This window comes from Colletotrichum phormii (genome assembly GCF_030913505.1).
Source record: "Colletotrichum phormii strain CBS 102054 chromosome Unknown BDP81scaffold_12, whole genome shotgun sequence".
Lineage (NCBI taxonomy): Eukaryota > Fungi > Ascomycota > Sordariomycetes > Glomerellales > Glomerellaceae > Colletotrichum > Colletotrichum phormii.
The window spans coordinates 1-468,495 of NW_026851454.1; the positions used below are offsets into that span (position 1 = coordinate 1).

General features: G+C 53.0%; 155 protein-coding genes and 3 non-coding genes across 158 annotated transcripts; 75 read left to right on the top strand and 83 right to left on the bottom strand.

The window, feature by feature from the left end:
- Positions 1–64: 64 nt before the first annotated feature.
- On the bottom strand, positions 65–1,322 carry BDP81DRAFT_450306 (E1-E2 ATPase-domain-containing protein; the record flags this gene model as incomplete). Its single annotated transcript, XM_060592513.1, has 2 exons — positions 65–953; positions 1,065–1,322. Coding segments are annotated over 2 exons (1,147 nt in total), but the record flags the coding sequence as incomplete, so codon positions are not given.
- An 821-nt stretch (positions 1,323–2,143) lies between these two features.
- On the bottom strand, positions 2,144–3,518 carry BDP81DRAFT_429650 (glycosyl hydrolase catalytic core-domain-containing protein). The gene has a single exon (XM_060590532.1). It carries the CDS (start codon positions 3,321–3,323, stop codon positions 2,457–2,459), a length of 867 nt encoding a protein of 288 aa, XP_060444015.1. The 5' UTR covers positions 3,324–3,518; the 3' UTR covers positions 2,144–2,456.
- A 270-nt stretch (positions 3,519–3,788) lies between these two features.
- Positions 3,789–6,562, bottom strand: BDP81DRAFT_450308 (DEAD/DEAH box helicase; the record flags this gene model as incomplete). Its single annotated transcript, XM_060592514.1, has 2 exons — positions 3,789–6,220; positions 6,289–6,562. 2 exons carry the CDS (start codon positions 6,560–6,562, stop codon positions 3,789–3,791), a joined length of 2,706 nt encoding a protein of 901 aa, XP_060444016.1.
- A 387-nt stretch (positions 6,563–6,949) lies between these two features.
- Positions 6,950–7,677, top strand: BDP81DRAFT_322191 (DnaJ domain-containing protein; the record flags this gene model as incomplete). Its single annotated transcript, XM_060584680.1, has 2 exons — positions 6,950–7,024; positions 7,108–7,677. The coding sequence occupies 2 exons, from the start codon at positions 6,950–6,952 to the stop codon at positions 7,675–7,677; spliced, it is 645 nt and encodes a 214-aa protein (XP_060444017.1).
- A 271-nt stretch (positions 7,678–7,948) lies between these two features.
- On the bottom strand, positions 7,949–10,436 carry BDP81DRAFT_37721 (uncharacterized protein). The gene is made up of 2 exons (XM_060586774.1): positions 9,890–10,436; positions 7,949–9,813 (listed from the first exon to the last, which is right to left on the bottom strand). The coding sequence occupies exons 1-2, from the start codon at positions 10,283–10,285 to the stop codon at positions 8,176–8,178; spliced, it is 2,034 nt and encodes a 677-aa protein (XP_060444018.1). The 5' UTR covers positions 10,286–10,436; the 3' UTR covers positions 7,949–8,175.
- Positions 10,437–12,274: 1,838 nt separating this feature from the next.
- BDP81DRAFT_450311 (uncharacterized protein) lies at positions 12,275–14,367 on the top strand (the record flags this gene model as incomplete). Its single annotated transcript, XM_060592515.1, has 2 exons — positions 12,275–13,544; positions 13,598–14,367. 2 exons carry the CDS (start codon positions 12,275–12,277, stop codon positions 14,365–14,367), a joined length of 2,040 nt encoding a protein of 679 aa, XP_060444019.1.
- Positions 14,368–14,619: 252 nt separating this feature from the next.
- BDP81DRAFT_481785 (uncharacterized protein) lies at positions 14,620–15,740 on the bottom strand. Its single transcript, XM_060594976.1, has 5 exons — positions 15,550–15,740; positions 15,322–15,431; positions 15,024–15,203; positions 14,853–14,914; positions 14,620–14,778 (listed from the first exon to the last, which is right to left on the bottom strand). Exons 1-5 carry the CDS (start codon positions 15,651–15,653, stop codon positions 14,632–14,634), a joined length of 603 nt encoding a protein of 200 aa, XP_060444020.1. The 5' UTR covers positions 15,654–15,740; the 3' UTR covers positions 14,620–14,631.
- A 265-nt stretch (positions 15,741–16,005) lies between these two features.
- BDP81DRAFT_429657 (uncharacterized protein) lies at positions 16,006–17,198 on the bottom strand. The gene is made up of 2 exons (XM_060590533.1): positions 16,626–17,198; positions 16,006–16,565 (listed from the first exon to the last, which is right to left on the bottom strand). The coding sequence occupies exons 1-2, from the start codon at positions 17,129–17,131 to the stop codon at positions 16,070–16,072; spliced, it is 1,002 nt and encodes a 333-aa protein (XP_060444021.1). The 5' UTR covers positions 17,132–17,198; the 3' UTR covers positions 16,006–16,069.
- Positions 17,199–19,087: 1,889 nt separating this feature from the next.
- BDP81DRAFT_429660 (DNA mismatch repair protein MutL) lies at positions 19,088–21,740 on the bottom strand. The gene is made up of 3 exons (XM_060590534.1): positions 21,395–21,740; positions 21,159–21,338; positions 19,088–21,099 (listed from the first exon to the last, which is right to left on the bottom strand). The coding sequence occupies exons 1-3, from the start codon at positions 21,491–21,493 to the stop codon at positions 19,153–19,155; spliced, it is 2,226 nt and encodes a 741-aa protein (XP_060444022.1). The 5' UTR covers positions 21,494–21,740; the 3' UTR covers positions 19,088–19,152.
- Positions 21,741–22,642: 902 nt separating this feature from the next.
- On the bottom strand, positions 22,643–22,968 carry BDP81DRAFT_429663 (uncharacterized protein). The gene has a single exon (XM_060590535.1). The coding sequence runs from the start codon at positions 22,927–22,929 to the stop codon at positions 22,657–22,659; it is 273 nt and encodes a 90-aa protein (XP_060444023.1). The 5' UTR covers positions 22,930–22,968; the 3' UTR covers positions 22,643–22,656.
- A 142-nt stretch (positions 22,969–23,110) lies between these two features.
- BDP81DRAFT_395019 (uncharacterized protein) lies at positions 23,111–23,776 on the top strand (the record flags this gene model as incomplete). Its single annotated transcript, XM_060588026.1, has 2 exons — positions 23,111–23,190; positions 23,251–23,776. The coding sequence occupies 2 exons, from the start codon at positions 23,111–23,113 to the stop codon at positions 23,774–23,776; spliced, it is 606 nt and encodes a 201-aa protein (XP_060444024.1).
- Positions 23,777–27,630: 3,854 nt separating this feature from the next.
- BDP81DRAFT_321391 (uncharacterized protein) lies at positions 27,631–30,798 on the bottom strand (the record flags this gene model as incomplete). Its single annotated transcript, XM_060584610.1, has 2 exons — positions 27,631–28,885; positions 30,128–30,798. 2 exons carry the CDS (start codon positions 30,796–30,798, stop codon positions 27,631–27,633), a joined length of 1,926 nt encoding a protein of 641 aa, XP_060444025.1.
- A 1,395-nt stretch (positions 30,799–32,193) lies between these two features.
- BDP81DRAFT_429668 (uncharacterized protein) lies at positions 32,194–33,635 on the bottom strand. The gene has a single exon (XM_060590536.1). It carries the CDS (start codon positions 33,255–33,257, stop codon positions 32,613–32,615), a length of 645 nt encoding a protein of 214 aa, XP_060444026.1. The 5' UTR covers positions 33,258–33,635; the 3' UTR covers positions 32,194–32,612.
- Positions 33,636–53,632: 19,997 nt separating this feature from the next.
- Positions 53,633–56,807, bottom strand: BDP81DRAFT_450315 (lon protease 2; the record flags this gene model as incomplete). Its single annotated transcript, XM_060592516.1, has 4 exons — positions 53,633–53,720; positions 53,931–54,100; positions 54,175–56,273; positions 56,339–56,807. The coding sequence occupies 4 exons, from the start codon at positions 56,805–56,807 to the stop codon at positions 53,633–53,635; spliced, it is 2,826 nt and encodes a 941-aa protein (XP_060444027.1).
- Positions 56,808–58,148: 1,341 nt separating this feature from the next.
- On the top strand, positions 58,149–59,115 carry BDP81DRAFT_450316 (uncharacterized protein; the record flags this gene model as incomplete). Its single annotated transcript, XM_060592517.1, has 2 exons — positions 58,149–58,152; positions 58,217–59,115. The coding sequence occupies 2 exons, from the start codon at positions 58,149–58,151 to the stop codon at positions 59,113–59,115; spliced, it is 903 nt and encodes a 300-aa protein (XP_060444028.1).
- A 658-nt stretch (positions 59,116–59,773) lies between these two features.
- On the bottom strand, positions 59,774–60,874 carry BDP81DRAFT_450317 (acetyltransferase; the record flags this gene model as incomplete). The annotated part of the gene is made up of 3 exons (XM_060592518.1): positions 59,774–60,025; positions 60,139–60,391; positions 60,570–60,874. The coding sequence occupies 3 exons, from the start codon at positions 60,872–60,874 to the stop codon at positions 59,774–59,776; spliced, it is 810 nt and encodes a 269-aa protein (XP_060444029.1).
- Positions 60,875–65,553: 4,679 nt separating this feature from the next.
- Positions 65,554–67,112, bottom strand: BDP81DRAFT_38006 (isopentenyl-diphosphate delta-isomerase). The gene is made up of 4 exons (XM_060586834.1): positions 66,952–67,112; positions 66,573–66,818; positions 66,016–66,357; positions 65,554–65,905 (listed from the first exon to the last, which is right to left on the bottom strand). The coding sequence occupies exons 2-4, from the start codon at positions 66,763–66,765 to the stop codon at positions 65,673–65,675; spliced, it is 768 nt and encodes a 255-aa protein (XP_060444030.1). The 5' UTR covers positions 66,766–66,818; positions 66,952–67,112; the 3' UTR covers positions 65,554–65,672.
- A 1,090-nt stretch (positions 67,113–68,202) lies between these two features.
- BDP81DRAFT_450319 (MATE efflux family protein) lies at positions 68,203–70,373 on the bottom strand (the record flags this gene model as incomplete). Its single annotated transcript, XM_060592519.1, has 3 exons — positions 68,203–68,290; positions 68,440–68,768; positions 68,844–70,373. The coding sequence occupies 3 exons, from the start codon at positions 70,371–70,373 to the stop codon at positions 68,203–68,205; spliced, it is 1,947 nt and encodes a 648-aa protein (XP_060444031.1).
- Positions 70,374–73,033: 2,660 nt separating this feature from the next.
- BDP81DRAFT_472254 (proteasome/cyclosome) lies at positions 73,034–76,264 on the bottom strand. The gene is made up of 4 exons (XM_060594610.1): positions 75,952–76,264; positions 75,829–75,899; positions 73,293–75,770; positions 73,034–73,236 (listed from the first exon to the last, which is right to left on the bottom strand). Exons 1-4 carry the CDS (start codon positions 76,070–76,072, stop codon positions 73,210–73,212), a joined length of 2,697 nt encoding a protein of 898 aa, XP_060444032.1. The 5' UTR covers positions 76,073–76,264; the 3' UTR covers positions 73,034–73,209.
- Positions 76,265–76,424: 160 nt separating this feature from the next.
- BDP81DRAFT_38050 (RIO1 family protein) lies at positions 76,425–78,018 on the top strand. Its single transcript, XM_060586845.1, has 2 exons — positions 76,425–76,622; positions 76,686–78,018. Exons 1-2 carry the CDS (start codon positions 76,560–76,562, stop codon positions 77,877–77,879), a joined length of 1,257 nt encoding a protein of 418 aa, XP_060444033.1. The 5' UTR covers positions 76,425–76,559; the 3' UTR covers positions 77,880–78,018.
- Positions 78,019–78,273: 255 nt separating this feature from the next.
- Positions 78,274–80,275, bottom strand: BDP81DRAFT_395030 (sporulation-specific protein; the record flags this gene model as incomplete). Its single annotated transcript, XM_060588027.1, has 7 exons — positions 78,274–78,409; positions 78,466–78,561; positions 78,618–78,875; positions 78,924–79,015; positions 79,096–79,185; positions 79,245–79,335; positions 79,389–80,275. 7 exons carry the CDS (start codon positions 80,273–80,275, stop codon positions 78,274–78,276), a joined length of 1,650 nt encoding a protein of 549 aa, XP_060444034.1.
- Positions 80,276–83,326: 3,051 nt separating this feature from the next.
- BDP81DRAFT_429688 (uncharacterized protein) lies at positions 83,327–84,895 on the bottom strand. The gene has a single exon (XM_060590537.1). The coding sequence runs from the start codon at positions 84,883–84,885 to the stop codon at positions 84,283–84,285; it is 603 nt and encodes a 200-aa protein (XP_060444035.1). The 5' UTR covers positions 84,886–84,895; the 3' UTR covers positions 83,327–84,282.
- Positions 84,896–85,333: 438 nt separating this feature from the next.
- On the bottom strand, positions 85,334–85,918 carry BDP81DRAFT_38105 (uncharacterized protein). Its single transcript, XM_060586866.1, has 2 exons — positions 85,430–85,918; positions 85,334–85,365 (listed from the first exon to the last, which is right to left on the bottom strand). Exon 1 carries the CDS (start codon positions 85,830–85,832, stop codon positions 85,524–85,526), a length of 309 nt encoding a protein of 102 aa, XP_060444036.1. The 5' UTR covers positions 85,833–85,918; the 3' UTR covers positions 85,334–85,365; positions 85,430–85,523.
- Positions 85,919–86,004: 86 nt separating this feature from the next.
- BDP81DRAFT_395031 (NADPH-cytochrome P450 reductase) lies at positions 86,005–88,205 on the bottom strand (the record flags this gene model as incomplete). The annotated part of the gene is made up of 3 exons (XM_060588028.1): positions 86,005–86,022; positions 86,082–86,360; positions 86,424–88,205. 3 exons carry the CDS (start codon positions 88,203–88,205, stop codon positions 86,005–86,007), a joined length of 2,079 nt encoding a protein of 692 aa, XP_060444037.1.
- A 178-nt stretch (positions 88,206–88,383) lies between these two features.
- BDP81DRAFT_38122 (uncharacterized protein) lies at positions 88,384–89,674 on the bottom strand. The gene is made up of 2 exons (XM_060586878.1): positions 89,017–89,674; positions 88,384–88,684 (listed from the first exon to the last, which is right to left on the bottom strand). The coding sequence occupies exons 1-2, from the start codon at positions 89,569–89,571 to the stop codon at positions 88,562–88,564; spliced, it is 678 nt and encodes a 225-aa protein (XP_060444038.1). The 5' UTR covers positions 89,572–89,674; the 3' UTR covers positions 88,384–88,561.
- Positions 89,675–93,194: 3,520 nt separating this feature from the next.
- On the top strand, positions 93,195–93,921 carry BDP81DRAFT_38158 (uncharacterized protein). Its single transcript, XM_060586890.1, has one exon. It carries the CDS (start codon positions 93,401–93,403, stop codon positions 93,857–93,859), a length of 459 nt encoding a protein of 152 aa, XP_060444039.1. The 5' UTR covers positions 93,195–93,400; the 3' UTR covers positions 93,860–93,921.
- A 424-nt stretch (positions 93,922–94,345) lies between these two features.
- On the bottom strand, positions 94,346–95,087 carry BDP81DRAFT_38167 (uncharacterized protein). Its single transcript, XM_060586893.1, has one exon. The coding sequence runs from the start codon at positions 94,936–94,938 to the stop codon at positions 94,465–94,467; it is 474 nt and encodes a 157-aa protein (XP_060444040.1). The 5' UTR covers positions 94,939–95,087; the 3' UTR covers positions 94,346–94,464.
- Positions 95,088–96,966: 1,879 nt separating this feature from the next.
- BDP81DRAFT_322343 (cell morphogenesis protein PAG1) lies at positions 96,967–104,332 on the top strand (the record flags this gene model as incomplete). The annotated part of the gene is made up of 3 exons (XM_060584689.1): positions 96,967–97,242; positions 97,310–103,761; positions 103,855–104,332. The coding sequence occupies 3 exons, from the start codon at positions 96,967–96,969 to the stop codon at positions 104,330–104,332; spliced, it is 7,206 nt and encodes a 2,401-aa protein (XP_060444041.1).
- Positions 104,333–104,797: 465 nt separating this feature from the next.
- On the bottom strand, positions 104,798–105,584 carry BDP81DRAFT_321995 (mitosis protein DIM1; the record flags this gene model as incomplete). The annotated part of the gene is made up of 5 exons (XM_060584666.1): positions 104,798–104,823; positions 104,924–105,023; positions 105,096–105,184; positions 105,288–105,420; positions 105,501–105,584. 5 exons carry the CDS (start codon positions 105,582–105,584, stop codon positions 104,798–104,800), a joined length of 432 nt encoding a protein of 143 aa, XP_060444042.1.
- A 358-nt stretch (positions 105,585–105,942) lies between these two features.
- BDP81DRAFT_375975 (ribosome biogenesis protein Urb1) lies at positions 105,943–109,706 on the top strand. The gene is made up of 2 exons (XM_060586727.1): positions 105,943–106,188; positions 106,262–109,706. Exons 1-2 carry the CDS (start codon positions 106,029–106,031, stop codon positions 109,549–109,551), a joined length of 3,450 nt encoding a protein of 1,149 aa, XP_060444043.1. The 5' UTR covers positions 105,943–106,028; the 3' UTR covers positions 109,552–109,706.
- A 925-nt stretch (positions 109,707–110,631) lies between these two features.
- BDP81DRAFT_321678 (uncharacterized protein) lies at positions 110,632–111,855 on the bottom strand (the record flags this gene model as incomplete). The annotated part of the gene is made up of 1 exon (XM_060584638.1): positions 110,632–111,855. One exon carries the CDS (start codon positions 111,853–111,855, stop codon positions 110,632–110,634), a length of 1,224 nt encoding a protein of 407 aa, XP_060444044.1.
- A 2,717-nt stretch (positions 111,856–114,572) lies between these two features.
- BDP81DRAFT_321650 (uncharacterized protein) lies at positions 114,573–117,091 on the top strand (the record flags this gene model as incomplete). The annotated part of the gene is made up of 3 exons (XM_060584636.1): positions 114,573–114,670; positions 114,730–114,866; positions 114,954–117,091. The coding sequence occupies 3 exons, from the start codon at positions 114,573–114,575 to the stop codon at positions 117,089–117,091; spliced, it is 2,373 nt and encodes a 790-aa protein (XP_060444045.1).
- A 1,117-nt stretch (positions 117,092–118,208) lies between these two features.
- BDP81DRAFT_395037 (Sec1 family protein) lies at positions 118,209–120,670 on the bottom strand (the record flags this gene model as incomplete). Its single annotated transcript, XM_060588029.1, has 5 exons — positions 118,209–119,894; positions 119,951–120,300; positions 120,359–120,446; positions 120,522–120,559; positions 120,637–120,670. 5 exons carry the CDS (start codon positions 120,668–120,670, stop codon positions 118,209–118,211), a joined length of 2,196 nt encoding a protein of 731 aa, XP_060444046.1.
- Positions 120,671–121,970: 1,300 nt separating this feature from the next.
- Positions 121,971–122,998, bottom strand: BDP81DRAFT_429706 (G-patch domain-containing protein). Its single transcript, XM_060590538.1, has one exon. The coding sequence runs from the start codon at positions 122,911–122,913 to the stop codon at positions 122,206–122,208; it is 708 nt and encodes a 235-aa protein (XP_060444047.1). The 5' UTR covers positions 122,914–122,998; the 3' UTR covers positions 121,971–122,205.
- A 302-nt stretch (positions 122,999–123,300) lies between these two features.
- BDP81DRAFT_429707 (short-chain dehydrogenase/ reductase) lies at positions 123,301–124,872 on the top strand. Its single transcript, XM_060590539.1, has one exon. The coding sequence runs from the start codon at positions 123,512–123,514 to the stop codon at positions 124,763–124,765; it is 1,254 nt and encodes a 417-aa protein (XP_060444048.1). The 5' UTR covers positions 123,301–123,511; the 3' UTR covers positions 124,766–124,872.
- Positions 124,873–125,538: 666 nt separating this feature from the next.
- BDP81DRAFT_395040 (uncharacterized protein) lies at positions 125,539–125,850 on the top strand (the record flags this gene model as incomplete). Its single annotated transcript, XM_060588030.1, has 1 exon — positions 125,539–125,850. One exon carries the CDS (start codon positions 125,539–125,541, stop codon positions 125,848–125,850), a length of 312 nt encoding a protein of 103 aa, XP_060444049.1.
- A 1,329-nt stretch (positions 125,851–127,179) lies between these two features.
- On the bottom strand, positions 127,180–127,967 carry BDP81DRAFT_321522 (synaptobrevin; the record flags this gene model as incomplete). Its single annotated transcript, XM_060584620.1, has 2 exons — positions 127,180–127,849; positions 127,930–127,967. The coding sequence occupies 2 exons, from the start codon at positions 127,965–127,967 to the stop codon at positions 127,180–127,182; spliced, it is 708 nt and encodes a 235-aa protein (XP_060444050.1).
- A 397-nt stretch (positions 127,968–128,364) lies between these two features.
- Positions 128,365–131,175, top strand: BDP81DRAFT_429712 (P-loop containing nucleoside triphosphate hydrolase protein). The gene is made up of 2 exons (XM_060590540.1): positions 128,365–128,567; positions 128,634–131,175. Exons 1-2 carry the CDS (start codon positions 128,472–128,474, stop codon positions 130,875–130,877), a joined length of 2,340 nt encoding a protein of 779 aa, XP_060444051.1. The 5' UTR covers positions 128,365–128,471; the 3' UTR covers positions 130,878–131,175.
- A 350-nt stretch (positions 131,176–131,525) lies between these two features.
- BDP81DRAFT_321633 (ubiquitin carboxyl-terminal hydrolase, family 1) lies at positions 131,526–132,368 on the top strand (the record flags this gene model as incomplete). Its single annotated transcript, XM_060584632.1, has 2 exons — positions 131,526–131,898; positions 131,998–132,368. 2 exons carry the CDS (start codon positions 131,526–131,528, stop codon positions 132,366–132,368), a joined length of 744 nt encoding a protein of 247 aa, XP_060444052.1.
- A 459-nt stretch (positions 132,369–132,827) lies between these two features.
- BDP81DRAFT_450335 (uncharacterized protein) lies at positions 132,828–133,675 on the bottom strand (the record flags this gene model as incomplete). The annotated part of the gene is made up of 2 exons (XM_060592520.1): positions 132,828–133,328; positions 133,643–133,675. 2 exons carry the CDS (start codon positions 133,673–133,675, stop codon positions 132,828–132,830), a joined length of 534 nt encoding a protein of 177 aa, XP_060444053.1.
- A 288-nt stretch (positions 133,676–133,963) lies between these two features.
- BDP81DRAFT_38267 (uncharacterized protein) lies at positions 133,964–135,090 on the bottom strand. Its single transcript, XM_060586912.1, has one exon. It carries the CDS (start codon positions 134,932–134,934, stop codon positions 134,164–134,166), a length of 771 nt encoding a protein of 256 aa, XP_060444054.1. The 5' UTR covers positions 134,935–135,090; the 3' UTR covers positions 133,964–134,163.
- BDP81DRAFT_38264 (uncharacterized protein) lies at positions 135,091–135,805 on the bottom strand. Its single transcript, XM_060586911.1, has one exon. It carries the CDS (start codon positions 135,634–135,636, stop codon positions 135,247–135,249), a length of 390 nt encoding a protein of 129 aa, XP_060444055.1. The 5' UTR covers positions 135,637–135,805; the 3' UTR covers positions 135,091–135,246.
- A 3,106-nt stretch (positions 135,806–138,911) lies between these two features.
- BDP81DRAFT_321492 (uncharacterized protein) lies at positions 138,912–140,957 on the top strand (the record flags this gene model as incomplete). The annotated part of the gene is made up of 2 exons (XM_060584616.1): positions 138,912–139,923; positions 140,005–140,957. 2 exons carry the CDS (start codon positions 138,912–138,914, stop codon positions 140,955–140,957), a joined length of 1,965 nt encoding a protein of 654 aa, XP_060444056.1.
- Positions 140,958–141,484: 527 nt separating this feature from the next.
- On the bottom strand, positions 141,485–143,828 carry BDP81DRAFT_395046 (fungal-specific transcription factor domain-containing protein; the record flags this gene model as incomplete). Its single annotated transcript, XM_060588031.1, has 2 exons — positions 141,485–143,537; positions 143,617–143,828. 2 exons carry the CDS (start codon positions 143,826–143,828, stop codon positions 141,485–141,487), a joined length of 2,265 nt encoding a protein of 754 aa, XP_060444057.1.
- Positions 143,829–148,605: 4,777 nt separating this feature from the next.
- Positions 148,606–149,205, bottom strand: BDP81DRAFT_450338 (uncharacterized protein; the record flags this gene model as incomplete). The annotated part of the gene is made up of 1 exon (XM_060592521.1): positions 148,606–149,205. One exon carries the CDS (start codon positions 149,203–149,205, stop codon positions 148,606–148,608), a length of 600 nt encoding a protein of 199 aa, XP_060444058.1.
- Positions 149,206–150,234: 1,029 nt separating this feature from the next.
- BDP81DRAFT_38306 (S-adenosyl-L-methionine-dependent methyltransferase) lies at positions 150,235–152,076 on the top strand. The gene is made up of 7 exons (XM_060586926.1): positions 150,235–150,523; positions 150,644–150,699; positions 150,758–150,892; positions 150,952–151,018; positions 151,075–151,115; positions 151,185–151,826; positions 151,881–152,076. The coding sequence occupies exons 1-7, from the start codon at positions 150,416–150,418 to the stop codon at positions 151,918–151,920; spliced, it is 1,089 nt and encodes a 362-aa protein (XP_060444059.1). The 5' UTR covers positions 150,235–150,415; the 3' UTR covers positions 151,921–152,076.
- A 69-nt stretch (positions 152,077–152,145) lies between these two features.
- On the bottom strand, positions 152,146–153,350 carry BDP81DRAFT_321800 (FMN-dependent dehydrogenase; the record flags this gene model as incomplete). Its single annotated transcript, XM_060584651.1, has 3 exons — positions 152,146–152,232; positions 152,302–152,375; positions 152,432–153,350. The coding sequence occupies 3 exons, from the start codon at positions 153,348–153,350 to the stop codon at positions 152,146–152,148; spliced, it is 1,080 nt and encodes a 359-aa protein (XP_060444060.1).
- Positions 153,351–153,506: 156 nt separating this feature from the next.
- Positions 153,507–153,771, bottom strand: BDP81DRAFT_322397 (cytochrome b5-like heme/steroid binding domain-containing protein; the record flags this gene model as incomplete). Its single annotated transcript, XM_060584695.1, has 2 exons — positions 153,507–153,626; positions 153,679–153,771. Coding segments are annotated over 2 exons (213 nt in total), but the record flags the coding sequence as incomplete, so codon positions are not given.
- A 2,581-nt stretch (positions 153,772–156,352) lies between these two features.
- Positions 156,353–157,931, bottom strand: BDP81DRAFT_407134 (uncharacterized protein). The gene is made up of 3 exons (XM_060588999.1): positions 157,738–157,931; positions 156,722–156,797; positions 156,353–156,659 (listed from the first exon to the last, which is right to left on the bottom strand). Exons 1-3 carry the CDS (start codon positions 157,785–157,787, stop codon positions 156,501–156,503), a joined length of 285 nt encoding a protein of 94 aa, XP_060444062.1. The 5' UTR covers positions 157,788–157,931; the 3' UTR covers positions 156,353–156,500.
- A 291-nt stretch (positions 157,932–158,222) lies between these two features.
- BDP81DRAFT_461708 (uncharacterized protein) lies at positions 158,223–158,990 on the bottom strand (the record flags this gene model as incomplete). The annotated part of the gene is made up of 2 exons (XM_060593804.1): positions 158,223–158,325; positions 158,365–158,990. The coding sequence occupies 2 exons, from the start codon at positions 158,988–158,990 to the stop codon at positions 158,223–158,225; spliced, it is 729 nt and encodes a 242-aa protein (XP_060444063.1).
- Positions 158,991–161,244: 2,254 nt separating this feature from the next.
- Positions 161,245–163,212, top strand: BDP81DRAFT_461709 (lactose permease; the record flags this gene model as incomplete). The annotated part of the gene is made up of 7 exons (XM_060593805.1): positions 161,245–161,413; positions 161,472–161,584; positions 161,638–161,904; positions 161,980–162,131; positions 162,181–162,431; positions 162,503–162,933; positions 163,012–163,212. 7 exons carry the CDS (start codon positions 161,245–161,247, stop codon positions 163,210–163,212), a joined length of 1,584 nt encoding a protein of 527 aa, XP_060444064.1.
- Positions 163,012–165,368, bottom strand: BDP81DRAFT_490028 (heterokaryon incompatibility protein; the record flags this gene model as incomplete). The annotated part of the gene is made up of 3 exons (XM_060595271.1): positions 163,012–164,355; positions 164,406–164,895; positions 164,980–165,368. 3 exons carry the CDS (start codon positions 165,366–165,368, stop codon positions 163,231–163,233), a joined length of 2,004 nt encoding a protein of 667 aa, XP_060444065.1. The 3' UTR covers positions 163,012–163,230.
- Positions 165,369–166,024: 656 nt separating this feature from the next.
- BDP81DRAFT_322084 (ATP-dependent RNA helicase DBP9) lies at positions 166,025–167,933 on the top strand (the record flags this gene model as incomplete). Its single annotated transcript, XM_060584672.1, has 3 exons — positions 166,025–166,306; positions 166,365–167,581; positions 167,663–167,933. 3 exons carry the CDS (start codon positions 166,025–166,027, stop codon positions 167,931–167,933), a joined length of 1,770 nt encoding a protein of 589 aa, XP_060444066.1.
- A 2,111-nt stretch (positions 167,934–170,044) lies between these two features.
- BDP81DRAFT_321507 (hexose transporter) lies at positions 170,045–171,491 on the bottom strand (the record flags this gene model as incomplete). The annotated part of the gene is made up of 2 exons (XM_060584617.1): positions 170,045–170,287; positions 170,364–171,491. 2 exons carry the CDS (start codon positions 171,489–171,491, stop codon positions 170,045–170,047), a joined length of 1,371 nt encoding a protein of 456 aa, XP_060444067.1.
- Positions 171,492–176,592: 5,101 nt separating this feature from the next.
- BDP81DRAFT_321646 (uncharacterized protein) lies at positions 176,593–177,771 on the top strand (the record flags this gene model as incomplete). Its single annotated transcript, XM_060584635.1, has 1 exon — positions 176,593–177,771. The coding sequence occupies one exon, from the start codon at positions 176,593–176,595 to the stop codon at positions 177,769–177,771; it is 1,179 nt and encodes a 392-aa protein (XP_060444068.1).
- A 378-nt stretch (positions 177,772–178,149) lies between these two features.
- BDP81DRAFT_481809 (O-methyltransferase) lies at positions 178,150–179,526 on the bottom strand (the record flags this gene model as incomplete). Its single annotated transcript, XM_060594977.1, has 3 exons — positions 178,150–178,309; positions 178,367–179,376; positions 179,488–179,526. The coding sequence occupies 3 exons, from the start codon at positions 179,524–179,526 to the stop codon at positions 178,150–178,152; spliced, it is 1,209 nt and encodes a 402-aa protein (XP_060444069.1).
- A 1,385-nt stretch (positions 179,527–180,911) lies between these two features.
- On the bottom strand, positions 180,912–183,556 carry BDP81DRAFT_490051 (O-methyltransferase; the record flags this gene model as incomplete). The annotated part of the gene is made up of 2 exons (XM_060595272.1): positions 180,912–183,278; positions 183,338–183,556. 2 exons carry the CDS (start codon positions 183,554–183,556, stop codon positions 180,912–180,914), a joined length of 2,586 nt encoding a protein of 861 aa, XP_060444070.1.
- Positions 183,557–186,527: 2,971 nt separating this feature from the next.
- BDP81DRAFT_376022 (beta-ketoacyl synthase) lies at positions 186,528–191,938 on the top strand (the record flags this gene model as incomplete). Its single annotated transcript, XM_060586728.1, has 2 exons — positions 186,528–190,963; positions 191,025–191,938. The coding sequence occupies 2 exons, from the start codon at positions 186,528–186,530 to the stop codon at positions 191,683–191,685; spliced, it is 5,097 nt and encodes a 1,698-aa protein (XP_060444071.1). The 3' UTR covers positions 191,686–191,938.
- Positions 191,939–193,032: 1,094 nt separating this feature from the next.
- On the bottom strand, positions 193,033–194,391 carry BDP81DRAFT_461717 (FAD binding domain-containing protein; the record flags this gene model as incomplete). The annotated part of the gene is made up of 1 exon (XM_060593806.1): positions 193,033–194,391. One exon carries the CDS (start codon positions 194,389–194,391, stop codon positions 193,033–193,035), a length of 1,359 nt encoding a protein of 452 aa, XP_060444072.1.
- A 754-nt stretch (positions 194,392–195,145) lies between these two features.
- On the top strand, positions 195,146–196,212 carry BDP81DRAFT_481811 (uncharacterized protein; the record flags this gene model as incomplete). Its single annotated transcript, XM_060594978.1, has 2 exons — positions 195,146–195,196; positions 195,254–196,212. 2 exons carry the CDS (start codon positions 195,146–195,148, stop codon positions 196,175–196,177), a joined length of 975 nt encoding a protein of 324 aa, XP_060444073.1. The 3' UTR covers positions 196,178–196,212.
- An 87-nt stretch (positions 196,213–196,299) lies between these two features.
- On the bottom strand, positions 196,300–197,845 carry BDP81DRAFT_429736 (Cupredoxin; the record flags this gene model as incomplete). Its single annotated transcript, XM_060590541.1, has 1 exon — positions 196,300–197,845. A coding segment is annotated over exon 1 (1,174 nt), but the record flags the coding sequence as incomplete, so codon positions are not given.
- Positions 197,831–198,548, bottom strand: BDP81DRAFT_376029 (multicopper oxidase-domain-containing protein; the record flags this gene model as incomplete). Its single annotated transcript, XM_060586729.1, has 1 exon — positions 197,831–198,548. A coding segment is annotated over exon 1 (654 nt), but the record flags the coding sequence as incomplete, so codon positions are not given.
- A 228-nt stretch (positions 198,549–198,776) lies between these two features.
- BDP81DRAFT_376031 (MFP1 protein) lies at positions 198,777–200,176 on the top strand. The gene is made up of 2 exons (XM_060586730.1): positions 198,777–199,796; positions 199,868–200,176. Exons 1-2 carry the CDS (start codon positions 198,884–198,886, stop codon positions 200,113–200,115), a joined length of 1,161 nt encoding a protein of 386 aa, XP_060444076.1. The 5' UTR covers positions 198,777–198,883; the 3' UTR covers positions 200,116–200,176.
- A 1,037-nt stretch (positions 200,177–201,213) lies between these two features.
- BDP81DRAFT_321640 (MFS transporter) lies at positions 201,214–202,920 on the top strand (the record flags this gene model as incomplete). The annotated part of the gene is made up of 4 exons (XM_060584634.1): positions 201,214–201,554; positions 201,634–202,202; positions 202,259–202,697; positions 202,770–202,920. The coding sequence occupies 4 exons, from the start codon at positions 201,214–201,216 to the stop codon at positions 202,918–202,920; spliced, it is 1,500 nt and encodes a 499-aa protein (XP_060444077.1).
- A 337-nt stretch (positions 202,921–203,257) lies between these two features.
- BDP81DRAFT_350519 (uncharacterized protein) lies at positions 203,258–204,871 on the bottom strand. The gene is made up of 2 exons (XM_060586200.1): positions 204,190–204,871; positions 203,258–204,129 (listed from the first exon to the last, which is right to left on the bottom strand). The coding sequence occupies exons 1-2, from the start codon at positions 204,639–204,641 to the stop codon at positions 203,526–203,528; spliced, it is 1,056 nt and encodes a 351-aa protein (XP_060444078.1). The 5' UTR covers positions 204,642–204,871; the 3' UTR covers positions 203,258–203,525.
- A 506-nt stretch (positions 204,872–205,377) lies between these two features.
- On the bottom strand, positions 205,378–205,911 carry BDP81DRAFT_450356 (uncharacterized protein; the record flags this gene model as incomplete). The annotated part of the gene is made up of 3 exons (XM_060592522.1): positions 205,378–205,414; positions 205,473–205,672; positions 205,750–205,911. The coding sequence occupies 3 exons, from the start codon at positions 205,909–205,911 to the stop codon at positions 205,378–205,380; spliced, it is 399 nt and encodes a 132-aa protein (XP_060444079.1).
- Positions 205,912–206,562: 651 nt separating this feature from the next.
- Positions 206,563–207,426, top strand: BDP81DRAFT_461724 (short-chain dehydrogenase; the record flags this gene model as incomplete). The annotated part of the gene is made up of 2 exons (XM_060593807.1): positions 206,563–206,845; positions 206,903–207,426. 2 exons carry the CDS (start codon positions 206,563–206,565, stop codon positions 207,424–207,426), a joined length of 807 nt encoding a protein of 268 aa, XP_060444080.1.
- Positions 207,427–207,952: 526 nt separating this feature from the next.
- BDP81DRAFT_450358 (GA4 desaturase) lies at positions 207,953–208,955 on the bottom strand (the record flags this gene model as incomplete). The annotated part of the gene is made up of 3 exons (XM_060592523.1): positions 207,953–208,407; positions 208,461–208,600; positions 208,654–208,955. 3 exons carry the CDS (start codon positions 208,953–208,955, stop codon positions 207,953–207,955), a joined length of 897 nt encoding a protein of 298 aa, XP_060444081.1.
- Positions 208,956–210,277: 1,322 nt separating this feature from the next.
- On the top strand, positions 210,278–211,400 carry BDP81DRAFT_322356 (short-chain dehydrogenase; the record flags this gene model as incomplete). Its single annotated transcript, XM_060584691.1, has 2 exons — positions 210,278–210,677; positions 210,739–211,400. The coding sequence occupies 2 exons, from the start codon at positions 210,278–210,280 to the stop codon at positions 211,398–211,400; spliced, it is 1,062 nt and encodes a 353-aa protein (XP_060444082.1).
- A 1,137-nt stretch (positions 211,401–212,537) lies between these two features.
- Positions 212,538–214,500, top strand: BDP81DRAFT_490086 (MFS transporter; the record flags this gene model as incomplete). The annotated part of the gene is made up of 5 exons (XM_060595273.1): positions 212,538–213,162; positions 213,216–213,260; positions 213,314–213,713; positions 213,771–213,980; positions 214,038–214,500. The coding sequence occupies 5 exons, from the start codon at positions 212,538–212,540 to the stop codon at positions 214,498–214,500; spliced, it is 1,743 nt and encodes a 580-aa protein (XP_060444083.1).
- A 1,194-nt stretch (positions 214,501–215,694) lies between these two features.
- Positions 215,695–217,942, top strand: BDP81DRAFT_490087 (ferric reductase transmembrane component 4; the record flags this gene model as incomplete). The annotated part of the gene is made up of 4 exons (XM_060595274.1): positions 215,695–215,820; positions 215,874–216,032; positions 216,091–216,386; positions 216,439–217,942. 4 exons carry the CDS (start codon positions 215,695–215,697, stop codon positions 217,940–217,942), a joined length of 2,085 nt encoding a protein of 694 aa, XP_060444084.1.
- Positions 217,943–222,866: 4,924 nt separating this feature from the next.
- BDP81DRAFT_429749 (uncharacterized protein) lies at positions 222,867–224,898 on the top strand. The gene is made up of 3 exons (XM_060590542.1): positions 222,867–223,345; positions 223,453–224,449; positions 224,514–224,898. Exons 1-3 carry the CDS (start codon positions 222,947–222,949, stop codon positions 224,627–224,629), a joined length of 1,512 nt encoding a protein of 503 aa, XP_060444085.1. The 5' UTR covers positions 222,867–222,946; the 3' UTR covers positions 224,630–224,898.
- A 297-nt stretch (positions 224,899–225,195) lies between these two features.
- Positions 225,196–226,897, top strand: BDP81DRAFT_481816 (uncharacterized protein; the record flags this gene model as incomplete). The annotated part of the gene is made up of 2 exons (XM_060594979.1): positions 225,196–225,490; positions 225,548–226,897. The coding sequence occupies exons 1-2, from the start codon at positions 225,311–225,313 to the stop codon at positions 226,895–226,897; spliced, it is 1,530 nt and encodes a 509-aa protein (XP_060444086.1). The 5' UTR covers positions 225,196–225,310.
- Positions 226,898–227,038: 141 nt separating this feature from the next.
- On the bottom strand, positions 227,039–228,858 carry BDP81DRAFT_461730 (XPG domain containing-domain-containing protein; the record flags this gene model as incomplete). The annotated part of the gene is made up of 2 exons (XM_060593808.1): positions 227,039–228,599; positions 228,650–228,858. 2 exons carry the CDS (start codon positions 228,856–228,858, stop codon positions 227,039–227,041), a joined length of 1,770 nt encoding a protein of 589 aa, XP_060444087.1.
- A 922-nt stretch (positions 228,859–229,780) lies between these two features.
- Positions 229,781–231,380, top strand: BDP81DRAFT_38519 (ribose-phosphate diphosphokinase). Its single transcript, XM_060586971.1, has 2 exons — positions 229,781–229,936; positions 229,993–231,380. Exons 1-2 carry the CDS (start codon positions 229,879–229,881, stop codon positions 231,210–231,212), a joined length of 1,278 nt encoding a protein of 425 aa, XP_060444088.1. The 5' UTR covers positions 229,781–229,878; the 3' UTR covers positions 231,213–231,380.
- A 544-nt stretch (positions 231,381–231,924) lies between these two features.
- BDP81DRAFT_38523 (uncharacterized protein) lies at positions 231,925–235,671 on the bottom strand. Its single transcript, XM_060586973.1, has 2 exons — positions 235,507–235,671; positions 231,925–235,453 (listed from the first exon to the last, which is right to left on the bottom strand). The coding sequence occupies exon 2, from the start codon at positions 235,380–235,382 to the stop codon at positions 232,074–232,076; it is 3,309 nt and encodes a 1,102-aa protein (XP_060444089.1). The 5' UTR covers positions 235,383–235,453; positions 235,507–235,671; the 3' UTR covers positions 231,925–232,073.
- A 1,296-nt stretch (positions 235,672–236,967) lies between these two features.
- BDP81DRAFT_461733 (uncharacterized protein) lies at positions 236,968–239,192 on the top strand (the record flags this gene model as incomplete). The annotated part of the gene is made up of 3 exons (XM_060593809.1): positions 236,968–238,374; positions 238,428–238,893; positions 238,951–239,192. 3 exons carry the CDS (start codon positions 236,968–236,970, stop codon positions 239,190–239,192), a joined length of 2,115 nt encoding a protein of 704 aa, XP_060444090.1.
- A 540-nt stretch (positions 239,193–239,732) lies between these two features.
- BDP81DRAFT_321915 (Pre-mRNA-splicing factor of RES complex-domain-containing protein) lies at positions 239,733–240,752 on the bottom strand (the record flags this gene model as incomplete). Its single annotated transcript, XM_060584659.1, has 1 exon — positions 239,733–240,752. One exon carries the CDS (start codon positions 240,750–240,752, stop codon positions 239,733–239,735), a length of 1,020 nt encoding a protein of 339 aa, XP_060444091.1.
- A 239-nt stretch (positions 240,753–240,991) lies between these two features.
- BDP81DRAFT_429757 (putativeTRAPP complex protein TRS85) lies at positions 240,992–244,091 on the top strand. The gene has a single exon (XM_060590543.1). It carries the CDS (start codon positions 241,428–241,430, stop codon positions 243,750–243,752), a length of 2,325 nt encoding a protein of 774 aa, XP_060444092.1. The 5' UTR covers positions 240,992–241,427; the 3' UTR covers positions 243,753–244,091.
- A 440-nt stretch (positions 244,092–244,531) lies between these two features.
- Positions 244,532–246,053, top strand: BDP81DRAFT_322197 (Snf7 family protein; the record flags this gene model as incomplete). Its single annotated transcript, XM_060584681.1, has 2 exons — positions 244,532–244,581; positions 244,673–246,053. 2 exons carry the CDS (start codon positions 244,532–244,534, stop codon positions 246,051–246,053), a joined length of 1,431 nt encoding a protein of 476 aa, XP_060444093.1.
- Positions 246,054–246,237: 184 nt separating this feature from the next.
- Positions 246,238–247,680, bottom strand: BDP81DRAFT_461737 (uncharacterized protein; the record flags this gene model as incomplete). Its single annotated transcript, XM_060593810.1, has 2 exons — positions 246,238–247,082; positions 247,149–247,680. 2 exons carry the CDS (start codon positions 247,678–247,680, stop codon positions 246,238–246,240), a joined length of 1,377 nt encoding a protein of 458 aa, XP_060444094.1.
- Positions 247,681–248,104: 424 nt separating this feature from the next.
- BDP81DRAFT_38565 (DNA polymerase subunit Cdc27) lies at positions 248,105–249,951 on the top strand. The gene is made up of 5 exons (XM_060586987.1): positions 248,105–248,264; positions 248,320–248,375; positions 248,431–248,752; positions 248,804–249,542; positions 249,596–249,951. The coding sequence occupies exons 1-5, from the start codon at positions 248,211–248,213 to the stop codon at positions 249,766–249,768; spliced, it is 1,344 nt and encodes a 447-aa protein (XP_060444095.1). The 5' UTR covers positions 248,105–248,210; the 3' UTR covers positions 249,769–249,951.
- A 197-nt stretch (positions 249,952–250,148) lies between these two features.
- BDP81DRAFT_350546 (uncharacterized protein) lies at positions 250,149–252,618 on the top strand. The gene is made up of 5 exons (XM_060586201.1): positions 250,149–250,529; positions 250,602–251,809; positions 251,866–252,033; positions 252,087–252,101; positions 252,162–252,618. Exons 1-5 carry the CDS (start codon positions 250,393–250,395, stop codon positions 252,251–252,253), a joined length of 1,620 nt encoding a protein of 539 aa, XP_060444096.1. The 5' UTR covers positions 250,149–250,392; the 3' UTR covers positions 252,254–252,618.
- Positions 252,619–254,114: 1,496 nt separating this feature from the next.
- On the bottom strand, positions 254,115–257,453 carry BDP81DRAFT_376064 (MCM2/3/5 family protein). The gene is made up of 3 exons (XM_060586731.1): positions 257,084–257,453; positions 254,579–257,018; positions 254,115–254,516 (listed from the first exon to the last, which is right to left on the bottom strand). The coding sequence occupies exons 1-3, from the start codon at positions 257,359–257,361 to the stop codon at positions 254,373–254,375; spliced, it is 2,862 nt and encodes a 953-aa protein (XP_060444097.1). The 5' UTR covers positions 257,362–257,453; the 3' UTR covers positions 254,115–254,372.
- A 448-nt stretch (positions 257,454–257,901) lies between these two features.
- On the bottom strand, positions 257,902–258,478 carry BDP81DRAFT_461741 (ribonuclease H1/H2 small subunit; the record flags this gene model as incomplete). Its single annotated transcript, XM_060593811.1, has 3 exons — positions 257,902–257,943; positions 257,996–258,279; positions 258,340–258,478. 3 exons carry the CDS (start codon positions 258,476–258,478, stop codon positions 257,902–257,904), a joined length of 465 nt encoding a protein of 154 aa, XP_060444098.1.
- A 189-nt stretch (positions 258,479–258,667) lies between these two features.
- BDP81DRAFT_429764 (uncharacterized protein) lies at positions 258,668–259,353 on the bottom strand. Its single transcript, XM_060590544.1, has 2 exons — positions 258,969–259,353; positions 258,668–258,919 (listed from the first exon to the last, which is right to left on the bottom strand). The coding sequence occupies exons 1-2, from the start codon at positions 259,025–259,027 to the stop codon at positions 258,754–258,756; spliced, it is 225 nt and encodes a 74-aa protein (XP_060444099.1). The 5' UTR covers positions 259,028–259,353; the 3' UTR covers positions 258,668–258,753.
- A 1,991-nt stretch (positions 259,354–261,344) lies between these two features.
- On the top strand, positions 261,345–263,296 carry BDP81DRAFT_38595 (cyclopropane-fatty-acyl-phospholipid synthase). Its single transcript, XM_060586994.1, has 4 exons — positions 261,345–262,010; positions 262,101–262,768; positions 262,821–263,076; positions 263,135–263,296. Exons 1-4 carry the CDS (start codon positions 261,603–261,605, stop codon positions 263,243–263,245), a joined length of 1,443 nt encoding a protein of 480 aa, XP_060444100.1. The 5' UTR covers positions 261,345–261,602; the 3' UTR covers positions 263,246–263,296.
- Positions 263,297–263,347: 51 nt separating this feature from the next.
- Positions 263,348–264,343, bottom strand: BDP81DRAFT_395086 (exonuclease; the record flags this gene model as incomplete). Its single annotated transcript, XM_060588032.1, has 1 exon — positions 263,348–264,343. The coding sequence occupies one exon, from the start codon at positions 264,341–264,343 to the stop codon at positions 263,348–263,350; it is 996 nt and encodes a 331-aa protein (XP_060444101.1).
- Positions 264,344–264,679: 336 nt separating this feature from the next.
- Positions 264,680–266,439, top strand: BDP81DRAFT_350556 (MOZ/SAS family protein). Its single transcript, XM_060586202.1, has 2 exons — positions 264,680–264,818; positions 264,898–266,439. The coding sequence occupies exons 1-2, from the start codon at positions 264,733–264,735 to the stop codon at positions 266,315–266,317; spliced, it is 1,506 nt and encodes a 501-aa protein (XP_060444102.1). The 5' UTR covers positions 264,680–264,732; the 3' UTR covers positions 266,318–266,439.
- A 409-nt stretch (positions 266,440–266,848) lies between these two features.
- BDP81DRAFT_322371 (aminotransferase) lies at positions 266,849–268,412 on the top strand (the record flags this gene model as incomplete). The annotated part of the gene is made up of 2 exons (XM_060584692.1): positions 266,849–267,388; positions 267,522–268,412. The coding sequence occupies 2 exons, from the start codon at positions 266,849–266,851 to the stop codon at positions 268,410–268,412; spliced, it is 1,431 nt and encodes a 476-aa protein (XP_060444103.1).
- Positions 268,413–271,959: 3,547 nt separating this feature from the next.
- Positions 271,960–272,696, top strand: BDP81DRAFT_321470 (CFEM domain-containing protein; the record flags this gene model as incomplete). The annotated part of the gene is made up of 2 exons (XM_060584613.1): positions 271,960–272,465; positions 272,567–272,696. 2 exons carry the CDS (start codon positions 271,960–271,962, stop codon positions 272,694–272,696), a joined length of 636 nt encoding a protein of 211 aa, XP_060444104.1.
- Positions 272,697–274,084: 1,388 nt separating this feature from the next.
- Positions 274,085–277,959, bottom strand: BDP81DRAFT_461747 (uncharacterized protein; the record flags this gene model as incomplete). Its single annotated transcript, XM_060593812.1, has 3 exons — positions 274,085–277,152; positions 277,214–277,706; positions 277,897–277,959. 3 exons carry the CDS (start codon positions 277,957–277,959, stop codon positions 274,085–274,087), a joined length of 3,624 nt encoding a protein of 1,207 aa, XP_060444105.1.
- A 928-nt stretch (positions 277,960–278,887) lies between these two features.
- On the bottom strand, positions 278,888–280,367 carry BDP81DRAFT_429772 (mitochondrial F1-F0 ATP synthase subunit F of fungi-domain-containing protein). The gene is made up of 5 exons (XM_060590545.1): positions 280,123–280,367; positions 280,032–280,046; positions 279,650–279,803; positions 279,517–279,582; positions 278,888–279,410 (listed from the first exon to the last, which is right to left on the bottom strand). The coding sequence occupies exons 1-5, from the start codon at positions 280,168–280,170 to the stop codon at positions 279,385–279,387; spliced, it is 309 nt and encodes a 102-aa protein (XP_060444106.1). The 5' UTR covers positions 280,171–280,367; the 3' UTR covers positions 278,888–279,384.
- Positions 280,368–280,456: 89 nt separating this feature from the next.
- Positions 280,457–281,469, top strand: BDP81DRAFT_376086 (ETC complex I subunit conserved region-domain-containing protein). Its single transcript, XM_060586732.1, has 3 exons — positions 280,457–280,746; positions 280,825–280,935; positions 281,013–281,469. Exons 1-3 carry the CDS (start codon positions 280,544–280,546, stop codon positions 281,320–281,322), a joined length of 624 nt encoding a protein of 207 aa, XP_060444107.1. The 5' UTR covers positions 280,457–280,543; the 3' UTR covers positions 281,323–281,469.
- Positions 281,470–281,746: 277 nt separating this feature from the next.
- On the bottom strand, positions 281,747–283,733 carry BDP81DRAFT_429776 (ran binding protein in the microtubule-organising centre). Its single transcript, XM_060590546.1, has 4 exons — positions 283,463–283,733; positions 283,293–283,369; positions 282,853–283,048; positions 281,747–282,665 (listed from the first exon to the last, which is right to left on the bottom strand). Exons 1-4 carry the CDS (start codon positions 283,556–283,558, stop codon positions 282,213–282,215), a joined length of 822 nt encoding a protein of 273 aa, XP_060444108.1. The 5' UTR covers positions 283,559–283,733; the 3' UTR covers positions 281,747–282,212.
- Positions 283,734–284,604: 871 nt separating this feature from the next.
- BDP81DRAFT_38668 (uridine kinase) lies at positions 284,605–286,942 on the top strand. Its single transcript, XM_060587011.1, has 10 exons — positions 284,605–284,955; positions 285,025–285,102; positions 285,152–285,201; positions 285,312–285,456; positions 285,509–285,551; positions 285,614–285,699; positions 285,753–285,780; positions 285,832–285,873; positions 285,928–286,159; positions 286,213–286,942. The coding sequence occupies exons 1-10, from the start codon at positions 284,773–284,775 to the stop codon at positions 286,694–286,696; spliced, it is 1,371 nt and encodes a 456-aa protein (XP_060444109.1). The 5' UTR covers positions 284,605–284,772; the 3' UTR covers positions 286,697–286,942.
- Positions 286,943–287,784: 842 nt separating this feature from the next.
- BDP81DRAFT_461752 (uncharacterized protein) lies at positions 287,785–289,952 on the top strand (the record flags this gene model as incomplete). The annotated part of the gene is made up of 2 exons (XM_060593813.1): positions 287,785–289,864; positions 289,936–289,952. 2 exons carry the CDS (start codon positions 287,785–287,787, stop codon positions 289,950–289,952), a joined length of 2,097 nt encoding a protein of 698 aa, XP_060444110.1.
- A 208-nt stretch (positions 289,953–290,160) lies between these two features.
- BDP81DRAFT_490135 (ribosome biogenesis protein Nop53/GLTSCR2) lies at positions 290,161–291,993 on the bottom strand. Its single transcript, XM_060595275.1, has 2 exons — positions 291,604–291,993; positions 290,161–291,504 (listed from the first exon to the last, which is right to left on the bottom strand). The coding sequence occupies exons 1-2, from the start codon at positions 291,753–291,755 to the stop codon at positions 290,262–290,264; spliced, it is 1,395 nt and encodes a 464-aa protein (XP_060444111.1). The 5' UTR covers positions 291,756–291,993; the 3' UTR covers positions 290,161–290,261.
- An 89-nt stretch (positions 291,994–292,082) lies between these two features.
- On the top strand, positions 292,083–293,828 carry BDP81DRAFT_429783 (ras family protein). Its single transcript, XM_060590547.1, has 6 exons — positions 292,083–292,404; positions 292,479–292,504; positions 292,583–292,671; positions 292,731–292,860; positions 292,931–293,209; positions 293,276–293,828. The coding sequence occupies exons 1-6, from the start codon at positions 292,355–292,357 to the stop codon at positions 293,329–293,331; spliced, it is 630 nt and encodes a 209-aa protein (XP_060444112.1). The 5' UTR covers positions 292,083–292,354; the 3' UTR covers positions 293,332–293,828.
- On the top strand, positions 293,735–295,283 carry BDP81DRAFT_450388 (Inositolphosphorylceramide synthase subunit Kei1-domain-containing protein; the record flags this gene model as incomplete). Its single annotated transcript, XM_060592524.1, has 5 exons — positions 293,735–293,805; positions 293,886–293,951; positions 294,302–294,355; positions 294,415–294,499; positions 294,540–295,283. 5 exons carry the CDS (start codon positions 293,735–293,737, stop codon positions 295,281–295,283), a joined length of 1,020 nt encoding a protein of 339 aa, XP_060444113.1.
- Positions 295,284–297,303: 2,020 nt separating this feature from the next.
- Positions 297,304–302,400, top strand: BDP81DRAFT_322118 (sulfite reductase hemo protein; the record flags this gene model as incomplete). Its single annotated transcript, XM_060584674.1, has 4 exons — positions 297,304–297,346; positions 297,700–297,842; positions 297,911–302,308; positions 302,371–302,400. 4 exons carry the CDS (start codon positions 297,304–297,306, stop codon positions 302,398–302,400), a joined length of 4,614 nt encoding a protein of 1,537 aa, XP_060444114.1.
- A 265-nt stretch (positions 302,401–302,665) lies between these two features.
- BDP81DRAFT_472310 (uncharacterized protein) lies at positions 302,666–303,962 on the bottom strand (the record flags this gene model as incomplete). Its single annotated transcript, XM_060594611.1, has 3 exons — positions 303,793–303,962; positions 303,653–303,713; positions 302,666–303,367 (listed from the first exon to the last, which is right to left on the bottom strand). The coding sequence occupies exons 1-3, from the start codon at positions 303,855–303,857 to the stop codon at positions 302,666–302,668; spliced, it is 828 nt and encodes a 275-aa protein (XP_060444115.1). The 5' UTR covers positions 303,858–303,962.
- Positions 303,963–307,502: 3,540 nt separating this feature from the next.
- BDP81DRAFT_481840 (uncharacterized protein) lies at positions 307,503–308,704 on the top strand. The gene is made up of 2 exons (XM_060594980.1): positions 307,503–308,030; positions 308,105–308,704. Exons 1-2 carry the CDS (start codon positions 307,850–307,852, stop codon positions 308,581–308,583), a joined length of 660 nt encoding a protein of 219 aa, XP_060444116.1. The 5' UTR covers positions 307,503–307,849; the 3' UTR covers positions 308,584–308,704.
- A 674-nt stretch (positions 308,705–309,378) lies between these two features.
- BDP81DRAFT_490156 (transmembrane amino acid transporter protein-domain-containing protein) lies at positions 309,379–311,381 on the top strand (the record flags this gene model as incomplete). The annotated part of the gene is made up of 10 exons (XM_060595276.1): positions 309,379–309,539; positions 309,614–309,744; positions 309,818–309,947; positions 310,009–310,206; positions 310,282–310,406; positions 310,477–310,612; positions 310,656–310,812; positions 310,870–310,940; positions 310,999–311,107; positions 311,181–311,381. The coding sequence occupies 10 exons, from the start codon at positions 309,379–309,381 to the stop codon at positions 311,379–311,381; spliced, it is 1,419 nt and encodes a 472-aa protein (XP_060444117.1).
- A 1,656-nt stretch (positions 311,382–313,037) lies between these two features.
- BDP81DRAFT_273348 (uncharacterized protein) lies at positions 313,038–314,429 on the top strand (the record flags this gene model as incomplete). The annotated part of the gene is made up of 3 exons (XM_060582947.1): positions 313,038–313,153; positions 313,688–313,797; positions 314,128–314,429. Coding segments are annotated over 3 exons (528 nt in total), but the record flags the coding sequence as incomplete, so codon positions are not given.
- A 1,652-nt stretch (positions 314,430–316,081) lies between these two features.
- BDP81DRAFT_450394 (uncharacterized protein) lies at positions 316,082–317,264 on the top strand (the record flags this gene model as incomplete). The annotated part of the gene is made up of 2 exons (XM_060592525.1): positions 316,082–316,310; positions 316,399–317,264. The coding sequence occupies 2 exons, from the start codon at positions 316,082–316,084 to the stop codon at positions 317,262–317,264; spliced, it is 1,095 nt and encodes a 364-aa protein (XP_060444119.1).
- A 656-nt stretch (positions 317,265–317,920) lies between these two features.
- BDP81DRAFT_461759 (zinc-binding dehydrogenase) lies at positions 317,921–319,129 on the top strand (the record flags this gene model as incomplete). The annotated part of the gene is made up of 3 exons (XM_060593814.1): positions 317,921–317,950; positions 318,029–319,045; positions 319,097–319,129. 3 exons carry the CDS (start codon positions 317,921–317,923, stop codon positions 319,127–319,129), a joined length of 1,080 nt encoding a protein of 359 aa, XP_060444120.1.
- A 509-nt stretch (positions 319,130–319,638) lies between these two features.
- Positions 319,639–320,386, bottom strand: BDP81DRAFT_321785 (uncharacterized protein; the record flags this gene model as incomplete). Its single annotated transcript, XM_060584647.1, has 2 exons — positions 319,639–320,046; positions 320,099–320,386. 2 exons carry the CDS (start codon positions 320,384–320,386, stop codon positions 319,639–319,641), a joined length of 696 nt encoding a protein of 231 aa, XP_060444121.1.
- A 3,650-nt stretch (positions 320,387–324,036) lies between these two features.
- Positions 324,037–325,897, top strand: BDP81DRAFT_350600 (G protein-coupled glucose receptor regulating Gpa2-domain-containing protein). The gene is made up of 2 exons (XM_060586203.1): positions 324,037–324,248; positions 324,320–325,897. The coding sequence occupies exons 1-2, from the start codon at positions 324,098–324,100 to the stop codon at positions 325,786–325,788; spliced, it is 1,620 nt and encodes a 539-aa protein (XP_060444122.1). The 5' UTR covers positions 324,037–324,097; the 3' UTR covers positions 325,789–325,897.
- A 1,763-nt stretch (positions 325,898–327,660) lies between these two features.
- Positions 327,661–329,997, top strand: BDP81DRAFT_461761 (primary-amine oxidase; the record flags this gene model as incomplete). Its single annotated transcript, XM_060593815.1, has 2 exons — positions 327,661–327,700; positions 327,800–329,997. The coding sequence occupies 2 exons, from the start codon at positions 327,661–327,663 to the stop codon at positions 329,995–329,997; spliced, it is 2,238 nt and encodes a 745-aa protein (XP_060444123.1).
- Positions 329,998–330,371: 374 nt separating this feature from the next.
- Positions 330,372–332,073, bottom strand: BDP81DRAFT_321343 (major facilitator superfamily transporter; the record flags this gene model as incomplete). Its single annotated transcript, XM_060584605.1, has 2 exons — positions 330,372–331,578; positions 331,661–332,073. The coding sequence occupies 2 exons, from the start codon at positions 332,071–332,073 to the stop codon at positions 330,372–330,374; spliced, it is 1,620 nt and encodes a 539-aa protein (XP_060444124.1).
- Positions 332,074–333,020: 947 nt separating this feature from the next.
- On the bottom strand, positions 333,021–334,212 carry BDP81DRAFT_321367 (epoxide hydrolase; the record flags this gene model as incomplete). Its single annotated transcript, XM_060584606.1, has 3 exons — positions 333,021–333,386; positions 333,448–334,043; positions 334,089–334,212. 3 exons carry the CDS (start codon positions 334,210–334,212, stop codon positions 333,021–333,023), a joined length of 1,086 nt encoding a protein of 361 aa, XP_060444125.1.
- Positions 334,213–334,594: 382 nt separating this feature from the next.
- On the bottom strand, positions 334,595–335,479 carry BDP81DRAFT_395110 (uncharacterized protein; the record flags this gene model as incomplete). Its single annotated transcript, XM_060588033.1, has 3 exons — positions 334,595–335,050; positions 335,106–335,244; positions 335,292–335,479. 3 exons carry the CDS (start codon positions 335,477–335,479, stop codon positions 334,595–334,597), a joined length of 783 nt encoding a protein of 260 aa, XP_060444126.1.
- A 459-nt stretch (positions 335,480–335,938) lies between these two features.
- Positions 335,939–336,813, top strand: BDP81DRAFT_461765 (dienelactone hydrolase; the record flags this gene model as incomplete). The annotated part of the gene is made up of 4 exons (XM_060593816.1): positions 335,939–335,988; positions 336,054–336,090; positions 336,129–336,434; positions 336,487–336,813. The coding sequence occupies 4 exons, from the start codon at positions 335,939–335,941 to the stop codon at positions 336,811–336,813; spliced, it is 720 nt and encodes a 239-aa protein (XP_060444127.1).
- A 1,045-nt stretch (positions 336,814–337,858) lies between these two features.
- Positions 337,859–338,726, top strand: BDP81DRAFT_490192 (uncharacterized protein; the record flags this gene model as incomplete). Its single annotated transcript, XM_060595277.1, has 4 exons — positions 337,859–337,861; positions 337,892–337,937; positions 337,997–338,415; positions 338,475–338,726. The coding sequence occupies 4 exons, from the start codon at positions 337,859–337,861 to the stop codon at positions 338,724–338,726; spliced, it is 720 nt and encodes a 239-aa protein (XP_060444128.1).
- A 1,596-nt stretch (positions 338,727–340,322) lies between these two features.
- Positions 340,323–340,905, top strand: BDP81DRAFT_429808 (uncharacterized protein). Its single transcript, XM_060590548.1, has 4 exons — positions 340,323–340,454; positions 340,519–340,596; positions 340,648–340,811; positions 340,869–340,905. Exons 3-4 carry the CDS (start codon positions 340,679–340,681, stop codon positions 340,898–340,900), a joined length of 165 nt encoding a protein of 54 aa, XP_060444129.1. The 5' UTR covers positions 340,323–340,454; positions 340,519–340,596; positions 340,648–340,678; the 3' UTR covers positions 340,901–340,905.
- Positions 340,906–344,484: 3,579 nt separating this feature from the next.
- On the top strand, positions 344,485–344,889 carry BDP81DRAFT_395112 (uncharacterized protein; the record flags this gene model as incomplete). Its single annotated transcript, XM_060588034.1, has 1 exon — positions 344,485–344,889. One exon carries the CDS (start codon positions 344,485–344,487, stop codon positions 344,887–344,889), a length of 405 nt encoding a protein of 134 aa, XP_060444130.1.
- A 2,081-nt stretch (positions 344,890–346,970) lies between these two features.
- BDP81DRAFT_490201 (uncharacterized protein) lies at positions 346,971–347,883 on the top strand (the record flags this gene model as incomplete). The annotated part of the gene is made up of 3 exons (XM_060595278.1): positions 346,971–347,252; positions 347,292–347,582; positions 347,623–347,883. 3 exons carry the CDS (start codon positions 346,971–346,973, stop codon positions 347,881–347,883), a joined length of 834 nt encoding a protein of 277 aa, XP_060444131.1.
- A 945-nt stretch (positions 347,884–348,828) lies between these two features.
- Positions 348,829–350,116, top strand: BDP81DRAFT_321573 (calcineurin-like phosphoesterase; the record flags this gene model as incomplete). The annotated part of the gene is made up of 2 exons (XM_060584629.1): positions 348,829–348,994; positions 349,059–350,116. The coding sequence occupies 2 exons, from the start codon at positions 348,829–348,831 to the stop codon at positions 350,114–350,116; spliced, it is 1,224 nt and encodes a 407-aa protein (XP_060444132.1).
- Positions 350,117–350,682: 566 nt separating this feature from the next.
- On the bottom strand, positions 350,683–350,765 carry BDP81DRAFT_t202. The gene has a single exon. It is a non-coding gene; the product is annotated as a tRNA-Arg (tRNA).
- A 501-nt stretch (positions 350,766–351,266) lies between these two features.
- Positions 351,267–353,306, top strand: BDP81DRAFT_429817 (methyltransferase domain-containing protein). Its single transcript, XM_060590549.1, has 11 exons — positions 351,267–351,421; positions 351,508–351,564; positions 351,629–351,692; positions 351,780–351,802; positions 351,871–351,889; positions 351,940–352,062; positions 352,122–352,144; positions 352,205–352,242; positions 352,299–352,436; positions 352,545–352,964; positions 353,037–353,306. The coding sequence occupies exons 1-11, from the start codon at positions 351,386–351,388 to the stop codon at positions 353,083–353,085; spliced, it is 990 nt and encodes a 329-aa protein (XP_060444133.1). The 5' UTR covers positions 351,267–351,385; the 3' UTR covers positions 353,086–353,306.
- A 6,110-nt stretch (positions 353,307–359,416) lies between these two features.
- Positions 359,417–359,605, top strand: BDP81DRAFT_429828 (uncharacterized protein; the record flags this gene model as incomplete). The annotated part of the gene is made up of 1 exon (XM_060590550.1): positions 359,417–359,605. The coding sequence occupies one exon, from the start codon at positions 359,417–359,419 to the stop codon at positions 359,603–359,605; it is 189 nt and encodes a 62-aa protein (XP_060444134.1).
- Positions 359,606–362,116: 2,511 nt separating this feature from the next.
- On the bottom strand, positions 362,117–362,207 carry BDP81DRAFT_t201. The gene has a single exon. It is a non-coding gene; the product is annotated as a tRNA-Pro (tRNA).
- A 1,605-nt stretch (positions 362,208–363,812) lies between these two features.
- BDP81DRAFT_472319 (sulfate permease) lies at positions 363,813–366,538 on the top strand (the record flags this gene model as incomplete). Its single annotated transcript, XM_060594612.1, has 3 exons — positions 363,813–364,089; positions 364,153–364,298; positions 364,357–366,538. 3 exons carry the CDS (start codon positions 363,813–363,815, stop codon positions 366,382–366,384), a joined length of 2,451 nt encoding a protein of 816 aa, XP_060444135.1. The 3' UTR covers positions 366,385–366,538.
- Positions 366,539–366,670: 132 nt separating this feature from the next.
- BDP81DRAFT_429833 (mannose-6-phosphate isomerase) lies at positions 366,671–367,348 on the bottom strand. The gene has a single exon (XM_060590551.1). The coding sequence runs from the start codon at positions 367,247–367,249 to the stop codon at positions 366,752–366,754; it is 498 nt and encodes a 165-aa protein (XP_060444136.1). The 5' UTR covers positions 367,250–367,348; the 3' UTR covers positions 366,671–366,751.
- A 78-nt stretch (positions 367,349–367,426) lies between these two features.
- Positions 367,427–367,972, bottom strand: BDP81DRAFT_276117 (RmlC-like cupin domain-containing protein; the record flags this gene model as incomplete). Its single annotated transcript, XM_060582965.1, has 1 exon — positions 367,427–367,972. A coding segment is annotated over one exon (546 nt), but the record flags the coding sequence as incomplete, so codon positions are not given.
- Positions 367,973–369,195: 1,223 nt separating this feature from the next.
- BDP81DRAFT_490220 (uncharacterized protein) lies at positions 369,196–370,309 on the top strand (the record flags this gene model as incomplete). Its single annotated transcript, XM_060595279.1, has 1 exon — positions 369,196–370,309. A coding segment is annotated over one exon (960 nt), but the record flags the coding sequence as incomplete, so codon positions are not given.
- A 1,677-nt stretch (positions 370,310–371,986) lies between these two features.
- On the bottom strand, positions 371,987–373,666 carry BDP81DRAFT_321986 (uncharacterized protein; the record flags this gene model as incomplete). The annotated part of the gene is made up of 2 exons (XM_060584664.1): positions 371,987–372,169; positions 372,227–373,666. The coding sequence occupies 2 exons, from the start codon at positions 373,664–373,666 to the stop codon at positions 371,987–371,989; spliced, it is 1,623 nt and encodes a 540-aa protein (XP_060444139.1).
- Positions 373,667–375,816: 2,150 nt separating this feature from the next.
- Positions 375,817–378,176, bottom strand: BDP81DRAFT_39009 (uncharacterized protein). The gene has a single exon (XM_060587354.1). It carries the CDS (start codon positions 377,890–377,892, stop codon positions 375,829–375,831), a length of 2,064 nt encoding a protein of 687 aa, XP_060444140.1. The 5' UTR covers positions 377,893–378,176; the 3' UTR covers positions 375,817–375,828.
- Positions 378,177–383,920: 5,744 nt separating this feature from the next.
- Positions 383,921–385,629, bottom strand: BDP81DRAFT_429840 (uncharacterized protein). The gene has a single exon (XM_060590552.1). It carries the CDS (start codon positions 385,128–385,130, stop codon positions 384,144–384,146), a length of 987 nt encoding a protein of 328 aa, XP_060444141.1. The 5' UTR covers positions 385,131–385,629; the 3' UTR covers positions 383,921–384,143.
- Positions 385,630–386,923: 1,294 nt separating this feature from the next.
- On the bottom strand, positions 386,924–387,858 carry BDP81DRAFT_395122 (glycolipid transfer protein; the record flags this gene model as incomplete). The annotated part of the gene is made up of 4 exons (XM_060588035.1): positions 386,924–387,218; positions 387,290–387,408; positions 387,560–387,618; positions 387,714–387,858. 4 exons carry the CDS (start codon positions 387,856–387,858, stop codon positions 386,924–386,926), a joined length of 618 nt encoding a protein of 205 aa, XP_060444142.1.
- A 642-nt stretch (positions 387,859–388,500) lies between these two features.
- BDP81DRAFT_39035 (uncharacterized protein) lies at positions 388,501–390,286 on the top strand. Its single transcript, XM_060587384.1, has 3 exons — positions 388,501–388,948; positions 389,053–389,250; positions 389,394–390,286. The coding sequence occupies exons 1-3, from the start codon at positions 388,791–388,793 to the stop codon at positions 389,932–389,934; spliced, it is 897 nt and encodes a 298-aa protein (XP_060444143.1). The 5' UTR covers positions 388,501–388,790; the 3' UTR covers positions 389,935–390,286.
- A 2,312-nt stretch (positions 390,287–392,598) lies between these two features.
- On the top strand, positions 392,599–395,358 carry BDP81DRAFT_461776 (uncharacterized protein; the record flags this gene model as incomplete). Its single annotated transcript, XM_060593817.1, has 3 exons — positions 392,599–392,784; positions 392,890–395,083; positions 395,144–395,358. 3 exons carry the CDS (start codon positions 392,599–392,601, stop codon positions 395,356–395,358), a joined length of 2,595 nt encoding a protein of 864 aa, XP_060444144.1.
- Positions 395,359–395,873: 515 nt separating this feature from the next.
- Positions 395,874–397,253, bottom strand: BDP81DRAFT_322036 (uncharacterized protein; the record flags this gene model as incomplete). Its single annotated transcript, XM_060584668.1, has 3 exons — positions 395,874–396,165; positions 396,232–396,836; positions 396,903–397,253. The coding sequence occupies 3 exons, from the start codon at positions 397,251–397,253 to the stop codon at positions 395,874–395,876; spliced, it is 1,248 nt and encodes a 415-aa protein (XP_060444145.1).
- Positions 397,254–398,148: 895 nt separating this feature from the next.
- BDP81DRAFT_t188 lies at positions 398,149–398,222 on the top strand. The gene has a single exon. It is a non-coding gene; the product is annotated as a tRNA-Asn (tRNA).
- BDP81DRAFT_429848 (Rof/RNase P-like protein) lies at positions 398,200–399,273 on the bottom strand. Its single transcript, XM_060590553.1, has one exon. The coding sequence runs from the start codon at positions 399,194–399,196 to the stop codon at positions 398,510–398,512; it is 687 nt and encodes a 228-aa protein (XP_060444146.1). The 5' UTR covers positions 399,197–399,273; the 3' UTR covers positions 398,200–398,509.
- Positions 399,274–399,998: 725 nt separating this feature from the next.
- BDP81DRAFT_321693 (acyltransferase) lies at positions 399,999–402,619 on the top strand (the record flags this gene model as incomplete). Its single annotated transcript, XM_060584640.1, has 3 exons — positions 399,999–400,156; positions 400,249–402,103; positions 402,158–402,619. The coding sequence occupies 3 exons, from the start codon at positions 399,999–400,001 to the stop codon at positions 402,617–402,619; spliced, it is 2,475 nt and encodes an 824-aa protein (XP_060444147.1).
- Positions 402,620–402,790: 171 nt separating this feature from the next.
- Positions 402,791–403,930, bottom strand: BDP81DRAFT_461782 (uncharacterized protein; the record flags this gene model as incomplete). The annotated part of the gene is made up of 1 exon (XM_060593818.1): positions 402,791–403,930. One exon carries the CDS (start codon positions 403,928–403,930, stop codon positions 402,791–402,793), a length of 1,140 nt encoding a protein of 379 aa, XP_060444148.1.
- A 7,884-nt stretch (positions 403,931–411,814) lies between these two features.
- Positions 411,815–414,364, top strand: BDP81DRAFT_450418 (uncharacterized protein; the record flags this gene model as incomplete). Its single annotated transcript, XM_060592526.1, has 3 exons — positions 411,815–412,139; positions 412,274–413,687; positions 413,755–414,364. The coding sequence occupies 3 exons, from the start codon at positions 411,815–411,817 to the stop codon at positions 414,362–414,364; spliced, it is 2,349 nt and encodes a 782-aa protein (XP_060444149.1).
- An 861-nt stretch (positions 414,365–415,225) lies between these two features.
- Positions 415,226–416,519, bottom strand: BDP81DRAFT_39102 (haloacid dehalogenase-like hydrolase). Its single transcript, XM_060587494.1, has 2 exons — positions 416,406–416,519; positions 415,226–416,344 (listed from the first exon to the last, which is right to left on the bottom strand). Exons 1-2 carry the CDS (start codon positions 416,420–416,422, stop codon positions 415,432–415,434), a joined length of 930 nt encoding a protein of 309 aa, XP_060444150.1. The 5' UTR covers positions 416,423–416,519; the 3' UTR covers positions 415,226–415,431.
- A 757-nt stretch (positions 416,520–417,276) lies between these two features.
- On the top strand, positions 417,277–418,897 carry BDP81DRAFT_429857 (uncharacterized protein). The gene is made up of 3 exons (XM_060590554.1): positions 417,277–417,498; positions 417,718–418,350; positions 418,415–418,897. The coding sequence occupies exons 1-3, from the start codon at positions 417,391–417,393 to the stop codon at positions 418,520–418,522; spliced, it is 849 nt and encodes a 282-aa protein (XP_060444151.1). The 5' UTR covers positions 417,277–417,390; the 3' UTR covers positions 418,523–418,897.
- A 447-nt stretch (positions 418,898–419,344) lies between these two features.
- Positions 419,345–420,161, top strand: BDP81DRAFT_450421 (uncharacterized protein; the record flags this gene model as incomplete). The annotated part of the gene is made up of 2 exons (XM_060592527.1): positions 419,345–419,440; positions 419,487–420,161. The coding sequence occupies 2 exons, from the start codon at positions 419,345–419,347 to the stop codon at positions 420,159–420,161; spliced, it is 771 nt and encodes a 256-aa protein (XP_060444152.1).
- Positions 420,162–420,276: 115 nt separating this feature from the next.
- BDP81DRAFT_39122 (tryptophanyl-tRNA synthetase) lies at positions 420,277–422,494 on the bottom strand. The gene is made up of 10 exons (XM_060587523.1): positions 422,256–422,494; positions 422,158–422,196; positions 421,921–422,098; positions 421,742–421,836; positions 421,670–421,685; positions 421,538–421,613; positions 421,415–421,489; positions 421,155–421,360; positions 420,850–421,095; positions 420,277–420,790 (listed from the first exon to the last, which is right to left on the bottom strand). The coding sequence occupies exons 1-10, from the start codon at positions 422,364–422,366 to the stop codon at positions 420,393–420,395; spliced, it is 1,440 nt and encodes a 479-aa protein (XP_060444153.1). The 5' UTR covers positions 422,367–422,494; the 3' UTR covers positions 420,277–420,392.
- A 219-nt stretch (positions 422,495–422,713) lies between these two features.
- On the bottom strand, positions 422,714–430,277 carry BDP81DRAFT_350654 (uncharacterized protein). The gene is made up of 10 exons (XM_060586204.1): positions 430,179–430,277; positions 429,242–430,120; positions 428,354–429,166; positions 427,982–428,284; positions 427,463–427,782; positions 426,495–427,113; positions 425,283–426,437; positions 424,466–424,799; positions 423,636–424,407; positions 422,714–423,565 (listed from the first exon to the last, which is right to left on the bottom strand). Exons 1-10 carry the CDS (start codon positions 430,215–430,217, stop codon positions 422,809–422,811), a joined length of 5,991 nt encoding a protein of 1,996 aa, XP_060444154.1. The 5' UTR covers positions 430,218–430,277; the 3' UTR covers positions 422,714–422,808.
- An 817-nt stretch (positions 430,278–431,094) lies between these two features.
- On the top strand, positions 431,095–432,295 carry BDP81DRAFT_429868 (uncharacterized protein). The gene is made up of 3 exons (XM_060590555.1): positions 431,095–431,442; positions 431,516–431,563; positions 431,631–432,295. Exons 1-3 carry the CDS (start codon positions 431,140–431,142, stop codon positions 431,652–431,654), a joined length of 375 nt encoding a protein of 124 aa, XP_060444155.1. The 5' UTR covers positions 431,095–431,139; the 3' UTR covers positions 431,655–432,295.
- A 362-nt stretch (positions 432,296–432,657) lies between these two features.
- BDP81DRAFT_321665 (fungal-specific transcription factor domain-containing protein) lies at positions 432,658–435,479 on the top strand (the record flags this gene model as incomplete). Its single annotated transcript, XM_060584637.1, has 8 exons — positions 432,658–432,765; positions 432,836–432,933; positions 432,999–433,457; positions 433,519–434,156; positions 434,206–434,293; positions 434,360–434,798; positions 434,874–435,034; positions 435,110–435,479. The coding sequence occupies 8 exons, from the start codon at positions 432,658–432,660 to the stop codon at positions 435,477–435,479; spliced, it is 2,361 nt and encodes a 786-aa protein (XP_060444156.1).
- Positions 435,480–435,907: 428 nt separating this feature from the next.
- BDP81DRAFT_429870 (Alpha/Beta hydrolase protein) lies at positions 435,908–437,164 on the top strand. Its single transcript, XM_060590556.1, has one exon. The coding sequence runs from the start codon at positions 436,138–436,140 to the stop codon at positions 437,092–437,094; it is 957 nt and encodes a 318-aa protein (XP_060444157.1). The 5' UTR covers positions 435,908–436,137; the 3' UTR covers positions 437,095–437,164.
- BDP81DRAFT_322319 (2-dehydro-3-deoxyglucarate aldolase) lies at positions 437,110–438,165 on the bottom strand (the record flags this gene model as incomplete). The annotated part of the gene is made up of 3 exons (XM_060584687.1): positions 437,110–437,709; positions 437,761–437,943; positions 438,004–438,165. 3 exons carry the CDS (start codon positions 438,163–438,165, stop codon positions 437,110–437,112), a joined length of 945 nt encoding a protein of 314 aa, XP_060444158.1.
- Positions 438,166–438,804: 639 nt separating this feature from the next.
- BDP81DRAFT_461792 (major facilitator superfamily domain-containing protein) lies at positions 438,805–440,631 on the top strand (the record flags this gene model as incomplete). Its single annotated transcript, XM_060593819.1, has 6 exons — positions 438,805–439,431; positions 439,488–439,695; positions 439,759–439,965; positions 440,025–440,159; positions 440,225–440,434; positions 440,492–440,631. The coding sequence occupies 6 exons, from the start codon at positions 438,805–438,807 to the stop codon at positions 440,629–440,631; spliced, it is 1,527 nt and encodes a 508-aa protein (XP_060444159.1).
- A 99-nt stretch (positions 440,632–440,730) lies between these two features.
- BDP81DRAFT_407202 (uncharacterized protein) lies at positions 440,731–442,774 on the bottom strand (the record flags this gene model as incomplete). Its single annotated transcript, XM_060589000.1, has 5 exons — positions 440,731–440,739; positions 440,811–441,567; positions 441,659–441,881; positions 442,307–442,455; positions 442,521–442,774. The coding sequence occupies 5 exons, from the start codon at positions 442,772–442,774 to the stop codon at positions 440,731–440,733; spliced, it is 1,392 nt and encodes a 463-aa protein (XP_060444160.1).
- A 679-nt stretch (positions 442,775–443,453) lies between these two features.
- Positions 443,454–445,437, bottom strand: BDP81DRAFT_429873 (Alpha/Beta hydrolase protein). Its single transcript, XM_060590557.1, has 3 exons — positions 444,131–445,437; positions 443,878–444,064; positions 443,454–443,792 (listed from the first exon to the last, which is right to left on the bottom strand). The coding sequence occupies exons 1-3, from the start codon at positions 445,332–445,334 to the stop codon at positions 443,573–443,575; spliced, it is 1,611 nt and encodes a 536-aa protein (XP_060444161.1). The 5' UTR covers positions 445,335–445,437; the 3' UTR covers positions 443,454–443,572.
- Positions 445,438–445,864: 427 nt separating this feature from the next.
- On the top strand, positions 445,865–447,712 carry BDP81DRAFT_395142 (pyridoxal phosphate-dependent transferase; the record flags this gene model as incomplete). Its single annotated transcript, XM_060588036.1, has 6 exons — positions 445,865–445,976; positions 446,037–446,216; positions 446,293–446,614; positions 446,672–446,763; positions 446,815–447,593; positions 447,650–447,712. 6 exons carry the CDS (start codon positions 445,865–445,867, stop codon positions 447,710–447,712), a joined length of 1,548 nt encoding a protein of 515 aa, XP_060444162.1.
- Positions 447,713–447,879: 167 nt separating this feature from the next.
- BDP81DRAFT_472340 (NCS1 nucleoside transporter) lies at positions 447,880–449,886 on the bottom strand (the record flags this gene model as incomplete). Its single annotated transcript, XM_060594613.1, has 4 exons — positions 449,614–449,886; positions 449,387–449,554; positions 449,083–449,314; positions 447,880–449,019 (listed from the first exon to the last, which is right to left on the bottom strand). Exons 1-4 carry the CDS (start codon positions 449,766–449,768, stop codon positions 447,880–447,882), a joined length of 1,695 nt encoding a protein of 564 aa, XP_060444163.1. The 5' UTR covers positions 449,769–449,886.
- A 215-nt stretch (positions 449,887–450,101) lies between these two features.
- BDP81DRAFT_429880 (uncharacterized protein) lies at positions 450,102–450,466 on the bottom strand. The gene has a single exon (XM_060590558.1). It carries the CDS (start codon positions 450,435–450,437, stop codon positions 450,213–450,215), a length of 225 nt encoding a protein of 74 aa, XP_060444164.1. The 5' UTR covers positions 450,438–450,466; the 3' UTR covers positions 450,102–450,212.
- A 59-nt stretch (positions 450,467–450,525) lies between these two features.
- BDP81DRAFT_429882 (fungal-specific transcription factor domain-containing protein) lies at positions 450,526–452,739 on the bottom strand. The gene is made up of 2 exons (XM_060590559.1): positions 451,939–452,739; positions 450,526–451,782 (listed from the first exon to the last, which is right to left on the bottom strand). The coding sequence occupies exons 1-2, from the start codon at positions 452,653–452,655 to the stop codon at positions 450,871–450,873; spliced, it is 1,629 nt and encodes a 542-aa protein (XP_060444165.1). The 5' UTR covers positions 452,656–452,739; the 3' UTR covers positions 450,526–450,870.
- Positions 452,740–454,874: 2,135 nt separating this feature from the next.
- BDP81DRAFT_429885 (uncharacterized protein) lies at positions 454,875–455,625 on the top strand. The gene has a single exon (XM_060590560.1). It carries the CDS (start codon positions 455,022–455,024, stop codon positions 455,505–455,507), a length of 486 nt encoding a protein of 161 aa, XP_060444166.1. The 5' UTR covers positions 454,875–455,021; the 3' UTR covers positions 455,508–455,625.
- Positions 455,626–456,017: 392 nt separating this feature from the next.
- BDP81DRAFT_395146 (family 76 glycosyl hydrolase) lies at positions 456,018–457,437 on the bottom strand (the record flags this gene model as incomplete). The annotated part of the gene is made up of 2 exons (XM_060588037.1): positions 456,018–456,698; positions 456,748–457,437. The coding sequence occupies 2 exons, from the start codon at positions 457,435–457,437 to the stop codon at positions 456,018–456,020; spliced, it is 1,371 nt and encodes a 456-aa protein (XP_060444167.1).
- A 2,602-nt stretch (positions 457,438–460,039) lies between these two features.
- Positions 460,040–460,456, top strand: BDP81DRAFT_321795 (uncharacterized protein; the record flags this gene model as incomplete). The annotated part of the gene is made up of 1 exon (XM_060584649.1): positions 460,040–460,456. One exon carries the CDS (start codon positions 460,040–460,042, stop codon positions 460,454–460,456), a length of 417 nt encoding a protein of 138 aa, XP_060444168.1.
- Between the last annotated feature and the right edge of the window lie 8,039 nt (positions 460,457–468,495).

Here is a 468,495-nt window from a genome sequence, read left to right on the forward strand (position 1 = left end):
GGTTAGTGACTGGATAACTGCCAGGCTCTCCTTTAACAAAAGTAACAAAAGAAGGACCACTTACTAGTAACTCCCCCAAGCGCTTCCAAACTCGAAAGATTCCGGACAATAACATGACGCTCAAGCATCTTCTTCGTGCCCGCAGCCATGGTCACCGTCAGAACCAACAAAAGCGAGACAGGGATCGTCCCAATCGCAGTAGTAACCGCGTAGATGATGACATCCTTTCGAGAATCAAACTTGTTGACACCGAGGACAATGATTGCGCAGATGATGGCAAGCAAGAACAACCACAGAAACAGTTGAGATAGCTTTCTCTGCAACGGTGTGCCGATCGTTAGTCCCAGAAAGTCGCCTACCCACGATTTGATGGCCATGTACCCGGCGGCAAAGTACGCAAAGACCGAGGCGCTCCCGTCCTCGTTGCGCTTCACCCGCGACAGGGCCTTGTCCCCCGTGCCGCCGTTCAAGGCACCAGCAATCAGACCAATCTCGGTAAACATGTCAGTAGCAAACACGACGCCGCGCCCGCGACCCTTGGTGATAACCGTGGAGCTATACACCACATTAAGGCGATCCCCAGGGCCCGTATCTTCATCAAAAGTCGAGTTGGGCATCTTGGAAACGGGTGCACTCTCTCCAGTAAGCAACGCTTCGTCTGCTTCCAGGTTGACAGCCTCAATAAGTATGATATTCGCTGGTACCGAGTCGCCCGTGTTCAAGTCGATGATGTCTCCCGGTACTATGTCCGCCGTCTGTATCTCGATCGTCTTGCCGTCACGCAAGACTTTGCATGTCGGTTTGCCGAGGTTCTTTAGCGAGTTGATTGTCTTTTCGGCTTGGAGTGTCTGAAAGAAGCCGATGAAGATGTTGAGGACGATGATGCCGCCTAGGATGCCGCCTTCTATCCAGGCTTGGATGCCGAAACTTGCGCCGAGTGCTAGTAGGAGGACCTATTTTTGATGGTTATCAGCTCGCAATTTCGCGGCTATTGGGTCTGCTGCGTCTAAATGACAACTTGACAGGTGCGATTATAGCTGTGTTGGACTCGAGAGACAACTTACCAAAGTCATGGCATTGAAAATCTGCTCGAGAAAGACTTCCAAAGGCTGGACGCCCTTTTGTTGACGAAGCTCATTGCGCCCCAGTTCCGCCAGCCGACGGACGGCATCTTCGGGGTCCAGACCTTGACCTTGGTCGACATGGAGTTCCTCGAGGACCTGAATAGCCTCCAAAGAATGAGGTGGCCGAGAGAGAGGCTTGTTGGATTGTCCAGAGACATGCTCCTGGAAGGAGTCCGTTGTCTTTTCGCTTGCCTTCATGGCTTGAGTGTCGCCCCCAAGTTTCAAGTCTAAAATCAATTTCAGATTCTAATGAGGAGAAAGCAAAACCAACGCCAACCTTGGCTATGCGCCGTGATATTTGTAAAGCGGTATCATCTCGCCTTTCGCTTTTGATCTCCACGCCAAATTCTTCGCTCTACTAGGAACTACGAAAGTCCAAGTGCATCATATCCTTCTCTCTGCTCGTCCCAAAAAGGCAACCAAGACTCAACGGCAACAATGTAGAGAGTTGGGACCACATTCACGGCTTTGCTCATTCGTTGATTGAACATACTGGTATTGCTCAGTTGATGAAACCTGCGAGGTGAGTCCGAATGTCCGGTTGTCATTACGTGTGGTGTACGTAAAAACAAAAACTCATTGGCTTGTTCCCAAACAGCTTGAGAGACTCGAGTCAATTGACGATTCTAGAAGGTCTGCAAAGTTGTAGTAACCGGGGTCAGAAGGGTTGCGAAGTTACTGGAGTAGTCCGGAAGAAAGACATTTGCGTTCAACCGTAGCCTACGGGTCCGGCAGTGGTCCGCGAGGTGTATGTACGGCATGTAATTGACTTGCCTAATCGGGCAATTGACGTTTGAGTGCAGCTGACTCAGGTGGAGAGACTTTCCGAGTACGTAACGAGAACAAACCTCTCGGGTCGTCGATGATCCCCGGGCGGTGGAACATGGAAGTGAGGCCCTCCTTTGGGAGATCGCGGAGGCGGGGCGGACGCTAGGCGGAAAGAAGCAGCCAAGACACAAGTGAAGGCTTGTTTCCGCTTGCTTGCTTCATGTGTGGATAGTAGACGCTATTTCTTCTGTCTCCACTTACACAAGTCATAGATGGTTAGCCTAAGCGACGGTAAGTTGCGGTTTGCGACTTGTTGAAGCAATGTGCGCCGTAGTATACTCCCGAGTGAAGCATGAAGCTTCTATGCCTATGAAATACGCGTCGATCCCAAAGCACACGCCGAGAATTTCCAGATACTGTCACAAATGGTTATACCAGCATGCTGATGACGAACTCTGCTTAGGAATGCAGCATACGCCCGGACTTTTGCTACTCCGCATCGTCCTCAACCCAAACTATGTAGGTATTCCCAATCTGGAGGAAGAAACAACATCAAACTTCACCTCAACAACTCGTCGATGACGGATCATGCCCCATCAACCGCCTCATGAGCGGCGTAAACCTCCCCTCCCCATCCATGAGCTGCGCCGCAGGACTCACAAAGTCATCGGCGCAGTGTGCCATACACCCAAACCACCCATACTCGTCAATCCACTCCCTCTCATCCATCCACCCGCTCAGCTCCTCCGTGAACACCTCCACCTCGCCCGGGTCCCGACTAATAGACGCAATCTCCGACACGTTGAGCGGAAGCCCATACCGCTCGTACATAGACGTCAGGTACAGTTTCGCATGCTCAACATCACCGCTGTAATAATGCACTCCAAAGAAATCCGGCCCCATCCTCTTCTTCTCCCCGTCATGCTCTTCTTGCTTCTCCTTCTTTTCCTCATCTTCATAGACAATCCTCATAAACTCCGCAAGCCACGCCGCGCCCCCGGGATCACTAGCACACGCCGGCCCAACAAGCTTCTTGCCCCTCGTCTCCCGCAACTCGGGCACGACTTTCTCCAGCCACCAGGCCGCGGCGTCGCCCGGTGAGATTCCCTGCCGCTCCGGCTCGTTGAGGTAGTGGACCATCTCGGCGTCCGAGTCGCGGATCCAGTCCCACTCTTCTGTATCCAGCTGCGCGCGTGTGCGGATCATGGGGCGGAAGGGGAGCCGGCCTTTGAGTTCGGGGGGGTACCATGCGTTCCAGTTGTGGACGGATTTGAATGGGGTGACTGTCAATGGCGTAGTTGCTGATTCCGAGGCCTTGCTGGTTGTAGCTGATGACGTGGTTGGGAAGAGTTGGTCTATTGCGTCTGGGCGGTCGCGAGTGTTGGTGTAGTCCCATAAGAGGCAGCGTTTTGAAGTTGTTGGTTTCGTCATTCTTGAAACGAGATATGCTGGATAGACTGATTGTTGTTCTAGGTAAGATATGCTGCTTAACTTATGATTGAACGTTGAATATAGAAATTCGTGGAATGAGGGTAGGTATCATTACCTGGCTTTTCGCTGTTGCTGGTTGACAGTCATCACCCGGAAGCGCGTGCCGCTCGCTGCCTTACGTCACGGCCGCCAAAATCAAGTTCGCGGCCACCGGCTCCGATTTGGTAGAGACTCCGCCCCGACGACTTCGTCCACCATACGCGTCTGCCCCTAACCGCCACCCACACCGGAGTCATTGCATAGCGGCGACCTCGATCCTCTTAGTACATCAAAATATCGATGAGCTTCTCCAAATTAGCTTATACGAGTGCGGGAAATACCGCCAAAGTCTTGAACAAAAACGCTTTTCTCTTCCTTGATATATTTTGACAAATAGTGGAAACCCCACACGAAGCAGGACGCCCTCTACTTCCTGTTGCGCTGCGGTCTCGCGTTCTTCTCCATTTTCTTCTGCTTCTCCCATCTTGCCTTCCTGATATCCTCGACACCCTTGATCTCCTTGCGACTGCCCGCACCATCCTTGTACTGACCGACACGCTTCTCCTTGGCCTCGACAATCCTCTTCTTGCGCACCTCGTAGTCGTCCCGGAACTTGTCGGCCTGCTTCGGCGCCTTCTCCTGCTTGTGCTTGTACTGCCGACCCGACGGCAAATCCGGCACGTTGCCCTTCTCCAAGCCGCCGACCTGGATCCGTCCCAACCTGTTGGCCTTGCGCCAGCGGTCGAACCGCCCGCTCTGGAAGCTGGCCGCGATCTTGACACCGCTCTCGCCACGCACGTACTTGGACCCCTTGGAACCGTCCTCGTCGTTGGCACGCGCCACGTACTTGTTCTGCTTCTTGTCCCAGCGCATGCCCGCCGCCCTGGTCGGCTCGCCGAAGCCCTTGGCCGTCTCGTCGTTTGTGAGGTCCATTTGCACGTCGCGCGCCGCCTGCACGAAACTCGACGTCTGCGCGCCTGACGTGACGCCGTACCCGCGCTCCTCGGCCGCGTTGATCGTTCTCGGGGTGTAGGACATGAAGACGTCCGAGTCGCGCCAGGAATCCGTCTTCTTTTTCTTATCCTTTTCGCCCGTGTTGGTGATTGTGACCTCGAGACCGTCGTTGTCGTCGGAATCGTCCGAGTTGTAGGCGTCTGCGGCACCGTCGTCTGCCTCTCCGTCGAGGTCGTCATCCGAGTCGTTCTTGGCGCCTCCCAGACCCTCCATGTCGTCGTCTGAGTCCAGTTCCTCCTTCTTGTTGCCGCGGTGTGGTGTGATGCGTTTCCTCAGCTGCTTCATCACTTCCACTGCCTCACTGCTTGAGCCCTTGCCTCCCTTTCCAATCTCGAAAATGGTCTCGGCTGGTCTGAAGCTACTAATCTTGGCCATCATGTCGTTGCGGGCCTGTTCCACAGCGCTGGCATCTTTACCAAACAGGGGGTGAAGTTCGTGCCAGCCCTTGGTTCCCACAAGCTCTCTGGCTCGTTTCGCGCTCTGGCTTGAAGCAGAATGCCTGGTCTTCAGGTACAGCTTCTCGGCCTTTGTTGACACTTTGCGCAGCGCCTCCAGGTCGCCCTCCTCTTTCAGGATCTTGTCCATCCACTCCATGTTGATTTCGATTCTGTCTCTCTTCAATCCACCAACGACGACGTCTTCGGCGTACGATGGATTTTCGGTCTCGTGGCCTGCGACCAGCCTCCGGCCGAGGAACAGCTGGAGATCCAGCAGGTAAGGTGTGTCTAGTTCCCGCACGATACTGTATGCCCAACCCCTCTGACCAGCACGAGCCGTACGTCCAACGCGATGGACAAAGACCTTGGGTTGCGGAGGGAAATCGTAGTTGATGACGTTTGCGAGAACGGGGATATCGATACCTCTGGCGGCGACGTCCGTCACCACCAAGATGTTTGCTCTACCGTTTCGGAAGTTCTCGGTGTTGATGCGACGCGCTTCCTGGTCTAGTGAGCCGTAGACGTGAGAGACTGCGTAGCCGGCCTTTGTGAGAAGTTGTGCCAGATACTCGACGTGATGCTTCGTGGCCGCGAAGATAATGGTGGAGTGTTCTGTTGGTTTACCAGTGCCGCCACCCTCGCGCTTCCGCTTCTTTGACGGCGCAACATCCAGGGGAACACCGTCAGGTGTGCCTTGAGGCATCTTGATGAGGTCGTTGAGAATGTGAAGCAGAGAAGCCTCCTTTTCGGCTCCCTTGACGGAGAAGAAGGCACTCTCAAGATCGGGGGAAACCTTGGTCTCGGCATCCAATCTCACTAGGCTCGGGTCTTGCAAACCAGCCCTCGCAAACTCAACCAAGGACGCCGGCAGCGTGGCGGAGAACAGCAAACTCTGTCTCGATAAAGGAAGGGCGTGAAGAATCTCGGTAAGCTGGGCAGCGAAACCCATTTCGAAAAGACGATCGGCCTCGTCAAAGACGACGTACTTGATGGACGACAAATCCAGACCCATTTCGACCTTGAGATGGAGGAAACGACCGGGCGTGGCAATGACGATATCCGGGTTCGACGACATCATACTGAACTGGTCCTCCATGCTGTCACCACCAACGAGCAGGATGCACTTCAGGTCCGTCCCCTTGCTGAACTCCTTGACGACCTTGAGCGTCTGGAGCGCAAGTTCACGCGACGGCGACATGATGAGCGCGCGCGTGCCGACCTTGGCGCTGTGGGCGCGCAGACGCTCAATCATTGGGATGACAAAGGCCGCAGTCTTTCCGGAACCGGTTCTCGCCATGCCCACGACATCCTTGCGGTCCAAGATCAGGGGGATCGTCTTTCGCTGAATCGGCGTGGGGACGGAGAATCCTTTCTTCGTGATTGCACGCAGGAGGCCGGCATTCAGACCTGCGTAACACCAGATGTTAGATCTCTAGCAAACAGAACCAAGGTCGTTGTAGGGTTCAGCGACTTACCCATGGCCTGGAAACCACCACCTCTCTTTACCGACTTTCCCTTGATGTTTGACGACTTGCGAAACGACGCAGCCTGCTTCAGCGCAATGAACGCTTCGTCGCCATCGTCGTCCTCTTGACCCTCTTCGTGGCCGTTGAGGATCCCGTCCATGTCAAAGTCAATGCCTCCCACATCCTGGCCGGCGTCGCTGCCATTGTCGCTGGCGTCGAACAAGTGACCGGCGATGTCGACCTCTCCGTCGGAGGGAGTAGGAGATGCGGCGCGTCGACCCATTATGGAACTCTGTGTGCTGTTCTGGCGAGGCCCCCGGGATTTGCGGTCGTAGATTTGGGCCCGTCGAAAAGGTGGTTTTCCCAAGGTGAGGTTTGCGAAACGGCAGAGCAGAGCATCCAAGAGCTGGGCGGCGTCTTTTCGAAAATTTGGGCTTGGGCGGGACGAGAAATTTCTTATCGGCTGGTCTTATCTTAGCGTCGTGGGGCAGGCGTTTGTCGACCAGGGTCTTTAACGGGTCCAAGTGGCTGTCACTGAGCCTCGTCTCGTGCTCACCAACGCGACCGTCCGCCTTCAACTACTTTACATCTACAGTCTCAGTCTCATTGTAAGTCCACCGAGGCACAGCTGTCAATCCATACTTCTCTCAACAGGTCCGCGATCATCATAATGGCCAGCGAAGACGTCAAAGAGGAGAAGGACGCACTCGATGCGCTCGAGATCGAGGCAAAGGAGTTTGACAAGGTAAATGCGATCGCCAGACAAACCACCGTCGCACACCTTTGAATCCAACCGCTAACAGATTCCCCCCTTCCCCCGTTTTACAGGATGCAGAAATCGACAGAATCCTCAAAGCCTTTAGGCTCGACGCCTACGCCGTCCTCGACCTGCAACCAGGCGTCCCCGAATCCGACATCAAAATCTGCTACCGCAAAAAGTCCCTCCTCATCCACCCGGACAAGACCAAGAACCCGCTCGCGCCCGACGCCTTTGACCGTCTGAAAAAGGCCCAAACGGAGCTCATGGACGAGAAGCACCGCGAGCGCCTCGACGAGGCCATTGCCGACGCCCGCATGCTCCTCATCCGCGAGAACAAGTGGACCGTCGACAGCCCCGAGCTCAAGACGGACGAGTTTGCAAAGAGTTGGCGCAACAAGGCGCGCGAGGTGCTCATTGATAACGAGCACCGCCGCCGGCGGCAGATGAAGGCGCAGATGCAGGAGGAGGGCCGCGAGCAGAAGAAGGAGGAGGAGGAGATTGAGCAGCGGAAGAGGAAGAGGCAGCATGATCAGGATTGGGAGGCGACGCGGGACCAGCGTATCAGCAGCTGGCGGGATTTCCAAAAGGGAAAGTCGGGTGACGGGAAGAAGAAGAAGAAGATGAAGCCTATTGGTTGAGTCTGGGATCACGATATGGGGGCGGGCTCCAATGCGGGTTTGCATTGTTTTCTTCTTTTCTATCTACAGGCGAGAGGGGTGTTTGAGGGTCAAGGGGTCATTCTTCACTACAGCCTGACAGGTCTCGACTACGGATTTTCGGGGCGTCAAGCATGCATACAGCATGGTTATATCAACGAATCAGTGAGTTTGTTATTTATTGACCACCGCGGTTATGTCCCTAACCATCTCAGAAGTGCAATGCTCGTGTCTCCTCCCACCCCCAAAAGTTCCCCTTATCCCCCTTTCGAGGGCTTTTTTTGTCTACCAGGTAAGCACCTTTCCCTCCCGTTCGTTGTATCGTGGCTATGATTGCTTCATGATTCCAAAAACATGTACTTTTGACACCTCCATCCTTCATCCTTTGATGAGTAGTTTCGTGATATGTTAAAATCAAGAAGTTGCCCCGGGATCGCCCATCTTCTTCAAAGATTTCGTATCCAACCCCGGATCCCCCCCTCATGCCTTGTTCTTCTTCTTGTACGAGATGAACCGTCCGAGGTTCAGCACAGCCTCCTCGGTACGAGTGCGCAGCTCGGGAAGAGTCCGCTTGTCAATCGTCTTGACCAAGGCCTTGACCTTGGGCTGGGCCGCCTCGAGGTGCTGGATAAAGTTGTCCTTCCAAAAGACCTCCTTGTCGCACGGGATGTCTTCGTCTCCGTAGATATCGAACAACTGGTTCAGCGCCTCGACGGCGTCGGCGGCCGGGGTCTCTGGCAGGGCGGTGACCACCGTGATCAGGAACACGCCAATCTCCCTGTTGAGCGCAACGGGCGCCGGGTCCCGCGCCAGCTGGCCCAGGACGCCGATGCACTTGACGCCGAGACCCTGGAAAGGGTCTTCGGGCTCCTCGTCCTTTGCTTTGTCTCCGTTTGCTGCGCCGTTGGCCGCCGTCTCTGCTGCCTGCTTCTGGGGGAGGTTCTTGGTCGCGTGATATAGCGCCATGAATTTGGTGTGCTCGTCGCCGCCGAGGGGTAGGCGACGCGGCAAGCTGCGGGACACGGCCCACGCGAGGCTGGTGACCTTTGTCGCGAGCTCGACGTCGGCGGTGTTGGCCGCCAAGATGGGCGCGATGACTTTACACCAGACGGCCTTGCCTGAGGGCGCCCACGCCTTGAGGATACCCGCGTTGTGGTCGTCGGAGAAGTCAAAGACGGAGATGGACCAGGCGATGTTGCTGAGGGCGGCCAGGGCGTGCGCTTGTACCCGGACGTCGCCCTCTGCTTGTGATGATGGGGTCGCGAGGGCGATGAGTTGCGGGATGGCCTGCTGGACTAGCTCGCGCAGGGTGGGCAGGTCGTCCATGCTTGGCTCCTCGTCGACGTCGTCGTCGGCGCCGGTGACGAGGTCCATGTCGGCCTGCATCTCGTCTTCGTCCATGGAGTCGTCGTCCTCGTCTTCTCCCTCGGGAATGTCCTCGTCACCGGAGCCGTTGTCCTCCTTGACGTCCTCGTCCATTGCGGTGTCGTCGTCTTCGATTCCGTTCCATTCCTCCTTGACCTTTTTGCTGTCGCTTCCTCCCTGGAGAGACTGCTGCAGCGTCGTTCCAACGTCGGCGAGGATCTCTAGGGCAAGCTGAAGAACCTCGGTCGGGTTGGACCATTGGCTCTTGGATGGCAGATCGTTGTCCTGCGTGGTGTTCTTGAGTGCCGACGACAGGGTAGGAATAAGAGAGGCGTCAGAGAGGTCCTTGGGGCCCGGGGTGCTGTCGAACCAGTGCAAGGTGGTGAAGATGTTGTGCAGAATGCCACAGGCCAGGACGCCCTTTGCGCCAGCGACCTCTTGCAGCTTGGTCAACGTCGTGAGCGGCTTGGGGCTGTCGTCGGCGACGACATCCTCCGCAAGGCGCTGGTTGTCTTCGGAGAGTGTCAGGAGGGCAGAGAGAGCGTCGAGGCAGATGCTTGACGGTGTGTCGGGGTGAGCGACGACTGTGAAGAGCAAGTGCTTGATGCCCTCGATGCCCACAATGGCTTCGAGAACCTCATCCTGGGCCTCGGCGAGAGCAGACAAAAGACCAATGACGGACTCGGTGATGGTCCATGTGACCTTTGACTCGCCCTTGCTCAGAGATGAGCCCTTTGCGAGGTTTTGGATAATCTAGTTTTGTCGTGTTAGCACGCCGTACTCACTCACAGACTCTTATTAGTGAGTTCATAGTGACAAATTGACTTACAGTCTGAGAAGCGAAACCAATGGCGCTCAAAACATCCTGACGGTACAAGTGAATGCAAAAGTCAGCCTCCTCCTCCTCGGCGAGAACCCGTAAAATGTCCCATCCGGCGGCACGGCTGTCGAGGCTGGCGTCGGTGAGGGTCTCATTCAGGACAATGTGGACAATCTGCTCGCGCAGCAACAGCTTCCTGCACTTTTCGTTGGAGACGAGGTTGGAGACGGCCTCGGCGGCGGCGGTGCGTGATTTGGGCTCGGCGCTCTGCAGGTCCTTGATGACGGGCAGGATGGACATTTCCCTCAGGGCGGCGAGCTCGGGGTCGGAGGGGGGCTTGACGGTTTTGGCGATGGGGTCCTTGCGATGGCTTTGGCCGCCTCTGTTTCGTCTTGACTTTCCCATGATTGCGTTTGTGTTGTTCTGTGAGTGATTTGGGGGGGTGGGGGGTGGGGGGGGTTATTTATGAGAACTACTGTAGTGTGGTGTGTGTGTGTGGTGTGAAGGGAATGAGAAAGTATGAGTTTCGAGATGGCTTCTTATTCGGGATTTGGACCAATGTTCGTGACCGACCCTATCAAAAAAGTTCCCAATGCTTCACTTCAAAAAAATAAAGTGACGGATTAAAAAAATTCAAAAAAAAAAGGCCCAGTCAGTGTTGCTATGGGCAGCCACAATGTGGCTCGGGTTCCCGCCCGGCACCCCGTACCACCGATATCCATTCTCCAATCAAGTTACTAGGTACCTATCTTAGGTAAGGTACTCCGTAGATGGTATTTATGCTCCACCAGATCCATCGGTACGTATCTGTTTCCTGTTCTTCACGTTGACTGTGGAACTGGAACACAACGCGGATTGACGGCCCACGGGAGGAGAGAGCACGGCAGGGATGGCATCTTTTGTGCGGGCAGGCGGGCAGATGGCTCGGGTGCCCGATCGAGAGAGAGAGAGACTCCAGGGCTCCAGGCTGGTATCCGGGCCGAAAGGTCGTAGGTACTCCGTACGGATACCTGACGGGAAGCCTGTAAGGTACCTTTCCCCGCCCGCTGCGTAGGTGCGCCACGCTAAGGTCAGGAACAGTACATTGCGTTCCCCAACCTTGTGAGACATCAGGGAGAGACAGGTTACCTGACAAAGACACTTCAATTGACGTCCAACACCTCTGTCTACGGAGTACCTTACTTTAAGGTAGGAATTTGGCAGTTCGCTGATGGAACTCAAGTGATGGATGGCATTGCTGTCATTGTGTCACACGCCCCCTTCCTTGCTGGGCACACCACCAGACGGACGCCAAGCCGGACACTTTAAACACCTTTTTTTTCCAACGGTCCCCTTAATGGACCTCACTTAATGCCACTTTTGCTTTTTTTTACCTTTGCGTCTGTCTCTCCCTCAATACCACTTCGTACAGCTGTCATTATCAGTACGCCCTACTCCGTACCTACAGATACGAATACTCCGTACAGTCTACGGAGCCCCGCTGGCTCTCGCTCGGTCTCTCGCATACGCACACGTACGACCGTGACCACCACACCTCGAATACTCGAGTCCACGTCAACCTTGGACCATCACGATTCACCAGCACCATCCAAAAGCAAAAGCAAAAGCAAAAGCTTCGAGATCGTCCGTCCACCCCCACCAGGCGCATCCTCCTCATCCTCCGGGCCACGTCCGGACCAGCTCCACAGATCCACCACACATTACCCACCAAAGCTCGCGTCTGTGACATTGCACCACGCTGCACAGCCCAGCTGGAGCAGACAACCCTGGGATCTCAAATCTCTGGTCAAGGTCTGGCCCGTCTAGGTCATCAATTGCCGGCAACTTTTCAACAGGGGGAGAAAACGAAGGGGAACCGCATGGGAAAAAGGGACCACTTGTTGTTTCCCACCTTGCGCCAACTTCCTTACCTTACGTGTACCAAGTATCCGTACGAATACCTACAGGCTACGGATACGCATCGCATCTAACGGCATCTCTCGTCCCATCCCGCTGGCCCGCTTCAGCAACTGCGTCTGTTTCAACTGCTGTGCTGTCCTGTACGCTCGCTGCTCAGCTTAAGCCTCGACCTTACTCGCTCTCCTCCTCCTCCTCCTCAGTCTCCGTCACCCTCCAACTCTTCATCTGGAGCTCTCCAACGGATAACGCAGCCCAGCCAGCTTCTCTACCTCGACGGGAAGATGTGAGACGCCCAACCCTCGGATCACCGCTCCCCCCTCCCTGGCAACTTTCAGTCCTTTTTCGGTGAACGTGTACCATCCACGCTTCGTCTTACCTTCGCTTCCTCGCTTTTTCTCCCTTGCTCTTCTTACTTTTTCTCTCTTTCCCTCTTCTTCCTTTAATCTGTCCTCAGGCCCATCGCCGCACCTCTCCATCCTCCCCAGATAGAGAAGCATGCCGGATCCATGGCGCCAATTACGCTCCTTCGTTTTCCTCAGCGATGAAGAGATGGGGAAAAAGGACGACGACCACCACCGCCCTGGCGGCAGCGCCATCAAGAACCCCATGCTGCTTCGAAACAGGAACCCCCAATGGCAGCCCGCCGCCAAGATGCCCTCCCGCCGCCTCTTCCGACGCATCGCCTACCTCCTCGTCATTGCCGCCGGCCTCTGGTACCTCCTCAGCGACCTCTCCCTCGGTTTCGGCCAACGACCCCCGAACTACATCTACCCGTACCCCGAAGACGCCTCTCCGTCCCGCGATCTCTCATCACGAAAGACCGGCCGACTAGCTCAAGGCCAACCCATCCCGCCCGCCGCAGAACACGACTACAACGGCCCCGTCAAGTTCCATCGTCTCGCGAACTCGTTGCACGCCATTGCTGCCACCAAGGGCAGCCAGCCCATCAACCAGAATGTCCTCTTTGCCGCCTCCAACCTGCGCAGCATCTCGAGCTTGCTGCCCTTCGCCTGTAAGATGGGAACTGAGCTGAGGAGCTATGTGCACTTTGCCGTCATGAGCAGGAGCGACATCAACCTCGACGAGCTGAAGAAGATCAATGGCGTGGACGATACCTGCTACATCATCTGGCACGATGCCCGAGCCGACTTCTCCCCCCTCTCGACCGACGCCCGACTCGAACAATCCGCGGCCCGCGCGCTGCGACATATCAGCACATACATGCACCCTCAAGCTATCATCGTCGACGGCTCCGACGACGAATACGTGCCCTTCATGAAGGGCACGCGCGACGAGACAGGCAGACTCAAGACCCCGCTCATTGAGCTTCCCGCGGGCGCCTGGACACATCTTTCGTGGCTGTCAAAGCTCGATAGTGCTTCCCTGGCTGCGTGGAACCAGGTCAGCGTCGATATCTTGATCCAGGCCCCGGCAAGCGGCTCCGGCAGCCTGCTGCGGCTGCTCAAGTCTCTCAACGATGCCGACTTCACAGCCTTCTCGATCCCCCATCTCACCATTGAGCTGCCCCAGGACATTGAACCGGCGACTGCCAAGTTCCTCGAGACGTTCCGTTGGCCGCCGCCACACGTGCATAACCCCGGGCGCGTGCAAATGCTCTCCCTGAGGCATAGAATCCCACGACAGCGCATGACGGAGGAGGAGAGCTCCATTCGATTCCTCGAGTCTTTCTGGCCGACGACGCCAAAGTACTCTCACATTCTAGTTCTTTCACCACAGGCGGAGCTTGCGCCTGGTTTCTTCCATTGTATGCATGCTACATGCCACTAGAAGCAGTACGTTCTGACTAACAATCGCTAGACCTGAAGTACACAGTACTGGAGTACCGCTACTCTCGCCTGACTACTCTCCAGAAGTGGGACCAACGTCTACTCGGCATCAGCATGACCACGCCTTCCATGTACCTGGACGGCAAGAAGGATTTCATCGAACCGACGGCAGAAGGCGCAACCGATCTCGAACCCGGAACTTCCTACCTGTGGCAAGCACCCAACAGCAACGCAATCCTCTTCTTCGGCGACAGATGGATCGAGCTGCACGGCCTCGTATCGCAAGTCGACGCGCTGCAACACGCGCGGGGTGCCGAGCCATCGCCGGCGTTAATTGCCGAAAAGCAGGTCAGCAAGAAGTTCCCTTCCTGGCTCGAACACATGCTGCGCCTCTCACGGCTCAGGGGCTACTTCACGCTGTACCCCAGCGCGGAGACGGCAGCCACGATCGCGACGGTGCACCAGGAGCTATACCAGGCCCCCGAGGAGTACGAGAAGGAAGGCGGGGAGGGTAAGAGGACGGCGAGTCTCTCGGAATCGAGGTTTGGCTCTGGGTCCCTGGTTCAGACGATGGACACGCTGCCGAATAATGGCAGCCTCAAGCCCGCCAACGATCTCCCCCTGCTCGGGTGGGAGGGCGAGGGCACGAACCTAAGGCACATCTATCAGATGGCGATAGAATACATGTTTACATGGCGCGAGCAAGTCGGCGGCTGCAGCAAAGAAGAGTCTCAGCGGGATCACGTGGACGGGTCCGCGAGGGATCTGTTCTGCACGCCCGATGGTAAACTCAAGGGTTAATGGAGGAATGAGGAAGATGCAGAGCAAAACTTGAAAAGAATAAAATCCGGTTGGCCAAGGGGTTTGAAAGAATTTTGTGCCAAAGTGTATACTATATAGACCCTTTTTATATACCCACGGGATGGATGGAACATCAGCATGGACTGATACGGCGCGACGAAGATAAAGGCACAAAACGGCGGGGGCGATACAAATTAAGGCGAATTGAGAAGTTTTTTTTGGTTTTTTTTTTTTTTTTTTTTTTTTTTTTTTGCAGTGATTTTGCTATTTCAAGACCTGTCCAGCGGCAAAAGCTGCTGCTGCGGTGTTTGATGAGTTTTGTTTTCCCTCTTGAGAGTTTGCTGAGATTTTTGTGATGACGAGTAGGACGACGCATGTTCCTACGATGCTGAGAGCCACCACGGCGAGGACCTAGGTGATTCGCATCAATATGAAGACATTTTGGAGTTTACCGTGGAAACGAGCCGAGGGGTGGGAAGACTTACGAGCTGCGTCCTCCATCCGGTTTGCACAATGGCAGCTTTGCGACTATACTTATTCACGGTTTCTTACTATACATCAGCCTTCGGCACTCACTGCGGATCCGGTACTTTGAACTGAAGACGAGGAAAGGGGGTAGGGGGTAAAACGGGAAAGCAGAGGAGGAAAATACTCACTGATATAGTTCCCAATCCCAAGACACAGACACGCGACTGCCAAGATCCAAAAGATGATGCCGAGCGGTTTCGCCATGCGCAGCTCGAGCTGGCTTGGTTCGGACTTCAGGTGGAAGGAGAGGACGATTGCGACGGCGACGATGGACATGTAGACTGAGAGGCGGAGGTAGCTTAGGAATGCTGTGAGTGAGTGGTGTGAGAGGTTAGCTTAAGTGACTTGGCACGATTCTTGGTCGAGGAGTTGTAACGAGAGGAGGTGTAACGGTGGGAGTGAGAGGACGGGGGATGTTTGACATACTCCTCTCATTCGCGCAGTGGTCGCGCGCATCGCTTGTTTCGTTTTGGAAGAGGAGAGGGCCGAAGATGGGCCAGGCGAGGAATGTTGATTTTCCTGCGTGGCCTGAGCCGCTGGTTGTGGTGATGACTGTCAGTTCAATACGTTTTATAGATAAGTAGATGATTGAGTTAGGTCCAAGTTGAGCAAAGATGGAGAGGTGAGTGAGTGAGTGAGGATATTGATACTTACCCTAGGTCGCCGACGTCAATTGGTCTCAAGAGTTCTGAGGGCCGGAGGGGCGCGCAACAATGGAAGGTTAGGTCTTCATCGTCCATGTCGGGTCGCGAAGCCATAACTATGACTGGGTATACTCAATTGACTTGATACTGGATTGAAATGAAGACGAATCGAAGACTATGAGTGTGAATGACGTTGTGAGTTTGGGGATGAGTGAACTTGGAAGTCTGGGCAGGTTTGGAAATGGTAGCTGGATTTGATCACAAGCGCCATGTATGGTGTGACTTGAACACTGTGCAGAAATGCGTGCCAGAAGCCAGCGTTGTAACGTACAGCATGAGAGCGGACACTGTACGGCAACGGCGATCGGCGGTCGGGCTCCACTTCGGCTCATCCGACTTACACTCTAGCCGACCTCGCCGGCGTTTTGTGGGACATCTCCTGCTCTTTACCATGAGTGGAACGGAACGTCACGAGCCTGGCAATTTTTTCAATATCATACAGCTCAGATCTATCCTCTTCACATCGAGTTTCAAAAACTCCCCTTCAACGTTGAAGTAGCTTGAACCTTCTTCGCCCCACACAAGGACTGTCTCGGGTCTTCTACCCAGGCGCAGTACGAGATCCAGACTTGAACCGCCGCCAGCGCCGTGGCCAGGATGCCGAAGATGGCCGCCACGACGAACGCGGCGAGAGCGCACTTAAACATGTGCCGAGGCGACTTTTTTCGTTCTGCGTAGCGTTCCCATCTCGTAGTAGGAGTCGGGTCGTCGACCTCCTTCAGCAAACGGGCCAGGCGCGGTGCCCAGTCCGGGTACTGCGTGTACAGTTCGTGAAGATCGTCTGGATTCTTGTGCTCAGGTGAAATATTGAGCAAACTATGGCACGGCTGTAGGAGATCTGGGTCAAGGTCTTCCCGCTGCACCCATCTCTCCAGAAGTTGCCGTGATTGTCCGTCACCGACAGGTGGGAACAGGAGGTCGAGGGTTCTGAGTGTCTCCGTGAGGAGTTCCGGCAGCAAGCATCCACTATTAAAGCACCTGATCAGTACGTTTTCTTTGTAACAAGTTCTCGAAATATATTCTTACTGAGATGCCGCCTCTGTTACACCGTGGCTCAAATCCTCTCGATCAGCTCTCAACAGCTCGAAGCTATGCTCCAGAAAGGTACGATGGTGGAAGACCAGCAACGTCTTATAGCCTATTCCCTGTACGAAAGACAAATGATCCGAAAGCGTATCAGTTGCTCTGATATCGACGCCGGCGTGCTTTGACAGGATGTGGGCGCTGAGGTTCGCCATGCTAATGGGCTTTTCGGGCGTCCCTCCGGCAAATGCTTGTGGATAAACACGTTTTAGGAATTTTGTCAGCGTCTCATCATTCTTCCATTCATACGTATTATAGCTTCCGAGTGCAGTGCCTTCTGTTTGGCACGCGGTCATGAACATCAGTCGCACGATGCAGTCCAAAATCTTCCCAGTGTCTCCTCGATCGGCTCTCGAGAACATTGACTCCTTTGTGGCCAGAGGATCCGACTTGAGCTGTGCAGAAACTCTTAGTAGACGAGCTTCATCGAAATCATATCCGCTTCTCATCAATTCACCGGCGCAGTATTTCGAAAGTCGAGCACTTCGTAAACGGTGTCTTGACGTAGGGGTTTCCCCAGTGATATTCGTCCAGAAACCATCCGCAAGGCTAATTTCAACCGGCGCAAGTGTAGGAAGCTCCATTTAAAGTTTCTTCGGGTTCAACTTGTCTCAATTTGCGACAGAATTCTGAACTCAGAGCCAGTACTGGTGTGGAAATTGTAGCTTATGAAGTTGACGCAAGGCTGTGCTCGCTGTGAACTTGGCAAGAGCACGTCGGGGTCTTTTTTCGGTGACGAGTCTGACACAGCCACAACCCCTTCTTTCCAAATTCTTTTGTATCAAATCAGGAGTATAAGCAGCTTCTCGGATCAGGAGCGCTAAGCGGCCGAATCAGCCTGATCGGCAAGTCAGGCTCACTTGAACGATGAAGGTACGTCAGCAGGGCCCCCGCCCCTGCCATTTTCCCCCTTCTCTTCTCTCAATTTCACAATAACGGACATCTGAAGTCGCACATACGTGCTCTCTCTATGTTCTGGAAACCATCGAAGACGCCGAGCCTACTGAGCAGAAACTCGTCGACTTAGTTTCAATCTGTCGCTGCTCAATACGCATTGCGTTGGCCGTCGAAACTCAACGGGCGCCTTTCAAGGGTGATGGCCATCGTTCGGAAGCCAGAAATCGGCTGTCACCTGCTGCTTCCGCCGTTTTCAGTACAGAAAGCTGGCTTGTATGCCCTGTCACTGATTGTAAACACGCCTGCTGCTTGGCTTTGGTTCAAGATTGCCGCTGTGACTGGCCTTTGCAACAGGTTGCCGGCCCTGGATTCGGCCGACAACATCTTCTCCAATTGTTTACTGATACTCTTCTTTTCCGTTTCCTGTTGCAGCTTCGGCCAGGGGCTTCATACGTATGAGAAACAAGCAAAGGCGGAATCAATTGCATCTACAGCGGTCTGTGACGACAAGCCTACGCCGCCAGATTTCGAGTGCCCGACAAAATGCTATCAGCCGTTCCCGGATAAGGACGAAATCTTGCAGTCTGAGACAAAGAGACATCCGACACAAGAAAAAATCGCCGACGAGCGGAAGACTTCAGTCCAAATTGATGTCAGCGTAGGAAGCGGGTCTCCAGACTTGCAGAGCCCCAATCCTCTTGACAAGCATCACGACGAACCCCCCCCCCCCAGGAAACCGATACCGGCGAATTTCAAACAACTGAAAATTGGCACTGTTTTCCACACCTCTATCTCTTGGGAAGAGGCTGCTCTCTGTGGATTTATCTTTTACTTCTTGCTTCTTGCCGTTGCCTGGCCCATTCGCATAGCCCTTCTCTGGAATAAGTTTTCCCGTGGTGACGAGCATGATCGCCTTAGGAGGGAGGCAGTCATTCGGCCCCGCGATCACGTCCTCCGCTGGTTGTTGATTCTGTTTTTCACGCTCTACTGTGTTGCTGCCGGAGTATGTATTGCATCAGGCAGCAGGGCTCGCGATGACTTCAGTAAGTTTTATTCTTCTTCAAGCTCCGACGCACGTGTAAAACTAACGCCAGAAAAGTGTGGCAGCACTGGTACGCTAGCTACTACAAGGAAGAGTTCAGGTTTTTTCCTGAGCTGGAACATGTGAGAGAGCAAGCGCGACCCCCGCAAGTAGTGACTCTGGGCTTTGTTTGGACTTTCGAGAAGACCTTTAATTTTTACCTTTATTACTTTGGCTTTTTTGAGGTGCCTTACGTGGCTCTAGATTGGCTTAACCGTAGAAAAGGGGCTGGACCGGTCAGATCTGAGTTGTGGGACCAAATGGACGCAGTGAGGCGTCACTTGACATTTCTCACGATTTACCTTATGGAATGCAGCAAATGGGCATATGGATTGGGCAGAGAGTGGCTTGAAAAAGCTCAAAGGGAACGAGGAAAAAAAGACACCGAGGGGCTTCCTCTGGTGAGCCGCTTGCGCTGTGCTGGTACTCAGGTAGTCATAGGTAATTTATTGTAATCACTATTGCCGAGCCTCTTCATGGGGAGTCTCACCATCAGCATCTCTCAAATACGCGATACAACCCCTTCAAATCAGCAACCTCCAACACAGCAGCCTTCATCAACGACGTAGTCGCAACCAACCTCGCCTTGAAAGCAGGGAAAAACACATGCTCAATCGCCCAACGCACGTTTCTCCGCCGTTCCGCAAGCTGATCGTCGACCTTAGTCTCCTCATCATTCTCCTCAGCCTCCCCGCCAACCGTCGGCGGCAACTGCTCAGGCACATAGAACGATGCCAACTCCTTCAAAAAGGCATCAAAACACAGCTTCTCATCCTCCCAGTTGACGCAAGGTCCTAGACGCAGCAGGAAACGAGGCAACTTGACCATGGCAGGCGTGTAGCCCTTGATCAGGAGGGGGATGGTGAGCAGCTCGCCCGCAGGAGAGACTTCGAGGGAAAAGTACTCGGTGAGCATTTCCCGTCGCTCAATCAGCTGGGAAGCCACCTTTCCGACTACTTCATCAATGTTAAAGTCCTCCTCGGGAGACTCGATGTTCGCCTTCTCCACTTCGGCGCCGATGCGGAGGATCTCTCGCAGATCCAGGGGCGGCGTGAAGCGGATGGTGCCAAAGTTACCAAAATCTGTCAGCCCGACTTGATAGCAGTACTCGTAGCAGGTTCGACCGTAGTCAATGAGATACAACTTGACACCGCCCTGAATAGCGGCCAACCGACGACGTTCGTCGACGACACCGACAAATGTGTGATTTGCAAAGATTTCTGTGAGGTCGTTGTGCATGTCTTCTCTTACCTCGGCCCGGAGCTCCTTGACGCTAGTAAGCCTCATTGGTGCGAAGGGCCTATCGACCGTTTCGTACTGAATGTGCTCCGAGATAGACAAGGCATTCTCGTCAGCCGCCCCGGTTGCGGCCGCACTCAGCCCAGGGGATGCCTTGGAGGGCGTAGCAGCTATGGCTGAGGGGAGCATGCTGGTGATTTTTCGCAAGCTCGTATCAGTACGGACGAGGTTATTAGAGTTCCTCCGTGGTCTTTTTGAGCCTGGTGTTTCTCTTGCGGACGTCGATGGGGTGCCTTCACCCTCGGCCTGAGGAGATACCTCCATCATCTGGCCACCCGGAAGCAAGCTCTGTGTCATGAATGTGCGACTCGTGTCTACCTCTGCCAGCTTGGAGCGTATGTGCTCGCATATTGACTGGATGACGTCATCCTCGTTCAGGAAATGCACTTCTTGCTTCGTAGGATGAACGTTGACATCGACTCGGGCAGGATCAATCTCGAGGCTGAGATAGATGAATGGCCGACCGCCCTTGGGTAAGAATGAGGCGTACAGCTGCTCGAGTGCCTTCCTTATGGTGGTTGACTCGACACACCGGTGGTTGATGAATAGGAGAAATGTGGTTTTCTTGATGTTGTAATTGGCGTTGGTAGCCCATCCGGTAGCCTTGAACCCCCAACGGTCTTCAGAGGTTGAGAACTGCATCAATTCGTTGGCGACACCTGAGCCATAGATCTGCCGTATCCTGTCGATTTCACTTGATGTGGCTTGGATAGACACACTGGTGCCCGATTCGCCGTGCTTCTTGCATGAGAAGCCTACTCCCTTACAGTGGATGGCGTAACGTCCAACAATGTCGATAATCTTGTTGTACTCCTCAGCAGGAGACCTGAAGGCTCTTCGACGTGTCGGTATGTTGTAGAACATGTCTTCAACGCTGATCTGCGTACCCTGACGGCCGGCGGTGGGCTTGGGCTCGGCCGACTGACCGGGCTTTGCAGGAGCCAGCTTGCCGTCGAGGTATGTGGCACGCCATGCGCAATTGGAGTCTTTGGTCTTGGTAGTCACAGACAGGTGGGCGATGTGACTAATACTTGCTAGTGCTTCACCTCTGAAGCCATATGTGGCAATGGAGGTAAGGTCCTCGAAGGCGGTGATCTTGGAGGTCGTATGACGCTCGCAGAGAATCTCTATGTCTTCTCTCTTGTGAAGAGTCAGAACGAACGGATAAATCTATGAAGAAGAGGCATGCCATGTCATACCTGAATACCGCATCCATTGTCGGTAATTTGCAGAAGTTTGAGGCCACCCTCCTTGATCAATACCTCGAGGGCAGTGGCACCCGCGTCAACGGAATTCTCGATCAATTCTTTCAGGGCATTGACGGGGGCAACAATGATCTCTCCAGCGGCGATTTTATTGACTACATTCTGGTCGAGCGCCTGCACGTGCACGTCAGAAGTGTAGCACACCGAGTGAGGCGGTGAGTGCAACTCACGCGAATGCGACGGGGCCCCTGAGAGTCCTCTGGGTCTTCCTCTGCCTTCCGCTTCGTGCCAGCAGAAGGAGCGGGATCGACTTCCATGAGGTCGGCCATGGCCGTCTGAAGTTCGGGGAGGGCTCGATGTTGCTAGCGGCCGGTATAGGCAATGTAACACCATCAAAGTGAGGCAGGAAGGCAGCTCAGTAGTGATGCATCATCCCACCAATGGCTTCGGCTAGTCGACCTTGAAAGACGTAGGTGGCTAGCGGAGGTGTTTACCGTGGGCAAGAACAATCTTCATATGGTCTTTGAGACACACCACCTCAAGTCAAGATTCGATTTGGGAACTGGAGGTACGTAGGTAAGGCGAGGTAGTTGAGTGGAGGGTTGAATATGCCGACTGCCGGCCAGGTACGGATACAAACCAGGAAGATGGGAGTCGCGACTGCCGGGCCCACTACCCTGATTCTGGCGCGTCTTCACGTGAGTTGCTGTTTAGTCAGCCGAAACCACTTAATGAAGGGTGAAACCTACCTTACTTTAGGTGCTTAGGTAAGTTCCCTCGGGCACTTCAGCTACCTCGGTACACACCGTGGTCGCCGTCCTTTACCCACTGTCCCACATCCATCTGCACATCACTTCAACAACCTAACCTAACCTTCCATCTGGGTTGCTACAACGATATGCATCCTAGAACATCAATATGCCCTCAGACTCAATACCACGATTCACAGGCTTGCAGTAATCAACCTAATGTCGTCTTCACCGTTATCTGAGCAATGTGCACCGGACATAATTTTGCATAATACGGCACTCGGATTGCCGCTTCGGACGTTGATATTCGTCCATCCAGATGTATCCGTAACGACGCTAGCCTACCGTCGAGTCCGCAAGACTGGATCGCGGAAAGATCATTTCTGATCGATCTTCGCAGTCGTACGCTATTTGCAATGATGCCAGGCTTCGATCTGAGGCTGACCAGCCAGCCCTGGAAGCAAAGATCGCCAATGATCAAACTAGGGACTGTCGATGTAGTCCATCGATCAGATTCACCGAAGCCACCGCCATTGACACATCCCCCTCGCGTGGAGGCTGTGGCGGCGTTGGACACCGAAAGTCTCCAATAGTCAAGGAAATGCCACCCACCAATCCCAACCATCAGGTTCAAACGGAACCACAACTAGATCGATTGTATTCTGTCGAGAACGCCTAGGACTTTGGTCAACGAGCCTGCTATGCAGAAACCCTCTGAAGAACTTCGTCCCTTGAACGGTGACTCAGATAGCGGCACACTCCGAGACATGCCCTGACCTCGGCCCAACATGAACGCCCTCATTGTTCGCTGGAGAAACCTCCAATGGAATAGAGAAGAGCAGGCCTTTGCCATCACTTGCACATTCACCAATATGCTTCGGATACCGAAAGTCTTGCCTCATGATCATGAATCCTGGCGAAGCACCCCAAACCACGGCTCCTCGCATGAAGTCGACAAACAGGGCTTCTCGCGCACAAACCGCCACGATTACCGCCAATAACCCAGGCCGGCACATGGTCGTCGTTTGGGAACCGTGCACTTGCTCAGAACTGGCCAAAATATAACGACAAGCATCCGAACTGCCCGCTCCAGCGCCGGCCGCCTGGGCATCTCTGCAGAGATTGCTGTACCCTCTCTTTGGACCATTGTCAGTCCAACACTAACCAACTCCACGTACGCTGCTAGCGGCGCCTGCCATGTGCAAAGACGAGCCATCAGGAAGCACCGCAGGTGACGACGGCGTGGCCTCGACACGCACCCATCTCTCGAGTGCGAGGTAAGCTGGCCCCCCTGGTCCCAAGCAGGCCCACCACTGCCACTACGTGCATGGTTGTAGTGTCACGTCTGACAGCGGGTCCAGCGGATGGAGCTCAAGACTACCTTCACCAGATCCTATCATTTCGGACCCATCCTTGACACCCGGCCGGCGTATCCCCCGAAGTCCTCTTGCTCCTCTGTCCCATGCTGAGAGTTTGATGGACATGCAAATCCCTCAACCGTCGGGGTTACTTCAGCTTGGCAGGAAACGGGACATCGATGAGGTATTCGACGATAGCACGCCGCCGTCACCCGATAAGCTACAACACGAGCTCGATCAGCAGCATCATGAGGCCAGGGAGGCCATGAATGCAAGTCGCAGGTTGACGACGAATACATCGGCGCCTCTTGACACCCAACCGCAAGCCCAGGTGCCAGACAGCAAGCGGCGCAAGACACTCGCCTACCGAGTCAAGCCTCCTATTCGCAGTGCTAGCCCGCACTCCGGGCATGGCTCCGAGCATGGCCACGAGAATGACAGCGACCGCCAGAACACGGTCGAACGACAAGCCAGCCACGAATCAAACTCTCCAAGAAACGGTTGAGAAGCGGGCGTTTGGCGCCGCCACCATTGAAGCATCAACCCTTCCATGATGCCATTCATGCAGGAACAGGACGGCCTACCGCCCAACATCCACCGGCAACGCAGCATCGCCCCTCTCTTATCAGAGTCTAGTATCCGTAGGGCCTCTCGATAGACCTAGGACCCCAGCACCTCGCGTGGCTCGGATACCTCTCGTTCTATCCGTACAGTATTCTACTCATCGCCTTCAGCAGACGGCGCCATGCCTCGATTACAACGGCTCACCAGCGACACGGCAGTGGGAAGAAGTCCTCCCTCGGTCTTTCAACTACGGCAATGAGCATTGCGAACACGACTGACAGCTGTCGACAACAGGACCGGCGTTGATAGTGCGGCTAGCTTTCCCACGTCGTGGTTTAGCGGCCGGCACCGCCACTATCCGGCGCCCCTCCTTCATTTCCTCTCCCCCATCTCCCCCCAAGCAAACGAGCGGCCACAGGACCTGGCTGCCATGCGAGGCCCGTTTCGAAACAACCTTAACCGTATGCGCCTTTCCCATGTGCGCTGCAAACAACCACTGTTCAGGGTGCCGAAGAGTCCATTTCAGGAACCTTCGCCCTCCCCCTTGCGACCCTTTCGCGGTCTAGCGCGCTGGAGACGTCAAGAACGCAGAGGGCCGAATCCAGTGACAATCATGAATATCGTTCGGCAGCGCCTCTTTTGTTTCAGGTCGATGCTCTCAACTTCTCAAGACGGTTTCCTTTTCGCATTGGGATTTGCTTCTTCTTCTTCTTCTTCTTCTTCTTCTTCTTCTTCTCGTTCACATATTTTCTTGGTTTTCTCCGTACTCTTCAGAGTCACCCGAGCGGCACAACTCAACGCCTCGTGTTTGCAACAGACGGCGTCTTCCCCCTTCCCGGAATAGCAAATAGACAATTACAAACCCCTGCCGCGTCTTTCCTCTTTCAGCTGTTCGCATCCACTACACTTCCCAATATGTCCATCAGCGTTTCAACTTTGGGTGGTGGTCTCCGTCGCTCGGACGAATGCGAACATGTGGTGGTGTCCTCTCCCGCCGGCAGCCCAAAGTCTCAATTCTCAACCATGAGGGAAACTGCCTCGTTTCTTTTCGCCAACAAAGCACACCAATTCAAAATCTTCTCACATCCCTCAATTTCTTTCGATTCCGCTGATCAGCTGAACGGTCAAGGGTGTCGTCCGTGGTTCTCAATATTGGAAAAGTATACCCACCCAAAGATGCACAATGACCGAATGAAAAACTCTTTTGGGCCACCAACAATCTGCCCGGCTCCGTCTCGGAGATTTTTCTCAACCGTAACGAGCAACCTCTAGTGCTTCTCCCTGCACCTCTTCATCCCATTCCCCTGGCTGGTGCCTCGGTGGTTGGATCCACCGCAAGCCCGTTTTGTTTCGTTTCGTTTCCTCGCTCGTTTCCCTGTCCCTCCTTTCGGTTGGGCTTCTGGGGTAAAATAAAGGGACGCACGAACGATTTGACTACGCAGGACGAGAGACAAAAAGAGTGAGATGCCCGAGGAGGGGGGAACAGAAGACGACGGTCAACTCAAGACCCCCTGAACATTACATCTTTTTCTCTCACCTCATCTCTCGAGTCCCGCTCAGTCTGTTACTCTCTTACTTTGTTGGGGGATGCTGCCCACATTACGGCACACGACCGAAGGAAAGATCTGCGGAAACGTCGACGATGAAGAAACGGACATACATGCCCATCAGCTGACGGCATGAAGAAAGCTCGCCCTCGAGACTGGGCAGGCTAACGCTGCCACAGAAGCACAAAACCAAACACAACAGTCGAGCCAATGCCGAAGAAAGCAAAAGGATATGCAACACACGGAGAGACACAGAGCTGTCAGAGACTATGAATCGAGCCAATGGCAACATCAATCCATCCCGAACGTCCAAACAAGAACCATGGACCTCCCGAGGAAAACTCCCGATAATCCGTCCCCCCTCCACCATCCTTCTCTTCCTCCCTCCCACTCTCTTTCATCCTCGGCCCCATCTCATATCGCCCACTCTCGCTTCTCATCACTCAAGATCATGGATTATATGCAATGGTTCATCGGCAAGAGAGGTAAAAATAGTGTCCAAAACCAGACCGAGCGATTATCATCCATCCTCACCCAATGCTTCAAGCGGACGGCAGCACCAATCCAGTACCAGGGCCGGATTATACCTTCCAATGCGGATGCAACTAAGAGCCACGCGAAATGACACACACTTCCGCATGCACCACTTGCATTGGACACAAGGGACGCAAAAACGCAACGCAACGCACGCAGATGGGTACAATAGGACGCGCGCATCCGCATCCGCATCCGCCGGCTGCCCGGCTGGGCGCCTGAATGGGCACGGGCGAGCTATTGCTGAAGTCGCAGATTTGACTTGCGCAGTAGACTGCAGAAAAGGGAGGGCCAGGCAGGGGTGGCCGGCCGAAGGGGGAAACGAAACGTTGGATGGGGTGTTCAAGTGAGTGACCAATCCATTTCATTGCAGTCTTATGAACCAAGGTGGTTTAAATTATCTACGGGCCTATTGTTGCAGTGGCAGCCGAACATCGTTCTTTGCTCTAGCCGCCTCTCCTCTTTCTCTTATTATACAACGGCCGTCTCTCTCTTTCTTGTCTAAACCCCCCCCTTCCCTTCCTACTCCTTTTCCCTCTATTCACCTCCCGGCCGGGCTCTCGCAATATTTTGCTCTCCCGAGCATCTCACTCCTATACCACCCTGCCGGTGCACACTGGCCCCTCCACCACACTCCCGCAACATGAAGCATGGAACACCCCTTTATCAACGCTCCATAGCCATGGCTACGATAAACAGTCCCCCGGGTTGACCTGCCGGAATTGCGGCAGATGGCCTACCGCACTGACCTCTTCCGACGGTCTCCGTAATCCCCGGACCTGAGTAATGGGGCAACTCTCCCGTCAAAAGTCTGCGACCTCGCCCTTCCCCCGCTCGTCTGGCCATGTTCTCCTTCAAATTATGGAAGCAAACAAAGAGTCATCTCATCACGCCTTGGGTTGTTCGTCGAAGTATCGTCGGGACCAGCCTCTTGTCGACTTGGGGCTTTTGGAGACTCTGGAGTCGGCAGTCATCGTCATCCCGGAGGCCATCATGACGATTTCGGATATTACCCACCATCACAGTAGCTCAAGTTACACGACGAACACAACGACACTGGGGCACATTGGGAGCAAGGCAACATGAACGGAGCAATACGGTAGTTGGCAAGGAATCGCCGGGTGGGCCTTCTTTTGAGGGATATAAGAAGAAAACTGTGTCTGCGGGCCCAGACAGCAACAAAGACACGCATATGGCCGCCTCATGGCTCCTCTCATTCCGCCGCCAACCTCTTTGGAGACGACGGGCCATATTCCTACACTCTCCAACATCATTCAGCATTGGATTTGGATGCAACAACAGACGCAACCTGCCCAGCCCAGGGAATCAAAGCCAAAGAGAGAACGCCCAAACGGATGCCAAAATGCCCCAATTGGTAGCAGGAGGAAAGCAATATGTGCAGGGGGGGTGAACAAAAAGCAAAAAGGTTGGTGGTTATACAAGTGGTATCTCGTGACGGCTCGTGGCCGCCGGAAAAACAACAGCGATGGGCCCGATGGGGCGAACATGGAAACGAAGGGAACTCGATACAAGTACAAGAGACGGACAATTTGGACAAACGTCCGTCCATCTGAACACACGGTCAAAAATGTCAACGGACCAGGAATTTGGGCTCGAATGTAGCCTCAATCGACGCTGCGAAGGAAACGTACACCGAGCCGGATGAAGCGAATTATTATCGACCACGACCGCTAGGGCGGCAGGAAGTCATTACTCATTGCGGACGTCGTTGCTGCGGGTCCGGCTTCTCGAGCAGGCCACCGATATCGACTCGTCCTGATCGTTCGTCTCTCTGCCAGGAAGAGGACTCTGACTGAGGAGGTTGGTGGGGGCCAGCTCGGATCGGAGGCAACTGGAAAGATGGCTGCGGCGGCCGAGCGGTCGGCGGCAGTTCACTGCGAGGGATCTGGTACGATGAGGGTCCGCTGGCGTACTCGGGACGGCTGGGTGAGGCTGCATATGAGGGCATGCCAGGACTGATGCCGGGGCTTAAGCCAGAAGCCATGTGCAGAGGTTGGCCAGGGGATGGGCGCGGCGCAAGTGCGCCTTCTCCGAATCGAGGTCTCGGCTGCTCGAACGTGGCAGAGACGGGGGTGTGCTGCGCGTACGCCTGCTGTTGGGGCGGATAAGGGTACGGCATCTCGCGTGCATGCGGCGATGGCGAGGGATAAGGATACCGCGGTGCGGCATTGACGAGAAGGACGATGAAGTAAATCGATTCACGCTTGGCCAATCCCAGGCGCACGGAATACGACCTCGGCTGTCCATCGCTCGCTGCGAAAACGAAGAAGTCTTGACGGTCGAGCTGGAACCGCGAAATCTCATCGGCCTCGAATCGCAAGGAGTCAAAGACACGCTCTTGCTCCTGCCTGCCGAAAATAGGAGGTAGGTAGACGGGGTCCTTTCTTGTTCGCTCTTCTTGTATCTGCCGTTGATGGCTCTGGAGCTTTTCACGCTCAGTGGGCACGACGATGTCGAATAGGGAGCGGCCTCTGACGTTGGGGATTCCGACGGCGTCAGCGAAAGCTGGCGAAGCGCGCGCAATCTCCAGCTCTGTGGTCAAGAAGACGACTGGCTCAGGCGAACCGGACGCGAGAGACGGGGGCTGGCTGTACAGGTTCGCCTCGCCCATAGGAGCTCTGTCCAGATACCGAGGTGCAATGGGTTCGCTTGGTTGAGACTTTAGAACGCGATAGGAGTGACTGCCTCGGATGGGGTCATCGTACCCTGAGATGGGAGTGCCAGCCGAGTAGTGGCTCAGCGGCGGTCTCCTTGCTGCCGCTGCGGCGGCGGCGGCATCCTGGGGATGCTGATATGTCGAGGGGCCATAGCGGGCTTCTCGGTCGTCTCTCAGCCGCGGGCGGCCACGCTTCTTGTGTTGCACGTCGACGCAAGCGTCTTCCTTGCCGTTGCTTGTGCATCTCGAACAGGGCCGTTGAGCTATTTGTCGCAAGAGCAAGTCAGCGAAACTGTCATCCGTTTGTCGTGTGTTCTCTTTCTCCACACCAAAAAAGAAAGCAAGCAAGCGCACGATCCAAAGCTGTTGTAAGTGCAAAAGCGGCACCACCATCACGTCAAGCCAAAAAGCTTACATGACGTCTTCCAACGGGCACTTGCTCGTCAGTCGCGTGGCTTAGACATTTGGTTGCTTTTCCTACCCCAGCTGCCATGCGTCGCATCCGACACGTCAATGACACGCTAGTTCTGTCCACTTGGATCATCCCGCGACCAGACCAGACGGAGCAGCGATCGACCAGCCCGAGTCCACCCAGAAAGCTCTCGCGAAAGGGAAAACCGCCTCCGCTTTCTGTTTCAGACATGGCACATTCGATAGCAACCACACCCAGTCCAACGACACGCGATTGGCGAGTTCACCGCATCCCTAACCATAATCAAGATTCGAGGGTCGCTCCCGGGTGTGCCGGCTGTTACCCGCCAATCTTCCCAAAATGCCGGGCCGACACTCCGGAGCGAACGGGTCCAGGAACCAGACGGCGCAAGACACGGTAGTCGTTGGGTACGTTGGCAGGGTTGGCCGATCGCTTGGTCGTGAGGTTGGAAAGCTGGAGGAGCTGAGAATCCCGGCGCGGAAGTCCGGCCAAGGAACACACCAGCACATCTTCTGCTGACAGGACTGACTGACGCCAGTCCAGTTGGGCTCACGGACACCGCACAGCCCAAGCAAGACTTGGTTGACGGCATGCGCCATCCCATTCAACTCAGCCATCTCAACTCCTCCGTCCGAGTTTTCTGCGAATGATCCTCCCAGACGGGATCGTCTTCCCCTCAGCATCGGTCTCAGGTCAAGGGGTTGATCCCTGCGCTGCTTCGAGTGTCGCAACGCCCGTACGCCTTGCTAGGTTAATGCCGCGTCCAGATTCACTCTCGGTGCCTCTTGACCGATAATGATGTCAAGTGTTGTTCCCCAGAGATTTGGAGCCGCATGCGCCCGATGGCTGCAGTACTGGTTCCTTGCAGTCCGCGGGAGTTTCCTCTTTTGGTCGATCCCCCAGCCGAAAGGACAATGCAAAAAAAATTAACAACGCAAAGAAAAACGCAAAACGAGAAAAAAAAAAAATCTCAAAAATGGCCTAGCAAGCTAGCCAGTCAGTCGTACGTACCGTCGCATCTAAACCAAATGTCAGCGTCACCGTATCAAAATACCACCGCGCGTCTCACTTGGGATATCTGCGGGGAGAGTGGTAACCTACCGAAGATGGGCTCTTTTACATGGCACACAAGCTGATGCCACATGGCCCTTTGTCTTTCTTTGCGTCTTCGGAGACGTATAGGGACCGCTGTCCTGGGATGTCTGCGACATGGTTGATGCGTAACCATGCTGATGGGGTCCTGTTGGTTGTGGCGGCGGTGGCCCAGACATGTGCATGTAGGGCGGAGGAGCCCGCTGCTGCAAGGCCTGGCTTGCCTGGTTTGCCAGGTGTGCGTATCCTGAAGGCGCAGTCCGCAGGTGGTCGTCGGGTCGAGGGTATGAGTAAGGCATCCTGTCCTGCTGTTCGGGGTGATATGATCGGGGTTGGGGCGGCGGCAAGGAGTGCGGCGGAGGCGGAGGTCCTCGGTAGTCGCCTTGCGGTATCGTCGTTGGCGGCAGTCCTCCCCGGTAGGCATCTTGCGGGCTGGTGGACGGATAGCTGCCATGCAGTTGCCCTCGGTCACCAGCCTCTGGATTTGGCTTGGGCGGAAGAGGAGGAGACCCTGACATGGGCGGGGAAGGATATGCTCTGGGTCGAGCAGGAGTCTCGGACTCTGCTCTTGTTGGCGTTGCCCAGGTCAGGTCGAGGGCGAATCGCGCCAGATCGGAAATGCCTCGGCGCTGGCCGAACGAGGTAGACGACGTATCGCAATCGCTACTTATGGCTTGCATGGATGTTGTGATGCAGCTTCACTGGGCATCCGGGTCGAGGAGCTCTCCACGTCTTTGTTCAGACGACGCCTCGTTTCCCAGACTGTTGCGAAAGGCCGGAACTATCGCGAGACGATATCGGTCCGTCGTGTGCTGCTGTCGATGTTCTGAAGCTCGTCGTTGCGCTTTTATGCTTGCTCCAGGTCCGAATATAATACCCCTTCCTTTACTCAAGGACGGATGAACGTTGTGGTTCCGCTCGAAAGATACCTTTTCCTTTGGGTCGGATGAGTTGAATTCCCCCTCTTGCCCACACAGTCTCGAAATACCAATCCCGATGGGAAGGAGAAAGCTCTCTTGTGGTTTCCGAAGAAATACTCGATATGGCGAATAGCAAAAGTCTGAACCAGCGGGTATTTCAAAGACAATGCAAGTTCGCGCGCCGTCTTTAAACACTCAACCGGGCGTTCGTGCCAGGTGTGAGAATCGCAAAGGCCGATCCAGCTGTCCTATGAAAGCAGGCAAAAATGATCAGATGCAGCGGCTGGTGCTGTAAGACGACGAGGCTGCTGTAGCGGGACACTCGCACAATGACCCTCCAAGGTCCAATGAAGCTCCTTGCGGCGATGCTGGCGGGTTGTCGAGCGCGATGCTGATGCGGACAGTTGCAGGAGGTACCACGACAGAACCTCAGGCACGGGATGCGGAGATAGATGGCTGGATACCTGCGTACCGGCGACCTGTCTTTGGGTACGGTTGTATAAGTGATGGAGTAAGAGAAAGAGAAGGGCGGAAGTAGAGAAAAGGGAGGAAGACGATGTAGATCTAGTCTACCCCTAGCCTCTTTTTGTCTCTCCGATTCTCTCTCCTCTCGGCGGTCGGAATAAAGAAGCGTTATTTCTCGAGGGCTGGATATGTTGGAGAGAAGGACCCATAGGCTTTTTTTTTTTTTTTTTTGGGAGCAGTCGATCGGTGGCTCCCGGTCGGTTTTTGTGTGACTGGAGGCAGGCTTGCTAGACCTACGAGGGGAAGGGGGGGGGGGGGGCAATTGAGATGAAGCTAGGGTGTGTGGTTCAGGGTTGATCTGGTCGAGGGAAAGGTAGGCCAGGGAACAAACACCCTGGTCGACGTCTTTAGAGTGGCTGCTAATCAAGGGTAGAGGGCTATGCCATCACGATCCCCTGTTCAACGACAATTCTCCGCGCGTCTGTGTGTGAGAGGTGTGTGTGTGTGTGTGTGAGTGTGTGCAGATTGGGACGAGGTAAGGTACAGTGCTTTCTGCGAGGTCTCCGTCTTGAGTGCGAGGGAACGAGAGGGGGGCGTGTAGAAGACAAAAGGACAGAGTAATAAGAGAGGGCGAGGAAGTGTGCGAGCGAGCATGCGAGAGAGAGAGAGAGAGAGAGAGAGAGAGTGTGTGTGTGTGTGTGAGTAAGAGAGAGAGAGAGAAAGGAAAAGAGAAAAAAACATCAACCGGCAGCATTATCAGCCGTGGGCAGCAAAAACCATAAGACCAGTAACTTGAAGCAGTCAGTACACTGGCCAGGGAGGAGATGATAATATTGGTTGGCGGTAGCGATGGCGATAGTAGCGCTGGGTCTGAGGGTTCCTGGATGAGATTAAAACAGGCACGTATGAAGCCACAACGTAATAAGACAGTGGGGGAGACAAGAGTCAGTTGGGGCCACAGTCCAGTGAAAGTAAAGGCTGAGTGAAGGAAGATGCGGACACGGGACGGGACTGCGGCGGGCGTGGCCAAGGCCAAAAAAGTGAGAGAAAGCTAGCAGGAATAGAGAGGGGACGGAGAAATAAGATGCAAGAATAATTTACGGTGAAAATCAAAAGGGCTTCATTGCGCCTGCAGGCTCTCCCTCTCTGTGTCTCTTCCCTAATGACTTTGGCAAGTTAGCCGTGACGGCCAGTATGTAGCGTGCAGAGTACCAAATTTGATTGGGGATGCGAAGGAGGGATGGTTCAGGTGGGAGTGGACAGGGAGGGGTGAACGTTGTCTCGAATGTCGGAGCCGGTAGCAGATGGCAGATTATGTACAATGTAACCGGGAGCCAGGAAGGAGGAAAAGAAGACTGACTGGTGGATAGGGATGGATAGGGATGGATGGGATGGATGGGATGGGATGGGATGAATTCGTACAAGGATGAGATGGGATGGATGAATGGAGGGTACGGATACCTAGGCGAGCATGTAGATGGAGGGGGAGGAGACAGACCAACACCCGGGGGGTACGGAGTATGGTCTCTCCAAGTCAAGGTAGACACTAGAAAGGGTAGAGACCAAACCAGGATGAAGACAGGCAGCGGGAGAGAGTGGAGGAAGTGTAAGATTGACCTGATATTGATGGTATTGAAGAGAGCTTGGAGGGGTGTGGAGGCGGCAGAGAGTGGGGAAAAGAGGACATTGAATCTGCGAAAGAGAAGAAGCAAGTAATGAGCAGAAGAGCATCCGTACGTAGGTACTTCGGACATAGAAGTGTAGTGTGAGACGTTGGAAAGGATGATCGATCTTCTGTGCTAATATCCTTTTTCATTTCTTGAGTACCTTGCAGATACGGATAGAAAAGGATAGCTAACCCAGGCACACGCCAGGACAAAGAACATGGACAGCAGTTGACAGCCCATGTGGCCGTGTGTGCTATGGCTTCGTTCAGAGGGGGTAAAGCAGGACGAGGCGAGACCGTTCGAGCCAGGTATGTCGGGGTACGTACTGACGGAACGCATGGCAACGCTCGAGCCAACGTTGTAATCGCTGCACACAGGTTTGCGGCGGTGGCTGCTGATGCTCGTGGTTATGATGCCGGTGGTGGTGGTGGTGTCGGTAGCCCAGGGTCCAGGGGGTAAAGGTACCTAGTGTACTCCTTAGGTAGGGGAAGAGACAGATGAGCGGACGTGGGTACGCGTGGAACTGGGCCACGGGGTGAGGGACATGGGGGAGAAGAGGAAAAGGCACAACGAGAACCGGGGGGGGGGGGGGGGGGGGGAAGGGGTGTGAATGCAGCAATGTCGTCGGGGTCGAAAGAAGGTTGTGGGATATGTGGAGAGGCGAGCGGAGGGATCGACCTGCGAGCGCAACAGAGAGATGAGATGACGGGTCTGAGATGGTGGCATCGAATGGAAGAAGACGTACGCGTAGCCACGCACGACGGGGTAGCCATCGAAAAAACAAACCATGATAGATATATAAGAGGTTTGGTGCTCATCAGATGTTGTAACTTGCGAGGACGCCGGGGATGGAGACTGGAGAGAGAGGAAGTATCCGTATCCGTAACCATGCCTTGGATGGTGAGGTAAGGGAGCCTACCATCCATCCTCGTCAGCTACTACCCTCGGATACCATTGGCATGGGGCAAGGACCACGGTATCCGTACGTGAGGTGCCGCCTTCGGAGACCGCTGTAAGGCAAGGTATGTCGGACGACGGGTAGGAAGGCAACTAACTTACTGTGGTATCCGAACGGAGCACCAAGTAGTAGCGTACGAATATTGGTACGGATAGGTAAGTGAAGCAAGGCAAGGATACCGAACATGTTCCTCCTGCTTGTTGGGGATGGAATGCGGCTATGGCAGCGTGGCAGCGTGGCAGCGGAAGGAGAAAAGGTGACAGGGCGCCTTCTGGTCCCATCCACGTTCGTTCTCTCCGAGCTTGGCTTGCCCTGGTCCGATTTCCGTTGTGAGTCGTCCTGCCGTCCTGTCCTGCCTTGCCCTGTCCTGTGCTGTGCCGTCCGATGTATTATCCGTCCGCGTCCGAGCCCTGGCCTGTCATCATCCTTGAGCGGTTCGAGGCACGTCCGTCCTCCTGCGTGTCTGTCTCGGATGGTCCTCTGAGTTGTCGATACGATGAGAGACATGATTAAGGTATCCGTGGACTGGGCAGGGAGGATGTCTTACAGTCTTAGCGGCCACTAGGTGGCACCTCACCAAAGACACACGGCACGTTGCGCCCTAGCGCTGCGCCAGCAAAACGGACGCGGATGTAGACTGTGGGTGCGGGTGCGGATGCGGATGCGGATGTCGATACACCTAGCTACGGAGAGCTCTCAACGAGCACGTTAATAAGGTAGGTACTTAGGCCGAGGCCTGTCCTCCATGTGGACGAGCTCTGATGCCCTGGCGATACTGGTAAGTTTGTGACTGAACACAAGCTCAGCTAGGTCGGCATCAGTGTAGGATCTGTGCCTCGCCTCATTTCGGGCTCTCCACACAGGAAGCTCACACGAATCCATGGTACGGTGTGGCGTAGACGCAGTGTTCTCAGTCTCCGCCGGATACTTGATGAGTTCTCGTTCCAATTTGCCGTAACCCATGGCTTTTCGAATCCGTCAAAGTGTCGTACTCAGTATCTTTACGGATACGGACGGAGGCGCTCTCCCAACGAAGAAGTCGCAGGTCCCAAATCATCGGGAGTCAGAGTCTTGTCTAGAGTGCGGATACCGTCGCATTCGTGTTGCTCAGCCTGCAAGAATAGAAAAGGTAGTGACGATGTCGTGGGGACATTGCATAGGAACCTCGAGGAAAATAATTGGCACGTTCGATTTTCTCTTTCAGCCGCCTTCCATGGGTAGTCCTTCTTCAGCGCGGCCGTTCTCCAAATGAAACTCTGCCTGCCCCAGGGTACCCATTTTGTGGCTGACGGCCAGGCCGGCCGGGCAGGGCGAGCTGACTTGAAAGTTGACGTGGGCCGAAGGCTGAGATGGGGATGCAGCTGGAGAATGAGAATGAGATGGAGCTAGAAGCCACATCGTGATACCTAGCCACCTAGCTTATAGCGAAGCCGGGTTGTAGGGTCTTGAGGGTCAACGTGCTAGTGGAAGGGGGGACAAGACGTTGTTGGCATGGACCAGGTGTATTCGTAGACGGCCGGCTGTGGGCGAGGAACCTTCAAGAGCCAGCTGTCACCGTTACTCTCCACCAACCATCCGCCTTGGGCTTGGGCTCCTAGCTCCTAGCTAGCCCGCCGATTGACGTGCGGCCGTGAGTAGTGTGCGCGCGCGCGCGCGCGCGCGAGAGAGAGAGAGCGAACTTGTGTGGCTGTGGTTGTGGTTATGACCGTGGCCGTGGCCGTGGCCAGAAGCAGGGTCGTGCGCAGGTGAGAAGGAAATGACTTGTGGACAGCAGTCTGCAGACAACCTGGATCGGGCGGCATGGTTGGATAGATCCGGCCACGATCCATCAAAAAGAAAGCTGGGCCATTTGGTCATGGTTGAGGGTTGGCCGCGGAATCCACGCCTTGACATGAGCTGCTCGTTCGTACTGAGTAACCATGTTAGCGCAGCAACGTAGAACTAACTCTTCTTCTTCTTGTTGTAAGAAGGTAGGTGCATTAGGTACCTGCACCGTCAATTTGTTTTTGGTTTGTTCATTGCAGGTGTGATCAAGATCGAAAAAGACCTACGAGTGTCCGTACTCTTGACAACAATCGCTGTCTCGTCAGTGGCATCGGCAAACGCATGATTGTTTCTAGTATCGCATCTCGAGTGCTAAGTGTATCTAGTCGTGAATGCTTCCTGTCTACTGTGTTGGTCTACTATTGCCTACACTAGAGCCTGGGGAGGAGGAGGAGGAGGAGGAGGAGGAGGAGGAGTGGTCACTCACCAGCTGGGGGTGAAGAAGCTCAAACTGAAGCAAAATTGCTGTGCAGCGGAGAACACCAGACGTCACCTGCTGGCTGCTGCCCTGCAGGGAGAAGCAAGGTAGACATGACTTGGTCCGCCTGCATCTCAAGCATCTCAAGAGAAGTTTCGACTACCTCGCCGGAATGATGTTCTTGTCTGAGTGCGGGTCACATCAGGTCATCTCCAGTTTCCGTCCGAACTTGGTCGCAGGGATGCCAAGGAGTAGGTGCGGATACATCAGGCCCAGGCCCAGGCCCAGGCCCAGGAACAGTCGAACGGGGCCAATTGGCCAGGAACAGACTCAGGCTCATGCTGCTGCATGGCTCCATGATCCATCTCGTACAGACAGATATTGTGTATCTGTATCCGTAGGTCGACTGGTCAACTCGGTCCACCGTCCATGAAGTTTGATTGTATGAACACATACTATTCTTCTCCCTTGCTTATCCGCCGTTGGTATCGCGGAAACCCACCAACAGCAAGTAGCAAGCAGCATGGGGACCACGAGCTCATTCTGCAAGGCGGGCGGTAAGCCGATAGAGGCCCGCCATCTGTCGGCACCATCCATTTGCATGCATGTGTTACCGATCCGAACAATGTCATACCTTTCAGATCTGTTGCTGGCCCTCTACTCTTCCAAACATCCATTCATCCACATATTCGTACGCGCTCTTCGCTTCGGCAACGAGATCCATCTGATGGGTGCCGGGTGCGATATATCAGCTGGGCCAAGGTCGCAACGGTGAACTGCCAGGCCTGTCCTGGTATGTGCGCTGCCCGCCCGGCCCTCGCCAAAATCATCCTCGCCGCCACCGCCTCCAGTACTCAGGAGTCAGGCACCCTTACCCTGCCTTAGTACGGCACCGGGGCTGGGGGCTTGGAGTTCACTAAGGCAGGTCGCTCGAGATGGAAGCCTCCGAGAGAACAACTCGCCGTAGTGAATCCCGCGCTGCCCAACCCGATAATCGCAAACCGTGGTCAAATCGGCATCGAGTGGCTGAGGTAGCGCAAAAAAAAAACCCCCCGGTAGTGCTGGGCTCTGGGCGAGGTCCCTTAGACGAAGAAACGAAGATGACGGTGAAGCAGCATACTTTGCGAATATGCAAACTTGCTACGAACCAAGCTGTACATGGGCTTTGTTCTGTCACCACGATATCTCGCAGTCGGTGTACGGGTAACAGTCCTCATCAGTCCTTTCCTCGCCACGTGAGAAAGACGTGTTTGATGCTCCGTACGAATACACCGTAAGTATTGTAAGCACGTCACCAGGTTTGTACATGGGCCCCTGACCAATCGAGTTGTGAACTTCATCGGCGTCGCTGTTTTGTCACCTACCTCTTGCATCGCATCCGTAGAGCAGACCTGCCTAATAGATCCATCGACTGCATCTCGTCCGACGTGCATCGTGATTGCAGAGGCATACAGGATTCGTAGACCATCAACGTGTTGCTTCGGTGCGTGTCTCTCAAGATGATGTTCACGAAAATGGCTGCGTCACCGCGAGCATTTTGTTCTTGGATGAATCGCTGGTGTCCGTACCGATATGGCCGCTGCTCTATCCTCGACCGTACAGACGCACTCGGTATCTAGCAAAGCATGTTAGTCAGACCCAGCCCGTCTGACCTTTGGGGGAAAAAGACAGGACGGAATGGCAACGAAGCACGCAGAGAGAGAGGGTGAATTATCGGCATCCCTGTATAGCTCTCATAGCACTCATTACTAGCACCCTGATGCCAGATGTCGGATATGCGATTCCAATCTCCAGTCCACAGTAGCGTGACCATGTCGATGCCGCGGCCCTGGCCTGGTGCCATTGAGCTTGATTGTTTTCACTTTTCACCCAGGCATCTTGCGGTGCCCCACGTTATGCGGGATGGGCCCAATTCGGTTTGGCATTCTTTGCCTGTCTTTGCCTGGGAAAGGCAAGCCCAGAGGCGGTGCTAGAGTCGTAGCAAAAGGGCCGGTCAACGTCGCGACCACACCATCAGGAAGCAGTGCATCGTCAGAGTTGCTCTACAGCCGCCGCCGTTTTCGTGCTATTATGCATCATTGGCACTCGCCATAGCCCAGTCATTGCTCCTGGAGTCCTGTTCGACAAGAGCGTGCGAGCTGGCCGTACCGCACATAGCGTCGGTTCGTTCGTCGCGTGAACGGCCCTAGCGACGTCTGAGTGTGTGTCTGTCAACGTCAAGCCATTGCCGCTAACCAGGGAAGCGACATGTTAGTTCTTCGATTTCTTCTGGGCCCGACAAAACCCCCTCCAAAAAGGAATGGTAAATTGCCCGCAAATGTTCATGTCGGTCTAAGTGGATGTGGGTGTCGTCCCTCATACATCTCGTCCTCATCTCCCCTCGCTCGCAGGGCCAGGGCAACCTGCGAAGTTCAGGTGGCCTTGCCACGAATCTTCTCGTGCCTTTTCATTGCCTTGCGCCCTGGGTCATTGCCTTGCGGCCTGTCGTGTTCTGGAACTTGCCCGACGCGGCTCATCCTTCGGTCCAAGGCTGCCCTCGTTGATTGGCAGCCGCCGACAGACAGCAATGGGAATCGATATCAACAACTGGTCTCGCCTTGTTTGCTAGTCGTGAATGCCCTGCCACTTCTGCCTGACTCGGTGCAGCTTTCGGCTATGTGCGGAGACAAGATAACTTCGCCGCTCCACATGGCAATGCAAGTTTTGACCTGGGTCGTCACCTGTGACCTGGCTACTCTGTACTCAGTCTTTGGAAGGATTGATAGCCAATAGTCGAGGTTGTCAGATCCGTGCTCAAGGGCCAGAGCCTAGTAAACCACGACAGACTAGGCAATCGAAAGTGCCGGCATCGCGGAAGCATTGCAATGGGGACAGCCCGTCTAAGGTTTCTTGTCCGCATAGCACCCGAGCTGCAAACTTCTAGCACAACAACTCTGAAGCGAGTTGTGGAATTGCCTGCAGGGGTGTGGAAGCTGAGTACCGATTCCCACTACTCATGCAAGAAAACCTCAACACCACTTGGGGGCGAGACGAAGCGTCCATGTATCGGTCGTATGTAGGTTGTTCGCGTCATGCTTCCTCATGTCCTCCCGTTCGCCCAATCCTCTTGGCAATCATTGGATCAATGCGCCCCGTTCGACGTATTCATTCCAACCATCTGCGTAGGTGCCCAGGGGTCGATGAACTCAGGCATCTGTGAGCCCAGCGAACCCTCAGATCAGCAGCCTTCTCAGGGACATGATGGCTCTGTCGCTACTTTTCCTTCGCAGTCGCCGTTAGTGTCCTTCTTCGATTTCTTGCCTACCTAGGGGTTCTTCAAAAAGAAAATCCACCAACGAGAAGCCAGCTTGGTTCTCGCACAAGGCCCAACCCTCGGCCTGTTTCGGACGTGTTGATGCTACAGTGCCATCCCGAATAGGGACTCTGGCACATGGGCACTGAAATAACCGATGATTCTCGTAGACAGCACATGATAATTCACAGCTTGCCGACCTTGATTGCTGCATCCCTCAAGAGTCTGGGGCCGTACTCTGAAGACAACCTTGGTTCGTACGTCCTCATAATAAGTCTTCCCGGAATCGTTCCTGTACTCTGCCGCATTGCATACGGTAGGGCTCGGTCAGTGATATGATCGCCTTGATTGCCTCTTGACTCCCCTGTCCAACCTTGGGAAACCTTGCAGACGACGTCCCATTTGTGTGGGGGATCCGTTCATGTCTTCCATACGACACATGATGGCTCGTTCAAGTTCGCACCGTGCGCATTTATATCTCCCTCCAATGGTTCATCTGAAGAATGCGTTCAGTTGCTCCTTGCGTTGCCCTCGTGATTGTTGCCATCATCATAACCTTGCCTAGGTAGATATCCATATTACACAAGCCTACAGTATCGGCATGGCGTACCTGTTCCAAACAATTGTAAATTCGCTCCCGCCGGTGGGACGAGGCCTATGCAGTTAAATGAGATTGGCTTCATTCGGGGCACAAAGGTCGTCGGCCAGGAACCCATGCGGCAGGGCTTCTTTGCCTGTTTCCATCTCGGACATATACACAGACTGCCGTCGACCATGCTGTTAAGAAGTCGGTGAGATCACTCATTATCGGGATGAATCTTGTCAGTGGACAACCTGAGCCACGCTGACTGATGTGTCAAGTCAATATGGTGAGCATATGCTCGCTCGGAAGGGAACCGTAGCGGATTCAGGAAAATTACTCTCAGTACGCTTGGTCTCCAGTATTCTTGAAGATGAACGAATCCTTCTCCTGCATTGTTGAAATGGCCTAGCACAAGGAATGTCGATGTCTGGATCCAACGTTGGTGCTCACCGAGCTTCACTTGGAGCAAGGTAGGAATGCCGATCTGTAGGGCGCTCGGCTGGCATCTGCGTCCCGTTGTCAAGGCAGGCGCTAGGTTGGCCCTGGTCTGTCGGCTGCCACACACGCCGCAGGTGGTCTATTCCATCCTGACCCCTAGTCCGTATGCCTCCATGGGTGCAAGGTCCCCTTCTTCGTCTGATGGTCCAGTCGGAAGCTCTGGTCGTGCCAAGCCACGCCTGGATTATCGAGGATGGTCGCTTATAGCTCGAAGTCGATGGCCGGGAACTATCCGTACTGTCGACGCGGCACCAGCCAGAATCCGGAATAACAAAGGCATTGATCCACGGGCCGACAAGCTTACTACGGCCCTTCAATTGCGGTGTAGAAAGACCAACGCAAATAAGCTTGGTGAGCGTATTGAACGCTGCCGCTCCACTTCAAAATGCTTCGGATTTGCGTGCGATGATCCAAGTTCCCGTGATGTGTGTTTGATCATCTGCATCCCCCCTCATTTGCCTCCGAATCATGGTCCAGAGCTGCTGTCCCTGCAAATCGAAATGATGAATCCGTAGCTCTGTTCCCAGTAGCACGTACCAGTGGACGTCATGCAGTAGCTAGCGCCAGCGGCCTTGGTCCAGTTTTATCCATGTTACAGACGCTCCAGAAGCTCGGGTATGACGGTGGAAATGGCTTCCAGCGTTGCGCCCCCTACTCGTGCGCGTGGTCTCTCGAGAGATTGGAGCCTCCATGGCAAAAGGCGATCGAACTTTGAACTTCGGGCCATGAAAGAAGAATGAGGAAAGGTGTCCTGGGGCTCTTCGAGACTGGCCCGCTTTCGAGGGCGACTCGCGGTTGTATCATATTCGAGCCGAGGTGTGTCTCAGCAAGTATCCCGCGACACTGGACAGCTGTCACAGCGAAGATCCATTGCTTACTGTCAATGCGACTAGGACCTTATTCCAGTGGCCTTGTCCATATGTCGTTCGAACTTCAGACGTTGGGATTGGGAAACTTTTCCAGAGCCACGGAATTCTATTTCCAGTTTGTGCCAAGGACAACCCTTGTCTGATTCTGACTTCTTTACTTCCACGCGTTCCGTGCTCTCCGTGGCTCTTCGTCCACAGTCGTAAATATCCAGGGGAGGGTTGGTTCTCACATTCGCGGCTTGCCCGCGGTAGGCACACTGTCGTGACTGGCAAGACTGGGTAGACGTGAGGAGCCATGTTAGGCGCCGAGCCTGCATTGGGGTCTTTGGCACGTGGCGTGGCATGGCAGTTCTCGCCACTGGCTAGTATTAAAGGCACGAAGTGAAGTTGGTGTGCAAGTCGAATGGTGAGCTGTGGATTTCTTGTCCGTCGTGCGTGCTACAGTACCGTCCGGGAAAGGCAGTGGCTCCTAGTGTAAGCAGTTTCAATGGGTATCAGTGGACTCCCATTCCACTCGGATTCTGGCGACTAGGCCAGGGCGGGTGAGCGGCCAGGGCACACCCCTTCGCCGTGCTTGGACCGGACACGGTGGAGGTCGGACGGAGGCAAGGGTAGGGATCTAGGTAGGCCAGGGTAGGCCAGCTCCTGGCTCGTCCGTCAAGTAGCGGGCTGCCCAGGACTCCAGACGTGGTTCGTTGCGACGCTGTTGAAGAAGAAGCTGCAGAAAACCCCGGGTGGCCAGCAGGCCGTCTGCCATGGCTCGAGTTGCTTCATTAAATTGGGTTAATATAAGTCAGGGGATAGCCGACTCTGCGAGTCTGCATTGGGGTGCTGAACTGCAGGTGTTGGTCTCAACTCTCAATCATCCTCGCGAGAAAGAGGGACTGAGTCAAAATCCCGACGGCGATGAAGAGGCAGAGGCTGGTCGGGCGGGTACGATGCGATGCAGTGCGGGAACAGAAACGCAAAGAAGTCAGATGCTCCGAAGCTGAGAAGGTATCCTCCCTGGATGCTTGATTCTGCTTCCGCTCCGGAGAGTATTGCCCCCTCCCCCTCCCTCTGTGTTTTCGCTCTCTTTATCTTTTTTCTCCTCTATTCCGAGCAGCCCTTGTCGCAGTACGACATGCATCGAGGGCTCATGCTGAAGTACAAGGCCGGAAGTGCCGCCAGTGCCCACAGCGGTCCGGGACCAGGCTGATAATTTATCGATAATGGAGACAATATGCGGCGACGGCCGAGGACTCTTGGATTGCTGGAGAGTCGAAACAGATTATGACAGGGAACTGTGCCGAAGGTTGGCCAAAGAACGGCCTGGTCACTACCTTACACAGTATGCGATCCCTCACGACTCTAACAGTACTTTGTATGTGGTCGGACACGGACGGGAAAAGAGGATTTCGACCGAGAGGTTAGGACAATGAAGACCGGCCGCAGACTCGCATGCGTCTCTGGCAATCTGGCTATCGGTACGGGTACGGTCTTGAAGGCTGGGTATGGAAGTGGGCGTGTAAGAGTGAGTCGACTCGCGATTGATGACTTTGACGATTTGATGATGTTGGGCCCAGTTTGCTTCGGTGAGAGTGGCGAGGCGGATCCGTAGGTAGGCAGAGTGGCAGAGATGGCCCCAAGGAACCTCCCTTCCCAAAGACCCAAGCAGCAAGCTGGAAGTCAATGGAGAAGATCCGTAGGAAATGGAGACAGGAATGAAATAAGACGGTAGTGACAATGGCAGACCGCAGAATGATGGTGGACGAAGCCAAGAATGGGCTGGATCATGGACGAGTGAACAAGCCGTGATGTTTGCAGAGGTCAGAACCGCCAAGCCTGAAACGGAACCCGCGCGAAAATCGAGAGAAACCTGTGGTTCTTTCCAAGTTTGTCATATCCGTACCTACCTGTCATTCAAGATTGGATTTTAGGTGGCAAAGGTGGTTTCCTACCCAGAATGCGAGGCAAGCGTCAACGGAAGGACTTAAGGGCCAAAGTAAAAGTGGTAAAGTACGATCCAATGTTGGCTGGAACATCCAAATGGAGAAGGAGCACATATTCAGCCGTGTTGCCGCGCCTGCCTCACCTGAGGACGCCCACCTTCCCGTGATGCCCTCCCTGTCTTGCACCTGCTCAAATCTCAATGGAAGGAAGGTACGGAGTACTTACCTACCTGCCTACCTACCTTACCTTGACCGACGGGATTTGTGAGGCAGATTGGGGCTTCCTGTCCCTTTTTTGTAAGTACCAAGGAGGAAAGACTCCCGTCGAGAGGCAAGCCGCAAGCCGCAGGCTGCAAGCACACCTTGGGTGAGATGCGACCATGTGCCTTGCAGGCTTGTATCCGTAAGGTAGCTTGTCTATCATCTTACGCGTGCTTACCTTACCTTGGCCTTCCGTGCCTGAACTTCTATGGAAGAAGGGTGCAGCCGTCCACCTCGCTTTGTGTGAAGCACAAGATTAGGTAAGGCAGGGAAGGTACCTGGGCACCTGGGTAAGGTAGGTACTTTCTCATGTCTTAGCCTCCCGTCGTTTTGGTGGATGAGTGCGGGGCTGCTCGGGTGCGGCAAGCCAGCCTGGAAGGTACCTACCTTACCCAGTGCCGTAATAACGGCGCTCGCTCCTGCCCCTGCCGACTGCCTCTCAACTTCTAGGTATTGGAAATCTCAACGGCATCGATGATCGAGCAACATTCCATTCTCCTTCGCGTGCTCAACGCTCAACGGACGCATAGTTCCCCTCGTCCATTGTCTCACTCATACAATAACTGATGACGTTCAACGGTCTTACCTCTGCCTCCGATTTTGATCCCACGCACACAGGGCACAGCCACATACCTTAATCTATGCGGTCTACCTTACTTACCTTAGGTGTGGATACCCGAGGTGCCATTTTACCTTTTTGATTTGTATCACTAGCCATCATCGACATCGACGATATGAACATCGACCAGAAACGCATTTCCCATGGCCAGGACTAGGCGGATTCACTAGTCAGCTAATTACCTCACCGAGCAACCCTACCACGACCTCAACACCTGACAAGAAAGAAAAAAAGGGAAAGAAAAAAGAAGAGGAGCTCGGAACAAGAAGAAATGGCCAGGTTCTCCCATTCGGACGTCGGACAATCCCAATCCAACTTAATGAAATGCTCCGAGAGAAACACCCCAGACCCGGTTTGATGCTGGCTATCTCGGACACAATTTGCGCTCCGACTGGGGTTCTGGGGCAAAGCCGCAAAACATCGGCAAAAAAAAAACTCCCCGGTGCATCTTTCCCGACACCTTGCTCATTCCTCGCTGACTGTCAGACTACAGCAGTGCAGCACTCAAGGACCAATGTACGGAGTACAGAGTACTCTGTACAGATACCAGGCACACATCGTCACTTGTTGTCGTCACCCAACCTAGCTCGACAATGCTACCAACCACCACCACCTCCACCATCGACACCATCCATTGCGGCCGCACGCCCACACCTACCTACCTCAAAGACTCGAATCTACTTTGCCAAGCCATGCTTCAGTAGCAGCCAGCAGTGCAGCATTCGTCATGGACTTTCCGTCCCCTCTCCCGATGTCACTTGCCTTCAAAAATAACTTCCTCACGGTACCAGCTTACCAGGGACTACGGATACACATGTAAGCACCTCCCCGGCACTCTCACTCTGCCCGAAAGAGCCCTACCGGGTTCCTTGGGGTGCATTCATCTCGTCCAATTTCCAGTCGCTGCCGACAACGAGCTCTGAATCGTGCGCCAACGGCCACGACCCCCAACTTTCTCCACCTCACCTGAATTCCTAACAAACCTCACCACTCGGCCGAGTACTGAATTATCTGCACGACGGGGGGTGGGCAGCCCGGCTCACTGCTCACATCCTGCAATCAATTCAACACCGCTGCCGCCTTTGCCTGCCCTGTACCTGTCCTCACGGGAAACCTGTCTTTCTCCGACGCTCCAGTCACTTTGTACCTGTACGAATATTCATGGTGGTATGGATTACAAAATGCCCAGGCGAACAGGGTTACTCGAGTCCGATAGTCCGATAGACCTTGATCAGTCCCAAGATGAGCATCATGAGGTGCCCACGGCCAAGCTTTACCCTTGGGCTCGACGATTTCGTACGGCAACGGCTACGGATACGTCCACCTCAACAAGGCTCACGCCCCCAGGTCTGGCCTAGCCCGTGAGTTGGCAAGGAAGAAGCCCCAGGTCTAGGTCTAGGTCCAGGCTCAAAGATTTCTGGCCCTGCCAATACAACGGGTACGTACCCTGTCAAACTTGTCATCCCATCTTTTTTCTCCGGTATTCGATTTCCCCGACCCGCGGCACAACAAGTCGCAGCCTCTAACCGTCGCCGCCAAGCCCCCATGTCGGACTCGCCCTCTGGAATCTGCCATGGATCTTTCCTCACCGCTCTCGCAGTCTGACACCTCTCTCCAACGCCCTGTGCGCAAGGAACCAGCAAAGTCCACGTCGAGTCGAGTCGAGTCTTGCGCTTGGCTCCCTGATCTTGGCTACGAATATCGTGACCAAGAGTACCCCTCCACCCGCCAGCTCGTCAGTGGACTGAGTACCTTGCGGGGTATGGCTTGTCCAGATATACGTCGAAGAGTTTCGTCACTGATCGAGGAGTAACCCCTCGTGATGTCTCGCAATAATACGCCTCTGGAACGAATACGGCTACATCTCGCCCACGTTACACCTTTGGTCATTGCGGAAAACGCGCAATGCTCCTATCCATGAATGTCAGAGTTCATCTTCGTCGGCTGCAAGGGGAAAAAACTGACTCTCGACGACTTTCTGGGAACCGGCAATAACAGCGGTTTGGTGAGGACGATGGGTCGGCCTAAAGGCGGTAGTCAAAGCTACCAGACGAATCGGCCAGTCTCAAGGTATCCGTAGACTTTTCAGACGAACCGCTCACCTCTATTCGGACACTATCCCCCCCCCCCCCCCCCGATCTGACCTACCTTATTACCCCACCTAGAGATAGCGCTCGATGAAACACCACAAGCGCCTATCGTCTCCAGCCCAAGCCTGGCAAGGCTTTCTTGTCAATGTCTGCTTAAACCCCACCAGCGTCAGGAATGCTAGGAATGCATCAAATTCTAGCTATTGTCATGCTCTTTGGTGTCCAACCAGCGTTGAGGTCATTTCTGCGACGATTGAGGTTGGCGGTGCTCAAGACAAGCGGCAACTTGAGTTGCAAAACTTGATGCAACTGGTCCGAAATGGCAACACTGCCAGCGATTCCACCGTCTGGAAGATACTGTCTCCTTGGTTGACCGCCATTCGCTCGAGTCAAGCAATTGACCAGGGCTGTCGCCTTGTCAGGTTTTGTTCTCCAGCGTGACCTGCGTTGTTTTTTCCCCGTCTTGTTTTGGCCTTCTTGTACACTCCCCTTCCCTAAGTACCCGTACCGCCCAGTTGAAACTTACTTCATTAACCCATTCCAATATCCGTACAGCTCAAACCTCACAGAAAACAATGCACCGTAGTGGATAGGCCCGACCTCATGCATGATCGAGGCGCGACGCTCACACGGGGAATATCTTCTTCTCATCACGGACCTCTCTGTGATCCTTCGCAGCTAAGAGTCCATACTTCTCCACGCGATCAGGGAAAGCGTCATAGGAGCAAGATTCATGCGCAGCCTTGACGCACCAGCCGGAGAATTTCTCGCGTCCCATGAACCGTCTGAACCTGGAAAACGATGAAATACCTGGCCATCCTATTATTCAGACCAGACGTCCCTAGCGCCACGGTTCCAGGGCGGTCCAATAGTGGACGCAGGACTACCAGCAATGGAGTGCTACACAAGATCCGTGTCCGTACAGTAAGAGTATGGGATATAGTCGACAATGGAACCTTCAACGACCTGGTGGCGGTCGCTGTAACATTATTTGTTACGGTCTCGCTCTCAAAAGGCTCAACAACAGGGTCCATGAAGCGACCCTGAGGTTGTTGTATTACGGATACAGAAGCCAATACGACCACACTTGCGGGCGACGCTACCGAAAAGGGCCTTCGCCTAATCAGCTACCAGTACCGGCCAGCTGGGAATAGGGACAGGTTCATACCTACACTACTCCGTAAGGCCCAGCTTGCCTGCCGTATCATCATGCAGATCGCCCGAAGCTGCCCCGCCGCCCCATTGCGAGCACCGAAGACGAGATGCACTAGTTCTGACGGAGACGCCAATATCAGTTGCGAAATCACCATCCGTCCTGACGATACGGGACTCGGGAGAACTCGAGGGCGCTAGTCGCCTTAGTACCAATACCATGATTGGCGACTTGAAGCTCTAGGTATTCGTACTTACCCACTGGCAGGTGTGCCTACTTCGGAATGCATGGGGGGTGAGCCTCATTTAGGTTTGCGGTGACATCCCTGTCATCTTGGTTGGCTGAGAAGATGGGACGAATTTAAAATTGAGCGACAAGGACTGCGTAGGGGAGCCTGGGGAGGTTGGTACCGAATGGCCCCGTGTCGCTACAGCACACAGGGAGGTTTGGGCCGATCTTCATGCTTGCTGTCCTGCAGTGGAATCCTCAGACCCGGGCCCCTATATCTGATCTCACCCTGGTGATAATACCCGGGACTGTCTGCGGGAGGCGGTCAACTGACTTCTCATGGAACGCACGTCACATGATGGCTCGCGGCCGAGAAGAGTGAGTTATCTTGGAGCTACAAGGCCGAATCGTTCACCCTACGCGCCGGTGGTTACAGTGCGATACTTCCTAAAGCTTCAAAGGACACGATTTCCCTGATGTCAAGCTATTGCTTCAAGGTTGTGGACTGAGGCTCAGAGGCGGTGGTGCATTCGGAACGGGCCCCACGTCGTCATGGATGCTCGGGGAGACCGTTAATTGCCTGCACTAAGGCCTATCCACGACAAACTCTCCGAAAACTTCAGATTGATGGACTCGTGGGGTTCGGACCAAAAGCGCGCTTATGAGACGCCAAAGCACCTCATCTGTGTCATTTGATGTTGCATTGAAAGCGGTTGCGCCGAAATCCCAGGACTGCGGCCTGCCACGAGCTCCCGCATCGCCAGAGTTTGCTACGGATACGTCGCCTTCGCTGAGACAAGCAATTGATGTGCTTCGAGGCCTGTTGAGCCTGACGCCTATCTTCTCTTTGAGGAGATGAGATACTGCACAGACCGGGCGAGAGACCGGGAATATCCATTTTGTCAATAACGATGGGCAAATCGCAACATGATGCTGGGGTCCGGAGAGGAACATGACGCACATCCGACTTCACCAGCGTCTAGACTGGGCCAGGAAGCCTTTGCTTCCCAGACTAGTTTTTCGTGGTCGTACACTATCCATACCCGGCCGCGAACGGCTCGCCGAGTCACCATACCAATACAGTTCCTATCCGTGGACCGTACGAGCCAGCATGACTATGGCCTCGAATGCCACTGGCAAGAATCCCCCTCTCAGTCTCTGCACTGTTTGGTCGGTGATTATCATCCCGCGCGCGCATTGGCGGTGGGGATGTTACGAATGCTTGTGACGGCTCCACCGACCTGACATGCGCATCTGAATTCTGATGAGCTGGCTACAATTGTGGCCGGCCAAGGGACCAGCGGGAAGGAAATATCGAGTCCTGACAGACATCAGACGAACCTTTAAACCCTTGTCTGACGCTGCAGATTCACCCGAGCCGCGTTGGATGTGCTTGCAGACGAGACTTACTCGGGGCCACCCTGGCTCTCAGAGTACCTGTACAACATGCATGCTCAACTGGCAATAGCGCCCGCCCGCTGCAAGGAAAGCTCTCGAGTTCTCTGCACTTGGGCTTGTATCCATATGGAGCAAGTAGATATTTACAACCCGGCTGGTTGGCATTGGCGCCCTGCTACCATGCTTACCCCTCTTCAGGTTCATCCCATTCCCTGGCAGAACAAAATGACGCGCCCCGTTCGGTCGAGCGATCCCCTCATGATCGTTCGCAAGGTTACCACATCGGACCAAAATGGGGTAGTGGACGGATTGCCAAAGGATCTTGAGCTGCCACGGCTATACGAAGACTCGTGGGTCTCGCGGCTGCACGGCAGTCGGAAACCCAGCTGCCAACATCTTGAAGCACCATCTGTCGCGAAGACGATTTCCCATACCGGGCGGTCAATGCGACGTAGGCAAGCTATTGAGACCAAATCACCACGCAATATGTACGCATATTGCAGTTTCTCTGAGACGGATGGACTGTCGAGGGCGTCCGGAACGATCCTGATCATTTCCTTGGATCCTCGCGATTGCAGTGGTCTCGAGTCGGTCTGCGCTGAATTACGCCTTAGTTTGCAAGGGTCTTGGTAACGGAGATGCTGAGTGGAAGCCGGCTGGGCTCCGTGTTGATCTCATTGGCAAACCCTGTCGGCGAACCGCATCGGACAAGATCTCAACTGAGCAATGATTTTGACGATTCGAGGCATTTTGGCAACGTGGCCACGGTGGCTGGATACATCAGGTCATCTTCATCTGGCATTGCTTGATACCCAACCGTGCCAACCAACGGCCTCTCCGAACCCACCCCCGAGAGTCCATGACCGATAAATTAGGAGACAATCGCTGTGCAGCCTCGGTGCACCGACGCCCGGCTTCGACGTCATCGCATCGGTACCTGCCGACGAGGCTGAGGTTCCGCACGATGGCCAGACTGGCTGACCGTGACTTACTTCCAAATGACCCGTAAATTCCATGGCCAAAGACGATGTCAGAGTTGGAAAAAGAAGAGCGCAAAGTAGAGAAGCGCAGTACCAAAAAGCGACCTGTTTAGCTGCTCGCTACCACATGGCTCCGGGACTTTGATATAATCGCCTCAAGATCTGCCGCCACCGTTCCTGTTAGTGTCCGAGCAGACGCGCAATGGCAGATGGCAGCCGTCGAGCCAAAGCATGACACTACCTTAATTAGTCAAGATGGCCTAGCCAGCTCAACCGGCCGTCAAAATTACACACTTCAGCCACAGCGAATGACTTTCCTGCTAGCCCGAGCGGGTGGCGGGGCGATGGCAGAACTATTGAGCCGCCCGGCTGGATATCAAAAAAACGCCCGAGTGCTCGAGCTGTTCCTGAAGGTTGAAGCCTCGTCATAGAACCCGGGAGAGAGCCGTTTTGATGATAGGATTCTAGTGTCTCCGAGGGCCCGTGTGCCGCGCGATCTGACCTAGATCATTCATTTCCCGGAATCCGAAAGTCTTCGGAGAATAGGAGACTGAAGGGGGGGGAGAATATTTTGTGATCAAAAATCCCGACTGCAACGGCGCGAGGCTGCTCCCGGCCGTCACCCGGACCCGTTGATTATCTCCAATAGTTCCGGGCCTAGCGATGCGGACCCAGCTCGGGTGCACGACTGGCGTCTACTGGTACGGCCTCACGGCTCGGAGTGTAATGCACATACCCAATGCGCACACTCTTGATAATCACTCCTCTAGGTTTGCGATGACGGCTAAGCTTATTGACGCCTGTCGTCGACTTAGCTAAAGGCAAAATGTGGGTTTCTCACACATTGACATCCTCAAGAGTCCATGCTAATACGAGCTTCCTCACCCCGCTAACAACCACCATGCAGATTTCGGACAACATAGGCATGGCGATGGTCTCGAAGCCTGGAAGCATTGAAATGGAACCTGTTCAGTCTACTCTCAGACTGCTCTCGTCTTCCCGCCCTTTCTACCGGGAAGCCACCATCCCGGAGAGTTTCCTCAACTCTCCTTCTCTCGCGCCTCTCCACTCCCCATACTATCGTCAAGCCACCTCCACAACGGCGTGGGTAACACGACAATACAACGGGCAGATTCTACACATAGGAAAGAAACGGGAAAGACCGGGCGAGGGGGGGACCCCAAGGAGGAAAGTAGAAAATCTCCGTAGCACATAGCCCCCCCCCCCTTCGCTCCCACCCCCCCTTGCTTTTTTCTTTTCTCCGTGTAACGAAGAGTGATAACGCTACCGTGGAACAAGGAGATTTCGCTAATCGAGTCCCAGTAGATTCTCCGTCATGCTGTGGCACACGAGCGAGGGATCAGACGATGAGTACAAAGCGAGAGGGGAGTGAAGGAATGAAGGAGGGAGAAAGGGGGGCGTGTACGCTGTACACGCTTGTGTGTACTCGCAGTTGTACGTTGAGGGAGTAAACGGGCGCTGTCACGAATAATAGCCAGCCGGCCGGCGATTTCTCCTTTGCTCTACCTTGGCTTCTGTTCGTGACAGCTGGACTTGTCTGTCGGGGCTTACACGGATCAGGCACTCGTGGTGGTGGTGGTGGTGGTGGTCGCCATTCCTTGACACTACGTCGTTGGGGGCGTGGTGTCTGTCGAAAGAGGCCTCATCAGGGGTGTTGGAAATGTTGACAGGATCGTTTAAAGAGATGGAACGAGAGAAAGAGGAAAGATGTGGTCGTCTACCGTTGGTGTTTGATTCGAGGCCGCCCACCGGAATCCTCCCCTGCTCATCGCTCAGCAGCCTCTTCTGCGTGATATTCTTCCACCCCCTTTCACTTCCCTTACCCCCCGCCGCCCGCTCCAAACTTCTTCAGCAGCAAAGCTTGGCCGCAGTCTTGCGCAGGAGACCGGAGGCGGCACCGGAAGTAAGAAGCGGAAGCGGGGAGGGTGAGGGCGTGAGATGGGGGGGACCGGGCATCTCTGGGAAGAACACCCAAAGAGACTGGCCTGTTGCGATCCCATCTCCCTTCCTCATTGGCTTTGCATGGATTACCCAAAGTCCCGACCGACAGCATCTCAAAATATGCGGGTAGCCGCAGCCCGCGTCCTGTTTACGCGGTAAAAGAAACGGGAAAGGGGGAGAGGAACCTATCCCCAAACCCAGACGGGGAGCGGCATGCATATTTCAATCTCGTCCGCTACTTGGGAAACCATACTTTCCTCCGAATGGAAGCGGGAAGCGGGACGCGGGAGAGGTGGGATAAGAAGAATATTTCTTCTGTCTCTGGAACATGAAGGACTACATACCTATCTGTATAGATTATTTGTTTAGACTTTAGAAGCCTGGAGAGTGAGAAAACATGAAGCTTGAAGTCTTTTCTTCATCTTTCCCTTTTTTCCTTTGCAAGTTTCATCAGTTTTAACGTACCTGAATAGCATATTTCAGTTTACTTGTAGTAATTTCCGTGACATCGTCCTTGTCACATACAGCCAGCAACGTCAAAAATATAAAGTCGAGCTGTACTCTCTCTTTTCCCTGCCACCATCTCTTCCGAAATGAACATGGTTCTCACTTCTCATCCAAACCTAGAAAGGACCATAAAATGGGAAACGCATTACACTGCAATAGCTAAAGCGGACGAGAACTATATCTGGAACATGGCCTCAAATGGGTGTGTCGTCGATGCTGCAGGCTCTGGAGAGAAAGTGGAAGAGTTCATCTCTGCCCGAGGTACATTTCCCTACTCCCACTTTTTACATAGATAGGGAGGAGACCCAGCATAAACCAGTCTAGTAACCCATTCAGAAACATACACGCACCCCGTCACTTAGCATCGTGGAAGAGCAAAAGTAGCAAAAGAACTTCATCCGAACATTTGCATACGGTTTCGCGGAGCTAGTTCAACTACAACGTGACGCGCTGCAAAGAAGTACCAACGAATTACTCAAGTCTCTGAAAATGAATGCCATTGTAAGAACTTATGAACCGATCCAAGAAGAAACATGTACACGTAGCTTTCTACTTTTGCAACACGCATTATAAACAAAGACAATACACGTCGCGGACGGATGACAAAATAACATGTCTTGGACGCCCGTCCCGCGACGACCCGAGACACCTCTAAAAACGCCGAAACGAAACCGAATGGGCCATACTAACCCCCCCTCCCCCCAGTGTGCGCAATGCCGCTTCCCTTCCCTTTCGTTACATACAGTCTCAGTCGTTGGCAGAAGAGGTTGGCTCGGTCCGAAATGATAGTGGTGATGATGTTGAGTAATACAAAACAAGTGAGTGTTGGCGGTGTGCATGGTCTTTGTGAAGCATCGCATACACCCCTCCATCCCTTTCTCTTTTACCAATCTACAATCGGCTCTCGATGGGAGGGTAGGGCTCCGCGCCAGGCCACTGGGAATCAGGCCAGACGAGTCGGATGGCCTCCCAGACATGACTGGAGTAGGACAAAAAGGTCAGTCACACGGCACATTGTGAAGAACGGTTCCAGGACCAGGGGTCAAAGCGGCAGGCAAAGGTATCACGGCGTCGGGAGCACGGCGCCAGTAGGAAAAGGGGCGGTTGGTGAGAAGGCGGTACGACTTCAGGAAGCGAGAAAAACACAGAAACGCAAGACACTTGGGGGGGGGGGTGGGAGGAAACTTACTTGACGTGGAGGATCTCCAAGCCGTCCTTGACCTCCTGGGGGAGATCTTTCACATCCTTGCGATTCTGCGCGGGGAGTAGCACCGTCTTGACACCAGCTCGGAGGGCGCCAATGAGCTTCTCCTTGATGCCTCCGACGGCAGTCACACGGCCCCGCAAGGATATCTCGCCCTGTAGTACAAAATGTTGTGTCAGTGTACCGGTTTTCCGCTGGTCATACACCTCGTCACTCAGGAAAGACATACCGTCATGGCCATTGTAGGAGGTACAGGTTTGCCGGAGAATAGAGAAATGAGAGCAATGGCCTGCGCCATACCACTGCTGGGACCGTCCTTGGGGATCGAGCCCGAAGGGCAATGGACATGGATACTCCGCTCCTTCATGATGTTCGCGGCCGGTTCCGACGTCAGACCCAGCTCGTACGCGTGCGCCTTGACCCAGGACAGAGCGACCTCAACACTCTCCTTCAACACGTCTCCCAGCTTACCGGTAAGCTGCAAGCTGCCGTTTCCAGGCATGTCGGCAACCTCAATAAAGAGGATGCTACCGTTGCCGCCCGAACTGTACGCCACCAGCCCGGTGACGATACCCGGCTTGCTTGTTTTCTCGGCAATTTCCTCCTCGAACTTCTCAATGCCCAAGATTTCTTCGATATCGTCGACTGTGAGTTGTGACTTGTAAGTGCCGAGCTGTCCTCCGTCCTTGGCCTCGGCGAACTCGACAGCCTTGGCACGACAGACAGAGCCAATCTCGCGCTCCAGGTTGCGAACTCCTGATTCACGGGTGTATGACTCGATGATCTTGGACACGACTTCCTTGTCAAAGTTGACCTGGTCGTCCGAAAGTCCGTTGACCCGGATTTGCTTGGGCACAAGGTGTTGCATGGCAATGTGGCGTTTCTCGAGCGTTGTGTATCCCGGCAGATAGATTGTTTCCATTCTGTCAAGGAGAGGGGCTGGAATGGTGTCCAGGCTGTTGGCTGTGGCGATGAACAACACCTTGCTCAAGTCGATAGGCAGACCGACGTAATGATCCGTGAACGAGTTGTTCTGCTCGGGGTCCAAGACCTCGAGCATAGCTGCGGACGGGTCACCGTGGACATTGGACATGCCCAACTTGTCAATTTCATCCAGAAGGAAGACAGGGTTTGCCACGCCAACCTTTCTCAACCCCTGAACAATCAGACCAGGCATGGCCGCCACGTACGTCCGTCGGTGACCACGAATCTCAGCTTCGTCTCTAACACCACCAAGCGAGATTCGGTGGAACTTCCTGCCCAGTGCCATGGCGACAGATCTTGCCAAACTAGTCTTGCCAACACCAGGAGGGCCAGCCAGAAGCATGATGGGCGACCGGTCCACCATTCGCTTCGACCGCAGAACCTCGATCTTGGTGTTGGCCATCTTCGCGCGCTCCTCCAACTCGGCATTGGCTTCCTCCTTGTTCGCTTTCTCGGTGTCCTCTTCCTTCTCAACCTTCTCAGGTTCGGCCGGAGGAGCCGCCTCCGCCTCCGCTTGCTTGATCTGCTCCTCGACATCGTCGTTGATTGACTGCTTGAGTCTCAGCACCGCCAGGTACTCAACCAAGCGCTTCTTGACCTTATCCAGGCCGTAATGGTCTTCATCCAACTGCTTGCGAGCTCTCGCGAGCGTGTCGGGACCCAGTCTGTCATCAGTGGTAGCAGTCCAGGGAATCTCAGAGAGCACATCCAGCCAAGTGCGAGTGACCTGGTATTCCTGGTTACCCGGCATCATCTTCTTCAGCCTCCTCAACTCCCGTTGCGCCATCTTCGCGGGTTCGGGGGGGAGCTGGGCCTTGTCCAGTTTCTTCTTGAGCTCTTCCAGCTCATTGGGCTCCTGGTCGTCGTCTTGGCCTGGGCCCATGACGCCGTTGGGGCCTGGAGGAAACATGGTGTTAGGCGGCAGCGGAGCACCGTTGGGGCCGACACGGCGTGATGTCTTATCGTTGATCTTGTCGAGGAACTGCACGGGCACGCTGGTGAAGGTGGTGATCTTGAAGTTGTTCTTGATCCCGCTGACCTGTCGGTCAAGGAGCTCAATGACTTTGGCAAGGCGAACCTTTACGTCGAGTGCCGCTAGCACTTCAAGTTTCTCCTCGTATGAAGCCTCAACAATGTTGGCCATGAAGTCGGCTAGTTGACCGGCGTCCTTGAGCTCCTTCTTGTTGATGAACATTTCGAGTCTCCTCGTCAACAGAGGAGACAGGCCGCCGGGACTGTCTGGGCTTCTGGGGAGGAGTGCGGATATGCGAAGAATCGTTACGAGTTCTCGGGATCGAAGTTTGAGGAGGGAAAAGAGTTCTTGCATCTGAGCATCCGTCGTGACTGCGCAAAGCATTAGCGATTACTCGCGGTTTATTGTGTTTCCGGGAGAGAGGGGACGGGCTGACCTTCATCGTAGAAGTACTTGACCTTGGCCTCAAAGTGCGGCCTCTCCTGCGTGACCTTCTCAACCCGAACTCTTGCAACGCCCTCCACACGCAGAGCGAACTCGGCAGTTCCCCTGCCCTCGATGCCTGTGATGCGGGCGGCTACGCCATAGTTGTAGAGATCGGATTTGCGAGCGGTGCCCGGATCAACCTCCTTGATGAGGGACTCGTCCATCTGGTCAGCATCCTGGATGAGGAGCTGGCCATTGGGGCCGACGAAGGGGGAAGAGACGGGAATGCAGGCGATGGGGACGGAATCGATGCGCTCGTTCGGGGCCGCAGAGGCGGCGCGGGTGTAGACGTTGGCGAGGAGGGCGGGGATATCGGGACGGGCGGCGGTGACGGGAATGCGCTGTGCGACGCCCGGCAGGAGGATGGTGCCGCGGGCGAGGGGGATGACCGGGAGGGTTTTCGTTTGAGATCGCGCCATGTGGGCGTAGGTTTCTGGTAATGGCGTGTGATGTGCGAAGTGATTTGTTGATTAACGTGCACCTTGCCTGGTGACGGTGAAGATGGCGATGGGGGGTATATCGGATAGTGAGGATGGCTGCTCTAAGTGACAGTTTCGAGGTATGGAAATACGGTGGTGTCAGTCAAAAGAAAATGCTAGTTCAATGGTGTGGCTCTGATGGGTGGGATGTTAATGGAGATGGAAGACTAGAAGGCAAAAGGGGAATTTGGGTTTGGAGGTGCTGGGATGGTTGATGTCATAAGCAACGGCCGGCGTCAACGTTCGCCCACCCCCAAAGTCCCGAGAAAGAGGAGGAGGAGCTCCCTGATCGCGGCACTCCAGGCGTCGGGCCACTTCCTCCAGGCGGTCCAGCTCCAGTGATCCAGTCGCTGTTGAAGCCGTTGTGGGGGCGCTGTTGGTGCGGGACCCTCCGCAATCGCCGTCAGCCGAGGCTAATCGGAGCAGTGACAACCGCCACACTGGTCACCCAACGCGGAGAGAATCTCATGGAACCTCAATTGGCCTGAGGTGTTGTGACATTTGAGATTCATGTGATTCGCAATTTTGCTGTGCACTCAAGACACAGATTTGCAGCTTCGGATAGTCACTGCAGGGGGCGTATTGCCTCCTAATACTTGAGGAGTGGAATGCAAGAGACATGTCCTGGGCCAGAAAGGTTGTTTAGCAGGTATTATGACATGTTGATACCTACCATTCAATGATCTGTAATCAGTGTACTCCATGTCAATACGTCCCATCTCACATGACCTTATCATGATGTCCTTTTCCTAGTACTCCGTATTTCTTGATTACTCACCAATGTCTAAGTAAAGCAAGGCATTCATTCACTCACCTACTCACTCACTCACTCACTCACTCACTCGCCGTATAAACTTACTTATCTCGACTCGAGCACCTCAACTCCACAGGGCCACAGCTGATGTCAGTCGGCTCCCGATAACCGGTACCCTTCAGCACAGACCACCAGCGCAAGCTTATGTCATCTTGGACCTCAGAGGCCCCCACCCTCAGCTTTCATCCAGTCTTGGTCTCAACGCGGGGCACCAGCATTCCACAGCGGGCAGCGGGTGGCACTTTGCACGTTGTGCACATCAATTAAACCCCCAGTCGCGTCGCCAGGCGAAAAGACGCGTTCCCGTTCAAAACCACAATCTACCACCTACCACACACCACAACCCACCACCACCGTCCCGTCGTCCTCTACCCAAGAAAACCTCACCCCCGCCTACCTACGAATCCCCACGACACGAAAAGACACGAAACGACACAGGCTTCCTTCTCAAAGATACCACAGACACAATGAGTACATCCAACCCAATTCCCCTTCCCTCAAAAGCTCCTCAAACTAACCACCAACCCGTAACCAGCTTCATACGGCGGCTTCACAAAAACCTCCTACGGCGCAGGCGGCGGCGACGACGCAGGCGGCTTCGTCTACGGCGGCTCCCAAGGCGGTTCTCAAGGCGGTGCCGGCGGCGGCGGCGGCGGCGGAGGAAAAGCCTACAGCGAAGAATCCCTCCGCCCCGTCACAATCAAACAGGTCATCGACGCCGAAGAAGCCTACCCGGGCGCCGACTTCAAAATCGACGGCGCTACCGTCACCCAGGTCACCTTCGTCGCCCAGATCCGCCAAATCTCGCCCCAGCCCACAAACATCACCCTCAAGCTCGACGACGGCACGGGGCTCATCGAGGTGAAAAAATGGGTCGACACGGATAAAAAGGACGACGCCGACGAGAAGCTCGAGCTCGAGGGCCACGTCCGCGTCTGGGGCCGGTTGAAGTCGTTCAACGGAAAACGACACGTCGGCGCGCACTATATTCGTCCGGTGACGGATTTCAACGAGGTCAATTACCACCTCCTCGAGGCCACGTACGTCCACCTGCACTTCACAAAGGGACCCCTCAACGCCGACGGCAGCGGCCCCGCGGCGAACGGCGGTGCCGGAGGAGGAGGAGGAGGCGAGGACGGCATGTTCGTCGACGGTGACGGAGGGGACGGATACGGCGCCGGTCGCGGTGCGGCTGCGGGCGGCGGCAACCCCGCGCAGGCTTCCAAGCTCAGGGGCGTCTCGGGGAACGCGCAAAAGATGTTCAACTTTATCAACAATGCCCCCGGCGGCAACGAGGGCGTGCACCTGAACCAGATTTCGAGCGGTGCGGGCTTGGCCATGCGGGCCACGCTAGAGGCGGCGGACGAGTTGCTCTCGCAGGGTCTGATTTACACCACCATTGACGACGAGACTTGGGCTATCCTCGATTACTAGATGCGGAAGCTGAACAGTGTGCGGAGATAAGAATGGATGCGGATCGGACCAGCGTTAGAGAAGTGGCATATTTGCTGGGCAGGGAGAACAAGTCCCGTGGGCAGGGGAAAAGTCTCAAGGGTAGATTCCATCGGGGCGTTGAGTCACGAATTGTCAGCAACTACGTCGGTATGCTGCCACAATTTGAGGCCTGAAAAAGGAAGGGGGACCAGCGGAAGAACCGCAAACCATTGATATGATTGAAATGAGTGAATCGGTCAGTATTCTAATGAATGGCTAGAGCTAGTCGGTAGATACAAGCAAACTAAAAGGAGGAAATCCAAAAACATTCGTTAAAAAAATGACAAAGGCATCGTTCCATCGCCACTGCAGTAGGGACAGTAAGCTTCGCACGCATCAGCGCCGGTGTTGAACCAGACGCGCCCATTCAGGTCAATGTTGAAACTCGAGCTGTAGTCAGCATGAGACACAAGTGGCAAGCAATGCCCACAAGGACCGCTGCCATAGATGAAGGGATCGTCAACACATGAGAGGCAAGTAACACTACACCACCTCCGGATACGGTAAACAGAACGGACAAAACACACATCACATCACCATTTCCAGGTCGAAAGGAAGGATGGAGGTTGCTCACAACTTCGACAGCGCACCCGCCAACTCAGACCCGCACCGTCTCCTTCATCACGGTATTGATTTGGAGCTTGACGTTGCTGGAGACCACGGTTGAGTATGTCTGGCCTCCCCCAGTCTTGTGCGCGCATGGTTCGCGGACCATGATGAAGAGGCTGACGGGTGTGTCTCCACGCGTCATCCGGATCTCGCGCTTGAACTCGAAGCCAAACTTGAGATAGTACTCGTTGTTGGACAGAGAGCTGGACTCGAGATAGACGGCGCGGTTTTCCGCGTCGGCCTATTCCAAGAGTTAGGTTCGGATTATTTCATGACACAGTGCTGTTCCACGGCCAAGTCTTGTCTTTCAGACAACGGGTGTGAAGGGAACACAGGTGACGGTCTTCAACGTACCCTCTCAATCATGTCGTTGAGCAGCTTTCTCGCATACCCCTTGCCCCGGGCGTTGGGCTTGGTCCCTAGGTAGACCAGGTAGTAGCAATCATTGTCCCGCTCGCCCATGACCTCCATCTTGGTGTCATGCAGCAGAGGCAATAGCTCGTCGTAGTACCGACGTCTAGCTTCCACAGATAGCTGGAAATAGAGTCGCCACAACCCACTGCGGAGGATGGTCAACCATCCGTCAGTGTCCTTTCCAGGAGGCATCCTATTATGATCCGTCTAGTGTTAGTCCAGCATTGCTTTTTTTTTTTTTTTTTTTTTTTTACTACGAAAGGCTCGGGAGAAGAGAGGTTGGGGTTGTCATGTGCTCCTTAGCAGCGAGACCCCCCCCCCCCCCCCCCCCCCAATGGGAGAAGCAGAAAACACTGAGACACAAAACTCACCACAGAGCAACGGCATCGTAGTCCGAGCCAATAGTGGTGACAATACCGTTGAGACAGTGGGCGGCTGCGATGTAGGTCATGATATCGACGTGCAGCTTCCACTTCGACTCGGCCGATAGACTTGCCATATCGTCGGCGTCGAGGAGATACTGGCTAAGATCATCAGCAGCAAAGGCGTGGGCCAGCGAGAGGCCGGCCTCCTTGCACTCCGACATGCCAATGACACGCACGGTATCCTCCCATTTCGGGGGCACGAGAGAACGTTTGAGCTCGACAAGGGTGACGCTTTTGCTTACGTGCTCCATGACGGGCTTCAATTTTCGACAGGAGAGCCTGTCTTATTCACGAATCTGTTTGGTTTGCTTGTTAGCGCCATTACAGCTTTGTCATTCTGGCGGCGATTGTCAGTGATGAGCATGAGCCCGACGTACTTAAATTCTGTATACTATCACCCGTATGGTCTCTCGAGAGTTGTGTTCTCGAGACGGGCATAAACCTTGATGGATGGCGAAGGCAATTGAGGCTTGTACGAAGGTCAACCGACATCAATAATGATTTTGACGGGTTACGTCCTTTGGCTAGGTAGGCTTGTTGAAGTTCGATGTTTGAGGGATGGGCGTCGTCAGCAAGACGCGGGAGAAAGCAATGTCTTTACGATATGCGATGAACGGGCAAAAAGATTTGGTGGGCGGATGTTGTCAGGCAAATTCTCAGGTGACTGATTGAAAGAGTTTCGTGTGGAGAGAGAGAGAGAGAGAGAGAGAGAGAGACGATTTGAATGGGTGCTGATATTGACTGTTGGTTGAGACCAGTGAGTAGCAGTCTAGCAACAAAGCACAGCTCGTGGCTGTGATCTTGTCCAGAGATCTGCCCCCCCTATTCTTGGGGCCTTCGAGACGAGGAACGCTCGATGCAGCAAGGACTTTGATCCTTATCCTTGTCTTGGTAGGAAGCCAAACAGTGTTGTTGGTGAGAGCCTATCCAAAGCGTGTTACGATAAGATGAGGAGAGGAGAGGAGCGGAAGATAGACCAGGTGAGGAGCGGAGAGGAGCTGGGGGGGGTTATGTAGCTGGGGGAGTGTCACTAAACACACTAGGGATAGGTGGGAGTCTGAGAGATAGTGAGCGCGAGGGAGAGTGAGAGTGAGAGTGAGACCCCAAGCCGGGATGATGGGGGGAGTGGAGGCTGTGGAGAGAGTCAAGGAACTCCTGGGCGGGATGGACTGCAGATAGCTGAGAGACCTTGAGACTGTAGCAATTGCGGGATGTAGGACGTTGAGGGGAGGTACGGAAAGATAGGCACAGGGCATTGGATCAACACGCAGCTGTGAGACTCTGCGGTGGCGGTACTTGATTCTCTCCAATGTTTGTTGGTTTAGACAAGGGCGAGCACGGCGAGTAGCTGAAGACGACGAGAACAGCGGATCGGCCATCAACGATGCCCGCACAACACGGAGCAGATGGGGAAAGTAAGGCGTGCCATGCTGCTTGCACCGACAGTATGCGGGCAATTTACCTTTGATACCCGGCTTGGCTTGCCTCAACACTAACCAGAACCATGCTGATGGGATTCAAACTATCAGGATATGCCGTAATAGAGGGTGGCACGAGGACGGCGGCGTAAACGTTGATGAGGGGGAGGCGGGCTGGGGTGACCTGGGCTGCAGCTTTCAAGCAGCACGTCCGGCCGTTGGTCGTGGAGATTTGGGCATGTGTTCGTGTACCGCATCGAGACTGGTGGTGGCTATCCCGACCTGGTGTGTACGGGTATGCAGGTCTAGCCAACGCCGCTCGCCTCCACCTAGCGCAGAGGAAGGATGATCTTTGTACGGAGTAGAAGCGGCCTGCTTAATAAGAGCGTGGTTGAATGGTTGAGGAGCATCGGCGGATGCCGCAGCGCGAAGTATCCTCACTGGGGCATGTCTTGGTGACGGGACATGCGAAGGAGATGGAGGAAGACAGCCGGTGTGCGGGGAAAGGCTGGTTGGCGGGATCCTGCCGTTGGGTCAGGTATCCTAGAGATCGTCAGTTGAGTGTGGCCTGTGGCCTGTATCTTTGGATCAACCGTCACATAACTTCCAGACCTGATCAATGGTAGCGGCTGGACATGCCAATAACGGCATAGTACGTTGTGGTACTTCATGCGGCCAAGGCGTCCCACTGATCCCTATCAGCTCCGTCCAGGGTCCACGGCGCCCCCGGGCTCGGTGTCCGGATGCACCGCACCCTGTGGCGGGTTCCGTGTCCCACGGCCGGTCCAGCGTGGGAGAAGCGAAGCATTGGGAGGGTTGAAATCAGCTCTCATTTCCAGGCTTGACCCAACAAACACCTGCGTGGGATGAGTTGCAGTGGGTGTCAGGCGGAGAGTTTTGGCGTCTTGGAGGCTCTGCTCGTTCGCGTTGTGTGGGTAGTGGCGAGGAATGTTGCCGAGATAAGAGGTGCAGATGCAGTGACGAGTAATGCGATAAGCAAGCTTGACTACCGCGCCATCCTTCGCACGTGGGGTGCATATGCAGTGCTCTGCCAAGTATGAGGAATGAGCATCGCTGAACCGTTGCTTCGTTGGTCGGGCACTGCTTCGTATTACTCGGCGCCCATCATTGGCAGATCGCATGTGTCTCTTGCTCTCGGGGATTACGTGCCGCGAGACTGGTTTTCGTTGATGTGGCTGAGGGGTTCTCACCGATGGGAAGCTCAGATCAGTAGCTGGATTGTTTCAAGTCCTTATCCGAATTAGCTTCGAAGACCAAAGTTGCGGTGGAAGGCCGGGGATACATACAAAGTTCGAAGAACGCTGATGGGACTGGGTTGATCACCTTCAACGCTGTCCTTGTGGGTATCCGTGAGGAGTCGAGAGGAGGTGTTGTAGAGTTGAGTTTGCCATTAAACGGACTTGTTAGTGTCAATATGTCTTCAGATGGTACCTACTAGTTCGGAGCGGAAGGGCGGATTGACATTCCCCTTCTCCGCTATCTCATCGTGCCTACCCAACCCAGTCTCGAAGCAATCATGAGAGGGAAAGAACCTGCAATGCACACGTCATAAGCCTCACTCTGGACGTACCTTGGGTAGCTAGGTATTTTGTTGTCAGAAACAAGGTCACTTCCAAGAACGTGAGCCCTTCAGAGCATGTCAGCAGGCTGCCCTGGAGGTCAACTTGTACACAATATGACACTCAAGAGAGTTCAGTCACCCAGAACTCTTAGCAACGACTTGATTGACACTGGTCCAGCATTGAAATTGACAACGTGTCGAGACAGCGCCTTCTTAGGACCACTCTGCTTGTCCCTGGTGAAAGTCTGGTGAAAGTGAGGCGTGACTCTGCATGCAACTTGCCATACCAGACGCGGGTAGAAACTCCACTGCTGCATTCATCTTCTCGTAAAGCAATTTTGATAGGAAACGGTTATCATTCCTCTTGTGACTGTAGTCTTCCAGTTTTACTTGTCTCAAGAATCGACGTGGATATGAAATGGTATTCGGGCGTGTATGAATGTGTCTTTTTATTGATAATAGTAATGTCTCCATCAATAACACTCCGAGTCTGTCAACACTGCCTCTCATCTTTCCGATACGTTGCTGACGAGCTTTGATATTTCTCCGATTCACTGTCCATCAGTCTCCTATTGCAACGTCTATTGATACTCGTCGACGCCTTTAAGTGAGTGATATCGAAGCCCACATGTGTCGTTTTATTCAAATGTCCTCGGCCGAGCATTTTGTTCACTGGTCGTGCAGCCATAACGATTGCGGATACAATATCGAAGGACCAAGTCCAATAGCGAGTAGTACGTCCAACAAGTGCATTCGGAGCCACAGGCGGACGCTGTGGCTCACTGGAACAGGGCTTCTTTATCTTGCAAATGAATTCATCTCAAACTGTTAGGCGAATACTTGCCAGGGCGTCCTCTAATTTGGCCCAAAGCAATCAAATTCTCTACGGATTGAAAGCGTCTCGACCAACAGCCTAGCATTCAAAATGAGTTCGTGAAGAATCCTCGCATACGACTATACCAAAATTGTGAGCGGTTAGGCACTTATGTCATGCTCCTCCTCAGTGTCATCATCAAAGCACCAAATGATCTGAATTGCGTTCAGATTATTGAAACCCCCGTTAGAAATAAAGGTGCCACCACTCAGAGACATCGCCCTTCATTGCCACCGCACAGGTGTCAAAATATTGCAGAGACCCCCAATCTTGTGAGTCTGGACCCGCGTCCCATCATGTTCCGGTGTAGTCAACTTTAAAGAGGTGCTTCTATTTAGACCGCATTCTATAAACCAATATGAAGCACACTGAGCCCCAGTCATAGACATCTACCCACCCTTTGGCGTGAGGGCAATGTCAACCCAAGTGACTGATCATACGATCATACTACAACACAAGATCCAGCCTCCTTCTGGCGGAGCACTTCTCGGGGATAACGAAATAGAACCAGTCATTTTCCACGAGGGTGGCCAGTCTAGGCTCTACCAAATTGGCGATTAAAGCGTTGCGCTGCCGTCACTGGGCAAGCTCTGGTATCGAACATGTAGCGCAAGAGAAGTGTCTATCGGCCCCTTTCGAAGCCAAAACAAAACTTTCGGCTGTGTACACAGAGCAAACAACCAGCTCATAAAAAAAACGACTCGGAGTCCCAGAGATTATGCATTGTTTCTGAGATATCCCCTACCGCCTGTTCGATGTTTGAACAAAGCACTGGGGTGCCACATGTCCTCCTCAGCCCGCCTTCACCATTCTCGGCATTGATGAGAGAAGCACAACCCAAACCCAGCCAAATCATCTTTCACAACCACAGTATTCGACATGGACGAGCATTCATTCAACGTGGCCAGCAGCCAGCGCCCCAAGTCGTATTCATGTGATCAAAAAAGGGGGATATCTAGGATTATGGAAATTTCAGAAATAGAAAAAAGGGGGGAGCACTTCAACAGTGTCTCTTTTTTTTGCCACCACATGCACAACAGAAAACTCAAATAACAAACTCCACGTCTAATGCTCTCGCACGACCGACACCTTGTTCGCACCTTGTGGCCTACCGCTCCCTCTGCCAACAATCGGGCTTTCGCAGAAGGCTACCGTATACCAATCATCGTCCGTTCTCACATGCGACGAATCTCCTGCTCGTTGGTGTACTTCTCCAGCCCAGAGTCGAGGCTCTCCCACCACTGGAAGAGCATCGAGTTGCAAATGAGCTTGAACCAGGGGGTGAACTTGAGCTGGGGGTCCTCAAACAGCTTCTTGAGCTTGTCGGCGCTGACGTACTGCGTCGCCTGGACCTCGTTCTCGTTGGGCTTCAGGTCGACCTTGGCCTTGATGAAGAGGATGTAGTCAACTGTACATTGCGTTAGCTGAAACCAGTACACCTTCCATCGAGACTTTCTCTCTCTCTCTCTCTCTCTCTCTCTCTCTCTCTCCCACGGAGAAAAGAAGGAGTGCACATACTCTCGTGTTCTCCCCACTTGCCATCACTAGGCGCCTTGTAATGAATCCTCGTCAAAAAGTGAAAGTCGTCAAAGGGCACCTGCTTCGGGTCGATGCCCAGCTCGTGCTCCAGCTTCCTCTGCGCAGCGCGCTTGACGCCCGCGACAGAGTCCTCGAGGTTCGCGCCCGTCTCGCCGGGGATGCCCAGCGGGTGGGAGCAGCACGTGTTGGTCCACATGTCGGGGAATGTAATCTTCTCCGTGGCGCGCTGCTGGAGGAGCAGGCGGTTGGTTTCCGGGTCGAAGAGGAAGACGGAGAAGGCGCGGTGGAGGAGGCCCTTGTCGATGTTGGTCATGAGGTGGCCTGCGGTTGGGAGGTTCTGTGTCAGTCGATTGTCTGTCTTGCTGCTTTCCCCTCCTTTTTGCGCGATCTCTCTGCCCCCCCCCCCTTCTCTCTCTGCTGTGACAGAACAGCTGCAGCGCTTGGCCAGTCACCGCAACAACCAACTCGTGCAAGGGTGCTTTTTCACAACTCAAACCCAGCAGACGACCAGAGAAGCGACAGGAGAAATTACTCACAGGCCTTCTTGCTAGCATTGCCAATAGGCTTGTCATTCTCGTCCAGCACAATGCACACCTCGTCCATGAGCCGAATTTGCTCGGCATCGTGGCCGGAGAGGGCCTCGGTGCTCGTGTCGATGTCGGGGAAGAGGCGCAGGATCGACTCGGCCGTAATGGCCTCGTTGGCCGTCGTCGTCGTAGTAGTAGACATTGTGCTTTCTGTGCTCGTGGCTTTGTGAAAGTCTGGTGTGTGTATGTGCCTTTCTGTGTGTCGCGTGTTGCGTCAGTTTTCCAATTTCAAAACTTTTTTTTTCTCCTCTCTGATGTTGTTGACAACTAGCTATAGCTAGAGAGATAGCTTTCGCGCGTGCGCACAAGGGGGGCGAGGGAGACATACCACTCTTCTTATAAGATGCGCAAAGACACCGTGGACAGTATGTGAGAGCAAAAAGAGATACCGTTCGGAACTTCCCCCGTCCGAAGTTGCGAATGTGCGAGAGTGGGAGAGTAAAGGTAGAGAGAGGTTGCGCAAGGACGAGAAATTGGTACCAATGTATCCGTAGCGATTCGCAGAAAAGGAGGGGTCCCCCTTCCCCATCTTCCTCCTCCCCTCCACCCTCCAAAGGCGGGAAACTGTCGAAAAATGTCCAGTGCGCCTCATACCCCTGCACCCGCCATTCGTCCTCCCCCCCCCGGTGGCTCACCTAAAATCGATTCAATTCACAGACCCGACTTATCGATGTTTGTCACTGGTTTCGCTGTGGCCCCAATTTGGGTCCCAATTTGCCAATCTCCCGTATCCCTGTCTCGTTGGCTTAGCTCGCCTTTTGGAGTTGGTTCTGCGCTGCCCAGGCCAGAAGACGATCCTTGAGTCCGAGAGAGCTTCTGCACTGGCACCATGACTCCAAACTTATTAGGAGCTACGAATCATAGCTGGGGAAACAAGCTGAGACACCCATTTAACCCTTCTTCATCAATGAAGTTGACGGGAAGGATTGAAAGTTCCCCTAATCCTCGACGAGCCCATTGTTCAGCCTTTCTTTGCGATGCGCCCCAAGCTTCCAACGATGAAGTAATCTAGGACACAGTACACCTCCATGCCCATGTTCTCTCTGCCGGCAATGGAACGTTTCGAGAATCCCAGCTTGACAGGCACAAATGCCCACGTTTCTGTCGCGAACCATCACGGACGTCCGTCAGTATCTGAGCGTACATTTCCCACAGACGTCACAGGACCATACCCACGGTACACCCAAGCCAAGGTATCGAACGGACGCACCAACTTGCCTGACTTGGTCTTAACGAGCGAGAGCAACGCAGAGTCGCAGACACTTTGACATGGCATTGTAACGGCCGAGCCCGCATTCGTATCATCCTTGGATCATTCTTTCTCTTCTTCTCCCGCTTCCCGTCAATTATTTTTTGAACCTATGCTGTGCTTTGCGATGCTCGCTCGCTTGCTAGCTAATCATGATCAAGCCTGAAATCCGAGGCCCATCAGATGCGAATCAAGACATACCCCAGACGTACATCTCCAATAGTTGATCATTAAATCACAATTTTATAGCCAAACAGTTATCATAACCCCGCTGGCCGATCCCGGGGAATACGTAAAAAAGTCGTAAATGAACTCTTGGCCAAGGACGTTTCACTCGGCCTGGTTTCTCGACTCTGCCTCTTTGGCCGCCTTGTGCCAGTCCGTGAAGTATACGAACGAATACTCGATAATAGCCACCCTGTAACAGAGCACATGAGTCAGTCAAGTTCCTCTCACACGTAATTTGTTCGTCCCTCGTCCCATGTTCGGGGAATCCAGCAGAAACCTGTCAAGAAGCCGGAGGGAACAGAGGGAAGGAAAAACCAAACAGCAGAACAAAATACTTACAAGGCAAGTCCAATCGTGACACCCAGCCACAACCCCTTGAGCTTCCAATCAAGACCAAAGGCGGTTCCAAAGGAGATGGGCATCGCAATGAGGTAGTACACTGTCAAATTCGCATAGCCGCCGATGGAAGGGCGGCCAATGCCACGCAGCAAACCGTGGGCTCCCGCGGATAGGCCGTCAAAGACCTGCATCAGCGCACATAGCGGAAGCACGTTGGCCACGATGGCAATGACCTCTTCATCGTTGGTAAAGAGTCGTGGCAGGTGGAACCTCAAGCTGCCAAAGAGAATGACGTTGAACACGCCCACAATCAGAGCTGCCGCAAATGCCTGTCGAACCAGTTAGCACATCATTCTTTGAAACCAGGTCTTCCTTGAGCGTGTGATGGAGGGGTCTAAACTTACCACTCCACCGGTAATCTTTGCTGCATCCACCAACCCGGCACCAATGAGGTTAGCAATTCGGGTGGACGCCGCGATGCTGACGGGAAAGGGGATCTGGTAGGTAATAGCACACAGCGTGACCACGACGCTCTGAGCCGCCAAGTACTCCGGACCAAACTGGCTCGAGAAAAGAGTCAGGATCTCAAAAGCCATGTACTCGGCCTCAATCATGATCATGCCGGGCAAAGCCAAGCGAAGCATCGGGCCCCAGTTTGACAGAGCCCGTTTGCTGAAACCGCCCCAGCACTGGTATCCGTCGATGAAGCGCACGTAGAGGAACAGCAACAGCGGAAGCAGGTTCTGGGTGCAGACAACCGCAGCAGGAGCTCCGATGAAACCCCATCCCAACCTCCAGACAAACAGCCAATTCAACAGGATGTTAATGGGCGCGGCGATCAAGAGAACCCATGTGGTGGCCTGAAACAGACCCTGCGCCTGCACAAACCGCTTCCCGCCCTCGAAGAAGACGAATGCCGGTCCGCTCAGAATCAGCACACGCAGGTATTGGCCGGCCAGCCGCGCCGACTCGGGTTCCGGGATCAAGAGCCGCAATACCGATTCACTAAAGAACCACAGGACCGCGAGCGGAGCAAAGCACATGAGTAAGAAATATGTCATGCGCTGGAATTGTAGCCCGACGAGATGGCGGTGTCCGGAGCCGTAGGCCTGCGCACATAGGGTGTCGAGACTCGTTGCCAGCCCCTGGAAAGGCGCGTAGACGGTGATAGTGGCTGTCATGGTCGCCAAGCTCACAGCGCCGAGTTCTATCTTACCGATATGTCCTACGGCAAAGATGGAAACGACGTTGATGGAGTACTGCAACATGAATGTGACGATGAGCGGGCTGGCATACTGGATAATGGTCTTGGCCTCGCGCTGCCACGTAGTGCGAAGCTGGCCCGTCGAGACAGCCGCTTCCCATTGCTCACTGAGGTTCTCGAGGCCGTCGGCATCCGGAGCCGGGCTAGTGCCAGACAACAAAGGAGTCGACTCAGTCGGTCGACGAATGACGACCTGCGGTGCCTCCTCATCATGAGGCTCGAGTGGGACCTTTGTGCTGAAGAGGCGTCTGTAGGCACGACGATAGAATGGCTCGTTTTCCTCTCGGGCATGCTTGGGAGGCAAAAGATGATTGTCACGCAACAGACTCAGCTCGGCATCGCGCGACTGCTTCTTCTCGACTCTGGTGAGGACTGGTGGTTCCTCGGCTGCGTATATCGGTTGCGGGTTCATGACGGGGCGGGAGGTGCCGAATGCGACACCGCTCGGGCGGCGGTAAAAGAGAGGGCCCTCCGCGGACACGTCCTCGTCCTCGGAGCCGATGGCATCCTCATTTTCGTCGACGTATTCGTCCTCGGAGCATTCCGCCAAATCTCTTGCCAGGAGTTCTTGTGCGGGTGGCGTTCCCGTCATGAAAGACGAGCTGAGCTGGGCGACAAAGTCGCGGCTCGAAGAAGCCGCCTTGATGGGAATGCTGCGGTCGTCCCCCATGGTGTAGTTGTTGCTGACCGACTTTCGAGTGTAGATGTAAAGATGCGGATATCAGTCACACCTCCTTTTCCGTCGTATTAGAATAGAACGTCGTGCTCTCGCCTCGATTTCCTATCCGAGTTGCGCAATCCGCTGGGTGACTCCAACCAGTAATCTCCACGCGTCTTGGTGCTTCGAACGGGAAATCTCAGGTAAGACGGTGTTGCGCAGTCGAATGCGACAGAGGGATTGCTCAGGCCGGTGTCGGTGTGCAATGGGCGACGTTCACGCGCCTCCGAAACTCCAACGTCCGATTTGCGCTTCTCCAAGAAAGATGTTGGAGAAGCGAGCAAGCGCCAATGTAGTCTTTTTACGCGGGATCGATTGCCAATGGTCGGATGGTCTTCTCGTATGATCTGGTTTCCTTTCCCTGGTCGCAGGTTCTTTTTCAAAGTCAAAGAAGAAAGAGCTTGCAGATAGGAGAAAGCTCGGCGAGAAGAAAGGAGGTAGAAGATGAGGAGGAGGGGTGACGAGGAAGTTATTAGTCTATAGATAGGAAGTCGGAAGCGTCACCCGCGCGCCCTTCCAGTTGCTGTAGACGAGGTGGGCTGGGCGCGCACTTCCCGAGGCAAAAGCTGGGGAATAAGACCATCTTGGGCTACGGGTGCCACTGCCAGGGAACGCGTACAAAGTAACGAAGTACCTTGACGAAGTAGCGCATGGAAAACAAGCATGGATGGAAAAGAAGGAAAGCGCCGAGAGAGAGGGAAAGATAGAGGAATTTCTAGTCCAGTGATCCAGTCTCGCTCTTGCTTTCCAGGGTCTCCCCGTTGTTGCCCGCGAAGCGCGAAGCGGCTAGATTCGCCTGGATATCCACCCAGTAATTGCGCGATCCACCACCTCGCATGGCAGTGGCGCCCTCTCTCGCACTTGCTTGCACCTTGCCCGTCAAGCTTGTATCCGTACTCCGTACTTTCCCTAACTGATATCCGAAGGCAGGTACTCCGTAGACTTAGCTTCACTTGCCTTGCAGCTCTGACATGATACATCCCGTTGTCACTTGCCATCCATCTCACTAGCAGACTAGGTAAGCACGTAAAGTACCTTAGGTAGGTAGGAAACTACCCAACAGCCGCACCAATATGGCATACAACTAACAAACTCGTGCCTTCCCTTCATCCCACCACGGCACGTTGCAAGCGAACCGCCGCCCGCCAATCGCCTGACTCATCCGGCCAATGACACAACAGGGAATCTAAATCCCGTAGGTAGCATCTTGCCTTCCATTTCAAAGCTTGGCATCCCGCATCCTTCTTGCATCTCTTGCAGATCTAACCAACTTTTACCTTTTGGCAGGTTGGCAGCCTTCCCGCCCTTTGGAACCTTTCAGCGGCTGGGAGTCACTTCCACGTTCGTTCCTCCATCTCAGGTCTACCACACACACACACACACACACACACACACACACACACACACACACACACACACACACACACACACACACACCAAGATTCAACGCTGTAACTCGCAAAAGAGAGAGGCCCAGAACTGATAAGAAAGACGAGACAGAGACGAGCCCAGATGCGACGCATCCCGCCGAAGGGGGCGCGGCGGCTGCCTCCCCGGGCTCCGCCGTCGTGACCGGGACCCCGGAATCCTCTCCATCGGCCAGAGAGGCTCAGTGTTCCCATCCAACAATAACATCCGACCAACGGACCCCAATCATCATCACACGCAATCGCATCGTGTAACATCCCGGCGCACCCTCGCACTCACATTTACAGACTCAGGTTTTGAACGCCCTCTCTTTGCATGCTTTTATTGCCAACCTTAAAGTTCGAGCCTCGTGGGCTATCAATATATCTAGGTATTCACCTATATTGTCACAACACTGGCTCACGATATCCCCAGCCCAGAACATCCCTTTTTTCTGCCCGGCCCATTCCCATCCCATCTCCACTTCCAACATCCCCCAGCCTCCACCCAACGCTAGCAACTTTGCCCCTCCTCTCCTTCTCCTCTCCGAAGTCTCCCAGACTCCAGTGCCTTGGCACAAGGTACTACGTAGGCATCGGACAGTGACAGGGTTACACCGCGGCACCACGGTCAGCTCTCCTCAGCCTGGTTTAGTCTTCTGAACCTTCAACACACCCCATGCAACTTGTCCCCTATCTATCCCGTCCCGTCCATCGTGCCCGTCGTGCCCGTATCGCTTTACAGGCAATATCCCGCCATGCACCAGCCGTGACGTGTATTACGTACAAGCAAGACCTTTCTTTCGTCCTCGCCCCCGTCTACATGGGGAAACAAGATATCCCATGTGCATGCGCAATGTCTCGATTCCTCAAGGTCTTAGAGGTTGATAGTTAGCTGTATCAGTGCCGATTACTTGATGTTATAATCTCATCGTATTTCGGATCGCTGGAAATCCCCAGATATCACAGAACCAACGGCGATTGGCTCATGCCGGCAATAATTGCTGCAAGAGGCAAGCGGAGTCGCCTGGTCAGCATCTACATCTGCAACCACACAAACCCACCACACAGCCGCAGCCGCTCCTCGTTGCACCGAGACCACGGGCAACTCACCACTGCAGCTCCACGGGCAGACATTATCAAATTTCAAGTGGGAATTGCGACGATTTGCACATGTATTCGAGAACATATCACTTTCGAAATATGTAAACGTTAAAACGCCTCTTCATTGCAGTAGCTGATCCGTCTATTCATGTGGGATCTCATCTGTCTGATGACATTGCGAATGCCACTCACAGACGTAAGATTACTATACAGTGTATCGTGTCCCAGTCCCAAGCCTGGACCTACGACCCCAGGTCCCCGTAACACCCTGAAATCATCTATTTCTCCTCTACCCAGTCGGGGTTCTATAACTAGTTAGCAATGCACTCCTTCACCTTGGGAATAGTGTCTTCAAACGTACCTTCTTGAGAATCACCAATCCCTCAAGTGTGCTGTTCAAGCTGATGTACTGCTCGTCCTCAAGCTCCGCACGCTCGCCATACGCCAAAACCACCGGCGTGCTCTGTGTTTGCCAGCCGGTGATGGTCTTGGGCCGACCCGCCTGGCCGACGACATCCACTGCCTGACCAACGCGGACGTTGACCTTCAACGGCTTCAGGTCCTCGTCCAACGTCACCAAGAAACGGGGGTGCATCGCCGTCACCAGGAAGTAGAGCAGGTAGTGTGAGTTAGATGTGATGAACGACTTGGCATCGATCATGGCGACCAAAACAGCGAGCAGGCCACCAGTGGACACGCGCGAAAGAACGTTGCGATCAGTGTGGAAGGGGTTGACCGACATAGTGCCCTTGCCCATGTGCAAAAGACCTTGAGCAATGCGCACCATGAAGAGAGACTCCTGGTCGCGGTGGTAGAAGCTGGCCAGCTGTCTGAGCAGCTGAGCCAGTCTAGCGTTGTTCGTACCCGCACCCAAGAGACCCATGGCGAAAATCGCATTGATAGCCACGTCGTTGTCGTTGTCGTGAGAGTATCTGGAGAGTGTGTCGTAGACCTTCATCTGAGGGTTGCTGGGGCTGATCAGACCCATGGCCAGAGGGACTGCTCTCCTGATGTTGGGCTCGCCGTAGTGCATGAGGTGGCCAAACTGCCGAAGAACCATCTCCTGGCCTACATCCTCGCCCATGGCAACGAGTGCGATACCAATCACTGCGTATGACTGGAGAAGCTCGTCGCCCTTCTTCTCATCCGAATCCTCAATGTGCTCATTGCAGATGTGCAACAACTCTTGAATCTTCAGAACAGCACCGGTGCCTGCCCAAGCGCAGATCTCAGCCAGCACAGCCGTCGGCTTCGCCATCGGGTGGTCAACAGCCTTGAGGGTCTCAAGGATGACGTCAACCTCTTCCTGACGGCCAAAGAAGAGCAGGCCGAGACCAAGTGCCAGGAAACGAGTCCACTTGTCCGTGAGCTGGTTCTTGCGCTCGTCGTCAAGCAGTGTCGTAACGATAGCCTCGCTGATTTCAGGGTTGGAGGAGCCGACAAAGATCAGACCGCAGGACAAGGCAGCCATGGCGGAAATTTGCATCTCCTGGGAAGAGTCAGTGATGATGGGCAAAAGGAGCTCCAGGAGGAGCTCGTTGTTTGAGCCGGCGTAGGAGAGACCCAGGCCCATGATGCTGGCGGTTCGGACAAGAGGGTTCTTGTGGTGCAGCTTGTCCTCGTCGCCCAACAGAGCCAGAGCGGGCTCAGAGTCAACACGTGCTCCGGAGTTCATGATACCAATGGCAAGCATCGAGCCAGCCAAGATCTCGGGCTCCGCAGCGTAGGTGTACTTGTCGATCTTGTCCAAGCCAGCCTCGACATCCCACAACAACAGAGTACCCAGAGAGGCCACAGTCGACATCATGCCGTCGCCCTTGGTCTTCCATACCCAGCTTTCCTTATCCTGCTCAACCAGCATCATCTTGTCGTTGCCGAAGCCGGCGTTCACGAAGGCATTGACGAAAGCGGCAGCCAGGTTGTGACGGGCAGAATCGAGGTTGGTCATGCCAGCAACGCGGCTGCTTTCGAGGTGGCTCTTGTAGATATCTTCCGTGGTCTTGGGGTCCAGAATGTTGAGCTCCTTACCCAGCGACTTGAAGTGGTCGGACAGCTTGAGGTTCGACAGACACTCCACGACTGCCTGGGCGTCCGCGTCCTCTGCGGGGAGGTCCAAGACAATGCGTTGCCGTGCGATGAGGAAAGCCAGCTGCTTCTTCAAAGCGGGGTCTTCGGCCTTCTCGAAGTCGGCCTTGATGAGGTCGACGTCGTTGAGGCGAATGGCAAGGGTCATTGCCAGAGCGTACTCCTTGTATGTCAAGTAGATGTCGTGAGCGGTCTTGAGGAAGAGCTCGTTGTCGGGGTAAGTTAGTAAGTTGACCATGCTGACCATGTAAAGGCAGACGCGGCCGTAGGTGTCCTTGTCGAGGTGATTGGGGATCTGGTCGATGATCTCGAGCTCGCTCATCAGGTCCACAGCGTCTGCCTCGGCATTGCTTTGCAAGAAGAGCGGGATGAGAATCAAGGCAAGGTCGACCAGGTCCTTCGTCGGCTCGTCGGCGTTTATCCTCTTTCCGTACACCTCGCCAATCTCCAAAGCCAGATGCCGGGTGTACTCGTGGCCCCATGATCCAATGTCGGATGAAGGTGCAAGCAGGCGGTACTTGAGGGTGTCTTGTCGGTCCTCGTCGGAATACGTCATACCAATCACTGACAAAACATCTGCGAGTGACGTCTTGTTGTCTCCCTTCGGCCAATCCTCGAAAAGTTTTGTCATCGTCTCGTAGTGTGGTCTCAGGAACTTCAGCGGTTTAGGCACGGCCGTCATTGACGAGGTTGACGTCTTGATGAAGTTCTTCATGGCCTCAAGGGCCGGCTTGTAGAGCGAGGCATCGGATTCCTGTAAACGACGTCAGCATACTTCGCATTGCACCAACGTTGCAATCATGGCAACGCACCGTCAGGCGCTCGACGAGCATATCCAGCTCGTTCTTCAGCTGTTGGTCCTCTTCGCTGAGCTCCTCCGCAGCTGCAAGCAGTTAGCCCCTCATCAATCTCGCGAGACAGCCCATATCGCTCACAGTCGACAATCTTCTCATCCTCTTTCTTGCCGTTGACTTGAGACTTCTCCTTCTTGTTGTCCTCTACGGCCTTTCCCTTGCCCTTGTCGGCAGCGGTAGGCTTCTCGCTGTCCTGCGCCATCTTGACGTGTGTTTGTGGACTCTTTACGGGTGGGGTGTGTCCTCGGGAGTTGGGTCGAGAATCGGCGCGTTCCTCTGTGTAGTTCGTCGAGGATTAGATGTCGGATCAATGGTGTGCGGTTGAGAGAAGGATAGAGTGGCGGGCGGTTGTGATTCGTGAGGGAGATGGAAGGTGATGGTAGCTTTGTAAAGCTAAGCAACAAGTCGAAGCTCCCCGGTTGCGTACGAGCCTGGCCTGCCTGCCGCACAGACACACTTGGGCCTGGGGTGTTCAGCCTGCCACGTGACCGTCGGGAGTCGATGACCCCGTCCCGGCCAAACTTATCTTATCCATGTTATCGATAGCGCACATTCAAACCCCGGCTACTTTTTCTTTCAATGGAGGGGTTCTTGGGTTCGTAATTCAGCACCTTGAGAAATGAAGGAAGAATTTCAACCTTAGTCCTATTTCACCAATACGTTTTTGCTGCGATCGCAGAACAACTTGGATGCATTTGGATACCAAAGCACTGCGGCATTTGGCCGCCGAGGACTGGAAGGTCCTCGCAGCAGTTCGTCTCCCTCACCTTACCCCTCCATAACCCCTCCAGGCAGCCCACTTACAGGATCCTAAGGTTGAACAAGGCACCAAGAACCACGAGCTGGTCCCGACGTCGCTGATCGAGAAGTTATCGCGCCTCCGCGGCGGTGCAAGCGGCGTGCACCGTTCCATCTCCAATCTCGCCAAGGTCGGCCTCATCGCCAAGGTCAAGGAGGCCAAATATGACGGATACCGCCTCACGTACGGCGGTCTTGACTATCTCGCGATGCACACGTACTCGACACGCAAGGAGGTTTACAGCGTCGGCAGCAGAGTCGGAGTCGGAAAAGAAAGCGATATTGTTATGGTTGCCGACGACCGAGGCGTGCAGTGCATTCTCAAGATCCACAGACTCGGTCGTATCTCTTTCCGGACAGTCAAGTCGAACCGAGACTACCTCAAGAACAAACAGTCAGGATCCTGGATGTACCTTTCAAGGCTCGCAGCGATGAAGGAGTTTGCTTTCATGAAGGCTCTGAAGAATGAGGGATTCCCCGTGCCCGAACCCATCGCTCAAAACCGACACACCATTGTCATGTCCTTCATCGATTCGTTTCCTCTCCGCCAAATAGCCAATGTCCCAGATCCTGCGCTTCTCTACTCTGAGCTGATTGATCTGCTGCTCCGCTTGGCTAAGCATGGACTTATTCACGGAGATTACAACGAGTTCAACATTCTTATCAAGGAGGAGGTTTCCGTCACCACAACGGAAGAAGGGGATGAGGAGACGATTACGTTGGTACCAATCGTCATCGACTTCCCCCAAATGGTGTCTATGGATCATGAGAACGCAGAAATGTACTTTGACAGAGATGTCAACTGCATCAAGCGCTTTTTCGAAAAGAGATTTAAATTCACTGCCACGACACCGGGACCATTCTACAAGGATGCAAAGAAGCTGGTTGGCAAGGGCGGTGCCACAAGAATAGATGCGACCTTGACGGCATCTGGTTTCACGAAGAAGATGGCCAAGGATCTGGAGAAGGCTATTCAGGAACAGGCCGCTTCCAAGAACGACGAGGGTGACTTCGTGGGCGATGACGACGAGGAGTACGGTTCCGAGGAAGACGATGAGGAGGAGGAGTCAGGCGATGAGGCGCCAGATGCTCAAGATGCAAGCGTGCCAACCGAAAATGGGGATGAAAAAGAAGCACAGACAAGTGGAAGAGCAGAGGATGGAGTTGATACCCAAAAATTCTCAAAGTTGACGGTGGCAGACGAGACCTAAGCCGTCGAGGAATCAAAGAATAAATTCTTTACTAGTTTCAGAAACCCTTCTGTCGCTTGCTGGTGCACAATTGTTTCTCACAAATACGGATCATATGTGGCTGGAAATTTTTCATGTTACAATTTCCGACTTCATGAGTCTGTGGCAAAAAAAAGCGTTACGCCGTCCCGATTTTGATCTGCCTCCCAAAAACTAAGGTACAAGAACTAAAAGCTGGCGCCATTCATACAGAATGCATCAAGAGTATGAGCTACCTCAGAGCATAATATGTTCCCTGATCAAAACCATACTGCCATGTGTGCTGAAACGCAGAAACTCCGAAATCTGCGGAACAAGACGAGGAATGATGCACCCGGAAAATACGCTGACACTCCTATTCCCTCACAACTCGAACTCACTTTTTCTCCTTCTTGCAAATAGGGGACGACTGGGTGCTGACAATGATGGGCGTGGCCGAGTCGGCGTGAATAGTCACGCCTTCGTCGCTCTCGGTGGACGAGATCTCGACAACGGTAGTCTCCGCGGGTGATCTGAACAAGCAGGTTAGTCAAGAAGAATGCTCCAATGGCGAGAATGGTCACCGTACTGGGTATGTCCCTGAACAGTGCCCGCCTGGTAGTCATCAGACTTGACCCCCTTGCCCATCCGATCGAGACCTCCAGTCATGGAACGAGGGGCGTAGCTGTGGCAAGTGGTCAGCAATTGAAGTCAGAGATGGAGTGGGTGACGGGTGCTCACCTGTTCGCCGTGGAGTGCAGAGCACGCTTCCAGGCCGGCTGATTGTACATGTTGGGCTGGATGCCAACAAGAGGAGTGCCGTAGGCGCCGATGTTGTACTCGTTGGTACGGAACTGGCGACGCTCAGCAGTGACCCGCTTGAGTTCCTTCTGACCAGCAGTGTCAGCATAGCGAATGTTCATCACCATGCCCTCCTCGCCGATGGGAATGCCGTTGAACTGCTTAATGACGGCATCGCAAACATCGCGGGATTCGAAACTGGGCTAATTAGCATGCGGCATTCGAGAGTAGTCAGGAGTCACATACCGAGCGAAGCCAACACCACGACTGTTGCCCATGCTATCACGCAGGATCTTGGACGACATGATGTGGTAGCCTCTGAAGATATCGCCGAGGTCCTGGAGGTGTCCGTATTCAGCATAGGAACAGCCCAAAAAAAGAAAAAAAAGAAGAAAAAAAAAGGTCAGCGCAAACTCACATTCTCCGTCAGGCTCTTGGGGAGGTTGGAGATGTAGAGGTTGGTAGAGCCCTCGTCACCCTCAGCCTTGAGGCGAGAGTTGAAAGATTCCTGCAAAACACGTTAGACAATGGGTGCTGGGCACTGGATAGTTGCAGATCAGAACATACGCGAGCAAAGCCAACCTCATATCCGAGACGATGGAAGCCTCGGATGCACATCTCCGAGTCGCGGACGTCGAAGAACTTGGCAAAGCCAAAACTGTTTAGTCGTTAGCGAAGAGTGCATGGAAAACCAAGCTCGATCCAACGTACCCTTTGCAGGCACCAGTGGACGTGTCAATGATGGCTTTGGAAGTCTCCACCTCGCCAAACCGGGAAGTGAAGCGGTACAAGAGCTCATCATCAGTAGTCGGATGAAGACCGCGAATGTAAACATTGCGGTTGCCCGGGATCCTATTCTCCAAACTCTGATCCAGGGTCTTCATCTGGGTGGCAGGGGTGAAGACTGCGGGGACGGCCTTGGGGATGGGAGGATCCTGCTTGAGGATCTCCTCCAAGTTGCGGTCGACCGGAATAGTGATGACGCCGTGCTTGGCAGCAGGTTCAACGAAGATGTTGCCGCCGACAAGCTGCTGGGGAGAAGGCGTAGTGTAGGTTGAACGATCAAGCGCAGCAACGCGGGGGCCCTTGTCATTCTTGCCGGCGCCACTGTAGAAAGGAGTCGTAGGAGCAGACTCGGTGGTGGTGTAAGAACCACCACTGTGACGACGATTCTCAAGACCGGGCACGTCGTTGTGGCCGCGGTTGGTGCGGTCCTGGAGAGCCGAGTTGCCACTCACAGCGCGACCGGGGGTGAAGGGCATCATGGGGTAGGGGACGTAGGGGCTGAACTGTCCAGGCGCAGCCAAGTAGCCACTTGGTCCGTACGGGCCCTGAGAGAGGTGATCCATTCCCAAGGCAGAGGGTAGATGAGGAGCCAGGATATAATCCTGGGGAATCATGTACGGATGGCCAGTAGCCATCTGTCCCATACCACCAACGTTGTGGGACATGCCGTTACCCAAGGTCATGTTTTGGAACTGACCGATAGCACCATTCAAGGCGTCGACGCTACCCATCATGTTGGGCATCTGGTTCTCGGGGAACTGACTGGCGTGACTGCCAGGTCCAGCATAGGCGACAGAGTGCTTGGGGTCCATGCTGTGAGTCTGATAAGACATAGTCAAGTCCGCGGTCTTGAACATCGATCAGTTAGCAGCGTGTCAGAAGCTTTCTCCTGTATCAAACAGAAGCCGCAGGGCACTGGGGCGAGTGCCATGCTGGAAGGTTGACACGAAGTCCGGGGGTTGGGCGGACGCGATATTGCACTTACAGGAACGATTTCAATGGGTTCCAAGGGTTGAAAAGAGGCGTTGAGTCGGAATTTCTGCGGATTGGAACTATGTAAGGGTTAGCGAATGAACTTGGAGTAAATGATGATATGCGATGAACAGTGGTAGGAGTATTCCAGGATACGGACAGGCTGGGGGGCAGAGGGAAATGGCGAGGAAATCTGCAAGATCGAAATGATCTCCAACAAATCGGGCGCTTGCAACAAAATGGTCACACCGCCAACAGGTGACACTATTGGATGGGGAAGAATGTGATGCTGGTCAAAGACAAACAGGGCATGGGGAGGTTTGCGTGGAGTGTGGCGGTAAAGCCAAAACTTACCTTTGTCGTCTGGATATGAACAGAGGCTTGGAACCGAACGTAGACTCGAACAACGTCAACAATGGGAAATGTTGTTACCAAAGACTCTGTGAAGAAGCGAGTGATCAGTAAAAAGATGGAACAAGCTATCGGGAGCAGTCGGAGTCAAAGAGACTGTGTGGTGGGTTGAAGAAGTGTGGTGGTGATGCTGTGGTCAAGAGAAAAGAGAGAAGATGGAGGAAACGAAGCCGAACCTGGGGCATTGGCAGAAGATAAAGGGCGAGCGGGTAGATGACGAGACGTACCTAAGGTAAGGATGCTTTGCTTTCCTTTGCCTTCCTCTGCAGCCCAAGTTTGTTGGATCCGTTGAAGCTGGAAGGAGAGATTGTGAATGTGTGGGAAAGAGAAGATTTTGCTTGAGAGGCAGAACAAGACAAGTGACGATGTAAGCAGAGAAGGTGAGGGCACCCGGGGGGCAAAGAGGTGACCCCGTCAGTTCGGACCGGGGGAAAGGCCCGGTGGGTGTCAGCTGCCAGCACCAATGGCTGTGCCGTGCTACTTTCCCAATGTTAGCAACTTCCCCGTAGCATAGAGGTAGACGTCATTCCTTCCTTCCAGCTTGGAAAATCTTGTCGATAAGGGTTGACGGGGATCGTGTACCCTAGAGACAGGAGAAAGGGAACGTACCTAGAAGTGTGACTGGAACGGGAGATGGGCCGTGGAGACAAGCTTCCTTTCCTTCCACTTCTCACTGCTTCTTCCTTCTGCTCGACGTCTCAAGGCTTCCCAAATTTGTTAACCTGACGATGTTCTTCCCCGAATTGAAAAGAGAAATGCTACAACAGGAGGAAACAGTCGACGATGATCTTCAATGGAACGATCACCTCGAGCAAGCCGTAGTAGCGGCAGTCAGGCGATGTCAACTTCCTTCTCCTGCGTCAACCAAAAGCACCACTCGATTATGAATGATGCCCCTGCTTTTCCAAAAGTAGTCGAATCTGTCTTCTTGCGGAAGACGATGCTTGATAGCTGCTGAAGAACTTGCTGCCAGCGAAGATGGCAAGTCGTTCCCTTCTTTGGATCTGCGAGTCTTCCTTCGGCTGCCTGGTCCGCTGCACTAAGTCTCGATCAACCAAGGATGCTGCTGATACCGATGAGCGATCCGGTACCAAGAATGTCGTCAATATTTGAGAGAGTCTGCAAGTCGTATTAGTATCTCTCAGCAGTGCGGGTTTATAGGACTGATCAACCCGTGTATCCAGAACTCCAGCTCAAGCTGTCCTGTGGATTGTCCAGGACCAACGCCGTCAAGCTGCCACTGGCCGGCGATATCGATGTATGCGGGGAATACGCAACGAAGTGGCTGCGTCGAACCGGTTCCTCAACGAATGCCTCCAAAGACGACGCTGCAGGTACCCAAATTGACAAGGAAACTCCAATATCAAAATGCAACCTTGATGCACCGTCCGTTTGTCCTAAGAATACCAGGGTAACGATTCAACCACGAAAAAGTCGTCGGATAAGAGGAGAAGATCTATCTGGATGCCATTTCGCAGGAAAATAGGGGCCATTCTCCGGCGGCTGAGAGGGATCTCTGCTCATCTTTATGGAGGCTGCTCTTTCGGTTTCTGTGCAGTCCACTATCCTTGCCCTGCAGCCAAGCGTGGTTGTCATAGAGTGCTGATCCACTCAACTTGTTGCTTTTCTTCCCACTGATCTCTGAGACAGGGTTAGCGTCGAGAAGGAGAGGCCGTCCGGCCGAGGGTTCAGAAATGGACGGGCTGCCTGATGTCTCTCTTTTTGAAGCGGCCAGTCTGAGGCCTAGCGGGTGACCTGATATGCCTGAGTCTGAGATCGATCCTCATCATGTAGGTGTGTGTTCGACGGGGGCCAATGGCTGCCGGCAACCGCGACGCACTCAGCACTCACTTTGGCAGACATCCCGATGTCCACCACCCACCCCGTCGGAGGTGTATTCTGGGCGGTGACTGGCCGACTGACTTCTGGAAGTCTCGGTGCCCCAGGATCAAGGGTTCAGAGCACTTCTGAGACGAAGCATTCGAGCCAACTTGTCAAACAAGGGGTTGGGTACCAAGCAGAGGATTATCTGCAGTTTGGGGAACGGAAGACAGCGGTCTGTCTACAGCGAAGCGCAACCTGGCTTTCCTTTTTTTGTTGAGAATCACTCACTTGGAGACGAAACAGAACCTAGCCGGGTTCGGATTAGAAAGTGTGCGGCCTGCATCTCACGATAGTCTGTGGCTGGCGTGATCTGGAGTGTTGGCGTGGGCAGCAGTGTCAAGCAACCCGACGTGGCGTGGCGGGTACCTGAGACCAATTTTGATACGCATGGCATACTGTTGTTGCTGTCTCCGAGGTTGTGCGAGTTTCTCATGCTCTCCCCAGGTGTGTCTTTCTTGGTCTTTTTTTAACAGTGCTGACGAACGACCGGCCAGGGAGGCTGTCTGCCGTTGTCCGTTGACGGCATTTCGAGAGATCACAACCCGGTCGAGCCACGAGGTCTTGGTACTGGCGTTCACAATCGACACCCACAGAACGAGCAGAAGAACATGGAATTCACATACAGAAGGCGAAGCGTGTTTGGCCCAGAACCGAGAACTAACATGCTCGTTCCCTGCTAGTGCCGACGAGGAAAAAGCAATGTCGTGGGGTGGGATAAGACCGTGCCGCTTTTTCACGCACATGACGAGACGAACTCGACTCTGAGATTCGCAAGGGACCCTTTTCTGGTTTCTTTTGCGGGCTCTTGGTGGTTCATGACCGTGGCGAGAGGAGCACGCCTTCTGTGAGGTCGCAAGAGAGTTGAGGCTGAAGCTGTGGTGATGAAAGCCTCCACATTTCCGCCGGCCTCCTCATCTCCCCGGTTCTCCTGATAATTTTACCCGCGTCGGCTGGCCAGAACTTTCGGACTTGCATAGAGCAGCCGCTTCAGCAAGTCAAGCCTGGGCCCGGGCGGGCAGTGTGACTGTGAAGTTTAGAACGAATCGCCTTTCTGCCCTCTGGAGTCGAGGATCGAGCAGCCATCTTTCCTGCAAAAGGACAGCCGATGTGACTGGTCTCTTTTGGATCTCCGTCGTCCAAAGTGGCGGTAAGCAAAGTCCGGGCTGTCAAGTGCAAAGGTTGCAGGTTGGCTGGGGCGGAGATCGGATCTTGCAGCGGCAGACCAGGACCAAAAGGCAAACATCAGCTTGTTGCTGCAGCCTGCAGCAAGCAAGGCGTCACAGGCGTCTTGGATCTCGAAAGTTGTTCCCCATTTTGCGCCAACCTTCTACCTCACGAATCAACGATTTCGACTGCGCAGCTTCATCAAAAAGTAAACTCCCTTGGTGCCCGTTTCAGCCCATACAATGAGACCGATTGGCGACTGATACTCATTTCGTAAGAGACGGCAAATTGGGCTCAGACATGGGCGATGATCCGGAGGACCGCAGACCAGTCACTTACGCCGACTGGAAAGTGCCTTTTTTGCGCCTTGCTTCGGCCGTCATGCAGGTCATGCCGGCTTGTCATGTCTCGATTCTTTCCTCCACCACCAAGACAACATGGCGGCTTCTGCCGGACCTCTAAGAACCGGTAAAGCGATGATGATGAAATTTGGTTCCACACGCACTGCAAGACGCTGGGACTGGGAGGACAGATTGGGAGGGATGCGATACCACGTTTCGTTGTGAGGAGAGGGACTTGGCCTCGACGTCTTATCACACCCTCTTTCCACGTTCTGCTGGGGATGATCCTCCGAGCTCTGATGTTTGCTCATTGTTTGTTTCTTGGTAGTGTGAGATACCCGAGACGCCGCTGCCGCCGTTCGGATCGAGAAGTGTTCGAGGAGCATTGGCAGCCTGTGTTGGTTGTCATCGCGCCAGGCCTTGGACCGTGGACGATCTCGTAGTTGACGGTATCCGTAAAACAAGGCCGCGGGGAGCAAGGACGGAAAGGGGAGCAGCTCGCACTCGGAGAGCAATTTCTGGCTTAGTGCCATCGTCCAACCCCGGTCACCGAGTCGATCCTCCGCTCGGCAGGCAGTGCCATCCGTAAGTAAGGTATGTTGGAATGTTTGCGGGGTGGGGGGAGGGAGGGGAGAGAGGGATGATCGCATCACGTCCCTACCCGTTCCGGGTTCAGGTTCACCAGTGGTCTCTTTCCTCCTTCATTCCGGGGTTGGTCTTTTTTAACCGGTTATTCTTGTACCTCTAGGGAAACGGGGTGTTGCTGAGTTATGCTGACTGATTGATTGCAAATATCCGTAAGGATTGTTTATTCTTTCCCGCACGAGAAGACGGACGGACGGGCTTGGTGCTTCCCGATCTGTTCAGCTTTTTTCCGATTCAATTATTGATTACTGACCAAAGTGACGGCGTCCCGGGTCGTGTCAAGGAGAGTAATATATATTTTTCCCCTCGAATAGGAAGTGTCAAGTAGCAACCACCGAAAGGCCAATCACGCCATGGCGAAGCCCAAGCTTCTGCAACTACCCGTATCACCCAGCATCTCGTCACAGAGGGCCGCACCATGTCGCCTCGGTTGAGGTAGGCCCGGTTGGTACTTACTTTACCAGTTAATGATTCCAGGAAGACAGCTAGATGGCCAGCCGGGTTAGGTATGATGGGTAAGTTCATCAATTTGAGGGTTTAGACACCTACCTAAGCTCAGGGTAAATCACAACTGTCATTTCACAATTGACATATTGTGGACAAAGACTTTGGAAGATGAACTGTTTATACTCTGAACGAATCATTATCTGCAGTACAAACTCCAAAAAACCAACCAACTGACAATCCAGTGGCACGCGTGACAGGACAATGACGGCATAAAAACAAGAAAAACAGAGGTTGTATGCCAAGTTGGAAAACCAAAGTCAAGCAACCAAGCCAAAAAGAAAAAACCTTGCCCGCTCGTCACCATGCCTGCCTGCCCGCCCAACGTTGCTTTAATGTAAAATAGTTGAAAAAAAGGAAGAACCCCGTCTGCGCGATCTGCCTGCAAAGAGGTCGGTGGGATGGGTTTAAGGTAGGTTAGGTTTCCCCGAGACATTACTCCGTTCATCCCGATCCAATATGCACAACATACGCCGCCCTATGCTGATATAGAAGACGTGCGCACATCCACACGCATACCACGCACGAACAGATTTCGCACCTCTATAAAGAGAGCGTAGATGCCTTCTCCGTTTTCCTTTCTAGATTCCGTACTCCGTGTCACATTACGCAGACCGACTCTATGACCAAACATCCTCCTGTGGCATTGATTAGCATCGGTCTCGAAACTGTTGTGGGGGAATGCGACCCGACGTACCTGGTATTGGTTGGCTGCTCTCATGTTCTTGACAATCTCTTCGGCCTTGGCCTCGGAGATGCCACGCTGCTCCGCCAGGATCTGGCCCAGAACGGTGTTGACCTCGCGAGCCATGTTGGCGGCGTCACCACAGACGTAGAAGTAGGCCTTCTTCTCCAGAAGCTTGTTAATCTCCTTGGAGCGCTCCTTGAGGCGTTGCTGGACGTAAACCTTCTTGGGGCCCTCGCGGGAGAATGCGGTGATGAGCTCGAACTTGTCGCCGAGATCCTTCTTGTATTGCTATTACACGTGTCAGTCTTGTGTCATAAACCATGCAAGGGGTTAAAGGATGGCTCTGCTTACCTCCCACTCATCCTTGTACAAAAAGTCCTCGGTCGACTTGCGGCATCCGAAGAAGAGAATCGTCTGACCAACATCGGCGCCATCGCGAGCCAACTTGGCTCTCTCCTGAATAAAACCACGGAAGGGGGCCACGCCGGTACCGGGACCGATGCAGATGACGGGCTTGGAGGGATCGGAAGGCAGCTTGAAGTTGGAGTGGCGGATGTGGACGGGGACGTGGATGCCGTCGTACTTGTTTCTGGGGCCAGTAATCTCGTAGGTCAATCCAAAGGCGGTGGGCTCGGGGTCGTTGTTCTGCTTCTGCTTCAGAGCCAGGAGGTAGTTCGTAGCGACACCACGGAATGGATCGCCGCGGCCAGGGATCGTCTGGTTCTCGACAACGGCGGTGATGGAGATCTTCTTGGGCTGAACCAAGGACGAGGAGGAGATGGAGTAGTAACGAGGCTGGAGCTTGTTAAGGCCTTCGATCCAGGCGGAGAAGGGGATGTTGGTCCACTTTTGTCCACCGCTGACAGAATCCAAGAAACGAACAATGTTGTAGAAGTGAGCACTGGTCTTCTCGTAGAAAAGGCCCTTGTCGCCACCGAGCTTGACCATCTCGGCCTTGATGTCTTCGCTGGGAGCGAAAGCGGCGAGGGTGGAAATGAACTGACGGGAAACGGGCGCGCAGATCTCGAGGTGGTAGCGAACAATGGCATCGTAGGTGGTGGGCGTAGGGAAGGGGACCTTGGCGGTAGCCTCGAGGGCCTTGACGCTGACGACCGAGTGTCTCTGCTCCGTAAGTCCGACGAGGTCGAGGAAGCGGTCAACCTCTTCACCGGAGTTCGTGGGCCAAATGGCAATGTGGTCACCGGTCTGGTAGGACAAGTTGGATCCGCTGATATCGACTTCCAAATGCAGGCAGTTTCTGTCCTTGACGCTGAAGAGCTCCTTGGACTCGGCGATGGGGGCGATGTAGGGGTTGTGGGCGTTGAAGGGACCCTTTGCGGTACCCTCGAGATGCATCTTGTTCGGCTCTCCGACGTAGACCTCGGAGGACGAGGCGTCGAGGCCCTCGCGCTCGAGAACGCTGAAGGTGGGCTCGTAGACAGCCTCGCGCTCCTCCAGACCCATCTTCTCGGCGAGAGCAGCCCACATGGGGTCCTTCCAGGCCAAAAAGTCCTCTTCCATGGTACCGGCGCCATCGTCACCTTCGCCAGCCTCGCCGATCTTGGATGCGCCGAGCTTCACGAGAGCCTTTGTGACGTTGCGAACCATGGAATTGTAGTGCTCGTAGGTGTTGTTACCGAGACCGAAGGCGACAAAGTTGAGGTTGCTCAGGGCGGGGTCGTTGCCCTCGGAGAAGGAGACGTCCTCGCCGGTGATGAATTCGTAGAAATCGACGGCGTTATCGGTGGGCTCGCCCTCGCCGTAGGTGGCGAGAACGAACATGACGACCTTGTCGCTGGGAATGGAGTCGAGGTTATCGTAATCGTAGTCCTCCAAGTCGGCGACCATGGTCTCGAGACCGAAGCGGCTCTTGCCTTCCTTTGCGAGTCTAGAGGCGTAGTCCTCGGCGGTACCAGTCTGGGATCCGTAGAAGACGATGCAGTTCTTTCCCGACTCATCCATCTTCTCGAGGATGTTTCTTGTCTTGCCTGCCTTGGCGCCATTGGCGTTGGCGAAGGCGTTGGCGTAGGGGTCCTTGACTACTCCCCAATATTTGCCCTTGGTGAAGTAGGCGGCCGTACCCAAAAGGATGACGGCCAGGACGACGATGTCCAGCGTGTCGAGTTCCGCCATGTTGGGCCGTCGGACTCAACTGGACTGCTTGGAAGGGTTGCGGCTCGGAAGCACTGACAATTCCGAGGTGATGCGCGACAGCGACAGGGCAGAGAGGGTGGTGTTTGTTGTACGAGTGAAGATTGGCGGGGTTGCTGCAAGGAGGTAAAAAGTCGCAGCGAGCGATGGAGATGAAGAATTACCAGCCCAGGAGTGCGAGTGGGATTGCCGGATTTGACAGCCGTGAATAGGCGACTATTTAGGGGGGCGATCTGACAGCCGCGGGAATAGGCGGTTGTTGGAGGGAGTTGGAGAAATGCAAGCCTCGTGTGTAGCCCGTGAGGTACGGAGTATGGAGCGGAATACTGCAATCGTGTTCACATGAGATCAGCGGGGGTGATTCGACAATTGGCCGGGAGGAAGAGGTATGGTTGTGGTGGAGTTGGTTGTGGTGGAGTGGTTGTGGTGGAGGAGGATGTGGGTAAAACCAGGAAGAAGGTCTGGTCAGACCGTCAGACCCAGCATTTAGCCCGTCGGTCGGGGAGAGTGGAAACAGTGCGATGCCGAGTTTCGGACACGCACCAGTGCCAGCAGTTCCGGCGCCGCCAATGACGGCCAGACCTGTGGGCAGCCAGCAACCACCTTTCTACTTTGCACAGTACACTATTTGTCCTGTCTAGTTGCGTTGCAGCGCAACACAGTTCTGGTAGTGCACAGCGTGGGACCAAAGGCTGACACCCAAGGCAAGGTAGCCAGACCAAAGCACTGGGATGGGGGAGGGTGGGAGGTACGGGGGTTTAGGGTCCACGGGCAAAGAGAAGATTGGACTTACCGGTCTGTGCAAAGGACGCCGAGACCCCAGTTGGGAAAGGTACGGGCGGAAGCACACAACGCAAGAGTGAGCGTGTGAGCAGTGAGAGAGAGAGAGAGAGAGAGAGAGAGAGAGAGGGAGGGAGGGAGAGTACGGAGTAAGTGAAGTGTGTATGTGTATGAGAGTGTACACCGGGGAGAGTTGTTTGGTAGATGGCTCCGGGTCGGGTATGGAGTAGAGGAAAGAGAGAAGGATTGAATAGTAAGCGGACTCGGAGTGAACAGTCGGCGGGAAGAAATAGGAAGAACGGAGTATGGAGAAATTTGAGGAGGAGAGGGCTGAGACGGAGGGAGTGAGAGTAAGGAGTAAGAGTAAGGAGTAAGAGTAAGAGAGGGCAAGGTCAGGAGAAAATAGGAAGAGTCGACGGGGTTTGTTCGTGCGCTGCAGAAGTCTCGTCTCGTTCGACGGGAGTTGATGAGGACAAGCAAGGCCGGGGCAGGCAGGCCGCAGCACAGGAGGAAACGGACGGAACTTTGAATCGGAAGTGCGATAAGGGACCGGCGGGCAGAGTTGCATTGGACGGCCTAGTCTGGGGACAGTGGACACAGAACTGGGCTGACTTGAACTTGTTCCTTGTTAACTACCCAGTACCTAACCTATGATCTATCTATGTAACTGTGTAATAAGGTATTGTGCGAATATTCGTAATGAGGCAAGGTAAGGTAGGTACGGACACTTGGATGTGCATGGAAGCCCAAGGCAAGGAACGACCTAAGGTAAGGTTATGGAAGGAAGGTACGAGTATCGGTCTGTGCCTCTCCACCTTCCAGTCGGGTCGGGTTTGGCATGCTCTCGTTCCAGGATTTGGCAGGGCAGTTCCGAATCGAAAGCGAGGTTCCTTCCTTTCTATTCTCTGTCCCACTCCCTAGCGGAAAGCCGTTGCCCAATATCTCTCCGCCGGCTCTACGTACCTTTTGTGCCTTCCTCTGTACAAGAATTCCTCTACGTACCTGTTCCAGTTGCTTCCAAGCTGTGAATGGTCTAGGTAGGTACCTACCGCACCGCTTTGGCGCGGACAGTCGGCCTTTCCTTCCTTCCTTCCATTTCTACACTTTAGGTCTTGGTGTTCCGGCCCAAGACTGAGGAAAGTACGGGTCAATTCCTTGGCAGGTATTAGTCCGCACCTTCCACAGTTCTCTCTCTAGGTAAGGTAGGTACTGCCCAGTCTTGACGCTGCCATGTACCGTCTCCCCACCAAACATTCGATACGTACACACAGACGCACGGTCTTTCTCGGTTGTATGCTTAGTCATTATCCAAGTGGACCACTCAGAATGGGGAAGGCGGACTTGAGAGCTTCGATCAGCGGATCCCGAGGGGTCGGTGCCGAGATATCTCCATGCCTGGGTTCCACCGCGGAAACTTTATGGTTTACTTTCACTGCGTGACTGGTGACTGCTTCCATTGACGGCAGTCGTTTTTGACATTGTGCGGCAATCCTTTGACTGGAAACCTGCAGAAGCTCATCATCGAAGCAAGAAACTCTCTTTTGCCGCCAGCCACACCACATGGCCCTACACTATCACGACCAACTACCTACCTCTCTGTACGAATACACGCCGTATGCGGGAACCAAGTAGAGAACAGACCGTCCCTCTCTACAAGCTCCTGGAAGGCTGAAAGGTGGTCTGATGAGGCGTCGACGGACAGTTCCTACGTCCATAATAAGAATTCAGGAATCAGAACAGCCTGACTCTAACACTCCAGGTTGTAGACTACTACGGATACATCCCACACTATGCATGCCAACAAGGGGACGGTGCGTCTGACTCGAACGGTTCGTTGAATCATTCATCTTTGATGACACCGCAGTAGCAGATATATGCCGAGATGGACGACCACCAGCCAGCAAACACTAGCAGTCCCATTCTCCCATTCTCTCTCCGCCTCGATTGGGTTGGCACACGAGCGACGACGGTAGCCCACAGGGCCACTGCCACAAGCCCAAGCCTGCGCAAGGGAACCCCGCGAGACCGATAACGAGCCCAGCCCACACTTCATGCCACAACACCACGACACCACGGCAGTTGCTGTGTCATGTTCCCCAAGGCTTCAACTACCTACCTACCCACGCTACCTTACTCTAATTTCTGGCGCGAGGATACCTACCCAGCTGTCTACAAAGAACGAATACGCTCTTTCTGTACTACGGTCTACGGATACAGTATGGATACGGTCGATCCTTGGCATATGTACTCTACACAGTTCTCTCTCTGCACCATCTGTCTCAGTTGTTACACCTGTGACCTACCACCAGTCACCCAGCTACCAGTCTACGAATTACCTTAAACGTTGGTGCATTCCGCGGCTGCCCGATGCCTCGGGTTCCGTCGCAAGGAAACTGACGCATTCCATTTCAGGCCACGTCTTCATCAATGACAGCCACATTTTTTTCGGCCGAAGCCTCCGACGACCCAAGCTTTTGCTTAATGACACGGCGACTCGGCCTAACAATCTCAGATCACTCCGACAAGCGCCAGGGCGCAGCGGTGATCCACGCGGGCCGTACCTCGATGCTTCTCGAACACGGTTTCTAGGAGACCTTCTCATCTCGGGAGCCAATGTGTTCGCGTATGATGATCATCGACGGCGAGGCGTTTTACTGCCTACTGGGATATAGGACTGGTACAGATTTCAAAACCGAACACGAATACGCGGAATCCGTGTGCCCCAGTAGGCCCGTCTCAACCACCCACCACCACCCTAACTCTCCCGGCCGTCCCTGTCTGCACACTGTCCGCAGAGTGGAGCCGAAGAGTCGACGGCATCGCGGTGCGCCGGGCCCGTCCCAAAGTCCGCTGCTTCCATGATGCCGGCCGGCGATAACATGAAGGAGAGAGATCGCCACTGTCTGCCTCAGCTATTTCGTCTAGCCAGGGTGGTGAGCCACGCCGCCACTGCCGTAGTGAGACCGGATCAGCATCCGAAACAATCACCGGAGCTCTTTGCTGGCGATTGAGCATAGGCACCGGGCCTAGATTACGGGCCAGCTGGCCTCTCCGGGCGATTTGGAGGGTTTCACCGCAGCTTCGGTCTCGGACCTTCACGCCAGTCCTGGCTCTCCACCACCGGCGGATACCCACTCTGATCCTACCTGGGCGGCTGGGCCGTTTCCTTGTCTGCAAGCGGCGCTCCACCCCCACGCCCGCGTTTGCTAATGCAAATAGAAGCGAAATAAGGCCTTCAACCGATTAGCAGCACTGAGCCGCGGCCAGAGCCTAGGCTCTAGGGAGGTTCGTGTACAACTCTTGAGAATGGAAAGCTGTGAAGCACTGCAGAGTGCAGATCCCATCGAACAATGTGCGAACGAACCTCGCCTCGTTCAAAAGGGAGTCAGTCTCTGCCATCAGCTTAAGACCTGGGATCCTCTTGATCACTTCGTCATACCCCGTTTCTCGTGCAAGCACGGCAGGGTAAACTTCCTCGACAAATTCCCTTCACATTACCTGCCTTCGCCGCGAGTGCCGGAAACTACCCTCTTTTCTTTTCTCACCTTCCATGATCTCAACTTGGCAAGTCGGGGCGCCTGCCACTGAATCAGCCCATTGATCGTGATGCTGTTATGCGGTCAGTGCCGACGGGGCCAGAGAGCGTCCTCAATGCCAGTCATTTCGAATAGTCGAGAAATCGACCACATATGCTCTTCGCCACTGGCTACTTGCAGACGAAGACAAGAAGCCGTTGCGACGGTTGCGAGATATGACAGCATCGAGTCTAGAACTGCTGATCGACGGCATTCGATGCTGGGATTGATATTGTTCGGATATTTCCAGGCCACACGTGCAGCGGACAATCCTAACGGCAATCATCCTGCATGTGCCGCAACCTGTGAGCATCAGCATCCATCAGGGAAGAGAAACTCTTTCCCGCGCTGCAAGTCTCGCTCATTCCGACTTCAATTGCTGTTGATCGTCGACAAATGTTCACGGTAACATTTTATGTACGGATACTTGGGTTGCTCGACATCGACGTGACACATCACTCGTTTCTTCTGATCGGACAGCGGAGTCAGAAATTGCCATCGGGGACCGCACGGTAGCCCGCTCTTGCGTCTGCATGAGCATGAATATGACCTGTCCAAACCCCAAGGAAGTTTGTACGCTCAAAGATGATGCGGCATTTTGCTAGGCAAAAGACTGTGCAAATTTGTGGGTTGCTTTACAAGATGACAGACTAATCATTTACCTCAGGAATTAGGACCAACTGGAGATCCAGAGGCCAGATTGCGATGCACGAACGGAACTCTGGGTTGACCGAGAGTGATCTTCGTCTTATGGAGTGCAGACCAAAATTTCAGCAGTGATGGGACTCATGGCAATGTTGAACAGTCAAAGTGTTCAGCTGGATGGGACCGTGGCAATCAATGCCCGCCTACCCGCGCTCCCGTCGCCGCCCGCCTCACAGATTCACAGCTCGGCCAATGTTTCTGTCCGCTGGCCATTCCCAGCAAGCTTCAGCGCGTCCAGGGGTTTTACGGAGGGTCGTCCGTTGTTATGCCCTCGGATCGAGCCCGTCGAGGCTTGGCCCTCCCCCGTCTCAGAGACCTTTCAGTCAGCCTATCGTGCCTGTGCCTGTGTGCCCGGGGCTAGGTATTCAGCTATTGGACGGTGGACCAATGCTTCCCTCCTGTGGCCCCCTCGTCGAGTGGTCTGTGGGAGATGCTGATTGGGCGTGGCCCTTGCATAGATCCTCCCCTTGTCGCGTGGCCGGTGCTATGGAGAAAAATTGTGACGGACTCTGGCGATTTGGCCCGCGAGCGGAGGCTTCCGGGCTAAAGAAGCCACATCTCGGGTCACTCTGTTAGTGTCTGACAGAAAGACGATGATTGGTGCCGAATGTTGGACTACGGCGAAGACGGTGATGCCCCAGTGGGCGAATCAAGCGAGGCAATATCAATGTGCATCTCAAGAGACGAACATCGACATCATCAACAGCCTACGGCTGAGCAAAAAGGACCACGAGGGCCTTGCAAGGTCAGGGACTGGCAGGGAGATGCCGAATGAGAGGTGCAGGTCTCAATTTGGAGAGGGACTCGAGGAGCTTTGTGTGATCTCATAGCTCGCGGTGCCTTGGGCAGCAGATGGCTTAGGATCAGGGGAAGGAGGGGAAAGGCATGACATGGACCGGCATGAGACCCTGCTGACTTTCTTTTCTGCTGGTCTTGTGAGACTTGAGAGGAGAGACAGTCCGGTGCAAGGCAAGCCGCGAGGCAAGGAAGGCATTGATGGCATGTTGGATTTGCATATTGGGGGGGGGGGGGGGGGGGGGGCAATTGGGGTAAGATGGTCATCGCTGACGAGCATTAGAAAGAAACCATCATGACCTCAGTCGAAGTCAGTTCCATACTCCATGAGTCCATACAGAGAAGTACGAGAAAGTTGAGAAGCGACAAAAGTAGTCGGAGGGTACCTACGGAGTTCGGATGTGTGGACGCTGCGTGTAATTGCGGCGAGCAAGGCACCCAGGCAATACCTTGCCTTGTGCTTCTTTTCGCTGCTTCGCACCCCTGGGCCCCTGGCCATGGGACGGTATTCGGTGGTTCCAACGGCCAATGGTGCCCTTTTCTTCTTCATTTGCTTCTTCTGCTTCTTTTCTGGGCTGGTCCGGCGGGATTATTATAGGCTCGGTGACAGCAACCCAAAAGAGCCGCCGTAGACTCGTAGTCAGCCATACAAACCCCAGCAAGAAATGAAAAAGGCTGTGTTTACGGAGTACCGTGTTGTCCAATGGTAATGAAATGACATGTTCGTATGAAAGACGGAAGAGGAGTTCTGGAGAAGAGAAGAGGCTGGTGCTTGCAGCTTGGTCCGGGTTCGATTCCCACTCAGTTGATATTAACTGGAGTGACTGGCTAGGTGATTGATTGATTGACTGGATAGGCATGTCCGACTTTCTCTTCTTGGGTTGCTTTATTGAACAAGATTATTATATTGGATTTTGGGATTGGGATTAGAACGGGCTGGTCTTGCTGCTCGGCCTCCTTTCCCACCCCTCCCAAAAGCAAAAGGCTCACAAGGCCCCAACTTCTCCAATCATCATGATTATCATGCTCTTTCATCATTGATTACCCACCGGCTTGAACTTGCTAGCACCGCCGCCGTGCCGCGCCGCCATCGCAACTCGCAAATCAGAATATACCCGACGGAGACCCCGATCCCAATCCTGATTTGATCGTTGCTGTCCTGTTCTGGTCCGGATGTTGATTTGATCCTTCTTCTTCTTCTTCTCCTTCTTCCTCCGCTGCCGCATTCTTGATATCCAATTGTTCATCCGTCATCCACCATCATCCATCCACCTACCCACAACACCTGATTCGATTCCACGTCCATCTTCGATACTTTTGTGGCGGCCACCAGCGACGGTGGACAAACCTTCGAATGCCGTAAGACCCGGATCATGGGACTCGATCCGACGCAACAATGGGTGAGTTTTACAACTTTTTTCTCACTTGGCGTTTTCTCGCTGTATCGTCTTTTCCTCGGCCCTCCCTCCCCCCTTCCCAATTCCCCGCATAGCTGCGTCAAGTCAAGCCTTTCAACCACACCGAAGCATCTCGGAGGAGCATCTTTGGAAGCTTTGGAGGCTTGCATTGCTTCCCGAGTCTCCATCCCACCCCCAGCCCGTTTACCCTCGCTTGGCCCTTTATTTTGCCTTTTGTGTCATGCCATGCGGCGCCTCGCCCTCGCCTTACGTACGACGTGACGGATATTCGCCGACGAACGCGCTTCGCTCGTCTCGTTTCGTCCCGTCTCTTCTCTCTCTCTCTCTCTCTTCCTGGTCAGCCATGAGGTAAGGCAAGGTTTGGAATAGTCTGGCCTGACCTTTTTCTCGCCTTGTCTTCTCCATTCTTCCTCGGCCCTCCTCCGACGGCTATCAAGGGTTGCTCATCGTCCCGTGCTACACCACCACCACCAACGCTACCACGTCCACCGGCAACACCACCTTACCTTATTCGCAAGCCACACGCGCGCTACCCATCCGCTACGCACATAGCCAGCTCGCACGCAACACACAGACATTGGGTCCGTAATCCCAGCCTCGCGCCCCAGGCCCAGGTCGAATCAGGTTCCAACTTGTGGGTGCGGCTCTCCTGGCTTCCGCGCTGGCCGTTGGCGTTAGGTTGCTTATGCGGCTTTGCGGCTTGCCCTGCGTTGCTCTTCGACCCTTGAGATTTTAGCGTTGCGCCCTCCCTACCTAATCGCGGTCCCCCAATCGTCCCTCTTCCTGTCCCAAAGTGTACTCTCTTCGTCGCATCTATTCTCCTTCTGGTCTGCGCTGGGCTCCCGGTGTTGCTAGACCACACATCTGTGCACCTTCAAAACGTCTAACGCATACAAACCTCCACCCCGTCTGCCTCCCTACGCGCAGTCTGCCGTTTCACAAGAGAGGGGAAGGCCTGTCACTAACCATAAGACGTCGTCTCGTCTAGCTCCGTCCCAGGCGACGCTGCCCGATCTTTTACAGGACCCGCCGTTAAAGTTCTCTCCGCGATCCGTCACCACCCTCGACGAAGAAGACGAGGACGACGCCGATTGGGACCGAACCCTGCGACCCGCCGCCCTCGAACCACATCCTCATCCTCCCCTGCCTCGCTCCGTCACCCATTCGCGCGATTCCTCCTACGAAAAGCTCTCCTCACATCCGCTTCCTCCGATCTCCGGCTCCAACATCTCTCCCCGAACACACACACACGCCCACGCCCAGTCCCGCACAGGAGGAGGAGGCCTCGGCGGCGTAATCGAACGACTCGTCGATCCCAAGAGCGCGTCATACGGTCACCATCGTCAGACCTCCATAGTACACGGCATTCAGCACTCTAGAAATGGAAGTCACGCCAGCTCGTCTTCGAGTCCTCTCAGCCCGCAGATAATTGCTGCCGCCGGCGCGGGTCTCACCCCAGAACGTCCCGATATGCACGCCGTTGGCCGTCTAGACCCGGACGCGCCTCCGGGCTTGCGCCCAGGCACCGCCATGTCTGGCACCACCGTCAACTCTGGGCCCATCGTCCCCGAGAGAACATCTTCAGCTACCGACTTTTCCAATGCCTCTGTCGCGCAGAGAAAGGTGGAACGAATGCATAGCAAGACGAGGCGCGAACACGCACACCACCACTCCCACTCTTCCAAGCACCACAGGGATGAGCAAAAGACTGTGGGGGAATACGCTTTGCATGTGCTCTTCACATCCGTATGTTGAGCAAACCCGCTTCCATCTCGCGCGGCCACGAAAGCTCTGATGATAACCAATTCCCTAGTTTATTGCGCAAGCCGAAGAGAAACTCAATGACTGCATTACAGTGCCATTCGAACCCGAGCCGCAGGTCGAGCAGATCTGCGGCCCGGGAGTCGACCCATCCTTCGACCAGATCATTACCGCCTTGGGCCACATTGCCCGGCCACGACCGAAACCCCTGATAGACTCCATGATGCTATGGAGGAAGAGCAAGAGCGATGCGGCCAACGAAGCCCGAAGTCAGTTGCAGCAATCGAGGGGTGCGGCACCAGGGCCCCTCCAACGCCGGAATACCGAGCCTCTGCAGCCTCTGCCCGGAGCCATGGACAATGGTCTGGCCAGCCCGCAGACTTCATTGGCCGCTAAACAAGAATTCGTGGCACACGCCGAACGTCGTTCTACCGTTTCCATCTATATACTCTGCCGGGTGCTTCTAGAGGTCATCAGTCAAACGAGCCTCCCCTTCTTGACTTTGGAGATGGAAGAGAAGCTGGAGGGCATCATCTTTGGCCAACTCAAGATCGCCGACACAGAGCAGCTCATGGTCAGCCCGCTGAAACTTGCAAACTGGAACCTCTTCTCGCAGCTCTTGGGTGTCATGAGCGAGATCAACTTCAGGGGCGTCACAGAAAGGTTTCTTGGAGACCTCGAACGATCCCTCCAGGAGCTGGTTGCCAAAAGTCCCACATCACCAGTAGGCCGCGATGCCGAGGGCAAGATTGAGCTCGTCCTAGGTGGGATGAAGCACCTCAAAGTCAATATGTCACATCCAGAGGCCTGGGAATACTCGTGCGACTTCATGGTGGCCGTTGGGCGCCTGTTCCATCGCTCCCACGGCCAGCGAGTGAAGACGGCTTTCTGCCAGGTGCTCGAGACGCTTTTGCTCACTGTAGCCGCCAAAGCAACAAACCAAGATCTGGCGCATCCGAAATGGATCGAGGTTCTCGGCGCGATTGGTCCCCGCCTTGCGCAAATGTTCATCAAGCCTCGGCATTGGGGGTTCGCCTTTCCCCTGACAGCAACGCTGCTCTGCGTATCTCCTCCCGACACATTTGGATCCCAATGGCTCCAGCTGATTCTCCCTCTCCAGCCGAAGCTCAAGGACCGTTTTACACGACCATTGTGCCTCCAGGTGATTGCGAGGCTGCTGTGGACATACCTGTACCGAACTAACGATACCCTGCCTAATACGAACAGGAAGCTCGACGAGGTGATGAAATTAGTTTTGCCACCAACGAAGCGCAGTCTCATCGCCTCCGACTCGGCCGTGACAGAGCCGGTGATCCAAATCATCAGAATCATCGGATATAAGCAGCCCGAATACTGCTTCAAGCATGTCATCTTCCCGTTGATCAATGCGGAATTGTTCGTATCCAACAAAGACTTGAAGGTGGAGCAACTCGATCCGGACCGCATGGTCATTGGAATCAGAGCGTTCCTTGCCATCATGTCTGACCTAGAAAAGGCTGAGGAGGGCCGGCCGCCTTTCCCGAGCTCATTCCCCCCACCACCTACGATTGAACGCGGGCCTGTCTCTCCCGTGATCGCCTCACCACACCACACCGCGTCGGCAGGTTCTACTTCGGCGACGCCTGGCGAGGGTGAGCAGCTCTCACGCCCCGTCCGGACAAGTGCCCTGAGTGACATTGTCCGTGAATACTATCATAAGTTCTGCGAGATTCTCGGCAAGATCACCATCATTTGCGACAACACGTTCGGAGGCCAAGCCGTGTTGGATGAGAAGTTTAGCAGCCCAGGCCCCAAAACCCCCATCGCCGACACCTTCAATTTCTCACGGCGGGATGACCATCAGTCTCCTGCGGATCACAAACAGGCGTTTTACGAGCTTTTACATGTTGCCGTCCAAGCGTTGCCTCGTTGTCTTTCTGTCGATATACCCTTTAACTCTCTGATCAACCTGCTTTGCACGGGAACCGCTCACGTGCAGTACAATATCGCTTTCTCGTCCGCTCAGTCACTCAAGGCCATAGCCCGGCAGGCCCACGCGCAGCAAGTCACCATGGGCTTCGCTCGCTTCATCTTCAATTTTGACGACCGGTACTCGACCATGTCTGACGGTGGCATGCTCGGGCCCGGTCACATCGAGAGCACTCTGCGTCTGTACGTTGAGCTGCTTCAAATTTGGATCGAGGAGATAAGAAGAAAGACTCGAGACGCTTCTCTAGACCAACTCGAGGCGAGTGACAAACGCGGCGCAAAACTTGATCTCTCCGGCATCTGGGCAGAGGTTGATCAAGCAGAAGCCCATGGCTTGTTTTTCCTCTGCTCGCAGTCTCGGAGGGTACGCTACTTTGCCATTACCGTCCTCCGGCTCATCAACGATTTCGACAAGGCGCTACAGAACCAAGACAAGGATACTCTGAGAGTCATTGACATCTTGGAAAATGACTCGATGCAAGTAATGAACTTTAAGGATGAAGGCCTCTCCGTTGCTGAGAGGAGCAGGCTCCAAAGGGGCATGCAAAACAGTAACATTCGAGGTGCCCTAGTGGAGTTGTGTACCAGTGATGTCTCGTACGACACGACCTTGTGGTTCAAGCTCTTCCCCAATCTCATCCGTATCGCGTACGAAAAGTGCCCTTTTACAGTCACCATTGGTCGGGACCTGATCTGCAACCGAATTCTGCAGATGTACAAAGCTATCGTGCTCTTGTCGGAGCCATCAAGGGGCTTGTACTACGGATCAGATCCCGGGAGCGCCCGCGTCGCTGGTAGGACACCGACAACACAGCCGGAAATCCTCGTGGAACAGTGGAAACTCTACTTGATATTCGCTTGTACGACTCTGGCCGACCCAGGAAGTGTCGTGGCTGCCAATCCTCAAGCCGCACAGCATAGCCGAAAGACGTCCAAACCTGCCTCTGCGGACAAGATTGTCTCAGCCAGGGTCCTATTCAAATACCTCATACCCCTTTTGTCCGTCTCGTCGGCATCGGTCAGAGACGCGGTGGTCCTGGCCATGGGCTCTATCAATATCCACATCTACCGCACACTCCTTGAAGAGCTGGCAGGACAAGTTTCACGTTGCAACGACGAAGCTCGCGCCCGTATCCATCAACGCACCAACAGCAGCCCGAGACGTAATCGCAAGATGGATCTGCTAAGGACCGAGATTACCCACGTTTATAAGCTTACCTGCCATTTCCTCAAGATTGAAGACGTCTACAACGACGAGTGGGTCCTCACCAATCTCGTCACCTACACTAGGGACCTCAAGCTCTTCCTCATGGACGGTGAAGTTCAAATGGATTGGGAGTTTCAGAAACTCAGGCGGCACTACTGCGGCCTGACGGAGGAACTCTTTGAAGGGATCAACAGAACCAAGGATCCCTCTCGATGGATGACGTTCGAGTCCCGAAAGTCTGCATTTTCTTTGATGGAGGACTGGTGCGGCTTCTCGCCTAACCAGACGCAGATCCGAGTCCGAGAAGACACCATGCGGCAGTCCCTCATTGACCAACAGTCACTCGGGGAACGAGGCACTGTCACGGCGGCCATGGAGATTGAGAAGCGAAACCTTCGTACCGCAGCTCTCAGTGCCATGGCTGCCCTCTGCGGCGGGCCGATGAGCATCACCACTGAGAGCGGCGCCACGTTACAGTTCGATATCCGAAGAATGCTGGCTTGGATCGAGGCCATCTTCAATTCGGGAAGCGATCGGATGAACGTGATCGGCCGCCGAGCCTTGCAGAACTTGATCATCCACAACCAGGAGTTGCCCTATCTCCTGGAACACTGCATAGCTCGCTGCTACCTGTCCGACGTTTCCAAGGTCCAGGAGAGCTATTTTGCCGTCGTTACCAAGGTTCTGCTCGAGCACCTTGATTACACATGCCCATTCTGGAAGCTGCTCGGACTATGTCTCTTCACTCTCGGCAACGACGAAAGTGAAATCAGATCAAAGTCTGCCCGTTTGATGAGGGCTCTCGAGGAGAGACAGCAGCCAGGGCGTACTTCCAAGATCCAGGACTACGACATTAGCATTTCCGACAAGACAAAGGCGGTCTACAAGCTGGCACAGTTCGAAATCTCAAAACGACTTGCTAAACAGCATACCGAGCTAGCGTTCCACATCTTCTCCGAGTTCACTTTGTACTTCAAGGATCTCCAGCCTGCCTCACAGCGCAATGTTGTTGCCGTCATACTACCCTGGATCCAGTCGATTGAGCTGAGAGTCGACCCTAATGGTGGTCCTATCGCTCAGTCGTACGTATTGTTGGCCAACTTGCTGGAAATTACCATCAAGTCGAGCGGTGCTTTGCACAACGAGGTTCAAGCCTTGTGGCAAGCTCTCGCGACCGGGCCCTATCCTGGAAACGTGCGACTGATTCTCGACTTCATAATATCTCTCTGCCTCGAGAGGCGTGAGCAAAATTTTGTCGAGTACGCCAAGCAGATTGTGGTCTTCCTCTCGAGCACCACGAGCAACCCCGGCATGAAGGTTGTTGAGTTCCTTCTGATGCAGATTACTCCCAAGGCGATGGTTCCAAACGAAAAGAAGGACGCCATGCCGCCGCCGCCCGACATCGGCCTGCTCCCGTACTGTGCAGACCTGGGAGAGGCACTCCCCGTGGGCACAAAGCAAGCCGGGTTCTCCCTCGGCCAGCTTTCGCTCATCCTACTTGTCGATCTCATGGTTTCCCCTGTGCACCTCACACCCGAGAACGTGCCGGTGCTACTTCAGGTGGTCACCGTTCTTTGGGACCACTACACCCCTCTCGTCCAAGAGCAAGCCAGAGAAATGCTGGTCCATCTCATCCACGAGCTTGTCATTTCACAATTAGATGACGAGACAGAGCTTACGGCTAGAGCGTCAATTGAGGACCTCATTGACTTGATCCGCCGCCACGATCGCTCAGTCGTCTGGGGCTACGAAGACAGCAATGGCAAAGCCGACGACCACGACAACAAGGTCCCTCCAAGCATGGAATTCTTGACAGCCGAGGTTGTCAAGACGTTTGAAATCACCTACCCCGGCATTAAAGACCAATGGGGCAGGCTGTCCCTGACATGGGCAACCTCGTGTCCCGTCAGGCACCTCGCGTGTCGCTCATTCCAAATTTTCCGCTGCATCCTCACGTCACTGGACCAGTTCATGCTGGGCGATATGCTCGCCCGGTTGTCGAACACTGTTGCGGACGAAGACACTGAGATCCAAACGTTTGCCATGGAGATTCTCACCACTCTAAAGACGCTCATCCTCAAGCTCGACGCAGACAAGCTGCTCACATTCCCTCAGTTGTTCTGGACAACATGTGCATGCTTGGAGTCCATCAATGAGCGCGAGTACTTGGAGGCTGTGGAGATGCTCAACGAGTTCCTGACAAAGGTAGACTTTAGGTCGCCCAACGTTCGTATGTTGCTGCTCGACGGCCAACCTTCGAGATGGGACGGTGCCTGGGAGGGCCTCCAGTCTTTGCTCTACAAGGGGCTGAGATCGTCCATCTGTATGGAGGCTACGCTCACCACGCTCGACAAGGTGGTGCAGCTGCCCAGTGACGGACTCATTGGCGATGACAGTCGGCTTTTCTTCGCGATCCTGGCCAACTTCCCCCGTTTCTTGCACGAGATGGAAGAGGATGAGCCCAGTGAGCAAGTTCTGCAGTCCGCCGAGATATTGTGCACTGTTTGCGAGGATCACGGATATGGCAACGTCGCTGAAGTACTTCAGGAATACGTCAGCTTCAAGTATCAGGGCAACAACCGAGAGTTCCAAAGCCGCCTATTCGCGTCGTTACAGGATCACTTCCTCCCCAACTTGGACTTCAAGATGGTCATTTTCCTAATGGGCCTCCTCACAAATTCCACGGCGTGGGTGAAGCTGAAGACCATGAACGTTCTTAGCATCGTCATCCCCGAAATTGATATGCGGAAGCCCGAGCTAGCTGGCCACGGCTCCGATCTCATCTCTCCTCTTTTGCGTCTGTTGCAGACCGAGTTCTGCATGGAGGCACTAGAGGTTTTGGACAACATCATGACCATGTCGGGCAGCGCCATGGATAAGCAGCACCTGCGGATGAGCATGACTCGCTCTACCTCGAAGACGATCCGCAAGGAATACGAGCGGACTGTCAGTCTGTTTGGTATTCCGGAGGCTTCTGGGTGGGCCATTCCCATTCCTGCCAGGAAGACGGATCTTACTCGCGCGAATATCCACGCGGCATTCTACATGTGCCAGGCCGCGGAAGGAATCCTGACGGAAGCAACGCCCACGCCCGATGTCGAGTTCCACACCGACGACTTCCCGTACAGCTACTTCCAGATGCCCGACCGGACCGAGACGATGATGTCGGACGAAGGCCGCGGCGACGGACACCTCGGCGACCTCGTGACCAAGCTGGACAGCCTCGACGATTTCTTTGACGACCTCGGCTCGAGCCCACCCAGCGACGGCCGCTCGTCGAGGACCATCACCGAGTTCTCACCGGACAGCTTCGAGTCCGGAGCGCAGCTGTATGATGAGCAAATCCTGCCAATCCTACATCAGGCTTCCAACAACAGCACGTTCCAGAATGGGTTTACTGACAGGCCACCAGCTACGGCAAGGGATCCGAGCTCCAACACGATGAATCCTGGAGCTTTTAGCGCGTCGGGAGCGGGCGGCGGCGGCGGCGGCATGGGAATGGGCGGAGGGCTAGGAGTCGGAGGACCGGGAGGTTCCTCTTCGCGACCCGGTCTCCATTATAGGTCCATCACGTCGCCGTCGGCACCGGCATCCTACCAGCCGCACATTAGCGAGTTCACCTCGGACGACGAGTTCCCCGAAGACGTCTTCTCCGACGCGGACGACGAGCGACCGAACACGGGCCACGGCGGCGAGGGTTCCTTTTCGCTGGAGAACATGATCAAGCCGCTCGCGCAGAGCACGCGGTCGCGGATGCGCCGTCTGACGGGCGGCAGGTCACGCGAGAACGATCGACAGCAGGAGCTTTTCCGAGCTGAGCGGGCCGTTGCGGCGCAGCAGGTTCCCAAGGTGCCGACCAACTTTTTGACCAAGATGCCGCAGCAGGGGGAGATGCTCTAGAGGTTGGAAAGGGGCGTTGAGGGTTTTCTCAAGTCAAATAGTTGTTCTATTTATCTACATCATGTGTAAAGAGCACTAGTCTACTTGGCCTGATGGGAGGAGGAGGCATTGCAGGTTTTACAGAGCATGGGTAGAGAGGCGCATGCAAAACGAACTTACGTATCATCGTATCACGACAGAAGATGGATAGAGAGGGAGAAGACGAAGACGAAGACGAAGAGAGGGGGGGGACCAACGTACCTCACCTAATAATGAAAAAAAAGAAATAAGAAATTCACATATGAGAAAGAAAACGTCTTTGGAATCACAGCATTAGCATCTTCTGATTCAATGTGATAAGTTTCTTGATTGTGTGAGACCAACCCTAAGATCGTTCCTGAGCCTGAAATATCTCTCTCAAAAGCAAAAGATGAAGTCGCCGCTGGATGTGAGCGCGGAATACGGGTTGTGTAAGGAGGTGGGTATCTAGTATCGGTGTCTGGTGGAGTAATCTGCGAGGGAGAAGCATGATTAGCAATAGAGACGAGGACGATGGTCTTGGCCATGGTAGAGGGGGGGAAAGGTACTAGAAAAGAGAGAGAATGAGCATACCCTTTGGACTGACGACGAGACCGCGGCCCTTTTTGGCGCCGCGGTAGACTGTTTCGATGATGTCTATGAGTTCTTGTTTGTCTTCCAACACCCAGTTGAGCTATTGAACCTCTCGTTAGTCATTACTGAAGTAGCCGGCGTTTAAAGGTGGGGGGGATATTTGCGACGGTACCTTGTTGTTGTTACCCGTTCCGAAATCAACCATCATGTGTTTATTCCGGAAGAAGAACATGATTGTGCAGGGGTCGTAGAGTTCGTACACTGCCAGGAAGACGAATGTTAGCATCTAGGAGTCTAGAATGTGTATATAGTCCCGAGAGATTGACTGTTTATCAAGGCGGTTGAAGAGGTAGAGGGGACGTACTCTGATTGAAGTCGGGCACCTGGTCAATATCGCAGACGTAGATGGAGGCAAAGTTCTTGACGCGGTCGGAGATGCGGTAGAGGACTTCGTCTTGCTTCATGCAGTCGCGGTCTGCGTCTCTTCCGAAGCGGATCTGTGTCGAAGGTCTTGTTAGTTTGCGGTCTATTGCATGCGCAGACGGTTGCGCCGGTCTATGGGTGAGGAGGAACGTACCACGACGAGGCGCTCTTCTTCGGAGAGGATTGCTTGGTCGACGTGCCAGCCGCTGTTGAGATGGGGGATGACGATGGAGCCCATGGTGATGTTGTGTGGTGTATGTACGTGGAAGGTGTGTTTCGATTGTCTCGAGAGCGCGTTGCAGGATCTTCGCGGGTATGGAATGCTTCGGTGGTATCGGTGGTGAGATGGGTTGGCGATGGAATCGTCTGGTTTTCTCGAAGCTGGCGGGGAGGTTTATTTGGCTTTGGACTTCCAGCAAATGGTCGGCGAAATGTCATTGCGGGTCCCCCCCTGCTAAGGTACCCCCAAATCCGCCCCTCCAGATCCCCGCGCTAAACCTGAAGGGAAAAAAAGACAAGAGCGGTCTGAACGGCAGAACTTTTTATTTCTTGGAGGGTATCCACCGCTGTGTTCCTATGGACGGTTTCTTGGGCAAGATGTAGTGGACGAGTGCGCTCACTTAGGACAAACCTCTTTTTTTTTTTTTTTTTTGAAGTTTTAATTTCAGACAAGATACCCAGAATGCCTAAACGTCCATCGCGTGGAGGATTCGAGGGCGCAGATGCGTCCCGAAAGAGGCAAAAGGTCGTGCATGAGGCGCCGACTTTCGAAGAGGTTGCTTCTGCGCGGCACCTGCAGCAGCTTTTGACCTTTGAGCAGGACCAGAAGCGAGCGCGACATGGTAAGCGCATTCTCTTTTACTGACATACTAGTCAATTGGGGCCCCAAGACTGACTTGTATATCTCTCATCCAGGTATCCAATCCCTCAAAGTCTTCCTCGACGGCTTCAATTCGGGCCATGGCGACAACGAAGCCCGCTTTGCCCTCCTCAGAGAGTACCTCGAAGCCTCCCGGCCGCGCGACAGCACCGGCGACGACGCCGTCTACCTCTCCGACGTGATGGAAACCTGGTCCTACGGCGCGCAGGTCAACAACGAGGCCATGATGTCCGCCGTGCCCGCCGTCTTGGCCCTTCTCATTCAGGTCGTCTCGCAGTCCCTCCAGCTCCTGCCCCACGCTCTCGACATCGCGCGTACCTTGTTGCAGGAGCGCCAGCTGAAGCTCCTCGCAAAGTGTCTCACGGCGCCCAAGGGCAGCGGCTACGTTATTTCGCCAACGCTGCGATTGGTGCGCGAGCTCGTGATGCTGGACGGCGGCACGCTCGCGAGGCGGGTCTTCCGGGCGCGGGACCATACGTTTGCGAGCTTCGCAAGGAACCTGGAGATTCGGCACCTTGGCGCAGATGGCGAGAGGGGAGGCGGTGTGGTGGAGGACCCGTCTAAGCCGTCGGTGCGGACGAATGCGATTAAGCTGTTCCTGAGCTGCCTCAAGTTCTTGCCGTCCGAGGCCAAGAAGGAGATGCTGATGCTCAAGGAGGTGTTTTCACACTTGACTTTCTTGATCAAAGACGATCCGCCGTTCTTGATCGTCGAGATGCTGGCTGCGCTGAAGAAGACCGTGCTGCTGGACGAGAAGCTGCCTCGTGAGGTTAAGTTTAGGACGTTCAACACAAAGACTCTAGATCGACTGGCGGGACTGTACACGTATAGACACGATGTCGAGGGAGATGACCAGCCTTCGGTCAGGGAATCCGTTCACGAGTTTCTGCTCTACACCTGCACGACTCCGGGAGCGGGCGTGCTGTACTCCGGAACGGGGTTGTACCCCAAGGAACTCGAGGACGAGGCGGCGCAGGATGTCAAGAGCTTGGACGACTACGCCCTCGAGCGCGTCGCGTGGATGGACAAGTACAAGGATGACATCGCCGTCGCAAACTTTGTGCTCTCCGAATTTATTCAGAAGCTGCGTCCGTGGTCGAGTCTGAAGCACAGCGAGCTCATCGTCGCCATCTTCCAGTCGGCGCCCGAGTTGGTCGCCAGTTACTTTCTCAACAACAAGTCATTCACATTCGAGCCGAAACTGTCCATGACGTGGATCGGATACGCCGCGTTCCTCTTCAACACGGTCAACCTCCCGCTGCCGCCGCACTACGGGCCCACGACGGGCTACCGCCGCGTGCCCCCGCCGACGTCTATCCTCCTCGATAACATCCTGCCGCTCCCGCTCAAGCAGCGCGACCTGGTGCGGTGTCTCTCGTCAAAGTCCACTCTGGTCTCCTTCTTTGCCGTCCGGATCCTCGTCCTCGCTCTGCAGAAGCTCGAGGTCGCGTTGAAGATGCACCGCGAGGCAGCCGAGTCGTCAAAGTCGACCTGGGAGACGGCGAGCCGCAAGCTCATTGACGAGTTTTGCCAAAAGATCCCCGATATGAAGGAGGTGACAAAGTGCTACAAGGCCATGGCGGAGGAGAATGTCCTCCAGCGCGAGGCGGCCAGCAGGTTGCTGCTGCTGTATTACGAGGTCATCCCGCAGGTCGCGCTACGTGCCAACTTTGATGTATCGCCGTTCCTGGTCAACTCGCTTACGCGCCTCGACAGCCGTGCAGACGAGCCGCAGAACCAGGCGCTTGCCCTCATGGAGTTGGAGAACTTAATTGCCATTGCTGGATATTCGCCCGGTATGAGGTGGTTCGCCAAGACGGAGGGTCTCGCAGCCTCGCCGTTTGTCGCGCTGCTCAAATTCTACGTCGAGGCTGCTCAGGGACGACCAAAGTTGAGGGAGGTGCTCGAGTCCGTTGCAGTGCAGCATCAGCTTGTGTTACAAAAGACTGGACTCGTCGCTCTTCTTTGCGCCGCGCGGGAGCTGAAGAAGAGCGGCAAGTCGAGGAACCTGGACCTCATCTGGGAATTTGTCGATAACTGCGCTGGCAGATGCGCCGCCTCGTCCCTGAAGTACGTGGACCTGATGCAGGAAAGCGTGGCCCAGGGCGAGGATGAAGTCTTTGCGAGCTTGCTCTTGGCTACGATGGTCGAGCAGCTGTCTTTTGTTGCCGACAAGGCCACGGACAAGAAGGACCTGGAGCTTCTGTCCAAGTTCCTTACGGTGCTCCTGAGCTGCGCGCAGACCAAGGGGGAGACCAAGGTCGTCATCGACGCGTTTGCCAAGAAGATGACCGAGGTCTTGGGAGACCGCGCCTCGGCGATCGTCCCAAAGACTGACAAGGCTCTGCTCAACGGCGAACCTGGAGATGAGGCTACCGTTGTGGACGACGCTAGTTCCAAATCACAAAGGCAAAACTCGAACGTCAATGACGAGGAAATGGACGCGTCTTCGCTACAGGTTATCCTCGATGTCCCCTACGCACTTGACGACGACAACTCTGCTCTCCTAAAATGGAACTCCAAATCCGTAGAGGACCTCGTCGACGAGGGCTACGCCGCGGCGCTCATCCGCTTGCTCTGGTCCGAGCACGGCAGCATCCGCCAAGAAGCCCTCACCAACATCATGAAGATGGCAGCCAAGTTCAAAGAGTCAAACTACGAAGAAAAGGACCAAATTTGGCTTCTCCTCTCGGAGCTGGCAGAATCGTCCCGCCCCCTCGTAACACGCGGCCCCGTCGCCTCGCCCCTCGTCGCCTTCGCCATCGCCTCCCTCGAGGTCCTCAAGAACCCGCTTCACTGCCTCTATGCAAAGGTGAACAGCTTCCTCACCCGCGGTCCCGTGTGGCAACACGACAAGGTACCCCTCGCTCACGACATCTTGCATGGTTCCCCGTCCGAGGACGATCGGTATTACACCGAGGTGAGCTGGTTGCTGGCGTACCTGCTGGACGGCCTGCGGACGCCGGCGGACCTGGCCGTGTATCACCAGAAAAAGTGGTTTGAGAAGATTTTCGCGCTGGCGGGGAACCCGTATATGCGGGCGAACCTGCGGACGAGGATTTTGAGGGTTTTGTGGCGGGCGACGTGTATTGAGGGCGGGAGCACGACGCTGGCGACGAGGTTTGGGATCGTGAGTTGGTTGGAGGTGCAGGAGGCCCGGTGTGGTGGTGGTAGCGGTGGTGGTGTTGTTGAAAAGATTGATGCGGATACGAGGGAGACGAGACGGTTGTATCGTGCGCTGAGGAGGCGGGTTTGGGAGACTTGTGATCAGGAGAGGGTTGGGGAATGGAGTCGGAAGGGTGTTCCTTTGGGTTTGGAGGGTTGAAGATGAAGAGGGTTGGAAAAAGTGAAAAGGGTGGTGCTGGTTAGTATCACGTAATGTATAAATCGAAAAAGGGGAAAATGGGAGTCAGGGCAGGGACATTTAGAATATACTCCTCGTCAATGTGTGTACATACCACAACGCATTTTCCAACTGACTGTCTAGCTGAATTACGGTGATGCTTGATTGTATGTTTTTGATTTCCATCGGGACTTGGTTGGAATTGAGCTCACCTTCTGGGACCGGCTACGTATTGAACGACAAGCAGTCCTGCACTACGAGGAAAGGGGGAACAAGGTCCAGGAAATAAAGCTGTGTAGCATCGTAAGATAAGCAATGGTTATGGATAATTTGTCAAGGGGAGATATGACCGTATACCACCAACCCGTTGAACATGGCATACCTTCAGAGGCAAATCGTGAGAGGTCATGTTCCATCACCTACCTTGGGCAATCTGATCTATTCGAATTCACAAGGAAATGAATTTGTTGAGAATCAGGTAACATTTGAAAACGAGGAGGTCAAGTTTGGAAATCAGGAGTGGAACTGAAATGGATTTGCATCGCAACTTTGAAGAGTCTAGCTGCGGTTCTGTCTTGTCGATGAGCTGATTTCTGTTAGGACTTAAACTTGATAGTCAACGGGCTTTCTGGAACATCAACTCTACTTGGCTTATGCTTTAGTCGCCGTAGTCGTTGGCGTCGGGTCACAACCAATAGTAGGTAGTGCTTACATGGCTCAATCTAAGAGACAGGTGTTAGTTGATCTAGTTACTCAGTTATTATCTTACCACTAGATTAAAAAAGTAGGAAGACAATACTACCTTGGTCTATGGAGTGTTAAGGTGCTTAGCTTGAGACTAATGTCATGACAACATGTTCCGTGACTGAAACTCTTGCTGGAGCCTATCATATGTGTTATTCGAGTAGACATATGAAATGGAGTGGGTGTCGATACGTAGGTCTATTGTCTATTTCTATAACCTCGTCTCTACCGAGATACACGTCCACGCAATACCATATCGAATCTATCTCATCGTTCCGGGGCAGGCGGCCTGCAGTCCAGCCACTCTTCTTGGCTTCACTACAACTCCTCCTCGCACCGTCTGCAACCACACTCGAACCCCCAATTCCTCTTCAACGTCGAAACCCTCTTCTCCCTCGACCACTTCTTCTCCTCCCCTCCCAAATACGTGATACACATCTCCTCCCCTCTACCAATGTCCCTTGCCGCCCGAAACTCCCACACCCTGCCCTCCCTCTTCTTCTCGATATTCGGCCCGCACGAATGGTTCCAGTAACTCGCCGCAGGCCAGCACCCGTACCCAAACAATTCGGACCCTTCGTCCTCGAGGGACCGGATGCCAAAGGCATTGTGGTTGTCGCGCGAGGAGATGAGAAACAAAGACTCGGGCGTGACGAGGGAGAGCAGAGGCAGGGGCAGGGCCGCGAGGAGCTGTAGGTAGGTCCCGGTGAAGGCGTGCAAGTCGGCCGTGTTGATGTAGGGCGTCGAGTCCACGGCGAGGGAGAGGACGTGTTCCCATCTTTTCGGGTGGTTGTATAGCGCCACGAGGCTGCCGACGCAGAAGTTCATGACGTCTGGTTCGATGGGCTGCTGGAGGGCTTTTTGAAGGGCTTTGCGGTATTGTTTTGTGATTGGCACGCCGCCCTTGCTGTCGTCTGTCGAGGATTCCGCCGTCCGTAATGTGCGGATCAACTCTGCCTGCCCCTTGGTCGCCTGCCACGCCTGGGTGATCTCCTCCGCTGCGGGTTTTGGTATGGTGATGTCCACCATCTCGTCCCTCGCCTTACCACCACTGCCACCGCCGCCGTTGTTGCTATTGCCCTTCTTCTTGTTGACCAGCGTACTCACCTCGGTCCAAGCCTGGACACCTACCTCGCCAGTCTCCCGCCGCCACGTTTCCCGACAATCACCGGAGCAAAAGGCGAATCCGACAGTCTGGTCACGGATGGGCAGGTCTCTGCCGTAGTCGTACGCAAAACACTGCCCGCAGACCTCGCGCCTGTACTCCCGCAGGAGGACTGAGAGCGTGAGGTCGTCGGAGCGCCAGAGTAAGGTGCCGGCGGCAACGTCGCGGGTCGCGAAGACGGCGCGGCCTGCGGTGGGCGTGTCACGGATCTCAAAGAGGGAGGAGACGGGGCAGCCTGAGACGAAGGGCTTGTCGCCGGCGTCAGAAGCCTTGACTGCCAGTGACGAGGGAGCGGACGAGATGGAGGAGGGTCTCGAGAGGCTCGATGCTGGGTAACTCGTCAGTAGAGTTTCCGTGTCGCTGTCGACATGGTTCATGGTGAGCGGTTGCATATTCATGGTGAGCTGAATTCTTCGTGTGAGTCGTAGTGGGGGTCAGTTTGTCTGTGGTTATGGGCTTTGTATGGTGATCTTCTTGTTTTCTTTTCAGAATCGTCTGTCGCTTTGAGCTTAGACAAGTGAGTGGTGGTAAGCAATCAGGGCTCCTCGGAGGAGTTTATGGAGTGATAGCAGGTTGTTGAACTGGACGACGGTGTTCAACTTTGTAAAGAGCGTATACTGCTGATGGAATTATGATTTTGAGTAATAGCCATGCTGTAGTTTGGTTTTCTGGAGTAGGTGAGTTTCGATGTCAAGGAGGGTTACTATGAGATCGGAAAAATAAACAGAAAAAAATGACCAAAAAAACCATGAGGTAGGTGGCAGAGGGGTGAAGCTTTTAAATGTCGTGGGTGGACCCGACCCTTAGACCCCTAGATTGACAAGTTCGGACTAGTGTGAGGCGATTTAATCTAAAGATAAGCGAATGACAGCGAGAACGTGTTGCATACGGACGGGGGAGAACAAATCTCCTGCCTTTTTCGAGGGTTTTGCTTGGATGGACTTCGAACTGCAGTGAGGAACACAAGAGGCGGTGAAGTGGTTGTGATGTAAGTAAACACAATAAACAGCTGCAAACTTGCGAGATTATGTGTGTCTCACAATAACCACTAATGCCACAACAGACAAGTGAGGATGGAATTCTCGTAAAAAGCTTGAAACCAGATGAAGAGGACGGAATAAGATTGGGACTAGGCTCGGAAAAAAGGATCGAGAGGGAATGAGTTCCAGACAGTCGTGAAACCAAGTCAGTTGTCCCATTTTTGCTGGCCTAACTTCCTGTGAAATGAATTGTATAGATGCTGATAGGTCGGGTCTTGCTTGGCTCTTGATCGTCGTAAGTTGCCATCTTCTGAGACTAACGCATACCACAGGCAGATTCCAAGAATTGACAGCCTTGATGTAGAGCAGGCCATGGCTTCAATGGGATGAAGGACGTGTTCCAAGTTCCAAGAGGGAGGATGTGACGCTGAGTGTTAAGGTAAGCAGCATTCAGATCTCGGATAAGCTCCAAGGAGGAGATGGTGGGGCGGAAGTGTGCGATTTGGTTCCCCATCCCTCAGCGAGGAAGAAGTACGTACCTGCAACTTGGGCAGTCTCCTGGTCCGGGCTTTTTTAAGGTCGAGAATCCCACGGCATGGGCCTTGACCCTTTGGTGACAGAACATTTAAACAAGTCGGGTAGGTAGGTATTAGAGAAACATGGGCATGTCTAGCTACCTTAGGTACACGAGGCATGTATCGAGTAAAGCTAAGTCGCTATTGCTGTAGGCGCTATAAAGAGATGCCGAGTGAATATTTAGTAAGTTAGGTAGGTAGCCAATGGTGTCACACTCTGACCGAGTTGTTGTGTCTCGGTGGAAGGAGTTACCCAAGGTGAACAAATAGGTTGACCTCAGGTGAGCCCAGGGGCAGGGGTGAGGGGTTGGTTGCATTTGCCTCTTTGCCTCGAGATGGCAGGGGCCAGGAGAAGGGAAGCAGGAAGGAGGGGAAAGTGAGGTGACGCGGTGAGAACAGGTGAGGGCAGGTACGAATACCTACGTACCTGAAAACCCCCATTGCCCCTTCCATGCTCTTTATGTGCCTTTCTCTACACCTCAGAGTGCCTTCCTTGCCTTGATACCACACACAGTGAGGTGACTTTGACATTGGCAGGCAGGCGGTAGGCGTAGGCAGGTGGGGATCCATCCCTCCCTCCCGTCCTCTCCATTGGAGACTCACCTCAGACCTCAGACGAGAGGTGAAAGGGTGGAGGGACACACGGTGACCCGGCAGTGGCACAGCTGCACCGCAGTACTGGTCACCTTGCTACGTAGGTACTACGTACAGTGAGAGGTGAGGTGGGGAGTGGAGTGCTTGGCTGCTAAGGCAGTAGACCTGGACACCTGGGCAGTGGGCACCTGAGCACCTCCTCCACCAGGTTTCGTCCCAAGTGCCAAAACCTCCTTTGACCACCTGCACCCATCTCTATTCGTACCTACCTACCACCTACCTTACCTGACCTTACCTTTACACGCCCTGACAGTTCGCTGCCGAAATTCGCCCATCACAATAATCTCTCACTCCGCATCAAATATTGCATCACTCTACACTACCTTACCGTCCAAACACCAAACCATCGTACCTTCTTCGCCTTGCCCGTCTCTGATTGCCAGCCTCGTCGCAACAAGCTACCCAACCACTGCCAGCGCTCTCTAGCGCAGCCCGATTGGAGCCTGTCCTACGGATACTCCGTACTCCGTACAGACACTCCCGTCCTGTCCTGTCCCATCTCCTACCATCTTCCATTCTGACTGGGCCATCGACTGCGACCGAGACCGATCGCCGACCGACCGACTGGACTTGACCTTCCTCGACACCACCTACAACCACCACCACTCCCCTCTTCACCCTGTGTGACGTACAAAGAACAATAACTACGACGGCATCGACGAATACAACCTCAGCCTCGAGCGCCAAACACCCCAACACCTATCAGTACCACAATACTGCATCCATCTCCTCTCCAACTGGTGAACCTCTCTACCTACGACGACAGCTCCTCCCTTCTTGCTGTCGACCGAATCATCGCCGTCTGCTCATGCAAACATCACCCTTACCACACCATCAATAGCCTTCCCACCTGTCATCGGATGCGCCTTGCATCATCCCGCTGCTATGGCACTCCAGTACTCGGCAGAGCTCCTCATTCACCTGCGAGAATCACCACTATGCATCAAACCATCTGCTTTACCGCCCGCTGAAGAATGGATGGGGTATGCCGTCACCATTACCCTTGGGCACAACTCCTCCCTTTTCTAACTCTTCTTCTCAGACCACCTCCCGATAATAATCGAACCCAGACCAACGTCGCCAAAACCACTACTGACAGAAGAAGCCACGACAATCCCTTGCTTGATCAGACAAATCGTCGCCCTGGCGTTGACCGCCACGTCTCGCGAAACAGCGCCAGTATGTCTCCACCTCCTTGTCCCCTCATTTCCCTCGCCTCGCCCTTTTGAGTACTCGTCTCGTAACTAACTCAAACTTCAATTACAGATCCCGAAGACATCATTCTCGGACCTCCTCGAACTGCCTTCGCCTCTGCGACTCTGCGCAATGGCAAGCCTTTTGACAATGACAAGGGCCTCAAGGACGCTGACTCGCCTAGCCGCTTCAATTTTCGCAATCGCAACGGTGACACCCCCGAAGGCGACCGCTTCCGCGATTCGAGAAACACGAACTTTGGTCGTCGTCGCGGCGACGGCGACCCGCAAGATCAGGAGGGATGGAGTACAGTGAAGCCGCGCAAGAGCTTCGGCCATGAGGGCGCCGAGCGCTTCCAAGGTCGTATGGGCGCCGGTGGTGGCGACAGGCTCCCCAACGAGCGTCGTCCCCGTGATCGCGAAGACCGCGAGGGCCCAAGAGACCGTACCCACCGCAACTTCGACCATCACGACAAGGAGCATGACCACGAGGAAGCTGAGCCGCGGCCCCGAAATGGCCTTAGCAGGGGCAAGTCGGAACCCTGGTTCAAGAACGATAACAGCGCCGCCGGTAGCAATACCAACAATGTCAGCACTCCTGAGAAGCCTCCATTGACGGCTCGTGAGCGCATTGACCGGGCCAAGAGCTGGAGAGACCGAAACCGTGAGGCTGAGCCCGTCGAAGAAAAGAGCACTGGCAGGAACTATGAGCGTCGCTGGGAGCGCGGCGAACATAGACAAGAGCGAGAGCCTGAATGGTTCGACGAACCTGCCGGAGAAAAGGCAGGAGGCCACACGGAGGAGGACTTCAAGAAATTCATGGAAAGCATGAAGGCGAGTCGCAATGGTCCTGCCGAGGACAAAGCGCCAGTTGCCGCAGTCGAGGCTGCAATCAAAGCCGAGCAGCCAGCTATTGCCTCCGCACCTGCTGTTGAGATTGGCCCCGACCAGTTCTTCCTCAAGTTCGCTTCTGGTGCTGGCTTGGACGTCAGCTCCCCGAGCGAGCCCAAGAGAGAGACCCCTTCCAAGCCCAAGACAGGCGGTGGCAAGTCCTCTCGATTCACGTCATTCTTCAATGCCCCTCAAGATGACCCCAACCAACGGATGAAGACGGAGCCTTCGACGCCAATGGCTGGTCTTCCTTTCGGTGGCCCTGATCTTTCTGGGCCGGCTCCTGACAATGAGAAGCAAGCTTTCCAAGCTCTGCTCATGAAGCTGCAGCGTTCAAATCTCCAATCAGCCACGCCGCCTGCATCGCAACCATTCCAGGAGCCTCCCCCGCCAGTCCGCGAGCATGCTCCTTCCAGCTCTGTCGCGTCGCCTGAGCCTTTCCAGCAGTATGGCGGCGAGCGCAGAGAGGACCCCCGCCCTCGCATGCCGCAGGTATCGATGTCCATGTCAGACATACTTGCCCCGCGTCCAACGATGCCTCACCAGCAGCAGCCGCCCGCTGCTCGTCAAGACCAACTGCTTCAGGAGCTGGTGGGACAGCGCCACCAGGCTTCTAGCCAGGGCTCCGGCCGAATGGAGCCAAACCAAGGCCGCAACATGAGCAACACCGAGTTCTTGATGAACTTGATGAGAAACCAGCCCGAACCCCCGCGAACGGAGCAGCAGCTCCTCATGCGTATGCCGCAACCTCAGCGGGCCGCTCAGATCCCGCATGCTCAAGACCGCGAGCCCGACTTCCAGCAGGGACATCCGCAAGGACCCCCGCAGGGCGGCCGTGGTTCTCAGCGACAGATGCGTGGCCAAGGCCCGCCTGTCTTCATGGATGAGGCCTTCCACCACCCCGAGCCAGAAGCGCGCATGCAGCCCACGCAGATTTTGCAACGTCCGCCTCCGCCTCCCGGTTTGGACCAAATGAACCCCAACTGGATCCAGGGCGGCGGCGGTCCCCCCATCCCCCCTCAACAGAGATCCATGGTCCCGCCGCCTGGTCTCGCCGGTGGTCCTGGCCGTAACCACCCGATGGTCGCTATGTTCCCCCCGAACTTCCCTCCTGGAGCCTTCCCTCCTCCCGAGGCCATGGCAGGCCCCCCACCACGCAACATGCCTCCTCCTCCGGGTTTCTTTGGTGGCCCCCCTCCCGGATTTATCCCTCCCCCGGGAATGCCTGGCTTCCCTGGCCCGGCTGGGCCCGATGGTCATGGCTTCCCCTTTGACGGACGTATGCCTCCCAGCGCCGCTCAGGCGTTCCGGAGACAGTAAACTACCCACATTAGGGAACTACCATCGGCCTTGCTAGTAGAGGCCATACTTCCGTAGCATATCAACTGCTACATCTACCCTGTTTCGAGTCTCATCACCAAATGTTCAGATGTGTGTCTTCAAAAGGACATGATATGAAACACTATAAACGTAAATGTCGGTATAACGACGTGTTGCTTGTCGGATTTGCTGGACTAGCGCCCAACCTCTCTAATCCTCGAACACCACGTTCCTCCTCTTGTGTGGGAACCCCAGTCTATCAGCTTCGCATGAGCCAAACACCGCTTCAGCTACCTCAATGAGGTTTCACGTTTATGCGATACTTTCCTTGCCCACGAGCAGAGGGAACCAACAACTTAGCAGACATCTTTGTCTCGGGCTCAGGCTCACAATGGAAGGGGCTCTGTGCCCTTTCAGATGACGGACGGTACTGGGCTGGTGGTGAAATGGAAAACAGAAAACAGGACTGGCGAGTTTCTGAGGCAGGGGAAGGAGAGCTGGGATAGGATATCCCACTATATTACCTTTAGTCTACCGCGGTGGACATGAATGAAATGAAATGGATGTTGGTTTTCCTGGCTTCCAAAAAGCTGTGCCCCCTCTCATGGTGAAATGTAGTGACGTCCATTCGTGCCTGTATTCATGATTGTTTGAATGCTCAATCATGTTGATTTTATGTTATTGAGAAGAGGCAAGTCTTTCACTCCGGCTGCAAACATTGTTGCCACACAATTAAAGTCGAATCATGTTTATGAATTGGGGTTCATTTGGTTCCACAAGAGGTTCTGAGTACCTATATGTACATGTCCTCAGCAACAGAGCCATCCAAATCAGTCCAGCCAACTGCCGCCAATCCTTCTTTCCACACCATATGCAGGACCACTGAATGGTAAGAAAAAGGGGGGGGGAAAGCCAAGAACAAGCAGTGTTCCCTCACACATCTCTGGAATATGGTGAAACTAGGTAAACCCTGCCGCCCCTAATCAACACCAAGAAACGCCACGCTGGCAACAGAATGTGCAAGAAAAAGGGGGCTTAAGCAAAGTTGGGAGAAAAATAAAGAATCTTTCGGTTTGAAGAGTCCTCGCTTCTCCCTCCCTTTCCCTCCATTTGGGACTCAATGCTTATCCTTGTCCTTGTGGCTCTTCTTCATACCCAAAAAGTTGCGCTTCTTCTTATCCTTCTCCAGCTTGTGCGGTTTGCCGCCGTCTGACGGGGCGGGCGACGCGCCGCCGCCATTCGCCACGGGCGGCAGAGGGGCGTTGAGGTTCATGTTGCTCATCTGGGCTGTCGGCGGCGCGACGGGACGGCCAGGGAGACCGCCTGGCGCGGGTGCTCTGCGTGGTCCACCTGCCGGTGACGGTGCGCCCGGTGGTGCCATACCGGGGGCAGGGCGTTGCGCCATGGGGTTGGGCGGGGGAGCAGGTTTCTCGTAGACCCAAGCCGGGGCACGAGGTGTTGCCCGCTCCATGGGGATGTCAAGCGTGCGCTTGTCTTTGCCCAGGTCGCCTACTTGGCGGACGTAGAGTTGTGGCGTGAGCATGTGGCTAGTCACCAGGAAGATGTCTTTGCCTTGGCGGGCGGAAACCTCGTAGCAAGCACGGCTTTCACTGTATGTTGCGCCACCAGCCATAAAAATGATGTTGCGCTGTCGGTTTTCTGGTGGTCGTCGGCCAGACGAGGCCCAATTCGGCCTACCAGCACGCAACGAGCCTTGTTGTGAGGCCATGAGATCCTCGTTGGGATCCGCTGGTGGCTTCACGTAAGGAAACGTTGTTTGATCAAGAGTGCCTTTACAGAGTTCCTCAAGCATCGTCTGCATAGCCGTCTCGAAACGGGACAGTGAATACTCCTCGCTGATCTCTGCCCCCTTGGTGTTCTTCTGGAATAGAGGTGGTTGAGGAGGTCGCACGTCTTTCAGGCCACCACGGACGGGGTGTCCGCCCAACATCTCGAGGTTGACTATTATTTCCCCATCCCCTTGTGGCAGGCCCGAATGCGCGAGCAACCGATTGATATCCTCCATCACAACGCCGTCTCTATACAGCACATAGAGAATGATCAGGCGCAGTCTGTCGGATGGGGTGATGGCATCATCGTCCAAAAGCCGCACGACCTGGTCCAATATGTTTTTAGGCTTCCTGAAGTCCTCATCCAATCCTGTAGCAAGACTCTGCTCCACCGAAGCAATGTCTGGTAGTTTGTGGTCTTGAAATTTGTTCATGGCTTCTTGCGCCAGGCTCAAATGAAGTGAGTACGCCTCCTTCATTTCTGTGAATTGCGGCAAACCAGCCAGCATGTCTCTGATGGCGTTCAAGCTCGTCGTCTGTTGCTCCTCGTTGGTGAAATTAGGGTTAGACTCCAAGAACTTTCGGAAGTCTCCCATGAGTTTATCGATGGTATCTTTCATGTGTCGGTGTCGGTTGTCGACCCAGACCGGATCCTTGTCAGATAGCTCCACGTCCTTCTCCTCTGCTTGTGGCGTGCCTTCGTTTGTGACCATTCGATACGTCACCTTGTCACCATCCTGTATCGGGAGAAGGTCGTGAGCCATTGCTTGGTATGTGAACTCATGAACCAGAGGCGCCAAAATATCCATTGATCTGTCCGTGATGACGAGGGTTCCTGCAGGCCGCGACGACTGTGGTGGAAAGTTCGGGTTCCATTGCGCATATTCGTCCAGCTCCTCCTGCACGAAGCGAGCTAGATGAGAAGCAAGCACGGCGGCTTCATGGAGAGGGTTCTTCGGTCTGTAATATCGGACTTTTGGGTACTCGCCCAGCGTAACGCATACACCAGTGATCTGATGTGATTGTCAGCAAGGTAAGGTGTGTAACATGCCACCTGTCTCCTACGTACCTTCTGAGCTAGAATCTTCATGTGTCGCGCCACTAGGCCGTTGCACGCGGGGTGGTACAGGATTGGGAAGCTCCAAGGGTCTTTGAACGTGATCAAATGCGACTCGCGAGGGAAGAAGTCGATCGACAAGGTTTCGAATCCCGCGATGCGTTGCTTGGCCGGCGGGCAGCCGTCAATCATGCGACGAATCCTCGGATCCAAGACACCGGTCCACACCAGGTATGCTTCCTTGTATCTGTGGCGCTCAAAGTCGTTGACGAGGATTTCGACAATATTTTCTTTCGGGGACAGAATGTAGATGGCGTCCATTTCAGGGTTCATGTCTCGCTTCTGCTCGATTCGCTCGATGTCTGGACTGTGGTCAGGAGTTGAACAGTTGCAAGGAGGAAACGTGTTCGCGGGACATACTGGCGATGTTGTTGTTGAGGATGTCATCTTCCTTGACGACATTGTCTAGAATTTTCTGGGAGTCTTCGTCGACAACTAGGACTTTCCACTATAGGTGTTGTCATAATTAGCTTGGCTTATTCGCAGGCAGCCCGTCGGGTATTGGGTATTGGGTAGATCTCACGTCGCCTCGTGTAATGTTCTTGATTGTGTCGATGATGACTGTCCAAACCTGTCAGTGTCGAGAGCGGGTCAAGCTGGGAGAGCATCGTGGGCTCTCGGGCTATGAGGCTGCTCACCATCATGCTGCTCCTGGAGCGTGGAGACACCCATCGTGGCAAGTTGCCGCGTGGGCAGCGGACAACTGGCAATGCGTCGTGTAAGGAAAGCGGGGGTTGTCGCTATGAAGTAGAAAGTCGTCGGACGGCAACTCTGATCGAGCGACAACGATGAGCGGGTGCGCCTGTGTGGATTGAGGTGCTACAGATAGCGTGGCGGCGGGTTAAAGAGACGCGGACAAGGCTGGAGGAATGCGCGTTGTCGAGCTCTGTGGATCGGGGGCCCAGGCTTTGTGTAATGAGACGCCGGGTGGAATTCGAAAACCACCTGGTATGTATGTTTAGCTGGAAGGCCGGTGGCTGTCTTGAGCTTCGTCGTTCTTTTGGTCTGGCGGGGTTTCAAGATGGAAGAAGAACCGGTCGCAGTTGTGGGACTCTCAATGCTCCGAAGACCCAAACCGGAGCTTGGGGGAGGGGGGAGGGGGGATGGAGCAAGGCAAGGTCTGGCAGGGTACGTTCCTACGCGGTCAGACAGCTTTGTCGTGATACGGTGGTGGTACTGGTGGTGGTGGTAGGTGAGGTGGGTGAGGTGAGTTAGAGGAGTTACGATCGGAAGAGGCAAGGCTGGTCGAGTTCGCGCTGCACATGTACCGGTGGCTGTATCCGCAGTGGTAAACGTAGCGCCCCGTCTAAGGTACTATCGTATCGTGGACTTGCAAGAAGGACACAGCAATGACCTGATGCGAGTAAAGGTCAAAAGGCCGGCTGGTTTAAGGTAAGGTAAGGTATGGAAGGCAGAGGTCCAGTAGAAGAACGGGAGAGGCAGGTAGTTCCACGTTCCGTTCCCAGTCCCAGTTCTGGTTCCCATTTCCCGTTCCACTGCGCACCGCACCGCTACTTTCCTCAGGACTCCCGCCCGCGCTTCAAGTTGAGGCCCAGGAGGGGGGGCGGGGCCCGGGCAAGCAGGCCGCAAGTCGTCCCCATTGGAACTGGCCTGACCCCTCGCCCCAAAATGTCCTGGGCTTTGGGTTATGCAATGCGAATCCTGGTACGGAGACCGTCCAGTACAGAGTACCTTAGGATAGGTACTTGGAGGTACCTCAGTGTCCGTACCTTCCTGAGTGCCTTAGTGTAGCGGCATTCCCCCACTTTCGGCCCCCAAAAGAGCGACGAATGAGGTCACCGCCTTCTAGGTTCGCACCTGCACCTCACAACGGCAGCGCTTTCTAAAGAAGCGGCGGCGGCACCGCGGGAGATATTCTCGTGGCCACCCGGTCACAAGGATTATGGTTGTTTGCTCAAGACAATCCCTTGTGCGTTTCAAAGCCAATCTGTTACCCGTCTCTTCGTCAGCTTTATTCCATTCGATGGTCAAGCCGTTGTCCTTTGTGATGTTCGTTTTTGGTCACAATAACTACGAATTATAGTAGTTTGGCAGTATTACTACTATCTGAGAACACTTGTATAATAGCATACTCACATGATTAAAACACAATACTGTGGATCTGTAAAATGCGACTGAATTCGAGTCAAACCATCGTTGTCCGTCCTTTATGGGTATCTCGTTGTTTCCCCTCTACTTGTAAACGCTTATAAACCGCTTCCCAGGTATTTGTCAATATCCTCGCTGGCGTAAAACATCTCTCGCAACCTCGCAGCCTTTCTCTTATCTTCATCAGCCTTCTTCCTGCACTGCTTCGCGTCCAGCGTCTGCGGCTTCTTCTTTTCAACCTTGCCCTGGATGCCTTTTGGGATATTCAGCCCCAAACCATACTTGTCCTCCTTTGGTCGAGTCTTCAAGGGATACTGCATGCCTTGCTCTTGGGCACCGAGCCCCTTCCGTGAATCGGGGTCCCAGCCATGGGATGAAAGATATGTCAAGCCCATGCGCGATCGATCTAGTGCTGATGGGGGATGTGAGTGTGTAAGGCAGACTTGGTGAGCAATGGAAGACTCGTGCTTTCGTCTACTTGTCGCGGGCTTATTGGCATTGTCGACCTCTCCCACGGCATCGTCTTTATCCACGGGCAACTCGCATACGGCGCATACTTGCCCTGTTGGCGGCTTTTCGGCTTCCGCTTGCTTCTTGTCGCCGAGCACGAGGCTGAGGTAAAAGTCGCCTACGGAAGCGCCGGTCTTGGTTTTCTTGACTGCTTGTATCGTGCTAAGGCTTGGATCTGATGCCTTGACGAACTGGATGGGTTTGCGTTTGATTCCCGCGCCAAAGGGTCGTTGATGATGAAGCGGCACATCCTCTTCTTGTTCATAGTTCTCGTCTTCTTCCACCTGTCGCTGCATTTCCGCAGCCCTTGCACAGTAACACTTGCCGACGCCTGTTCCTCAGCAAAGCCAATCGTGAAGGGAGATTCTCAAGTCGTGTCCACGTCTGCTGGTTTTATGATGTGGTGAGATGAAGGGGTAAAGTAATGGAGAAACGGTTGATGAAGAAGTTCCACTTTTTGACAGGGGGGAGGCCAATCCCATTACCTTATGTCAGCGACGGTGCGAGGCAACCACCGTGGCACCGGTGGCCTCAGTCCCCTGCAAACTCTGCGATTAGTGCCCCTGAAAGCCAACGCCGCTGGGCTGCCGCCAGAGTGGGACCGCCCCTGTCATCGCAATTCGGAAATCCCCTGGCGGCACATCAGCTTTCCACTCTGTTCTAGAAGGCAAGCTGGCGGCTTCGTCACACCCAGACTACCTACGCATATTTCGTACGCAAACGCAAACGCCAACGCCCACACTGGCCGGCCTGCTTCCTCAACGACCTTGTCCACGACGTTGTAACGATTCCGAAATATCCGCCTATACATACTCGAAGCATTGCTGCCCCAGCATGCCCGACAGTCGCTGATAGACACGACCCCTGCCACTTCACTCTAGTCCCTCGTTCACAATGCCTCTCGACTACTTTGGCTACATCGCCGAAGCCGGCCTCCCGACATACGTGACGGAGAACTGGTGGTTCATAATCAAGACCGTCGCAGCGGTAGCAGTCCTCGTCTTCATCAAGCTATGGAGCTCCGGTGCCTCCAACACGGCCGAGCGGGACATGCACGGGAGGATAGTCATGATAACGGGCGGGACGTCGGGCATAGGAGCGGCGACGGTACTAGAACTCGGCAGCCGCGGCGCGCAAATCATCCTCCTCACGCACACGCCCGTGTCGGACCCCTTCCTGGTCGAGTACATTGGCGACGTGCGCGCCCGGACCGGCAACGAGCTCATCTACGCCGAGCACGTCGACCTCTCGTCCCTGCACAGCATCCGAAAGTTTGCGACCAAATGGATCGACAACTCCCCGCCGCGCCGGCTCGACATGATTATCCTTGCCGCCGCCACAATCACCCCGGCGTCGGCTAAGCGCAAGGAGACGGCCGAGGGCATCGAGGAGACGTGGATGGTCAACTACCTCGCCAACTTCCACCTCCTCTCCATCCTCAGCCCCGCGATCAAGGCCCAGCCCTGGGACCGCGACGTGCGCATCATCTTCGCCTCGTGCTCCTCGTACATCGGCTCCCCGTCGCTCAAGCAGCCCCTCGACAAGAAGACGTGGTCGCCTGGCACGGCCTACAAGCGAAGCAAGCTGGCGCTCATGGTCTTTGGCCAGGCCTTCCAGAAGCACCTCGACAACTACAAGCGACCCGACCAGCTGCCCATGAACGCGCGCACCTTCTTCGTCGACCCGGGCTTCAGCCGCACGCCAGGCATGAGGCGCTGGCTCTCGCGGGGTTCGCTTGTCGGCCTGTTTGCCTACATCGCCGCCTACCCGCTACCGTGGCTCTTCCTCAAGAGCCCCGAGCAGGGCGCGCAGGCGATTCTTTTTGCGGCCATGGAACCCAGTCTTGTGCGCGCGGGTGCCGGCAAGTTGATCAAGGAGTGCCGGATCGTGGACTTTGCGCGGACGGAGATTGAGGACGACGAGGTGGCCAAGAAGCTGTGGGAGGACAGCGACAAGCTCATTGAGACGACGGAGAAGGATTCGGCTGCTCTCAGGGCGCTGGAGAAGAAGATGCAAGAAGAAGAGGCCAAGGAGGCCAAGGAGGCGGAGAAGGTGAAGGAGGTTGAGTCTCTGGTCGAGGCTATCAAGAAGGGCAAGGAGTCGCAAAAGGCAAAGGGGAAGAAGAAGGCGAAGAAGGAGACATTATAAAAGCTTTGGGGGCGTTTGACTATCATCTACATATAGACTATCTACTTAATGAGAAAACAAGTGGCTGATCCAGTCACTTACTTATACGAATGCTCCAAGTATATTTCCCAGGAAAGCCAACATACCTCGGCTGCAGCACTGCCAACGAGATTGAAGAGAAAAGAACACCAAAAAAAGAAAACAGTAGGAAAGGAAGGGAGGAGAATACTGACCATATAATTCACGCCCCTGCCCGGAATTGAACAGCGCGCCCCTCAGTCAACCCAGAATCTCTGACTTCATTGGAGTATTTGCTTATTTTTACCACTACACCACGCACACAGCTTGACCTGACCTCGCCGACCTAGACGGGCGCTGCTGTGCTGGTGACAGGAATGGGATTGAGAGGGTATATATACCCTCGATTGCCTAGGTGAAGGAAGGTGGTGAATTCGGATGAAAAGTTGTGAGAGCCTCAGCCCTCTCAGGGAAGGAATGAACTTCATGAGGGAAGGAAGGGCCTCGGACTCTTTCCACCGTAGCTCCAACAGTCCGGGGGGGCCGCCCCCACCTTTCACCGTCAAACTGCCGTGGCTCGAGTGCCATTACCCCAAGACTTGGAGCTCGGCGAGCCGGGGGTGTGTGTAATCTTTCCCCGCAAGAGGAACCCAAGCATGACGACAGGAATCTCACAAACAACATGCTTAATCGAGCTACAAATCAATTTTCGCATCTGAAGCACCGGGCGGTTTCTCGAAGTTAAAGCTGTAAACCCATCAAATCTTCCGTACACAATGTCCAGTAGCACGGCGGCACCAGGCATGGCGCACCACACCGCAACAGCCTCATCATCACAACCTCGGCATGCCCTACCGCTCCAGAGCGCGTGGGAACGGCACCATATCGCTACCGCCGAGACGGCAATGGCACAACAACAGCAGCAGCACAATTCATCGATCCGGCATCCCGTCTTCTTCACGGAAAAGCTGCGGCGGCCACCGGTGACCCTGGCGCCTGGCATGGGCCTCAGTCCTGTGGCGCACGGCTACGTCTATCAGGATGGGCGGAGAAGGGCGGCCAAGGGGAGCTCTGCGCCGAAGCTGTAAAGAGGAAGGCTGAAGTTGTGAATAACTTTTGGTTCGTCTTTCTAGCTTCTGATTGATGAACAATGTCATCGGAAGCTCGTGGGGAGGAAGCAATGATGTTAATTTTTTTTAAAGTTTTTTTTAGGTTGGCGCGATTTATACGACCTTTGCCGAGGCTGATGGTGTTGTTAGATGCTATGAGGAAGAGGCTACTACCCGGAATCTGGATATGGCCTGCGCTTGACTTGATGATGGCGAATACCCTCATGCCACTCAGAGATTTCATCTCTTTATCCGAATTTCATTTATTATGGCTTCTCGTGCCAAGCTGATGGATACTACCTACGTAGAGTAGTCATCCATCACCTGGCTTCAACTATTGGAGGAAAGGGAGAGCAGTGGGAATGATTGTTGGGTTGTCGATTGAGAGCTGCAATCATCGATATTCAGCGGGTCTTGTGTTTTCAATGATTGATTATTGAGAAGAAGAATTACTTGGTCATCGATAACCTATCTGAAATGGCTAGGCTAGTGGGTTGGATAAGAGTACGGAGAGTTCAGGCGAAGACAAAGGACATGAAGGATATGAAGGGATAACAGACCAGGGGAAAGGTGTAATGAAGCTCGAGTGATGTATTGCGCTGGTTATCACCAGGTCATTTCTGTCCACCTTAGGACATAAATGCACATATTAGAGAGCATCCAGATGAGGAGGTATGACCTTGAAATGGACTACGAACATATAGTCATGAAGTGTCTGTGATCATTCAACTCTCACGCCGTCTTTTTGTACAATACATATGTGAACAATCTTGGTTCTATATTGTTCGGTTTATATTTGGCTTCAGAGGGGCGACACGGCGAGGACGTTGAAATCACTCAGTTCAAGTAGTCAAAGCATTGCTCATGTCCCCATTATTCTTATATCATTGCCGATTTCAAATAATCAAGACACACTGAACAACTTCTGAAAGTGAGGTCACTGTGCCGAGCACTAGGTATTGGCACCCACGAGGGTAGAGTGGAAGTGATTTAATCGATTTACTTGTATTTCGATGTGGTTCCTGAACCCACAAGTGACAGTTTAGGAGATGTGTGGTTGAGTGTAACCCCATCGAGGGTTGTGTTCATAACGAAAATTAAAACCCTCCGTCGTTTTGTTTCCCAAAAAAAAAAGTTGCGTTTCCCGATTCGCCATTCAAGCCAAATCACCATTGCCCAATTTGACTAGCAACACTCTACACCATCGAAACACGCGACGTTCATGTGTACACACTCCGTGCCCGCTACACGAAGCCAATTCGAAACCAAAATCTCGAGCCCAATAACAGGTGAAAGGTTGACCTGCTCTTAGTTCTTCACCGCAATCACAATCGCGAGTACGATGAGCACCACGACCAGCGTGAGAAGCGCCATCAGCTTGACGTTCTTCCACCACATCTTCCTCTTCAGACCGCGGCTGCGGACGCGGAACTCGCGCGCGCTGCCGCCGAGACGGTCCGTCTTGTCGACGAGCAAATCGATGCGCTCGCCCCTCTCGAGCAAGCCCTCGATATTGCGCGTCATGATGCCCCGGACGTCGTCAATCTCGCGCTGGACGTTGGAGATGGCGTCGTCCTTGCCGCCGCTCGTGGTGCCGTAGTCGACCATGAACTTCTTGAGCTGGCCATTGTAGCTGGCGGCGCCGTAGTTAGGCAGCTCGGCGTAGTCGGTCGTCTCGGCGGGAAACTGCTCGAGGAAGCGGCGTCGGATCTCAAAGAGGAAGCCAAAGGGGATGCGGCGGCCCAGCGAGGCGTCGGCGATGACGAGGAAGGTGAGGCCGCCGGCGGAAGGGTGGTCTGGGTGGTCGGAGGGCGCTTCGGCGATGTAGTGGATGTGGTGCGAGCCGTGGGTGTAGGTCAGCTTCTGGGGGGTGGTGTGCTCGATCTTGGGGAGGATGACGGAGGCGAGGGAGGAGGTTTGCGATACGGCCGATGTGGTGCATTCGCTGAGGATGGTGTTGTTGTGCGCTATGCACGAGCTGTAGGACGGCAGTATGTCAGTTGTGTCTCCAGTAGAGGAGGGGCATTCGAGACGGGAATGTCGTGGTAGTCTTCTTACTAGAGCAATGGGGTGATGGGCGTCGACGAAGAAGCCATGATGATAGGTATTGGAGGGTTTGAAGGATCTAAGGAGCCTATCTTGAGATGCCTTTGATTCCTTTTGAATGCGCCAGAGGTGTATAGGCAGCGATATTCGAGATGCGACGGTGGGTTGCGTATGTTGGTAGGTAGACAGATCGGATGTCGGCGTGATGGGCGCTGTCGCAGAATGCAGTGTGGAAACCTGGGGACCTGGGGACCTGAATGCGTGATGACGACGAGGACGGTGCAATCGGAGGCGGAGGCGCTAAGCCGGAGTGGGGTGACCCAGTTCCGTCCCTCAAGGGCGAATCAGGGGTCATGGCGATAAGCATCGAGACTTCTTATCGGCTCCCAAAATTTCCCAGTCCCTTAATGTCAGTGACCACCATGCTCTCCCGCTGACCAGGTGCATGACTGCGAAAGGTGGATAGCGCATGCCATTTTGCCATTGACATACCCAAACAGACGTGCTTCTTGCATGTTGTTAGCCATGGTTTGTTGCACAGAAAGTCACCCACCATGAGATCAGTTTTGCGAGCCACGAAGCTATGCGCGGCGGCGATACGCCCAGCACCGGGCCATGGTTTCGCAACATCCTCCCCGTTCGCCTACCAGGTACGCGATAGCTTCTCCCTCCCTCTCCGATCTTACGGATTATATGCTGACTATTGTACTTGATAGGCGACACATGCGAGGTATTCTACAAAGAAGTATGCACCTCCCGACCGCAAATCATCCAAATACGATGTCTTCAGGACCATGATCCTCACTCAGTTCAACGTCGTCATTGAGAACATGGGACGTTGGTCAGAGACCAACACCGAGTACCGAAACTTTGGCATTCGAAGCGAGTACGGCCTCAACAACGAGGTTACCCTCTTCCGCGATACCATACAAAAGGCGATAGGCTTGGCCAACAAGGGTGCAACACTGCGCAAGGAGAACCCGTTGTTCTGGTCCTTACGAAATGCCTTCATCCGTGGCGACGTCAAGGGCCTAACGGCGGAGCTGCGATATTCATTCCAGAGCTTCATGCTGCGATCGAAACTGACACACTCGACAACGCGGCAGAGGAAGTTGGCCGATTTGCGGTTCCCAATGGAGTGGTTCCCCGCCACACGAGCCATGCAGCGCACTATTCACCTGCACGTCGGACCGACGAACTCTGGAAAGACCTATCGGGCGTTGCAGGCCCTGATGAACTCCAAATCCGGCATCTATGGAGGGCCCCTCCGTCTCCTGGCTCATGAAATTTACTCTCGGTTCCAGGCCGCGGGGAAGCCCTGCGCCATGGTCACGGGCGAGGAGCAGCGCATACCGGACGCGGATAACTACTTCATCAGCTGTACCGTCGAGATGACGCCTCTTAACCGAATGGTTGATGTGGCGGTTATAGATGAGATTCAGATGATTGGCCACGACGAGCGAGGATGGGCGTGGACGCAGGCTTTCCTTGGCGTCATGGCGAAGGAGGTCCATCTCTGTGGCGAAGAACGAGTTGTCGACCTGATCAAGTCCATCTGCTCAAGTATCGGTGACAAGTGCATTGTCCACCGGTATGAGAGGCTGAGTCCGTTGCAGACGATGAAGAACAGTCTGGGCAACGATCTTTCCAAGCTGGAAAAGGGCGATGCCGTGGTGGCTTTCACTCGCGTTAACCTCCACGGTCTCAAGAATGCGATTGAGGAGGCAACCGGCCGTCGGTGCGCCATTGTCTACGGTTCGCTGCCACCAGAGACTCGAGCGCAGCAAGCAGCTTTATTCAACGATCCCAACAACGATTACGACTTCTTGGTGGCCAGTGATGCCATCGGCATGGGCCTGAACTTGGAGATCAAGCGCGTCATCTTTGAGACGTCGATGAAGCACGACGGTACACAGTATCGTACGCTGACAACATCCGAAATCAAGCAGATTGGTGGCAGAGCAGGAAGATACAAGACTGCTCGACAAGCAGCCACCAAGGAAGGTGACAACAACAACAATCAAGTCGAAGAGAAGAAAATGGGCTACGTTACGACGCTTGCCGAGGAAGATTTGCCCGCGATTGCAAAGGGGTTCAACACTGAGACTGCGCCGCTCGAGGCTGCAGGTATCCAGCCCCCGTCACATATTATCGAGCAGTTCGCCGAATACTTCCCTCCTGATACGCCGCTCAGCTTCATCCTTCTACGACTGCGCGAACTCGCGCCCGTCTCGGAGCGCTTCACGGTCTACGTTCCTGAAATCAGCGCCAAGATCGCAGATACCATCCAGGAGTTCCCCATGACGATCCAGGACCGCATCACCGTTCTCCACGCCCCGATTTCGCTTCGGGAGGCTGGGCAGACGGACCTTCTCAAAGCCATTGCAAAGTGTATCTCAACGAGGAGCAACGGCGCCCTGTGCGATATTCAGTCCATCCAGTTGGAGCTACTCGACGCCACGCTCGAAGACTTCAACAACCAGGGCAGGCGGTATCTTCACGCCATCGAGTCCCTGCACGCGGCCATAACCCTGTATCTGTGGGTGAGCTACCGCTTCCCCAACGTCTTTACGAGTCAGGCGCTGGCGTTCCACGTCAAGGACGCCGTCGAGGAGAAGATTGAGTTCTACCTCGAGACCAACGCCGTCTTCGACCCCGAGGTGCATACCAAGGTCCGCGAGAAGCGACGAAGGGAGGCAAAGACGAAGGAGATGCAGACGGAGCTCGAGGCGGAGCTACGCATGCTTCAAGAAGAAGCAGACGAAAGGAGCGCAGAAAAGCTCGCTGGTCGTACGCTTTCTGAGGACGACTCTACCGATGTCGGGCAGAGCTCCATGCCTTTCGAGGATGTCGATCAGAGCTCCGTGGGTCTTGAGGAGCCTCTGGTGGTAGACGAGAGAGACTATGAAGCCGGGCTGGAAGAGAAGGAGGAGAAGCCAAAACAGGAGTCTGCCTTCTAGTACGACAATCGCGGGTTGAGGACTGACAAGGAGCTCGGGAAGATTTGTCGGATGTAAAACAATGTAGGCTTCTAGCTACATGTAGTTGTATAATAGGCTGTCTGGTGGCACAGGAAAAGTACATCGAAAGGCACGATGATGTTTAGAGGGGCCCAAGGGCCATGTATATTACAACACGGACATCACAAAAGGAGTAGGGACAGGGCATACTCCACATTGCAAGATATAAGATAGATATTATACGATACAGAAGCCTCTCACATATTTCCAAGAGGACTCAAGATTTTGCACATAGTAAGAGCTCTGGATAGTAGACAGGACCAAGTCCTTGGCCGAGGTCCACGCTGTCGGTTTACCCCAAGCTCCAAACGAGCACCCCGCATTCTGAAGACTCACCTTGGGCGACCCCTGCCGGTTACCTCACCGACCCCATCATGTATCCCAGTTACCTATGGAGGGGCAAAAGTGACATGGCAGCTCTACCTTGCTCGTCTTCCACGCAACTCCAACTGCGCCCTTCATCCTACATCACCTCACTCCAAACAACCACGAACCTCTCGCCAACTCTGCACAGAACATACACCGCAGAAACAACACACAGCCCAACCCCAACACCAAGACATCCAAAACCACCAACAACTCCTCAAAATGACCGCCACAAACCCCGACCCCTCCGCCGCAGCCCCGGCCTTCATCCCCCTCGAGGCAAACCCAGAACTCCTAACCTCCCTCCTCCACAAACTAGGCCTCTCCCCGGCCCTCCAGATCCACGACGTCTACTCCCTCACCGACCCGGACATGCTCTCCTTCGTCCCGCGCCCCGCCCTCGCCGTCCTGCTCGTCTTCCCCGTCAGCGCCGCCTACGAGAGCCACCGTCTCGCAGAGGACGCCCTGCTGGACGAGTACAAGGGCAAAGGACCGCAGGAGCCCGTGTTGTGGTTCCGCCAGACGATTCGCAACGCGTGTGGGCTGATGGGGCTGTTGCATGCTGTTGCTAATGGGCCTGCGAGGGAGTATATCCGTACGTTTCTACCTCTTTACTAATCCTCTATCCTTTCCCTGCCTTTCCGAGACAAGCGTAGTATTTGGTGGTGGTTTACTAACCTAAAGCAACAAACAGAGAAGCCATCCGACCTCAACACCCTAATCGAAACCGCCGAACCCCTCGAACCCGTCTCCCGCGCCCAACTTCTCGAGAAGACGCCCGCCCTCGCCACGGCGCACCGGGAAGCCGCGTCCCAGGGCGCGACCGAGGCCCCCGAGGCCTCGGAAGACGTGGACCTGCACTACGTCTGCTTCGTGCGCGGCGACGACGGCACGCTGTGGGAGCTCGACGGGCGTCGCAAGGGCCCGCTGAACCGGGGCCAGCTCGAGTCCGGGGAGGACGTTCTGAGCGAGAAGGCGCTGACGTGGGGCCCGCGCAAGTTCCTTGAGAGGGAGGGCGCGGATTTGCGGTTTAGTGCTGTTGCGTTGGCTGGGTCTCTTGATTGAGGAGGTGGTGTCAGATGATGAGATGGCATGCATGTTATTTGGCGTTCAGGTTATGGGGGATGAGTTAATCAACATCAATTCAGAAGACTGAGGTGAAGACCCAGGGACAAAAGGTTCAGCTTTTGCTGTATTTAGAGAATGACTAGGGGAATGGCTACTTGTTACATAGGTGCATTTCCACGCCCATTTCCACCATCGACTGCCTCACCACAGCCTGTCGGCAAGTCTACTGACTATTTGACTTCCAAAGTTGCGCTGAATCTTGCGACTCTGGTTTCCGCCACAACTGGCCGGTTGTCCTTCTCTCTTCGTCTCTGCGTCCCTCGGAGGGAGTGTTGGTTGGCTCCTGAAGATCAAAGTCGAGCGGGCCGACATCCTCTCGCATGTTTGACTGACTATCCGCGCCTAAGTATTTGTAAGGACAGCGTTAGCCTCGGGGAAACGATCAAGTGGGAATATTCACCTGCCTCCCGTTGCAACGACCTCCTTGAACTCGGTCGACGACTTCCTGTGAGCCTGAGTTCCGGTATCAGGTCCACTGGCAAGCACCGCGTCCATATGAATTAACTTTGGAGGGATAGAGTTGAACTCCGTCTTGGACTTTCTGTGAGAACCCGCGAGGTTGCTGTCCGTAGCGGGCGCGGCATATGTTCCTACTGCCTCTGATGTAGAAGGATACTCAGCTCCAGCGGATGGTGAGTTGGTCTCCGAAGCGAGATCCGGCCAGTCTCCCGGCATCGGCTCTCCGTAGTTGTGGTCATTGGGTGTCTCTGGTGCCTGTGCTTGCGAGGCATGGTGATGATCGTGAGTCAAGCTGAGGTACTTGGGTTGTGCATTATCTTCGCTGGGCGTGGCGAAGGACTTGTCTGAGGAAGAAGGAGAAGATTTGATGCTGAGAGGGGGGCTCTTTCTGGTATCCTCGATGATGGGGGAGCCGTCGTGCTCGGTGAAGAAGGGTACCTAGCCCTGGTTGGTGTCGGCCTGCTGGGGCTGGTTGGGGTGTTGGGAGTTTGACATTGTTTCTGGAGGATACTTGGACGGGAGGAGGATGTTGGCAAGAAGCTGCTTGGGAAGCTTCTCAAAGGTGAAAGAAATAGTGTTAGGGGATCGTAGTTGGAGCTACTAAGGGGTGATGTTCAATGATTTGGATGACGATAGTCATGGGCTTAGAGGTTGTATGAAGATGGAGATGGTGGTTTGATGAGGTATGTTTCTTCTGGCCACAGAGAGGTCTCTCAACGCGTGTGTGTACCTTCCCATCAAAATCCACTTACATCGTAGAAGGCTCGGGTACATTGCTCCTTCATTGATTAACACTCGGCGAACTACGAAGAAGGTGCCTCCTTCCCCTTGGTGGCATCAGGTACATGGCTCACTGCAGATAATCGTGAGCTAGAAGAGCGAGGCCAAATGCCTCTTGCCTTTGTCAAGTCCGTCCAAGTATTGGCTAGTGATTCGCTGGAAGATTTCTGCCCTCTCTCATCTACATGGTCAGGATTATCAAGCTGACCGTCCAATCACCGCAACGGTTATGTGCTTTACTGGCTCCCAGAGCTACGTAGGCTTACCTGAGATGTCAAATCTTGGAAAATCACTTAAGCAATCGACGACGTGCTCTTTGAGATCGGCAGCCGGAATCTACGAGCTGTCACAAGACCCCTCGTGTTCGGGCTAGTCACGGATGGAAGGCCCCTTTTGACGCTCGTGGAAGCCATCTTGATAAGACTCTGGGGAAAGCCTCAAACCAGTGACTAGTGGTGGTTGGTGGTGTGTAGACCTGTACCCAATGATCTCCTCAAGATCTGCTTCCCCTGGGGAACTCAGAAGCAATCTTTGAAGAATTGGGTATAGTGCGTGTGATGACACCGGCAGCCAGAGATGAGGCGGCGCCACGACTTGTCTGCAGCAATTGAACCATTCGAAGGATGTCTTCTTTACCCGTATTCACACCGTATTCGTCGTGCCATGAACAGGGGGGTTCGAGGAGTTCATCCGGGTTATTGGGCAGTAAACTCGGACTATCGTATCTGCAACAGCAGTGCCATCGAACAACGTCCGTTTCATCTGGAAGCTTGTTTCCTCTCTTCTTCGCGCAAGGCTTCTGCGCTGGAAATGCCCCCCAAGCCCCGAAGGGTCGGACGGTCCGGGGGAAAACCACCACCACCACCATCACCTTGCAGTTTGACGTGTCCGCTCGGACCTCGGGGGCTGCAGCGTCCAACGTTCGGACGTCGAATGGGGAGCACGGAGCACCGTCCGAGCGGCGCCGGGGGCCGATGTGCTTGAATCTGGGAGAGTTGCGCCGGACTGCGGGTATCCCGCCCACAAGAGGAATGGGCACACCAGACGGCGTGACGGCGTTCTCGTAGTGCCGCAGGCCTTTCCTCTTCCTGGACCCTTCATTTGTGAACGCGAGGGGTGGTGGAAGATCCTTTCCCCTGAACGGGTTACCCCGCCTGCTTCTGGTGTGGCCGTAAGTCTGGAAATCAGACCATGATTGAGGTTGGTATGGAAAAGCAAGCTGAACGGGTACCAGTATAACGCTTCTGGAACCACTTCGCTGCATGACAGCAACCTTCGGATTTTGGTTGCATCTTTGAAGTTGCGGCTCACTTGAAAGCGCAGGTCGGTGTTGAAAGGCCTGTGATCGCGTTATTTGGAGATAATAGGGAGAGTTAGGATAAAGCTATCCATAGAAACCGCTGTGGTCCACGTGGTGGCTGATCGCCGCTAGAAGGCTAGCCGGATCGTGCGGTATGAAACGCTGAAAGCTTGCCCGTATCTGGCAAACAAACGAGTGGACTCTATGGGTACGAGCTAAACAATTCCCCTGAGTTGAGGCGTTTGCCGTTTGCCGGCGTCGGTAAGCAAATAGGTATTAATCAAGGCCCCCAGCTCGCCCTGCTGTTGCGAGAGACGCAACACAGCCACGAGAGGGACACTCGAAGAGCCGGAGAGAGAAGATAGAAAGTATGTCAAATTCCGCCCGTTTGTGCAGCCAAGCAGCAAATTGCGGCATTGCTGTCGGTGATCGCCGTTGCCCACTGCAGTGCTCATCAACATGATGCATCCGGCCGCAAAATTGGCAGTGGCTGTTTTCTGTCACATTCTGTGACGCAGCTGAGAAGTTGACGTGTCGATGCTTTGATTTGATGATGCTCATATAATCTCGTTCCAGTTGATTCGTGGAAATGGTTCTTTGCAGAAGGGAGAAGCAAAGATTGGTGACGGAAAAGAAATAACGGCAGCTGCGAGGCGTCCAGAACATCTACAAAGTACCTAATCCAATACACCTGACTAAGCAGATTGTGTGGCAGGTGTGACGCGGTACCTGACTTCCCGGACTCAGAGCGACGGGTGTGGCTCGCCAACTCTTCCCTGTACCACAGCAGAGATCCCATCAACATCAATTGATCCATCAATCATCAACATGTAAGGCCTTGTTTACAGCTGCGACAGCCGTCACACCAAGAAATGCCGCGATATTCATGGCACAGTTCGTTCATCGCCCAGAATAGAGTCATTCCGGGCCAGCTCGTTCGCCGTCCACTCAGCTGGGACCAGCAAACCTCACACCGCACACCGCACACCGCGCAGAGATGATAGACCCTGCAATCATTGAGCACCACCGCAGCTAGCGCCGGAGACTCGATGCTTTTCTAGCAAATGTGGCGACCTGAGCAACCATTCACATGAAATCTCGATTGACTCGGCCGTACTCCCTTGCGTTGCCTTATGCTTATTGACCTGCTGGGCTTGTCAGCTTGGAGCAAGTCGACACGGCACGCGCCAGCCTCCAAGATTCATAATTGACTTTCGGATGCGTCATTCCAGTTCCATCGAATTGCGGCCAACACATCCGAGGAATACCAGGGGCGAATCCCTGAGTGATCTGCTTCCGCCCGCCTCCAATCAGCAGGGGGCGCAGAAAAGATGTCTTGCACACGCGCATCTACACCAGGGGCCGGGGACCCTCACAATGATCAATCCAGGGCCAGGCACAGACACCACCATGGGAGACATGCAAGCAAGATGGACACAATGCAAGATGCAGGTGGACGACGCTTCAAACAGATGAGCGGAGAAACGTGTCGTCAACCATGGTTCGATACGCGCCGTTTGGCGGGACGACGCCTGCTTTGATGCCACTGCCGGTCGACGACTAATACCTCACGAATACCAAGAACAAACACTCATCCGTCTGCGCCGTTGACCACTCGGCTCGGGACTCCAAACGTCGAGCCCACCGTGACAAAGTCTAGTTTTCCAAGACCAGCGGAGCAAAGCCACACGCTACCGCCTGGCGTTGTCCAACAGGAATTCTTTGACTTTGTTCCTGGGACACACTAACACGGCTAGCTAGTCTTGAGACCAGTCAGCTGGTGTTGCCAATAAAAGCAGCTGGCAAATGGGCTTCTTTCCAACCCTCACCGATTGCTTTTTTTCCGAAGTGGCACTAATTACGACGTCTGACCCCTGAACCCAGGGCCAAGTTTTCTTCTTTCCTGGATCGGCAGAGTGACCAGCATCGTGGAGGCGCATCGTCGTCTTTTGGAACAGATCCATGCTTGTTTGTGGCTTTGCACTTGCCAGTTGCAACAGCTATCAAGATTGGATCTGGAATCTGGTTCAGGATAGCAATCAAGTTCGAGGCCAGGCACAACCTCAATACTGGATACCCTGGCACCGACAGGCCAGCCAAGAACAGCCAATCTATGTTTACACGTTGCCTTGGACTTTTAGTTTGGCAATCGTGGTGCCCAGCAGAAAGTCGCCCAGGAGCGTGTAAATCCGGGACTTCCATCGACTTGCACTCGAGCCAGACAATCACGACAACGGCCGGAGGTCCTGAGATGCTACCAAGAGCTAGACCATGAAACTGGCTTATAAGCTGTTTCGTGGTGTTCACACCTTTGTTGTCACTTTCGCACGGGCCGCGGTCCATCCCATCCCTTCCCATCCGACCATCTATCCGTCTACTTACCTGTTTTCGAAACCTTGATGCGCCATTTCATCCGAGCAACGAGTCTTGTCACCACCACACCACACCGACCAGCCAATTCCAAGCTTCTTTGCCACTCCTGCGCCATTCCTGAAGGCGCTCAGAAGCCTGTTTGCATCCCAGGACAAACAGACGATTCGGGCATGTGGAAATCAGCATCTGATTGAAGCCTTCCCCGCTTTGCCGAGGAGGAACATGGAATTCATGGTTATCTTACAACGCTTTGTCGAGTTGTAGTCACTCCACATCGTCTATTCATGAGAAACTTCGTCTCCTAAGCTGGAAAGAAAGCAGCCACCCGTTCAAGTGACGGACTACGGACGGCCAGCGATCTTGCCTGTCAACAGTCCTGCTCTACAAGAAGATACTCCAAATGTCTCGATACTGATACTTGACCTTTGACGGAAGCCATGGCTCTTCCGCGGGTGTGTGCAACATCACCCACCCCATGCAACTCGGAGAAGCCACGCTCGGGGACATGGGTATCGCATCGTTTGACTGCACGAAGCCTTCGACCTGGGCCCAAAACTCGGTCTAGCGTGGACTATTTTCTGCTCATTCGCTCCGCTGCGTCATGTATATGCACGCACTTCAGCCTTAGCACCCTTACACGACTCGTCGCGTCGCATTGTCCCTCCTTTCCTTTTTCTTTAGTCCACCTAGGTCCTAGGATCTGACGCTATCCAGCCCACCCGCTCGGCTTTTAGACTCCCTTCCCCCCTTCTACCGGTGCCCTCTTCCTTCTTTTCGTCGTCGTCTGTTCCATCGTCTTCTCACATCGTAATCGTCTATGCAACGAGGCCTTGGTCTCTTAGTACTCAACTGTCTTCCAGCCTTTGACTTTCGATCTCAACATCATTTTGGACTGGAAGACATCACACCTTGAACCTGTTGGCGGTTCACAGCCTACCTAGTTGTCTCTTGTAGTCGCCATATGGAGGGCGATAAGCTGCGAGAATGGGCTTCTTGAAATTCTTCTCGTCCAAAAGGTCGTCTGACAAGTCATCAAACGGAATCAAGGCGCAGGCATATGATGCTACGACTGCTTCTCTTCCCCCACTTCTAGGTAGGATTGATCCAATACTTTGGTCTAGCTCTGTACTCTAAACTTACACGATTCCCTAGGAACTTACCCGGTTGCCGGCAATGGACCAACTAATGTCTTCGAGGACCTCCAACGGTCTCACCATAAGATGAGCGAAACCAACTTGTCTCTCGCAGCGGGCTCCGAGGCTTCTGCCCCAGCACCGCCCGTTTTCCGATTCCGCGATTCCAGCGTCGAGCGCCCGAGTTCTGCCCCGGGTAGTGCCGTACCTCCCAGCTTTTCACCGTCTCCGTCGGGTCGTTGGGGAAGAGACTCGTCGAGGGGTCCGCCTTTGTCATTTAGGAAACCACGGATCGGGTCACTTACATCGACGACGTCAGGTCTATCGGGTCTGTCTCCCGCTCCAAAACGAAGCAGCAATTCTCTAGCAATACCGTCCGAGGGAGAGCCGTTTCGCCCACCAACTGCTCCTTTCACACATAACCGGCACCTTTCTATGCAAAGCACAAGCACAGCTGCAGTCAGAGGCTTCATCGATCTCCTCGATGCGCAATCCGAAATCAAGCCTTCTGGATTTCAGAGCCGGGTCAAGGCGTCAGGCGCACGGGATTACGGGGAAGATGTTGCAGACCGCAACATTGGCGAGAATGGCGTAGACCTCGAGTCCGACAAAGTCCAGGCATTTTACGCAACAAATGGTGGCAGTCCGCGGGATCGACACAACGGCGCGTTTGCGGCTCCAGCGAGGGCCCAGTTTGGAGACAAAGAACAAACGTTTAAGACTCCCCGACGCCACGATTCTCTGGACAACGAGGCCCGCACAAAGTCTTTGACGTCAGCGAGCCTCGGCCAGGTACCATTTCGAACTAATATGTTCAATCCCGAGAGCTCCCTTAGCCGCGAGCCAATAATGGAGTCTGTTTCAGAGACGATTCGCGGCCGTCGAAGGCAATCACTAGGTGCCTACATTCCTACGACGCCATCGAATGCGGCGACGGGTAGAGCGCTGAGTCTTCGAAAATCGACAGCCGATGCCTCTGGATCCCCAAGCACTCGACAACACAAGCGGCGATCTACCCTCGGCGGTGAAGCGCCGCTGAACGAATTAGGCATTTTCACATCCCGAGGCGGGCCTATCGATTCGTCTTTGTCGCCAAAGACGACCCAGAAGCCAACGTTCTTGGTCAAGCACAACTACTCGTTACCGGTTCAGCAACGCCCAAAGACTTCTTCAGGTCTCGTCCATACCGAATCATACCAGGCGGTGAGGCCGCCATCCCGCGGAGGGTCAGTAGCCAATCCCACACCCTCCTCCCCAACCCAGAAGTCACCATCCAAACGGCACACCCTTTCCGCGATAGGCGGTGCTGCATCATCTACCCGCTCTACCGAGTGGCCGCGGAATGCGAAGCCCGACGGAGGGTCCGACACAAGAGGATGGGTCGGCCGAGTTGAGGTTGAGAGCTTTGTTGATTCTGCGGATGTGTCCTCACCGGCGCCTTCACCTCGTTAGTGTTTACCGTCGATTTTCTACCGTCTTTTGTCGTTCGCTTTGCAAAGAGTGCCTGCTAACATGCTTCGCGTGACAGATGTGATGAGAAGTGGCCACTCGTGGCGTGAAACGCAGGATGATTCTTATCTACGGTCCAAGAGTAACGGGACACTGTTCGGCAAGGGCAAGCTGGACGAGATTTACGAACACGTGCCGATGCGGACGAGTAGTCTCCGGCACTGGTCTATTTCGTCAGCGACGCCCACCATGTCGAGTACCAGCTCCTTTCAACGACCTCATTCTCGACACACGACAACGACAACCATCGATCTGGCTACCATGTCGTCCTTCATCAACGACAGTCGCAGCTCCTTGCACAGTGGCACGGGCGACCACGCGTCATTCTGCACGGCGCTGGAGAGTGCGTTGCCTTCGCCGACTACTCCTGCAAAGCCCGGAGACCCATTCAACATTGACGACTACTTGTCGTCAGACGACGATATCGATGCCGACTCGTTCATCACCACGCGCAAACGTGATTCAGCACACAGCGGCGGTTACGAGGAAGGCCTCCTCTTTTGTGATGAAGGGTACGGCGAAGGCGGCCTGCAGTTGCCGGGCCTCTTTGACAGCCTGTCCAACATTCCGGACCCCGACACCACGTCGCCAGAGCGGTATGGTCACAAGTACTCGCTCAGTAACCCCGGAGGCCATCTGCACCGGAGGTTCTCTCTGGACCCTAGGATCGAAGCGCCAATCTCTACTCTTGATGAAGACGATGATGCCGAGGACGAGGATGAGGACGATGGTCTATATGACATCCCCATGCGATCGGATTTGGCTCTCGGGCGCCGGGGGACGAGGAGGATCTCGGCGCTGGGGACTATGTACCAGAGTATTGAGGAGGAAAAGGACGAGAATGTCGACGTTCGGGCTGCTGTTCGGCTTCGCAAGGAAGATAAGGCGCGGCAGCGGGCGTTGGCAAGATTCAGCAAGGTGCAGCGCAAGAAGGTGTCGCACTTTGAGGGGAAGCAGGGCGGTAGTGAGTGAGCGAGTCGAAGGTGTGATTGGGGCAGAAACCTTGTTATCCTTTGTTGTATGGCATGTACCGGGAAGACACAGGAGTGGATTTGTATATGTTATCGAGGAGTTTTGGGGCGGAACAATACCCAGGGTAGGATCTCGAGGATGGCGGAAAATGGGTCTTTGGTTGGAATTTAGAGACGGATGGCATCCCTCGGGGGGAGTTTTGTAGGAGACGTCACGAATCACGCTTGCTTTTTGGCCATTCGATAGAACGACAATATGATACCACGTCTTATTTGTACCACACTTCGTTCGTTTGGGTCACATCATCCATCATAATTGAAAATCGGCTTATTGCTTGAATCAAATCTTTGATATCGTTTGTAAGTGAGCAAGATCTTAAATGGCTTCCTGGACCTGGCATGATAAATACTCTTTCCTTTTCTTTTCTAGACCAGGAAAAGCCTGGAAGATACATTGTAGCCAAGAAGCATATTTACCTCCAAATATGCGTGCACCAGCAGTCCGCTCCACAGTGAATTCAGAATTAACTACGAAAAAACAAACATGCCATTATGCACTCCGTCATCGCCGCCGCCATCACCACCCCCACCAAGGAACGCACTCCAGTCCATTTCCACCAGCTGCTCGTCGCACCACATGGACATGTCTATACTATTGTCTGTGGTAGTCGAGGGCGTGCGGATGGCGGAGCCGGCCACAGAGCCTTCGAGGTCGGCGGTGACGGCTTCGTATAGGGCGCCAACGATATCGGGGGTGCGATCTGAGGCGCGCATCCAGGAGCGCATTTCGGTGAAGAGCTCGAGGGCCTTTGTGAGGCTTGCGCACCACGAAGGTAGGAGGATGTTGTTCTCGGGGGAGTGAGCTATCGCTGCCGTTGGCATCGGTAATATTCCCAGGTTTGTGGTTGTTTGTGGGGAGACTGCGGGTAGTACGGGTGGTGGTGGGTATTGTGATTGTGATTGTTGCTGTTGCTTGCGAGTGAGGTTTCGCAAATGTGCGTCGATGGCGATTGAGAGTATGGGAACCATGCATGCTTGGAATAGGTACCATGCCGAGTTCCAGACATGGACGCGGTTGGGTGTCCAGTAGAGCGTTATGGCATCGATGGCCTCCATGGCGACTGAGCGACAGGTGTCTACGAGGGCTAGCTCGTCAGGAGTAGGCCCAGTGACAGCTGAGATGGCGGTGGCGCCGCGTCTGAGGGTATGATCGTGTGCAACGTAAAGTAAGAAGCTGCGGGTAAGAATGAGGCGGACGTTCAAATATCGGTTCCGCATGAACTCGCGAGCTTCCGTTAGGCGGGGTGGAGAGTTTGCTGGGTTCTTAAGGTAGTCGGGGAGAGAGTCGTGCCATTCTACCAACTCGCGGTCGAAAGCCATGGCCTCGTGGGCAGATAACCGCGCGGGCTGTGCAAAGCGATGCTGAATCCTGTCGCAGATGTGGCAGAACAGACAGCTTGCTCTCAAGGAGGCTGCAACGTGGTCGTCGGGGAATAGTGGCGTAGGTAAGAGGGTGTCCATGGTACTACTGTCCCATCGACCGCACGTTGGACGGCCGAGGGTCATGCTCGCCCACGTATCGAGGCAGAAAAGACTCCACCAGGTGCGTCTGCGCGTTTCGGCGCGTGAGAGGTAGTTGCCGTGCTCTGCGACGTTCTCGGCGCGACTGCGAGCGGGTTCTCGGTGTAATCCCAAGGCTATAGCGACGCGATGAGCGGCACCGAGGATGGCATACGCCATGTTGGGTGAGTTTCGGTAGTGCAGGTAGTAGCCCCCGAGCAGGCATAGAGCTTGTAGGCTCTCCATATTACCAGAGCCCAAGGAATCGAGGTCGAGGTGGGCGCGGGCCTGTTTGTAGTATTGGACGTGGAGAGAGTCGCTGCCGGAGGCGATAGAACCCAGGGTGTAGACCATATTGAGTAGGGCCAGCCAAGAGCTGTCGAGACGGGTTCCTGATGCAAGATTGCGTCTAAAATCGTCTTCATTGAGAATCGGCGTTATTGGATGAATGTGATCAAAGTAAAAGTCGATACAGCGCTGTTCCCGCAGAGGGTTCAAGCTCGCGCCTGGGCTGACAAGAGACAGTGGCGGAAGCAGCTGGGATTGGTAATGAACGTTGTTCCACGCCTTTGCCCTCTGAGCAGTGTGCTCTTTGGCAGCGGGACAGAGACGGAAAATGGCCCTGAGAACGGCGCTCATGGATGTCGCGCCGAGATAGGAGCGGCGGTGCTGGTCTGTTGCAAGACTGACGGCGTTGATATCGTCGCTGGAGCCTAAGGTCGCAGGCTGCTGGGCTGGTTCGTCCCATCGTCTATCGTTTGAAGCCTCTCCATTTTCAGAATTCTGCGCCGAGTCATCGAGGCCGGAGTCATCGTCATCCTCGTCGGCCGCTGAGACGCCAACTGGTGACGGGTCGGCTTGCGGAGCTGAGGAGCGTAAAACAAAGAGAGATTCTCGCGGCAATAAGGCTAGCAACTCTGCTCGACTCTTGCCTACCAGATCATTCACGTTGGCGTTGGGAAATAGTTCCTGCAGCACGCTGGACTGGGCCCGGAGTTGCTCCGAAGTCTTTTCAAGAGTACTGGGGTAAATGTCAACCTTGGTGATCCTGCAAGAAGGAGCATCGGGGGATTTAATGAGGGGCAAGGATTATTGTATACCTTCTGCTGACGGCATGTCGTCTGCTTCGCTGCCTGTACTCGCATGAGTCTGCAACCTTGTAGTACTGACAGCTCGCACAAGGATGTCCACCATCGCACTTGACTTTGCGTCTCGTGCATTCCTGACATGAGCGGTTGACCTTACGTGAGGTTGTTGGAGAGCTCACGGCCGAGCCCTCGGGGCTACGGCGGCTGTCAAAGGAGTGGAACATGGTCGACCGACCCGTGACTGTTGTGGTGGTTGTAGTCGGCATTTACACGGCCCTCGGCACGGCGAAAGACCCAATTGAGCGGTAGACATTGGGGGGAAGGGATATGCGGAGTGCCGGGGATTTGGAGGAGCGGGCCTGGAAGAGAAATATGTGGGTTGAAGAAGAGGACAGGAAGGGTGACGTTCAACTGCCCGTGAGGAGGAGTTTTAGGATGAGGAGGAGGAGTAGGAGGAGGGCCGAGCAGGAGGATGTCAAAGGAACGGCGCGGGGAAAGTGCGAGGAGCGCCTGTGATGAACATGGGGGAAGAGCACCCGATTGTGGGGTTAAGTTGGCGGTTGCCAGTTGGAGTTCTGTACTAAAAACTCGACTTATATCGGTACTTACACCAAGTACCTACACTACTTGACTACGTACCTCTTAGCACGAACGAGGATGGCACTGGTGGTTCTTTTTGGGAAGGAGTCGAGACCACCTCACCCGAGTCGGCGGCACCTTTGGGCCTTGGGCCCTTCCTTCCATTGGCCTAGACCGGATCGCCGATTTTTGACACTTCCAGTTTCCTCTTCCCAATCAACTCAAGTCGCAAAAGAACCTGGAAAACTGGCTGCCTTGAGAGTCTACCTAGTCAGTAGTCAAGGAGAGGGATCTCACGATGAAGATACTACTTTACTTACAAAGCCACAATAAGGCAGTGTCAGTCTCGACATCTTCCCGTTCTGATAACCCTGAGCAGTCAAAACGTTAAACGTCAAACATCAACTTGTGTGCCTTGAGCACGTTTTCCAGGCACCAAGCATTTGACTTTGGCTCTTGTCTACGATGCCGACTAAGGGATTGGCCGAACGACTTGTTCCACTTTCAGCCCGGCCCGATGATCTCCAGCACGTCAAAGCGAATCCAAGGTAACCTAGGCCCGCCCCAGATCTCTCCTCCACTGCCCACTGCTCCTAGCCCCTGATTGAAACACTGGGGACCTTAGTTATCAACCGCAGGCAAGGTAGGGTTCTTTCTAGGCAACAAACATTCTAGCTTTTGCTTATACGATCTCTCCCCGTAATTACACCGTCAAGTACCGTCAAATGCCCCCCTCTAGTTTCAGCCCCATGGCTACTACCTACCTTAGGTAGGGCTAGACACCTTGCATCACGACATGCCCATGACCTTTTGCGATCCATGGTCCGTGGTATCCGCAAGCAACGTTGCAAGAGGCACGCTTAAGCCTACTGTCTATTCGTATTACCTGCCTGATTGATTGTACATGTGAAATGATGTTGATCGTACGTGTGAAAAGAGGTTCATCGGCAATGTGGCTGGCTTGATGGTAAATAAATTTCCCGGTAATATATCTAATCTCCCTTGCCGGCTGACACTGAATTCTTCATGACAAACTTTTCAGGATCATTGCTTATAATACCATTAGCATTATCACGATGAAAACACAAACCATTCCGAGCCTATAGGCCACCCTCATCTAGGTGGTATCTAGTCACTTGTCAAGCTAGGGAGCTAAAGAGGGTACCTAATGTGCAAGGTATGCGGGAAAGGATCGACCTAATTCTCATCTCCTTTCCAAAAGGTCTTAGATGTGAGGCTGTCTCTCGTGCCGAAGGCATGGATGTTCTACCCCATTGTCTACTTCCATCGCCGGCAATCCAGTCTCGGCCCACACACACGGCAATCGAGCATGGCATGGAGCATGGCGAGAAGCTTCCCAAAGGATCAAGGTGGAGACTGAAGGAACGCCCGCTGGGTTTCAATTGACCCTCCCTGCCTCTCACCTTCCAGGTGCTCAACTTCTCAGGGCAGATGATCATCGGCAGGACCCGCCGTCAAGGAGGCTAAGGAGCCCATCACGGGCCGGAGGAAACTGCCGGTCAAAGACCGAATGCAAGATGTACGTATAGTGGGCAGACGTATCCGTACTGCTCCTTTACGATTCGAATCGAGATACCTCAAGGACCCGTTTGACTCTAGGTAGATAGCTGCATGGGTTGTGGCTGTTCCTATGCCCATCACACGGAGACACCGAACAGATGGGCAGCCGAGAGGGCGTACGGGAGGATTCTTGTGGATCACATACCACCATGCCTCGATCATTCTTCACTAGAGCCTGTTCTCTCAAGTGTGTCTCGCAATGATTCGACGATGAAAGCTTCTCTGAGCTGCTCCTATCTACAAGCAGAATGATGTGGATTTCCTAGTGAGAGAGGGTCGAGGTGGTGTTTAGAGTACTCTTCAGGGATCAAAGCTGGTGGCTGAGTGCTGCATTGCCATTACCTTACTCACTGAGTAATGCAGATACTCCTTGTCAGAATGACCAGCTGTTACTTTCGGCTCCTTCGGACTGCAACTAAGGGGCCAAGGCAAGCACTACAGTCTTTTAGTAACTCACTGCGGCGGCAAAGGTGATGCCGAAAATCATGTGTCGACAGTTTGCTATCGGGGGGCTCAGGTCGGAGTGTTTCATCACACTTGCGCCTTCCTGCTGATTTTTCATTTCTCTAAGCTGCAACCTTTCTTCGGCTTGGTGCCTGACCTGCAGGGTGTGAATTGGTTATGTGATGCTGGCGGTTGAGAACTAGCGGGACTTTTTTACGACAAGTTTGACTCAATCACTCTCTACTTGAGTATCTTGGTATCATTATGACGGGTCTCTTATTCGCTCATACTCGGCCTGTGAATGTGTCTGACTGTGGGCAAGATGGTGATCAACTTGCTCAGCCGCAGCCAAGATCCAAATTGTATCAACAGGTGGCGCCAACGAGGGATGGGAACGGGGTATTTGTGTGTTGGGTTGAGATAACTACAGGGAGTTGATTTGGAACAAGCTACAGGCTCTTACTGACAATCACGGGCGGCGGACACGCATCGTTACTCAAGGTAGGTAGCATTGGAGCCTCGGAGGTTTGAGGGAAGGTCCTTGATCCATCAGCAATACGACGCCAACTTCATCTTCTATTGTCATACGATTGTGAATAGTCCAGTAGATAAGGTATCAAGCGGTATCTGGGACTACGCTTTGAGTGCTATTCAGTTTCTGAGTCCTGACCAACTTGAATCTACTACATCTGGAGAAGGCAGGGAAGAGTACAGCGCGATGCTTAGATACTTGGTAAGCCTTTGAGAGACCGCCGGGATGGATGCTGGTACTTTACTGAGAATGGCGTTATGCACAGCGTTACGGCCGGATGTTCAGCGCCCAGGGTTGCTGGAGGTCCTCGATACTTTCTCAGGCGGTCTCACTATATGAGCCTGCCGGGGAATAGAACCTTGTGAAGCTTTGTCATTGCATCCAATCTTAGGGGGCTATGGTTATAGAGGGGCTAGGCTGCATTTCTTCGAATGAAGCCAGACCCAATGCTCCATGGAGGCTTGTATTCCCACGAGCTCCGAATAATCTCGACACTGGAACATACATATGGTTACAAATCAGCGGGATCTCATTGCAGTGCTGATTGCTGAATAGAGGATGATTGGAAGATCATGATTTTCAGGGCATGAGAAGTAAACTCAGTAATTTCAATTATCTGTTCCTTCAAGCAAGGTCAGATGATATATCCTTCGTATAGCTGAAGTACACCTGCCAAATATGCAGCTTCTGTCGAGTCGTTAGCTTTCTACGACCTCCTGGTTTGCAGCTAGACTCGGAGTCTGAATAATTCAGCTGTGGATATCCACATAGAGTCGAATGGTGTCAACATAACAGCAGTGAATGACTGGCATACACCCTGGAACAATAGAGTCCTTGGCTCATCCTGACGAGACTTCCTCCTCGGTTAGACTGTGACTTGTGTATCCACAGACAGGATCAGCGCATTTGGGCATATCTAAAGTGATCAGACTTCGGGAGACACGAGGAAAGTCCCGGGACCAGGATTCGGCGATCGTCGGACATTGCGCGGACTTTTAGTTTCCAGACTTGGTTCAAGTCCACCAACAATGCATATTACTTCAAGGGGACGGTAAAACCGTTCACTAATCCAAGGTATGGATCTTGGGCATAAGCTGATAATTCATGACATCAAAGGCCGGGAGCTCCAAGAGTTTAATAAACAGCAAGAATTCTTCCCCTAGAGGGTCCTCTAGAGGGCTAGCAAAGCCCCGTGTGCATTCTTGGGTATTGCGGAGGTACGGGGGACGAAGTCTGTTGTCTCCCATCACCCTTTGAACCACCATAGACCATCAGTAATGGAATGACTGGAAACGGATTTATTAGCTTCTCATTCTTCGAAGCGAGAGTTCGCATCCTTGTTTGAAACTTTATCTTTCAGATTTCAATGATGGGCCCTGATTTATAATTATTCTACTTGGATCTTCCGAAAAAGGGGACCATGAGCCTGTAATACTCGTCCTTGCCTGTACCTTAGTCAAGCCCATAACTCATTTTCCTTCCAATGGGTTCCTGGCCTACACCCAAAGACTACAGAGCTGTGCTCAAGCCGCCCGAGCCTGATCTAACCGTCGATCGACGATTCCATCAGGAACAAAATGATTGTAAAATACTTCAATAGCATCCCTCATCTCTCGAAAGCAGTCTCCGAAAGCCTCAAACCCGTATCGTTGAGACTGGACACGGTCTTCAGGGCGGCAATCACTTCCGTACCAAAACTTCCATAGCTGTATGCGTGGCTGCCAACTGATCTCAACAAAGCTGCCCGCGCTGCTCAGGTCAGGCTGATCCATGACCTCGTGAAACTGATCCTCATTCCTGAATGAATCCTCCCATGAGGCCAGCACGGCTTCCTCGTCTTCCTTGATATGGTCGATGACAAAAGCTCAACGCGCGAGTCGCGGATCCATGATACGCTCGGCGAGGAACCACGAGGCCGCCTCAGCCTTGTCAGCGATGCGCAAACGACTTTGGTACTCGGCATCTTGGTGGCGCATGCAGGCCTCAATGCGCCGGTCCATGGAGAAAGAATTCAGTAGGGGCAGCGTGACGACCTCGATACAATCTGCTCCGTAGCGTATCGTGTCTCGATTCATGCGCGTGTGGTCAAATAAGGCGTGGGCAAGCCGAGCACTGCGGGCGGGACGAGCAGTCTCCGTAGTATCATACACGACGAAGCCGAATGAGGTGCGTAGAGCCCGGAGCGCGGCCGCGTCGGATTCAGGGGTGTCGTCGTGGATCTGGTACGCGGCAAAGGTCGGGGCGCCGTCGTGACTAGGCGCAGCCTCGACGAACGTCTTACTTGGTGACCTTGTTGGGGTCATGAAACGATGATCCTTCATTGCTTCTTCCTCTTCCGCTATCTCATCTGCTTTGAGCTTTTCCAAGCGAGCTGTTTCTTCTATTTTTCGGCGAGCGACCTCCTTTGCTCGCATGCTGGGAGGCGCGCCGTCGCGATGCTTGTTGTCGAAGCAGTGGCGACACATGGCTGTGGGAAATACCGGCGTTAAGCTAAAAATGCGTGAAAATATGAATTGTTTTTTGTTGCCTTTTCCGCTGTTGGCTGAGGGAGATTGCTGGTTTAGTTGGGAAGTAGAAAACACACGGTCGTTGGTTCACTCATTCAGCGGTCATGGCTGCCTAGAAGTCATCGTGAACTGGGTTGCTGCCGCCTAGTTCCACCTCCCGATGGAGGTTAGATGCCTCGCAGAGGTAATGTAGACTGGCAGTGAGCCTGTTCATGTGTGAAGATTGACGGTGATTCTGGTGGAAAGAAGAAATGTCGACAAGCTTTTATTGATTCCGACCCTCCCAATACGAGTCTTACCCCTTGTCGTACAAAAACGAATCCGTAATTGCCGGCCAGCAATTACGCCTTATTTACCACACCCCTGGAAGCTCGCACTTCATCGGAGCCCGAACTGCTTGCCTGCTTCGCTTCTTGCCTCTTAAACTCCCCAGAACAAGATGCAGTTTATTACTATAGTCTCTCGGGAAGGCGCTGTTGTTACGAACTGAACTCGCTCACCTCAATACATTTAAGAGCCTTGGCGAGTGTATTTTCAAGCAGTTCATCCTGAGACCAATTTTCAGACAACAGCTAACTTCCAAGAGAGCATGCATTTTGAGGGCACTGTGCATTTGATGTTTGACTTTTGGTGGCAACGGCATGTGTTGATTGATACATTGTGCTTTGATAATAGGTAGTTCTTCATCCTATTTACAAGATCTCTCATTCCTAGGTAGATCAGTCATTGGGCGAAAAACATGGCAATCATCCTTCGGAGTGTTCGGGAAACTCTGGCTCACTGTGTAACCTCTACGCAAGTGACAGCGGCGCCCACCATTCGGTGTGCTTATTTGGGGCGAGGGGACCGGTGAAGACCCCTGGATCGGGTTTAGCGACGAGTTCTCAAGCACAGTGGTGTGAAGCTGCTGGTTTATTGGTTGATGATCGTCCCAAGGGTATGGTGGGTTATCTCCATATCCGATGAGGATTCTGCCAAGACACAACAGCCAACAACGGATAGTTTCCTCCGATGAAAGGAGGGGTAATACCTATCGTATCGTCCCTTCAAGATACGTGTCTATGCCCTAGATCTCTGCGTTTCCCTTACCGTTGATACTCGAGCGCTTTCGCTGGTCATATTACCCACGTAACCAGCCCGACACGACGCGGACGTGATTCAGTGAAGAATGGAGGCCACAAATCAAGCCAGCGCGGCTGGTACGTCTGCCTCCACAGCCGCCACAGCCTCGCCGGCCGTGGCCACGATTGAGCCTACGGTAGTAGCAAACGACCCGGTGAGAACCTTCGCGCGAATTCCAATTGCTATGTCAGGGCTTGTGACTTCAGGATCTAGAAGAACCTGCCCTGAACACGACGAAAGAACACCAGTTTACTAATAAGTCATGGAGTGCTAGAACCCTGTTGTCCCAGCTGAAGACGACGATCACGATTCTTTGGCGGACACAGAGAGGTATGAGCGCTACCTCAAAATGCCAAGTGAGAGCCAACACTGACAGAATCTGGTAAAGCGTAACGACTGAGTCAACTGCTTCGCTTGCCGAGAGTATCACAGAATACCGCAGGATCCATGGTCGTACTTACACGCAAAAGGCCGATTACTGGGGCCCGAACGATGAACAGCAAAATGAAGGGCTTGATCTCGCGTGAGTAAGAAGTAAATTCCTTCTCCTCCTCATTTAGCTAATATGCGCTCTGTTTTAAGGCACTATTGGGAGACCCTTCTTCTGGGCGACAAGCTTTTCCTTTCGCCACTGGGCGATGGTCCGTTGGTAAGAACACCCTTCTCTGCATCAAGATTACATGCAGTCTCTGACGAATAGAACAGAAGGTCCTTGACTTGGGAACCGGTACTGGCATCTGGGCAATGTAGGTTTTGTGATTTGTTCTACACAACATGCCGCTCTTGGAATTGATCAAAGCTGATGAGTGATACAGGGACTTTGCTGATGAGTTCCCGTCTTCCGAAGTAACGGGCGTTGACATCTCACCCATTCAGCCGGGGTGGGTGCCGCCCAACTGCAAATTCCAAATCGACGATGTCGAACAGCCGTGGACATGGACACCTGATTTTGATTTCATTCATCTCCGCCACATGGAAGCTTGCATCTCCGACTGGCCAGCTTTCTACAAGCAAATTTATGATCACCTCAAGCCCGGTGGATATTTCGAAATGAAGGATTTTGACATTGAGTTCCGCTCCCAAGCCTACGGGGATAGTCTCCCGGAAGATCACGTCTACCGTAGATGGGGTAAGATCTTCTTCGAGGCTGCAAACCATCTCGGCAAGTCAATGGACCAGTCCCGAGGTGGGCATAAGATCGCCGATGCTATGAGAGACGCTGGTTTCGTCGACGTTGTGGAGAAGAGCTGGCCTGTACCTATCGGAGGGTGGCCCAATGATCCCACGCTGAAGGAAGTTGGCATTTGCAACCTGGAGTTCCACGACCAGTCGCTCGAGGGCTTTTCGATGTTTCTGTTGACTCAGGTGATGGACTGGGACACCATATCGGCGGGGGTGTTCGTCGCTGAAGCACGTAAAGCCCTCAAGGACCCAAAGCTTCAGACGGTGATATACTTGTAAGTTGATCGCGGTTCCTGTGGTTTATTCAAGACAATGCTGACGTGAAATAGGCAAAATGTCTACGGACGCAAACCTGAGGGAACGACTTAATTGGGCTCTGTAGGCTGGTTCCTGCCATAGCTTTGTTCATCTCGGCTAGTCCTGAATAGCAGCGTAGCTACTTTACCTAGATTGATTGGGGTCTCACAGCACCTTCTATGGAGCGAACTGAGAAGCAGACGGGAGCAACAAATAATGTTCTTGGCCGATCTATTTTCAACTATGTTTCGAAGTTCTTTGATTTTGTACCTGAGTAAAAATTTAACAATGAAGATTTTACAGCTTTGACTTCAGCTCCGCATCTATCGCTTCCAGGCCGGACGGTCCCCCGTATAGCTGCGCTTGTAAGACATTCGTGTTGATCTAATGGTAAACTATCAGCTCCGTTGCCACCACCGACAACAAGACTAGGGTTGGTGGCTCTGAACTCACATGTCTCGGCCCAAGTTGATCCACACGCTCAACACCAAGTAGCCTCATCGTTGTGATAGTTTCGTCTGCAAGAACTATGCAGAAAGTTTTAGCTCATGGGAGGTGACCCTTGTTGTTGGGATAGACTCACTCTGTAATGCCCTTTCTACCCCGGCTTGTCCCCCTACCGCTAAGCTGTAAAGCGCAGCTCTCCCGATACCTACACCCTTGGCTCCCAAAGCTAGAGCTTTGACGACGTCTGTACCTCTTTTGATACCTCCATCGACGAGAACATCAATCTTGTCAAAGACCTCTGGGCAGAACTTCCGAATCTCCAGAAGCACTTGGACAGGCGTCATCGTCGTGTCCAGAGCCCGTCCGCCATGGTTGGAAATGATGATGCCCTTAACGCTCGGGGATAGGGTCGCCGCGTACGCATCCTCGTGCGTCTGGATGCCTTTCAACACGATCGGGAGGGATGTATGTTTGGACAGCCACGCCAATGTCTTCTTCCACGTGAGTCCCGACTCCGTGCCCCATACCCCCGGCGGCGCGCCTCCCGCAACCTCCGCCATCTTGAACCGCTCATCTGCTTCTCGCTTTCCGGGAAATGGCGCGTCTAGTGTGAGTACGATGAACTTGATTTGAGGAATGGCTCGTATCTGTGCCAATGTCTTCTCGGTCGCTTCGATATCTTTTAGGACGTAGAGCTGCCAAGCAAAAGTCGCGTCTGGCCCGGCCTGGACAATTGCCGACGGGGACATTGAGGCATTCTTGCTAATGAGCTGCAAGCCCTTGAACTTTGAGCACGCTGCTGCGATGCCTGCCTCGCCTATCGGGTGCGCCAATCTGGCCATGGCCGCGGGCGAGACGTAGATTGGCATTCCGACTGCACTCCCAAGGAGACTGGTCGACAAGGAGCACCGGGTACAGTCAACAAAGACCCGTGGTCGTAGGAGGATGGAACGGAAGATGGTGCCGTTCGCAATCTTAGTGACCTCGTCATCGGTTCCGGAGGCGTAGTATGAGATGGCCTTTGGGCTCAGCTTTTGCAGGGCATAATGCTCCATTTCAGCAATGCTCAGGATCTGAGACACTGGAGGTATACCATCCGACTGGTCTGGTGATGGTGACGGGCCCGCGAGTACGTTGAGGGGAGGCATATCTGGTTGCTGCCCAGCTTCTGCTGCTGTGACTTCAAAGATTCCCATCAATTTGTCAGGCCGGAGATACTCTTCGACGAGCTCAACCGGATGAACGGCGTCAAACGCTGCAGTAGCATTTTTGCCGGCATTCTTCAGGAGGATGGCTTTACCGCCAGGGTGGCTAGGGAGAAATGATGTGATCTGCCGCTTCGGGTGAGTTTCGAGACTCTTGCTGGAGAACCAGGAAACATACATCGTAGACTTTGCCATGAATGGCCATCCAACAATCATCAACAGTTTGATGTTGCCGCACTGGGAACTTTTTAGCTTTGTGCTGTTTCGTCATGAGGCACGAGATAGGCACCTTCGGGGAGCGACCACCTTCGGCTCATGATGACTACAGAAGAGTTGACTCAAACATCGTTTGCTTCTGCGGATGGATGAGATTGACAGTACAGCATGGAACTGTTGAGTTCTTGCAGGCGGGTGTCACGATGCTCCGAAGTGACCAAGCACGATGTGGGATCTCTTTGAACTGGTACCTTCAAGTGGTCTGTGGCATGTATCTCACCATAACCACACCATGCGCTCGGTCGGGAGTTTATACTCCCGCATGCTTTTCTAGGACGCGGGCTTTCATATCCCCGTTGAGAGGTGGATACATTCCCCAAGCTCTCCCGCAGTTGATCCACCGTTCTCCCCACCATCTGGGCCAACCCCAAATTCCTACTCCGGAGTCTGGACAAAGTGGTATCCGTAAGAATACAGCAGAGAACCAGCCGAACCCTTGCTCATGACCAGTGATCGAGTTGAAGCTTTGACTAGCTAGGAGGAAAGCGTAGGATCCATGAGATCCGAGAGGAGAGATCTTAGTATCACAGACCACAAGTTGTCCGGTCTCTGCTCTTTAATTACCTGCACTAGCAAGCTACTAATAATCGTGGGAGCTTATTCTCAACTAACGAATTAAGCAGTGGAGGGACTTTCGTAAGATAGGTACCAAATTGAATTGCAATCTGATGTTGTCTTACGGTGTGACCGTGAGAGAGGAAAGGCTTGTGGGGACCTGGTCGAACTGGTCAGTGAGTTGCAACTCATCAATCTTTCTCGTAGCACAAGAGAGCTTTTCGTTCCCGACGAGGGCATATGGCGTGGAATAGCTCTCGTACCATCAACAACAGATATACACAATCATTGACTTTACTCCTTGGCTCGGTGAACTGGCAAGTATTGTAGGCGAAGGCGCCGAGATTCTGTATAATTTCGGAGTTCCGCTTTTAATCTCCAGCCCCTTCCTCAAGTTCCTCGTTGCGTTGCTCGGCAACTTGAGAAGACTTTCAACAGAACCTCCAAGTTCACATACCGCCATCCTGAGATCGTCAAATCTTATATTTGCTTGTTCAGACAACTAATTCCAATATGGGTCGAGGGCGGAGACGAAAGAAGACAAAGCGCTTGGAGCCCCACCAGCAACAGGAGAAGCAACAGAGTCACCATTTACAGCAGAGACTACAGCATCCTAAGGAAGAGGCGCGAAAGCACAAGCAGGGGCATCCGCCAAAGCAACAACAGGACCAACACCAGGGAAACCACAAGCGTCCACCTCCACATATGGTGCCAGGGACATACATACGACCCCAATTCAACCCCAAAAGTCCTGAATGGTTCTTTCGCTATCTAGAATGGTTAAACGTACCTTGCTCGTCCGCCGACCCCAATTGCGAAGTTGCAGTCTTTGAACTCAATTACGAAGCCTTTGAAGAAGATATTTCTGATATTGAGCCCTCAAAGAAGGAATGTACCTACGATGAAGATGGCTCTGATTGCGAGTGTGAGCTGCCTTTCTGGCGAGAGTACACAGGCGATGATGAAGAGGAAAAGCTTTTTCGCGAAGTGAAATATCAGCGGGCGATGTTCAAGCGCGAATGGGTGCCCGAAAGCAGCAAGCACTACGAGAGGAAAGAAAAGAAGAGATTGGAACGTGTGGGCCAACAAAAGAATGAAAAACTCAAGAAAGTCAAGTCTGCCGTCGAGACTCTACTACGAAATGTATCGAGAGATGAGAAACGACCTCTCTATTATATGAGTCGCAACATCATGTCTAAGTATGACTTGTTCTCTGAGGAGTACACAGCTCGCTTGTGCCCCGATGGCATTCGAACAACCAGGACGATCGACTTTACCGACATGGCATCATTCCACAGCATGGGATACCCAAGACTCAAGGGAACAACGGAATTGAAGGTCGATAGGGTGTTAACAGGGTGTCTATCAATCGATGCCCCAAACAACCCTGACGATGACATCCGCGTTGAATTTGTATCATTTGAGTGCCCTCAAACTACAGGAGTTTACAAGATTCGAACAGGCAGAAAGGACGGGGCTCGGGAGTTAAAGGTTGAATTTCTCAGCGATGATTACATCGTATTGGATGTCCACCCCGACGCGATCTTTCGTGATGAGTGCGGAACAAAGCTTCCCACTTGGCCGAGAGACCCTCTACCCCAGTATCGATTTTACGGCATGAATAGGGCGTTAGGTAGTGATACCTATTACCATAGGTGAGGTATCTCAGTCCAAGGTTAGGAGGCAGAAAGAAGACACGGATTAGTGTATTGTAAATAGTGGTGATCGTTAATAATTTGAAAATGACATCTCTCCTCATTTCGCCGTCCAACTTGTTTGAATTGATGCCTCTTTGGGGAAGGTCCGGAGACAAGTAGAGAATGTTGCCAGGGAGCTTCTACAGGAAGTACTTAGGAAGGCAGCGAGAAACAGTCGGTGCATCCCGGGCTCGGGTATGATTTCGAAGGCGCGGACACGCATGCTTGGCCAAGGAAATTCAGAGATGATTGTACACAACAAGGTCAAAAACTGAAACAAGTTGGAGAGAATTTATAATCGCGCAAGGCTTTCGTTGACAAACACACTTCTAACGGTTTCTTTGTTCTGATCTAAACTTGAGTTTGGTACTATTATTTGACAACTCGGAGATCATGTTGAATGTAATGAATGACTGGTAGAAGTTTCTAGGAACCGCCCATGAACAACACTTCCCAAGTATGCTATGATACCTTACTCACTGCCGGAGCCGCCATTCTTGATGCAGGCGTCGGAGAAGTCGCCGCCCTCCATCAGCTTGCCGGGAGACTTGCAGGTGATGGTGGTGCCGCTATTGGAGAGGACGCAGTCAGAACAGAAACCGGGGCAAGTCTTTCTGGTCACATTGTTATTCTAATATTGTCAGAATGTGTCTCGATTTTCATCTAGTCAGTTTGGAGGGCGGAAGAGCTTACGGGCAAGCCGACGATAAACTGACCGCTACCACTGGCGGTGATGCAGTGGAGCTCCGAGTGCTTCTTGGCGGCAACCCTGTGACTGTTAGCCAATAATACTCAAGAAAAGCGTACAATCAGCCAAACAGATGAGATAGTTTTGACAATACTTGCTGGTTTGACTTACGTTGTTGTTGTATGTTAACGCCGTAGCGGCAAGGGCGCAGCCGCCCTTGCGGCAGACCTCCCGAAGGGTATATGGCGTGGAGGGCCGTAGGCCTATAGCTATCACTAGATATAGTCCAGCTCGTCCTCCAAATCGTGCCCAAAGGCAACTATGTGTTTAACCTGTCTCTGGGTGCCGCTGGCTTGCCCGAGACAGTGCTATGGTCGTCCCTAGAACGCAATTCCGCCAGTATCTCCTATCCTTCGACCCAGAGCCCCCAGGCTTCTGGTTTACACAACGTTCCAGTAACCGTCCGGAGTATATCGTAATAGGTAATACCGCCACAAGGGAAACCACAAGGGGTAAAACCTCGTAAGACTAGGTTGTAGGGCTTGCTGTTAGGTTCTGTAACGAGCATAGCTGTATATAGCCGTGGCTATACATCGCTACCCAATGGTCGTTTCGTCTCTTCGAGGGAGTCTTCGATCGTTTAAGGGGCAAAGGTGCTGAGAGAGCGAAGTCGAAAAGTCGGTGGGTGATGTTCAATTTGGGCCCGGAAGCGCCACTTGCGCCGGGAAAGAAAGTCGCCCGTCTCCTTCGGGAGGCTAGATGGAACCTCTGCTCCCTGCCCTATCAGGAAGACTTCGTCTAGCCTGCGGAAGGCGAATTCGAGTCGACGGCGGCTCGTTAGGTTGAATAATCGTCGGCTCGATTCGAGGGGAAAATGTGCGTTGTTAAGGGTTTGATTAGCGTATAGCTAATCCACCCCAGCGCGCAGCGGCAAACCGCGGGGACTGGGGCCCCTCCTTAGCATGGCAATAACAGCCCGTGCCAAGCTGGAGAGATGTTTCGTGGAGGTTGTTTGACTTACGTGGTGGCAGCAGCCAGGAAAAGAGTGGTCATAATGGTAGAGAACTGCATTTTGACGATTGCTTTCTAGGCGGTTGATCTTAAAGAGAGAAGTGGTTGGAAAGAATGAAGAGTTGTAAGAAGTGATGGCTGAGTTTGATCTGGACTGTGAGCTGTGATGATAACTACTAGAAAGAGGACATTGTAGACATTTATAGAGCGAGTTCTTGCTCACTTACACGAATAAGGCTGAGCATTAGTGAAGCTGGCATCACAATCCGCTCCGCCCTACCCGTAAGGCAGGGCCAAGATCTATCTACAAGCACCTCGTACAACGTGGATTCAGTATCCCATCGACTGCGAGATGACGTCGGTACATAGCTACGTACCGTTCATGAGAGGAAGCAGCAAATCACACATTATTCCATGATATTCCGATTAGAATCCGTTTTAATTCCGGCCGATGCACCCAATCGAATAATTCGGCTATTGGAGAAAACTGGAGGCTTATGTACCGACGTCATCTCGCAGTCGATGGGATAGTAGTGAGAGGGTGTCCCGAAAGCGATAGCGAAGGTTCCAGAGATACGGATAGTCATAGCCGTTAGAGCTGAAGCCCGTGCTCCCTCGCATTTGCCCCTCGCCCAACACAGTTGCCGGACTGACGACATTGACGGCATAGTGAGGGTTGTTCTTCTTGACAAAGGCCCACATTGCCTTCTCAGCCTCGACTTTGCTGGCTTGATAGACCATGTGCCAGTGATCAGGGGCATGCGGAGGCGGTGCCCACGCAATTTCGACTGCCTCGTCGTTCCAGGCGTCTGGCCCCGCGTGGGTAGTCTTCCCTGGACTGAGATCAACTGCGGCGGCAATAGAGCTGGTGTAGACGATCGACTGGACAGACGGCTCGCAGGCCGCGGCCTTGAGGATCGAAACGATGCTATCGACGACGGGAGGAATGACTTCTTCAGGATCATCGGAGAAGGAAAGAATCGAGGCGATATGAGCGATTGCCGAGACCCCTTTGATCGCTTCGTCAAAGGCGTGTTTGGCACCAAGATCGGGAACGTGTACGAGTTCGAGATCGCCGCGCTCAGCAAAGACAGCGAAAACGCGCTGAGTGAGCCATCTAGCCCTTTCTAGATCTCGAACCGTTCCACGGACCTTGAAACCGCGTTCAAGAAATTGTTTTGTCGTGTGTGCTGCTATGTGGCCGGTAGCCCCAGTGACGAGGACCCAGGAACCACTTGGAATCGCGGTTTGAGGGCTAGACATGGCGAAAAAATATGGGCAAGGTGTACGAGTTGTAGAGAGTATTGAGTCGTTTCCTTCTTTGAATTGGTCATAGAAAAGAGCCTTCTGGTTCCGCGCGATTACTTGCAATCATATACCTTTCAGATCAAGTGAGCAATCCTAGCGGGCATTTTCACCCAATCTAGTTGGGAAGGCGGACTATGCTCTGTTAAGAAAGAGCAAGCCTTGGCAGGGCTTCTGATATCAACAACTGATCCATAGAGAGGATTTCTATGGAAGTACAGGTGTAACTTGTTAGTCCGAAGACGGCCGGATTCTCGGGGCGGCGCCTTGAGCCGGCTCCGGTATTGGTCGCATTCCCAATCTGGAAGCAGCAAGCCTTGGCAGCATTAGTTGCTGACCCGGACGTTGAGCCGCATGAACTTCGACCATTACCCTTGCTTGTGCTACGTACAATAATGTACTCCATAAGTTGTCCAATTACAAATCATCACTGGGGAAGAATTCGCGTATTTGCGGCTTATATCCTAAAGCAGCTGACAAATGGCACAAACTTCATTTTCGAGCAACTCCCAGAATCAGGAGGGCGACAATCCGAAGGACTTGGTATGTGAGTCAAGCTTTTGACCAGATTGTCAACAACATCGCTGTTATGTCGCCCAAAAGAGACGAAATCCAGTTCGTGCATGTATATGGACAGAACAGCTCAAAAGCCGCGTCCGCTGAGACGCAGCGTCGAGCTCATTCGCATGCAGCTAAGGCAGCACACGCAAAGACTAGGCGACGGAGAATCGTCCAGTATCAAGCCATCAGTTCAGCCGAGGTACAAGTAGCTGCCGTTTCAAGCCCAACTGCCCCCTTGGGATCTGGCCGAAGAGACCCCTTCGCCAGCTTGCAAGGCTTCTTAGTCCGATTGAAGACTTTCTCCTAGACTATTGTAAGTCAGAATCATCTGTGCGAGAGATAGTTGGAGACTGGGATCTTGAACTTCCCAGCTCGGCTTCTACTGTTTTGTTCTAAACACCAGCTTTTTCATTTCTAAATCTTGATTCATAGATGTGCACAACGTCGTGCCATGTTCAAGTTATGAGTCAATCTAGAGTGGGTTTGCGGGTGGCTGCACGCAAAGATTGAACAACGAGTTTGTTCAGCTAGCTGCTACCAGCACCAGCGCTCTGAATGGTCTCTTTCTTGTGACTAGCCGACATCTGTCAAACTGTGTACCACAACATGAATCACACTATACTCAACTCGCCCTACAATACAAAGTCGCCTGCGCGCGGCTGCTCACGGAAGCCATTTCATGTCTGAAGATGCAATCCCCCATTAGTGATGCAATCATCACAATAGCTGTCTTTCTGGCACAAGATGAGGTGAGGCATTCCAACTGCGCTTCTTACAAAAAATACTGGTATTTGTTTAACTAAGCTTTGATAAATGACAGATCTTGGCGGGTGATGTTGCTTCGACACAACAGCATCTACAAGGAGCGATCCACATGGTGAGACATAATGGGGCGCTGAACAAGAAGGGCTTCAACGTATTTCTCTATGACATCATCCAGAAAGACATTGCAAATTCCGAATTGATGCAAAGGGTTGTACCATTAGCTTCATTATGGTGAATGGAGTGGTCAAGTCCCTGATCGGGAATTGTTGGGAGCAATAAGTACAACTGCATTGAGTGACAACAACATGCAACTAACAACGACTGAGTTGACCATCGTGGAGGCCCGTGCGCAACCTCAATTTTGAACTGTCCTGAGCACACAGGCGCAACAGAGCGGGACCTGGACTAGCACTCCAAATGACGATTGAGTCTACAAGATTGCCAAGTGCTTTGTCCTGAATAGTTGCGTCAACGTATGGACCACTTTTTTTTATAAACCATGCCACACTTGCCTAGCTCAGCATGGAACAAGGAAAATGGTGCCACAGGCCCAGTATTTCCCCGACAATTTATATCCCCGCGTGGACCTAGCGTCGATGCTTTCCGGGGATGGTTAAAATCCGGGGCACTGTCGTTGCCAGATTACAATCAGTGAGATATGCAGTCCATGTTGTGACAGTTGATCAGCTGCATAGCAGTTTCTTGTTAGATTACACAAGATCGCAAACTCCCTCCCGCCTCCCTCCTCCACTCGGAACTCGTGGACTGACCAGTTCGGGGTTCTCGTTTCCTACAGGCCACCTTCTGGGGTATCATCTCACGTTACGGGAGAACAGGCTCCAGTGGAAATCGGATCTCACGACAAGTCGTCCCGATTCCTTACGCGATGGATAGCGCCAAGGACGGTCCCGTCCTCAAACACTTGGACGATGCCGACACCGGTGCTGATACTTATGCCACGATCATGGCAACACATAAACCTGACCCGAGAGGACCCGGATACATCAAGCTGTATCTCCTTGCGACAGTGTTGTTCTTCTGTTCAACCATGAATGGTAGAGAAGGTCCGCCTTCGCACTGCACTTCCGACGGCTGATTCGATGTATCACGTAGGATATGATAGCGCTCTCCTAGGGTCTATCAACGCGTTACCCAACTACACAGAATACTTTGGGCTCCCTGTGAAAGGTAACGCGAGTACTGGTATCGTGTTCGCCATCTTTCAGGTATGTTCAAAAGGAAAGAGTTGTAGAGCCGAGGTCACTAACACGGGAACAAGGTCGGCCAAATGTGTGGCGCGCTTTTCATCTGGATGGCAGATTGGTACGGTCGAACCTGGCACATCTTTTTCGGCTGCTTGGGTGTTTGCATCGGGGCAATCATAACGGCACTCTCGACGAGCCTGCCCATGTTTATCGGCGGGCGCTTCATCTTGTCCTTCTTTGCTACTTGTGCTCACACCTCTGCGCCCCTCTACCTGGTTGAGCTCGCACCTGCTCGGTATCGTGGCACTGTGGCAGGTCTTTACAACACCTTTTACAACGTGGTATGGGATCATCCAAAAACAAATTTGGGCATTTCAGAAATCCAGGCTAGTGCTGACGGTCATTGCTCCATATAGGGCTCGATTCTGGCAACCTCGGCAGTGTATGCATGCCACCGCTATCTCAGCGATCGAGGAGATCTGGACTGGAGAATACCGCTATGGCTTCAAATGGTGTGCCCTGGACTTGTTTGCGTCTTGATCAAGTTCTTCCCGGAATCTCCTCGATGGTTAGTGTTCCTCAACCACAAACTCAAACACTGGCTGACCCTGAGACAGGCTCGTCGCCAAAGACCGACATGATGAGGCCAGAAATATCATAGCAACCTATCATACCAACGGAGACCCTGAGCACCCTCTCGTGGACCTTCAGATGAAGGAAATGATCAACTCGATCGATCCGACCCACGTGCCTTCGTGGAAGGATCTCTTCGATTTGAGGGTTCTCGTCGAGAGTCGGTCTAGCAGGTACAGACTTATGCTCAATGTCGCATTCTCTTGGTTTGGACAATTCAGCGGCAACAATATCAGTGAGAACTTTCATTACTCGTGTGACAAGTTTCTCATTTTCTTCAGAAACTGACACATAATTGCTTACTAGTCTCATACTACCTCCCCATCATGCTCTCAGGCGTTGGCATCACCGATACGAACACAAAGTTGATACTCAACATCATATACTCCGTCATTGGCTGGGTCTTCTCAACTGCAGGCTCTCGTCTCCACGACGTTGTCGGCCGCCGCAAGATGCTCATCTCCACCACCGCGGGCATGACTGTTTGTCTCGCGCTTGTCGCCGGCTGCTCGGCGGGCTACACAGACTATGGCAATAAGACGGCGTCCACAGTCAGCGTTGTCTTCATTTTTGTCTTTGGTGCCATCTTCGCCACGGGGTTCACGCCGATGCAGCCGATCTACCCGGCTGAGGTCGTCAGCAATAAGATGCGCGCCAAGGCAATGGGGACATTCAAGCTGACGGCTGGCGCGGCGGGCTTCCTCAATACGTTTGTTGGGCCAATTGCTCTCTCGAATGTGAGTGCATATATATAATCTTGATTGGCCGAATTGACTGCGCTGCCGTACAATACTAATGCAAATAATCCACGGCAGATTGGCTATTGGTTTTATGTCTTCTTTGTGGCCTGGGACAGTTTCGAAATGCTGTTCATGTATTTCTTCTTCGTCGAGACAAAGGGGTTCACACTAGAGGAGCTCGATGAAGTATTCGAGGCAGAGAACCCTCGTAAGGCTTCGGTAAAGGCAAAAAAGAGACAGCAGGAGATCATGAGGGCCGGTTCAGTCACTGAATGAGATAGATCTTTCTGTTTATCATAGGTAGAGGCATGGCTGGCCTGAGGAAGTCCAACATTGGACGAGATCTATCTCAACCTCTGGCTTATTCTCAAACCAAGAGTCATCTCTTAAACAGAACCACCCAGCCCGCTTCCATTTTCCCTCATGCGGGACAATCATCAAACCCTCTTTGTCAATCAGCGGAAGACCCCAGACCTCTTCGAATTGTTCTGCTTCCTCGGGCACATCAAAGGCCCCCACAGCAACGACCTTGTCTTCGTTTCCTGTTGGATCTGACTTATTTTTGGTTGAAACGAGCAAGACTGAGTGGCTCAGCATTTTCTTGTAAGGAAGCCACCGCTTTCTTGACTTATCTGCCTCAAACCATCCAACAATGCCCGTCTTGATCAGAGTCGCCTTTGCAGTACGCCCCGAGATCTGCAGTGTACAAGAGGGCATGTGGAGGGCAGTCACGTCGCAGTCTTCTGCGGCTGTCCATCTGGTCCCCAGCCTAGGCTTAATCTTGACGTAATTGCCGTCTTGGAATAGCTTCGATTTCCTTGGATTGTAGATGCGACGAAACGGGCCTTCGACGGACGCCCAAGACCACGACGGCGCGCGGATCACCGGCGCTGGGGCAAAGGGAGTTGGTTTCGGGCGCGTTACTGAGGTGTTGAAAAATGCGTGCACCTGATTGCGTGGTTTCCACAACAAGCCTCTGACAAGATCTTCTTCCCAAATGCCCGCGAGATAGCGAGATTTCAGCACGTCTTTCGCAAGAATCGCGATGGATGCGATGGCCTCGAATACGTCATGCGGATTCGATAGAGCCCTCATTGTGAACAGGTCGACAAACTCGTACCACATCATAAGAGTCGTTTCTTTGTCCGCCGCTGAGTGAGGAGCGCCCGTAGAGAAGCCAGGGGTGAGGAAAGTGGGCTTGAGATCCTGAAAATCGACTTGCCCATCTTCCCAATTCTTCTCCTCGCGGCATTGGTAGATGATCTGCTCCTGACCGAATACGATGGATCGAGTTGAGAGCTTTTCTTCCTGGAAACACCACCCTCGCGTGGACACGGGTCCGACGAGAGCAGATCTTGGAAGACAGACGTTGATAGTATCTTCCGTGTTTGGACCAAGCGGCAACGCGCAAGGAGGGACCTTTTGTTGAAGTCCATTCGTGAGGAAGCCGTTGCGGGCATCATCCGAACGGCCAGCGATGATGTCAAAGCCGCATTACCGTACACATGTGCCATGCGCTGCGATTCCAAGGCCCAGTCATCGGCATCGCCTTGTATGATACAAAGCGCATCGATCCAGAGATATTCAATGCCAAGGGAACGCGCAAAACGGATGGACTCTTGGTGAGCCCTGGTCAGCTTTTCTTGGACGACGCCATCCAAGAGCTCATTTTTGGTCTTATGCGTCAGCTTAAAGTTATCCATCCCGGGACCCCAGCAATACGATAGAGCAATGTATGGCTCTGTAAGGCCATTTGTGACTATCAGTTTCGGCTTTTCATTGTTCTTGCCGACCGCAATGACGCGAGTTGGCATCTCCAAGGACCTCGGTTTGCAGAACTTGTGAGAATCTTTGCACTTTTTCAAACGCCAACTTGCAAGATGCATGTAGACATCAGGATCGTGGTTCGCAGTTATGTACCGTTCGATGTACTTGCGCGCTGCCGGCGTTGTACGGCTTCTGCAAATGGTCAAATCTCATTCAATATGCTGAGTCCCGGCTCAAGAATGGTGATAAGAAGTGCGTTGGACTTGGGGGGCTTACGCAAAAAGAGATAGACGCGAGGCAAATGGCATCCCGGGGCGATTCGTCTCTTCCAGATCGGCATCCGGATGCATTCTTCCGCACGAGATCCAGATGGCACATCCTGGAATTTGGTCGCCGACGCCGCGGTTGCCTTGCCTCACCTCGCCCTGGAGCCAGATGCTCTGGACAAAGGACTCTTTCTCGTAGCCTGGAGGTATCTGATCATTGAGAAGGGCGTCGGTGACGGTATGATGGTTGTCTTCCATTACACGAGTGTAGCACAGGGTGCAGAAGGGACACTTCGCGGCGGCACTTCGCTGGAGAGCCTTGAGACTGGGGTGAAAACGAACATCTGTGGCGTCTAGCTGGTCAATATTGAGCTTTGAACAGACTTTGCAGAGAGACATGGTTGCGGGCTTAGGTCTCCTGATATCTAAAGCGACGGAATGACAACGTTAATGTCTTGCCGACGGCATGAGGAGCATGAAGTTGTGAAGTGAGGACAGTCCATCGTGCCAGCCACGAACAGCTGACACCATGCCAGCCAGCGGGACACTAAATTGAATGCATCGCGAAGATCCTATTGGTCATTGGAAGTTGGCATGTCCTAAATATGCAGGTAATACGCTAAGTTCTACCGGGCTCCATGTCTGCCCGATGGCATCTGATTAGCTGACGATGGGGTTAGTCGGAGACGCTGCCGATTGGAACTTTTGGGAACCCGAAAAGCATCCCATCATTGATGAGCTGCAATACATACTAGGCGATGCTAGAGGCCGTTCCAGCTCTGATGAGAAGGATTGATTCGTTAAGTAGGTAAATGTGACGATGGGAAGCAAGGATGAAATGATCGAGCATGAGGAACGTACCCACAGTCCCGCACTAAGAAATAATTGCCTTACATAAGCGGGGCCTCGACGTAACACTCGCCGATAAGATAAGCAAAGACCCGCCCCTCCCAAATCTGGATTTTTTTTTTGATCTGGATAGGATTGCCTGCGTCGCAGACTTCTGGTGCAGGTTCCTTTAAACACCATACATTCGCAGCACAACAATATCCACGATGAAGAGAAAAGCCGACGAGACCGCGACAGCGCCCGAGAGCGAGAAGCGCGCAAAGACGGAAACCTCTACACCCGAATTGTCCTTCTCCGATCTAGGCCTCGACACTCGATTGGTACAGGCTGTCGCCGCCGAGAGCTTCAAGGACCCTACCCCGGTGCAACAGAAGGCTATTCCATTGGCGTTGGACGGCAAAGATGTCGCCGCGAAGGCTCCCACAGGTTCCGGAAAGACGGCTGCTTACGTCTTGCCTGTGCTTTCGAGCATTCTGAAGCGCAAAGCTGTATGTAGCAGTGTTGTCATTGAATTAACTGAACCCTGCTTACCGCCGAAAACTTCAGACCGATTCTTCACCCGCTACGACCGCCCTGATCCTCGTTCCGACCCGTGAGCTTGCCGACCAAGTTCTCAAAGCGATCGAACAGTTCTCAGCATACTGCGCGAAAGACATCCACGCAGTCAAGCTTGTCGACAAGATCTCCGATGCGGTTCAGCGTTCCCTCCTCTCAAACTTCCCCGACGTCGTCGTCTCTACCCCCGCTACCGCATGGCGTAACATCACCTCCGAAGCGCTGTCTCTCGATAGCCTGACATGCTTGGTTCTCGACGAGGCCGATCTCATCCTGTCATACGGCTACGATGAAGACCTCGAGAACATCGCGCGAAAGCTTCCCAAGGGCGTCCAGCTCTTGCTGATGAGCGCGACGCTGTCTACAGATGTTACCGCCCTCGGAGGAATCTTCGGACGCAAGCCTACAATCTTGGATCTCGATGAGGAGGAAACAGAGAGCGACAATCTTTCACAATTCGTTGTCAGCTGCGGAGAAGACGAGAAGTTCCTGTTGGCATTCATCATCTTCAAACTGAAGCTTGTCAAGGGCAAATGTCTCATCTTCGTCAACGACGTTGACCGTTCATACCGCCTGAAGCTGTTCCTCGAGCAGTTCCAGGTCCGCAGCTGTATCTTGAACTCGGAGTTGCCCGTCACATCGAGAGCGCACGTGCTGGAGGAGTTCAACCGTGGAGTCTACGAGATCATCATCGCGTCCGACGAGAAGAGCGCAATGGGCGCCGAGGAGAAGGATGGCGAAGAAGGGGAGGCGTCAGAGCCAAAGAAGGACTCCAAGAAGAAGCGGAAGTCGAAGCGGGACGCAGAGTTCGGCGTTTCACGGGGTATCGACTTCAAGAATGTGGCTGCTGTGGTTAACTTCGACCTGCCGACATCAGCATCATCATACACACATCGCATTGGCCGTACAGCGCGCGCTGGCCGGACAGGCATGGCACTGTCATTCTACGTTCCTCAAGAGCTGTACCGCAAGCACGTGCCCACGAGCATAGAAACCGCGGAGAACGATGAGAAGATCCTCGCCAGGATCAAGAAGCAACAGGCGAAGCTGGGCAAGGAGGTGAAGCCTTACAACTTCAAGAAGGAGCATCTGGATGCATTCAGGTATCGTCTGGATGACGCCTTGAGAGCGGTAACCAAGGTTGCAGTTCGCGAGGCGCGTATGAGAGAACTGAAGCAGGAGATTCTCAAGAGCGAGAAGTTGAAGAGGTAAGTTTAATCAGATGACTGATGACTCGGCTCATCATGTTGAATACGGGCTTTGACTTGAACCTTGCTAACCAATCCCAGATACTTTGAGGAGAACCCGACAGAGTTGCAGCACCTCAGACATGACGGAGAGTTGAGAACAGCCAGGCAGCAGCCTCATCTGCGGCACGTACCCGAATACCTGCTGCCCAAGGAAGGCAAGGAATCGCTCACGAAGAATGACATCGGTATGGTGCCGTTCCGAAAGATTGGTGGAAAGCAGAGGAGGAATAAGAGCAAGCCCGGTAAAGGCAAGAAGGTGGGAACGAGAAAAGTCAATCCTCTGAAAACTTTCAAGGCACGGAGAAAATGAGTAAAAGCATCAATCTTTCTCGGGACCGGTGGACTGTAGATACTAATAGCGACTCCCATTGTTTCCTGACATGATTCCTACCCCGAACTACCTTAACTACTTAAGGCACATATGATATCGAGTCACTCGGCAACAGCATTTCCGAACTCTGGACGCATCTCAGTCCGCGTCATCATCGTTGCCGCTCCCAATGCGCCCTTCACCGCGCGGCTATCGTAGGGACGATCTGCGCGTGGGGTTATCGTCCGAGCTATGGCGATCTCATGTGATCGTGATAGCCTAGAAGTCTTCTTTTTTCGCATTCTCTGGTATTAACCCGATTGGCGTCTGGGCAAAGGGCAAATGAAGGACGGCTACGGTAAATATAATTAAGGTGCTCGAACTCTTGGTCTTTCGTTTCTCACTCCGTAGATGGCCTAGTTCGCACAGCCAAGTCTTGCGCTCGCGGCTCGGCCGATCTGACAAGAGAGAAATTCTCCCTGAAAGCCGAAGAAGAACAGAACACTGACCTGCCATTAGACCTGCTGCATGTCATCGGGGCGTGGTCCGAAGATGCTTCTAGTCGACGCTGACAACCCGGGGAGGGAAGAAATCGAAGGGGCGAAGGCCTGAAATGCTCAGACGGAGAGAGGCGCTGGAGCCACGCACAATGTGTTTCGGCACGAGTCGAAAAGTCATCCCATCTCTCGGCCATTGCGAACCTCTCTCACACAATCGCAGCCGCACTCGCTCCTCGGAACTGACGAATCGCACCTGGTTCCGAGAAGTCTCGGCGGTTCGATGCGAAGCTTGTGGCATCGCGGATGGTCCCGGAGCACGGATGGCGCACCCGTCGCAACTCTGGGGTCTTGAATCTTGGCTATCGCGGACACGCCCCGATGTGGAGGGCTTTGTTGGACCGTTGATGGATGTGTTTGAGGATGTTAGGTGGGAGGTTTGTGGGACGATGCTCTTGTTCGAGGCTAGCAAGCCAGGGGCACAAACACTTGACACAGCTACGAGTATACATCTCTCATGAGACGCATGATGTGGAGATAGTGCGAAGAGGTCCGAAGAAGCGGTCTGAGGTTTCCATGTTGTAAGAATGGCGGATGTAAATGTTGACGAGACACATGAAGAAATAATGACCAAAGATTCAATTCTGATAAAACCTGACACATACGAGAGTGAGCCGCGGCACAGCCTTCGCAAACATTATCCCGTCCGTTGAATTGACGTGATATCTCTTTAAAGTTACGAATGATCTGCCCGCCATCGCCGAAATAAAACCGGATTTAGGGTGAGCGGGTTGCGGAAGTTGCCAAAAGGTTAAAGCAATATTCGCCAGTTGGATGAACATATAGTACGAGTGCACGAATAGGAAGTCTTTCGCCGGATTCTTTGGAGAATTAGAGTTGGGAGTAGGCCGTGATCAGTCGTACTGACTGAGATGGCACCATACGGTGATCGGGACAATATTCGGTCAGGATATTTACGTATTACTTTATCAGCCTCGTGTCTCAAATAATCTTATAGTATTGCAATGAATTTCAGTTCGATGATCGTTATTAGTTTGTACGGACGCGTCATATCTTCCCGGATAGCCGGCACTATGGATCAACTTTGTCAAGCGGTGGCAAACGTCAAGTCTAGAGAAGAGCAACAAGCCTTTTTTGTAGGCGCGGATCCGTTTGGATAGATGCATACTTTAGATATCAAGAGTTAAACATGACTCCACGAAGTCCGTCTTTGTTATTTATCTATCCGCATACGTCTAAGAAGAATGTGTCTAAGGCCCCAGTCCCTTCTACGCTTTATGTCTATCCCAGTCTGTGTCTATCCCTGTCCGTGTGTACCCCAGTCTGTATCTATCCCTGTCCGTGTCTACCCCAGTCTATGTCTATCCCAATCCGTCTATGTTTAGTAGAGCTACTCTAGCATCATTCCATTTGTTTAACTCCATACCCATCATCCATCTCAGTACATTTCTCCATGTAGATCGTTAGTTTCTACATCGCCATGGGCTGATGTGATCCAGTGCCTGACACCGTAAATAGAGGCCTTGGTGCACCGCCATACTGACGATCTTGGGTAGAAAGTCTGACAGAATCTGCATAGTAAGCCGCACGATCTTACACTGCGGCTCTGGCCCTTCTTGGCCTGAGACCTTCCATTTTCCATCTGCCGGTAGCCAAAGCTTTCTTCTCGGTAAACCTCTTCTCGATAGCCTCAAGGCTGTGCCCTCGGGTCTCGACCATCACAAGGGCCACCACGACTGTGCAAACAAAGGAGCATCCAGCGAAGAGAAAGTAAGCCCCAAAGGTTGACTTTGATAACAAGACCGGAGTAGTTAGCGCAACGACATAGTTGGCAAACTGTAATATTGCCTGTCAGCATAATTCGGGCTTACACGGACTACAAGGGGAAAGAGACACCGAAACACAAACTTACCCAATTCGAGCTCTGTGCCAGGCTTGAGGCACTACTACGAGTCCTGGACGGCAGGCTTTCCACCATGAAAGTGCGAAAGCCAATGGCCCATGTTGTGCTGTATACGATGGCAAAGACATAGATGCATACAATGACGACCCACTTGCCGGCACCTGTATCAGCGTGAACTTCTCCAGCTGCATACAGCGAGCCCATTAAGACCATCAAAGCGGTGATAAGCACTCCTCCGAGCAGACTTGACGTCCTGCGGCCCCACCTGTCTGCTAAGAATGTCGCCGGAATGGTGGCTGCGAGAATCACCAGAGCTGAGACGCCAGATGCGAGGAATGTGGCTTCCTCGCCGCTCAGCCCGGCTTGAGTAAAGAGAATAGGGGCATAGTAGAGGATTCCATCTATACCGCTCCACTGCTGCATCCCAAGCAAGAAGCAGCCAAAGATGGTCCTGCTTCGGAAGGGTGCCGAAAAGGCTTCTCTGAACTCGGAGAACATCTGGCGTAGAGTTTCCAGCAGTGTAACGTCAGGTTTCTGCTCTTGAGCCTGGGCCAGGGATTGCTCCAGCAGTTCCTCACGCTCGCTTTGGTCAAGACCCAGGCGGTCCAATACGTCTCGGGCCTCTTGGATTCTTCCTTTGCCGAGAAGCCATCTGGGTGACGGCGGGACGATCCAGTACGTGCTCGAGAGAGCGAATCCCAAAAACGAAGCTACAGCCAGCGGCAGGCGCCATGCCAGGGATGAGACTTCGATACGCGCGGTGCCATAGCACATGAAGTAGCCGGTGACAATCCCAGTGACGATGGAAAACTGCGGCAGGGCAGTGATGATACCCCGGACCCGGGCAGGCGAGATTTCCGAGACTTGGACGTAAACGTTGCTCAGAAACATGCCCTCGCCGACGCCCTTGATGAGACGGCCCAAGATGAAGACGCCCAGGACGGGTGAAGCGCACTCGATGCCGGCACCGCAGCCATAGACGAAGGCGCCCATAGAGAAGAGGAGGACGTGCCCGAAACGGTCTGCCATGGCACCGGATACTAGAGCTGATAGGGCACCAGGGATGAGGACGGACGACACGATTACTCCGTGCATTGTGGGGGAGAAGTCGCCAAACGTGCGACGGAAGGACGGCATGGTCGTTACGGGGCCAATGCTTCCTGTATCGAGGCTTGATGGATTGGGCAGCATGTTAGCTAGGGGTGGGTTCGTCCGGGGTCTGGGTCTGAACAGTTTTGACGAAAGACGAAAGCGAGTTACGACTGCGAAGAGCATTGCAAGAGAATGGCAGTAGGTAGAGTAGTGTGGAAGAGTCAGACTCCCACGCCGGCGGGCGCAGAAGCTTTCTTGAACATACCCAAACAACATGGCAACGCATGATGCGACGATGCTTGCTCTCACATAGAGAGGAACAGGGAATAATGCCGCCATCTTTGCCACCGGCATTTTGAAATGGACTGGGGAAACCTTGACAGAGGGTTGTCAAGAAAAGAACAGAAACCCACACGGGTGGTTGGCGATGGTGTTTTCTGGAAGGATGTGGCTGATCTCCGCGGACTCCAAAATCTCTCCGTGGGTTGCAAAATTTGGCGGGGGGGCTTATCGTGTTCCCCACCTCAACTGTTGAATCGCCGGTGGCCGGGGAAAGCGTTTTCGGTCCCGGGTTGATATTTCAGTCTCCACTTGCCGGTTTTCGCGGTGCGCTGACTCGGGTGAGTTTGACGACCTGCGGAGTTCCACTTTTAATCCGACCTAGCTGACCAATGGCACAACACCGTGAGCGGGTAAGACGGTTGTGAAAGCATAGGAACCAGACGGTAAACTCGCCTTTGCCCCGCTTGAAATGCTCGCTATTGCCAAAGTCTATTAAGGTATGGTAGCTTTGGGGTAATATAACCGCCCGCCAGCCTTATTACGATTTTGATTACCTGCTGCTAGTGTAGCATTCAGCGCAGCACGCAGCGTTGGCACCTCTCAATAAACCCCTCCAGAGTTACTACGGCAAACTTCAATCGGTATCTTGGTTGAACATGTGATTCTAGCGAGAATGAGAATGAAATTGATGAGACTAGTTCAGCCCAGAGTTGCAAAGTGAACCATTATTGCTTAGCACTTTCAAGTGATGGGAGCAACGGGTACCCTAGTTATTCGAAACCGTCAAATACACACATAAAGTGGGCGATCAAGATCTCCTTCAAAGCTTGAGATATTAACACTATTTCTAGTGAGTTGAGCTCGATGATCCCGAGCTAGTTCCCCGTCGGTGGCTTGTGAAGTCCGTGGAGTGGAAACACGACTCCGGCAGTGGTTTAAGCTTCTTGAAAAGGTACGGGGCCTTTTCGGGTCCAGCTCTGATCACCTGAATGAGAAAAGCGTCAGTTGCCTATTGTGGCCACTATTTCGCTTTCGGAACGGCGTATTCCACCGGAGGCGGGCCGCCCATGCGCGAAGCACGTAAGCTTGATCCTCTCTGTGCACCAAAGCCTAGACTGATAGCTGACGGGGAAGAGGATTGAAACGTTGACGGGGTTTGGAACTTTGGAAGTTCGCAATCTTTTTACCACATGCAGAACACCCTAAACTAGCAGTTCTTCCCGCGCTTAGAGTTGAATTAGCTAGAAGCACGTTCCTGATAGTCGGTGCTACCATACCTTAGGGTTAAATGGCAGGCGTCGTCCGATGTCACGTACGGCGAAAATCTTGCCGTATACAGAAATTACAAATGGAACATTCTGGTATATCGTAATTAGGCTTATTTTTTTTACGTATTGGATGGTAACGACTTGTTACTGTAGGCCCGAGGTAATGGTATACGCTCGCAGAATATCAACTGACAGCGGCAAAACTCACTTCATCTCCTCCCCGTTTAGCAATGTTCGGGCTGACTGCAACACGTGTCATGCCATTGCTTGACTGTCGATCATACTTTTGTCGGGACCTTGCAGCTGGTGGGACGCGAACAGAAACTCGGGATTTAAACGACATACCAAATGAGTTGAGCAGAATCCACTCAACTGCGATATTCTCGTGCAATATTGAGGCGCTTCTCGGAATTGGTTTCGTCGTTGGGTTCCGTTATCTTCGGATCGCTAAAAAGACGCCTGCAGGTCTGGGTTCACGAGGGTTCTCTTGAAGGACAGGGATACAGATGCGAGATTGATACGAACCCACTTATCCGTGACTCGAGCGATGTGCTCGGAGGAATGCTCCGGATTCCTCTCGGCACGCCATGCGGGCCATTCTCTGGTTTCCCCTCTCTTCTTCCTGGGTACCTAGAGTCTCAGCATGTCCGAGAAAGAGAGCCCTGGACGGAAGCTTGGTGGTGCTCAATAAGCCAAGCTAGATGCTTTGCCAGGTGCTGCTATGAAACTGATGATATTCGCAGACTGTAGCTACCATTGGCTGAAGCGGCTAAGTCGTGAGGTGTTACGTAGGCAGGCCCAAACTGTCGGCAAAGAGAACACGCAATTACCAATTACTGCCCAGACATGAGCTCGTCAGCGCACCCAATGCACCGGTTCACTTCATCGCCAAGACAGACAACATCAGCCAAAAAAGGTGACCTGCCTCAATCTGCCGCCAGTCACAAATCGAAAATAGCTGAATTTCAGGGCGCAACAACCAGACAGTTCCACAACTATCGCAACAGTCCATCCGGGTGCGAACGGAGATCAACAGTCAGTGCTGTCGCTTTACAGATAATTAAGCAGAATAGTGAGATATACCAGATAAGACCGTGGCCAGGCAATGCAGAACAAGAGGGCTTTCCCCATGCAGCACTGCCCTTGCAACGACCGCAATCTTTGCTATGTGACGAGAAATATGCCAGTTCGAGGTTACACTGGGATGCGTGGAAACATGAGGAGATCCTCAATTCCGTGTAAAACGTGATGCATTTGTCGGTTTGCGATACGAACCTTTCCATGTCATAGACTGGTGATTTAGAGTTGCCTGAGAAAACGAGAGGAAGCTGATCGAGATCCAGTACTGACTTTGAATTGACAGCGCTGTATGAAACTCTTTGCAAAGTGATGACTGAGCTGAGCGGCTGTGACACACCTCGGCTCATGGAACGAACTGGCTGAGAATAAGGTAGCTTGCGAGAAGATTGGGAAAAGCTGAAACCCCAAAAACACCCATCTTTGGGGTCAGAATCATCCAATTTTGGCCATCAAGCTATTGCCAATGACAAGGTACGTGCAATTGACGGCACGGTTACTTCATAGTCCGACAAAAGTTCTACCAAGACTTTAATTTGACGAGGGAAACAACGAGGGTTCTAGATTTCGTGCTGTTGGCAATCATCCCCCATGGGAATTGAGTTTGGGACGAGCAGCAGCTACAGACGTGGGCCACGACAATGCCACAGAACAACGGGGATTCCTGTAGGGATCGTTCTCTATGGTAAAGCACACTGCACTCTGCTGTCAAAGTCCAATCCCGCAGAGAAGGACCCGGGCCAAGATGCCAATGTGCCAAGCCAGTTCCAAGTCGAAGACAAGACCTTTGACGGAAAAGCCAAGTCAAAAAAAGCTGGAGCTGAGATCTTTGGGTATAGCAAAACATCCACAAAATCGCTCGCATCACCCTTAAGGGGAATTCCTCGGTTGAGCCTCATCAGCCCCGATAATTGGCGGTTATGCCTTCAGCCGCTTCGTCAAGACGAGTTGACAGGTGCTTCTGGTTGCAAAGTACGAGGGATCTAGGGGTCTAAGCCGTGCGGAAGGCCGATTTTCACTAGTAAATCTCGATTATCGGGCATTTGTCCTCGTTTCAATGACCTCTCCATTCAAGTACGTAACAAGATACAGTGTGTTTTTCAACTTTACCCGCACACGCCATACAACCTGATTAAGTGACAGGGTGTGGGAGTTTACCTTGTGCCTTACTGGGATCCGCGATGAGGCCTCTGACTGGCTCTCCAACAATCTGGAACTTGCCCGCCGGACGCAAGAATAGGTAGGAGCTTCTTGGACACTTCCTCCACACGTTCGAGCGAGATCACTGAGTGCCACAGGTGGCCAGTTTCGCTGTCGCGACGTCGGGGACGAGGCACATCAGCTGAAAACTCTAAAAAGAAGAATTGTTATTCCCCCTCAACCCCTCTCCTCACTGATTCATTTGACCCCTGTCGACGCGAAGCAGTAGCTCCAATTGGTCCCACCGTAGCGGAAAACTCGGACAATTAGGTTCGACAGGACAGAACATCGGGAACTCACTTGGGAGGAGAAAGACGGGGCGAATGGCTCGTCCCCGTTGATACCACTTCCCTTATTCGAGAAATCAGCCCAGTCTATCCCACACCCGCCACACCCTCGGGTGGTCGGGTTCCAACATGTCGGCACCTTCCATAATACAATGGGGCAGCCTATATCAGCCCTGCTCATTATAGCTCATTATAGGAGAAACGGAATTAGTCCCATTTAAAACGGAGCTCTCAAGTAGTCTGGGGGCGGGGTCTAGACTTAGGGGTGCATGTGGGCACGAGAATGCTTTTTGATGCTTGGCAGATATTCTCGCGACGAGAGTCTGTGAGAAGGGCTTCATGGTGTTTCATCTGGAGAGGTAGAGGAATACTCGATCGTCCAAAGCGCTGAGTTGTCTAGTAAAATAACCACCGGCTTCAGTGATAGCTTTCGACAAACGCTATCGCCCCGCTGGCTTCCGACGTCTCGCAAACTTACGACTAACTAACTTTCCATTTGAGCAAGGACTTGACTCAAGACGAAGACTTCCATCGCGATGTAGTATTGCAAAGATACTCTACTTAAGCTCCGTCTACTCTACGACTTCAGCAGAACACTAAATTTCTAATGACGTTGAACTTGCGTTCTCTGTTTCTTTAGCTCCAGCTTCCCCATATATATTTAAGCTCGTCATACACACCCCTTCTTGTCTGTTTAAAGACATTAGGTATCTGCGGTTCACAATTTACTTTCTCCTCTTGGACGTCTTTATATCCCCAAGAACTGCCGGTCAAGACTTCTCTGTTCGGGTGGCATCCATTAAGCTTAGTGTGCAGCCTTAATTCAAGAAGACCGGATCTTCGTTCCTCAACTTGTCAAACAAGGCAATGTCGACGCAGACGCCCAGAGAAGATATCTCTCTTGTTTTCAACCGCAAGAGAAGAAAGGTCCGCAAATCCTGCAACGCTTGCAGCTCTCAAAAGATTCGCTGCGGTAAACAACGTCCAAAATGTCAGCGCTGCGAAACAAAGGGCCTCGAGTGCGCGTACAGCATGTCGATGCGTACTGGTGAGCGTCCTCGCGTTCTCGCCTCGCCAAGCTCGTTATCGGATACCCAGGCAACGATATCACTGGTCATGAGGGACGGTCCGGCACTGACCATGTCCAATGCATCTACTGTTTCTCAAATCTCACAACAGCAGCAGCAACAAGAACGCCGCATGTCAGAGCAGCCTTCGGAACATCAAACCGACCTCCAGGATGAGATGATGTGGTTGCTGGAAGGCACTTCTGATTCTGACAACCTCTTGGACCAGAGCCTTTGCTTTGATGCGGGTGCAGACTTTGGGGTCCCAATGACTCTGAACGACTTGTCTGCCGCTGCGACAAAGCATTCATCTGCGGCTATGCCGACTCCTATGACGCAGGAATATGACAAGACCTCCTTTTTGGACCAGCCCATAGACCACAAAATGCAACATTCCATGGATGCACCACTGAGACGCTCCGGTACAGTTGATTCAGCCCGCAGCAGCTCCAGCGCGTATTCCGACGACGGCCTCTCCCGCCATGGCAAGATCCACGACTGCACCATGGAGGTCCTGGAAATCGTCTCGGACTTTCATGTTCTCGCGCAAGGTTGCCTCACTGCCGTCAAGGACCCGGCGTGCACGTCCCATCTTGAGCGGCTACTCGACGACACCCCCCGGGAGATGGGCACCGTCTTATCCCACAACCGGGAGATCCTCCGCAGACTCAACAATCTTCTCGACTGCCGCTGCTTCATGAGACAGGAAGTGCTTGTTCTGGTGTACCTGGCTGTTTACAAGGCCTTGGGCTGGTATGCAGCCATCCTTGGCGACGACGGTTCGTCCCAAGACGCGGACCAATCACAATTTTCGCTCTTTGGACGCATAGCCATCACTACCTCGTTCGTCGGAAGTTACTGTCTGGACAATGAGGCGCAGCGACTGGTTGCCGCGCACCTGGTCCTGACGCACGTTCGCGAACACGTCGATCCTCTTATCAAGAGGTTGCGGCACTGGCACCCTTCTGCGGCCAGACACAACTCGTTACCATCTACACCGTCTTGTCCCGATGCAACCATCTGTTCGATATCTTTCACCGCCACCAAGGGACGCATGTCCAGTGTTATCGAGCAGCACCACCAGGCACTCCAGGAGGAACTTGAGCGAATTACCTTCAAGGCAAACAGTATCAAGCGTACATGATTTCGTATTCGTTTTCTTTTATCTGTCTTTCTTACTTTTCTTTGTCTGCAACATCCGGGGTTTAGATGGGACATGGGGGTTTTTGGGTAATTTCACAACTTAGGAGGTACTTTATGTAACTTTCCGGTCCGTCACATTGAAGCGAAACACCAGAAGTGTAGAATTAGGTGTCACATCTTATGTTGGTATCAAACCAGCTTTCAGGCATTAGTAGCATTTAGTGGCTTTTAGGCACAGCATTTCTAGGATACCAGCTTTAGAGATACCCAGCTTTACGAGCCTCTCGCTCAATTTCGTAATGCTCTCTATCTGTTGCTATGGAATATCTACGGATATGGAAACGGCCAAGCTCAACAAAGTCCTCCTCACTCCAATGACTCATGCTAGGCTTATGTCGATGAGAGAAAGTTCCCCAAGCTCAGGGCGGAATACTGTCTTTACTTGAAGCTTAGGCGTCACCGCACTGCAGAGGTTCTCGAATGCAGTTCTCGTCCGCTCGCGACCATTAAGGTTCATCAACATCAACAAATCACGGTCACTAAAGCTTGTAAATACGAGTTCTGCCAGGTTAAGACATGAAAGGGGCGAAACTTACTGCATTCTGCGCTCTCTCTCACGGCTCTCTTGTCCCGGCTCGGGGACCACCACATCGTTAATGATGATGCGGTCTTGAGGTCTCAGAGACGACGCTAGACTCTGAAGAATATTTTGGGCATACTTGTCGCTCCAGTCGTGAAGAATGAAACGACAGAAATACGCAATGCCTTCTCCATCTGCAACCTTATGCTCAGGCTGAGGCTTCATGAAGTCGTGGGGGCGGAAAGTGACGCGGCTCTTCAACCCCTCGGGGCAGGACTTGGCCCCAACTTCGACAGTCTCGGGCAAGTCTTGTACCTCGAACTGGAGCTTGGGGTACTTCTTGGCCAGAGCCATGGAGATGTGGCCAGGGCCACCGCCGACATCGACAATGAGACGGATGTGGTCCTGCTCCAGCAAGTGCCAGGGGTATCCGCCGTCAACAGCGTGACGTAGGTCGTAGGCACCGCCAACCGCAATGCCGCGCATGGCGCGAGCGAACATGTCGTGTAACTGCTGACCATCTGCTTCGCGAAAGCGCTGGAATTGGGAAATATTTCTGCCAATAGAAACTCCATAGGCAGACTCATTCGCCTCCATGCTGTAGCCGTAGTTTTGTAGGGCTTTGGGGACAGAAGCTCCAGCTGGGTAAGCGATGGTGGCACTCAGGTCCATCCATGCTTCTAGGTCAGGGTCTGTCACAAGCAGCGCAGACATGGCGTTGTGGGCGACAGTACCGCCTGGCCGGGCTTCGAACAAGCCATAGGAAGATGTGTGCTGGAGAATGCGTTCGACGAGAGCAGGGGTGACCTCGGGCTTGCTGACGGCTTCAGCAACAGCTGCGTATGCTGTGCTCCCTTCAAGTGGGATGTGGCTGGCAAGCTTGTACTTCAGAGCAATTTGCAGAGAAGCTGTCGCGCAGTGCTCGAAGCTGAGAGTGATCAGGGTATCTCTAGGTCCGCGGGCAAGACGGACAATACGCTCTGCCGCATCAACTATTGATGTCTTTGCTTGAAAATAAGGTAGATTCTCGGGAGTGAGTTCGAGACTGGGTGCAGCGGCTTCGGTGAAGAGCTTCTCAAGACCCCGCTTGGACAGAAACTTGTTCAGCTCGGCCGAAGCAGATGAAAGGGTTGCGACAAGCTCAGTGAGCTCGTCTTCGGCAATACGGCTAGGCATGTTGATGGTTGGCGGATAATATGGGATGAGATATCAACTGAGATTGATGTAATAACAACAACAGAGGCTTATGAGTTGAGGCTAATTTGGTAGAAGTGCACGGTGTGACACAACGCAAGGCGTGGCGGTTGATGTTCTTTAAATCAAGACCGTTTGGGAATGAATGCCAATCCGCATCGCTATTTTTGCAACGCCGGCTTCCCGAGTTGCTTCACCGTAAGCCGGGCATCCTCAGGAATGATTCAAGAGTCTGATTCGGTGCAACGCCTTGCGAAGGTTCTAAGTGCCAAGGCTGACAGAAAGCGCCGGTGGTGAATTGCGTTTTCCTGGGGGGGAGCATTCCGGACTGGAGGTTGGAACAAGCTTGGACATGGGGTAAATGATCACCGACCGTTTCTGCTGTCATGAGTGGAACCAATCAAGGCGATTTAAGGCGCCATTTGCTAACCAAAGCTTAATGAATAGAGTTTATGAAAGCGGGACACGTCTTAGTCGCCGGGATCGATGATCCCCGGCCCAGTCCACAACGTTCGGACGAATCTTTGTATTAGGACGGTATTCCTAAACCCGGGATTTTGACAAGATACCCGATCACGTTTATGCAATTACCCATATGAGTGTTGATGTCGGCGTTTATGTCGGGTCTCGGATTTTCTTCCACGAAGTGAAGTTGCCGGCTTTCCTCAATTGAATATGTCTGATATTCGATGACGTTCACCTTTTCCATAATCATGACGTTCACGTCGTGGTTGCGAGCTCGTTTGGAAAGTCGGTAATGGGTTGGTAATTGTCGCCACTGTCTACAGATGTTTCTACAAACATCTGGTGAACATGCCAAGCATTCGTCCCTAGTGTTGCCCCTGTGCCGGTGGGAAGCTTCTCAGCTTTCTCAGCTTAAGATATTCTTGGGCACTTTTAAGATGCGTAGAACTCTTTACAGCCCAGAAATTAGGGGCACGTAAATAGTGCCTGTACGAAAAGTTAATATTGTACGGGCGCGCAACGATTGGCAATTTGCACAGCGTCCCAATTCTTATGTCCGCACAAGCGAACCGACCACTCACAGCGCTCGTATTGTCGCAACATGAACCCCCGGCAGCGTTGTGTCATGGTGTAAGAAATCATGGCTATGAGTAACGCATGCCGTGTCTAAATGCCGACCTACCGAGATCATCTTTACATACTTTCTGACTGTGCAGCACTGCTCAGGTCATGAGTGCCGATAATTGGACTACTGTCCGGCAGATCCCTCTCGATCCATCGTTGAGGAGTGTCATAACGATTGATGAAGGTGCAACGAATCGGTCTAGACAAAGAAAACGAGGGAAGAAAATGCTGACCATGATTTAATTTACTTCGTATCAATCTGTACTTGGTCTTAAATCTTAGAAACCTGTCCATGGCTCACATTCTTCCAATGACCGAAGCCCAAACATCTTTTTTGAACCCACTTCACTCTGCAGAATACTTCGGTGGGCACGTTTCCTCATGCCCTCTTCAAATGCCCCAATGTCTTCGGCAGTAGGGGATCCCTGGGCCGCGGCAATTGTCTTCGCAAGACTGGAAGCGTCGCAGATTGCCGTCTGCGCTCCTACTCCACCACAGGGACTCATTGGATGAATGGCATCCCCGAGTAGGGTCGCCATAGCAGACGGTGACCATGAAGGAACGTTAGGCACAGAGGACACGACGCGAATCAGAGTCGCTTGCCTCGTATCCTGTTGCTCAAACACTGATCGAATGGAGGGATGCCACTCTTGCGTGATGGACAAACTCAGATGAGCTGCCTCGGTCGCTGCCTGCGCGGAGGTCGAGCTGCTGACCTTGGATGTCGAAGTCTCTCCATCTAGACGGAAACGGGCTTCAGGTCCAATGAGAGCCCAGTAAATGTAGTCGGCAGGAAGCTGGTGCTGAGACCGGTTTACTTCGCTGAAACGGATTGGCTCCAAGAGTAAAGTAACCGGCGCATCTCCAATGATGCAGGATTGCAGCATGGGTGTCTGGTCAGATACGATGGTCATCCATCTCATGCCCTTTTCGGGGAATTTCTCGAGTACCTCAGGTGTCATTGGAGTTTTCCCGTAGATACAGGCGGCTCCGGTGTCTCGGATCTTGTGGCTGGGGACAAGATTACGACGGACAACCGAGTGCAAGCCATCTGCACCAACCAGGAAGCGGCCCTCCACTGAGTCACCGTCTTTGAAAGAGACAGTAACAATGCCATGATCCAAATCTGTCTTGTAAGATGCCAGCTCCTTGCTGAACTGGATACGGTCCTCAATGCCTGTCATCATTGCGGTGCGGAAAGCAGCCCTGTCAACGCAGTAGCTAGGGTGAAGGCCAAGCTTTCCGCTCAGCCCTCCGCCCGAACGACTGTTGACCACAAGACCTGTGAATGGATTAAAGTCGGTTTCCCCGATGGCGAGGGTGGCGCATGATGTCTGAAAAGTTTGATAGACTTCCTCGGGCAAACTCTCGGCCAGTGCGACGGCAGCGTCTCTGCGAAGCTTCAGGCGGTATCCCTGAGGCCGCGAATCAACAGCGGGATCTCGTTCAAATACCCGGAAGGGAATGTTGTGCTTTTTCAAGGCCTGGGCCAAGCACAGACCGCTGATACCGGCGCCCATGATGAGGACTGGCTGCTTTTCCGTGGCTGGCATGATGGGTTTCTTAATCTGGATGAAATCGTTGGGGCTGCCGGGTGCGGAAGACTGAAGTTGGACGGTCAAAAGCCCCATGACGCTGTCGTCTGGTTGACGCGAATGCTCAATCTCCATCCCCACGTCATGGAGCAGTGCTTTCCAGTTTTCTAACTCTCGCTCTCTGGCGTTGAAAACCTGCATCATCATGAGGTCTCTAACTCTCAGCTGCTGCTCATGCTGCAGAGTCGTCGACCCCGGGGGTGGCAGAATCGTGTCCATGATGACGATGCGAGCTTTAGGGTTTCCTTCGAGTGCTGTTCGAAGGTTTTGCAAGATGATGCGAGCATCTCTGTCAGGCCAGTCGTGGATGATCATGCGAAGGAAGTAGACGTGGGCATCCAAGACTGTCTGAGGCTTGAAAAAGTCCGACGACATGAACTGGATATGCGATTTGACTGCTGGGTCGATGCTAGTGTCGGCATCAAATGCCCGTTGAGCAGTCGCGACCGTCTCTGGTAGATCTTGCACAATATACTTCAAGTGTGGAAACTTCGAGGCAACGTGGACAGCGAGCTGGCCGTGAGAGCCGCCCACATCGACGACCTTTGCGCCTTTTGGAAGCGAAGCCCAGTCGAAACACTCTAGAGCATGCGCTAGACTCCAAGGCCGGGAGGCTGTCACATTGCGCATATAGCTCGAGAAAACAGATGTGAGGTCTGGATTTTTTCGGATGTGGTCGAAAAATGGATCTGTGGTATTCTCGGCAACGTTGAAAGCTGTTTGATTCTTGGCGTCTGTGTCACCCCAGCGGCGAGTTGCTTCAGGAAACTTGTATGCCACTGGCATGGAATAGTTCATCATCCAGCGGGCCCAGCTCATGAAGTTCTCGTCACGAACAAGCAAAGCCGACGACCGGCTGTGTGCAACGTGACCGGATGTGGGTTCCTCCAAGAAGCCGTTGAGCACAGCCATCCGAGCAACACCTTTGAGGTGCTTTTCAGGAACGCCTGCTTTGGCTGCCAATACTGGGTATGCAATCGAGCCGTCTCGGGGGAGGTGTTGCAGAACGTCGAGATCCACGAGCCATCGGACGCAAGTCAATTCTTGGTACTATGAAAAGTTATTGTCAGCTAAGAATGTTAATTGCGAAGGATATCGTAGAAGCTTACGCCATTGGCCAGGTGGTCAAGGTACTCTTCGGGCATGGTCGCCAGCTGGAGAAGCTTCATTGCCGACTCCATCAGCTTCTTGCGTGGATTATGAACAGCCTTCGACTTATCCTCGAAAGGACTGGCCCCAATTGACCCATTCTCTGATTGTCGAAGAAGTTCGGTTCCGTGAGATGCAATCGAGTCCAAGGAAGATCTCAGTTTCTGATAAAAGTCCATCGCGGCGAGTGTTTGAGCAACTCTGGCAGCTTGAGAAGGTCAATGGGCTATGCTGAAAGAAAATTGCTACTGCATCACGCTGGTCACCTGCGACTGGGCTGAGGGATTGGACGATCTATGTTTTAAAGCAGCCTGTTACTTCTTAACCCGGGCAATTTGACGATCTACATTGTATGGGGTTTGGATTCAATCTCTGAGCGCCAAGACAAAGCTTCCCGAGACAGCTGCACAGGGCGATCCGCGGTTCGCTAATCAATCTAGTTGTGTGCCGCGAGTCCGAGCTGATGGGTGGCTCGAGGTATACTTACCGTTAAAGAGACGGTAAACGGAGGCTCGCCAATCACGTAGAGCCAATGACCGGGACAAGTGGAACCCGACGGTGTAGGTTCCCGATGTCGTCTGGACAGTGAAACTCGCGAATGCCCAATTTCGATTTCCCGGTGAACACAAACTCAACAGATATCGAGTGGAAAGAAGTTCTGAACTATCGGAGATCACTTCAAAATAAATTTACATGACGAAGTTCTGATCGGGCTAAGTTCCGCCGAATCGTAAACTCATTCCATGGCTTGCCCCTTGCCGACGAGCTTGAAGACTATGATGTTCGTGTAAATCAGTTGTGTAGAAGAACGCTTGCAGAGACAAAAGCAGATGTTCCAGGTAAGAGGAAATCCCGAACCTAACTCGCGGTGTCTGAGAATCTCCCGTAGAGGGAAGCCGGTCTATAGCCAGGGAGGAGCCTATACCGGTATGACATCGGAGAATGTTCTGCGTGCTGCGTGGAGGGCGCCGAGTCAGTTTAGCTTACCTTTTTTGACAGATTACTTGCTTCCTGCATGGTCTGAACATTGTAAAGATTGAGTTGGGTGATGTAACCCACACGTGTACAGAAAGTTGAGTTTGGCGCTTCTTTCGACTGAACAACGATCCAGAAGATTTACTAGTCGATTTCGATCCACGTTAGCTAGGCTCGTGTTCTATTTGTTACAGATGTTGTAGTATGACGCCGTAATATTGCTCGTGCTCCTCGATTCGGGTGGGATAAGGTGATATTGCAGACATCGAGATTGGTGATGGACCATATGATAGGAAGTGTTTACTACCTGTGTGGAATAAGGTAGGCAGCACTTACACATTCCCGAGCGGACCCTAGATCCACTGTGTCTAACCGTTCTCCTGTGCCAGACAATAATGTCTCAGATGGTGATCAAACGGCAACTTACCGGCCTAATCGAGATATCTCATAGCTGCTAGGTAGCAAATTTACCTGTCCCCGAGATGACACAATGTCTCCGTGCCTTACCAAGCCGCCGGTTCGCAAGCCGCGCTGCTAATCTCGCCTGAACGGTGATAGGCCAAGTCTGGCAACGCCGTGGCTTGCTATGAGAGACAGAGGAAGGAGGAATACGAGCTTTCCTTTCCCGGCCTATACGATTACCGATCGGGACATTCTGCAACGATTATGACGAGGCATCATGACGATTGGGATATAACTTGACCAGCTTGGCAACCTCGTATATCGTTCTTGGAAGCACACTCAACTGCACAGCCTCTTCTACACTCAACTGTACTCGGCCTATCATTCCCTGACCAACGACCTTCATTGAACTCTCGATCTGATTTGTCGATTTCATCTGAACCATTCCTATTATCACCAAGTCTTCCTTCTAGCTTGGCAACTATCACACAGCCTTGTTCTATTTTCAACTCAGACTCCTCCAACATGTCGGGTCAAGATCAAGTACTCGCCTACGTGTTTGGCGACCAAACGCATGACATCGCAGACACACTGCGCAGTCTGGTACAATCACACCATGATCCACTCGTGATCGACTTCCTCGAGCGAAGCTGTGGAGTGCTGAAGCACGAAGTTGCCCGCCTATCCCCAGAGCAACAGGCAAGATGCCCACGCTTCGCCACCTTGGCAGATCTCCTGTCACCGTATCGTTCTGGCACCCTCAACCCCTGCCTTGTCCAAGCCTTGACATGCATTACACAACTTGGCCTCTTCATCCGTCAACACAGCAGCGGGTGCCAAGTCTATCCCACACCTGAGAACAGCCTTCTGGCGGGAATCTGCACCGGTGCCTTGGCTGCTGCGGCCGTGAGCTGTGCTCATAGCGCCCCAAGCCTTCTCTCACCGGCCCTTCACGCCGTTGCTGTTGCCGTTCGCCTGGGCGCGCTCGCATGGGACGTCGCTGATAGAATCACCAACAAGCATGAGATATCCGATTCTACCATCACGTTCGATTCGTGGTCCCGCGCTGTGACTGGATCGAGCCCAAAGATCCTCGCCGACGCCCTGCTGCAATACGCCGCGGAGGCTGGCTTGCCCGTGACGACTACCCCTTACATCTCAGCCGTCATCGGGCCTAATCAAGCAACAGTCTCTGGACCGCCTGGAGTCCTCTCCAACTTCTTGTCTTCGGCCATCGGCAAGTCCGTTGCACCTGCGTCAGCCTCGCTGCGCATAACTGCCCCGTACCACTCTGCACTATTCTACAGTGAGCATGACATCGAGCAAGTTCTTGCTGGTGTCCCTCAATGCGGCTCACTGGCTCGTATTCACGTCATCTCCACTAGCACGGAAGGCCAGGTGCTCTCCCCCACCGCAAGCATTCGCGATGCGCTGGAACAGGCTGCCCGCGACTGTCTCGTCCGAGAGATGGCGCTGGAGCAATTGCCAGTCCGTATCGCTGAGCATGTTAGACGTTCCACCAAGCCGGCGACGGACAACATCACGGATGTAATTATTCAGCCTTTTGCCTTCCACAGCACGGATCGCTTGGTCTCCCCTGTTCGGCGACTACTGCCATCAGACTCCTACTGTGTACAAGAGAAGTCTCCTCTGGCCACAGAGGAGCTTGCCTCGCTCGCCGGCAATGGTGCACTCGGTGCCAATGGCGGTGCTTCCAAGTCGCCCATCGCCATCCTTGCGGCTTCTGGAAGATTCCCTGGCAACGCTGACACTATGGACGCCTTCTGGGATATCCTCCACAAGGGAGTCGATACTCACGAGATGGTCCCTGCTTCCCGGTGGAACGCGTCTGCCCATGTTGGCGACACATCTGTAAAGAACGTCTCTGGCACAGGCTTTGGCTGCTGGCTGCATCAAGCGCCGCAGTTCGATGCCGCCTTTTTCAACATGTCCCCCCGTGAGGCCGCTCAGGTCGATCCCGCCCAGCGTCTGGCCCTCCTTACTGCCGCAGAGGCTCTCGAGAAGGCCGGAATCGTACCCAACCGTACTCCGTCCACCCAGAAGCACCGCGTCGGTGTATGGTTTGGCGCCACCAGCAATGACTGGATGGAGACCAACAGTGCGCAAAATATTGACACCTACTTCATCCCTGGCGGTAACCGTGCTTTCATCCCTGGCCGCATCAACTATCACTTCAAGTTCAGCGGACCCAGCTACACCATAGACACTGCTTGCAGCTCTAGCTTGGCTGCCTTGCACCTGGCATGCAATGCTCTGTGGCGCGGCGAGGTTGACACCGCCATTGTCGGAGGCACCAACGTTCTTACCAACCCAGACATGACGGCTGGGCTGGATAGGGGCCACTTCCTCTCCCGCACTGGCAACTGCAAGACCTTTGACGATGATGCTGATGGATACTGCCGCGGCGAAGCAGTCGTCACTATCATTCTCAAGCGACTAGATGATGCCCAGAAAGACAAGGATCCTATTGAGGCTTGTATCTTGGGCGTCGCCACGAATCACAATGCCGAAGCAGAGTCCATCACCAGACCCCATGCCGCTGCTCAGAAGGACCTCTTTGAGCATATTCTTGCCGAGACCAAGGTCAGCTCCAACGACATTAGCTACGTAGAGATGCACGGCACCGGCACGCAGGCTGGCGATGCAGGAGAGACTACTTCTGTCGTGACGACCCTGTCTCCGTTGACGGCCCGCGGTACCTCGGTTCGGCCAGCCACTAGTCCTCTTCACATTGGTGCTGTCAAGTCTAATGTCGGCCATGGCGAGGCCGCTGCTGGTGTCACCAGTCTTGCCAAGGTCCTCATGATGATGAAGCATTCGACTATTCCTCCCCACATTGGCATCAAGACCAAGATCAACCACAAGCTGCCTGACCTTCAGGCCCGCAACACGCGCATTGCTACTGTCGCAACTCCCTGGGTTCGACCCGAGAATGACAGCCGAAGAGTATTACTGAACAACTTCTCTGCCGCCGGCGGCAATACCGCTATCGTCCTGGAAGACGCTCCCGTCTTTGACACTTACACCGGCCCTGACCCGAGACGCCATCACGTCGTGACGCTCTCTGCCAAGACTGGCGAATCATTAGTCTCTAATATCGGCAATCTCATTCAATGGCTTGACGGTGCGGCACCGCGCGAAGACCCCAATCTCCTCGCAAAGCTCTCTTACACCACCACCGCCCGCCGAATGCATCATCGGTACAGAGTCGCTGTGACTGCTACCAGCATTCCTCAGCTCAAGTCATCGCTTCAGAAAGAACTCGATGCCCGCAGTGGCGGAGAGAAGATTCTACCTGCACCAGCCAAGACTCCCGGTTTTGTGTTCACCTTCACAGGCCAAGGCTCCCCACATGCCGGTATGGGTGCGGACTTGTATGCCCGGTTTGCTTCCTTCAGAAACAATTTGCAGCGCTACGACCACTTGTGTGTCCAGATGGGCCTGCCTTCCATTCTTCCTCTCTTCGAGGAGCGGGATTACTTCAGCCGCGCTTCACTTACTGCTCTGCAGTTGGCACATGTCTCTTTCCAAATGGCTCTTTGCAAGCTTTGGGAGTCCTTTGGCATCACCCCCAAGGCCGTCGTCGGCCACAGTCTTGGAGAGTACGCCGCTCTGTACGCCGCCGGGGCTCTCTCTCAGGCCGACGTTCTCTATCTTGTCGGCAAGCGATCCCAGCTGATGGAAGAGCACCTTGCCCAAGGAACGCACGCCATGCTCGTCGTTATGGCTGAAGAAGCGACAGTTTTGGCTGCCATTCCTGGTGTCGTTGGTCGCGACCTCGAGGTTTCGTGCCGCAACAGGAAGCACAACATTGTCCTCGGCGGAACCATTGCGCACGTCAAAGAGGCCCGGACCATCCTTGAGTCTAAGGGCATGCGCTGCCACGTCCTCGATACTGCACACGCTTTCCACACTTCTCAGGTCGACCCTATCCTTGCTCAGTTCCGCAAGATTGCAAAGGGCATTCACATTCGTCGACCTTTGATCCCTGTCATCTCGCCTACTCTGAGCAAGGTCCTTCGTGAGGCCACTGATTTCAGTGAGGGCTACTTTGTCGAGCATTGCAGAAAGCCGGTCAACATCATGCAAGCCGCATCTGTCGCCAAGACAGAGGGCATTCTGGATGAGCGCACCATCGCTATTGAGATTGGTCCCGCGCCTGTAGTTGCTCCCATGGTGAAGGAAGTTGTTGGATCGACGATGCACACGTTCGCATCTGCACACAAGACTATTGATACTTGGCAGTTGATGACCGATGCCTTCTCCGGAATGTACGCGGCTGGTGCCAATATTGAATGGTCTAGATACCATGCCGACTTCCCCGAGTGCCAGAAGGTTCTCCAGTTGCCCTCTTACGGATGGACTCTCAAGGAGTACTGGATGCAGTACACCAACGACTGGAGTCTCCGCAAGGGCGATGCTGCCGTCATTATGGGACCCGCTAACTTGGCCTTCTCTTCGATTTACAACGTGGTCAAGAACACTCTTCAGCCAAGCTCTGACGGAGAGGTGGTTGTGGATCTTGACCTCAACGCGGACGACGTGCACTCTATGGCTCAAGGCCACAAGGTGTACGGCGTACCTCTTTGCACCCCATCCGTCTACGCCGACATTGTCCAGATGATTGGCAAGTACGTCAAGCAAATCACTGGCATGGACGTCGACGCAGTCGGAACAGAGGTGGCAGAGATGCATATCCAAAGCGCTCTCGTCGCCAACGACGTCGGTCTCAAGCAAGTCCTGCGCACTCAGGCCAAATTTGATGCCGCCAAGAAGACCCTGTTTTGCACTTTCTCCACCATCGACGGGAATGACAAGGTCATGGAGCAGCATGCCAACTGTTCGATCCGCTTCGTTGAAATCGACGAGACCAAGTCTCAGTTCGCCCAGGCTGTCTCGGATGCACAGGTTCGCATGAAGGTCATTCAGGCGCAGGTCGGAGAAGACTACAGTACTTTCCGATTCAGCAAGTCGATGATTTACAAGATGGTTGGTCAGCTTGCCGATTTCGACCCCAAGTATCGTGGCCTATCTGCCATCACTCTCAGCAACAACACATACGAAGCTGCTGGCACCGTGTCTTTCAAGGGCATCCCTGATAACGGGAAGTGGTTCTCCAATCCCGCCTTCCTGGACTCCATCTCTCAACTGGCCGGCTTTGTCATGAACGCCAATGAGTCTGTCGATCTTGACAAGGAGCTCTTCGTCAACCACGGATGGGAGTCGATGAAGCTTTTTGCCCCCAAGTTTGATGCCAACATGACTTATCACTCGTACGTCAAGATGACTGAGGGTAAGGACAAGCTGTGGTCCGGAGATGTGATCATCTTCGATCAGGAACAGAACCTCGTTGGCATCCTTGGCGGTGTTGCTCTGCAAGGCGTTCCGAAGCGCCTCATGGACTACATTATCAACTCAGCCATGAAGAAGGTCTCCGGTGGCTTCTCATCGGTAAAGACTCAACCGCAACCACAACAGCCCCAGGCGATTGTTACTTCAGACATGAAGGCAACTTTCGGAGACATCTCCCTGGCTGAGGCTCAAGCTGCTCCTGCTCAGCAGCAAGCCGCTGAAGACTCTTGGCCCGTGGCTCTCAAAGTCTTGGCTGAAGAGAGTGGTCTCGACGAGAAGGAGCTTGCCGATGATGTCGCCCTCGCTGACATTGGTATCGACTCACTACTCTCGCTTGTCATCTGTGGCAGACTGCGCGATGAGCTTGATATTGACCTACCCGAGCGCGCACTGTTTGAGGAGTGTCTGACTGTGGGCGACATCCGGATGCGTGTGTCTGGTACCGCAGTATCTTCGACTGAGTCTTCTAGGCAGGAGAGCGACATCACGAGCGTTGAGTCGGACACCGCGTCATCGGTCGGCTCGCCAGACCTTGACAACTTGGCATCGCCTTTCTCGGCTGCTATGACGCCAATCAATGGGTTTGAGACGCCCGGTTCTTACTTCGAGGTCATCGACATGAGCGCCGGAGACTTCAAGGGCAAAGCTGTTCCGTCGACTCCTGTTGTTCCTACAATCCCACCCGCATGGTCGATGTACCTGCAGGGCTCTCGGACGAAAGCCAAGGAGACTCTTTTCCTCTTCCCGGATGGTTGTGGAGTCGCCACTTCATACTTGAGTCTTCCTACTATCTCGCCGACTACAGCCCTCGTTGGCTTCAATTCTCCTTTTGCAAAGTAGGCAGCAACGCAGTCTTTTCTATTACACTGATTCAATACTAACAAGTCTCCCTTCTAGGACTCCCAGCCGCATGTACGATCACACTCTCCGCGAAGTCCTGCAATCTTACATTGCCGGCCTCCGTCAGAAGCAAGCACGCGGCCCCTACCGCCTAGGCGGCTGGTCAGCCGGCGGCATCCTCGCCTACGCGGTGACTCAAGAACTCATCGCCGCCGGCGAGGAAGTCACTTCCCTTACCCTCATCGACTCCCCGCCTCCCAACAACGGCCTAGACCACCTGCCCGACAGGTTCTACGACCACTGCAACAAGGTTGGCATCTTCCGCAACGAGATGCGTCGCGGCGCAGAGCAGTCGGAGCCGCCCGAATGGCTTATGCCGCACTTCCGCGCCTCAACTGAGCTCCTGCACGACTATCACGCGCCCGCCATGTCACCTGAAGCCGCATGGAAGTTGCATGTCAACATCATTTGGGCTGGCGAGTGCGCTTTCGATGGGGTGCGCTACCCGACTTTGCCTCCTGCCATGATGGAAGGCGAAGACTGCGAGGGGATGAAGTTCCTCACTGAGAAGAGGAAGAACTTTGGGCCTGGGGAGTGGGCTTTGCTATTCCCCGGTGCTTCGATTACGACTACGGTCATTGAGGGGGAGCATCACTTCAGCATGATGCGTGGTAGCGGTGCAGACAGATTGGTTGAGTCTATCAGGCGGGGCCCCTAACTTTTCCTTGATTCGATTCTTGTTCTTTACTATAGTTTTTCCTCCGGCGTTCAGGATGGCGGATCTTTGATTTGAAGCGGCGTACGGTTGGCATTCGCGAGGCAACTTTGAATTAGCAGAATCGTCGATTTGATACATGATCGATCACATCACAGGCTTGGACTTTCTTTTGTAGAGCATCAGACTTTCATGTAATTACAATCTAGAATTTGTTTTCCCTTTTCAAATCAGTCTTCTATCTAGAAATTCAAAGGTTCATACCATGTGTCTCTGGTATTGAATCTCAATTTGTAACGGTGTCGCGATCGATCATCGACGTCCTATCTAGGATAACAACACACCCCAGGGTAAAATCAACTGTGTCGAGATGTGACTCTAATCGATCAACGATCTGTTTTTTTTTTTTCATGACGATCCTGCGAACGTAGATGATGCATTCGTTATCGACTGTCATTAACTTCCCAGTCTTAATTATGAAAGTAAGAATGGCACACTCGCTACTCTCAAACATCCCCGTGGGGAGGGTAGTCCGCGACGCTAACTGACAGCAACTCTATCCCAATTAAGACTTGGGAATACTCGTATGCACAGAGTTTCATAACGCGACAGCACAGATGGCAATGCTTACATGTACTTTCGGGTATTCAATCCGAATTCGGACTCACCTCGGGCTTTCGCGATGCCGAATTGGGATCGTGTCCATAGATCATAATTGTTGGAACAGCAAAGGCTGATAAGGAGTAATAGGCAGGTACCATGGGCTGGCTGGCACCTGCCCTGGGCGAAGTGGGACAACTGGCTTAGTCATCACGGCCGGATAAAGGTGGGGCAACCACCCAGGCCGTCACTACCTACTTCGACCGACTCCTGCCTACAATGTAAGATAGAACAACAACAAGAAGAACAAGCAATAGGATCACCAACAGACGAGTGATAATTGCTACCACTATTTGTCGTATACGACCCCGTGAACCAACAATAATGAACCTTTAAGCCTTTCTGAGGTGGCGGGAGTAGGACCAATCCGAGTACGATCAATACGAAACAGTTTAGCGGGATTATGGCTAGAAGTGTAAATCGAACCATAAATTGTTAATTAGCACACCATTCAACTCCATTCTAATCACACCGATTCAGTCACTATTTGAGCCATAGCAGCGAAAATGGAAGTTCGCTCGACTTTACTCAATTCTGGTAGTAGCTAAATATACATGCACAACTTCTTCCAACCTTGATGCCCATCGCATCCTTAAGACATGTAATAAGATGTAAGGAAAGAAATGTTATTGAGAAACTCTACACCTTCTCCAAGTCTAATTAGAGATGTGCAGTCCTTAGTCGCCGTCATCACTTGAGATCAGACCTGACTCCTCCGGTGCTCGGCACCGGCAGCTTGAACCCACCAGGGACTTGCTTCTGGAAGACCTGGCGCGGATCATACTTCTCGCTCGTTGCAAGAAGCTCTTGCAGAGTACTCTTACTCCGTCGCTCAATGGGATTTTGCCAGCTCTCGGCGTATGTTGCCTGGAGATAGCTCCTGTGTAGCCCCATCTTCTTCGCCTTGGTCTCGGCATCACCCACCAGCTTCTGTACCGTCTTCTCCACAACCTCATCACTGTCTTTCTCATTCTCATCGACAGACACTCCCAAGTGGATGTAAACAAGGTTACCCTGCGTTTGTACCGGGCCCAGAGAGTCGACGGCGCCGTTGCGTTCCGACATGACGCTGGGAACGGGTTGGTAAGCCATGGCTACCGCGAAGCCGTCGAGGTCGAGGAGGGGGGTGAAAGCCGCGTCAGCGAGCTGGAAGAACTCCTCCATTATGTCTGCCGAGGGCGCGAAGCTGACAGTTGCAAAGATCCAGCGCTTCGGGTAGGTTGCCAGCGCAGCATACTCGCGCGAGATGGAGGTGACGTTGTCGACACGGATGGTGTTAGAGGGGCCACCGGGGAAAAGGGCCTTCTGTTCAATGGCAAGGAGGGGCTTGAAGACTTCGGGCTCGATGACAGGTGGATCACTCTTTGTGTACTGCAGGCTGTTGCCGATGAACCAACTTCGCGTGGCGTTGCTGAGGACTAGGTTGTTTATGTAGTGCACGTAAGGGTCGTAGGGGTGCATGGAGGCGAGTGTCTCGTGGGCCTTGAAGTGTTCCTTGCGCGTGGAGATGTCGTGGAAAGTCTGGCCGCCCCAAAACTTGCCTTGCGTGAAGGTCTTCATGGTGATGGAAGTGACGACGCCAAAGTTATTGCCACCGCCGCGGAGGGCCTTCCACAGATCGGGATGTTGGTTCGCGCTGGCGTGAACGATATCGCCATTAGCGAGGACGACTTCAAACTCCTCGACCACGTCGCAGATGAAGCCATAGCGGGGGGAGAAGAAGGAGGTTCCGCAGTTGAGGACGGCGCCGCCCACGCCAACACCAGCGACGCGGGCCCCGAGGGTGCTCAGGTCAAATGGGTCGAGCTGCTCCGTGACCTGGTCCCAGGTTTGGCTGGGGCTTACGGTGATTGTCTTGTGGTCGGCAGAGATGCCGGCGGCGGGGATATTCTTGAGGTCAATGACGATGCCGTTTTCCATGTTGGCGGCGCCCTTGAAAGGAGTGTGGCCGCCACCACGTATAGCAAACTGGCATTTGCCGTCAAAGGCTTCAGCGCCGGCTGTAAGTGTGCGAACCGCGAGTGATACGTCGTGGGCTGACTCGGGCATGACTACGCATGCCGGATTCAGGTCGGCTTCTTTGAGACTGAAGTATGAGCCGATGGAAGACTTGTAAGCTGCGCCATTGGGGAAGGCGACGATGCTGTTGCCCATCGATTTAGTCAGAGCCTCGCACTGTTGGGGCATCCAAATCAGTATGATACTTTGCAAGAGAGGGAATAAGAGAGAGGTCACTTACACAAGTCGACGATGAAGCCACAGCTCCGTGAACATTGCTTCCCGGGTTGACATTGCTACCACTCAGAGGGGATTGCACAGAGTCACCATAGAAAGATGACAGGCCTGGCAGGCCGAGTACAATCTGTTGGAGACCTGCACCAAACATGCTTGCTAACTCACGAAAATGTTCTGGCTATACTGTCAAATGCTGCAATTGACGATGGCAATGAGAATCATCAGGCGTGTTGATCGTGAGGGGAGCTGCGAATTTCATAGCAGTCGCTGATCGGGCAGTTAATGACTCGGCTTTACCTCTCTCATCGACTTGCCGAGCTTTGCTTGTTTCCCGCCTATTCGAAAATTGCCTTTTCGGGACAACGGGAAATGGACCTACGGTGACTGACGCCCCTGTTCCCGGCCGTGTCCCCGTTCCCCGGCCGGGCCCAAGCTCCTCTGTTGCATCACCGCTGTCGCTCATAAAGTACAAGGAGACGGCATTCATGACGTTGATAACTCCTGGAGCTGAAGATTACAAAGAAACATAGACTGGAAGAAGTGTGAATAGATCTTGATTATCACAACAATGCCCGGCCTTACTACTGATACGCCCATCCGCAAGGTCGCACTAGCAGGCGTAAGTATCCTGTCTCTCACCTGTGTCCCAACGGAAACCAACTTACAAAAATCACAGAAAGGCTACGTAGGCGAAAAGATTTACGATGAACTGGTCAACTCCGGGTATGATGTTACTATTCTATCACGATCTAACCCGAAAAACGCGCCAAACGTCCGCGTCGTCGACTATGCCTCCACAGACAGTCTCACAGAGGCCCTCCGCGGCCAGGACGCCGTCATCTCCGCCATCAACCCCGCAGGATGGCCGCACCAGTACAAATTGATTGACGCCGCCGTCGAAGCTGGCTCCGTGAAGCTCTTCATCCCCAGCGACTTCACTTCCCTATCAACAAACCCTGCCGTCGCCGATTTTCCTTATTACAAGGACGCCGTGGCGATCCAGGCGTACCTGAAGAAGAGAGCGGACGAGAGCGGAATGAAGTGGACCATCATCGCCACGGGTCCTCTCCTAGGTTGTGTGCTGAATGGCAACTACATGTACAACTACCAAGAGCAGACCGCGCTGCAGGTCAGCGACGTAACGCACCGCGTCAGCGTGACGCGGAGACCGACGCTCGCAAAGGCTGTCTCGGGCATCTTTGCCAGGTCTAAGGATATGGAGAGCGGGGTCATCTTCATTCAGGACTATACTACGTCGCAAAAGGAGATGCTTGATATCGCCGAGAGGCTTTCTGGCAAGACGTGGCCTGTTCAACACGTTGACGGGGAGGAGAAGCTCAAGGATGGGCTAGCTATGTTCAGAAGGGCGGATGCGGAAGGGACTACGCCGCCAATTTTTGCCACGTTCCTTGTGATTCACAATACCATCTTTGGCGGAAAGTACAATACTGCTTGGGATAGTAAGGGTAACAAGTTCCTTGAGTTGCCTATCATGTCGAAGGAGGAGTTTGAGGAGCTGATTGCGACGAGAGTCCGGAATGAGCCTATTGATGGTGGGCTGCCCTGGAACTCAGCCCCGAAACCTCGAAATGCGGCCTAGAATGACCACTGTCAAATGTTTGTTATGTAGCGCTCAGACAGTGAATCGAAGAATCCATTCAGAGTCAGCAACTCCTAAGACTGCATACATTTTTCGTTGTGATAAGATGTTCAAGCCATTCCAGAAGACAAAATCAAACTTCGATGCATATAGGCAAAACACGTGTTCAGCTACGACAAGTAGCTTTAGGCGTCAAATCACAATTTGAGCCTTTCAAAGCGAATTAGGGGAACTGTACAAGTAGCTCAATTACCTTACCTGACAGCCCGCTGTTGATATCGCACCAAGTAATACTTTGTCCTCGTTCTCGTGAATCAAGCACAATCGAAGACATGTATGGAATAATAACAATCTAGATAGCTGCATACTCAAATGACCAGAAAAACGAATAACAGTGTGCGAAATCTTTGATCGATGCTACTTCAACTCCAAAGAAGGCGGCTGGAAACCATTCCACTCCAGATAGTTGGTCGGCACTTGAGGAAACTCATCAATCCCGTCCAGCATGACTACACCCATACCGCCAGCGTGGTGAGTCTGCACATGGCAATGCAAAAGCCAAGCACCAGGACTTTCCACCTTGTACCTCACCACAGTCCACACAGCAGGCGCGTCGCCAGCGATATCAGGCGTCGTGAAGGTATCCTGATACGACGGGTCCTCGAAATTGAAGGCTCCGGGCGGCAGAGCCCGCTCCGCTTCCTCGACCGTAGCCCAGGGAAACTTTCCGACCCCGGAGCCGAGAAAGTAGACCTTGTTGCCGTGCTTGTGGACGGGATGGCTCTGCGCAAAGGGACCTTCGGTCTCTAGGATGATGTCGATCCACTCCCCGACCTGGGTTCGGAGGATGAGCTCGCTCTTTGGAACCTCGCTGGGTTGTCTGAAGAGGAAAGGAGGGTCTCGTTCCTCGGCTGTCATGTTGTAGACTTCGTGGCCCGACAGACTCCATTCGTATGCTCCGTAAGGGCGGCCTGGTTTCCTCAGGTACAATTTGAATGTGCGATCCGGGCTGCGAGCCGGCTGTTGTGACGGAAATGGGCGGCCCTCTTCAGGCTTGAATGAGCGAATATTTTTGATGAGAGGCTGTCCAGCGTAATTCATCTTCGGCTGGAGATTTCTTGGTTGATGTGTTGCCCCATCGTATGCTAACTCGGCAAAGCCTCCGAGGATCTGGTTGAGAAGGTCGTTGGCCATGCGGATCATGTATCGAGCTGGGTCCTGGTCTAGTTTGATCAGGACCGAGATTCGATTGCCATTGCCAACGTAAACACGGTCAGTGACAACGGGCTTGATGTACTGTCCATCGACAGCATACACATGTAAATCGTGGTTGTCGACAGAGACCTGCAGAGGATACAACCCGCCAACGTTCAAAAACGTGAGGGCCGCCCAGCCTTCCTTGCTGTCGACATGAACGGTGAAGTTTCCCTTGGAATTTCTACCGCCTACGCATTTTCGGATTGACTCGGAGGGCAGCTTGCCCAGATGCACATCGTAGTCACCTTGCAGTGCTTGGATCGGAGGTACGCAACCTTTTGCCGTCATGTGGTCCTCGCCAAGGTCCTGTAGCATCTTGAGAATGATGGGGTTCGTCATGCTGTCCAGGGAGTCCGGATCCAGACAATACTGCGATCCGATTCCATTGACAATAATGGCATCTGTGCAGGCGAGATCGAAGTTGGCAATCTCCTCAATGTGGTAAAAGTCATCAAACTTGTACTGACTCCAGTCAGCGAGGAGCAGTGGCTGCATGTTCTGTTCAGCTCTCCTCATCGCCTGTCGAGCCTTCATGTCCCCGTTGATAAGGTGAAAAGGCCTGTCAACTTCCGGTAGTGCGTCGACAATGACTGCGCCGTAGAGGCCATCCATTAGCTGGCCCTTTGAGTGAGCATGGTAGAAGAACGTCCCCGGCTGCTCTGCGGTCCACTGGTAGCGGTACGAAGCACCAGGATGGATTTGGCCCTGAGTGAGTCCTGGTACGCCATCGCTCCAGGACGTCTTGCGTTGGTCAACGCCGTGGAAGTGGATTGTTGTGTCTTCCTGGAGATAGTTGCGAACTATGACCTCAACCTCATCGCCTTGCTTGAGATGCAGAGTAGGGCCGGTGAAGCTATTGTTCACGAGAATGGCATCTCGTGGACCAGCACCGAGGGCGTCTACTTGCCCTGCTGTAAGATGGAGCTCGATGCGCACGGGGCGCCCTATCGACCGCTGGATGTTGGATGTCCCAGCGTCCAGCGACGTTGCCGATGACCAGCTGGATAATGGCCAGGGCAGAATGTAGGACAGGATGTGAACGGGGTGCATTGTGATGCTCCAAAGGATCGGTTGACTTATTGGGACATAAGACGAGTGTGTAATGTAGACGATTACTGAGAATGATAGAGTATGAAGCTGAGGAAGCTGGTGTAAGTCAGAGCCAAAGGGATGTGAGAGAGTGAAGCTTGGCCAGCGGCATCCCACATGGGAAGCACATGCGTTGGACACGCTGAAACTTGACGAACACATGCTGCGAAAGGGGCCCAACGGGAAATAAAGACCGGTCGGTGCTGAGTCGAGTGACATAACCCCGAACCTCCCCACGACCATCACATCATTTCAGACAACCCTCCAACAAGCGTACGCTACTTGTTAGCAGCAGACAGCTTGCCAATTTCTATTCTTCATTCTTGCATTCTTTCCTCTTCCCCTATCCTACTCCGGGAAATGCGTCTGCGACTCATAGTCCGTGCAGCAGTACTGCTGGGCAGTGCATCAGCCAAATCACTGAGCCAGGCTCTTGTCAGCCATGGATCACTCTCGATGCTTCACACTCTCTTGAAAGACCTGAGTCTACTGGAAAGGTTCGAAACGGCGGAGAGGTCGACGTTTCTGGCAATGACGGATGATGCCCTTGTAGGTCTCGCCAACTGGGGACTCAATATGAGCACCATCGACCCAACGCTTGCCCAAGCTATTCTCAAGTACCACCTTCTCGAGGGAGCCTTCATCTCGTCAGACCCTTCACTGAAGGCAAACGTCCAACTCGCCCGCTCAGTCTTGCGCCCACCAGTTTTGACAAACGTCACAGATGGTCCAGTGGTGAAGCTCTCCATCATCGACGGATCATTGTGCGCCGAATCTGGCATCCAAAAGGTCATGCACATCAACGAGTCCGACATTGCCCACGACAACGGCGTTATACATACCATTGACAGTAACCTCGTTCTGCCGCACAATATCTCAGAGACTACCAATCTGGGCAACCTCCACAAATTCTGGGAGGTTATTGAGAGGTCAAGAACCAGGGAAGTTCTGGAGGCTATGAAGGACGTGACTGTCTTTTTGCCAGACGATAACGCAGTAAGACAGTGGAGCTCTACGTTGGAGTCTCTCACCCCGGAGCAGCTGGCGACAGTAGTCGCAAATCATGCCGTTCCCAACCGGGTTCTCTATCACAGCGCCTTCTCTGCTAAGGGAAAAGAGTACATGACCTTGGGTGGTTTGAAAATTACTGTCAGACATGATTCTAGAGGCAACGTCTTCGTCAACGAAGCAAAGATACTCAAGCAAGATGTACTCATTTTCGGTGGCGTCGCTCACATCCTGGACGGGGTCCTGGTCCCCTTGGGACACAGAGGTAAGTCTATCATTTCCAAAAATTGCATAAGTCAAGTTGTTCAAGCTTTGGGATTTAACTCATTTCTACAGGTTCCACTTGCCAATCGTTATTCGGTAAGATTCGGACGTGCACGGGGTTGTATTCGACTTCATGGAAGGTCATGGCAAAGACTTTTGTTGTTACCACAAGTGCCTTCTCTCTGGCGGTCCTTGCATTCCTCACGGTCAGAAACCGAAGGAGCAAGAGACAGGCCATCTCGTCGGGTTGGTCAACAACGAGCCGGGAAAAACATTTACGAGTCATCGCCAATGAGAAATGTCATGGCGGGAGCTCTTAGGTGAACGAAATGCAATTTGAAGTAGACGCATTTCTTAGCGGTTAACGATTTTGCTTCGGATGACGTTAGATGATCATTCGCCTTGCTCAAGTCACTGAATTTCGTTCTTGTGGTGAATCTTTCCAGTGTTATTACATCACTACCGCACCTAAAATGCAATGATGTAGTCCTAGTTGCTTCAGTTAACGTCCTTCGGTGCTAATTAATTTCTAGGTCAAAAGTGGTTATGGCCGCTAAACCAACTATTCACTCATGCTTTTACAGCCCGTGAGAAGGCATGTCTTCAGGGGAGTTTTAGCGTCGCCATGGCTCTAAAACGTTTTGGCAGGGCCGGAAAGTGACGGATTTTCCCAAAGTTACCTCTACGCTTTGTCGAAGTACAGCGACCATGGTAGGTTTCGGGGATTGTTTGCCGAACCCAAGACCGCCAACTCTCTCGGGGAACTCAGCATAAACACACCTTAGTACTTTGCACTATTGGCCGGTAGCTCCTTCTTGCTTTCTAGTGGCTTTCTATTCGTTTATGCAAAACGTTGGAACGGTACAATGATCAAATTCTAGGCCCCATTCAAGTGATACAGTAGAACTAGCACGCCTTCTTAATGGCCATATTCCCGAGATCGATCGGGAAGCATTCTCATTTGAAGTACGGGAAAGATAAGGCTATCTATGGTGAATCCCAGGAAAATAACGGCATTCGAACTCGTCCCTTTTAATTGCAAGTCATCGCTTCAACGGCAACTGTTGCGCGAGGTGTAAGACGGCGGACGGGGTTTCAGCGGTCGGGCTGTTCATTTACAATCCGACCGACGGTTGCCGTATCCCCCGCGAGATGCCCCTGCAACTAAGCAGAGCAGCATTTGGCCCTCTATCTCTCTATGGTGAGATCACTATCATATCTCGCAAGGCCTCCATTCAAGAACGGTCGGAGTGACTTAGGCCACAACTCGCCAAAGCAGTCTTGACCTTTGAATAGGAATCTAACTGACTTTATTTTCGTTCAACATTCTCTCTTCGATATCAATCCTTTTACTCTTTCCTTCTGTTAGTACATTGAATCTTTGCTCCATTGAATCCGACGCAACGTGCACATCCACTATGGCGCCGCCAGCAGACGCAAGCCCAGCAGAGGCTACATACGCAGATGAGCCACTATCCCTCGACGAGCAAGTCATCGCCAAGGTCCAGGGTGGTGACTTCATCGTTGACTGGCTCAGCCCAGACGATAAGGGCTGCCCGCAGAACCTGCCCACGCCCCGTAAATGGCTTATTACGCTAGTACTGGCGCTATACGTTCTATCGACGACCTTCTCGTCGTCCGTATTCAGTGCCGCTGCCGTCGTGACGGCCGCGGAGTACAACACCACGGTGCAGAACATGGTCTTTGGCGGTACTTCGCTCTTCATGCTTGGGTTTGCCGTTGGTCCTATCATCTTTGGGTATGAAATCCTTTCCCCTGTCGGCCTTCCCAATGGTCTGAGAACGTCCCTGAGCTAACGACTTACACCTACCTATCAGGCCTCTTTCAGAACGCTATGGGAGAAGGCGCCCCCTGATGGTCGGCTACGTAACATTCGCCCTGCTCCAGCTCCCGGCAGCCAGCGCTCAAAGCCTCTACACAATCTTCGTCTTCCGCTTCCTGCAGGGCGTCTTTGGCGCCGCGCCGTCCGCAATTCTCAGCGGCACGCTCGCCGACATTTGGACCCCGAAGCAGCGGGGCTTTGCCATGCCCTGCACGGGCACCTTCCTCATGATCGGTCCCGTCCTCGGCCCCATGATCGGCTCCATTATCGTCAAGAGTCCCCTGCTGGGCTGGCGTTGGATCTTCAATATTACGGCTATCTTCACGCTGACAGTTGCTGTTGTCACGTACCCAGCTTTGACTGAGACGTATTCCCCTATTCTTCTAGAGAGACGAGCAAAGCGGATGCGTCATATGACGCGTAATTGGGCTCTACGGGCAAAATCTGAAGAGCAAGAGAGCAGTCTCAATGACATTGTCGAGAAGTGTCTCTCACGTCCGGCAAAGATGCTGTTTTTGGAGCCTATTCTCTTGCTGATGTCTACTTATATCTCTGTGGTTTTCGGTAGGTCTATCAACTTGAAAACACTTGCGATCAAACTTTGACTGACGAGATTTAAGGGCTCATGTACATCTTCTTCCTCGCCTACCCAATGTCCTTTGAACGCGAGCGCCACTGGGACTCCACCTCAGCCGGCCTCCCGCTCCTCTCCATCTTGCTGGGCACGATCCTCGGCGGCGCCCTCATCATCGCGACCGTCAACACCAAGCTGTCACCGGACCCCAAAGCCGGCCGCCCCCAGGAGAACAGGCTCTTGCTGATGATGATTGGGACAGTTTGCCTGCCGGTGGGCATGTTCTGGTTCGCAGCGACGAGTTCGCCGTCAACGGACCCCTGGCCCCAGATCGTTGCGGGCGTTCCTATCGGTATTGGCATCATTTTGATCAATATGCAGGGGATGAATTACATTGTCGATTGTTACGGGATCAACTCCAACTCGGCGATCGCGGCTAACACATTCATGCGATCACTCTTCGCGTCTGGATTCCCGGTTTTCGCGTAAGTCTTCCTCCCTCAACTCGGGTTTTGCCCTGGCGTATTGCTGCCCTCTTTTCTGACTGTTTTCAAAAGCACATACATGTACACTTCCATTGGCGTCGCTCGTGCAACCTCGTTGCTGGCTCTGTTCGGTGTGGTTCTGGCGCCCATCCCATTCCTCTTCTATCACTACGGGGACAAGATCCGAGCTCGTAGCAAGTGGTCGCCCTCATACGGACGATGAGACTTTGAGACCGTGAATACGAATCTTAAACTGGAGTCTGCTAGATCCTTACTGATCAAGCCAATGGTGATTATGGTCGTTATGGTGGTTGATAGATTGCTTGTGTTAGAGGTGCTGCGTGCGGAACGCCCATGAGAGCATCTTGCGTTGAGGAGAATCAGATTGGAAAGAAAGGCAGCATAGACGTATCAGCAAGTTTTCATTATTATATTAAAGCTCCTGCATTTTCTCTTCAGAATATTTTCTTGACGATCTAGTAAGCCATAGTGCAAGTATCTATATGCATCAATTGATTTTTCCCTCACTCTCACACTCACTTTTTAGGTTCTCGACCCCCCTAAAATATTGATCTTCGAGAATAACAATTGCTCTTGAAGTAGAACACCTTCACATCTACATAGGCACGAGAAGAGAAGTCCGGCAATTAAATTCCTCTTTCTTACGGACTTTGCACATAGACAAGCATCGACAAGGCGAAAGTTACAGACGAAGGAGTATTGAAGGTTCAGATAGTCTGATAGAAACTTGGATTCGCCTGGTTGAACTCAATAATATGCTGCATTCTACTTTGATCCCTGTACAGTAGAGATCGTTCCTTCAGGCCTCTACTCGCAGCTCTGATCTTCCCAGAAAAGGAAGAATCTAGTCTCGATGCTCCGCCTCGCAGGGCCGATATCATCAGGGGTAGGGAAAGCGCTGTGCGGAGTGCGTCTAGCCCTACCATCCTTCTTGGAGTCAAAGATCTTGATGAGAACAACGTCGTCCCTCGTCATGCCGCCCCGGAACCACCACTTATGCTGATCGGGTGTCTCGGGCGGCGCAATCTGCCACATGTGGTTCTCGGTAGGCTTGTGAGGCCACCGGAAGGGAACGCAGTGCATGGTATCGTGAAGCTCGTCGTCACGAACAGACCTAGCATCGCATAGGGCCAAAGGCTCGCGGTGGACCTCATCCATGGGTCTCCAGAGATTGACGATGGCCCAGCGATGCTTGCCGTCGTGCTTGGCGCCTTCTCCAGGAGGGAGGTCGTCATAGAGGCGGCGCTTGGCGCCGAGGTCGGACTGGTCGATGTGCACGAAGCGGGCGGAGAGCAGGCCGCCGTCTGTCATAGCCATGTCTGGCTTGTCTTTATCCTCTTCGGGGTCGGCGTTCTCCCACTGGCGTTGGCGGATGATGTGGGAGATGACGCGGACGTCACTCGCCCCGGTCCTGGTGTTAAGGTCAGTTAAAGTTGCTAGTCGTCTTGCTCTCTCCCGGGGACACACTAACAGCTTTCTCATAAACTCCTCACACTCAGCATTGTAGATCTTATTGAGCTTCTCGTCGATGGGACTCCACGGGAAGTCTTTGTAAGAAGTAGGGAAGTGCTCGAATTGGAAGCCAGTCTTATCAAGGCTGAACTCGGACTCCTTGCCACGAGCGTTGTAGATCTTGACGGGTCGCGGGTCATACTTGCGGCGCATCTGAGCAAAGGTGCCACCCCAGATCATTTCGTCTCCGCCCTTGGTGGGGCAGAGACGATAATTGAGGGTGGCATCGTAAGACTCCTTGTTCAAGTTGTAGACACCCACGAGCTTTGCGCGCTCCTCGCTGTCTTTCTCCGCGAGCTCAGTCGCGGTGTACTCGATCTTGTCTCCAGAGACTTTGAGCTTTCTCTTGACCTCGGTGTCAAGGAAGGCAAGCTCGTCCTTTGTGGCGTAGTTCAGTTCAAGAGTAGGCATGATGGGCAAGGTATTATTAGTGTAGACTAATGGGCTTGACTGTTGAAGTGATACGGATGTCCGATGAACGCCTGCACAAGTCGACCTTTAATATCCAACGGTTTGCGGTGCTTCGGAGGGAGCAGTAGGTCTTTCGAGGCTTACACTGAGGACGGCCTTCGTGTCGCCGGTGCAGCAAGTGCCGGACTATGCTCCCTGGTTCTTGCGGTGATTGAGTTCCCGGTCGGTGTGCAAAGGGCCTAGGTTTAATGGAAGGTGTTGCCGGTGGATGCAAGCAAGTACCCCCTAAGAACCCGTAGTCTTGCACTTACACTCTAGGCCAGATCCGGGTATCTTGAGGATGAGACGAAGATCGCGATGTAAAAGGAGCTCACTTAGCTATCTCTTAGATTTATCTGAAATATCTAAAATTGTGTGTTCCGAGGACATGGGGTGGTTAGATGGCAGTAGGTAACTTTACTGAACCCGCCTGAAACTACGAATCGGGTGGGATACACCACTTTCACTTTTGCAATTCTCGGGCACGCAGCTTTATCGAATCGCTGGGGGTGGGGGGGAATATTAGCATAACACATAGGGTACTTCTTCGTAGTGCACAGAATAACGCTAAGTTGTTGTCACAGGCACGAAAACACATGCACGTAGACATGAAGAAATGCTTATGGAGAGGAATTTGGATGAACATTTAGACTAATTTGGAAAACAAAATGACAATTCTATTCCCTCGATCAGCCTTTTAGAATGCATAGTGCTCTGCCCAACCCACAACACAACTAAGTTAAACATCAGCAACCGAGAGCGCCAAGTGGAATAAACTGGTGTTCAACTTACCGACTCCGGCTCATATCAGCGAAGTTGAAATGATCGGGAATGAATTTGCCCAAGAAGTCAGGGTCATCACGCATCTTCTCTATGCACCCGATATTAGGTACGATTATTGAGATGACCGAATCGTAATCCAACAGCATGGCGCTAGGTGCATCAGGGAACAGCTTCTTAAAGTCTGCTTTGGCGGATGCATCGTTGTGGGTCTGTTCACATTGTTCTTCAGTTAGACAATCCGCTCTGCGAACATGGCCGCAATAAGAACACAGCATGTTCAACATACCACAGTGTAGGATACAGCCCCATATCTCTCTAGCAATGGTTTGATGATCGGAGTATTCACGCTTTCAATGTGGTTGTGGTGGCTCTGCTCATCTTGGTCTGCTTTCTTGTAGACATAGATGCTGTAAGCAAAGTTGCGCTTCGGCTGTTCGAGGGAGCCCATGCTGTGTGATTTTGTAGTCACTTAATTTGTCGGAATGAGAACTTGAGAGATCTCAACCACGGCTCCCACTCCACAGACTTCGCTGGGGGGGAGGAACACTTTTTAGATGTTTGCAGCGCTCTTTCAGAATGTGAGCTCTCCTTCTTGCATTCTGCCCCAAACTCCAAGCTCCCCTCCAGTTTACACATGCATCCATTGGCAGCATGCCTGCTGTGCGCCCCTAGCGCTGAGTCGGGCACTACGAGAGTTCACAGTTCCCCGGCCCGGTTACCGCGGACGGGAAACACCACCCACACCAAAGCTTTGAACTGCTGGATCGTCTACCTGCCGATTATTCCAACTCAGTCGACGGAAAAAGCACCGATCCCGCGCGGACTCCACGTTATAGTTGAGAGTGCAAAGTGTGTAATTGCCGGCTTGACCTTGGGATCACGAAGATAACCACTGCGACGATTCTATGTACCTAATTTGCTTTCTAAACATAATATAAATGCCAGTTTCCTTAGACTCCTACTTCGTTTGTTGATCAACCCAACTTTTCAGTCAACACATAGGCCAGACAATCGTCTATCGTTCACTGCAGCACCACCACTTCCTCCATCCACCTTTCAATAGTCAACATCTTATACTTCATTTCCACAACTATTGACAATGGCTGACCGCAAGATTGTTCTCATCACTGGCGCCAACAAGGGCCTTGGATACCAAGCAGTCAAGACATTGCTTGGATCCAAGCAAAAGTACCACGTCTTCCTAGGCAGCCGCAACTTTGCCAAGGGAAAGGCCGCCGCTGAGACTGCCGCGGCAGAGGTAAAGTCTCACAGCACCGTCGAGCCGCTCCAGCTCGATGTTGAAAGTGACGACTCCATCAGAGAGGCGTACGAGACTGTCGCAAGCAAGGTTGACAGGATTGACGCACTCGTCAACAACGCAGGTATGCTTCTTCTACTGCGCTTATAAGTCTGGTTCGTTGGCTAATCTTTCTTCCTAGGCGTCATGCTTGACCAGCAAATTGAACGCGGCAACATGACCGTCCGTGAGGCCTACAATAAGTCCTGGGACATCAATGTTACCGGACCTCACATCATCGCCGACACATTCCTCCCGCTCTTGCTCAAGTCCTCTGACCCAAGACTCATCTTCAACACTAGCGGTGTCTCCTCTCTGGCAAACGCGGCAGACTCGTCCCACTTCACCTACAGGGTCCCGCCCGCCGGTACCCCCAAGCCTGTCGGAACCATCTCTTACAGGGCCGCCAAGGTCGGCCTCAATATGGTCATGCTTGAGTGGGTGCGCATGTTGAAGAATGACGGCGTCAAGGTTTGGTGCGTTGCTCCGGGCTTCTTCGCCACTGACATTGGCGAGGGTGACCCGGAGTCTATGAAGAAGATGGGTGCCGGAGAACCTTCGGGTGGTGGGAAGGCACTCGTCGATGTTGTTGAAGGAAAGAGAGATGCCGATGTTGGAAAGGTGGTGAACATGGCGGTTTACGGCACGCCTGTTCAGCCTTGGTAGTGGAAGAGTAAAACATCGAAACAACCAAATAAATATGAAGCTTTCTGGCTACAACGCACCTCTATGACAGATTCAGTGCAATAGTAAGCTTTCTTGAAAACTGTCAACACAGCTCTATAAGCTTTGTAAGCGTTCAAGTTTTCTGGGGTAATAATGCTTGGCCAAGAGCCTGACCAATTGCTTTGAAGTTTGCCTGTATCATCAATCCTTTCTGCCTATATCTACCTCACAACAAATGAAGTACCGATGAACTCCAATCACATAATACAACATGAAATTTTGCAAGCTTCTTAACCATTGAATTCTGGAGCAAAGATGAGTCCGCAATTGCAACTCAAATCCGCTGTATTTTCAGATGCGAATCGAATCGGAGAACCCATTTACGTTGGTCATCGCAGCAGTTTTGCTCCCCGTCAACTACCGCACAACTACCAGCCTTGCCTAATCTTAGTGGTTTTTCATTTCTTTCAGTCCTCTCAATTCACATACCTTGCTAACCACTGAATCCAAACGCCGACAAGCTTTTCTACTCCAATTCCTGATCCTCCCAGAATACAAGGCATCTGATTTCAATACTCTCCCGTGGCGGTCCAACATCCTTAGGTGTCTGGATTGCAGTGTGCGGCACACGTCTAGCTCTTCCATCTACCTTGGTGTCGAAGATCTTGATCAACAGTGCCTCATCCGGGGTCATGTTGCTAGCGTAGTACCACTTATGCTGAGGGCTCGATACCATGTGCCACTGCTCATTGTCTTTGTTGATGGTGTTGGGCGGCTTTCCAAGGACAATGCGAGTAGTGACAGGCCGAAGATCACACTCCTCGACACTTCGCGCATCACAGACTGCCAGTGGCTCACGTTGCACCAACTTGAGTGGGTGCCAGACGTTGATGACTCCCCAACGGGTCTTCGTCTTGGCACGAAGCATCTCTGCTTCAGGAAGCCGATCAAGCACCACTTCCGCGCCCTTGTATGATTGATCTAGTCCGTGTGAGTACCGCGTTCTGTTATGATCATAGGGCAACTTCACTCACCGACGTGAATGAACATGGCGGGTGGCTGCATGTTCAGGACTTGGGAGTCAGGAAGGTCATCCGGGATGTTAAGAATCTTCTCGTGAGGATCTCGGCGTATCACATGAGGAGCAAATGGGTGCACGTATGTAGCACCGGAGCTATATAGATTGTTAATTCGTTTGCATCATGAGTAAAGCTTGGATCGTCTTACTGTCTCATCAAGAGCTCTTGAACATCCTTCCGAAGCTGGTCGGGGAGACCAAATCTATAGTCCCCCTCCCAGCCCCTTTCTTGAACAGTGCTCTCAACAACCTTGAAGCCCTGAGTATCGAGGTTGAACTCTTCGTCGCATGTCCGCATGTCTGTAACCGGGACGAGCTGCCGATTGTACTTGGTGCGCTGGAAGCCCACAGTGGCGATCATTTGCACGGGGACTGCCTCGCCCTTAGGGGGCGGTTGGTGATAGTTGACATAGGCCTCGACGGACTCTGGCTTCTGAGTGGAGTGAGGCATGTTTGCAAAAAAGAAACAATGATAACTTGCTGCAACGAGTATGAGACTGGATGTTTTGAGAAGAGTGGTGATTCACTACCTGGTAGCGGAGTCATTGGAAAGCGGAGGGTGGGAATGTCAGTCTTGCATTTAATCAGTCGACGGTTCCCTTCACTCGGGGAATAAAGGCGAGCGACACTCAAACCTAAAGTTTACATCGAACCTGGAACCCGTAATTAGGAGTTCGTACGAGTTTTTGTCAACATACACCGATCCTTACTTGGCCGGCAATAAGGACATCTCAAAAGCTCCTCGAGGCGCCACTATCAGAGACTCTCCGTTCACTTCCCGGCTAGTCACATTCTCAATACCACGAAGCAGGGCGATCCGCGGATTATTTACGCCTTTCCTTTGCCGTCTGTACAAGTAAAGACTTCCCTAGCGTCCAACTCAGGGCCCAAGGAAACAAAAACGGGCCGGACCTCGACTCACACCATCATTTTAGACGTTCGAGATGCCGTAGTCAGCCATCATTGGTCAGTTCCCCATCAAATTTGCCTAGTTGTGCAATGCGTCGCCAACCAATGCCGGTCGGAGAACCCTGCGCGGTCACTATTCGCCGGTAAACCAGTTGCCGGTGACCCCAACTGCAGTATGCGAGTTCATATCCAGTGGGTTCGTCTTTTGTCTTCGGGTGAAATGGAGCCCAGGAGGGAGTGTTGCCCGGCTTGACATGATTGGAAAGCTTCGTCTCTGATCAAATCATGTATCACCGAACCCCTTCGCAATTCATCTATTCTTCCGGTTATGTTTTCCTAGTAAATTGATACGCATAAGATCGATCCAGTGCCAATTGTCTGATGTTCAGCCCATCCGGGGAGTCAGAGCCTTTTGAGAACACTTCGTAAACGCCCGTACCCGTAAAAGTCCCATGGGCATTTCCGGTTCAACTTGGGCCACAGTTGGCCTGCAATTCCCGGCATTAATGCTGAGAAAATACCTCTAGATAGTCCTGTTGCCGCTCATCCCGAGGGAATGGAAACTCTGGAACGAGTCAAACAAAGAATGTAAAGAAATAAAGCAACCCGCCTACCTTGATCATGGTGCACATCCCCCGAGTCAAAGATCTCTCTTCATTGACAAAGACTTCTTTCCGTTGCAGCTCCATTCGTCAAGATACATATTACCAAGACCTTGTCACTCAAAACACACGACGCCCCAGTGCTTCCAGCAAAAATTCGCAAACGCCAAGCACACGTCATCCTAGCTCTTCTAGTCAAGCTTCGCAGACGCAAAATATCCAAGACACAGCCACCGAAGAAGCTCAAGAAACGTACTTCAACATGCCTTACATTCCCAAACTGCCTCAGATCCCCAACCGCTACGCTGCGGCCCATGCCAATCCCCAGGGTGAAGGCGATGCTCGCCCGACTGCGCTTCAAATCATCGAAGATGAGGGTCTAATTGGCAAGCTAGACGACAAGGTGGCATTAGTCACTGGCGGCACCAACGGCATAGGCCTCGAGATCGTTCGGCATCTAGCCAAGACCGGCATGAGGGTTTTCTTCACCTCGCGTAATCTCGCGAAGGGCGAAAAACTCAAAGCCCAGCTGCAAAGCGAAGATGCCGGCCTCAGACTAGAGGTTGTGGAAATGGAGCTGAGTAGCTTGAAGAGCGTTAAGAAAGGCGCCGAACATGTTCTAGATAGTACTGTGCGATTGGACGTTCTCGTCAATAATGCAGGTAGGTGATGTCGCTATCTTTCAAGCGTTCCGCTTCGTCGCTAACTTCAGCTTTCTTCAAGGCATTGCGGCAACACCGCGTGGTTACACGGAAGAAGGGTACGAGCAGCAATTTGGTGTCAATTACCTCGCGCACTTCTATCTCTTCCACCTTCTCAAGCCTCTTCTTCTGGACACGGCTGCGAACAATAACGTGAACGTGCGGGTCGTCACCACCTCCAGCACATCTCACACGGCCTCGACTGTCCTGCCGGAGAACAATTATGATACAGCGAGCCCCAACGGCAAGGGCTACGAGCCTGGCGTATCTTACGCCCACTCCAATACGGCAAAGATCTGGTTCTGCAACGAAGTCGAGCGCCGCTACGCATCTGACGGTATTCACGCCATCAGCATCCATCCCGGTGGCTTCGGCAGTGGCTTGATGGAGTCTTCAGACGAAGAGACTCGTAAGATGCTGGAGAAACTTATCCAGATGCCTCACATCAGAAAGGTGTGGAAGAGTGTTCAGCAAGGTGCTGCTACAAGTGTGCTAGCGTGTGTGGGCAAGCAGTACGATGGCGTTGGCGGGTTCTACATGGAGGATTGTGGTGTTAGCAAGCCCATTCCCGATGATACCAACTGGGCCGGATATGGATTCAAGTCGTGGGCATTTGATGAAGAGGGAGAGAAGAAGCTCTGGGCTGATTCATTGAAAATGGTCGGATTGGAGGATGAGCCCTAGCGGATTGTTTGTCCCGTGGATCCCCCGCCTAGCACTTGAATTGATTTTGCATATTCTCTTCTTTATGATAATGTATTCAACTCCGTCAACTATTTCTGAGGCATGATTGGAACCTTGAAGCTATCGTGACATCGCTAAGGTTGTGGGAGGTTAAAGAATAAATCATATTCCCACAGACAAAGACTTTGGAGGTTTAGGCGATGGGCTATTCTATTGATCTATAGCAATTATTAGCACGTTCTACCGGTTTCATTATGCAGTCTCCATATTTGATCTTATTTCGTTGTCTTTAATGATGAAGGAAAGAAAAAGATCCCGGGCTCTGGAGTCCGAAAGCCAGACCGTGAGAGCCAAGTAGGACCTTGAGTTTCACGCCTCTTCGACTAGTAGGCAATTCGAGCCGAGGTTTTGCTGTATGCCCTCATGTACTCGTTCAATACCAGCAACTTACACTATGGAGTAGGGACACAACACACGAGCTGTGGATATCGCGATCTGGGCATCTTATTCTGGCGTCTGGATCGAGTGTAAGTTGAGTATGTGGGTTTCCCGACTTCTTATGTTTTATTGGGTATTGCTGATGAGAAAAGTTTAGCTGTCGAAACTGATAGACATCGCTCGGTCCAGATTGAAGGTAACATTTTCTGCTCCTGGTCTTTCCACAATAGGACTCTCGTATACTCGATTAGGACAATACGATCGGCGATGAATCATGAGGAATAGCGGTTCTCCCTGGTTGTCAATATGTGCAAGCAAGCTGATTGGTAGGTCCTCTCTGTCAAAACTCTAAAAGTCCAGATATTATTCATCCTGGTCGTGGCCAGTGACAATTACAGTCTCAGAAATACACTCAAGTGGGCAGCAGATGGGCGGAAAGTCGAGGTCAAAGCCTGGCCCCGGTTCCCGGCAACGCAACCATGATCATCGGCGAACCCAGTTGGGCTATGAATCGCGATGACAACACCGCCAAAGCCATTAGAATAAAGGTACCCAATCACCAACAATACTCCTCACCTCATATTCCCCTAATATATGTTTTCATGCCAATATCAGATCTTAGCTTCAAAGTTCTCTTTTAGGTGATTCAAGCTCATCTCTTCTACTCTTCCTGAACGCTCTACCAGAGCTCTACCAACCATGTCACGCCCTGAAAGTCTCGGGGATCCCCTAAAGAAAGAATGGCAGTCCAACGAAGCCCTAGCGAATGGTTCCTCGCTGGCCAGCAGCATGAAATGCAGCGACGATTCGACCGGTAGGACCGAATCGCAAGAGAAAACGGAACCCGAACCCGAGGCAGATGAGCCACCATACCCGACAGGTGTTCAGCTGGGACTTATTGTCTTTGCGCTGTTTTGCTCCGTCTTTATCGTAGCCGTCAGTCAGACCGTTCTTGCAACAGCAATCCCGACCATCACGAGCGTCTTCAACAGTTCCGACGACATTGCTTGGTACAGCACGGGAGAACAGATCACGGCTGTTGCATTACAACTTCCCTTCGGTCAAGCGTACTCGTTCTTCAATAACAAATGGACATTCTTGACTTCAGTGGTTATCTATCTCGCTGGTAGCGCAGTTTGTGGCTCTGCGCCGACGTCAGTTGCCTTGATCATCGGTAGAGCTATCCAGGGTGTAGGCATGGCAGGTGTATTCGGCGGCTCATTCATCGTCATTGCTCGCATCACGCCGCTTAGAAAGCGAAGTTTATTTGCTGGCTTATTCGGTGCTGCGTATGCCATAGCCAGTGTCATCGGGCCTATCATGGGTATGTCGCTGGTTATCCATCGCCATCTGTATGCGATTCTGACGTTTCTGTAGGCGGTGCCATCACACAGAGAGCCTCTTGGAGATGGTGCTTTTACTGTAAGCTTCCTTCTTCATCTCCACATAGCTAAGTCAGTATCTAATTAGAACAGTCAATCTTCCGATTGGAGCTGTAGTAGTCGCTGTCGTCATCTTCTGCTTGCCCCCAACCCTCTGCCGGACCTCCACAGAACTCAAGTCCATGACCCTTATTCAACTGGCAAAGAAGTTTGATCTTCTCGGTACTACACTCTTACTAGCTTCTCTGGTCTGTCTGATGCTGGCCCTACAATGGGGCGGCGGCGAGTACCCATGGAACGACGCGCGCGTAATCGCAGTGTTGGTTGTGTTCGGCGTCACTCTCCTCCCGTGGATGGCACTACAGTACTTCCAGGGCGATGATGCCACAGTACCTCTCAGCATCGTAAAACAGCGCTCCGTTGCGTCTTCTAATCTTTACTTGCTCTTTTTGAACGGAGCCTTCGGTGTCTTTATCTTTTATCTGCCTGTTTGGTAAGTTTTGAACATAAGCAGCTGTTCAAGTATTGTTGCTGACATGGAAACTGTTAGGTTCCAATCCATCCGGGGAGATGAAGCCGAATCTTCTGGCTTGAAACAGCTGTCACTCTGCATTAGCACCGCCGTCGGTTCAATTGTAGCTGGAGGTCTTGTCATGGCCATTGGTTTCTACAACCCATTCGTGATTGCGGGTTCCGTCTTAGTCACAGCGGGTTCTGCGCTCCTCATGACCATCAAAGCTGATGCTGCACTTGGCATACTGTAAGCTCTTCCAATCATGTCCCCTTGATCCTTCAGATGACTGATGACATCTTTCAGCGTTGGCGCTCAGATCCTAGTCGGAGCTGGCGTCGGTGTCGGAGCCGAACAGGCCAACGTCGCCGTCCAGACAGTACTGCCCAACGAAAAGATCCCCAAGGGTACGAGTCTGACACTTTTCACGAGACTCTTAGGAGTCGCTCTTTCGGTGCCTATTGCGCAGAGTGTTTTCCAGCAAGAGCTGTCCAAGAATCTTGGTAGTTCAGTCGCTGCCAAGATTTACGGCGATGGAGGTGCAACACAAATCAAGGAGAACTTGCAAAAGATATTCGGGAACGGTACCTCCGAGTATAACAATGCTTTGGATAAGGTCAACACTTCATTGACAAGGACCTTCATGCTGGCCATGATTCTAGCCGCGGTCTCTTTCCTGTTTGCGATTCTCTTGGAGTGGAAGAACGTCAAAAAGGAGAAGAGGTCATTTGACGATGCAAAGGAACAGAAGAGCCAGCCCGAGAAGTGATCTGGCCCAATAACCAAGTAAAGCTCCGGCTTGGATGTATATTAGTACACGAGAGCCCTTTTTCGCCAGTGGCGTTGGCTGTATATAGAGATAATTTACCAACAATACAAGCACAAAGAACTGGCGAAGCCTTGTAAAGGACTTGGCTTAAGATGTAAGACACTTTTCTACTCTTGCCAGAGTCTGGATATCAAATAACATCTGGAAAAGCACTCGAGGAAGTGATGAGGTCTAGAAAAACTTGTATTTACAGTACTTAGTTACCGGTAAACAGCAAGCGTGCCATTTCGCTACTTTGTGAGAGCTATTAACTTGTTTGAGCCCGATAGATAGATCTCAGAAAAAACTCAGAAAGCCCATTGAGGCGAGCTCAAGGCCACGGAACCAGTAACCTCTGCATCAGCAATTTAGTTGATACGTCAATCAGAAACATCAGATCATGAATTATTATGGAAGCAATACGGTAGTTTACAACCGTGCACAAGATGTTTTACTAGCCCATCAATCCCATTATTTAATGCTGCATATTCTGAGGAAATCACGAGGTGAGACAGGGTTCCGCTACACTCCCCGACATGTCAATCGCCGTTTCCTCTTCAGAAGAAGGGAACCCAAATGTTTCACGGCCAAATCCCCAAACATTCACTATAACCTTGAGAATTGACATTGGTTACAACATTGTTCCGAAACTCGTAAGGCTTGATTAGGAAGGCGGAGTCATCCCACTGGCTCAATTATAGGACCGGGGATTGAGGTTGAGCTCGGGTCGGGGAATCGGGGTTGACACCGCGAACCACCGGCAAATCTACAATAGAACCCGGAGAAACTCATTGGGTGGCAGAAATCATCCCAAATTGATCGGACTTGGCACCGGGACTTTGCAAATATCGGTGTTTTCTAGTCCATCGATTTCTGTATGATTCAGTGACGATGGTCAGTGGCTCGTAGAACCGGCACCTCGGCACAGTAGCTTGGTAAAGCATGCGCCTATTTGGTTTCAGTCCTATGAAAGACATCGAATGCCCACAAGACGGAGTTGGGTTTGTCCATGATCCAAACACGAGTAAACCGAGACCGATTCCGAATCTTTGGACACATTCTTTTCGACGCATCAGGCAGAGTTGTGGGTAGCTTCTAGCCCGATCAAGACTACGTATGTGGCTACATTCGTTGAAAGCGGTCCTGTCCATGAAAATGCCTTCGCTACCGGGTTATGTGGCCGTTATTTTGGCGGCCGTAAGTATGGTCGGCGGCGTGGTTACGGATGAGGCGGGCATTGCAGGACATGGACTCATTGGCTATGGTATCACTATGTACCAGGTTGGTCATTGTGTTCGACGTCGTGGATTATCATGCACTAACTCCCTTTCGAGCCCCTTTGTGCGTACTCATGTCGTGTGGCGCTCTCAGCCAGTCCGCTTAACTGCAGCAACGTAATGGAAGTTGACGGAATGACCATGGCTGATACCTCTCCGGAATGCTATGCCAACGACAACGTCTTCCTTACTTCTTTCGCATGGTGCATTTACACGGTGAGTGAGGTTCTCTGTAACGACCGCAATCGACTGCTGACTAGCATTTTCTCCATAGCGATGTACTGATCTCTCAGTATGGGAGATAGAAAAGTATTGGCAGTCAACAGAAGCAAGCATTCGGAATAGTCACAGGAGACTTGACGAACCAGGTGTCAATGTCAATGCCTATCCCCCGTCCCCGAAGTGGACCTACCAGGAGGCACTCAGCAACGTTAATGGAACTCCTACAGCCACTGTGGTGTTTGCTATGCCACTGAAGGAAAAAGCTCTGGTTTCAGATGCCGACTACCAAGTGCAGTATAACACCATGGGGATGTTTGAGAAGATGGAGGTTGCCCACGAGAGATACGGGTAGGTCATGTTTTATACGTTCTGGGATGTAATCTTGCTAACCTTGTAAAAGTCTCGTCCTAATCGCGCTTGGCGCGGCAGTCCCGATCTTCTTCTCTTTGCTTCGGTTCATCCCGTTGCCCAAGTTGCTTATCTCCAAGATCCACGCTGTCTTCATTGACCCACCGTTTTTTGGGCGGAGACACAAGGCTCCTTATTTCAACCTGCTGATCATGCCCACACGTGGTCAGGCGATATTGATCTTCTACATGGTAGCCGTCAACGTCGTCCTCAGTGGTGTTGGTTACGACTCGGCCCAACCCAATGCTTGGTGGGTCAACGACAGGGACCAGGAGCTCTTGACATCCTTCAGTAACCGCATGGGTGTCTTGAGCTTTGCCAACCTGCCGCTCCTCATCCTCTACGCCGGGAGGAACAATTTTTTGTACTGGGTTACCGACTGGACGCAGTCCACTTTCATGCTCTTGCATCGGTGGACGGCGTACTTTTGTACTCTCCAGGCCTGCCTTCACTCGGCAGCTTGGCTTCAGATCTACGTCAGCATGGGTCAGCATGATATCGAAGCCAAGCTACCCTACTGGGTCTGGGGTATCATCGGCACGCTGGCCATGAGTATACTTTTGCCGGCTTCAGTTATCCCCTTCCGCGCTAAGCTCTACGAGCTCTTCCTAGCTGTACACATTGTACTCGCTGTCTTCGCCGTGGTCGGATCTTACCTACACATTGTCTACAGATTCCAAAATCAGTGGGGCTACGAGATCTGGATGTACATCTGCTTCGCCGTTTGGGGATTCGACCGGGTGGCAAGAGTGATTCGAATGGCAAGAAACGGTTTGATGTGGGCTGACATCGCCATCATCGACGAGGAGTACATGCAGCTGGACATCGACGGCGCAGTGGGGAGTGGGCACGCCTACCTTTACTTCCCATCACTTACATGGCGACCTTGGGAGAGTCACCCGTTCTCTATTTTGGCCTCTAGAGTGAAGCCTGCTTCGGCAAAGTCGATGAACAATATCTTGCCACCTCAGAGTTCGAGCAACTCCTATTCAAAGGAGTCGGGTGTTATGGAGGTGGCCTCCGTCAAGGAGAAGTCCCGTGTTGGGCTTTCGTTCCTGGTTAGATCCTTCACGGGGGCAACAGGAATGCTTCGCTCACACACTCGGGTGCCGGTCTTTGTCGAAGCAGGGTACCTTCCACACCACGACCTCAGCAAATATCAGAAACTTGTCTGCATCACAGGAGGTGTTGCCATCACAGCTGTGGCTCCAGTTTTGCAGACTTATCCCGGAAATGCGAAACTGTACTGGTCTTCACGAACCGAAGGGCTCGTTCAGATTGTCGATCTGAACGGCGTTGATGCAAATGTTTCTGTCGGCAACAGGTTCAGGCTTCGAGCGGTTTTGGAAGAAGAAATCGGAAATGCAGATAGCAGTTTGGCGGTTGTCGTCAGTGGCCCTGCGCCAATGGTCGATGAAGCTCGCTGCCTTGTGAGCGAACTTGCACTGCGGGCACCCATTCCGATAACCTTTATCGACGAAACGTATATATGGTAACTTTGGACAGTCTATTAATGCAATGCTTGCCTTTAATTCACTGGCAACCACCGTCTGGAACGGAACTTCGAAACAGAGTATCACATAGCGATACCATAGCTCAACATTTAACTCAGAGCATCAAGATAGATAAGAAATGGTTGTTTCGTCCACGACCGACGCTTTATCATGAAGACTTTGTTTTGTCCCGATAGAATAGCAACAAGTTTTCCAAGTATTGAATAAGTCAAACCCCCCACTTCCTGGCACCCCCCTGTTTCTGGCACCCACAAAAACGCGAAAATCCACCACAACCCAATGCCCACCCCCAACCTCCTTTTATCACAACATTTTCAATTCGCGTCCAAATGGGCTCATCTTTTGCACATACCTTCTTCTATATCTAATGCCTCAATATACCGAAGATCAGCTTCGTCAGGCTCTCGAGGACATCTCAAACAGCAAGAGTCAAAAGAGAGCCTCATTGGAGTATGGGATACCACGATCAACCCTCCAACTACGTCTCCAAGGTGGTCAGACTAGGAAAGTGGCTTTTGCTGACTGGCAGAGGCTGTCTCCTGACCAGGAGAGTAAGCTGGCACAATGGGTTCGCATTCAGGCTTCGCTGGGCCTCGCACCAACGCACCAACAGGTGAAGGAATTCGCAGAGCGAGTTCTGGCTGCTGCTGGGGATACCAAACCACTGGGAAAAGGCTGGATCTATGCCTTTGTGAGAAGGAACCCTATCATTAAGGTTCAGAGAAGTCGTTCTATCGATTCTAGACGCGTTAATGGGGCATCTACTGAGGTCATTAGGAACTGGTTTAAGTTCCTCGCTATCCCTGAGATCAAGGACATCAAACCAGCCAACAGATATAATATGGATGAGACTGGCATCCTCGAGGGTCAGGGAGCTAATGGGTTAGTGCTGGGTATGGCTGAGACGACGTCTGTTCGCAAGAAACAACCTGGGTCGAGGGCATGGGTCTCTATCATTGAGTGTATCTCAGCCTTGGGTAGGGCACTTCGTCCTCTTATCATTTTCAAGGGGAAGACAGCCCAACAGCAGTGGTTTCCATTACATCTCGTTCCATACGATGGGTGGGAGTTCACAGCAACAGATAATGGCTGGACTATAGACTTAACTGCCATTGAATGGTTAGAGAAGGTGTTCATCCCACAGACTATGCCTGAGGCTGAGGGGGAGGCTCGACTGCTGATTGTGGATGGGCATGGGAGTCATACGACGACAGACTTCATGTGGAATTGCTATATTAACAATATCCATTTACTGTTCTTACCACCACACTCCTCTCATGTCCTCCAGCCTCTTGACCAGTCTGTCTTCAGCCCTGTTAAGTCAGCCTATCGGAAGGAGCTCGGTTACTTGTCTCAATGGAACGACTCTACCATTATAGGTAAAAGGAACTTCCTGGACTGTTACCAGAAGGCTCGACTTGCTGGTCTATCAGTCTCGAACATCAGAAGTGGTTGGAAGTGGACTGGTCTACACCCTGTGGCGATGGTTAAGCCCCTGATGAACCCTATGGTACTACCTGAGCCTCCTGCTAAGCCCACCACACCCAAACCAACTAGTCAGGGCAGAAAGCGATGCCATAATGGTCAACAAAATACCCCTGTTGAGCCATGGGATTCTGCCTCCTCTGCAGTGGTCTGGTCGACACCCAGGAAGCTGGCAGAGCTCAGCGGTCAACTGCACTTATACACCCAACTCGACAATGATACCAGCACTCAACGGCTGCTATTCAGGAAGGTGAAAAAAGGCTTCACAGAGCAGGCCTGGCAACTGGCAGCTGCCCAGCAGCAACTAGCTCACCTGAGGGCTCAAGTTACCAACGCTGCAGTGAGGAAGAGGAAGACTGTTCAAATCGATCCCAACACGAAGTTCGCGAACATCAGGGATATCCATCGGGCTCAAATCGAAGCGGGTGAAAAGGAGGTTATCACGGCTGAATCCAGCGACTCTGAATGCCCTAGTGAGGCTGGCAGCTGTATTGTAGTGGGTGTGGTTGAGGATCAATAGTTAATAGTAATGAGGAGGTCGGGTTGTGATCCCATCGTTTTTGTGGTGCCAGAAACAGGGGGGTGCCAGGAAGTGGGGGGTTTGACTTACATGGAAGACAATGTAGCGTTTCGAAGTTTCAATGCATTAGGAAACCTCTCGGTTTCCCAACATCAGAGTTATTCCATTAACTGCTAGATGGCGTCAGCACATCCGTCTCCAGTCTTTGTCTAATCTTGCTCCATAAAGAGATTATTCATAGGGGGGTAGAAGGGAAATAGAGTCGGATCAATCTATAGTTCGTTGTGACCTATCATCAAAGTACGTACATGTGTGTATTGACGCCATCTAGCAATTGATGGGAGACTAGTATCGTGCGAGAATGCTTTTGCTGCCACAGAAGAAAAATGCGCAAGGCTTCGATTCTACGATAGCAAGTAAGCAAGTTAAGTCACCCATGGTGTTCCAACGTCGAGTGTTTCTGAAAGTGGTGTATCCCATCGAGTGCTGCAAGGCGACAGTACATTGGCTCCACATAACGGGCCCCCTTTTACCCCGCACCGCATCTGGTACATCCACTGCTTGAGTTGCCCCTATGATTTCCACTCCGGTACATCTACCAAATCCATCATTACCAATACTCAATTAATGGATTCTGACGATTCTGACGGATCTGGCCGTTCCACGGGCTCGGCGAAGTCGTGTATCTTTGCCCTGCTGCCCGAGGACCTCGCCGCCGCCTGCACTGCCGACTGTACGCCGGAGCAATGTGATAATGCCACTGTTCGGCCCCGCGAGCCTCCGGAGGTTGAGCCCGGTATCCCTGGGAAGTACACGAGGATGGGCTGCCTCGAGTGCGATGTAGCTCTCTGTAACTCAGAAGATTGCTGGTACCGATTTCATACGCAGAATCTCTAGTAATTGGAAGTATCTATTATCAATTACGTTGGTTGGTTGGAAAAAGGGGCCCGAAGTGGCCCGATTGGCTGCTCCCCCGCATCTCAATGTACTGTCGCCTTGCAGCACTCGATGGGATAGAGACTACGACGATTCTAACAAAGTCAATACCAAAGGGGTTTAAGATATAGGTGCTGGCCCAATCGGGTTACTCCCTCCGCTAGCTATGGCACGTCCATAGAGACGGGCCCTACGGGCTCGTCCTACAAGCCCGCCTAGCCGCTGGTGACCACGAGGCTAAAAAGACTGCTCTTATACCTACATAGCGGGTGGTTACATCACTGCTTTCCCTTCTTCCATTAGCCACTTACCACGTCTTCCTCGATAATCTATTTGCCTCTGTGAAGCTCTTCCGTGCTCTACGGGCTCAGAGAATAGGGGCAACGGGCACGTGCCGGAAGGACGGTGGTATCGATGAGACTCTCATGGCTGAGAAGGAGACAGAAGACAGGGGACTTCCATAGGGTCAGATCCATGCAATCTCTACAACAGACGGGCAAGTATGTTGATACAAACAGTTCTGGGTGGTATCATACATATTGATCATGTCGGAACGGCAAGGCTGATAAGGAGCAATGGGCAGGTATCGTGGGCTGGCTGGCGCCTGCCCTGGGCGAAGTGGGACAACCGGCTTAGTCAGCACGGCCGGTTAAGGTGGGGCAACCACCCAGGCCGTCCCCACCTACTTTGATCGGCCCCTGCCCACAATGTAAATAGGAAGAAGAACAAGAACAACAGCAATTATCACGGACATCGACGTGATTGTTGCCGAATAGGTCAACCAATTCACTTGGAAGGATAATTCCCTCGTTCTCTTCCTCACAACGGTCTTCCGAGAGACATCCGACGTTGTTCGTAACCGTCGCCGGCCCGCTGGAGATACTGCTGCTAAAAAGGCAGCACGAGAGGTCTTCGGTCCCGACGTACGTAAGGACCTCCGGATCCCTCTCGCGATCGATGAGTACAACCACCGTATGAACGGCGTCGATACGAGTGATCAAATGCGGTCCTATTAAGACTTTAGTAGACCAGTGAGGCGGGGCAGTTGGCAAGCAATTGCCTGGAACTTTCTCCTCGAAGTCATCATTATCAACACGTTCCTTTTACAGTACTGGGGAAGTCCCGAGTGGCCTCGGGTTGAGAACCAGTACGAATGGCGTAGACTACTGTCTGCCTAGCTAATCTAGAGGTTTGGACCATTGGCAGAAGGTCGACGTAAGGGACGTCCGAGGAGAGCAACATATCGAAGGAATGAAGCCGTACCATGGAAATTATACGTACGGGGTCGTAGAAATGCTAACTCCCCTTGCGTTAGCTATAGCCTCGTATCGTAGATTAAAGAGAGGAATGCGCTGGGCGAGATAAGTGGTAATATTCATACCAGACGGCCGCGGCGGAAGTATACGAGGATGGGCTGCCTCGAACACGATGTCGCCCTATATAACTCAGATGATTACTAGTATAATTTCCATAACCAAAATCTTTGATATAAGGAAGTACCTATTATTAATTATGGTAATTGGGCCAAAAAGGGGCCTACGGATGTCTAATTGGCTCCGTCTCCGCATCTCAATGTACTGTCGCCATTCCGCACTCGATGTGATAGAGGAGTGAGGCGGGAAACGTCACTTAACGGTGTCTAGTCCCAATACAATCAGTGTGGCATCTCGCTTGCATCTAAACGACAAGCCTTGGCCTGAACTGGACATCACAGGGCACTGTCTTCTATAATTAGTATGCGTGGGATGTGGCACAGTTGGGTGCTGAACCAGCCAAATGACGATCTTATGGCTGTCGGCGAATCAAAAGTTGTGATCAAGGGTCACCCGTGGCTGCCTATCCGTCATGCAGACTATCCGACTTCTCACAGCTGCTCCAAAAAGGAAGCTTGGCGGCCATCAAAAGGAGAATGAGTCCATGACGAAAAGGCCTTCTTGTGAAACACATTCATGAAGCTGTGATCGGACTTTGCAAGAATTGAACTTCAGCCTCTTGGAACATCCCAGCCGCATTTGGCGATCTACTCTGAGCGCAAAGTTAAGCTGATGAGCGGACTGCAACCAGCCGAGTCGTGGACGGCGCCGTCACTTCAACCCGTCGACTTTATCAACAACTGTACAACTTACGGCGCATTCGCAGCACCATATCTTCGTTATGGCGCTCAAAGGGTTCCACTACCAGACGTGGAGGCCTATCTAATCGATGCCCTCAGACACAATAATGCGTCCACGATACTGCCGTCGAGAGCTCAACTCATCGGATGGTACGACAATCTAACTGCGAACGAGCCTGAAACCTGGGCTCTTTCACAAATGCGCGCACCGCCCAGTTTTCTCCCGATCTGGGTGAACAGAACTGAAATGGGGAGCTTTGATGAGGAGTGCGCTGTTGAGCTTTGCTCCCATCTCGATTTTGAAATGGACGGTGATATTGTTGGAATCGGGGTAGGTACATCCTTGAATTCCCAAACTGCATGGGAAAACTCTGCCTTTGGAATTCCCAAGATATTGCAGATTCTAGTGATGTATCAGTGGTCTAACCGCGGGTCTAGATCATGGCCTCATACTATAGCGAGGGAATTCTTGCCACAATCTTCAGTTTCCTTATCATCTTAGGTCGCCTCGTCGAGCATAGGTACGCCAGAAAGGTTTTCAAGGCACCCGGTCTTATTTCTCGATTTTACGGAGCGGCTTGTACTTGTACAAAGAGCCTCTTTGACGCTGGGGCGGTCATTTGTCTAGCGACGCTATCCGACACCATCATCGTTGGGGCTCACTCTGACGACTTTGAGGGAACGATCGATGCCTGGCATCTCGGCGATAATCTCATAGTCAACGATCTGGAGGCAGCGCAGTTCTCGGCATTCTTCAGTCTTTGTCCTGTGATACTGATCTATATCTTCCTGTCGGAGACATGGGGAGGACGACGACTGTATCTCGGATGCTCGGTGTTGGTTGTGCTTTACGCCTTCTCTTTATATGCGACGTTCTTCACGTATGGCCCTTGGGATCGGCATTATTCGAATCACATGGTGGAATTATGGGAGACTTTCCAAATGTTGGGTTGTCTACAAGGTACCGAAGAGACTATCGTGCGCTCTTCGCGAGAATCGTACGTGACCATAACGGTTCTGTGGTCGGTACTGAATGTGATTCTCATCTTCTATTTCGTGCCTTCATGGCTCAAAACGATATCGAGAAAACGAAAGACAGAACCGCCTCCTTTGCGACAAGACCGTGGCCCCGATTATCGATCCAACACCTGGCCTTTGAGTCGAGCCGATGGGAGAATACGAGCCTTTGGGAGCAGCAGTCCCGGAGAGAGGCTAAATAAACGTCTCGCTACTTTGATTTCCAAAAGCACGTATCTTGTGTTACTGGTCCTCCTCGTCTTGATTTGGTACTTGCTCTTCCTGCTGTACCGCGTCCGAAGGAGGACATTAGACATCACAGGGCGTCCTAGTGATCGGCAAAGCTGGAGCTTGGGACAAATTGTTGCTTTAGCAACGTGGATACCAGTAGTCGTCGAGTTTCTGTACATGTGCATCTGTAAGTCTATGCTTATTCTCCCGTCCCGTGGCTTATTTTTGGTGTAGTACTAATTTGTCTATAGTTGGCATGAAGTCAGGTTTGGAGGGACGACTACCGGCTGGCTACGAGGCTATTGCTGTGAACACTGGACTCGATGACAGCGCTGAACATGTTCCCCTCCGGACTTTTGGAACTTAGAACGGAAACCATAGCACATAAATAATTCAGAAACCCTTTGATTCTTGAGTTCGGCCAAAGCCTTCGGCCCTGGCACCCACCGTTCATGAAGGCATTCATAAAGTTCCGGAATGCCAACTTGTCATCCATGGATACAGTAAAAAGTATGAACTTGATAAAATAAGCATGTGTTGATTCAGATAGCAGATAATTATCACTCAGCAAATGGCGTGTTTAAGCAATATCCAAGAATGGTTCAGAAGTTTTAGATGAAAGGCCTCAATTTTCAAGAAATCCTGCCAAGTTAAAGTTGAGGTGCTCATTATCTCCCTGGACAATTACGAAATGCATCAGATAGTAAGATGGGATCATCACATTTGGATCATCACAGAAGCTCTCCTTCTCACTCGCACTCGCGCCCGGAACTCGGGAGTGAGTGTCTGGTAGTCATTGCGTATCTGATGATGAGATGACACCGATATGCAAGTAAGCGGGATCGGGGAGCTTGAGCGCGGAATTGTGCAGCTTTATGCTTGCCCAAGCTCCGATAAGCGATAAGCTCCAAGCGATGTGCCCGCCGTGCCGCTGTGAGATTCAGACGCCTCGGCAGACCCCTTTCATCACAAGCAGAAAGCGCAAATCAATGCTGTGACAATCACAGCGATGGATAATCTCTCGAGAAACAACACAACTCATTGAAAGATGCTGAGCGGTACTTGCACGCGGCTGGCCATCGTGGCCGCCGTCTTCCTCATCGCGGCAATCTTCCTAGTTCCCCAGCTCCCCCACGTAGGCTACAACGTGCCCACCCAGCTCGGCCACAACACCCCAACGAACGACGGCAAAGATGTCTCGAACGGTGCCGGTAAACCGAACGGCCCGGTCGGCGATCATATCAACGACGCGCTCATATCCCTGGCTTCTGTCGCTATATCGCAGAGCATAGCCGACGTGCCTCCGAAGCCAACTCCTGCCTCCACAGGCGCGAAACCCGATGCGAAGAAGACGGTCTCCAAGCTCGAAGCCGGTCAGTCGCTGTCGCCATTCCATCTCGCCTCTCCAAACGGTCGCTACGAACTCAGCCTCCTTGATAGCGGTTCCCTTTCGCTCGTCGACACCAAAACAGAGATCGAGCTGTTTACGTCCGATACCGAGTACCATTGGCCCGTATCATGGCAGGTCGAGCTCACACAGGAGGGCGTGCTGATGCTCTCCTGGGCCAACGAGACCGCTGCCCCGTATGGCGCAACGCCATGGATCTCGAACCTCCTACCCGAATGCGCTTCTGTTGAGACCGGTGACGAGAAGCCGGTTCTGGAGCTTTTGGACTCTGGAAAGCTGCATATTCGCGCTGGAAGCAAGACGACGTGCCTCCTCCACCGCGCCAGAGAGGACATGGGACGTCTCGCGATCGTGTATACTGGCTTCTTGCGCACGTATCTGAAGACTTGCAAGGAGCAGAACAATAAGCTTGTCAAGACGTGGACTGGAAGCGGCGGTGTTGACGTACACGTGTTTACGTACCTGGAAGATGTCGTTCACGATTCCGGTGACCCAGTGGACAAGGACAGCATAACTAAGCACCTCAAGTCATGCTTCGGAGACGCGCTCAAGACTGTGGAGATTCTGAAACTGGACGATGTCAAGGAGAACGCCGTGGATCCTCCCGAGGTGCTGGTGAAGGAGTGTGGCAACGATAAGCTTAACCATCAGCTCAGCCAATGGAAGGCGCTGTACCTCGCCAGCCTGCAAGTTCAGAGCTACATGATCAAGGAGGGCGTATCCTACGACTACATTTACAAGGGCCGTCTTGATTTGCTGTACTGGGGCGACTCGCCTGCCCTGTCGTCACTCAAGGTGCCTGAAAACGGCATCCTCGCACCCCGCGTTACTCTGGATTGGACCTGGTACGCCATGCTCCACGACGGCGAATTACGCGCAGGCGTTACAGACATCACCGCCTTTGGGCGCCCCAATGCGATGTTCACTTATCTCGCGCTCTACCGCGAGTTCATCCACATGCGGACTCTGGAGAAGGAGACGGCGAAGTGGAAGGGCTTTAATACCAAGACCAGGGAGAAGAAGCCAGAGGGCCAGGAGGGTTGCACGCCTGAAGGTATACTGGCTTACTGGCTGCGGATCAATGGCATCGCTGTGAAGACGGACTGGCAGTTCAAGATGGGTTTGTTGCGCGGAGACGGGAAGGTCATCTTCACTTGCCCTGAGGGCAGAGGTTGGCTGTGCCCTGGTTTTATCCCGCAGGTTCATGACGATGGAACCCTGTTTTGAGTAATTGTAGTATGATACGAATAACGACATCGTTACCATCGAGATTGCGGGCACAAAGGCATTCGCTACCTTAATCATATTGGACGCAAATGTAAGTGCCACAGAAATAGGCGGCGTTTGTGAAGGGCTTCTTTGGTCTCTTTATTCACTACCCAGAATATCAAAGGGATTTGAAGACACTTTCTTCTCAGGCCTCATCCGAGGCTCTGCATCGGCCATCTTCTTGCGTTTCTTCTTCTGGTTTTTGGCTTCTTTTGATGGCAGAAGGAGGTCTGCGGGTATACCCAGCGCCGTGGCAACCTTGCCCAGCGCACCGCCACTTTTCATACTCGCAAGAAGGCGCATTGTCCCGTCGACTGATGGATATTCAGTGAGGGATGGCAGCGTGGATAGCAACTCGCGCAGTTGCTTCGAGCCTTGGATCGGGTCTTTGGCTCCGATCTCGAACATGAGGTCCAGAACTTGGGCCAAGATACGCAGAGAGTAAAGCGTCGCGTGCACATGTGCCGACAAGTGCACCACATCCCAGGGAACGAGATTCGATTCTGCCGCTACCGATTGAGCCAGCTTGATGGAGTTCAGACACGCGTCCAGCTTATCTTCTTCCTGCGCGTGTGCAAGAATAAGCTGCAAGCTCACCGCCTGCCAGGCCGAATCCTTTTGGCCCATGCTAGCTTTTGCCTTGGTCAAGGTCTTGAGGAGGGCATCCATCGAGTCCTTGACCCAAGGCCGGGGCAGCATCGCCATGTACTTGCCCTGGTTCACGCCAGATGACATTCTCCGGTACTCCCTCACATGAGAGACGGCGCCCTTTCGGAGAAGACAGGTGAGGCTGTACGCTAGCTGCCGTACAGAGGCGCTGGTATCCCACGCGCTGGCGCGGGCCGGGCAGTCCAGCAGGGGCGGGAGACACATCATGCAGCCCGCGGCCCCGGATTCGCCCGCGGGCGGCTTCGCTACCCCGGAGTAGCCTACGCACTGCAGGACGACCTCAGAAAGCCTTGCGTCGAGGTAGAGCTTGTCGAGGCTGCCTAGGACCGGGACGGCGCTCCAGTCTGTGGTCTCTAGGGTCTCGTATGGTGTGCAGAAGGCGAGGAATTCCTCCGGGTCTGTGATGTCGCCTTTGCAGTTTTCGAGGACTTGTGCGAATTTGGGTCGGGTAGATTTGGAGAGCTCGTAGGCGAATCTGCGCATGCCTTGATCTTCTGGTAGCTGTAGACGTTTGGCGATCTCGGTGGGTGAGAATTTGGGGCCTAAGAGGGCGGGTTTGTCGTTCTCTGTGGTGCCGATGTGGAGGTCTCTGAAGAAGGCGACGGATCCAGTCTTCAAGTCGTGGACTGTCAGGTCGGAGTCTGAGGTCAGGATAGTTCCTCCGTTGCGCAAGACGTCTTCTGCGCAGTAGGCATCTGCTTCACCGGGGACCAGGCGGACGAGAGAGGCATACTTTTCGGTCGATTCTAGCTTGTCGACGATGGCTGCGACAAGGAACGCTGGCGGTGGGATCAGGGGCTGGTCTCGTTTGGGCGCGTCGGTTGGGAAGAGAGGTGGAAGTGAGAGACGTGTTGATGCGATTTGCTTCGCTGGGCATCCATTGGGGAACCCTGAGCGGAAGATCTTGAGGGAGGAAGAGACCTTGAGTATCCTCTCGAGACGGACTTCTGCTTTTGATGCTGGGAGGAATCCGTCAAAGTAGATGGCGGAGCTTGTTAAACGTCAGCTCAGGTTGGTTGATGCTCGGGGAGGAAGGTTTACATGGATATGTCATGACTAGTGACTGCTTCTAACCATCCTATTGCAGTTCTGCCGAGTATATCGTAGGATGGTAAACCTGACGTGCTTCTTGTGCAGAGATGGTAGATGTGGTATGCCAATGCAGGGCCATCAATGACAACTCTGTCGCCATTGAGAGCCCCGAATACCCCGTAAGGGGAGAGATGATTTAGAAGATGAGGAATTCCCATGACTGTATGATGATTCTGCCTTAAGGACTAACATTAGAACTACAACATTTATGAAAGCTGGCTCACTCAGGGTCTCAAGATTTAAGCAGCTAGTCATCTGCAAAATCTCTTCCACTGACCTAATCTTTTGAGTCACTTCTACGGGCGGCTCCCCAATTGATCCCGGAGCTTGGAATTCGCTTAATTCCTTGGACTAGACCAATTCAATCTCCATCAAACTTGTCCCTCATAAGAAGTCCATGAGATGTTGAGGCAAGCAGTGAGTATCACAAGATATCTGTCTCTCCGAGTACCCGTAGTTGCCATAATGGAGCAGGAACGACCAAGAGCTCCTGCAGAAACTCGTCGCGGGGTCACGGTGCGTACCACACAGTACGTACAGGCCCCGCCAAGTGATGCCTTACTCCAAAGGGGTATCTCCGGCCCGGATAAATACAGTGTGATGGTAGCTCTTTCCCACCCAATCCACGTGCCTGCACTGTCCATTCGAACCCCACCGCGGCGCCTGGCTCCGTGTGCCCGTTTTTCGGCTGAACAGCCCCCTTGTCCAACTCAATTTTTCCTTCGCAGTAATAAAAGCTCCCCACCTCGCGAACCAAATATCTTCCCCTTTTGCATTCTTCTCTCCAACATGCGCGGCACTCTCATCTTCGCGGGCTCCTCCTGCCCAGTTCTCACTAATCAGATATGTGAGAACCTGGGTATGGCTCCTGCCCAGGCGGAGCTTACCCAATTTTCCAATGTAAGCTGAAAGTGCGCATCGCTGGGCCGTTCGACCACCAAGGGCGGGGGAAACGCCGCGTTCTTGCTCACAAACTCCCATGATACAATCACGGGAGGAACAGCAGTCGTGGCCGCTCCCACTGCCTTGATTGGATCAATTCCAACTTTGTTTGGACTCCCTGTTGAGGCTGACCCGTCACACAAAAGGGCGAGACGAGCGTGCGAATCTTGACCAGCGTCCGCGAGAAGGATGTCTTTGTCGTCCAATCCGGCAGCGCCAAGGTCAACGACACCATCATGGAGTTGTTGATCATGATCTCGGCCTGCAATGGCGGATCGGCAAACAAGATCACTGGTAAGCTCTACTTTCTCCCACAATTTTTCCCTATCGCTAATGCAATCGCTTCTCAGCTGTGCTTCCGTACTTCCCCTACAGTCGCCAGTCGAAGAAGAAGTCCCACCGAGGCGCGATCACAGCTAGGATGCTTGCCAATCTCCTCGGCGTGGCCGGCGTTAAGCACGTCATTACCGTCGACCTGCACGCTTCCCAGATGCAGGGCTTCTTCAAGTGCCCGGTTGACAACCTTCACGCCGAGCCACTCATTGCGAGATGGATTCGTCACAACGTGCCCAACTGGAAGGAGGCTGTCGTCGTTTCCAAGAACGCAGGCGGAACCAAGCGTGTAACATCGCTTGCGGACGCGTTGAAGCTCAACTTTGGCATGGTCACAACAGAGAAGAACCGGAAGGGAACGAACATGACATCGAGCATGATCATGCACCAGCTGGACAATCTTGACCGTCAGCCCGTGTTGGAGACGACACGTGAGCCACCTACTGCGAGACCCTCTACACCTCCCGCTGCGCCTGGCCGGGCTGCCAGGATCAGAACCGACGCACACGGTTCCCCTCAGTTCAGCAGCGCTCCGCGATCTCACCCTCGATCTATGGAAGATCGGCCCACGACACCCACACAGTCCAAGCCTGGCGACGGGTCGGTTGACGATGACGAGGAGAACGATGCAGAGTACGATGATCGTCGCGCCCATGAGGTCACGCACGGACGATTGGTTCAGGGTCACATAGTGGACGACGACTATCCATCGCCCGCTGCATCGACCGTCAGCGGCAGCGTCCAGGGCGACGACCCCATGACGATGTCGCACGCCTCATCATTCTTCGCTCCCGAGCCCCATGCCCTGGGAGGTTCTGGAGACGCGGCCCCAGAGTCGGACGAAGAGGACGAGGTCTTGAAGGACCCCAAGGTCGAGCACATGATCACTCTGGTCGGCGATGTCAAGAATAGAGCCGTCTTCATTGTTGACGATATGATCGACAAGCCCAACTCGTGGATCGCCGCAGCCGAGACGGTCGTCAAGAAGGGTCGTGCCAAAAAGGTGTACTGCATGGCCACTCACGGCGTGTTTGGCGGCGACAGCCTCGATCAGCTGCAGGCGTGCGAGTGCATCGATACTATTCTCGTGACCAACAGCTTCCCCATTCCCGAGGATCAGGCCAAGCGTTGCCCCAAGCTCGTCGTCCTGGATCTCTCCTTCCTCCTTGCCGAGGCGATCCGCCGTAACCACTATGGCGAATCAATTTCCCCTCTGTACCAACACATTCTGGACTGAAAAGATTTCCGGCGAGAGAGCGTGCAAGGATTGTCTCGGTTACAGTTCGCCTGCCACGGCTTCTTTTTCTGCTTTTCCCTATCTTGGACTGGCTCAAGGATTCTCTTTTTTTATTGAGTTCCAGTTTGTGTGTGGCATACTATTGGGGAGAGGGCATCTCAGCGCGGCGTTCTGGGCTACAACGGCAAGAGTGGAAAGGCCAAGATGGCGGCACCCAAAAACATTTGAGGCATTGGTAGGTCTTGACAGCATCAACACAAAGCATGGTCAGTATTAGACATGAATGATGAAAACTTTGATACCTTTTTTTCAACCGGCCGCCTACTTTATTCAGTATGGCGTGTTGCCCGTGTCTTCAAACTGATCTACCTTTTTCATATCCTCTCGATGGGGATGGGACTTCTGGTCCCATTCACCGTCACCAACGATGCTGTTTTCTGAACAGCCGGGGCTCAGTTCATCCCAGAACAAGTCTTGAACGGAGCGTTGGCAGATTAAATTTTCGACTCAAAGAAGATCCCTCTTCCGGTCGTCTTCATGACGGCCACAGCCTCCGGGACTGATGGGAGAGGGATAAGAGAAACCTTCGAACATTTCTTGAAGCGATTTTATGTGTATGTGTGGCATGTTTTGATCATAGTCGGCGTGTACCACCGACTCTGTTCATTCAGCTATGTTTTTTGATAGTAATAATACAATTCAAATCAACTTTCAAACTTTTTTTTTGCCTTTTACTTCGTGACATCGTCCCATGAGTACACACACTCTTCCTATCTGTCTGTCCTGCGTGAAGCCCTACCCGGGATTTCAGAACACTAACCTCAGATTCATGCAGCACATCTCAACATAGCAAAGCTCAGCCTACTCAAACAATTCCCACCCGTGAATCTCGTCCAACAGCTGCAAATACGTGCTCTTCTCGCCCTCCTCCTTGACAGCCGCCACATCCTGAAGCAGCTCCTCGCCAAAGTTCCCGGAGCCAGCGGCCTTGATGATGCGCCACGCGCGGCGGAACTCATCACGGATGGCGACGATGCCGTTATGCGTGACTGTGCGCGCGACGTTGTGGTCCAGCTCAAAGGGATCTTCGATGGCAAAGAGGTAGCGGTGCCGGACTTCCTTGACTTCACCGTTCTTCTGCGCCGCCGCTGACGTTGCCGCTGACGCGCTGCTGTCAGTAGTGTTCATGGTGCCGCTGGTGGTCGTCATCGTCGTCGGGGTAGGCGGGTCGATGGGCGATCTCAGGGTCATGTGTTGTCCCTGCAGTCCGGGGGGAGGGCCGTCGGTACTGGGGGAGTTGACGGCGGCGTTTGCGTTGGGGCGGTATTCGATGACCGTCTTGGCGCCCGTCCAGCCCTTTTCCGTCTTGGAGAGCAGGCCGCCCGGCGATCGGATGCTGAGGACGTCGCGGCCCCAGTCGTAGCCTCGGCGTGGGTATGTGCTCATGGAGCCGTTTTGGGCGTAATACTCGAAGAAGCCGCGGAGGAGCTGGCCGACGGAGTCGCGGTTGCCGTTGAGCTGGTTCATCTGCGCGAGGCGGAGGATCTCGGCCTCGTCGCGCCAGAAGCCGACGAAGCGGCCGCGGCAGATGATGTTCTCGTCCAGCAGCGCCGGGGAATTGGGGGGCAGGCCTTCGGGGGGAGGGGGTGGCGGGCCGAGGGCTTGGAGGTTGGGGCAGACGAAGGGCTGAACTACGTTGACGAGGTAGTGTAGCATCATCAGGACGTAGCCGTAGCTGCTGAGGGTGCCGCGGTAGGGGGTGTTTACGCCGCGGACTTTGGCCCAGTGTTTGACGAAGAGGACGAGCGGGCGGACGCGGGGGTCGGTGTGGGAGTAGCAGCGGAGGAGGAGGGTGTTGTGCAGTGCGAGGTGGGCGGCGAAGTTGATGTCGCACTGGACGCCGACGTCGTTTTTGGGGAACTCGAGCTTGTCGCGGTAGGGGTCGCGGGGTTGGTTGATGGCCATCTTGGCCGGGTCCTTGAGGTCGCGCATGCGCTTGATGGTCTCCATGTTTTGCTTGGTGACGGGGATGACGAAGTCGTATTGGGGGTCGTGAGCGATGCTCTTCCGCATGGAACCGCGGAGGATCGAGATGTATTCTCTTATATTGTTCTCGATGCTCGGGTCGTACAGGCGCTGGTCGACGGCCTTTTCGAGTTCGAGGGCGAGTTGCAGACTCTTGTGGCGGCGCGCGACGGTGAGGAGGCTGAGTGGTTGGTTGGTGGTGTCCATGAACTCGCGTACGCTCTTGCGGGTGGCGCTTGGCCAGATGCCGGCTGCGTATCTGTCAATGATGAGCTGTCTCGCGGCCGTCGCGTCAGGATCGCCCCGGGGGCGGAGGTTCGCGAGGATCTTCAGGGTTCTCGAGTGGTACCCGGAAGCAGCTTCAAACTGGCTCTGTTCGAGAGTGAGCAGCTGCGAGATGGGGAGTTTTTTGAGCTTCTCCAGGTGCAGTTGCAGATGCTTGCTGTATGTCAGGGGCTCGACGCCAAAGTGCGGCTGGTTCTGAAGGGTCTTCCAAGAGGCGATCAGGTTCCGAGTTGCATCATCGGTGTCGTCTATGCTCCCGCTTTCAGCCTCTCTCTCGCAGAGCATTACGATCCTCTCGCCTTCCATCTGAGCATACACGCCAGCCAGGGATCGGTAGTTGGGAGCATTGGGAAGTGTCTTGAAAGATAGAGACAGGTAGTTGTTCGAGAGTCTTCTTCTCAGCGGCACTTCGCAGAGGCCTTTCAGGAACGCCTCGCAAACCTTGTTGAGTAAGTCGTAGTCCTCCTCTACCAGCTCGCGACAGTTGGAGAGAGTGACATCTCGGCCTCCCAATCTTCTCAAAGTCCGCTTCGCTACATTGTAGTAAGCGGACAGAGACTGGTTCTCAGGCTGGTAAATGGCCGGCACTCTGGGCTCGTTTGAATTGGGGCCTGTGGGTGACAACCCGTCCGTCTTCGGGTTGTTTGGGTCGTCAATCGTTTCATCCGTCAATTCCTTGATGTGATTATCACCCGTCTCGTCGTCGTCTGCGGCATCCGCATGGTCGGGATCCACGATGCCCTTCTCCCACTTTTCACGCTCCTCCAGAAGATCCTTGAGCAGCTTTGCGGGAGGATTCTGACAGAGCTTGATGATTGGTACTCTTGTGCGGGTCAGTAGGCGTGCGCCGAGACCGATTTCGAGGAAAGTCTTCTCGATGAGTCTGGGTATCGCGGAGCCCGACTCATCCGGTTGAGGGGTAGAAAGAGGCGAGACCAGACCAAGATCCATATCTGAGGCTTTCGTTGCGAATCCAGAAGACAGACTGCCGAAGCATTTGAGTTGCACAGACGGTGGGGGAAAGTTCTCTAGACCGTTTTGTGTTGCCTCATATTCGGCAACTGCGGCCTGGCAAACTTGTTCAATCTTGACTCGAAAGGCTTCCTTCTCGGCAATCTCTCCTCTTTCAATCTCTGCGCCAGCAACGAGAGTGTTGCAGAGGCTTTCCAGGTAGGAGGCCTGGTTTTCCAGCTCCTCGGGCCGGACTGGATGGTGTTGGCCACGAGGGCTATAGAGCTGACCATGGTTGTTCCGTGGAAAGCGCGGTGAACCGTGCTCTTGTTGACCACTTGCGTTCTGGTCATGCTGGTATCGGTCAGAGTTGGCGAGGTGTCGGTGTCCGTTCTGTCTGGGGGAGCGAGGTGACATGCTGCCTGCAAGGTGAGCCGGTCTATGGTGCAGGTCTGGGTTATGATAGGTCTTGACGGGTCGCCCATGAGACGGGAATCTGGGGTGCTCATGAGGGTAAGAAGGAGAAGGCCAGCCTGTTTGGGTTCGTCCAACCTCGGTGGGCGGGGAGGGGCGAGTGTCAATGGGAATGGACAGCTGAGCATTCATCTGTCGTCTCTGCGCCTGGTTGAGTCGCTTTCTGCCCACTTTGGGCGAAGGTGGTGGCTTTCCATTGACCCCAACCGAAGCACCGGGAAGGTCTCCCTGGGGCTGAAGATGATCATTTGGTCCATTCATCGGAATCCCATCGCCGGGAAAGTGCGCGCTCGTTCGCGGGGCATCTTGGACCTGAGGCTGGCCGGTTGCTGGGGTACCATTCGTGAGAATCATGTTTCGCAGCTGATCCTCAAGTCCGTTGGTCTGAGAGCCAGCAAGCTGGCCCACGCCGGAGTTTCTGGCGTTGTTGTTCATATTGATGTTTGCTTGAAGGCCTTATCATCCGGTGGATTGACTTGAACACAGCTTAAGGAAGGGCGAGGCTACTGCGAGAGTTGATGAGAAGGATGCCACTGAAAATAGGGCGCAAAGCACTTACCTGGTCAGACACGTCCGGGACGCATGGTTTGAACAGTCGAATGCGGAGGCTTGGAGATCTTGTTGGTCGATAAGAAGATGGGTGCGAGTGTTGTGATTGGAAAACTTTGTACTCAGTTTCCGATTGGCGATCACCTCATTCATGTAGGTAAGGTGGTGTAAATGGAACTTCGAGTGAAGTGAAAGCTGCCGGTACGTGGGGAAGGAGGTACATTCCGGGGTGAGGGGCTACAGTCTCAGATCTGCGACGCACTGTACGTAAGCGGTGGATCTAAGCCAGTCACTCACTGTACAGATACTGCCCACTGCGGACTGTGATGCACCCCAAGTAAGGTACCTACCTCTACCTCTATGTGGATAGCTAAAACGAAGAAATTGTGGAATGAATTGGACGCTTACTATTTACCTGAGATATCTCATGACCTTTCATGGCTTTATAATGTCAGTGATTGGTTTCTCCTATTCTTCCCTTCGAGCCTCAAAATTGAACCCCCCTTTCTCGAGGTGCCATCGTGCCTCTTGTACCTATTGCCTGGGTTTGTACAGATATACATGGGCAAGTCAAGGGCGCGCATACTGATACCAACTGATGCTGTCGCGGCTGAACGTCCTATTAATAGTCAATGGAAGAAAGGCATTGACTCGTGTTTCTAGTGAGGGGCACTCTGCACCCATGAAAAATGGACTGTTGGAAGCAATTGAAGGCAAGCTAGGTATTTTGTTCATCGCAATATCTGTCCATGCTGTCAAACCAACGGCAAGGTACGGTTAGCCGTCACACCATCCCAATGACGTCCTACCTTGGTGAGGCTCGCCCTTTCCAGATGCGGTTCCACAGCCGCTGGCCAATTGTGAGGCACTGTGAATGACCCGCCCAACTGCCCAGGAAAAGTAGGTACCTGGCATGGGCTTATTCCTGGTTGATTTCTTGGCCATGAATGTACCGCGCACCAAACTTTTGCTGGTAGAGTACATTTGAGCCTGTACCTAAGGTAGGTACCTCACCTTAACACGGCTACTGGACCGCTCAGCTTTTCTGCAAGCTCTCCAAGCTGCCTACCTTCCTTAGGCAAGTGCGCCTGATTTCTGAGCGCGCCTTCCAATCGTCCTTTCCCGCATGCACCTCATCGTCCATGCTCTTTGTCATCACCTCAACCTCTTCATCTTCGCCAATTCATCCGTGCTTATCAATTCGCGAGTACATATCCGTCGACCGAGCTAGTCCTCGAGACTTTTTGGCGAGCATTGATATCCAACTCTCCGTCACATCACCGAGTCTACCGTCACCAGCCATTCTCTCTTGCGCCGCGGCCCTAGGCAACCGAGCAAGCCTCATTTCTGACTGCCTCGCGCCTGACAGAGACTGCTTGACGAAAGGACAAACAAAGTTTCGCTCACTAGAATCGTCCCGAAACAAACGCCCGCAGGAAGAACTTTCGACTCTTGCGCGCCCGCCGACAGCATGAGCGCGCCGCCACCGGGCCTGCCAAACGGCCAAAACCCGAATGGCCTACCAGGACAGCCTGGACAGCCTGGACAGCCTCGTCCTCCTCCGATCAAGCGACGACCCAAAGGCGATCCCCTTGTTGCCCGCAAGCGACCCGGAGCTCCACGACCGGCTGCCTCGCGTCCTCCAGGCTCGTTGCAAACAGCCTCAGGTGCTCGACCATCTCCTGCTGGAACAGGCCACCACGGCCTTCAGCGACCCGAAACCGAAGAGGATATCAGAGCGAAGAGAGCGGCAAACGGGGGCTGGCTCGACCCCGCGCCCCAGAATCTTAGGGAATTCAAGATCGTCACGACCAAGAAGGCGTTGAAAGATGGTGTCAGGCATCACGTCATGAAACTCTCTTCCGCCAAGGCCGAGCTCGAAAAGAACGGCATTGATCCCACAAATCAAGAAGAATTCACCAGGCCCGTCACCCTTCAGCGGCGCGATCCACGACAACCGCCTCCCGGACGTGAAGTCAAGCACGAAGAAGCCGAGCCACAACCGGTTGATGAGAAGGAAGCCGAGCGTTTGGCACAACTGAAGGCCGATCGTGAGGCTGTTCGAGCCGTGGAACTCGCCAAGAGTGCTCCCAGTCTTAAGGACCCTAGTCTTGATAAAAAGCCCAAGCCGAAGGAGAAGGAAAAGGATGTCCAGTTCCACCGTCAGCCTCGGTCGGAGAAAGAGAAGAAGCAGCAGGGGCTGCGGTACGAGGAGGCGCTGCCTTGGCACTTGGAGGACGCAGACGGCAAGAATGTCTGGGTCGGATCTTATGTCGCGCCTCTTTCTGAGACCACCGTCTGCTTTGTTGCTACTAGAGATGGCAAATTCGCGGCGATACCTCTGGAAAAGTGGTACAAATTCACTGCGAAGCCCCACTTCAATACCATGAGGCTCGAAGAAGCTGAAGCTTTGATGAGCAAAAAGACAGACATTGGTCGATGGTACATGCGTGACAAGCAAAAGAAGAGCGAGCAAGATGAATGGGAGGCCACCAGACACGCCCTGTATGGCCCTGCGAGAATCAAGACGGAGAGCAGCACCTTCAGAGGTTCTTCTCGGGAAGAAAAGCAAGACCATGACGAGATTGACATGGAAGGCGACGAGTTCCAGGACGACGACGAGAATCCCGGCTTAGACGTGGATAATGATGAAGATACCAAGGATGCCACCGATCGCATCCGACGCGATCAAATGGGCGCCAATCTGTTTGGCGAGGCCGATGAGCGCAGAGTAGAAAAGGAGTTGAACGAGATGAGGAAGGCCGAGGAAGAGCGCCGCAAAGAGGGAAAGCGAACCACCAAGGCTCTCATCAAGAGAGAAAAGGAGACTATCTACCAATCAGATTCAAGTGGCTACGATCCCTTTGAGTCCTCATCGGTAAGTTGCGCAGAGTGGCTATCAGCCTATGTCTTGACTAACCACATCCACAGAGCGAAGATGATTCCGATGAGGAAAAGAGGAAGGAAGAGGAGAAGGACAAGGACAAGGATGAAGAGAACAAGGACAAGGACGGGGACTCGAAGGACAAGACTGCCTCAGGCGTGTCTTCCAAGGGTAACACCACCCCGTCTGGCCGACAGAAACATACCGATGCCCTTAAGAAGGGTAAGTCTCTGAAGCGTCCTGGCTCTCCCAACTTGTCCGAATCTAGTGGCAACGAGTCCTCTCGGAAGAAGCTGAAGAAGCACGCCGCGGCTTCCGTCCATCAGAGCCGTTCATCTACGCCTTCGGGTGGCCTGAAGAGCCACCTTAAGGGTGCCATGAGCGACGGCGAGGCAACTGGAGGAGAGATGTCAGATGGCCAGCTGAGGAAGAAGAAGATCAAGCTCGTTGGTAGCGGAGCAAGAGGCACACCAGTCGGCTCGAGGGCCGGTAGTCCTGTCCCCGCAGCATCCGGTAAGCAAACGGATAGTGCTCCACCCTCGTCAGACTATATGCTAATACAATTTATAGGCTCCAAGCCCGGCTCACCGGTTCCCGAGGGATCACCCGCTCCCCGTGGTCCCATCCAAGCTCACGAGATTGTTGACGCCCTTCCCGAGCTCCCTGGCGGTATCAGCATTGGTAATCTCATGAGGAGGTTCCAGGGACGCATCGGCGATGGACCTGGCCAGATGGATCGCAAGGAATGGATCAAACTCGTCAAGGAGAATTGTGCCTACGGATCCGACAAGATTCTTCGTCGCAGACCTTAGGCGGGAAAGACATTATTGCAGATAATGCTAGCGAGGAATCCATCATTAGGGTAGAATTCGTGAATGAGGAGCTACCCGCTGACGGGCTGCTCATAACAGAGAAGTTTGGATTTTCACACCGACGCTTCATGATTGTGCTGGGCACCGCCTGTTTCCGAGTATTGTGTAGGCGGCTCGGCTAATACTAATCGACTTCGAAGAGTCTCACTGAAAGTCGCGAGGGTACCTCTTCAGTAAGTGGCATAGGGAGTACGAGATGGCATTGGTAGCTTGCCTGCATATAGCCAGCCCATGCGACTAGAGTGTCCTTTACGCTACGTAGTCAATCTTTCACTGCCCTGATGGAGCTCTATGCTGCCTTGGATGGAGGTCATGTCGTCCTAATGCCTAGATGGTCAATCTTTGGTTTTCATCATCACTTTCAATCATGGTTGAGATCTGCAAAGGCCGTAAGCAAAAATAGTATGGGATATCCAATGCTGTAATTCTTCGTTGCAGTTCGATGCCTGGACCAAAGTAAACCTCGGCATCTCAGGCCGATCATTCGTCCATCTGCCAAGCGTAGTCGAGTCCCTTATTCCGCTCCCTGCGATTAATTGCCTTGAACCGGTCCCCTTCGAACCCATTACTCCTATCGACGCCATCCCACCTATACCCCGGCTTGATACCATACCGATTCGGCGGCGCAGCACCAGCATACACCGGCCGCCTCTTGCCCTTCTTACCCTTTGCCCCCGCACCACCGCCGCCCGTCTTTTCGCTCAAAAACTGCGCCATGGGATCATTCCACCTCTCCTGCTCCTTGAGCTCATTATTCATCTCCACATCATCCGCCGTCCTTGCAAACGTCATGAGCTTAGCATCCTCCAGCGCCTCCCTGCGTTTCCTCGCATTCTCGAGCTGCACGTCGCCCTTTGGCGCCAGTTTAGCCAGCCGTTCTTTTTCTTCCGCCTCGAGCGCTAGTTTGCGCGCCTCGGCGCGCTTCATGGAGACGTCGACGCGTCGGCCTGTGGCGTCGCGGTAGACTGTTTCCTCTTCCTTGCCGTGTTTTCGGAGTTTGGCGAACTCGGCTTCTTCGGCTTGTTGGCGGCGGCGGAGTTGCGCTGAGACGGCGGCAGCGGATTGGAGGCCTGCGTGGGTGCCGTCGCTCATTTTGACCACGTCGGGAGCCTCTCCTTCGATTATGGGCATTTCGTCGTCTGCGGTTCCGGCTGCTGCGTTTTCTGCTGCTGCTGAGGCGAGGATTGCGTTTGCTGCTGCCGCGCTGTCGTCGTCGTCGCCATTGTCGCCTTGTGGTTTTGATGAAGCGGCGGCGGCGGCGACCGTCTTCCAATTTGATTTCTTTGTCCTTCTGAATTCTGCCGAGGTGCCTGATACGAGGGCCGGTCCTGATTCTGCGTCGTCGTCTTGTGCGGTGGAGTTGCCCCAGCCGGCGTCGTCGTCGTCCGCAATGATGAGGCCTTGGGTTTCGGTGGCTTGCTTGCGCTTGCGCTTCTTGGTTGGTTTCGGATCTGCTACTAGGTAGCGTGTTGCGAGATATGAGGAGAGGTCGGAAGGCATGGTGGCCGGAGGTTGCCTCTATGGGCGCGAGGACGGTGGAATGGATGTCGTTTAAGGTGGTTATAGGGGTAAATAACGAGAGCTTCAATAATTCGAGATACCGAAGGTAAGCTAAGAAGACTGAGGTATCGACGTCGTTGCACATCAAAAAGATGCACGGACCTTGATGGACGAGGACCAGAAAAGCAGGGGCCGCGGACCGACAAGGGTTCCCCCCACTTTCCCCCGTTCCTTCCACGAATGGACGTGCATGTGACGGGGCGCTAGTTACTTATCGGAGGGTCGAGTAGTCTCTCAGTCTCTCTTCCATTGCGCGAATGGAACCTGACAATGACGGCTTTCTGGCTTGTAAATTGGCCCGCTGCAGCGTACAACTGTGGCATCGTCGCGAGGCCAGTCTTTGTACGCCATCTTTTTCTCTCCTGCGTCACACACCTCATATTTGCTGACCTCTTCTCAAAAGTCCTGAGACTGTGCCGAAACATTCGTTCATTCCTTGCGAACCACCGCCGAGCCCTCTAATAATTACGACGCCAAAAGCCACCGGGCGGAGTTACGAATGCTCCAACACCACGCAAAGTCCGACACTTAGGCCACTGGCTTTTACTCATCTGACAGGATCAAGGCACAGGGTATCGGTCCTTTCCGACTGATATACCTCACGCAGCCTTGATCATGCAGTCCCCGGACAATGAGGCCTCGGCCATGCCAATCGAGTCGCTCCCTGCCATGCCCATGGCCACCTCGACTGGGAGACCGCCCAAGAGGCAGTCTGTACCCGAAGGCCACCCGCTGGCACAATCCGAGGTCACCTTGCCGTACCGAAGATCCAATCCCTCTGTCGCGCCGCTCTTCGCTTCCACTCTGACGCCTCCCGGATCACGATCGGGGTCTCCCATGGGACGAGGCTCGCCCGCCCGCAGCACAATGTCTGGCTCCATCTTTGGCGGACCAGCAGCTCACTCGCTCATCGAGAATGCTTCCGACAGCCCCGGCGACCCGCGCAATTTGATCATGAAAGCCTACGTTCCGCATGTTGCGATTTACGCCTCGCCAGATACCGAGGAGCTCGTGAGCGACAAGGGATTCAAGAACGGACTATGGGAGCTCCTGCGCCCATTTGGAGAACAGGTGCAGGGCAAGGTCACCATCAGAGACAGCAACGGTGCGAGCAGGTCGTGGGAGGACTATTCCATTCGGTTCACCAAGTTTGGGGACAATATTGAGCAGCCTGATTCGAGCGCCTCGCAAGGCACGGCATCTGCGGCGACTAACGGACAAGGCGGATCTGTCTCAAAATCGAGGAACCACTACGACGACGTCGAAGCCGTGGTGAACAGCCATCTGTCTTACGCCGAAGAGTCATTTCTCAACACCCCGCACCACGGATTGACGAGACAGGGTCTGGATGTGGAGGCCACTTCGCCCTACTACTCATTATACCTGCGGAGACTGTTGTCGGGCATACCCGTGTCACCTCACGAGACTTTTGCACACCCAGTGGCCTGCGTGATTGCCATCAGCTCGCGGAGTCCATCGCCGATAGAAGACTTGCGCAAGTTATACAACGACACAAGCACCGGGGAGAACAGACTGCCGGTGTGGGTAGACGGAGACTACCTTCGATACTACGTTTTGGTGCACGATGAAGAGCGCGATGACATCACCCGGTCACTGGCTCTGTTCGACCAGATGAAGCGTCATCTCGGCCTACACTGCCATTTGCTACGGTTGAGAAGCACGCAGAGCGCAGAGACCGACGACGATAGCATACCCCTGCCGCGGAGCGATTGGATGTCGGCAGCCGAAGAACTCAGGGACATTCGAAACAGCGAAGAACGAGAAGACTTTGAGGACCCGACAAGATACATCTTCGAGTCGGATGCCACGGCGATCCGCACTTTTGTGAGAGAAATGGTGACGCAGTCTATCATACCTACCATGGAGCGCCATGTGTCGCTGTGGAATGACCAAGTCGCATCTCGTAGGAGGGGCATCACGGGAAGGTTCATGAATCTGTCGCGGAAATGGGGAGGCTTCGGCAGCAGCTCGAGAAATTCCGTCGTGGGAGGCAGCGGGTCATCGAGCGCATATGACGCGCTCGGATTCTACCGACCAGATGCATCAGAAGCTATCATGCGGAAGCTAGCCGATTTCGCCTTTATGCTCAGAGACTGGAAACTAGCACACTCAACATATGATCTCCTGAGGTCCGACTTTAGCGACGCAAAGGCCTGGAAGTATCACGCGGCAGCCAACGAGATGGCCGCCGCCAGTCTCCTCATCATGCCGCAAAACCTGCCCTCCAAGTCCCGCGCCGAGACGATCGACCAGATGTTAGAAGCCGCCTTTTACTCTTACTACACACGTTGTAGCTCACCCTTTGGCGCACTGAGATCCTTGACGCTCGGCATCGAGCTGCTGCGACTTAGGGGCGGCAGTAGCGTCGATGACGCTGTAAGATGGGGCATCCGGCTCCTCGACTCCAAGATCCTCGGTCCTGTCGGCGACGCCCTCATGAAGGAGCGGCTTGCCGTCTGCTACGCCTCGAAACCTGGCGTTGGCTCCGGCTCATGGGGCCATCGGAAGAGAAAATCGGCCATGTGGTGTATCCTCGGCGGCGAGGCATGGGACCTGCAACAAAAGTACATCCAGTCCCAGCGATGTCTCAACGAAGCCTCTCGGATCTACTCGGAGCTCCCACACGAAAATGGCGTCTCCAAGTTCAGCCTTGCCAACGAGTTCGTGGCCGGCCTACAGCATCAGCTGGATGAGAAGCTCGACGTGGATGACGGAACTGGAGGCGACGAGTCACCATCGCAAGATGTGGAGGAGGTTTTTGTCGAGGAGAGCGAGACTATGGATTTCAGGTCAAGGAGGACAAGCATGATGGGCCGTGGAGGGCCACCTGTCGCAAGCCTGGAGACTGCGCCGTTGCAAGGAGCCACATCCCCTGTCAGGGAGAAGGGGGATGTATCGGCGCAAGACGAGTTTGGCTAACACGACTTGGGCGGTGGTGAGAGTGGCGGCAGTGCAGTGATGGGCGGATGAAGTGATTAGTAGATGGGTTTACGAAGCGGATTAATAGCATTTACACCAGTTCTCCCTGCCACTTGGAACATTATTGTTCTTGTGATTGTTCGTCTCTTTCACCAAGGTGAACCCTTTGGTATAATACAGACGAAGTAAGGCAACTTGTGAAAAAGCTGGTCTGTTCTCTGGAATTCTTTTTTCTCGGTCCCAATTTGAACTTTCATAAATATACTAATCCATAGATCTAGAAGTCATCGTTTCTACTTCCCTACTTTATAGAATGGAAGCTACCTTACTTTTCTATGGTAGTGCAGTACGTACCTGCGTCAGCCCCTGCTCGAGGTCAGGCGCCTGGACACACTTGTCACGGCCCAGGGACCGACCCTTGGACCCAGCAGTGATCTCACCAGCAACCGATAGGAGAAAGACACTGCTGAACCCGCGCCGATAAGGCAGCTTCCCCCACTGTCCCGCCAAAGCAACTGCACCTTCCATGATTGCTTCCTTTTGGCTCATCGGGAAGATTCTAGGTCTCGTGGAACACGACGGTGTTGATTTACCCATACTTAGATTGGCCTTTTCCTTTGCCCGTTCGAAATCTCTCTTTCTCATTCTCTTCCCTTGGGCTCTTTGACGAAAACTCCCCTCCCAGCCGACCCGAGGTCGAAACGCAGGTAGATAGATACCTCTCCAACAGACCTGAGAGCGAAAAGCTATCGACAGACCCCGACGTCACTCGGCCCAAGATGGGAGAACTCGCCGACTTCCTCGTCGAACGCGACCAAAACTTTCGCAAGTATGTTTCCCCCTCCCTCATACCCACATACCCATCTATATCCCCTCAAGCCCCGACCTACAGCCAAATACTAACCTCCATGCCTACCCAGAGCCCGTTTGCCAGCCCTCTACTCCGACTTCCGCCCCCAACGAACCCTCAACCCAGACGGCTTCCAAGCCAACGTCAGCGCCTGGCGCCAGGCCCTCGCCCGCGCAGCATGGGAAGGCCGCATCGCATCACAGCTCTCGGCGCCGAATTTGTTAGTGGTCAACGTCGACGAGCAGCTCGTCCGGTCCCTCGAAAGCAAACAATTCGGTCGCCCGCTCGCGCTCGGCACCGTTGTGAGGGAAGCTGTCGCCGACAAGGACTTGTACCCGCTCAACGAGTTTACCAAGGCGAAAGAAAGCATTTACGCGGGCAAGACGTGGGCGCAGGTTCCGTGGAGCGTGGTCTCGTGGGCGGCGGGGCAGTTGTTTGGAGGGGTGGGAAGGTCGACGTCGGGCGAGGATACGGTTCCAAAGGGGCGGTTTGTGGTGTTGAGGAATGTCGAGACGACGGCGAAGAGTCTTGCGGAGAGGGTTACCGCTGCGGACTCAAGGTTCGACAGGACGTATACGAAGACACATTTCCAAAAGACGTTTGCGGATGCGTTGGTGCAGGATCGGAGGTTATCCGAGACGGACGTCGATATCCTGCTCATATTTTTGTCACGGGACAAGGGGATTGTCATGTACGACGGCAAGGTGGTCAAGATCAGGGGTTCGAGCACAGACGAGGACGAGACGACGATCACAGAGGAAGACGCCGCCGTCTCGTCGCTAAAGGAACTCATTGCCGACATGAAGCAGCAGACGACACTCCTCACGGCGCGCGTGGACGAGCTCACGGCGACGGCCAAGGACGCCGTGACCAAGAAGAACAAGGTCGCTGCGCTGGCGGCGCTGAAGTCGAAAAAGATGACCGAGGCGTCGCTCGAGAAGCGCTTTGCGACGCTGAATCAGCTCGAGGACGTGGCGGGTAGGATACAAGAGGCGCGGGATAATGTGCAGCTCGTCAGCGTCATGGAGGCGAGCGCGGGTGCGCTCAAGGGGCTTAATGAGAAGGTTGGCGGGGCGGATCGGGTTGGGGATGTGGTGGATAGGTTGAGGGAGCAGATGGGTGAGGTGGATGAGGTGGGCAAGATTATCTCCGAGGCTGGGGCTGCGCCTGTGGTGGATGAGTTTGAGGTTGATGAGGAGCTTGAGGCTATGGAGCGGGAGGAGAGGGAGAAGATTGAGGCGGCGGAACGCAAGGAGAGGGAGGCGAGGGAGGAGAGGGAGGCTGAGGAGACGAGGAAGAGGCTTGAGGTGGAGATGGATGGTTTGAAGGCGCCTGTGAAGGAGCCTGTTGAGAGGCAGGGGGCCAAGTCGCCGACGGGGGAGACGGCGGAGAGCTTGGAGAGGATGGGGCTTGAGGAGAGGGTGCGGGAGGAGCCTATGCCTGCGCAGTGAAAAGGGCGGGCATCACATCACGTTGGCGTCACGTCACGCATTTGTATTAATGAGCCTTTTGGGAGGGTTAGATGACGGCGTTTCTTTTGCTGGTTTTGTATTAAAGCAAAGTCTGTATATCTTACAGTCGGCAGGGTATAGTAAGGAAGAAAGCGCTGTGTCATGCAACTACCACGTAGGGATTTCACCGCGCCTCCTGAGTGTTGGGTATCTGCGGCTCTGAGAAGCCGTCCTGTAAGTAATATGTCGATGCTGGGATCACCTGAGGTTTGGGCGTTGGATCATCAACCTGCATCATGGATCCCGGGGGGGCATCCTCTGGCTCGCCTTCTCTGAGAGCATCTGCCGGCTGCTCCGTCAGATCGATCACCGCTGCGCCATCCCTTTCCAAATCCACCTTGAAGGCATTCGGCTCTGTTGAAGCAGCCAACCCATCTTCCGCCTTTGGTGTCGCCGTCTCCTCGCTCTTGGGCGTCGCTTGTGCCCTCGACTTGCGCGCATTTGTAATCAAGTCCTTGAAGGAAGTATCATGCTTGGCAGCCCACGCGACGCCATCGAATTCCTTGTCTTTCACCGCGACCCCGGGTTTCACAAACATCGCCGCCTTGGAGCCCTGTGTGCGCTCCCACACATCAAGGTCATGCAGCAACTCCGTCCTCCGCTTCGGTCGCGCCGAGTCGCAGTTTGCGTTCCATAACGTCACCCATTCCTTGTGTCTCTTCTCTAGTTGGACGCGGCCGCCTGTAACGGCGAGGCCGAGGTCCGACATCTTTTTGCGGAGGGCGACGTCCTTGAGCATTGAGTAGGCGAGGGCGGGGAGGCGTTCGGGGGCTGGGTGCGGTCTGCTGAGGCCGCTGCTGCCACGGGCGGGTGTGTTTGGTGTCGGGGTTCGGCTTGCGCTTGCGCGAGCTGGGGCGGGTTGTTGTGGTGGTGGTTTTGAGCCGTCGCAGGTGTCGAGATGGCGGAAGACTTGGGCTTCTTTCATGCGGGTGCTGCATATGGGGCATGGAACGAGGCCGTCCTCGGGAGCTGGGACGAAGATGTGTTAGAGGGTTGGTCAAGTGAGGTACCTCGTAAAGGAGAGCGATGGCTTACCAAAATCTGCGTCCTCTGACTCGTCATCCTCTTCTACTTCCTCGATCTCGTCGACTTCATCGACGTCATGCACCGGCGCGGCTGCAGCCTGTCCAGATCTCGTCCTGCTGAGCCTCGCCGAACTCCTAAGGCGCTTGGTCTCCGGCTGTTGCTCGCCGCTTTCCTCAGCCAGCCTTCTCTTGCCCGCACTGCCATTAGGTTCTCGCTGGTCATCCTGGCCCGCCGTCCTTGCAAAGTGTAGTGTGTCCTTTCTGGCCTTGACGAAGGAATCGACAACCTCCTCGAGAGACCAATTACTCCTCAACTTCAGCTCCTGGTCCGAGGCCCGACAGAGAGGGCACTTGCCGTCGTTGGACAAGGCGCGACGAATGCAGAGGGAGCAAAAGGTGTGGCAGCATGATGTTACCATTGGTGTCTTGAAGAAATCTTTGCAGACCTGGCATCGTAAGGAGGCTTCGACTGCTGAGAGGGCGGGGAGGGGTGTAGAGAGCCAATCCGTTGAGTCGGGAACATCCTCGAAGTTGTCTGCCATTATGGGTGGCTGGTGGATTCGTGACAGAAATGAGGATGAATGTGTTCGGCGCTGGCGATCAGAACTTTCGAGGCACAGATCGCTTGGAAAGTCTTTGGGTGCCTGAGCTGGCGATGTGGGTGAAGGCCTCGAACAATAGAAACAAGGATGTCCACAGGCAAAAGGCTTCAATGAACTTTTTGGGAGGATGGGAAAGTCGCGTCGAGTGGCGCGCTCCATGGGAAGGTGTCAGGGATTCAAAGACCGGGGGGTGTAGAATTAGTGGATAACTTCACCAATCGCCCTCGTCTGAATGGCTGCAGCAGGGGGGTGTGCACAGAAAATCAATTAAGAAGGAAAGAGTGGGGTCGCGTCGTTGTCTTGCCCGACGCGTCTCCCAAGGCAGCTCCCTCACCACCTCGTACCTTTCTCACAAGGAATCATCGTGACAACTCCCTGCAGAAGCTGTCACCTTGTTCCTCTACGAGCTTCAATCACTTAGCCTTGGGTCACTTCACAGTCTATTGGGAGAGCAAACGGACTACTTCACCATGGACGAACACAAAAAGTATCTGGCGGACCAGATCCTGAGTGAGGAGAAAATTGTAAGCTACAATATCCCCATGGCGAACGTCGAATTGGTACTCACATATTCTCCAGGTCACATATCGGAGCCTCAGCAGGGCACTCAAAGTCCATGTCAACACAGCAAAGGGGTCGGTTCTTCAAGCCTTGACTCATTGGCTAGTTCAACTACTGACCTTTTGACAGAATGCTCTATGACTTCCATCGTTCACAAAACGGAATGCGCCCTGGTACAATCCATGCAACCTATCTGATCTACGGTACTCAGACAGTACAAAAGGTCCAAGATGATGGCGATGTTGAGATGACCAGTTTGCCCCCTGATGTCGAAGCTTCCGAAGATGTTGTCACCCACTCCATGTCCCTTGTCCCTGGCGACCTCCTGAAGGGTAATTGGAACACTCATGTCTTTCCTCTTGCTGTTACTGATCTTTCTTTAGAGACTCTAGCCACTTACGAAGAGGTTTCCTCATTCCATATCTACAGTCTGGCGAGACATCCCACCAGGGTAAGTTCTCTCCCTCTATGGGTCTCGCAACACTACTAAGCAGTGCTACAGGATCTGCAACTCCTAGCAGACGTTCATCAACAAATCAAGGAACAAGCGACGAATGAGAGCGCATCCATGGCAGAGACATATGGCACCATCACCAACCCCAATGTCCGCAAGCGTACCCGCCAGGGCAGAGGGCCTGTACCTACACCTGCTGCCGCGGCACCAGCGGCCAAGCCCATCAAGAAGGAAGCAGCACCATCTGCAGCCAAGCCCGCAGCCCCTGAACCCAAGACAGAGGTGCCTGTCAAGCAGGAGACCAAGACGGAAACCAAAGAAACCCCCACTTCCACCGCAACAACGAAGAAGGGCGCGGCACCACCAGCGTTGAAGAAGAGTGGATCGTCTGGTATTTCAGGAATGTTCGCCAAAGCCGCAGCCAAGGCAGCAAGCAAGCCGAAAGAGGCCCCGAAACCAGCACCCGTCGAGACACCCGTATTATCTGATGATGGCGAGGATGACGACGAGGACATTCCCGCAGCAAAGGCCCCGGCCAACTCTGGAAGAAAGTCACGAAAGGACCGCGAGGCTGAGCTGAAGATGATGATGGAGGAGAGCGAGGAAGACGAAGAGCCCGAAGAGAAAGATGAGGAGGGGCCGATGGATGAGCCGATGGAGGAGGCTCCCGAGCCGGAAGCGAAGCCCGAACCAGCGGAAGTCGTCTCTAGCGCCGGCGACGGCCGCAGGCGTGGCAAGCGGAGAGTCATGAAGAAGAAGCAGATCATGGACGATCAGGGCTACCTCGGTAAGTTTGGCAATCTTTCTTTTCTCTTTCCAAAACTAACACCAGTCTATTAGTTACTATTCAGGAACCTACTTGGGAAGAGTTCTCTGAAGACGAGGCACCCCCGCCGCCCGCAAAGGTGGCCAAGACTTCATCTGCGCCAAGTTCAGGAAGCCAAGCTGCGAAGCCGAAGAAGCCTGCTCCCAAGGGACAAGGCAACATCATGTCCTTCTTCTCCAAGAAGTGATTGCTGTGGGATTCGTTGGGGATTAATATTTTAAGGCATGATTGACACGTTGCATGAGGAACGGAAGGGAAGCGCCGTCTAATAGAACAGCCATGGAGTCTCAGAGTAAATCAAGCTGTCACATGCAGATATCCGCGACTTGTTCAACAATTGTGCTACCAATAGACTTGATGTTGACTTGAAGTGCCAGCAATTATTGTCTCTCAATCATAAGAGGTTGAAGCACCTAGCACTAGGAGAAAGGCCGCCGGCCCGGGAGCGGCACGGACGCCCGGAGGTCGCCCCGCGTCACCCCGCAGTGGGCCCGAGTCGTCAAGATGCGACGCTAAAATACGCAACCCCCGGTCAGAGCTCCTGCAAGGGACCACAGTGACGCTGCGGCATCCCCCAAAAGACGCAGCGGACACCTGGCTGGCAGGGAGCTCGTCCTATTTTCCGCGTCAATCCAACGTCGCACATTGCTTCGTAACACGATCGCTTTTTTGTTTCTGTTCCTGGAACCCCACGCTCTCTGGACTGCGCAAAACGTTTCTCGGCGATTGATACCCATGCGGACATAGACTCAATTTTGTCGTTCTGTTTCCTCTCGTCCCTTGCCTGCCAGGCCACATTGCTTTCGTAGCCATGTCCTTACGCACAGTATTCGACCTGCTCCTGCCCTTGGGTTTGCTGGTCGGCCAGACCTACGCGGCGCAAGAACCTCTGACGGGCGAGGATCGCGAAGCATGTCCAAACTATGCGCAGTACTCTACATATCCCCAGTGAGTTTGCTACTCTAGCCTTGGCCTCTCCTCTTGAGACCACGGACCAATGCTAAGACTGTGCTTCTCCAGTAAACCCCTGAGCGAAGGCCCCCTTGGCCTGCCCTACCAACGACCCGATCCACGATGCCGTACTTTCCACTCCGATGCCATCGAGAAGGTCATCAAGGACGTCACATCCCGAATGAAGGACCCTGACCTGGCCAGGCTATTCGAGAACGCCTTCCCTTCCACAACAGACACCACCGTCAAGTTCCACACCGATGGCACCGACACTAGATTCGTCGATCTCAAGGGCCGTAGCATGCGCGACGAGGGCAAATGGGAGGGACCTCAGTCCTTCATCATCACGGGCGACATCATTGCCGAGTGGCTGCGCGACAGCACGAACCAGCTTTCACCCTACCAGGCCCTGGCCAAGAAGGATCCCGCCATCTTCAAGCTGATCCTGGGCGCCATCAACACGCAGGCCGAGTACGTCATCGAGTCGCCGTACTGCAATGCGTTCCAGCCCCCTCCGATTGCCAACCTGCAGTCGAGTCACAATGGGCAGGATGATACGGTGCACCCCATCTACGAGCCCTCGTTTGTGTTTGAGTGCAAGTACGAGCTGGATTCGCTGGCGCATTTCCTCGCGCTCGGTAACGACTTTTATGAGCACACAGAGTCCAAGGATTTCATGACGGGGAGATGGTATATGGCTCTCGAGACGGTGCTCAATGTCCTGGAGGAACAGTCTCGCTCGACGTTTGATCCGGAGACGGGCCGCTTCCAGAAGAACGAGTATACCTTCCAGCGTAAGACGGACGCGGGCACCGAGACGCTGGCCCTCAAGGGCGTTGGCAACCCCCTGAACAACGGCACCGGTCTTGTGAGGTCGGCCTTTCGGCCAAGTGACGACGCTACCATCCTCGGCTTCTTCATCCCGGCGAACGCCATGATGGCTGTGGAGCTGAAGCGCACGGCGACGTTCCTCAAGGAGGCCGGCCAAGATGTTCTCGCGCAGACGGTGGACAAGTGGAGTCAGACGATTGCTGATGGTGTTTGGAACAACGGCGTTGTCAAGCATGCCAAGTACGGAGATGTCTTTGCGTACGAGATTGACGGATACGGTTCCTCTATCCTCATGGATGATGCGAATTACCCGTCGCTGCTGGCACTTCCTCTCATGGGGTTCTTGCCTGCCGACGACCAGACGTACAAGAACACCAGGAAGATGCTCTTGGAGAAGACTGGCAATCCGTACTACCTCGAGGGTGTTGCATTCCGTGGAATTGGAGGTGAGCCTGTTTTGAAACGTCGAGAGGACAAGAGGAGAATAGCTGACAACATCCAGGACCGCACATTGGGCTCTCCAATGCCTGGCCAATGAGTCTTTTGATCCAGGCACAGACATCCGAAAATGACCAGGAAATCACAGAGTGCCTTGACTTGGTCCTGAATTCTGCCAAACTCGGCTTGGTTCACGAGAGTGTCGACGTCAGCCGTATTTCTTCCTATACCCGTAAGTACTGCCAAGCCAGCTATAACAGTTGCCTCGCTAACGACATGATACAGGAAGCTGGTTCGCATGTAAGATACTAGAATGCCGACTCTGATACTATTTTGGATGGTGATGCTAACCTTCAATAGGGGCCAACGGCGTGTTTGCCGAGACGATTCTAGACCTCGCCAAGCGGAAGCCTCATTTGATCTTTACTGACGCGAAGCCGTACAGCATCTAAACGTGGCGTTGAAATTTCGGCATGGCGAGTTGGGTATGAGGACGGTTAATCAGCCGATCATGACATAACATGGGAGGTGGTGGCTGGCATCTCGACTGCATCAATAGAATCATATCCATTTCCGAAGAGTTGCCAGATGATTGAAGACCAAGAAGAAAAGTTGCAACAGAAAAAAAGAAAAGCAGAAAGCAGAGTCAGGCTCAGATGTCTCCATTCCAGTGAATTCAAGAATGGCTAGGAACGGGGCTACAACCGATTCAGTCGTCCCAGCCACTCTCTATTCGACTGATGATTATCTTGGACGGGTTTACCACATACGTACTGCTCAGCCTAGATTAAATATAAATATACCCAGGAGATCCGTCATGTCACGAGCGTGAACAGAACCGTACTACAAATCCCTAGTCCGTCTTCTTAAGCCTCGTCTGGCCAACCTAATTGATGTCGCGTTTGATGTTTCTCGAGAGATGACTTGTACGTCGAGAGCTAATGATTCCTACGTAACCAACTTGCTTGCTACTACATCATTAGCTATAATGTCCCATTCCGCTCTCATACCCCCTTCCCTCCGGCTCTCTGCCTCCCGCTCTGCCTCCCGCTCTGCCTCCCGCTCCGCCTCCGGTATAAAGAGGGATCTCCTGCCGGGCGCGGTAAATAGTAATCCAGGCAGATCTGAGTAGGCGGGACGGGACAAGATATTGGGGGTCTGGAGCCGGACATTCTCGTGGTCAGTCACACTGTTGGATTTCGACTTCTCGGGTTTGACTTCGAATTAGCACCAGCTTTAACGTTGTGGGAAACGTAGTGTTCCTGCCAAGTTGTCACTAGATCTCCCAACACTATTCCCATTCCCTCGCCGCTGCTAAGAAATATTACCCCGAATAAACCGGCGACTATAGCTAGGGGTAGAAAAACATGGTTCGAGGATGCATTTGTCTCCATTTTGAATAAACCCCTGGCTTCAAGCAACTCGTCGACCAGGTCAGAGGCCTCGAGACCCAAGATGGGACCGAACTCATCAGTAGGTGCCGATCCGAAATTGTATGCGTTGCTCTGCTTCGGTATCGAACAGCGGCCTCCAGAAAAGATAATTATATAGACCCGGGTCCTACTCTCACGGCGCCTCGGCTAGTATATAAAGTCGCAACCGGCCGCGCAGCCTCGTGAAGAAGGTGCGAGGAGGGAAAAACCAAATAGACTCGATAGCTGGTCTTCGATCAGCGTATTCCCGTTTGGAGATTGTCTAGCTCTTAGTAAGGTAGCCCATTAGATTTATCTCCTAGATAGTGCCTCGTTGTTAACGAAGCTCATCTCTGTGAGAGTATACGTCTGAATAGGCCGTCGATAGTTAGGACTGGTGAGGGAGAGGTGTTCGCAAGTGTTCTTTCACATCCTCGTGGTGCGAAGTCGCGGATCACTTCCTAGACGACGCCAACGTCGTTGAAGACCTGGCTGACCTCGAACTTGGGAGACACGATCCCTCCGTCCTATTCCATAGGAACGAGTCGGATGTCGCAAGCTGAAATGATGTGTATGGGACGGCAAGCTTTCTTTATATACCTCCTCGATCGAATCCGCATTTTGCACTTACCTTCTGCTCACACATCGAGGTCCCTTTCCGAGTCCTGCAATGCGTCACCGCGTCGTCTCTGGACTAGATGAACCATCATACCGATCTCAGCACACAATGTCTAGCTTCTGAATAGAGACCATGTCGTTTTCAACTGGTTGGTACCATGGTATGAGAGGTGGCAAACACCCCGAGACAATCGTGGGAGAGCTTACGTCTTTCATCTTGAACATTCGGTCAAACACTGGGACACCTCACGAAACATGTACACGGACTCGAAAACAGCATGCAGTGGACGGTTGTCAAGATTCATCATTCGGGTTTCTTCCATCCCATCTACTACTTATATGCCATGTGCTCACAAGCCAGGCCTACTCTACCGGCCACAAACGCCTCAACTCCCGAGCCGGATAAAATGAGCCAAGCTCTACAACCCTTTCCCCTCCAAGGCTTCACAGACAAAAGTCCAACATGGCGCAGACAATGCTTTCAGCTTTTTTATGTTTCTCATCAGGATCATTCACGCACTCGGTCTACAACGCTCTCAACTCAAAACTCCTCGACAGCGCAGTTGGGGTGCAACACATAAACGATAGTCGCCGGCTCCACAGGTCCAGAAGAAGTGCCTTCGGCAGGCTCGTCGTCGTCGTCGTCAGCCAGGCCTTGGCCGCGGACAGCCATAAGGATGTTTTCCTGTAAACCTGGATTAGTCTTGGTTCCCTGGAAGAATTTTTCAGCTCGGGGACACCACATACCTTGACCATCCTCTTGAGAACCTTCTTCGCCAACGCCTTCTCGGAGTCGTGCTCCTCGACGCTGTTGAGCTCGTCCTCCTTCTGCTCCAAGTACCACTCGACGAGCGCCTCGCCCTCAACACCCTCGCCGTTCTCGGCCTCGGCTTCGTTGACGTGCTCGACAATCAAGTTGACCATGCTCGAGTACTTCTCAAATGTAATAGTCTGCTTGACCCTGGCGGGCGCAGGCGTGCCCTCTGGTCTATCGACGGCCATCTCGTCATCGGCGGGCTGACCAGCCGCTTCAGAAGCCGCACGGAGCAGCGCCGCACCTTCCTCGGGGGCCTCGTCATCAACTTCGACGTCGTCGTGCTCAACAGAGATGATACTCTGCCTGAGTAAATCAAAGGCCTGAGCAACCATGTCGGGAGTAATCACACCCTCGCAGCTACCCTTGGCGATGGCCTCAGACAAGCGGATCATACTCTCCAGCTGACGAACAGTGATACGGTACGAGTTCTTGCCAATGCCGCCCTGCGCATCGTCGGCACGGAGCTCCTTGTACTTCTCGACAAGGAACTCCTTGGCCTCCGGAGAGAACTCTGGGCGGAAACAGCGAGCGAAACGAATGAAACGCTGAATCATCTCGGTGCTGTACTCGGGCTCGATAGCTTCATCGCGGAGCTGGTGAATTCCGACAATGTGCTCGGCAAGATGTCGGTCGATGGTCTCGTTACACTCGTCAAGAACGACGAAGAAGAGATCAAAACGAGACATGATGGGAGCGCTCATGTTGATATTGGCGCGAAGGGTAGTCTTCCGGTTGTATCGGCCGCCAACAGGGTTAGCGGCGGCGAGAATAGACGTGCGGGCGTTGAGGGTAGCCTGGATACCAGCCTTGGCTATAGAAATTGTCTGCTGCTCCATGGCTTCGTGGATGGCGACTTGGTCGGCAATGTCCATCTTGTCGAACTCGTCAATGGCGCAAATACCATTGTCTGCCAACATCAGAGCACCAGCCTCAATCGTGAAGTCTCCGGTCTCCTCATCCTTAACCACAGCGGCTGTAAGACCAGCAGCAGAAGAAGCCTTACCACTGGTGTAGACAGCGCGGGGTGCAAAGCCACAGACGTACTTGAGGAACTGAGACTTGGATGTGGAAGGGTCACCAACAATGCAAATGTTGATATCACCTCTCAGCTCCATGCCCTCGGCGGTGGTTTTATGCACGCCAGACAACAGCTGAAGCAGGATACCCTTCTTGATCGTGTTATGGCCGTACACAGTTGGCGCTATAGAGGCCACCAAGCGATCGAGAAGGTTCTTCTCGCTTACGAGCTGGCGCAGCTCTTCAATTTCGGCAGGGGTCCAGCCAGCGACGACAGCAGCCTGAAGGTCGTCAACTGATTCCGAGTTGTCGTTGGCGTTGTTTTGTGTCATGGAGCTGATAACATCTGCAACCTGCCCGGTCACCGTCTGGCCGAGATTTGAGGTGTCAGGAGTGACCATACACGCCAGGAAGGCCATGCGGTAGGTCAGATCGCGGACACCCAGAGCCTTGAGACCAGTGACGCCAGCGCCGCCGGCATCAGCACCAGCAGCACGATTATCGTCGCGAATGGTGCTTGGCCTCAAACCAGGCAGGCCCATTTGGCTGACATCCGGCACAACGATAAGTGCACCTGTGAAGATGCACTTTTCTCCCGCCTTGGCCCGATCCACAATCTCTCCACGCTGGATGACGTCCATTGTTCTCGGCATGCTTCCCGTGGGGATTTCCGAGCTGTTCTCTTGGATGCGCACCTTCTGCCAGTCCACAAATGTGCTGTGACGGATATCGAGCTGCCATGCTTGGCGGTTCTGGCAAGTCATGTTGGGGCATTGGGTGGGTTCGGTGTATCTGAAAGTCTGCTCAACGTTTGGAACGACCGTTCTGCAGGCCTCGCAAACAAATGTGCCGAGCGAAAGCTCAGGGCGGACTTCTGATGTCCGCGTGACAGTGCCAGAGATGGAGAGCAGCTGACCAATGTTGGTCGACCTAAGACTGCGCACTCTCGAGATTAGGGGCATGTTGTAGAAGGCGATGGTGAAGAGCTTGTCTGTCTGCTGGTTGGCCGTCTTTTCACCCATATCTGTTTGGCTTGCAGAGCCAAGCTGGCTTGCGGTGGAGTTCGTCGGGTTGCTGGAGGATGTCGGCTGTCTATGTTCGCGGAAGTACTGCGGCTCGTACTTGGCGATCATGTTGTGTAGGGCGGCCGTGAGAAAAGGAAGGAATCGATAGTAACCACGCATGATACCATCACCTAGCTCTCCATTTGTAAATGTGGTCAGGTGGTTGAAGTCGACGTAGAATGTCGAGAGCTGGTATGTCCTCATGCCGTGAATCTGGGCAATATAATACTTGTCTGTCGTGGCAGCGCTGGATGTCGGCGGGGCAGAAGAGCTCGGTTCTTCAACGAATCTACAAAAGCCTGCGGTTAGAATGACTGCCCGACAGATCCAAGAGAAGATAGAGAAGCGACTCACGTCTCAATGAAGGTCTCAAAATGGTCCTGGACCATGAGACCAATTCTGTCCTCCACGCGGGGAATGTTCGCAGCATCCGGTATCCTTGATCCGCGAGGGACCTGGTCGTCAGCGAAGCCCTCAGCCTCATCATCGCTCTGGGCGCCCATGCTTTCGGAGGGCGGCGCTCGTGGTCTGCCGCCGACGGAGGAGGAAGGCATAAAGGAGCGCTTAGGGGTAGCCGCCGAACGGGACGGGGCGTCCGACATTAAGAGGCCGGCGTCGCTAGAGGGAGCCATGTTTAATGTCTTTTATGTTGCGACTGTAGAGTGTAATCGTTCGGGAAGTCGCAAGTCGACAATGGTTTGATAGTGCGCAAGCGGTGGTTGCTAGGCAGAGATGCGGGATGTTGTTTTTTTGGCGGAGGTGGGACTTTTGGGTGGTGGGATGCGATGGAGCCTTTTTCGCATTGGGGAGGCGGAGACTCGCTCAGGGGTCTTAATTGATTTTATCGCGTGAGGGGCACAAGTCGCGTCGGGACCGCGTTGCTGTCGCGACGGCTTTAATTGACTGCATTTTGCGCTAGTCTTTTTCGGGACACCAACCATCATGCCTACCAATTCTTTGCGATGCGCTTCGCAGTCCCTCGAGTACTTGTCGCCATTGAACATGAATAGGTCTTACCGATCAATGATTCGTGTAAGTGAAGTTCTGAGAATGGTATCGTTGCTGTATTGAATTTCCCCGTAACGCCTAAACTATGTCACTGCTTCCGTATCATTCTGGAAGAATGCCACTGATAAATCCTAAGCCGTAATCTGTGCCTCCTCACCGACTGCCTACACACTGGATTTGGTATCGTCCGAGGAGTAAGAGTGTATCTATTTCAACGGTTAGTTGCGGATCGGATATGCAGACTGGAGAAATGCCTACCGACTCGGCCACATCAAGCCATTCCTCTATACTCCTCACGTACGGGTCAGACGCCCCCTCTGCACTCGCTTCGTGACCCCAGATAACCATCTCGTCAAACTCTGCCTTGGCTTCCATGGTACCCAGCTCAACCAGGTCACCCTCAGCCTCTTCGCCCTCTCCTTCAAGCTGCTGCGTCTCGACCTTTGCGCTCCTCTCCATCACTGCGCCTCGGTATTGTTCTGGTAACTTGACCGTCGTGCCGTGGAGCTTCCTGCCGCGAAAGTATGCTACTGTCTTGCCATCTGAAAATCTATATGTTAGCTTCAAATCTATTGCCGTGCCCGTTGATCTAGACAACGCACCTTCTGACTTGGTAGGGTTCCAATATGTGTTGGCATTACCGACGGGACCATTGTGATGAATCCGACAAGGCAATAGGTTGACTGTGGCCTTGGTCTTTGCTGAGTCGTTTGACTGAATTGAGAGGATTGCCTTTGACATGGTGGGCTCTGGTGGAAAATGCGATGAGGAATTGGTTCTTGTCGTTGAGGGGGTGATGGTCGTCTACTCAGTACCCATCTTCAGGTACTCGACTTTACATCGACTCGACGCGTCCCAACCGCTCAGACGCGAATTTCGATTATCGATAAGCCGTCTCGATAAGCTCATCGCTATCGATAAGATCTCTTGGCTCCCGCGGTGCACGGTCCCCCACCCTTTTGTCCCGACTCCCACGAGCCTCTCGTCTTGTCCCCTTCAGTCCCCTTCCCGCTGTTTCAACCATCGAGGCATTCATCGTCAGGGGCTAGGGCTGGTACGATTCTCAATGCTTGCTGTACTCCGTACGGACTGCTCATCTCACTTGGTAACGGGTGACAGAGAGAGAGACAAGTGTGGACAGCCGCAGTAGTTTGTGCAAGATGGCAAGCAAAGCTCGTGCTGGTGAGAGACATGCGTTGCAACACTAACCAGCCCTTCTAATGATTCCAAGACAATAGCAAGGAACTCGCCCAATCCTCGAAGACGTCCCAACCCCCCGTGTGTCCTCATACATGTCTAGTCAGACAGACCGCCGGAATTAGACATGCACCATGGCATCCTGCGGGACAATATTAGGGACAACTCTAAGACGGGCGGGTTAGGTGTCCTGCGACAAATACGTGGCAGCTCTACTACAACCGGATGTCAAAAGTTAAAACACGATAGAAATCCCGTCCCCTAGCTAGCTTCCCATGTACCGCCAGCCATTGGACTCTTGGAGTCACCTCCGATTTCCTCCGGCATCGAGAAATGTCCGTCTTCCAGATCGTGAACCCACCCTGGGAAAAGTCATGGATTTTTGGAGTCTGCGGTTGTCGGCAACCAGTTAGCGGCGGTGGGGGGGGGGGGGGGGGGGGGGAGTCTTGATGTCATTGATATCAAAACACCCTGGTCGATTTTCTGAGAATTTCCAGTAAAAGCTCCGCAGAGGCTGCAGAAGCAACAAAGGGACCCCTGGGCCTTTGCTCAACCGGGGAACGCTCAAATCGGACACCCTAGGCTCTTGATTCGCTTGTCCTTCCAGTTGCGCAGGATTTCAATTACACATTGAACTGCAGAAAGCCCTTTGCTCATCGAGAGTTTCAACGCTGGATCGGATGTGCTCTGGTCAGAACAAATTTTCCTCAGTACGGGTAGTTCGTAAGAACCAGAAAAGTCGTTGACGGTTGGATTAGTGTGTGAGTTCAAGGCTCGAGCTATCCGCCTACCTTGACTTTCCTTCGTCATGGAGGTGTTCGAATCGATGACTGTCGATCGGGAGAAACAACGTTCTGGTACAACGTACCCAGCCGACGCGGGAAATGAAATGGGTGGGAAGGAAATGCTGTCAAGCCTAGCTACAGGAAACGTTTCTCTTCCATCTCACGCAGTAAGATGCAGGGACCAGGCTCGAGTACGCCATTCTACGTCTGGCTATACGGATGCTTTCATCTAGGTATCATCCTTCGAGGGACGGGCATCTTTATGTACAGCATCCTGCACAGAAGTTCTTCCTTTACAAGCAAAGAGCAACTCCACTCTCTCATCCTGCGGCGCTTGAGGATGAAAATCACCCGTAGACTACTGCGTACCGTCTCGTCCGATCAAGAGCTACTTGAGTCGCCAACCTCACGCTAAACTATTTGTTTCGTTCGCCCGGACCTTGCCAGCCGGGACGAATTCCGACGGCCTTCTCGAAACCTGCAGCTCGTGCTTCTTTTGTTCCCAGTGGTTCCTTTGGTCTCCCCCCAACCCAACTTTTTCCCAAGCAGCGAGACTAAAACAGTTCGAGGCTGAACGTGGCCGGACGGTCCGGTAGCGCACTGGCCCTTCAGAGACAAGGTTGGTAAGGTGGTAATACCTTACAAAGTAGGTAAAGACAAGGTGTTATGGAGGCGAGTTCTTCATCCATTTACAAGCCTTAGCGACGAATGAGCTTGCCGGGTACACCTCCGACATAGCTCGCGCACATGCATTGCCATGCGTTCCCCAACTTCCCATGCGTTCGGCTCGCCGTCCCTCCGTAGGAAGTTGACATCATCCCTTGGTTTACACTAAGAGCCCTGGCCCTAAGGAATTTTGTTGGGGAGGAGGAGGAGGAGGTTCGTTGTCAGCAGCCAGCCGCTGTCAAGAATTGTCTTGCAGTCAGTGAAATGCGCCGCCATCATGTAACTCAAACAGGTTGATTTGGTAAAGAGCCGCTGTATAATACATTACCCCAAGTTCAGCGCAGAATCCAGAGGTTATTCACGTTCACCATCCAGGGTACCGGTAGGCAAGGCAACGAACACCAGGTGCCGATGAGATCGTCAACCTCCCCTTCCCCCTTGGAGATGTTCGATTTCCTCAATGAAACAAGCGATGGCCAAGGCCACTGCCCCTCCCAAGTGATTCTCGTCTGAGCTACCCTTGCCGCACCCACTCTCCCACCCATGCTCATCCTGGCAAGCCTGGGTTGGACCCTCCCCTCCGTCCCCATTTTTGACCCTCGGGCTTGCGGCGGTACCGATGGTCGAGACAAGAAAGCACGCGCTCTTCTCCACGGAGTACGGTACGGGTCTACCTCCTTCTCTGCATCCGCAAAGTCCATGTGCCGTTGCCGGTTCCCTTCAAGACACACTACCTTACCCACCGGCAAGCTAATAACTCACACAACCTTTAGCCTTGCCTTGACATGCTTGGAGTGACATTGGCTCCTTGGGGGTGCTTCTTGCAATAAAATGATACCTTCCCGCCCCTTGCTGGTGGTCTCAGATGCGAACATGTCCCTCTCTGCTCGTTCCTGTTAACCTTTGCATTCCACCCCTCCTCCCATACATCCCATCCAGCTTGCTTGCCCCCCTCCATCTTCTCTCGAGAGTACAGAGAGAGAGCTGATGCAGCATCCCAGTGACTGACCTACCTTGAGAGCTTCGGTTTTAGGTTCCCCGACGGCTTGCTCAACTTAATTGACCTTTGGTTGAACTGCGCCAGTCCAGTCCGGTACCTTACACCGAAAGCCATTGGGCTTTTCCCGGTCTCCGTACATAAACACACACGTAAAAAGGAACCCTCCTCGACTCTACATTCCCATATCTACGTCCCCCCCCCTTCGCCGCGCGCAGCCATGCCCAAGCTCCCCTCGCTGGTCCCAGCGGCCGTCGCCAAACCTCTCTACCGCGGCACCGAGCTCGTGAGAGGCGCCGTCGGCAGCCTGACCTGGGGACCGGCCCTCTCCGTAGCCAAGCCCGCCATCCTCTCCGTCTTTTCAAAGATTGAGCGCGGCACCCTCCTGCTCGTCGACGAGCCCGCCGAGCTCCGGGGGGTGTTTGGCCAGAAGCTGGGCGCAAAGTACAACGAGAACCTCACCAACGGCGACCACGTCCCCCGCCGCGCGGATGCCGTGCCCCGCGTGGAGCTGGTCGTCAAGAGCGATGCGTTCTGGATGCGCCTGTTCTTGTTCGCCGACATGGGGTTCGCCGAGTCGTATATGCTGGGAGAGATTGAGTGCAAGGACTTGACTGCCTTCTTTCAGGTCAGTACATACACGCAAGCCAGGGCGGGCGCTGGTGGTTGTATAGATGGTGTGGGGTGTTGATGTGGCTAACTTGAACTGCCGTTACAGCTTTTCATCGTCAACCGCGAAGAAATGGGCAACGGAACAACCTGGATATCAAGCTTGTCCACCGCCGTCTCGAGCCTGGCGCGAACCACAAACACCCTATCCAACGCCCTCCTCAACATCTCGGCGCATTACGACATCAGCAACGACATGTTCGCCGCGTTCCTGTCGCCGGACATGACGTACTCGTGCCCCATCTGGAAACCCCAAAGCAGCGACCCGAGTGAACCCGAAGAGACGCTGGAAGAGGCACAAATGACCAAGCTGCACCGCTTCATCGACGGCGCGCACATCAAGCCGTCGGACCACGTACTGGAGATCGGCACGGGCTGGGGCTCTTTTGCGATCGAGGCGGTCAAGAAGACGGGCTGCCGCGTGACGAGCTTGACGCTCTCCAAGGAGCAAAAGGCGCTTGCGGAGGAGCGCATCGAGGCTGCGGGTTTCTCGGACCGTATCGACGTCAGGCTTACGGATTACCGAGAGTTGGAGACGCCGGGCAGGCCGTTTGACAAGATTGTATCCATTGAGATGCTGGAAGCCGTCGGCCAGGAGTTCCTGGCTACGTATTTTGCGCAAATGGACAGGTTGTTGAAGAAGGATGGGGGAATTGCCGTCTTCCAGTGCATTACGATGCCCGAGGGTCGTCATGAGGCCTATTCCAAAGGCGAAGAGTAAGTCGCAAAGGAGACCCTTGAGACAGGTTCGCGTGCTGACAGCGTCCAGTTTCATCAACCACTACATCTTCCCCGGAGGGTACCTCCCATCGATCACTCAGCTGCTGAACCACATCACCAAGGAGTCCAAGGGAACTCTCATTGTCGAAAAGGTCGAGAACATTGGTGGCCACTACTCAAAAACCCTGAGGCTGTGGAAGGAGGATTTCCTCCGCAACTTTGATTCCAAGATTCGCCCAGCCTTGAAACGTGAGCATGATGACATGACTGAAGAAGAAATAGATGTATTTAGAAGGAAGTGGGAGGTAAGACACATACCATCTATTCCTCTTGCGGTATTTCTAAGCTAATTTTGTCACGCAGTATTACTTCACATACTGCGAAGCCGGATTCCGAACAAAGACGCTGGGCGACGTAATAATAACCGTTGGACGCGAGGGCGCTCTGGAGTTGATGGAAGGCATTCCGCTATGAAGAAAGTGGACATACTTGGGCCGTGTCATAATCTTAAAAGACGCGGGCGCAAGAAGCCCCCCGGGGCCTCGACGAGATTAAAGCAGCGTAGAGGATAAAGACTCATTTCTTTTTCTTGGACTTCTTAGACTTTGGCTTCGAATTTGTCGAAGCACCTCCAAATCGAGGAAAGCGGTTGGCGTGGTCCACATCGAATGCAGACTTGTGTTTTCTGAATAACAGCATCGTTACCCGCGCGTCTTCGATACTCGAATGGGCACCGCCTTGGATGATGACCTTGAGCAACTCCTCTGCGAGTCTTCGTAGCGCCGGCTTGCTGCCGTTGCCGTACTGTCGAAACCCTGGGTGCTTGGCTGTATCGCGAATATCTTGGCCCGGATGACTCAGTTTCAGGACGTCCAGATCGTGCTTGATATCGTGGGCCACCACTATCCGGTCTTTGAGAAGCGCGGCGACTTCCTTCTGGACCTCGTCGAAATCCCGGGCAAATCTCATGTGCTTCGGGAGGATCCCGCTGACAGCACTCCGCCAGTCCGTCACCCGCTCCTGGGGCTTCACATACGAGTCGTATACTTGACATCCGTGGAAGTCGACGATGCTCACGCGAGCCAAGACGGACTCGTATCCTCCGTCTCCGACACCGACCATTTCGCAGTCGATGGCAATGTACTTGCCCACATCAAGCCCTTCTATGAGACCAGAGTTGATCTTGTCCTTTTCGGATCCGAGCATAGAGTTATTCTTTATGCCGAGACCATAGGCCTCAGCGAGGGCTTCTGATGAGATGTCATTGTCCTCGGCCCAGAGAGCGAGTGACGGTGACGGGCCGACCTTGGGTTCGACTTCAACCTTTGAGCTTTGAGCAACACCCATGCGTCCGTTCTTTGCTTTTGTGGTCTTTGGGGTCTGCGTAGGTACTCCGGATATTTTTGATGTTGTCTTCTTCCTTTTGGACTGTTGTTGGTCCGATGTTGAAAAGTCTGCTTTTCTCTTGACGCCTCCAGATGTCTTGGCCGGTGTAGTTGTGGAAGAAGACGGGCCTGCCGCTTTGAGTTGTGCCTGAAGCTTCTTCCAATTTGACGATAGCTCAGGGGCCATATTCTCTGTTTCTGAGTGAGATAACTTCAGATACCACCACTCGTTGATCGGTGAGAGGATACCGTGTAAACTTTTCCGAATTTTCAAAAGGGTAAATCACAGAGTCTTGAATGTGAAGTCGGCGATGAAAGTCAAGCCCAAGTGAGAGAAAATAGAAAAATGCAATTATCGAGGTCAGATGGAGTGGAGTCGGCGCCTGGGTTAGCGCATTTTCTTTTGCAGGGGTCCGCGGCAGTTTCTTCACCGCCTTTGGGCAGTTCGCGGTTTCTGCCACACCACCTTCCTCTTCCTGCAGCAAGTCAATCATCTTTTGCGACCGAGAGCAGCAAGTCAATTGTCGCATTTCATCCACATCCATCAATTATCAACCACCACATCGAGTACTCATCATGGCGGCACATGGCGCCAATGGCGAAGCCTCTGTCGGCTCTAGTGAGCCCCGACAAAAGGGCAAGGCCACCCCGGAAACAATCAGGTTCGTCATTCCAACACCCCACCATCCCGCCCTTGCGGCCCCCCCATACGAGGGTTCTCAACTAACTTATCGGGCGCAGAGCAGGATGCATCGCCATGGTTAAGAAAGAAGGCATACCGCGCCGAGCCGAGATTCTTAGCATCAAAGAAACGAAGAGTGGTCGCCAATTCTACTGCAACTTCGACAATTTCAACAAGCGTCTCGACGAGTGGGTGCCGACCATCCGGATCGATTTCGACCAAGATGTCGAGTGGCCGTTACCCGACAAGGACAAGCCTAAAGATCCTAAGACGAAGAAAGGTGTTGCAACGTCAAAAAACAAGGTCTCCAAGAAGTCCCAAAAGAGACCTTCCAAGAGGGAGCAGTCTGCGCCGTCAGAGGCCGCAACACCGCACCCGTGGACCGAGTTCGTCGAGTCGCAGAGTCGTAAGATGACGCCGACGGCCGAGGAGAGCCAGAGCCAGACCCCAGCGACGGGCGACGCAACAGCCACTCCCGCAGCAGGCGGCGATGATATGGAAATTGACCTGGAGGAGGAAGTTCAGAAGAAAGATTTACTCAGTGGCTTCAGCCGAGAAGACGAGATCGAAAAGCTGAGGACACACGGCTCTATGACGCAGAACCCCGCCGAGATCTCCCGAATTCGAAATATTTCCAAAGTCCAGTTTGGAAAGCACGACTTGTTTCCCTGGTACTTTTCCCCATACCCCGAGGTATTCAACCAGGAAGATGTTATTTTCATCTGCGAGTTTTGCCTCGGGTACTATGGCGATGAAAAGTCCTTTGTTAGGCACAGGCACAAGTGTACTCTGCAGCATCCTCCAGGAAACGAGATCTACCGCGACGAGTCTGTCTCTTTCTTCGAGATCGATGGTAGACGGCAACGCACATATTGCCGTAACCTGTGTCTCTTGTCCAAGATGTTTCTTGACCATAAGACACTATACTACGATGTCGATCCCTTTCTATTCTACGTCATGACGAGTCGAAGCGACAAGGGCTGCCACATTATTGGTTACTTCTCCAAAGAAAAGGAGAGCGCGGATGGATACAACGTTGCTTGTATTCTGACCCTGCCTCAATACCAGCGCAAAGGCTATGGTCGATTGCTCATTCAGTTCTCGTACGAACTGTCGAGAATCGAAGGCAAGCTCGGGTCGCCAGAGAAGCCGCTTTCTGATTTGGGTCTGCTGAGTTATCGGCAGTACTGGGGTGAAAACATCTTGGACCTCATCGTCGGTTACAATGAGCGCGATGAGAAGACTACGATCGAAGCCATCTCGACGGCTCTTGCCATAATTCCGCAGGACGTGGAGCACACGTTACAGGCGCTTAAGATGCAGGTGTATCATAAGGGAGAGCACAAGATCGTGATTCCCGAGAAGCTGATCCAGCAGAGGGAGAAGCAAAAGGTGAAGCAGAAAAGATTGATTGACTCGAGCAAGATCCAGTGGAAGCCACCGGTATTTACGGCTTCGACGAGAACGTGGGGTTGGTAAAAGGGGGATCCCTTAGACTGGTGTTGGCAACGAGGCGCTTGAAAAGACATTGTATTTGAAGCATATGATACCCCTATATTTTACCCCTCTACAAGACAGAAACATATCACAGTTCGATTGAGCAGTCTTCGTGCATAAGAAGTGGTGTTGATATTGCCGGCCAAGGGCGGCTATGATTGCGAAATGTTGCGTGGGGCCAGCGCATCTCCTATCTCTGGCGCCTCCGCATTCGGAGGCGACAACCTTGAACTTCACTCTGACATACAACTATAAGTAATCAATTCCTTGCAGTCAATCAAGGTCGTCTTTAAATTCCATCAGTGAACCGAAATTCGAGCGGAGGTAATGAAGCATAGCGTGACAACTGTATCAAAACACCTCACTCGCCACCATCGACCCCTCTCTCACCATACCCGCATCTCATCCACTTGCGCGATCATTGTAGATACTCGCAGGCTGTCATTCACTTCTACGCACTCGCCTTCGCCGCGATTCTTCTCAACCTCGACAAACTTTGTCACATCATCCAGAATGAACGCTCCTTTGCACAAAAAGCCAATTAACCTCCTCCGAGGCTGGCCCTCGCCCTCCCTCCTCCCAGCCGCCGCCCTCTCCGCCGCCGCCGTTAAGACCCTGGCCGACCCCGCCGCCTACGTCCCGGGGCTCCAGTACGGTCCGGACCCGGGATACCAGCCTCTCCGCGAGTCCATCGCCCGCTGGCTGGCGGAATTCTACCCCGCCGTCGACCCCGCACCTCCGTCGGCCGCCGATGATGCTACCAGCACCAGCACCAGCACCAGCGTCGCTGCCGGCCACCACCCGCCCGACGTCCGGCGCATCTGCGTCACGGGCGGCGCGAGCCAGAATTTGGCGTGTATCTTGCAGTCCTTTACTGATCCGCTCTACACGAAGAATGTCTGGATGGTGGCGCCGTGTTACTTTCTCGCCTGCCCCATCTTTGCTGACGCTGGATTCGACGGGCGCTTGAAGGCTGTTCCCGAGGATGATGATGGTATTGATATTGAGTACTTGAGAAAGGGGCTCGAGGCCGCAGGAGAAGGCGGCGATGAGGTGAGTTTCCTGCGTCGGGATGTTGCTACAGGCTGCGATCCCACCTTTTCTTCATCTCATCGTGAAAAGCCTCACGACATGCCATCAACGATGAGAAGAAAAGAGAACTCGAGCTAGCTAACATTTTCAACAGCACTTCAAAGAGGCCAAAAAGAGAAAACTCTACCGCCACATCATCTACCTGGTCCCAACCTGTTCCAACCCAACAGGCAAAACAATGTCCCTCAAGCGCCGCCATGAGCTCGTCCACCTCGCCCGCAAGCACGACGCCCTCCTCGTCTCCGACGACGTCTACGACTTCCTGCAATGGCCCCTCTCCACGGCCCCGGAACCAGGCTACACGCCCGAAATGCGCATCCCCCGCCTCGTAGACATTGACCGCAGCCTAGGCGTCCCCGACGCCTCCTTCGGCAACGCAGTCTCTAACGGCTCTTTCAGCAAAATCGTCGCCCCGGGTGTGCGCACGGGCTGGGCGGAGGGCAGTCCCGCGTTCGCGTACGGGCTATCGCAGACGGGATCGACTTGCAGCGGTGGCGCGCCGAGCCAGCTGGCTGCCATGATGGTCGCTGAGCTCCTCGAGAGCGGGGAGCTGCAGAGGCAGCTTGACGAGGCGACGCGCCCTGCGCTCGCGAGGCGGCACGGGGCTATGATGGCTGCTATTGCGGAGTATATCCGACAGCCGCTGGGCGAGGGTGTTGTTGTGCGTGGGTCGGCGTTGAAGGGGGCCGAGGTGTTTGGCGGGTACTTTGTGTGGTTTAGTTTGCCGGAGGGCATGTCGAGTCGGGAGGTTGCTGTGCGGGCTAAAGAGACAGAGAATCTTGTGGTTGGGCATGGCGCGCAGTTTGAGGTGCATGGGGATGAGGATGCTGCGAGGTTTGATCGGGAGATTCGGTTGTGTTTCTCGTGGGAGCCGGAGGAGGATGTTGTGGAGGGTGTTAAGAGGCTGGGAGCGGTGTTGAAGGCTATGAAGGATGGTGTTGCGTGGAAGTCCTCGAGCACGTTGGACGTAGATAACGTCAAATAAGATGGCGAAAAAGTCACATTTCACAGCTTGCGATTACTCTCTGCGTTCTTAGCTTGATTAACACTAATTTGCCGCCATGAGGACTACATTGGAGAGATTTGCTTCGTGGTTACCCTATTACATAGTCGTAAATTATTCAACTTCAACTTAAGATCTTCAGAAATCTGAATGGCTTATCCCAACGTGTAGTCACTTGAAAATATTGATTTGTTCATGAGTGGGGAGATTCCCTGAAATGGAAGACCTCGGAGGCGAGTATAAAAAGCCGGATTGACTGAGGACCGATAGAACCCGCTATCCACATCATCCCAGATGGAGACCGCAGCCCAGCTTCAAGGCGGAGCCACTGTCGAGAAAACGACATGAAGGAAAACACGCTCCTCGCCTTTGGTGACGAGGCGGATTCCAGGGGGTTGCGACTTCCCATCCCTAGCTCTAGCCGTTGCCAGCATATTCGGATGTATTTCCTGGTGCTGGCGAGGGAGGAGGGAGAAAGGAAGGTTTTGCCGATATTTTGCTACGAGTTGGATAAACCTGGCAACCCAGCTGTAAGTCTGAATAAGACAAGCAAGCCAATTCAATCCCTCCTGACGGTTTCGCAAAAGCACAGATGGCCAAGAAACAGGTGCTACTGACTTTATATACTTAGTGGTTTAAGATGGTTGCCACTGCGATTGCCTCTCTAGTCAGGTATCGATGGCAAGTAACTGTTCAGAAGGGCGGAATACAATTTTGATGGGAGCCTTATGACACTAACGTCGGGGAGAACTCTCATTACATAGCACTGTTCTTCGCCAATCACATGCCTAACAGTTTATTTCGACTTCGATCTGTGAGGTTCATCCATGGAACAGAGAGTAAACTCCGAGACTAGAAGTGGAAGATCTCTCGAGCTTTACGTTGCTCCCAGTCTTATCCCTGGCCTGTCCACCAGAGAAATGGTTCTACAATGTGCTTAAATAGAACTCGCCTCTATAAGGTTAACAGTGGAAGTTGAAAAGGATCATATGTGCATCCTCGTTGCTGCACTTCCATGTCAAAAACGTCCCGGAATCAATGGGGCTCTTTTTAATCACAAGACCCAGGCTCTGAAGTGATTCATACACAGAACTCACATACGGAACCGAACCCAGAGCCGAGTATTGGTTCCGTTGACGAAATTCCAATGCCGACCGTCGAAATTGCATTCGCTAAAGTGTCAGAGCAAGAGCTTCAAACCAGTAGCAACAGCAATATGAAATAGCATTGCGGCTGCGATTTGCGATGGGAACAAGTAAATGACATCGCGGGCGCCTTTCCCGATCCGCTACGAATTCCACCAGCCACGAAAAGATCGAAGCCAGGGTTTCGGAGAACACGATTCTAGGCTCACTGTAGAGTGACAGGGGCGCAGGCGCGGCGAGGACAACCAAGCATTATTAAAGGATCTCGTGGAGGCTGAGATTTGAGGGCTTGAAGTGTAGGCTACCGGAGAGCTGGAGAGCCTCAGGTGCGGGATATCGTCATTGAGAGTGGGGGGTTCACGGGTCTTCCCTTTGACATCGGCGGACTGCCTCTCGATGAGAAGTGGTCGGAAGAGGCGTGTGGCTTGAGACGGGGTCTCGTCGTTTGGTGGTTGTGGCGGCGGCGGTGGCCCGGGGTTAAACTTGTTGCGGGATGTCTTTAATGAGTGCATTGTGTCTTGATCGGTTTGCGGGCTTCCTTGATTTTGGAGTTCGGCAGATGAGATTTACATGGAAGTTTCATGAGTTTGTTATGAATGAATAGGAATTAGCCTTTCATGTAGGTGATTCGTCAGTAGATAGCCATCGCTTTGGTTTTGCTGATGGGAGTGAAACGGGTTATACGAGCATCACGAGCCTTTGTACGGCGCTCTTGCATTCCAGTAAACATTGCGGCATGAATATCCCTGCGAAGTGGAACTTGTCATTGTTTTGATACGACCGAGGTTTAGATTGAAATACATCGTTGATTAGTGTAATCAAAAAGCTCCAGAGTTGACTGTAATCATTGAAAAGAGCCGAAAGAAACAGATGCCAAGATTTCGGGACGGTGGAGGAGGGGGCCGCATGTCTCCGTAGGTAAGACGAACACGACATCTCGGGCCCCCCACTCCGTCTCCCCTGCAAGTTACAACCTCCAACGGGAAGACGGTGATGCATGCACGGCTTTGCCGCAACCTCTGTTACCAAACCACCGGGGTCCCAGAGACGTCACTGCTTTTGATTCTCATCCTAGCTATTACCTAGAAATTGTCAAGCTTGCGGGTTTTGGCTCTAGTTTCTATCAAAAGTGTGTTTTCGCAATCGCTTGTCTCTCTAGTCTCTCTTCCTCTCTCTCTCCAAGCTTAATAGTCTTCCGCAAACGGAATCAGCCACCGTACCTGGGAGAGGCTAGACCCGGGCCCCCGATCACCACGTTATAAGCGAATTACTTCCTTTTGATCTACCATTTCGCAAAAACAAGGAAACGATTCACTCTTTACCATGAGACACAAACTCAGTTTAATCCCCCGGCGGACCTCCCCAGAACCCCTGGGCCTGGATTTCCCTGTCTTTTCCTTTTCTTTTCCCTTTCCCCCTCTCCGCGGACCGCGAGAAACGTACGAAAAAGGAGCCAAGAAACGGAGAAGTAGAAGAAGGATAAACCACTACCACGACTACTTATCCGTAATGCCTCCTTGAACCGATCACTCCTCCGCCGCCTGCAAAGATTGCTTCTGTACAACGAACCCCGCACCTTCGCTGTTGTCGAAGCCCACCAGAGCTGTGACATCGATGGCGCTTCAGTTGGCGGATGGCCTGCCGGACTGTGCCGTGAGTTTTACATGCCATACGTTGGTCTTTTTTTTTTTTTTTTGGCTCCTTTTGGGATCGATACCATAACGTCATGGGGAAGTTGAAGCTGACGATGATTTCAATTGCGTTTCTAGATACCGTGTCTGACGCAGGCTGTCAACATCACAACATGTGCCGTCGCCAACTTGACGACGACATGTCTATGCCAGGACAAGCACGCCATTGAGACCTTTCGCGTCTGCATACGTGCGGTGGGTGATTTGGAGCAGTCTTTACGTGAGATATCCCTTTTCCTAGCTTGACACTTTACAGAGCACAATTCTACGTCATATTCTTTGCTCTTTATTAGGAGAATATGATATGCACCCACTACATCTTCTTATGAAGAGTAACGCAAATGATGTACTTTAGCTAACAGTGACCCATCCAGTTGCCAAGAATATGACATGGACAAAGTGCGGGTATCCATATCACCACTAGACGGGTTCGATCGCTGGCAAAGTCACGCTGGTGATCATCACCGCCGTCTTCGTGCTGGCTCGACTGCTCTCCAAGTTTCTGAGGCTATCGACGTGGGGACCGGACGATTTTACGTTGATATTGGGATATGTAAGGTCCAACCAGGCATCGCGGCAAGGCCTTTGCCGACTTTGACTTGGAGATGGCTCAACTAACAGCTTGCCAGTTATTTTCCATCTCTTTCGCCATTTCCAAGTTCCAAAGTAGGTCCTCTCTTGGACACTCTCACGATGTGTCAAGACATACCAGCAGGGGAAATTCATCTAACACAAACAACAGGATACCAACTCGGCAACGGCCGCGACATCTGGACCCTCTCCTACGACGAAATAACCCGCTTCATGCAAGTCTTCTTCGCCTTTGAAGTAATCTACACCCTCTCCATCTCCGCCCTCAAAGCCTCCATCCTCTTCTTCTACATCCGCGTCTTCAGCATGGTCTCCCGCACCTTCTCCCTCATCCTCTGGTGCACCCAAGCCTTCAACTTCCTATTCTGCCTCGCCTTCACCGTCGCCAACCTGAACCAGTGCCGTCCCTTCAGCAACGCCTGGGAGGCCTGGGACGGCCGCCACCCGGGGTATTGTATTAATGTCTACGCCATGTTCATCGCGCACGCGGCGATTAATATCGCGCTGGATGTGTGGATGTTGGGGTTGCCGGTCACGCAGGTGCTGTGGTTGAATTTGAGAAAGAGGCGAAAGGTTGAGATTGTGGTTATGTTTGGGTTGGGTGTTTTGTGAGTTTGACCTTACTTATTCACCCTCTTAGGCAATCTGTTCGGGGGATATGTCGTTGTCTCCAACATGAATGGGTTACTAACACCTCACTTCCAAACAGTATCACAATCGTCAGGGCAATCCGTCTCCGAGTTCTCCTAAGCCTGGAAGGCTTCCAAGACCCAACCTGTAAGACCCCATCCTCACATTGTCTTCTCCCCGTCCCCATTCAAACCACCTCGCAATACTAATTCCCCATTCCTCGTTCTAAATAGACGACGCCTTCTACCTCCACATGTGGTCCTACATCGAACTCTCCGTCGGCATCATCGTAGCATGCCTCCCCTCAACCCGCCAAGTCTGGCGCCACCTCGTCCCCAAGTTCCTACGGCTGATCGGCCTGGGGACCCCACCGCACCACGAAAGACCAGGTGATTCAGCAAAGAAGCTTCGCGATATCTTGTTCATGAGCACGAACGGAGGAGGAGAAGGAGGAGGAGGAGAGCAGCACTCATCGTCGGCGGGACCTTCAAGTCCGAGTGGGTCGTCGACTCGGCGTCCTGATATGTACTGTAATTTGTAATACCCCTTTGTGTACCTAAGTTATGTTCCTTTTTATAGTAAACTTGTCTCTGGATATTGCCTCATGTGTCGATTGGCGCAAGAATGGGCACGATGGATGCTCTCACGCGAACTTTCATAAACACAACGCGAAGTCATACATGCTATCTGAACATTCAAATGAGCACCTCCATCAAACTGGTACTTTTCCTCAGCTCAGAAATTAAGCACTCATGCATGACAATGTCACAATCAAGACAAGATGAATAAAGGGCACAGTGAAAACAGAGTTTTCATCATTTGTTTGTGTATTTTCTGAACTGCAATTACCCTGGACGTCAACTGCCCACAAAGCAGCCTACTGTCCTTCCGCTGGCAGTGACCGAGTAAACGCTTTGTTTAAAAGAAAAGACACTCATCCATTTCCGAGTCCTGTAGTCTCACCTCTCCGTTGCACATCAGGTGTTTGTAAAAGACCGCGTTGCCCCTCCCGATACTCCCAGGACACCCGCCAGCCAACCTTCCTTTGACCTCCCGGCCGTTCGTTATGCGTGTCATGGTTATGAATCGTACGAAGAAACACCGGACCTTGGTCAACATGACCAGTGTTTTCCCTCTCTGACTTGAAAAGCCGGGCAAGGGGGTTCTCGTATCGGGTTGGTAGCGTTATTTAATGGGAGGAAGATGGAGCTCGTTTGTGTCGTGAGAGTGGAAGAGAAGGAAATCACAAAAAGACTTCGCTCTCGCTTCCATCCACCCCTTTGTCCGCGTCTTGGCCAGATTTCCCGGCCGGTCAAGCTCATATATCGACCGACCAAAGCGATTCGATCGAGTCAGGGTCCGTAAAGTCTGAAAACGCAAAGCGCTCTCTGCGAAAATAATCAAGGTTTTCGAGATGGTACACACTGCCTACCGCTCGTGGCGGAGCAGTTCGTGCATGCTACAGTTGCAGCATGCGGAACAATATTTGTGCGGTGTTCGTCGGCCGTTGATACTGCCGGCTGCGATTGGTAGTGTATGTTAACCACCACAAGTCAACAAAGTTGTGAAGGATTTGAAGTTGTAGTGATGACAGCTTTTAGGCTGCCTGCGTTGGGGTAGTTCTGCGGGACCAGTTCTCGGACCCGCGGCCACGGTAACCACCGCGACCTCCTCGGCTTGGGGGAGGTGTCGAACTGCTTGCCTCACCAGAGTACGAAGGCTCTCGGCCTTTGCCGCCTCGATGATTAGGGCCCGATCCACGCTGCCCACCACCACCACGGCCACTGGATCGTCGTGGATTGCTTCCTGATCTAGAGAAAGGAAGCGGAACAGTCCTGGCGTCGGCCATACCGGGAAGAAGAATGCGATAAACGCTGCCGCTAGTCGACATCTCATGGGGGAACCATAAGGAGCGAACAGTCTCGATGTCGGAAACCCAGAAGCGTCTCGGCAGAGGCTTGATGGGGGCGGTAGCAGGCTGCCATGCAGCCTCCGGCGTCTTGTGGGGAAGATGAATGCGTGGAAGCGACCCCATTTCCTGCTCCTCAAAACATTCCTCCGCCAGTGGCTTTGTAGTGAAAGACTTCACGTCGTCTGACAAGTTCTGGGTGGCCGAACGAGGTAGGGAGACGGTAGCCGGATTGTAGTGGCCAGAGTAGTCGAGAGCACTCTTAGTGACAGGCTCGACACCGGGTGCCTTTGGTGGAGAGTTGGGCTTTCGTCCTGTGAGCAGGTTGTTGATCCTATCTTGCCAGTTTTCGTTTCCTGCGGAATCTTGCGACCGCTGGGATACGTGGTTCTGCTGGTAAGGTCCACGACCATGAGCTGCCTGGCCATCTTTGTAACCAGCCGGCGTTGCCCAAGCGAATGGCCCAGTGGACCTTGGTGCCGCTGATTGCGCCGCCGCAGCTGAAGGTGGTAACTTGACAACGGGATGCGGTCGGGGAAGAGACACGTGAGGGTGCATGGCGTCTCCATCGAAGGCCGGATGGCCGAGCATATCCGGGGGCGGCGGAGAAGGTGAGTTGGGCCTCGACGGTTCCGCATGGGAAGCTGAGGAATCGTGTCTGCTGTCCTTGGGAGGGAAGAATCTGGAGGAACTTCGAGACTGAGTGGCGGCTGACGGTCCTGTGGGGGGTAATACAGACGAGTGGTCAACAGAGCCAGCAGCGCGAGCAACATCGTGGTGAATAACGTGTGCAGGATCGCGTCTTCCGTCTCCAGATGGCCGCCAAGTATCTTTAATCGTGGCTTGTGCTTGTTCAATAGTAAGCCCGCGCTCCACCAAAGTCCGATCACGTTCGAGGCGCTGCGACCTCTTCTCGTCGAGTACGATCTTGTCCCCTTCCAGAACCGAGTGGGCCCATCTGTTTCTCATCTCATTCACTTCGCGAGCATTGCCCGTTGTAGGACGAGCCTGGGGAACGGGCGGTATCTGAACCTGCGCTCGCTGAGCGCTAGGGGGTGCGATGGGTGCTGGACCCTTTCCGGCCGCTTGTGGCTCTGGCAAACGGCCCAAGTCAGTATTAAAGGTACCGTTGCCCAGTCCGCGATCATTGTTAGGCGATCCCCAGACGTTACGAGGAGCCTGAGGGCCAGCCGCACCCCAAGTCGGAAGCCGTTCTTGTTGAGGGGTAGGCGCAACCCATGAGTTGGGCTGCCTTGCTTCCGAGCCACTTGGTCGTCTCGCATGCTCTCCGCCTGCGGTGACAGGTCTTTCGCCGTAGGCCTTATCCTTGGCGTTGGCGGGAGTTGACGGGACAGCCGATGAGTCGGGGCTCGCGACAGGCGGCTGAGAGCCGGTCTCTTGATTAGCAGACCCATCTTGTTGCCGGGATTGCGCATGCACTGGGACTGCGTTGGAACTTTCTGGTGACGGTTCCTTCTTCTCGCTTTTGCGTTCCGGGGCTGGCCCCATGGCTTCCAACTTCGCCGCAATGCGCGCCTTCCTCGCAGCTTCCTCCCGAGCCTCCTCCTCGCGTCGCCTCTGCATTGCCAATTCGCGTTTCTCACGCATGACCTTCTTCTGTATCTCGAGATCCTCTTCCAGTCGCGCCATTGGTGGCGGTGCGGCTGGTCTTCCGTCTGTCTGAGGGCCAGCTGAATGCAGGGTGGCATGGTTAGTTCCGGGAGATGGTCGAGGTTGCCATTGCTGGTTGCCGTGCATCCGAGAACCATGTTGCAAGCCTGAAGGCGAGAAATTCCGTGGGGAGATGGGGCTTTCAACTGAGCCAGCCATCGATCCTCTACGAGCATTCAACAAGTCCTGGGGAGGACCTGGAAGCTCATGTCCCTTGCCTGGCCGTTGCAAGTAAGATCCGCTACCGCCGCTAGCAACAGAAGATCCACGGCGCCTACCCATGGGGCCGTCAGGCACGGAGTTCCTGCTTGTCTGGAAAGCGGCGGACGGCTCCGGATGATCGGATTGAGACGGTCGTTGTAACAGTGCCGGCTGCCTAGGATGGGCGTCGGATCGGAAGGAGCCTCTTCGATCGGCCGGTACCGGCTCGTAGCGCCCGGATTGTGAGTTGAACAGTTCTCGGTTTCCGCCAGGGGGACCACCTTCTCCTCTCCAAGCCGACCGGTTGAAGTCATCAGCAGCGATCTCCTTGGCATGGTAGGGCGGAGCGTTGTTATTTGTGGAGTGGTCTCTTGAAGGATATCTCGCGCCTTGCTGAGGGGCAGGCGGCTCCGCGATGACTGGGGGAGGAGCCTTCTCGACAGGAGGCAGAGCTGCCCAGGGCGATTTCACTGGCGTCGGAGGTGCAGGTGGCTTGGCGACGAGCGTAGGCTTTTCGGCAGACCCAGCCTTGAGGATGAGCCCCTTGCCAGATGCAAGCCCGCCAGTCTTAATCGAGGGCGAAGCGGTGGTTCGAGGGGGTGGTACAGGAGATTTCGGCTTCTCGATAACTTTCTCTTTCGGTGGCGCAGGAGTCGGCTCGGGCGGCGGCGGCGCAGGTACTTCGTCGGGATGCGGGAGGGTGGTCTTGGTACCATCGGTCCAGGTGATGGTCTCGGGCGCCCAGTCATCGTCGTCGTCTTCTATATCTGCCCAATTTCCCTGTGCCGACGGTCCGCTTTCGGGGGCAAGACGGCTTGCCATATGGATGCCATACTTCTTAAGCTCTTCATCCGTAAGCTTTTTGGGTTCCGGGGTTGGGACAGCTGAGGTACGTTATATTAGCACATGACCGCAACCACCTCAAAGACCTAGTAGTCGCCTTACGTCGATTCTTGTTCCATACTGCGCTGGGGTCTGGGCCAGAGGCGGGCGTGGCGCCGTTGGCGGCCGCTTTGAGTCCCGGGGAAGAACCTGTCCCAGTACCCGACTTTGCGACAAGTCTCGGTCGCGAAGACAGGATCGAGCTTCCTGACGGGGAGGAGCCGAGGATCGAGGCTGAGTTCGTCTTTTCGCCGGGTTTGGTTGTCGAGGAAATCGTAGGGCCCTTGGATGCTAGGAAGGTCTTGTTGACCGAGACAGCCTTGAAGGTAGCGGGCTTCTTGACGGTCGACGACGTCCTGCCGTGTCCCTTGTCTCCATCTCGAGCAGCCCGCGATGCCTCCGTATCCGACCCTCCACTAACACTAACATCTGCTGAATTGAGTTGATCTTCGACACCGGTGATGTGCTTATTTTCTAAGTCATCGACGGCGGGACTACCGTTCAGTCTCGCGCGATTTGGACCGACATTTTGGGAGTCGATGTCAGCGTCGTTAGTCTGTTCGGCGGGGTTTCCGAAAGGATCCTAGGTTAGCCAAAGTACAAGCGACAGGGCGACAGGGTGAGGTTCGCATGGGGGCATGACGAATGAAGACGAGTGAAGAGGGGACGCGGGTATCATCCGGCGACGGGGCAGGGCACCAGCGGTGTGAGGCTGGGGGGAGGGGAGGGGAAAAGAGGTAACTCACGAGCTTGGGGTCAGAATGGACAGAAGCATCAACGGGGGCGGCGAGGGTGGCTTCAGTTGCCATCATACGTCGTCGGATGTTCTGCGCTGGAAGAGCGATGTTTGGCTGTTCCGAGCTCGAGTCACCAAAAGGACTTGTTCTGGGGTCGGGTGTAAGGTAGAGTAGTCGAGGGTCGAGGGTCGAGATGGTGGTGGTGGTTGGTGGTTGGTTGGAATTGATGATGGAGTAGGTACTCTGTATGGGCCGGGGAGCGACGAGTCGCAGAAATCGAGCGGTTTCGTGTACCTTTCTTCGAATCGCGGGGCGAATGCGATATTGGGAATCGCAAATTCGGATAGTTCCCCAACCAGCAAGACGTACGTCGTCGGCTTCGTCGTCGTCGTCGAGGTATGGCGTCCGAAGGGGGGGGTTTGGAGGGAAGAGAGGAAAAAAAGGAGCGCTGGGCTGATGGGGGTGAGGTGGTGGTAGAGAAGGGCACACCTATGCGGCTGTGATGGTTGTGAGGTCGATTTTCCTAGAGGAGCTGCAGTCGCCTAATCAGGGATTAGCGTGCGGCAGGGGAGCAGCCAAAGTGCTGACTGTTCACTGCTGGCGGTGCTGCTGAGTGCTGTCCAGTGCTGCTGTCCGGTGCGAGGAGGATGGGCAGGAGGCAGGTGAGGGAAAACAGTGGGCCCCGATGGGTACCTGCCCGCCGACGTGGTCACTGGATTCTCTTAGACTACCTACCTTACGGGGTACGTACAGAGTAGACTGAGGTGGGAAGGCTGTGACAGTGTGTCAGCCTCGTGCACTGTACCCCCAAAACACTGTGTGTCATGGCTCAGCTCGGCCTAGTGCGGAAAGCGCTGGCTTTGTGGGCTGGGGAAAGCACAGGAGGAAACAACGCGGGATTCCCTGACTTCCAGCAGGCTATTCTTGGATCCAGTGCATTGATGAGCGCCTTCCGTCTGAGCATTCATGAACAATGAGGCAACCTCCGCACTCTCCGAATGCAGCTGCTTTAATGACTGTGAAGGTAGAAAACCAGTGATATTCTTGATGTTTTCAGGCCGACCATGAGATACTAGACAGCTGTAGACACCACCTAGCAAGCCAAACTCTTTGGTGGCCCCTTATACATCACTGCTCTCCATACTGGCATCATTTTCACTGAATACCTGACATCATATCGCGTTTCCAGCAAGTTCGAGCTGGATGAGCATTACGCAATATCACTCAGTTAATCTTTGACTAGCTGAAACAAACTCTCGGCTCGACTTGTCAGCGGCCCTACAAAGACCGAGAACGAGAACACCCCAGGCTATCCCTTTTGTTTTCTTTCAGATTGCGCTTTTCTTTCTGTCCATTCACACTTGAGGAATAAACGCTGGACACGAAAAGGAAATTTGCCGAGGAGCCTCCTCCTGGAGAATAGGTTCTAATTCTTATATACACGGTCCCAATGCCATTACACAGCCAGAGGCTGGACTACAACCAGATGGGAGTCGCTTAGTGAGCATTGTTCTTGTGGTGGCCTAGTAATCGTTAGCATCACACCGTCAAAACACGAGCCTCGTCTCTTCTTCTTCGTCTTCATTTCGACATTTCGTCTGAATTGATGCTTTGAGGGGGTTGACGTACGGAGGTGGAAGTAGTAGTTCTGAGCGTAGCCGATGACGAGGAGGAGGCCAAGGGCGTGAATGATGGCTACACAACAGCGGTCAGTCTTCATATCCGTACTCGATGCACAGCTGCGATCCAGGGAGCAACATACGCTTCGCAGAGGCGTTCTTGCCGCTGAAGTGCTTGGCGGCGTAACGGCCGAGGATGCCAGTGGGCTTAGCCTCGGGGGCGGCACCACGGGGGAGCTTCTCGTAGAAGTTGACAACGCGCTGCATGCGAACGGCGTTGGGGTCCGCACCAAGGGCCTGTATGGGGAATCGTCATGTTAGCCCTTTCTGCCCGTATGGTCCTTATGGTTGTTGCTGTTGCTGTTTGTTGTTGAAAATATCCATAGCTCCGAGTAGCTCCGTCCTTTCGCTCCTCCGTATCCCGCGCCCGAACCTCCGAATTCGCCGGGTATCCTTTTCCCATCCAACCTCGCATCCATCAAAACAGCAAAAAAAAAAAAGTGTAATCGGGATTTGTAATCGTACCTTGGGTGAGGCGACCTAGTTGCATCACGTCAGTAAAGTTGTTCCAGCAATAGCCGCCGGTCGTCGGTCGGACAGAGGGAGAAGAGCGCACCTTGGGGGGAATGAGGGTCGAGAGACCGCGGCGGGGGACGAAGCTCATGATGACTGGGGGAATCGAAGAATCGAAAGGGTCGCACGGCGCAAACGGTCAATTGATCGGATCAATTGACTTTATCGATTTCGACGTGGAGGGGGAGAGGCTGATGGCTATGGTGGACGACGAGGGTGACGCTCCGTTTGCCGAAGTGAGGTTTGTAACGAAAAGCACTCGTTTCTTTCGGGTCAAGGTTCTTGCGGCGACCAATCAGCGCGCTCCATTCCGCAGCACCCCCCAAGCAAGGCCCTTCCGCCTTGTCCAGTGCCGACCGTCAACCACCACCACCATAGTCGCCCTCCCAAACTAATTGTCCTCGACGACGACGCCAATTGCGCTTCATCAATTGGGAGAAGCGAAACCCACACTGTCCGTTGCAATGGCTTCCCTCCGCGCCTACAACGCAGCCCGCCTGCTGCGGACCGCCGCTCCCTTCCGAGCTCCCGTCTCCGCGCCCGTAACCGCTCGCCGATTCGAGAGCCAGCTCACGACCGGCACCACGACACAGCAGCCCTCCGCCGTGCCCCCCTCGACCGAGCAGAACGAGCCCGACTACAGCATCGCCGCCGATAAGGCCACCTCGTAAGGAAGCTCTCGGAGGACTCTTGCATCATTATAGACCAGCGAAATAAGAGTGCTAATTGGCCCGTCTTTGCGCAGGACCTTCACCCCGACCCCCAAGAAGCTCCAAAACGGTAGCGAAGACGTTCCCTATGTCCAGGCTGCCGTCATCTCCGGTGCCCCCATGGAGCTCCAGGCTCGCACAGTCCGGTACGAATAGCCATCGCAATTCCTAGAATACATCATCGAAACAAGAGAGAGAGACTAACGACGAAACCTTTGCACAGCATCTACCAGGAATCCAAGCCCGCAACGCAATCAGGCAACTGGAAGGGCCACCACTGGCGCATGGACTGGGACATCCTCCCCAAGGGCCACCGCTGGGAGAACCCGCTCATGGGCTGGCAGTCGTCGGCCGACATGATGCAGGGCACCAAGCTCAACTTCAAGTCCAAGGAGGACGCCGTCCACTTTGCCGAGAAGCAGGGCTACGAGTACTTTGTCCAGGAGCCCCAGTCAAGGCGGATCAAGCCCAAAGCGTACGCCAACAACTTTTTGTACTCGCCCAAGAAGCTTAAGCACATTCGGACTAAATAGAGGGGGAGACTGCTGTACGGATACTACTTGTATATAAACCTTTCAAGACATTTCCTTCTCGCCCAGGGATCAGACACCCCGTTGTTAGCTAGAACGTGGTGAAGACGACGGTTGTGGGAAAGAAAGCAATAAAAAATTGAAACATCATGGGAGGTCAACGTGAATTTGATATTCCAGCCGAGTTTCTCGATGAACAGGCGGGAAAGTTAGTATGTTGAGCTGTAATCGGACTTTCTCTCAATGTGATTGGCCCAAATGTCTCCACTCAAATCAAACACCATCAACTCCAGCTACGAATAGTTACCTACTACGAAAGTTGGGCAAAAGCCTTTGGTTGTGTAGCCATGAAGAACCAACGGTGGCATGGCCGTGTTTTTGAGAAGCCAGTACAAGACAGCTCACGGAAAAAAAAAAAGACAGCAGGTTAAGTTCGGGAATTGCCATGATGGCTTCTATTCGTTTATCGGTCATCTGTTGACCCGACGTCGTGAACAATTAAAGATATATGTACCATGATCTCATGCATTCGTAACCGAATGTTGAACGCCTCCAAGACTTGCCAATCCTGGCTCGTACCCCAAAGTCAAACCCTGCTTGCTCTAAACGCCGTGCGCTCTTTCCTAGCTATCATGTTCGTCTTCTTCATGGTATTCCATGATCAACTCAACCAAATGGCGGTCTTCAGCGTCGTCAGCGACATGTGCCACGCCCTCGTGATAGCTCTCCGCTCCCAGGATGCGATTCTATTCCTCGACCTGGACGGTATATGGGCTGTCAAAAGACGGCCAATGAAGGTCATCTGTTTCTGACCGACTGCCATCACTCGACATGCCGTCTTGCGGGAGATCAATATCCTCCTCGTCGCTGCCATAGTCCTCACCACCGTTGCTCTACGAGAGCATCATCGGTTCGTGCCCGTCACTTTCGTCCCCGTTCAAGCCAAGTCCGATTCTCTCAGGGAGTGGCTTCTTCTCTGCTCTCGCAGCAGACTCAGCCCAAGCCCTCATCTTGACCAGCTGTCGGATCGCGGCTTCCCTACGCTCCGACTGGCGCTGTAAGATGGCCTTGTTGACATCATCCGCAACATCCCGTCTCAGGTCTGGATGCAAGATGGCTGCTAACTGCGGCTCGAGATCGTTGTGCGGAAACACAAGCAACGCCATCGTCTCTTCCAAGTCTTTGAGGAAGCGCGAGTCGGTCGGTGCACGGGGTCCAAGATGGTTCGTGGCGAATGACAAGGCAGGAGTGATATCCCCGCCAGGTGTGTTCGTGCACGCCCGAATGAGCTCCACAAGTTGGAGACGAAGCAGCGCGAAGTGCAATGTTGGATCGCGGTCCAGGATCTGGGTGACTTGTTAGAATATGTGTACAAAACAGAAACATGCTAACAAGTGGTGTAGAAGACGAAAGCTCATTAAAAAGTGGTTGTTCCTCATCAAAGTGTCCCGAAGGTGCTATGAGTGGTGCATGATAACTCGATGTCTAATCACTGCAAGTGGGGGGTAACGGCGTGAAGTGCAAACAACTAACCTCTGAGTCAAAGTCATTCAGGGCTTCAATGGCGTACTGAATGCTTCCGGTGTGGATTGACTTTTGGATCTGCTGGCGGACCTTGATCGTCTCGTCGACTTGGTGGGGTTGGAGGTTGGCTTCCTTGCTAAATTTTGCGGCAGCATTAGGGTATCCTTCCATCGTCAAGTAATCGAGGATCAGGGCGTTGATGTCGCTGAGAGTTCATGTCAGCACTGAGGTCCTCTTCGCTCAAGTTCGAACAGATAAAAGGTGTGCAAAACAGCAAAAGTGTCAGGGTTATTTTATATCGAGTTCTCCGCATGGTAATTGCTAGGAGAGATTCCCATTTGATAGTTGATCATCATGTGAGCTGGGAGGGGAGAGAGGGGGAAGCGCCAGACGTAGCCTCGGAGCTAGCGCCGGGCTAAGACTTGGGAGAAGAGAAGAGAGATGCTTACCTTTTGGGCGACTTGACGTCCTGAACACGCCTCTCGAAGGCATGCTTCATGGGTGTAGCAGTCGACGCAGACGAAGTCTGAATGACATCTTAGCTAGCTGCCAACAGCCAAAAGACGTGGCCAGCGTGGAAGCACAACTGGCACACAGGCACACAGGGAGCTCAACGGACCATGATTCTCTCCAACGTCTCCCGCACGAGACGCGCAGCAGCTCTATTCCAAACTGCTATGGCTGCTGGGTCGTTGATGTCCGGCAGTCCTGACATGCGATGGGAAGTGCGCAAATGCAGGGAAAGCAAGACAGGATCAGACTCTGGGCTGGGCCGTCGTCACATTTGAGTGGCCAGTCGAGCTCCCGTTTGTTTTGATTGTGCGAAGGAAGTGTTTGAAAGAAAGATGCTGAGGAAGAAATTGGATTGGATGTGGAAGAAGGAAGAAACGTCAGAACAAAGAGAAAGAGGCTGGAGCGGAGCTTTATTCGGTTCCAGAGTTTGCGGCTGCAGAGGGCCAATCGCAGGATCAGCCGGACCACCTGGCGTGGGGCAGCTACGATTAGATAATCCGAGGCACATAAACCTGAGGAACGTTTCCCATAGGGCCCTATACCTTACCTAAGCCTCTAAGATATCTAGGCCATAGGGTAAGACAGGTAAGGCGCTGAGAGCAGCCACGCAGCCTGGGGGGCCACAACTGGGGTTAAACAGGGCATGGAAAAAAACACAGGGCGCGCCCCACCAGAAGCACAAGACAGGCAGGTACCAGAGCTAAACCTCACCTGCCCAAGGCGACGGGAGGTGCTGAGCAACGTGCGGCGTGCCTGTGCTGCTGGAGACGAGAGCTGCATCTAGACCCTGTGTGCCAGCCTGTGCCAGCCTGTGTGAGCCCAGCCCGCCATTGGATCGTCCACCTCGACACGAGATGTTCCGTTCGAGAACCAGACAAGATGCTTTGAGGAAAGATAGCACGCGAGCACAGCCTCTCTCTTTTGATCAGCCTGTTTCGACTTGTCTCTACCATCTCCAAGATTTACAACCCACCTTCCGTATGGAAACAGTACAAGGCAACTTCCCCTCTCGTGACTCCTGTCCCGTCTGATCAGCAGCTTTGTGGCAGGTGGTACCTTCCATTCGGTTACCTTCAACATCCAGCCCGGGCAGCTCCACCAGGCTTAGGTTGTCAAAGTTAAGCATTCATCCCCCTCAGCGCTTATCTTTGGGGACTGGACCCTGGAAGTCGCCTTTTAACCAGTGTTTTCATTTTTATATCCTCAAACTTCATCTTTGCTTCTTCCCCCCTTCCATTGCGAAGGGAGCAAACACCAAATAGTCGACTCCTGCAGTCTTTGTTCCTCAGGTCGTTGGTTTCCGTCTACCTCGCCTTACTCAGCTGCAGATCCGAGGACAAAGCTGTAGCTATCCGATAAACCACCACCTGCCTGCTCCGCGCATCAACGTCGGCGACTTCCGCCTCTCATCATATAATGGCAGACAACCACAGCGGCACCGAGTCTCATGTGACGATCCAGCGACGGACTCACTACTCACCACCATGGGCAGATGTCAGCATCATTGGCATTGCTGGCAGTTCCGGCTCCGGAAAGTCGACTCTGTCGCATGCCATTGTGAGGAAGCTGAATCTGCCCTGGGTGGTGATTTTGTCCATGGTATGTGTGCATTTACCCCGCCAACCGGCTTGCGGCGATTGCCCCTCTCCTGACTCGATTTGAATATAGGACTCTTTCTACAACCCCCTGACTCCTGAGCAGTCAAAGAGGGCTTTCGACAACAATTTTGACTTTGATGCGCCAGATGTAAGACATGCGCTGATGTGCTGTTGGCATGCTTATTGACCAAAACCAGGCCATTGACTTTAATATACTTGTGGATTGCTTGCGCGATCTGAAGGCTGGGTAAGTCTTGTCATTTTCGCTCATGAGAGATGCTTCACGAGACGCCTCCAGACTGGAGACAGACATTTCAGTCATCAAAATTTGACTTCGTGATAATAATTGGCCACTAGAAAACGGGCTGAAATTCCCATTTACTCCTTCTCTAAGCACCAACGGTTGGACAACACGACAACCATCTACTCACCTCACGTCATCATCCTGGAAGGAATCTTTGCCCTCCATGACCCCCGTATTATTGATCTTCTGGATATGAGGGTACTTCACTCCCATCAAATCAGACTGCGATCGATTCCTGACAGTTGCTCAGATATTCTGTGAAGCAGATGCCGATACGTGCCTGTCACGGAGAGGTAAGTCGCAGGTAGCCCAGGACTCGTCAGAGCTGTTGCATAACTGACCTTGCAACTTCAAGTGTTGAGAGATGTCAAGGAGCGTGGCCGTGACGTAGATGGCATCATGAAGCAGTGGTTCAAGTTTGTGAAACCAAACTTTGAAAAAGTAACGAACTCCGTCGTAAACTCATTGTGGTCTTTCCTAACATATGTTTCCAGTTCGTCGAACCGCAGCGCAAAGTCGCAGGTAAATTAGCCGCGCCGCCTCAGATGCATTGTAGAGACTGACCACAAGTAGACATCATCGTGCCGAGAGGTATCGAGAACCGCGTTGCCATGGGTAAGTAACTAACTCATGATGTCCGTATAAGTTCATAACTAATGCCTAGGGTAGCCATGGTTGTTCAGTATATTGAGCGCAAGTTGATCGAAAAGTCAACCCACCACCGGGCAGCACTCACACAGTTGGAGTTGGCGGCTGCCAGTGACCCTCTATCCGACAGAGTTGTGATTCTGGACCAGTCACCGCAACTGAGGGGCATGAGCACCATCATTCAGGATATCGACACCTCTGCGGAAGACTTCATCTTCTACTTTGACCGCTTCGCATGTCTTCTGATTGAGCAGTGAGTATTTTGCCAAACAGGGTGACATTTCGTCAGCAAGCTAACAACGATAGGGCACTCAACAATGTGCAATTCAGAGAGAAGACCATTGCCACACCCCAAGGTTACAAGTACAACGGACTTCAGGCCACGGGCGATGTAAGTGCGGTGCTGGTCCTCCGGGGCGGTGCTGCCTTCGAGACGGCCTTGAAGAGGGTCGTCCCCGACATGCGGACAGGCAGAATTCTGATCCAGTCCAACGTAAGGACGGGAGAGCCCGAGCTGCATTATCTCAAGCTCCCGGATAACATTGACTCCCACGAGTCGGTCTTGTTGATCGACACACAGATGGCTAGCGGAGGCGCGGCACTCATGGCTGTGCAAGTTCTCGTTGACCACGGCGTCGCTCAGGACAAGATTGTGCTGGCGTGCTATGCCGCGGGAAGGCTGGGTGTGCACCGGCTTGCAAAGGTGTTCCCTGGTATCACCATTGTTCTGTGCAACATGCTTGCAGACATTGAGGATCGTTGGGTTGAGAAGAAGTACTTCCGATGCTAGCCGTAGGCACACATACATAAACCGGCCGACCTGCGCCGAGCCTACCTACGTCTGTAGCAAATTCGATGAATGCACATGTGGCAACAGTAAAGTCTATCGCAAAAGCTACATCGTAATGCCATGGAGTAAGGCTGATTCGTGAAATTTGAGGGTCACCAAGGGCTAGAACCCGTGCTTCTGGGAAAGGCCGCATATTCGCTTGTCAAACGCCTGCAAGATCCATTGCCTCGCATATATGTCTTCGCCTTCTTCGCACCGGATCACGGCTGAGATCCTCGTCATTGGCCCAAGTGCGGCTACAAATTGGCCGAACGAGACACCGAGAAGTGGACATGCCGGTGGAGACTACGGCTCCCGCGGCAGGGGCCTTTGGCGCCGCTGACTGAGATCACAGTGTCGCTAGACGAGTATTCAGGCCGAGAAAGGACCCTTTTTAAGGATCTTATCAGCTCGGACGACCGTGAGATCGCGGCGCCGACAACGGAACTTGGATGTTGGGACGAAAGTCCGAGTTGTCGGTGACGGCGATATGCGGTCGGATCCTGTTTTTCTGTAAAGAATTTTCTTTTTCGCCTGCTTCGAAGAACGCACACAGAACCTACCTTGAGGTATCCAATGGAAATGTAGATGAGGTGAGGTATGGTATTTGGGAATATTCTAGGCCTTCCCTATCTGGTGTAATTGCATGGGAGGCAACCTTCGACTTAACCGATTAATGACGTACTTGCTGGAGCTGTCGGCAGGTACCTTAGCTTCCTCGGATTTGACGGTTCTGGCGCGAACAGTACCTTAGTACAAGCATCATTACGCATACGTCCAGGGAGCTATCCGCCAGCCCCTAGGGACCTTTTCATTTTCGTGACCACTACGACCTTGATTTTCTCTTCTTGGAAAAAAACCACAACCTCACCTTTCTGGCTACTTTGGTCTTTTGCTGCTTGTTGCAATTGATACATCGCGACACATCTCTAGAGCTTCTATGCTTGCCCCCATTCACTCGTTTCGACATGACATCCCCATACTGCTAGATCTACCTTACTCTATCACGACGTCAGACGAAAAACACCAGACTAATCTGCGATAATTAAATGCCTCCCACCACATCCGCGCTGAGGCGCATACCTCGCGCCGTTTCTCACACATCACCCATCAGCTTATTCAAAATTACGCCGATATGGAGGCAACAAATCGCCGGCCTCTCGCAAAGGCGCGCCTTCATTAGCCCTGCTCCACAGCGATCCCGTACAACGCCTACTACACCTCTCGCCAACTCTTTCTTCAACGCCCATGGTCTGCCCAAAGGCACCGCCATCCGATCTGTCTCCGGTGCGCCGCCGCCTCCTACCCCGAAACAAAAGTCACGACTCATCCGCTTCGCGTACGCCAGCGCCGCATGGCTCGGCGGCGGCATCATCTTTGTCGGTCTCGGTGTGGTCGGCTTCTTCATCTACGATGCCTCCACTTACAAGGAACATCCGGACCAGAATGAAATCGAGGTATCTGAGCTGGCGCTGAGCCCCAAACGAGGCGGGCCAAAGAACCTGCCCATCGCTGAGGTTCTGATTGACGACCTGGACAACGAGCACATGAAGAGCGCAAAGGAGAAGCCCAAGCTTGTTATTCTCGGCGGCGGATGGGGCGGAGTGGCTCTACTCAAGGAGCTCAACCCTGACGAATACCACGTTACCGTTATTTCCCCGACAAATTACTTCCTGTTTACGCCCATGCTGCCTTCTGCTACTGTTGGAACCCTGGAACTGAGATCACTGGTCGAACCTGTCCGCCGAATCCTCGCCCGTGTCCACGGTCACTTCATCCGTGCCAAGGCCGAGGACGTCGAGTTCTCCCACAAGCTGATCGAATGCTCTCAACCCGACGCCTTTGGTAACGAAACCCGATTTTATGTCCCCTACGACAAGCTTGTCATCGCCGTTGGATCTACCACGAACCCCCACGGCGTCAAGGGACTGGAGAACGCCCACTTCCTCAAGGATATCAGTGATGCACGCAAGGTTAGAAACCAAGTCATGCACAACCTCGAGCAAGCCTGCCTGCCGACGACCGCCGACGAGGAGCGCAAACGCCTCTTGTCCTTTGTCGTCAGCGGTGGCGGTCCTACGGGTGTCGAGTTCGCGGCCGAGCTGTTTGATATGCTCAACGAGGACCTGACACTGCACTTCCCCAAGCTCCTCCGCAACGAGATCTCCGTCCACTTGATCCAGAGCCGCAGCCACATCCTCAACACCTATGACGAGACCCTCTCCAAATACGCAGAGGAGCACTTCGCCCGCGACCAGGTTGACATCCTCACAAACTCGCGCGTCAAGGAAGTCCACGCCGACAAGATCGTCTTCACCCAGAAGCAGCCCGACGGATCCCTCCTCACCAAGGAACTTCCCATGGGCTTCTGCCTCTGGTCAACGGGCGTCGCCCAAGCCGACCTCTGCAAGCGTCTCTCCTCCAAGCTCGGTCCCTCGCAAACGAACCGCCACGCCCTCGAGACGGACACCCACCTCCGCCTAAACGGAACCCCCCTCGGCGACGTCTACGCTATCGGCGACTGCTCTACCGTGCAGAACAACGTGGCAGACCACATCATCTCCTTCTGCCGCGGCCTGGCCTTCAAGCACGGCAAGGATCCCGAGACCCTCGAGCTCCACTTCAGCGATTGGTGCGAGGTGGCCAGCGCCGTCAAGAAGCGCTTCCCCCAGGCCGTCGGCCACCTGAAGCGCCTCGACAAGCTTTTTGAGCAATTCGACAAGGACCAGTCCGGCACCCTCGGTTTCGGCGAGCTTAGAGAGCTCCTGAAGCAGATTGACTCCAAGCTGACCTCCCTCCCCGCCACGGCTCAGCGCGCCCACCAGCAGGGCCAGTACCTCGCGCACAAGTTCAACAAGATGGCGCGCACGTCGGACGGGCTGAAGGCGAACATGGTTCTCGACGGCGACATTGACTCGGTGGTGTACAAGGCGTTTGAGTATCGCCATCTCGGCAGTCTGGCGTACATTGGCAATTCTGCCGTGTTCGACTGGGGCCAGGGTTGGAATTTTGCCGGAGGGTTGTGGGCTGTGTATATGTGGCGGTCCGTCTACTTTGCGCAGAGCGTCAGTTTGAGGACGCGGATCTTGCTTGCCATGGATTGGGCCAAGCGCGGTCTCTTTGGAAGAGGTATGTTGTCTTTGCCGCACTCTTGCTGTTGACTCTAGAGCGTTTAATAACTAATACGTGTGATTTTACAGATTTGATGAGCTACTAGAAGGCAATGATGCGTTCTGTTGCAAGAATGATTCCTTCTCTTTTGTTAGCATACCCTGCCGAAGTACGAGGTACGAAATGCACCTTGGGTGAGACGGATGCATCCGTATAGAAGTTACAGAACCCAGAGAGAAAAGACAAAAGGGGATACGTAGACGGTCTCTAAATAATTTCATATGATTGTTCAAACAACTTTCGCCCATCTTGAGCGCATGTCAATGTTCCGATGTGTAACGAAACGAAGTGAAAGTCAAAATATGCAGGCTTTTGATGATTATTCTGATACCTTCTAACAGTAAACCCCGGTTTTCTAGATCCTGAAATCCTTGTACGACCACTTCTCCGTAAGCTTCGCCTTGGCCTGCTTCTTGAACGGAATATGTCTCCTCGACTCCACCTTACCGCGAACAAGCAAACTACGGTACCGGTCCTTGAGGAGGTTGCCCTCAGGTCTCAGCAACCGCAGCGAATCCTGCAGCTCGTCGGGCAGGACCAGCTCCAAGTCCCTCTCGGGCAACTTCAACTTGCCGAGCTGTCTCCTCCGCAGCCGGTCCTCGTCATCGATATCATCCTCGTCGTCGTCGGCGTCGCTTCCCTCGCCCACTTCCTTGGCCAACGCCAACGCGCTCTTGGAGGCATCACGGCCCGCAATCTCGGCGGCGATCTCCTTGATCCGCTCCGCCTGCGCGGCCTTCTTCTTCAGCGCGAGCTCGTGCTTGGCCTCGCGCTCTGCCTCCTTGCGGCGCTTGATCTTGTTCCTCTGCTGCGGCGTCTTGCGCTGCGGGCGTTTGGTGGTGGGCTTGTCGTCGTCCCCTCCTTCGACGCCGCTCTCGAACCCTTCCCAGGCGGAATCCTCGTCCCACTCGGACAGCTGGGCACGCGCCTCGGCGGCGTCGGCCTCGGCGGCGGACTTGGCGACGGCCTCGCGCTTGATGCGGTCGGCCTCCTCTGCGGCGAGGCGGGCTTCTTCGGCGGCGACGGCGCGGGCGCCCTCGGCTTCGAGGCGGTCGGCGTAGTCGTCAAAGGTCGGGTTGTAGGAGTATCCGCCCGTGGGCTTGACGACGGCGGGGAGCTGGCGGCCGCTGGCGGTGAGGGAGATGGGGGCGTGTTTGAGGGTTTTGGGGGGTTTAGCTTTTTGTACGTCGGGGAGGAAGTTGTCTTCTTTGCTGGTGGCGGTGATGTCCTTCTTGCTTGCTGCTGTTACGGCCTTGGAGCCCGGCGCGGCGCCCCAGAGGTCATAGGTCGCTTCCTGGGGCACGAGGGCGGTGGATTCCTCCTGGTGGCCGTCGGCGACGCGGCGGAGGCGGCTGAGTTCCTTGTGGGAGACCCAGTCGGTGCGCTGGCGCTTGACGGGGAGGAGGCCGTCCGAGGTCTTTGAGAGGGCGGTTTCGGCTTCGCGCTTCTGCTTGCGGGAGGAGACGGCGGGGACGGAGGAGCGGGTGGCGAGGATCTCGTCGGACTTGAGCGTCTTCTTTGGCTTGGGGCGCTTTTCGACTTTGCCGACTGTGTCGAGGGTGAAGAGGTCTGCCGAGTCCTTTTCTGCGACGACGCCACTATAGGATGTTTTGGTTAGTTATCTATTCTGTGTGCCAATTGGGAAGTGCTTGGAAAGAGGGAGACGGGGGTTTTCAAAGGAGAAGAGAGTTACGTACCCGGTGATAATCTGTGTGTTCAACTCATCGAGACCTTCTTGCACCTCGGAGACATCGACGTTCTTCCTCCACGCCTTCTTTCCCTTTCTCGAGGGCTGCTTGCGTTGCTGCGGCGCTTCGCCGTCGCCCGAGAGGGGCTTAAGAACGGGCATGTTGATAATTGCCCAAGATGCACACTGTTGTGTTCCGGGCTGTCGGTATGTGCAAGATGAAGGGAATTACTGGGGATATTCCTGATGTCGAAAAGTCGATCTTTGCGCCTTGCCTATTTCCTGGTCGTCGAATCTGCACTCTGCACCAGCTGGGACGGCGGGGCCTGGACTGTCCAGAAATTTTCGAGCCAGGGTCTTTTTTTTTAATCTTATCGGATATGGGGTCGCTCTTATCGATTATCAGCACGTGATGTCCCCCGTCTTTGGTGGCTCCTCTGAGCCCACCTCAATGGATGACGGGGGCGTGGTAATGCGCCCAAAGGCGGACAGGTTGACCTCCTTTTACCTGTCCAGCTTGCTCAATTTCCACGACCCGCGATCTACAGTCCTCACTCCCCCTCGTCTCGGCCAACGCAACTCCCCCTCCGTCGCCGGATCTCGTTCTTTGGTCTTTCAAAAGCTCTTGGCTTTTCTGCCTCGTTTTATTTAGCGACTCGACGACTCCCTTGCATCGAGCCAACGTGTTGGTTCCGTAGCCCGACTGGCAAACCCCCGATACTACCCTTCGGAGGCTTCCCTTTGATCAAGAATCCGCAACCATGGCGTCCGGCGCAGGCGGGTCTTACAACAACCCCCTCAAGAAGTTCAAGTACGATTTGCGCCGATTGCAAAATGTTCCTATTGAGACAATTGCACGATAAACTAACGCAATGAAACTCCCAGGCTTGTCTTTTTGGGCGAGCAGAGCGGTATGTTCCTGCATTTTGTCTTCTTTGACGTGGCGGAAGAGAGACCCTTGGCTAATACGTTCTTTGTGTTGTTTGCAGTGGGGAAAACTTCGCTCATCACTCGATTCATGTACGATTCGTTCGACAACATGTACCAGGCGACCATTGGAATCGACTTCCTCTCCAAGGCAAGCAAACATTACGTTTTCGAACCAGGGCCGAGAAACCACCGTCTAATGCGTTGCAGACCATGTACCTTGAGGACCGGACAGTGAGATTACAACTTTGGGATACCGCCGGACAGGAACGTTTCCGCAGTCTGATCCCCTCGTACATTCGCGATTCCAGCGTCGCAGTAGTCGTCTACGACATTTCAAGTACGTGTAACTGCACGGGGGGATGCAAACAAAAGGAGCGAGCTCGGGACTGACTAAGGCAAACTTGTAGATGCGAAATCCTTCCAAAACACCAAGAAGTGGATCGACGACGTGCGCGCCGAGAGAGGAAACGACGTCATCATCGTCCTCGTGGGCAACAAGACGGATTTGAACGACAAGCGAGAAGTGACGACGCAGCAGGGTGAGGAGGAGGCCAAGAAGAACAACCTCATGTTCGTCGAGACTAGTGCGAAGCTGGGACACAACGTCAAGACGCTGTTCAAGAGAATAGCGCAGGCTCTCCCGGGCATGGAGGGAACGGATGCTGCCGCGCAGGCTTCAAGCCAGAGTGCGTATCTTCTTCCTTTGAAATTTGGTCTTGATATGGGCAGTGAGATACTAACGCGTGATGCAGTGATCGACGTCAAGACGACCCCTGCTCAATCGTCGCAAGAGGGATGCGCATGCTAGACGATCTTCGTGAAGAAGACAAACCAAGAAAAAAGACACAACGACTCTGGAGTAGAAAGTCCCGAGGCGAGCCGTGACGGACGACGCGGGGCTGAGTTGAAGTTGCCGTTACGTTACGTTGCGACATGACTGGCGGGGCAGGACATCTTAAGCATAGCGTGCAAATGGGGATTTTCAGCATCAGTTACAGTTTGTATAATATCGGGCTATACTCCACGGTCGTTAGTACATACCTACATTTAATGGCTCTTATTTCTCTTCTTCCCCAACTAGTTTGTCTGTCTATATGATATGCGGTGTACGTGCGAGTTGCCTTCCGGCAATATCCATCATGTATCGAAAGCCTGCTGGCGAATGAGTTGTCCATGTTGCTCACCGCCCGAAACGGCACGGGACTCTCACGATGGCTGGTGTCCGTGATGCTACGGTGGGCTGTCACCGAGTACCGGGGTCCATCCACCGTGCGGTGCCAGCGTAGGAACGGCCCGCAATCCGTGGCATTGATTTCCGGTGCATGGGTACGCCTATGGAACTACGGATACCTCACCTTATAGATTGTCAGATAGCGGTGCATTCACATCCAATGCTGCTGCACTCTCTGGCAATCTGCAGCAACCCAGGTAACTGTTGCAGAAGGGAGACGGAGCAGAAAGCGGCGCGGACTTGAGCAAAACCCCGGGGTGTGACGCTATGACGGATCGGGTGGGGCCCATAATGTCATCGAGAATTTAGGAAAGGTGCGAACGCAGGGTCTTTCCACTCTTATTTTTTTGCCCATGTCATCCGGCGCTGCCGCTTTGGTTCAAAAGTGACGGGGCCTCTTTCTGGGCTCGTCTTTGCGACGCTTCCCCAAAGCTTCTCACCTGACACCCTTTACGAATTACCTGAGCTCCCAAGGACAGGACCCCTTTCTTTCTGACGCAATACGGATACCCTTCTTCTGTTGTCCGTACACACATACACCAAACAGACATCACGAACGAAGTGGACGGATAGACAGTCAGGATGGCGTTTTCGAGATTCAGTATGCGGTTGCCGCTTCCAAAGGTATGCGTGTAACACAACCTCATCTCCCTCATCCAGCTGCGCCCAGCAGTTACACAACATCATGTTTATCATCTCAACGGACGAATCACTGGACGGCTGGCTAACATGGGGATCACATTCTGTGTGTGCGACAGACCTTTCTGGGCTGCATCGGCCTCCAGACAGGCGCCGAGGTCATCTCCCTCATCCTCCTCTTCAACAGGCTCACCGGCCTATATGGCCTGCTCGCCATCCTTACGGGCTACGAGCTCTCCGTGACGCAGCTGTCAATGTACCTCTACTCGCTGGGCGTCGTCGTCCTGCTGGCCATGTTCATGCCCCACATCCGCAAGCAGAGCCCCTTTGAGACGCTGGGCCTCGCGTGGCTCTACATCGTCGACACCATCCTCAACGTCGCGTACACGACCTTCTTCGCCGTAAACTGGTACCTCAACAGCAGCGCCCTGGACAAGCACCCGGCAGGGAGCACCACCCCGGCAGCGGCTGGCCCGGCCGCGGCGGCGGAGATTGCGGAGACGGCGCTCGCCAACGGAGCGCCTGTTGTCCCTGATGTTCCCGGCACGACGAAGCACATTGGACCCCAGGAGTCGTGGATGAGCTTGGGGCTGATTTGCTCCGTCACGCTGGTGCGCGTCTACTTTGCGCTCGTTGTCATGTCGTTTGCGCAGCAGGTGATGCAGCGGTACACGGCAGACATGGGCTGGGAGGAGGAAGGCCGCAGCAACGCCGGCAAGAAGGGCGGCGTCGACGGACCTTTCTCGCAGGGCGAACCGGGCGGCGAAGGGTCCCGAGGCCGTATCGGGCGCGTGATGCTCGCTCTCGGTCGCGGGTACTGGCTTCGCGAGAGGCCTCAGGAGGTGTGGGCGAGCGCTGTGAGCGCCAAGTTCCGGCACGCCGGAGTTTAAGTAATCTCGGAATCGGGACGACGCGAGTTTGAAATAAGAGAAAGCCACCGACCCGGTACTTGAGCGGCAACGAGATGGATGTCGGTGCGGCATGTCGGCGGCAGCGGGTGGTTGACCGCTTGGGAGTGGATACCGCCGGGACGGCAAGTCGATGATGCCATCGGGCGGTGGTATCATTGGGCGATGGCATCATTTGAGATTTTCAATCTGTTGTGGATTTGATGCCACGCGCGCGCCGAAAGAGGTGGATCGGGATTCATGAGCGAAATGCATGTCGGGCGCGATGGAGAAATTTTGTACAACATCATTGATGACCCTCAATCACGGAAGGTGAATCGGCGTTTGGGTCATTGGGAGATGGTTCGTCACGAGGGCATTCAATTCGGTTGGTGCCCGGTTCACGATGAGGATTAAAGTGGGACTGAGAGAACGTCCTTTGGTTCCAAACCCCGAATTTGGGCTTTGGAGAGCATACGATACAAGCCACACATATAATAAGCATACTTAGTACAGTAATACAAAGATGATCTGATCAAATCGAAGTACCATTGGATGGCTGGTGGATGTCGGGCAATGGACCATGGAGTGACAGTCTGACAGACGGAAACTGCAAATACAGAGACTACATTTGTAATCCGAAAGAATCTCCGGGGGAGGGGGATGGAGATGGTGGGTCTGGCGAACGGGATATGGAGCAGCATGTCAGTCTACGGAATAGTTTCCACTAGTTGACTCGCCTCCAGATGGATGGGATGAGGTACGGCTACGAATCCGAGCTCTGCCTTTGGACTCTTGGAGTCTAGTTGAGTCTTGCTCTTGAGTCTTGGGAGAGAAAGATGAGAGGAAAGGCTTACTGGCCGACAACGGCCTTTTTCGGCATTCGGGCATGGGGGGTCCAGATTCCCTCCCCCTGCTTGGTGCTGTATTAGCCAAGAAGTGCCATTGGATCTTGGATGGAATTTGTTAGAGTGTTGTTGAGTGGCTGATTGGGTAAAGTAGGATGAGCTAAGACTGAGAGTCTAGAGCAGAGTCTGTAGTCTTTCTTTATACAGGACTAACATACTCGTATGCTGTAGCCGTCAGCGATTCTCGTGATGAATAATACAACATCAAGGACAGGACAATACCCACAGGAGGCAACTGCCAACGGCACTCGCTGAACTCCCGGCTCTTTCTCTCTCTCTGGAGGAATCCCGATGTACCTTTTTGTGAGCAATGCACACCCCCCAATTGCCCCCAATGCCCCAATGCCCCCAAAGGCAAGCCAACCCGCGGCGCAATGGGAGCAGTGCGGCATGGCAACTGGCGAATGGACTGGGGAGACGCTGCGCTAGCCGATCACGCAATCGACCCTGATGTCGACAAAATTCATTGTTTTCTGCGGGGCGAAATTTCTCGGTGGGCACAGCACCACCTCAAGGCCCCCAAGCACGCCAGAAGACAGCAGGCGCAACCCGCCTTCCACCTCAGCTTCTTGCCTTAAGACGACGAAACCAGGCAAGGGAAGGAACAGGAATTGGGTCCTTTCCAGGTCACTGTGTTGATTCCAAAAGCAGAAAGAACCATCGGAGCTGTTTCGCAACTTCCTGGGGCGCGCCTTGGACCTTTTATTTTTATTTTTTTTTATTTTTTAATCCAGCTTGTTATCCATCGATCTTATTCTTAGACCTCTTATTAACTTACACCACATCTTCCTCTTCTCTCTCACACTCTCAATCTCACTCTCACCCTCCCTCTCCCTCCGCCTCTTCTTTGCCATTGCATCCCACGTCGCCCGTCTCCAACAAAACTCCTTACGGGTTGAGCTGTGTTAGTCGTTGCTGTTGTTGTTGAACTCCCTGTTGGAAACCCATCCCTCCTTGGTTCCTGGTCCAGAGGAAGCCAAGAAAAAGACAGCACACGAAGAAGCCGGAACTGCACACTGCAAACGGCAGAGTTTCGAGACCGGCCACTATACGATAACCCCCCCTCGAATTCGCCATCGAAACCTCCACCAGACACGCACATACACATATCGACAATGGCTCCGACAAGAGGCCAAATCCAGACGCCTGGAGAAGCTGGTAAGCAATTGTTCTCTTCAATTTCTTGGATTCCTCGGCTTTCGTCTGCTCCTTCCCCCCTGGTCTCGCACTCTGCAGCAGCCGTCATTCCTTCAGCGCGTGTGCCCGCTGTAACTACAGCGAAGCTCCAACGATGTTGGCATTTGGCCAATCAGAGCTCCGCTATTTGTCGCATCCCAGTGGTGCAGAGTCCCCCGGCAACCCACTCGTGATGGGCAATGGGCAGCACCCAGGAAGAGGCAGAGAGATGATGGACGACGACGCCGGCTAAGGACGCAGGACAGTCGCAATAGCAATTTCAATCTGCGATGTCGCTAGCAACTCTGGCCTATGCTGACATGCGCCTTCTATAGTTGCGAGAATCGCATACCTCGCCAGCGACGTCGTCGTCTCCGTCCAGCCTTCATTGGCAAAGGACTCGGAGTTCTCATCCCACTTTAAGCGCTACGTCGCTCGCAGCGACAAAAGCCTCGTCGCAAAGTCTTCAGTCACAGAGGTGAGAAACCACTCGATTCGTCTTCTTCGTGGTCCTTTGACTTGATAACTAACTGCGTCTGTCCCTAGGTCCAATACGTAAGGCACAATGCCGACCCTCTCCTCTCCGTCTTTGCGCCCACTCGCGCCGGCAAGCTCGTTGCCGTAACGACCTCGTCAACCGTTCTCCTGCCCGCCATCTCCCACCTCTACAAGTTGGCAAACTACCCCGTCGTGCTTCACGTCGCTCTCCAGCCCGCTGGCTTCCCCGACTTCTCCGCAATCACAGCCATTCGCAACTCCGGATGGACTTTCCTGCAGTCGGAGTCTCTCCAGGAGGCTCAGGACATGGCACTGACGGCACACGCTCTCGCCCTGCGCTCCGGCAAGGGTGTCGTTCACTTCTTCGCCTCGTCCAGCAGCGACGAAGATGCAGCCATTGAGGCAGAGGACCCCGAAGTCGTGCGCCAGATTCTCGACGTTGACGCCGCGAGGCGCTTCCAGCAGCCGTCCAACGGCTCTGCCGCGTCGGCTGTCGGCATCTATGCCGATGACGGCCGACTGCCGGTGGCCTCTGACCGATCCGACGTGCCGCCGACCGGCTCCTCGTCCATTAGTGGTTTGAGCTCTTCCGAACTCGCATCGTCCGTGCACTCCAAGCTCGAGTCATCCAGGGCCTCGGTCCAGTCCAGCGCCGAGCACAGCGTCACCGACAGCCCGCCCTCTGTCGTCTCCTCCAACGCCACCACTATCGAGTCGTCCCTGCCCGTCGTCTCGTCTGAGGATATCCTCAAGTATGCCAACGGCATCTGGGCTCAGATTAAGAGGATCACTGGCCGTGAATACCAGGCCTTCTTCTATGCCGGCCCCACAAACGCAGAGAACTGCCTCTTCGTCTTCGGCTCTGGAGCCTACTACTTTGGTGATGTGATTGACCAGGCCCGCCGCGGAGGTGACTTCTCCAAGGTCGGCATCCTTACTCCCAGACTGTACCGCCCCTGGCTCAGCTCCTCTCTCATTGAGGCTCTGCCCAAGTCTGTGAAGCGCATCGCTGTCCTTGAGCAGGTCCACCGCAAGACCACAAAGTGGGGCCCCGTCCTCATCGATGTTCTCACCAGTGTGAAGAGCGGCCCTGGTGGTGTGCAGACCGTCGTCGGCTACCAGCTTGGCTACATTGACCCCAAGACCGTCATCCAGGCTCTCCGTGGCGTCCTGCAGAACCTCACTTCCGAGTCCCCTGTTCAGAACCTCGAGATCGGCCGCAAGGAGGTCCCCCAAGAGGTTCTCGAATACGGCCTTGAGAAGCCCCAGGTCGAGAACTCTTACACCAAGATCCTCGACCAGCTCTTTGGTCAGAGAGCCTACATTGCCAACGCCCTCAAGGCTAGCAATGCCGGCATCAACTCTTCCATCCAGGCCAGCCCCGAGTTCGGCTTCGGTTCCCTCTTGGCTCGCAAGGAGCGTCGCCTGCGGTTCGTCAACGAGGTCAAGGAGGCTGCCAACAGCAACCAGTTCGTGACTGAGTCGCCCAAGAGCTGGCTCGCCCGCTGGGCAGCCAACGAGGCCGACTCCAAGAAGGCGAATGAGATCGCCGACGACCTGATCCCCCGCTTGGAGACCGATGGTTCTTCCATTGCCCGCAACTTGCTGTCCAGCAAGCGCTTGTTCCGCAAGGAGTCGTTGTGGCTTGTGGGATCCGATGCCTGGGCCTACGATATCGGCAACTCTGGTGTGCACCACGTCCTGGCCTCTGGCGAGAACGTCAACATGCTCATCATCGACTCGACTCCCTACTCGGAGCGCGCCGCTGCCGATGCCAACCGCCGCAAGAAGGACATTGGTTTGTACGCCATGAACTTTGGCAATGCCTACGTCGCTTCCACTGCCGTCTACGGCTCCTACACCCAGGTGCTGCAGGCCATGCTCGAGGCTGACCAGCACAACGGTCCCTCTGTCGTTCTGGCCTACCTCCCCTACTTTGGCGAGACCGACTCTCCTCTCACCGTCCTCCAGGAGACCAAGAAGGCGATTGACGTCGGCTACTGGCCCCTGTACCGCTGGAACCCCGCCAACGAAGCCAAGGGCGAGCCCAACTTCACCCTCGACTCGGAGCGCATCAAGAGCGAGCTCAAGGCTTTCTTGGACCGCGACAACCAGCTCACCCAGATCATGCAGCGCGACCCCGTCTTCGCCGCGAACCTGTCGCAAGACTTTGGCTCCGAGGTCCGGGCTCAGCAGAAGCGCAAGGCCAAGGATGCCTACGACCAGCTTCTTGAGGGTCTCTTTGGCGCTCCATTGACTGTGCTGTACGCCTCTGACAACGGTAACGCTACCAACGTTGCCAAGCGTCTTGGTAACCGCGGTAAGGCCCGCGGCCTCAAGACCAAGGTCTTCGCTATGGAGGACTACCCCCTCGAGGACCTGCCTTCTGAGGAGAACATCATCTTTGTGTCCTCAACCGCCGGCCAGGGAGAGTTCCCCCAGAATGGTCACGCTCTCTGGAATGCCCTCAAGGACAACACCGAGCTTGACCTCGCCAACGTCAACTACTCCGTCTTCGGTCTTGGTGATCGTCACTACTGGCCCCGCAAGGAGGACAAGATCTACTACAACAAGCCTGCAAAGGATCTTGACCGTGTTCTGTCCAACCTTGGCGGTAAGAGACTCGCCGATGTTGGTCTCGGTGACGACCAGGACCCCGATGGATACCAGACTGGTTACCAGGAGTGGGAGCCCAAGATCTGGCGCGCCCTTGGCGTCGATAACGTCGACGGTCTTCCCGAGGAGCCTGCTCCCATCACCAACGAGGACATCAAGATCGCCTCCAACTTCCTCCGTGGTACCATTGTTGAGGGTCTGAACGACCCCTCGACTGCTGCCATCTCTGCTGCTGACCAGCAGCTTACCAAGTTCCACGGTACCTACATGCAGGACGACCGCGATGTCAGAGATGAGCGCAAGGCCATGGGCTTGGAGCCCGCCTACTCCTTCATGATCCGTTGCCGTCTGCCCGGTGGTATCTCCACTCCCTTGCAGTGGGTGCAGATGGACGACATCGCCAACGAGCTCGGTAACGAGACCATGAAGCTCACCACCCGTCAGACCTTTCAGTTCCACGGTGTCGTCAAGGGCAAGTTGAGGCCCGCCATGCAAGCCATCAACAGAGCGCTCATGACTACCATTGCCGCCTGCGGTGATGTTAACCGTAACGTCATGTGCAGTTCTCTGCCCACCCAGTCCAAGTACCACAGGGAGGTCTGGGCCAGCTCCAAGAAGATCAGCGACCACTTGCTGCCTTCGACCACTGCCTACCACGAGATCTGGCTGGCAGACGAGAACGATACCAAGACTCAGATCGCCGGTGACGCGGTCCAGGACTTCGAGCCTCTGTACGGACCCACCTACCTGCCCAGAAAGTTCAAGATCACCATTGCCATTCCTCCCCACAACGACACCGACGTCTACGCCCATGACATTGGTCTGATTGCCATCAAGGGCAAGGACGGCAACCTCGAGGGTTTCAACCTGATTGCCGGTGGTGGTATGGGTGCCACGCACAACAACAAGAAGACGTACCCGCAGATTGGCCGCATGTTCGGTTTCGTCAAGACGGACCAGGTCCACATTGCTTGCGAGAAGATCATGCTCGTCCAGCGCGATAACGGTGACCGTAAGAACCGCAAGCACGCCCGTCTCAAGTACACCATTGACGACATGGGCGTCGACGTCTTCCGCGGCAAGGTCGAGGAGCTCTGGGGACAGAAGTTTGAAAAGGAGAAGCCTTTCGAGTTCAAGTCCAACGTTGACACTTTCGGCTGGCAAAAGGACGAGACGGGACTCAACCACTTCACCTTCTTCATTGAGAACGGTCGCATCGAGGATACTCCCGAGTTCCAGATGAAGACTGGCCTCCGCGAGATCGCCAAGGTGCTCAAGGGCGAGTTCCGCCTCACGGGTAACCAGCATTTGATCGTCAGCAACGTCGCGGACGAGGATCTCGACACCATCAAGGACCTCATGAAGAAGTACAAGCTCGACAACGTCCACTTCTCCGGCATGCGTCTCAGCTCGTCAGCCTGTGTCGCCTTCCCCACCTGCGGTCTCGCCATGGCCGAGTCGGAGCGCTACCTGCCTGTGCTGATTACCAAGCTCGAGGACTGCCTTGAGGAGAACGGTCTGCGCCAGGACTCGATCGTTATGCGCATGACGGGTTGCCCCAACGGTTGCGCGCGCCCCTGGCTTGCCGAGGTTGCCTTTGTCGGAAAGGCGTACGGCGCGTACAATATGTACCTCGGCGGTGGATACCACGGCCAGAGACTCAACAAGCTGTACCGCCAGAGTATCAAGGAGGACGAGATCTTGGCCATCATGAAGCCGCTGCTTAAGAGGTACGCGACTGAGAGGGAGACTGGCGAGAGATTTGGTGACTTCTGCATTCGGGTTGGTGTTATTAAGGGTACCAAGGAGGGTCGGGATTTCCACGAAGGAGTAAGTCGAGATTCCTAAGCTCACTCTAGCAGTTTGATCACGATGACTAACAGTAATGATAGGTTCCCGACGAAGAGTCTGATGAGGAATAAGCTTGCTTGTCCTTGCTTTCGAGTAATGACGGCTTAAAGAGAAGTGATGTTCGGTGCGAGGATGAGAATTGAGAATTGAGAATTGAGATTTACAAAGGATGGGTTTTGCCAAAAAGAAGGAGAAAAAAGTTTCGAAATCTTTGTCAAATGTACATGGTCTTATATCCGCTTTAGCAGCTTTCAAGCATCAGGGGGGCCAGGCGTTGCGACTTGCTATTTTTTGCCATACTTTTCTATATTCAAGAACACTTTTCAAACAACTCTACTACATGTTGAATCTCTCGGAGAGCGCCTCGAAGACCTGAGACTGTCCTCTCAGAAGCTTGGAAGCGTCAGCTTCTAGTAGTAACAGCGTTGAAAAACATTGCTGGAGTGGCGGGCACTCGGCCGGATTCTTCTTCTCACTAGTCGGCAGCAGCGTCGTGTCCTTCTCCCCCATGGCACGGAGACCTACTTGAAACGCGAGGTGGCTCATTGTCCAGTCAAAAGGAAATACCAAAACCTCTTCTTCGGTTGATGACGGTGCCCCTCCCTCCGCCTCCTCCGCTTTGCAAGGAAGGTTCGCGAACATCTGCTGGTGTCGAAGGAGCTGTAACGCGGCCTGTGCTACGCCGCCGCAGATGGTGAGGGCGTTTCCGCCTGGTGCTGGCCAGAGGGATGTGATGAGGGAGAGGGCGTGGTGGTGGTGTAGTGAGCCCCAGGCGAGGAGGGCGTCTTTTGAGGCTGGAGAGGTTGTTGGGGATGAGGATGTTGTAAATTGTTTCCAAGTTGCGGACCAGGAGTCGAGGGTTTGGCGGTAGATTTCGCAGGTGGATCGGAGGGTTGGTGTAGTCTCGTGGGAGAGAGCTGGAGAGGTGGTTGTGGTAGGTTTGTTGTGGTGTTGGAGGATTGTGTTGTGGATTTGTAGTTTGAGGAGGGCGATGTCAAGTTGGGGTGTTGACGCAGGGTGGAAGCTCTCAGAGGCCAACTGCAGTTAGGGGTAGAATGATGAATTACTGAAATCTGCTCCTCCCTCGACGTGTACTCCCTGCGCTGTATATATATATCTGAGCTACTCCTTTGTTGCTTGGACTCCTTACTACCTCTAACTAGCCCCTGTCCGGGAGGGCTCTGACAGGCGATTAGGTAGGAGGAGATTGAGATTTGTTCTGCTTGTGTGGATGTGGTTTTTTGTACGAGTTCCTATGGGTGGTGGTGTTGGATGGTGGATTTGATGGCATGAGATGGGTGTAGAGTGATTTTGAAGACTTACGCGACGGAGGTCGTCTCCGATGACTAGTAGGCTTGGTCGTCCAAAGGCAATCGACACAAGACTTTTTGTGAATAGTCTTCTTAGAAGGGTTGCCCATTTGGGGGGTTCGGGGATGGAGAGAATTGAGAACAAAACATTACCTCTCGAGAGTATACAACGTCCTAGTCAGCATACAAAACACAGCATGGTCCTTGTCCACTTCCATGGAAGGCCGGTGGGAAAGGTCGAGAAAGAGGCGGATGGCGAAGCCGAGGTGTCGCCAGACGTCGCCTGCGCTGGGATCGAGGAGGGTGTAGACGCAGATGAGGAGGGTTCGTTGGAGGAGGGCGAGGTTTTCGGTGCGGGAGGCGTGGGCGCAGGTTGTTGGGAGGGAAGGGATGGCGTTTTGGTAGTGTGATTCTGCGAGGGGGAGGAGGGATGGTGTGGGTTTGCTGGCGATGAGGGCGCCGAGGGCAATTATGAGGTTGAAGAGGGGGGTGTTGGTGGAAGGGTGGTTGTGGTAGTGTGTGGTTAGGATGTGGGTGAGGGTTTGGGGTTGGAGAATTGGGAAGGTGTTTATTGAGCGGGAGAAGAGGGTGAAGAGGGGGGTTGCTAGAGGTTTGGGAAGGGGGTGGAAGGTAATGAGGTTTTGGAGGGAAGAGTTTGGGATTGTGGTTCTGTTGGCGAGCTGGAGGAGGGTTGGTGGGAAGTCGTGGTTGGATGCTCTGTTGTGGCGGAGGTGATCTCGGAGGCACCCGAAGGAGGACCAGGGGCCAAAGAACGTGGTGCTGAGGAAGTCTGATGATGGTGAGGTTCCGGTATGAGTGGGGGTGAACGGTTCGGAGGGGAGGAATAGGGGGTTTTCGGTGGCTGGTGGACATTGAGTGTTGTTTGATGGGCGTGAGAATGGTGATGTCTGCTTTGCTAGATCCTTCAACTCATCGATGAGAAGTTGTATCTGTCGAAGGGGGATGTTTGTCTTCAAAATCGGGTCGAAGATAAGACACTCGCGTGAGGTCCTCGCGCATTCCTTGCAAGCAGGAAGTTGACGCTGACACTTTGTCCGTCTATCCCTACAAAAGCTGCAAGAGGGAATTGCGTCGAGGATGACACCTAGCTCCTCTTCCAGGTCGCTTGCGTTGTTGTCCCTTGCACCGCGTTCACGGTGAGCCCTCGTTTCGATGGCGTCTGGGGAGGACGAGGTACTAGTAGGTTGCCCGCCAGACGGAAGCGAGAAGCAGCTTTCATTGGAGACGAAATCTTGGTCTATGAAATCTGTCCACCACTGCTCATCATTTAGAAAGTCTTGACTGATGTTTTCTGGTTCCGAAGGAGGAGGCGTGAACTTCTTTGGAGGCGGGAAGGGTATGTTTCGGTGGCGGATGCTGTGGATTCGTCGTTGGGTGACTAGGCAGTCGAGTTCTTCGAGGACTTGCATGTCGTAGTGGCTTCCATTATGGCCGACTGGGTTGCGGAGGTTCGTGTCGATTAGCTCGTTGATGTAGCTTGCTGTATCGGCCAGTGGTGGCCATCGGCTCGATAAGATGCTCTGCGATTTGCGTTAGTGGCCATCTATGTGAGTTTATTTGGCGTTTCCGACATGGGACAGACTTACAAGGAGTTCTGCGAGGTTCTTCAATGCGTCGGCAGCATTGTCTGCAAGTGAGGCACGCTGCAACGTTGAAGCGTGGTTTCGAAGAGCGTAAAGCAAGAGCATGCCGGCTTGGAATACTCTGTTACCAATCTCAAATACCATGACAAGGCCGCCAGACTCGGCTGTTTTCGTGTCTAGCGAAATGAGGTCGATTGCCGCCTTCACCACCGAGATCAGGGATGCTTCAGAAACGGCGATGTTGCGGGAGCATGGACGGTGAAGCATGACTTGGCATTGGAGACAACTGGAGCTTAGCTGTGAATTAGCCCTGCCGTTTGCCGTGGTAACATGATAAAGACTCTGTATCTTTTGATCCGTTCGCTGGACCCAGTCGTCGTGGGAGCCGGAGTGACTGGGAACAGGAAGGTCGAAGAATTGTGTTGCCTGGATCTCAGATTTCATGACGCAAACTTGGAGGTCGAGGAGGAACTGCCGCTCTCTTGGGTGGCTCACTCGCTCAAAGTCGGCTCTCTCAGATAACTCGGATGTGTCGCCGCCGCCATGGGGAAGCCAGGTTGTGATGTGTTCGTCACTTAGAGCGACTGGACATCCTCCGGAAATCGAGACGACCCTGTCAAGCTGATAGACCTTTTGGACGTTTTATTAGCAATAGCCACAACCTCAAGATTGGCTGGGCTTGGACTTACAACCCAAAAGATGCGCCGTCGCTGCTCGGCATGCCCAGCGTCTCTAAAGACCCGTGTCTCTGGCTCTTAATGCAGTCCAAGGCTTACAGCCATGCGCGTAGCCTCTCCGGTGAGATACAATAGATTAGACGTCTAAGGTAGCAAGAGCGCAAGTTGTATAAGTAATATCAGACACTGTAAAGCCGGGATGGAGCTCTCATGCAGCAACTCGTCGACGTACTCCACGGCGTCCGCGTGTAAAACTTCACTGAGAGCCGCGACTTTGCGAAACTCTTGGTTCTTGGAGTTGAGAGCGCTGATTCCCATGATCATTGAGACGACGAACCGAGAAAGGGAATTCGGAACATGGGAAAGTCCCGGCTCAACGCTGTTGAGGTGGTTAAAGTGGTAGGCTAGCTCTGCCTCTGAGAAGCAGGGGAAGCGTGGGAGAATTTCTTCCGTGTAGTTGCTGAGAAGCCGTTCCTTTACATTGAGAGGGACGTGCTGTGAGCTAAAGTTTGAGAATTGGGTTGCGTAGGCTTGCCCTGCTGTTCTGGGGTGGACTTCGTGGTAGATTCCGCGGATTGGGATCTTTAGTGGTGGACGCTCAGAGGGATAGAAAAGTTTAGACTTGTGTGGTAATATCGCTGAGCTTTGGAAGAGACTGTGAGAAAGATGATATGTGGTTGATATGGAGGCTAGTTGAGCAGCGACATCGTGAGTGGTGTCAGCTTTGCAGATTTCACTGACGGAGCCGTGTTGATCTGCATTTACGGAGGCAGATTTCAGTCGTTGCAACTCAGCTAAACGATGTTCAAGGTACTGAAGAAGGCTATCAAAGGGCTTTGTTAGTTGTTATTATATCATTGGCAAATTCAAAGTACAATGTGACTTGCCTACGAGGAACTTCGGTCGACTTCTGCCGGTTGATTGCAGTGCATTCAACTCTGGCAGCAACGCATCTGAGACATTTTGGCGTCCCTCTGTCGCACTGCAGGAACCATTTAGTCAAGTTAGTACAATTTTGGAGGGTAGTTGTCGGATCCATACCTTCTGCTTGAGTCGATGGCATCTTGCGCAAGCCGGCGTGGATCTATGCCTCTTGCTTCTCAGATCGGAGCCCATCTTCCAACCAGCCTCCCCTGACCGGGCGATCTGACTATTGTCTCCCGGGAAAAGCACACGACAGCATTGAGGCTTCACCATGAACTCGGTCATCGTTTAATTCGCTTGTCTTATCCTTCAATACGACTTCTGAACTAGCTCTGTGTTGATGTATTTAACGTCTGGTAACAAAAGGACGTGCCGGGCGCTATGCCGACATGGTCTATGCTAATCTAAACTATGTTACAGAACTAGCTCTGTGTGTGTTTATCTAAAGACAGTTTGGGAGTGAGGGGATTAGTTGGTAGGCACGTGATTGGTTGCTTCTAAGCCCCACCACCGGGACTGGGTGGTGAGTCCGGCACACTTATCCGGGATCACTTCCATCCCGCATGCTATTTGCAGTTGTGGCATACTCTGTTCCTCTCAGTTATGTCTCCACTTGATGGTCATAATTCCTTTACTGGCGTACTAATGCTCTCAAGTTGACTTGACTTCCCTGGTGTTTTCGAAACTCATCTCGTAGAGCGCGCGTGCTGGAAGATGAGATCTCGATTATTTCGACATAAACCGTGGCTTGTTCAGAGACCTAGAGCATCTATGATTATTCAGGAGGAAGACCAGACCCATGGCTTGGTACCCATGGGCTTATCAGCAAGACTTGGTGTGAATAATCACCACACGCGATTGGGTATAAATAATACCCCACAGGCGGTCCACATTGAGATGTTGATGTTCACTATTCTGCCATCTACACGATCCTCAGGTACAAGTTGTGTACCAGTAGATCTTTCAGGAAATCCCTGCCTCCATTCCCCTAGACAATAAAGCAAAATGCCATCCCAAGCTGTCCAGCGCATCAGCATTCGCTGGTTGCCTGAGCCTGCCTACGAAGACACCGATACAATCGCCCTCAATGTAAGAGGGTACTTCATTGATTTGCGAGTCACCAAGGAGACTCGAACCATTCAATGGAGCCGCGCCGGCGAGCGAATTACTCTCAAGACTGAGCCTCGTAAGTATTCGTCTCGCCAGATATCAAACTTGGAAACTCGATGACTATGTTCTGGTATGTTGACCGAGCCGCAGCAACATTCCGATGGACACACATCATCGACTCGCTGAATCTCACAGTACCTGACGATGCTCACTTCGAACGGCTTCCCAATGGGGATGACCTCGAGATCGGGACTACACCCTGTCCTCACAAAGATGGAGTCCGAACAGATTACGAAGAGGTCTGGAGAGATGTCACAACACGAGGCGCGGACAGTAGGCCGTCCTGGATTCTACAGAGCAAGGATGGGGCCACCTTCATTGGAAAAGTTGGGCATATCTATCTCGCCGTCCATAAAGCGTCGGGGGTTGAATTCGCCGCGCGACGAGAGGATTACGAGTCTGAGCATGGGATTTGGAAGTGCGCATTTGAGTCTGGAAATCAAGCAAAAGTGCCAAAATCGTCCGCAGTTGTGACACTCGCAGACGAGGAGGCACAGAAGTCGGTGGATGGAGATGTTGTTAGCATTGATGGTGTGGACTTCGTATTTCGGGGTGTTATTCAAGACTAAGGATGGATGCATCAAGGTTCGGAACTGAATCAAAACCCTGCTTCTCGTTCGAGCAAGTCAGCCATTCCCCCAAGCCAGAAGACTTCATTATTTTCGAAGACGATGATCTCCCAAAGTCAACCGCACTTGTACTAGACTCAAAGTACGCAGTGAGTCTGATCAAGAGTTGATCAATCGGTGTGATTCCATGACAAATGATACCAAACCGAGGTCCCCCTTGATGTCAAGACTAGCGTAGCAAGATGATCGGGGATTCGCTAGCGTCGGCTTTGCGCGAAGTTCCACTTACCCACAACCATTATCTACAGTGGGATGGGGGTTGGGGGCTTTATCTCCATGGGGAACCCAGATGATTCCCCCGCAGATAGGATCGGCGACATCCCCGTCTGTAGACTAGAGCCTGTGATAACGCAGTCCGCTGACGGCGGTCGAGATTGTTACCCGGCAGTGACAATATGTCATCGAAGATAGCGCCGGACATGAGCATGGAAGTGGATCTTGAACGGGTAATTCTACAGGCTCAAATAAAGTCTTGTATCTTAAATGTTACCTCACCTTCTAAGGTTGTTTCCCCTCGGTAGTTATCTTATGGCTGGCGTTCCTGAATTCGATATAGAATATTGTTGCTCCTCGCTGAAGTGTTTCCTCTCGAAACATCTGGTCCCTGTAATCGACAACGTGATTGGCAACGGCGAGACTACACAAGACGTTACTTCTCTCAACTCGGTTCTCTGTTGCTGTGATCCTTCTCTTTCTACGTCACCCCTGGGACAATAGTCTTGGAATTCACCCACGATGCCACCATACACAAGCACATCTTTGGAGGGCTCATCCGAGAAAGTGGATCCTGCGACGAACGGCGATGCATTTCCTGAACGAAACACTAAAACGGAATGCATTGACATCGATGATAACAGGGAGGTCTTCCACGAGGAGGAATACAGGGCGTTGGGGTGGTAGGTCATGTTGGGCCCAAAGTCGTTATTTCACTTTGAAAGGCACAGATCACTGATAGTGTGCATCATCTCAGGAAACGCACTGGCATCATTTTGATGAAGCTCTGCTTTGCCACCGGTGTATTGACAATTCCATCTGCCTTCAGCTCAGTCGGGTACGGCCCGGGCATTGCTCTGCTTGTGGGTTGGGGAACGCTGGCAACTTGTACGCCCTCCATTTTAACATTGTCCTCGATATCCGTCTCTTCTACTGTCTTGCTAATTTTGCGTGCCGGAAGACTATGCGTACATCATGTACGTCTTTAGAATGAGATACGCCGGAGTTCACAGCATTGCCGATGCCGCGGCACTTATGGGCGGACCTATTGCCCGAGAGATTGCTGGTGGTCTCTTTCTTTTGACTTGGATGTAAGACACATACTTTGATGGCCCATGGGTTTCCGTTCAACCAGGCTGACACCCAGCAAAGCCTCGCATCTGGATCTGGCTTCATCGGTTTGGCGGAAGGATTCAAGACGCTTTCCAATCGCCACATCTGCAACATTGCGTGGACGCTCGTCGCAGCCACGTGCACCGCAATCGTATCTGGCATTCCTACCCTGGGGCGATTGTCGATCCTAGCTTGGATAGGATTCGCTTCAATCTTCACGGCGGTCTTTATTGTTGTGTAAGTTCATCGACTCTTTTTAGTTATCAATAACTTGATGCTTTGTCGGTATGCTGACAAGACATTGCTCAAAAGCGTTGGTGTGACACAAGTTAATCGGCCTGCGGCAGCGCCAGAGACCGGACCATACGACATGGAAGTACACGCTGTCGGAGCCCCTGGATTCGTTCCAGGAGTTGTCGCGGCCGTCAATCTATTTAGTAAGTTGTGTTAATGCGATCCATTGAATTGACATTTGTGACACGAGAGTTGAGACTAACAGCCGTGAAGCTGGTTATGGATCTACACCAACCTTTATTCCAGTGATTGCGGAGATGAGAAGCCCGCGATCTTTCACCAAATCTCTCTTCTCATCTCAGGTGTTCCTAGCCTCAAGTTATGTAGCATTTGGTACGGTGGTCTACATGTGAGTAAACTAAACACCAAAGGAACAATTGTGTGCGAGGAAGGTATTTAACGAATTGCATACTTAGGTATTGCGGAAAGTACGTTGCGAGTCCGTCTCTAGGCTCTGCCGGCGGAACATTGGAAAAGATAGCGTACGGTGTTTCGATTCCGGGTTTCATCATGACGACGACTCTTTGGGTTCATCTTGCTGCTAAATTCGTACGATAATGATTCTCTCCTATCAGTACGGATAACTACTGACAGGTTGGATATTAGCTTCTCGTACGCATTCTTCGCAACTCAGTGCATCTACAAAGCAAGACTGTGATTCATTGGGCGACTTGGCTGTAAGTTCCGATCACTTCTGCAGGAAAGACGTTCGTCACACTAATGTCGGCAATATAGTGGCTCGACCATAGGCATTAGCGCGTTGGCTTTCATCATTGCTGAAGCGGTTCCATTCTTTAGCTATCTGGTTGGGCTCATTGGTTCTATTTGCTGCATGCCTACTTGTGTAAGTGCAAGGCGATCTACTTCAGGGCGAGTCTCCATGTGACTGTTCACTAACGACTCGTGCCACATGACAGCTGATTATCCCAGCATTCATGGGCCTCTACATGGACTGGGAGAAAAGATCCTCTAGTAAAGTCAAGATGTCTCTCTGTGCCCTGCACATCTTAACGATAGTTCTGGGATCATTCATGACCGTTGTGGGCACTTACACAACAATCCAAAGCATCATCGATGCGTACAATGATGGACGGGTAGGATCAGCTTTCACTTGTTAGAATGAAGGGCGAGGGCGACGACGAGGGAAACAATCCGCGATGGATCCAGCCTCAATGGTAATTCGACACCAATAAATGGGGTTTGGTCTACATAATATTTCTACTCACAAGAAGTGAAGGACTTGACATAAAGATTGATACAACATGATACAAAAATTCATTCATAAAGTGTGTGGAATCACTCTGAACATATTAATATAAACATGCAAAGCCCGGCTAGTCCCCAACTTGCCCTCTTTGGGCAGGCCCATATATTTTCTTGCCCATTAGGGCCTCGCTCATATTTGCTTTACCTCCTTAGCGCATAACTCTAGAGGGCTTAATCGTATATAAGAGAAAAAGCCCAAGCAAATTTCCAGACCCAAAATCTCTTCGTTAGTTCCAACCAAACCTCTTCCAATTCAATTACGTCTTCGGCGCCTTAGAGAGATAATCATGTCAGGCCCATCCCAGTACACTCGTTACAACGATTGTCACACTATGCCTATGAGACAATATGGTCTTACACAAGCATGACTAAGTTTGCCAAGGATATGCTAGTATAAAGGGTCTTCTACTTACTATATAGATAGTCGGGATATTCCCATAGCCACTCGTTCTTTATACTCATCAATATATTGTTACGGCCAGCTAGTCGTAGGGGTAGTTTGCAGAAGTTGAGGCTGCGGAACTGATAACAGTAATCGTAGTCGTGGAATAGTTTCAAGGAAACTATGTCTGTCAATCGTAAGGGTGGGTAAGGCTTCGGTGATCAATCGTAGTCTTGTCAAGGTGATAGCTGAAAGCGGATGTTAATCCTGATACGAAGTTAATTGCTGAAGAGCTATGGAAGTCTGTCCTAGAGTCCAGCTCAAGTCCATCCTTATATACAAGTCCTGATCCTGAACATGTCCCTTGTCCCTTGGGTCGTCTTGGGTCATTCTGATCCAGAATGATCGTTTAGCCCCCAAGTCGTGTTGGATCATATTGATCCCAAATGATCCTTATCTTATCATCACGTGACTTGTACCATAGTTCTTCCGTTCCGTGAGAGGGTGCCTAGTGTCCCTTATCTCCTGCATATGTGGTGTATTATAACCGCCGCGAGCCTGCGGGGCAGGCCCTGTTCTTGGTCATGCATGTTGGGTTGTAACATAAGTAGATCTAGATAACCGATTTAAAGGGTTCTTATAATAGAACTATTAATTTAGGCCTTCTTAAATATATAGAGATTACCGAGGATCGTGGCGTGGGTAGGGAGCTCGGCGGTCTAGAGGTAGTTATTTTTATAGTTTAGTGTTACGAGCAGGACAAGGCAACCAAGTGTGGCACAAAGCAAAAGCTTCGATAATGGTGACTCCGCATCATTTTCCCTTGTTCTGCATTATATAGCTACGCGCCCACAGTGACAAGTTGCGGCGGGCGTAACATCTAAGTATACCTCAACTACTATACAGCTATGTACAGAAGTATTGAAAATAATCGAGGTATTAGAATTATTAGAAGATATTATAACTAGTTAGCATTAATTAAAATATAAAGTGGTAATAATAGGTAATAGAGCATAAGGAGAAGTGACGTATCTTCAAGTACCCCTTTAAATGCGGGGTAATAGTGGGTATTTTGGGGCTTGGCAAAAATGGAGCTATTCCGCACCAGATGGGATACCACAATTTCATATCAAGTGTTTCTGTCTCGGCTCCCCCATCATCATGCTATCCCTCTGGATGGGACCGCATCAAAGGGATAAGCCGGCTCAATTTTAGCCCGGGCGTGTGCCCCGAAGGATGGACGTATTATCCCATCGAGTGCTGCAAGGCGACAGTACATTGGCTCCACATAACGGGCCCCCTTTTACCCCGCACCGCATCTGGTACATCCACTGCTTGAGTTGCCCCTATGATTTCCACTCCGGTACATCTACCAAATCCATCATTACCAATACTCAATTAATGGATTCTGACGATTCTGACGGATCTGGCCGTTCCACGGGCTCGGCGAAGTCGTGTATCTTTGCCCTGCTGCCCGAGGACCTCGCCGCCGCCTGCACTGCCGACTGTACGCCGGAGCAATGTGATAATGCCACTGTTCGGCCCCGCGAGCCTCCGGAGGTTGAGCCCGGTATCCCTGGGAAGTACACGAGGATGGGCTGCCTCGAGTGCGATGTAGCTCTCTGTAACTCAGAAGATTGCTGGTACCGATTTCATACGCAGAATCTCTAGTAATTGGAAGTATCTATTATCAATTACGTTGGTTGGTTGGAAAAAGGGGCCCGAAGTGGCCCGATTGGCTGCTCCCCCGCATCTCAATGTACTGTCGCCTTGCAGCACTCGATGGGATAGCATGGCCCATACACATACCTTGGGCCCTACATCAGCTTACTGTTGCGATAGGTTTGTTTGCACTATTTTCTTCGCCATTGCATATATTGCTTTTTGTGTCTATGACTTGAACGCTGACCAGAGGTGGAGTGGATTCAACTACACTTGGGTCGATGGGTTGGCGTGCGCTGCATGGGGCCCAAGACCGAAGCCCTTCCCAACCCTGAGGACGCGAAATTGGACCAAGTGTCAAGTTGGGGTTGTTGACGCAGGGTGGAAGCTCTCAGAGGCCAACTGCAGTTAGGGGAAGAATGATGAATTACTGAAATCTGCTCATCCCCCGACGTGTACTCCCTGCGCTGTATATATATCTGAGCTGCTCCTTTGTTGCTTGGACTCCTTACTACCTCTAACTAGCCCCTATCCGGGAGGGCTCTGACACCAAGTGCTCATGATGCATACACCCTGGACAGTGACTTGGTATGCATCTAATACTGCGAACTTGACGCCAAAGCTACCGACATTGGCGAGCCTAATGATAGTGCCGACGTGGACAACTGGTCAGACGATCCCGGATGGAGTTTATGACTATAAACCGCCGAGACTTGAGAGTGGCCCTGACTTTACAAAAGATAGTCTTTTCATGTTCCTAGTTGCTGGAATTCCTGTGATTGTGTTCGTGTTGATCTGCTCATGCGTCTTTTGCTGCATAAGGAGCTGCAGAAAGAAGAGGCGGCAGAAAAAGGCTGCGATTGTTGCGGCAACGAACGACGCGGCTACTTCACCACCCAAATGAGAGCTGAGCCTCAGTACGGAGAATCACTTTATTATGTAGTCTTGATGTGGAACCTTATCGTGTAAATACTTCACTAAATACATTTTGAGCTCCTTGGCTACGTGTTGCTGGATTTGAGATAGCCTCGGTAGGCTTCGTTGTTTCAAGATTCAATGGAAACGGGCATCTCTGATAACGATACTGGAGAATCACTCATAGGATTAGCACCAACACGTTGCGAAACTGACGCCTTTGATCGCGTGCAGCAAACAATGCGTTTCTCCGTGACACAATGTGTTTTGCTGGAGCATAGGGTCTCACACTTACTTTCCATGCTTAGCACAAGCCTGCGGCCAGTCGCCTGGGAGTCGTGGTACAACGCTGGTCTTTGCATAACGTTGAGTAATAATAGTCAGAGCACGTAGTTGCCTTGGATTTACTGAAAGATTATGAATCACCGAGAACCCGAAAATGGTCGAGTGACGGCCCTCAAAGCGATTCTATCTCGTGGGCAAGATCTTAGGAAGTTGACCGTGAGCTGTGGGATGTCGGTGTCCAAGGACCTTTGACTAAACTCGCTGTAACCTCATCAACAATACAGCCGGATTTACTGTTACGAATTTGCTGATCGAGAGAAGGGACGCGACGTTGATTGAGGTTCGGAAGAGAAGAGTCTAGATAAGCACAGGTGTTTGGTGCATGTGCACTTGAGCAACAACAAATGCGCTGCTTGTCATTGGCTCATGATTTTTCTGTCGCTTGAGTGAAGTTCAAATGCGATTTCATTTGGAGTGGAGTGCAGTCTGAAAAGAAGCTGCCCTAGGTAATGTAGTGGGACGTGTCTTCCGGTTATATGATGCCAAGTTTCTCTCATATTCGTCCGCGAAGTAGCTACTCACTGTCAAAAAACTTTTCGACAACGCCTTAACCGATTCATGATGCTGCGATAGCAAAGTAGATCCGAAACAACTACCCACTAGTATGTTCTTTGCCGGCTTAAACTGGATGGCAAGCTGTTGACTCGAGGCCAGGTATACCATGGAGAACTATTTAGTTGCTTTTGATCCAGCTGAGATTGGGGGGTTTCACTTCATCTGCTCGGCCCAGCGAAATTTCATAACCAACGCAGGCGAGGACGCTGGGCTCTGCACAACTAGGGCGCAGCTAGAAGCTGAACTTGGCACCAGACAACCTTGAACGTAGTGATTCGATCTTCTCCCAGTAAAAATGGGTCCTTGTCTCGCAGTGTATGTGAGTAGCCGAACAAAAAGCTGTTGGAACTGTTGAGATTGGAGTTTAGACAGGCGAGACCTCAAATCAGACCCTACCAACAAGCCAAACAGAGGCCTGACCACATCTGGCAGAAACTTCTCATGATCCATCAAGAACCTTGCAGATTCGAGCATTATGCTTGGTCCGTCAGCTGTCTTGTCTTTTCCAGTAACGCTTTCTTGCCGCAGGCCACGCTTGGCTGTCACTGAGGCACATACCACCCAGAGCAGGACCCATTGGATTTCCCAGACACCATTCCTCCCACAACAACTCTTCAGTTTAGCTGTCAGCTTCGCCATTGTTTTCTGTGCGTTCAATCTACATCCCGAACAGGCTCTCGTTGCTCCGTCGCGATGAGGGCCACGGCAGTTGTCCTCGCGGCAGTAATTCGCTTTGCATACGCTCAAGACAGAGACGATATTCCTAAATGTGCTCAGGATTGTCTGGCTCCAAGTGTATCGGACCTTTGTCACGTAAAGATAAACCCTGATTGTGCTTGCCGCATCGGGAAACAACATTCCATGCGTACCCAATGGACCACCTGCATACAGCACTTTTGTGGCGAGGGAACAACATATGAAGGTATGCCTCTCTTGGTTTTTCAATTAGAAAAGTTTTCCTTCTTGCACTCCCTTTGATTTATTAGCCCTGTATTGACGCTAAGTTCAAGATGTGTGGCCTCCCTTTGCGGCCTACTGCGTCGCGAATGGCTGGCTCAATGCCTCCCAGACGGATTTGACTTCTATAGTGACCTTGACAACAACACAACCCATCATCGTGACACGTACTAGATCCGCCACTTCCGACGGCGATGACACACATACTACTGTGGATATCGAGACATCTACATCAGAGACAGAGGCTGGCTCAACCACAGCACAAGCCGCAACACCGACGGCGCAATCGACAGCCCCTATCGCCGAATTTAACCCTACCGCCGAACCTACGTCTGCGATTGGCGGTGACAACAGCGACTCCTCTTCCTCCGAATTATCAACGGGGGTGAAGGCTGGAATTGGAGCTGGAGCTGCCCTTGTGGCAATGTTGGCTGTAGTTCTACTCTTTTGGTGGCGAAAGAGGAAGAAGGTCAGCTTGAGTGATGGTAACGAAAATAATATCACACCAGAGCTCGGCGGCGGAGACAAATCCGACAGGTATGAGTTGGATTCATACACGACACCATTGGAAGCCGATAAGAAGAGCCCTGCAACATTCTCAAATCAACAGAATCAGATAATGGCCGAGCTGGATGGAACGCCGTACGCATCGCCTGAGCCAAATATCCACGAAAGGCACAAGGTCACGCCCCCAGTTGAACATGGCGCGGTATCACCGGAGATCATGTCCACGATTTCGTTCCCAAAGTCGCCCCTGTCATCTGCAACAAGTAGGATGTCACCGACTATGATTGAAGATCGTATTGGTTCCTCGCCGGAGCCCCTAATTGCTGATACGGCTGAACTGGAGCACCTACTACATGAAGAGCGGCTCTTGAGGGACAGGAGGCAGACCTTGGAGCAGTTGCAACGGATATAAGCGGATGAACTTGCTTTGGGGGAGCGAATAAGGACTCTGGAGCAAAATCGCAGCTAGGGATAGGCATCCAAGCACGCTGCTTCCCGAGGCTCCTAGAGCAATTGTTCATTAAGTGCGTCGCCTGTCGTACGAATCTTGAACAGAAGAGGCCTAGGAATCAGAGCGGCTGTGGTTGATTCAAGGCATCCCCAAGTAATAATATTGACTCTTCCACACATGCAATCATTCAAATAAAAATCAATCACGGTGGAGACGTTTGGCAGAAGTTTGGCTGAAGTCAATGTTATTCTTTTCTGATACCGCACAGATACATGCATCGAAGCACGATGACGTCGCTCGATACTCCCAACCCACTGGGCCACAAATACCTAAAATAGGTAGCCAGTTATCACTACGGCTGAACAACAAACACCGAGGTCAAATTTTGAATGAGGGGAACCTTCGAACCGACGATATGCGGAAAAGTGTTTCCGACCCGTCTGAACTCCTATACCACTTCACACCATCCTGTAGCGGGGAAACTTCGACCTACATCATAGATCTCCCTCGAGCAGCACTAGTTAAGTTGGTCTCAACTTCAACTTAACACGCCATTCTGTGAGGTAAAGCTCTGTGTATATTTATCTTATTCTTATCTCATTCGACGAAGCAAAATTATGGAGACACACCGAGCTGCTATTTTGACTGTGAGTTACCATTGAGACTATTCTACGCGTCTATTCCTCTTCACACCACAAAACGCCGCGAAGACTTACGGTTTGTAGTCTCCTCAAGGCTCAGATGGGAAGCCCACGTTTGCGGTGCGGGATGAACCGCGCCCAGTTCCAGGACCAAATGAAGTCCTTATCCGCCTATCAGTAACGGGTCTCTGTGGTTCCGATCTCGGTATGGCCATGGGCCATTTCGGACCCCTCGATAGGAAGATCCTCGGCCACGAGGGAGTCGGTCGCATCGCCGCCCTAGGTTCTAACATTGCGGCCCTCGACCAATCGGTCCAAGTTGGACAGCGAGTGGGTGTCGCCTGGACCCGTGACACGTGCGGCAATTGCGAGGCCTGCGTAGACCTCGTTAACGAGGGTGAAACGCGCTGCGAAAAGACTCTACACTCTGGTAGAGCGTACGACGGCACGTTTGCTCAGTACACGCTTGCGCCGCTACGGTACTTGGCGAGGCTCCCTGACCAGTTTGACGAGGTGCCTAACGAGGAGGTTGCGCCCATCCTTTGTGCGGGCGTAACAGCCTATAAGGCAATCAAGAATTGCCATGTAACGCCGGGCTCATGGTTCGCCATCTCGGGAGCCGGAGGAGGCGTAGGCGCTCTATGCGTCGCGTATGCCCGTGCCATGGGCTACCGCGTCATTGGCGTCGATGCTGGCCCGGAGAAGGGTGAAATCTGTAAAGACCAGGGAGCCGAGGTCTACATCGATGTCACCGAGCCTGGAACTCTGGCGGAGAAAGTCAGAAAGGCAACCGGAGGCTATGGGGCAAAGGCAGTAGTAGTCGCAGCTACGGCAACTGCTGCCTACCAGGATGCCTTTGAGTTGCTGGCGCCGTTCGGAACGTTGATGTGCGTTGGCATTCTGCCGTGGGAGGCGAAAGTGAACTTCAATCCCATCTGGCTTATTGGAAAGGGTTGGAAGATCCTGAGCTCATCTGTTGGATCGCGTGCCGATATTCTTGAGGCTTTGGAGTTCGTCAAACGCCGTGCGGTCGTTCCCAACGTTCATGTAGGAAATATTGACGACTTGGAGAAGTTGGTGCAGACTATGCACGGTGGCCAGGCAAGTGTTTCTCAATCATGATCGTGTGACCCCTTTGCTGACTTATCACAGCTGAAGGGCAAGTGGGTTCTGAAGCTAGACTAAAGCATGGTGAATTGGTCCACGTCCTATTCTCATGAGTATGGGTGAACAGACTTCAGAGTGTTTGAACAACGACAGACAGGCGAACATGAAGTTTTGATAACAACGCAAATAAAACGGAGCTCACTTGGCGAAAGACAAGGTCGGATGTAATGCTACAGCAGACGTAAGCAAGCACGAGAACTGCCGGGAACTGGTGCATCTACTTCCCTATTAGGTAAAGAGAATGAGTTCTGCTAGGGGGGCTGTGTCAGTTGGCTGGGGGGGCTGTGTCCCACGTTTTCTGGCCAATGGGATAATCGCGATTTTCTCGACCAACCGTGGCAGGCAATTGGTTCCAGCCTTCCATTGCCAGCCTCGCGCAGACCCGGCTTACGTAAACTTGTGTAATTCGAAAATTGTTTTGGCTTTTATTGCGGCAATCGAGAGATCTCGACGAATCTCGATTTCTGTCAATTGTTATCAAAACTGCCTTAAATTCGGCCTCTGATTGGCCAATTGAGTCGCCGGAGCTACAGCTGCGCTGGCGCCGTTGAGGCTGGAGGAGCCTGAAGTCGTCTACTTCGTCTCTTCGCTGCCGGTCGCTGGGCTTCTTCAACTTCCACCACTTGACTTCCGCCCACTATTATGGTCGACTGCGTGCTCTGCGAGGCCAACTCGTCCTCGTCGTCGTACTTGAACGCTGACCGATTACGGCGTATACTCTGCCTAACTGGTCGCGATGCTGGGTACTGAGCTCTGCGAGGTTGTCTAGGTGCCCTCGCCGTTGGCCGGCCTGGTGCTGCTGAGGAGGTGGGTGCCCCTGAGGAGGAAGGGGTCGGCAAGGTGCCGTGGTAGGCGATGTTCTTGTTCTTCGGGCGCCCACGCAGAGTGGTGACAACGGCAGGGTCTTTGATGTTGAGCAGGGCATCTCTGAAGTTCTGATTTGGCAGCAGAGTCAGTACAATCCATGAACCGACGAGATGAACTTACCAACGGCTGACGCAACGACCAACGAGGGTGGATGTACATCTTCGTAAGTGGCTCCTTGCGCTTCATGAGATCGAGCAGCTTGTGACTACACGAGAGACGGTACTGGTTCGTGAAGCTGCCGGAGCACGGCGGCAGATCGGGAGGGCGAGGAATCTGGTCAGTTGGCAGTGAGGGAAGGGCTCTCTGGTGCTGGGCACTTATCAGCTCCAGTGCTTTCAGGCCAACCTCCTTGGAGACGGTCTCAAGCCAGTCACGGCGGAGGTACTCATAGCGAGTGCGAGACTCCATTGCCGCCACCCTCTCCCTGTAGGTACGGGCCTTGTTGCGCAGCATCTCCTCAATTGCCTGGGCGACGGCGTATAAGTCGGAGTTGCCGTTGATGACATACGACTTCAGATCCTTGTGGGCAGTCTCGGTGGGACTGTTGGTCCTGACGCCGAAGTTCTCGTACTGAGAGATGAAGCAGTTGGCCCATTGATATCGCAGTGGAAGGTAGGTGTCTGTGATGTACTTCAGAGCTAAGTCTTGGTCGGCAAACTCTTCCAACAGGCGGTCCCAGGCAGCGTCAAAGTCGTCCTCAGTGTTGGCATACATGACGTAAGCCCACAGTTGACAGAAGCCGGTAGGTGTGTGAGGAATCTCCTGAGGCTGCTGGCCGCGGCTGAGGGCCTCGTTGGCACGGGCTCGATCGTTGAGGTTCTTAATGGCCTCATCCTCTGCGGCCTCCCTATTACGAGTGACTTCGAGCTCGTCGATTGGCCCTCCAGGCCCCTTCCACTTCCTTTTGACGTTAAGAGAGACATTCTGGTTGATGTGAAAGATGCAGAGCTGAAGTTGGGTATCGGGCCAAGTGAATCACTGGCCTCTCATTGGTCGGATGAGTTCGAGAAAGTGGGACACAGCCCCCCCAGCCAACTGACACAGCCCCCCTAGCAGAACTCAAGAGAATACTTGTGTCGGATTGGAAGTCCAATTCGACCGCGGATAAGGGCAAGAGCATGGGCCACCTCGAGGTGGTACAATTAGACCGCGACTACCCAACCAACCTACGGTTGGAATCTCCCTTTTACACATTACGCAGAATCAATTAATACAGAGATATTGATACTTCGTCACCCCCAGGACCCTACGGTTCGAACCAACTTCCCTGTGATAGGGATACCAACAACTTGACATTTTTCTTTTTGGGCCTTTCTACAGCAAAACGCAACAATCCTCAAGGTAAGTTGAAAAGGGTTTTGAAAACATCATTGAGAAGCGCCAATGACAGCAAGAAGAGTACGACAATTGCACAGCATGGGATTGATCTGGAATTCTAAATCACGCGTGGCCATAACTCTCTGCCTCGGGATGAGTTAGAGTTCAATCAAATCAAGCTAAAACACATTCTTTGACATATTATCTCATCTTTTTTGTATTCTCTGAAGGTTAGACGCGAGAGCTTGATTCTAGTGCCCTCGATTCATAGCTCCTCCACGTGTGGCCGGGGGCAAACTTCGCGAACCCACCATCTCACGATGCAAATCTGGGCCTTGAATCGCAATGACGGGCCATCTTGGCCTTCTCCGACTCTTGGTAGACAATCCCCCAGCTTTTCCAACCCAAAGCGGAAGTATTGGGAGATCTTCAGGGGGCCTGCTACTTGTAAAGGGCCGGACACGCGGAAGTCATGTCGATTATCACCACGTGAAGTAATATCAGGGTGAATCCATTACTCCAAGGCTGAGCATTTCGGGCACGACATTTTCACGACTCATGCTCACGTCTGAAATTCCCGGCCGCAGCCCATCGCGTATGTCGCCGCGTGCTCTGTGCTTCTTTTCGCTCCCCTTCTTCCCTTCCGAGTTTGCCCCTCCTCACAGCTGAGTCCGTCCACTCCCAGAATCCCAATCAAATCGGGAATTAATTTCTTTAACAACTCTAATCAATATTGAAGGTCCAGAATCACGAGAAGACGAGAGAATGACTTTCCCTTGAATTCTCGGCTTGGGGTGCAAAGTATGGGCCATCGATGTTGAACAAGCAGATTCTCTGCTCGTGAGGCCTACAAATCGGCCGCATGTCGGCCTCGGCACAATTTCAGTCGAAAGTGATCTTGGCAGCCTTTCCTTCGCCCGTCCTGAATGGCAATCACACCTTAAAGACACTAGAGTAATTAAATGCAATCAATTGTCTACCGCGCTTGGCAGGTAAGTTGGCAGAAGCACTGCACGCACGGCTAAACCGGACTTAGGCTTTCCTCCGATTCCCGCGCGGTTGACCATTCACCATTGCCAGGCAGGGCTGGCAGGGCGGCTTGGGTTCGAAAATAGAACCTCCTTTATTTGCGGGCATATCCGTGGGCTATCAATTTTGCGCGCGACTGTGGCAAAAATCTCTTTCCTCTCGCCTATGTTTCAGTTTCCAGTTGCCAATTGCGGGAGGGGGGAAGAGGAGAATCACGGGAGGGAGGGAGAGACGCGCGAAATCGGAAGAACGCACGACCGGGGTCAAGGCCTACGCCGACAGGGGAACAACAGCCGGTTTGTGGACTATGGAGGTTCTCGACGGATACGTGGGCAGTTGAATTGTCTCTTAGCAGAATTTATGCGATGTTGAAGAGTGCCGTCGCCTGTCTGGTAGTCGATTTGAGTTTTGTACGAAAGTGCCCGGAGATAGAGCCATGAAACGCCTAAACTTTGCTCTCAGTCGGACGGCAGAGCAGAAGGGCAGATGTTTTCAGCGAAGGAAGTCTTAAAAAGTCCGACTTTGTCGGCGAGAGAACCCCGTACGTGTTCGTCCTTGGTCGTTTGCGGAAACTTGGGGCTTTGTCTTGCAAAGGTTATCCTGTCATCAATCAGCCAAAGGCTTGTAAGCGAACTAGGGACCCCGATCCATGTCTAGGGGTAAAAGACGTTGCGATGCCGCGATGGTTCGAAGGGCTCCACTCCGTCTAAACCTTGATATTGCTTTGCCCACATTAAGCAAGGCTTTTAACGGGATGACTGGGTGCCGAGACCAGCCTCACATTCTCAACGGGCCTGGTGACAGGCTTCTAGCGTCTTCACATACTCCGTAGAGCCTGCAAGTTAATCAGTGCAAGTATTTCATAAAGGTTTCTGCCCAGACTTATGTGCCACCAATGGAATTGCGTGATCGGCTGCCTCAGACGATGATACGCATGATCGGTACGTTGACTGATCGCCGTGTGTATTGGGTTTTGCAAGAGCTGAAAAGTCCGCAACGCGCTCGCTTGGGAGATGGGAAGGGGATCCCGTTCATATCGACTCTCCAAAAGGCTGGTAGGTTGGCGACAGACGCGCGCCACAGAGTTGGGATGACGGGCTGCCACTCGAAGATTCATTCATCTTTCCACGGCTAAGTCGGGGAACGCTTTTGGAAATCTGACACAAAACCCCACGTGGGACTGCGCAACTGCTAACGATTTTCGGACTATGCAGTGGGTCTGAGTGCTAGGTACTACCTTCCAAAACGCCAAGTGTTGATTAAGGAGATCCTGCCTTAGCTCACATGCAACTCTAGCAGAGTTGGCTGTCCAGTCCGTGGTACCCTAGGTGGTATCTCGGAACTCTCTGAGGCGTATCATCAGCCTCAAGGGAAGCCTCAAGTTTGGGAGGCTAAGCATTGCTTTACCCAGCTGATGTTAATCGCGCAAACTCAAAGCCATTTAACCGCACTTCTTTCGACGACTTATGTCCTGCCTACTAGGCTCTCGTCTGGGGGCCTTAGCCAAGTTCAGATGGCATCACGGACGTCTATCACACAATAAATAGAATGCACAGGGGCATAGGGAGGGCCCCACGTCCATCAACAACTTCATGACTCGCACCTTAGCCCCGTGACTCCATCAATGTAACGAACAGCCAATCCCGCCCAGTCCACGGTTCTGGTTGAGCAGCGCACTGGCTTTTCGTACAAGATGATACCCATTTCCACCCGTCGCCCGCGAGGCTCGCTCGCGTGGATGCCAACCAATATCCGTTGGCGTGCGGGTTCACGATGGCCTTCGATGCTGCAGTCGCATCTGTCACCCTGACGGGCAGCATACTTTCGTTCCTCGCCACAACAGGTGTATTAACTTCTTTCGCTCTCTACCATGAACATCAGCGATCCTTCCGCCATGCCCTCGTGCTGAACCTGACGTTGGCCGGTAAGTTCTGCCCCTCGTCCAGGTCCTACTTGTAAGAGTGCGAGCGCTGACTGTGATTGCTGGGCGAAAAGAGTTCATAAACTCACTTGGGAACACTATTTCAGGCATCATCTACATCAAGAACAAAGAACTTCAACCGGGCGCAGCATGTGTGCTCAACGGCATGGTTGGCCAGCTGTCGGTGCAAGCGTCCGACTTCTCTATCCTCGCCATCGCGGTCGTCACCTTCCTCACTATAACACGAAAAACCTACATGCCGAATGCGTCAACCTTCCGAAAGGTTATGATCTGTCTCTCCGTCTGGGTCGTACCGCTCATCACCAGCACAACAGCGACTCTTATGGGCACTATGAAACCCGTGAGCGGCAACTGGTGCTGGATAACCCGAGAACGGCCCGATCTTCGATACGCACTAACGCACGGCTGGCGTTTCGGCATCATCTTCACCACGATCCTCATTTACCTCTACGTCTGGTGGTACCTTGGACGACACTTTCGCACAATGGTCAGCACTTCCGATCCTTCGTACGATAGCGGAAAGTCGAATGGCAATGTCGTCACATCATCGATAAGGAAGAAGCAGGGATTCGAGTCGATACATACTCCCGAGCTAGAGATGGACCAGTTCGAGCGAGCGAATCCAACATGGGGTGAGCTGCCACAGTCCTCGCCGAATCCCCTGCAAGGCCAACAAACGTCGCCTGTCGCCCCGCGGAGCGCGCTAGCGGGCTTGGCTAGGAGACCGCCGAGCTCTGAAGACGATGAAGACAAGAAAATTGCGGTAGGCGGCAGGCGGCCATCAGCGGTCAGAATGGCACACTTTGCCGAAGACAAGATCGACGAAGAGCCAACAGGCGAGCAAGAGCCGGGACGGAAGATGTCGGCTAGAATTTCACGATTCGACGACATCGAAATGGACATGGGCCAAGCCTCCGAGGCTCGGTTCTCATACCTCGAGCAAGAGGATAAAGTACACAAGAGCGCTTCTGGGGGCCTGTCACACCTCCAGAAGGACATGCTTCCACCAGCAGCAATTGCTGCTCAAGCCCAATTCGCTCAATACCGTATGGACAGCGGTCCGCCAAGACGGCCGTCAGTGTCCATTTGGAAAAAGACTCACAGCGCCAGAAGCTCTACATTATCAGCATTATCATTCAAGATGCCGGGGACTCGGGAGCTACAGTCCCGAGACTTTCCGGTGAACCCGGGTATCAACCAAGTCGACAGCAGACCGCAGAACGTGACCGCGACAATGATGAGTGACTTCCCGATCCGTACGCAGACGAGGAAAGTCGAGCGCGAGATCAAGCGCATGATGCTCCTCAACGCCTACCCGGTCATGTACGTGGTGCTCTGGATCCCTGGTCTCGTCAACAGATTGATGGAGGCGTCTGGGAACGGCTCGCAAAGTCGTGTTTTGGCGGCGCTGCAGAGCTCCAGTCAGTTTATCGGCCTTGCAAATGCGGTCACCTATGGCTTCAATCAGCATTTGAGGCATAGGATAAAGGGCGATTTGTTTACATGGCTACGTCGAAAATGAACAGTTTATCATAAGGAGCCGGAAGTGGCAGGATGAGTTACGAATCCGACGAAATAATACATTTCTAGAATACCCTATTAGTTAGTCAATCAGAAGAATGATACCCTTGATTGCGATTTCAAAATCTTGAAAAACGTTTGCCTGCCTACTTGCGCAAGTTGCCTTCTCAATTGACGACCATGGACACAAATGTTTTTGATCGCCTGCTGTCCACATAATAACCGAGAACACGCCGCGAAGTACTTTGACTTGTTCATTGAACCCTTAGACAAATATTGACCTGTGCACATTTGAAGCTATGCTTCATTGCGGACTGTTCGATCATTTCGACCGGAGAAGTCATCAAAAAGCTCACCGATAAGACCAGGGCACCCGAGAAGAGTCACGTTGCTTAGCAGGCAAGGTCTCAGGCCTAGGCATGCAAATTGTCTGTGAACAGGCGAGTTATGACTATGAAGGATTGATTTGAGCGAGAGTTTAACCAGTTTAGTGTCAACCAATCCTGGCCCTCGTAAGGTACTTGATGAGACTAGACCTGAGCGATTCAGGAAGCAACGAATCGGGCCGGTGGCCAACCCCGGGTTTCTGAAGACCAGCGCGGGGTAATCGGGAGTTCTCCGGAGGGCCCGGAGACGGGGGTGGAGCAGAGATTATCTTAGACTGAACGACAAACAATCAGCAGTTCTTCCGTTTCTTATCTACTCGCATCACACATTATCGGCCTCCGCCAGCCGAATTCGAATCGATCCCTCGCTATGACAGAGAGGGAAAAAATAGCTACGGGGGTTGGCTCGCAGCGTTCATCTCTATTAGGTAGTGATATCAATATGTGCTTCTGTCGTAGGGTATATATGGCGTTAATTGCTGCCCGTAATTAACGGCGTCGTTTTTGCGACAGCTTCAGCTCGAGCCACGGTTGATAGAGTTGCTGACTAAGTTGGAACAGAACTCAGTAATGATACCAGTGTGTTCACCTAGCCCGAGTGTTGATACTCTGAATAGCTCAGACGAGTGGATTCCCTGTCAGTGTTCCCGCAGAGATCTGAAAAGAGAGAGGCCTTGCAACTTTCAATCTTATTCACGCCTCTAAATAGTAAGTCAAGTCGAGGGACGAGCCGCGAATCACTTTCAGCTGTCAGCCTGTCACCGCAATCTGGCGGGGTAGCTCAATCAGCAACCCCGCATCGCTGATCAACGAACTGAGCGGAAGCTTCAGAGAACAGACCAAGTGTCCGGCATCGCATCGCACTGGAAGCAGGCCGCCACGTCACGGCAGCGCTCAATCAAGGAAAAGGTTCAGCCGGGGAGACAATGCGTACCAGAAACTGTAAACTGGATGACCTGCAAATGGCACTGGACGAAGACCCGAGATGCGATAGACGTCCCGATAAGACTGGAAGGGCAGGATGCTACCTTACATGCCACCATCGATAATGGGAGCTCGATAATGCAAGACTGGAATACAAAAGCTCCGTCATAAGTCTTGGCATACATGTCAGATGAGGAAAACTGCCTATCTTGCTCTCTCTATCTAGCCAAGACCTCTTGTTTATCGAGACCTTTTGATCAAGATTCCATACCGGCCCGGTGGGATAAAAGGTTTCCTCGTCGTTAGGCCAAGACCACCGGCGTCTTACCGACCACTTGGACTTGGGTATCCTGCCGCAACGCCCGAGCCTTGGCGATATTTTGGCCTGCGTAGCGGCTGCTTGACCTGTTATCTCGGTTCCTGTCGACCTCACTATCTGCGCTCAGCGACATCGGATCTTACTAGGCAATAAAAATGAGACGTCGGCCGGGTTCGTTTGATATTCTGACAGTCTTTTAGGAGCTCAGTCAGAAGTCTCCTACAACTATCATACTGTAGCAACAATGCTCCCGAGACAGTCTCTGTCGGGCTTTTTGGCCCTTGGTGTGGCAGTCGAGGCATCTTCTGGGACGAAACAACATGGGCTGTTCAGGCGGGCGGCGAACATCACCACCTGCAATATCAACGAGGTCGCGCCCAAAGTCAAGGCGCCGAAAGTCAACGTCTGGGCACCCATCTCCCCGGATGACAACCTCGCTGTCTGGAATCTACTCCATGACCCGGCAACAGGTCTGAACCTCACAGATCCCAACAATGCTACGATCACGGACAACTATGTCTACTGGATCGACACTCTTCATACCAATAAGTCCACTGTCCTCCCATACCTCGGAGGCACTGCCAACCCGCCGCCAAAATATGCGCGAGTAGTTATCTTCAGCGGCGGCCTGGAGATCCCAGACTCCCAGGAGTACATGGTCGGACCTCTCCCCGTTGGCAACGGAACCAAGGTGGAGAAACTCGACTACATCTTCAACGGGGGCAGTGGCGGCAAGATCCCGTATAACAGCCGTTATTTTGATGGTCCCCGCTTGACAGCCACGGAGCCGCTTCTCATGTCTGTCATGAGCAACATCACCGACATTACATCCGAACTCATTGGTGGAGTTTATTACGGCTTGAGTGATAACCGGACTACGCTCACTTCCACCAGCGGCACGCCCCTCTCTTATGATGGCACCCAAGCATTTCGCACGGTCATGTTTAGATATCCCAACACAGCGACATATCTGACGCCCTTGGACTTCTTCGTCATGCTAGACGTCACCGGCACAGATGCTTCACAGTACAAACTGAGAGGTATCGTGACGAATGAGAAGTTCTTCCCTACGGTTGCTGTCCTGCGGTCTGCTTGGGAGGCAGGAGAGCTGAAGGAGCAGTTCAAGCAGAGCCGTACTACCGATTGGGGTCTCCTGGATCTCAAGCCTGAGATGGGAGTCAGAGATCTCGAGAACAAGCTAGCGCCTCAAAGTCTCGAGGTTGGCGGCAAGCGGTACAAGGTCGATGAGGAACAGAAATACATCGAGTACATGGGGTGGTCCTTTTACACATCATACTCGCGTACCCTTGGATTAATGTACTATGATATCAAGTTCAAGGGCGAAAGGGTCATCTACGAGCTCTCGCTGCAAGAGGCCGCGGCCCAGTACGCCGGATTCACGCCCAAGGCTGCTGAAACAGTGTATCACGACACGTACTACAGCCTTGGTACTGACCTGGGTACGCTGATCGAGGGCTATGACTGTCCTTTTGGCAGCACTTTCTGGAACGTCACGTACCACGAGGGCAACTCATCTGTCGTGAACACGGATGCGATTTGCATTTTCGAAGCCGATGCTGGATATCCCGTATCGCGTCACCGGTATGGAAGTGGTAATGAGTACGGGTTCAGCTATCTGGGCACAGTCAAGGCTTCGGCTTTGACTATGCGATCCGTGGCGACTGTTGGCAACTACGACTATATGTTTGATTACTCATTTCACGTTGACGGTAGTCTTGAGGTCACTGTCCGGGCATCCGGCTTCCTACAGTCTTCATTCTACTATCCAGACCAGGAAGAGTTTGGGCCCAGAATCCAGGAGGCTACCATGGGATCATTGCACGACCATATACTGACCTACAAAGCCGACTTTGACATTCTCGACACAAAGAACAGCCTCGAAGTAAGCGAGCTCGTATTAGCCAATACGAGCCAGCCTTGGTACCCAGAGCTCGGCTCTTTCGAGCAGATGCAGCTCCAAAAGTCCACAATGACGGACGAGCAACAGTTCAACTGGCAACCAAACAACGCGGCCATGTACTGCATCGTGAAACCTAACGCTACAAACGTTTGGGGGGAGAAGAGAGGCTACCGAATCGTCCCCGGCAAGTCCAATATCCATCTCACGCCGCTCAATTCTCCTTGGACCAAGCACCAGACGCCGTTCGCCAAGTCACATCTAGCGCTCTCGAGACAGCATGACACGGAGCCGTACGCGAACAGTCACTCTAACGTCAACTTGCCCCTGAAGCCGCAGCAAGATTTCATGAAGTTCTTTGATGGCGAGGTTGTCGAGAACGAGGACATCGTTCTGTGGTTTAACCTGGGCATGCATCACTTCACCAGGTCCGAGGATATCCCCGTTACGCTTTATAGCGAGGCTGTGAGCAGCATTGTCTTTGCGCCGCAGAACTTCAATGATCGAGCGCAGGACGGCGATTTGCAAAACAGGAGATGGATCGTTGTGAATGAAACTACTGGCGAGCTCGAGTCGGACTCTTACGGAGTTGAGCTGCCTTCTGAATGTGAAGTGGGCTTTTCCGAGCCTGTCCTTGAAATCAAGAAGAACGGAGGAGCCTGAGGTCTTGACAGATGATTTGGGACTGCATGAGTAGAAATACAGGAACAGGAAACACTTTAGTGGTAACCCAGCACCAGATTAACGTAATGCACAATATGTATTTGTTTCTCACAGATGACGAAGGTCAACTTCCACCAGCTTCGTATCTTCAACTTTGCTGTCCATGTCTGGTAACACAGAAGTTGTCGCAGCGCCACACGTGGCGCTGCCGGTTACTGCCGTATAATACCGCTTTCCATAAGCCGATTACCCGTCTTGTACGGTATATAGATATGACCCTCATACGGATCTTCCACTTAGAGGAATCAAGCCACTTTCTACTATACATGTCTTCCACTTGCTACCTCGCTCTGTGATAGAAGTTAGAAGCAGCACTACATAGTATTCTCCCCAGGTTTCTTGTCCATTACTGGGCAGAGTATCTTGTAAAAGACAGCCCATAAGAACACAGAAACAAGCGGGAAGACACCCATCAAGTAAAGTGCAAAGCTGTAGCCCCTGACCTGCGCCACCCATCCAGCCAACGAGTGCGAAATAGCAGCGCCAGTCTGTCGAGTTATGCCACCAACAATGCTCATCGTGACATTAACATGCCCAGTACCGGCCATCATAACGGCTAGCAGACCGGGAATAGCAACGCTCTGGATACCTGCGCCGATGCCATCGAGGATCTGAACTGGCCACACACCCCAGCTCTTCATTACACGGCCTGCGACAGCAGCTCGGATAGGTAAGACGGAGTACGAAAGCAAGACGGCAGACCAGTAGCCGTAGCGACCTGATGCCCAAGCAGACAATATTGATACAATGACCATGGTGCCCTGCGCGATGATGACGGTCAAACCGGTGGTGCCTGCGGGATCCCCCTCTCCTGCGGCCACCAAGGCTTGGCCGTAGAGAAAGAGAATCGCAGCGTTGCCCAGGTGAAACATGAAAATTGTGATGGCGACGATACCGAGAGGCCAGTTGTTCTGAAAGATTTTGATCCAGCTGTAAGAGAATTTGGGCTTCAAACTCAATCGGCGGAAGCTGGCCTTGGGGCTAGCAATCGGAGTCTGAGGGGGAGGGGGCATGTCACCCCTTTCTGCAAAATCCTGGGTTTCAATCCCCCGTCTTTCTTGCATTTGATGGGCGCCAGTATTACCCGCGCTGTGCTCAGGGGCAGGCCCTCCCCTCGCGGCTGCATGATCGACTGCCCTCTCCGGTAGAAGGAAGACGCTTCCTATCGTTGTTGCGCAGAATGCCATGACGAGGTAGAAGACTGCTTTCAACCCGAAGCGCGAGCCCAGTAAGCCAGCGAGACCCGCGCTGACCATGTTGCCCGCGTGGTTAGCTGCCTGGTTTCGTCCGTTGAGTACGCGGAAGCTGTGTTTATCTTTCTTGTTCTGCGTGTTGCTGCCTTCTTGTTCAGGAGAGCAGATGCCCAGTGTGAGCGCCACGAGGAGAGGCATCATGCTCGTACCTGCGACGGCAGACACAATTTGCGTGGAGAAGACGAGGGCCGGATGTGTGGAGATAAGGTTGAGTCCTTGAGAAACACCTACAAGGAGGGCGCAGCCAGCGACAAGAAAACGCTTGTGTCTGGCAACCTCGAGCATCAGCTACCTCGTGGCGATAACACACCATGCTATACTGAGGGTCCGTGAAGAGCTAGGATACTCACTTCGTTGCGTCTATTAGCGCCCCGATCGGCCCCGTCGCGATGATGGTCGCAACACCGCCCGCCGTACTGACCATGCCACGCAGCCCGGGTTCCCATCCGCGCTGTTGCAAGTAAACGCCAAGAAATGGACCGAGCCCGTCCGCAACGTCTCCCATAAAGAAGGACATGACAAAGAGGGCCCAGCGTGCCCGTCTTTTCAACTTCTCATCTTCCGCCTGGGTCGAGTCACGGTCTGAATGTGCCTCCTCCTCGTCTATGTTTTCATTGGCGATGGCAGGTGGCCCTGGTACTGATGCGGTGATCGGTATCTCCTTCTTGTCATCAACGTCCACACCTGCGTTGGGCTCGCTCGGATGCAGCGACTCGAGGCTTATGTCGTTGCGCGGGTTGGGCTGTGAATTCTTGGCGTCCATTGTCTTTCACCGTGAAGGGGTGACAGATACTCCCCCACGCCCTTAAGCCTCAAAGCACTGGGTGGTCTTTCGTTATAAGAGGCTCCGTCCGATCTATCGAGACAAACCGGCCAAACTGATACAGACAGAGGTTCCTACGTCAACGACGGGGCCATCCCCGAATTGATGCGCGCAACTGTGCCAAATTTAGATACTTGCTTAAACCTTCCTTTCTCAACGCACCTTGATTTGGAGCTGTCTACGTCTTGACAAGCTTTCAGTTGGCGGTAGACAAGGTTAGGTGCTACCTTATCTTGAAACGCGCAAACACACAAAACAGCTTCACAGCGAACACTACATCTCACCCCGCTTCTCACAGTCGCGAGACACTCGGGCATTATGTGATTCGGCCGAACTATGAGGGAGCATGATGTCGGCTCGGCATTGGCGGTTGAATGGCGCTTTAATAACATCACAATGTAGGTCTGTCGAGTCATGGGTGTGCAGAAGAAGTCCCTTTAGTAAATGTGAAATCCCGCTACCAGTATCTGTCAGACTAAACGCACTCTTTTGTGGATGAAATTTGATAATCTGAGCTTTTTCGCAACCCGCTAAAAGTAAGTAGGCACTTTGATTATGTCCGTGATGCCTCCCAATACACAAGCGCTACATCAATTGGCTTGAGAAGTATAGACCCCACACTTCGATGTTGAGTCTACCTCATCCCTCTCACTTCAAGCACGATACTCCTGTCGAACGCGTGAGTCGATTGGATTAAACGACAGTTTCAGCCCTCCAGTGTTACTGGAACTCTCGGATTTTGGCTGCTTCTGCCAGGCCTCTTTGGCCAGATCTCGTATGTCCCTCATCAATCCGTCTGGCTGCTGAAGAGCAGCAAGATGACCTGCGTCATTGCGCTCTGTGCTCTCTGTTAATTGGATTTTGGTATCTTCAGTTCTAAGAGCATGTCAATGGATCATACCTCTGTAGAAGATCAGATTACCATTTTTCTCAACTGATCGCTCCACTGCTCTCCTGGACACTGCATTCGTGTCCCAGGAAAAGGAGGTGAATCCAAATGGGACTCTGATTCTGTCGTCTTCGTCCATGGGCAAATCCGAAAAACTGTCATAAGTTGGAGCATCGTAGTGTGGCATGATAGAGGACATGATGCATTCGGTGAAAAAGTACAAAGACGCAGTAGTCAGAATGGCTTTGGTCCAGAATGGGTCGTGCTGGCACTCCGGATGGGGAATACCCTCGTTGTACCTTTCGAGAATCCAAATGAGTAATCCTAATGGGTTATCGTTCAATGCTATGCCGACTCTGTAAGGCTAAGCGATAAGACACTAATTAATATTCACCGAATATTGTTGTCCGGGAAAAAGATCTTACGCTGATTCTCTCCGTCACGGCATATCCCCTGTGGCCCTGTACCCAGTCTTCACATTTACTGAAAGCCTTCCTCTCTCGCTCAGTGAGCTTGAGATCTTCTGGCATTGGAATGGGAGCAAAGTTGCAGTGCAGGAGCTTGCAAGAGTTGGTGTATTTCGCACCAAGCTCGCGGCCTACAGCGTGGATCAAGTCGCCACACTGGACCATGTACTCGCTGTATCCGAGACTCTTCATCAACTTGTCAAAGATGCGTGCATTATCTCGAAGCTTCCAGTGGTCTTGATGTGGTGAAGAAGATGAACAGAACCCCGGCATGCTTGGTACCACGACGTGGAAGGCTGGATCATCTGGGTTGCCGGGGTCAGATAAAGGACCCCATACCCGACTGAACTCCCAGAACGTCCCAGGCCAGCCATGAATAGCGAGTAGGGGAATTGCTCCGGAGTCCTTTGACCGAGCGTGGACAAAGTGGATCGTAAGATCTTCAATCGTAGCCAGAAATTGCGGCACCTCGTTCATTCCTTTTTGGACCTCGTTCCAGTCAAAGTCGTTTGCCCACATACCGTAGAGATATGCTGCTGTGTGATACTCAGGCCCTTGGTGACATTAGCTACGTAACTCAACATCTTGGAGGAACGAACCATAATTCCGGTTAACATCGTCGGAGACAGGAGGATCAGGAAGCTTAGTATCCCGAATCTTGCGTTGCAAACGCTCAACCTTTTCGCGTGCAATGTCGAACTTGAACTCCTTGATGTCACACATGACGAAAGTGGTTTGGACCTTGATCAGCCTACGGTAAGTAGTAGTAGTAGTAGCAGATTACTTGGAAGACGTGAAATGAGTAGTTTTCTCCAGAATAGAGGACTTATCACAATGTGATTGGATGAATCGTAATTAGTGATTCAATCATAGCCGAGGTTCTGTTGCGCAGCTTTGACCCGTCTCGAAACATTGCGCCTAGACCATGTGCTATTTACACGTATGATCTCATTCCCACTGCACGGCGCAGTCGGCACCACGAAACATCTTTACATATCAAAGTCGGGTGACGCAGAGACTCAGTGAAACGGACGACGACAAGATGGGAATGGGCAGAAATCCCGAACAAATGAAATACGCTGAAAGAAATGTGTTTTCGAGCCTATTAAGAGTCGTAACTAATCAGTCCATCCATGGTTCCCGCATGAAGCCCACCAGTGATAGGTATATCCGCCGCAGTCGTGTGGCGCGCAGCATCACTGAGAAGGTAAACGACGGCACCAGTAAGGTCGTTTTGAGTGCTAAGTCTCTGGTTGGGAGGCGCGAGCCACATCTGCTCTCCCTCACGCTTACTCTTTGATGCTCGGACATTTCTTGTCATTTCTGAATCGACGAATCCGGGAGAGATGGTGTTTACGCGAATGTTTTGTGGTGCGAGCTCAACGGCCAGGGCCTTGGAGAGCATGAAGACGGCGCCCTTGGATGCGTTGTATGCCGCCATGCGGTAGCCGGGAAGAGCAATGTGCGCGGACTGAGAGGCCAGCAGGACCATGCTGCCCCCGGAACCTTGCTTCAACATTTGCTTGGCCGCAAGTTGAGCGACGAAAATTGTTCCGCGAACCTATTTATTCATAAGTATGAACTTCCGTGGGGAGTGCGTCGTCGGAAAGGCTCACGTTGATTTCCTGGATGCGATTGAACTCGGCCCAGGTCTGATCGAGGAATGGCTTATCTATGGCGATACCCGCCGCTGGGACACAGCCATTGATAGACCCGAACTCCGCAATCACCTTGTCGAATGCTGCTTGGATTTTTCTTGTGACGTGACGTCCGTCTTGATGTAAATGGTTTTTGTGCCGAACTTCTCGGAGAGCGTGGTAAACTCATCGACGGGCTTATCCTGGATATCAAAAACTGCTACATTTCCGCCCATCTCGCAAATGGCGCGGGTGCATGCGAAACTGATGCCCTGAGCTCCGCCCGTAACGATGTAGTTGCCGCCGCGGAGCTCGAACATGGGCCGCACGTCGTCCAGGTGGTCGGAAGGCATGATGAACTGATTGAGAATAGGTTTCAATTGGTGAATGAGTATAAGGCGTATAATCCATAGCTCAAGAAAATTAATTTGGTTGATTTTGGTCCTGATCGTTGGGAAAAGTCCATGTTCTTCCTTTATCGTGACTCCCGGCGAGGGGTGTGTGTACCCGGGATTGTCTTCGGAAAGTGGGTCCCACACCGGTTCCGTAAACTTCGGAAGCTCCGAAAACCAGGTTCCGCTCCCGCACCGGGTACGCTGTCCCGACTCTCTGTCAGCCCGGATGGCATGATAGCTGGCGAGACTTGATATCATTCGTCCTGAATTCGATTGATGCTGATCATTTAACATTTGTTCGCGTGTTTGGATGCCGCACCTCTGTTCAGGCATTCGGTTGTTACTTGTAATATTGCATGTGAGCATCTAGCGATCTCATCCACGACTAATAGGCTACCAAATCTCTTCCCAAAGAGAATGGCATCCAACGCACCAGGTGCTTGTTGCACTGTCGGCACACTTCACGAGTGAGACCCTTACTAGGTGCACAGCAACAACCATCTTCGAATACTAGCTGACTTCTTGATCTTAGGGGTACTCCAACAGGGAAGTCTGTCCAAATTGATGGGGTATAGAGGCATATTTGGCTCTGCCCGCCGAAGAAAAGAATTCCCAGAAAGCTGTCATGTATCTTCCCGAAATCATCGGAATATGGCAAAACAGCAAGCTCATGGCCGATGCATTTGCTCGCGAGGGTTACGCCTGCCTCGTTCTCGACCTGTTCAATGGTGATCCGGCGCCGTTAAACATGCCTGAGGATTTTGACATCATGAAATGGCTGCAGGAGGGCACTGGTGGGAAGAACCCCCACACCTCCGAGACGATCGACCCGATAGTGGTCTCCGGCATCAACTACCTGAAGAGCCTGGGTATTACAAAAATTGCAGCGGCGGGCTACTGTTTCGGAGCCAAGGTTGGTCTTTGAGTCAACTGGAAAACAAGGAGTCTGCTAATCTCAATTCAAGTACGCTGTGCGGCATTACAAGAGCGGAATTCAGTGTGGCTTCATCGCTCACCCATCATTCGTCGAAGCCGATGAGCTGGCCGCTATCACTGGCCCGTTGTCGATTGCTGCGGCAGAATTTGGTGACATCTTCCCGACAGAGAAGCGACATGAAAGTGAAGCTATTCTGGCTCAAACAAAGGAGAACTACCAGATCAACCTGTTTTCTGGCGTTCACCATGGGTTTCCCGTTCGCGGTGACCCGAAGAACGAAAGGGAGAGGTTCGGAAAGGAGCAGGCGTTTTACCAGGCGATACCTTGGTTTAATAGATATTTCGGAGCAGCATGATCATCATTTGGTAGTCAAAATCTTCAATAAAGTCGAAAATCAGCTCGTCCACTTTCGCGCTCTATCGTCTTGAATATTGTCAACTCAGTGATTTTACGTACCTTGCGGTCAATACCTGGAGGCATCAGTGGGCCGCAAGATGCACTTCCGTCCCGAAACATTAACCCCAATTGCAACTTTGCCTCACGCCTGGGTAGCGTTCCATGAAAAGGGCCGGTTGAAGTGCCGGTTGAAGTGCCGGTTTTGGTCAGAGCTGGCGCCAAGCATTTCGATAGCTATGCCATGGCAACTACCCACCATCTGGTGGGAAACGTGGGGATTTCCCACATGAGACCCCCCGGATCGAGCTAGCAACTCCTAGCCTGAGATCGCAGTTTCCCACTCTCCATCCGCACAGATCATATGTGCGGAGTCCTATGCGTGGATAAACATTCAAGATAGTTTGGGAACCTAGGTGTTTACGATGGTAAAGTTCCTTCCGATGCGGGGTTGCAAGGGACGAACGATGCAACGATAATTTAGGCACGAGTCACGGGCACTGACTGCTCTCCGCCTCAATCGGATCATGAGTGATCAATGTGAACGTTTTCCTGAAATCAGGTCCATATAAAGAACTCTTGTAAAGAGAAGAAGCATCTGGACATAGCTTTCTGAGAGATCTGACTTTGCCCATACACCTCGAAGATCACTAATATCACGAAAGCTATGAAGACCGTTGCTATTCTTCCACTCGTTGCAGCCGTTCTAGCAACTGACCATGGCCCATCGGTCCGTAGCCCTATACCTCCTTAGAGGCTGCAGTCAAAGACCTTACGTTTTGAAACTGACAAACATATTTGACGAAGTATGGCGGTTCTGGACCTTATAAGTCGGTATGAAGCCTCCCAGAAACCCAGGATGATGGTCATCATATCTAAAGCAACTGAAAGTACTCCTTCGAGGTGGAATCGCTTGTCAATCACACATTCTACCAGCCACTCGAGTCTGCAGCAGGATCTAATTTGAAGCTGCCGGTGATCGTATGGGGGAATGGAGGTTGTAAACCATGGTAAGAATGTCATTTTGAAATTTTATCAAGCCGCGCCTCACCTCGTTTGAGGATTCTACTGACGAGGATTCAGTATGTTCTTCACCAACACTCCAGAGAAGCAGCAGAATCTTAACCCCTAACTACGGAAACCAGTTGGCATGACCTTCCGTGGTTTTCTCGGCGAAGTAGCATCCCACGGCGCACTCGCTATCGCGACCGGGCCTGCTTACGTTGACCCCGAAACCTACGTGGCACCTCCAAGTGACCCATCAGTCGGTGCATCCGGTCAGAACCCCGCGGCTCTTACCGCAGCCATCGACTGGGTTCACACCAACGCTGGAAAAGATGGCTGGAAACACATCGATGCGTCCCGCATTGGTGTCTGGGGCCAGAGTTGCGGAGGCCTCGAGTCTTACTCCGCCACCGCCGGCTTGAACGATACTCGCGTGAGCCACATTGGCATTTTCAACAGCGGTCAGCTGACCGAGGCGGCGAGTAAGGAGGTTGCGGGCAATCTCACCAAGCCCGTGTTTTACACCCTAGGAGGACCAACTGATGTTGCTTATCCAAACGTTGGTGTTTATTCAATGCTATGACAAATGAGACAATGGATGTGCTGACTTGAAATTAGGGCGAGCGGGACTACTCAGTCCTTCCCAACGCCACTTCAGCCTGGAAGGGTAACCATGAGCTAGGGCACAGCGCCGCTTTTGATGCTCTGAATGGCGGGATTCCAGCGATCGTGGGAAGTAAGATTCTCCAGTGGGTTCTCCGTGGAGACGAGTCTGCCAAGGCGTGGTTTTCTGGTGACGGGCCTAGCTCTATTGGCATCAAAGATGTTGTGTACAAGAACTTGGATTCGATTGAGGTTACTCCCATCTAAAGTATCTAATCGACTGCATTGGAAGCCTGCTACAAAGAATGACATATCTGCAATTGTAAGCCACAGGCCGAAGGAACTTCTGTATCAGTAAGATCATGTCGGCATTGAGGTCGGAAATGAACCTTCGGGGCAAACCTCCGTTGTGTCGCTCATGGACTTAAGGAGAGCACTCAATGCCATTTGGAGTGAATTTCGTGGGGCCATGCCAAGCACTAGCTCCATAGCGCGAAGAGACGTTTCCCACATGAGAATGTGGGAAACACTCCATGGTCAGTGGGGAATGGCGATCACTGATTGAAAGATGGCCCTCGATGGTCGAGGTCACTTGATCACGACCACACGACTCGATTCACCAAATATGTTGACTTTTTCTTGGTGCATTTCAGTATATTAGCGTAGAAGCATTCATAGACTTGAGGGCATTGTCATGTTCAGCCATGGCAATGATCAATGCACTTCCAACCAGGCCAACGAAGTAGCCCATGTCATAATGATGCATCTTTCTTCATCAATTCTAGCAGTCTTTCTTATCTTTTTATTGCGCAACCATGTTTCCGCCAAAGCTGTGGTCACCTTGAATGGAATCGTTACTGGAGTCGAAGATAGTGTTAGCAGAGTTGAGAAGTTCTTGGGTATTCCATACGCAGAACCGCCTGGGCACCAAGGTATCAAAGGAAACGAAGAAGCAGACAGCCTAGCTAAGGAGGGCACAACCCTACTAGTCCCAAGGGGACAGCTAGCAACTCTTTCAGGGATCAAACGGCTTGCTAAGGAGCGTATACGTCGCCAATACAGAAAATGGTGGAAACGGGAGGCAACATCCTGCTATACCCAGCTAGGACTCAAGGCCACCCTCGCTTGCGCTCCCGAACTAGCCCTGCCGCGGGCTATCCTTCATCATCTCCTAGCAGCCCGATCAGGCCATGGAGACTTCGAACAATACCACCAACGCTTTAACCATACAGAAGCACTACTTACCTGCTCCTGCGGGGAGGCAAAGGCGGTAGACCATCTATTCTACTGCCAAAAGACCCTAGTGAGGAGGCATCAGTGGCCTACCCTCCACCCTTCTAGCCCACTCGATCCTATAGGACCTATAGGATCTCTTGAGCGGTACTATAAGGGGTTAATCACTGATCCTATTGGCTTCCAGGCCTTTCTCCGCGTGACAGACTTCTTTCAGAAGATCTGCCTGCGGTACTAAGGACTAGGTCTTGACCTAGGCCCTACCAACGACCCCCTCCTCGTAGAGGATCTGACGATAACAACGGAACTAGGGAACCAGCGGGAACTAGGGACGGATAGAACAGACAGTAGCCCACGGGCAAGATTTGGAGGACGTTAGGAAAAGGCGTGTACTATAGAGTATATAGCTCGAGCCTACGGCCCTCCACGACATATACCCTTCGAGAGGTCTGCCGCAAGGGCGGCTGCGCCTTTGCCGCTACGGCGTTAAATAGAACAACAACAACAACAACAACATACGCAGAACCCCCTGTCGGCAAGCGACGATTGCGACAAGCCATGCCATTGACCATACCACACGGCTCCCTTCATGCAGATCATTTTGGGCCCTCTTGCTATTCTGCGAGATATCAGGGCGTTGCGAGCGAGGATTGCCTGACTCTCAATATCTGGCGACCGATTAACCATAGTACCAACGGGTCAAATGGAACGCTTCATGTGCTAGTGTGGCTTTATGGATGCGAACTTACCAATGGTTATACTGTAAGGGGATTTACTTTTGCCCAGACAAAACCAGTAACTCATCAGGTTATTGGTACAATTATAGGCCGACCCAAGGTTTGAAGGAACGCAGATTACCCGCATCTCCAGTCGGATTGGCAAGCCAATCATTTTAGTCACTGTTGTAAGTTTCCACTCATTCAAGGATACTTGTGACTCTGACAGCATGTAAAAGAACTATAGATTAGGACCGTTTGGTTTCTTGAATGGAAAGGAGATGGCGGCACTGGGGTTGCTCAACATGGATATGCCTGACCAACGCCTTGCATTGCACTGGATTCAAGAGAACATTAGCGCATTTGGAGGTGACCCAAAGAAAGTCACTCTGGCTGGAGAATCGTGAGTCACCACCAGCCCGGCAGCTTTTCTAAGCTCAAAGTACTTACCATGGTCCAGAGCGGGTACAGTCTCGATCTGCTTCCACATGATGGCGTATTTTTTGTTGTTGTTGTTGTTGTATTTAACGCCGTGGCGGCAAAGGCGCAGCCGCCCTTGCGGCCGACTTCCCGAGGGGTATATGGCGTGGAGGGCTGCAGGCTCAAGCTACATACTCTATAGTACACGCCTCTTCCTAACGTCCTCCAAGTCTTGCCCGTGGGCTACTATGTGTCCTGTTCGTCCCTAGTACCCGCTGGTTCTCTAGTTCCTTTGTTACCGTCAGATCCTCTACGAGGAGGGGGTCGTTGGTAGGGCCTAGGTCAAGACCTAGTCCTTAGTACCGTGGGCAGATCTTCTGGAAGAAGTCTGTCACGCGGAGAAAGGCCTGGAAGCCTTTAGGATCAGTAATTAGCCCCTTATAGTACCGCTCTAGGGATCCTATAGGTCCTATAGGCTCGAGTAGACTAGTAATGTAGAGGGTAGGCCACTGATATCTCCTTACTAGGGTCTTTTAGCAATAAACTAAATAGTCTACTATCTTTACCTCCCCGCAGGAGCAGGTAAGCAGTACTTCTCTATAGTTAAAACGTTAGTGGTATTATTCGAAGTCTCTATAGCCTGATCGGGCTATTAGGAGATAGTAAAGGATAGCCCGTAGCAGAGCTATTTCAGGGGGGCAGGCGAGGGTAGCCTTAAGCCCTAGTCAGGTATAACGGGATATTACTTCTCGTTACCACCACTTCCTATATTAGCGCCGTATACGCTCTTTAGCAAGCCATTTGATCCTTAATAGGGTAGCTAGTTAGCCCCTAGGTTGGTAGGGTTGTGCCCTCCTTAGCTAGGCTGTCTGCTTCCTCGTTTCCTCTGATCCCTTGGTGCCCTGGGGACCAATGGGTTTATATATCGTATATACTGACTGCCTCTTGTATTTCAAGAAAGGCTGCTTGGGAGGAGTCTGGGGCCTCGCCACGTATCCCCTGGATAACGCTAGTGTTATCGATGCAGATGTGTATAGGCTGTCCCTGGGAGGTAAGGAGGGCCCGTCGGAACCCCGCCCTTGCCCCTTCAGCCTCACCATCAAATGCTTCTGCTAGGCCGAGGCGGCCGCAGCCCTGGGCTATGCGTTTGTTGTTTCGGTATATCATAAAGCTAAACCCTGTAGCACTATTAGGGGCTTTAAAGCCGTCTGAGTAGATAATAGTATGCTCTTTTAGCACCGTCTTGAGCCATGTCTGGAAGATCCTGGCTGCTACCTCCTTCGTCTATGTAACTATAAGGTCACAGGACCCTGGGAGGTATTGCGGCTATAGAAGTGTCGGCCTTGGGCACTTAGGTAAGAGGCCGGCTGTTCTTTGAAGCCTCGTCTGTTACCGCCATGGCTACAGGAGCCTTGGGACTAAGGGGTACTGTTAGTCAACCTTCTGTAACCGTATAGCGAAGCGTAGCCGCACTACTTCGAGGACTACCTCTGCCGTAGGCAGGCCAGCATCTCGGATAAGACAACTAGTTAGTGTAGTTCTCCAGACAGGCAGGATAGCTCTTGCTGCTACTATGACAACTTTACTAACTCTACGGACTAGGCCCTTTTATCCTATACCAACTATGTCTATCTATAAAGCAATGCTATTACCGGTATTAGTACTAACATTTGGAGCTGGTCTGGTCAAGCCTGCGTACCAGGTCTCAGCTCTATATAGGGCTATTAGGAGGACATAAGCAATAACCGCTTTTCAAACTACAGCTACTAGGAGCCCCCTTTTAGTATTTGTCAGGTACCGTAGGAACTAGGCTGCCTTCTTTGCTACTGCTACCTTCGCTTCCACATAGTACCGGAAGGTGAGTCTCTTATCAAACCAGACCCCTAGCCATCATATAGGCTTTATTGAGGCTTTAATAATTAAGCTACTCGCCTAAATATCTAGTAACTAGGCCTATTATCTAATTATATTTTCTGCTAAAGTAGACTGCCTCACACTTAGCTAGGTCGAAAGCTGCTTTATTCTCTATACCCCAATTAAGGATAGTTACGTATAATCTCCTGGCCCAGCACTATAGCATTATCCTCTAGCGAAGGGCTAGTAGCTACTAGACCTATATCATCTACATAGCCGAACCGTAGCTTCTGATCATTAGCTAAAATATTAGCTATCTAAAATAAAAAAAGAATAGGGGATAGTAGGGAGCCTTATAGTAGCCCACAGGACAGAAGGAAATCCTTTGTAATTATATCCTCTAGCCTAACCCGGGCTTATCGGCTAGAGGTAAAGGTGAAGATCAGCCTAATTAGATAATTAGGCTAGCCCTACTATCGTAGCCTAATAATAAGTCGGTTTCTTAGGACAGAGTCAAAAGCCCCTTTAACGTCTATTATTATAAGAGTTACAATAAGCCCTAAGTCTAGAGCCCTCTCGATCTCGTAGGTCAGATAGGCTATTAGGTCGACTACAGCCCTCCCTGGTAATGCTCTAACCTACTATAGGCTAATAACCCCTTCTAGGATAGTAAGGTAGGCCATCCTTTTTGCTATCAGCCGCTCTAGGCCTTTACCCAAGTAGAATAAAAGGGATATCGGACGCCAAGACCCAGTCTTTGAGAAGTCTGTTTTCCCTGGCTTCTGGATCATGATAACTTCTACTTTGCGGAACGGTCTAGGGAAATGGCTTACTTGAATACAGGCCTGGAAGAGCTGCTATATAGGCCTAGTTATTAATTCCCAGGTCTGCTATAGTAACTTTGTAGTAATCCCGTTAATCCCAGGGGTTGTAGTCTTTGTTAGAGTAGCATGGCGTACTTCTTCCATACTAACCACATCCTGCCAGGGCATTAGACGCCGTGCAACTACTGGGATAGTAAAAGGATCCCTATGTAAGTCGTCTGTAGCGTTAAAACTCTCTAGTAAAGCCTTTCGTAGGGCCTGAGCTTTATCGTAGCTGTTGTCGATTATCTGACCTTCTATTATAAGAGGCGGGCCTTTAACAGCTAAGCTAGACTTCCGCCAGCCTAATATCTTATATAGGTCTTGGTCTGTCTTAGCCTCTTCGATATTAGCAGTCCAGTAAGCGCGTTTTGCCCTTCTAATAGTTATTAAGAAGACCTTTTACTCCTCCAGGATAGGGGGAGGTATAACTAGCCCAGGTTCCTAGGCCTGCTAGCGCCTAGCCTCGATAGCAGCTCGGTGGGCTTCTGCGCACTCTTTTGTCCACTAGGGGGCTCCCCTACCCTGATTTGTCCGTCTCTTACCTACAGCTTAAATAGCTATATAGAAGAGGCTGACTAGTTAGGTAGCTAGAGTGTCCAGCTCTGCTGGACTAGGTACTTCCCCTAGGGTAGGTAAGGCTGAGGCTCCAGCTCTTACTAGGTCGATAAGTCGGGGTAGGGCTGACTCTGGGACTGAGGGGTGGCCAGTCTGGCGTTTCTGTTCCTGGGCCTTGCCTATAGGGATAATTGTTGTGATAGCTTGGTGGTCAGCCCCTGGGTGAAGGTGTGGGCTAATACAAGCCTCAGCAAAGGGGATCTCCTCAATAAACGAAAGATCGTATCCTTCCTCCCTCGGCTGGAGGATCAACCGAAACTGAAATTCACTCCCAAAGAGGCCAACCCCTTGCGTTATTACCGCTTCATGGTTCCCTCCACAATGGTGGGCTCTCGAGACCTTGCGTTTGCCGGCATGATTTCAACAGTCAGCACGTCAGTCTGCGCCACTATCCAAGGTCACTGGATTGCCGCCTTCTTGGGTGGCCAACTGGATCGCCTTCCCCTCTCTGATCAGGATATTACGGACGAGATCATGTTGCTCACGCAATGGGGAAAATGGCGTTACCCTTGCGGTTACGGCGCCGACCTTCCTGACTTTGTGTTTGAGGGTTTCCCATACATCAATATGTTGATGAAAGATCTCGGAGTAGAGACACACCGCAAGTCTAGTCGGCTTCAGGAACTTACATCACCCTACCTGCCGGCCGACTTCCGCGGCTTGGTTTATGAGTGGAAGCAGGATCACGGTGCTAGCGAAATCGACGTTGCCACGCAAAGGTTGTGACTTCAGGGACGGATGATTGAGGGGGGAACACTTCTAGGGTTGAGAGCCAGCCATCTGTTGGCTGTATTTGTTCAAGATTTTCTTTGTTTCTGGGCATGGTCTCCAGGCGGATTCCCACTTCACTTTGTACTGCAGTTTTCTCCCAGCCTAATTCATTATGTTGTTGTTGTTGTTCTATTTAACGCCATGGCGGCAAGGGCGCAGCCGCCCTTGCGGCAGACCTCCCGGGGGGTATGTGGCGTGAAGGGTCGCAGGCTCTAGCTATATACTATATAGTACACGCCGTATCCTGACGTCCTCCAAATCTTGCTCGTGAGCTACTATGTGTTCTATCCATCCCTAGTTCCCACTGGTGCCCTAGTTCCGTTATAACCATCTGGTTTCTTAATAGAGGTAGTTTGTCGTTTGGAGGATAGGTTATGACCTATCTCCTAGTACCGCGGGCAGATCTTCTGGAAGAAGTCTGTCACGCAAAGGAAGGCCTGGAAGCCTTCAGAGTCAGTGATTAGCCCCTTGAAGTAGCGATCGAGGGACCCTATAGGTCCTACGGGCTCCTGGCGGCTGTAGGGGTAGAGGGTGGGCCACTGTTGCCTCCTCAGTAGGGTCTTTCGGCAGTAGACTAGATGGTCTGCCTCCTTAACCCATCCACAGGAGCAGGTGAGTAGTGCTTCTGTGTGGTTAAAGCGTTGGTGATATTGTTTAAAGTCCCCGTGGCCTGACCGTGCCGCGAGGAGGTGATGAAGGGCAGCCCTAGGGAGGCCAAGTTCTGGAGGGCAAGCAAGGGTAGCCTTGAGCCCTAGTTGGGTATAGCGGGGAGTTGCCTCTTGTTTCCACCATCGTCTATATTGGCGTCTTGGCCGCTCTTTAGCAAGCCACTTGATACCTGATAGAGTAGCTAGTTGGCTCCTAAGGACTGGTAGAGTTGTTCCCTCCTTAGCTAGGCTGTCTGCTTCTTCGTTTCCTTTAATACCTTGGTGCCCAGGAGACCAATGGGTTTGTATATCGTGTATCCTAGCTACCTCCTGGATCTCAAGGAAGGCCGCTTGTGAGGAGTCTGGGACCTTACCGCGAATCCCCTGAATAACGCTGGTATTGTCGATGCAGATGTGTATAGGCTGGCCTTGGGAGGTCTGAAGGGCCCGTCGGAGCCCAGCCCTCGCCCCCTCCGCCTCACCATCAAACACTTCTGCTAAGCCGAGACGGCCGCAGCCCTGGGCTATACGTTTATTGTTGCGGTAGATAACAAAGCCGAACCCTGTAGCCCCGTCAGGAGCTTTGGAGCCGTCTGATAATTCATTATGTACTCAGTGTTCTATTGAGACTCTACAATGGCCATCCAAATCGAAGGCTGAGCACGATGGTTCTCGAAAAAATGGTACACCAGACGTTTTTTGCCTAGCTCCAGTTCCATTTAGGTTGCAAAAGGTATGTCCCCGAACCGGCGACTATATTCTAATCTCGGGCAGGAGTTTGCTTGGAAGTTGGCGATGGACGCCCGGGATATGTTTCCAATTACAATTGGCTCTTCTACCCAATGATTTGTAATATTTGATTATAACTTCAAGGCTCAGCCTATTTGATACTTGAAATTGACTTTCGTGCATTTTTGCTGCCTGTGTACTTGTCTGCAGTTGCTCGATATTTCTTGGCCTCACTGAGGCATCCGCGGAATCCGCGGAACGCACGCTATTAAGTCGAATGACCGCCATATCCCCGCGGAAAGCGCGTCTCGGGTTGACGGAGTATTAACAAAACGTATTTGAAATTGTATAGGGATTGATCAGCAGAAAAAAAAGTTATATAGAGTATTTCACGATAGAGAGCGTTCATATAACGTTATCGGCGACGTCTGGAAGCGTTAACGGTAACCACAGTGCCGTTGAATGAACTGGACTCTGCAATGCGCAAGGAATGGTGATCTTCATCTTCGCGAGCGAATCATCTCGCACGCTTAGCTGCAGCATCCCACCGGCGGTTATAAGATGCGGAGGCTTGCCTGCCCAATTGGTACTATCGAGTTCTCAACTACACTCACCATCACCGCAAACGAAAGTTGCAACCAACTACCTACACTTATCAACATGCTCGTCTTAATCGCCGGAATATCTGGCAGTCGCCTAGCAATAGTTACCAAAGAGCGCGGCCTATCTGTTAGGGGCCTAGGACGCGATCCCTCGAGATTGAGTCCTGAGCTCGCCCAGAGTCTCGAATTCTTCGTCACAAGTCGCAACTATTACGACATTCCGGCTCTAGACAAAGCCATAGCCGGCGTCGATGCGATTATCTGCGCCTACAACCCGACACCTCTCCTGGATCTCGACGGAAGTCTCTTACTCCGGGCTGCCGAGCGGGCAAACGTCAAGGTCTTCATGGCCTCCTCGTGAAACAATGATTGGACGAAGATCAAGTTTGGCGATTTTGAGCATTACGATGCTCACATTGCCTTTGAGCAGCAGGCCGCTATGACTAGCTTAATCAAACCGGTCTACCTTTTCACAGGAGTCTTTGCCGACCTCTTATTCACCCCTTACGGACCGGGAGGTTTCGATGCTTCTGGCGACATCCCTCAAATGCGCTACTGGGGCGAGGGGAACAAGAAATTGCATCCCTGGACAGCGCAGGATGACGTTGCTGCATGGACGATTGAGATTCTGATCAACGGGGACGGCGTTCAAGAGGGCAAGGGAGGGAGGGTTCTTCAGAATGCGCTCCGGAGTGAATACGATTGAGGAGCTGGCGATGGCATATGAAGAGGCCACGCGCACCTTTGTTGAATTCAAGCGTCAAGGCACCCTGGAGATGCTTGCGGAAGAAATTGCCAGACTGCGCAGAGAAAAGGGAAGAGCTAGGAACTTTGAGTATCTCCCAGAGGTTGTCGCATTCTTGTACGACCAGGGACTATTCGAGGTACCGGCTAGTGAAATCACTGCTTTGGGACATGTTCGCAAGCCCACGAGTCTGGAAGAACACCTCAAGGTTCGGTTCGAAAGCTAATAAAGTCACTGGAGACTGGAGGCGCGACGAAACTGAGGTGGTCCATGAACATAGACATATCTACCCAAGTATCTGGGAGTGATGTGAGCAGTTGTAGAAAGTCGTAGCCCACAAGTGTTATGTATCAGGTAATTCCGTAGTCGGAGCCTGAGAGGTACCCTAGGTAGCTCTCATCTTTGAAGCTCGACCAAAGTGTACACACACTCCGTTATCCCCACCTTACATTAGGTGACTGAGAAACGATGTTAAGCGAGATCGCGACCCATACGGAAGCATCAAATGTAATGTGAAAGCACACGTCGCTTTCCGGTCTAAGCCATCGGACCTCAAGTACGTGGGGTGATCACTGGAGGATTATCGCAAAGTTCCATTTACGCACCTCCACCGGTAGACCGGCCAAGATTAAGTCACTGTAGAATAGAATGCTCGAGCTTTAAATCAAAGCAATGGAAGCTAGTGCAGTTGAAAGACGTTGATCGCTGGTGACAGGTGGGGGTCCGTGTTAGCTGCACAGATGGTCCGGACCTTCAAATCGAGGTTCGAGCAGGCAGGGTGTTCATCATCGTTGACAGCTCCCTCCAATAGCTCTGATTATCAATGGTTCGGAGTCTATCCCACGCGATCCGCGTGGATTGACACAAGGTTACCTAGCACACCTCTTGCGATCACAATATCAACATGGAAATTGTGCCAATTTGCTCGCCTTTTGAACTTAGAACGAAGATGCCTCCTTGCAGCTCTTCGTTAATAATATGCACGTTTGGGGTTCCTCGACATCCCTTGACTGCATTCATGAAACCATGTCCCAAAGTACCCTGACCGAGCCACTGCGAGACTTCAGACAATGGAATCATATAAATCTATATAGCAGGCGTCAATGAAGCCTGAAGGTCGTACATGTGTTCCATTAGATCATCAGTGTTTCCCAGAGCCCGGTTATCAACAATGAGCTTCAGAGTGGCGACTTTCATCCGGGCCTTAGCTGTGCTACCAGAATTCTCTCATCAATCTCCAACACTGCATCGCCGGGACAAAGCCTCAGATCCACTGAGCTTCAGCAAAGATGGCAACTTCAAAATCTCGATCTTTGAAGATCTTCATTTCGGAGAGAGTAAGTTTGGGAGTGGGGAAGTCGGCTACTGAAGCTGGGCTCTACTAACACGACATGCTTGCAGACGCCTGGGATGCATTTGGCCCTGCCGCAGACAAAAAGACTGTAGGTGTCATCACCAAGGTACTAGACGACGCCAAGCCAGACTTGGTGGTACTGAACGGCGACCTCATTACTGGCGAAAATGCATTTGCCGAAAACGCAACGTTCGTGCTTGATCAGTTGGTGAAGCCAATAGTCGATCGGAGTATCCCCTGGGCTAGCACCTACGGCAACCACGACTATCAGGAAAACGTTACGGGAAGTGACATCATGGCGCGTGAGAAACAATGGCCAAACTCTCGAACTCAAAAGATGGTTAGCGACTCCAACGCTGGCGTATCCAATTACTATCTCCCCGTCTATGCTTCCGATTGCACAAAAGATGATTGTACACCGGAACTGGTCCTGTGGTTCTTTGACAGTAGAGGCGGCTTCTATTTCATGCAGACCGATAACAACGACGCGGCGAAACTGGTGGGTCAGCCCAATTGGGTCGACGACAGCGTCGTCAACTGGTTCAAGTCGACCAACTCGGATCTTAACAAGAAGTACAACAAGAACATTCCCGGTGTCGCCTTCGTGCATATCCCGCCCAAGGCTTCAAGCGCCATCCAAGCGCAGGGAATCGACCCGGAGAAGAACCCTGGTATCAACGACGATTCTCCGCTTTCATATCAGGCTCAAGGCTGGTGTAAAGATGGAAGTCAAAAAGATTCCTGCGACTATGGCGGACAAGACTCATCGTTCATGAAGGCGGTTGCTGATAGCCCCGGCATGATTGGGGTCTTCAGCGGCCATGACCACGGGAATAGCTGGTGTACTAAGTGGAAAGGCTCTGTCAGCGGTGTTTCGGTTGACGGTACGGGTGTCAACTTATGTTTTGGTCAGCATACGGGCTATGGCGGATACGGGAACTGGATTCGCGGTTCGAGGCAGTTGTCTTTCACCCGGGACAAGTTGTCAAAAGGGGAACTTGACACATTTATTCGATTGGAGTCTGGCAACACTGTTGGATCGATTACTTTGAACTCCACATATGGGGAGGATAAGTATCCCACAACTCCAGACGACAGAACGTGACTTGGAATCCTGAGCACCGTGAGGATGTCAATATCGCTGCCAAACAAGAGGAAGGTTGACATTGACATGATACCCTGTTTCTGCTTTTAGTGAAGGAAAATAAGTCCTAGTTTTCAAAGTTTTATTAATCAAATGGATTTATCATTGATCGTTTGTGGCTCCCTTAACTACCTTAGGTAGAATGCCTGCCCGTCGCCAAGTTTTTCGGATCGTTTCTTCAACTTGACCGGTCTGCAAGTGTGACACCTACTTCTCCCCAATCCAATAGTTCCACAACCATACACATCTTTCGGCGAACTCATGTTCGTGATTTCATAGCAATCTGCATGTATTTCGAAGTGTAGAATGGGGCGGAATGGCGTGCAGGGAAAGAACGAATCATCGATGGCTTTGGGCTTATTTCCACTATATCCACGTATCAAAAGATGTGCAAAGAGTAGAATTGGAGAAAAGCTGGGCTTAAATGGGAACTCTATATTGTCACCATTCCGCACTCGAAGTGATAGACCCAACTACATCGTTCCCGAACTTGCAAAAAGATCATGATAACGACAAACAAAATAATTTGACCAGCATGGGGGTCGAACCCACAATCTCCTGATTCCACGGTGTATCGTAGTCAGACGCCTTGCCATTGGGCCAACCGGCCAGACAATCGAGAAATTCTCAAATGCTCGTCGGTGGGATGACGCTCCCTGTTTGCAGTTTATGATTCAAGAGCAAAAAGAGTCTGCGCTCTCCAACGCACAATCGCGGCTCCTAGTCTTTGCGAATCTGGTTGTTATTGTTGGAAAACGGCTCCACCCTTATTGACAAGAGGATCCCCGTCACCGCCACGCCCTTGTTACATCCTACAACGCTATTGAGCCCGTTGGAAAATAGCTGGTGTCGGAGGCGAGCCGACCCCCTCATCACATCGACTGGTTGGTTCAAAACAGTTCCATAGCCGCCCAACGGCTAAAGTCTCATCATGCCAACGTTCCGGACTTGGAAGTTGGAACCAACAAGAACATATTGAAACCAGCAAGGACAACAACGTCCCTCAAACCCCTGTCCCTGAAAAGGGTGCACTGACGACCCTAGTGAGCGATAGAAAAACTAACCCATTCATAATGGACCCATCTGCCCGTTCTCCCATGTGCCGCGGCCTTCCACCCCCCTTCCCCCCGCACCAGCTGTTCGGTTCTCCTACCTACGCCACGCAGAACCCGACAGTTTGGTTCGCCCATCCTCGTCATTGGAACGTAGGCTCACTGTATTCTGAATTAGATGGATGCCGACGACGATCTTGAAGTGCGAGATGAGGTAAGTCAATGCACTCGCTACTCGAGCTAACACTCAGACGACTTTGGATCGGAGTAATACCTCAAGTAAGATGCTGATGGTGGCAGGAGGCAAACGACGAGGCCATGGACTCTGATCTCGACTCTGCGATCGAGGATATGGAGGTATGAACACTGCTCACTGATTCGAATCTCTACACTGTGCTGTGCACATCACTGATGTCTTCAGCCGTCCGCGCAGGCTGATCTTCTCTCGATAACGTCAAGCATTTTTGACTATCAGTTCGAAAATGGCAGGTCATACCATTCGATGAGCGAAGGCAGTTAAGTCTGCCACCAGTTTACTTCAACCCCATGTGGATCTGGCTAACGGTCAACAGAATATGTGTACCCGAATGACGATGTAACTACTTCCTTCTATTCCGCTGTTCTTGCGTCGGTGAAACATGTTAATCTGACTCAAGAGTGCAGTCGGAACTTATACGTTATGGTATGTTTGACCAAGAACCCCTTTCCTGCATGTCGTCTCACCGCGAATAGACCTCCAACATCATCTGTGGTTGGTCACACTGGAAGGAGAGTTGGCAACGAGTCCTGGCAGAGAGACCGCAAAGCGAGTTCTGGATCTTGGGACCGGAACTGGTATCTGGGCGATTGACTTTGGTGAGTTGTGGCTTGCCCCCAAGGGATTTTGATTGGTTGTACGACTAACTCGTCACCAGCCGACGCATATCCAGGGTCCGAGGTACGAGAAGAATACAATCAGCTCTGCCATCAATGATTTTGCTGTCTAAATTTTTCCTAGGTCATTGGTGTGGACCTGAGCGCGGTCCAGCCTGACCTGTAAGCATGAACTCAGACTCTCTATGCTCCTTGAATGGCTGATCAATCGTATCTAGAGTTCCCGCCAACTGCAGTTTCGAGATAGATGACCTCGAGCTTGACTGGCCCTGGGAGCAGCCTTTTGACTACATTTTCAGTCGATCCGCCGCTGGGAGTTGGTCACACTTTCGGGCCATCATTCAAAGAGCATACGAGTAAGCAACTGTGCTCCATCTTAAGGCGTAATTGCATTGATTGTGATCAGTCTTGGTTTCATACCGGAGTCTCAGAGATAGTCTAAGGCAATGCTAACGTTGGCGCAGCCACTTGGAGCCCGGCGGCTATTTCGAGGTTCAAGACCTCGAACTACCATCATTCTGTGACGACGGCTCCGTGCCGCCGGATGCTGCCCTCTATCGCTGGGAGCATGCGCTTGTGGACGCCTCCAACGAGTTGGGTCGGCCTCTCAACTACGCCCGGGACTGTCTCGACGATCTTCACGACGTGGGCTTTGTCGAAATACATCACCAACTTTACAAATGGCCCTGCAACAACTGGCCTGAAGACCCATACCTCAAAGAGGTTGGTCGATGGAATTGCGCGAATCTGGACATGGGCGTGGAGGCTTTCTCCCTGGGCCTCTTGACGAGGGTGAAGGGCTGGACGCGAGATGCCGTCGAGGAGTTGTGTGCAGAGGTCAAGAGGGAGGTGAAGGATACGAGACGGCATACTTACTGGAGACAGTGAGTCGTTACCCAAGTTGTCCCAAGTTGACGGACAGTTGCCCTTTGGAATTACTAACATAAATTCACCAGACACGTCATTTATGCTCGGAAACCTTGTAAGCCATCAACGCAACAGTAGCACGAGACTTGAATAGTAGAATGTCAGGTGTAGATCCATGAATTGCAACTCATGCCCGCTCCTAGGAGGAACAACGGTATCTCAAATTATATCGGTTTGAAGTTCAAATACTACATAATCGAGCCGCCGAGCGTTATCAAGCTCCAACCAAGTATACCATTACATACTTATCATCTGTGTCGCAGAGATGACATATTGTCCTGTTCTTGCCGAGCTATCATGAGTCTCCGCATCTACTGTTGCTCCAGAAGCATATTGTTGGTATCACAGGCGTGATACATTTCCTCATGAGGGTGTATCTTCGGCAACAATCACGTCGATGTCTGTGATAATTGCTGTTGTTCTTCTTCTTCCTAATTACATTGTGGGCAGGGGCCGATCGAAGTAGGTGGGGACGGCCTGGGTGGTTGCCCCACCTTAACCGGCCGTGAGCGACTAAGCCGGCTGTCCCACTTCGCCCAGGGCAGGCGCCAGCCAGCCCACGATACCTGCCCATTGCTCCTTATCCTCTCCCTTAGCTATAGTGAGGCTTCCTCCTTGTTTGAGACGGGTTTTCTTAGCTCTCCGGCGCCGGCTAAGTAGGTTATTTTCCTCCTGAAGGACTCTAATCTTAGATTCCATTAAGGTAAGCCGATGTATAATCCCTACTGCCCCCTTTGTAAACTGGTTAATAGCGTCGTTAATAGGTGTTGGGGAGCTGCTGTGATGACGGGAGATTCGATCCTTAATTAAGGTAGATTGAGAAGTAGCCTTAGTTGGGTTGTTTAGTGTCTTAGAAACCTAAGGAGCTGGTGTCCTAGGGAGTGATCCTGGTGGTGTTGGAGTGTGTAACTTTATGTTAAGCTTTAATAGCATACTCTCTGTACTTAAGGGGATAAGCCCTGCCTCTGAAGCCTCCCCGGATGTTTTGCTCTGTAAGTGCTTTTGTGAAAGCCTTATGGAATGTAGGGAAGAAGTCCTCCTTTGTAATATGGGTATTACCCCGTCGTATCTTATCCTTAATTTATCGACCATAAGCCTTCTTTAGTGGCCCAAAACACCCAACGTCTAAGGGCTGAAGCAGATGAGACGAATGGACTGGCATATAGAGCGTGACGATATTATTTTCCTTATAATATCCCATCGAGTGCCAATTGGCAACAGGTACATTATGCCCAGTTTTGACCCACTTTTGCCCCCTCACCGCGGGAATACATGACGGTACGTCATCAACCCCTATATTTTCCCAGCTGCGTTCACCACCACAACTAACATTTCTACAGATGGGCAACTGTCGCGATGTCCTCAAGCGACTCTGATGCGTCTGATTCGTCAGCGCTTTCACATATCACCGTCGCAGTACTTCCCGAAGACCTTGATAGCGCCTGTACAGCTCAATGTAGGCCCGAGAGGTGTGATAACGCAACTGTACGCCCACACGAATCGCCTCCGCTAGAAAGGGGCACACCGGGCCAATTCAACCCCCTCGACGTGCCCTACCGCGCCGCAACAGTACGGGGTCTATCTACTACCCCTTTAGAGCTTTTTCAGCAGTATGTGCCTTTGAGGCTGGTTGAATCGTGGGTACGGTGGACCAATGAAGCCGCAGTACGAGGCCCTGTTCAACAACACTCACGATCCCACAGAAAAAAGACGAGGTCAGGGTGCCTGCAGTGTGGAGTAGCGCTTTGTAACTCGGATGATTGCTGGTACCTCTTTCATAGTCAGAGTATATAGACAACAGAAGTATCCATAATCTAGGCTTTTTGGTTGGCTAGAAGAAGTCTTGGCTGTCTCCTGAGTGGTCAGTTCCCCTCAAGGGCATGTACCTGTTGCCAATTGGCACTCGATGGGATAACTCAAAGTCGGCGGCATAGTGACTTTCGTGCCTATCGACGATGAGGAGGCGATGACTACTAGTTATCCCATCGGGTGACAGTGGACTACAGTACAACTTGTGAGGGGTAATGTCCAGTCAGCATACTGATCGGCGCCCCCCTTCGCCAATTAAATCCCAGAAAAATCTGGTACATTCGTTTGCTATATATTCTGGCTGTGATAGATGTACCAGCATTTATTATTGTTACATAGGGCTACTCCACACTGCTAGTAGCCGGGTCGCGACTGTTTCAGACGCCTGCCGTTACTACTAACCTCCCTAAGTGCCACTCTCGACTTTGGCCTCGAAAAGTTGTAGGCTACGTAAGGAGAGGGGTTTTTGCGTGGCTCCCGCGTATGAAGCTGCTAGGGAACATCTTGCCTCCGCGTATCTGTAGCCCTCTGAGGCCTAGATCTCTTGCGAGCTCCTACTAATGGCCTAAAGTGCTGAATTAGCTGGGTAGAAAGCAGTCTGCGCCATTCGTACTGGCTCTCGAGAGATCTCTAGTTTAGGCGCCCCTATTGCTGTAGAAGATATGTATTCACAAGTATGCTCTCGAGCAGGAAGTTCCAAGCAATTGACTCCCATCCTCCTCTTCTGATTGGCCGCCCATATTGATAATATGACCTCATCTGATCGCTCGTATCGACGCCGTTCATATTATGGTTATAATCGTCGATATAGACGGGCACCGGAAGAAGCTTCCGGACTTCGGAGCCGAACACTTGACGAGCGGCCCGCTTCGCCGAGGAATCGCCGGTAGGCCGGCGGCGGTTCCGGAGGATCTCGGCGGTGTAGTTGTAGATAGTCGTGAGGAAGAGAACCAAGGCGTTATCCTTCCAAGTTAGCTAGTTAACCTAGAATGTGCCAAAAGAGCATATCAGAGTATAAATCAGTATAAAGAGAAGTTCTGTTGATCATACCTGACCATCTGTAGTTGGGATACAGTGGATTCGACCCCATGGTATCCCTCTGCCCTCTGTCTCCTTCTCCTTCGACGAGGATCTCGCTGATGCCGGCGTCTTTTCGGCAAGTGCCCGTAGCGCAGATATTCTGCCACCGGAGGGCCCGGGAGAGCTTCACAGAGGCGAATAGATTATTTAAAAAGACGTGGTAGACCCCCGGAGGCAGTAGGCTGAGTAGGGTAGTAACCACCCGCTGCGTCGGCGTCAGGGCCGCCTTTTTAGCAGCCTCGTCGCCGGGCCGGAGCCGGGCCTGCGGCACAAGTCCGTACGGACCCTTGCCGCAAGAGTGCCATAACCACCGGAGGCAGTAGCCGTTTTGAGCCAGTACCCATACCTTAAACCCGGTAGGAGTCGGCTTTGTTGGTATCGTTGCCGTCTCCGTAGACCGGCCCGTGAACCGAACCATAGCCTCGTCGACGGTGAGGTCGGAGCCGGCGGTGTAGAAGCGGTCCCCGGTCTCTTGGATATGAACGGACCAGCCGTTAACCTGCCGGTAGACCTTCGGCATCTCCTCGTCTCGGGGCCGGCTCGTCGAGTACGGAGGTATCGTAGATCCGGATTCGCCAGCAGAGTAACTGGAAGCGATTCCGGGGCATATATCGGATAAAGAGATAGACAGGGTCCTCCTTCTCTTGCTAAGAGCTCCAGTATCTTATGTATTTAATTTCAAGGTAGATTCCTATATAAATAACAATACCTAAGAAGAGGTAGATCTCTTCTGCCGAAGTGTCACTCTACGCGAACGTTCGAGATTCAGGCTAATGAGGCCCGGCCACCGTCAGCGGCGCGGCGTTCGTCTACTCCGACTATCTGTCGATAAGATCCGTAGGTATATACTGTAAAAAGAAGTCTAGAGGAGTCGGTGGTAGGTCTCCTATTATCGCTTTGCGAGGGGGCACGTCGAAGGGGTCGAATCTGCCGGGTTCGCCAGCCCCAACTTCGGGGGCCTTATAAGGTCGGTATGTAGCCCCATCACAGGTCTCGGGCGTACAATCGGTAGTACAGGCGACTTCGAGGTCTTCTGGGGTTACGGCGACGTGAATACATGATCGTACGGAGGTCGTAGACGCGTCAGAATCGTCTGAATCTATCATAACATGTAGTAAAGTGATGATTTTGGTGGTGAAAGTAGGGGTAAAATCATAGGGGTAAGTGACGTATTTCGATGTACTGATGTGGTGCGGAGAAAAAGTGGCTCCAAAATTGGCCCCAAAAGTACTGTAGTCCACTGGCACCCGATGGGATATACGGTTTTATATACCGATCAAAGTGCTAGAGCCAATCTAGGCCTCTTTCGTTTGTTATCTACTCGTTTTTAAACGTTACGATAATTTAGTCGCGTAGGAGACCTATTTCTATATACTAGGTAGAGAAGTGATATTACTTTATAACGATAATAAATGGCGGGATATTATAGCTTAACGAACTGATGGCCTGGATAATTATAACCTATTTACGGTCACTAGGCTGCATCATCTTCGTATTTGAACGCCTTTCGGCACTTGTAACAACCACTCCGGATATAATCTGGCCTATTATAAACCTAGTCTTATTAAAGTTATAAATATCGGAGTTTACGATAACTACCATACTTCGCAATTATGTTTGCTATAAGGCGAAACCACGCGTTTATCGCGTCTAGATCTTCGTATTAGGCCCTCTTATAATTATACTTCTGAAAAGAACGCGTTTAGAGCCTTAGTTGTCTCTTAACGAAGTTCGAAGCCCAGCGCTTGCCAACCGGGAGTATATCGCGGTCGGTAAACAGACGATTAGCCATATCTTCCACACCACTAATCCGGGGAGGAAATGATCGGGAATCTAGATCAAGAATATACTTAACCAGCTTCTCTTCTTCAAGCGCTATTAAGTTCCGTAAGTTAGGTATCGTATCGTATCGTAATGAAATGCCCTTTATTCGCTAATATAGCGTCCTAGAATAGACTAAGTATATCTTAGCTATAGCCCGAGCGCTAAGATTTAGGTCATTTATGATAGCTTAAAGGGCTAACGTGGTTCATCAGTCAGCCGGCCGGACCAGTCAGCCGGACGTTTTTTTCTTAACACACTTATGTCCAAACCACTTAAACCTTTGACGCGTAAAATCTCAACAACCACAATGCCAATCTACACCCAAGAAGACAATGTCATTCTTGCGATTGAAGCGATCCGATCGATACGCGCTGCAGGTAGTAACTTGAGCATTTCGCGTGCCGCAAAGACCTACGGTATCCCGAAGAGCACCTTAGCCGATAGAATAAATAACCGACCGCGACGCGAACAAACTCAACCCCAACGATATAAACTCGATCCGATCGAAGAGAAAACACTTCTCCAATACGTTATTGAACAGGATTCCAGAGAATTTCCTTTGCGCCTTGGCGGTGTGGAAGATATGGCCAATCTCCTGCTGCGAGCGCATAATACCGAGCCTGTTGGCAAGCGATGGGCCAGGCGGTTTGTGGACTCACAGCCTGCTCTGAAAACAAAGTTTAATCGTCCATATGATTATTAAAGGGCTCTTCAAGAAGACCCAGAGGTTATTTCAGAGTGGTTTGTGTTATTACGTAACATAATGACCAAGTATGGAATCCAAGAGGAGGACCTATACAATTTCGACGAGACTGGCTTCATAATGGGCATAATCACCGCGTCAATGGTGGTAACACGCGCCGATCGACGCGGCAAAGCAAAGTCTTTCTAGCCGGGTAACCGTGAATGGGCTATAGTCATTGAATGTATTAATTCGGGCGGGGGGTGCATCCCTCCGTTCGTGATTATCAAAGGCGCATATCACCTTGCTAGTTGGACCACGGAATCAAGTTTTCCTAGCGACTGGGTTATCAAACTGTGGGAACAAACGGCAATCGCTAGGTATACACGGAGCCGAGCTATGTCACGTGTCTTCGGCACGTGACACACCTCAGCTCCCTCCTTCCATATCACGAGCCTTCGCGTTTAGATACTCTCCTTAACAAGAACAACAACAAGAACACCAGATTAACCCAACGATATTGCTACCGATCGCGATACCAGGAATACCTGTGTGACTAACCTGTGGTACACGCAAACCAACACAAACCTACCAATAATAAATGGACGGATAATCAGACGGGTCTTGACTGGATTAAATACTTCGACAAACATACTAAGAACCAAACGAAGGGCGTCTACCGGATGCTCATTATCGACGGCTACGAGAGCCATTTATCGGCCGAATTCGACAATTACTGTAAGCAGAACAATATTATAAACGTCAGTATGCCTGCACATTCGTCACATCTACTACAGCCATTAGATATTGCCCTTTATTCGCCTTTAAAACGCCCATATGGTGATGAAATCAACCTATTCATCAAAGCCTCCATAAACCACATCACCAAGTCGGAGTTCTTTATTGCCTTCTACCAGGCCCATAACAAAGTTTTTAATGAAGAAAACATTAGGGCTGCTTTTCAAGGCGCTGGAATTTCACCGTGGAACCCAGAGCATGTCATTGAAAAGCTTGATGTACGTTTACGGACGCCTACACCTCCTATCCCATCGAGTGCTGCAAGGCGACAGTACATTGAGATGCGGGGGAGCAGCCAATCGGGCCACTTCGGGCCCCTTTTTCCAACCAACCAACGTAATTGATAATAGATACTTCCAATTACTAGAGATTCTGCGTATGAAATCGGTACCAGCAATCTTCTGAGTTACAGAGAGCTACATCGCACTCGAGGCAGCCCATCCTCGTGTACTTCCCAGGGATACCGGGCTCAACCTCCGGAGGCTCGCGGGGCCGAACAGTGGCATTATCACATTGCTCCGGCGTACAGTCGGCAGTGCAGGCGGCGGCGAGGTCCTCGGGCAGCAGGGCAAAGATACACGACTTCGCCGAGCCCGTGGAACGGCCAGATCCGTCAGAATCGTCAGAATCCATTAATTGAGTATTGGTAATGATGGATTTGGTAGATGTACCGGAGTGGAAATCATAGGGGCAACTCAAGCAGTGGATGTACCAGATGCGGTGCGGGGTAAAAGGGGGCCCGTTATGTGGAGCCAATGTACTGTCGCCTTGCAGCACTCGATGGGATAGCCAACCCTTCAACACCACCACCTTGGCAGTCGCAAACGCCCTCTAACCCACAACAAACCGTCTCGCAGTCCAATTTTATCCAAAAGTCGGATCACTGCTCATCAAGGAAGCTCACCAACGCCAATTATTGCTGCAGTTCAGCAATTGTCAAAGGGTGCGCAGGCAATGGCGCACTCAATCACTCTTTTGACTGATCGGCTTCGTACCCTTGAGGATACGAATGTTGCACTTGGTAAGCGCCGGAGGGCTAAAAGGACGCGGGTCCAGCTTAGAGGGGCGCTTAGTATAGAGGAATCTCAGGTTTTGCTTGAAGGGAAACTGTTGGAATAGGCCTACATTAGGCAGCAGGAGGTTGCTGCCGCGGTCCGTTCCAGCCACGGTGGTCCGTGTGGCTCAGCCACACGAGGGTGGTATACCCCAGACTTCCTGCCGCCGCTGGCACCTGGTTAGACTTCCACAGAAGAACAACAAGAACAAGCAATATCACCACTACAGTCGGTGATCGTTGCTACCCACGATACTCGAGTATTTTCCTTTTCCACCTGTGAATCCAACAGTTTCAGAGACGAAGCTTGGCCTGGTGATCCAACATCAATAAGTTACGAGATAACCGTGGCTTATATATGCCATTGCAGTGACCAAGGTTTTACCTGTTCCCGTATTCTCATGATGATGGAAAGAAAACACCCGAGTGGCGTCGCGTGGGCATCGAGGCTATTGCCGCCTTGTCTTCCATTGCCAAGACTGTCCGAACATACATAGGAGCGGAGGTCTAGATGTGTTCCCTGGGTTATGGCTCAGGCTTCATGACTCGAGAGTGTCGTCTGCTTTCAGCCGTGAGAAGAGAGTCTAGAACCTTAGAATAGCACTTCTCACGGTGATCGAATGAACTGTGTGAGGTCAGCGCGTATAGGAAAAAGGCAGTACTCCTGCAGGAACTATGACATCCTTCCCCACTTTCCGCGGGAAGTCTCAAGATCTCTTGCTTATGTTGCATTGGGGAAGAAAAAAGATCAAGCATCGCCAAGTTCATTGAAGCGGCGCATCGGGTGACCCGAAGAATTGGTTTAGCTGCGAGGCTCCCGAAGCCATGCATGCATTCGCGAGCTGCACTTTCGGCTATCGTCAGTCAGTGCCAACTGTGCCATCCAGGGGCAACATCGAAAATAGCGAAAATCGTAGAGTCCGGTGTTCTTGGCATCTGGAGATGCCCCCCTTCCCCCGTGGAGACCGTCTTCGAGACATCCACAGCCCAGCACGCACCCTCAGCCATATCGAAAAGAATGTAGGCTCCAATGCAAGTACAGAGAATCTACTCCGTATGCATCTCGCCATTAAGGTCAAAAGGTGCAGGCTGCTGTAGCAACATGGACTGCCAAGGCGCGCCGGCAGGAAGTATGTTTCCCCACGGACATGACATTGGATATGGTCAAGAATTCCCCTTTTCGACATTTGCGTTTGTTGTTACACGAATAGATTCGGAGATTGTGTGTAGAGACCGTGAAAGCTGGCAACAATCCCTTCGCAACAGTTTCCTTGGGGGCAACTACTGTCAATCGCGAGGTCTATTTGCCGCCGGCATACCAACACACCCATTGAGTTGAAGGATGACGGACGCCTCTTGGTGATCTCTCCGAGTGGCGCTTCAAGCTAGTGAGGGTTCTCGATGAAGACCATCCGAAGGCTCGGACGCGCCCTCCTGAAACTGATGCCCTGGCTCGGATGAATAGACTCGGGGCTGACAGCTAGCTCATGTCGTGCAAGGCTCGTGGGCCACGTATCGATTCTGACTTCCCACGCAGATCCGATCTTAGGCTGGCGTCATGGAAGGTGACAGACCATTCGATATATGCTTTTCTTCAGCCGACAGCAAATTCTGTCCAACTCCGGGCTCGGGGAAGGCGAAGAGGTCAAAGAACAGTAGAATCTCAAGCTGAAAAAGGTGGCCGGACTTGGCCGGGGCAAAGGCCGGTGCTTGGACCCACTTACGCTCCGTGCCGACCCCAACCGGGCAGCTCACGACTCCAAAGTTTACTGCATCCTTTGATAAATAATAAAAAACCACAGCATCACCCAAGCAAAAAAAACATGATGACATGATTATATGCTGCAAAATGCAAAATGAAGGGGCTCAACCGGGGATCGAACCCGGGGCCTCTCGCAGAGTAGACAGATGCCAGAACCCAAAGCGAGAATCATACCTCTAGACCATTGAGCCAGTGTTGCGAAATGTTTTCATCTCGGAATGGAGATGCCGACTTCCGAAGAGTTTGTCAATTATATAGTCTTGCCTTCTACACAGGATCAGTTTCCTTGTCCAAGTCGCCATATCAACCAACAGACGACAGCCCAAGTACATTCAGTGTTGGTTCACAGCAGCACAATGCAACATGGACTTCTAGCGGGATCCAAACGAATGGCGATTGTCGTGAGCTGGCAAGTTGTAGTAGCGCAAACTGCCACATCGACTACGCAACAAAGGTTATTACTAAAGACGGAACCGTCGTCAATGAACCGAATCATGTGGCCGGTGCTTCAACAGAACCGCTCCGCCTTTGACGGCACCCGACGCCACTGTGGTAGACTCCATTTGCCGCCGCAGTGAAAACCGACCGAGTGCCGGCAGCAGGCCGGGGCCTTATCTCTTTGTCTCTATCGGAACGTCACAACCTTGTTGAAACATCTAGAATTCGGTATGCTCCCATGTCCTTGTAGTAGTGAACACTCAGCTCCTTCATGATGTGACGATGGCTGGCTGAGGACCATTCCAGTCGTTGACGACGAGATGTGCTCCAGTTGGCAGAGCCGCATGAACTCAATGCCAAGAGAAGAATAAAACAGCCGTGAAGCGCCCAACTCTAACACTCTTACCATCGAAAGACAAGGAAGCGTGACCTCCATCGATCCCCGACAAACGGGGCCGCGCCCGTTCTCCATCGTGGATCCCGCCCGCCGAGGACCGATACCCGCGCCACCCAGCCCCTTCCGGGACGGCTATCGGCCGGTGACGAAAAAGAACAACCATCCCTCACCGGTGCCAATACTATGCGGGAGTTCCAACGCGTTATCGTCCACATCGGCGACACAAGTCAAGTCTGGCTACACCGTTCATGTTCGTGATCCACATCTAGGGCACTAGCCTCTAGGCCATCGTCTTTGGTCGCCGAGAGGGTCTAGTCAACGCCGGTATCATGGAAACAGGACCCGCCCTCCCCACGAAATCTCTGCCACTGCCGTGATGGCAGATTGATGAAGCTGGTTAGTTGGCCAAACATTAGAATACACCCCCTTCAGTCTCGTTTCTCATGTTTCGCAACGCGTACGTATCATGTTAGTCAACATGGAAGTGCCCGGGACGAGGAAAGGACTAGACCTGGCTCAATAAGCTTCTTGTACGAGTACTTCAGTCAAAGAAGACCCGAGTAAACTTGTTCTAGATCGCCGTGTCAAGGCCCCATAACGTAAGGATAATCTTCCCCGGTCTGCTGCCAAGCTAGCTTCCCCCTTGTCCACCCTTCGATAAGTCTCGGGCGCCAAGGCGGCTGGCGGTGCGGCTTCTTGCAAAGCGGTCGGTCTTTGCCTCTCGAGACAGCCGTTGTCTCTATCCTATAACCAACCCATGTATTCTGTCAAGTCATACTTAGGTACACCGTCTTTCGCTCGACTATTTCATCTGAACGGTGACGATCTTTGCTCCTCTTCACCGAGTGACAGCTTTCAACGACTTGACATCCAGTCTTTCGAAACAACAAGTCAAACTATTAATCATACTTTGGAGTAATACACTTAACATCAAATCGAAGTAGATATATTCGTAGCCAATATGGCGGCCAGCAAAGCTGGTGCGGTTCTCGCAAAGATACTCGGTATCGATCTTGAAGCCAGCACCCGCCACCAGACACAAGAACTCCACGACCACGTTGTCGGCGCCATTTCACCATACGAACCATACTATGAGGAGGATCCCACAGTGAAGGAATGGTTACTAGAGCAAGTACCAACAAAAGAAGGCTCGGCTCGATACGTGAAAAGCCTTTTTCCCTTTACGAAATGGATCCTCCGATACAACACTCGCTGGCTCATTTCCGACGCTATTGCGGGTAAGCACCTCCGGGCTTCTAAGCCTTCACGACAACTTCGCGGCTGTAACTGACGATACTCAGGTATCACTCTTGGACTCGTAGTCATCCCACAAGCCATGGCTTACGCTCTTCTCGCCCGCCTAAGCCCCGAATATGGACTTTACACATCATTCACCGGCGCAGCTCTTTACTGGATCTTCGGAACCTCAAAAGACATTGCGATAGGAGTAAGATGCCCAAAGTGGTACCTAATCTTAACAACTTCATGCTGACTTCAAAACGTAGGCAACCGCCGTCGTGTCCCTCCTCGTCGGAAAAGTCAGCGCCAAAGTCCTCGAAGAACACCCAGGCGAATTCCAACCCGAAGAAATCTCCAAAACCCTCGCCTTCCTCGCCGGCGCCGTGCTCCTCGTCTTCGGCGTCCTCCGCCTCGACTGGATTATCGAGTTCATCCCTCATGTCGCCATCTCCGCATTTGTCACCGGCGCCGCTATCACAATCACGCTCAGCCAGATCCCATCCCTCCTTGGCATTGATGGTGTCAACTCCAAAGAGGCTGCTTATCGTGTCTTTATCAACACGGCTCGTGGCCTGCCCCACGTCAAGCTCGATGCCGCCATTGGGCTGACTGCTCTAGTGCTATTAGCTGCCATCAAGTGGTACACGGAGCGCATGGCCAGGTCCCAGCCGAAGCGGAAGCGCATGTGGGAGATGCTCTGCTCGCTGCGCATGACTTTTACTATCTTGCTGTATACACTCATCAGCTTCTTGGTGAACCGCGGGCTAGAGAACGGGGAGCACAAGTTTCGCATAACTGGAACACTGCCAAAAGGCTTCACGCACGCTGGTCCGCCTTCGTTAAATACTAAGTTGATCTCGGCGTTGCTGCCAGATCTACCGGCCACAGTCATCATCCTTGTGATTGAGCACATTGCTATCGGCAAGTCGTTTGGTCGCATTAACAACTATACCGTTCAGCCATCTCAAGAGCTCATCTCAATCGGATGCACCAACCTATTCGGCCCCTTTCTTGGCGCATACTCCTCGACAGGTTCCTTCGGCGGCACCGCAATTCTCTCAAAAGCCGGTGTAAGGACCCCCATGGCCGGCGTCTTCAACGGAGCGATCCTCCTCCTCGCCTTATATACCCTCACCTCAGTACTCTACTACATCCCCATGGCCAGCCTAGCAGCTCTCATCATCCACGCCGTGATCAACCTCATAACCTCTCCAGACCACATCTTCAAGTCATGGCTCATGTCACCCCCCGACGTCTTCATCTACTTCATCGGCGTCTTCGTCTCCATCTTCACCAGCCTCGAAGACGGCATCTACGTCACTGTAGCCTTGTCCGCAGCCCTCCTTCTCCTCCGCCTCGCCCGCTCCAAAGGCCGCCTCCTCGGCCGCGCACGCGTCTATCAGCACCCAGACCACCACGCCGGCGCCACCCCCGATCACAAAGACTCGGACCGCCACTCTATCAGCAGCTCGCAGACCCTCTCGCACGGCAAGGCTCCTCCGTCGCCCCGACTCCCGGCAGCACACGACGTCTTTCTCCCGCTAGATCGCAAAGATGGCACCAATCCCGTTGTACAAGTCAACGATTTATACCCAGGCGTCTTCATCTACTGTTTCACCGAGGGCTTTAATTACCTCAACCAAGCACAGTATGTCGATCGCCTAATCGAGCATGTCAGGCAATCCACCCGCCAGACCACGACACCGCACTACGATCATCCAGGCGACCGCCCCTGGAACGAGCCCGTCCCGCCCTCGACAGTCGAAACCGACACCGAGGCCCCGTCGTTACTGAAGCCGATCCTTCGGGCCGTCATCCTGGACTGCGCGGCCGTCAACAATATGGACTCAGGCGCCGTGGAGGGCTTGATTGACCTACGGAACCAACTCGACAGGTGGGCGGCGCCGGAGCCGGTGGAGTGGCATTTCGCCGGCGTGCATAATCGATGGACGCGGCGCGCGCTGTCGGTATCTGGGTTTGGGTGTCCGAAGACAGGACACTTGGATGGGTGGGAGCCGGTTTTCAGTCTGGCTGATTTGGCGGGACGGCCGCCGATGATGTGCGAGCAGCAAGTCGTAACGACGAGGTCGAAGTCGGTGGGTGTGGCGAGCGATTCAGAGCAGTCTTCGTCGTCAGTGTTGGAGCAGGGTGTTTTGGGGTCCAAGGAGGGAGGGGTTCGGCACCTCGGGGCTGTCGGTGCTATCAACAGACCGTTCTTCCATCTCGACCTCCCTCTGGCGGTTGAAAGTGCTGTCAAGAGTGCACGAACGAGGGATCATCGACTGCAGATTTGAAGTACACGGTCATGTGTTGGCATTGTCACGTTGGATGTGCGCTCATAGCCGTCCGGAAGATGATGTGTGATTTCCATGTGTTTGAATGATATTAGAATACTTTAGATACTCCAATAGCATGTTAGTTTAATTTGATGAAAAATTCTCTTTGAACCATTTCGGGCTTGCACCAGCCTCATGTTACTTGCCTTGAAACATCTGAAAGGCCACTTCGCTCATGTTCGAACGGCTCTCTCGATATTACTACGCAGCCATTGCATCAAAGTACTGGTCATAGAGGATGAGAATATCCTAACCATCGTCTCATTAGGTCATACTTCTAAATCTGCTAATCCTTTCGCATATCCTCCATCAATGTCTGTCTAGGTCATACCACAGTCGTAAACACCTGCATGTTACCCTTGCTTTCCCACTTGATCTCAATACCAGGAGCAACAAAGTAGATGTGACCAGCCTTTACGTTAAATTCCTTCCCATCCGCCTCAAGAACCCCCTCGCCATCAGTGACAATAGCCACTGAGGGTCCTTCACCTGCCTTTAGAATTTCTGTCTTGTTCCCCTCATCCAAGTCCGTCTTCAACATGTCAAACTCGCTTAACGGCGGCGGGTACACGACCGTGCGTCCTTTTGTGCCCCGAGGACTCTTCTCCGCAGGTAGCAGCACGTCGTCCTTGCTATGCGCCTTGAACGTCAACGTCTTGCTGAACAAATCAATGTTGTTTCTGTCGCCGGGTGGACAGAAGCCTGTGTTGAGGACATTGTTCGACCGAGCCATGCACTCCACGATATCCCCAGACAAGTAGGCGTGGATGCCGTCGGCCGGGATATACAACGCATCCCCAGCCTCCAATGACAAGAAGTTCATGCACAGCAGCGCGACCAGGATACCATTGTCGCCTTTACCGTACTGGCCCTGCAGACGCGGCAACAGGTCCAGAACGTATCCGTTCCCGCCCAGTTCCTCGCGCGGCGTGCCGCCGAGAGCCTCGGATGCCTTTTCGACGGTGGCCTCGTCGGCGAGCAAGATGCGGCGCGTGACCTCCCGCAGCGTCTCGTCGGTCCACCTGGTCGTCCCGTCGGGGATCAGGTCGCGCAGGGCGGGGATGTTGAAGACGGGCGAGATCTGGTACAGGGGCTTGAACCCGGCAAATACCTCAAACGGGCCCAGCGCCACGGCGATCTCGGGCTTGTGGTTGGCGTCGGTGAAGTTTTCGGGGTCCTGCTCGTGGAGTTTGCTTGCGAGTGACTTGTTTGGGTGGATCTGGAGGGGTAGTGCTTTTGCGATGGAGAGAATCTTGGGGAGGTAGGGCAGCTGGCCGTCGAGCTCCGTGATGACTTTTTGGCCGAGGAGTTGTTCCTTGTTCTTGTCCAGGACGTCCTTGAGAAGCTCGCCGGTCTCGAGAACGCGGGCGGGAAAATCGGGGTAGTCGCCGAACCACATCTCTGAGTAGGCTTTGTCATATTTTGTCGTGAAGCCGTTGGGGGTGTTTTCGCAGAGGCGCGCAGCGAGGGAGTCGCGGCCCTTTTTGCCCCAGTCGTAGTTGTTGCATGTGCCGCTTAGCTGGAAGACTGAGCTTTGTGAACTCATGATGGTGGTTTGGTGAGTATTTTCCCTTCTTTTTTGGGTCCCTTGGCTTTATCTTCTCTTCCTTTGCTTTCAGATGTGACTTTGGCGTGGTGGCTTTAAGTGATGATCAGGGGTATCCTGTCTATGAGATCACGTCTGTTTAACGAGAACAATATTGCTGTTTGAATTTTATACAGCAAGCGCATAGATATATCACGAGAAGTCAATGGTGTGTAATTCAGTATTGAGTGACCCGCTAGTGACGTCGAAAAGATTGACGCAACAGAATCGTCATCGAAGTCTTGGATCCGTCCGACGCCCGGTCCCACTTTGTTGAGTCTCGGCGGGCCGTGGCGAACTCGAAGCCGGACCTGCAGCTCCGGTCAACGGTGTGACAGCGGCATCTTCAGAGAAGCTGACATACTTTGGCTGATCAAGGCTAGACTCGTGATTCCGTGCAATGGTAACCTAGGTTGGTCCATAATATCATATGCATAGTCCGGTTTGCGATGTTAGACCCAATGCTACAGGACATGTTCTGACTTCACAACCAAACTGCAGTAGACAGACATAACACAACTAACTCTGGAAGCCATCCCAAGTGGTTAGGGTCACGTCCGTCACAACTAAACGGCCTAGACTTCAGTTCCTAAATATCGACTTCATGCATAGAGCTTCTCTAGGGAGCAATCTTGAGACTTTAACACAAGCCATTCTCATCTCAATCGCAAAAGTTGTATGATAATAGATGCAAGGTAGCGTTTGTCATTTATCAGCTGATATTCAATCAATGTGATCACGTTATGTCATTGATTTAGATACGGAACAGTAGTAAAGACATATATTCCCTCACATTACCAAAAAAGCTGCGCCATTTTAGATTACCATATTATTTTCTTCACTCATCACACCGAATCTCATAGAACTCAGACAACTTGGCAAACCCAAGCCCAGACCCAGGACCATCAGGCCGACCGATCATCGCCGAACTCTCCTCGGCTCTGAGGCCATCGCCAGACCGGTTAGGTTGCTCGCCTTTCCTAGGCGAATACGACTTCGACTTGCCCTTGGACTAGTTTCTGCCCTTGCCTTTGCCCTTGCCCCTTGCGCGATCACTCTGCTCAGAGTCGTCATTGGCGCCAGTGGCACGGCCGGAATCACCAAAGCCCTGGTTGTCCTCACTAGAGTCTCCTTTCCCACCAGCAGCGGCATGAAAGACAGACTCCTCAGCGCCTAAAGAGAAATTATGCGCGCCGGGAGGGACGGCCGCGCGCAATGTTGCGCGCGGCGTAGAGGTTGAGAGATCGGCCGTTGCGAGAAGCCTTGGCCTTGCTCGCCTTACCGGCACCAGCAGCACCAACGGTAGCAGCGCCGGCGTTGGCAGTTCCGTTGTTGGCGGCGCCTCCGGCCGCGGCGTCGGCTTCGTCAGCAGTATTGCCATTGCCGGCGGCAGCATCTTCCTCATCAGCCGCGTTTCCGTTGTCTGTGGCAGCGTCCTCCTCATCTGCGGCGTTGCCAGCGTTGCCTGCGTTACCGGCAGCCGCGTCCTCTTCATCAGCGGCAGCACCGTTGCCAGCAGCGGCATCCTCCTCATCGGCGGCATTGCCAGCGTTGCCAGCATTGGCGTTACCGGCGTTCGCGTTGCCAGCAGCAGCGTCTTCCTCATCAGCTGCGTTGCCAGCGGCAGCGTCCTCATCGTCTGCCGCAGCGTTGCCGTTGCCAGCAGCCGCATCTTCGTCATCAGCAGCAGCACCTCCGTTGCCAGCGGCAACATCCTCCTCATCCGCCGCGTTACCCGCATTGCCAGCATTGTTCTGGTTGTTGGCGTTGCCACCCTTGGCCTGGGCACCATTACCACCGGCACCGGCACCAGCAGCCTGCTGGCCACCGTTACCGCCGCCACCGCGCTTGTGCTTGCTGGCTTGTGCTCCGGCCTCGAAGACGTTGATGACGCCGTCACCGTTGAGGTCGTCAGGGTCTCCGGCCGCGACGGGGGTGCCGTTGGGGTTGTTACGGTCAAAGGTGGACTGGGGCTGCTGGATGAGTTCGCTGCCTCCGGCGCGGCGTTGACGGCTGCGAGAGACTTCGGAGGCGGGCGCCGCGGCGACGACGCCGGCCAAGAGGGCGATGGCTGCTGTGGAGAACTTCATCTTGGAGTTGTGAGAGAAGATAGAGATATGAGAGTAAAGTATGAGAGAATGTAAGAAAAAGAGAGTAAAGTACAAGTAAAAGAACGACTACTGCCCGAGTAGTGTTGAAGAAAATGAGACTGGCTCAAGGGATAAGGAGAAAGAGAAGAATGTGGTGATGGATGAGGTGCGGTGAGGGTGAAGAGGAAGAGTAGCCGTTATCACCAGCGGCCTAGAAGCCATGCTTTATATCCCATCCCGCCAGTCGACTTCACCTCACAATTAAGGTCTGCCTACCCCATGCGTTCACCCTGTCTTTACGCCATCATCTGGTATTCTTGCGCTGAACTCCAGCCGCCCGTGGGTCGCGACGTGATGGACCATGAAAATGATGCCAATACCATCATCCCATAGGCCTCAGGGGGGGAGAACGCTCGTGAAACAAACCACCATTGGATCATTGGATCCGAGTCACCACTCTCTAACCATGGCATGTGCCAGACTCTCGGAGCGGCCTCTCAGATCGGCGTTGTCTCCAACGTCTAAACTCCCCGGCGCCTCGATAGATCATGGACAAGTATCCGCAAAGGTGACTGGCACGACTGGCAAACCGAAGCCCTCGTTGTTGTTGTTGATGGTGAGATGGTTGTGGGTTGGTCTTGGCTGAAGTTGATGTTCACAGCTCCACCACGGAGATTTCTCCACAAAAGTTTCGCGGAGTCGCATTTCAACAGTCTCAGGAGCTCGGTTTGTCTCAACATCCCTCCAGGGAAAAAGTCTTGGCCGACACCTCTGCTGCTTCTCGTTCACATTCTGTGCTTCCAACTACCACGTCAAGTGGTCTTGGCAAGTTTGCCCAGGTTGGCAACATCCATCTGAACTGTGAACATAGACAGAAAAAGCTCAAGACGCAATGCGCCAAGCCCACCTCCAAAACGTCCGTCTGGGGTTCCCCTTGGCTGTCAGCCTGCCAGTTGAAAAGCTGTAGGTGACGTTCAACCCAAGTTCGTCCAGCTCATCCGATGGACGAATAAACGTCATGTGCCATCCGTAACTCGGGATGTCAGACTCCTGAAACACCGCACCCCCAGTACACAACCTCGCAACAGAAAAGGAAAAGGGGGTAAAGAGAGCACGGTCTAGAAGGAATAAGAATTTTTTAAACATTAGCAGCAAATAAGCTCCAATATCACCATAGTAAGCTTGATTTACAGTGGACGAGGGGAACCACGACCCTGGGCCCGGGGAGGGAGGGAGGGGGCACGCACGGCGGTCCAGCCAGCGGCTTGAATGATGTGATGGTGGATTGTGGGGGTTTGAGAACTATCCCGAACGATCGACTCGAGTGCCCTTGACAGAGTTGAAAGAGTCCACCTCAGTCAAGATCCAATCAAGTTGAGTCGGATCGAGTCGAGATCAGGCTCATTGTCCGTCCCGGTTTCGGTCTCCGTTCTTTTTTCAGAGGCGGGCGGCAGATCACGACGGGTTATTGTCTTCCTCCCCGCCCCCGAAAAGCAGGTGCAGCTATTCTTGGAATCTCCCTCACATCTGCCGCTCGCTTTCTATGGCTCTGGAACCCGTGATCGTCTGCGAAACCCGCGTTGATCATGTCTTGTTGCGGCATATACTCATCATAGACCCATCTTATGCCATTGCGCTTGCTAGTTTGATTATGATCAACTTGGAGAGTCAAGATAATAGAGGACTTTGGACGGGAAAAGAAATAGACGTGACTAGAACGCACATACTGCGGCTTGCGTAGGAATATGTGACGAAACGGAGAGGCTTACGGGCAAGATGACATGGAAGTAATTACTTTAGGTTACAGATATTAAGTATACATCATGAATGAAGAAAACAAAAGTAGTAAGACATGCCAAGAGCACGTCACCACCGGTGAAGCTCCTCAAAAGCTGTAACACAGATCCCAAAGCGGCACACGGGTGCTGTAAAGCTCGCCGCTCCACCACTGAGTCGCGAACCCAGTCAAGTTGAAGTAGAAATCCGTTGCAAACTCGACCCCATTCTTCTCGGCGCAGATCAACCCGTCTTTGGGCACATCAACACTCACCTGCGTCACCTCGGCTGGCTTGCTCGTAAAGTTACCGCCCCCGATGCTGCTGCTGTTGCTGCTGCTGCCACCAACGCTACCGCCGACTCCCATATTCTGCTCTCCGCACAACTTGAAGACGTTATCGAAACCCGGCGTCGCCGTGATGCCGGAGCTGAGATCGACCAGCCCGCCGAGCAACTTGAACGCCAGTTGAACGGTAACGTCCGCCGAGGCGTCGACGCGCACGTCGGCTGACTCAGTGATGTTGGCGTAGCTGCTGTACTTCGGCTCCCATCCGCTCGCCGACGACTTTTCCCCGTGGAGAAGATCGAGATGGACGTTGCCCGCCGGCAGACTCACGCTCAGTCCGGCAGTGACGCCGACGGCAGCCGAGACGTCGAAATCCAAGCCCACGGCGAACGCCACGCCCGGACCGAGCTCGACGATACCGGGGACGGAGACGAGGGAGTAGGATAACGCGTCCGGGGCGTACTTGAGCGCGTGGCTGTAGGACGCGGCGACGTCGACCGAGACGCCGACGGCTGAGTCAAAGGTCGTGTCGAGGTCAAAGTACAGGGCCTGCAGCTTGAAGCCCCAAAAGTTGTACTTTAGGTAGCCGGAGAAGGTGATGCTAGAGCTGAACCAAGCCTCGTCGGCCGTGATGTTGACGTACTGCCCGTCGCTGTAGAGCACCGTGTCCTCGGCGAGGCCCTCGGCAAAGGTGAGGGAGACGGACGGGTCGAGGGTGAGGCGCTTGGAGAGCGTGGCGGCCGGGAGAGAGGTAAAGGACATTTCGCACTCGCCGGCGATGTTTGTGAGTTCTTCCTTTGACGCGGCGACTGTGATCGAGAGGTCGCCCTTGCTGGAGGTCAGGCCCGTTGCGAGGAAGAAGCCGCGTTCGAACTCGGCGTCGCAGTTGCCCATGTGGTTGGTAATGAGGATGAAGCCTTCTTCTGCGGAGTCGGTCCAGTCCTTGACGGCCTCGTCAAAGGCGTCCAGAGAGGAGAAGGAGACGGTGAGCTCATCGTCTCCGCATGCAACGTTGCTGACGGCGTCGACGTGCTCGATGACCACGGCAGGGTTCTTGAACACGATCTTCATGTCGATGGAGCCCTGTTCCTCCGTGTCCGTGGCCGCGTAGAAGAGCGAAACATTCGTGGCCGGAACGATGTTGATGGGGTCCTTTGTGTCGATGCCAGGAGCGGCGGAGGCGCCAAAGGTATGTGTTGTGTTTACGGCAGGACGGAGGGTCTCGGGCTTGACGGCGAGGCGCTCGTAGGCTGGGATATCCTCGATTACGTGCGCTGCTTGCGCGGTGAACCTTTCCGTGGAGGTTGGCGTCGCGACGGTGGTTGGTGTTGTGAAGGAGGAGGAGGAGGCTGCTTGTTCGGGCTGTTCGGGCATCTCGACGACGATGTAGGTGACGCGCTGGATGCCATCGGAGGAGCAGCTGCAGCCTTCGGTGTGAGCGGCTGCGCCAGAAGCAAGGAGCATTCCGGTCAGGAAACGACCGAAGACACTTGAGCGGACCATGATGAGGGTATCAAAGAGAAAAGCAAAAATGGATCAAAGAATGTCGGGTTTTCTGAACGAATGTCGTTGGAAAAATGAGAGGACGCACAGCAACGAAGCTGGCCTGGCTGATTCAAAGAGTGACTTGAGGAGCGCGAGATCACCGACGAGGAGATGTCTACAGCTTCAACATTGTGAGACTTGACGGGAGAGGCGGCCACTAGGCCTTATAAGGTGGCCGCTTGTCTCTTCTCTCCCTCCATCGTCTCCATCTGTATGTCTTATTCCCCCTTCCCCTTGCCCAAGAATGGTTAGCCATATGCCAGATCAGATTGGTCTGTCGGCAATGGCGCAGCTGCCGGGACGGAAACCGAGCAAGGTATCTTCGATGCTCGGGGGCACATCTCACGCATGACTGGACGACAGAAGCGGACGCGGCTGGAAGATGGTGTGATGCCTACCCGGGCTACGAGCCTACGAGGTTATCTGGTTCTCCTCTCGATGGCAGGGGTCGTTAGCATAGGACGGAGGAGACGGAGGGGATTGGTACGTGACTGAGATGCAACGTTGACGGATTAGCAGCCACTCGATTAGGTTATTCTCACGACCACATGGTCTTGAACATTGTCCGGATACTGGCCGGAGGTGGGGGGAACCAACCCGCTGCCCTCTTCCTTCTCTCCTCTAGCACGGCTATGATAGCCGGACAAACGTGTCTTGGGGTCTTGGAAAGATGCCGCTGACGGGCTCCGCGCGTCTTTCTCCGGGGGCATGACAGCAGAAAAGGCACGTTTTCGGCCAGATACATCCTTCGTTGGTGATGGACTCATGGAGTCTTGCCCGGGTATGGACGATGCGCCGTCAGGTAGGAATCAGGTGGGACAAGAGTCAGGGTCCGACCAGGGAGAAGGGAAGACGGGAATCCTTTCTCTAGACTCGATTCTATTCCCAAAGAGACCAACACGGTTTAAGCTCAAATGCTGTGCATGCGTGCTCATTGGGCCCTTGTTGATCATCGAAACTCAACTGATCCCCTGGTGATCTCCCATCTATCGACGAGAAGAGCTCAATGGGGATCCCGTCCTCTCTAGCTCGGGAAGAACCGCCCAATTAGGACGTCAAAGTCCACATCTTGGTCGCCATTGGCTTGATGCTACCCTGTCATGACTGTCAGCTTTTGCTCCTTTTGCTCTTTTGGGATATGGAGGTGGCCCCCAATGGCGGTCCGTTATCGTCGATTCGTCGCACCGCGGTACCTTACAGTCTGACAGATGGTTGCCCCTGAAGTTAGCAGGATGCGTGACAGGGTTATCCTGTGTCATCATCGCCAAGTGGCTCCGCTGGTCTGCCCATTCGGGGGTTTAGGCCGCCTCTTATTTCTTTCGATCCTTGGGAGAGAGAAAGTCAGGACTAGCTTCAACTGAGACAAGCCGACCGTTGGAGACTGTTGGTTGGAAAGTGATTTCTGAGAGTAATCCCCCTGGTCTTCTGTGTCCATCTTGCTGCTTACAAAGGGCAGATTTCAACTCTGGTAGACTATCGGCGGGTCTATTGGTTCGGAAGTGGCCGTTAGCAACAGTGTTAAGGTGCCGCTTTGATCTCAGCGAGGTCGTCACTGACTTTGGTTCTCATTTCCTCTTCTTCCCCCATCGTTTCTCACAACTGTGCGCGACTCATCTTCCATGTCCATCACATGGCTTTTCCACAACACTCACCTGCCGGATTCCGAATCTCTCGCATTTCATCGCGTCGGTTTCGGTCACTTCTATAATTGACCTAGTCAAGTGCTTACTTGGGATAAGAGGCCCGCAAAATAAAGAACAGGGAGTCATGGGCACGAGCGTGGAAAACAAAATGGGAGCGCGCTCGCCGGAATACTGCCGATGATGAACTGAGTCTTTGTTCAAATTTTGCTCAAAACCGGCCAGTGGCCTTTACTCGCTCTTCTGATGCCCTTCATCCAAGCGGGTGAGCAAGGGAACAGAAAGATGCGAGGCGGGAAATTTGTGTACAAGTCGTACATAGTATGTACAAGAAATCTCATCGAGCCACAATGCCTTCACCTGAAGAAGAGACGTGCTCGATGCTGCTACTTCCAACTCCTTCTCTCTTACACTCTTCTCTCAACTCAACCCCTTTTCATCATCCCCACAAGGTAAGATTGTATCAGATCATCTACTCATTTATGCTGTGACGTAGACGGTCTTGATGGTGGTGCGGGTGCTGCACTTGCCGCTCTGAGCAGGCGCACCAGTGGGCTTGGGGCCACGGGTCTTGGTGCGGGTGCGAGTCTTCTTGGTCTTGGAGGGAGCGGCGCCGGAGGGGGTGGCGGTCAGCTCGGGCTTGGCTTCGGAGACGGTGGTGCCGGGAACGGGAGCGGCAGGTGAGGCAGGGACCTGGGACACAGTCTCGAAGATAGGGACGGGAGCGCCGGAGGGGGTGGCGGTCAGCTCGGGCTTGGCCTCGGAGACGGTGGTGCCGGGAACGGGAGCGGCAGATGAGGCAGGGGCCTGGGACACAGTCTCGAAGATAGGGACGGGAGCGCCGGAGGGGGCGGAGGCGGAGGCGGAGGCAGCCGGGGCAGACGAGGCGGGGGCGGAAGCGGGGACGGAGGCAGCCTCAGAGGAGGTGGGGACGGCGGCCGGGGCGGAAGCGGAAGCGGAGGGGGTGTAGGCCGGGCCGGAGATGGTCTCGAAGATGGGCTCGGGGGCGGTGCCGGAGGCGAAGGTGGGGTCAGCAGAGTTCACAGCGCTGGTGGCGACGGCGTCAACAGCCTCAGTGGTGGCAGGGGCAGCAGAGGAGGCGGGAGCAGCGGAAGAAGCGGTGCCGGAGCCGGCGCCGCCAGCCATGCAAGCGAAAGACATCTTGGTAACGGGGGAGCCGGTGACGGGGCCGTCGAGCTTCCAGGTCATGGAGACGTAAGGCCAGCAGATACGGCCGTCGGACATGGTAACCATGTCACCAGCGACGTAAGTGTCGTCGGAGCTGAGGACCTCACCAATCTTCTTGCCGTCGCTGCCGACCATCTGGAACTTGGTGCCGGCGAAGGTACCCTGGCAGCCCATGGCGTCGAAGGCGCAGGTGGGGGAGGAGATCTCCTCCCAGGTGATGAGGGCCTTGGAGGAGTCGAAGGTGGCGGCGTGGGCGTTGGAGCAGTCGTTGGAGCCCGAGGTCATCCAGTTGACCTGGGAGTCACCGTCGGCGGTGCCGGCAACGGAGGTGGCCTGGGAACCGACGAGGGTGTTCTTGTCGGAGAAGAGGGCGATGGCGACGTTGCGGTTGTTGGTGCGGTTCTTGGAGGTGGTGTAGCCGGAGCCCATCCAGGAGTTCTCGGTCAGGTCGATGGCACCACGGGAGACCCAGGAGAAGATGTACGAGTCGGCGCCGATGAAGCGGGCAAGGTTGGAGTAGGAGCCGGACATACCGCCCATGGCCTCGTTGGCACCGCCGTTGATGACGTGCTCGTTGGAGATCTTGACGTTGTCGGTGGTCATGCCCTGGGACTTGGTGTTGAGCCAGACGGCACCCTGGTCCTCGGCGCAGATGGAGGCGAAGGGAGCGGCGTCGGCGGCCTCGAAGGCGATACCGGTGTTGTGGGAGCAGCCCCAGCTGGAGGAGGCGCCAGAGATGGAGGTGAGCTTTCCGGCGGTGTCAACGTAGCGGATGGCATCACCAAAGTGGCCGGTGGCATCGCCCTGGTAGGCGGTGACGACGATGTAAGCGGCGTAGTAACCGGCCTTCTCGGAGAAGACGAGGTCACCGTTGACGTCGGGGGAGGCCATGGCCTGGCTTCCGTCGACGTTGGGGCCGCCGAGCCAGGTCTTGAAGGTGGGCTCGGTCTTGCCGGTGGTGTAGCGGTAGAGAACAGCGATGGCGACGTCGGTGCCGGAGCCGGAGAGAACCTCGTTGGTCATGACAGCGAAACCATCGTTGTGGGCGACGAGACCGGCAGCCTCCTTACCGCCCGAGACGGTGACGGGGTCACCGGTGGCGGCGAAGGTGGTGGGGTCGATCTGCTGGACGTGGACGCCCGTCTCGGAGGAGTCGAGGTACGCGAGCCAGGCCGACTTTCCGTCGGGGGAGACGGCGAAGGGGGTACGGCGATGGTGGGGGAGACCGGTCCAGTAAGCCTCCTTGATGGGGTTGAAGGACTTGATGGTGGCGGTGTCAACGTGCTTCTCGAGGGAAGACGACGTCAGCTGGGCGACGGCCGCGGCCGCGAAGCCGAGGACGGAGAAGAAACGCATGTTTGCTGTTGTTGTATATATAGCAGTTCAGGAACTTTCAAAGTTCAGTAAATGAATGATCGTGTATGTCTCGTTTGGTAGCTTGTTTGAAAGGACTAGAGCCTTTTGAATGAGTGAATGAACGAATGTCTGGAAAAAAGAATGTCGGTTGGGCAAGGAGATGGTCAACAATCCCTTGATCGCAAGAAGAAGAGAAGAGGGAAAGCCTTGATGACTAGCTGGGAGGTGCGGAGTTTGCCTCCATTTAAAGAAGACAATGGCGCGAATGGAGCCGTTCAACAAGATCCCCATATTGCCCATATTGGGAACCCGCACCACCACTACCACCAACATGGCCAGCATAGACCAGCATCAGGTAAGGGGGTGGGTGGACTCTACGGAGTAGTCTCTGGAGATTTCGGGAGAGCACCGCCGTCGCGGTTGTCAGCAACAGACAGACAGGCAGGCAGGACGACAGGGCTAGAATGCTAGACATGGACCCAATAGAGTATGTGGTTCCTTACTCTGCAACCCCTCTCTGTAATCTGGATGGGCGTATGTGCGTGTAAGTCGATTGCACACGATCCTGGGCTGGTCAAATCTCCCTGGCCGTTTCACCACAGCAAACGCGGCGGAGGATGCAATTTCGACTGTTCCCCAGCCCGTCCATCCCGGGGCCCGGGGTGGCTTTGCCTACATGGAGTGGTCAGTGGACTAGTGTAAGACTTTCACTCTGGATGGGAACGCCATGGAACGCCAACCGAGAAGAAAAGAACACGAACATGGAGTGGCGGTGGACAGACCAAGCGCTAGAGTTTTCAGGGCTCTGGGCAAGCCGTGAAGGTCATCGATTAGGGACACCAGTGAAGATGCTTTGGGTGGGAGATGACGGTATTCGTCTTCCATGATGCCATCTGCTACTACGTAAAGTTACTCTGTATTAAACTTCCGTTGTTTCTCTCAGAGCCAGCCGTCGTCTCGTTTCTTCCCGTCGCTGCTAGGTACACCCTAAATAGCCGACAGCGTTTCCCTAGAGAGGTTCATCTTGGTAAGCTCCGATTATACACTCTTGATCCCGCGCAATGGATAGACTTCCGGAAGGGATTGTCATGCAGAAGCTCGGATTCGCGGGTGGCTGCTTGCCCTGCCTTAACACTCCGATCTTAATTCTCAACTTTAGACGACGGGCCTCTCGGCTCATGGACCAGGCCTTACACGAGGCATAGTATCCGTGATTCCGTCCAGCGAAAGTGACTAGAACATCACCACGGAAGAACGGAGCACCTAGGGGCTAGGAAGACAAACAGGCCTGCTAGCGCCCATCGGTCTCTTACCAGGCCTACGGTCAGAGGCGTATGCGGGAAGAGGTAGAGTTGACTGTTGAGGCAAGACTCCAAAGTAAAAAAGCACCACACCTCAGCGCCTCGGCCTCCCGCTCACTCCTTTATTCATGTCAAACAAGTGGGCGGTCCAGGGTCATCGTAGCGCATTCCACCAATGGGCCGCCGTCTGTTGATCGCTTGGTTTCAAGAACCCGGTCTCGACATCCCACTCTTCTCTGCCACCATCTCGCTCTGTGTCTATTTTGTTTTCGTCTGTCAGCTCTTCCATGGATTTACAAAGGACTTATTGTCTTGAGGCTTGGGAACATTCCGAAAATCCGGGGAACAGGGCACTCGACTTCCAGTCTTCCTCAATCCTCGCAGCTGCAGACTCACAGCCATCACTACTTTACCCAAATAAACCCAGCCTTGAAGACAAGCTCGTCAACCCATGATCCATCAGCCATCAGCTCATTTTTCCGGCTTCTTGATCAAATTCATCTTGTTGGCTGCTGCCAGCCTGCCCCCCCCCCCCCCCCCTAATCAGTCTAGCGCGTATGGGTTCAGCGTTGGGCCTAGGCTTTGGTCTGCCCGGCTGCCGTCAGTTCTCTTCTCGGTTTCTCTTTCCACTCGCTTGCAGAGCTCTATGAACGTCCTGTCTATCCCTTGTCACACCTGTCAGCGCCGACTGGGGTTGCCTTGGTGCTTGAGCGTTTACCGAGTCGCAACTAGATTGGCGGTTCATGAGTGTTGCTATGCGAGTTGGGATGATGATTACACTTTTTTTCCTCTCGACATTTTCGTTTTTCCGCCTTTTTCGTATTCATCTCAACTTGATTCGATTCCCGATTCTTTTTCCATCCACATGAATCTCATCATAGTTCATCATTTCATTTCCCGAGTGAGGTATGAGATGAGAAACAAGCCTCTCTCTGGCGATCAGTGAAGCCATCTACAAATTCTATCTCATCAATGATCGTTCTAAACCAACTTCGACCAGACTGCATCCGTAGATAAACTTGAAGGAGAGCGGTTCCGTAAGGATAGTAACAATAGTGATGACACATCAACTGCCGGACTGGGTGGTTTCTTTTCTTGTCTTCTCTGACAGGACCCCAGGTTATTGACATCACCTCGCCTCATGCCAACCGCCACAAAAACTTCCCGACCCATACTATGTGATTCCATGGACCACCATGCAGATAGCCGCCTTCGCCCTGCGCCTAGCTAGCATCGAGTCTTGCTGCAAACCCCTCAAATCATCCAGTCAGCTCATCAAAATTCCCCGAAATTCTAGATCTCTCTCACGAGTCACTCCTCTTCCCGCCCTCCTCCTCCAAGGATAACGGGTTCACGGCCCATGACAAGGCCAGTCTAGTCTCCAGAGTCCAAAGAGGATCTCGCTTAAGAACCCAAGGCCCTTGTCAACACGAACATCCCGCCCCTGACACTAATCCCGAAATCATTTCGAAAATTCTCCTGCCAAGCACCCCCGGCTCCCACTCCCAACTCCACCAGCCGACAAAGTTGTAACGTCTTGGGATCCAAATTGTGGGCTGGGCGCCGCCGCCGCCGCGCCTCTCCCGCGCTTCTTTCTCAAACTAAAGCGTATCCATATGAAATACCGACAAAACCCGGAATCGTGATTCGTAGGGTCTCTTTGGATCGTCATGCTGCTTGCTACCCTTTTTTGACGTAGTATTCCGCCCAGTCGATCATATTCGTCTGGATCTTGGTTATATTTACCAACAATTAGACTTTCCTCTCCATCACTGGTTACTGCACACGGACGCATCACAGAGAAGCTAGATCTGGTCTTAATCTAAGGATGGCACTACTGTACGGCCACCCGGCTCAGGCGATTAGGTGACAGACAGCTGGGACAACTTTCCAACCGACCGCATCGTTGTGTATCCGTAATCAAATCCGAGAAAACTTCCCAAGAACTCTGTCCGGCATTTCATGCCGATGAGCGGACCCCCCCCCCCCCCCCCCGGGCCGGGCACAATGAGCAAGAAACAGCGGGTAATCTCACGACGCCTCCCACAGTCCCAAATGCGCAATCTTAGAAAACATGTTAACCTTTGCACCGCACGTTTGCTGTCTACTTGCTCGGTTTTTGCCTGCGATGGAACAAGGCACCATATAGAAACAATCTCAAGATTACCTCAAACTCTATCTCGAGGAAACTCGCTACGAGACGAAAAAGAAACTGCTATTCCCGCAGATTACCACTCTTTTGTTGAGTGTATAATCTCGAGCCGCCTTCACTCTCGCTACAGCCCCAGAACTTCATATAGATGGTCACAATCCCTCCAGGTTCCCTAGAGCCTCAAGAGCTGAGATGCAGGCGTGTCCGTACGGATAGCCGCACGCGAGATAGACTGCACTGTGGAATATAAACCTCCTCAGGTCCCACCAATGCCATCCATGCTCAACTCTTTGCCTAAATCTCAGTCCTACAATTTGCCACTGCTTTGTCATGGGATCACTCCGCAGACCAGATTCATGTGCGGTTGACTTCCGAGCCTGACTGATCTGAGGAGACTGAGGGCCCCCCCTGCGGCTTACATCTTCCGCTCGATCGCCGTCTATCCGTACTGACCAGTCTGACCTTAGTAGAGGATCCATTGTAAACCAGCAATACGGATACTCGCACTCGTGCAGGCAGCCTGTTGGTCGGGGTCCTATGAGAACCCGAGATGCGTCAACATCTCAAGTAATGGAGCGGCCGGCCGGCCTCAAGCTCTTCTAGAAATTGTCATCTCACTGCAACATTTCGCTGTATTCGCTGTCGATTGATTGCGTCACGGGACAGAGATTGATCTTTGCGGCCTCCAGGTCATGACACTTTTCACTGTGCATCTGGTTTTGGTCTTCGTACAGTCTCGCGATGGATATCCCCCTTCATCCTTCCTCTCGCCTACGAATAGACACTGTCTCTTGGCTTCACACAAGGAAGTTATTCTGCACTTCCTTCATCTAGCTACGCCATGGACACTGACTCAGACGATCGAAAGTGATTCTCTGCAAACGAAGTAAGGTATCAAAAGAACATCACGAAATGAAGAGGATGGCCTCCTCTCTCAAAAGAACCCAGCGGAGCCCCCCCAAACACTCCAGCTGAATTTCGCGAGAGCCCGAGTCAGCCCTGGGAAGGGGGTGAACCCCGTCGCAAATCGACACTTTCTCAGATGACTTTTTTTTCGATGGGCGGTCTAGAATCTCTGACATCCCATCGGACCCTGACCCTTATCGGTTTTGAAGGAAAAGCCCAACCGACATCATGAGTAGATTGACTTATCCGCAGTGCTTGATGTTTCCGCTGGACTCGCTGATGAGATAAATCTCGATTTGTCCATAAAAGAATGAAAGGTCAAGGCTAATATTCTGATGCTGTAGTGATCCCCCTCAAATAGTTGGTCACTCGAGGAGATTATTTTGATCACCGTGTATGTTTCCTCGTCGAGTGTCCTTCTTACTTCCCTTGACACCCTCGACATTTTGAAACTCCCGCATCTTGCTTAACTTCGTGAGGGAATCGATCACTGTGTTGTTTGTTCGTAGAGTGCCCCCTTTTTGGACTAACCTGTGCTCTAACCGATTCTGCTCGCAAATCACCGAGAAATCAACGGCCTGATGTATTTTCTTGGATTTCAATAGCCACCCTTCTGAATTTCTCATCTAGCATGCAACTGAGAATCTTGGAAATTCAAAAGATTGCTTTTCATCGGAGTCATATGTTTAATCCATGTGTTTCCCTCTCGCCAAACCGACAAACACTTGTCAACTGTGACGAAATCACAAGAAGCAACTCCATAGGTCATGAACACGTGTTTCGATAATGTGGCCTTCCTCATGCTTGTGCTTTTGCCAGCTTCAGAGAACGCTGAAGCAGTCACCACGACCATCATCTTCTCGCCATCATTGGGAAATACATACAAAGTCTCAGCACAGTAATCTGTCTTGGGGGCTAATACAACAGATATGACTACTTTTCTGATCATCGAGCTTGAATTTATCTCCGCATGATGACTCAATATTCCATCGACATATTATCAAGACCATGTGATGCTGCCTCAAGATTGTTTCGTTTCAAGCATCCTACTGCACCACGGAAATCTGAGCTCGACGGAAGAAAACCCAACTTCCAGACTCCAGCCAAGCCTAGAAGACTCGTCAAATGTTTTTACTATGACCTGTATGTACTCACTACTTTGGGTTCCTTTTTTATGTTCAAGTCTTGGAATTGTCCACTTGTAAAAGCCAGTTCACTTTCCGAGTCTCGTCTCTCAACCTACGATACTTTAGGAACAAGACTTCTTCCTCTATGGGCAATGACGAAGTCGGAAGCGGCACTTTATGGTTAGGGAAATGCGCAAGTATACGCGCATTCGTCAAGCATCTACGTAGTTTTCATGATCTAGCAGTACCTACCCGGGAGGGGGGGTGCTCTCGACAGAGGTCTATTCTAATGCTGCTTAGGGGGGGTATGTCCCTAAGGGGTCTTTATGCTGGTTAGGTAACCCTTTGTCTTGAGAGCGGCCCTTACGTATGTAAAAGGACGCCTTTTTTGCTCTTCAACTCTTGAGAATAATGTCCTGAATCCCTTGGGCCTTGAAATCTTTACTAGAATTACTGCTCTATTGTAGGAAGGCTGCTCTGCTAATATAATAAACTGAGATATAAGAGGAAGGGGCGTACTTACCGTTAAGTTAACATAAACACTGTATTATATATACGAGGTAGGAGCTATTGGTGGGCTAATTGAAGTATATACAGCCAGCTGAAGGAACGGCCTCTGCCCTGGCCACCCCCCCTCCCGCATAAGTAGCCCGGTGATGTCCATACGCTAGAGCCCAGCGAAACCCCAGGCCGATAATCTCCAGCCTTTCCACCAAGCCGCTTGATCTCGTTCAGAAACCAAGGACTCTGGTGCGTCGCCATCGCTCAGTCCAAAACACTGTACCGAATCGTGTCAGGATTGGCCCTTTCCGACCAGGTCCGGTACAACTCACTATTACGTCGCATAATCGCCCTGGGCTTCGAAAAGGGTAGCACCTTTGGCGTTCGCACCGTCGCCTTAAAGATCTCCCTCTTGCGCTCTTCGGCACTCCTGCTCATAGCTTTACGCAAACTTCCCCACCGCTTGACGAGCTCCGGGTGCACCGACTGTTCTTTCCTCTCCGAGACCCACGAAGAATGGTACTCGTGGTGGACCGTACATGCGGGCAGCGACGTGCCGGGCTGCCAGCGCTCGATGCAGCTGCTGCCGACGTTATGACTCGACGTGAAGTGCAAGTCGACATTCTGCACCATCCTCACCCACATGCTCGGGTGTAGGCTGTTACACTGCGACTCTTCATGGTGTTTCCTGGTGTAGATGCCACCGAAGAGGACATTAATGACCTTCAACTTGTCCTTACGCTTGATCCGAGCGCCATAACGGAGGAGAAGCTCGACGGCCCGTGCATCGAGCCAGAAGACTGCATAGTGGAGGGGCGAGAAGCCTTCCCTGTCGCACATGTTCGGTTCGGCGCCGTGTGCCAGAAGCCACTCGACCAGCTTTGGCCGGTAAAAGTTTCCAACACCGAGGGAGTGATCGAAGCGGTGGCCCAGGAGTGCCAGCAGCGGCGTGATGTAAAACGGCTCTATGATTGCGTTGATCTGATCCCTTCCATCTTCTGCCAAGTCGAACATAGCCTGTGGGATCTCGGTGTCGTCTGAAAACGGATGAACGAAGAAAAGCTGAAGCGGGGTGTACTTACCAAGATCATGTTCTTTGTAGGTGTCGGGACGGATCCAGTGTTCATGCGAAAGCTTAGACATGAGATCATGACCTGGAGACCCGAGGCAGACATTTCCGTAGGACGATACTGCTTTCGCACCTTGCGGGGGTGGCTGATTAACAAATTGAAAGCCGTTTTTATGGCGCATTCTATCTCCTCGTGGCTCTTCATCCGGGTCTGCAAGGCCGTGTAATCGGGGACAAACAAATCGTGAAGGGGTGTCACCCTGCAGAACTCGCCATCGTTCTGGTTGTCAATACTGTTGTCCTCAAGACAAGCTTCGAGCGGGTGAGCGCCTAGTTCAAGCAGTGTTTGGATATGAGCAAGATTGAGCTGCCTGCATGCGAGATTGAGAGCTGTTTGGGGGATTCTTCTGCGAGGCTCGTGGTGGACGAATGTAGGTGGCCGCCGGTCTATACTAGCTGTGATATCTTCCACTTTGACGCCCTGCCGGACGAGCTCTCTGATTGCAGAAGAGCAATCTGTCTGACGAAGACATACGGCATGGAGGGCATTGAGGCCGAACTCGACAGGCGTATGTAGCGGCGCCCCTGCTAGGGTCAACTTGCGAACCATCTTGCCGGAGATGGCGTGATGAAGTACTGGAGCGTTCATATGAAAGCTAGTTGTGCCTCCGTGATCGAAGTCTGCGCCTCGATTGATTAACACATCCACCAAGTCGACGTGATCTTGAGCAACAGCAATACCAAGGAAGAGCCTACGCGGATCGGAAATCTTGGTCAAGAAGCTGGATGGGACAGACCTGAGAATATTCTTGGAAATCATGAGCGCGTTCTGGGGAGCCAGCAAGGCAGCGTGAAGGACCGAGGGTTGCAGAAATGTATCTCTGTCAAACTCATGTAGATTCATATTTGACTCGCGGCTTGCAACAAACGGACGCGGTATCCACCACGAGGGACGGCCTTCGAAGCTCAAAGCAGGATTGGCCCCTTGTTGAAGAAGCAATTCCACGACTTGAGCATAGCCTTTCGACGCAGCGATCATAAGTGGTGTCCATGCAGACAGCTGACGGGCGCAGTGCGGCACGTAGTCCGGTTTGGCCCCCGGCTGCTCGAGGGCCCAGCGAAGGAGATCAACGTGATTATGCACCGCGGCGTGGTAGCAGGCTCTCGGGTTTTCGCTCTGGGCGTCCCACCGGAGATCAACGTTGGTGATTGTGTTGTGATAGTATTTATTGACCATACCCGCGTTGAGCATGGCCATTGTGGGACGCATTTCCTTGGCCGCCAATATGATGGTCCCTACCACTGTCCTGCGCCTGACAATGTCGTTCTCCACGTTGTTATCGTTCAGCGGTGCGTACTCTGGTCTCTGGATCTCTGTCTGAAACTCGCCAAGCCATTGAGCTACTTCAAGGTACAGTTCTGCGGGCAAGTGAATCGGGAACTTGCTCTGGTCGATGACTGGGTCTAGAAGAGACATGCTGCAGTATGTTTAGAGAATTGGTTTCTGCTTTTGTTGGAGAAAATCGGATGTGTTGATGGATATGAGCTATGAATGTTATCTTTGTGTAAATGATATGCAATGTGTATCTGTTTGTGAGGCAAGTTTCCATGAATGTGCTGGCAAGCCCGGTTATATAAAAAGGCCTTCTCACGGCCCTCAGCCACCGATGCTGGAACTCTGGAGTTATTCCAAGGCGTCAAAGATAATTGTGTAGGCTCGGCATTGTTATTTGGTATCAAGCTCATCAAAGAAGATAATTGGTTCAAGCTTCGAGGTTGTGATTCATTTCTAGACTGCGTAAAGTGGCTCGTGGCTGGCAATGTACTAGCATCGCAGCGGACACTGACACGAACATGTTGTTCTTGCCATCATATCGTCATGGTTCGTTCTTTATTTCTCTTTTTCTTTGGTCCCCACATTCCTTGGAGAGCTTTTGTTCTTCTCGGTCAGCGTGCACAAGAGCATTGTCTGCGCTTACCACTTGGCGTCCTTGCTGGCAAGGAAGCCCTTGAGGATGCCGACAATCTTCTCGAGGGAGGCGAGGTAGACACGGAGCTCCGCGGCGACCTTGTCCTGGTCGGCGCCGAGCTTGGCGTAGAAGTCCTTGCGGTAGGGGCAGGCGCTCAGGGCGGCGCTGAAGATGGGCTTGACCAGGAAGCTGTGGTGGGGCTTGAGGGTGGTGGCGTAGGCGTTGCGGAAGGACTCGGAGAGCTCCTCGGACTCCTTGGCGAGGTTCTGGCTCAGGGCGATGCAGGTGAACTCGAGGCCGCTGGTAGATTGGCATTGTTAGTTTCGTTCGCTGTGTCATCGTTCTCCAGGGGTTCTCAGGGGCAGACTTACCGAACCAGCCAGAGGAGACCTTCGGTGGCAACGTGCTTCTTGGTGGCCAGCTCGGCCTTGACGAGCTCCTGAAGGGTGGCGGACTCACCGGGAGCAGCCAGCTGGCGCTCACGGAGTTTCTGCACAAGGAGAACAAGTCAGCTATTGTTCGTCGAGGTGGCAAGGGTATTTTTGAAGGAGCCGTATGGTGTCATCCGAGCTTCGTGATAAGGGACGATTCGGGACATGTGGTAGAGAGTGTCGGGGGTATCGAAAGGGGTCAAGTCGTACCTTGATGTTGCCGCCCATGTCGCTCTTGACGGGACCGAAAGCAACGCCTCCAAGAGCATCTAGAAGAGGGGATGGTTGTTAGAGACATGAAATCGCCAAATCCGTGTTGTTTTCTCTGGGGTTGAGATAGAGCAGCCACGCAGGGAGAACATACCAAAGATGGTCGTCAGAGACTCGGAGGCATCAAGGAAGTCGGAGGTAGGGATGGCATTCTCCTTGTCGGCGTCGGGCTTGACATCGACAAAGGACTTCTTGAAGGTGTCAAGGTAAGTGCCTCCGGGGGGGATCTGAGCGGCCATTGTGTCTGATTTTGGGGGGGTGTTGATGTGCTTGAAAGATGTGTTTGATGAGAGAGAAAGAAAGGTAGAGGTTTTAGAAGTGGTAGAAGAAAGGGAGAAGATGTAGTTAGGCAAAAGCAGATGTTCCAGGAGCTGTTCAGACGAGAAGCGAAACCCAAAAAAGGGTCGGGACGGGAATCGAGGGGCGGTCAAGCAAATCCAATGGCCCCCCGGGAAGCCACGCATACGCAACAGCGGCAGCAGCAGCAGCAGCAGCAGCAATCCACCTCCAGTACCTTAGCAACAGCAGCAGGAGCTTCTCATGGGCCATGGCGGGGACCTCTCCCTGGAAACCCCACCACCTGGGACCTGGACCGCCCATTGGAGATCCAACACGCTAAACCCGAGCTGTCACAGTGGGGTCATATGATCCACTTCACCGGCTGCTCGTTCCTGATACGTTGGTACAGTGCGGATAATGATTACCCCTCATCCCGTTCAGCCCGGATCACATGCAGACAGGACAGTGCATGGACGCATAGGGCACGGCTCATCGCGGGGTCGCGGAAAAAGGAGAAGGCGGAGCTCCGACCAGTCGGCCCTCGTCCCTCTGCCGTGCCGGCGGCTGGGCCCAGGGACTCCCCTCGCACGCCTCCAGTTCGCAGATGAGGGACCACTACTGCGTTTCTGATCTTGATCTTGAGATACTCCCTTGGGTTTATGTTGTTTATGTTGCCTTCATCTGATATACTGCCTGCCCTTGAGTAGTGTTTCCGTTCTTATTTACGCTTACAATTCAGCATATAAGTCATCTTCGTACATACCAGAGTACCCAAGTACCTACCCTTCAGACAATACAGAACGAGATGAACTGAGTCTCCAAGCTCACGACCACCATCCCGAGACTGACTTCCCTGTGACACGATATCCAGCATTTCATCAGAGAAACAAACATGGCCGTGGGAACAACACAGCAACAGCCACTGCCAGGCGCAGCACAGGCAAAGTCCACAGAGGCCGAGAGACCGGAGAGGCGTGCAGTCGTCACCACCATTAACTACTACGACGACCCTGGAGATGGGACCCTTCCGACCCCAATCGTTGTAGGGGGGTAAGGCCGCTTTTCAATATCCATGTCTTTGAGAGTTCACGTCTCTCGAGTACGGAGTACCGTGTCAATGGCTCAGCATACTCATGTTTTCTGTTCAACTCCAGTCAAAAAGTAACAAATGAGAGAAAAATGACCCCTCGCACCGTCACCGTCTCCGACATCAGAGGCGAAGAGGACAAGTACACTCTCGACACCCACGGCTTCCAGTACGTCCGCCACACCAGCATCGAGACGGACTTTACAGACGAGGAACGGGTCAAGGGCGTCTACTACCCCGAGATGGAGAAGCTGTACAAGAAAATGTAAGTCTTGCACGCTTTCATTTATTAAGCCGGCCGCAAAGTGGGCAGGCTTTGGGCGGTGTAAGGGTTGTTATAGACAACAGTGGGGGGCCAACATTCACAATTGAGGGCCCATGCTCACCAGGGGTTCAAACACCACATAGCACGGGAGCAAGCCGGGTCGTCATCTTCAACCACCAGATCCGCCGCGGGCCGGCAAACTGGCACAGCCTAGGCGAACGCAACACGGAGCACCGCGGTCCCCTGCACAAGGCGCACGTGGATCAGTCCTACGACGGCGCCGTCATGATGGCGAGGCACCACCTCGGCGCGGACGAGGCCGAGAAGCTCCTAGACAAGGAGAAGCGTCGGTTCCAGATCATCAATATCTGGCGGCCCATCGAGACGGTGCGGCGGGACCCGCTGGCCGTGGCGGACGGAACCACGGTCGCGGAGGAGGACCTCGTTCCGGGGGCGATTATTTATCCCCGCCACCGGGCTGAGACGTGGACGATTAAGCCGAATCCGTCACACCGGTGGTACTTCTTGGACGGGCAGCGGTCGGACGAGGCATTGTTTATCAAGTGTTTTGATTCGGATACATCGGTTGTCCGGAGAGCGGCGCATTGTGCTTTTCGGGACCCGGAGATGGATGGGATGGAGTGTCGGCAGAGCATTGATATTCGGGCGTTGGTGTTTCACTGATGACCGGGACGGCTGAGAAGCGGGAATGCCGGACGGTTTGTTTTGCCGTGGTTGTCTTACTTTGGTTATTGGAACGAGACAAACCTAAGGGGGCGTATTTGGGACGTTGATGTTGTGCTTGGATTCAAGACACGACGTTGAATGGTAGCGCGCGCGCATGGGTAGATACACGTGGGAAGACAGGACCAAGCTGTGTCCTTGGGTAGATCGAGGATCACTGACGATGAACACGATTGGATCGAGCAGATCTGATAGCACGCCTCCCTCGACCTTGAGCGATCATGCTTATGGTCGATTTCTTTAGACCTTGGGTTCGCTCGATATCAGTTGAGAGAATCTGACATCATGACGATGCCTACGATACTCGCGATGAAATATGGTGGCTTCCGAGGGACGTGGAGAATCTTAGATGCAGCAATTAATTGATTCAACGGCTCAACGGCCCAGATGCTTCCCGACCACACCTACATCACGTGCATTAAGCTACTCAAATCTCATGGCGGTTCGCTGCCCGCTTGAAGTAGCGATACTGCAGACCTCACGCCAACTTCAACTCAAAAACTCAAAATTTACGACCACGGGAACATTAGAAAAGCCCAATTGAGTTTCGAAACGTCCATACTCCATCTCCAAAATAGGTAGCACAAAGTATCTGCTTACCACATGGCCAAAACAAGAATGGGACCAGTATCCCCGAGCAGTCAATGGCAGGCAGTACGATCTGCCGATGTTGTGACGTCACGGTCAGTGTCATGGACAAGCCCGACAGAGGTCTAGAAACGCGAAATTCAGGTTTCCACCCTTCCACTCGGTACCAGTCCAGTCCAGTCCAGTCCAGTCCAGTGCAAACTTGCGAAGGACGGCCAGCAACGGGCTCGCAATGGCGCCGTGACAAGGACAAGCCGGAGTTCGGCACATGTGCCATGCTCTTATCTCGCCCTATGCATCGTACCGGGCTGGGCTGTCGTGCAATCACAACTAGGACTCGACAATTCAGAAGAGCTGGCAGGCTGCAGCTTGGTGCATGTCGCAGTTCACACAGCTGGGCAGAAGATGCGGCTTTCGACGGGGATGGGAGGCTGGGTCTTATCGATAAGATCCGCTGGATCACATCTTATCAGCTTCCATTGCCAGAAGGTAGGTACATACCGTGACTGACGTGCTGGACATGACGTCAAGACGAAAATAGAGTAGCTCGCCCCACCTTTGAAAGCCTGGAACCAGTGACGGCGTTCCGTTGACCAATTCAAACCGCCAAAACGGACGGGACCTTCCCTGTGACCGGCGCACCGAGCGCGGGGCAGGCGTTCTTTTACGTTTTTGTTTCCAAAGCTTTCAGCTCACCGGTCACCCCTGATTCTTGTAGGTATCTGACAGAAGTTTGGAAGAGAGAGAGCGAGGTTGATGTTTTTAAGTCTCTTGCTTTGACTTTGATATACGGATAGCCCGGTCATTACGGGGAAGCACGCGAGCCCTTGCCAAGCTGAGCAATGGAGCTCCTTAAACTCATTCCAGCTTGCGCAGTCTTCCCAGCCTCTTAACTGTGGTCCCAACGGCTGAAAGAAGAGGCGCAAGACGCGTGGCATTGCATGCTGCTGGTCTACTCCGTACTCCTACTGTTCCGCTGCACTGCTGGTCACAAGTCAAACTAGGTACCCTTGGGGATCGTTTTCCCTCGGAGGCTGGCAAATGGAGGGTGGGAGCTTGGCTGGATTCGATGTTGTCCCTGACGGGCAGACAGGGGCTCGAATCTTGCATCCGGATCACCACAGGCACAAGTAACAAGGGCTCACTGGTTTGCGACCGTCGTCCAAGACTCGAGTCGTTCGACCCAGCGGATCGTCACATTGGCCCCGCCTTGAAATCGAGTGTGACTGTAATTATCCGTGACTGCGACGATGACTACGTGCCTGTTTGCGCAGGGCCGATACCGAGGTGAGAGAAAGGTACATGGTCCCGCATACAAATCCCGCACTATCCACAAGTACCTCTTTTAGTCTCGTGTTGTCTCACCAACCAACAATCGTTCGTGTGTACGAAGTAGTCCCCCCCCCCCCCCCCACCGTCCCAGCGTTGCGCCCACACTTTTCTCACAAGTGCGACGAGTCTCCTTCGCCTTTGGTTCCATTTTCTCTTCGTTTCCTTGGCCTTGGATTCCTGCTTCCGGCCGAACTACTCTCAAGTCTCACGTCTCGCCCCCAATTAACCTGCTTGATTACCTTAGTCCTCCCGCCGGCGCACGAGGGGAATGACATAGCCCAGGGTTTCCAATTTCAAGCTTTCCCTTAAGCTTTGCTACTTTCCTCTTCCCACGCGCCGTCCCTCCATTGACATTCTCCTCCTCCTCCGTCTCGTCTTCTCTTCTTCTTCCTCCTCTCGAATACTTTCCCACACCTACAAGTCCAAGATACACGAAGCTTACCACTTCCTCTGACCTTTCCCCATCCGAGTGCTGCATACCTGGGCTGGAATGCTTCGACTTGTTCACCCCGCCATCTAGTATACCCCGCGCATCCTATGATACCCCTCCACACCAGCCACACCCATTAACTTCAACTTTCCTCGTTCCCCACGACTTCATGACCTAGAGATACCAACTTTGAGAGCTTGCGCACATCTTCAATTCGAATACCCCCTTCGTTCGACGCCCACCTAACCGTAATCATGGGGCTCATGACCACAAGCGACCATGGCCACAAGAAGGAGGAGAGCGGTAGCGGTGGCGGCTTCATGGACAAGCTGAAGAAGCCATTCCGCGAGCTGGAGGACAAGCTTGAGGGCACCCATCTCCATGACGCAAAAGTCCACTTGGTGCACAAGAAGCACCAGATTGGCAAGCTGGCCAACCTTGTAAGACGACAGCCCTCCCTCCCCCTTCTCAATGAATTCTCAATGAAGCTCATCCCGTATGGGAAAACTACTCGAAGCGACCAGCACAACTGACATGCGTACCAGTTCAACGCCAACCATCGCCACGACGAGGAGCACGAAAAGGCCACCGACGACAAGCGGACAAAGATCGGAGAGGAGCACCGCTTCAAATCTTTCTTCCCGGAGCGCGACGGCAACCTGATCAAGTGGTACGTCGACGGCCGCGACTACTTCTGGGCCGTCTCCGAGGCTCTCGAGGCCGCAAAGGAGACCATCTACATTTGCGACTGGTGGTTGTCCCCCGAGCTGTTCCTGCGCCGCCCCCCTCACCAGAACAAGGAATGGAGGCTGGACCAGGTCCTGAAGCGTCGCGCCGAGGCCGGTGTCCAGATTCACATCATTGTCTACCGCGAAGTCGAGGCCGCCTTGACGTGCAACTCTGCCCACACAAAACACGCGCTGCAGGCTCTGTGCCCCGAGGGCTCACCCGGCTACGGCAACATCAAGATTATGCGCCACCCCGATCACAATGTGCTGTCCAACGGCGCCGACATGACCTTTTACTGGGCCCATCATGAGAAGTTTATCGTCATTGACTATGCCATGGCCTTCATCGGAGGTCTGGATCTGTGCTTCGGTCGCTGGGACAGCCACACCCACCCTCTCGCCGACGCGCATCCCGAGGGTGTCCAGAACGAGGTCTGGCCCGGACAGGATTTCAACAACAACAGAATCATGGATTTCCAAAACGTCCAGGACTGGAAGCAGAACGAGCTGAGCAAGGCCGAGTACGGTCGCATGCCCTGGCACGACGTATCCATGGGCGTCGTCGGTCCCGCCGTCTACGACATTGCCGAGCACTTTGTCCTGCGCTGGAACTTTGTCAAGCGCGACAAGTACAAGCGCGATGAGCGCTTCGACTGGATCCAGCTGCGCGGCCGCCTGGCCGAAGACGAGGACCTCGTGGGAGTCCAACGGCCCAAGCATCCCGTCGGAGAGTACCTCACCCACCCTCTGGACGAGCGAAGCCTGTCAAACCTGGAGAACAAGGGAACCATGCACGCCCAGATCGTACGGTCCAGCGCCGACTGGTCCAGCGGTATCCTGACCGACCACTCGATCCAGAACGCCTACTGTGAGATCATCAGCAAGGCCGAGCACTTTGTCTACATTGAAAACCAGTTCTTCATCACCGCCACCGGCGACCAGCAGGCACCGATCCACAACAGGATCGGCCGTGCCATTGTCGACGCCGTTGTGAGGGCCGGCAAGGAGGGCCGCAAGTTCCGCGTCATCGTCCTCATCCCCGCCATCCCCGGTTTCGCCGGTGACCTCCGAGACGATGCGGCCACGGGCACCCGTGCCATCATGGACTACCAGTACAAGTCAATCTGCCGCGGCGAGCACTCCATCTTCGAGCAGGTCAAGAAGGAGGGCATCGACCCCAGAAACCACATCTTCTTCTTCAACCTGCGATCCTACGACCGTCTCAACCGCACATCCGCCGTCGAGAAGAGAGAAAAGGACACGGGCGTAAAATACGCCGAAGTGCAGCGCGCGCAAGCCGAAGAGGTCATGGGCACAGGCATCCACGGCATCAACGACCCCACCGAGAAGGAACGCGACGAGCACATGGGCGGCAAAGCCGAACAAGTCGGCGGCGGCAAGACCGACGAGGCCCAAAACGCAATCGACGCCAAGAAGCGCTTCGAAGCCAGCCTCGGCGACACGCAACTCAGCAACAAGACCTCGGTCGCGCAGCACGCCATGGCTAATTCCGGATCCATCGAAGACGAGCCGTGGGAGGACGAGGACCCAGAGACGGAGATCCGCAACTGGATCCAGGAGGAGCTGTATATCCACTCCAAGCTGTTGATCGTCGACGACCGCATCGTCGTCTGCGGCTCCAGCAACCTCAACGACCGCAGCCAGCTGGGATACCACGACAGCGAGCTGAGTATCGTCATGGAGGACACGAAGCGCGTGCCGAGCACCATGGACGGGCAGCCGTACGAGGCCGGGTGGCATGCTACTTCGCTGCGCCGGTACCTGTGGCGCGAGCACCTTGGCCTCCTGCCCGCGCAGGAGCTGGATGGTTCCGACGACCCCAACGCGCGTCCGCCGGGCGTCGCGGAGAATGACCCATGGGACCGCGACGACACGTGGAAGTTTGTCGAGGATCCGATGAACGATGAGCTTTGGGAGATGTGGACGGGTAACGCTACGCGGAACACGGATTTGTACCGTCACCTGTTCCACGCTGATCCCGATGACCACAGTAAGTTTTCTCTATTCTTTTTCCTTTGAATTATGTTTAAGCTGACATTATTCTCTCTAGTCAAAACCTTTGATGACTACGACAGATACCTGCCGCCAAAGGGCGTCAAGGCAGGCCACATTTTCGACCAGTTTATGCCCGCGGCGGACGCGCGGCAAAAGATTGACCAGATCAAGGGCCACCTCGTCTGGTTCCCGCTCGACTTTTTGCGGGACGCCGAGATGGCGGAGAAGGGATTACAGGTGAACCAGATTACCGAGAGTATCTATACCTAATGAATTCGGGGGGGGGGGGGGGGGTTGTTTTGGGTTTTTTCTTCTTCAGGATAAGATGGAGTGGCGAAGAAGGGAGGAATGCGAATGCAGGGGGATTTTGGAAAACACCCCTATGAATAACTAACGTGAATTAATGTATTAATACCAAGAAGGGCCACTTTGGCTCTCGTGCTTACTGTTATAATGTGGGCACATGAATGATAGCCTTTTTTTTAAAAAAATAAAATAAAAAAAAATGAGGTCCTTCACTTTGACTCATACTTCATTCTCTCTTGCTTTCTCGGACATATGGTGCTAGTCCTACAGAGGTCAAAGTCGTAGTTTGATCTTAACCACGACTAGTATGGTCTTTATTACTCATTTTACGTTTGTTGCTCCATCACAGCCTTTTTCATTTTCATTTTCGATCAAGTCATATTTTCCTGTTCTCCCTTGCGCCCTACTAATGTAAAAAAAAGAAAAGTACTCAATATCGACTACTTATTTCCCATTACCTCATGAATATTCCCCCTTGTCTAAAAGGTAGTCTGTAGCTTTGGGTAATCCTTGGCCCGCGCCTGTAAATCAGCAAAGATGGAAGCCGAGTCGTCGCCAGAGAGGTGCTTCATGCGCTTTTCGTCCTCGTCTCCAATCTCCTGGAGGACGTCCTCTGGATTCTCCTTGCCCGCCTTGACGTCCTTGGACTTTGGCTCGACGGCATTCTTGATGCCAGACGACTGGCCGATGAAGAGGAACTGGGCATAGGGGTAGTCGAGGTGCTCGGGCTTGGTGTTTGTCCACCGCAGGTCGCGGAAGTCATCCTTGATGCTAGAGGTCATATTGTTAGCACTCTGTATCAACCGAAAAAAGGGGGATCATGGTGATGTCGCATACCTCTCTGGGAAATCGGGCGTCTGATCGAGACTAGCATTCGCAGGGCCCTTTTTGTAAGGGTTCTTCGTGCTCAAGATGAAGCTTCCCTTTTCCTTGAGGCCAAGCTCCTTCTGCACCTCGCCCAGGTCAGAAGGCAGGGTGAGCATATACGCAAGATGGCTGTCGCTTCCACTACTAGTAATAACATAAACACCCTCCCCAGCCGGCGTGGCAGCAGGCGCATGCGACACCCCAGATTTAGTCTGATTATCAGCACCAGACAAAAACTGCTCCTTGAGCTCGGCAAACGAAGCGCCCGCCTTTTCGACAAAGACCATGAATTTGTCCCGGTCCGTCTCGGGGAAGACCTTTTTCGGCAGGGCGAGCAGGCGCGTGTTGCCCGCGTCGCCGATGGGGCCGTCGCCCAGCTTGGAGTCTGTGGCGAGGGGGCGGAGGATCATGTAGCTGCGGGCGATGTCGTCTACTTCTTCGGCGCCGTCGGTGTTGACGCGGGCGCGGAAGAAGAAGTAGATGATGCCCTTTTCGAGAATGGTGGAGGGGATTTTGTCCTTTTCGCCTGTTTTCTCTGCCGTTTCTCCGTCTACTGCGCTTGTATCTGGTTTGTCCTCCTTGGTGGCTTCTTTCGTCTTTTGCTCTTCGTCTGCCTTTTCTGCCTCCTCTACCTCTTCCACCTTTTCTGCCATTGCAGCCTCTTCTTCCTTGGTTGGCTCCTCTGGCTTCGTCGAGCCGTTGGTGGGCTCTTCTTCGCCGTCCTTCATCTCCGTGTCGGCGGGCTCTTCCTTTGCTTCGGCTTTGTCCTCGGCCTTCTTAGACTCTGAATCATCCTTCTTCTCAAAGGCCTCGTCAATGGTGGTCTGGCGGGTGGCATCATCATTCGACTTCTTCGCACGCTTGGCATCGGGAGATCCATTGACAGCATCCTTTTCGATGCCGCGCTTCTCACCAGCCGCGGCGGAAGAGTCTGCGTGGCCATTGGCATCGGCGGCACTGTTGGCACGCGATCTTGTTCTTGTAGTGACCATGGTGTAGATTGGTGGTGGAGGTAAGGTGTGGAGTGAGATGGGTTGGATGGATTTCTTTCCTTGGAGGAGAACAAGACTCAGGAGAAGTCAATTGGAAGTGTATGATGTGCCGGTTGAAGTGGGAAAAGGAGTGAGAGTTGGGAGGAGAAGAAGGCTTTGGAAAGCACTGGTTGCCGCGGTGAGCAAACAGCTTCGAGGCGGAGTGCGCGACTGGAGCAGTTTGCTAGAGTCCTGATGTCATCGGCGTGCGGTCGCACGCGTCGCGTTTCTTCTTAGCAAAGGCAGGTAGCCGCCATTATGTAACCTGGCGCTCTTTCTGTGACGTGCCACGGTTCCATCTCGCGAATTCGTCGCTTCTGCGTCTTTTTTTTTGCCATCAGGCGCTCTGATGATTGTCGTTTGATGTAAGTGGCAGGATGTTACCGTGAAACTTTTTTGTAAGTCAACGTCGCCCCCCACGAACGCGATCACTGAGCATTGCCCGCCATCGTCGGCTGCTCTCATGGTATCGTTATCTCCAGACGGTCAAATACACGCCTGTGTTCCAATTTCGAACTAGAATTAACTGAACAATGAATACGGAGAACGACGAGAGAGATGGAATAACGACATACGAAGCAGAGCATGTTGGTGATTGCGAACTCACTGAGAAGGCGCTCTCATACATGCCGGACAAGGCAAAGACGCCTCAGAATGCATCAAAATCAAACGACGGTCAAATCGCTAAGGCCTCCTTGCGATCGCGCCTTCGAAAGACGGCCTGAATCGACATCACGGCCGTACTGGTCGCGATCAGCCTTCGCTCAGCCGCGGGCGCCTTTCGCCAGAGGGGCCTGGACTCCGCCCCCCGCCTTAGGCGCGGAACTGGCTCGGCCTTCCATCAATAAGCAACTCATCCCCGATGGCACAATTGGCTAGCGCGTCAGACTGTTAATCTGGAGGTTGGTGGTTCGAGCCCACCTCGGGGAGTTTCAGCGGTTAGATCCCGCATCTGAGAGCGCTTCGTGATAACTTTTGCACTTCTTACAGCGCACTGAAAACGTTTTGCTCCCTGGAATGGTCCCCCATCTTCCTTCCCTCCCCGTTTCTTTTCCACGCTCTCGTCTTCCTCTCATAGGTCCATCATCGCATTGAAGCGCAATACACTATTTCATGATTATTGCGTGTGCAATTTTCGGCCTTTTCTTTTGACCATTTGCAAGCGTGCGAGACATGCCTAGCGCATGCCGTACTGCGTAATGCGCCGAGTGGACGCCTCATAGGTTTTTTAGGTAGTGAGGCTTGAACTTTTTGTTTGCTCGATCCGCCCCGCGCATCAGGAATTGGTCACCAAGAACCTCGAAAACGAATCGCCGCGGGGAGCCTTGTGGGGTTGACTCTGTGTCCGGCTCCTTGACGGGTACTTCAAATTTGAACCATGTTCCCTCTTTTGGTACAATCTTGATGTCGTTCTTTGGCGTGATGATCTCGAATGCGAATTTGCCGTCTTTGATAACGATGCCCTTGATGCCAACCCTGCTTGGGCAGGAGCTGCGCGACACTTCCACCGCAGCACCGTGGAACTCGGCAGCGCTCAGCTTCGCCGATGCAGCGGCACCGCCTGTGTATAGCTCAGAGCCCAATACCTCCTCAATGTAGCCCAGCCAAAGGCGGTGGAGTGGTCCGAAGATGGAGTATTTTTGGCCCTCGCGGGGTACTTCGTAGAGGCCGCGCCTGTGTCTTTCGCGGGCCGAGAGAGGTTTCGGCCTGAGCTTCTGTTTCCTTTTTGATTCTTCGCGGGCCTTGCGACGGGTCTCTCGGGCGTTTGATGGCGGCGGTGGCGAGCTTGGTCTGAGGTAGAGCGGTCGGTACTGGATTTTCTCGGAAAAGAGACGGTTGGCGCTGTCGGGAGAGTGTGCCCGGGCGAGGAGAGCCTGTGTGATGGGCTGGTTTGAGGGAGCCATGCTGTGTTCCCAAGTCTGGTAGAATGCAAAGCCCTGCGATGATGTTGGAACAGTGTTCAGTGGCCGTATGGCTGTGCTGGCGCAGAATGTCCTCGTGATGGTGGTGCTTGTTGATCGCAATGGAAGAGTCAAGGTTGGCGCAGGAAAGATGGAAAATTAAATGTTAGTGCCTCCAGATTGTTGGTGGGTACGTACCCATCTGCAATTGGTCCATGGCAGGCACCAAGACAGGGTGGCTCCTGCAGCAGCAAACATGGATGGTTAGTGTTTGTTCACATGCCGAAGCCGCTAAAAGCCACTGGAGAAGGAGCTCGGCTTAACAGAGGCGGGCAGGTGGCACTTGACCTCAACGGTCCACCCAGAACTCCCCCAGAAACCCGGCGGGCAATGACAATGCGACTTGGAGGCTCTCCGGCGCATCTTCCACACCACACAAGTCACAACACACACATACAAGTGACCCAATCTCCTTTTCTCCAAGTCTCAACAGTCCGTCACTTCTCCAACGCCATCTTGCGACTTTGATCGAGGGACCCAAGACACAAGTACGGCAGTTTACATCCTCCGCCGCGTTCTTCCACTGTCGGCAATGGCAAGGGACCTTTGACGGACTGTTTCGGAGCATCCCAGAACGACCTAGCACAGCTATCAACAACCACGGACGGACGGGCCGAGGTTCAAAGATCTACGATTTCCACGCGCACTCTTTCTACCTTGCTTCACTCGATACCCCCCCACGAACACTTCGAAGACGTCACGAACTGACCAGACTCACACCACATTCCCGGATCCTCACCCAACAATGGCGAAGAACGACGATTCCGCGCCGGATCTGAAGATCCTCGGCGACCAAATCACCCTTCAACCTAGCGGCTACATCAAGCCCTCCCAACCACGCGATGACGAAAAGGAGGAGGCTCTGATGAAGCACATGGCACGCTTCCGCCAGGAACCGCTACAGTATGTACCACCTGCGCGCCGGGCCGCCTACCCACTGGTCTCAGCCTCAATGTCGATCCAGGAACAAGACTAATTCGTTTCCCCTTCATTAGGTTCCTCCGCGAAGTCTCTCTCTACGTCTCCGGTACCGGCTGGCGCGCCTATGATAATGCCATCGGCCAGCCCATCTTCTACTCCGGCTTTAGCGATAAGATGAAGGAAGCCGTACTCTCAGCACCCTTGTTGCAGTCACGCATTGCGGATCTTGCTGAGAAGCGTGTTGCTGTCGAAGAAAAAGATGGGCTGCTGAACCAACAAGACAAGGACTTTGTTATGAAGCGCGCGCGTAGACGAGCTGTCATCGAGTCGGGTATCCAAGAGGTGGCGGACAAGATGACGGACGACATGATTTGCAAGTTTGAGAGCAAGACCTTTATCCGAAGCGCGTACTATCTCGTCACACAGTTGACGTTGCGAGCCTATAACCAAGGCATCCACGTCTCTAGCGAGGAGGTTCTGAGGCTGAGGAAGGTTGCTGAGGAGGCCGAGAAGAAGAAGCAGAGCATCATATTCCTGCCCTGCCATCGATCACACGTCGACTATGTTTCTCTGCAGCTCATCTGTTACCGCCTTGGACTTGGCTTGCCCGTCGTCGTAGCTGGCGACAACTTGAACTTCCCTCTTGTAGGAAGCTTCTTGCAGCATGCCGGTGCCATGTGGATCCGGAGAGCGTTCGGCGACGACATTTTGTACACAACTCTGGTGCAAACATATATCGACACCCTGCTACAAGGTGGTTACAACTTTGAATGTTTCATTGAGGGTGGTCGGTCAAGGACAGGAAAGCTGTTGCCTCCCAAGTTTGGTATCCTCAGCTTTATCTTGGACAGTATCCTGTCAGGTCGTGTGGAGGACGCCATTATATGCCCAGTGAGCACGCAATATGACAAGGTCATTGAGACTGAGGGCTACGTCACAGAGCTACTGGGCGTGCCCAAGAAGAAGGAAAACCTGGCAGACTTCCTTTCCGGGGGTTCTTCAGTCTTGTCCCTGAGACTAGGCAGAGTCGATGTCAGATTCCATGAGCCATGGAGCTTACGCGGTTTCATAAACGAGCAGCTCACCAGACTGGAAAGACTACCGACCGGCCTCAATATGGACACAAAGAACCTCGAAAACACAGCTATCCGACAGAAGCTTCTGCGCATTCTGGGCTACAAGGTCTTGTCAGACATTAATGATGTCTCCGTCGTCATGCCTACAGCCTTGATAGGAACAGTCTTACTCACTCTGAGAGGCAGAGGTGTAGGCAAGACGGAACTCGAGCGCCGCGTTCTGTGGCTCACCGATCGTGTTCGTGCAAAGGGCGGCAGAGTCGCTCACTTTGGAGCTGCGCCGCTCTCTGACATTATCGAGCGCGGTCTTGATGTTCTGGGCAAGGAGCTGGTTGGCGTCGTAAAGGACCTTCCAGAGCCTACCTATTATGCCGTCGATCGCTTCCAGCTGTCGTTCTACCGCAACATGACGATTCATCTGTTCATTTCGGAGGCTATTGTTAGCGCCGCCATGTACATGAAGGTGAAGCAGGGCGGTGGCCCGGCCATGCAGGATATCTCCTTCCAAGAGCTGCAAGACCAGATCCAGTTCCTCTCGTCACTGTTCCGCGGGGAATTCATCTTCCCCAGCGAAGGTCTAGCTGCCAACTTGGAAAAGACGCTGCGAGACCTGGAGGCAGACAAGGTGCTGAAACTGCACCGAGATGACCAGGGTAAGGTCATTGTGGTGGGTCTTTCAGATCACGAACGAGTCGTTGGTCGGGAGAATTACGACTTTTATTGTTTCCTCATCTGGCCATTTATCGAGGCCAGTTGGCTTGCAGCTGTCTCGCTGATGGGCTTGTCGCCACCTCTGGGCCAGAAGGATGATATCTGGATCGAGGTTGCAAAAGCCCAGGGCAGCGCACAAGTAGTAAGTGGACTCATGTGGATATTCAATATGGTATATGTGACTGACACTTCCCAGCTCGGCAAGACACTTTACCACCAGGGCGACCTGAGCTACTTTGAGGCGGTCAACAAGGAGACATTGAAGAATGCCTACCAGCGATTTGAAGAGGAGGGTATCCTTCAGGTTGTGAAATCAAAGGATCCCAAGGTTCCTCCCCGCTTGCGTCTCGACCCAGAATGGCGCCCCTCTCGCGACCCGGAGACCGGCAGCCTCAACGCCTCTGGCCGGCTCTGGGACTTTACCGAGAAGATCGCGTCCAGTCGTCGTGAGGGCAAGAACCGTCGTGATGGTGCGACCGTTAGCACACGGGTGCTTCGTCTGACAGACTTGCTGGGAAGCAAATTGTTTGACGCTGCTAGGAACATTGACGGCAAGGGGGTATCGCCTCTGCTGAGTATCGAAGACGCACGACAGCTGAAGAAAAGCGTGAAGGAGCAGAGGAGGCGTAGGTCCCTGGAAAACCGCGCACACCTGTAAATGATGTATTACTTGTAAACGTGTCAAGCGTGATGATCTTACGATGTATTTGTTGATTGCAAAGCATGGCATTCTCGGAAATTATAAGAATTCTATATAGCATTATGCGGTAAGATAGTGATATCACTCGTCTTTAATTCCTATCCAAAATCCAACTCCTCAAGTCGCTCCTTACTGGGTGTTAGGCTTCAGAATGATGTTGTCAATGAGGCGTACTGCAGGACCGTCATTATGACCAAGGTCCTCGCCGGGCTGCGGCTCCTCCACCGGCAGCATCTTAACAGCACCGCTCAAAATCCCGCCCTTTGTCGGCACAACAGTGTTAATCTCCTGCATGGTGTCAGAGTCCGCCAGCGAGATGTAGTCCACCTCAAACATGACCCTATCCTTGGGCGCCAGCTTCGACTGCTCCGCTAGGACGTCAGCCGTAACCTGGTTCGCGGCCCCGAGGATCGTCTCCCGATCCAGCGCGCCGCCCTGCAGGTGCCTTTCCTCCGCTGCTTTCAGCGCGCGGTTCAGCACCGTTGCGACTTTGCGTCTACGCTCGCCGAGGTAGACGTTGCGCGAGCTCAGAGCCAGGCCGTCGTCCGCGCGCGTCGTCTCGCCGATGACGACGTCCATGGGGAGCATGAAATCTTCCACCATGCGGCGGATGACGACTGTCTGCTGAACATCCTTTTGGCCAAAGTATACGCGCTCCGGCTGGACGATGTTGAACAGCTTCATGCACACCGTCGCGACGCCCCTGAAAAAGGTAGGTCTGCTCGCGCCCTCGAGGACCTCGCCTACAGGCGTGATCGTCACGAAGCTTCCCTTGCTTCCGACTTCTTGCCCCGGAAAACCGGAGGGATACATCTCCCCCGTCGTCGGCGCGAACACGGCGCTCACGCGGCCGAGCATATCTCCGTCGCCGGCTAGCTCGCGGTCGAGGTTCCGCAGGATCTCTGAGTCGCGCGCCCAGGTTACCGGGTAGGACGCCAGGTCTTCTGCGATGCCGAATTGGGCCGGGTTGACGTAGATTGATACGACGACGTGGTGGTTTTCGCGGGCGGCGGCGCGGATGAGGGAGAGGTGGCCTTCGTGGAGGGCGCCCATTGTCGGGACGAGGCCGACGGAGCGGTAGTTTAGGACGTGGGGGCGGCGCCAGTGGCGGAGGGCGGAGACGGTGCGGAGGACGCGGATTGGACTTGAGGGAAGGGTTTCGGGGCCGCGTGACGGGGTGGAGGAGGAGCATGCTGTTCGGAGCTGTTGTTGTAAGGTGCCGGAACGGGTTGTGCTTGCGCCCGCGGCGCGGAGGGTGCGGGCGAGCATTTTGGATGATTTGAAATTATGTGGATTGATGAGAAATCGAAGATGAATTGTCTTAGGGAGGGAGAAAGGGGATTGCGGCCATTGTGGAGGCGCAATGGCTTTGTAGAGTCATCCAAAGCTGTGATGGTTTCTGCGGCGGATTTTTGGGGACGACGGAGGTTTGGTGGAGATGGAGGCGACGGTCTCGGTGTTATCGGTGAGCTCGGTGAGAGTCACAAGAGAAAGAGCTCTGGAAGCTTGTGTGGGGCTGATGCACGTGATAAACTGACATAAGCGGCCTTGGGGGTTGTATCCACCGAGGACCTTGATGGTTTCCGTGTGGGAGTTTCCGGAACCCGCAGACCGAAGCCTCACCGAAGTTGGCGCCGATCTGATCGAGGTGAAGCCTCGGTGTGCACCCGCGTCGGGGATTTCGCAGCGGATATCCACTGAATAACCTCTCCAAACTTCCCGCTGTCACGGCCCTCCTCCATGGTCTCCCATGCTCTCACACTCGCCTTTTCCCCATCATCTCCGGCACATCTTCTTTCCCATCTTTCTCTCTTATCAGCTGGTGATGGAGTTACACGGACTATTCTCAGGCAAAAGCAAGAGAGCCAATCTTGAATGCTACACAAAGACAATGGCCAGGTCAGTGCCTCGTACAACATGGCACCAGAGAACTTTCGTACAACACGAGCATGCGAGATTGCCGTCAACCTTTTTCCATCTTCCTTTGGGCACGATTTACTTGGTCCCCCGATCTGATGCCCGATTAAATCGGCGCTACTTTCGCTAGGTCATGCCGCCTTTCCCCCTCCTCCTTCACTCCCGTTCTTGCACCTATCTACTCTTGCTCCCAATTTCGATTAGACTCTCTCTTTTCTTTCCTCCTCTTTCTCCGGATTCTTTGAATGTGAGTAGAAAACCTCGGCTCCGTAACTTCCTTATTCATTTCTCCAGGTCTTGACACCGATTTGTCAAATCTTCTGTTTCACGCCTGGAGACACTTTCTTGGCATCTCGGCTCAGATGTAGCAGATTTCTCTCTCGCTTTGCACCTTTGTTTCCCCCCCTCCCTTCCGATTCTTCTATTCTGCAGAGCACTGCTATGCGCTAGTACCGGGTAACTTCAGACGAAAAAAAGAGACGCAGGAGATCGAGGCTCGGCTTGCTGCAGGTTGGGGCTGCGGCGGGTGGAGGGGGGGAGGGGGGGGGAGCCCAATCTCCCGGCCGATTAAACACCTGGCTGTGACACAGCATCCCAAGGACTCGATGCTGATGGCGCAAAGTAAAAGCAAATGCTTGGTGACTTGACAAGTCTCACGACGTTGCCGTAGGAAGAGTTGCAGCAGCAGCCAAGGTGCCACAAAAGTGACAAGACGACTCGAGATGCAGCATCTGGGCTCATCTTCCACCCCTCCCGCCAAGGTGTCCCGATCAGCCTGGGCGTCGGCTGCAGACGACGAATACAAGTGACAGGAGTTGCAAATCTGAACATCACCAGGAGATTTGGCGGGCTCTTCTTTGCCACAGCGGTAGGTATTCATTGTATCAAGTAGTCGCAAAGGCCCCACGAACCCCCCCGCCCGGAGCCGGGACGTCCGTCACAACCAACCAACCCTTGACCGTTACGGTGAAGGAGTCAGGATGGACTGGACGTCTGGAGCCTCCCCCAGGAATGCCTACCCGCGAAAGGGCAAGGCAAAAACTTCCCGAGAAACTTATCCCTTCCCGCTTGAGAAAGATGAGCCTCCCTGTCTTGTTCCGAAAGAGAGGGCCCCTACTCGTGGCCCTTGGATTTGGGGTTTGTATTGTAGCCTCCTTGGAGGTTGTCGGGGACCGGCGGCGACGGGAAGCAAGGCATGACGACGGGGAAGTACGGATATACCGTAATTGCATCGCAACCAAGTCCTGATCAAGCTGGAAGAGAACAATTTACGGGTGGATGGGAGAGTAGACAACGCTAGCTGCTGATGCTAATGCTGCTGCTGCTGTTCCTCCACATACTCGCTTTCCCACGGCCGGGAAAAGCAAAAGCTACACAACCTTGTATTCCCGAGCCGCTGAGTGAATTCAAGATAATGTGGTGGTTTGGATCGAGCTTTCGACAGCGCGCACCCGCATTCGCTTTCGAATCCTGTCATGAATTCTGATCCGGGTCATCGGACGAAGACTCGCTTCTGGCTGCTACTCTTGCTGCTGCTGCTGCGAGGTTCGCTCAGGAACCAGAAAAACCTAGAATATGCTGCATTTCTGACATCTTTTCTGTACCTTGTCCCATCTCGTTGGTGTTAACCGCTCGGCTTACACGACGGACGGAAAAAAAAGACTATCCTATTCATCACCTTATTGGGACAGGGCTTCTCTGGTACTTTTGTTTCACCTTGGTTCGTCTGGTGGGCAAGTTTCGTAACCCGACGCACGGGAGGTACGCTTGGCAGAATACAGCGACATTGAGTCTCTTGGCATTTTATGTGCAGGGCAGCAAGTTGGCTCTTGGACGGTACGCAGTGCTCGGCAAACTGCGCAGCCGGCGGGAGAAAAGGGCGGGAAGGGGGGACTATGAACGTGACAAACGTCCCATGCCCGGTGGTAACTCTGACAGAAGAGTCCCAGAAGGAAGAGAACGGACGAAAGTTGTTGTGTGAGGGAAGGGTGAAGACGCTTCGATGCTTTGAGGTGACGCACCTTAATTCTATGCTCTTGGAGGCTACCGGAAACTCAGAAGGGGCAACGAGACCCGATGGGAAAGGCAACCTAACTCTGAATTGTGTTTATTCTGGGAGAGAAGGATGGCAAGCCTGTGGTTGGGACATTTTGGACGTGGTGTAAAAGGCCAAACGAAACATGGGCAAAAGCTTCCCCGAATCAACCCCCTCTCAAGGAACGAACCTTGCTTGCTTGAGCCTATATTCGCAACTACTGACACTGTTAAGGGGAGATGGGCGAATACGGTTGGAGGGTTTCCATGCTATTGAAGTCATGACTGGGAGGGTCGCGAGACAGTTTTCCCTCTTCGGCTTTACTCGCCCTAATACCGTGACGTGCCCGACTCGCTTCATTCGGCTGATGTTTTCGATTTCGCTCGGTCTTGCTAATTCTGTTCGACAACCTTGTTGAGATTCTGGCTACAGTTACCAGTACAACAGGTCTGGTATAGTAGGTATACGGCTCTTCCAGCCAATTACGCAGTGAAGGTACGGATAGGCTGCGGTTGTCATCTTTCGCGCGGCCGGCACCGCCTATGGGATCGACGTACCCGGGGCAAGGGAGAATGAGGTTGCGCCGGGGCATGGCGATCAAACCGTCCCGAGCGGCCTGGAGCAAAACAACTCGGCCGGCGGCGGGGATAATGTTGGGGGTGGTCCACCGAGGCACTGGGCTGGGCAGGCAGGCAATCCTGGAGGGCAGAGAGAAGTTGAACATGAGATAATCGGGAGCATCTGGCACGATGATGGACGTCAAAACAACCAGACACAGAATACGACGTTCCGCGACCAACATACGCCAGCTGCTGGCGAGTCCCCACACTCTCTACGCAGCGTGGAAACAGAAATCGCAACATGAGGCGGTGCTGGGCGCTGCTGAGAATCAGGCGGAAGCATCGTCAAGCGGATGCAACTGCAACTCGTCCCGTAACGATTGCCAATCATGCCAGGGGTTTGGGGGAGGGTTATAGTTGCTGTTGCGTGGCCCTTGATGGAGAGACAGGCTCATGATGGGTCAATAATTCCAAAAGAATCCATGGCCAAGCCTTTCTTTTGGCCTTGGTGGCGCCGTGACGGTTGGCCTCGAGGGACGATGATACAAAGACGCCATACTACGCACTGACGATGGCTGACGTTCGAAATTCTGGGCAGTTTGCCAATGGATGGTCTCGGCATTCTGGGAAGCAAGAGAAGCCGAAGCAATCCTCTGACAGTGACAGAGAAGCTCGAGAGAAACACGGATGAAGGGGGGGGGGGGGGGCGCCTGTTCTGGCTCAGGAGTATCCCTGAGCGCGAGAGAGAGGATCATCTCCTATTCGCACTTCGGAAGCTCGTCATCCTATTTCCCGTTGGAGATGTCGAATATCCTCCGAACGGCGAAAAGAAGAATGATTTGAGAATAAGAACGGATTAAGAGAAACAAAAAAGGAAGCAATTGGGACGGGACAAATTGTGGACGACAGGGTCCAAGTCACTCACACTTCACCAACAGGATTCAGGTAAGGAAGGCCACTGGAATGGTGTGGGAAGCTGGCTGCCCGTGTGCTGTTTGGCTGCGCTCTTCCAGCCCTTCGACCATCATTCTAATCATTCTAGCGGCACCTGGAACCCCGGAAAGGCGGATCTGCAACACCAGTCCCGCGCAAGGTACGGGCATGTGGGAGTGGGAAGTACATGAGGGAGATGAGGGAGGATGATTGGGTGAAGGAGCCGTGTGCTGTGGCTGTGTGTGTGTGTGTGTGCTTCTGCTGCATGGTCCGAGAGACGCGGGTCTCGGAACAAGGATCGCGAGTTGATCTGGGTGATGCCCCCGTCATTCTTCAGTGGCTTCTAGGTATGGACAACTCAGCTGGATGGTCGTCGCTCTGAGTGTGCAACATTGGCAGGTCTTGGAGAAACTGTATGGCGTATGAGATGGGAGAGGGCAGGGAGAGGGAGCCGATCTCGAATTGGATATCTGTCTTGCCTCTCTTGTTCATCAGCCCGGCATAGTCTCTTTCAGCTGGTTAGTAACGTGTCGAGCAGCAAAACACTTGATCAGAACGGCTAAACGGCGCCGAAAGGCGGATATCCCGAGCTTAGGCCAGGTTGGACGATGGACCACGTCGGACCACGGCCGTGTTGCTAAAGAGAGTTGATCTATCTTCTCTTTCTGAAGAGATGTTTCTTCTCTGGCAATCACTCGCACCACGACACACACACACACACGACGTCAACACCTATTCGATCCCGGCTTTCCAATGCCATCGTGATCGTCGCTATCAAAACAGGTACAGACCTATGACCACAGACTTTCTGTGGCTGTCACCATCGGCAAACGCTTCTTCCATCTTAAAAAGTGGAACCCAGGGACCACTCCGGTTTTAGAAGATCCCACACAAAAAGTGCTAAATCAAGCGAGAGGAGGGAACGTTTGGTTGTGGTTGTGGTTGGTGTGGTGGGATCGAGACACGCCCGTGTGGTGCGTCCATCACACACGTCCTACGCGGCCGCGTCTCTCTCTTCCTCGACTGTCTGCTGGTCTGCCCAGTTCACTTTTCTCCTTTCTTCGTCTGAGGACACACCCACCGGTCACCCATCCGTCCTCGCTCCTTCGCCTCAAGTTGTCCACTGTGTCACTGAATCTCGCACTCTTCCGCTGTATCTGCTCCCCTTCTCTCAGTCTCTCATCCCGCCCTCCTCCCCTCGTAAATCTTCAGTCTCAGCCTCCCCGCCTTTGCGCCCACACTCTCAGGTACCTCTCAGTCAAGGGTAGGTGACTTGTTTTCTTGCTGCTCTAATCACCTTATCCACGCCCCCGTTCCTGCAAGAAAGGGACCCAAGCTCGACCTGTTGCGAGAGAGTAATCCGTGATTACCGTACCTGATGTGAAAGGGGAAGAGAGAGAGAGAGAAGAGTTCTGGGCTCACTCAATTCCAACGTCCATCCATCACCCATCGGTCACTGACCGACTCCCTCCTCTGCCATTGTGCCTCCATCTGGCTGCCGGCCTGCCCACTCTCTTCGGCTTCGATTACCCACTCTGCCCTACTACCTAAACATAGCATAGCCGCCGGCCTGTCAACGCTCTTCTCCCGCAGCACGTCTTTATTCAATTTTTGCTTACCAAGACTCGACTCTTCCCATCCGTCGACTTGGCACTAGACGGAACAAATCTCAACACACAGCCAAGAGCCAGTTGAGAGGTGCTTTGAAGCCAAGAAGCATCATACATGTGGTCTTTGCCTGACCAAGACTTTTCCTCTACCACCAAGTTTGCGCCATCTGCGACAAATCAACGTACTCGCGGCTTTTCGCGACTTTTCTCCATTCCAAGACTTGGTTGTCTTGGCTAGATCACTCTCTCACAACCATAACCCAGGGAGGGAACAAGACCCCAAGGGCCACACCCCCCTGTCTCCTGGCTCCTGGAGTCCTGGCACCCCCGATCCCGACCTGAGGTCCCGGAAACCCATCCCGCTTGATCCCGCTCCTTTGCCGAGAGATTTCAACTCTTCGACACTACCTACCTACCTTTCTCCATCTTCCGCCGCCCAGGTTCTCATGTCGTTGTCGTTCTCGTCCTCCTCCTCTCTGCCTCGTTGTCCTGCCCTCTGATAGGAATCATCAGCGACATTGCATCACGATACAAGCCTCCCCTACACTCTCGACTCCCCACAATCCTTCAAGAGATAGATCCAAGGCCGGACAGGACCGGATAGATCGCAGCATCGGATACAAGACGACACCACACCGGCAAAGAGAAACGAGAACTCTGTTGCGCCCACTCCAAGTCTCTCCAACACCCACGCACTACCTACTCGGTACAGCGCCTCGCCCCAGACTGTCCACAGTCCGCCCACCCATCGCCCGGGATTCCTGCATATGTAAACGACCTAGCGGCACGAGAACAGACCCAAGTCTCACCCTTCCCTCCACCTGTACCGTCCACACACACACACACCACACACACACTCGCTCGCTCGCACTCACACACACCATACCTTTCCCACACACCGTAAGGTATTACCCAACGTAACGGCCTGGCCTGAAAGAGACAGAGCACAGAGCACAGAGCACAGAGCACACAGCACACACAGAGAGGGGAGAGAGTGAGTGAGAGGGAAAGGGGACCACTCTTCACACTTCACCATCTTTTACGCTAGTCAAGTCAATCCCGTTCCATCCCAGGAGGCGACTAGCAGCTTGTGACTTTTACATCTCGACTTTTCACTCTCACAAGCCGCTCTCCATTCTCCGCTTTCTCTCACACACTCTCAACTCGACTCAAATCAACTCACTCACCGACACACACTCACCTCACATCTTACCCGACTCTCTCAACGCTGCTGTATCGCGCGTGCGCCGCATAGCCGACATCCCGTTCGACGACCCCGATCGTCGTCAATCTCACCACCATCACCGCCGACAGCGCAGTACTCCGTCCCGAGATAGCAAACTCGATAACCGGCGACTCCTCTCCCTTCTCGGCGATAGGCTGCCTCTTCCCAGCAGCCCCTATTTCGGTTCTGTAAAGTTGAGAGACGCATAGAGAGAGAGAAGAGCCCCTGTAGCCGCGCTCTCACTCACTTTCCCCGCCTACGCGCCTCTTTTCACTCTCATCGTGAGAGGCCGAATAATCTCATCCAACGACGCTCATCAGCGCATTCTCTCACGACACACATCGATAGCAACATCGCCATCAGCCTCAACGTCAAACCTCCACCAAAGGTTTATTGCCCACGAGAACCTCCCAGTCGCAACCCAATTCACCACAAACAGGTGTCCCGAGCAATCACTGAACCGGCCCGCGCATCGCAAAACCCCCATCCGTCTCTACTCGCCAGAGACGGATCTTTCGAGTAGCCCTGGAGGCATACGACGCCTCTGCAGGCGTCCTCGTGCCAGGCTTTGGCCTCGGTTCGGCGGTGCTGAATCCCTTTGAGCATCCGCCCCTCGACTTCGTCCACGATCCTTACCACTTGGGAGGCGACAACGACGACGACGACGACGAGGACCAGGTCTCCTCCCTCTCTTTCGGCTTCTCCTCCGACTTTACGCCAGACTTTACCCTCGGCCCTGACGCCGACGCCGCCTCCAACTCGGAATCGGCATCTTCGTATCTCGGGAATCATCACCAACATCACCACCAGTCAAACTATCTTAACCAGCAGCATCACCACCACCAGCAAAACTATCACCACCACAACGCAACCATGAATTTGCCCAGCTCCCACATCCCGCCTCGCCGCAGCGCGAGCATTCACTCCCTCACCCCGTCGCGCGACCTCCTCGTCAAGCCCAAATCCCCAGAGAAATCCGCCGCAGCCGCCGCCGCCGCCGCGACCGCCACCAAATCAAAACGAGTACGGACGGGCTGTCTAACGTGTAGGGAACGGCATCTAAAATGTGACGAAGGGTTACCAGACTGTCTAAATTGTCGAAAAAGTAGTCGAGAATGCAAACGCGGCGTGAGGCTTAATTTTATAGACGTGCAGGTCAAGCAACCGCCGTACATGCCACCCACTGTTGAGTGGTCAGGTGAGTTGCGAATGCCCTCATTTTCATTGACTGCTCACTTCTTCCTCCTCTGCACTGCTTATAATGTCTTGAGGAAAGAGCAGGAAGATTGTCAGGCTAAAGCATTGAGACACTGGATGCTAACGAATCTACAGTCCAATTCCAAGATGAATCGAGGCTCATCGCCTCAGAGTACGTCGGAGGCCTCGGCCGGTACGCTCATCTTGATAAGAAGGCCGCCGTCGCACCTCCGCCACGGCATCTAGGTCATTTAGAGCCGACCCTCCGGCATCAATCCCACCTCCTCCCACACGCAAGAGCAAGCGGCCCAGACGCCTCCGTCTCACCGAGGACTCACCTCCTTCACCACCCACCACCCCCACCGCCACCGCCCCCAACATACAGCCGTCACCCGTACTACCGCGAACCTCCTCCCCGAGGACCCATCGAGTCATCAGCGTACCCGCGCCGCGAGAGCGAATCCGCCTACCTCACACCCCAGAACTCGGCTCACCCGGCACCTCACCACCCCTACAGCCTCCACGAGCACTTCGCCTCCTACCGCGACGCCCACGGCCACCACCGCGACAGCGACGCCTCGAGCGCGGCCTCCATCGTCCCGCAACCCACCGCCCCGCCGCCCAGTTACCGCAGCAGCGCCGCTGCCGCGAACCCCCTCGCCCCAGACGGCATGATGACCCCCCCGCCGAGCGAAAAGGCAACCGCCGGCGAGAGGGAGTACCTCAACTCCCCCGAGGAGATCCTCTACATGCAAGTCTTTGTCGAAGAGGTCGGCGTCTGGATGGACTCGCTCGACAAGGAGAAGCACTTTTCCCGTCTGATCCCCTACCACGCTCTCAAGTCGCCCATGCTCCTCAACGCCTTCCTCGCCTGCGGCGTCAAGCACCTCACCCTCGTCAACCCGGCCTACGAGGACGACAAGGCGCTCTTCTACTACGACACCGCCACCACCCAGCTCCTCCGCAGCCTGCAGAACCCGGACCGCAACACGGGCGAGTGCGCCACCACGGCCGTCGTCCTCAACGTCTACGAAATCATGTCCGAGAAGCCCGCCCAGCGCATGAACCACATCGCCGGCGCCCGCGCCTTGATCCGCGAGTGTAAATGGGACGCCCGGTCCTCCGGCATCGGCGCCGCGTGCTTCTGGCTCAACATCGGCATGGAGGTCCTCTCGTGCCTGGCCTTCAACTGGCAGACGTCGTGGGATCCGGACCAGTGGGGGCTGGATATGAGCTTCACGAGCGAGGCTAGTGCCGCAGCGGCGATAGCAGCATCGAGATCCGGGGATGGGTTTGGGCAGGAGGAGGTCTGGGTCCATCGGATCCTGTACATTGTGGCCAAGATTGCAAACTTCCGCGCCACGATCCCGCGGTTCCAGGAACCGAGCCCGCACGACGAGCAGATTCGCCTGGGGAACCGGCTGCAGCAGTGGCAGGATCTCAAGAAGCTGTGCGACAAGTGGAACAATACCTGCCCGAGGACGATGCACCCGTTCGGATACCTCTACCCCTCGCAGACAAACTCCAAATCCGCCTTCCCCAACGTCTGGTAAGTCTCTCTTTCCCCTGCTTTTTAGCTCCTCAAGCCATGTTCTCGTATCTAACAACCCAAACAGGCTCATCAAACGCGCCGCCATCATCGGTCGCCTCTTCTACCACACAGCGCAATGCCTTCTCGCCCAAACGAACCCAATGGAACCAGGCCGCGCCTCAGAAGAAATGCGCGCCCTCCAGCTCCACCACGCCCACCAGGTCTGCGGCATCGTAGCCCACACAAAAGACCGCGGCGTCGCCTCCGTCGCGATCCGCTCCCTCGCCATCGCCTCCGCCGTCCTCACCGACCCGCGCGAGCAGGAAGAGGTCCTCGAGATCCTCGACAAGATCCACGCCGCGAGCGGCTGGCGCCTGGGAAGCATCCACGGCGAGCTCAAGAAGGCGTGGGGCTGGCCTTCGCCCGCGCCGTCGCACGCTTCTCTCGGCCCGGCGGAGCATAGAGGGTCTGTTGGGAGTTATGGCGGTGGTGGGAGACCCGGTCCGCCGGGTAACCCGCCGGCTATGGCGACATCGAGCGCGCCGTCGGCTTCGAGCGCTGCTGCTTCGGCGCCGATGAAGGCGCTTGTTAACCCGCTCTCGTACGCGGACTTTAGTTTGCCGAATGCTCCCTACAAGGACTGGTGGAAGCCGCCTAACCGGAACGACTCGTACGGTTACCAGGGTTTCCCATGATGACCTTTCTTTCGCTTCTTTCAACCCGTTTCCAAGTTTGCCTGTCTTTTTCTTTATTCTATCACTTCCTTACAACCCCGACCCTTTCCAAGAAACCGTGAAAGGATGCCGGATTTATATATATAATAATCTTCAAGAAAACTGGAGGCGAATATTTGCTCTTCAGACATTCAACATCGTGGATTGTCGAAAACAAAAAGAGGGCTGGCACTGGTTTGCCAAGCCTACCTACCTACCTTACGATTACGACTCCCTTTATCCTCTTTCTTCTCTTTCTGGTATTTTCTTCCCTTCTACTGCATCATCTTTCTATACAAAGGCTATAACCGGGAGAGGAGGAAACCACGGCTTTACAGGACGGCCGGCAAAGCATTGCGTCGGAGAAAGGGGTCCATTGGACCGCAGACCCGTTGGAAAGGAATTGCAAATGGACAAGGGGACATGTGGCGTTCCGGCACTTCACAGAGACAAAGGGGGGAAATATGGTTTTGCTGAGATTCGCTCCAGCATTTTGAGAGGCTCCAATGGTTGGGAGACCCCAGATTGCTCTGCAAAGGGCACCGATACCATGAGATATTTACTATTATTCTATCTTGGGCACTTTTTTTGCTCCTTTGTTCACTCTTCTTTCGGTTCGTCACACAAAGTACTTTAGGGGCACGGAACCGTCTTTGATCGTTGTCTGCATTAACCGGTATCTGTTTTGTTCGGATGGGAAAGGGGGGATGTTCGGGTTCTGTCTAAACGCGGGAGGGAATCTATCGCAATGCCGATGCTCAAAAAGCAAATGTCAAGCGCTCTGTGTCTTGACACCAAGAACTTTCTATGAAAAAAAGTCATTATTTCTTCCCATTCTTTCCAGACTCATCTTCTAATGACGTGCCCAAAATCCGTTGACCCATTCGTTCAATCGTCGTGAAATCCATGTGTCCCATCTATCGCCGTTTCTTCGTGAAAATTGCTCAACAAAAAGAAAAGAAGTCAAGAAAACTCAAAGTCTGCGGTGTTAAGCTAGGAATTATGCCAAACCACGATCCAAAAGTCTCTTGGTTGCTGAAAGTAGTGCACTAAGCGGAGCCGTTGGTGTTGGTGACGACGCTGCCACTGACGTTCTCCTTCATGAAGGCCTCGTTGTCGACCTCGACGGGAGGGATGGTCATGCCGAACTTCTCGTAGGGGAAGTTCTCGAGGGTGGGCAGGTACTCAGCCCAGCCATCGTCAATCTCGCCGACCTGGTGCATGTCGACCTGGCCAGCCTCGCCGGTGCGGCCAGCGAGGACCTCCTTCTCGCGGCCGGCGTACTCCTTGAGAAGCATCTTGTGGGGGCACCAGATGACGCGCATGCCGGCGCGGCGGCCAGCCTCGACACCGGGAACGGAGTCCTCGAAGACGAGGCACTCCTCGGGGGTAATGGGCTTCTCGCCCTTGGGAAGAGACTCGTTGATGGTCTTGAGGGCCAGAAGGAAGATGTCGGGGTTGGGCTTGCCGCGGCCAGCACCAATGCGGGTGTCATCGCCCAAGACACGCCGCTGGGAGGGGAAGACGGAGAAGAGCTCAGTCAGGTGGTCAGACTTGAGCTTGAAGTTGGCCTCGTGGGAAGAGGTGGCCAGGGCAATATGGACGCGCTGGGCGGTCTTGCCGTCAGCAGCCTCGGGCTTGTGGTCGAAGTAGCGGGTGCGACCAAGGTTCTGGAGGAGCTGGGGGATGCCGGGGAGAGGCTTGGTCGAGGGGAAGATCTGGCGCTGGAGAGCAGAAAGCTTCTGGTGGTACTCGTCGTGGGCAATGGGGAGCTGAGCCCACTCGTGGAAGATGCGAGTGGCATCGGGACCGGGGCGGCCCTGAAGCTTGGCCTTGATGTTCCAGGGAAGGAGAGGGCGGCCGTACTGCTCGAGAATGATGTTGATGCAGGCGGTGTAGAGGTCTTCGGTGTCGAGGAGGAGGCCGTCCATGTCGAACAGGCAAGCCCGGACGGGAGGGAACCTGCAGCAAGGTCAGTCAATTAGCTTACCGGCGGTGGTGAGAGAGACGAGAAAGAACTTACTCGGTGCGAGGAGCCATTGTGATGGTGAGGGAGATGTATAGGTAGTGTGACGGTTGTGATGTGTAGAGGCAAGAGAGGAGGAAGAGGTAGCGATTTTATGTCTTCGAGGTGAGTATCGAAGGAGGAGTGGTGGAGGGTGGAAGTGGAAGAGCTCTGAAGAAAATAAATCCTCGGTCGGGGTATCACGAAGAAAGTTTGTGGGAAGGGAGGTAATGGTAAAGAAGTTTTTAGCACAAGGGAAAGGGCCTTTTGTCCTTTCTCGGAAAGACCTGAGTCAACAAAGTGAATTGAGGGACGGAAGGAACAATGGGCAGGAAGCCAACGTCAAATGGCAGGGGCTCTCAGGAACAACGGCGGGGTGAAAACGGAAGCGGAAGGCACCGATGGAGGGGTCGCTCAGCTCTTTCCCGAGTAAAATGGCGACCAGATGGGGAAGTGGGGTCACCAAGTATCCTTGTACACCGTGCCTTCCTTTCCAATATCTTTGATCAAACTGTACTCGGTACCTAGAAGTCAGGCAGAAAATCATGGAAGCCGCCGTAGCGGATACGAAGGGAAGTCAGCTTTGTACAAGATAGTCTATGAATAAAATATCAAAATGAGGTAGTTGTCCCTCTTCGGGTCTTCTTTCTTCTATTTATCGATTGATACATTGGAACAAAACTACCTTATTCCATGGGCCACAGTACAAGCGACGGCGGCGCATACGGTGCCAACTCCCTCATGGTGAATCGATTGGATCCCAGTGAGGCCAGCCGCTGGAAGACCCCTAAAGCGCTGTATCCGTAGCGAAGTGGGCTAAGAGGTGTGGCTTCCTTCCACCGCCCAAAAACATGTGAACAGCCTCAACGTCCCACTCCACCAATCCACGTGGGGACGAGACAGTGACGACATTCTTGGGCGCCTTGCTTGCACGCCTTAACCCAACTTGAGATTTGCGTCCAACGACTACTCACGAGTCTATCCACCTACTACTGCCTTCATCATGGCCTCGAAGGAGAAAGAAAAGGACCCTCAGGGTAAGGGCAAGGACAAGTCGGTCAAGGATGAGCCAGAGGAGGTTCAGGAGAAGTTCTCTCCTGAAGAGGAGGCGGTAAGCTGCAAAATGTTCCTTTGGTCTCACTCGTTTAATTATGACTTGTCAAAGTGACTGCTCGTTTCAGTATTCGATCGAAAACATCATGAGCCGATATTGGCAAGTGCCGGGGTTCTCAGACTCATAGCCTCACAACTATGAGTCAAGTATTATTTTCAATCATCCTGAATAGCCCTTCGAAACTCATACAAGAACGAGCATCTAACACATCCACAGTCCCTCCTGGCCGAGGCCAACACCCACAAAACCGAAGCAAACGCCCTCTTCACCTCCTCAAAATACGATGAAGCCATCGCCAAGTACGACGAAGCCGTCTCCGTCTGCCCAAACTACCTAGACTACGACCTCGCCGTCCTACGCTCAAACATCTCAGCCTGTCACCTGAAGCTAGAGCAATGGAAAGACGCAATCTCATCCGCTTCGTCCGCTCTCGACGGCCTAGACCGCATCGAAAATGAAGCCGCGCTAGAGCAGGAACGCCGCGAGAAGGCAAAGGCAGAGGAGGAGGAGGGCGTGGAAGAGGAGATTGTCAGCACTGGTGCTAGCACCTCCGCACCCGCGCCGGTAACGAACACGGAGGACGCAGAGGAGGTCGCGCGGCGGAAGAGGAAGGACGATGTCCTGCGTATCAGAGCCAAGGCATTGATGCGGAGGGCGAGGGCTAGGAGCGAAGAAGGCGGATGGCAGAATCTTGCGGGCGCCGAGGAGGATTACAAGACGCTCTCCAAGATGAGCAACCTCGCGCCGGCGGATCGCAAGATTGTGCAGGCGCAGTTGCGCGTATTGCCGCCTAGGACTAAGGCTGCGCAGGAGGCGGAGACGGCGGAGATGTGGGGAAAGCTCAAGGATGTGAGTTCTGAACATAACTGAAACGATGGGTTGAGTGTTTTCGATGACTGACTTCTGACTTTAGTTGGGCAATGGCATATTGAAGCCGTTTGGGCTGAGTACGAATAACTTCCAGATGGTCAAGGATGAGAAGACTGGCGGCTATTCGATGAACTTCAATCAGGGTCAATGAGCCTGGAATGATACATCACCACCTCTCTTCTGTGACAATAGTCGAGTTGACCTGGGCCACCTACCATCGGGCGAGTTTGCTTAGGTACAGATGACATCCTGTGATACACAGCATAGGTAATCAGCGATGTTACCATGTTCATCAGCATCATGTCGCATATTCAGCTTTCTCGGGCTAAGATAGTAATACATCTAATGCCTTGCAGAGTACATCTCTCGACAGGACCAGAAAGAAATAGGTGAAAGACATTTTAGGCCTTCACTGTGCTCGCCACGTTATAGACCGGATACTCCAAGACAGCGCAAGCTGTTAGACGAGAAGAATCCCACCAGTCGCAGAAATGCCAACCCTTCCCAATTCCGGCAGAGAAGATCAGGATACCATCAGAAAGTTTCAAGGCCGCAGGAAAAGGCCACAGGAAGGTAGGCTGATATGTCACTATAGTCAGCTACCTAGCTGGGCGAACGCCACCAGTGAGATTTCGTCAGGGGCGGCGATCTTTCTCCTTCTTCGCCGATGGTCTTGCGGCGTGGGAACCGTGAGGGCCCGATCGGCGTTAAGCAATGTCGGCGGTGCGGTGCCCCGATCGCCGATACATGACGACCACGGCCCGTAATACCGACTTACACGGCGCGTAAGACGGGACTGCACGTATGAGACAACCGTCTCCTAAGAGTAAGCTGCATTCAAGGCCGTCATTGTCGAGTCTTATAAGAAGCATCGATATTCCCCAGATCAATCCATCTATTAACTCAGATCATCGACCTCATCAACAAAGACAGACCACGACTACATCAACCCAACACTGGAACAATTCTAATAATGACACCACTTAAAGGAAAGATAGCAATCGTCACAGGAGCATCCCGCGGCCTTGGCGCAGGCATGGCTCTAGACCTCGCACGCAAAGGCGCATCCGTAAGCCCCCGTTCTCACGTCTCTTCAACCGCTCATCAACAAACAGGTAATGCTCCTCTACACCTCCGACTCAAGCGCCCCTAAAGTCGACTCCCTCATCGCAGAAATTACGTCCCTCCCCCACGCCCCCTCTGCCGTAGCTTGCAAAGCAGACCTCTCCTCAGAAACCGCCCCAGCAACAGTCCTCTCCGCCCTAGACGCCTGGCTCGGCCCCGAAGCCCACGTCGATATTCTGATCAACAATGCAGGAACAGAACTCAATGCACCACTAGGCACCATCTCCCCCGCAGACTTTGCAAAAGTCTACGACCTCAACGTCCGCGCGCCCCTCCTCCTAACCCAAGCCCTTCTCTCGCGCCTAGCACCCACCGGCGCACGCATCATCAACATCGGCTCCGTGGGCGGACGGCAAGGCTTCCCCGGGTTGGGATTATACTGCTCTTCAAAGGCGGCGCTGGAGGGTCTGACGCGTGTGTGGGCGCGGGAGCTGGGGAAGAACGGGACGACTGTTAATTGTGTTGCGCCGGGGCCGGTGCAGAGCGATATGCTGGATAAGATCCCCAAGGAGCTGGTGGAGATGCAGAAGAGGCAGACGCCGGTGGAGAATCGGACGGGGACGGTGGAGGAGGTTGCGAGGATTGTGACGTGGCTTGCTAGTCCTGAGAGTTCGTGGGTTAGTGGGCAGGTTATTAGTGCTAGTGGTGGTTGGGCGATGCACTGAGAGGAGCACACATGTTTTGTACAAGAAGATGGAATAGTTGAGAACTGCGATGTTAATGCCGTTCCGTTATCGAATGAGTAGCTGTTGTCAGACAGTCACCGAACTGCAGCAAGCATCACCTAACTCGGTCAATTGACCGATCGATGTAGTACTTCAAACAAGAAATCAAGCATCCGTTGCAATCAAAAGATCTTGGGTATATTCTTGTTCCTATCCGTCGCTTCAAGTCTTCTAAGCAGAAGCCTTGGCGGCCTCCTTTTCCTTTGCCTTGGCGGCCTTCTTCTCGTCAATTTGGCGCTGCTTCTCTAGCTTCTTGAGCTGGTTCTTCGTCATCTTGCCGTCGGCACCCTCGGCGGGGCCGTCAGTGGTAGCTTCACGGATGGGAACGGACTTGAGGTTCTCGGCGAGGCCCCAGGATAACGGCCGGCGGGAGAAGAACAGGTTAACAGTCTCCTCATCCACCTTGGCTCTCCTCTCCTGGAAGGCCGTGCAGTACTTGGCCAATTCCTCGGCGCACCTCTTCTTGATCTCGCCAGTGAGCATCTTTCCTGTGCGGTAGTCCTCGCGGATCTTGGCGAGCTCCTCGTCGTCCTCAAGGAAGAAGCGCAGGTATTGGTAGCTGACGTCGACTAGGCATCGATGTTAGCTACTACGCACACAAAAGTACGGCCTAAGTCTGTGGTCTTACCATCCGGGTCGGCTCCCTCTGCACGCTGCTCCTCGGCGGTAACCTTGCCACCGCTGAAAGCATACTTGTTCATCTTGTTTTGAATCTGCTTGGGTGTGTCGTTCAAGAAGATGGCACTTGAATCAATTGACGCCGACATCTTGGAGCCAGGGCCCTGAAGAGCATCGAGGAAACGGGAGTGAATGAGAGAGGGCTTGGCATAGCGCAGGCCGGCGGCACAGTCTCTTGTCACGCGGAAGTAGGGGTCTGTGTTGATGTTAGTCTCCTCTCCTTTCTAGACTTAGCAGGGGCAGGGAAAGACGAACCCTGGTCAATGGCACAAGGAATGAGGCAAGGAATCTGAGAAGTCTTCGCCTCGTCCTCGCCAAAGATGTGGGGGAATGAGTTGCCAAATGAGGAACTGGCTTGGATACTAGCAAAGTGAACCTTGCCAATGTTGGAGCTGTCATCGAAGCCGAAGACGGCCTTGGCTGTGTTGAGGGTGATTCTCTTGGCCACACGGGTAACGTTCCTATAGAGAGTAAGCCTTTGATCTCTACTCCGCCGCATACAACTTGGAACTTACTTGTAGAAGTTGCCGCCCATGTAGTCGTAGTCGGAGAAAATGAAGGTCCGCTCGGGGTTGAAGCCAATTGCAATGCTGCGAGATGTCAGAACGCACACTTGCGGATAATATCAGAAGCCTTACATGTCCTTGGCGTTTTCTCTTGTGTAGTGCTGAACCTCCTCGACCGTTCTCTTCTCGGAGAAGAGGAACTTCTCGTCTATAGCTTTTAGTCAGTAAGGAGTTTCACAAGAATTCTTCAGCGCCTCCCCTTACCATCGGTCATCATGATCTATGCTAGTGTTAGCGATCGATTTTTAGAAAGGGGCTATCCCAAGAACAACGTACCACCAGGGGTGCATCAAGCACGTCTGACAGCCACTTCGTCAACTGGAAAGGGATAGCATGTCCAACGTGCATGCTGTCGGAACTCGGTCCACGGCCTTCACAAAGTCTTATCAGCCATTATCCTGGTCCATCCTGCCATGCTGTCCTTTAGACTTTGGAACATCTTCGAGGCAACGCACCAGTGTAAATGAAGAAAGGCTGCTTCTTCTCGACCCGATCGAGAATGAGGTCGAGGTCGCGGTGGGAGAAGACAATCTGGCGACGGAGGAAGTGGTGAGGCCTGTGGCCAGTCACCCGCTCGAAGCGCTCGAGGAGGGCATCGTCAATCAGCTTTGTTCCGAACTCGTCGACGATTTTCTGTACAGCAGTTGGCGGTCAGCTTGAGCTCTGTGTTCACAAAGGGATATTATTCTTACCTTGTAGTCAATGGCCTTGACCTTGCCATCTGTGCCGACCTATTACCTCGAATCAGCCTACGTCCTTCTTACTTATACGCCAATATCTGTAAACCCACTTCTCCAGACACGTTCCAGGGGTCGACTTTCTGGCCTCCCGAGGCTGCGGGCGCGTCGCCGACAGCTTCGGCGGGGATGGCGGCGGTCGGGGCTTCGGGTGCGGATGCCATTACGTCGCGTGGTCTCGATGGGTTGTGTGGAGCGTCGATTGACGAGAGGAAGAAAGAATCCGAGGTCTTGACGACTGGTCAATCGTCTTCTATACGCCTCTTGAGGTGACTCGAATTGTTCGATGACACAGAGCTGTCTGGGCAAAAGTTCCGAAAAACGTGAGTCAATGGCGGGGTGAGGGGTACACCTGCCTTTGCGAGTCGAAGTGCGGCTCGACTTCGGTGTGTACCCCGCTACCCCGCAGTCACCGACACATACCTCGCCCACCTTGTCGGTGAGGCGACGGTGAGAGTTGACACCATATCTCGAACTCACAACCGCTGGGATAACGAGGGACCGTAACTAGTGTTAGGTGGAAGGTGGCATTCTTTTAACATTTAAACTGTAATCTTCAGCTGAACCTATATGTGGGTAAGAGATGAAGATGCAAATTTCTATCCGCTACTGTATCTTGACTGGAGTTCCATTCTGCGAAATGCAACTGTCAGACATATAACCCACTCCCGTACGTTCATACACCATCATTCCAGCAGCATGCTTCATGGCTTTTGGAGTGACGATCAAAACAAAACACTTCCGCTCAGAATCTTGCGTCTTATTTCTAGACCTTCCCACAACAATCACTCTCACGTTTGGTAGTTGGCCATCACTTTTGGCCGGGTTGTCAAAGATGAGTTTGCTCGCCGAGTGGTTGGTGTCGAGCTGAGAAAACTCACGAGCAACGGCGCTGAGGCTGATGCCCAGGCTCTTGTCTGAAGTATGGTAGACCCCATCCGGTGACTTGTTAGCCCATGGCGACTGGATCTCACTCTTTTCCCAGTCCACGCCATCGAAAGGAGGTTCCAGGTAGTCGATGCCTCCTTTGTATGCCATCCAAGACCATGTAGGAACTTCGAGGTCTCTTTCGGCTGGGAAGATGATCCTGTCGAGAGTCGAATCAGATCCTCTCTGCCAAAGCAGGCTCCTTCGCAACAGTCCACCACCATCGTCAAAGACACCGTAGCCGCCGTGGGTCTTGAAGCTCTGGATGAGCCTCTTCTCGAGACCAGCTATACCGAATGGCCTGTCTTCATTTCTAGAGAATTGTAGACGCGAATACTGCTTGTATAAGTCTTGGTAGAGATGGATCTTGGCGCCTCTCGGCGAGTTCATGGCGATTGTGGGGAACCGTGGATCACCGAGGAACGCGGCAACGTTGCTGTGAACATGAAGCGTCAGATTGAGCCAGCGTCTTGTCATATTCGGGCGCGCCCAGTGAACCAACTTACTTATCCAGCTTCGTCATTGTCTCGCAGCGTACCCCTTGGCCGCACTCCCAGTACGTCTGTCGTTCAGTGAAGTAAATCGTCCTGTGTGCCAGTGCTCTCTCTTGCAGAACCCAACCTCGTTTATTAAGTTTTCCTTCAATCACATCCCTCTCAAAGTCGTCAATCTGCTGGCAGACGTGATAGTTGCCACTGTTATTGAGATTGAAAGTCACGTAGTCTCTCTCAGGTCGAGGTCCGAGAAAGCCATCCTCTTGGCCAGTTGCGCGACTCGCCGCGATGACGCAGTAAGCAAAGCTGAAAACGTCTTCCATGTGTTTCGACTCTTCCTTGAAGTCTCCGTCGGCACCCTGTACGATGCAAATCGAGTCTATCCACAGATGCTTAAAGCCAAGCTCTCTCGTTGTGGTGATAGCATCTTTGAAAGTAGCAGGTAGATCATCAAAGTCGATGCCCCTTTTGTGCTCCTCGGTATTATTTGTATAGGTGCAGAAATGCCGATGTTTCGCGGGATCTCCCCAGGGATGGGACAAAGCCAAATACTGTCCGCAAGCACCGTTCGTTTCCCATAGACGAATCTGCGAATTAGAGACGTCAAGAAGCCTCGTGGGAAGGTTGACTTCAGTGGCTTGCAGACAATTGCGATGCTCCGAACCCTGATCGCAACTCTGGAGCCACTGTCGTAGCACTTCGAAGTGCAACTGATGGCCGCCTGGTGCAAGTCTCGGGAACCCGACCTGAAGTCCGAGGCTGTCGTATTTGGAGGAGGTTGAGTCTGCCATAGTTAGTCAATCAGAGGGGAGTCTCTGCAGGGAATAAGAGCATTCACGTACCTGTATCATGAACAATACTCAAAACAGGATCGGTAATCCCGGCCATTTTCAAAGTAGACCCTTCTCTATTCAATTGCAAAGAGCCTGTCTTCTTGAACGATTGGCAGGCTTTTGAAAGCAACATGCAGAAACCACATGTGCCGGCTCTTTCTTGCAGATCCGAGACCGTGTCAAACAGATAAAAGCCGGTTGCTAGGATGTCCAATTTCTCACAACGTTGACAGAGATTCTGGACCTGAGGAAGCGAAAGGTCGTCTGGTATCTTGTCGTGAACTTTCCTGATGTACCTTCTGGCAAAGCTATTATCTCTGCTGAAACGCCAGTGGTCGCTGAGCTGATAGCGGGTAGTCAGCGAAAAGCCCAAGGGCCTGAGATAGGAATAGTCTGACTTACTGCCTTGATTCATCAACCAAGTTAGCGGTCATTCCAGTCAGAATAGGTTTGGGTAGAAGGGTTTGGACATCGGGTTTGAGATAACTTACGTGCTGCATCGAACCAAAGCACATTAGTTAAACGACATCATGTTTGGCATCAAAACGACATTGGACTCACACCCAACTTACCTCCTTAAAGACATCCACAACAGTCAGTGAAATGCGTCATGTCATTATTGCTAGAAGGGAACCATAGTACTCAACTCACATACTCAACAATTGAAGTCAGCTTTCACTGCCATCTCCAAGTGGCATAATCATCGACTACTCACATCATGCTGCATTGCGAGAGTTAGTACGGGGAGGCAAGTGCTGGTGAAGAATACATACCAACTGTATCAAAGTCAGTTGACGAAGCCATGGCAGTGGAGCAAGATACTTACACGTTGTGCTTGTAGTGTGCCTGGGAAAAGGTTGTTCCCTCTGGGCTTGTCAGCCATCCCAGGTGACAGCAAGTCATGGGACTGCGATCTTGGTATGGTCGATGCGGGGCCATTGAGATGTCTCCGATCTTGTGCTTTTGAAAGATAATTCCGGTCAGAATCCGCTTTTTGAAGGATGTCCTCCAATCCAGACCGCATAGCTTTAGCGTCAGCCCGATAGGGCCCAATTTCGAACGTGGTTTGGCTCGCGCTGGTCACAGATATACTTTTGTTTTCAGTGAAGGTTGTCTGAGGTACATAGAGATTCCTTGTTGGCGCTTGCATCAGTAGAGGAACGATGAGCAGCCGGGTTCTGACGAGGTTGAGTAGATCTCCGATGGCCGAGTCTCTACCGCACTGATGGTCAGCAGCCATGGAGTCCATCCATCGCACCACGATGGGATGGACTTCAGCCACTCGCGCTCCGTCAATCTCCTTGACCTTGAAGAAACTGCAATCATAGCCATCGGCACTGAGACTGTCGTCAAAACTATCCAACGCTTCGTAACCGTACAGGAGCCATATGATGCATTCGAGCATGATACAGCCCATGGACCAAATGTCGTAGAGCCTTGATCTCGCCTTATCGAGACGATTGGTGACAGCTTCGGGCGGTTCATAACGGACTGTGCCATACTTCGCGCTGGTCGGTTTCTTTCTTACTGCTGTGGCATCGTTATGGTGCTTTGCAAGGCCCATGTCTGCAATTTTGAGAATCCCAAAACAGGTTTTGTCTCTGAATCGGAGAATGTTCTCCGGCTTCAAGTCCCCGTGTCGGTAGTTGCCTTGACCTTTGTAGTTGTGCAAGGCATGCAACGCATCAGCTAGTCCGCAAAGCTGTGCGATTGTCTGCCCCACAAGGTCTGGTGTGAGTGATGGTCGGTTTTGCTCTTTCCAGAACTCTCTGAGGTTGCCGCCATCAGCCCACTGAAACATGAAGTATCGTTTCTCTCCACGCGAGATAGCTGCAATGCGTTGAATTATGTGGGGATGGCGTAGGTCTGTAATCTCAGAGAGCGCGGTCCGCTCGTCTTCGTAGTTCTTCTCGATCTCTTGGCGTAGATCGTTGTTGACGAGGATCTCTTTGATAGCGACGTGGGCCAGATGTCCGTCTACCTAGATTGTGCATGAGCTTTCGTTCCAGTAGTGGTACTTTCGGGATTTGTTCCTTACTGTCAATTCTGGGTTTTCTTGATGTTTGGGGTGAATCTCTACTTCGTACACCCGGCTGAACATGCCCCCTTTGACGATGTTATTGACCCAGGTAAACGGAAAGATGCAATCAGGAGATAAGTAGTGCTGGAACTTGGTTTTTGAAAAGACAGGGGCTAGGAAACCCCACTGCTGGCTGTAGAATGTCTTGACCTTAGTTCCTTTCCAAATCCTCAGGAGGCGTTTTCCGTGCAATTGGTCGAATGGGAATGGGAAAGCCCAAGTAGGGGAGTTCTGTTTAGGTGTTTCTGGCTTCGCGACAGGAAGGTGGCTGTCGTCGAAGCCAATGCTTCTGAAGAACTTGATAGTTGTCACAAGATCATCGCCGCCCACTCCGCAGCCGACAGCAATTGCGAAGACTTTCTTCGCTTTTTCTTGGACAAAACGTATCACTGCCTTCTCCGGCGTCTGTGGCACCTCGTCGTCAAAGAGCTCGCCAGAGATAGCACGGTCGGTAACGAGGGTTTCGATACTGCCGTCAGGCAAAAATGTTGGGTCCCGCTCATCAAACTTGCTGGTTGCGAAGCATTGCTCCAGTTGATGATCTAGAGGTACATGTACGAAGGATTCCTCTACAAGACTGATTTCACAAGACATGTTCGGTGGCACGGAATGCTGGGACTAAAGCAGAGAAAGTTGAAAATGAGCGGGGGCTCAATCAACATTCTGGGAAGGGGAAAGCAAGGAATATCAAGTGACAGGGAGCACGTCGCTGCTGAGATTTCCCCTGCAAGTTGACAAGGCTCTCAACGCTTTGGATGGTATAGATGGGCATGTTCACATTGGTGATGGTATCAAGCCAATCGAGTCTCTGCCTTCTCGAATCTCCCTGAAAGATTGAGGCAGCCAAGCCGTGGCTGCTGAGCTACTCTTGGGAGCGTCAATCCGTGACCAATCAAGATTCCGACCGATGTCATGAAGGTGCCCACGCATTGCGAGCCTGCTGCTTTGAGGGGAAATATTGACGTGCTTCAAGAACATGCATTGCAGCCTGCAGCACACGGGCTGGCATGCAGTCATCAGCTGGGGGCTGGGTCCAACCTATTGGTGGGTGCCCCCGTGCGATGACCGCACCACGTGTCTCATTTTGATTTTGGCGCCGACTCCTGCAGCCTTTGCTGTGTAGGAAGACTTGGGGCGGAGATATGAGATGATCGACCCTCAGCCTGCCGGAGCCACACCAAAATTCCAATCTCTTTTGCTTCGCAGTTGAGAATACCGCGAAGTCGACATCTTTGTCCCGTACAATCTAGTCAGTAATCCTGTGGTTGCGAGTCAGATGATGGGGCTCTATCTATACAATAGCTTTGGTCGATTGGGAATGAAAAAGATTGAAGTTCGCGGTGTTGTTACCTCTTCGGGTAGGTGCGAAACTACCAACATGATCATGGTCCAGAGCCTTTCCTCATGCCCGACCGTTTCTGAGGTGCCTTGACTGCGCTCTTGACCTTGCTCGAATGGCCGGCGAGGTCTTGAACTTGACTGCTTCTGACAGTAGAGTGTAGATTGAAACACGAATTCCAGCTTTGATCATCCAAAGGTCTTTGAGCCGGCTCTGAACAAAATCTTGGAGACGCAACACACATATCTCGCCACACCGAGAGTTTCTGTCGAACCTCAATGCAGGTCATACGTCTATCACCACTTTTCAGATCCTCCGACTCAACCACCAACATTCCGTACATGATCATGTTCAAAAAGTGATGCAGGTACTCACTACAGGCAGGGTGAGAATGAAGCCTGTCCACGAACTACCCATCCTCAATTGTTAGACCAGAATCGAAGCAGGAAGATCAGCCAGAGGATTGATGGCGACCTACATGAACTACAGCGGGCTTCACTGATGCCGCTGATGAATCTTTTGCTTCGGAATTGTTGATTTTGAAGAATGTATCCGAATCAATCCCTGATAACCATGGGTCTGGCGAGAACCTTAGTTGGGCAAATTCAAGCAATAAGTCTCTGCCGCCAAGCGACCAGGTAATGAACTCGAGGAACAAACAGCCAAGGGACCATATGTCGTATGATTGTCTGATGATGCGCCGACAGAGGTCACATTCAGGTGGCCTGTATGTCGGGGAATTGGCCACCTGGCTTCCGTGTTGATTCGATCGACTAAGTCGAGTATGTAACTCGGCTAGGCCGAAGTCGGTGAGTCTCAAGATACCTTGGTCAATCGACTGTAGTGTGTCGCGGAACCAGAGCATGTTCTCAGGCTTGATATCTCCGTGCCGACCATAGCGCCGTTTAGAGCTTTCGTGGTCTCTACCAAGAGCATCCAGTGGTGTCAATAAAAGGCTACTGGACTGGGCCGCCTTTTCTTGTAAGTCGGAGTCGTATTGGTGGAGCCTTACTAGGCCATCCGAGATGCCCTGACATTGCTCTGCCATCCATGATATTGTCCCCGGCCTTAGCATGGGCCGTGGATTCAGCTCCTTCCAGTACTTCATCAGATCAGCCTCGGCCCAAGGGAAGATCAGGTAGAAGTGTCCCGATTGCTCGTATGTTGCTAGAAGTGAGATTAAATGGGGATGTGAGTCTCCGCTGAACTTTTTCAACACTTGAACCTCCTTTTGAAACAACTCCTTACTCGGCGAGTTGAGACATTTCACTGCAAATGTATTTGGCCGCATCTGTGGCTGCACGTTAGACCAATGTTTCTCCCTGGTTTTGTGACGATTGTTATAGCGGGGTTCTTGAGGACTCACACTTGGTTCCAGAGCTGAATTACTGAAGTCGTGGTGGTCAGGGTGAATCTCGGCTTTGAAAACTCGACTGAAGCCACCCCCATGCATCTCAGTAGCCCCGATATCGTCGTAGTTACTGGTTGAGGTGAACGGAAGAACAATATGTGGCTCAAGGACATAGTGCTTGACGTTCTTTCTTTGGCCTTTGGTAAAGAATGGCGGCAGTATGGTCCATTGGTATTCTTCAAAGTTCCTGATACTCACCCTGGTCCAGGACAAAAATGTATCTAATCGAACCTTGCGTCTTGCTTCGACCCGCAAATCGAAAAGCCCGCCATTTTCGGCGGCCTTGACAAGGGGAAGATCCTGATCGCAGATGCCTTCATCGATAAAACCTTTGATAGCGGGCACCATATTGATCAAAACCAGGATGGCGAAGACTTTTTGGTACGACTTGCCAGGTGGATCGGAAGTTTCTTCGGCCGGATTTTTGTTATCGCAAATCGTCTTTGCGAGTCCCTCATAATAGGAACTCCTTCGAATCCCAGGAATTTTTCTCTTGAGCTCTTGGATGACAGGTTGCTTGCGTATGAGACTATTCAACTGCCCTTTGGGCAGGAACTGTCTGTGAGTCTGAGGGTTGGTCGCGAAGGACATGTACAAACGATCTTCGAAAGAATGAAGTAGAGGGTCCGCTTGTGTCGGCGATACAGGAAGCAGTCCTTCTCTCATAGCTTTTGTATACATCTGATCTCCTCGGTCCATAACTTCGCTAGGCTCTATGGGCAAGGCCGGAACAGGCAGAGCTGATGTCGATGGCAAGCCATTACCAGTGATCGAGGCCAGAGCAGCGTCTGGAGTGGGACTAGGACTGCTGTGATCAAAAGGAGAAGGGACATCCTAATGTCTCAGTTGATCAGTGTATGTCAACCCACAATGTTCTCAGCTCATCTCTCACCAGGTCTGAAATCTCAGCTTCAATGATGGCAGGAACCATGCGCTCATCTCGGACCCCGAGCCCCACTCCTTGAGTCAACTCTTCTACAGTGGCGGGCGGAGGTCCATCGAGCCTTCCCTGCTTTTGACTTGATGTTTCCAAGTTTGGGAGCGAAGAAAAGTCGAACTCAGCTCGGAGTCCATGCTGCGAAGAGTCTAAGTCAATAGCGCCGTTGAATCTCGCTGCGTTTTGGTTGATGGCACTGATTGCGGTTCTCGAATTGCTTTGCGAAAGAGGAGGCGTTGTTCTCAACGAGTTCAAAGTTTTGGATTGATGAGACTTATTCAAAGTCCTATCAAGTCCATTGCGGCTGGTTCCGCGTAAGTCTGGCCTTGACGATGTGGACCCGGCAGTTTTTGTCGTCTCCATGGTGTTTGGTTGAAAGAGATGAGGAGGGCACCTCTCAAGTCAGAGGAACGGGAAACAGAAGGATTCGGACCTTTGCAGAGACGGCCATTGGATAGGCCAAGAGGGCTAGGACACTGTCTTATGTCCTTGCCATATTGAATAGCCCATCGGGTGGGCGGGGTCTCCTCCAAGACGCCTTGTCTTGGAAATAGACAGGATCTTCTAAACCTGTCAGCTGAACCACCTTCCCCAGAGCCTTGCCGACCCTGTGAGAGGGTGGCACGGTGAGTTCGAAGTGGAAAAAGTAACACGGGTCTTCGTTGGCCTAGGTAGCCTGATTTGTCTGCGCGGTAGTGAGCTGATGGTGTACCCTGGTTTCCACCAACCAATTTGCCATAACATTGCCCAAGGCGCCTACCGGTATTATCTGTTTCAACCCCCCAAGGCAGATTGCGTCTGACACAGGACTGTTTATGCACTTTTGACCCTACACTTTACCAACCACGCCCGTAAGTGGGATCAAAGGACTGCGGAATATGACGGAGCTAGTCCGGCACCAGCGCATAGGGGCGACATGCACACCCTTATATCAAGCAGTCAAGTCCCTACCTGCTCGCTGAAAGCTGCTGGAAAGTTCTGGCCACTTGCCTGGGCTTTCTTATTCTTTTCCGCTTCCAGACAACTCGTATTATTTTCTGTCAAGACAATTGCCATGTGCGATATCTCAACACCGATGTTATCGTTGAATGATCATGGCGATTTCCTCAATGAAGAGCCCCCATGCCAGGACCAGGACATCTCTGCCAGAGTCATCAATCCCGCGAAATTGACGTCCCTACTGAAAGACAAGTTTGGCGGTGGTTCATACAATGTGCATGTGAGAGCGAACCTACAACCTAACATTAAAACGTATCAAGTAAACGTTCGCTGATAGACCTTTATATACTTAGATGATGCACAATGTATACACGATTCGAGCCCCTCGTCGCCTGTCAGTGGTGAGTGATTGTATAACTTTTGGTTGCATATGCCCTTTGGATAGATTGCTGATCCAAGTCTTTTTAGACGGAAATAGCGCAATGTGCCTAGACGCTTGTTACCACAACTCCGCCTCTCACTGGAAATCTTCTACACTCGCAATCGTTGTTTTCTTTTCACACACGGCTGTCATCCCCAAGAAATTTTGAGGAGGACTTTGATCAAAGGATTTCTCGGTCTCATATTAGATTGTCAGAATACATTTTCGCGTTTCCTTATAGGTATATCATACATGGCCGCGTGATTGGCATTGAGGAAAGCTTGGCTGGGGGACCGAGCCTGTCTCTACCTTACTTCAACAGCAGGGTAGCAAAGAGCCTGGCGCGGAAGTAGAACGTTCTGCATTTGTAGAATTCTTGTTCCCGCTGACAGAGGCTGTGATTGCATCTTTAACACTGCAGTCATGGGTCATGGGCGATCAACTTTCTAATTCCGAGGATAGGTTGTTTTACTGAAGATATTCATTTTCACGGATCTCAGTTAGCGTTTTCGTACATGTAGGAACGATATGATGGATGCATGTACACGATGGGCCATGCTGTTATCTATCACGGCGCCAAAAGTAAAAGTGTTGCAGTACATGTACATGTAATCTGCCCATGTCTCAAACTGTTTGTGTTTTTGAATTTCTTCGGAAGCCACCCACAATTGTCTACCAGTAGTTGTTAATTATACCCACACCCTACTCCACGACAGGCTACAAGTTCGAGTTCGATTGCCAGTATCAGCACTAGGAGGTATAGCTATACCGGTGCTGAACTCTTTTTTGCGATTTGTCTATTAGGCCTTGACCCGTAGATGCTAATCTTGACCTTACTTATCCGTAATGCCACACAAGATAGAGAAGGTGGAGCATGGGGTAATGTGGAGTCGGCGCTATTTTAGTCGCAGATAAGGCCGCCGAGTAGCATTCCGATCGTCTCCGGTCGGCCTCCGGGTTACCGTGCTTTTTTACTCCTTCTTGTTACTGATCATCGAGATGACCTTCTAGGAAGATTGTGTCTTTGTACTACTAAACTCCCACTCCAGCTTCACAACTTTGACCAAATCTGCCATGTCCGCCCGAGAAGACGTAGGCGGCACCGAGCCTGAAGGCCCACCCATCGCCGACTCGGCCGCCGGCCGGGTCTGGCAGGCTTGCCTTGCTTGCCGCCGCAAGAAGGTCTGTTTCCTAATGCTGAAACACTAAACGACGTTAAGTATAAAGTGGAGGCTGACAAACAAACTTGAAGATCAAATGCGATGGAAAACAGCCTTGTCATAACTGCAGCTCCCGTGACCAGACATGCGAGTTCCCCGGGACCAAGGACAATGCTTCTGCCAGCCGTTAGTAAGAGATACCCGCCTTATCTACTTGAACCTACCTACATGCACAGAAGTCTTACAGTGGAGTAGCTACGTTACATCCTTTGAAGCACGATGCCAACAGATGGATACACTCTGCCAACGGCTAGAAGTGCTTACAGGACAGCTATCGCAGTCTATCGGCGTTCTCAACCAACATTCACCTGTTTCAGCAAGCCAAAATCAGCCCTCCGACTGTATCAAAGTACATGTAACTGAGATCCTTAAGTCTCTTCCAGGATTTGCTACGTTGTTATCTCAAGCAACCACGTCTCCAGCTCGGCGGGACTTAGGGACGGATGCAGACCTTACTCTGTACGCGGGCAGTGCTGGAATGAACGATCCAACGAGAGCGATAGATGAGGAATCTGAAACTTCATCATCCAAAAGCGACGATGACGACGATGATGGCTCTAGCACTGTCGTCGATACCTTGAGGTTGGCTAAATCGAGTGCCGAGGATCTCAGCCAAGCAGGTGCCTTGGTACGAGATTCCTACGGCCGTCCACGGTATACTGCACCTGAAGGACTTTCGTTTCCGAATGTGAAGACTGATTATTGGAATCTTTAGCTTTGTAGGTGGAGCAGCGAACAATCTCATTGTCGAGGCAGCGAAAAGCTTGCTGCCGAGTTTGATCACGACCACGCCTTCTTCTACCGGAGTTAGTCACGAAACACCAAACCTAGCAGACCTCGAGATACCTTCATTTGTCCGCGGGAAACTCTGGCCCCCGCTTCCGTATATCCCTAGACCGGAAAGCCTACCTCGCCCGCCACAATACGTCTCGGATCTGCTTGTGAGCCTGTACTTTGACAAGCTGCACTATACGTTTCCTATTCTTATCAAGCCTCACTTCATGAACCGTTATCAAAAACTCCTAAGATCTGGCACGGACTCCTCTTCACCTAAGAGAGGCAGATTTCTTATGGTGTTCTTCGCCGTGTGCGCGTGTGCATCCGGGCTTTTGCCGTCTAACTTGGAAAGTGGATTGCCGGGCATTGAATTTTATCAAAAGGCCCTTCTCATATTGACTGCATCAACCGGAGAGTCCTCCATTGAGAAGGTGCAATGTCTTGGACTTTTGTCGATGTGCTCGGCAGGGTGGAACACTCTTTCTCAGAGTTGGAATCTAGCCGGACAAGCCGTGAGAGGGGCTATTGACATGGGGCTGCATGTCAGTGATCATTGCGTAGGATGCCCTTTTCGTTGTCCATTGGAAGCTTGCTAAAGTAATTTGAAAGGTGACTGTCGGAAAAGGCTCATCACCTGCTGGGCTGAGCTCCAAGGAGCTTGCCTTTCAGGAGCATTCTCGGAGAGTGTGGTGGTGTGTATACACACTGGACAGGTACTGTAGCTCTTGTTCCGCCCTAAAGACTTCCTTGACTGACAAGAAATCCACGACTATTTGCAGAACAACTTCAATTTGCCTTGGCCGTCCTCTAGCTGTTCAAGACGAAGACTGTCACTGTGAGCTACCATTAGATGTACGAGATGAAGATATTGTGTCCGGAATCAAGAGTCAAAGGACTATCGACGAAGAAGCTATGATGAGTCCTATGAGCGGCTTCTTGGCATTTGCCAGACTCTGCCGGCTCGCAGGCAAGATACAAGAGTTCAGTTCTCCCCTGAAACTACGAAAGATTGCCTCTGCAGATGCAGACAAAACTCACAGATTTTTGGCCCGGGTTGATGCTCATGATCAGGCTCTTCGAAAGTGGCTGGAGAGCTTACCGGGTGAGATTCAGTTCTCGGCAAACAGAAAGAACAAGAAACATGGCGACATATCCATGGTTCATTGTGTTATTACCTTTTTCTTACACGCAGGATCTCTTATAAACCTGTATAGGTATGTGCAACTAGCTCCCGTTGATCATCAAATCATATTGTTGATAGAATACAGATATTTCTTGAACTATCCGAGAGAGTCCGCATTACGAAACAAAGTGGACGTTTCAGGTGCCATCGACCAATGCGTTAATGCTGCGCAAGGTTGCATCTATGTCGCTGATATGGTTCGAGACTTGGTGCCATCTTCACACCATCTGGCTATCTGCGTCCACTATCTTATGCTGTCGGGTATAATCCTGTAAGTGACAGCCTACAATACATGTAGTCATTCCTGGTACATCAGTCGCAAATGCTTACGAGGCTTGAATTGCAGTCTCCGAGTGCCTCTTGATCGCAGCAACGCGGCCCTTTTGGAGGATGCAGAGAAGTGTGCCCAATCTCTCAAAGACCTAGAGCCTCGGTGGTCTGGGGCCAAAAGAAGTAGAGAAATCATTGAGCAGTTGCTAGTCCGACGCCGCAGCGAGATTGCTGGAGACTCGCCCGCCTATCGTCACAATGAAGGCCGAGTTTCGCCGGAAGACGCCCGCAAGACCAACAAAAGACCCTTCGCTGATGTCGAAGCTGTATCATCCTCTCTGGTAGATGTTGTCAGTGGAACCTGGAATCCTAGCACTACTAGCTCGGGGGCGACTCAGCATGATGGATGTATGGATCCTATGCTATTTGCTTCATGGATCGGATGAATCTACGATAGGTCGTCCAGGCATGACGCGGAACGTCTGGCCTGGTTAGCTACTGGCGCAAGATTGCGCGATCCCATGCGTGGATGTCTAACAGGGTGAGCCGGTCACTAATATGAAGCGGAAATAAGCACGATTTCACAGATGTAAGCATTAGTGGGCCGTGCGGCACAGCGCGGCTTCACATGCATTCAGAAGGGCGCTGAGTGGTGATATTACAAAGCCATTCTGTTGGAACAGTAAAGGCTGATAAGGAGTAATAGGCAGGTACCATGGGCTGGCTGGCACCTGCCCTGGGCGAAGTGGGACAACTGGCTTAGTCATCACGGCCGGATAAAGGTGGGGCAACCACCCAGGCCGTCACTACCTACTTCGACCGACTCCTGCCTACAATGTAAGATAGAAAGAAGACGAACAAGCAATAGGATCACCAACAGACGAGTGATAATTGCTACCACTATTTGTCGTATACGACCCCGTGAACCAACACATTCCATCATAATCTCAACATCTCCAATATCATTTTCATCAGTTGCGCTCTTCAAACACCCGGAGCTGCATTTGGTCTCATCGGCTCAGCGTGATTTTCAAAGCTACACCACGACCGTGAGTTGTCGAGATCATACAAAGCACTCAAACGTCACACATCGAGTGCCCAGCCATGGCCTCAACTCTCCCTCCAAACGGCCGCCTCGTCAATATCGGCACCCACTCTCTAGCTCTCTACGCCCACGGCCCAGAGCCCAGCAGCCCAGCCGATCCCGTCGTACTCTTTGTGTCCGGCGTAGCCAGTGATGCCCTTAATTGGCAAGCCGTAGTCCGCCTCCTCGGTCCCTCCCAGCTGCGGAGCTACACGTACGACCGCTCCGGCAACCGCAACTCGGACCCCTCACCCAACCCGCCAACAGCTGAGAACATCGCCCAAGAACTCGCCCTCCTCATCGAAAGCGCGCCCATTCCGAACCCGCTCATTCTTGTCGGGCACTCATGGGCTGGCGTAATCACGCATGAGTACTTCGCGCTCAAGGGCATCAGCCAGGTGGCGGGTCTGGTCCTTGTAGACGCGAACCACGAGACGGCACCGCTCGTGCTAGATGTCAACGACCTCATTCTCTGGACAAAAATCGCCGCAGGAGTCAAGACATACGACGGCTGGGGTCTGGCGGCGTCGCATAAGCTCACGGAGGAAGAGTGGGACGCTTTCATCGCGGAGGAGGCCACCGAGAAGCACAAGCTGATTGCGGGACGGGAGGACACCGAGGGATACGCGCCGAGTTTTGAAACACTGAGGAGTAAGGGCTTGTCGAAGAAGCAGCCGCTTCTTGGGGATAAGCCAGTGTATGTGATTGCTGGGACGCGAAGCAGGGACTGGAGCGGGCTGTACGCTGCGGGCGTCGCGAAGGGGAATGGGACGGAGGAGGAGAGGAAACATGTTAGAGACATGATTGAGGGCGTTGATGCGAAGACTGAGGGGCTCATGAGAGATTTTTTAAAGCTGTCTAGGAAGAGTGAAATTGTGTTTGCAAAAGAGAGCGGGCATTTCGTGCAGATGACACAACCGGAGATCGTTGTCGATGGAGTGAAATGGGTGTTGGACAACCAAACGGCCTCTTCATAGTTGTCAGTGCATTGACTAGCTATAGCCAATATCAAACTTAATAGGATGCATCCTATCCTTTGATTCCTCGGCACCCTTGTTTCCATCAGCTGTTTGTTTAACCTCGCTTGTGTCCCTTCCCAAAGTCGACACCAAGCCCTTAAGCTTGGCCATTTCCCCAGACATCCAAGCTGTGATGGCAACGATATCGGCTCCGCAGTTAACAAAGTGAAACCCTTGCTCAAACTTCGCTGCCGCAGCTTCAGCACTAAGTGCAAAATGACCGACGTATTTGCCAGCGTTAAGTCCAGCTCCAAGCACGCGGGCTGATGCTTCCTGAACTTCGGGTGTTGAGGCATGGTCAAATGCTACGTATCCCATCGATGAAGCAAGGTCGTTGGGTCCGATGAACAACATGTCGATACCATCGACGGACGCGATCTCCTCAACATTTTCTACGGCCTTTCGGCTCTCGATTTGTACACACACCATGACGTTGTCGTTGGCGGTAAGAAGATACTCTCGACCGGTTTGGTTGAAAGCTGCGGGGGCAAACATAGCCCCTGCGCCTCGAAGACCTTGTGGCCAGCGGGAAGAGGGATACTTGCAAGCACGAACGATAGCTTCAGCTTGCTCCTGAGTATGCTGTTAGCTTAATGATGTCTGATTATGGCTGAAGAAATGTACCTTGGTCTCACACATTGGTACCATGATCGCATGCGCTCCACAGTCCAAAGCTCTTTTCATCATCCAATGTTCTGAAGCTGGTATTCGCACAATTGGAGAAACTCCCGAGGATGAGATCGCACCAACTTGGAGATACATCTGACTATCATCAATGTTACCATGCTCGGTATCTATCAGAACCCACTGCATTGCAAACTTTAGTCAAAACGAAGGGTGCATGATGTAAGGTACTCGTTCACTCACATCCTCACCCAACGGTGCTACCGTCCTCGCCAGAGAGTAGCCTGGAAACTCCAGCCATTGGCCAACACTGGGCCCTTGGCCTCTTCTCGCACGCTCTAAAGACTCACGTAGCCTTGTTTTTCCTGATGCATCCACGACGGGGGACTGGATTTGGTTGGCCATGGTGCGGTGAGGTACTTCGTGAGTTGTTGCCAGGGCCTTGAGAGAGTTCGTGCAAGTGTGCCCCTTCACTAAGGTAGGATGGTCTTATCGTATTGTTCGATAGAAAGCATACTCCAATAAAACTGCATGAGTACATGTAGGTAGCTCCCTGAATCATCATGCTTGCACCCCAAGATAGATCATTAACATTGAGCACATGTAAGCTCGGCCGGATCCCGGGCCGTCATTTGCTCACAATCATAAGTCAGTTGCCAAGCAGATAACTAGCTCTGTACAACGCGACCATCCTTGTCAACAGATGGCTGTTGTGACCAGGAATGTGGTCTGGGCCGTTATCTCCGGTATCGCGGCTACCGCACCTAGTGGGAGTTGTCCGGAAGAGATCCGGCCGAAAGACCTTAGAACGGGACTAGGGGCTCAAAGAACCAGGAGTCACTTTGATAACACCAGCGGAGCATCAGCATCAATTGACCGCTCTTGAAGGTAGTAATAGATATAAACAATGCTTTTCTCTCTTAGTTGAGTGGACCCTAAAGTTGGTCTCGAAGTGGAAATCTAAACGGAACTGTCCACAAACCTTCCTATCCGGATATTGTTAGCCGTACTTTGAGCTCTCTTCCATCAACTTCCGGGTCCAACATGGCTTCCGCAGCCGATACCAAGAAGTTGCCCGAAATTGACGAGACAAGCAAGCCAGACGACGTCCTCGAGGGCACCATCGAAGATGCGACCGAATACTCCGATAGCTACTTCCGAAAGCTGCGTTTCAAGATCGATCTATGGCTACTCCCCCTGATGTGGGTGTGCTACGGCACGCAACAAGCCGACAAGACGTCCCTCAGCGTCCAAGCCGTTTTTGGTCTGCGAGAAGACACTGGCCTTGTGGGCGAACAGTTCAACTGGTTGAGCACAATCTTCTACCTCTCCTACCTCATCTGCGAGTTCCCCGGAAACTGGTTGATACAGAAGAGCAACACTGGCAAGTTCCTATCGGTTGTGATGGTTCTGTGGGGTGTAGTTGTTCTTTGCATCGCTTTTGCTAAGAACTTCGCGCACCTCATGATTCTTCGCACGCTGCAGGGTGCCCTCGAGTGCACGATCTCGCCGACTTTCATGCTCATTACTGGAGCATGGTACACTTCCCAGGAACATACCCTGAGGTCTCTGATTTGGGGAACATCCAATGCCGGAATGAACATCATCACCGGACTTTGCATGTATGGAATCGGACTGCACGCTCAGAAAGACCCGGGAGGCTTGGCTGCAGTAAGTCAAGCACCGGCATTGCGTATAGCTGACTTTGACTAACGGACGTTTCTTAGTGGAAGGGAATCTCGCTGTTCCTCGGCGGGTTGACCATCGCGTGCGGGATCCTCGTCTGGTTTATCCTCGGTACGCCCCGCGAAGTCCGATGGCTCAATGAAGACGAGAAGAAAGCTGCGATGGCCCGAGTCATCGTCAATCAGACTGGTTCGGATCGTCAAAAGAGATCCGAGTTCAAATGGGATCAGGTGTGGTCGACGTTCAAGGGTAAGAATTTTGAGTACTAAGATACAATAAGAGGACACCGAAAGCTGACACTCTCGTCTGTAGATCCCCAAACATACTTCTTCTTCTTCGTCACCATAATCAACGCCTTGCCTAACGGAGCGAATACGACGTTTTCGAAACTGATCTGGAAGTCATTTGGGTTCACACCGTTGGAGACGTTGTTGAAAGGTTCCACGCCTTACTACTGCGTCAGCATCGTCTGGTTCTTGGTAGTGGGATTTGTAACTTTGAAGAAGCCGAATCTTAGATGTAAGCCTACGATAACGGGATTTGGAGCCTTGACCCAACTGACTTTGGACTTTGCTTAGTCTTGATGATGATGTTTTCTCTCGTGCCAGCTTTTAGTGGCATGATGGCTCTGGCTTTTCTGCCCACGGACACGATGAAATGGACTAGATGGGGGATGTATATCCTTCAGGTCTTTGGTTCCTTACCAGGTCTCAGTAAGTATCTCGCATCTCATCATGTTTGCCCTGTTATGTGACACACATGTGTTGACGAGACATAGTGATTTGGACATTCTTGCCGTCCAATGTAGCCGGAAGAACCAAGAAGACTGTCACATCTACAGTTCTCTTCGTTGCCTACTGTGTTGGTAACGCAGTCGGTGCCCAAATGTTTGTGGCATCCGACGCCCCCAAGTACATCCGCGGCCTCACTGCGTGTGCTGTTCTCTACTGCGTGGAGTTCTGCAGCATGGCTACATGGCGTTTCTATTGTAAGTGGTGGCCAAAAGTTTTGATATCCGAATGTAGAAGCTGACCTGTGACCCAAGATATTTGGGAGAACAAGAGGCGGGATAAGCTTGTTCGCGAGCAAGGGATTTCGAAAGAGGAGGGTGAGCGTCTGGGAAAGTTGAACGCGGAGGCCGATATGACGGACAGAGAGAATATTCACTTCAGATACAAGTATTAGTCGGCTCAGAGAACAACATCTTGTCGCATGTCAAGATATCAGCAGGATAATCCGAGTAACAGCTCCATCAAATTTCTAACAGAGTAGTTATCTCATCGTTCAGACGGGCTAGAGCCAGTTGTACGATCAATACAAGACTTAGTCTCTTCGCCATCTTCTCCACGCAAATTCACACGGACCTTCCTTGCAGTGTCTTGGAACTCACCCATGGTGGTGCTACGACTGAGAACACCGCCAACATCACGACCATGCCTGATGGCAGCCAAGGAGCTGCTCTTCCATAATGGCACGCTGCCTCGACTGTTAGAGTTGCCCAGCGTCGCAAGTGAGAATGCAGTCGCCGAGACCAGCATCACGCCGTGGAGGGCAATCCATGGCCACTCGATGTGGTAGAGCACCGTGGGCTTGCCCACCTTGCCATAGTTACCCAACGAACCATCTTGAAAGCGGTCCGTATCTATTCCGCGGTTCTGACTCTGTCCTGGTGCGTAGTTCCTCCGCATCTCATTGGTCATACTTGTCGCAAGGGTGTAGAATGTGCTAGTGATGTTGTGCCTTGTCCAAGTCCAGAGATTGTCTAATGCAGGCGGCGTAGCCTTCATTGATAACTTCTCATAAGGACCGAATGATACACCATTGAAGCCGACCGCATCGGATCCCAAAAGCTTCTCAATCTCCTCCCTCTGATCCAGAGTGCCTGACACATTGGTGCGAAACAGCTCCTGCATGTGCGCGCTCATCGACTTGACGGAGTCTTCGGAAATTCTGTAGTAGCTCTCGCTTTTGTTGTTGGGGAATTCAAGCCTCAGCTCTATGTTAGGAACAGCAGACCAATATCTGTCGAACTCGAGCGTGCCGTTTGCTTCTTTCGAAATGACGTTTCCTGGTTGGCCATCCTCGTATTCTGGAGAGCGTATCCACGAGTCTGGATCTCGTCTGGAATCGAGTGCTTCCGAGACGTTTTTCCCTGATTTGGTTGCCTTCGACTGCTGAATCGATCCGCTTGACGCAATAGTAGAGTGCGCACTCTGTGGCCTGCATCGGTATGTCCGGCCAAAGCTTGAGTCCGGCCGTGGAGCCCCTCTCCGACTCGCCGGGAGTGAACCCGGTGGACTTGTTGAGTGCCTCCATGTCTGGGTGAATAGTGTTCATTGACCACAAGAGCGTATCGATATCCTTCATGGAGTTGGTCTTGCTCGGTATTCCAGTTCCGTAGGACGTGGTGGGGTACTTGTCATCCGAGTAGACGTCTAATGGCTGTTCGTTCTCGCAGTCCGCGTAACGCCCGTTGTATGGGGGGCAGCCATCGATATTGGCAATGAAGTGGCCGTTAGGAAGGAAAAATGCTGTACCCGGGACTGTATACCCAGCCAATGTGGTGTTCGCCAAAGCGATTATATTATCGCTTGTCCGAAACCACCGACTTGCTTCAGGTCCGATGTGAGGTCGTTGCACCTATGGCATATCCCTAGACTAGTAAACTGGTCCCATGTGCAGTTGCTCGTGGGGCACTGGATCAAAGCCTCCTGCTGAATTTCCCAAGGTGATTTGGAGAGGCAGTTCAATATCGCCCCTTGCATGGATAGCGGTGTGTCCGTGGAAACCCACCTCTCCGTGATGGTCGAATTTTGCCTCGACAATGATGTGACCTGCGCTGTGCCTATGGAATATGTACTCGTGCCGGAGTTAAGTGCCAGTGGGCCCTTGTCTGTCTGAGTGCTGCCCGTATAGACGACGTCTTCTCGAACTTGGATAATCTGCTGGGCGAGGGGATCAAGACCGACGGCAAGGAGCGTCAGGATAGCACCAAGTTGGACGGCGTAGCTGGTGCCAAGACCCTGTTAGCGGCCCTTCTATCAGATGGTAGGATATGTTCGGAGTAGACTCACGCGCCTCTCGTTCGGGATAGAATCCGCAAGCTTCCGAGGGGCCCACGAGTGGCAGCGTCGATGCGATCAAAATCGATGAGTGGTCGATCTTCGCGGGTGAAGAGAATCCATTTCCACTGGGCTAGGCACTCCGATAGGACGAATGCGACAGCAGCCTTCATAGTTACCGACAAGATCGAGACTACGGTGTTGAGGGTCACTCCATTCCATGTGAAAATTGGTTTGCCATCAAAGCGGGCGAGGAGCACCGCCATTGCGGCAAAAGAGACGATGCCACCGACCAAGGCCCAGTATTCTGGACCCCATGCCGACCATCGCAGTGAGTGAAGCATCGCGGGTGAGCGTTGCCCCTGTTTTTGAGATGTTGAACAAGGAAATGAGGCTTGAAGGCTTGAGTGTGCGACGGCACAAGTACATATTGTCGACCAGGCGCACCCCCTAGGACGCCAGACAGCTGGGACTGGCAATTCTCAGAGTCGAAGCCCCTGACTACATGAGGTAATTGGGCGCCTAGAGTGAGATCTGTCTCACTTTAGGTGGTGTCGGGTGTGGATTGAAGTAAGCATAAGAGGATCCGAACCCATGTCCGTCAGCCCTGAGACTACGGGCTAAATTCTTGATTTTACCTCGAAGGCACTATGAGCTCACGCGGATGCAGAGCGCTATTCTTGGCCTAGCATAAGCATGAGGAGCCAAATTGTCACGAGTTATGGCACGCAGCAATGGGCATATGAAGTGGGTTAAAGTGGCTTGAAGTAACCCATCTAGAATGAGCACATGAGAGCAGTCTATATACTAAGAGAGTGTGATATCCACGTGAGAAAGCACGTGGCAAGATGCTTGACAAGTGCTGATACCATTCCTGTTTCGTGACACAAATCACTCGCCTCCAGGCTCCAGCGAGTCCAGCCACCATTTCTTTGATCATGGCCAGTGCAGCATACGAACGTGTAACAGCTTGCGCCTCAAACATCCAACCCTCTCATACCTGCAGTTGACATTACAAAGATCTTCAAATTAATGCGACTGGCACCTTCGGATCCTGAAGCGGCTTACTTGCCAGCAAAGATATTCCCCAACTTCACCAGCTCATTCCATCTCTCATCGGGCCGGACTTCAATCGTGGCCTCCGGGGTCAAGACTTTCATCTCCTCAACGCTCTTCGTCCCGTACTCATACGCCTCAGTATCGTTCACGAAGTTGACCAAGATTTGAATCCAGTCTTCCATCAATTGTCTTTCGGTCGGGGTCGGACCATGGGTGATTGAAAAGCTGGGTTGGATCAGGTGTCAGCAAGCGCCCGTACCCTGTAATAGATGACTGCTTCGAATAAGGAAAGGGAGAAAATCAGACTCACTTCCAGATGGGCCTGTCCATGGCATGCGCCACCCCGAACGATGCCGGCGCCACCTTCTCGTCAATGAAGGACAGTCTGTAGGCGATCTGGTACCGCCACACGTCTCGGACATCGACGCCGTTGTCGACTAGCGCTTTTGCAAGTGCCCTAGACGGAGCGCGCACCTGTCCGTCCGAAACAATTGATCCTGTGGCATACGAGTGAGTAACTGGCACAGGAGTAAATTGGTTGCCTTGAATAGGGACGTTCTTACCAAAGGTTGTTTGCCAGTCTTGCAACTTGTCTGATCCTGGCAGCTTGTACTGCGAAATAGCGCGATCTGTGACATCCGGAGCGTAGTAGTTCGAGACTTGTAAGCGCAGAGCTTCGAGCGTCGCCTCTGTAGGTGCATTGTACGAAGAATAGAGTGTCTCTTCGTTGCGAACCTCGCCGATGAGCAACTTGTACCCTCGGCGCTTAAATTCATCTGCGAATTTCTTGCCCTGGATGTACTCAATCATACCCGAGTGGATAAAGACATCGTCTGTAACGGGCCGGAACGTGTGGTTTTTCAACTTGGGGATGGCCTCCAAAAGCTCTTCGGCACTCTTTCCCCGAAGAACGGAGATCTTCTCCCCTCCAGAAATGGCGGCGTCGATCTTGAAGTATTCGCAAAGCTCGTCGAATTGGTCTTGGACATCGTCGAGAGATTTCGGCTGTGCTGGAATCGCGTTTGAGTCCATGAAAATGCGGTGGCATAACGAGGAATCGCTGCCAGCTTTCCGGAAGTCGTAAAGCATTTGTGCCTCGGCGCTGTATGCTCCAGCGCTCCGGCCAGCAAGCGTCACATTTCCTGGGTCTCCTCCGAAATGGGCAATATTGTCTCGCACCCACTCCGCGGCCACCCGTTGATCCCAAAGACCAAAGTTGCCTCCCGCTTCACCGTTGCTCTCCTGCAAGAGATCATTTCCTGCCAGAAATCCAAAGACGTTGAGACGGTATCCAATAGCCACAACGATTGCATTGAGTCCACCCGTGGTGATCAGCTCTGTCGCATCCATCCCCGGCTCCTGCGATGGATCGCCCATCTGAAACCACCCGCCGTGGATCCAGAGCTGCACCGGCCATTTCTTATTTTCCTCACCCTCTTTGGGAACCGGCGTCCAGATGTTGACAAACAAGCAGTCTTCGCCGTAGGTATTTCGTCCGCCGTCGGGATTGACTACGTGGAAGGCCTTCTGAGGGCATACGGACTTAAAGTTTGTCGCGTCATATGCGCTTCCATTATCGTCGGTGTAGGAGAATGATGCGGGCAATGGTCGAGGTTTCCGCCATCGATGCTCGCCAGTTGGTGGCAGGGCGTAAGGGACGCCGGTGAAGCGGCGCGATTTGTCGTCGAACTGAAGCCCTCGAATGGTTCCTCGGTCGCCCAGTTTGAGCTCGACTGGCGTTTCTTGGTATGAGATGGTGTTGCCCATGATGCGATGGCTCTTCTACGAGTTCAATGTGAGTACGGATGATTCGACCAAGAATTTGATGTCACAACTGGTTGATGAATATGCCATCGCCAGCACTCGCGAGGGTTTCGGCGCCAGAAATGGCTTCCGGCGGGGCTCCGAGATCCGTTCCGATATGGGGCCGATAACGACTGATTCCCTCCCCCGCGGGCACTTGACTGATAAGATATCTCTCCAAGCTTCGGTCGGATCTCCGGCCGAGGAGCCGACTAATATGGCTCATTGAAGTGTAAGATTAGTGACTAGGCCTATTGATTTCGCGAGTTCAGCGAAGCTTAGATAAGATAGCAGACTCATCCGCGAAGAGCGCAAAGAAGTCATGAATTCTCACACTTTCGTCAATGACCTAAGTAAGGTAGGTAGTACGGTTGGCATCAACGATCGGGTTGTCCTTTGATTAAGAGCTGTAGAACCATTCGCCCCCCGCCAATCTTCTGAAAACGCAGAGAGCCGAAAATATGGGCAGTCTTGTTCATAGTTGCAAGTCCACTATGGTGGACCTGTCCCATCACATCAATACCAAGAGCAAGGCCCGCCATCCCTCACCATTGAAAGACATCATCAAATTTATGGCGTATGATGGCATGGTGAGCTTCGCGGGAGGTAAGTTATCAAGCCCCAAGACGGTTGGAATTGGACAAAAGCTGACGGTGGTACATGTAGGATTACCTCATCCATCTCTCTTTCCGCTTGAACAAGCCAAGTTCGACTGTTTGTCCCCAGCAGCTCCACTTACAGCAGACCGACATTCTGTCGACCAGGAGAAAGTAGATGGACTGAGTTTGAAGTTCGGTCGTGGCTTGTCTACAGGAGATCTGGATTTAACTCAATTCCTTCAATATGGTATGTGTTTCCGCTTCGACTGCCTCACCCTCAGTCAATATTCTCACTCCCGAATCGCAATGTTAACAGTCAGCAGGTTCCGGGGCTGGCAATCGACAGCTGATAGCTCTCGCAAAGGAACTGACCGAGAGGGTACATTCGCCTCCCTGCGATTATGAGTGCCTGCTTCACCCCGGTAATACCAATGCATGGGCGAAGGTAGTGGGATTGCTCTGCGAAGATGACGACTTTGTCATCGTGGAGGAGTTCACGTATCCTTCAGCGCAGGCTCTCTGGATCCCCATGGGCATCAAAGCTGTACCCGTTGCTGCTGATGCGGCGGGAATCATGGCCAAAAATCTCAGAACTCTTCTGTTGAATTGGGATGAGCGGGAAAGAGGGGCACGAAGACCTGGGGTGTAAGTCTTTCGTCAGGTGCGATGCTATGGATCATATCCGTTGTTAACGAGTGATAGACTCTATCTTGTCTCTGTCGGATCGAATCCGACAGGAATCACTATCTCAACACAAAGACGAAGAGAAATCTACGAGATCTGCGTTGAGTTCGGTTTGTTCGAGCTGCTCGCGTCCACGCAGAAACGTCACTGACAAATAGTAGACATTATCATTGTCGAAGATGATCCTTACTACTTCCTCCAATACCCAGGCTACGGGGCTTGTATTGAATCATCCTTCATACCAAAACCCATCCCAGAGTTCCTCAACACCCTCGTACCTACATTTCTCTCCATGGACACCCAAGGCAGAGTTATCCGTCTCGACTCCTTCTCGAAGACCCTCTTCCCCGGTCTGCGTCTAGGGTACTTCGTCGCCAATCCAGTCTTCACGGAACGTCTCCTGCGTGCAACCGAAGTCGAGACGCAGGACCCAGCTGGCCTCAGTCAAGCATTTGTCCTCGGCCTCCTTCAGAAGTGGGGTGTCGATGGCTACCTCACTTGGCTTCAAAACCTGCAATTCCAGTACCGTACCAGACGGGACTGGCTTTTGGACGCATTCACCGCCCACTTTGATCTTTTGCCTGCAGAGAAGTCGCCCATACCTGAAGCGCAGGGTCTTGTAGTGTGCGTCAAGAGTTCCCATGATGGCAAGGTGAGACCCGTGTTCAGCTTCGTTGATCCCGGAGCTGGCATGTTCGTCTGGTGTAAGTTCTACTTTGACGGCGTCGACCGCTTCATGGAGATTGAAGGTGCCGCAAAGAGCAAAGATCCAGAGCAGGACTTTGCCAACGAGCTGTGGCAGGCGTGGGCGACGGAACTTGTGCTTCTTACTCCGGGATCGTACTATCACGCGTGGCAAGGGCCTGACAAGATGACTACCGCGGCCCGAAGTGCTGATCCGCGCACCGCGCATTTCCGATTTTCTTTTGCAACGCCGACGGTAAGTCTGTTCAACACACTCAGGATATTGTAAATCACTAATGTCGGCCATTGTAGAAAGAAGAGATCAGCTCTGGGGTAGCACGCCTTGCAAAGGTGATAGCAAAATATTGGGTATAGAGAGGTTTAGGAACAGTGTTTAGTCAAGCAATGTTTCTTGTTGCCCAAAGGCTTCTTGATGCAAACTAATTTATCTGTAATCCACCTTCTACATGACTTGCAACAACTGCTGGAGTCTCACCAGCACATTCCCTCTTCACTAGATGTAGGTTTGGGTATCAAAGTTTTCAAACAGCGCTCGAGGGCCCAGGCTTGTTCTTAGAGTCGTCATCTTGGAGATGCACTGATCTTCCTTCGATGGGCCCATCAACTCCCTTGGGTCTTTCGAAAGGCGCCATGCCCTTGCTGATCGCGACATCGTCCTCGAACGTGCCGTAAAGATCAAAATCATCCTGGCAACCCAGCCTCTGGGGCTTGAAAACAAAGGTCAGGAGAGCATAGAGCGCTCCAGCCTCCAGGAAACCGAAAATGTAGTTGCCAAGGTAGTACTTGTAAAGCCCATCGTTGATCTTGACATTGGGGTTGACAGCCGCAACCATTCCAGGCATGGCGGGGACGAAGCAGACAACCCAAGCGACAAACGCTCTCCAGTTGAAGCCGTAGGTGTACCAGTAGGCACCCTCCTTTGATCCGGTGTACAGCTGACTGATCTCAATCTTTTGTCGGCGGATGACAAAGTAGTCGGTCATCATAATGCCGGTCAAAGGGCCCATGAAGACGGAGAAACTAGCCGCCACAGACACAAATGTGCTAGCAGTGTTGTAGAACTCCCACGGCTGAACGGCCCAAGACAAAGCCGCGGCCAGAAGCGCGCCACGCTTGATAGTGATCCAGGTAGGAAGCAGACCCGCGAGATCCATGCCAGCAGCGTATCCGTTGCCGAGGATGTTCTCCGCAATCTGACCAAGAACAAAGCCCAGACTGCAGAAGAAGGCGCCAGCGCGGGCCTTGGAGCTGTAGTCGTCCATCATCCACTGCGTGATGACAGTCAGCGGGTTCCACATGGGCTCCTCGAGCTGCCAGATCTCCATGGAGGCCGAGGCGGTGAGAATGGCGAAAATGGGGACGATCATGCCCGGGATAAAGAGGGAGAAGATGATGCCAGGAACTTGGATGCCTTGCTTGCGGGCGAAACGCGTAAAGTCGGATTGGTTGAGGATGCCGGCCGAGATGTTGCCGACGGAGGCGATGATGCCGTAGACCCAGGCCCATTCCTTTGTGAGGAGGGAGGGCTGCTTTGCGCCGGACTCGAAGAGGGGGCCTGTGCCACCGGTGGTGCAGGCCCAGATTGTGATGCCCATCATTGTGACGAAGACGATTAGGTTGGCTGTGATGACGGGGATCTTGGCTTTCTCAATTCTGATGAGCTACGGGAATGGTGTTAGAATTAAGAGGCGTGTGGAGCATGAGCTTGACCTTGGCTTTCTCACCAGGAATGGAACTGAGATCAAGTGAAAGATGACGAATCCAACAAGGTCTCTGGTGACCATGTGCGCACTCTCTGGGAGCGTGTTCTCCATCATCAAGAAGTTGTAGCTCCAGCTGCTCAGCATAGCAGATACGCAGAGACCACCCAACCAGGCTTGAGAGCCGTACCAGACAATCGAGAGCATAATTCGGATCAACTGGCCGATGTAGGCACCGTTCATACCCAGGATAATTCTATAGACTTTTTGTAAGTCTCGCGTGCCTTACTTCACGGAGGAAAACATGGTGACGATTTTCGGCGCTTACCTCTGAGACACAGTGAAGCCAATATGCCATTCTGATCCCATCCATCCGTTACCGATAACGAGCAGACAAATCAGGGCTCTAGCTAGGATCATCAGACCGATGGTCTGCGGGATCGTGAGACCCAGCGATAGCAAAGAAGCCGCGCCAGTCCATGCTGAGATGCAAAGACTAAGAAAGCATGGTCAGTAAGCTGTAGATCAAGCTAATGCAGCTTTTACCAGACTTACTTGGAGATGGATCCAAAACCCAAGAATGCCCACATTCCCCACGTTCTTCTGTTGGGAGGCAGTGGCGCAATATCAGGATTGATCCATTTTGTCGTCTCGTATCCGTGCTCGTGGTCATCGCGGACCCGGAATCTCTCGAGCAGTCTTTTCGCCATTGTGGCCGACGTAGCCGATGGCGGGTCTTGGGTTGAAAGCCTATCCCCACTCGTTTTCTACAAGCGATGGGAGTCTATTGAATAGATCTCCTGCACAGACAGCTGTCGTCAATGTCTCAAAAGTTCGTTGAGGAACTGAGAACAGAGTTGAAGCTCGAGAACCGTCCCGGTGGCTGGTACAAATTTTCCAACTTTGCTGAAGACGTCGGTCTAAGAGAGCAGATGTGGCTCTTATGTCGGTAATAAAAACACCGCATCCCCCCCACACGGGATAGTCCACCCTCCATCCCATCGGCTTATCAGATTGATCGAGTGGTGCGAGTCCATCTGCAGCTCGACCTTATCAGATTCATAGATCCCTGAAGACCACCCCCAGGGATCAGCAAGAGACTTTTCACACTTTCCACGCGCTGCCACCAAAGGTGACGCCGATTGTCTCCGAGGTCACATTGGACCCCGCACCTGAGCTGTCCATTTTTGTAAGGAGACACTGGAAGAGTAGTAGCTTGAGTTTTGGGATGGAAAAAAAGCCACTTGGGGAAAAGACGACCGATGGTAGAAACAGGCTGGTCGATCAGATATCCGCTCTTGGCGCTGGGGTAAGAAGGCTTGAGAGACATATGCGAGAATGCCAAGTGTGCCAACAGCCGTGCGCAATGATTGGTTCATCCACCATGTCCAAGGCTTCAGAACTGTGATGTACGTCTTGTCGTGCTTTATCAAGATAGCCTGTCATGATAGCAAAGATAGCCAAAGCCTGCGCCACAACGTGGTCGGCCAGGTTCAGAGCTTATTAATCCGAGACAACGGGTTAACCGTGAAGGACTAGGCCGCGTGGGACCCGATCTACGAACAACTGGATGCGCTTGCAGTGAAGCCTATTTCAACGTCAACATGTCCCGTTGGGACAATTTTGCAAGCTAAGCTAATGCACCCGTTTTGTTTCAAGAAATCATGCTTATGAGGTGGAGAGAGAGAGAAAGTCCCGGCTCATGATGAATGCCGCCCGCCGCCGCCGCCACAACCCGAACCCGAACCCAGGGTGAGCTGTTTAATTACCTCACCCACACGCCGGCCGAACTCCCAGTTGATGGAAACCAAATCAGATCGGCAAACACTCCCCCGGAAACTCTTGCGCTACAATCATCCAATTCCACTCCCTGCTTTGATCCCTCGCCTTCCAAACCCGTTCCTCGACAAACATCCTCGTCCGTTCGACCGTCACCGTCTTGCGGTGCGTGCTAATCGCTTCAAAGACGTCGAGCACGGCAGCTCGGTCGTCCGCATCCAGCATCTCGCACGCGGCCATGAAGACGGGCCACAGCAGCATCTTGGACTCGGACGGAGGCCCGCTCGTGTACAGCATCACGTCGTGGGCCCTGCTCAGCGCCTCGCCGTCCGCGTCCGCCGTGGAGCCGGGGAGGTAGAAGAGCCGATGCAGGTAGAGGAGCGCGCCTGCGCGGTAGCAGGCGGCCTGGGCGCGGAACTTACGCGCCGAGCGGAAGGAAAGGCTGTCTGAGATTGTGGGCTTCCAGGACTCGAGGCGCAGGCGGAGGGAGTCGGCGCGCAGGGCAATGTTGGAGTAGCCCGCGTCGAGCCAGCTGTCGACGCAGACGGGCGGAGATGAGGAGCCCCTTTCTTCTGTGCTTGTTGGCGATGTTGCGCAGCCACCACCCAAGAGGCTAATTGGGAAGGCGGACTGAAGGATCTGGTCGCGGACCTCTTCGGCCAGAGTGCAGAGCTCTTCTAGTAACGGCATGAGGGTTACGGTATACCCAAGCAGACGGTCAGGCTTAGCCGGTTCATTTTCTAGCCAGACGTAGCTGGGAACTCTAGGACGGCGAAGTTGGATCAGAGAGACAACGAGATCTTGCCTCGCCAGTGCCCGGAGGTAGTATCTCGCCACGGAAGATATGTCGCCTCCCGTAGAAACGTGGTGGCTGATAAGAGAGGCTACATTTGATAGGACTGTGGGTATGGTTGCATGGTGTCCCGGTTGTGCCAGAGTGACGAGCTAGGCCCTGTGAGCAATGCGATTCGGGTCACTGGGGTGCAGTGGCCCATCCATCCGTCTAATGCAAGGTCCACGGGTTCAAGTTCCAGTCCCGAGCAAAAGTGATGAAAATTGACCCACGCAGGAGAAAGAGAAGAAAGGGGGACATGAACTCACTTCCATTGCACACAGTCCGAGAAGCAGGAAGAGCGCCTCTTCAAAGTAGTGAGTCGAGGGCTTCATATTCCTCAAGTTGGCGAGGATCTTTGCCCTCCGGTTCAACACCGGTAACAGCGCCGCGGATGAGCTGCCGACGTCATATGAGTAGCCAATGGCCGAGATCGTGTCAGCAATCACCACCGGATCCTGCTGCAGCATCATCACGATGTTGGCGTTCATCTCGCACACGAACTCGTGACCTATCAGCAGCTCAAAGGGGTGTCTGTTGAAGTAGACTTCAAGATACGGCTGGTCCGCGACAGGCACCGACCCCGGAGGAAGCAGAGAAAAAGTGCGCGTATCTAGAGCCAGCGTCTGCCGATTTGAAATTGCTGATGCGCTTTGCGACGCCGGCGTCGTTGGAATGCTGCTTGTAGACCCGGCGGAGACGGCTACGGAGAGCTGGTCCGGAGAATTTGATGCAGATCCCGACACTGGCTCTTTTGCTACCGCGGCGGCGGTATTACTGGCACCAGCACCGGCAGCGAGCAGAGACGAGGGTGAGTGCCGGGCATGTTGGGCAGAGCCAGGCTGCGTCTTGTATCCCTGGCACACGAGCCTACGCCGCGCGCAAGTTCCGCACGAGGGGCGAATCTCATCGCACTTCACCTTTGCCTTGCGGCAGTCGATGCAGCCGTTACGCGAGCGTCGCGTAGGGGGAACCAAGGGCGGCATCTGGACTGGATCGGATCGTCGTAGGCTAACTCAACTCCGGTCTGCAGAGAGCAACCGGGGTGGCAGCAGCAGCAGCAGCAGCAGCAGCAGCAGCAAAAAAGCAAGACCGTGTGAGAAAGATACGGATAGAGGAGCGATAACTGAGGTGAGACTGTGAGATAGAGAGGGTCCTGGATCGTGCCTTACTTCCGTTGACGGGCGTCCAGTTTCGCTTGGATTCGGGATAGAGTTGTGGCTGGCGGGAACCAACGTTCGTTATCACGTTTCCGCCCGCCCCTCCTCCAAGCGAGCGAGCGATTTTCTGCAGTTCTGCAGCAATTTTTTCGCGAAATTTGGGGGGCCCTAGTAGGCTGCTGTCTGCTCGAAAGAGAAGACAAGGGTGTAGTTGTAACATAAATGGATTGGCGGCGGAATGCTGCGTGCGTGAGTGTGGTGAGCAATAACTTTTTATCTTATCAGATCATCTCCATCTAGACCAGCAAGCCCAACCCCCGCGAGCTGCAGGGATTTCCCGATATTAGTGAGGGGTAAGGATGGTGAGGAGAGCCACTTGCGGCGGTACATCGGAGCTTGCGATCAACCTTGATCGGGTGTGGTTCGTCTGGTGTTTATGTGTGATTTTTCAGAAGAGGTCCACTGGAACTTGGAAGATCGATCCATGACGGCCTCGGCATATGTACGTCTAGTCACAAGCCATCCTGAGAGCTTGCTCACTTACTGCAGAATCTTTAGGGATGGTAGAATGACCGACGAGAGAATTCGACGATTCCGCGTCCATGCTTCATGAAGAAAATTCTGATCAGTATCAAACTCTTTACGGTGGAATTGAAGCCAAGAATCGAATATTGTCGTCGGCGAGTGTCCGCCCTTGGGGGTCACCGTCGTCAACACCCTGAAAATTCTTACGTACAAATACACCGTCAATCCAGCGAGTCATTTATTTCAAGCACGACAAAAGCATCACCCAAAGTCTTCAAAGAATCTTGAGTGGGCTCTCATTATTTCATCATCGGCAGTGAGCCACGTGAATTTTAGCTGTTGTTTACGATGAGAAGTAGCGGTCGTGAGACCTAGCTATGAGACCGTATTTTCCTGTAGTTTGACCTCTGAGGCCTTTATCTAAGCCGCTCTCAGTGAAGAAGATGCATGAGCTCATTTAACTTGTTGGGCAGCGATTATCAGGTAGGGGGTCAATGGGATGTATTGATGAGTATGAAGAACGAGTGGCTATGGGAATATCCCGACTATCTATATAGTGAGTGGAAGACCCTTTATACTGGCATATCCTTGGCAAACTTAGTCATGCTTGTGTAAGACCATATTGTTTCATAGGCATAGTGTGACAATCGTTGTAACGAGTGTACTGGGATGGGCCTGACATAACTCACTTGATCACTCCAGTCGAGCGAAATATGCGACTTCATGTGCACCTTGATCTTCATGTTCATACTATAGGTGGCACATCAAACAAGGGCAATCCAGAGACAAATGCAATCTCATGAGGCAGCCCAATCGCCAGATCTACCTGCGAAAAATCGCCGATGCTCAGGATCCCCGCTGGGCGCTGGCCACTCGAGCGGGGAACAGGTGAGCCGGTCCTCACCGGCGCTGGTGCGGACGGACCTCAAGCATCACCACGACCGCATCCGGTTCCAATCGTGGTCGCAGCACAATGCCCCCATTTTCCTGTTTTCTGTGACCTTTGGTCCCCCATCAACCTTCTCCAACCGCCTTGAAACGGCGTGCGCCCTTCATGCTTGCTCCCCCGCGGAAGACCGATTGGCCGAGCGAAAATACAGGTCTATGGTCTGCTGGCGGGAGTCTAGCGTCGCCGTGGCTGATCTCACTACTTCGCCTTGGCAGTGAGACCGATGACATCAACGGCCGATCCCGCGGTTCTGGTGTTGCGCTACTGCGGCCGCTACCACTTTACAACCACACACAACCACTTGGAATCAGGCAGCCGGACACTACTTACTTTTGTTCAGTGGTGACAGCGACGGACAGCCACTCGTATTGCCTAATTGGGATGGGACAGTCGATGCTGTGCCACAGCCGATGTCATTTGGTATCGCGCTGGTTTGGCACGATCTGAGGCGGTGATGTAGGATCACTAGGGCGGTGATCACCTATGTTGTCTCTAACCTGTGGCTTTCAGTACTTGGAATGACGTTCTAGAAGTCTAGTGCCACAAATCCTAATGATAAAGGCTGAGTGTATTCCTCCACTCTGGTCAACAGGCTGTTTATGAGAATATCACAACAATTTGTCAGCGATATCAACCGAAATTGCCATTTATAAAATCACAACTCATCGAACCCTCGATCAACATATTTTCACTCACATCCAAAAGAAAAACCATCAATATGCCCGCCATCCAAATCGAAGCTACAAACGTTGCTCGTGATGTTGCAAAGCTCGTCAGCCGTGTGACAACCTCAACCCGCATCGGCAGAACCAGAAGCGGCGTCAGAGTAATCGGAGGCGGCATCATCGCAGCCATCGTCGTCGGTGTAGTCATCTTCATCGCCGTAATAATCATCGGCATCTGTCTCTTCCGCCGCCACAAGAGCCAAAGTAAGAGGCGCCAACAAGAGATGGGCAAGTACTATGGCGGCAACGGACGCTCCAGCATCGGCACTGACGCCCCCGCGCCCGCCCCGGGCGACGGAAACAACAACACCAACACTGGATATGGTTTTACTCAAGGTTACGGTCAAGGACAGAACCAGGGCTACGGATACGCGCACATGGCTCAGCCGGGCCAGGCTGGGTATGTGGCGCCGAACAACGGTGGTGTAGCTCCCATGGCGCCTGCTTATACCGCCGACCATGTTACGCACACGAAATGAGTGGCAGGAAGGATGAAAGCCGAGAGTATGTTGAAATGGCAATAGGAAAGATGCTGCACATGCTACGATAATGTTTGTTTTGTATTTAAAGTGCGATACCCACGACCTTAATGACGATTAATATTACATTTCACACTGAATTTGTGGAATTTCCTGGTGACCATACATAGCTACGCTGTTGACAGCTTTAACAAGCTTTCAAGGTCTGTCCAGGATGGTTGAAGAGCTTGAGATGTTGATAAAATTGGAAAGATACGCGCAGTTCTAAGCTGTGATATTTACTCTTGAGACTAAAATCATTGACGAGAAGCCATGACGACTCTGCTTGCAAAAACAAAAAGGAGAATGATATAGGCACATGCTTATATGGAGTGCTCTTCTCGGTGGACTACAATTAACGCCATCCTAATGCTGCTGATAAAGATTCATCTTGCCATAAGCTTCAGGGCCTACGGACTATTCGCTGTGATTCTACCCGGCTACTCACAGGCATTTTGCCTTGAGACAATCCTAGCCTTGCTGGATGGCCACTTTTGCTGGTGCTACACTCTCTAGCGAAGTATCGACCTTTTCACTCATCGGGCGGGCTGTCTCTTTACCCTTCTCTCCTTCAGTCCATTCCTGGTACCCAAGCGACATCCACACCCAAATACCAATAGCGCTCGAGAGAACCACAAAAGTCAAGATGCCAGCTCCAGCACGGTCACCTGTAGTAAGAGGATCGAACTCCTTGAACGGATTTGAGTTCATCCCGGCGTTGGGATCGCCTTTTGACGTGCCGCCCGTTGTATTCGTAGCAGGAGGAGCCACTTCCAACAGGCTCTGGACTGCGGCCAGAACGTTCATCGCCTCGCCAGCACCAGTTGTCTCATCAACAGCCGGATCGACGAACACGCCTTTGTTCCAGTAGAATCCGCAGACGCGACCCGAGGCACCGCCCGTACACTGCTTGATGGCCGATAGGGTGGAGTTGCGCAAGACCGGGAGAATGAGATCACGGGTCGAGGGGACGAGTTGAGTTACGACCGTCATCCAGCGGTGGACATAGCCCTTGAAGCTCAGCATGTCTTGGGAGCAGCGGCCTGTCTCGAATTCGCAGGGGATTTCGTAAGCGGCACCGTCGGCGAAGAAGTCTTCGATGGCGCGGCTTGCGAGGGCTTCGGTGCGGTCGAACCACTTTTGCTCTCCCGTCTGCGAGGGTCAGCATCTTGTGTGATAGGGGGTCACGGAGGCGGCTTACATGATTCGCTAGGAAGGCACAGCCTTGCATCAAAACGGCGATATTGTACGAAAAAGTTGCCTTGAAGACGTTGGTGCAGTTTTTCGGCACATGGGCACCGTCGTAGACTCGCCAGTTCTCGTGGTCGATGTATTTCACCGCCCACAGCCAGTCCCATGTCTCTTCAGCGTAGCGGACATACGTATCGTTGCCGGTGTAGCGAGCGAGTCGAGCACCAATATTAAAGAAGCACCCGTTCGAGATTGTGTTTTTGTAGTCGTATCCCGTGTTAGTCGGTGGAACCTGCCAACGCATACCGCCGCCGCATGTCTCGTCATGTCTATCCGGGTTTGCTTGGGTCGTCCATACGGCTTGTGCGAGCGCCAGCCACTGCGGCTTATCCTCTGGTGGGTCGGGAAACTTGTTCTCGGCCGCGAGCATCGCCGTCATGCCCCAAAACCCTTGGTCATCGTTGCCGAGAGAGGCGGTGTGGTTCCGTGGCATATAATCGCGGCCTTCTCCGACTTGGTGGAGCATTCCCTCGGTGACGACGTGATTGTAACTCTCGTCGCCCGTGTAGTACCAGTAGTCGACATATGTTCCCATCATGGCGCCGCCCTGCCACCAATAGTAATCGCCTTCGTTCGCATCCGGTGGTCCTGGCAAGATCCCGGGAATTTCCCCTGTCTTGTTTCCTTCGTAAAATTTCATGAGATCGTATGCGAGTGTGCTGGCCGTCGTGAGGATATCATCTATGTAGTGGGGTTTGGTTAGAGTCTCTAGATTTACATGTGTTGTGGTGCGTTTTGGGTGTACTCGTCCGTACCTCGAGTATCTATTGAATAGGCCGCATCGGCAGCCCTGGAGAATGCCAATAGCGCCAGTGGCACTGCGCTTGGATAATGAGACGACAGCATTTTGAGCCAGTGATTAAGCTGGTGTAAGCCCTACTTTGGACTTTGATGGTATAATAGTAAAACGAGCGACTACTTGAGCGATAGATGTGCGGTCAGTTGTTCATGGCGGTACAAGTGACGCTGAGGACGACGAGGCACAAATTTCAACACTTGCGGACCAACGGCCGGGGCGCAAGATCGAACAGATGCACAGGAAAGTGTTTTTTTATTGCAACCGCCGGTTTGGTTGGGGTTGAAAAAGGCGCAATACCTGGAGGACTCGCTCAACGGGGGCCAGCTGATCTTTTACCGCCACTGGGGTTCGAGGGTCGGGCGTGATGAATGTTCAACTTAGTCTGCTTTGGGAGCGGGCGGCAGTAAGCTGCTGCGCGTGGACGAGAACAACCTCGAGAATCAACAAGAAGGGAATCAACAAAGTTGGAATTATCTAGGGAGAAGCTCAGAGGAACGATAGCTCAGAGGTACGACCGGAAGATGCGGAAAGCAGCTAGAGTAAGTTATTCTGGGAGAAAATCCGGGGAAGAGTATGACAGCAGCTTCCATGCTTCTGCTGTTCTCCTTTCGTGCATCTTGGCGCAGATGTGGACTCCTCACGAGCATGCTCTTAGGATTCCCGCTGATTCATGGCCCTGATGGACAGCCTTGGCGACATGGGACCAAGTTCCAACGAGAGAACAAGAGGACACCGGGTTTTCATCCGTCAGGGTGCACACAAGGAGAAGACTAAACCTTGGTACCGGGCCAGCCCAGGCCAGGAGGTATGCTTCCAAGAAGGACAATGACGCGGTGTAAAAGCCAGAAGACCAACACACCAAGAGGCTACCAACTTACCAAGAGGCACCAAGAGGCACAGCTCGCCTGGGCATTGGGGCGGTGCAAGGGCCTACCCATCCTGCCATCCAATCTCGAGTCGTCCCTTTGCCTGGAGGATTGTGCGTCGCCAAGACAAATACGAAAGTAAACGACGGGAATGCGCCTAGGGGGGTTATTGGGCGGCCTGGGCAAAACATCTATATTCTATTGGACTCCGGAGTCTGGCGAGCCTGGGCTTGATCCGCAAACCTGTGAGATCATCCACCGGACTCTCGGGCCAGGGGGTCTTGGGGTCTCTTGGGAGCTCCGCCAGCACACGCCACGGTGACACACCATGCTTCTTTGCCGTCACTTCTTATTCAGGTGGCCCCAAATCTCACCGGCCCCTTACGTTTCGTGATGCCTGGATATGTAAGAGTTGGGTTGGCGGAGGCGTAAATTGAGGTCAACATTAACTATGAGACGGCGTCGAATAGCCAGCCACAGTGTCTAGAGTCTGAGGCATCCTGGGGCCATTGGGGGCCACCGCGGGGCCACCGTAACCACAGCTCACTCAGCTCTGCAACGGCGGGGATCATGGATTGGCTAGCTCGGTTCCGTAAACCGAGCTGAAAGTCCCTCGTAAGGCCTTGATCTGGTTTAGCGTGACGTGTTTCCCCTTGCTCCAACGGATGTTTGCGACATTCACCGAATAATACACGGTACACCAGGGCGGGTGGGGGAGAGACATCATGAAGCAGTAGCTTTCTTTCGTCTGGGGCTCATCTTATCAAACGAAGAATGAAGGTCTCGGCACTCATTTCAGCGCGTTACTTGAAATGAAGGACAGCAACACAGCCGCGTTTTATCCACTGCCCAAATGATTGACAGCAGCGATAAAACATAACGGCAGATCCGTGCTTCGTGAGAAATGCCACCTTGGCTTAGCCATAAGTATTCGACCCTGATGAGACTGACTAAACCGTCTGCTCCCTTTCACTCTTAGGGTGTATAAAACAAATCATGGAAGCGAAGTACATTCATCGCAATTGTCTAAACGGTAGGTCTGAGGATGCGCTCCAAAGTTCTCACGTTGCCATCAGCTAAGGCACAACAGTATGTGAGGATTCATCAAGACCTTTGGCTTAACCACAATTACTCAGCATTCATCTCTGAACTATGCTCTTGAATTGTATTGCTTGTAGAATCAAGGATCAAACCCTCTGTGACTCGCAAAGTTATCCAGGAGTTTTAGACACTCGGCTTGTGTGACGTAAAATTGCTGTAGGTATTAGTATGCAATCACGACCTCAGGCTTGATCAAACCTTCATGAGTCGCGACTAACGAGCAAATCATCTTTTTGCTCATTGTTTACATGTAAGTAAACTACAGCGGAGCACAGGATGATGCATGTGCGATGAAGCTTATGTTAAACAACCTCGGCTTTCCCACTTCGTCTGGCGTTTCAAAAATGCATGTCCATCGCAACATGCACGGCCCGATGAAACAAAGTTCGGACAATGGATGAGAACAAAACCAAAGCAGCACCCTGGCTTTCGAAGATCAGCCGTAGATCAGGGTCCTTAATCTTCCACTCATCATCATGGATCCTGTAACCATCGTTACTGCTGCAGCTTCTTTGGCAGGCGCTGTCCTGAAAGCCTCCTGGAAAGTGAAGGAGACCATTGACGCATACGACGACGCACCACAGAACGTCGCAGACATTGCTGAGGAGGTGCATGCGGTACAGATAGCGCTCCGACAGGTTGAGAGCGTCGTGCTCCAGGATCCTGAAGCCATTGACCGGCTGGGATTGGAGGATGTCTTTACCGTGGCCGTCAACGGGTGTCATGCAACGCTTCTATCCATCAGTAAAGAGTATGAGGACCTGTTCCTCCGAACTGACTGGAAGACGAAGATCAAAGTTCTATGGAAAGATGGAGAAATGACTCGACTGCTTGGGCGATTAGACCGCAAGAAGGCTACGTTGACGCTCTTGACACAGACTTTAAATCTGTAAGTCGCTATGCAGACATTGCACCGTAGTCTACGCCTGCTAACGTTGCTACAGTCGATCCACTCAGGACATCAAGACGTTGTTGATTCAAAATCAGTCGACTTTGAATGCCGAAAAACAAGACGTCCGAGAGCCTGCGGCATACTATCCAGAGGTCCCCAACTTCCGGCCAGCGAGTCCCGACTCCTTGGATGAAGGCAGTGTGGTCAATGTTTCGAGGAACAGAGATTCTGTGATTAGCACCACGGAGTTTGACTTTGACTACGACCTGATCAACACCAAGACGTACCGACGAGCTCTACAAAGATATGCCTCTGTTAGCGCGCGCAGCAACTCTTCAGTGGAACAAAAGACGGACGAATCGCCAGTTACGACACCAGACCTGGAACCAGTTATGGAGGAGGAAGTAGAAGTAGAGGATCTCATCAACTTTTCCTCTGAAAACTTTAGTTTCCAAACGCCATTGAGCCGAGCAACTACACTGCGACCAGAGTTAGAAGGCATCGAATTTGATACCCCGCCTGCGGCGCCGCCCAAGGACGTAGCTCAAAACAAGGCTCTGGCGTCCTCAAAGCACCTGGAAGCCGTTGGCTCGAAGAAAGAAGGGGGTTCCGAGCCAGCCGATCCTTCGGATGAATCAAAGACAAAGAGGTCATCATCCCGAAGGAAGCTAGACCGGCGTCCACCAAGGCACCTTGCAGCAGCAGAAGCAGCGGCAGATAAGTTTCACAGAAGAAAGAGGCATGGAAAACCCGGCGCTTCGGCAGATCAAGAACACGAGGTATCATCCACCACAAGCACCGGGACGCTCAGCAGAAGCGTCAGCTTTGATGAATCGGTTGCGGATACCATGTCTCAATCTTCTGAAAAGACAGATAAGCTGAGAAGTCGGCGCAAGTGTGGACATCCTGTGCATCATAGAAGACGGCCTGGTAAGGAAGGTTCGTTCTCATCCCGCGGATCAGATAAGTCAACTACAACATTAGGCTCTGTAAATACTTTGACAGACACTCTAGAACAGTTCAGTCTGTCGGGGCCAAAGGTGTTTGGAAAAGAAAGGGGGAGGCGAAGACAAGTCGCGTGAGACGTTATAGACTGGAGTTGGTAAAAGCTTATTCGCGACAGAGGAAATAGGAACGATGTAAGACAATGCTTCTAGAACATAAATTTTCCATATAAAGTTGTCCAGTTTCCACATGGGAAGACATCATGCCCTTGAGTGCTGAGCTTGATACTGGTAGCGTTCAAGCGGGGCGGAACTGCTACTACCTTGAACTAAGGGATGTGAATCAAATCATCGCTACACTCATCAGATGTGGTTCCAGAATGTGAGTAGCGGCATTGTGTGATGAGAACTGAAGATGTGTGCTCTAGCTAGGAACTCATCCACGACGCTAGCTATAATGAAATGATTTGGGGCACAATTCTCTTAAATCAATGGCTGAAGATTTCTCAACCTTTGGTAGATACCTATGGAGGACAAGTAGATTGTAGATGGTAGCTTTGAAGCAAAGTGAATAATAAATATACATTATTTCATAGTTTCTGGAAATCCATCTGCCAAAAGAGATGGCACAGCGGAGCCAGCTTGTTGTGATGGGGGCTGTACTGGGGTCATGTCTTCGTCAGCTCGACGATTGGACAAAACTTCTGGAGCCGGACGGCGGCTGCCGACAACCGGAGCCTGCTGCCTAAAGCTATCAGCTTCCCTCAAACCAGAACGAATCTTAGCTGTGCGATAATTAGATGGGACCAAAGGCGACCGAGAAGACTTAGATCAGCACGAAGAGGCCGGCGAGCTCATTATTGGAGGACGATGGACCGACGATACTTCAGGTCGAGGAAGCGAGGTCCAGTCACCAAGGCTGCGTCCAGTGGGCGGAATCGATCACAGTCACCACCAAGATCGACCCGCCACTTCACGAACTTGAAGCCACTTACCTACGAACCGCTGAGAACGTCGCGCTCGATCAGAGTTGTCCAGATTCTCAAGTTTAACAAGGACAATCTCGAGATCTTTGCTACGCTGCACCAAGTAACACTCTGCGACACTGAGAAGGAGACCACGAAGTATGTCGCTTTATCATACACATGGGGACACCCAGTCATGTCCACAGAGCAATGGGGACCCTACAGTGCTATGCCTGAGAAAACAGTCGCCAAAGCGAAACTCATCTTGGTCAGTCCCGGAGACTATCGTCGCATGGTCAGCGACGACAATGCTATCAGCGACTGTAGCTGGGTCGATCCATCGCAGCTTTCCGAGTATGAGATGACTGAGAACCTATCCGACTTTCTCATGAGCTTGACGAGTCGCTCTGAAGAACGCGGCGTACACATACCTCTTATCTGGATTGACGCCATATGCATAGACCAGACGAACCCTCAAGAAAAGGCTGTCCAGATCCCACTTATGGGTGAGATCTATGCAAAGTCCTCGGCGGTGTACATCTGGCTAGGGAAACACGACCGAGACCTCGAAGGTCTGTTATGGATATACAGAACCTTGCTGCCGGCAATCAAAGAGCGCCAGAAAAAGTCCTCCTCATACCAGGCATTCTTTCAATGGCTTCATACTTATGGCCCGGGCGATGAACGATTGCTGGATGATCTTGGGCTCAAACTCGAGAAAGGCTCGCTGAAGGACCATTGGATCACATATATCATGTTCTTCGCAACAAGGTCGTGGTTCTTCAGAGCTTGGACCCTGCAGGAGGCTGTCGTTGCCAGCAACCCCGTCTTCGTTGTTGGAAACGACTTCCATGTCTTGAGCTGGGCCGATACCTGGGATTTGAGAAGAATAGTCCAGGCTTGGAGCAACGGTCTATCAGAGCTCACGATGTACAACGACAAGCTGGCTCCGGAGTTGAGAGGCATCCGTCTCATTCGAGGCTGGACCGAGATATTTCCCCTTCGAAGTACCTTCTCGAGCTGCCTACGAGCTGGCAACAGGGAGGGGTGGGTTCAAACATGGTCATTATTGCTCTTTATTGCCACGGCAAAGGACTGCACTGTGACGGTAGACAGGGTGTACTCGACCTTTGGCATGGCCAAGATGATTTGCCCGGCAGAAGTCAGCGGATTCCCAGATGTTGAATTTTCACGGTCTGCCGCCGAGATCTTTACAGAAGTCGCCGGCTTCTTGATTTGCAATAGCGGCGGTGTGAGTCTGCTCTCGCTCGTCACAGATCGGGCGTTTATCAAAACAGCTGGTATGCCTTCTTGGGTGCCAGACTTTGCCATCAAAGGAGATCAAGGACACTTACTTTCTTCCGTAACAAAGTTCAGAGCCTCTGCTGGCATTCCTACAGAGCCTCTGCCGCGTCACAACGGTCACTGCATTACTTTCAGAGGGAAGAGAGCCGGCAGAATTGTTTTCATTCCGCGTAATGATGGCAATTTTAGCCCCTTTTCATTGCAAGTTGCTCTTTGCATTCCTCATCTGCCAGAAAAGTATCCGGCAGGTACCGCTAATACCGCTGAAGCTCTGTGGCGGACTTTGATATATGACTTTGGCGAAACTCCCACGACATCTACCGGAGTGGCCGCCGAAGCAGGAGCCGATCCGAGACACGCACAAGGCTTCAAGCAGTGGTTAACGATTGACTTGACCACGTGTCTCAACAGAGACGGACATGGCTTGGAACGACACGAGAGCCGCGAGTTTGGTTCCATCCTTTCGTCCAAGTTTCAAAAAGCCCATAGCGAGCTCATTCCATCCCTGAACGAGATCTATCAGATCGTTCACTACGTATTGGCACATCCACACGTAGGACATCCATCGCAGCTTCAAGGGCCACTCGGCAGGGCGTACCATACCTTGATGACGCCTATTGTTATGAACAGACGACTGTTTATTACTGATGAAGGGTACATAGGATTGGGAAAGCTATCGTCTCGCGTAGGTGATGAAGTTTGGGTCCTTGCTGGTGGTAGGGTTCCATACGTCATGAGACCAATAGAGGATGGTAAGAGGTTCTCGCTGGTCGGGGATGCTTATGTACACGGTTTGATGGATGGGAGTTGGTCGATCTCGAGTGACGCAACTATTGAAGATGTTCAAGTGGTGTGAAGTCAGGTCGTCAGCCGTGTTGAATTTGATTAGAAGCACTGGATGGTTTGCCCAAAAGGCCTTACCCTCACTGACGGCATGAGTCGATGATCAGTTGCGAAAGCTTCTAAAACTTAGCTTCGAGCCTTTGAGCATTGTCAGTACTAGGAACTACATGTAAATATGGCTAAAATGATGGATGCGCCATGTCTCTCATCTGTCGGGTAGCCTAGGCTATAAGATTGGCCAACTGTCTGAAGTTATGAGCCACCTCGTTATCACCGGGTGGTGTGAGATCTTGTTGAGCTAATTGTTGCCACATTATTTCTGAACATGTTTGGCAGAAGTCTTCACAAACCCGTGAAAATACGAACCAAGGAGCGGATTCAAAGTCGCTCAACGGCGATCGCGTTATCCTATTGCGCGACAATTGGTTAGGTGGAATTATGATAAGCTGCTTGCTTTCTTGCTTGCTTGCAGTTATGACTCCAATTGGGTTCCAGATAGCTAGGCCGAAGGTCGCCATGTGGCGCTGGGCGCCGGACCTACACACCTGTAAGGCTATCGAACGAGTCACACGCAAGGGAGTTATAGAACCTCATTGCTTCAAAGGGTTAATGATTACCGAGATCTGATGAGCAGGACCGAAGAGTTCGCCCAAACAGGCTTCGTGAAAAGGCCTCGGATCGGGCGCGTGTGCGCCGTTTTAGAGCCTTGGCACTCTGCAAAAATCCCCTGGCCCCAGCCGATTTCAAAGGTTCCAGGCGCGTTCGAGGGCACGGTTGGATAGTGGACGGGTGGCGGGGAGGCAACGCGCGGAACCCGCCCGGCGGCTCAATCGCGCATCTTTGGGCGTCGATAGAGTGTAGACTGACATGACAGGCTTGGGATTTTGCCAGGTGATTGTTAATCAGGCAAGACTAGACTCTAAATGGGTTCGGCGAGCTGTCAAGTCGGATTGTAATTCTCGTGTGTAAACTGGCGTGGAGAAGGATCTTGGCTACTCTCTGCAGCTTCTTGTTTGGTGTTGGACTGAGAACATAAGTCCTTTTAACATCTCAGCCATGTTTCAAGGGCGCGGTCTACATGTCTTCGACCTGTCGGACACTAGCGATCAGGGGGAGGAAGTCAAGCTTTGCGAAGACCATGCCAACATGCCAAAGCTTTTGAGCCCGGCTTGGAAGCATTGGCAAAGTCACCGTGATGGCTTGGCCATCGCCTTGTGCGGCGAGTGTAAATAGCACGCCGGCTTAGGGCTTCACTGTAACACTGCGCCAGGCCACCATCAGCAGAGCGCGGCGATGCCCAGAGCTGGGTTCCTGGTGGGTTGGGTGGCCAGCGGCGGGCGGCTGAATCCTGCAGCTGTTTGTGCGCCATGGCCCGCTAGCTTCTGGGCATTCACACCCTCATCCTAGCTCGTCAAGCCATCCCGGATGGCACTTTGAACGACGTTGGAGGCCAGTGGTGAGATACGCCGCGTGAGCTGTTGACAGACGGTGAAGTACTCGCCAGTTCGTAGGCAAGCCGGTCTTCATTTCTTCTTGTTTGGACTCAGTTTTACGTAGACCGCAGATCCAGCATGTCTCTTTGCACGTGTCTGGCTTGGCAGGACGATAGCCGCCTGAAACTTAGTTGCCTTTCTCAAGGGCGGCGCGGCAATCTCTGTCTTGCAAGGCTTATCTCGAGCAGTCTCATCGTGGGTTGGTGTTTTGTCGGTATTTGTGGTGTAGATGACCGAGGGAATTGACACAAACATTTCATTGGTCTGTAAAACAGAGACCGTCCTATGGCCACAATACCTCCGTTCGACAGTGATCCAGTGAAGAGTTTTCGTTATCAATTCATGAATTGCAGCCTTGGCGGCTCCGCAGTGCTAAATTGCTCCGTAGTTAGTCGATGAGAAACGGCATCGGCCTCCCAAAGCGCTTAATTCCTCAGCGGTTGTTGAGCCCAGCCGAGTCAAGTGGGTAGCAACAATTGCCCGCGACCACATCCTCCTTCCCTTTTGACGTTGTCAATATGTCCGCTCCATAATGCAAAAACATTGCTTGGAGAAATGGGCGCACAAGAGCAATAGTGGCATAGATTATTAGAACGAAGCTTGAACATATTTCCTGGAGAATACTTGACAGATGTTGACCGAGAATGCTAAAAGTGAAAGTTTTAAACGTGGTCCTAGAGCTCAAGCCTCATGGAAGGTATTGAATGGAAGATTATGTTGTCACCCTTGTCAGTGGCCCTTGGGAATGCTAAGTCGGGAGACGGCAGATCCCTGTGGAGGGCATTTTGTGGGGAGTAGAAGCAGCCTAGCAGCTCTAGCATGGTGTTGAACATGGGCTTATTTGACTTGGCACACAGAAACGCGGTTACTCTTGCGGCATTGTGTCCTTTTGTCCGATGTCGGTTGCAACTTGATTAACGGCTCACCACATTCTCAACTCTCGGGCTTTCCAGACTCTAGGCATTTTCCCACAAAAGTGATGGGATATTTCAACGGCTTCATGCGGCTTTCCGCGGTTGTGATAGAGTTGTGGTCGTACATACCAAGGTTGAGGCTAGGCGAGGTTGAATTTGAACAGGGGGCTAAGGCAAAGCATCCGCATTACGGTTACTCCAATTCAACTGGCACACATCCCGCTCAGGGCCTGCGGCCCCATTGGGACTCTACCAATCGGGACCCCTGCGGTCCAATATCGGGGAGGTCCTTTTGTAGCGTGTCTCGTTGTCCTCCGACGAATGGCACGACAATCTGGACCGCCAATGTTTGGCAGAGAGAGTTTAAATCACCTGTTGGGGAAGCTGCAGGAGGCTTCATGTCGCCAAGACCACGGGCATGGTACCGTAGTTGTTGGCTTGGTGCCCGCTGAGAATATCGACGACTCGAAGACAGAACAGTTCGTGTTTGCCCCGAGGCTGTCTCAGTTGTTGTAAATGACGACGCAGTCATTGGGAGCCTCGAGGCATGTTTACAACCCTTCCTTCAAAAGTTCAATCTGGGCTGCGATCCCAAAGGCTACCTTGGGTGGAAGAGGAGATGGGGGCGGAATGTAACTGTTGGTATCACAGGCGTGATACATTTCCTCATGAGGGTGTATCTTCGGCAACAATCACGTCGATGTCCGTGATAATTGCTGTTGTTGTTCTTGTTCTTCCTATTTACATTGTGGGCAGGGGTCGGTCGAAGTAGGTGGTGACGGCCTGGGTGGTTGCCCCACCTTAACCGGCCGTGGTGACTAAGCCGGTTGTCCCACTTCGCCCAGGGCAGGCGCCAGCCAGCCCACGATACCTGCCCATTGCTCCTTATCAGCCTTGCCGTTCCGACAGTAACCCCCGCCTTGTAGCTGAGTTTACGAGGAACCCTTCAATCAAGCTTAACGACTTGGCACTTTTGATGATCCCTTGGTTTTTAGTCGCCGTTAGTGGCGTCTAGTGGCCATCGTCGACAGCTAGCCTGTGTCACTTTGAAGAGTTATCAACTTACATCAGATCCCACGGGAACATCTGGCCAAACACGAGGGCCCCACAGGCCACAGGCTTTCTTTGGGGAAGCCTATCTATCTCCAGCCTCGGTGATCGACTGCCCAGTCAGATTGAAGCTGTTGACAACAATGCGATGACATTTCATTCTACAACGCCACTAGAAAGCTGATAAACCTCGTTAGCCAATGGTATCACGGCCCTCGCGTTAGCCGTCAGCCGAACTGTTCCTCCTCGGGATCGTTGACGGGTTGCCTAAAGTTTGGGACATCTTAAGTAACACTGTCAAGGACCTTCCTATTCCAGGATCGATGGACAGTTGCGGCTTACATCAAAAGTGCCAGGCGGGCGAAATGAGTCCCGCGGGCAGACTGGTGGTCCAGCAGCTCCAACGCGGATCGACTGCAACTGAACTTGACCGTCGTCCCAGACTCCCGTTTCTGGTGTGGCCAAATGCCATGCGCCGCGGGTCTGCATGTCGCCTGCCTGCTCACTCGGACTAGACGAATTTCGA

Bases quoted from the DNA above. Each gene is read 5' to 3' on its own strand.
- BDP81DRAFT_429650 (XM_060590532.1), bottom strand. From the start codon at position 3,323: ATGACGAAACCAACAACTTCAAAACGCTGCCTCTTATGGGACTACACC.
- BDP81DRAFT_37721 (XM_060586774.1), bottom strand. From the start codon at position 10,285: ATGGGAAAGTCAAGACGAAACAGAGGCGGCCAAAGCCATCGCAAGGAC. The intron at 9,814-9,889 runs GTAAGTCAATTT...CGACAAAACTAG, and splicing joins TTGGTTTCGCTTCTCAGACT to ATTATCCAAAACCTCGCAAA.
- BDP81DRAFT_481785 (XM_060594976.1), bottom strand. From the start codon at position 15,653: ATGGCTTCGCGACCCGACATGGACGATGAAGACCTAACCTTCCATTGT. The intron at 15,204-15,321 runs GTATGTCAAACA...ACTCACTCACAG, and splicing joins CCACTGCGCGAATGAGAGGA to CATTCCTAAGCTACCTCCGC. The intron at 14,779-14,852 runs GTAAGTCTTCCC...CGAATCACCTAG, and splicing joins CCGGATGGAGGACGCAGCTC to GTCCTCGCCGTGGTGGCTCT.
- BDP81DRAFT_429657 (XM_060590533.1), bottom strand. From the start codon at position 17,131: ATGAGAAGCGGATATGATTTCGATGAAGCTCGTCTACTAAGAGTTTCT. The intron at 16,566-16,625 runs GTAAGAATATAT...GTGCTTTAATAG, and splicing joins GTAACAGAGGCGGCATCTCA to TGGATGCTTGCTGCCGGAAC.
- BDP81DRAFT_429660 (XM_060590534.1), bottom strand. From the start codon at position 21,493: ATGGCCGACCTCATGGAAGTCGATCCCGCTCCTTCTGCTGGCACGAAG. The intron at 21,339-21,394 runs GTGAGTTGCACT...GTGCACGTGCAG, and splicing joins AGGGGCCCCGTCGCATTCGC to GCGCTCGACCAGAATGTAGT. The intron at 21,100-21,158 runs GTATGACATGGC...ACTCTTCACAAG, and splicing joins ACAATGGATGCGGTATTCAG to AGAGAAGACATAGAGATTCT.
- BDP81DRAFT_429663 (XM_060590535.1), bottom strand. From the start codon at position 22,929: ATGTGCCGGCCTGGGTTATTGGCGGTAATCGTGGCGGTTTGTGCGCGA.
- BDP81DRAFT_429668 (XM_060590536.1), bottom strand. From the start codon at position 33,257: ATGTCCGAAGTACCTACGTACGGATGCTCTTCTGCTCATTACTTGCTT.
- BDP81DRAFT_38006 (XM_060586834.1), bottom strand. From the start codon at position 66,765: ATGTCTACTACTACGACGACGACGGCCAACGAGGCCATTACGGCCGAG. The intron at 66,358-66,572 runs GTGAGTAATTTC...TCCCAACCGCAG, and splicing joins CAATGCTAGCAAGAAGGCCT to GCCACCTCATGACCAACATC. The intron at 65,906-66,015 runs GTATGTGCACTC...CGCAATGTACAG, and splicing joins CAAGTGGGGAGAACACGAGA to TTGACTACATCCTCTTCATC.
- BDP81DRAFT_472254 (XM_060594610.1), bottom strand. From the start codon at position 76,072: ATGGCGCAGGACAGCGAGAAGCCTACCGCTGCCGACAAGGGCAAGGGA. The intron at 75,771-75,828 runs GTGCGTTGCCAT...CGTCGTTTACAG, and splicing joins TGCTCGTCGAGCGCCTGACG to GAATCCGATGCCTCGCTCTA. The intron at 73,237-73,292 runs GTACGTTTGAAG...AACTAGTTATAG, and splicing joins GATTGGTGATTCTCAAGAAG to AACCCCGACTGGGTAGAGGA.
- BDP81DRAFT_38050 (XM_060586845.1), top strand. From the start codon at position 76,560: ATGCATTTGGATACCAAAGCACTGCGGCATTTGGCCGCCGAGGACTGG. The intron at 76,623-76,685 runs GTTCGTCTCCCT...CAGGATCCTAAG, and splicing joins ACTGGAAGGTCCTCGCAGCA to GTTGAACAAGGCACCAAGAA.
- BDP81DRAFT_429688 (XM_060590537.1), bottom strand. From the start codon at position 84,885: ATGCGATCATCCCTCTCTCCCCTCCCTCCCCCCACCCCGCAAACATTC.
- BDP81DRAFT_38105 (XM_060586866.1), bottom strand. From the start codon at position 85,832: ATGAACGGAGTAATGTCTCGGGGAAACCTAACCTACCTTAAACCCATC.
- BDP81DRAFT_38122 (XM_060586878.1), bottom strand. From the start codon at position 89,571: ATGCAACTCTGCCCGCCGGTCCCTTATCGCACTTCCGATTCAAAGTTC. The intron at 88,685-89,016 runs GTAAGTCCAATC...CGGTCTGACCAG, and splicing joins GGCGTCCTTTGCACAGACCG to ACCTTCTTCCTGGTTTTACC.
- BDP81DRAFT_38158 (XM_060586890.1), top strand. From the start codon at position 93,401: ATGGGACCGTGGCAATCAATGCCCGCCTACCCGCGCTCCCGTCGCCGC.
- BDP81DRAFT_38167 (XM_060586893.1), bottom strand. From the start codon at position 94,938: ATGCCTATCCAGTCAATCAATCAATCACCTAGCCAGTCACTCCAGTTA.
- BDP81DRAFT_375975 (XM_060586727.1), top strand. From the start codon at position 106,029: ATGCCTAAACGTCCATCGCGTGGAGGATTCGAGGGCGCAGATGCGTCC. The intron at 106,189-106,261 runs GTAAGCGCATTC...TCTCTCATCCAG, and splicing joins CCAGAAGCGAGCGCGACATG to GTATCCAATCCCTCAAAGTC.
- BDP81DRAFT_429706 (XM_060590538.1), bottom strand. From the start codon at position 122,913: ATGCAGCGACAGGTGGAAGAAGACGAGAACTATGAACAAGAAGAGGAT.
- BDP81DRAFT_429707 (XM_060590539.1), top strand. From the start codon at position 123,512: ATGCCTCTCGACTACTTTGGCTACATCGCCGAAGCCGGCCTCCCGACA.
- BDP81DRAFT_429712 (XM_060590540.1), top strand. From the start codon at position 128,472: ATGAGATCAGTTTTGCGAGCCACGAAGCTATGCGCGGCGGCGATACGC. The intron at 128,568-128,633 runs GTACGCGATAGC...TGTACTTGATAG, and splicing joins CCTCCCCGTTCGCCTACCAG to GCGACACATGCGAGGTATTC.
- BDP81DRAFT_38267 (XM_060586912.1), bottom strand. From the start codon at position 134,934: ATGCAGCGAAGTGGTTCCAGAAGCGTTATACTGGTACCCGTTCAGCTT.
- BDP81DRAFT_38264 (XM_060586911.1), bottom strand. From the start codon at position 135,636: ATGTTCTGGACGCCTCGCAGCTGCCGTTATTTCTTTTCCGTCACCAAT.
- BDP81DRAFT_38306 (XM_060586926.1), top strand. From the start codon at position 150,416: ATGGAGGCCACAAATCAAGCCAGCGCGGCTGGTACGTCTGCCTCCACA. The intron at 151,019-151,074 runs GTAAGAACACCC...CGAATAGAACAG, and splicing joins CACTGGGCGATGGTCCGTTG to AAGGTCCTTGACTTGGGAAC. The intron at 151,116-151,184 runs GTAGGTTTTGTG...TGAGTGATACAG, and splicing joins GGTACTGGCATCTGGGCAAT to GGACTTTGCTGATGAGTTCC.
- BDP81DRAFT_407134 (XM_060588999.1), bottom strand. From the start codon at position 157,787: ATGCAGTTCTCTACCATTATGACCACTCTTTTCCTGGCTGCTGCCACC. The intron at 156,798-157,737 runs GTAAGTCAAACA...TAACAGTCACAG, and splicing joins TTCCTGGCTGCTGCCACCAC to GGTTGCCGCCAAGAAGCACT. The intron at 156,660-156,721 runs GTAAGCTCTTCC...TGACAATATTAG, and splicing joins AGTTTATCGTCGGCTTGCCC to AATAACAATGTGACCAGAAA.
- BDP81DRAFT_376031 (XM_060586730.1), top strand. From the start codon at position 198,884: ATGCGTCTGCGACTCATAGTCCGTGCAGCAGTACTGCTGGGCAGTGCA. The intron at 199,797-199,867 runs GTAAGTCTATCA...TCATTTCTACAG, and splicing joins GGTCCCCTTGGGACACAGAG to GTTCCACTTGCCAATCGTTA.
- BDP81DRAFT_350519 (XM_060586200.1), bottom strand. From the start codon at position 204,641: ATGCCTACTCTTGAACTGAACTACGCCACAAAGGACGAGCTTGCCTTC. The intron at 204,130-204,189 runs GTTAGTGTGTCC...CCTTAACACCAG, and splicing joins GAGGAGTTTATGAGAAAGCT to GACCGGGGCGAGTGACGTCC.
- BDP81DRAFT_429749 (XM_060590542.1), top strand. From the start codon at position 222,947: ATGAGCGGACTGCAACCAGCCGAGTCGTGGACGGCGCCGTCACTTCAA. The intron at 223,346-223,452 runs GTAGGTACATCC...CCGCGGGTCTAG, and splicing joins GTGATATTGTTGGAATCGGG to ATCATGGCCTCATACTATAG. The intron at 224,450-224,513 runs GTAAGTCTATGC...ATTTGTCTATAG, and splicing joins GTTTCTGTACATGTGCATCT to TTGGCATGAAGTCAGGTTTG.
- BDP81DRAFT_38519 (XM_060586971.1), top strand. From the start codon at position 229,879: ATGGAGTTGTTGATCATGATCTCGGCCTGCAATGGCGGATCGGCAAAC. The intron at 229,937-229,992 runs GTAAGCTCTACT...ATCGCTTCTCAG, and splicing joins ATCGGCAAACAAGATCACTG to CTGTGCTTCCGTACTTCCCC.
- BDP81DRAFT_38523 (XM_060586973.1), bottom strand. From the start codon at position 235,382: ATGAACAACAACGCCAGAAACTCCGGCGTGGGCCAGCTTGCTGGCTCT.
- BDP81DRAFT_429757 (XM_060590543.1), top strand. From the start codon at position 241,428: ATGCAGTCCCCGGACAATGAGGCCTCGGCCATGCCAATCGAGTCGCTC.
- BDP81DRAFT_38565 (XM_060586987.1), top strand. From the start codon at position 248,211: ATGGACGAACACAAAAAGTATCTGGCGGACCAGATCCTGAGTGAGGAG. The intron at 248,265-248,319 runs GTAAGCTACAAT...CATATTCTCCAG, and splicing joins TCCTGAGTGAGGAGAAAATT to GTCACATATCGGAGCCTCAG. The intron at 248,753-248,803 runs GTAAGTTCTCTC...GCAGTGCTACAG, and splicing joins TGGCGAGACATCCCACCAGG to GATCTGCAACTCCTAGCAGA.
- BDP81DRAFT_350546 (XM_060586201.1), top strand. From the start codon at position 250,393: ATGTCCTTACGCACAGTATTCGACCTGCTCCTGCCCTTGGGTTTGCTG. The intron at 250,530-250,601 runs GTGAGTTTGCTA...GTGCTTCTCCAG, and splicing joins CAGTACTCTACATATCCCCA to TAAACCCCTGAGCGAAGGCC. The intron at 251,810-251,865 runs GTGAGCCTGTTT...GACAACATCCAG, and splicing joins TGCATTCCGTGGAATTGGAG to GACCGCACATTGGGCTCTCC.
- BDP81DRAFT_376064 (XM_060586731.1), bottom strand. From the start codon at position 257,361: ATGGCTCCCTCTAGCGACGCCGGCCTCTTAATGTCGGACGCCCCGTCC. The intron at 257,019-257,083 runs GTGAGTCGCTTC...AGGCTTTTGTAG, and splicing joins TTTGAGACCTTCATTGAGAC to ATTCGTTGAAGAACCGAGCT. The intron at 254,517-254,578 runs GTATGTGGTGTC...CCAGGTTTACAG, and splicing joins TTCTCAAGAGGATGGTCAAG to GAAAACATCCTTATGGCTGT.
- BDP81DRAFT_429764 (XM_060590544.1), bottom strand. From the start codon at position 259,027: ATGAGGACACACGGGGGGTTGGGACGTCTTCGAGGATTGGGCGAGTTC. The intron at 258,920-258,968 runs CTTGGAATCATT...CATGTCTCTCAC, and splicing joins GGCGAGTTCCTTGCTATTGT to CAGCACGAGCTTTGCTTGCC.
- BDP81DRAFT_38595 (XM_060586994.1), top strand. From the start codon at position 261,603: ATGCCCAAGCTCCCCTCGCTGGTCCCAGCGGCCGTCGCCAAACCTCTC. The intron at 262,769-262,820 runs GTAAGTCGCAAA...GACAGCGTCCAG, and splicing joins GCCTATTCCAAAGGCGAAGA to TTTCATCAACCACTACATCT. The intron at 263,077-263,134 runs GTAAGACACATA...TTTGTCACGCAG, and splicing joins TATTTAGAAGGAAGTGGGAG to TATTACTTCACATACTGCGA.
- BDP81DRAFT_350556 (XM_060586202.1), top strand. From the start codon at position 264,733: ATGGCGGCACATGGCGCCAATGGCGAAGCCTCTGTCGGCTCTAGTGAG. The intron at 264,819-264,897 runs GTTCGTCATTCC...TATCGGGCGCAG, and splicing joins GCCACCCCGGAAACAATCAG to AGCAGGATGCATCGCCATGG.
- BDP81DRAFT_429772 (XM_060590545.1), bottom strand. From the start codon at position 280,170: ATGAGCTTCGTCCCCCGCCGCGGTCTCTCGACCCTCATTCCCCCCAAG. The intron at 279,583-279,649 runs GTATGTTGCTCC...GCTGTTGTGTAG, and splicing joins CAAGAACGCCTCTGCGAAGC to CCATCATTCACGCCCTTGGC. The intron at 279,411-279,516 runs GTACGTCAACCC...AACGATTACTAG, and splicing joins GAACTACTACTTCCACCTCC to GCCACCACAAGAACAATGCT.
- BDP81DRAFT_376086 (XM_060586732.1), top strand. From the start codon at position 280,544: ATGGCTTCCCTCCGCGCCTACAACGCAGCCCGCCTGCTGCGGACCGCC. The intron at 280,747-280,824 runs GTAAGGAAGCTC...GTCTTTGCGCAG, and splicing joins GCCGCCGATAAGGCCACCTC to GACCTTCACCCCGACCCCCA. The intron at 280,936-281,012 runs GTACGAATAGCC...ACCTTTGCACAG, and splicing joins CTCCAGGCTCGCACAGTCCG to CATCTACCAGGAATCCAAGC.
- BDP81DRAFT_429776 (XM_060590546.1), bottom strand. From the start codon at position 283,558: ATGTCAGGACTGCCGGACATCAACGACCCAGCAGCCATAGCAGTTTGG. The intron at 283,049-283,292 runs GTAAGCATCTCT...ATGAACTCTCAG, and splicing joins GACGTCAAGTCGCCCAAAAG to CGACATCAACGCCCTGATCC. The intron at 282,666-282,852 runs GTTAGTTGTTTG...CAAGTCACCCAG, and splicing joins TGAATGACTTTGACTCAGAG to ATCCTGGACCGCGATCCAAC.
- BDP81DRAFT_38668 (XM_060587011.1), top strand. From the start codon at position 284,773: ATGGCAGACAACCACAGCGGCACCGAGTCTCATGTGACGATCCAGCGA. The intron at 285,103-285,151 runs GTAAGACATGCG...GACCAAAACCAG, and splicing joins TTGACTTTGATGCGCCAGAT to GCCATTGACTTTAATATACT. The intron at 286,160-286,212 runs GTGAGTATTTTG...TAACAACGATAG, and splicing joins GCATGTCTTCTGATTGAGCA to GGCACTCAACAATGTGCAAT.
- BDP81DRAFT_490135 (XM_060595275.1), bottom strand. From the start codon at position 291,755: ATGCCCGTTCTTAAGCCCCTCTCGGGCGACGGCGAAGCGCCGCAGCAA. The intron at 291,505-291,603 runs GTACGTAACTCT...AACATCCTATAG, and splicing joins AACACACAGATTATCACCGG to TGGCGTCGTCGCAGAAAAGG.
- BDP81DRAFT_429783 (XM_060590547.1), top strand. From the start codon at position 292,355: ATGGCGTCCGGCGCAGGCGGGTCTTACAACAACCCCCTCAAGAAGTTC. The intron at 292,672-292,730 runs GCAAGCAAACAT...AATGCGTTGCAG, and splicing joins GAATCGACTTCCTCTCCAAG to ACCATGTACCTTGAGGACCG. The intron at 292,861-292,930 runs GTACGTGTAACT...GCAAACTTGTAG, and splicing joins AGTCGTCTACGACATTTCAA to ATGCGAAATCCTTCCAAAAC.
- BDP81DRAFT_481840 (XM_060594980.1), top strand. From the start codon at position 307,850: ATGCCATCCCAAGCTGTCCAGCGCATCAGCATTCGCTGGTTGCCTGAG. The intron at 308,031-308,104 runs GTAAGTATTCGT...ACCGAGCCGCAG, and splicing joins TACTCTCAAGACTGAGCCTC to CAACATTCCGATGGACACAC.
- BDP81DRAFT_350600 (XM_060586203.1), top strand. From the start codon at position 324,098: ATGGCCTTCGATGCTGCAGTCGCATCTGTCACCCTGACGGGCAGCATA. The intron at 324,249-324,319 runs GTAAGTTCTGCC...CTGGGCGAAAAG, and splicing joins GCTGAACCTGACGTTGGCCG to AGTTCATAAACTCACTTGGG.
- BDP81DRAFT_429808 (XM_060590548.1), top strand. From the start codon at position 340,679: ATGGAAAGGAGATGGCGGCACTGGGGTTGCTCAACATGGATATGCCTG. The intron at 340,812-340,868 runs GTGAGTCACCAC...ACCATGGTCCAG, and splicing joins GTCACTCTGGCTGGAGAATC to AGCGGGTACAGTCTCGATCT.
- BDP81DRAFT_429817 (XM_060590549.1), top strand. From the start codon at position 351,386: ATGGATGCCGACGACGATCTTGAAGTGCGAGATGAG. The intron at 352,063-352,121 runs GTGAGTTGTGGC...ACTCGTCACCAG, and splicing joins TATCTGGGCGATTGACTTTG to CCGACGCATATCCAGGGTCC. The intron at 352,243-352,298 runs GTAAGCATGAAC...AATCGTATCTAG, and splicing joins AGCGCGGTCCAGCCTGACCT to AGTTCCCGCCAACTGCAGTT.
- BDP81DRAFT_429833 (XM_060590551.1), bottom strand. From the start codon at position 367,249: ATGAACTTCTTGTCATTGGAGGCTGGGGATGCGTTGTATATCCCGGCC.
- BDP81DRAFT_39009 (XM_060587354.1), bottom strand. From the start codon at position 377,892: ATGCGTTTCTTCTCCGTCCTCGGCTTCGCGGCCGCGGCCGTCGCCCAG.
- BDP81DRAFT_429840 (XM_060590552.1), bottom strand. From the start codon at position 385,130: ATGCGCCATAAAAACGGCTTTCAATTTGTTAATCAGCCACCCCCGCAA.
- BDP81DRAFT_39035 (XM_060587384.1), top strand. From the start codon at position 388,791: ATGGCCGTGGGAACAACACAGCAACAGCCACTGCCAGGCGCAGCACAG. The intron at 388,949-389,052 runs GTAAGGCCGCTT...GTTCAACTCCAG, and splicing joins ACCCCAATCGTTGTAGGGGG to TCAAAAAGTAACAAATGAGA. The intron at 389,251-389,393 runs GTAAGTCTTGCA...AACACCACATAG, and splicing joins GAGAAGCTGTACAAGAAAAT to CACGGGAGCAAGCCGGGTCG.
- BDP81DRAFT_429848 (XM_060590553.1), bottom strand. From the start codon at position 399,196: ATGGCTCCCTCAAACCAGCCCATCACACAGGCTCTCCTCGCCCGGGCA.
- BDP81DRAFT_429857 (XM_060590554.1), top strand. From the start codon at position 417,391: ATGGCCTCGAAGGAGAAAGAAAAGGACCCTCAGGGTAAGGGCAAGGAC. The intron at 417,499-417,717 runs GTAAGCTGCAAA...ACACATCCACAG, and splicing joins TCTCTCCTGAAGAGGAGGCG to TCCCTCCTGGCCGAGGCCAA. The intron at 418,351-418,414 runs GTGAGTTCTGAA...TTCTGACTTTAG, and splicing joins TGTGGGGAAAGCTCAAGGAT to TTGGGCAATGGCATATTGAA.
- BDP81DRAFT_39122 (XM_060587523.1), bottom strand. From the start codon at position 422,366: ATGGCATCCGCACCCGAAGCCCCGACCGCCGCCATCCCCGCCGAAGCT. The intron at 421,837-421,920 runs GTGCGTTGCCTC...GACTTTGTGAAG, and splicing joins GCCTTTCTTCATTTACACTG to GCCGTGGACCGAGTTCCGAC. The intron at 421,490-421,537 runs GTAAGGCTTCTG...GACATCTCGCAG, and splicing joins AGAGAAAACGCCAAGGACAT to CATTGCAATTGGCTTCAACC.
- BDP81DRAFT_350654 (XM_060586204.1), bottom strand. From the start codon at position 430,217: ATGGTTCCTGCCATCATTGAAGCTGAGATTTCAGACCTG. The intron at 424,408-424,465 runs GTACGTGAATGC...TAACTATGGCAG, and splicing joins GAGTATTGTTCATGATACAG to ACTCAACCTCCTCCAAATAC. The intron at 423,566-423,635 runs GTAAGTTGGTTC...TCATGTTCACAG, and splicing joins ACAATGACGAAGCTGGATAA to CAACGTTGCCGCGTTCCTCG.
- BDP81DRAFT_429868 (XM_060590555.1), top strand. From the start codon at position 431,140: ATGCACACCCTTATATCAAGCAGTCAAGTCCCTACCTGCTCGCTGAAA. The intron at 431,443-431,515 runs GTGAGAGCGAAC...TTATATACTTAG, and splicing joins GTGGTTCATACAATGTGCAT to ATGATGCACAATGTATACAC. The intron at 431,564-431,630 runs GTGAGTGATTGT...AAGTCTTTTTAG, and splicing joins CCCCTCGTCGCCTGTCAGTG to ACGGAAATAGCGCAATGTGC.
- BDP81DRAFT_429870 (XM_060590556.1), top strand. From the start codon at position 436,138: ATGGCCTCAACTCTCCCTCCAAACGGCCGCCTCGTCAATATCGGCACC.
- BDP81DRAFT_429873 (XM_060590557.1), bottom strand. From the start codon at position 445,334: ATGGGCAACACCATCTCATACCAAGAAACGCCAGTCGAGCTCAAACTG. The intron at 444,065-444,130 runs GTAAGAACGTCC...CGTATGCCACAG, and splicing joins AGACTGGCAAACAACCTTTG to GATCAATTGTTTCGGACGGA. The intron at 443,793-443,877 runs GTGAGTCTGATT...GATCCAACCCAG, and splicing joins ATGGACAGGCCCATCTGGAA to CTTTTCAATCACCCATGGTC.
- BDP81DRAFT_429880 (XM_060590558.1), bottom strand. From the start codon at position 450,437: ATGAACCAATCATTGCGCACGGCTGTTGGCACACTTGGCATTCTCGCA.
- BDP81DRAFT_429882 (XM_060590559.1), bottom strand. From the start codon at position 452,655: ATGCCGCCCTTGGTTCCCCCTACGCGACGCTCGCGTAACGGCTGCATC. The intron at 451,783-451,938 runs GTGAGTTCATGT...CACAGGGCCTAG, and splicing joins TCGGACTGTGTGCAATGGAA to CTCGTCACTCTGGCACAACC.
- BDP81DRAFT_429885 (XM_060590560.1), top strand. From the start codon at position 455,022: ATGCCCGCCATCCAAATCGAAGCTACAAACGTTGCTCGTGATGTTGCA.